Genomic DNA, 576716 nt, shown 5'->3' on the forward strand with positions numbered 1-576716 from the left:
TGTGACAGCACTTTATCTTATTTGAAGATGTATGTTTATACTTCATTATCTAAATTTTGGCACATCGTATCTAGATGCATATTTGCAGTTTTGTCTGCTTTGTACCATATTTTTAACTGATGTTTTGAGAATCCCTGAAACTTTTGGGGGAAAATGGTATCTAGATATTTCATAACTATTTCATGTTAGCATACTGAATTTCTTATAATATTTATAGTTTTCTGACTATCTTTTTGACAAATGAAATGTTTGTGCAGCTTCATTTAATAAATGGGAGATGGAAAGATTTTTATATACCTGTTTTTGTATATGTATTTAACCTTTATATTTTCTATGCAAACCAATAATATAAAAGTCGCCTAATAAAGATTGAGAAAGACTTATGAATCACATATAAGTAACCTTATGCCACAATCTTACCTTATAGCTCCCCTGCTTACTCACAACCTAGATGATACAAGGAGACAAATACTTTTACAGGTAAATGTAGACCTTCAGTTATATTAACTAAAGTTGAAAATTAGCCTAACTGATTTCATCTATCCAACAGCAATTAATTCCAGCATGTGAAGCTCAATTAAGGAAAAAGAAAATACATTGCAATTGTTGCAAGGGAAGCTGCCAAGTGATGACACAGGACTATTTAAACATATTAAAGGAACGATACAGTGTGTTGAGCATGTCATCCCGCCAAAACTCTCCCAGCTTTATTTTGTCTTCCTTTCCATATCCTTGGCTCTCAAAAATTCATTTTCAGTTCTTTGGCAAAAGATACTGGAAGAGACCAGAAGGAGGAGAGGGGGAGTGGACAGCTCATGCTAATGCCACTCTTGATTTCATTTTTTTTTAAATCCTACTTTGTGCATATAAAATATAGTTCATTTCTTATCCTGAGAGTTACCCTGGCATATGGCTCAATTGGAAACATCAAGGTTTTTAGTTCTTTTTAAAATGGCTTGCCTCTTTTCCAGACTTTTCTTCAGATTAGATGTATTGTCATTGCCACTTTCAGTCTACCACTCTTTTCTTGGTAAAATACTGTTTACTTTTCTGGCCAAAAAGGTCTTGGTCCTGATGGTAGATGATGTGAGGTAGACAGCCAGGTCTGAGTTCTTGATCATGTGCTAGCCGGTGATGTCCCCAGCTATGTTTTGCAATATGAAACTCTCTAGACCCAGAGAGAGAATTTCCCTTTTTTATTCTTCTATTGACTTAAATAATTTAAAGGTATCTTCTGAACTCTAAGATCAGTTCCAAAAGCCTAAGAACCCAAGTGAAGTTCCACGCTTCAGTCCAGTTCTGTATCTTCATTAGATACAATTCCAAGTAATATATTCTTAAGCCAATTCCCCTATATTGGAGGCCTTTCTAAGTCAATATTGTGCTATTTTGGTATTGGCATGACTGGAGTAGTCAATGCTTAATTAAAGTTGATGTAAGTTGGAAAAAATCAATGCCCTGTTTATATTACTCACCTTGGATGAAAGTTGAATTCCAAAAATATGAAAACACTTATATAATTTGATTCATTATGACTGGTCTGCATGTGTCTGCAATAAGTCCTGGATGTAGCCAATAGAATTCATGACATTATTATTAGTGAAACAAGCTTCCCACACAGGAAGAAAAAGAAAGCTGAAATGCATGTTGCATCTGGGAAGTGTTTATATGAAAAAAAGATGAAGGCAAAAAAGAATACTAACTGGAAGGAGAGAAGATCATTTATTTCTTAGATTATTTTCCATAAATGTTTACAAAAATATAAGAAATATGACTCTTTGTTCGCAATACTGAGAAAGGCTTCAATGACGCTTTATAAGAGGAATTTTGACTTCTGGTTAGCAAAATTTTCAGTGGTCTGAGGCAATTGTCAGTCACTTTTGAATATGGAGAATACAGTAATAATTTTCAGTCTACTCTTTCTTTCTGCTTCATATGCATATTCCAGATCTAAATGCCTCTTGTAAATAAGCACACATAGAAATTCATGGGGCAAAAAAACAAGTTATAAAAATTCATTCATAACTGGAAACACACAAATATCTGCATCTAGAAGTTTTGAAGGACAGAGCACATTTAGATTTTTCCTTAGCATGTTCATCTCTTTTCCATGTTTCTTGACTGGCAGGCAGCTATGGGCTATACTGTTAAATCATGACATTGGTTTCCATTTGTATGTAGCTTACTAATGGCAAAACATTAGTCCATTAATCAACTTAAAGCAAGTCAGTAAATTTGGGGGGAAAATCAGTATCTCGTTTAGTAACAGAGATCACATGCCTTTTTAAAAGGAGCTATTATCTCCATGGGTTTCTCAGCTAAAGTTAAAATCTAAAATTGATTTTCATCCATTTCTCATTAATATGCAAAATTATTCAAATTAGATAGCAATTAACCATCTACTCAGTAGAAAACCTTTTCATGATAATTTATGATAAACTCAGTTGCTGCTTTGATTGAGATTGATTTTTGGTGTTGAGAATCTATCATGAATACAAAAAAGCACCTGAAACAATATTTTTAAACACCTAAGTTATGGTTCAGCTAATCACATGATAGCCATGTTCATAGACTGTTCCAAATAGAGCCTTAAGGAAACAAGACCAGCACTGAAGAAGCTTCACACTCTGCCTAGAGCATCATGTCTTGGGACGCCTCTGACTAGCTGACTCATTTTTGGGGGGTGGGATTATCACTGTTGAATTCAGTTCAACCAACTGGCACAGTCTAGATGAGGCTGCCTGGCTAATACTGAATTCACCAGATCAATTAACTTCATGGGATACTTTGCTCAATAAGCTTAGTTATGATTTGTAAACAGATTTCAGTTTTCCTTTCTGCACATGAAAAACATTTCTCAGTAGTAGGTGGTAAAAGGGTGATTATGATATGCTTGGTGGGCCAGTGGAAGTCATTTTCATTCTCAACAACAAAAGCTGAAGTTGAGTTTCGGTGACCATAGGGTATGCAGCTAGATCTGAAAACTGACTGACTGCTATTCAAAACCTTGCTCCCTTGGAGTAACAAAACCATGGGGACATGGTTAGTAACTTCTGATGACAATTTTTGAAAACACACAAAGGAAAACACCTACTACTTTCAATACCTACCTGGTTGCAGAGATCAACTCTGGGTGAGAACACCTGGGGCAACAGATGAAAAGGGAAGTTGGACCCTGACTGGCTGCCATCACTGCCTCCATCATCCACTTAAAAGAACGTTGTTACAGCAGTGGAACAGCACATGGTACACTATTGGCAAGATTTTACTTGAGTTTATATTTGTATGCAATGAAATTTCAGGTGGTATTTCATTTGTTCCTCTGTCAGACACACTAGAAGTTACTATACTCATTTTTCAGATTAAAGACTGTGAGGCCCAAACAGTGTGACTGTTGACAAATCAGTCAGTCAGTGAGTCACAAAAGCAGAGACTAGTACTTGCTGTTCTGACTGAGAATTTTTCTTTAGCCATTTGTTTTTCAAAAATGTCTGTCAAGATGACCTACATCAGAATCATGTGGGACATTTCCTACAGATGTTAATTGCCAGGTCCTTTCTTAGTAGTATTATGTCAGCCTCTGGAGAAGGCATTCAGATATTTCCCTTTGAGAAACTAGCTGACTGAATAGTTCTTATTATACACATGCACTCTCACACACAAACACACACACATTTTATATGCACTGACTGTAACTCCCTCTAACTTGGTCATGCCAAGCAGTTGATCTTCAACCCCTGCAAAAAGTACATAATATCCTCAGAGAGTATGGCAAATGGGGAATAAAACCCTTAAGTGAATCCTCTGGGGAATTTTCTGACAAGGTGAAATATAGGGTAATTAGTGAAATATCCTGAAAACACTGTTCTGACTCTTCCCAGTAATGTCTAAGAAAGATAATTATAGAATAATAACTATAAACCTAAACAAAGAAGAAAATTATGAGCTGCAAAAATCTCTTAAAAATTTTTTGAAAGATGTCCATAAAACAGAGTGGCAAAGTGATTGAACTTTCACTGCTACTTCCCATATGGTACAATAAGTTCCCAGTATAGGTAATGTGCCTGTACAGTTTTCCAGGGAAGATTGTAAAACAACAGAATTGGGACCAAGTGAAGAGTTGCCATGATTGGTGTTTGCCATGATGGCCCTCCCTCCCTTTTCCTGGTCAGCATTCTGGATGATCAGCCTGTTTTACACATTCTCTATTTTGTTTCTTTTACTTCAAGTCTACTTTTACATTTTCCTGTACTGAACTGCATTTGCCATCTGCTGATCCAATTACTTATACAATCCAAATCCTTTTGAGTCTGATTGCTTTGTTCCTCATTATTTGCTCAGCATCCAGTTTTAGTATCCTCTGTAAACTCTAAAATCTTGTTTTCAACACCTCATCTGAATTTCTTATATACAATACAACCCAATTAGCTCAAACTTTGGCGTTTCCTAAGGCTACTTGTGTCTAGGGGGATTTATATCAATTAAGTGGATGTGGAATCCAAAATAGACTGATAATTCCCTCACTTAAGGACAGCTGACCTATCAATAATTATAACATCCTCTTTAAACTGAAAATATTCAAAAAGGAAGAAAGATGCTAATTATAAAACACTGCTATGTATAAGAACAATATTATCACCATGATCATCATCTTTTTCCATTATTGTTGATGTGTAATTGCCAAAAATGCATATAGTTAAGATGTACAAAGTGATATCCTGATATACATATACATTGCACAATAATTACCACAATTGAGTTAATTATCATATCTATCACCTTACATCATTATCTTTGAGTATGTGTTAGGAATACTTAGGAGAATAAGTCTGAGGTAATGGCTGAACTGGTAAGAGCATTTGCTGCGTTAGGGAGCTTGAGAAGCCCTGATTCACTTCTACTGCATTCTCTAGCACCCACAAAAACAGCTGGGTGTGGCCATGTATGCTTGTATGCCTAGTCCTGTGGGGACTAGAGACCAAAGAATTGCTAGAGCTTGCTGGTTAGCCAGTCTGCCTGAAAGCAGCAGCTCAGGGTTCAGGGAGAGAGACAGTCCATTTCAAGGAAACACAGAGGTGAGTGACAGAGGAAGAAGCCTGGTGCTCTCTTCTGGTCTCTGCATGAAAACAGGGCACATGTATCTTCACATACATGTGCATACAATACACACAAAAGTGCAAGCAAATTATACTTTGGAACAACTCTTTTAGCACATTTTAATTCATTGTACATTATTTATGCTACACATTAGGTCTCTGAAATGGATGCATTGTATAGTTTGAAGTGTATAGCCTTTGATCAACATCACCCTTTATCCCTTCTTCTGGTAGGCCATATATTAGTCAGGATCTTTAAAAGGAACAGACCCAATAGAACAAATGTGTATTATAACGAGGATTCATTGGATTACCTTGTAGGATACAGACCGGGCAGTCCAAAAATAGCTGTGTGCAGACTGGAGAGTCAGACAGCCTGGTAGCTTCTCAGTCCATGAGGCCAGATGCTTCAACAGCCATAATCTGGCATGGAAAGCTTACAGGATTCCTGGAGAGTCACTGGTCTCTAGTTCACATGGGAAGGCTGATGAAGTTGGATTCCAGTGTCCATGAAGGAGAGCAGCAACATGGTCTATTCACATAGCAGCTATGAGCAAGGCCCATCAGACAAAAAGCCTCTGTGTTATCTTGGACCTTCTTTATATATAGAGCACCACCAGAAGGACCGCTTGCTCTGGGAGAAGGAGTTCCTCCATCTATTCTTCCCAGAAATGCCCTCACAAACCCACCATAGAGGCCTGTCTCTTACATGATTCCTAATCTGATCAAGTTAACAACAGAACTTAACCATCACATACCACGTTATCCTCATTCTGTCTGAGTTACATATATAGATTATGAGCATCATTCTATGCCTGATTTATTGCATTAATACCTTCCAGGTTCACCCATGTAATGGAATGTTATTTCTTTGAATGTTAAAACACATTTTCTTTATTAATTCATCCAGTGGCTGACCCTCATTACCATAACTTGGCTATTATGAATATTATAGAGAACATGGAAGTATAGTTACTTCTTCAAGATGCTGCATGTATTTGTTTGGATATAACTCAGAGTGGGATTATTGGATCATATGGTGGTATTTTTTAATAATTAAAAACCCCCTTCTACTGTTTTCCATAATACCTGTATTAACATGCATTACTACTAAGGACAGGCATCCTTTTCTCCAAATCTTTACCAATATTTGTATGTTTTGACTTTTTGTTGTTGTTGTTCATTTTAATTTATTTATTTGACAGAGAGAGAATGGGCTCGCCAGGGCTTCCAGCCACTGAAAACGAACTCCAGATGTGCGCGCACCCTTGTGCTTCTGACTAATGTGGGTCCTGGAGAATTGAGCCTCGAACCGGGGTCATTAAGCTTCACAGGCAAGCGCTTAGCTGCTAAGCCATCTCTCCAGCCCTGTTTTGACTTTTTGATAATAGCCATTCTAGCAGGTATGAGATGAGGCCTTATAATGGTTTTATTTTCAATTTCTAGATGATTGGTGAGGTTAGGCCTATTTGCATATGCTTATTGACCATTGGCATGTCTTCTTTAGGAAAAAAAAATCTGTTTAAGCCCTTTGCTCATTTTATAAGCAGGTTAAAGTTTTTTCCTATTGATTTCTATGTGTTTCTTATACCTTTGGATATTTATCTCATCTCATCAATTTTATTTGCAAACATTTTTTCTGTTTTGCTTTGTCTTTGCATTTTGTTGTTTCTTTGCTGTGCAGAAACATTTTAGTTGGATATAATCTCACTTCCTTTTGCTTTTGGTGTCACATCCACAAAATCACTGTCAACAACATCATGAAACCTTTCCCTTGTTTTAATGGAGGAGTTTTACAGTTGCAGATCTTATATTTAAGTTGATTTTTGTGAAACATGTAAGACAGGAAGCTGATATTATTTTTGTATGTGTATTATTTAATTAAATTTATTGAGTATAGGTATATGAGTTTATATTTGGGTTTTATATTCTGTCATATATATACATATACATATATTTAGATATATATGACATATATAAATATATCTTTTGTTCTAGTGGAACACGTATGTATGATGTGATATGCATATATATATTTACATGTGTATAAGCATTACTGTTCTATTTTGACTACTACATATTTGTAAATCAGGAAGTTTGATACATGCTTCATTATTCTAGCTTAATTAAGTTTTACCTATTCAGGATCTTTTGAGATACCACATAAATTTTAGGATTGTCTTTATTCTAGTCTATGAAGTATCATCTAAATTGTAATAGGGATTAAATTAAATCTATAGATCACTTTGAGTAATAGTTTCATTTTGACAAGATTAATTGTACTGATTAATAAACAGGAGATAGCTTTCCATTTGTATTTGTCTACCTCAATTTTGTCAAGTAATGCTTTATAGTTTTCAACGTACAGATTATCCACTTCCTTGGTTAAATGTATTATTTCTGAAATTCATTGTAAATGACATTGTTTTCTTAATTTGTTATGGATAAGATATAGTTAGCATATAGAAATGCAACTGAATTCTGTAGGTCGGTATTATGTCTTGTGATTGTGTTGAATTCATTAATTAATTCTAACAGATTTGGGGGAGAGTATATAGACTTTTCTGTGTGAAAAAAAAATCACCTCGTCTATGGAGACGATTTTCTTCCTGTCCTTTGTAAGACCTGGGTTTTCGTTTTTGCTTGCCTATTCTGCCTGGGAGTTCAGTATTGCATTAAATAGAAAGATGAAAGTGGAATTTTTTTTCTTGATCCTGATATTAGAGGGAAAGTTTTCAGCTTTCCACCTTAAGTACCTGTAGACTTGTAATATATGACCTTTACATTAAGATATACTTAGCACCAATTGAGATGTTTATATGATTATTAATCTTCATTCTGTTAATATAGTGTGTCATTGATTTATGTGTGTTGAACTATCCTTGAATCCCAGGAACAGAAATGCTTGATTATGATGACCATCCTCTAACTGTACCCTTGAATTTAATGTAATAAATACCCTGGTAATAATTTTAATCTCATAAAAATATTGATGAGTAGTTTCTATGTTTTATTTATTTATGTGTGTGTGAGTGTGTATGTGCTACCAGCATCTCTTGCCATTGCAGATGGAAGGCAAGATGCTTGTATCTCTTTGTTTTTATTTGTTTAATTTTTTTTTTTTTTTTGCATCACACTTTCCGTGGATGGTTGGAGAACTGAACCAAAGCTAGTCAGCTTTACAACCAAGTACCTACAGCAACTGAGCCATCTCCCCAGTCCTTTGTTATGTAGTTTTTCTCTCATAGGATTCTTGATTGATTTTAGTATTTAGTTTGTGCTGCCTTTATAAAATGAGTAAGAAGCAGGCACTTTTAGTCACTGATCCATCTCTCCTGCCCTTAAAAATAAGGTGGAAGTATCCATTCTTCTTTCATTTTTGGAGGGGGACAACTTAAGAAAGATTAGTATTCATCTTTCTTTAGATATCTAGTGAAAATCAGCAGTAAGGTGCCCTCCCGCAAAACCAAAATGAATAGGTTGTATGGACCCAGGATCACCAGGTGGCCAGCACATGACACTATTCCCAGTGAGTGTTGGATCTGTGCTCCCCTTACTCTCAATCCAGAGGTGTTAAGGCCACCTAGGAGCCGGAAGAGCCAGGCCCAGTAAGTTTTGATCCAGATATGTGCCTGATATGATGCAGTCCAGACCTAGGTCCACCCTGTGTCCTATAGCAAGTCACTGTGGCCAGGCAAGGCAAAGGTTATCTCTAAACAGGCAAACCCTATCACAAACCCAGTAACACAAGACACCAAGACAAAATCCTCCTACCATGTATGCCTCTTCCCATAGTTGAAATCTTTAATAAGGGGAAAGTGGGGGGAGGGAGGGAATTACCATGGAATATTGTTTATAATCATGAAAGTTGTTAATCATAAAAAATTAAAAAAAAATCATTTAGAGGAAATTACGAGGAGTTCCAAAATGTGATCATGATAATTATATTCACAAAAACTAAAAAGGACATGAACAAACACTTGAATGAACTCCAAGAGAATATAATCAACTAAATGCAATGAGAAAGTCAAACCAAGAAATGAAGAATTCAGTAAAGAGATAAAGACACTGAAGAAAAACCAAATGGAAATCAAAACTGAAATAATATAATTTAAAAGCTCCCAGGAAATGCATACCAATAAAATAGATCACGAGTTGGACAAAATCATTGTGATAACAGCAGCATGTTGCTATCACATAAACAGATACGTACATCATTAGAATAGAAGATCCAGGTATGAGCTCAAGTAACTATAGCCACTTGTTTTTTTAACAAAGAGGCCAAAAACACATATTGAAGTATGGAGCATTTTAAACAAATGGTGCAGTATAATTTGATAACCATATATAGAAGAAAGAATGTACAAACCTTTTCTCTCACCTTAAAGGAAATTCAATTCCAAATGGATGAAACACTTCAACATAAAATCTGAACTCTGAACCTATTGGAAGAAAAAGTAGAATGAGCACTTCAAGATATAGGCATAGGAAAAACTTTCATAATAAGACCCAAGTAGCCCAGGAAATAAGATAAACATTCAACAAATGGGAGCTCATGAAACCAAAGTTATTGTATAGCTAAGCAAACTATCCCCTAAGTCAATAGACAACCTAAAAAATTGAGAGAAAAATCTTTGCTAGTTATACATCTTACAGAGGTTTAATATCTATCATGTACAAAAAATTCAAAAAACTAAGCAGTAAAGAAAAATCAATCCAGTAAAAACACTGGGCAGAAATTGAACAGAGAATTCTTGATGGAAGAAATATAAATGTCCAATAATCTTTAAAAAATGTTCAACACCTTTATCCATCAGGGGAATGCAAGTTAAAACTACTTTTAGATTCCATCTCACTCAGGTCAAAATGACTATTATCCCAAAATCAAATGACAAGAAATGCTGGCAAGGGTATGGGAAAGAGGACATCTTATTCACTGATGGTGGCAATATAAATTGGTTCTATGGAAGCCACTATGAAATCTGTATAAATGTTTCTCAAAAACCTAAAAAATAGATCTATCATATGATCTAGCTATACCACTCATGGGCATATACTTTAAAGATTCTATCCTTTACTATATAAATTCTTGCTCAGCCATGTTTACTGCTGCTGTCTTCAGAATAGCTAGGAAATGGAACCAGCCAAGATGCTCATCAACTAATGAATGTATAATAAAGCAATGGTACATATGCACAACGAAGTTCTATTATGAAATTATGAATATGGATGTGAAAAAATTATACTGAGATAACTCAAGCTCAGAAAGACAAACCTGCTTATTCTGTCTCATACATGAATCCTAGCTTGGAATGTCCACATTTATTTGCAAATTGTAATTGTCACTAGCAGTTGTCGGGAAGCTAGAAGGAGGCTGGAAGACAGGAGAGGCAGGGATGATGAGAGGAGGAGCTATTAGCAAGGCAAGTGGAGACACAGAACACAGGGTCTGAAGATAGACAGGGTGAAGGGAGGGGAAGGGTACTCAAAACTAAAGATAGTATGGATCATTATTACAGAAACCTGCTTTGTTGGCTAATTAAAATGTTTAATTAAAAGGAAAGAAGAAAGAGGTAGTCTAAGAGAAAAAGAGAACCTTCTATATGGAGATGTAGGTAGACAATGAGGAGACTCAGAACTCATGACAAAAGAAAATAGCTGGCTATTCAATACTTAACAGTAAAGGAGATTGCTATCATGCCCACCAAGGCTCAAGGAATATTGTGAAAGAGAGGGAGTAGAAAGAATGTAAGAGACACAGGGTACATAGTTGTATGTACTTTGGGGCACTGTTCTGACATAAACAGACTAGTGCATTCGTGAACCCCCTGTGGTTACCAATAACCCCATAACACCTCTACGGCTCTGACCCAATCAGCATTTTGATATGGAGGACAGAAGGGATACTGAAACAACAAGACAACAAAACAAAATATGACTACCTTGAAAGAGAACGGTCCTCAAAGGATTGGAGAAAGGGGGGAAGAAGATAATGAAAGGAGAACATGGCCAAATTACTCTATGTCCATATATTAAAGTCCTCAATATAAGAATTAAAAATGAAAGTTACCAATAAACTCATTAGTTCTTGAGTGTCATTAGTTTTTTTAAAGGATTTTTTTTAATGTTGAAGATTTTGCTACTTTTAAATTAATTATTTGTATTTATTTATTTTAGATTGTGACAGAAAGAGGGAGGGAGGAAGATACACACAGAGAGGGAGGCCTCTAGCAACTGCAAACAAACTCCAGGTGTATAAGCCACCTTGTGCATCTGGCCTACCGGGGTCCTGGGGAATTGAACCTGTGGCTTTTGACTTTACAGGTCAGTTCCTTAACCATTAAGGCATATGTTTAGTCCCATATTTGTATTATCTATTCAGTTATTACTAATTATTCAGATTTTCTTTCATTTTTGTCTTCTTTTGTGCAGAATTAGTCGCAATGTCTCCTCTTCCATTTTCACCTTTTCTGATTTTCCTTTTTATCTTTTGTCTTTACTTTTACTTACTTAAAGGTTTGTAAATTATATCATTGAAAAAATATTAATATAGTCATTGATCTTTTCTATGTTGTGTCTACTTCATTCATTTCTGTGTTTTCTCCTTTCTCACTTTGTGATTATTTGCTTTTTCTAGTCATTGGGGTATAATAGTAGATTATTAACTCTATATCTTTTTAAATGTAGGCATTAATCTTTATAAACTTCCCTCTTAGAATGGCTGTTATTGTATCCTGTAAGTTTTGTTTGATTTTAATTTGTCTCAGTGTATTTTTGTTTTCTCTCAATATCTTTCTTCAATAATTTGTTTTGTCCAGGCAAGTTATGTTATGTATTTGTGAATTTTCTAGTTTTCTTCCTGTTATTAAGTTTTAGTTTCATACCTCTTTTATGCTTTAGTTTCATACCATTATTAATTCTATATCTTTTAAAATGTAGGCACTAATCTTTATAAGCTTCCCTCTTAGAATGGCTTTTATTGTATCCTGTAAGTTTTGATATATTGTGTTTTGATTTTAATTTGTCTTGGTGTATTTTTTTGGTTTTTCTTTTCATTATTTTTCTTCAATAATTTGTTTTCTACAGACAAGTTATACATTTGTTTTCTTCCTGTTATTAAATTCTACTTTCATACCATTTTTTGAAAGGCTGCTTAACATAATTTTAATATTCCTGAATATCTTTTGACCTAGCTTATGGGCTACCCTAAAAAACTATCTAAGTCTGTTTAAGAGAATGGATACTCTGCTAGTTTTAGATGGAATGTTCTCTGTGTATTCCTAAGTCTGTTTGATTTATTTGTGCTTAAATATTTTTAAAATATTTTATTTGAGATAGAGGGGGCAGGGAGAGAGAGATTGAGGTTATGGGCATGCCGGGACCTCCAGCCACTGCATATAAACTCCAGATGTATACGCCACTTTGTGCATTTGGCTTTACATGAGTACTAGGGATTCAAACCCAGGTTGGCAGGCTTTGCAAGCAAGTGCCTATAGCCGCCAAGATACCTGTTCATCCCAAATCTGTTTGCTTTCAATTGTAATTCACATTTTTTTGTTATTTCTGTCTCTGATCTATCCATGTTAAAAATGGTATACTGAAGCCAACCATTATTACTGTACTTTTCTTCTGCCCTTTTATGATCTCATGTGAGTCACTTTAGGCAACATTTAGTTGTTTTATTTTTTAACTTATTCAGTCACTCTATATCTTTTGAATGTAGAATGTAATCCACTTGCATTTAAAGTAGTTAATTAGGGGCTGGAGAGATAATTTAGTGGTTAAGCTATTGCCTATGAAGGCTATGGATCCCAGTTCGAGGCTCCATTCCCAGGATCCACATAAGCCAGATGCACAAGGTGGCCCATACATCTGGAGTTCACTTGCAGTGGCAGGAGGCCCTGGTGTACCCATTCTCTCTTTCTCTCTCTGTCTCTTTCTCTTTCTACCTCTTTTGCTCTCTGTCTGTCACTCTCAAATAAATAAATAAAATTAAACAATAAATAATTTTAAGTAGTTAACTGTAAGTTAGAATTTACTGTTGCCATTCTGTTCATTGCTTTCTGGTTGTATCATAAACTGTTCATTCCTTTGTTTTTTGCTGTCATTTGTCATTTAGTAACTTTCTCCATATTATGTTTTGTCTTTCTTGTTTGTTTATCTGCCATAGACTTTGGGGAGGGTGTTTTACTAGGGTCTCTGTTTGTTTTGAATTAATTACCACTGAGCTTACATAAAACATCTTATGGTCACAAGTGTATTTTAGCCAGCTATTTGCTTAACTTTGATCACATACCAAAACTCTTGACTTTTATTATCCTCATCTCAACATACGGTTTTAAGTGTAACAATTTATATCTTCTCATGTTGTATGTCCATTCACATATAATTGTAGCTGTAACTATTTATAATAATGCTGTCATTTAATCTTTATCCTCAAGCTGGAATTGACATACACACCCACACACACACATTCTTCATTTCAGCATGATGAAATACATTTGTCATTTCTCAAGAGTCCAGTTGGTGAGGAACATTCCACAGCTTGTTTCTTGTAATCTATAGGACAGATTAGCTGGGTAAAGTTTTCTTGGTTGGTATTTTTCTCTTTCAAAACTTTAAGTAGCTGGGGTGATGGCTTAGCAGCTAAAGGCCCTTTCTTGCAAGCCTGCCAGCTCTAGTTTGATTCCCCAGGACCCACATAAAGCCAGATGACAGTGACACATGCTGCAATCACAATGCACCTGTGGCAATGAGGGACAGAGCAGAAGGATCTGCATTTTGGGTAGCATCTGTAAGAATGGATGAAATAGGTGCTAACTATGCTCTTACATTCTCCCATGAAGGAACTTTCAGGCTAGGTTGGGATAGGGGAGTTCTTGACGACTGGCTTTGCTTTTTGGAGGACAGATGATGCACATAAAATGAAACTGTCTCCCCGGTGTCAGTTTCCAGGCTCGTGCCTTAACTGCTGAGCCGTTGCTCCAGCCCCCATGTGTCAGTTTTCAGATTTGTTATTGTTTGTTCCAAGTTGTGCTGGGGTTTTGTGAACTCCCACAGAGGAACTCTTACCTGTGAGTTGTTGCAATTGAGTTTTCTATGAGGTGATGGTCAAAGGTTCCTCTCTACCAACTATGCCTTCATGTTGACCACAACCAATTGCTATTACTTTAATTGATGCTTATTAAATTTCCATTTTAAGAACACCTAATGTCAATTGATAAACATACTCCACAATCTAGATTTAAGGCAAGACAAAGACTACAATATATCCTTAACTGATAAATGACTTCTCATTGACATCTGTTTTACCAGGTATTTTTTCAGCCATATCTATGATATGTTTGATTTTCTCTATAATGATAAGTTTCAGAACATTAAATGAATCAATACATTGTTACACAATTTGTAATCAGCAGAAAAATGCACATTTATGTATGCAAAACTAAGTAATTCAGCATTACTTCTTACTTTCTGAATGTCCTTTTTCCTGTTTCTTGAATGTATGTCATCTTTTAAGATCTAGTTCAAGGATCACTTTCTTTGTGAAGCATATTGGGTCTCCTCCCTGAGGAAAAGTTATATACTCCTATAGCACTTACTAATTAATGTTTCAGTCATGCTTAATTTTAAATTTTTATTATAATATATTTTATATATGTATTATATATATATTATATATATATATTATAATTCATCCTTCTACCTCTGTAAGTCATTCAATGATGACTAGTGAAGGAATGAATGAACCAACCTTTGAATATTAATAATATTAATATTATTAAGCACATAACAGTTCATCAACATTGAGTTGGTGCTGAAAGTATAGCACAGTGATAAAAACATGCTTAGCATGCAGAAGACGTGGGTTGCATACTTAGTATGTGCATGCTTGCTATAATTGCAATCCATTTTGTGTTACTATGAATACTATATTTTTTCGTATGGTTATTATATAAATAAATCTGTTCATGAATTAAGGATTAGTGTTGAGAAAAACCAGGAAGTAAGCAGTCCCATTGGATTGGAATCCCACTCAGAGTTCCTCACAGGAGCATTTATGAGACAAGACTTGTCCTTCAGAGTATAACAGATGTATGTGAGAGTTGTGCTATTTACTCCATTCTGAGAGGTGTCTTAATCCTGATGACTTCTGTGACCTCTTAAAAATCTCATTCAGAGAATAGAAGATGCTAGCTCCTATTAGTGTTTAATCTTTCTTTAACCTATACTTACTAACTCAGCTATACTGTTAAATATTTTGAAAGTTATTTATTTCCTTTCTTTACACTCTAGCACACATTATGTTTAACATAAACAATATTGAATACTATTTACTGATAATACATCAATTTTTTAGGACAGGGCCAATTACCATTCTGTTATGGACAGAGGAAGGGGTTGTGATGACCCACTCATCCCTGAGGTTTGTAAACACTGGCTACTAGATGATGGCTGCTACAAAAGAAGGGATCATGAGCCCAACCCATTCTAGAAAAGATTTTGGCAGCTGATGGTTGCAGAAAGACATTTTCTTCAGTGATGTAGTCAACTGGTAAGTTATCCATACTCCAACAACAACAACAACAACAGAAAAAACAACATGTGTATATAAGTAACCCTAGTTAAGCTCATTGGGATATCAAAAAATAAAAAAAAATAAAAGTAGAATATGGACTAGTTGTAAAGAGGAAAGGTTCAGTAAAAGTGGAAAGGTGTAAGAAAGGGTAATGGTAATAAAGGGCAAATATCAAAATACATCAAAACACATGTATTAAATTAGCAAATAAAAATTTAAACCATTCTGATATGCTTAAATATATACTCAAAGAAGCACAGGAGAAGCATAAGAAGTGACTGACTTTGTAATCTTCAAAGGACTTATAACCTGTCGTAGTTTGCATAGATGCCCCCAATATATTCAGTGTTTTATTAGTTTGTAGTTTGCATCTGCAGCCACCTTGCTAGAGGCAGTTTAGAGCTGAGCCCTAAGGTGAGATGGTGGATCTGAGATTTCAATCTAGAGATATGCAAAGTGTGCCTTGCTGGAGTTCCTAAAGTGTGCTGTGCTGTGCTGGGCTGTGCTGTGGGGATTTTGGCTTATTCTCTCTCTCTGCTTGGGCCTGTGAAGGCAGGCCAGCTTCTTCTGACATTATGGAACTTCCCCTGGATCTGTAAGCTTCAATAAATCTCTTCCTCCATTACTGTGCCTGGTCTGGAAATTCATCTCAGTGAACCTGAAGCTGTCTGCTATACAACCCAATGGAAGAAATATGACTATATGTAAACAGTATTATAAAATGGAGTAATTTGGGCAGGAGCGATGACTTAGCAGTTAAGGTGTTTGCCTGCAAAGCCAAAGGACCTTGGTTTGATTCCCCAGGACCCATGTAAATCAGATGCACAAGGGGGAACATGTGTTTGGAGTTCATTTGCAGTGGCTAGAGGCCCAGACACACCAATTCTCTCTCTCTCTGTCTCTGCCTCTCCCCTCAAATAAATAAATAAAAATAAAGCTTTTTAAAAATGGAGTAACATATAACAAAAACATAAGATGATAGAAGATTTACAATGAATAAATCTGTGGGTTTTTCCCCAGAATATAAGGTACATTTAATGCATCATTATGGTAATAGTTCATTCCTACTGTCTCATAATATTAACTTTTGCTGTATCTTTAATGATTTTCACTATTCTTTCTTTTAGTTACCCCCATCTAGTATGTGAAAAAGGCATACCTGAAAGATTTTGCTCCAATATCAAATTATTATGTCGTTATATCTAAGCAAAATGCCTCCAATCTACAGAGGCACACTGAAATATATGAGCAAACATGAGTGTCTCTAAGCTCATTTTTAGAAGAGTGGTGTTTCTGATTCTTTTCAAATTTCCTTATGATTCTGAGTGAAGAAATTTTTTCCTGCTGCCTTTGAAGATGCTTTCTGATAAACCTAACTTTACTCATTAACAAGGACTTCTCATTCAAAGTTGCAATAATGTAAGACGTAATATACAACTGGAGGGCATGAATTCACGCAGCTCAAACACAAAAAAAAGATGAACATGAGACCAACATCTGTACTTGAAGTGGGATCAGGAGGAGAAGGAAAAAGGGAAAAGGAAGAAAAGAGAGGTAGCAGTCCAGTCTACCAGTATATACTAGTTTGTTTTCTTATTGAATCATAACCAATATTTTCAAAAACACTTTAGACTTTGGTTTGTGCTATGTTCTCAAGTGTTCATTTTCCATTAGACATACCAGATTTAAAGACTTGCAATGTACTTCCAAAGTATGTATGATTTTTATATATACAAGTATGCATTAATTCCTTCAAAACCAATTTTTGTTTTGTAAAGAACAGCACTGTCATTTTTTCTTCAGAGACATAATTCTTATCTCCTCTTGAGCTGCTCTTTTAAAATAATGAAATAGAATCATTGTTAGCCATTCCTGACATATATTTAGCATAAAAGGTATCTAGGACATTCATGAGCCAAGTAAAATATTATGGATTAGTAACCAATAAAGAACATTTGCCTCAGCATATAAATTTTCCATAGAGAGTTATATAACATATCTAGATCATATATCTATGATATGAAAGTCATATATATTGCATATGATATAAAAATGGAAAGAGGATTATGTATAAAGAGGAAGGAGACTACAGGGACAAGAGGAAGAATAAGGGGACAGAACAGGGAGGAAAAATAAAGAGAAATATTATATGTTGTCTACTATATGAAAAGCCTAGATTGAAATATGTATTTAATATACACATGTGACATGAAACAAAAATGCTACTATTTGGGGAGAGAAAACGGACCAGTGGGGGTGTCACAAGGGAGGGTAATAAGGGATAGAAATGTGAAAATGTCATCAAGAATCCTATTATTGGGCTGGGAAGATGGCTCAGTGGGTAAAGGCACTTGCTTACAAAGCCTTTCAGTCCAGGATTGATTACCCAGTAGTCACATAGAGCCAGATGTACAAAGTGTCATATGCATTGGGAATTTGCTTGCAGCAGCAAGAGGCCCTGGATTACCCTTTTTTCCCCTCTCTGTCCTTTGTTCCCTCCCTCCCTGTTTGCAAATAAGTAAACAACGGGAATCATATTATTTTATATACTTACTAAAATTAAATGAAAAGGGTCATTTAGTGCTGTGAAAATTAAATAATATTTATTGACATACCTTGAAGTAGTTTCCATTGAAAATATGTTTGTGTGAAAGCAGATACATATTTGGACAAAAAGATGTGTAACTTTCAATAACATTGCATTTAATTTTTCTCTTCAACTGTTCAAGTTGATAGCATACTTTTCTGTGCATATTTGCTGAAACTAATACTTGATTGTTCTAAAATTTCCTTAGACATATCTTTAAAAAGTTTGGAGGGCTGGAGAGATGGCTTAGTGGTTAAGCACTTGCCTGTGAAGTCTAAGGACCCCAGTTCAAGGCTCAACTCCCCAGGACCCACGTTAGCCAGATACACAAGGGGGCACACGCGTCTGGAGTTCATTTGCAGCGGCTGGAGGCCCTGGCACGTCCATTCGCTCTCTCTCTCTCTCTCTCTCTCTCTCTCTCTCTCTCTCTCTCTGTCTGCCTCTTTGTCTGTCGCTCTCAAATAAATGAATAAAAATAACAAAAAAATTTTTTAAAAAATGTTTGGAATAATACATTTGAATGAGCAACAAACATCTTAATCTTTTATTGCCTATTGATATCTTTTAAAAAATATTTCATTCATTTTTATTTATTTATTTGAGAGAGACAGACAGAGAGAGAAAGAGGGAGGGAGGGGGAGAAAGAGAAAGAGAGAGAGGCAGAGAGAATGGGTGCGCCAGGGCCTCCAGCCACTGCAAATGAACTACAGACTCATGCAGCCCCCTTGTGCATCTGGCTAATGTCGGTCCTGGGGAATCGAGCCTCAAACTGGGGTCCTTAGGCTTCACATGCAAGCACTTAGCCACTAAGACATCTCTCCAGCCCATGCCTATTGATACCTTTTTGACATGCCATTTCATTAAATAATAGACTCCTTTGTTTGACAATGAAATGTTGAGACAAAAACTTATAAATTAAATTATTGTAAGTACTACTTATTCTTAGTATATAAATCTGTGAATGCCTAGAGGTCTCATAAACTCTGTGGTGGAGTTCCACTCTATGTTTGAAGGCCTAAGAAGCAGGGTAAATCCCACTCTGAAGGCAGAAGATCCAGCAGGTAGGAAGGAGGGAAACTAATTTGATTCTTCTTTTCCTCTACTACTTGTTCTATTTAGGTCCTGGATGAACTGAACAGTCTTCATTCACATTGGAACAGAAAATTGGTTTGACCAAACTCACCAATTCAAATGTTAATCTTATCTAGAAATACCTTTACAATTACATGCAGAAATCTTACTTAATCTGGTACAGTCAACTTGGCATATAAAATTAACTGTTGCATGGTCAAGTTAGAAGAATACTGTACACACTGTACATATTTTCATACAAGATGGAAAAACACCAAAAACACTTTAGTCTTTCTTATTTCCTTTTCAGCTTATATTACATTACATACAATCATTCACATTATCACCCTGTTAAAAGCATGTTAAGTATCTGTGCTAGTAGTTTGAATTGAAGGAATAAGACCCAATTTCTGCCTTCTTGACATTTCATATGAGCTAATGAAGCAGAATAGGACTACTTAAAGTACTTCTCAGGGAAACTGAATTTATGTGTTACATCTCATCTGCATCCTGCTCTTTGAAAAAATACGTAAATAAAAATTACCCATCAGAAAGTCATCGATAACATTTTTCACAATTTATAGCTGCAGATCACAGAGAAGAATAAACCTCTACCATCTGGATATAAATGCCTCCCAAGAGCTGGCACTGCTGCTGATTTCCCACAATAATGCCTCACCTCCTAGAGGAGAAATGCAGATATAATGCAAAAACTTCCTTCAGTTATCTAGAGAAACTTCAGACAGTCCTTTGTAAAGGAAAACATGTGGTCACAAAAATGGTGCATAACCCACTTGGTCAGGAAGATGTTCTCTAAACGAGGAAACCATAAAATTTTATATGGTCTGCCTCCAAATTTCAACCTTGAAAATACTGTCAGAGTGACTTACAAATTCTGCATGGATTTTGACACTACACTTTTTACATATTTGGACAACATACTATGCTTTAATTTAACCCACCATGAAACAAGTAATAAAAATCACACTTGCTTTGGAAATATATATGTATTATATTAATAAATGAAAACAGTTACTGAACCTGATCTTTTTTATATATTATATAAATATGTCTTAAATCACCTCTATGACATATTTGTCTTGCCAACCTAAACCTATCAATAGGTACTTATTGATGCTTGATTCCCAAGATACTTTAGCTCCTAGCTATATGTATATTATTCACAAAATTTATTTACTGAGATCAGTAATTATGTAACATTAAGTTTCCATTATTGCTGCTGGTAATGGTGCACTTTAGCTGACCACAGATGACACTTCTGCTTAGCTGCCATAGCTGATAAGCACTTCTCATGGATGCCTTATCTCAAGAGTGTGTATGTAAATTACAGGGAACCCCTTTAGTGTTATGTTAAGTACATTTCATATACTGTTCACTATATTTCTGATCTGGGTACTACAATTCCTAACATTTAATATGTTTTCCCACTTAAAGAAGGTGTTGTTTGGATGGCATGTCTTCATTGTTCCCAGGGCAGTGCATAGTGAGCCACTGTTACAGATCTTCAACTAGCACACAGACAAGTTACAGCTGCCTTCAGCAGATTTAGATGCTGTAAAATAAGTTATAATAAATAAATATATACAAAACTATGATCAGAATAAGATTCTAGAAGAGCCTTTCTGTTTTTCAGATTTTCTAATAAAAGTACACCAAAAATGTATTTTATTGACTAACTCTAAAGCTTCATCTGCTATATATATTTTAGGTTCAAGAACAGAGATTATTGGTGCCAAATTTTCTAAAGCAACTAATTTGTGGATAAAAATTATGTACAGGAAAACAAAATCAGCTGGTTGCCCTTACAAAGCAGGCAGTTGTGCATGTAAAAAAGGAAATGGCATATTTTTGCACCAGCAATTACCTTGCCTGCACCTGTGAGTGCCTGTTTTGCATTTGTAAGTAAGTCCCTGTTTATTGCATTTAATGCTGCCACCTCAGCTTCTTTAGGTAAACTTTATGATTTCACTAAATTTCATTTCAAAACATAAAGGGAGGGCATTTCCATGGTGAACTGATGCATACATGTGCATGTGTGAGCCTTTGTATATGCTTTTAAAAAAACTGAAAATTTGATGATAACTTCATTTGATTTCGAATGACTATGTCATCCAGGCTGTGTTCAGTGATATAAAATATTTCATTTTGGTTTTATGACATAAATGTCTAAATGTCAAATTAAAGGTTCAAATTTAATATTATCCAAGTACCAGGAAGAGAGGGAAAATGATACTTCACTTCACAGACAAGCAATAGAGAATGTCTTCATAGTCAGTAACAGGCTCCTGCATACACCTCTTGTAGATCCATTATTTCGGGGTTCATAAAACAAAATATAGCATTGCACTTCTGCCAGTACCCTGAATCCCCCCACTCCATTCCGCTTATCAATATTTTTTTTCCAAATTTTTACTTGCATAATAAAAGAAAAATAGCAAATTCAGTTTTATAGGGTCACACTAGATGGGCAATAGGAACAATTAAAATTGATAGTATTTCAAGAGCAGTTCAAAGCTTTCAGATAAACTGAAGGGAATTTCTGAATATATAACATCACTGCTTATAGCAAGAAGCTAGTTACTCTGTAACTACTTCGGCCAGTTATTTATTGTTAAATACTCAGGAGGGTGAAGGAGGCAGTGTCATTTCAGCAAACCACACCACCAGGTACATGTTTGGGAAGCAAAAGTATCCAGTTGGATTGCATTACTTGCCAGTTTCATGGGAAACAGCATATGTTTATCTTCATTCTAGTCAACTGCATAAGGAAAGTTCATGGTCACAGTAGATTTTAGGTCTAAATTAAAGATATGTTAAAATCAGAAAATAGAAAATCATGCTTTTTCTTAAGGCTCTGGAAATAGGACACAGAAGTCCTATCATAATTGTACCATGTAAATAATTTTTTCCACAGACTCATAGACATGTGTTTGGTATGCACATCCAAACACTCAGGAGAAAGACTGTGGTTCTGTAGTGCAGAGGCTGACTATGAAAGATTTAAGTATTAATAATTAGAAGGCAATGGGAAGGAAGCAAAAGTAATAAGCTTTTTGTTTTCTACACATACTTCTTAGGCCAAGGGGAAAGGAAAAGACATAATTTGCCTTGAAGATTAAAGAAATAATATTCTATGTGTGGAGGTCAGTCCTTTAAGCCAGAGACCAGCAAATTGTTTTGGTAAAGAGCTATCTGGCTATATTTCAGTCATTTTAGGCTTTGCAGGCCCTATTGTGCCCAGTATGACAAGATAACTCTGCCATTTTGGGAAACAAAAAACATCTCTAGACAACACAGAAATGAAATGCATGTATAGGTATATTTTATTCAATTAAGTTTTATTTACCATAATAGAGAATGTGAAATTTCTTTTACTCTTTAGACATAAGTACCACAAGAAAATCCTTTGTCATGCCAGTTCCATCCCTATTCCCACCACACATGAGAATAGAAACAAAAAACACAGCTAACAGTGAGTAAGTGCTGTATTAGTGAGTTAGGGCTGAGTGAAATACTAGAGAACAGATATTACACAACAGAAATTTATTTCTCACAGTTCTGGCTGGAAGTCTAAGATTATGGTGTAGGGAAATCCAAAGTGATAATTTGATTTTTGTCCACCTGTTACTGGCTATTTTATTTCCTGAAACCATATCTTTTTATCCATTTTGTGGTGGTTTGAATAGAATAGATGGCCCCCAATAAATTCAGAATTTTATTTGTTTGTAGTTTGCATCTGCAGCCACCTGGCTGGAGGCAGTGTCACTGGGTGGATCTTAAGGTGTGGTGGTAGGTTTCAGATTTCAATCTAAAGATGTGCAAAGTGTGCCTAGCAAGAGTTCCTGAAGTGTGCTGTGTGGCTTTTGGCTTTTTGGCTTATACTTCTCTCTCTGTGTTTGGGCCTGTGAAGGCAGGCCAGCTTCTTCTGCCATTATGGAACTTTCCCTGGATCGGTAAGCTTCAATAAATATCCCTTCCTCCATAACTGTGCCTGGTCTGAAATTCATCTCAGTGAACCTGAAGCTGTCTGCTACACATTTGTTTTACAGTTTATTTTATTCATTTATTTTTTAATGTTTTCATTTATTTATTTGAGAGAGACATACAGAGAGATAGACCAAGAGGGTATGGGCACACAAGGATCACCTGCCCTCAAAACAAATTTCAGATGCATGTGTACTTTGTGCATCTGGCTTTATGTGGTATTGGGGAATAGAACTCAGGCCATCAGGCTTGGCAAATGTTTATTTATTTATTTATTTATTTGAGAGAGAGAGAGAGAGAGAAAATATATTTTCTTAATTTTTTAATATTTAATGTATTTATGAGAGAGAGAGAGAGAGAGAGAAAATGGGCATGCCAAGGCTTCTAGACATGCCAAAAAAATTTTAGATGCATTCACCATCTTGTGCATCTGGCTTATTTGAGTACTAGGAATTGAACCTGGGGCCATTGCTCCAGCCCCACAAATAAGTGCAATTAACTGCTGGACTATCTCTCCAAACCCTACAATTATTTCAAAAATAACATTAAAAAATAACAGATTTCCCTATGGCACTTTCATAACTACTTAGTTTTGGATAATTCCTTCACCTGCCTCCCTAGTCCTCTCTTCTCCAATGCCCCTTTATCTCTGGTGTTCCCTTTACAATTTTATATATCATATGTTCTATTACCCTCTTCTCCTTCCTAAAAAACTCCTTATTTTTTCCCCATTCATAGAATTTTCTTCTAGTTTCCTGGCCTCTATCCACACTCACTCACATATATATATATATATATATAAAATCAATTAGAACCTAGGTTTTGCATATGATGGAAAAATCCAGTATTTGACTCTCTGAGCTTGTGTAACCTCACTTAATATAATTTTTTCCAAGTCTATCCATTTCCCTGCAAATTTCATTTGGAGCTGAATAAAAGTCCATTATGTGTATGTACCATGTGTTCGTTTTGATTCATCAGCTCAGTGGACATGTACCGTGAATTCTACAGAAGTAGACTTTTGCAACTGCAAATCCCTGCCATTTCTGAAAAATATTTCCTTCTGTTCTTGAAACAAACCAGGCCATTGTTTTCTGAATGCTTCACTTTGGTTTTTTTTGTTCTGTTTTTTGTTTGTTTGTTTGGGGTTTTTTGTTTGTTTGTTTTTCAAGGTAGGGTCTCACTCTGGCCCAGACCAACCTGAAATTCACTACGTAGCCGAACCTCATTTTTATAACTATTTATCCCCACAGAGTAAATGCTAATTTAGAAGCACTACTGATATTCACCACTCTAATTCCTTCCAGATGCAAGCTCAGGGCAAACATTCTTTGTTTCCAAGTTAATGCTAATGACAGTTTTATCAAATGACCTCATAGTTGAGAGATGACCAATTTTTCCAGTCTCTGATGTATTTCTTCTCCATCTTCTAATTCTCCTTCTTCTCCTCCTCCTCTTCCTCCTTCTCTTCTTTTTCTCTTTCTCCTCCTTCTCCTCCTCATCCTCTTCCTTCTCCTCCATCTCTTCATCCTCTTTCTCTTCATCCTTATCCTCCTCATCGTCGTTTTCCTCCTTCTCTTCCTCTTCCTCTTCCTTCTTCTCTTCTTCCTCCTCCTTCTCCTCTCTTCCTCCTCTTTCTCCTACTCCTCCTCTTCTTCATCTCTTCCTCCTCTTCTTCCTTCTCCTCATCCTCCTCTCCTTCTCCTTTTCTTCCTTCTCCTTCTTCTCCTCCCCCTCTTCCTCCTCCTTCTCCTCCTCTTTCTTTTCTCCTCCTTTTCCCCTTTTTCCTTCTCCTTCTTCTCTTCTTCCGTCTCCTCCTCCTCCTCTTCCTTCTCCTTCTCCTCTTCATCCTCCTCCTGCTCTTTCTTCTTCACCTCCACTTTTCCTTCTCCTATTCCTTTTCCTTCTCTTCCTCCTCCTTCCTCCTCCTTCTCCAGTTTCTCTTCCTTCTCCTCCTCTTCCTCATCCTCCTCCTATTTTTTCTCCTCCTTCTTCTCCCCCCTCTCTTCTACTGGTTATCAAAAGAACATGTTCTCAATTTTTGTCATATGTGTAGTTATTTCTGCTACAAGTTCTGAAATGAGTCAGTATAGGTTACACTATATCTCAGTGTCACTATACAAAAGTAGGTTGGGGATTTGAATTTAGTTTTGTTCATTTAAAATCCAAGGTGAGTTGAGGAACCCTCTTCCATCCTAGAACTTCATCATCTCATGGACATTGAGACTACCATGTTAGAGGAAAATAGATAAAGGCTTTACCTGCTATTACTCAGAAATAATGCATATCATTCTGAGTGGTAACAGAAATGTATCCATATAACACAAATCTAAATAAAATAAAGATGCTCCGGAGATCAGTGAGAATATATACCAATTACATTAGACATACATTTTCTCTATACTTGCAAGACAGTGTAATTGTACATTTCACTTAAAACTTTGGGATGGAAAGCAGGAGTTTTAAGAAAAAGAGCCAATAGGCAGGCAGAGAAGAAGCTAGGATAAAGTGATGAAAGCCCAAGAAAGAGATAAATGGAAAAATGCAGAAGCCCAGCCTATGTGCATTTCCTGAAAGCTTCTCTAGGTAAATTTGTCCCCTTCAGGAATTCAACATTTCCACATCTCCCAAAGAATTCCTGCTCTTCATTGATTTCCTTCAATCTGAAAAATTATTGAAAAATTCAAGATATGCTCCACTTGAGCACAGTGATGTACTAGCGTAAAGTTTTATAGATTACCTAGGTATTTTACCTGGCCTTGTATGGACAAAATCTAAATGTTAATGATGCAAAAAGCTATAAATATTTTATGAAATTAAATGATGACATACTTACAATTAATCATTCCATTGGAATTCTGAACCACAAAGTTTGGTAAGTGCAGAGGTGTCATTAATTGGTATATAAACTTCAGTATATTATTTTGCTTTCTCTGCTCCTGACTTCCCTCATCTTTAAGAGTTACAATGACTTTCAGCTTTCCTCATAAGTGTCTGGAAATGTTTCTGTGTCAGATCAAATAATAGCCTCCCAAAGGTCCAGAAACCTGTAAATATTATTTTACATGGCAATTTTTTTTGCATAAGTATTTAAGATTAGGAACTTTTCAGTGGGGGGAAATGTCTGCATTATCTACAAGAACTCAATTGTATGAACTCCCAAAAACTTAGAATTTCTCCACCTAGAGAAAAAGAGGCAAGGATGGTAGAGGAAAAGGTCAGGTAGAGAGATTCCAGCTGTGAGAAGGATTTGACACACCATTGCTGGAAAAGCTCATAGACTCATGGCAAACCATGAGAAGGAATGTAGGCAGCCTGTAGAAGCAGACTAGCCCCAAGCTGACATTATGCAATAAAAAGAGAACCTCTGTTCTGCAGATAAAATCCAGTTACCTGGATATTCTTTGAAGCAGTTTCCCAAAGCCTCCTAACACAAACTCAGCCAGCCATGTTACATTTTCGTGAGACTTGGGGCCAACAGGTAAGTGGAGTCACTCTAGACTTTTCACTAGGGAATGATCAAATAGTAAATTAGTGTTGCTTTCCACCCTATTTGTACATGGTTTGTAAAAAAAAAAATGATATACAAAGTCAATCTACTTATGTCTCATGTATTATCCAACAAATGTACATTTTATATAAAATATGACAGAAAACATTGTTGAACTCCAAACAATGTCTTGAGTTCTCATTATTTAAAACAGATTAATTGTATATATTTTTAAATGTAACATTTCAGAAATATTAAAGCCTTAAGTTACTCAGGCATTCTCTGTACCAGACAGGACAATAAAACAATTAGATTGTAAAACAATTAGATGTTCCTCAAAGTCTTTCCAAGAACTATCTTTTAAATGTGATCATATGGAATTTATAAAAGTAATACTGAAAGTACATATAACTTGCAGGACATACATGAACAAAATACCATCTATTTGCAGCAAACAGACTAGAAGAAAGTAATCACTTCAGGATACTTTAGCCATACAGCAAAGGAGTTTGTTTAAAACCGATGCTTAGTACCAAGTGTCTTTGTTCTGTGGAGATTGTTTAGTTATATTATCTGATCTGAGCTATACCTAACCCCAGTACAGCTCCATACTGCACCAAGCTGGGAATCGAGTTTAATATAAGGTAGAATAGAACTAATACAGCCATGACATGCATAGTACTGGACTTCCAATTTGGCAAGTTTTATACACATATTATCCAAGGTTATTAATATATCTGAATTAGTAAAAGAGGTAGAATTTATTCAGACCTAACTACAACACATCAACATTTTGAAATTCAAGTATAGATCAAAAATATTCATTGAGATATTCACTGCATGGTAGAGAGATGGGTCAGTGGTTACTAGCACTTCCTGGGCAAGCATGAGGATGCAAGGAGGCCTGAGATGGATAGAACAGCTTCCATCCCCAAAACCCACATAAACAATTGGGTGTTTTTACTCACATCTATAACCCAAGTCCCAAGGTGAAGCAGAGACTACTGCTCACCCAAAATGGCAAGTACTAGTATCAATAAAAGACTCTGGGTCAAATAAGGATGGGAAGAAGAGTGATGGAATTGGACTTGTGATGTTCCACTCCAGCTTCTGCAGGCAAGTGCATCCCTCTGAAAACTCACATATAGGGCAACAATGGGTACATATGTGCGCATATACCACATATTCCACACACACATGCAATGCACAATAAAAAAAAAAAGATGTTCATTGGTAGGACCTCTGTTAATATAAAAAAACATCAATTACAAACACTAAAGGTTTAATAACAATCAAATAACTATGTAGCATTCTAAAATAAGACAGCATTTTTTTGTTCTACAAAATTTATAGTTCTTCTAGATCTCTGCTTCTTTGCTAGAATAGTAATAATAATAATTGAAAATGGAAGATTCATGTGCGTGATAGAAGTGGGCTTTATAAAATCTAATATACCTTTAATTTACTGTAGTGTGGTATTTTACTTAATTCATTTGTTATTGCTACAACAAAACACCTGAAGTTGTGTGCATGGTAAAGAAAATAGGTTAATTTATCACACTGTGTGGGAAGCTGAAGGTTTAAGATCAGTTGACCCATTTCCTTGGCTCTGGGGAAGAAGTCTTCTGCTGAACCTGAGAAAAGGACATTTGCAAAGAGAATGCCAGAAAGAGGAAGGGAGGTGTGCCAAATTTAGGTAATGGGAAGGATAAGGATCATATAGAAAGCCTCAAATTCAGAAGCTAGATTAACTCTTATTTTTAAATTTTTATTTATTTTTAAAAATATTTTATTTATTTATTTGAGAGAGAGAGAGAGAATGGGTGTGCTAGGGTCTCCAGCCATTGCAACCAAACTCTCGACACCTGTCCCACCATGTCCCTCTGTCTAATGTGGGTATTGGGGAGTCAAACCTGGGTACTTAGGCTTCACAGGCAAACACATTAACCACTAAGCCATCTCTTCAGCCCAATTTTTATTTATTTTTGACATTGTAATATATATGTATAACATATTTTTATCTTATCCAACATCCTGGTTTCAAGGGCACTAACCAAAAATCCTGTGATAACTACATCAATATGTTCATAGGGCAGCATCCCTAATGACTTAGTCTCCTCCCAATAGACCTCACTTTTAAATGTTTTGCCACCTCCCAACATCACAACAGGGAGGACCAAGCCCATAGTACAAAACCTTTCGGTATCATACTCAAATCATACATGGCTATCCCAGGGTAATTTAAAAATAACAATTTGTGATCTTCTTGAAATTCTCATGAGCAGCACCAAGTAGATGAAAACAGAATTGGTACACTCATGTTTATTGACGAGTCTTATCTGAGAAAATGACAAAAGAAAGAATTATCATAGGGCTTGGGGCTGCCTAGACTCTGCAAGCATGCTGCAGAAAGAGGCTCCTTGCTCTACTTCTGAATGGGTGCATGATCAGAGTGAGCAGGCCAGATCTCCCAGTTCCTTCCCCACCTCCCAGTTACCCTGCAGCTGGCTTAGGGCTGCCTGTACCCTGTGAGCTTGCTGCTCCACCTTCCTGACTGAATGGTCCCTTGGTCCCCAAATCCCAGATCCCCTGCTCCCAAGGGTGTGCACATGGAGTGAGAGCTCCCTGCTGGTTCCCTAATTTCCAGTTCCCTGGTCCCAGCAGCCCTGCTGCTGGCTTGGGTATCCTGATCTCTGTGTGGTGCTGCTGAAGCAGCCTTTGGCTCTGGTTTTCTGATTGATGAGCCATTGGGCCCCCAAATCCCCATTCCTCTGCTCCTGAGGGTGTGTGTGGAGTGAATAGGCCAGAGCTCCTAGTTCATTCCTCATCTCCCAGTTCTCTGATTCTAGTACCCCTGCTGCTGGCTTGGGTGGCCTGGTCCATGCATGTGTGATACAGAAGCAGGCATTTTGTTCAGGTTTCCTGATTGATCATTCCCTGAATGATAATTCCTCCTGAATGAGAGAGTGAATGAGCCACTGTGGGACCTGGAATCTTGCCCCTGGCCTACCAGCTTCCTGTCTCCTGGTGCCCCAACCCCTGGTTCTCTTGTGCTGAAGAGTATGTAGAAATAATGAGTAGACCAGAGCTCCTAGCTCCCCACCTCCCAGTTCCCCAGGTACCTGTGAAGTACTTGTGATCTCCACAATGTGTGCATCTGCAGTTATAATCCCATCCCACGCCAATCTGGTTCACATTTAAAACAGAACACTCCCTAAAGATCCTACAAGGACAAATATTTGTTTCCCCCTCAATAAAATAAAACATTTCCACAAGATGGGCAGACCACAACACAAAAAAATCCAATGAAATCAGAAAACTGAGATCTCCACCAAGGATGCCCAGTCCCACAATAGAAGCCTCCAATGGAATCATAGAAAAAACAACAAAAGTGAATCCTGAAATGAAAACACATCAAGTTATGTGACCCTGATCAAAAGAATTGCTGAACTGGAAGCAAACCATCAAATAACCAATAATCACATAAATGAAAGTGGGCAGAACCATCTCTTAGGGTGCTCAGTTTTTGTCATTAGGCCTAACAATTGAAAAAAAAAAAAAAAAAAAAAACAGAGAAGCCTCAAAAGAGATATAAATGAGTTGAAGGTGAGTCAACAAATAGAGGATCTCAACAACCAGATGATTAAGTTTAATGAGGACTTGATCAAATGCCAGAATGAATTCCAGAAACATCAAGAAAATCAAACCTCTAACTGAAATTTTACCTCAGAAAAAGAGATGGGCATGATGCAAAATAACACTACAGACAGCAAAAATCAAATAGAGCTTTTAAAAACATTTCCAGAACCACTCGCTATGGAGTCACTCATGTGGAAGTCAGAAACACTGAGCTGGAAGACAAGACAGAAGAAATTGATCAGGAGTCTAAAAACTTTGCTAAGCTCAAAATCATGTAAACAGAATATGAGGGAACTGTGAGGTACCTGAAAATCATCACATATCCAGATCATGAGTATGCCAGAAGGAAAGGAACTCCAGGCCAGAGGCATAGAGAAGATATTCAACAAAATTACTAAAGAAAAATTTCCCCATTTCACAAAAGAGAGACCCTTCCAGATAGAAGGAGCTCATAGAACACCAAACAGACTGGACCAAAGAAAAAACTCTCCAAAGCACATCATAGTTAAAAGTCTTACCAATTAAAACAAAGGGAGAGTGCTAAAAACAGGAAGAGAGAAACAATTCACTATATAAAAGGCAAGCACATCAGAATTGCCTCAGATTTTTCATTGGAAACCCTAAAAACAAGAAGGACCTGGAATGAAACACTTCAAAGTCTAAAAAACTATGGTTTCTAATGCAAATTACTCTTCCAAGTAAAAGTATCCCTCATAATAGATGGTGAAAGGAAATTTTTCTGTGATAAAAACCAACTCTATGATTATATGGACACAAAGACAAATCTAGAGAGAATACTTCAGGAAATACTCCGCATAGAAGGGTCAAACAACAATACCAAGAGCCAACAAGAAGATCACAATAACCAAAACTAGTGCAGGCTCAAAAAGTACAAAGCCCAAGGAATTTCTAATCCCCATAAAGCACCCCATCATGGCAGGGATAAAACTGAACCTCACTATTATAACCTGCAATATTAATGATACTACCCATCAAAAGACAGAAGTTAATAGGGTGGATCCTTCTATCAGCTGCTTCAAGAAACCCACCTCAGCACTAAAGAAAGGTACCTCCTCTGGGTAAAAGGATGGAAAATGGTATTCCAAGCAAATGGAAATAAAAAATAAGCAGGTGTTGCTATTTTGTTTTATTTTTAATTTATTCATTTTTTATTAATTAGTTTTGTACTCAGCGAATACAGTCAAGTTGGTACCACTGTTAGGCTCATCCATGTCCTACCCTCTCCCCCTGTCTCCTCTTTGTTGAGGTATATGGGGTCATGCATTGTGGAGTTAGCTCACAGATATGGGTAGGAGTAATGTCTCTGTATATCATGACCCAATGTGTGGCTCTGACATTCTTTCCACCCCCTGGAATGGGACCCATAGCTGGAGCTGGTAAACAAGTCAGAATCATATCCAAACATGAACCCGCTCTCCATTATCAAGGTGTTGCTATTTTAATATCTGATAAAACAGACTTCAAACAAAACATAATCAAAAAGGACAAAGAAGGATACTTCTTACTCATTAAGGGGATGATCCAACAAGAGGACATCACATTCATAAATTATATGCACCAAACACAGGTATACCACAGTTTATAAAACAAAACTTACTTGACAACAAAACAGAAATAAACCCCAACACCACAAGTGGGGACCTCAACACCCCACTATCATAAATTGGCAGATCATCCAGGCAGAAAATCAACAGGGACATAATAAAACTTAATAACACCATAGATCAATTAGACCTAACAGACATCTACAGAACTTTCCACCCCAATTCTGCAGAATACACAGTCTTCTCAGCAGCCCACAGAATCTTCTCCAAAATAGACAATACATTAGGCCATAAACATGCCTCTATAAATTCAGGAAAACTGAATTAGCTTCCTGCATCATATCAGATAACAATGCTTTAACAACAAGAGACACATCAGGAACTCCTAGAGACTGAACAACACACTTGTAAACAATGAATGTGTTGTTGAAGAAATAAAAAAGAAATTGTAAAATTTCTAGAATTGAATGATATTGAAAATGCAACTTACCAGAATTTATGGAACACAATAAAGGCAGTCTTAAGGAAAAACATTTATAGTGCTAAATGTCTTCATAACAATATGGAGAGATCCCAAATTAATAAACTAACTGTCTACCTACATGTATTGGAAAAGCAAGAAGAATCCAACTCTAAGAGCTCCAGATGTAAAAAAATAATCAAGATCAGAGCAGAAATTAATGAGTTGGAAATTAAGAAAATCAGTAAGATGAAGATATGATTCTTTGAAAAAATAAATAAGATTGGTAAACCTCTGGTCAATTTGATGAAGTAAAAAAAAGAGAAGTCTCAAATGACCAAAATCAGAAATAAAAAAGTAGAGGCCACCACAAACTTCAATGAAATTAGAAGACTCATCAGGATCATACTTCCAAAACCACAAAAAATTGGATAATCAAAAGAAATGGATGAATTCCTAGACACATTCCACCTACCAAAACTAAACTCAGAGCAGATTAATATCCTAAACAAACTTATATCCATGGAGATTAAAAAGGTAATCAAAACCTCCCTAAAAAGTAATGTCCAGGACTGGATGGCTTCTCAGCTGAATTCTATCAAACCTTCATTGAAGAACTGAAACCAATTTTTATCAAACTGTTTTGCAAAATTGGAGACCAGGAAAACCTCCCCAACTCCTTTTATGAAGCTAGCATCCCCCTAATATCAAAACCAGACAGAGATACAACAAGAAAAGAAAACTATAGGTCTATATCCTTGATGATTTTAGATGCAAAGATCTGGAACAATCCTTGCAAACCTAGTTCAACAGGACATCCAAAGCATTATCCACCTTGATCAGGTAAGCTTCATCCCAGGGATGCAAAAATGGTTCAACATATGGAAATAGGTCAATGTAATATTCCACATGAATAATCACTAGAACCACATTATCATCTCAACTGTTACAGAGAAAGCCTTTGACAAAATACAAGATCATTTCATGATCAAAACACTGGAGAAAATAGGCATGGAGAGTTTATATCTCAACACAATAAAGGCTACATAAAGCACCTAAGGCCCAAATAATACTTAATGTAGAAAGACTCAAGGAGTTCCCACTGAGATGGGGAAGAAGACAGTGGTTCCCACTCTCACCACTGCTCTTCAAGATAGTACTAGAAGTACTAGCCCAAGCAATAAGAGAGAAGAAAAAAATAAAATGGATACAAATTAGAAAGGAAGATGTCAAATTAGCCCTGTTTGCAGATGACATGATTTTATATATAAATGACCTGAAAATTTCCATCTCAAAACTTCTAAGTGTGATTAATTCCTTCAGCAAAGTGGCAGGATCCAAAATCAAAAATTATTGGCCTTTTTATATGCAAAGGACAAATATACATAGAAAGAAATCAGTGAGGCTGTCCCATTTTCAATAGCAACAAATAAAATTAAATACCTTGGACTAACACTAACCAAGGATATTAAAGACCTATAAAATGTAAACATAAAAAAAAACTCAAGAAAGAAATCAAGGAGGGCTTGAAAAGATGGAATGACTTCTTATGCTCCTGGGTAGGTAGAAGTAACATTGTGAAAATAGAAATTTATTATTATTACTATTATTTATTAATTAGTTTTGTACTCACTGAATATAGTCAAGTTGGTACCATTGTTAGTCTCATCCCTGGCCTCTCCCCTCCCCCTGGTCCCTTCTTGTTGAGGTATATGGGTCATGCATTCTGGAGTTAGCCCACAGTTATGGGTATGAGGAAATGTCTGAGTATCATGACCCAATGTGTGGCTCTGACATTCTTTCTGCCCCCTCTTCTGAAAAATTTCTCTGAGCCATGTTGGGTTCATTTTAGGTCTGCTTCAATGATGAGGTGTTGGGAGCCTCTGTGTCTCTGGATATCTGATTTGGTAGGAGTTTATTGTTCTCTGTGTCAATATCCTTCACCCTTGTGCTGGTACCACGTTCACCAAGAAAACAGCACCCTTGCTTGTTTTGCCAATTATTCTTAGTTTCAGCTGGGGCCCTTTTGAGGTTTGATGGTGTGGTTCTCTCCTTTGTAACTGAGTCTACCTGAAAAAGAGAAGGAGATTCTCCAACAGAGAGTAAAGTTAGCACCAGATAAATGGGATAACCCTTATTATTATTTTTTTTTAGAGAGAGAATTTAATAGGTGTAGGTCCTCTTGCAGCCCACAATTGGTGGTAGCTTGATAATGCAGAGTGGGCTCAGTTTTGGATATGGTTCTGACTTGTTTCCCAGATCCAGCTATGGGTTCCATTCCAATAAGCAGATCACTTAGCCAAATCAAGAGCAGTTGGTTGCCCATCATGGCTGTGTGCCATTATTGCACTTGTGTGAGCATCACAACAGGTTATTTGCAATTTTACCAAAATCACTGTACTGATTTAATGCAATGCCAATAAAATTTCTAGCATAATTCTTTATAGAGATAGAAAAGTGATTTCAACATTCATATGGAATGGCAGCAGGCCTCAGATATCCAAACAAAAGAAACACCACTGGAGGTATCACCATACCTTACCTAAAGCTATATTACAAAGTCATAGTAACAAAAATAGCATGGTACTGGCATAAAAACAGAAATATAGACCAATGGAACAGAATTAAAGACCCGAAGTGTAGGTCAAGTAGCTACCACTATTTCATCTTTGAGAAAGGTGATAATAATGTGGACTTGAGAAAAGACATCATCTCCAATGAATGATGCTGGACAAATTGGATAACTATATGTAGAAAAATAAAACTCGACCCACTCATTTCATCATGCACAAAAATCAAGTCCAAATAAATTAAAGACATTAATGTAAGACCTGAAACTCTTCTCCTACTGGAAGAAAAAATAGGAAGAACTCTCTATGATACAGGAGTTGGAAAACACCTCCTGAATGAAATTTCAGTAGCCCGGGAAATTAAACAATCACTGATCCAATGCAATCTCATGAAGCTAAAAAGCTTTTGCACAAACATACCAAAATCAGAGTGAATAGATTACTCACAGAATGGGAGAAAATTTTCACCAGCGTTACCAATAACAGAGGCCTAATATCTAGAATATACAAAGAACTCAAAAAATTATACAATACAAAATCAAACAACCCACAACAACAATGGGCCAGATTACTAAATAGGGAGTTCTCAGAGGAAGAAATAAAAGTTTCTAACACATACTTAAAAACTGTACATCCCAAACCATCAGGGAAATGCAAGTTAAAACAACTGTGAAATTCCACCTTACCCCAATATGGATGGCAATCATTAAAAAAATCAAATGACAACAAATGTGGGAGAGAATGCGGGGAAAGAGGAACTCTCATTCACTGTTGGTGGGAATGTAAACTAGTACAACCAGTGTGGAAATCAATCAGATTCTTGATAAGGAGCAATATAGAGTTACCAACAGACCCAGTTATTCTCTTACTGGGCATTTATCCTAAATGCTCCATGCTTTACTATAGAAATATTTGCTCAACCATGCTTATAGCTGCTCAATTCCTAATAGCTAAGAATTGGAATCAACCCAGAGCCCATGATTAGATAAATGGATAACAAAGTGGTAGTACATTTACACAATGGCATTCTACTCAGCAGTAAGAAAAAGAATGATAGAATGAAATTTGGAGAAAAATGAACAGACTTGGAGCAGATCATACTCAGTGAACACACACCATCACAGAAAGACAAACACTGCATGTTCTCACTCATCTGCAGTTCCTAACCTGGACCTGCTTGAGTTGCTGACATACCTGATAGACAACATAAGGTCCAGACAATAGGGATGGAAGAGTTTGGAGGGAGGGGAAGGAAAGGGTAGGAGAAAGCAAGCACAAAACTAAATCTGAAATAACTGATACCCTAGAAACCTTCATCCTTGAAGACAGATGAAAAGACATAACCCTCAACAGGAGTAAGGGGGAAACACCTGAAAAGAAGGGCCTTGGAGAGGGTGGGATGAAGCCTAAGCTTAAATTTTGTTTGTGTCTCTGGCTTGTAACTACCAGTACCAGGAAGCAGTTGCTACCCACTTTGAGCTGTTGATTAGAGAGATCTATGAGGCCCCCAAAACAAGACAGGCTTCTGTCAAAACATTTACTTACCCACCTGAGGCAAAGGATGAGACCCTATTGCTGAAGACAACATATGCTGCCAACACAGAGCATGTGAGGCCTAGCTGGAATCCAGAAGACAGCCAGTCCCCAGGCAGTAAGCCTGGTGCTGGAAAGTGCTACATGACCTGCTTGGCAAAAGTGGCCAACAATGGTCTGAGCAACCAGAAGTCGAAGCTGCTCAGAAGCAAACATGCTGACAGGATGTACACACCAGTTCAATAGTGGAAGATTATGAAGACATTGGGGATGCGCCCTTGAGGTAGCTATTGGTCACTCTCCCCTCCTCTCATCTTGCTTCCCAATGAGCAACTTCTTCTGCCACAAACTCCCATTATAATATACTGCCTAGCTTCAAACCCCATAGCAATAGCACCAATCAACCATGCACTGAAACTTCCAAGACTGTGATCCAACAAAACTTGTTGTTCCCTATGAGTTCTTTATTTCAAGTATTTTGTACTGTGGTGGAAAACTGATGAATCATGACTATGATGATGTCATTTAACTTAACCCCATTAGCACTTGGTTCATATCTTAACTGCTGAATGAAACCTGCTAAGAAAGATTGAATGCCAGAAAAGTCTGCCTTTTACTCTAATGTTTCTGATAAACTTTTTTTTCTGTACTTATTAGTGGGTGTAATATTCATTTAGTCAACACCACCAAGGTTTGCTCAGTACAGCACTTCTTATCTGGGCAGAAACATGCATTTCTACGTCTACCTCATCTTTATCCTAGTAGCTGCACAACCGCTTACAAGAACTCTTTCTTCAGCACTTAGTTTTGCAGGTGCATCCAGTTCCTGTGAGATGGAGGTGAATCTAAGGAAGCTTTTCTTGTTTCTGGTTTGAAAGACTTCTACTTATGCTTTTCTAAATTATATATATATATATGTGTGTGTGTGTGTGTGTGTGTGTGTGTGTGTGTGTATGTATTTTACCTTGGTGGATTGTACATGCTAGTAAAATTTTTAAGAATGCTTATAGCTGCTCAATTCCTAATAGCTAAGAAATGGAATCAACCCAGATCAGAATAAATGATATACGTCATATAAACCAAGATTTGAGTACTTTGTATACTAGTAATAATGAAACCCACAGGCATTTTCTTGGTGCAAATGAAGGTCAGAAAGGAATGGAAGAAAGCACAATTGAACCAACAGGAGTATCTGTTAATGGGTAAAGAGGGCAGAAAGAGCCTGGGCAAGAGGCACAAGATGAGTATTCTGAAAGGCCTGAAAAGCAAGAAATGATGGTGTCACAGCAAGAAATGATGGTGTCACAGAAGTTAAGTGAAACGAGAGCAACAAGGCCGCAACTGGAGGCTGAGCAAGTAAAACTCAGTAGAAAGAGCCAATCAGAAGAGGCTGGTGAAGGGGACTGTGAGTTCACCCAGAAGGAATTTACCGGTGACCTTACTGAGAGCCGTTATGGGAGAGTGTAATAATGGAAGTGAAATTACAAAGTATTAAGGAATTAGTGGGGAGAAAATAGCAGTAGCTGTTTTAAACAACACAATCAACAAATTGTACTTTAATAGGGAGGAAAGGGGATGAAATGATAGTTGGAAATAACTGTGAAGTCAAACACAGTAGAAATAGGAAGGCCCTGAGGATGCTTCAAAGGCAGCAGTTGCAATGTGAAAGGGGGGATTAACTGGTACTTCCAGTGAGGGAGGGAGAAGCAACTACTTCTCCTTTAGAAGGAAGGCAAAGAACAGAAGAAAAGGTTTTCAACACATTTAGAAATGTAATATAAATACAAGAGGAGGAACAGGAGAGCCAGAATGGAAACAGGGAAAACAGCATTGCTTTTTTCCCAGGGCTTTTCCCCAAAGTTGTTTTTGTTGTACACTGCCTTTTGAACATTTAACAAATATCCAAAAGTTCACATGTGTCATGTTAGTTATCTTGTTAGTTACATATCCTAAAAATGAATGTCCTTAATTGAAAGAACTATTGGTAAAAAGACAAAAAATATATGTTTGAAAGCTAATTAAAATAGTTTCATGTATATTTGTATATATCCTTGCATTTGCATTGGATTAAATGCTAATTTATTTGACGCATGAAGAAACTGGGAAAAAATAGAGTGATGTCATATATTACATAATTACTTGAGATCTAGACCCATGGCCTATGCTTGCAATCTAGGGCCATGTCCATGAAAAATGGAAAATCTGAAGAGGATTTAATTATGACATGCTTTTTTTTTACTCCCTCCTCAACAACAGCCCCATACCTTTACCTAGAAGTCAATGCTACTTTCATTTTCATCTATTTCATTTTCTGTACTTCTCATTAGATGTAGTTGGAAGATTTAAGACTTACATTCCCGAAGTACAGAGTGATTTGTAAGTATGATAGCTTCATGTAAATTATATTCAATCATCCCAAAGTTTAGAATCTCAAGTACAAAAAAGTGAGAACAAAGTAGGGAAAGAGAGCTTATTACATTATGAATTTCAGAAGAGAATGATACAGAAACTAAAAGTACTGCTGATTTATTTCACCATCTACGTTAGCAGTTTTATTGGCTTGTGAAGGAAAAAATTAGGTAACTTCATCTCTTACATGATTTATTGACTTTGATGCCATTTGCCTTTGTGTTGATTATATATTCTTCAATTTAGGCTCATTTTGAGAATTAACCACAACATTGGTGTAGGATGGACTTATTTCCTTTACCAGTGTCCCATGTCTGTATATGGATACCATTGATGGGGTATTCTGCACATGAGGCACTAATTCAGGAATTAATTATGTACTTCCATCAATAAAAATAAGGAAAATCATGTCAAATCAAGTCATAAAATATGCCCAATTTTAGTAAATTTTGAGATAATAGAACTGTAGTTATGCGTTTAAAAAAAAAACTGTTTGTTTTACTACCCTCCTTCCTCATTTAATTCTTTCTACCCCCACCTCCTGGACTCATTACAGCTTTCTGGCTTTTACTGATCCTCATACCAACTTAAACACATTTCTAAAAATTCAAGCTAAAACCACATATGAGAGAGAACTTGGATGGCTTGGTGATCTGAGCCTGGGTTATCTCACTTAGTTTAATATTTCCCAATTTCATCCAGTTTTCTGTGAAGTTTTTCATACAACTTAATATTATTTTATTGCATATATATATGCAAATATATATATATATATATATATATATATATATATATATATACATCTTCATTATTCATTCATTCATTAGTTGATGGGAGTCTAGGCTAATTCTATTTTCTTGATACTGTGAATGGAGCAGAATTAAATATGGATTAGCAAGTATCTCTGTGGTAGCATAGAGTCCTTGAGGTATATGTTGGGTCATATGATAATGTTCTGTTTTTGGCTTTTTGAGAAACCCTCACACTAATTTCCACAATGACTGTCATGACCAACAACAATAAATAAAATTTCCTCTCCTCTCCCTACAACTTTGCATGTATTTATTGTCATATATGATATAATATGAAGGTAGAAGGACAAAATACTGGAGTGGAAAGGATAAGGTGGGCATGTGTAATAAGGTGAGAGTGGAGAAGGAGAGAGCAAAGAATAAGTGACAGAAGTCATCAAAACTAGGGATATATGAAAAAGCCATCTGGAAGCCTGCACCTTTGTTAGCAAATTTAAAATATAATTTAGGGCCAAATTGTGGCTATAGCTGAGGCTATGACTCATTAGGAGAGTGCCTGCTTAATGTGCACAAAGCACTGAGTTCAATTCTAGTACTACACAAATCAAGGGTGGTAGTGCACGTCCGTAAACACAGCACTCAGAACATGGAGGCAGGAGAATCATGAGTGCAAGGCCATCCTTTTCTATCTAAGGACTTTGAGGCCACCTTGGGCTGCATGAGACACATATACACACTTGGTCCATTCCTCCCTCCCTCCATCATCTATCGATGTATGTATGTATCTATCATCTGTGCTGGAGAGATAGATCAGTGGCTAAAGTGCTTGTTTGTTTGTTTGTTTTTAAAGAGTTTGAATGTACCCTGCATGGGTAGTCAATGCTACTCACAGAAGCCAGAGTGCCAGGAATGAACACTTCCCTATGAAGCTTTAATGAGGAAGACATCTGAGGCTCCCAAAATTATCCAGGCTATTGCCACTGCTCTTGGGTTCCTACCAGAACTAGATGATAAAACCCTATTCCAGAAAGCACCACATTCTTCAGGTGAAGGACTTAAAGAAATCAAGCTAGAACTGAGTTGGAGGCTTCCTCCCAGATGGCTAGCTTTCATAGTCCCAGAAGGAGCTGTCTAAACTCATACCTATTGGCAGGACACTGTATGCTACACAACGAACATCCAGGCAACATGTATCCAGTGGTACAATAGTGACAAGACTGTTATGGAATAACCAGATAATTATAGTTGCATTTAAGGACTCTCCACAGGAAGGAATTTATGCCTGGTACTGAAAACCTAATCAGTACCTAATGGCTGAAGGGATCATAGGCTCCAGTGGGGAAGCTGCTACTGGTTGTTTATATTTATTTGTTCGTTTTTGTTGTTGTTGTTGTTGGTGGTGGTGGTGGTGATGTAATTTACTTATTGCTACATGGACTTGTTGCACCCATCAAACTGCTACTAAATATTTATGTTTATGTTCATTGGTTAGTGCTTATCTCATCTTTGGTCAGAGAAACTTCTTTTATCAGTTAGCTCTGGTTAGTGTGGAAACTTAAAACTGGTCAGAATGTTGTGAACAAGGAACTGTTGAATGCTCAATCCGACATCAATATCCTTTAAGGTTTAAAGAACATTGTTAAAGAAGGGTCAGAAAATGTAAGAGCTAGGAGATGGGAAGGACTGCTATGGAACTCTGCCTTCTGCACATGACATGGCTGTGCACTCTTTAACTCACAGCAGTGGCCGCCTGCACAAGACCAGAACAAGAGTGTATCCAACAATACTCCTTCATGGACGGAGAAGTGGATCGCTCTTTTGGCAGATAATGATTACTAGAAAAGGAGAGACATTTCTTCAGTAGTGCACACCATGGTGAGTTGCCCATGTTCCATTAGTCACCCCCTAGCCAATACTCATGCAAGAAACTTAATTCAGTGAGTCACACACAAAGAAGTTGACACTGAAGTGGAATAGACTAGTTGGGAAGAAGGGTTTCACTGACAGCATGCAGGGACAATAGAAGGTAATGGGGTGAATATAATTAGCATATATCATATACATGCATAAAGCTGTCAATAAAATAAAAAATTAAAAAATAAAAGTTGGGCATATTCCTTTAGTCCCAGTACTCATGAGGCAAAGGTAATAGGATCTCTGTGAGTTCAAAGCCACCCTGGGGCTACATAGTGAATTTCAGGTCAGCCTGAGTTAGAATAGGACCCTACCTCAAAAAAAAAGAATAAAAAAAATTAAGAAAATATACTTTATTTATATTATAGTTCCTGCTGGCCACCTTCCATATACAGTCAATCTATATTCTCCATTTCTGCTGTATAGGAGAGCTGAATGAGATTCTCACTTATTGATAAGAATGTGAGAAATGAGGATCAGCATGTTGATGGCTAAACCACAGAGGATGATGTGTCCATTAACAGGCCTAAAGTCAATAGTGGGGAATAAAAGTACATGGAAAACAATATCTCCTGACTTTAAATTCCGCTATGTATAACTAAGTAACACATTAAAATAAATTAGTGCCACTCCCTCATCTGAATTTGTTTATAATGAAATAACTCTTCAATAAGATGGGAAAGAAATATATTATCATAGGAAGGAAGTGGTGACTACTTAATACCACAACTTAAATTCAAGTTCTTTCAATTCAAGAGCTCTATTTCTATTTTCCCATACCTTCTCATCAACATGTTAGTCCATCAATCCAATCCTTACTTCAGGGCTCAGAACATTATGGTTTCTCAGAAAAATTCAATGGTAAACTAAATTAAACTGTATTGATCATTCTGCCTTTGTTTACTCCTTGCTAACATGAGTGCCTCAAGTCCTGTACCTCCATTCCATTGGCCAGATCTCTAGTGAGCTTTTAAATAACACATATACATGCCCAAATAATCTCAAGATTTTGCACCATTTAAGAAAGCCATTGTCTCAAGATTGTCCAAAGCACAGAGTAAACTTCAGTTAATATTATTTGAACAGGATTATCATACTAAGTAATACCAAAAATACAATCTTTGATACATAAGTAATCATAAAGTATAAGAGGACTCTATATCCAACTATGGTGGTGTGAAACAAATGTCCCCCATAAACCCATGTATTTTAAATACTTGGTGCCCAGCTGATGGCAATTTGGAAGATGGAGCCTTGCTGGAGAAGGGGGCCATTGGGAGTGGGCTTTTAGGAATTATAGCCAGCCCCCTTTTGCTCATTCTGCTGCTTCTGTCTTCCACCTGCTTCCCAGCCTCTGCTCATGTCATGCTTCTCCCTGCCATCATGGAGCTTCCTCTTAAGACTGTAAGCCAAAGTAAGAACTGTCTTCCCATCAGCTGCTTTTGTTCAGGTGTATTGTCCCAGCAATGAGAAGGTAACCACAGCCATCTAATGTTAGAATATAATGCCACTAAAAAAATGAAACATCAGATTAGGTCTAAAAACTTATTAATTCCATCAACTCGTCAAACACTATGTAAGGAGTAGCAAAATATAAAATAAGAATGAGTCACTAAGCACACTTAAATATCTGGAAAATACCATTATTAGATTTAATGAATTTTGAAAGGCATAATGCAGACAAAAACATATGACAGAGCTACACACAAAATAAAAATGTTAAGTTTTCCATATTGTCCTAACAACCAAACTATGAAGGAAGATCACTTTAATTTTTGTTTTTAAATGGTGCCTATGGCTTTTTGAATGCATGTTTGAATGCATGTTCCCCACAGACTTAGGTGTTTTATTAAATTTATAACTTGATTCTCCAGCCACTTGGTTGGAGGAGATGTCACTGGGGGGTGGATCCTAGGGCCCAGCCCTAAGGTGTATTTGGAGTGGACCTGATTTCTAGTCCAAAGGGATGCAGGAAAGACTGAGCTCTGACCAGTTCCTTTCTGCTTGCTGCCTATTTATGCTGTTTTGGTGTTTGCTGCTAGTAGTATTGGGTTTTCTCACTGCTTAAATTTATGATAGGAGCCAGCTTCTTCCACCATAGATAGAACTTCCCTCTGGATTTGAAAGCTGAAAGAAATCCCTTATTCCAATAAACTGTATCTGGTTTAGATGTTCATCCCAGCAATGTGAAGCTGTCCACAGCATTTACTGTGAAAAAGAAGTAACAAAAACTATTGAACATCAGAAATATGACTATTATAACACAAAATAATAAAAGCTAAAATTTGCATCACTTACACTATTGAAAAGTTAGTGATCTGGACTATCAACATGGTTGTTCTTATAATGTAGGATAAAAATAGCTGGGCATAATGGCACACTCATTTAATTCCAGCACTGAGGAGGCAGAAGTAGGAGGATAGCTGTGAGTTCATGGCCACCCTGAGATTACATAGTGAGTTCCAGGTCAACCTGGGCTAGAGTGAGATCCTACCTCAAAAAAAAAAAAGGGTTAAAATAAACTTTCAAGAGTAAGGCAGAATATTATTATGAAAAAAATTCTCAGAATCAAATGCGTTAAAAATGAGTAACAAAGAAATTGCGGACAGGATAGAAATACATTTCCATAAGTTTATGGAAGATACTGTATTGGTTACAGGTCATCCTACTGAGTGCAAAAGATATGAAAATATTTATATAAGAGTGTATAAAAACTTTTCATCATGGGCTGGAGAGATGGCTTAGCGGTTAAGCACTTGCCTTAAGGACCCCGGTTCGAGGCTCGTTTCCCCAGGACCCACGTTAGCCAGATGCACAAGGGGGCGCAAGCATCTGGAAATTGTCTGCAGTGGCTGGAAGCCCTGCGCGCCCATTCTCTCTCTCTCTCTCTGCCTCTTTCTCTGTCTGTCACTATCAAATAAATAAATAAAAATAAACCAAAAAAAATTTAAAGAGAGAAAAACTTTTCATCAAAATTATGGAGATTAAGTCAGGTTTGGTGGCACACACCTTTAATCCCAGCACTCAGGAGACAGAGGTAGGAGGATTTCTGTGAGTTCGAGGCCACCATGAGACTACATAGTGAATTCTAGGTCAGCCTGGGCTATAGTGAGACCCTACCTCAAAAAAACAACAAAAAATTATGGAGATTGTATACAAGAAAGTCAGCATATTTCCATGTATCTTCTTAGGTACAATGTAATAATAATGTACTGTCAGAAATCCTGAGGTCACAATTTCAGAGACAAATTTCTATATTCAATACCCTATCATTCAAATATGATAGTGAATAAAGGTTTTGGGGGACTAAAACTCTTGTTCAAACATGTACATACCCATGAACTTTCTGCAGTACTCAAGAATGTCCCCCAGTTCAGTGAAAATTAAATTCCTGGAAGCAGAAAGCTAAAACATAAAGCCCATGAGGAACAAAGACACTATTAAACTTAGAGTAAACTAATTTTGGATAATATAGTGTTGAATATAACTTGTTACTAAACACTCATAAAATAGATGAAGTGCAACATTGATAAAAATCACTGGAAGAAAATTCAATCTGACTTCAAAAGAATTGTTTCATGGTGAAAAAATGTGAAGAAAAAATTTAAATTATAATAAAAGTCCTGTCTTGCAAAGAGGAAAGATGTTAACACTGATTTTTTGTATAAGCCTTTACAGGAAGTAGAAGTCAATATTTGCTAAAATTGTAACTACAATATAAGTTATTTGAGTGAGGACAGATTAGGCAATGCTGTGTTAGCAGTAAGCCAAAAGCTGAGTGTCTTGAGCCACAAGGGCTCCACCATCCATAAGGTTATCACTTCAAAATGACACATGAGGAAATAGAAAAAGAGAGAGGGGTAGTAGCTAAGATGATTCACTGGATCTCAGATGATATCATTCATAAGTGACAGGTTCTTTTCTCACATATCTCTGGCAAAATAAAGTTGTACAGTCATACCTATATTCCATGAAAAAAGTGTCATCTGGGTTTAAAATAAGGGTGTGTCCTGTGAGTACAGGCATATAATAAAATACTACCCAAGCAGCAAATGCTATGTTTTGATTATGTCTTCCAAATGTTGAATACTTAATATCCAAATTCATAGTCATTAATATTATTTGGTGCCACCTTTGGTAAGTAATTTGCATTAGATAATGTCATATGAATGAACTCTCCACAGTAGATTAGTGGCATCATAAGAACAGGGAGAGACTTAGTACGTTTGCTCAATCACATCACATGATACCCTCTACTATGCATGAAGGCCCTCAAGAGGTACTGACAGGTGCCAGCACCATGCTTTGCACTTCCCAGCCTTTAATTCTATGGACCAAATAAAACAAATATTCTTTGTAAATTACTCATCTATGATTTGTTATTTAAGTGGAACTACGACAGTAGACCAGAAGTTAAAAATCATTCTCCAAAGCGCTCAAAGAAATATAATATCGCTTTAAAATTCATTAATCTAGCAAAGGCTGGAAAGAATCAAGATAACAGTGAAGCTAGAGAGATTCCTCGGTGGTTAAGGGTGTTTGCTAGCAAAGCCTGACCTCCTGAATTCATTTCCACATAAAGTCAGATATACAAAATGGTGCATGTGTCTGGAGTTTGTTTGCAGTTGTACGAGCCCCTTACCATTATCTCTCTTATACTCATTCTCTCTCTCTCTCTCTCTCTCTCTCTCTCTCTCTCTCTCTCTCTCTCTCTCTCTCTTTCTTCTGTATGCTTGCAAATAAATAAGGTATGTTTAAAAATATATTGTATGTTGTCACAACACCATGCACATTGAAGAGCATATTAATATGAATGAAAAATATGTCCACAATAAAGATCAAAATCAAAATGCTCAGGCTATAAGCTAGCAAACACCAGTGGAAAATTTTCTCATATCCAGGTTAAACAATATCAAAAGTTGCAAAGCCAGGCATGGTGGTGCACGCCTTTAATCCCACCACTCAGGAGACAGAGGTAGGAGGATCACCATGAGTCAAGGCCACCCTGAGACTACATAGTGAGTTCCTGGTCAGCCTGAGCTACACTAAGAATCAAAAATACAAACCTCAAAAAAACAAACAAACAAAAGTTGCAAATAAACTGGTGAGAAAAAATAAATAGGAATATCAAAGAACAGAAAGAAGAGGAAGGAGTAGAGAAAAGGGAAGGCAGTTACTCTTGGCATCCTTGACTGCCACAAGAAAAACTAAAAGAAATAGAGGTGATTCCCACAATAGGAGAAAAAAAGTCTACCATGCAAAAAATTACAGTTTTAGCATATGTTGCACTTAGCTTCATGTTGCTGCTAGAAGATACCTGACCCAGAGCAACTTGTGAAAGGAAATGGTTTATTTTGGCTTATAGATTTGAGGGGAAGCTCCATGATGGCAGGGTAAACCTATGACATGAGCAGGGGGTGGACATCACCTCCTGGCCAACATCAGGTGGACAACAGCAGCAAGAGACTGTGAAAAACACTGGCAAGGGGAAGCTGGCTTTAACACCCATAAGCTTGCCCCAACAATACACCACCTCCAGGAGGATCCAATTCCCAAATTGCCACCAGCTAGCAACATAGCATTCAGAACCCCACAAGTTTATGGGGAACACTTGAATCAAACCACCACAGCCTACTAAGTACCAAATCATCAAAACATATGAAGATAAATGAGAATTTGATATAACTAAAGCCATACTGAAGAAGTCAGCTGAAAAACACACAATGAGTAATTCACAGGATTTGGATGACTATTGCAATGTGTCTAATTGTGTGTGCGTGTGTGTGTGTGTGTGTGTGTGTGTGTGTGTGTGTGTGTGTTTGAGTGGATGTATGTAATGAAATGAATAGGATTAATTAGCTTCCTTTTTATGACTGGCAAGAGGGAAAAATAGCACATTATTAAAAAATATTACAAGGTCCTGTCCAAAGGAATCAAAAGTAGAAATGACATAAAAGAAGCATAATGTTTTCATGACATATCTTTAGTTATTTAAATAAAGACATTTACATAAAATTGATAAGCCAGCACAATATATTTTCATATTCTCATTGCAATATTTGTGGACAACACTAGTATATCTATGTTTTTTCTAAAAAACATATTGCATTTCCCTTTCCAAAGAAACTAATTAGCAAATCTATTCAGTTTTTGAGTAGATACATTTTTATTATTTTATTTCTTAATTACATTTACTCTATTCAGAAGATACAAAACTCCAGATAATTGCAATCATCATATTCATGTTATTTTCTGTTATAGTTTTGTTTTAAAATTCAAGTTCACAGCTCAAACTATGTCTAAATTGAAATGACAAAATAGGTGATTTGTACTTCTGGTTAAGATGGTGGTGTAGGAACCATGCCAAAGCAACCTGGGAAGAAAAAGCCAAAAAAAAAAAGAAAGAAAGAAAGAAAGAAAGAAAAAAGAAACCCAGCAAAATATAGTCTTCTACTACAAAGGGAAGATATGTTATAAATTATCAACTGCAGCAGAGAAGTAGGAGAGATCCAGAGCATTTGGAGCCCACAGAAGCAGGCAGAAGTGACCCCAGCAGCAGTGGCACCAGGTCCACATGGCCATAGCCACCAGGCTGGATCTGAGCTGCAGGAAAAGTCAGGTGAGGGGATTTTTCCACTCACACCAGCCTCCTTGCAAACTCAAGAAATGTGAAGGGAGGACAGCAGGGACCAGGTGAGTGGCTCATAAGGAAGAGGATCAGGAGGACCAGTTGGAGAACTTCAGCCACTATATGCATCCTTCCCTCCTCCACCACCAGCATAGGTACTAGCAAGCATCAGAGATCTGGGGAAGGGAGCTCACCTACACAGTACCCAGCACAGTGGATCAGAGCAGCAACCCACCGACCCAGCCAGCCTACCTGAGCCCACAGCACAACAAAGAGGGACCCAAGTGGGCACACAGCATAATTGAGACTGAAATCATCCCAAAAGGTAACTGGGATCACACCACGTCAGTACCCACCAAAATAAGCCTGGTATATAGGCTTGAATCAGAAGTACTAATTGCACCTTCATGTCAGAGTAAATTATAGGTTAAATCTGATGGATGGTCAGATTTTCCAATCTTAAGTAAGCTTTCAGGCTTGTCATTTGTTGCTTCCTGATTTATAGTGCCTTTGTTTCCTCTACTGTCCTTCATTGGGGAACTTGGTCACAAACTGACTTGAAACCCTCTACAGACCAGAAATGTTAGCCTCCCAGTTGAAAAGATTAGGGGTGTGGGGCAACACACACCCTTAGGAACTGTGACTTTGTTAGAGGATCTGGTTGTCATAATACCAACTCTTACAAAAATACTCTGTGCTGTTTTTCATTGAATGTGAACATTGTTTAGTAAATTTTAGAATTTGCCTGTATTTTGTTTCACTTAGCCTACTTGAATACTCTCATAGCAGGAAACTCCAACACCTAGGGTCACTTTTGTGGTTGCTCTGAGAGTCTTAAGAGCCACAAAATAGGTGATTTGGCTCAGTAGTTTAGTGTTTGCCTACTATGCACAAGGTTTGGTCCCAGCAGTGACAAAAAAAAAAAAGAGAGAGAAAAGTGATCCATACAGTTCAGCTCTAACTCAATGCACAGTCATATGTCCACGTCACAACTAAATCCATATCATCTTACAGGAGGGCAACTACACCAGAATCTATACCCATGCTATCACATTGTTCTTAGATGGAAACTTAAATTTTTGTGAAAAATTTATGTGGTCTAAAAAAAAAATCAATAAAAACAAGGGATCCTACAAAATCAACTAGCTAGGCATGATAGACACACCTATCAATAGTGGCACACAGGCTTTCGTGGTAATCAACTGCTCTGTAATTGGATACAAGGCCATCTGAATCAGAGGGAAATCTTACCTGGCACTAAGAACCCAGTCATAATCCTGTAGATAGGGAAGTTCCCACTATTCTTTGGCTAAGAAGAGAGAATGTGCCACCAGAAGATCTTTGAAAAGACTATGCTTAGTCTCTTTTGGTCCATGTTTTGGTTTGATTCAGGTGTCCCCCATAAATTTAGGTGCTCCAAATGCTAGGTTCCAAGCTGATGGAGATTTGGGAATTAACACCTCCTGGAGGCAGTATACTGTTGGGGGTGAGCTTATGAGTATTATTGCCAGTTTCCCCTTGCCAGTGTTTGGCACACTCTCCTGTTCCTGTTGTCCACCTGATGTTGGCCAAAGGATGATGTCCACCCTCTGATCATGCCATCACTTTCCCATGCCATCATGGAGCATCTTGAATATGTAAGCCAAAATAAACCTCATTTTTCCACAAGCTTCTCTTTGTTGTGTGATTTCTGCCAGCAATGAAAACCTGACTGCAACAGTCCATATTACTCTCACTCTTGGTTGCAGAATCTGCTTTTTGCAGATGGCTACAAATACCCAGGAGAACTAAGCTCTATCAGGGTGACAAGACAGCCAACTGCCTAGCACAAGACAAGTCACCTCTATCACACCTACCAAGACCCAGGTGGCACTGCAGAGGAAATGGCCATTTACGTACGAGGGCTACTATCACTACCAGCCTGACAACCTCCTCCAGGGAGATGGTTGGAGACACTGAGGAAACTCAGAACTCATCAAAACAGAAATTCAGAGGCTGCAGAAAGCCCAACACTAAAGATTTATAACATGCTCTTCAAGACTCAGGGAACATTGTGAAAGAGGGCCTGGGAAGATTGTAAGAACCACAGTGTAGGAAGGTGCATCCTGAGACATTCTCCCCATGGCTGAGACTTACTTGTGCATTCATAACTTCACATGAAAATCAACAACCACACTTAAGAGGTTCCTCAGTGTTATAGTGATGGGGGAGAGAGGATATGAGTATAACTCAATGAGAGTATGACAAATATGCAATATGTTCATAATGTAAAGTTTATAATAATATTTAAAAAAAAACATATGTGGGTGTTATGAAGGCCTGTACTTTCAGTGGCTTAGGAGGCTGAGGCAAAAAAAAAAAAAATCATGAGTTTAAAGCCAGTGAATTTGAGGTCAGCCTGAAAAACAAATATCTCAAACACTATGATGAAAAGAAATAAAGTACAGGTTATAGATTGAGGCCAAAGCTGACAGCATGAGGCTGGAGCTACTCTGAGTATGTAGGTATGTTTATCAATAGTACATAAAAAGCATGAGTTTACTATCATACAGAGAGTGCTAAATAAAGAATGACAGACCCAGGGCTGGAGAGATGGCATAGCCGTTATAGCATTGGCCTGTAAAGTATAAGGACTCTCCAGATCCCACATGAGCCAGACACACAAAGGTGAGGCAAGCGCATGGTTGCACATGCCCACCAAGTGGCAAAAGTGTCAGTTCCATAACAGTGGCTGAGACCCTGGCCTCACACCCCCTCCCTCTCTCTCTTTCTCTCTCTAAAATAAAATTAAAATGAATGATAGACCCAGCCTCAGAACTACGTAACCTAATGAGTTTTCTCTTCTCTCACTCTGCATTGCTGATAGTATTTTGAAAACTGAGTTTCCCCAAGTTGCACTCACTCCTGAAGAAACATCCCAGCCTACGAGAATGAAAACCAACATCTTTACTGCAGCCCTGATCCTCATGGTACATACCCTGCCTATGACCCAGCATCTCTGCTCACCAAAACCTTTAGCTCAGTGGGTTCAGCCTTATTGTATCACTCTGGTTATGAGACATTTTCTCCTTTCACCTCTCTAGTCATTCACTATCTGTTCAACATGCAGAGTATGACTCAAACACCAACTCTTTTAAATATTCTCTCACCACTATTCTCAGGCTGGGTCCCCTCACATGCTCCTATCACAGGCTCTGGCATGTCTGTTTACTCTTTGCTTCCCAAGCACTTACCTCAGTTCACACTTGATAATCTCTCCCCTCAGGTTCTGAGGAATGGGAGATGAGGAATGTGCTTCTGCTCATTTTTAATTTTCACAGTGCTGACTCCAGTGCCTGCACAGTACCTTATACATCGTGAACCTGGACTACATAATAGAAGAATGAAACAGCAATTGAGCTATAACTCTGTTTTTCAAGAAAGTACCTTTAACCACTGACCAGTTTCCATAGCAACACTATATTTTTCATAAGCTGTTATTAATCAGGAATAGTTTTGGTCTTGGTATCTATAATAAAATACAATCTGAACAGCAAATTTTAAAAAAGGCAAAAAGTAAAAATGTCATTGTGTAGGGCCTTAAGAGGTCCAGATGTGAGGCCTACTGGTACTAGAACTTCCTGAGCCTAGCTAAAGTTTGGAGAACAGCTGTGGCTCAGCAGAAGGCCAAATGGCCTCTGGCCTGCTACATCCACACAGGAAGTTGGAGTCCCTGCCCATGTGTGTTTAGAACCAATCATCTCAAAGGTCCTGGTATGCTATTGGCCCTTACATCTCACCCCATCCTAAAATCCTGGCCTTTGTTCTCAACATTATATAAACACCCACCTGTAACAATAAAGTGAGTTCCTGCTTTGACTGGACTCCCAGCTCAGTGGTTTTGTTCCTGGCTGTGGATACCAACCCTCCTCCTCAACCACTTGGGAGGAACCAGCAGGCCTGTTCCTCCCCCAGCACTACCTGCGGGGGGAGGGGGGGAGGGAGGGGGGTGGGGAGTGGAGTCTGGCATCTGACGCCTAATGTGGGGCACCAGGCACCAGCAGACTAAGTGCACTGTGAGAGTCATTTTTGAGGAGGTCAATCATCGTGTGGGTGAGCATACCCTCATAAGTTATGAGGCAGTCTTCATAGTTAATGTGCTAAACATTGCTTCTTTAACCTATACTTGCTTGTCAACATCTCTTCTTTCTCTTTCTCTTTCCTTTCACTTTTGGTTCACTGGCAAGCTGCATCTGTGGCTTTTGTACAGCATGTTTACCTATCTTCTGGATCCTTGTGCTTGTGTTAGACTCGTGTGTCTGTGGGTTGCTATAGCCCTAATTTTATGGACATTTCTCTTTCAACTTTATAATATGAGACAGTCTACCTCTAAATCCAATCCTGCCTTAGAATCTCTCAGGATACTACTAAAGAGTAGAGGGCTTAACTTAACTGATAATCAGGTTCAACAGACCTGGGATTACCTTCTTAACCTGGTGACATGGCTGCCAGAAGGAAATAATCTCTTTGATTGGGACACTTGGAATAGGGTAGAAGCCCTTGTTTTTTGGGCATATGTAGAGAAGGGTCAAATGCCCCCCTAGGTGTCCTCCCTACTATCTTGGCCCTCAAGGGCTGCTTCCCTCCAAGACCAACCAAACATAAACAAAAGACAGAGGAAAAAGATAGTATGCAGCCTGATCTGGCTACTCTTCCTGGAGATACAGCTTTAAAGATCCCAGAAAAGGGTACATCTTATACCCCTCACTCTATCCCTTGGAGAGTGCTTCCTGGGTTTCGGGGGGACCTCCTCCATTGACTAACCCTTTCTGGACCCCCTCAGCCCCTCCTTCATATTCAGCCGTCAAACCGCCAGAAAATAAAGCTTCTTTTTTATTTCCTGTCAATCTAAATCCTGGGGGCAATTGCCCTGCTGCCTGGTATCCATGGGAAGCTCAGGACATTAGGGAGCCTAAAAAGGCGGTCTCGGGTGATAGACCTAACTCTCCTTGGGCTGAGACCCTGTTACAGAAACTTGCCTATCAACATTATAAAATCCAAGATTGGAAAAATTTAGTTGGAGCTGTCTTGTCGGGTCCCCTATACATTATGTGGTGTGCCAAAGATGAGTGCCGTACACAGACAGAACAAAACCAAAGTCAACAGCCCCCTGTGCCGATAACTTTTAGGATGCTCTCCGGTACCTCTAATCAATATGCCACAGGCATTCAACAGGCAGCTATACCTGACCTGTATAGGGACCAGGTCAGGACACTGGGCTTGGCAGCATGGAAAAGGCTTGATGAGGGACCCTCTAAAACCCCCCTTATGGGTATTACTCAGAAACCATCTGAGGACTTGGCTACATTTATAGATAGAGTGGAAAAGAGTCTCCAAAGAAAATTTCTCCCAGGGGCATTACAGTATCAATTTACTAAAATGTTGGTCTGGGAAGGGATGACAGCCGATCACCGCCTCACCTGTGTGGGTCTCAAGGACAACTCCATGAGTAGATGGATTGTAGCCACCAAGGACATTGGCACTATCTCCTATCAGGCAAGGGCCATGGCTGCTGCCCTTCAGGAAAATAAACAGAGAGATTTGGCCACTACGATCTGCATATTACAGTTAAACCCTAAAAAATAAACATGTTTCGGTGCAGGGATGACAGCCAGTTTAAAAAGTGCCCCAACAAGACAAATCCTCTCCTGCCTTCTGGGAGGACAACCAAAGCCCCTCACACCTGCTGCGCTAAATGCAAAAAGGGGTTACATTAGGCTAGGAAGTGTCGGTTGAAGTTTGACATAAAGGGAAAGCCTTTAAACTCCTCCCAGGGATACCCCCAGCCCCATTAAATAAGAGGAAAGAGACCATCAAAACCCATTGGACCGTCCCTCTGGTCCCTGGCCTTAAACCCAAAATTATTTTAAATATTGGCAATGAAAGACTCAAACTTCTCAACACTTGAGCGGACCAAACAGTCCTAAGAAAAGAGGAAGTGCCCCCCTCCTGGCAGTTTGTGCCTGGCCCTTCCCTACTGGGAGTTGGCGGGAAATCCTCCTCCTGGGAGAGTGCCACTTGGCTCCCTTGGACTGACCCAGGTGGGGATGGAAGAGGTCCACCCTCTCGTGGTGATTGGGCTCACAGCTAACTTACTGGGGCAAGACATCATTGGAGATGCTGAGGCTTTCATCATTACTGACATTAGGCCTTTTATAATGATTTGTTAGATAAAAAAGAATATCAACAACAGTTTGAGGAAGGGAGGGAATGTCATCCCAATTAAAGAGATGACCCTTACTTTGAACAACTCAGACAAAAGTACTCCAATGAACAGCCCCAATTCTAAGGGCTACTGCCCAGCAACCCCCCTCCCACATTTAAAATCCAGTGGAGACTGGGGATCCTAAACGGGTTGAGCAGTGGCCTCTCCCTTCTAAGTTACACCAACTCCACATACTTATTGATGAACAGTTGGAGGCCAGACATATCCATCCCCCTACCAGTCCTTGGAACTCTCCTGTCTTTATCATAAAAAAGCCTAATGGATCCTGGAGATTTTTACATGATTTAAGGAAGATCAATGAACACATGATCAGCTTGGCTGATCAAGTGGTCTCTGTGGCTCACTGTCACACTGTCTCAGAGGCTATCCAGTTTCTTCCCTAATCCACACCAACTGGAGAGGCCTTAAACAAATATTCCCCCAAATACCAAATAAAAATCTTAAAAATATTATTAGGACATGCAAGTCTTGCCAACCCTTCCTCCAGGTTCCCCTCCTCCAAACTTCCGGGATTAACCCTTGGGGCCTTTGCCCCAACCATCTTTGGCAAATAGATGTTACTCATTATTCCTCCTTTGGAAAACTTAAATATATCTTTTTATTAGTTGGTACTTTCTCCCGTGCCTGTTGGGCATCTGGACATGCCAGGGAAATATCTAAACATGCCATTAGTCATATGCTTCAATGTTTTGCCACTCTCAGGCTGCCTGATCAAGTAAAAACAGATAATGGTTCCTACTTTGTAAGTCAAAACTTTACAAGTTTCCTCCAGACGTGGCAAATTACACATGCTACAGGCACTCCATATAACCCTTGAGGCCAAGCTATCATTAAAAGATATAACCAAACACTTAACTCACAATTACAAAAAACAAAAGGGGGAATCACTAACCCCCCCCCCCGTGATCAGCTAAAGAAAGCATTATTCACCTTAATATTTTAAATTTTTGTAGAAATAAAAAAAAAAATGTCTCCATTTCGAAAACTTTGGTCATCCTCTGTCATGTACAGCTCCATCAAGGTCAAATGAAGAGACCTGTTGACTGGGGCTAGGAGAGGTCCAGACCCACTCCTCACAGTAGGGAGAGGGTTTGGATGTGTCTTCCCTCAAGATGAAAAAAGACCCATTTGGATACCAGCAAGAAACCTAAAATATTTACCCCAACAAGGGGACACTGATAATCACCCCCCTAGGGAGTGTTCCACCCCTTAGGACTGTTCCTAAAATGATCTTCACCCTGCTAAACCAAACAGTTCCCGCCCTTGCAGAGGATTGCTAGCTTTGCCTCCAATCTGGGACTGCCCGGCTGCTTACAGCAATCACCAATGATACAACTACAGTTGCCCATACGACCCTATTTGTTGGGTTGGGAATATCAATGACATAAAAGCTGTGTCCAACACTATCCTTGATCTCCAACAACAGCTAGATTCCCTGGCTAAGGTAGTCTTATAAAACAAGATGGAACTAAACCTATTAACAGCTGAAAAGGGAGGCATATGCTTGTTTTTACAGGAAAAAATGCTGTTTCTATGCCAATAGATTGGGAATCGTTCAAGACAAGATCAAAAGTCTTCGAGAGGACCTGGAGAAGAGATGGTAGGACCTCCAGGACAACACACTGTAGATGGGCCTGCATGGCTTCTTACCCTACCTCCTCCCTCTACCTCTTCTTCTCCTTTCCCTTATCCTCACTATCAGGCCTTGTGTAATTAACAAAATTACACAATTCATTCACCAGCGGCTAGAGACAATAAAAATCCATCAGGTTGAGATACATTATCAAAGGCTAGAAACTCAGGAATTAAGTTCCTCAGATGATCCACTGCCATATCCTCTGCCCTCCATGTGCCCGATGACAGGTATGATCTCAGACAGACTGAGACAACCTAAGACAGGCCATGGAGTGAGTTCTCAGTGAGCTAAACACCTGGTACCCAGTGATGGGTAAGATCCCCAGAGGGGGACAACCTAAGACAGGGACCATGGTGACTAATGCTCTTACAAAACAAAAGGGGGAGATGTTGGGCCTTGAGAGGCCCAGACATGAGACCTACTGGAACTTCCTGAGCCTAGCTAAAGTTTGGCGAACTGCCTCTGCCCAGCTATGACTCAGCAGGGGGCCAAATGGCCTCTGGCCTGCTACTTCCGCACAAGAAGTTAGAGTTCTCACCCATGCATGCTTAGAACCAATCATCTCAAAGGTCACAGTATGCTATTGGCCCTTACATCTCACCCCATCCCAAAATCCCCACCTTTGTTCTCAACATTATATAAACACCTGCCTGTAACCAATAAAGTGAGTTCCTGCTTTGACAAGACTCCCGGCTCAGCTCAGTGGTTTTTTTCCTGGCCATCGACACCCAACCTCCTCTTTGACCCCTGGGGAGGAACCAGTGGGCCTGCTCCTCCCCCAGCACTACCTGCTGGGGGATGGGGAAGGCCAGCATCATTTTTGATAAAAGAACAACTTGCCTTTTGGTGAGACTCTCTTCTTTGAGATTATATTTGATATTATAAATAAGGGAAGTTTTTTAAATAAGTGAATTTGGAATAATTTAAAAAGAAATCTAAGGCAGTGTGTTGTGTACTGTTATATACTTATAACAATAAATTGATAAAAGAAATTCAGAATTAATAGCATTATTATTTCTTGAGATTTTCTTACACAATAGATAATGAAACAGTAAAAACTATTTGGACATGAACAAACACAATGTTAGCATTTAGTACTTTAATTCTTTTTACATTTCTTTTACATTTAAGTGCCCTTTATTCACTGTCATCAGAACACATTCATATAGCAGGTTTGCAAAATTTGTCTCTCTTCCTTGAGGTCTTTGCATGAAAAATCACATTTAGTTCTGTTTACAGACAAATCACAGAGGGCAAATATATGGGTCCTATATTCAATTTGGAAAAGAAAGGAGACATTTCATGGAAAGAAAACCAATGTACCTGGAAAGAATACTCCATCTACATCTGTTAGAAATGAAGGTTTAAGGATATTGTCTAGGTTTGAGCAATGTGCTACTCCTTCGTAAAGTCATAGTTTTAAAATATTTTCAATTCTGTTAGATATTTTGGCCACTGATACTTCAAATACAGAATACAGTCTGTGACTATTTGTACTTTATCTTCAGCATATAGCTAAAGGTCCTTTGATGATTCAGAAAACTCAGGTCATGGTGGACTTAAGTTTGTTAACAGATAGAAAGCTTTCACAATGAAACTTACTTAGCAAGTTATCCTCTCCTCCTTAAAAGAAGACTTAATAAAAAGTAAGGAGAAATAGAAGACTTTTAACTTCGTCAATAGTCTTTAATTCATATTTCAAGTTAACTTTTTGTTTATTTGTTTGTTTTTGTTTTTTCAGGTAGTGTCTCACTCTAGCCCAAGCTGATCTGGAATTTACTATGTAGTCTCATGGTGGTCTTGAACTCACAGTGATACTCCTACTTCTGCCTCCCAAGTGCTGAGATTAATGACATGTGCCACCACACTCAGCCCAAGTTAATTTTCTATGATAATTTCTGGTAAATGAAGTAGAACTAAGGTTATAGTCTATTCAGAAGACCTGTATATGTGGTTATAAAGAGTTTACTAAATTCTTACCCTCTTTCCAAAGAAAGGTTCAAAGAAAAATGGTTTTTAGAATTTTCATTGGTGTTTTGAAAGTTATTTTTCTTTCAAAAAAAGATATACTTTAAAAATAAGTAACATATAGCTCATTTTAGGTGTCATTTTCCAGTAATGATCAAGGACTTCAATTACTGCCCCATGCCCTCTCAGAGCATAACTTATGACAGTGAAAATCACCAGGGTAGATAAGGCCATGATCAGTGACCATGCAATGAAGCAGAGGGCTCTGAAGAAATTGGTCTCCTGGTTTAAAACTTATTTTTCTCTAACCACCACCATCAGCCACACACAAAGAGTGTTGATTACAACTACAAATGGAATGGACTAGCAGCATGTCTACTTACCAAATAAAATGCTGAACTTAACCCTGAATCATGCAGGGTCTTTTTTTTTTTTTTTTTTTTTTTTTTTTTTTTTTTTTTTTTGCTGTGCCAAAATTATGTATGCCAAGATTCTCCAGTGCTGGAAATTGTCCTCCTTTCCAATACCCCACTGGAGTGGTCAACACTACTTGATATTAATAACAGAGAGAGAACAGCTCTAAAACAGGGAACTGCCATTGCTGCCAAATTCCAAGTCCATCTCACAAAGAGGTACACCAAATCGTAGGCTCTTGCACCTGCCTTCCATGTAGTGACACCCTCAGTGGAGAAGCTGGAGCCCTGAGAGTCTCCTGTCACTGACTCACATGGACCGTATCAAAGAGACAGGCATCAGGCCTGCATCAAACCCTCAAGCTTCTCAGGCACACAGACCCTAACACACACCCAGGTCCCTCCCTTCATTCTCTATAGCAGGCTCAGAGTCCTACTTGAGACCCATAGCAGGCCATTATGTATCTGTGTGCAATGATTTCTTTATGTCATGAAATCAAATTTTACAAAAAGCAGCTTAAGTGAAACCCAACTGACTAAATTTTTAGTTTACTTCATTTTTGCCTTTGGAGTCAATTTTTACTTCAAATTACTATTTCTAAAATATAATGAACGTTTTTATCAATCTTATTTAACTTCTTTCCATAGTAGAAATGAAATGTTTACATAATCGACTTCTCTGGCAGGAATAAAGGTTTCTGTGATAAGTTACTAATTTGTTTTCTGAGAGTAAGATGATAGTAGTTTATTTAATAGCTACTGTGTGTGCATGTATGTATGTGTTTATTGTGGGGTATATGTATTACATTCCATGTATATATATTATGCATGTATGTGATTTTATTATACTAAAATATAATATTTAAATCATTTAAATTTCCTTTTAAAGCAACTTATTTCCATTTTCTCCTTTCTGTTTTAGTATTAGAGGACACTAAATTACACTCACAGTTAATTCTACTGGTACGTTATGTTTTGGGGGTTATTATTGATCTCTGCCACATGATTTAGATAGCATTAAGATGAATATTAAAAATGTACTTCGTGGGCAGAGCATGTTCTGCAGCTAGCTCGTCACACATGACAGCAGCGTAGGGAGCGCGGCTGTCCCCACAGCACTGCTCTCGTTACTGAACAGTGGTCTCTGATGCAGGGTGCATACATGCTCATCAGTTTTTCCATCTTCTGCTCAAGCTTTACCACAATATATTAGCTGATAATCCATAGTGTTTAGCTATGCCTTCAGCATCAATAATCGTGTTCATGTTGACTTGGATCTATGTAGCGTATTTCTACCTATGAATCTCTTCTTGCATTGTGCCTACTAAGTCAAGTATCAGAAGTAGTTGTTATTCCTTTTGGTTTTTTAGGGAACAACTCATTATAACTGGAATTTATTGTATCATCTAGAGAAAAAAGTTTCAGCCATGCAGAAAGCGGAGCAAACTTGGGATTTCTATCTTTCAGTTCCTACAATTGGTCCAGAAACTGGATCTTAAATAGCACAAGGCAATTTTCATAGCTTAAAAGAGAGAAGATAGTAAACCTGGTTTATCCCGTTCTTATAATTCTTTCAGAAACATGTGAGAAAATGTGAGGACGACTGTGAATCGAACAATAATCATAAAATTAGGAACAAAAGAGTCAGTCAGAACAAAGCCTTTCCCCTTTCTTCCCCTTTCTTTTTTAGGATTCTAAATCACATACAAAACATTTGTTCTGCTCCAGCTCTTTGTGAACTAATTGGCTCTCCTGGAGGGATAGGTAATTGTACCTGACTACACAAGCTGTCCCGAAGCTCCCTTGGAAAGCTCCAGTAAGCTTGCAGTGTTAGCAGCCATCAAGGATTTCACAGGTCAGGCATCGGATCGATACAGCTAAAAGCAGCAGGGACTGTAATGTCGACAGCAGGTTTCAGAAAGCGCTGCAAGTGCCAGTTTGTTCCTCTTCATGCAGAAGCTCAAGACAGCTTAATTAACCCTTGGAAAATACAATTTATCCAGAGGCTCGACAGGTCCCTACCAGGCCCTATTGGGAAACTGATGGGAGAGATACTGTAGCTGGCGGCACTGAATTCCCATTTCCCCCTTTAATGCTGTTTCAGTTAGGATGCAAAGAAAACATGATTTTTGGCGTATGAACTCATCCTGTCCTGAGGAGCATGTGATAGGTGGTCGCTTTAGAGGGGGGTTTGTTAGAACTCACTTGTAACTTCCGCAGGAACCAGGCAGAGCTGAGCATTGATCATGCGAGTCCTGTGGTGAGGAACCGGGGTGTGTGTGCCTGGGTGTGTGTGTGCGTGAATTAGATGTGTGTGTGTGTGTGTGTGTGTGTGTGTGTGTAGTGGGTGAGAGGATGTGGAGGAAAAGCAAAAATTTTTTCAACCTTTTCCCTGATATAAACGCTTCATGACCTCGGTAACAAGTGCTCTTACCACACATCCATTCCTCATATTTTGGCATCACACAAGAAAAGTTCAGCTTATAAAACTTTTTTATCCTCCACATATTTCATACTGAAAGATAAAACACTTGCCCTGAGTCACAGTTGGCAATATGTGTGTGATATGAGACACTGACCCCTCTCCTCTTGCTAGTTGGTACCTTGCCATGTTCTTTCTCTGGTCCAAGCTCTTCCATGCCTTGCACACTGCTGAAGGGATGGAAATGAGATCAGTGAAACCAGAGGACCGCCACATGAATGGCCTGTATGCTCACTAAAATTGCTTGTATCCACTTGTATTTGCATTCACACTTATGTGATCTGCGTTTTAAATTTGTATCATTTCAATTAATTCATATGAAAATCTTTTCCTCATCCGGGCATGGTGGCACATGCCTTTAATCCCAGCACTCAGGAGGCAGAGGTAGGAGGATCACCAAGAGTTCAAGGCCACCCTGAGACTACATAGTGAGTTCCAGGTCAGCCTGGGACAGAGTGAGTCCCTACCTCAAAAAAAAAAAAAAAAAAAATCTTTTTCTGGCTTCCTATGGGAGAGTTTGTGGTGTTCAGGTTCCAGAAGAGTGAAGTTCTTCAGGGATGACAGTGCACACTTGTCATCTCCCTTTGGCTAGCTCGTTTCCATTTATGTTCAGAAGCAAAACAGACTGAAGTGGAAAAAATAAAATAAAATGCAGATTAAATGTGCATAGCATGGTGGTGTATTTTAGACCAAAATCTAGCCACAATTACTTTAAAATAATTTAAAACAAATGTAATACACACAGGGTAAATTCTATCATAGCGCATCGGAGGTGAGATACCTGTCTTCCTTCCTCATACAGTCTTTCTCCCCAGAAAGAAAAGGTATAACTGTTTCTGTTACTGCTTCTGCCTCTGTTACTGAGTCCTAATAATGACTTCTTGAACAAAATATCTTCTGAGCACTTAACATGTGCCAATCCTTATCTTAGATCCTGGCGATGAGAAAATAAAAGCAGGCTGCATCAAACTATGTTCTTATATGAGTAAATGACCAACACACGTATATAGACACATACATATACACGTGTGTGTGTGTGTATACATATGTATATATTATCAGTAAATTACCTCAAGAAATGTTAATCAAGAAAAAAAATGAAAAGAAACTCTGTCATTACCTGTAGAACTGAGGAAAGTTTTTCTCTAATAAACATGGTATTTGAAAAAAAAATCTGAGACAGGAGTTTCCCTGTAAGCAGATATCTAGAGGATGGTGTCCAGATAAAGAACTGGTATAAAGGTCCTGAGATGGAAGCATGTTTAGCCTAACCACCCAATCATAAAGTGGGGCTTTTTGATCAAAGCAATATGGTTCTAGGGGGATGGGGTTGGCATTAAGTTGTAGACATAGTCAATGACCAGGTAATGTGAGGTTTTAGAAATCTTGCTAAGCGTCACACAACAGTGAACTATTGAACTGATATTTGAATGCACGTCTAACTGCGTGCTGTTGACCATCATGCTGCCCTGATCTCCTCACACTGCAATTTTGTTTGCATGTGATTTGTGGTCACTGACACTCTCTCTTTCCCACTACTCTGGCCAGTCTAAATGAATATAATTCCAAGTTAACAGACTTGCTGACCGACCATCAAGGATAGTTTTTACAACAAGTCAGCATCAGTGCTTTCTAGTTGCATATAGAGAATAGAAAAGGAAGCTCATTCAAGAACTATGAATGGGGCTGGAGAAGTGGCTTAGTGGTTAAGGTATTTGCCTGTGAAGCTTAAAACCCCAGGTTCTATTCCCTAGTACCCACATAAGCCAGATGCACAAGGTGGTGCCTGTGTCTGGAGTTTGTAGTGGCTACAGACCCTGGTGCTTCTTTCTTTCTCATTCTCTCTCTCTCTCATAAATAAATAAAATATTTTTTTTAAAAAAGAACTATGTATGGCTGGAAATATAACTCTGTGGCAGAGCACTTGGTCTGGTATACGGAAGGCCCTGTGTTCCCCCAGCACCAGAGTGGGAATAAAAGAGGATCACTTATACTTTTCAACATTTCCAAAAGGCAGGGTACATATCGAGTCCTTGACTAGGGGCCTTGGACAGAACCACAGGAATTAACCAGGCAAATTTCTCCAGCTTATAAAGACTAGGAAAGGAAGGGCTAGAGTGCTAAATATTTTCTTTCCAAATTCAGAGATCACTAGCAGGCTGAGATCTGTGATCTTCTACTTTAGTCTGGTACTCCACTTTCCAACCAGCACACCCCCAATCAGCTCCCCCTAACCACTATGTATGACATCTTACATTTATGAAGTTTAAAGTTTATTGTTAGGGATGTGAGTAAAAGAGAAACAAATGGAATCCCCAAAGACCTCTTTGTACATTTGGCTGTCATTATTTCCACTGCAAAATGTTTTGCTGATACAGCTAGCATACAACACAGAAATTTACTCTGTAATCTCAGTTCTGGGAAGCAGAAGCAGGAGGATAATGAGTTGGAAAGCACTCTCAGCTGGAGAGTGAGACCTGACACCCTTAAAAAAAGAGAGAGAAAGTACATATGCAAATTTCTCTTCCTTTCCAAACCTTTGTGCTGCGAAGGTCAAGATGGCTGTAAAGTAAGGTGGGGAAGGTGAGGTAGTGTCTGGCTAAGGGTTTAGCACAAACTCATTGGTGACCAGCTTGCAAGGTAATTTGAACAAAGCCACTTTTTATGCCAAGTTGTAGTTTCATCTTCTGCAAATAGAGTTTGAAGAGATAATTTCAACCCTTGTCACTTTAGCAATTACAGATTTGTACCATCAAAGGACCAGCCCTTAGCTATGACAACTTGTCCACCAACTCAACCGTCCTTCCTCTACTGCTAAGCTTTCTGTATACTTACAACAGCCACTATTCAAACTATGGCACATGCTCCCAGTTTACATTTTATTAAAGCTCAGCTCATTTGTCTATAGCCTGTTTTTTTAAGATGACTTAAAAGAAATCAGAATTTGTGTGCTATTCATTCCCTCTCAAAAGCGTATTTTCAAAATGTATTTAGGCAACAGTACTTTTCCACAGCATAATTGTATCCTAATGTAAAACTACAAATACATTTCTTTCTCCATGTTTGGCAAATCCTTAAATGACCTCATATTTTAGCACCATTATATAATGCACAAAAGAAGATGCATCTTATGTGAACTTATACACATAAATAGGATCTTTTAAAAAAATCTTGACACTTTACCGTATGCTGTATGCTTTTTATGGATTATGAAAGAACAGAAGATTAATATACTAACTGAAGTTTAAGAATTTCTCCAATTTATCTGAGGTCCTATTGCATCTGCTCCACTTCATCACACATTTGAATATTAATCTTGTTAACCCTGTCCTCAAAGTATTTACATGTTGATTGAATTTGAACAAATTTGTATGTTCTCTTTTTATAACCAAGCAATGATTACATCTGTGTTACAAAGATGGGAAGATGCCAGATTTATTGATTGATGTTTTGTATTTGCATTATAGTTGTTGTGAGTTTTTATGATCAAGCTAGAAACCCAGAATTAATAAATATATCTATTTAATAGCACTCCCAATTTAGTCTTTAGTGCCCTTAGAAACTATCATGATACTATCTAAAGTATGTTTCTCCAGCTTTTACATGACTTCCTTTTTCTTTATCTGCTTTTACTGTATGAAATTGTGCTATAAAGGTATATATATAATTTTTAACTGTCATTGTATTGTGCATTTTATGAAAGCAAAGTCTTCCCTGTCTAATTACTATTTCTAGCACCTACCTAAGTGTTAAACTTATGGTAAGTACAAAGTACACATCTACTGATTACACAAAAGAGCATTGAGCCATTTATATGTGTTTGTAACAACATATGCAGGGGCTGAGAAGATGGATCTGCAGATATGAGCACTTGCTGCAAGCATGAGGTCCAGAATGGGCTTGAGACTTGCTGAGTTCAATTCCCCAGTGCCCAATTAAGCTAAGCATGGCCATGCACATGTGTAAGCCCAGTCCTTTGGGGAGCATAGACTAGAGAATCACATATGCAGACATATTGAGAGAAACTTGGTCCTAGGTAGCAGCAAGACCAGGTATGAATCACAAAATTTGGATCAGAAGAAAGGGTCACATAGTAGTTAGGATGTAAGTGTCTTCTTCCAAGATGCAATCTGATCTGGTTTACCTCAAGTTAATACAGAAAACTTCAAGCACATTCCTGGTTCTTACGGCATCAAGACCCTGTCACAGTGCTCTGCATACCATTGGGAATACTTTTATTTATGTAGGTGTGCTGGGAAACTACACAAGCAAAACCAACCAGAGTTACTCAGAACCAGTTACAATGGTTATAACTCAACATGATGGCAGTCATGTCAAATTGAATTCTCACACCTAGAGATAGTTATTAACCCTGTCTCATTAAAAAGAGCTTTAATGAGAAAATAATTGAATATGTTACTTATTATATATTTAAGAAAAATATCATATATCTAGAGAATAAAAGTATAAGGGAGTGGTATAGCCAAAAAAAAAAAAAAAAAAAAACACAAACGAACAGAATTTTTATCTATAGTGGGGAGTGTGCCAGCCAGCAACATACAATATCAGAGTGATAGAAACAAAAGTAGGATATCATGCTTTCTTAGGCCCCACCTCCCACCATCCTCCTTTCCTAATTCTAGTCTTAGTAAAGCAATATTTTGATTACAAATTGGCTCCTTGGGTTTCTTGATTTGGGGGAGGAGGTCTTCCCTGTTCAGCAAATACTAGCTTTGACATATCTAGAATGGGTATCTCTTAAAATAAACTATATCTCTGAATTTGACATGAAAGATTACAACACTCAAAATCTAGGACAATGTCCATTTCATGAGATTCTAAATCTAAGTCCAGACCTTGGCCTGAGGTGATGATTAAAAGTCCTGTTGTATCTGTGACCAGCCAGACCACATTTGGCTGTATCCCTCCATAGTACAGGTGAATGGATTCCTTACATTAATTAATGAAAAGCTTGTGGAAACATATGAAATTTGGTTATATAGTACTTTAAATACTTATCAAGACCCTTGATTTTTATTCAATTCCTTTTAACATATTTCTGAGTTATTTTGAATTAAGATATTTGGCATCAAAAGCTATACGATCAATAAGAGAACAACTCCAGCCTTATAGTAAAGGGCAAGTCATAGATATGTTGACAAAACCAGGCAATAAAACTTAACTGCATTAGGGCAAAACACCTAACTACTGCCTGGCCTACCAAGTGCTTTGGTTGTTGTGGTAGACCTAGACAATTATTTGCATGCAAGAAATCAGATCAAGGAATTTATTCCAGTTTGTAGCAAACACCAAACATCACCATTGTGGTCACTTGGAACAATTTAGTTTCCCTACATGACCAAATACAGTATTTACCCAATATCATGAGATAGAAATAAAAGGGGAGTTAAGTCCTATTGCTTTTGTTTATTTCATTGCTTGTCTTTGTTTTAGCAAAACCATCATGTAACATATATCCAGTTCCAAAATAAAAACAATCTCCCCTGTTATCTGTGATTATTTCATGGTGACATCACTGGAACTCTGGAAGTCACTTCTTTCATTTTGTAACTAAATAATGATATAAGCTTATGAATGTTCTTATTGGTTTTGAAATTAACAATTTAGAAAAATCATGAATAAATAATCAAAACGTTTAGGAGATAGCTAATACTGCTTCAGAAGTAATTTCCCATCTTACATATCCCACTTTTATTAAAGAAAGAATAAAAGTTAAATGAACAAAGTTCAGTTTCAAAAATTTAGAAAATCTGCTTAGAGTACTAAGCAAGTCAAAAGAAAGGAAACTTAAAAACCAGATTTAAAAAATAAAATCAAGCAAAAATAAAATATAAAACAGAAAAAAAAGCTGAACAGAAAAATGCTGAGAACAAAAGGTTTGAGCTGATTTCTTTTGGGGGAATCAGCTGGTGCTATGCTTAAGTAGCTTAAGAAATCTTTTCTCTATTCTGAATTTGGAACACTCCTGCTTTGATTTAGTAACCCCATTGTCCACTTGTGACTTCAAACATGTTTTCTGTCCATGGGCCACTATGGACATATCACTATCAAAGGAATTCACTGACCCTTGGTATAGACATGTTTCAATTTCATTTCTCTCTTGTTCATATTTTTCCCAAAATCCTTTATTCTACTCCAGAAAAAAAAGATTTATTTAAATATAGGGGGAAAATTAGATAACTTCAAATATTAAAGGGCATATAAAATGTACCTTTAAAAAAGATGACACATATAAAAATGTATGCATATAGTATTCAGATTTACTTCAAACATACATTTATTAGGTATTAATTAGATGAGACTAACTGGTTCCCTAAACAGAATTTTCAAATGGATGTTTCTTACAAAAATACAAAATATTACATGGTTGTGAAAGAATTACCAATATAACCCTACCTCCAAAACCCAAAAAATTAAAAATTAAAATAAATACATTAATTTAAAAAATGAAGATGGCTGGGGAATCAACTCAGTGTAGAGCATTTGCCTAGCAAAAACAAGGCCATGGGGTAAAATCCCAGTACCATATCAAGAAAAAAGTGAAAACACATGATTGAGAATCATATACCCATAAATGCCTTGAATCAAATAATTTTTAGGCTAACATTTTAATGTTTACTAGGTTTTCAGTACCAGGCATGAATTCCTGTCTTCATGTCCAATCTCAGAGCAGTTGGTTTTCCCCATAACAGACATGCCACCATTGTATCAGTTAATACATTTCTCCTGGCTAGCCAGCCATAGAGCTGTCAGGGTCTACCACTGGTTATGACTGTTGAAGATTATCTCCCTCTAAAGTCTGTATACTAAATAACTCCAGTATCCTGACAGCTACTTAAAGGGGAGGAGACTCCCAGCTCAGCTCCAGCTTGATTTTCCAGTGACCTAACAGCCCAAGCATGTAAAGTCTTCAACAATAGGATCCTCCCATCTGATTCTGATGAACAACTAAGAGCCTTGGCAGTACCCTGTAATGTTTGGAGGGTATCAGAGGCCTTCATGGCCAACAGCTCACTGAAAATGATCCCATCTCTAGGACTGAAATTTTCCTAATAATAAACTATGGCTTCTGGACACATCATTATCCACCTGCACAGGATATATCTGCCCAAAGTCTCTTTTTTAACATACATATTACTAACTAGCAAAGAAAGAGTTTTCCATATGGCTTCGTCTAACATCTTCAATTTTGATTAACCTTCTTTTCAGTCCCCTTTCTTCCATCCCCTATCCTTCAAATTTCAACTTTATTTAACTTTAATTTTTTCTTACATATTACAAAAATATAAATTTATGAGTAATTTTCAAGTAGTCTATAATTCTACTTTATACTTTCTCACTGTTAGATTACGTTAAAATAAATCCTAGACACTTACAGGTAATATGGCTGCATTGGAGTCACACCAAACCAGCCTATAGAGGGATTTAAGCAAAAACACAGCAAAAAACACTTTTCTTCTAAAAAATGAAGGTGTATAGGTTTTTAATCAGTCACAGTGGAGAAACAGGAGAGACCACGATCTACCAGAAAGGAGGAAACTGGCCAGAATCCCACGGAGGCACTTGCAGCCCACATGGATCCCTGTACCAGTCTGGCCCTGTGCCCACCCAGCCTGGTGCCCAGCTGCAGTGCAAAGATGAAACAAGGAGACTTTCCAACCTCATCAAGCCTGAAGGAGAGACGGCAGAGATCAGCTAAGGAGCTGCTGAAAGGGGTACAAGTTGGACCAGCTGAGCAGTTCCACTACAACTCCAGGCTTCCTGCTCTCTCCCATCCCCCAACCATAAGAACAACAAACCTCTGGAGAATGCATTCAGCCCCAGTGGCAGGGCATCCAGCACAGCTGATCAGAGCATGAGCTCCACACCACAACACAGAGACATAGAGGTGGACACTTAGTGTTGGTGAGATTGGAAGCCAACCCAAGAGGTAATGAGGCTGACTGACAAAAAAGCAGTTACATAGGCCTGCACTGGAAGTTCTAATCTCTCTTTCCATGTCAGGGCAGGTTATGGGTTATATATTCATGGCTGGCTTTACCACTTTCAATTAAGCTGTACTTAGGTATAGTCTCACTCATCTATAGCACCTAACCTGAATCTACCCAAGATGCCGACATACCCAGCAAATATCTCAAGGACTAGACAATAGGATGGGTGGGGAGGGAGGGAGTGAGGGACACAAAACTAGACCCAAATGGCAATGATACAAAAAAATTCTGCATCTTAAAAGGCAGACCAAATGGTTGAACCTTGTCCAGGCCCTTAGAGGGAACATCTGAGTCACAAGGCACTGAAGAGGTTATGATGAAGACTGACCTTAATCTTCTACAGCCTCTCTCTCTCCCTCTCTCTCTCTCTCACCTTTTATATTAGTTATATTTTTCGGGTGGCTATCATCCACAATGAGCTTTAGATTAGAGAGACCTACAAGGTTTCCTAAAAGAATGACAGATTTCTGTCAGAGTACTTGATGACCCACCAAAGGTTAGTGGTAAGACCTTACTGCTGAAGACACCATATACGGTTGGCATGTAACATGTACTGACATGGCTGGAGGCTAGAGGAGAGTCAGTCCCCAGACAGTCAGCGCATCTAGTGCCAGAAGGTGCTACATGGGAAACTGGGGGAAAATGACCAATATCTGTCCAAGAAACTCATGGTCTAACCTACTTAACAGCAAATAACCTGTTGTGATGCTCACACAAGTGCAATAGTGGTACACAGCCATGGTGGAAAATTAACTGCTCTTGATTTGGCTAACTGATCTGCTTAGTAGAATGTGACACAGAGCTGGAAGTGGGAAACAAGTCAGAACCATATTCAAACATGAGCCCGCTCTCTATCATCAAGCTACCACCAATCATGGGATACAAGAGTGCCTACACCTACTAAATTATTTATTTAAAAAAATAAGGGCTTTCCCATTCATCTGGTTCTAACATTACTCTCTGTTGGAGAATCTGCTTCTCTTTTTCAGATATATGCAAATCCTAAGGAGAGAACCACCCCATCATACCTCAGAAAGACCCCAGCTGAAACTAAGAATAATTGGTGAAACAAGCAAGGGTGCTGTTTTCTTGATAAACCTGGTACCAGCACAAGGGTGAAGAAGATTGACACAGAAAACAATCAACTCCTACCAAATCAGATATCCAGAGACACAAAGGCTCCCAACACATCATCACTGAAGCAGACCTAAAATGAACCCAACATGGCTCAAAGAAATTCTGTGGAAGAGGGAGCAGAAAGAATGTAAGAGCCACACATTGGGTCATGATATGCAGAGACATTTCCATCTACCCATAACTGTGGGCTAACTCCACAATGCCTGACCCATGACAACGAGGGGCCAGGGAAGGTGGTAGGACATGGAGGAGGCTAACAATGCTACCAACTTGACTGTATTCACTGAGTATAAAACTAATTACTAAGAATAAAAATTGATAAAAGATGAAAATAGATCCTTGTCTTTCTCCATGCACAAGAATCAAGCCCAAATGTATCAAAGACCTTAACATAATACCTGACACTCTGAAACTGCTACAGGAAAAAGTAGGGGAAACCTTTCAACATATTGGCATAGACAATTTGACTTTCTGACTATAACCCCAATTGCTCAGGAAATAAAATCACTAATCAACCACCATCTTATGAAATTTGAAAGTTTTTGTCAGCAAAGGACACTGTGAATAGGGCAAAGAGACAGAATGGGAGTAAGTCTTTGCCAGCTATACATCTGACTGAGGATTAATATCCAGAATATACAAAGAAATCAAAAAACAAAACAATGAGAAATCTAACAACTCAATTAGAGAATGGGCTATGGAATTAAATAGAGAGTTCTCAAAAGAAGAAATACAGATGGAATATAAACATCTAACAAAGTGTTCTACATTCTTTGCCATCAGGAAAATGCAAATTAAAACTACTTTGAGATTCCATGTCACTCCTGTCAGAATGGTTATCATAAAGAAAACAAATGATGATAAATGCTGGAGAGGATGCAGAAAAAAGGGGAACCCTTCTACACTGTTGGTGGGAATGGACAGCCATTGTAAAAATCAGTGTGGAGGTTCCTGAGACAGCTAAAAATAGATTTACCATATGATCCAGCTATAGCACTCCTAGGCATATATCCTAATGACTCTTCTCACAACCTTAGAGATACTTGCACAACCATGTTGATTGCTGCTTTCTTCACAATAGCTAGGAAATGAAAACAGCCTAGATGACCCTCAACAGATGAATGAATAATAAATATGTGGTACATTTACACAATGAATTTCTGCTCAGTTGCTTAAAAAAAAAAAAAAAAAAAAAAGGTATTTTCAGGGAACTGGATGGATCTGTAAAGGATTATACTAAGTGAGGTAACCCAGGCTTAGAAAGCCAAATAACACATGTTCTCTCTCATATGTAGATCCTAGCTACAAATGTGTAGATTTGTGTGTGAGCTGAAATCAAGAATTTGTAGCAGAGACCAGTAAGCTAGAAAAAGGCTATGAGGAAGGAAGGAGAGGGAAGGACTGAAGGGGATGGTATTGTATATGTGTAAGTGGAATAACAGATTACAGGGAGTGGAATGGCCTAAGCAAGGCCAGGAGAAGAGATTATGTAAAAGAAGGGTAGGAAGAGCATCACTCAAAATTTAAGATACTCTGAATAAGACATATGAAAACCTACTCTTTTTAGTAGTGGCACATCCAGAAGCCATAGATTGCTACTAGAAAAATTTAAGTGCCAGGGATGGGATACCTTCTATTGAGTTGTTGGCCCGGAAGGTTCCTGTTACCTCCAAAACATTACAGACTACTGCCAAGGCCCTTGGTTTCCCATGAGAAACAGATGGTAATACCCTATTGCTGAAGACTTCACATGCCTGGGTGCAAAAGATCACTGAGAAATCAAGCTGGGGCTGAGCTAAAAACCTCATCCCTGTAGACCAGCCAAGTGAAAGCTGGAAAATGCTGTACTTTATGCAGGCCTCTGAAAGACAGAAGTCATCTGCGGTGAAAACAATAGACACTGGAAGCCACAGTTTTGATCTTTTTTTTTTTTTTTTATCATTGAACAATGGTAATATTCTAACTCTATTGTGGTTTTCAGGTATAAAATGGATTTTTTCTTAAATAGGAAAGACAGAGATGTCCCTTTCACCCAAAGTAGAATTTGGATAGGATATGTTTCCTACAACTCATATGTTTGAATACTTGGAACCCAGGTAGGGCTATTTGAGGAAGATGTGAAACTTTAAGAAGTCCCTTTGGGGCTGGAGAGATGGCTTAGTGGTTAAGCCCTGGCCTGTGAAGCCTAAGGAGCCCGGTTCAAGGCTCAGTTCCCCAGGTCCCACGTTAGCCAGATGCACAAGGGGGCGCACACAACTGGAGTTTGCTTGCAGAGGCTGGAAGCTCTGGCGCGCCCATTCTCTCTCTCTCCCTCTATCTGTCTTTCTCTCTGTGTCTGTCGCTCTCAAATAAATAAATAAATAAAAATTAAAAAAAAAAGAAGTCCCTTTGGAGGAAGGGAGGGTCACTAGAGGAGGGCCACTGAAGGTTGTACATGGCTCATTAACCCTATAGTTTTACTTTCTATCTAAATCACTGTGAAGAAATCTCCTCCAACCATTCCCACCTCCAGGATGTTATTCGCAAGCATGGCAGTCCAACAATCATAGAATGAACTCACATAAACTATGAGTCTACACAAGTCTCTCCTCCTTTTAATCTGTTCTCTCATGATTTAGGTCAGAGTTACACAAAAGTAAAAAATATGGGAAAGAGAAGAGGGGCCAAAGAAATGCTTATTTATTTTATTAGCAATGTTAATGACAACCAGTGAAATATTTTCTTCAGTCATTATTATATACTCACCCATTTAAACATATTTGCCATGTCCAAATTATTATACTAATTTTCATTAATGCCATATTATAAGAAATTTGTTGTGTTTGCTTAGAGTCCTATTTACCCAAGTGGTTTTAAATAGCTCTCACTTTTAGGTTTGACACAGTGCTCCAAATTTATTTAATATAGTTTCTGCCTTAGTCATTTCTTCAAGAAGGCTTTTGTAAGAAATAGTATTTAGAAGCCACTCTTAATTCGGAATAAGTATTCTCTAATGCCTGTTCTTAAAATTTTATTTATTTTTTCCATTTTTAATATTTTCACACTTATATAATGCAATTTGATCTTCTTCCTCCATCATTCACTATCTTATCCCCCTTCTCCCTCCCATCAACACCTTTCTTCATTCCCATTTATCCCCATCTTACATTCAATGCCTTAAAAAATTGAGTTATATTAGTGCCTATAGTTTTTTTTGTTGTTTTTTTTTTTTTTGGTTTTTCGAGGTAGGGTCTCACTCTGGTCCAGGCTGACCTGGAATTCACTGTGGAGTCTTAGGGTGGCCTTGAACTCATGGTGATCCTCCTACCTCTGCCTCCCTAGTACTGGGATTAAAGGCGTGCGCCACCACGCCCGGCTAGTGCCTACAGTTTTTGACCAGGTTTACAGTACTAGGCATGAAATCCCTCCTATGGAGTAGGCCTCAAGTCCAACCAGAAAGTAGTTGGTTACTCTCATAACATTCTGGCCATTATTGCACCAGTGGTATATATTGCCTGGCATTTCAGTTATGAAGTGCACAGGGTGCACAGCTGTGTATGACAGTTGATGGTGCTTGCATAGCACCTTCTGGTTGGAAAAAAAAACTAGCTAGCAGAAAGGAAGTTCCAATCTCAGTTCAAACTTAATTTTTCTTTTTTTTTTAAATATTTTTTTGTTCATTTTTTATTTATTTATTTGAGAGCAACAGACACAGAGAGAAAGACAGATAGAGAGAGAGGGAGAGAATGGGCGCGCCAGGGCTTCCAGCCTCTGCAAACGAACTCCAGACGCGTGCGCCCCCTTGTGCATCTGGCTAACGTGGGACCTGGGGAACCAAGCCTCGAACCGGGGTCCTTAGGCGTCACAGGCAAGCGCTTAACCGCTAAGCCATCTCTCCAGCCCAAAACTTAACTTTTCTATGATCTGCAACTGAACTGTGTGCTGTCTTAAGCAACAAGGACTTAACATCTAGTTTATCTTTAATTATTATTTATATTTTAGATATCATAGAGTTTTAGGTATCACTGTGCTAGTTTATCAGTTTAATCACTGCTCTAGACTTTTTAGCAGACAATCTAGGAAATATGTTTGTCCTAGATACATTATAATATCACATCATATTCCTATTCCTAAATTGAATTTATAATTTAGGTTATCAACCTGCCCTAAATTTATATGCAGCTCTTCAATCTTATATAAAAAATTCATTCCTAATGACATCAACATAATTACTGCTTTATCTCACTACACAACATAAACTAGTTATAAATAACACCTCTAGCAGAAACAGTTTGTTGCTTTCCCCTATTATTTTGATCCTAGGACATAAACCATTAAGAAAGTTCATCCAGCTTACTATATTTTTAACTTTCTGCTGTAAATTTATTCTTGGAATGATTGTGCTACCAACTAAATATAAATTTAACTTTGTCTGATAATTAATATTAATTATTAAGTATATTTAGATGAGTTTACTTTTCTTTTAACTGTTTGTATTTTTACTTGATTTTGTATTTATGCAAAGCATATCCATAATCTCAAATTCATAGAACAAAGTGTATGAATTTTACATATATATTATGTTATTATTTCTTCTTTCATGCATAGTCTTTTATTATTTGCTTTTTGTTTTTCTATTGGATCTATTGTGGAAATTATTTATATCTTTTATATAAGTATTATTTTTTACTACTTCCATTGGATGATTATGCAAAAGTCCAATCTGCTCCCTAATAATGGGACATTTTAGTTAGTAACAGGTTTTGGCAGGATGAATGATAAGCTAGTAAATAGCTTCATGCATAGTTTTAAAAAATATTTTCCCCAAATATGTTTGGAGTAGATTTCTTGGAGTAGGCTTTCTGGTTCAAAGTGCAGATGCTTGTGTGGCTCTTAGCTACTGCCACATTTTCTTCCATAGGGTTCCACATGTTTATTGTCACTACCAATTTATGAGAGTGCCTATTTCCTCACAGACTTGCCAATACTTGTCAAACCTTTGGATTTTTGTCAACCTGATAGTGAAGAAATGACCCATATTTGATTAGAATAGACACAAATGAATAATTCAGGATAATTTTCTACTCTCAAAATCCCCAACCTTAATCCCATTGCAAAACTCCTTTGTTTCTTAAGTCATATTCACAGGTTTCACGAATTAGGATGTAAACATCCTTTGGAAACCATTGCTGTACCTAAAACCTTGTCAGGGTATCCTATAACCACAAGGAAATTGGGGTGGGTTGGTTGGATGCTATTCTTCCTTAACACTTTGTGTTCAGGAATTTATTGCTACTGCAAAATAAGAGGGCAATAGAACCTGGAAGAGTGGACATACCCAATACCACACAAAACATGTTGATCAAGAGTCTTGACTGACCTCTTTGCTGGCTGTTTATCTTTTCTGAACTTCCAAGTTCTGGTAAGCCTCCTCTCTAACCCCATTCCCACATAGGCTGTACTGCCCTCCCCACCCTCCTGGCAGGGCTCTCTGTACTTCTTCCTCTTATTCATTTATCTATCTATCTATCTATCTATCTATCTATCTATCTATCTATTATCTATCTATCTGTTTATGAGAGAGAGTGAGGGAGAGGAAGATAGAGAGGCAGAGGGAATGGGCACACCAAGGCCTCTAGTCACTGCAGGTATTAGGGATTTTTCTCATTTCCCCCCTTATTTATTTGTTTGAGAAACAAAGAGAGAGAGAATGGGCATGTCAGAGCCTTTACCTACTGCAAACAATCTCCAGACATATGCACCACCTTATGCATCTGGCTTATGTAGGTAGTGGGGAGTTGAACCTGGGTCCTTAGGCTTCATAGGCAAGCATCATAACCACTAAGCCATCTCTCCACCCCCTCCCCCCATTTTCTTCTCTTGATCTAATCAAGTTTCTCTAAACCCTAAAAAAATAATTTTGACTGAAATCGTAATAAATATAATATTGCCTGCTGTTGGGTAAAGGCAGAGAGGGCAAACTGAGACCTTTCATACATGTAGTCTCTATCAGGACAAGAATTCAGAGATAAGCAAAAGAATCCATTATGAGAAAGTTTATTACAAGATAAAACTATGAAATAATGTGGAGAGTATAGGTTTCTCCAGATAGAATCTCATCATGGGAGGTGGGATAGCTCATCTTATGTGTGATATGAATGTTGCCATATGATTACCCAGACTAGACTCCACAAGAACTAGCTTAACATTCTGTCTTTAAAGGAGAATAGAGAATTCCATCAGACCCCCACCTGATATTCCAGCCACACACTTCTGCTCAGCAGTATGTGGTGCTCAAAAGTGCTAAACTGTATGCTGCTTTCCAGAATTCATCACCCATCCTAAAGTGAAGTTGTTTGGGGGGTCATCTTCACTCGGGTAAATAGCTCCTCACTCACTCTCCTATAAGAAAAAATGATTAACTCACTGGTTTGCTAAACTGGTCTTGGTTAAATCATTTCTTTGGTCTGTTGTTTGGTACCTCTATCTGGAGTACATACATATTTGTTCATGAATCCCTAATAAAAGTCAGGAAAACAAATGGGCAAACATTCGTGGAACAGAGAATTATTCATAAGTTAAAGTTAGGAAAAAGCAAAGAACTCAAGGAATGTATTGGAATTTTTCTTAAATTGAGTATCCCTGTAGTAGATAGCTTCAGGTTTGCTGAGATGAACTTCCAGATCAGGCACAGTTATGGAGGAAGGGATATTTATTGAAGTTTACAGATCCAGGGGAAGTTCCATAAATGGCAGAAGAAGCTGGCCTGCTTTCACAGGCCCAAGCAGAGAGAGAAAGAGAGAGAGAGAGAGAGAGAGAGAGAGAGAGAGAAGCACAAGCCAAAAGCCACACAACACAGCACACTTCAGGAACTCCTGCTAGGCACACTTTGCATATCTTTAGATTTAAATCTGAAACCTACCACCACACCTTAATATCCACCCAGTGACACTGCCTCCATCCAGGTGGCTGCAGATGCAAACTACAAATAAAAAACTGAATATATTGGGGCCATCTATTCTAATCACCACAGTACCCTTTCTGTCCTTCTATGGTATTTTGGGATGTGACTTAGTGTGGTCATAATGGGAACAAACAGCTTTTCAAGGTTAAGAATATGAAGATACCATGACAATGAAGCAAAGCGTAGTCCGTGGTCCTCTCTGTCAGTCAGGTTTGCATTTTGCCTCTTGTTTTACCTCTGTCTCAATAACCATCAGAATGAAAACTAAGAATTAGACAAAATGCAAATGGATGAATTTGGAAAGAATTCCATTAAGTGAAGTAATTCAGTATCAAAAGGACCAAAGTCCTATATTCTCTTTGGTATGTGGGCTTTAGCTTATAGTTTCTATAAGTACATATATCTCCATAGTATGTGTACAGAATGGACAAATGTGAATTAAGCCTGTAAGTAGAATGGTTACCAAAATATAGACATGATCTGAAAGAGGGAGAGAGAAGGGCAAAAAGATACATATGATGCAGGGGGTGTGGGAAAAGGCAGAAGTTAGGAGAAGGTGGATGGGGGGACAGGAATCAGCAAAAACAAATCATATTTGAAAATACCAGAATCAATAATACCTAACTCTCCATTTGCAAATGGAAAATAAAATAAATTAAGTAGAAAAAAAAAACTGTGAGCATAAGGTCTTCTTGCTTATAAGTGAAAACAATAGAAAAGCAAAGATGAACTCATCAATTTGGTGTAATAGAATTGAGAGGCTTAATGGGGAATAGGGGGAGGAGGAAAAAAACATGAAAGTTACTGGTACTCTACATGCTTCCTGCTTAACTGACCTAAGGGAGAGGCTGGTGAGCTTCTGTGAAGGGTCATGCAGTGAGTTGAGTGTAAACCCAGACATACTTCCTCCGCCCCACTACTCAATCTGACTTTGCAGCACTAAATCTGTCATATACAAAGTGTCCTTGAACTGTCAAAAGATATTTGCAGAACTTAATAATAAAAGTACAAACATGAGCTGGAGAGATGGCTTAGTGGTTAAGCGCTTGCCTGTGAAGCCTACAGATCCCAGTTTGAGGCTCGATTCCCCAGGACCCACATTAGCCAGATGCACAAGGGGGCTCAGGCATCTGGAGTACATTTGCAGTGGCTGGAAGCCCTGGCGCACCCATTCTTTCTCTCTCTCTCTCTCTCTCTCTCTCTCTCTCTCTCTCTCTCTCTCCCTCCCTCCTTCTCTCTGCCTGTTGCTCTCAAATAACTAAATAACAATAAACAAAAAAAAATTTTTAAAGCACAAACATAACTTTTCAGGAGTTAGGAGACTATCTAGGCTACTTCAAACAAAACAATGACACACAGTAACTAGATATCACAACCCAAGGTAAAAACCTATAAGCAAATAAATAAGCAAAAAGTCCTATAGTATAACTGTATGCATCACCATGAAAGAAAAGAAAAAAAAAAAAAGAACCTTCAAAATAAATAGGAAATAACCCCAACCAATCCTCCTAAACAAAACTACAGTGAAGTATTTTAAAAGAAAAATATTCAGTGACTAAACTACATCATTTGTGGAATGTAACAGTGGAAAATAGATCAATACAACTTACCCCTGACAAGAGGAAAAAAATCATGCCAATACACAAGTATACTACACACTTAAAAAAAATCTTACTAAATAACAAAAGGAGGGATCTTGTTTTACACATGTAGCTCAGCCACATACACCTTCCAATGACATACTGAATTAATCCCACTTAATGTCAGTGAAGGAGCAGATAGCTCAGGATACTACTTTATAGTGTCCTTATACTTCAGCCAATACAGTGAGGTGAAGACAAGAATGAGACATACACTTACTAAGAAGGAAATTCAGGGCTATTCACCCTAAACACACACACACAAAATCTAAACAGTATTAAAATTATTTAAGATACTTATAAAATAAGTACTTAAAATTCAACAGATTTTCATAGTTACCAATAAAAGTGAAAGACATACTAAACAGAAATATTTTGTTTAAAAAAAAGAATAAAAATATAGCTAGATGGCGTGGAGAGATGGCTTAGCGGTTAAGGTGCTTGCCTACAAAGCCAAAGACTCAGTTTCAATAGCCCAGGACCCACGTAAACCAGATACACAAGGTGACACATGCATCTGGAGTTTGTTCGCAGTGGCTGAAGGCCCTGGCATATTCGTTCTCTCACAGTCTCTCTCTCTCTTTCAAATAAATAAATAAAATATTGAATTTAATATATAGTACTATATTAAATTCAATTATATATTCATATATAATTAAATATATATTATTAGTATATTTAATATTATATATTAAATTAAATATTAAATATTAAATATATTAAATATACTAATATTATATATTATTATACACAATTATATATTATATAATATCATATAAGTAATATATTGAATATAATGAATTTATATTTAATATACCTAACAAGTACAACAGTGGCATGTCTGATCTGGGGGAAACCAACTGATCTCTTTGGACTGGAAGCCCACTCAATAGGAGGGAATACATGCCTTGTACTGAAAACCTAATCAAAAGCCTATGGCAGGGGATTTCATGAGCCTTAGGGGTATAGCTCTTGTCTGACTAAATGCATATATTATGCTCACCAAACTGCCCAGTAAGCACTACACTTAATGTTCATATTCATATATTAATGCTACTCTCACTTTTGGATAGAGAAGCTTCTCTTTTCAGATGCTGGTGACCACTGGGATGACCCAAAAGACAACATAGTGCTGACAAGAAGTGACAGAGGGGTGTCTGGTACTGAAACATCTCTATCACACCCTCCAAGGCTCAAGGTCCCTTGTGGAAGAGGTGGCAGAAAGAATGTAAGAGCCAAAGGAAGGGCACGACTCCTTACAATGCAACTGTCCAGATAGAAAATATCCATGCCCTTGCATTGAGTAGCAATACCTTCACAAGACCCTCATAATAGGAGAAAAAGATGATGTCAAAATAAAAGAGAGACTAATGGAGAGAGGGAGGGGATATTATGGAGAGTGGAGTTGTGAAGGGGAAAGTGGGGGAAAGGAGGGCATGGGAGGGAATTATCATGGTTTATTGTCTGTAAGTATATAAGTTGTCAATAATAAAATTATACATTAAAAAGTAAGCCTGATATCATTATACATATCTTTGTCTTTTCCATTTTAATAGGGTTTGCTGAGCATGGCATTAAAAACTCTGCTGGAATATATAGACTGACCAATTAATGGGAAATATTGGGTAAAGCCTTCTACAAAAAAAAATCATGTAAAAATTGTACATTTGGGGCTGGAGATGTGGCTTAGTGGTTAAGGCACTTGCCTGCAGTGCCAAAGGATCCAATTTCAATTCCCCAGGACTCACATAAGGCAGATGTGTCTGGAGTTCATTTGCAGCAGCTGAAGGCCCTGATATGCCCATTCTTTCTCTCTGTCTCTGTCTCTGTCTCTGTCTCTCTCTCTCTGCCTCTCTCTCTCTCTCCTTCTTTCTCTATCTCTCAAATAAGCAAAATAAATAAAAAAATTAATTGGATATTTATGTAATAAAATATTTTAAAGGTACTACAATAAGATTTTGTGATAATATTTAATAATTTGTAATATATTTGTAAATTATAACACTTATAATACTATAGAAATATCTACCCAAGTGTAGCTTGGTGAACCAATGAGTTTGGGGGGGATTACCTACACTACTGTAGTGACTCAGGCATAGCTGCATCACTACAAAGCCCACCCGAGAGTGGGTGATGACTTAGGAAAGCTGCATCCTGGCACTCTCTACACAACCTGTTTGCCAGGTTATCTACTTGCACATTTGGAAAAAATATCTATGCATGCTCTTTATCCATTTTGTAGTCAGTTATTTGGTCATTTGTGCTTTTAAGTTGTATGAGTTCCATATATGTTTTGGCCATTAATCCCATGAGGTATAGTGTTTGCAAATATTTCTTCAATTCCTTAGTTTGCCTTTTCATTTTGTTGATCATTTTCTTTACTGTGCAAAATCTTTTTAGTCTGATATAGTCCACATTGTTACATTTGCTTTTGTGCCTGCACTATTGGTGACATGCCCAAAATATAATTTCTGAGACAAAAATTCACAACAGGCTGACTTCTTGGATTTTTTATGATTTAACATCTTATGTTTAACTCATTAGTTCATTTTGAGTGGATCTTTGTGTGGGTTAAGAGAAGTTTCTAATTTCTCCTTTTTTGGCTTATGAATATCCATTTTCACCAACACTATTCATTGAAGAGATGATTATTTGCCTATTTTCTTTTTTGATACTTCTGTGCATGATTCTTTTTTAAAAAGAGATAAAAGTCAAATTCAAAATTTAACATCAGATTTCACATTAAAGTAAATTCTATATAAAACAAGTTGTTATAAGTAGTTTGAAAATACTCAAAAGAGAACCCTTTCTAGATCAGCTTCAGTATGCTGAATTATATATATATCCAATTTCCCATCACCTATCCACTTAGAAAGTGAAGCCAAGGAAACCAGATCTGAAATCCTATGAGGCACTTGGCTTTAGTAACAACTCATCCTTTTCCCTTATTTTAGCCTTTATTTATAGCAACGTAGTTTTCCATTTTGTGGAGTCATACCCAACTATGAATTTAAATTACCTTTGTCTAATATTTTCTGAGAATTGATCCAGAAAGTGATTTATATTCTCAGTGTAATTTTCTGTATTAGTCAACTTCTCACTACTAGGACACAGTACCTAACAAAAATCACTTTAAGGAAATGAACCCAACATGGCTCAGGGAAATTTTGTGGAAGAAGGGTTGGAAAGAATGTCAGAGCAACAGGTTGGGTCATGATATGCAGAGACATTTATCCTACCCATAAGTGTGGGCTAAGTCCAGAATGCATGACCCATCTACCTCAACAAGGAGGGGCCAGGGGGAGGGGGCAGGGCATGGATGAGCCTAACAATGGTACCAAATTAAATGGATTTGCTGAGCACAAAACCAATTAATTAAAGTAAATCACTATGAGGGCTGGAGAGATGACTTAGCAGTTAAGAGCTTGCCTGTGAAGCCTAAGTACCCTGGTTTAAGGCTCCATTCCCCAGGACCCACATTAGCCTGATGCACAAGGCAGCACACATGTCTCGAGTTCATTTGCAGTGACTGGAGAACCTGGCAAGACCATTTCTTTCTCTCTCTCTCTCTCTTTCTCTGTGTCTGTTGCTCCCAAATAAATAAATAAAAATAAACAAAAATTTTTAAATCACTTTGAGGAGGGTTATTTTAGCTTACAGTTCCAGGTTACAGTCCCTCATGATAGGGAAGGCATGATGGCAGGAGCTTGAGTCAGTGTGTAGCATTCATCACACTAAGGAAGTAGAGACTGATAAATACTACTGCTCAGCCAGATCTCTCCTTTTTATATAGTCCAGGACCCCAGTCCATGAAATAGTGTCACCCACAATTAAGGTGCATCTGTCTACCTTACTTACCTTAAAATAATCCCTCACAGATGTGCACAGAAGTTAACCTAAGCAACATAATCCCTCATAGATGACTCTAGCTCCTGTCAAATTCACAGTCAATATAACCATGACAGTCTCACAGCAATGCTTCCTGGCATACAATTCTAACATCTCTTGGTTTTCTTCATGCACAGAATAATGACTCAGGGCACTGAGATTATTAGATAGTTTGAAAAAGAAATGTTTGCTCTATTTTCAGATAGTTCATATTTTAATTACCTGTCATATAACTTCATTTTTTACAAATAATTCATGTGTTAGTGAAATATTTTATTCTATTTTCATAGTGGCTGAACACTTCTTTTTAACACATTAGTAATGAATTAGGGTGGACATGACTAAACCAATGAAGTATCATTGATTTAATCAATAAATTACTAAGACAGCTATATAACCCCAGTTCAAGAAAACATGAAAGTATATAGAAAATGTCTATATAGTGAATGCATTATTATTTGCTTCAGATAATTCAAACTTGTAAACAAAATTATAAACTATGAAATATATATTAAAACATGTTTCTCCCCTGTTTGTTGTATTATTTAAAGAAAAACCATGAAATGAATAAAGAAGATTCCCAGTGACAGATAAGTTAATAGCATTGTATAATAGATCACTAGGTTTAGAACATCTAACTGGGAAAGCTGGAAATGAGAAGTATAAAGTTCAAGGAGGTCTGAAATGTAACAAGCTTAATCAAAGGAAAAGATGTGAAATGTTCACAAAGAGAAGTCTGTAAAGCCACACACACAGAAAGACTCTGCTAGTGTTGGAAAAGAATGACAACTTTTTCCTATTAAGGAAAATAAAATAGGTCACGTCATTGACCTTGGCCATCCTCTGGCATAGTCATGTCACCGTCTTAACACAGAGCAGAACATAAATGGCCAAAGGCTCTCAACATGTGAGAACAATTTCTGAAAAGGGGTACAAAATCAATTCATACTAATTTTAACTCCCTCTTGTTTCTGCAAAGCTTCATCTTGATTTCTTGGTGAACTTTAACACTCTTAGTCTCCTTGACACAGTTCAGTTTTCGTACAGTTCCCCTTAGACTACAAAAGGGATCACTGGACCATAGATAGTGCAACATATAAACATGACCTGCCTTGTTCTAAAAATGAGCATGTCATACTGAGCTGAAAGAAAAGAATTATACAGGGTAAATACAGTCCAGATAGCAAGACTAGATCACAGGAGGAAATGCGGTAAGGTTCTCCTTTCAGAATGACACAGAAACTTTTATACTCATCATCAAACACATAACCATAAAATTGTTCTAATATTAAAGTCAATCTCTCTCCAGTACCACTGTCCACTGCCACAGAAGAACTCATACACTGTGTGACCAAACAATTATAGAAAAGACACTGATTAAAGGAAAATCATTATCCATGTTTGAAGAGCACTATTATAATAATAGACGTAGAAGAATATGTTACTTTTCAACAATGCTTTGTTATTTACTTTGATAATTTCACTTTGATAATTCTTAGCATATCCAAAGACTCACAGTATGCAATAGGCCCTTTTCACCATCTAATTATAACAGTCACACAAGCATACCTACACACACATGTAACCTCAAACACATAATAAACCCAAAGTGGAAAGATAAACTACACATTAAGTCTGAAAAAATTTGAAAACTAGTTTTGTGAATTTTTATTCTCATATAGATGGATAGGAAAATGCACAGCTTTGAAAATCTTAAAATGTACTACCTAAAACTAAATGATAAGGATTGGATAAAAAACAGGGTGATTTACTTTCCAGTATCTGTGTCTAATATGAGCATAGCTTATTTTTACCAATATCTCAAAGATGTTTTTCAAGGATCAGAGTCAAATACAACGTGGATACATTTCAACAGAAACCCACCAACTAGTTTACTATGTCTATAATTAGGCACTGAAGGCTTTACTACTTAGTATTGTTTTCATCTGTGGGAAATAAAATTTGTTCACCCTTCAACATTTACCAAATTAGGGTCCAATGAATGCTCACAGAGAAAAGTAACATGTTTTATAATGTAAATTTGATACTGATTATTTTAATAACTAAGCACCTTTAAGTGCTGAGCCATCTCCCCAGCCATCCCCAAATACTGACTTTCAAAGAATAATTAATAAGCTTCTTTGTGGCAGGAGAGATGGGTTAGCCATTAAGGCTCATGCCTGCTAAGCCTAAGGACCCAGGTTCAATTCTATAAGTCCCATGTGAGCCAGATGCACATGGTAGCACATGTGTCTGGAGTTGGTTTGTAGTGGCTAGAGTCCCTGGTGCACTCATTCTCACTATCTCTTTCTCTCTCCCTAAAAAATAAGTGAAAATAAATCTTAAGAAATAAGCTTCTTCGCTATAGGTATTGCCTCAGTACATGACAGTGCATATCCAAGACAGGGATGTAGCCTATTACATTTCCAAAAGTTATTTGAATACTGAACAATTTTATTCTAACACAAAATCTTTCAGCAAAGACTTTATTTGACCCTCTAGAATAAAGACCCTGAAATTAAATGTAGTAGAAATCCCACACTAAGTCATCTGCTTGGCAATGTACTTTATGTTGGGTGAAAATATGCAGTTAAGAGCTTCTGGTTAAGATGGTGGTGTAGGTACCATGCCAAAGCAGCCTAGGGGGGAAAAAATACCAAAAAAAAAAAAAAAAAAAAAAAACTCAGCAAAATAGACACTTTTATTAAAAAGTGAGTTGTATAGAAAACTGAAGTGGCAGCAGAGAAGTAGAAGAGATCCAGAGCCCACACAGGCCAGCAAAAGCAGCCCCGGCAGCTCTGCCAACCACGGTGGTGCACTGGAAAGCCACCAGGCTCGGCTCGAGCCACAGGAAAAACCAGGTGACGTGAGCTTCCACTCACACCGGAGCTCTCCGCAACTCAAGAAACATGAAGGGAGAGCAGCAGTGAGCAACAGAGGAACAAACCACGAGATAGAAGAACATGTGGAACAGTGAGAGAACCAGAGAAGCTGCGGCTCCCTCCCCTCCCACACCACCTGAGCCCAGCTCCAGGGAACAGAGCAGCGGTCCATGGACCTGGCCACACCAACTTGAGCCAACAGCAGGACGCAAGCAGGAGCAGAGTTTAGCAGCAACATCAGTGGCTCCAGCACCAGTAATAGGGGCCCCAGCAGCAGCAGATCCAGTAGTGACAGCAGTGGCAGACCCAGCAGCAACAGCCTCAATGGCAGCAGCAGCAGTGGAGCCAGCAGCAGCAGCTTCAGCAGCAGCAGGGCTCCAGCAGTGACAGCTACAGCAACAGCAGCAGAGGCAGCAGCAGCGGTGGACCGAGCAGCAACACCTTCAGCAGCAGCGGCAACAGACCCAGGAATGGCAGCTTTAGCAGCAGCAGTTCCAGCAGCAGGGGTGCTGATCTGCAGGGCCACAGTTGCCAGGCTCAGTTTGCCCCACAGGAAAAGCCAGTACCCAGCTCCAGAAATCAGAACAGCAGCCCGACAACCCAGGCAGCAACTTGACTGAGACCAAAATCATCCAAGGTAACTGGGATTGACTTCACTACAAAAGGGTTTCACTTGGTCACAAGCTGACTTGGATCCCTCAACAGACCAGAAATCTTAACCTCTTTGTTGCTAGAGGATCTGGCTGTTATAATAACTACTCTTGCATAAATAATCGGTGCTGTTTTTGATTGAATGTGTACAGTGTTTAGTTAAATTTTAGAATCTACCTGTATTTTATTCCACTCAGCCTGCTTGAATACTCCCATAGCAGGGAAACTCAACCCCTAGGAACACCTTTGTAGATACTCTGAGAGCCTTAAGAGCCACACCTAACACCTTAAGCTCCTATCCTGAAGATATATAACATCACATTAATTGATACAGCTAGGAATACCGAGCTAGCTAGAAAATCCAAGCATTAACTTAATCCAAGAGGCAAAAATTTATACATTATAACACAAGAAACACTAAAAAGCAAGACAATATAAATCCATCTAAAGATATTAATGCATCAGAAATGACCTCCAGTGAGAACGAGTTAGAGGAAATGCCTGAGAAAGATTTCAAAAGAATGATTGTAAATATGTTCAAAGAGGTCAAAGAACAAATCAAAGGAATCAAAGAAGAAATCAAAGAGGAAATCAAAGGAATCAAAGAAGATGCAGGACACCAATTTAATGAAATAAAGAAGTCAATACAAGACATAAATAAGGAAATAGAAATAATAAAGAAAAAGCCATCAGAATTAATAGCAATGAAGAACACAGTTAATGAAATAAAAAACTCTGTAGAAAATCTCACCAGTAGAATGGATGAAGGAGAGGACAGAATATCTAAGCTAGAAGACCAGGTGGCAGATCTAATACAGTCCAACAAAGAGAAAGACAAACTTATAGAAAAGTATGAGTGGGAATTTCAAGATATTCGGGACACTATGAAAAGATCAAATAGAAGAATTCAGGGCATAGTAGAAGGAGAATTCCACTCCAAAGGCACAGTAGGCATCTTCAACAAAATCATAGAAGAAAATTTCAACCAAATTGGAAAGTAGGTGCCCATGCAGATACAGGAAGCCTTTAGAAGCCCAGCCAGACAAAACCTGACAAGAACCTCTTCTTGCAATATTATAATCAAACTTCCAAACACACAAACCATAGAAAAAATATTGAAAGCAGTTAGAGAGAAAAATCAAGTTACCTACAAAGGCAAGCCCATCAGGATTACAGCAGATTATTCAACACAAACTTTAAAAGCCAGAAGAGCTTGGAGTGATGTATTCCAAGTTCTGAAAGATAACAACTGTCAACCAACTTTATCCTGCAAAGTTTCCCACTCAAATAGACGGAGAAATCAAGACATTCCATGACAAAAGCAGGTTAAAGGAGTATTTGAAGACAAAACCAGCTCTACAGAAAATACTTGATAGAATCCTCCATGCTGAAGAAAAGGAAAAGCACACAAATATGGAACCTAGAGAAAACAAGCAATACTCAAAAACTAGTTAACACAGGAGAGCATAGGTAGAACCAAAACCACAAAAAAAGAGAAAAAAAAAACATGGCAAACATAAATACACATCTTTCAATAATATCTCTTAATATCAACAGCCTCAATGCCCCAACGAAAAGACATAGATTCGCAGACTGGGTTAAAAAGCAGGATCCTACAATTTGTTGTCTCCAAGAAACTCACCTTTCTACAAAGGATAGACATTATCTTAGGGTGAAAGGTTGGAAAATGGTGTTTCAAGCAAATGGCCTAGAAAACAAGCAGGGGTTGCTATCCTAATATCGGACAGTGTAGACTTTAGTCCAACGTTAGTCAAGAAAGATAAGGAAGGTCACTTTATATTGATTAAGGGCACACTCCAACAGGAGGACATTACAATCCTAAACATATATGCACCTAACATGGGCGCTCCCAAATACATCAAACAAACACTTTTAGAACTAAGGTCACAGATAACACCAAACACAGTGGTGGTGGGTGACTTTAACACCCCACTCTCATCAATTGGCAGGTCATCCCGGGAAAAAATAAACAGAGAAGCATCTGGACTAAATGAGGTCATAGAAGGAATGGACCTAACAGATATATACAGGACATTTCATACAAATGCTGCAGAATATACATTCTTTTCAGCAGCACATGGAACATTCTCTAAAATAGACCATATATTAGGACACAAAGCAAATCTTAACAAATTCAGGAAAATTGAAATAATTCCTTGCATTCTTTCTGACCATAATGGAATTAAATTACAAATCAGTAGCAAGAAAGGCTATAGAGCACACACAAAATCATGGAAACTACATAATACACTACTAAATGATGAATGGGTCAATGAAGAAATCAAAAAGGAAATCAACAAATTTATAGAGTCAAACGATAATGAGAACACAACATACCAATATCTCTGGGACACAATGAAGGCAGTTCTAAGAGGTAAATTTATAGCATTAAGTGCCTATATTAAGAAATTAGAAAGGTCGCAAGTAAACGACTTAATGCTTGACCTTAAAGCCTTGGAAAAAGAAGAACAAGGCAAACCAAAAATCAGTAGATGGGAAGAAATAATAAAGATTAGGGCAGAAGTTAATGAAATGGAAATTTAAAAAACAATCCAAAGAATTAATGAAACAAAGAGTTGGTTCTTTGAAAGGATAAACAAGATTGATAAACCCTTAGCAAATCTGACCAAAAGAAAGAGAGAAGAGACACAAATTAATAAAATCAGAGATGAACAAGGTAACATCACAACAGATTCCAGAGAAATTCAAAAAATCATAGGGACATACTATAAAAGCATATACTCCACAAAGTATGAAAATCTGAAAGAAATGGATGATTTCCTTGATTTATATGACCTACCTAAATTAAATCAAAATGAGATTAATCACTTAAATAGACCTATAACAAACATGGAAATCCAAACAGTTATCAGTAATCTCCCAACTAAAAAAAGCCCAGACCCAAATGGATTCACTGCTGAATTTCACCAGGCCTTTAAGGAAGAGCTAACACCATTGCTTCTTAAGCTTTTCTAGGAAATAGAAAAAGAAGGAATTCTACCAAACTCCTTCTATTAGGCCTGCATCACCCTGATACCAAAACCAGGAAATGATAGAACTAAAAAAGAAAATTACAGACCAATCTCCCTCATGAACATAGGTGCAAAAATTCTCAACAAAATATTGGCAAACAGAATACAAGAGTATATCAAAAAAATCATTCACCCTGACCAAGTAGGCTTTATACCAGAGATGCAGGGATGGTTCAATATATGCAAATCCATAAATGTAATATATTATATAAAAAGGTTGAAGGACAAAAATCACATCATCATCTCATTGGACGCAGAGAAAGCATTTGACAAAATCCAACATCCCTTCATGATAAAAGTCCTACAGAGACTTGGAATAGAAGGAACATGTCTCAATATAATAAAAGCTATTTATGACAATCCTACAACCAACATATTACTAAATGGGGAAAAACTGGAGCTTTTCCACTAAAATCAGGAACAAGACAAGGGTGTCCACTGTCCCCACTTTTATTTAATATAGTTTTGGAAGTCTTAGCCATAGCAATAAGGCAAGAGACACACATAAAATGGATACAAATTGGAAAGGAAGAGATCAAGTTATCATTATTTGCCGATGACATGATGCCATACATAAAGGACCCTAAAGACTCTACTAGCAAACTGTTAGAGCTGATAAAACCCTACAGCTATCTAGCAAGATACAAAATAAATACACAGAAATCAGTAGCCTTCATATATGCTAACAACAAACACACAGAGAATGAAATCAGAGAATCACTCCCATTCACAATTGCATCAAAAAAAAAAAAATAAAGTACCTTGGAATAAACCTAACCAAGGAAGTAAAGAATCTCTACAATGAGAACTTTAAAACAAGCGAGAAATTGCAGTAGACAGTAGAAAGTGGAAAAACATCCCTTGTTCCTGGATTGAAAGAATCAATATTGTGAAAATGGCAATCTTACCTAAAGCAATCTACACATTTAATGCAATCCCCATCAAAATTCCAAAGGCATTCTCATGCAAATCCAAAAATTCCTTTGGAATCACAAAAAAAATCTCAAATATCTAAAATAATACTGAGCAACAAAAATAAGGCTTGTGGTATCACCATACCTGATTTTAACCTATACTATAGAGCCATAGTAACAAAAACAACATGGCACTGGCACAGAAATAGACATGTAGATCAGTGGAACAGAATAGAGGACCCAGATGTAAGTCCAGGTAGCTATAGAAACCTGATATTTGATAAAAATGCCATAAATACTCATTGGAGAAAAGACAGCTTCTTCAGCAAATGGTGTTGGGAAAAATGGATATATATCTGCAGAAGGATGAAAGTAGATTCTTCTCTCTTGCCATGCACAAGAATTAAGTCCAAATGGATTAAAGACCTTAACATCAGACCTATCAGACCTGAAACTCTGAAACTGCTAGAGGAAAAAGTAGGGGAAACCCTTCAACATATTGGTCTTGACAAAGACTTTCTGAATACAACCACAATTGCTCAGGCAATAAAACCACAGATTGATCACTGGGACCTCATGAAATTACAAAGATTTTGCACTGCAAAGGACACAGTGAAAAAAGCAAAGAAGCAACCTACAGAATGGGAAAAAATCTTCGCCAGCTATATATCTGATAGAGGATTAATATCTAGGATATACAAAGAACTCAAAAAGTTAAATAATAAGGAATCAAAGAAGCCAATCAAAAAATGGGCTATGGAGCTAAATAGAGCATTTTCAAAGGAAGAAATACGAATGGCATATAAGCATCTAAAAAAGTGTTCTACATCACCAGTCATCAGGGAAATGCAGATTAAAACTACATTGAGATTCCATCTCACTCCTGTCAAATTGGCTACCATCATGAAAACAAATGATCATAAATGTTGGAAGGGATGTGGAAAAAGAGAAACCCTTCTACACTGCTGGTGGGAATGCAATCTGGTTCAGCCATTGTGGAAATCAGTGTGGAGGTTCCTAAAACAGCTAAAGATTGATCTACCATATGACCCACCTATAGCACTCCTAGGCATATATACAAAGGAATCATCTCATTTCCTTATAAGTACATGCTCAACCATGTTTATTGCTGCTCAATTTATAATAGCTGGGAAATGGAGCCAGCCTAGATATCCTGAACTGATAAGTAGATAATGAAGATGTGGCACATTTATACAATGGAGTTCTACTCAGCGGTAAAGAAAAATGAAGTTATGAAATTTGCAGAAAAATGGATGGACTGGAAAGGATTATACTAAGTGAGGTAACTCAGGCCCAGAAAGCAAAGCGCCACAAGTTCTCTCTCATACGTGGATCCTAGCTACAGATGATTGGGCTTCTGTATGAGAAGGAAAATATTTAGTAGCAGAGGCCAGTAAGTTAAAAAAGAGATATAAAGGGAAGAGAAAAGAAGGGAGGATGGTACTTAATAGGTTGGTATTGTATATATGTAAGTACAATGATTGAGATGGGGAGGTAATATGATGGAGAATGGAATTCCAAAGGGAAAATGTGGTGGGGGGGGGGGAGGAAATTTCCGTGGGATATTTTTTTATAATCATGGAAAATGTTAATAAAAAGTTTAAAAAAAAAGAAAATATGCAGTTTAGGGGACGAAAGATATTGATGCACACCTATCTAGAACTGTATTAATTGAAGAATAAACAAGAAAGTGCATATATATGTTACATAAAGTATATATATTTACATATTATATAAATATATTTTTAAATACTGGAACATAAGGGAAAAGCTCAATTCCATGAAAACCTGGAATGAAAGCATTTCACTGAAATTACTTCCTACACAAAACAGATTATGCAGAACCTTTATTTGGTGTGCCAAAAAGACTTAAAGAAATGAGTTTTATAAAGCAGAAACAAGGAATCATATGAAGACAAAATTTTGTGCTTAAATTGAAAAAGAAAATGAAGTAAAGAGGCAAACAGCTAGGGGAAAATTTATATTAATAATTGCAGCAAGAAAAACCCAAACAGACATTAGAAAACCCCAACTAATAACAGTAAGAACTTAAACAACCATATTGGAGCTAAAATAAACAGATCAGGAAAATAAAGTTACAACTTCCAGAATTCATCCAAGTCTGGTCCTTATATAACATTTCTATCTCATTTTATCATCTCAAATCCATTACAGACTCCACTCCACACTTTAACCTTACATAAGTACTTAGAGCTCCCTGAATGTGGCATTAAACTAATTACTCCAGTACCAGCTGTGGAGTGGAGAATGCCAAAGTTTCCATTTTTCAGTTACTAGCTGTATGATGTCAAACAAACCTTGTCTGTCCAGACTTCATCTGTCTGGTAAGCATCATTCCTAGGCCTTCTCAGCTTTTCATGTTGTGCGTTTTCTTTTCTGAACCTCTGCACTCCACTCATACTTCAGGTCCCACATTAAGGTTAACTGTCATGGGATCATTCCCTAGTCTCCTGTCTATATTAGAAATCTAAAAATCATCTGCTTTTTAAAATCAAGGTCTACAGATCTAGTGTTGATGATTTTATCTTCCACTGTCTAGAGGAGTGGTGCATGTACAAATGTATATATATTGAAACTACAAATATATGAATAAACAAAGAGACTAGTGATTAGTAGCTATATAAATGGAAAATTTGGTCAGAAATGATATTAGTGTAGTTTAGTATGATAACAATTACTAGTTAACTAAAGGTTTCTGAAGATAAGCTATTGAGGACCTCATCACAGCATGTCTTTTACTCAAAGCTAATGAGGTCAGAGCTGTCTCAGTAGGAATCACTTTGAGTGAAACTGTGCTAGAAATCCAGTGTTTTTCTTTTCAATGTATGGTTTTCTTTAGACACAGTTTTATGGATAAAATGAAATTTGAAATGGCATTAAAGAATAGGTTGAATTTTAATAGTAATAAAGAACAACATTCCAGATTACAAAACTTGTTGCCTTGAGGTAAAAAGAAAATAGGTAAGTGAAGTTAAATACAAGGGGAAATGGCAATCCCATTAGCTGCCAGCAGAATCCAGTATGTGTCTCTTTGATCCTATTCTTTGGCTTTCCACTAAGGAATTGTAGTGCGGTGGTTAAATTCACATTCTTTAAGACCAAACTACCTGTTTGTTTATTTCTTTTCTGAAACTTAACAATTCTTTTTGGCAAAGATTTTAAACTCTAAATGCCTCAGTTTCCTTGACTATGTGATGGAGACAATAACAGTATTGAGCCTATGCAGTGGTCCTAATAATGAAATTATTTACTTCATGCAAGTTAAAACTATGACTGGTGCATTCCACTATTCAGTTAATATAATTTAAGGTCACAAAACATTTCCCATGAAGGCTTAAAATTAAACTAGGTCTTTTCTAAAGTAGACATTAAAATTCTCTCATTCACCACCACTGCTAAGAAAGATACAGCACTGCAGCTCTGTCTCACTCAGGGTACTACAGTTCTTAAATGAAAGTCAGTAAGATTCTAAGTCTTCTGTGTATTCCACTTGTTCCCACTGATGGCATTGGGAAATCCCCAGTAGAATTACACTAGAATTAGACTGTCTAAACCTTGAGTAGCTCCTGAAAGCAGTGGCTCTCAAGAAAATGTGCTATGTCCTGTCTCAACCTGAAATAAAGCGGCAAAGCCTGTTTAAAAAATTCTAAAAACTTTCCAACTCACATTGCATGTGAGCGTCTAGCTTTGTTTGTTGCCTTGAACTAGATTCATTCAAAAAAGTAGCTGAAATATCATTCTGATCTGTGACTTGGAAAATGTTTCTCAATAAAAATATTCAAACAGCTGCCTGCTTCCCTGCTCGCCTGAGTTATGATTTCCCTCTGACATGAATTGAACATCTCTCTGGGGATGATTCCCTTTAGGGGGCTGAGATCACAGAGTTCACCCTTCTGGCACTAGCAGCTCTTTGATTTTGTTAAGAAGGCTTGCCACCAGAGTGCAATGCATAGCAATGTGAGAGGTAAGAGGATGTCTCCCATGTTCCCTAATGAAAAGCCAGGAGATGGGGCAGGTTGGAGGGTAAATTTCAAAGAGGGGAAAGGTCAATTCTTGGTCAAAGTATGAAGAGCTTATGGAAGAAAGAAAACTTGAAAATAAAGCATTAACATAAATTACTGAAAACAGCCTTTCATGTCCTACAGAAAGAGATGAAGCAACACGACCATGATCAAGGCCCCCCTTTTAAAGGCCGCATCCATCTTTGTCTTCTTATTACTTCAGAAAAGTATCAGAAATGTCTACAAATGATACTATTTGACTTTCTTAAAGAAAACTTTACACTCACTGAAATTTAAAGAGATAACACCTCTTTATGTAGAAATGTGATAGGTCATCGGGATTAGCATTCTAGAAAGAAATTTTGCCAGGAGGACTGTTTTTACTAATTAAAGGGAAAATGGTTACATTGACATAAGAGCACACATTTCCTTAGTTCAAAGATATATGGGTGTCAATCATTGTCAATAACCTAATAAGTTTAGTAATCCATCAATAAAGTAGATAATTATGTGTCCAAAAAGAGGATGTTGGTTGGGGGGTGAGCACTGATACATCTGCTGTCTGCATAAGTTAAGGAAATAAAATAACTGACTGTCTCAATTTTTTTCAACACAAATTCACTGAGTTGAATGACAGAAGGATGCAAATATTCACAAAGTTTCAGAAACAGAATCTCAGGGGCAAAAAGGACACAGCAAGCGCTTCAGGTCCTTGTAGGCAAGAAGTCGATGACTTGGTTTCACATGTAGCCATCTTTGGGCCCTCTCCACCTTAAAAATGCCATAAGAACCCAGGAATGTTCTAATATTTGTTATTTTTAAAAGGCATACTTGAGAAGCTTTATATTTGAACATTTTTAAACAAATTATTGTGTTATGGTACAAATAGCATTACCAAACACAGTGGTACTTTTACAAGCAAAATAAGTTAAAATGGCATTATCTTTTTTTTTTTTTGGCACATCTTTTATACCTTAATTACTAAAGACAGCTTCTGTATCCCTTTGGTATCGGTTTTATGGTGTGTTTTATATTGTTTTGTTTTGTTTACTCGAAACAAGTCTCTTTACATAGTCCAGGCTGGTCTGGAATTTTAGCCTTTCTTGTCATGGGATTACAGGTATGTATCATCATGGCCTGCTCACCCACTGTGATATTTTTCTTTTGATTAAAAATGTAAGTATCTGTAGTACATGTAAATGCAATGGAAAGGAGCTACTCTAATAGCTTTTTCAGACAAATTTTGGTCTGTAATAGTATGCTGACACATGACAGATAGTAGATTCTCTAAGGTCAGCTGGAATATAGAACTGGAGAGACTATATTAACAAATTTTCCATATGAAATCACTTGGTCAATATGGAAGTTTGAATGACAGTTTCATTCATGAATGAATTTTTGCATCATGCATCAGTCATTTGGAAATAATGCCTCACAGAGTTGTGTATATTTCAATTACACAATACAGTTTTTAAAAGTTCACATTAATTATAATCACTGTCAATCTCAATAAAAAATATACTACTGGGAAATGTTGGTGTCATAGTAGTAGAAATAAGTTATCACAAAACTTACCTTTTATCTAAGGTTTAAATTTTGTTATCAGCAACAATATTACCTGTTATTTTCCTTGAGGTGATAGTTTCACCTCATTCATTGTCAAGAAAATACTGCTAAATACCCAAGTCTAGACTGTTACTTTGTCAGACATTGTTTCAAATAAAACTATTATGCCATTTTTAAAGCATCTAATTCAGCTCAATCTTCATATAACCATACTGGCACATTCATTCAAGACAGTGAATGTGTTGCATACTGAAACACATGGGCCTTTTGAATACTTCATGACCTGTGACATAGGATATTAAGGAAGTTGTACTAGCAGATCAAGATTTAGCCCATACAATAATTTTTCAGTTCACCAAAACTACTCTGTAATTATGGGTTTCAGTTTCTTCTTCTTTTTAAAAATATTTATTTGTAAGCAGAAAGACAGCGTATGTGAGAAAGTGAGAGTGTTAATGGGCATGTCAGGGCCTCTTGCCACTGCAAACAAATTCCAGATGTATGTGCCACTAGGCCATTAGGCTTTACAAGCAAGAAGCTTCAATGGCTGAAACATCTCTTCAGTCATCTTATTCTTTTGGATTGTGATTCCAGATTGACACAACTGCCTGGATCCACGTGAAGGCAACAGCATATGCATCCATCACATTGATCTCCAGGTTTGCCTAGAGATCCTGTTTCAAAGAATAAAGTGGAGAACAATGGAGAAAGAAACCGAAAGTGGGACAACCTTTGGCCATCACATGCGCACACCCTCTATGCACACATGCATGTAAGCATACTTATATGCATGCATGCACGCCACACACACACATACATGGCCACTAAAAGGAAATCTTAGGCACTGCTAATTGTGGGCATATCTTTAAAAAGTAAAACATGTGCAGCCACATGGGAAAAAAAAGAATTTGTTACAACTAATTATATACAACTCTATCCACAAGGCCTAGGAACAATTTCCATCCAAATTATACCAGAAAGTCTCTGAACTCTGAAAGAATGTCTTCCAAATAAAGGTAATGATGGTAAGCAAACATATGGTGAGAAATAGTCCAGTGATGTGATAAAGATGGTCAAAGCTGGCTTATCTCAACAAGAAATATGAATGGATCCAGGTTTAAAATGAAAGCAAAAACTATGTAAGAAAGTGATCCAAATAAAAATCAAACTGATTTTGAGCAATCCAGAGAAATGAAAAATGATCCATTTAATTTTATGCCAAGAATATACCCATATATGGCTCCATGAAGCTCACTAAAATACTTGCATAGCAGGCAAACCCAACACCTAGGGTCACTTCTTCTGTTACTCTGGGAGTAATATAAGAACCACATCTGGCACCTTAAGTTTCTACCTTGAAGATATATAATGTCAGATAAGACACTCATCTGCAACACCTAACCTGAATTCGCCCAAGATGCCTTACATACCCAGCAAGTACCTCATGGACTAGACAATAAGATGGATGGGAGGGCGGGGAGGGAATCAAAGGGTGGAAAACAGTAATCCGGACCCAAACGGCAATGGTACCATAAAATTCTACTTCCTAAAAGACAGACCAAATGACTGAACCTTCACTAGTCCCTTACAGGAAACACCTGAACCACAAGACAATGGAGAGGGTAGGATCAAGACTGACCTAAATCTCCTACATCTTCCTTCCCTCCCTCTCCCCCTCTCCCCTCTATCTCTCTCCTCTCTAACTCTTGTATATTAGTTATCTTTTTCCTCAATTTCTTAGTGGACACTGACCTGTAACCCCCACTTCCAGCTTGGGCCTACAATCCACAATGAGCTTTTGATCAGAGAAACCTACAAGGTTTCCCAAAACAATGACAGACTTCTGTCAGAGTAATTGATGACCCACCAAAGGCCAGTGGTAAGACCCTATTGCTGAAGACTCCATACGCAGCTGACACGTAAAATGGAATGACATGGCTGGAAGCCAGGAGAGAGTCAGTCCCCAGACAGTCAGCGTGTCTAGTGCCAGAAGGCGCTACATAGGCGACTGGGGGAAGTGACCAAGATCTGTCCAAGCAACACATTGTTTAACCTAAGTAGCAAAAATTAACCGGATGTGATACCCACACAAGTGCAATAGTGGTACACAGCCATGGTGAGGAATCAATTGCTCTTGATTTGGCTAACTGATCCACTCAGTGGTACTAGACCCTTAGCTGGATCTGGGAAACAAGTCAGAACCATACCCAAACACAAGCCCACTCTACAATATCAAGCTACCATCAATCACGGGGTATAAGAGGGCCTACACCTATCAAACTGTCTATCAAAAAAGTAAGTGTTATCTCAATTTTCTGGGTGCTAACTTACTCTCCGTTGGAGAATCTGCTTCTCTTTTCCAGATAGATGCAGATCCTAAGAAGAGAGCTGCCCCAACATACCTCAGAAGGGGCCCAACTGAAACTAAGGACAACTGGCGAAATAAGCAAGGGTGATGTTTTCCTGTGAACTGGATACCAGCACAAAGGGGAAGGAGATCAATGCAGAGAAAAATCAACTCCTACCAAATCAGAGAGCCAGAGCCTCAGAGGCCCCCAACACCTCAGCACTGAAGCAGACCAAAAATGAACCCAACATGGCTCAGGGAAATCTTGCGGAAGAGGGGGCGGAAAGAATGTCAGAGTTACATGTTGGGTCATGATTTTCAGAGACATTTATCATACTAATAACTGGGGGCTAACTCCACAATGCACGACCCATTTTCATTAACAAGGAGGGTCTAATGGGAGGGGGTAGATCACAGATGAGCCTAAATAATGGTACCAATCTGCCTGTATTTACTGAAAAGAAAACTAATAAATTAAATTAAAAAAAAAACACAAAAAACTCATTCTAGGGCTGGAGGGATGGCATAGTGGTTAAGGTATTTGCCTGCAAAACCAAAGGACCCTGGTTCGATTCCCTAGGACCCACGTTAGCCAGGTGCACAAGGGGACACATGTGTCTGGAGTTCATCTGCAGTGACTGGAGGGCCTGAAGTGCCCATTCTCACTCTCTTTCTCCCTCTTTCTCTGTCAAATAAATAAATAAGTAAAAATAAAATACAAAAAAACTCATTTAAAAAAAAAAAAAGAATACTAGAGATAGTTAGAAAACCCAAACATCAAATTAACCTAAGATGCATAAAGCTCAACACTATAATACAAGAAACACAAAAGTTCAAGACAATAAAATTCCACCAAAAATTATAAATCCATCAGAAATGACCTACAGTGAAACAGATTTAAATAAAATGCCTGACAAAGATATCAAAAGAATGATTATAGCTATGTTCAAAGGAATCAAGGAAAAAAAAAAAAAAACTTCTGAAAGAGAACACAGAAAAACACCTTAATGAAATAAGGAGGCCTATACAAGACATGAGGAAGGAAATAGAAATACTGAAGAAAAATCAACTCTAAAGGCATAGTAGGTAATTTTAAGAAAATTTTCCCAAAATTGGGAAAGAGATGCCAGTGCAGATACAGGAAGCCTTTAGGATGCCAAACAGACAAAACCAGGAAAAAGAAAAACTTTTCTTGCCATAATATAATTAAGCTACTAAACTCACAAATCAAATAAAATATATTGAAAGCAGTTATAAACATCAAGTCACATAAAGGCAAGCCTATCAGGATAGCAGCAGACTAATCAACACAAACTTTAAAAGCCAAAAGGTCTTGAAATGACATATTCCAAGTTCTGAAAGATAACAATGGTCAACCAAGATTATTTTATCCAGCAAAGCTATCCATCCAAATTGACAGAGAAATAAGGATATTACACAACAAAAATTGGCTAAAAGAATATATGACCACTAAGCCACCTCTACAGAAAATAATTTAAGGGATCCTTTGCATTGAAGAGAAAGGAAAGCACACACATGAAGAAACAGGAAAAAAATAAACCATACTCAAATAATAGTTAATACAAGAGAATAAAGGATGAACTACAAAACAAGAAAAATGGCAGGAATAAATATATACTGTTCAATAATAACTTTTACTATCAATGGCCTCAATACCCCAATCAAAAGACACAGGCTTGCAGACCAAATTAAAAGTCAGGATCCTTCTGTTTGTTGCCTCCAAGAAATTCACCTTTCCATAAAAGACTATCTTAGGGTGAAAGAATGGAAAGTGGTAGAAAACAAGCAGGTGTTGCTATCCTAATATCTGACAGAGTAGACTTCAAACAAACATTAGTTAGGAAAGATAAAGAAAGTCACTTTATCTTGATTAAAGGAACAATTAAACAGGAGGACATTACAATTCTAAACATATATTCCCCTAGCATGTGTGCTCCCAATTTCCTCAGACAAACATGAATAGACTTAAGGTCACAAATAACACCAAGCACAATTGCAGTTGGTGACTTCACTTCCTGACTCATCAATTGACAAGTCGTCCTTGGCAAAAAATAAACAGAGAGATATCTGGATTAAATTATGTCATAGAACAAATGAACCTTATAGATATCTACAGAATATTCCATCCAAATGCTGCAGAATACACATTCTTTTCAGCAGCATATGGCCCATTCTCTAAAATAAACCATATATTAGTACACAAAACAAATCTTAACAAATACAGGGAAATTGAAATAATTTCTTGTACTCTATCTGATCACAATGGGATTAAAGTACAAATCAGCAATAAGAAAAGCTAAAAAGCATACACAAAATCATGGAAACTAAGCAGTTCACTACTGAATGAAGAAATCAAGAAGGAAATAAAAAAATTCATAGTCAAATGATAAAAAGAACACAACATACCAAAACCTTTGAGACACAATGAAGGCAGTCCTAAGAGGCAAATGTATAGCTTTAAGTGTCTATATTAAGAAATTAGAAAGGTCACAAATGAATAACTTAGTGCTGTATCTTACGGCCTCCAAAAAAGAAGAACAAGGAAAACCAAAAAATCAGTAGATGGGATGAAGTGAGCCTTTCCCCAGAGTGGTGACCCTCCTGGAGGGGGCTTTATGTAAGGAAACTCTGGAAGAAAAAGAGTCCCTTGCTCTCACCTGATTGCCAGCACTGCTTGTGGATGAGTGCCTTCATTTGCACATGCACCTTTCCTTCATTGTCATTGGAACCAAGTATCCTCAGCCTTCCAACATGGACTGAAGACCAGCTTCCTAGGCATCCAGCCACACGGACTGAGCAGCTACTGGGTTCAAAAGAGGAAATACAGATAGCATATAAAAATCTAAAAAAAAAAAAAAAAAAAATGTTCTACATATTTCACCACCAGGAAAGTGAAAATCAAGACTACTTTGAGATTCTATCTCACTCCTTTCAGCATGGCTATCATCAAGCAAACAAATGATAATAAATGCTGACAAGGGTGCAGCAAAAGGTGGGACCCTTTTACACTGGTGGTGGTAATGTAATCTGGTACAGCCACTGTGGAAATCAGCGTGGAGTTTCCTGAGACAGCTAAAAATAGATTTACCATATGACCCAGCTATACCACTTCTAGGCATATATGCTATAGACTTGTCTTACTATCTTAGAGATACTTGCACATCCATGTTTATTGCTGTTCTGTTCAAAAGAACTAGGAAATGGAACTAGATTATATGTCCCTAAGTGAGGAATGGATAATGAAGATTTAATACATTTATGTAATAGAGTTCTATGCAACAGTAAAAAAAAAAGTGAAATTATGAAATTTTCAGGGAAGTGTATGGATGTAGAAAGGATTACACTAAGTGATATAACCCAGGCCCAAAAAGCCAAATGCCACATAATCTCTCTCATATGTGGATCCCAGCTACAAATGTTTAGACTTATAAGTGAGTTGGAATAAAAATCAGTAGCAGAGGGCAATAAGCTAGAAAGGAGCTATAAGGAAGGGAGGAGAGGGGAGTACCTAAAGAGATGGTATTGTGTATATGTAAATATATATGAAGAGATTACTGGGGGTTGGATGGCCTAAGTGAGGTTGGGGAAGATATTGAGTAAAAGAAAGTATGGGAGGAAGGTCAATTAGACTTCAAGATGTATGAATAAGCCACATGGAAATCTCCACTTTTGGAGGATGATGCACCCAGAAGCCATAGACTGTTACTAGAAAATTCAGTGCCAGCCATAGGATAACATTCATTGAGTTGTTGGCCAGGGAGGTCCCTGATGCCCCAAAACATTATATGTCATTGCAAAATCTCTTGGTTTCCCACCAGAATAGATGCTAAGACCCTACTGCTAAAGACTCGACATGCTTTGTCTACAAGGACAAAAGTCAAGGAGTCAAGCTGGAACTGAGCTGACATAAAACTGGAAAAAGCTAAGCAGCATACAGCTGACAGGAGAGAGAAGCTATAAGTGGTGAAAACAGTGGACACTGCAAGCCTTAATTTTGGCCAGCCAAGCAAAATGACCCAAAGGGTCCAAATTTGGCATGTGTGTCATGGAGAAAACCACTGCCCTCTAATTGGACTGGAGGTTTGCATCATGGGAGGGAATACATGCCTGGTACACAAAACCTAATCAAAAGCCTATGGCAGGGGTTGTCATGAGTCCTAGGTGTGTAACACCTGTTCTTGACTGGCTAAATGCATATATTATGCTCACCAAATTGCCTCATAAGCACTTTTTAAATATTCATATCTGTATATTAATGCTACTCTCACTTTTGGTTAGAGAAGTTTCTCTTTTCAGATGGTGGTGATCACTGGGATGACCCAAAAGGCACCATAGTGCTGAGAAGAAGTGACAGAGGAGTGCTCAGCGCAGTAACCTATCACACCTTCCAAAGCTCAGGGTTCATTGCAGAAGTGGTCGCAGAAAAAATGTAAGAGCCAAAGGAAGGGTAGGACTACTTACAAGACAATTGTTCAGACACAAATTGACCTTAATATCCATGACCTCACAGTGCCTGGTACTACCTTCACCAGACCCTCCCAATAGGAGAAAAATAAAAAAGGGAGTAATTGAGAGAGGGAGAGGATATGATGGAGTGTGAATTTGTGAAGGAGAAAGTGGGGCAGGGGGGTGAATTATCATGGTTTATTGTCTATAATTATGTAAGCTGTTAATAAAATACATTTTTAAGAAAACAAAAAAGAAGTAACAGAATAAATAAATCAAAGGCCAAAAGTTGTGCAGAGTTGAGGTAGAGAATGGGTGCTTATTACTTAAAATCCCTTCCACGCTGTTTTAATCTTCAATGTATACATGATGGTTAATGACATTAAAATATAAAAACCATGCTGCCATCATCTAAGTAATAGGGCTAGTTAAAAGCTATGCTGCCATTTTCTTTAATGTTTTTAAGTAATTCAAGTTCAATATAAATAAATTCAATAAATGTGATAGAAAACATTTTCTTTGTTTAGTAGAAGTTTTGTTTAATTTCCAATGTATCTTTATTGTATTCTTGAGGAAATATAAAAGATATTTCAAATTTGAATTTAGGAGTTAATTGATAAATTTAAATTCTATCTCATGGTGATAGGGAAGGAATAGAAAATAATCTAGGGCTGGAGAGATGGTTTAGCAGTTGAGGTGTCTGCCTGCAAAGCCAAAGGACCTTGGTTCGATTCCCCAGGACCCATGTAAACCATATGTACAAGGGGGTGCATGCATCTGGAGTTCGTTTGCAGTGGCAGAAGGCCCCTGGCTTGCCCATTCTCTCTCTCTCCCTCTCTCTGCCTCTTTCTCAAATGAATAAATGAAAATTAAAGTTATCCAGGCATGGTGGTGCAAGCCATTAATCCCAGCACTCAGGAGGCAGAGGTAGGAGGATCACCGTGAGTTCTAGGCCAGCCTGAGACTACATAGTGAATTCCAGGTCAGCCTGGGCTAGAGTGAGACCCTCCCTCAAAAAACAACAACAAAATAATAAATAAGTAAAAGTTAAAAGAGAAAATAATCTAAAACTTATAGTTCATTTCCAGCCCACATTTCTTTAAAAGTTATCAATACATTTGAAAAGTAGAAGATGCTCCTAACAAAAGTGAAGTTTATGTTGGAAATTTTATTTCATATTAATGAATAGGCCTCAGTGAAGTACAAATTCTATCTATACAGCACAATTAACTGTCCTCCTTGTTCACCACGTAGAACATGAAACCTAAGATAATTGCAGGATAAATTTCAAGGGCATTATTTCACTAGAGTTTAGTCAGTTTTAATGTTGGTTATAAGAAATAAGTCTGTGAAAATGGTCTCCCAAATACTATAGATGCTTGCGCTAAAGATTATCTGGATGGAGATTCATTCATTCCAAAAGTACCAGAAGTACCTGATTATAGAAGAAAAATAGCTACCTAGATGTAGACTATTTGGAATGTTTATATGTTCCTAAAAATAGAATTTTGTAGAATTGTGTATGCATGCAAAAATTTTTGCATCTAATGGGACCATTGCACCCATGTTGTTACCAAAGAAGATATAAATTATAAGAGATATAAGCCAGGGTACCAGAATGCCTGAGGTCTGGCACAAATCAGATATTAAGTTATAGGCTATTTAACAAAACACCCTCAACTTAAATATAAGATTGTTTTTGTGAAGTACTTTGGATCTTCAACATCAAATAAAATAATATTTCAAACATCTTGTGGCTCTTCCTGATACGTTTTGAACATTCAAGTAGTGATTCATCTTTTGTGTTTGTTGCAATATCTATACATCATTTGGCTGTTAGGAGTATGAAAAAACTACAACCTCCTACCTCTTTGTAGCTAAGATAGAAATTAACAATTCAAATCATTATTTTTAATGAAATAGATGGACTTTCAATTCTATAATGTTATATAATTACATAAATTGTTTTTTCATGGTCATGGAAGTTAGAAACTCACACATGCTAATCTATAGTCCAACACCTTGCAGGTTTGCTAAAGTATGAAGTAATTAATAAATGTACTGATATCACTGATATAGGAAACATCTGTATCAAACTTAGCTTTCAGAGTGAGAATTATTATTAAACTTATTATTGTTAACTTATTAAACTTATTATTTATAGCAACATGGTTTTAGTTATATGAGCTAAAACATTTCATACATGAATATAATATATTCAAAGGAAAGTTTGGTCTTATGACATTTTAAATGGATGTGTATTGATTCCTGTTTCAAACCACTTTATTTCTACCTAAGATCTACCTAAGAAAGCAAATCCAATGAAAGGCTTCTTTTTTTTCTCTATTCAGCATTCAATTATTTATTCATCATTCATCCCATAAATATTTATTGCATTCCCTGCTATTACACTACTGTAGAGAAAGCAGAGACATAAAACATATGTCAGTAATACTGTGTGATAAGTACTCGCGGTTATTTAACAAGTTAGGACACTCATAGGAACAAACAAGGTCAATTATATTCAGCCTCTCAATAACATTACTTCTAAAGTAATTGAATTAAAATAAAGTTGTCTGTGTTAGAATTCATTGTAATATAAAAGAACTGGCAAGTGAAAATTATAGAATTATATTTACATTAACTTCATATACATTTAATGGACAATGATCTTCATCTTTTTCTTCAGTTATAGGATTTCTTAGAAGGGCATTATAACAAGATCATTTTGATAAGCAAGAGGACTGTCATATTGAAAATGACTAAATTATTCGCAGTTAGGATTTCACTATTTATTTATTTATTTATTTTTGCCTCGGGCTTTGAGGACATTAGGGCCATGTTATAAATCCTGGTCACTGCTTTTTCTAAAGAGCAAAAAATGAGAGTTTATTAGCATCTCAGTGGTTGACTCAATAATGACAAAACAGTTGCTCATTACTGCTCATTAGTTTCATATTAGATTCATTTGCAATAGCAATACATCTTCTATTCATACTCAGTTGCAAACAACGGATCTGATTTGACACCTGCTGTACAGCAGAATTCATTAGGTGGTAATAATACAAATAATAATTCATAGGCTGGACTTATATTTGCTTCTCTGATGACTCTGCATATGAAAAGACCTCTGAAATTACCTAGGCCAGAAGAAGATAAATATGCACAGCAGATGATTGAGGTTTTCAAGCACTGAATTCTGTTTTTCTATTTATAAAAGTTCTCTATCTACAAATGTAATATTTTAATGACTGGAATAATTTCCAAAATAATGAAACACTTCTCACAGTTGAAATGAAATATTAAATAAGCATACTACATAGAAAGAAACCCAAAATAATTGTAAACCAGGAGATAAAATTTAACATTTTTTATATATTTATGCCTTAATCCATGGGGAGTAGTCAGGTGTACCTAATCATTACTCTGATATTCAATTATGATCGTTAACTTGAACTCCTTGTGGCTATCACTGTATGTCACTGCAGATAATAAAATAAAAGTTCCAATTATTATTATTTACCTTTATGCAACTATGCTAACCAGATACAGCACACAACTTAAAAATAAATGACCGTTTCTACTCCGAAATGCTTTAGAAGTTAAACCTAATGGTTTTAACATATATTGTATGTACATTGCAAATATAGAAAATTTTATTTCAAAAAATTCTCTACCTGAAAGTCAAATTCAACTAGACATGTTTATGTTCTTCCAATAATTCTACTATAAAACAGTGCATCATGGTCTCAAGCGTAGCAGTTCCAGCTACATTATTTAAGCCATGATGTTGCAGTGTGAAGCCTTTGAGTTTTAGCTGTAATTCTAATTCAGCCTGAATCAAGTCAGTTGGGAATTAAAATAAGTTCTTTCACAAAATTATATTATGTAAAAGTGATTCTTCTAAATGGGTATATCTAGTTACTAAGTCCTTGTAAATTGAGTTCTTAATACTATTTATCTTTGCACTATTTAGCACAGAAACACTGCTTCCTAATTCAAGACTACAACTTTGCACACAGGCAAAAGGGATTCCTTGTTTATAGTACTTCAAAGACTAACAGCCTGAGTTGAGCTCCTTACTCAGAATTCTACACTTAACACTCAGTTCTCTCTCTCTCTCTTTCTCTCAATTTTATTGCATGTGCATGCAACAAAAACAAACACCCACTTCCTTACTTATAAAGTTGTTCCAATTCCAACAAAGCTAGGTCCTGAAACCATGCATGAATTAGGTCACTGGGTATTATCTGAAGATATAATGTGATTTTTTGACTTGTTTTTCTCTTTTCAATTTGGTACTGCATAGTTCAACAGAAAATAAATTCATCTATTTATTTCAAAGCTTTATAAATGAATGTCATAAAAGTTCTTATTACAATGGTAATTCACTATGTTCTGATCAAAATTGTAATGTTGTAGTTCCTGAAACAAATTCATGCTATATTGTGAAATAAGTGAAATTTTAAATAAAGAAGTTTGAAAATGAACTTCACAGTCAATGAAAGAAGAATATCCTTGAATAGCCATGTATCACTTCTTCTGGGCTTTGTTAAAAATGATAAATTCTATTTCTTTAATATTCTTTAATTTATCTTCTATCTAATATTTTTAGTTTGTCTTCTATCAAAGAAAACTAAAAAAGCAAAGCAAAGGGTATTGATTTTCTAACTTTTCTAGGTGTGTTTTATTAAGTTAACAAAGTTTACAGAAGTAAAATTCCCTCTACCTACAACATCTTATCTAGATTCTTTCATTGAATCAAGCACTCATGACAGGTATATTATGTTTTGAAATACCAAACATCCTGAAGTCTATTAGTCATTGCGGACACATATTAGTTCATTCAGTCAAATGAGATACTATTTTATCTCTGTGTCAAATATTTTACCAAGTTCTCAGAAGTCACAGAAAATGAAGAAATTTAAAGGCCAGAGAGTTGGTCATTTTAATTCCAAAGTTGAATACTTGAAACTTCACACTTGCATGTAAAAAAGATGTATCAGCATTCCTATATGGAATGGAAGGCTTACAGTTTTAATTACCATGGAGAAAATATTAACTAATGATTGTCCAATATGTTGCATTTTGTTAGATATGACTATATAATTAGCCAGTTTACTCTATAGGGGTTTAGATGTAAATCTATTTTGTTAGACAACCATGTTTACATGATTACAGCAGTAGCAACAGCTCATGAAAATACAGATCTCAATAAAGTATAGTGCTCCTAAATATGTATTTATTTAACAATATAACTTCACAAAGCAATACACTAAAAAAAGAAAAAAACAAGTCCACAGTTGTACTAGTAAGCTACTTAATAAACATTTCTATAAATGTTAAACACTGGGCTGGAGAGATGGCTTAGCAGTTAAGTACTTGCCTGTGAAGCCTAAGGACCCAGGTACTCCAGGACCCACGTTAGCCAGATGCACAAGGGGGTGCATGAGTCTGGAGTTCTTTTGCAGTGGCTGGAAGCCCTGGCTCGCCCATTCTCTCCCTCTCTATATATATCTCTCTCTCCCTCTGTCTGTTGCTCTCAAATAAATAAATAAAAATAAACAAAATTTCTTTTAAATGTTAAACATGAAGAAAGATAAGAAGGTAGATTTTTATTTATTGTTTAGATATTTATTTATTTTATAGAGAGAGAATGAATGAGACAAAGAGAGAACAATGGAAAGAATAGATGTACTGGTCCTCTTGCTACTGCAAACTTCAGATTGTATGTGCCACTTTGTACATCTGGCTTTATGTGGGTACTGGGCAATAGAAGCTAGGCTGCCATGTTTTGTAAGCAAGTACCTTCAACTGTTGAGAAATCTTTCAGCCCAGAAATATAGATTTTAAACAACATAATTACAAATTTTATACAATATTCTAAATCTTACAGTCATAGAACAAACCTTCAAATAAACATTGTATGTGTTTCATGTAACCATAGTTGTAGTAATTTCATTTATTTATTTTAAAATATTTTATTTATATATTTGTGAGGCATCTTAGAGGTGACAGCACCCTAAAATTAAGCTGAAAGTGGCTGAAGATATGAAACATCGTTGGCCTTATAAGGGATAATCTGAACCATTTTTATTTATACACTGGAGGAAAATTCGTCAACTTTATGCTAGAGGTCAGAAATACCAGAGGGGTCTGGCCTTTCTTTATTACATCTCTCCTAAAGAAATTCCTCCTTTCCTAGAAGAGAAATTATCCCCTTCTGAGAAGTTAAACCCATCCTAGAAAACAGATTGCTATTTCCCAGAAATCTTGATACCTCACAGTCACCTGTCCAGGAATGAACTGACCAGTTCAGACCTCCATCCAGTAGACATCCTTAAAAAAGACAACCTGAGCTGGGTATGGTGGTGCATGCCTTTAATCCCAGCACTTGGGAGACAGAGGAAGGAGGATTGCTGTGAGTTCGATGCCACCCTGAGACAACATAGTGAATTCTAGGTCAGCCTGGGCTAACTCAAGGACTCTACCTCAAAAAAAAAAAAAAAATCACAACCTGAGACTCTGGGTGTGTTTATCATTTTCTAGGAACCTTTACTTACTCCATGCTTGGGCAAGAGCTCAAACTTTATTCCTTCTTTTAAGCTCTTGTTTTAAAGCTCTCCCTCCTAAAACTCTAAGCAACAATAAAATCTTTTTAAACCTTATCCTCTGATATATGGATTTCATTCATCAAAATTCATGAGGCAAGAATCCAGATGGCCACTGACTCAGAGCTTTGTGTGACTGATACAGGAATTAAGATTCTCTTGCAATGCACCAATATGATATGGGATTTGGGATGTCTTTGAGACTGATTGAGCCTCTTTTGGTAAAACCTCTGTCCCCAATCTGAATATCTAGGTCGGTATTACCTTACATCTACCTTCTCATGAGGATTGCCATGAGTTTGAGGTCAGCCTGAGACTACATGTTGAATTTCAGGTTAATATCATCTACAAAGGGAAGCTAGCAATGACATTTTATAGCATATATTCATAAACATGTATTTCATTTGTATTTCTATTTATATAATAACATAACTTATGTAAGCTAGCCCTTCAATTGTTGGTTTTGTTTTTCCCTATGATGTTCCCAACTTGTATTATATGCATATTTTATTTAACTCCATTTCTGGATTCTTCCCAGAGTTATTGTTAATTATTAAAACTCTTTTTGCAATTCAACATTTCAGGTCAATTCATTTTTTTCACATTTAGAGAGTCTTTGATGCTAACTAAAATGTGCTTGTTTTCTCAAATATCTGTTTTCAAGATAGATTTTTTCCTATTATCTTTAGGTACATGTTTGCTATATTTACTTATTTTATGTGAGATGACATTTTTGTTTATTCCTCATGTTAATATTGTTCATGAATCAAATGTCAATTAGGAGCAGTATATCCAAGTCTGAAGGTTGTAAGTTGACAATGTGAGTGTGTATTTCAAATTTCCACCTAGCCTATGATATTGACAAAATTCTACTTTCATACCTTAAGCTGGAGTATAACATGTAAACACAGAACATTCCCAAATTTACGGGCTGAGCCAGGTTATTTGACATAGGGGCTAAGTCATACATGTTTCACTTATTTACTTTCTAGTAACATTTCATATTGCTGTGATCAAATGTCTGATAATCAACATGAAGAATAAAGTATTTATTGTAGAAAATGTTTCAAGAAGGGGTAGTGTCCATTATTGTGGAGAAGTCATGACAGCTGAGTGTGAGGCAAGATGGCCACAATATATTCACAGGTAAGAACCAGAAAGTGATGAATGTTGATGCTAAGCTCATCTTTTTTTTAAATTCAGCCCATACCCCAACCCATAGGATTGTGCTACCTACATCAAGAGTGGGTCTTCTCTACACAGTTAAACCTCTGGAAATACTCTCATATACTCACCCAGCTTTGTATTTCCATGGTGATTCTAAATCCATTAAATTGATAATGAAGATTAACCATCACAACTCAACAATGTGATACTCAGCCACATCACTGAAAGTCATAGCAATCTCTCCTAGGTCCCTAAAGTCTCACTTTCATTTCCTAATGCAAAATGGACTTAGTATATCTCTAAAAGTCCTGATACTCTTTAATAGTCCCAATATTTCAAAAGTTTGAATGAAAACATGTGATGGAGAGGGGAGTTACAAACAAAACTACATCCAAAATGAATCTCTTCCATTCAAGTCTTTCCCCTTGATAGAAGACTAAATGATACAACCCTCAACAGCCGTGTATAGAGATTGTCTGGTCACAAGGGCCCTGGAGAGGGTGGGATAAAGCCTAAACCTAAAACATATAGCTTATAACTGTTAGTATCAGAAATCGGTTAACCCACATTGAGATGTTGATCAGAGAGACCAACAAGGTCCCCAAAATAAGACAGGCTTCTTTCAAAGTACTTGATTACCTGCCTGAGGTAAAAAGTAAGACCCTATTGCTGAAGACACTGCATGCTGATGACACAGAACATTGAGAGATCCAGCTGGAATCTTGAAAGAAGCCAGCCCATATAGGGTTGCAAAGTGCTGCCTAAGCTCCTGGGGGAAAATGGCCAACAACCTTGTGTGCTGGCAGAGTAGACTGCTATACAAAATCAAGCAGCTTGACAAGATGGACATGCCTGTACAATAGTGGCACTCAGCCTAGGTGTGTAACCAATGGCTTTTTGTTTGGCTAAGAGATCTAATCAGTGGAATGGAACCCACAGCTGGAAGTGGGAACCAAGTCAGAATCCCATGAAGACCAAGATCATGGACTCCAGTAAGAAGCTCCCCCTAGTCTTTAGCCAAAAGAGAGGCTACACCCATCACAATCCTCTTAATTGACCATGGTTATCCCATTGAACCTATGCTGACCTCATTCTCCCTTGGAGAATATGTTTGTCCGTTTTAGAAGGCAACAATAACCAAGGAGATAAACTGCCTTGCACATCAGCCAGGGCTCAGGTGAAACCACAGAGATTTGACAAAATGAGCAAGAGTGCTGTTTCAGTGGTAAGCCTGTCAACCAGTGGCAAGGTCATGGATACAGACACTAAGGATACTGAAAATGCATTAAAGCAGAAACACAGAAGCTGATGATAGCACAACACTAAGTAGACTTAAAACACTCCCCACCATGGCTCAGGGAATTTTGTGGAACAGGGGTCAGAAAGACAGTAAAAGCTACAGAGTAGAAGGGAATGTCCAGAGGCACTGCCTCCCTTTACAATGACTAACTGATTGTGGTGGTTTGAATAGATGGCCACCAATATATTCAGTTTTTTATTTGTTTGTAGTTTGTATCTGCAGCCAACTGGCTGGAGGCAGTGTCACTGGGTAGTTCTTAAGATGTGGTGGTGGGTTTCAGATTTCAATCTAAAGATATGCAAAGTGTGCCTAGCAGGAAGTGTGCTGTGGTATGTGCCTTTTGGGTTTTTGGCTTGTGCTTCTCTCTCTCTCTCTGCTTGGTCCTGTGAAGGTAGGCCAGTTTTTTCTGCCATTGTGGAACTTCCCCTGGATCTGTAAGCTTCAATAAATATCCCTTCCTCCATAACTGTGTCTGGTCTAAAAGTTCATCTCAGTGAACCTGAAGCTGTCTGATACACTGATGCTCTCACATCTCATAATCTACAGCACCAGGGGTAACACCAATAATTCCAATGAGAAGGGCCCCCAATGGCATGGGGGCAGAGAGGACAAAAACAATGATAGAGAGTTTCTACTTAATTAAAAAAAAAAAAACTCTTCTGAAAACCAAGACAACTTTAGCTATTAGCCTATGTAATAAAATAAAGCATGTTACATACTTCCAGTATTCAATGACAGATAATTTTTTTAAATCCCCATTTTAAAAAAGAGGAATGGGGGAATAACAAGGAAAGATTGGTCCAAACAAGACCAAAATCCAGCAGGGGAAATCAAATCCTGCAGCACTATGTCTGACATCTGGACATGTGATACAATCATCATGACTCTAAGAGCCTTGGTTAACCTCAACCATTAGGCTTCATGCAGCACACATAACTTCTCTTTTGGGAAGCCTCTACTCTGTGAGTGTAACCTTCTTCAGTGTAAATTCCTGGTCCTGGAATCTCCAACACTTTGGGATGTCCATACAAATTGGACTTTAACAGCTAAATGTCTCTCTTACTCATGATGTCAATGAAGACAACTGAAGTCACTGAATTTTCATGCAGAAAAGACCTATCCTTCACATTATAGGTGCCCTGTGGCAATGGAAAGCCTTGAGCAGTGTTGAATAGACAGGGACAAAATATTTGATTCTTCATGGGCTCTGCTCTCCATATATCATCCAATGTAAATGGTTTGCATTAGTGATATTAGAGAAATTCCTACCTGAGTTTCTACTACTTCATTTCAGTTCTAAATTTCTGTCTCCATTTGTGATTATTCCAAACTGCCAACCAAAAGGATTCTATCCAAAACTTCTGAGGAGATACTTGAACTAGAATTTCTATTAATAAGTATAAAAAGTAACACAGTGATATTCTCTAATAAGTTGCATTAAATCATGAAAGAAATGGTGTGTTTTTGTTCTTGATGATGATTATTTTTCTTCTTGATAACAGCACATAAATTGTTAGGATAAGAAATATGTTCAGTTCTCCTGACATTCATCTCAGGGACTTGTGCAGGACAGATCAAATGCAGTACAGCAAAAACTAATGGCAATGGCTGAAATTTAACAAGTGTTATTTTATGCCATGGACTTAAAGATGGCATTTGCCCTCACACCAATACTGTTATTTCCATTGTTACTTACACAGTGAGAACAACATCTGGGTCCACCATTGCTCCATAACTTCATTATTCTACAATAACAGCTAAATGACCTACATACAATTCAGTCCTATTTTGACACTAATTACCTAGAGGTAGTTTCAGACTCCACATAAGTGCTCTCATCTCAGGTGACAGTTGAAAATCCAGGCTACCCAGACTGAAGGGGGATAGAGTTAGGGTGACTGGACCCCCTGAAGGTGTAAAAAGGGCAGAAAAGTTCTTCTTATTTCTTGTCTACTTCCAAAGAACTGTTTTTTCACAAAGAGTCAGGATCCCTCCTACCATAAGCCCAACTGGGAGAGCCCCTAGCACTTACTTTCCACATGGATTCTTTATCTCCTCCAGCTCCCCACCTGGCAGGAGCTCCTTGAACTTTATTTTCTCTTTTTTTTTCCACACTGTTTTGTTGGGAGCTATGAACCAAACCTTGGCCATGTTAACAGAGACTGCCACATAGCAAGTTAAGTTTTTACTTCCTCACCTAATACTCAACTACCACAAACAAAGACTGCCATATAGCAAGTTAACTTTCTACTTCCTCACCTAATATTCAACTACCAGAAACAATGGGATCGTACACCTGGCTAAACACTCCCCCATCCTGCTGGTAGCTGATGAAGAAACAAAGGCATTGAGGTTTAACCAATAACTCTGTGATCTTTGCCCTAACTATGTCCCCTTCACCAAACAACTCCTTGCCCTGACCATGTCTCCTTCCCCCTACAACTCTATATAAACCTACATGTAAGAATAAACTCTCAAGGCCGTGAAAAACACCTAGCATGGTCTCCTTCTTGTGTCTGTTTGCCTCCTTTCACCCAGGTTAGCTTCTCCTCGAATCCTTGTTCAACTCCCTGCTGGCTGGGACAAGTGGCACCCAATGAATGTGGGGCCCGAGGTACGAAGTGTGGCCTGGGCATTGCTCAAGTGGACAGCCATCCTTGCCATTGGATCACCACCCCACCAGGGTGAGTGAAGATCTGTGTAAGATCACTACAGGCAATACACCTGTAAAACAGATCTGCTCCATGGTCACCACAGAAGAAACCCACCTGTGATACAGACTGCTAAGGTAAGACAAGTGGCGCAGACTTCTAGGCAAACCATTTAAGACTATTTAGTCAGATTTGCAAGGCACAAGAACTGTGGGTTTTCTTTTTGTTCTTCTTTTCCTCCTTTTACTTTTGGTTGGTGCCATCGCATGGAATTGCAACATAGCGACAGAGCAACTGAAGCCTCTTGGCCAGGGCTACCCTCTGGCATTGGCTGAAGGCCCCTAGCTCCCTGTGTGAATCCCGACAGGCCATTAAGGCATTGGCAAAGACCTCCTATCTAGCCTGTCTTCATATCAACAAAACTGAGTACACAACAGCCAGTAAATGCTCTTAGAGCGGCTGCCAGTTCTTAAAATTGCAGTCAGACTTGCATCAAGCTCACTGGGGAATCCCCAGTGCTGGTTCTCTGACCAGGAACATCGCCCTTTGGTCTTGCCACTTCACCTCTTTCCTTTTCTATCATGGGACAGACCCTAAGTAAGCAGGAACTTTTTATCTGGGGACTTAAAGACTCCCTCAAGACTCGTGGGACAAGAGTTAAGAAAAATGATCTCATTAATTTTTTTCTCTTCTTAGATGATTTATGTCCATGGTTTCCCCAGGAAGGTACCATTGATGAAAAAAGATGGAGGAGAGTAGGAGATTGTATAAAAGACTACTATAAGACTTTTGGCCCTGAGAAAGTCCCGGTTCATATCTTCTCTTATTGGAATTTAATAAATGATGTCCTATAGATTCACCAGTGCCAACCGGACATTTCAAAAGTTGTTATGGATGGAGAATTCTTTCTTAAAAATAACCTTAAACCTAGCCAGACCCCTCCCATTCATGAACTAACTCCCAGCCTTCAGGATCCCTGCACAGGGAAGCCTCAGTGGCTGCAACTCCCTCCCCAGAACTGTCCTGCCCTCCAGGCAGACATCGTGGTGCTGGTGGCTGTCCAGAGGCAAAGGCACTGGGTGGGACAAATAGTCCCCTTTTACCCTCCCTTCTGTCATTGCTCCTATGCCTGAAGATGACCCACTTGACCCACCTGCCCCTAAATCTATTTATTCTCTTCTCTCCAAATCTATAGTTACCACTCCCCCTAATGCCTCTTTTTCCCCAGAAGAGGAATCAGGGCTAGAGGGTGAAGCTTCCAGGTATCATAAACCTGACTGGCCGTATCCTACAGCACCCATAGCCGACCCCCCCCACCTTATCTTTATAAGCCTAAGCCACATTACTTCTGTGCCCCTGTAACCCTTGATTGTGATTTAGAAACAGTCACACAACAGGTGACTCACCAACTTTCCCGGGAAGTCCAATCACTTAAAACTCTCCTTGCAGCAAAAACAGAAAAGGCTGCCATACTTAAACAACTCTATGACTTAGACCTAGAGATCTGTTCCTCTGCTTCCACCCCCATTCGATATATAAAGACTAAGATCAAACCTTCTAAGACTCATCATGCATTTCCTATGACACGTGCTCGAGCTAAAACTAAAACCGATTCCTTAGCCAGCCTACCACCTGAATCAAGCGGGCCTAAATATGGATCAGAGGAAAAAGAATCTGAAAACTAGGAACTCCCTGAACAATCTTCCTGTTTGGATGAGGACAGTGAGCTGCCTAGTGGCAAAAATATTGTTATTAAGCCCCAACAGTATCACCATTTAAAATTTAAACATATCAAGGAATTAAAAAGTGCTGTTTCCCTGCACTGCAAACAAGATGGGGAAGAAGGGACTGAGAAGACACCGAGGAAAAGTGTACCATCTGTTTGTCTATTTTAGAGGAAGGTGAAGATGTGAGGAGCCTTCCATGTATGCACCTTTTCCACCAAGTGTGTGTGGACCAGTGGTTGAACACCAACAAAGAAGTGCCCCATCTGCAGAGTGGACATTGAGGCTCAGCTGCCCAGTGAGAGTTGACAGCATGTTTCAGAACTCTTGCCCTTCCTCTCATTCCCACCCTTCCTGGTACTGCAGTCAACCAAAGATGGCATGACTTACCCATGCAGGTTTGGAAGCAGTGAACTTCAAGTGCTGGCTCTGCTCTATGGTACAACTGATGCTAGACCTACCATTCATGTACACAGTTGATTTTGATATATTTATAAAAGCTTTTTTTTTTCTAGATTTGACATTTTTCCTGTATCATTTTACTGTATTTTTGCATGGTTCCTTGTATTGCATTTCTTTGCACATATTATGGGCTTGTGACCCTAAACTTGCAGGCAAGATTAGCTGCTTTAGTACTTAGAATTTTGTTGTCTATTTGGTTGTTTTATATAGTACCAAGCCTTGAAAATTATGAATTTTTTTTATCCATTACTAACCTTTAATTTAATTTAATTTAATTTAATTTAATTTAATGTATAAAGATCCTCTAGAAAATGATAATATTATGTATTAACACATTCCTTAATTAAATTAGGACAAAGTGGCTGCTGTATATTTACAATATGGAGTTTTGAGTTAAATACCATCCTTCACTGGGAACTGAACACACCCATACCAGTCAGATGCCAGGGGTCCTCACATCAGCAGAATGCTCAGTTTGAACTTTCTGAGTGTAGCCCCCTCCCCCAGCTTCCAGCATAGTGCAGGACAGAGCTGAGTTCTGTTGCTATCTGCTCAGCTGCCATCCTGGCTGGCGTTATCTCTGCATCTTTGAGACCTTCATTTCCCTGGTTCTGTTTCGCTACTCTGAAATAGCTCTGGCGAACACTGAGTATGAATCTGAGGGAGCTGCATTGGACACTTGCAGATTTAACGACATTTTAGGGAAATTGAAATAGACATGTAGAATTTTGTTGAGTCTTCTGCTAAGCACGAATAGTTAAGATATCTGCTTATGTTAATTTTGTAAAGACATTCAGTCAGGATTTAGGATTTCAGTCATGGGCAGGTATCTATGCATTCATAGAACTTCTAAAGGTCCCAGGATTACTTTTAGGGGATTTTTTATTAGTTTCAATATAAATAAAGTCAGATGAATCTACATGTCTCTTGTTTTCTTTCTCTTTAAACTTGAAAACAATATGTCTGCAGATACTGTAAGGCACAAGTTATATTGTCAACCTACTGTTGCTATGTTAAAGACTCCCACTTCATACATTACTGAGAGTCGATCACTGATTTAAAAGTTTTAATTTCTATAGTTAAGATTTATGACATAATATACAGTATAAAGTTAACATACTAACATTTCTCCTTTGGAGGAAGTTTTATCCACTTCAGGATGTGTAGTATGGACATACTTTCATATTCAGGATAGCCTAATTTTATTTGTCTAAATATGCCTAATATGCCCAAGATTGCAAATGCATCCAGCCAGTAATATTTGCTGTCTGTATGTGGAAGACATGTTCCCATGGATCATATGTGAAGATGTCAACAAGCTTGCATTAAGCCACCTGCTTTGTAAGTGGATTGATTAATAAATAACTTATATTTCTATTGTAAAAAAAAAAATGCTGTTTCCTCTTATGGACCTACTGCTCCCTTTACCATGACCCTACTAGAGGCCCTTAGTGATGATTGGCTTTCAATACATGATTGGAAAATGCTTGCAAAGGCTACCCTGATGTGAGGGGACTTCCTCCTGTGGCAGGCTGATTATACTGAAAGATGTATGGACACTGCCTGCCACACCATGTCCACTGGATCCTCTTCTACATCTTGGATGCTAGATAAACTTTTAGGCAATGCTCCTTATGATACTAATCAGGACCAGGCAAAATTCTCCCCTGGGTTACTCTCACATAATCCAACATCCTGCCCTTAAGGCTTGGCAAAATCTTCCATCTAAAGGATCAGCTGTGACTTCCTTAACCAAAGTAAGGCAAGGACCTAATGAGCCATATAGCAAATTCATCAGGTGGCTCACTGAGGCTGCAGAATGGCTTATGGGAAGGGGAGAAACAGATAATGAATTCATAAGACATCTTGCCTTTGAGAATGCCAATTCAGCCTGTCAGGCAGCCATCCGCCCCACCCGCCATGGTAAAAGTATCTCTGACTTTATCCAAATATGTGCAGATGTGGACCCTGCCTCCCGCAGCATTGGGTTAGCGATAGGGGCCACCCTGAAGGGCTTCACACAGGGAGATAATAAAACTTGCTTTAATTGTAAAACACCAGATCATTTTTCTAGAGAATGTACCGCCCTTAAGGCTACACACCCACTTCCTTCCTCCCTCTGTCCACGTTGTAAGTGTGGCAAACATTGGGCCTCTGAGTGCCATTCTAAAATGGATATCCAGGGAAACCCCTTACCACAAAAACAGGGAAACTCAACATGGGTCCTACCTCAGGGCCCCAAGATGATTCCTGGATGGAACCCTGGGGCTATCAGGTTCGTCCCCCAGTCTACACAAAATGTAACATCTCTGCCCTCTGCAGTGCAGGACTGGACCTCTGTTCTGCCTCCAGAACAATACTAACACCAGAACTGGGGACTCAGGTTCTGGCTACAGGAGTTTTTGGCCCCTTGCCAAAAGACACTTTTGGCCTTATCTTAGGGTGTGCCAGTTCAACTATTCAGGGCCTCACCATTTCTCCAGGAGTTGTTGATAATGATTATAGTGGGGAAATTAAACTCATGGCCACTGCCCTTCAGGGGCCTATTACCATTCTTCCTGGACAATGAATTGCTCAGTTAATACTATTGCCCCTCAATGATAAAGCACCCTGACAGAAACAAAAGAGAGGTCCCCATGGGCTTGGGTCATCAGACATTTATTGGGCACAGGAGGTCACTCAAGCAAGGCCCCTTCTTAAACTAAAGTTAAAAGGAAGAATCTTTGAAGGTCTTATAGATACTGGTGCAGATGCCACAATTATTTCCAGTAAAATTTGGCCTGCATCTTGGCCTCTCACTGCTTCCATGACTCATCTCAAAAGAATCGGACAGGCCTCTAACCCCTTACAAAGCTCCGAAACTATTCAATGGGAGGATGAGGAAGGAAACCGAGGCACCGTTCAGCCTTATGTGGTCACAGGCCTGCCCATTAATCTCTGGGGCCAAGACATCCTCTCTCAAATGAAACTTATTATGTGCAGCCCTAATGAGTTGGTAGCTCACCAGATGCTTAACCAAGGCCTCTGCCCAGGACAAGGACTGGACAAACATTCACAGGGAACAAAAGAGCCAATACCAGTTACTATAAAGACTTATCATGCTGGAATAGTCTATGAAAATTTATCCTAATGGCTGTTGACATGCCTGTACCCCATGCAGATAAAATATCCTGGTAAACAACAGAACTTTTGGGGTTGCTTAATGGCCTCTGGCCTCTGAAAAATTAACTGCAGCCACGATGTTTGTGCAGGAACAACTTGCTGCAGGCCATATTGAACCTACCACCTCTCCTTGGAATACTCCTATCTTTGTTATAAAGAAAAAGTGTGGAAAATGGAGATTGCTCCAGGACCTTAGAGAAATTAATAAGGCCATGGTACCTATGGGGGCCCTACAACCAGGCCTCCCCACTCCAGTAGCAATTCCTGCAGGATATTGTAAAATCATTATTGACCTAAAGGATTGCTTTTTTACAATTCCCCTGCACCCTGAAGATCGTCAGCATTTTGCATTTAGTTTACCTGTGGTAAATTTTAGAGGCCCTATGCAAAGATTCCCATGGAAAGTGTTGCCCCAAGGGATGGCTAACAGCCCTATGCTGCGTCAAAAATTGTGGCCCAAATTATACATCCATTTAGACATAAATGGCCTTCTTTGTATATCATTCATTATATGGATGACATCCTCTTGGCCAGTCCTGATCCCACTGAACTCCTTATTAGCTCTCAAGAGCTTTCTGGGGTCCTTACCGGGGCTGGTCTTCAGATAGCTCCTGATAAAATTCAATTAAAACCTCCTTACTTATTCTTAGGCTTTGAACTTTTTCATAACAAAATTCTTTCACAAAAGATTCAACTTAGAACTAATCATCTAAAAACTTTAAATGATTTTCAAAAACTCATAGGAGCTATCAATTGGCTCAGGCCTTATCTTAAGCTAACTACTGGAGAGCTTAAACCCTTGTTTGACATCCTAAAAGGAGACCCAGATCCTGCTTTAGGCCACTCATTAACAGCCCCTGCCCTAGAATCCCTAAAGATAGTGGAGGCTGCAATTCTGAACCAAAGGGTCACTTTTATCTCTTGTGAGAAGCCTCTTCTCCTGGTCATTTGTGCCACTGACTTTACTCCCACCGGGGTGTTCTGGCTGGAGGGGCCCCTCTTCTGGGTCCATTTACCTGCTTCACCACCCAGAGTCCTTACCCCTTACACCTCATGGGTGGCAGAGTTAATAAAAATTGGGCATGACCAAAGCAGAAAAATATTTGGTAAGGACCCTGGTAAAATCGTTCTACCCTATTCTACTACCCAAATACAGTGGTTAATACAGAATGATGATGACTGGGCAATATCTTGCACCTCTTTTCAGGGATCCCTTGATAACCATTACCCTGCTAACAAGCTTCTCCACTTTCTGAGAACTCAACCATTTGTTTTTCCTACATTAACTTCTCTCTGACCTCTTCGCCATGTCCTCCTAGTTTTCACTGATGGCTCATCTAATGGAGTGGCAGCCTTCACTGTAAACAATCAAACCACTTCTCTACAATCCCCATTCCACTCTGCTCAACTGGTAGAGCTTTTCACTGTTTTACAGGTTTTTCAACAACTTCCAAATACCTTGTTTAATCTGTATACTGATAGTGCTTATATTGCTCAATCCATCACCCTTTTAGAAACCATGGCATACATAAAACCCACTACAAACGCCACCCCTCTGTTTTTCTCCATTCAGCAGTGCATACATTCTAAACAACACCCCTTTTATATAGGCCATATCCGTGCTCATTCTGGACTCCCTGGCCCTCTAGCCACAGGCAATGCCATGACTGATAAAGCCACCCAGCTTGCCTTCCTTGTTGAGCTCGATTCTGTGGCCCAGGCCAAAGCAGCACACTTTGTACATCACCTTAACACCCAAACCTTGCGTCTTCTTTTTAAAATCACTAGGGAACAAGCCCACCAGATAGTCAAACAATGCACAAACTGTGTCACTCTCCTACCCATTCCCCACTTAGGCATGAATCCTAGAGGTTTAATTCCCAATGAAATCTGGCAAATGGATGTAACACATGTTCCCTCATTTGGTAATGTTAAATACCTCCATGTTACTGTGGATACCTTTAGTGGATTCGTTTTTGCCAGCCTCCATGCTGGAGAAGCTTCAAAAAATGTCATTGCTCATGTACTCAATTAATTGCCTTGGTGTCATGGGAAAGTCCCAAATTATTAAAACTGATAATGGTCCTGGATATACTGGAAAAAATTCCAAAATTTCTATCATCGATTACAAATTAAACATATTACAGGCATACCATACAATCCCCAGGGTCAAGGAATTATTGAGCGAGCCCAATGGGGGATTTATACCCCACAAAAGGCTCCCAAAAAACATTCTCCATCATGCACTGTTTGTCCTAAACTTTTTAACCCTTGATGCTCAAGGAAAGTCAGGAGCTGATTGCTTTTGGCACACAAACACAAAAAATTCTTTCACTAAAGCTATGTGGAAAGACCCTGTGACTCTAACATGGAATGGCCCAGACCCAGTCCTCATTTGGGGCCGCAGGTCAGTCTGTATGTTTGATACTCAAAATGATGCTGCAAGATGGCTACCAGAACGTTTAGTCAAGCAAGTCAACAAACCTATAAGTTCTCAGTAATATACGCCCAAGAACACCCTGTTCCTGAGGCAACTCTTTTCTTTTCCAGGTTTCCAATACCCAAGATTCAAGATGAAAATAACTGACCCTCGACATCTACTGTTCCTTGAACTCCTTACAGCAGGAAAAGGAGGAACATGTATGGCTCTCCAAGAGGAGTGCTGTTTCTATGTCAATGAATCCGGAATCATTGAGGAAAACATAAACAACCTACAAAAACACAGTAGAGAGCTACATTCCCTATATAATCCCTCCTCCTCTCAATTTTGGGCCAATTTCCCCTTCCTTTCCTGGTTGCCATCGGTACTAGGACCTGTATTTATTTTAATCCTCTTACTCACAATCGGACCCATTATTATAAATAAAATCATGTCTTTTGTATGTCAACAGATTGAAGCTATTAAGATGTGGCCTTTACAGGTCCATTATCACAGACTGGAGCTGGTGGATCAAGGCGTTGCCACAGAAGACCTGCCACCTGCAGTTGTCACTCTCCCTTGATCTTACATTCTGTACTCATTTACTATACTGCGTACATTCTGTGCTCATTTACTATACTGCTGTCCTCTACACCTCTGCTATAGCTGTGGTCTACCTGTCATGGCCAAATAGCTACACCTCCTACGGGAGCTGCATGAGGATCCAGACCTATGCATGTCGGCTCACAATGAAGTGAGTGTATGGGCACCAACGTGGGTGCGAAGCAAAGCACTGCAGGGGAAGGTCCTTATCTGACCGCTTGTGTCCTATTACCTCTCAGCCTTCCTTCCCCTTTCTGTACTTCTTTGCAAAATCTAAGTAAAATGTGGTATTTTAAAAATCATTCTCTTAAAAAAAAATCATTCTCTTGAATCTGAAATTGGCAATTATTTGGTTATTTTGCAGATATGAACTTATGGCTTGGGGTTCTAGGAAGCACCCCAAAAACTCAATTTACCCATTACAGAACCACTGATTGGATAAAAATCAAAAGTTCCAGGCTGGAGAGATGTCTCAGTGGTTAAGGCCCTTGCCTACAAAGCCCAAGGAACTGGGTTTAGTTCCTCAGTATTTACTTAAAGCAGATGCACAAAGTGGTATGTACATATAGAGTTCATTTGTAGCAGCTAGAGCCCCTATAATGTCCATTCTAATTCTTTCTCTTAGTCTGTCTTCTCTCAATCTCTGCTTGCAAATAAATAAATAAATATTTTTAAAAGTCAGATGTTCCTATAGTCCATTCCTCTTAAGTTCAAAATTCTAGTAGCAGAATTCAAGAGAGCAGCATGTATAAGATCACCAGTTTATACGACAGAATGAAACTCGACAACAACCTATGTTAAGGGGACAGATCATCCTTGTCTATGAGCACGAACCTCCCAGCACTTACAATTTCAACTAGAAGATTCAAGAGCTTTCTTTGTCAAGGTTTATTCCTTAGGCATGCTTGACAAAACCATTAGCCATTGGTGATTGACTTCAATTTTCCACTTTCTTACCATCTCCATTTTTGAGATGGGAGTGCAGATGAAAATTCCAGCCATTTAGTCTCAAATGTTACTCTGAAATATAATCAAGTATGGCTATAGACATGGGACTTGTCATGAATAAGTAGCAAGACAACTGGTTCAGACAGCTTCAGGTCACTGAGATGAACTTCCAGACCAAGCACAGTTATGAAGGAAGGGATTTATTAAAGCTTACAGATCCAGGGGAAGTTCCATAATGGTAGAAGAAGTTGGACCCCTCTTCAAGAACCAGGCAGACAAAGAGAGAGAGAGGCCACAAGCCAAGCCAAGTCCCCAAAACCACACCACAAAACAATCACACTTCAGAAACTCCAGATACCCCATATCTTTAATCTGGAATGTCAAATTCACCACCACACCTTAGGGTTGGACCACCTAGTGACACCTCCCCCCAGCCAGATGGCTGGAAATCCAAGAAGTTTTAATAAACTTCTGAATCTATTGGTGGCATTTATTCAAACTATCACAACAATCACTGAGGAATTTCTGAGCATGTTAGGAGCTCTGTGGTAAGGACCAAGAATAAACAATTGTACTTTTCAATATATCAGACTGGAAAAATATCATTTCCTGACTCAAGACATTTTGCATATGTTGTCTAAACTATACTAAATATTTTAGTCACCATTATGCACAGAGGATTTTTAAGTGAAAATTTAACATTTAAATCTTCCACTTTATTTTTAAAGTATCAAAAACTTGATTAAATATGTCAAAATCTGGAAATTCAAAGCACATAAGTTTTTATAAGCCAGAACTAGAGAGAAGTATGCTTGTGAAGAAGAATCATCTTTCAAAAGGATAAAAATTTCAATTTTACATGTACTTCTATTCTTATTAAAAATAATTTTCTGTCTGGTTTCAAGTAAATAAAATCACACCAAAGAAAGCAAAAAGAAAAGAATAATCTATTTGTTAGGTCAGGATGGGCTCCCAAAATGAAGTCATCATCAATAGCAGGATGACAACAGACACAAGGAAGTGGGTCATCCACATTCCTCAAGAAACAACCAGCCATTATCCCTTCCTTGTCTAACAATGCCCCCCATGTCATGTTTACTGCCCCTTTATCTTGTAAGTCATCTGACCACTGTTCTGTTATCATATACTGGCTATCTTAGATCTCCCCTGAAGAACCCTTTTTTATTCAACTTTTCCCTTTCTCACCTTCCCCCAACTGAAGAGCCCTATAAAGCCCACTATCTGGAATCTCAGGTTGGCTGTGCTCTGCTCTTGAGAGTCAGTCCTGAAAGCTTGTGCTTTTCCCAAATAAAAGCTATCATCTTTGCCTCAGAGTGGTTTCTGTGGTCTTGGTCACTCCTGAACCTTACACTATTTCAGTATGTTCATAAATGACACTACATTTTAATGGCAATATTTGAAATAGATATATTGTAAAACAATCTTTAAGTATCAGGATTGAATTTTGGTCATCATCAATAGATAGCTTCTTTGCATTTGTAGAATACAGCCCACTTTTATTTGTGCCAGTCATTTACACATCTACTAAGGCCATAAAATTTGTAATTAGGCAGAAATGTCAGAGTAGTTGATGATGGAGAATATACTTATTTATTATTTTGGTTTTTTATTTATTTTGGTTACTAATGCCCTATATAATACTAAAATACGTAAGTCAAAATACTCTTTCAATGGCAGTTCCATGAAGAATCAATCTCTTAATATCTAAAAATGTTAAAGTTTATCATTTGCTTCTACATTTTTGAACAAGAATTAGTTGTTAAAAGACATTTTTAAAACAATACAGTAATTTGTAGGACATAAATTTATTAATATATCCACATTAGTTTCAGATTATAATACAAAATTTTCTCAATTTACCCAAATTTTCCATGTTATGGGTTATTTTCTTTGTAATGTTTTTAGAAGACAATAGAAATACCAACTAAAAATAACATCACAATATTTCCACATGCTCATAGCAGGGATGTGACAGCAGCTAATATTAACAGAACTATTTCTTTATTAATTTTTTATCTGTTTTAAAATTGGTATATGTGTTAAAAATTGGTACACAAGCATAAAATGCAGTTTGGTGAGAAAAGAGGCTTGAGGGGATTAAAGTTGCAGACAGGGCAGACAAAGAAGGCATAGAAGCTTAGGACTCCATCCACCAAGACTCGCACTGAAGATTCATTGGAACAACTTTGATTTGAAGAGAAGCTAAAGGAGTATACGACTAAAAAAATGGCTATCTAGGGAAATGTTTTCCTAATTTCAGCTGTGCAGGCCCTGAAGCTTTGGCACAAGTGGGGGGCTGCTACATTGTGAACTGATAGAAGTTGGTGTTATCTGTATGGTACTGGTTTGGTAGGAATGTTGAATACAAGAGTCATGAGGTTATCTAATTCATAAATCAAGCTGGAACTGAGATGGAAGCCAGATCTCTACTTGCTAACCATGACAGTGCTATTCTAGCCCTGGGCAAACTATTGGGGGATAAAAGCCAACAATGAGAGCAAGTGGTGGATCCTGTAAGCTACAAAATCAACAAGTTAGGCAATATCTACCCAGAAGTCCAATATGGGGTAAGCAACTGCTCTCTGACTGACTATGAGGCTTGCTCAAGTGAGACAGAATTCTTGCCTACTACTGAGAACCAAGCCAAAAGCCTATGGCTTGGAAGATCATAGACCACAGAGAGAGGGTTTCACTATTCTCTGGCTAACAAATAAATAAATGTCTTCTAATTGTCTATGTTTATCTCCTTTGGTCGTTCTTGGTTACAGTGTCTGTTCTTTCTTTTTTCTTTTTTTTTTTTTTCTGAGGTAGGGTCTCTCTCTGGTCTAGGCTTACCTGGAATTAACTACATAATCTCAGAGTGGCCTTGAACTCACCCTGATCCTCCTACCTCTGCCTCCTGAGTTCTGGGATTAAAGGCATGTGCCACCAAGCCTGGTGAGAATATCTACTTTTTTATAGATGGTAGTGAAACTGGGGAGACCCAAGACCCACCAGAATGACAAGAAGAAAAAGCTGGTTGTCTAGCATGAGACAAGTCACATCTATTACATGTTCTAGGACCAAAAAGCATTACAGGGGAAGAGATGGACTACATATGACTGCTGCTTTCGTGGCCAACAAAGAACCTCCTCCAGGGAGATAGTGGCAGATACTTGAGGACACTCAAAACTCATATTAAAGCAGAAAATAAAATGCTACCAAGAGCTCAACATGAAAGTACACTTTTAACATAACCTCCAAGCCTCAAGGAACACTATAGAAGAGGGAGTGGAAAGAATATCACAACCATAGGGTGAGACATTGTCCTCCCCACAGGAACTGATTGATGGAATCATAACTCCACAGTAACTGCTGATATCCCACTGAAGAGGGCCCTCAGGGGATGGGAATGAGGAACAGAAGATATAAGAGGATAACACAATGGAAATAAAAACTGTGGAAATGAACATAAGAACAAACTATGGGAACATACTATAGGAATGAACTATGGGAAAGAACTTACAATATTTCTTATGGACTTTACAATACAAATAGCTTTCATAATATTATTGTTGTGAGATGCTAAATTTATTACTTGTAATTTGCTCCAAAATTAATCTTACAATTGTGTAATCTACCTTCTTAGAGAAATGTGATTTAGGTTTTCTCTGCCTTGGTGTATCTTCGGTCTGAAGAGCACAGACAACCAATATTGACAAGCAATGTTTAGAGATGTTGACTGATCTTATGATACACTCTATGTTCCTTTTCTCAGAGGCCTGTAGAACTCTTGACTCAGAATAAACATACATGCATAAGATAGTGTTGATCATAGTGTTGAAGATGAGTTCAGTAACTGTGGGCCCACATATCTGTTGTAGGCAATAGGTGGGCTTAACATGTTTGCTCTTGTGCTCAGAATGCATGTGTGTTCTGGATCAGCAGAGTCCAGCAGGACATACCCCTAATTCCTTTTCTTAACAAATGTTTAAGGCTTACCTAAAGTTGAAAGTTCCCTACCTGTTTGCTCGTGCAATGTACTACTTGTTAATATATTACTGATATTTCATGTTTATTTATTTAAGAGACAGAAAGTGGGCTGGATAGATAGCTTAGCAGTTAAACACTTGCCCGTGAAGCCTAAGGACCCCTGTTTGAGGCTGTGCATGTGTTGCGAGTTCATTTGCAATGGCTGGAGGCCCTGGTATGCCTATTCTCTCCCCCCCCCTCTCTCTCTCTCTCTCTCTCTCTCTCTCTCTCTGACTCTTTCTCTGTCTGTTGCTCTCAAAAAAGTAAATAAAAATAACAAAAAGAGAGAGAGAGAGAAAGAGGCAGATATAGAAAAAGAATGGGCACAACAGGGTTTCCAATCTTGCAAACAAACTCCAGATGTATGCACCCCCTTATGCATCTGGCTTACATGAGTTCTGTGGAACTGAACCTGGGTCCTTTGGATTTGCAGGCAAATGCCTTAATTGCTAATCCATTTCTGTGGTCCCATATTGCTGGTTTTTCACTGTTCAATCAATGTCATTGAGTACCTGTATGCAAGAGAGGAAGCCACAACTGTAGTGACTTCAGAACAGCAGTGACAACAGATGCAGTAGGCTTACTAATGGCTTAAACTAAACTTCTCTGCAGTTTTCTTTTTCCTCAGGCTTCTGTTAGAAGCAGCTAGGCCACTGCTCGGCTGGGGGTACCAGGAGTTAATTCTCTCACCTCCCAGGCTCTACTCCCAGATGCAGTTTGCCCACTTCTGGATAGAAAGGTTTCAGAGGTTAGTCTTCTCTAAATTCAAGACTGTGCTGCTTAAATAGAGTAACAAACAATTTACAATATGTTCATTTTTTAAAGTTCCCCATAGATTTTTTTAAAAGATTCATGTGTCTTCTAAGTCTGCACCAATATTCCAGATAAAAGTTTTTAAAAAGCCTAAAAAGCCAAGTAATATATAACACAATCAAATTTGCTGCAGGGAAGCACTTTGACACCAATGTGTGAAGCCTTGAGAGTGGAGTCTTAGTTGTAGCGCAGAGCTCAAGGTTTTGGAGAACTAAGATTGTGTTACATCTGCTGAGAAAAACTACAGGCACCCAGTGGAGCTGGCTCAAGAGGGAGACTATATGTGCTACTGACAACAGGACTAGAGCAATGGAATGCCCAAGTGCAGGGGAGCTTAAGTGATACCAGTGTTACGAACCTCCTCACCTGGCTTTTCCTGTGGCCTTGGCCAAACCTGGCAACTGTGGCCATGGGTACCAGGATGCAAAAATCTCTACATTATAATACAAGAAACACAAAATATCAAGAAAATATAAATCCACCAAAAATTAGAAACCCATGAGAAATTACCTCCAGTGATACTGATTTAGAGGAAATGCCTGAGAACAATTTCAAAAGAGTGATTATAAATATGTACAAAGAAATCAAAAAGAAAATGAATCAAAGACACAGGAAATCAACTTAATGAAATAAGGAAGTCAATATGTGACATGAATAAGGACATAGAAATAATTTTTTAAAAAGGTCAGAAATACTAAGACTGAAAAGCATAGTAAGTCAAATAAAAAAATCTGTATAAAATATCACCTGTAGAATGGATAAAGGAGAGAACAGAATATCTAAATTAGAAGACCAGGTGGAAGATCTAATACAGTCCAACAAAGAGAAAGACAAACTAATAGCAAAGTATGAATGGTAATTTCAAAATATTCAGGACACTATGAAAAGATCAAACATAAGAATTCAGGGTACAGTAGAAGGATAAGAATTTAACTCCAAAGGCATTATAGAAATTTTCAACAAAATCATAGAAGAAAACTTCCCACAAATTGGGATAAAAAATGCCAATGCGGATACAGGAAGCCTTTAGAACACCCAACAGACAAAACCTGGAAAGAACTTCTCCTCATCATATTATAATTAAACTACCAAACACGAAAACCAAAGAAAATATATTGAAAGCAGTTAGAGAGAAAAATCAAATCATATACAAAGGCAAGCCCATCAGAATAGCAGCAGATTACTCAACACAAACTTTAAAATCCAGAAGGTCTTGTTGCAGCCAGGTTCACACTGCTGGTAGAAATCACCCAAATAAGAGTGGCTTCTGGGAAAAAGAAGTTTATTTTGGCTTACTGGCTCAAGGGGAAACTCCATGATGGCAGGGGAAAATGATGGCATGAGCAGAGAGTGGACATCACCTCCTGGCCAACATAAGGTGGACAATAGCAACAGGAGAGTGTGCCAAACACTGACATGGGAAAACTGTCTATAACACCCATAAGCCTGCCCCCAACAATACACTCCCTCCAAGAGGCATTAATTCCTAAATCTCCATCAACTGGGGAGTCTAGCATTCACGACACCTAAGTTTATGGGGACACCTGAATCAAACTACCACAGTCTTGGAATGATGTATTGCAAGTTTTCAAAGATAACAGCTGTCAACCAAGGTGGGACCAGATGAGCAGTTCCAGTACAACTTCAATCTTCCTGCCTTCTCCCATCCTCTATCCAACAGAACCATGACCCTACAGAGAAAGCATTCAGCTCGCTACTGCAGGGCATCCAGCTGACCAGCACACATGGAGAGATCAAGGTGGGCACTCAGCATTGGTGAGATTTGAAGCCACCCCAAAAGGTAACAAGGCTAACTGACAAAAAAGCAAGTACATGGGCCTGTACTGGAAGTGTTCATCTCTCTTTGCTTGTCAGGCAGGTTATGGGTTACATATTCTTGGTTGGTTTTACCATTCTCAATTAAGCTGTATTTGTGGGTTGACTAATGTTGCCTTTGATGCTTTCAGATTTATAGGGCCTTTGTCTTTTACTGCTGTCGTGATTGAGGGCAGAATTTGATTCAGACCCACTCTAACCTGGAACCCATTTCAGAACAGAAATCTCAGCCTCCCAGCTTTAATTCCCAGAATTAAGAAAGCAGAGTAACACATACCCTTAGGGATTTTGGCTTTATAAGGTTATCTATTTGTATCAATCTCCACACATGCGTACTCTGTGCTGGATTTTATTGAATGCATATTGTTTAGTTGAATTTTAGAATTTGCCAGTAAATTGCTCCACCTATCCCACTAGAATGCTTGAATAGCAGGCAAACTCAACACCTGTGATTACTTTTGCTGTTGGACTGGAGGACAAGAGCCACACTTGACACCTTAAACTCCTACTCTGAAGGTACATAAAGCTGTATTTCCAAATCTAGAGGCAACACAGATAATTAGAAAACCCAAACACCAAATGAAATCAGGATGCAAAAATTGCTACATTATAATACAAGAAGCACAGAGAATCAAGACAACACAACCCCACCAAAAGTTATAAATCAATCAAAAACAGCCCCCAATGAGACTGTTTTAGATGAAATGCCTGACAAAGATTTCAAAAAAAAAAAAAAAAAAGATTTTTACCTCTAGTCAAATAAATCAAAGAAGAAACAAAAGTAATAAAAGAAGGAAATAAACTCCTGGAGGAATTCCAAGAGAACACAGGAAACCAGCTTAATGAAATGTGGTGGTTTGAATCGATGGCCCCTAGTATATTCAGTTCTTTATTGTTTGTAGTTGGCTGGAGGCAGTGTCACTGGGTGGATCTTAAGGTGTGGTGGTGGGTTTCAGGTTTCAATCTAAAGATATGCAAAGTGTGCCTAGCTGGAGTTCCTGAAGTGTGCTATGGCTTTTGATCTTTAGGCTTGTACTTCTCTCTCTCTGTGTTTGGTCCTGTGAAGGTAGGCCAGTTTCTTCTGCCATTTATGGAACTTCCCCTGAATCTGTCAGCTTCCATAAATATCCCTTCCTCCATAACCATGCCTGGTCTGGAAGTTTATCTCAGTGAACCTGAATCTGTCTGCTACAGACATTATAGTTACACATATGACACACATCCAATTTTTGCCTGGTCAGAGTGAGCTTAGTGAACCTGAAGCTGTCTGCTATATGAAATAAGGAGGTCATTACAAGACATGAATAGGGAAATGGAACTAATGAAGAAAAAACAGTCAGAAATGCTAGCACTGAAAAACATAGTCAAATGAAAACTTTGTGGAAAGTCTCACTAGTAGAATGAATGAAGGAGAAAACATAATATCTAAATTAGAAGACCAGGTGGCAGATCTAAGACAATCCAACAAAGAGAAAGACAAGCTAATATGAAGGTATGAATGGGAATTCAAAATCTCTGGGACACTATGAAAAAATCAAACATAAGAATTCAGGGCATAGTAAGTAGAAGGTGAAGAATTTCAGTCCAGAGGCTTAGCAGGAGATTTCAACAAAATCACAGAAGAAAACTTTCCCTAAATGGGGTGGGATGTGGTGGGGAATGCCAATGCAGATACAGGAAGCTTTTAGAACACCAAACACACAATACCTGGAAAGAACCTCTCCTCTTCAAGTTATAATTAAACTAGTAAACATGCAAACTAAAGAAAATATATTGAAATCAGTTAGAGAGAAAAAGCAAGTCACCTATAAAGGCAAGCCATCAGGATCACAGCAGATTACACAACACAAACTTTAAAAGACAGAAGGGCTTGAAATGATGTATTCTAAGTTCTGAAAGACAACAACTATCAACCAAGAATGCTTTGTACTGCAAATCTATCTATCCAGACTGAAAGAGAAATAAGGACTTTCACAACAAAAACAGGGTGAGAATTTATGAAAACTAAGCCAACTCTACAGAAAATACTTGGAGGAATCCTTCATGCTGAAGAGAAAGCAAAACACACACATGAGGAAACAGGAAAAAAGAAAAAAAAAACTTACTTAAATAACAGATAAAACAAGAGAGTAAAGGGAAATCAGGAAACACTACAAAGCAAGAAGAATGGTGAAAATAAACACATACCTTCAAACCAACATTAGTGAGGAAAGAAATAAGGTCACTTTATACTGATTAAAGGAACACTCCAACAGGAGGGCATTACATATATATGTATGTAATGGCTCCAAATTTATTTATGGGCACCCAATTTCATCAAACACACACTATTAGATTTAAGCTCACAGAAACACAAAACACACACACACACACACACACACACTCACTCACGCACACACACAAATCAGTAGACGGGAAGAAATAATAAAGATTAGGGCAGTAATTAATGAAATAGAAATTTAAAAAATCCAAAGAAATATTGTAACAAAGAGTTGGTTCTTTGAAAAACAAAGCAAGATCAAAGTCCTACACAGACTGGGAATAGAAGGAACATACCTCAACAAATAAAGGCTATTTATGACAAACCTAAAGCCAATGTAATTCTAAATGGAAAAAAAAAAAACTTGAAGCTTTTTCACAAAAATCAAGAACTAGACAATGGTTTCCACTGTCCCCACTTTCACTTACTATAGTACAGGAAGTCTTAGTCATAGTAATAAGGCTAGAGACACACATACATGGGATACAAATTGGAAAGGAAGAGACCACATTATCATTATTTGCAGATGATATGATTCTATACATAAAGGACCATAAAGACTACCAGCAAACTGTTAGAGCTGATATACACTTATAACCATGTAGCAGGATACAAAATAAATATGCAAAAATCAGTAGCCTTCATATATGCTAACAACAAACATACAGAGGATGAAATCTGAGAATCACTTCACAATTGCATCAAGAAAAATAAATAAATAAAGTACCTTGGAATAAGCCTAACCAAAGAAGTGAAGGATATCTACAATGAAAACTTTAAAACATTCAAATGGGAAATTGCAGATGACACTAGGAAACTGAAAGACATCCCTTGTTCTTGGATTGAAAGAATCAATATTGAGAAAATGGCAATCTTTGGTTAGCTGGCCAAATGAGCCAATAGGTGTGATAGTCGCACATCTGTTATGCATGAAATCAATTGCTCTCTAATTGGACTGTAGGCTTGTTTCATGGACGGAATACATCCTTGATGGGAAGCACTTCTCTTAATGTTCATGCCCATATACTAGTGCTACTCTCACTTTTGGTCAGAGAAGCTTCTCTTTTCAGATGTCAGTGACCTCGGGATGATTCAAAAGGTACCATAGTACTGAGAAGAAGTGACAGAGGAGTGCTCAGCACTGAAACATCTCTATCACACCCTCCAAGGCTCAGGGTACATTGTGGAAGAGGTGGCAGAAATAATGTAAGAGCCAAAGGAAGGGTAGGACTCTTTACAGTGTGCTTCTCTAGACACAAAAGGCCTGGATATCCATGACCTCATAGTGCCTGACACTACCTACATAAGACCATCATAATAGGAGGAAAAGATGATGACATCAAACTAAAAGAGAGACTGATTGAGATGTGGAAGGGGTATGATGGAGAGTGGAGTTTCAAAAGGATAAGTAGGAGAGAGGGAATTACAATAGGTTATTGTATACAAATATGGAATTTGTCAACAAAAAATAAATTAAATTTAAAAATACAGTCTCCTGTAGGAAACTAACATTAGCTTCAGTGATATCATGCTTTCTTTAAGACTTTAGTTAGTTTTCTAAAGGATAGACTCACTGACAGTAGCTTGAGGTAAAAGGATGACTATTAATTATTAATTATTATATATAAATTACATTACATAAATATGGAATTACAGGTGAGACCTAAAAACAAATATCAAGGATATCAGGAAGTAATGGAGCCAAAATGGGATCTTTCCTTCTTTCTTGGAGTCCTGCTCTTGCCTTGATTTGCACCCAGTGAAACTCACCTCATATTTGTAAACACCAGAATTCTAGACCAATACATGCACGTTGTGTTAGCTTTTGCTCATGGTGATTTGTTATAGTCACAACAGGACGCCAACACAGAGCCATCTATTTGAATTAACAGTACCTATTTTCAAATTTTAGGAGTGTTTAGTTTATATTTCTCTGCTAGGATCAAGAACATTTAGGGAATTATTCAGTCCTCTCTGAAATAGAAAAGATTTAGAATGCATTTAGCTTCTGTAATTTTTCAATCTCAAATGCATTTATTTGCTTATTCAACTTCTTAAATTCAACCTACAATCCGTTACCATTTACAGTTATGGGGCTACATAATGTTCAAGCACTTGGTCATCTTGGTTTGTGGCTGGCCGTAGTCAGTTATACAGACTTGCTGCACCTGTTGTCCTTGAATGTAAAATTGGTTGAAAACCCAAGTAGCTACATTATGATTATTCTATATTAAATTAAATGATGCATGAAAAGCATCTGGGTCTTAGTAGTCACTCAATAAGCATGAAATATTATTGTCCCCTTCAGGAATTCTTTCTTATCAAATATTTGACCTGTGTATGTTACCATATACGTTTATGTATAGGAGACATAAAATTTTAAAGTGTGTTTTATTATTCATTTCAACATTTAGTCATTTTATTAAAATGCATTGATTATCTGATGAATATTCTTTTATTGGCATATATGTGAAGGTCAGCATGTATGTGTATTCATGTATGTGTGGGTGCATGTGTTTACGTAGGTGCTCATGCACATGCATGTACATGTGTGAAAGGCAGAGTTCAATGTCCCTGTCCTCCTCAGTTGCTCTTCACCCTTATTTTGAGACAGAGTCTCCTACTGATTCTGCTAGACTAGCTAGCCTGTAAGTCCCAAAAATCTTCCTCTATGCCTGTGCTGCCCAGCATGGGTGGTAACAGGTACCTATCACCATGCCTGACATTTTACATGGGTACTGGAGACCTAGATTCAGGTGTACATGTTTGCATGGCCACTGCTTTACTCAATGAGTCATATCACCAGCCCTAGTGATGAATATTCTTTTGGTAACAATTTTCAGAAAAAAAAAAAAATGTCACCAACACATTTTGCAATTCCTTGCATAGTATGGGAAAACATTATCTTACCAGCAAATGTAAATGTTAGTTTTACTATGTAAAGAATGTTGCAGTTGTTTACATTTAAAGCTGTTTTCAAACATGAATGAATGTTGGAAAAGCTAACTCAGATTCAAACTTGACATTTTTCTCTTGGGTTTAGCTTTAAAATATAATGAACAAATTTATGATCACTGATGGAGGTAAATTTTATGTGACATTTTTCTTGATGATTGGTTTTCTGTTTATTCCCTTTTCTTTTTCTAGAATTAGTTCCATAGTCTTTTGTATTGCCATGCTTGGCTCTGTCACCATCATTTGTCTTGGGCAAGAAGCTTGTACTTTGACTCAATTTCCTCACGTGAAAAGTAGAGAGCATAACAGTGCCCACCTTATAATGCTATTGTGAGGAGGGACACTATCGTGATGGAAGGATCACAACTCTGTCTAGCGTATCCTAAGTACATAACAAACATGACTTACTACTGGCAGTTTTGTTGTTTTTGTTTTTTAGAGATCTGTAGTGATTTGATTTTGTTTCCTTCACTTTAAGCCAATCATGAAATTTCACAATGATTTCTGCAGTGGGGACAGGAGGACGGTGGTGGTGTTCAGAATCATCAGGGCTCAGGCAGGGCGAGCCTCTCTGGGGCAGCTGCAGGAGTACGGACTGCCCGGCCGGCAGGTCGGTGATGTTCCTGGAGCGAGAGAGCTGGTACGCGATGTCCTCGGCAGCCTCGAGCTTGCGCAGCCAGATGAGGCCGTCGCCGGCGGTGGCCAGCGAGTTGGTGATCAGCTCGGCTGCCTTGGAGTCGCCCTTGGCAGAGATGATGTTTTTGTTTTTCTGAGGCAGTGTTTAACTCTAGCCCAGGCTGTCCTAGAACTCACTCTACTCTGTATCTCCAGGAAGGCCTTGAACTCATAGTTATCCTCCTACCTTAGCCTCCCAAGTGATGGGATTAAAGGCATGAGCTACCATGCTTGTTATTAGAGTTAGTATTTTAATTTTCATATTCTTATAGATTTTCTTTTGGTAAGATGAGTGGTCTTAAACTCCTGGGATCCAGTTGTTCCCCTTAGTGCTGGGGTTATAGTTATGTGTCAAAGCATCTAGGTAGAACTAATTTTGGAATCTGTTATGTATTCTAAATTTAGAGGAGAATTTTGCACCTACATGCAATTTTTTAAGATAATAAAAAATATTTTGAAAATCTCAATTTTATTTTTAATACACAACATGTTTCCTAGGCCATTATGGAAAATAAGACAATTTGCTCTAGTTTTTAGAGTCAATCTGTTCTTATTTCCCTACCAAAGGACACTTGCTTTGAATCTTCCCAGTGGTTTTCCTCCCTGAAAATGAGACATATTTCCATTTATTTAGTGACTTTTCTAATTTTTTCAACAGTACTTAGTAAAAGATATTCAGTTTTGGAAATTGGTACAGATTTTCATGTTTCTTTTCTTACTTTTATTTCTATGCAAAGAAGAAAAGACAACGTGTTAATTTCCTAAGTTTTATTTTGCTAGTCTCCTGTAGCTGTAGCTAGCAGCATATGAGTTGCTGGGAAGTTGGTCCCATAAAGGAAAATTCAATGCTTTTTTAACAGGTTTCTTTTCCATAGTTCAATTGGTGTCATTGCCTCACTGACCACTCAGCCAAATGTCTATGGGAAGGTATATAACTAAACTCATTATATTTGTCCTTCCTGACCACCCTGGGGGACTCAGTGCCCACTTGCTAATCAGAGATTGGATTTTTGAGGTTAAAGTCTTGTTCTCTTACATCTGAAGTGCACTTCTCCATTTTAAATCACAATTGCTTAGTCACAGGCTAGTTGTTATGGGCCTCCATTTCATCCCCTTTGTACTAAATTTTGTAGAGACATTCCTCTAAGTTGGGGATTCATCATAGTCTTATATTCTATGCTGATGTTTTATTTTTCATTTTCCCTACAGTTCAATTTACAGTCAACAACATGAAGCATCGCAGAATGCATGGGTGTGCCCTCATTGCTACCCTGATCTAGAAAGCTCCCTTCTTCTTTTTCATGAAGAGTCTTAATTTCCCAGAGCACCAGTTCAGTAAACAATGAATGCAGGTTTGATGAATGTTATTAAATACACACTGCATCTCCTGAAGAAGTCAGGAGTGGGGGAGCTGCTGCAAATGGGTATAGATGGGTATATTGGGCAAAGCAGGAAGCAGCTTCTTCTCTCTCCACCCCCCACACCTCGCTAGACTGGCCTTGTGGGACCAGAAGTTGAAGCAAGTGGTGGGGACTATCTGAGGTATGTGTGAACCACCCATCAGACATCTCACAACCTCCACTCCATCATATACCAATAGCTAAAACTCTGAAACTGCTATAGAATGAAGTTGGGAAACCCATATAAGATAAGGACTTTCTATTTAGGATTCTAGTCATTCAGGAATAAGGCCAACAGTTGACAAATGGGACCTTATAAAATTAAAGTTTTGTCTACTTCAAAGGAAATTATTAATTAAGTGAAGAGCCAATATGCAGAGTGGAAGAAATTTTTTTCCAGCTATCAGATGTACCATCTAAAATATACAAAGAACTCAAAAAAGCTAAACATCCATGTTTATAGCTGCTCTATTCACAATAGCTAGAAATAGAGTTAGCATAGCTGTTCATCAGCTGATAAATGGATAATGAAAGTGAGACCCTGTCTCAAAAACAAAACTGAATCAAACAGATAAATCAAATTACATGAATTTGTTTAAACTGCTACTTGGTAATTATGTGAAAATTATATGAATAGACATATGGTACCAAAATAGAGACATTAAATATAAACTGTAATCTCATTTGTGAAAACATCTATAATTTTGAAATTTTTCACTGAGATCCTGGAGAAATGGCTCAGCAGTTAAAGGTGGTTGTTTGCAAAGCCTGCCCGCCCAGACTCAACTCCAAAGCCACCCATGGAAGCCTGTTGCAAAAAATGTTATAAGCATCTAGTGTTTAGTTGTAGTGGCAAGAGGTCTTGGTATTAACATACAGGCAAACAGACTAATTAATTAATTAAAATAAAAATTTTATTGTAATATTCATTGTCCATGGTACTTGGTTGCATAGAAAATTTTCATACAAGATATAATGTGCATTAAGCATATTTCCCCCAGACCTTCATATTCTTCCCTTCTCATCTTTCCCTTTAGACCTATTTATTTCCCTAGGAAGAAAAAATTTATTTTAAGTAAAACAATGAAACTAAGGATAGCTCTTCAATGTCAGCAAATGTAGTATTTGGTATATCATGCTTTGTCAATTCTTTTTTGACTTTTTAATTGACAACTTCCATAATTACAGACAAGAAACCATGATAATTCCCTCCTCTGTGCTACTTTCCCCTTCACAAATCCACTCTCCATCATATCCCCCCCCTCTCCATTAGTCTCTCTTTTATTTTGATGTCATCACATTTTCTTCCTATTATGAAGGTCTTGTAAAAGTAGTGCTAGGCACTGTGAGGTCATGGATATAGAAGCCAATTCCTGTCTGAATGATTGCATTGTAAGTAATCCTACCCTTCCTCTGGCTCTTACATTCTTTCTGCCACTTCCTCTATAATGGACCCTGAGCCCTGGAGAATATGATAGAGATATTCCAGCACTGAATATGTCTCTGTTACTTCTTTTCAGCACCTTTGGGTCATCCCAGTGGTCACCGCCATATGAAAAGAGAAGCTTCTCTAACCAAAAGTGAGAGTAGCATTAATATATGGGCATGAACATTAAGTAAAATGCTTACAGTTTGGTGAGCATAATATATGCATTTCTCCCAACAAGATGGGAGTTACATTCCTAGGGTTCATGGCTTCCTCTGCCATAGTCTTTTGATTAGGTTTTCAGTACTTTGATTTTTTTAATTGTGTGTGGGTGGGTGTGTGTGTGTGTGTATCTGTGTGCTGGGTTGGTCCTTGTCTTCTACCTTATTTAAAGCAGGGTTTCTTGTTGTTCCAGGGAATTCTCCTTCTTCCAACTTCCTTCTTGGCAGCAGGATCACTAGGATTACAGAAGCCACAGCTTCAGGCTTTTATGTGAGTTTAGGGACCTGAACTGATATACTCAACTTTGGGCAGCAAACACTTTGTCCATTGAGCTATCTCCCCAGTCTGTACTTTAATTCTAAAAAAAATTCTACTCCATGAATCATGTACATGAGTGTCTCACATTTTGAAACTTAAGTTTAATTTACAGCAAAGAATTTCCAGATTATTATTGACATGAAATTTAGATTTTAGAAGATATTTTTATTCATAAATATAATGTAATATTTTAACACTGAACTATGTTTTATTATATTTTTGGCTATATTGGGAATTTAACCCAGGGCCTCATGCACTGTAAGCAACTACTCTACCACTGAGCTATAGTCCTAGCTCATAATTATACCTTTGTCAGTCATAAAAATTCTATACAAAATCTGAAAGCCCTTTGGGTTATCTAAGTATAGATCTGACTCCTCCACATTTATTGAATGAAAATACTGATCTTTGATCTTTGTAAATTATATCTGAATACTGATGTTGTTTACTTTATATAAGAGATATGGTCTGACCAAGAACCACACTGATATTTCATTTCAGCTCTCCTTGCTATGATTCAGATACATATACTTCTGGTCATGATGGTCTAAAGGATGGCTTCTCTCCATATACCTAGACTGCTTCTCCTGCCCCAGTTTCTCAACACTTCCCAGTCTACATGCCCATTTCATGCAAATAACCTGTGCACATTGATTATTATTTTCCTTCGTTAGGCAATTCCCTATATCCTCTATACTGACTTTTACCCTCTGCATGTGCTTATCACTGTGACAATAACTTGTTTTGTTTTGTTTAAGACAAAGTCTTGCAACATAGTTCAGGCTAGCCTTGAACTAACAATAATCCTACCTGGGCTTCCCTAATACTGAGATTATGTCATCCACACCATGCTCTACACTTATTAGAGTACTATTTATAAAATATTTAAAATGGCTCTTTCAGGCTGAAGAAATCAGCAATTGAGGTGTTTGCCTGCAAAGACTAACAACTTGGGTTCGATACCCCAGTGCCCATATTAAACCACATGCACAAAATGTTGGATATATCTTGAGTTCATTTGCAGCAGCTAGAGGCCCTGGCACACACATTCTCTCTGTCTCTCATTTTTCTGTATCTCTCTGCTTGCAAATAAATGAATAAAAAAGTATACATTTAAAATGGCTATTTAAATCATGTGCTTCACAGATAACTAAGCTCACTCTGACCAGGCAAAAATTGGATGTGTGTCATATATGTAACTATAATGTCTGTAGCAGACAGATTCAGGTTCACTGAGATAAACTTCCAGACCAAGCACAGTTATGGAGGAAGGGATATTTATTGAAGCTTACAGATCCAGGGGAAGTTCCTGTTAAGTATAAAGACAAGGAAATATTTACATTGAGATCACAAAATCAAAAACACTGAGAATAACATTATTAGTCAGATATTTTTCTCTCCATAGTAGTCAGTCAGATCTTTTCTCTCCATAGAGTACATATCTGTGAATATTGATTCTGAGTCCCTTCTTGTCTTCTCTTACTTCCTTTTTCTTTTTCTCTTTCTTTCTCTCATGCTCTGTGTTCATTATTTTTTTCATAGAACTTCTTTTTTCCACCTTATCCCAAAAATCAGAGAATTAAATTTTTAACATTTTCTTTGCTATTTTCTTTTATGTATAAAACTCAGTTAGTAGCATTCTCCATGTCTTTTTGCAGTATCACAAATGGCTATTGAAGCAGATTACTTCATTTAATTTTATGAAGAGTTAACATTTAAATTTTGTAATTTGCACCTAAAAGAAATTACTCAAATTCCAAAATTCCTGGCTTTTAAAAATCATTGATTCTTTTGTGTGTCAACTGTTAAATCTCATAATACTTTGAATCCTCTTTAAGTTGCAAAATGTCCACTTAAAATCCTTAATCAGTCAGAATGTTGGTAAATTATATCTTCAAGCTATCCATATTGAGTGCCCATTACTCCTGGACATAGCACATTAACTGACTCATTAGCTATTTCAAACCATATGGACTTGGGTTTGGGTGGGTCATTTTGGTAATATCCTGAGGTGAGTTTCCTAATTATTGCAATTATGTGATCTCAATCATGAGGCCAGGCTCACAAAATAGTGTCAGTGCTTTTAGAATGGGTGTAATTGTACCCAGACAATGACTGAGATGAGTAACATGCTCTTTGGTTGTTATATGTCCCTTGATACCCAGAAAGTAATTACTTGAGAAGTTCTAAGAAACAATGAGAAACAGGCTGAAACTGAGCATGGGATGTTATAATACCTAATGATTATGACTGGATCACCCAGAGTTGACTTAAAAAAAAAAAAAAACTTGAAGACTTCAGTGTTGAAGGATTTACACATTACATTACTAATTGAAGTTTTATATATTATTTTAAGCAACAAGGCAGACCTTCTTTAAAGAAAAGTAAATAAAGACTATGTACAAAAAAATTATTGGGGTTGGAGAAATTAACTGAATTCATATCTGCAGCACCTATGTAAAAAAATTCCAGGAATGGTGGTGTGTGCCTATAATCTTAAAGCTAGGGAGATAAAGACAGGGAACTCCTGGGGCTCACTGGCTGGTTATTCCAGCCATATTGGTAAGTAAGAGTCCTGGTCTCAAAGCATAAGATGAAGAGCTATAGAGTAAGACACCTAACACTGAACTCTGGTCTCCATAGACACGCCTGCATACACATGTATGCCCCAAAACGTGCCCACACATACAATCGCACGTGGGCACACAAACCTACACATAAGAGAGGAACTAGTTAAATAGCTTTATTATTAGGCAGCCAGTTAGGGGAAGGTTCAAAAGAAAGGAATTATCCCAAAGGGTGTCACACTGACAGCCTGCTACAGCAGAACTGGAATTCAGCCTCTGCTTCAGTCTCATCTAATCAACTCTCTCTGTCTCTTTTTCTCCTCTTCTCTTTCACTCCTTAACCAGGTGTACAGACCCCTTCCTGAGGTCAGAACAATCAGCTCTCTCTCTCTCTCTCTTTACACAGGTGTGTGGACCCTTTCCTGAGCCCAGACCAACTGGCTCTCTGTTCTACTCTGGTGTGCTGACCTTTTCCTGAGTCAGCCGCTGAGTCCAATAAATAGAGATTTACCAGGTAGAGGGGTAAATCTGACTCATCTCTCCACACCAGAATTTTGGTGGTCTCAGCACCCATAAAACCATGTTTTTTTCTCTCTATTTTTATAGCCTTTTCTTAAGCACTAGCCTTTTTAAATATCCCTAAGAAACCCCCTTGCTCAGTTTCTCCCAGGCCCATGCTCAGTTCCCACATGGGCTCTTAGACCAAGTGGGTGCACTCAGCCCCTTTCCTTGGTTCTCAGACACCCCCTCATTCCCCTAACTCCCCTGAATAAATGTAACAGTTTATAAACTATCCTACTCAGTCTGTTTGTTTCAATTCTTTGTTAAAAGTTGACAAAAAAAAAACAAAAAAAAAAAACCATTATTTAGAGTTTAAGAACTTTCCCTGAACCCCCCAAGCCCTATTATACATGCAAAAAAATCATATTGTCCAAGAGAACTCCTGTGATGGCATGACACAATAAACATGAGCTTCCATTCTGGAGAGTAGGAGATAAATCAGATTTTAAAATGGAAAAAAAAATGTATGGTGGTAAAATACAAATACCATAAAAGTCATAAATTTAACATTTTTAAGTTTCACTTGTCTGTAGCAATATGTACATTCATTCACATTGTTCCACACCATCCATTTCTAGATATTTACTGCTATGCAAACTGTAATTTTACCCATTAAATCCTCATCCTTTCTCCCCTCTCAAGCTTTGGCAACTACTTCCCTCCCTAACTATAAATTTAAACTATCCTAGGCACCCATTAGAAGTTGAATTATATAAAACTTGTCTTTTGTGACTTGGTCATGTCACTTAGCAAACTGTCTTCAAAGTTCACCTGTGTCACTGTACATATCAGGATTCCCAACCTTTCAGTTGGACATGGTAGGGAACACTTAAAATCTCAGCACTTAGGAGATAGAGCCAAGAGGCTCAAGGTTATCCTCAACTACATTGTGAGTTCAAGAGCAGCTTTGGCTCCATGAAATCCTATCTCAAAAAATAAAACAAGGGCTAAAAAGATGGCTCAGAGATTAAGGCACTTGCCTGCAAAACCTAATAACTCAGGTCCTATTTCCTAGTACTCACATAAAGCCAAATACACAAAGTGGTACATACAACTGGAGGCTCTGAGGTGCCCACTTTTTTCCTCATTCATTCTTTCTTTCTTTTTTCCTATCTTTCTCTGCTTGCAAATAAATGAAAATATTTTTTTAAAAAACTACAATAGAAAAAGGCCTTCCTTTTTAAGGTTGAATACTATTCTAATAGATATATATGATACTCTGACTATGCATTTTGTGTATGCAATTGTGGTCAGACATTTGAGTTGCTTTTTAGTACCTTGAATAATGCTACTATGAACATGGATGTACCAAAAATAAGAGCCTGTTTCTTTCTCTTACTCTCTTTCTCTTAGTACCAAGAACTGATCCTCTGTACATACTGAATTCAATTCTGAAAGGTTATTTTTAAAGCATAATATATTAAATGTGCATTTTCAAAAACTACCCTACCTAACAATACTAAGTGAAAATTAAAATAAAATACCTACAATTTAAATGGCTATCAATTTGGAAGTAAAATGGAAAAAATCACTGTTGCAGTCTGGTTCGCATTGCTGGTAGAAATCACCCAACCAAGAGTAGCTTCTGGGAAAAAGAGGTTTATTTGGCTTACAGGCTCGAGGGGAAGCTCCACGATGGCAGGGGAAAACGATGGCATGAGCAGAGGGTGGACATCACCCCCCTGGCCAACGTAAGGTGGAACACAGCAACAGGAGGGTGTGCCAAACACTGGCAAGGGGAAACTGGCTATAAAGCCCATAAGCCCGCCCCCAACAATACACTCCCTCCAGGAGGCATTAATTCCCAAATATCCATCAGCTGGGGAGCTAGCATTCACAACACCTAGGTTTATGGGGGACACCTGAATCAAACCACCACAATCACCAAAGCTTAACACTTCCTTTCATGATTCTGGCTTATTCTTTAGATAACAGACAAAGATAACCACTAGAAGTCAGAGTTCTGCTTCTGAGCCTCTGAGATATAAAAGAATCAGTATAGTCAGTCTGTGAAGTTGGGTTAACCCCAGGAGAACACATGACCACCACTATAGAATCAGTACAAGCTTTGGAGGAGAGTAGTCATGCTTATGTTGATATAAGCACCCAGACTGTCAAAACATGGAAGATCACTAGAAAAGACAAAGATATTTGTGATACTACATGAGTACTAATGATGAATAATTGGCAAAAATACTTTAGATCCTCATGAAAAGTAGAGAGATGGAGACAGAAGGCCAACTCTTGAAACAAGCATGGATTTAGTCTGGAATTAAAGTGAGGTAAAATGTGTCCACACTTGTGAACAGTTTGTCAATATATTGGCAAATATTTCCAGTTTAAAGGAGAAATAGGAGAAAACTAGCTTCTTTTTAGGCAGTTTTAGTTTGAAACTGAGGCCCAGAGAAAACCAGGAGATGCCATCCCACATGCTAATACTCCTTAGCATGAATGGAGGTCTTGGCAACAATGGAATTCATGTCTGATAGACTCAGCTACAGCACCCCTACTGTCCACAATCTAGCATGTAATGGTCTTTACTACCCACCCAGGTGGGCTGGCCATGGAGCCTTCTCCTTCAAATCTATAAACCAACTGGGTCTTCCTCTTGCATATGAATCTGAGGAATGAATACATTTCCATCAACTGTAAGAGCTATCCCAGCTCCTCCTTTACTCTCTCTCTAGATTCTCTCTGTGCCTGCCTCTCCTCGCTCTGGTTATCAGGATACACATGGTGCACCCAGCCTCTCTGTGTTGAGAGGAGAATGTAATACTGTTTCTTGGCCTGGGGGGACATTTCTGTTTGCCTCTGCTTTATACTATGGGGTAGCCACTTTAATCACATATATGAATGATTTTCCTCTGGTCTAAATCTGTCACTTGTGCATTTCCTTTACACTCTAGATCTTCCACATTGATGATTTTACTAACCCAGGCCTGCTACCTGTGTAACTTCTCTAAACTTTAGGTAACCATGGGTACAGCACTCTCTTTTTTATTTTTATTTTATTTTTTAAAGAGAAAGTGAGTGGTCATGTCATGGCCTCAAGCCACTCCAAATGAACTCCAGACACATGTGCCACCTTGTCTGGCTTTTTGTGGGTACTGAAGAATTGAACCTGGGTCCTTTTAGCAAATGCCTTAACTCCTAAGCCATCTCTCCAGCCCACAATTCTCTTCATTACTCATTTCTCGTCTGCATTTCTTGGTCACTGCTCTGATATTTTCCCCTTTGTTATTCTTCATTAATCTCCTACTGTTTATCCTCTTTCTTCCACAGGGAAGCACAAGGCGGATGTTTTGTGCTTCTTATAAATCTCTCTATATAAGCACCTAAGTTCTATCTTCCAGGTGCTTGAGGTTCTACTCTAGTCTTTCCTTAAAAACCTCAATTTCTCTTCAGTGAGCCTTATGAAATATACAGTGTTTTCCACTTGAGTGTTTCCCACTTCCCACATGCTTATGACTCTGCTCTAGCCTCCTTCCTAGATCCCAATTTCCCTTAACTAAACCCCAGTTTAGAGGAGGAAATGATAGGCTTAGAAAACAGGACAAATCAGGAACAAATAGTTTTTGTGTCATTTGATTAGAAGGACTAAATTAAGTCATTTGAATAAAATCTCAGTTGGTGTGAACCTAAATTCAATAGAGTCATAACATTCAACAACTAGTCCATAGACAAGAAACCCCCATAGAATCAAAAACTCAGCTCTCAGGCTGGAGGGATGGCTTAGCAGTTAAGGCGTTTGCCTGCAAAGCCAAAGGACCCAGACTCAATTCCCCAGGACCCACATTAGCCAGATGAACAAGGGGGCACACATGTCTGGAGTTCGTTTGCAGTGGATGGAAGCCCTGGCACACCTATTCTCTATCTCTCCCCCTCTTTCTCTATCAAATAAATAAATAAAATATTTTAAAAATCTCAGCTCTCATCACAAAGGAAATATAAGAGTTTATTCTGGAGCCAAATATGAATGAATATGGCCCAAGAATATAGATTCAGCTTACCTTAAATACCATGTTCCTACACAATAACCATTTTATGAAGGTTTTATAGTAACAAAACAAAGTCATAATCAAGAAATTTTGAAATGCATTGGTAGAATGAGGGTGTGGTAGTTTAGAATAGATGACCCCCAATATATTCAGTGTTTTATTACTTTGGATCTGCAGCCACCTGGCAGGAGAGGTGGTGTCACTGGGTGGATCTTCAAGGTGTATTGGTGGGTCTGAAATTCCAATCCAAAATAAACAAAGTGCTTAGTCCCACCTGGATTTCCTGAAGTGTGTTGTGTGGCTTTTGGCTTTTGGCTTGGGGCTTCCTTTTCTCTGCTTAAGCCTGTGAAAGCAGGCCAGCTTCTTATGCCATTAGGGAACTTTGCCTGGATCTATAAGCTTCAATAAATATCCCTTTCTCCATAACTGTGCCTGGTTTGGGATTTCATCTCAGTGAACCTGAAGCTGTCTACTACAGTGGATCAGGGCAAATTGGGGCAGACTCTTCTATATGTCTGCGTGGTATTCTATGACATTAGCCTTTGGGTTGGTGGAAGCTAAAAGACTGCTTTGTACATTTGAAAATGATTTAACTAAACGTCACTTGAATGGATGTCAGGGCCAACACAATGGTGGGCAATGAATAACTTGAATAACTATTAAGAGGTTTAAAGACAGGTGAAGATAATGTGGCTCTGGACCTGTAACATTCCAGCTCTCAGTATCAGTAGGTTTGAATCAGTCACCAGCCTTGAAGGATCTTTAACAGAGGTCTATCTCCAGTTTGCATCCCATTGCCTTTAATACTTTCAAGTTATTTTTGTTAGAAATAGAATTGTGGCCTTTCTGGTAGTTTATTTTGGAATTATTTGTTCTTCTTATTGTTCCCAACCAACTTAATTCCCAGCTGTAATTATTTGAATTAGATTTCCCCCAGAAACCCATGTGTACTAGATACTTGATTCCCAGATAATGGCAATTTGAGAAGCGGAGTTTTGCTGGAGGAGGTGTGTTGCTGCAGGTAGACTTTGATGGTTTATTAGCCCTAGGTTGCCAATTTTAGTTTGGCACACTCTCCTACTCCTATTGTCCACCTGTTGGCCAGGAAGTGATGTCCAACCTCTGCTCATGCCATGTTTTCTCCTACTATCATAGAGTTTCCCCTTGAGTCTATAATCCAAAATGAACCCTTCCACAAGCTGCTTTTGATCTGATACCTTGTGTCAGCAACAAGAAGCTGAGTTTATCACCAGTTTTTATTCCCATCCAGAGGTACATCTGAAGGAAACTTATTACCTCTGCTATGAAAGCCAAGTACCCTACAGACATTTAAATTCAAGGTTTTAGTATCATCAGAAACACCTTACTCTTAAAATAGCAGGCCATTGATGCATTGATGGATGATGATGATACTAAGTTTATTTGGCCCTCTAATAACAAAGGTGTAAGAAAGATAATTCTGTTTTGGAGCTAAGAATTACTTCAAAAGATTCAAATAAATATTAAAGAGAACATCCTTCTCAAGAAGTCAAATTTAAATACTAGGAATGACTCTTACCTCACCTGATGAGGACTAGGTTGTAGAGTGAAGAAAGAAAAACTGGTGGTCAGGCTTCTTTTCTGGGCAGGGAATGTCTACATATGTCTTCTATTCTTCCCAAGTACTTAGTACCATGTTAATTATGAGCAGTTTTGATGCAGGATTTTGGGGTTCAGGAGATGACCCCCAAGTTTACAAATCCCAATTTTGGATTCCATTCTATTTTTTTAATTTTTATTAGCATTTTCCATGACCGTTCTATTTTTAGCAAATAATTGATAAAATGAACTGAAGAAGTATTAATTATAAATTATTAAATTTAGGGAGAAATTACAAATTGTGGGGTTTATTAAAGGGAAATTGGGATCTAGGAAGGAGGCTAGAGCAGAGTCATAAGCATGTGGGAAATGGGAAACACTCAGGTGGAAAACACTGTATATTTCATAAGGCTCACTGAAGAGAAATTGAGGTTTTTAAGGAAAGACTAGAGTAGAACCTCAAGCACCTGGAAGATAGAACTTAGGTGCTTATATAGAGAGATTTATAAGAAGCACAAAACATCCGCCTTGTGCTTCCCTGTGGAAGAAAGAGGATAAACAGTAGGAGATTAATGAAGAATAACAAAGGGGAAAATATCAGAGCAGTGACCAAGAAATGCAGACGAGAAATGAGTAATGAAGAGAATTGTGGGCTGGAGAGATGGCTTAGGAGTTAAGGCATTTGCTAAAAGGACCCAGGTTCAATTCTTCAGTACCCACAAAAAGCCAGACAAGGTGGCACATGTGTCTGGAGTTCATTTGGAGTGGCTTGAGGCCATGACATGACCACTCACTTTCTCTTTAAAAAATAAAATAAAAATAATTTTTTTTTAATTTCAGTTTCATATAGTGGTTAATAGCATGTACGATTAGTTCAAGTTAAAATTCTTTCTCAAGGCTTCTATGCTGTGTTGACCAACCTGGCCAGAGCTTCAGGTTCATTCACAGTCAGATAGGAACAAAATCCCCCCCCACCTCTCTCTCTCTCTCTCTCTCTCTCTCTCTCTCTCTGTCTGTCTCTCTCTCTCTCATTAGATAAATAAATATCTATAAAATTACAACAGAGCCTATCAATACATGGTGAGCTACCTATTATTGCTACCATTGAGACAATGGTTTCCTTCTTGCATTTGATTTCTTAAGAAATCCAAGTTTAGAAAAAGGCCAAATTAAACTGATAAAGGAAGACAGTCACAGGTTGTTTTTGCTGTCACTTATTTCTGTTTTTCAAGTGTAATATTATTTCATGCATTTTAAAATGAAATACCTTTTCTATTCCCCAATATCTGTTGCTCAGTGCCATTCTATGACTTTTGCTTATTCAGAAGCAATGTTTGTTTTCTAATTTAGCTTTGGTAGCCAAGAAGTGTGGTCTGCATTTACATTGCAGAGTGAACAGCATGAACCTTGGGCTGGATTTAAATTTCTGCTTTGGAATGCTTTGCATCTCTCCCTACTAAGGTTGATTCAGTTTACCACAGACTGGAGCCAGCTGGATGGCTTTTGCAGAAAAAGTAAGCATCTGTTTCTGACATGTGGAACCTGTTGCCTGACCTTTGCAGGTCACTGGCTCCAGAGATCCATTCCAATAAGCCTTTCATTGTGTAGCTTTTGCTCTTATGTCCCTTGTTCCTTTCATCTAATTTACAAGGTATACAAAAAAATCATCAATTCATAATAGTCCTTGTGATTTTGATATAGTGACCACTCTTTGTGCATTACATAGTGTTCTATAAAACTATGTGCAAATGAAAACCATTTTCATTTCAAATGCTGCAGCATTTGGTATTTGCTCTGCTTGTTTTATATCTTGCATTAGTCCAGTCTCTCCTTGGTGGGCCATCTTTTTGCAACAGGAATGTTTACTCTGTGCTATTATGTGCTGGGAATACGTAACTTGTGTTTGTATTTTACATGTCTCACACTTAAGAGAATGTCTTAAATCTCAGACAAGACTGTTATGGGAAATTCTGGGAGTCTAGAGACTAGCAGCTGAGTCAGGTGAATGAGAGGAAGTTTATTTACACTGGCAGACTGAGGCCTGGATCTCTCCATAATGGCATCAGCCCCAAACTCAAGTTTGTTTGGGATTTTATAATATAAACAAGCATGGGTTACAACAGTATGTGACAATTCCAAAAGATTTACAAAAATGTAACAGTTTGACAAATGATAGGGTGTCATTGGTCATTAAAGCTAAACATGCAATGAATGGCACATGTATGTGCCTTAGGCTTTGCAGGCAAGCACTTTAACCATTAAGCCATCTCTATAGCCCAGATATGTTTTTTGTTGTTGTTGTTTGTTTATTTTAATGAGCAGTGTCTACATGAGGAAGACTAGGTGGACAGGTTACTACAGAAAAATACCACATTTTACAGCTTTGCCAGTAATTTTAGGTAAGGCTCAGAGTTTCTTTCCTCTAGGAAGGCTGCAAGATTAATCTAGAGATCTTTCTTGGAGGGTGGAACACCCAGGTTCTGCAAGCTTAGTGACATTTCCTGCTTTTAGTCAAAGAATTAAAAAAAAGAAAAAAGCCGGGTGTGGTAGCACACACCTTTAATCCCAGCACTCGGGAGGCAGTGAGTTCAAGGCTACCCTGAGACTCCTAGTGAATTCCAGGTCAGTCTGGGCCAGAGTGAGACCCTACCTCGAAAAACCAAAAAAAAAAAAAAAAAAAAAAAAATTACTTTTGGGGTTCTGTTACCCTGACTGCTTAGCCAATTTCTGTCTCATATCATTTTCCCCATCTGAAGAAGTAGGCCTAACTGCCTTTAGGGGACTAGGATGACGCATTAGTCTGATTTCTTCAAGCTGAATGGGGTCACTGGGTGTGGCAGTTGGGATAACCCTCCAATGGGTCTATTCTACAGGGCCCCAAAAGTTACTGGTGGTCTTATAGGCCAGGAAGAAACCTACCCAGATAAAGACATTGGTGGGAGAAATCAGGCAGCAACAAGCATCAGGTAAATTGGGGTTTAGAGAGGTCCTCAGACTTAGGCTCCCAACAAAAAAGAGTTCCAATTCTGAGTTAGGGGGTGGCTTATCCTTCAAATCTGGGCAGGAGGAGAATACCTCCTCCATAACTTCTTCCCCTAACCTCCTCACAGCTATGAAGAGGTTTGCCCTCCTTTTCTGGTAGGTATATGGCTGGGTTTAGGGTTCAAGTAGTCTCCATTTGAACCCAGGTTTCCCATTAGCATTTCAGGCCTCAGAGAACAATCGAGGAGAACCAGGTAGAGGGAATTGGATTGTCACATAACTACCTGAATGTGGGTTATCTATAGGCGAGAGGATACAAGGTTAAGATTGCAGTTGAAAACACAGTGTCCCAAAATTAGCAGAATTATTACCAGAAATGACAGGCATGATCATCGTGAACATGTAGAAATGTACCAAATGGTGTGGTCTATACCTGTTCTTGTCAGAGCTGTCTGAAAGTTACAGTCTGGGCTGTGATGGTTAAATTCTTTAAGATAGGGCTGGAGGGATGGCTTAGCAGTTAAGGCATTTGACTGCAAAGCCAAAGGTCCCAGGTTCGATTCCCCAGGACCCACGTTAGCAAGATGCACAAGGGGGTGTATGTGTCTGGAGTTCATTTGCAGTGGCTAGAGGCCCTGGTATGCCCATTTTCTCTCTTTCTCTCTGTCCTTCTTTCTCTGTCAAAGAAATAAATAAATAAAATATTTTTTAAAAAATTCTTTAAGATATACTGTACTTTCTGGCTACATTTTTCTATTGAGTGTTTAAGACCAAGTAGGTGGCCACAGTTTAATTTTATATTGTAATTTGGAAGGTCAATTGTGGCTTTTTAGGGGAGATTTTCAGGGACCTGGAAGGAGCTCTATGGCTCTCTCAGCATTTGTGCCATCTACTAGGATGAGTCAGGGCTGTGCTAACCATGTGGCTTTCCTTCCCTTTGAAGCAATAAGGATTTCCCCCTCTATATTGACTCTCCTTCTGCAGAATGTATAGTGATTGGAATCCATTTTCTGGGTCTTCACGCCTTCTCTGATCAAGAAGATAGGTGACTTACCAAGAGCATTAGGAGCCTCTAGTGAAAGAAGTGTCTTATCATCTCTTGAGCCTTTTGACCTGGAGGGACTGGGACCAAAATATTGGGTACCTTTTTAACCCGAAAGTCCTCATTGGTTCTAGCTGGTACATCTGGTCATTAAACACCCAGGAGAAAAATGGAAATATAGAATATGTCTGTATGTTTTGTCTTTAACAAAACAGATCTAGTTAAAACATGGTATTAAAAACATTCATACTCTATTGTAACACATAACTTACATTGTCTGATGATGTGGTAAGCCATATCTGAAAGATAGGAAACATATGCATTATTTAATATTTGCAAGTCCAGACAAAAATGTTAACAGTCCTAGAAACATTTTTTTATTAACAAAATATAAATATTAACTCTGACTATCATTTAGTTTTGGTTCTGTAGTGAGAACCACCATTTTGTTCCAGTACACTATGAAGAGTGGTGTTTTTTTGTTTTTTTTTTTTTGGTGTTCCAAGGTAGGGTCTCGCTCTAGTCTAGTCTAGGCTGACCTGGAATTCACTATGTACTCTCAGGGTGACCTCAAACTCATGACAATCCCTCTATTTCTGCCTCCTGAGTTGGGACTAAAGGCGTGTGCCACCACGTCTGGCTAGAGAGAGGGTGTACTTTTAATCTTAAAGGAATTTCTAGGAGGATAACCTGTTATCTCAGAGGAAAATTAGTTATGAGTTAGCCGAAAATTGTTCTTGGAGATTAACAGGTCTAACACATCATTGCTATATACACAGGCTGCTTGTCACAGTTAATTAAGAAGGCCATTGTTAAGTCAGTCCGGGGAGGCAGGCTGTCCTCAGACTGGATTTTTGTCTCTGTTCCTTGAGCAATTCTTACTGGCATGTTCTACCCCACCTGACAAAATCTTGTGAGTCCCAAGAATGTCCTGAGTAGCTTGAGGGTCTAAACTGATGGCTCTGGGCCAGTTTTGTGTGGTCTCAGAGATAAAAAGATTTGGACATGGAACAACTCAGTCTATTTCTTCCTCTTTTTATAAAACAAGTCTAGCTGAGAATAGTATCATCCCCTCAGGGCTCCAGATTTTCTTATTTCCTAGAGAGTCTGTTGCCTGGTATCAGGAAAACCAAGGTATATCCAGTCTTATTTAGGAGGGAGTGGGTCACCAGTGGAGCCCTGCCAAAAAATCATCACTCCCTTGTGAAACTTCCTGTTTCACAAGGATGTTATTTACACATTGGAGGATCTGAACTTGAATATGAGACAAATAACAATGGGTTTTGTTATTAATGGTAAAATTTTATCAATTTAATTTTTGTATCCATTTTACATTATTCTATCAACAAACTCAAATCAATTTGTCAGAAATTAAGTTATAGCAATAAGCATTAAACCCATCTAGTTTTGATCTTTTAATTGAGCCTGTAAGGCAATCTAAAATCAGGGTTGAATTTTGGAATTTCTTTTGTACTTAAAAACTTCTGGCTACCATTTTAGCAGATATAAATAAGCACCTCTGGTTTTAAAGTTGAAAACCTAGAAATCTGTCTTTAGTAATTTTGGATCACCTTTAAATATATCTATGCACCTGTGTACATTTTGGTGGCTTTAATCTTTTTGTCACAACTGGACTATGCACAAACTTAATCCTGATAGAGAAATTTGTAGTAATCAATCTGGTGCACCTTGTTTAGGGTTGTTTGATTAAAATAAACCAATTTTATGTCTCATTATTCTTGTTACCCATGATTACTAAATGGTATCTGATAGTTTATAGTTAAATTACATTGTTTGTAAACAACAGAATCTAGCATTACAACTCATTTTGGCACAAGGTTTGTTAATGGAGTGCCTCAAAAATTGAGAAGGCACATAGTTATCAGAAGATGGGAAGACTTCTTTCTCTCCCTAAGGAAACAGTTACAATGAAGGAAATTAGATTATATCTTTTATAAAATTTAAATTATAAATGTGACTATTTAGTAGAGTTAGTTTTATAAAAGAAAAATTAGTAATGAAAAAATAAATCTTAATTTTATTAAGACTTGGTTTTTCTAGTAGGTAGAAGTTTAACATAGAAGCATTAACAACTTAATTGAATATTTGAAGGCAATTTTCTGTCACCATGGGCAAAGCAATATCAGTGAATCGAATTTTAGACTTTATATCCTGTGGATTTGAGACTTTTTTAAATAATCTTATGAAATACTTTTTAAAGGCGTGGATTTGTAAATGCAGTTAAAACTTGATAACTGTCTGGAGATAACATAACACACCTGAAAATGGTTTCATTAATAATGACAAATCTGAACTATATTTATGATATAACAAACAGATTATCTATTCATATTGTCAATTCATAAAATTGTAACTTGTAAAGCCTAGTTAGATCTGGTGGTTGCTTGTTTGTTATGTTTGTTTTAAGACTGAGAACTTTAGTCTAACAAGGCTTTAAGGATCTTAGATAAGAGAGAAATTGAGAGAGAATCAAAATTATATACTGTTTGTAATTTTCCCTTTCCTCCTCAAGAGGCAGTAGGCCAATCTGTCTAAGGACAAATAAGGTGTGATAGATGGCTTTAACTATGCTTGGGGTCTGAGTTGGGGTGGGGGGGCAACTCATTTCTCAGAATCCAGTATATCACAATTAGTATAACTGACAATACAGTGAAGTAGAAATAATCATTAGCAATAATCATTAGCAAGTAGCTCTAACCACTGAGTCATTAGGTGTTTATCTTTCAGCCTTTACCTGGCAGACTTTAGGACCCAACTTGTTCTTTGAGCCTGGGTGTCTGGCTGGGCATGGGGTCTCTCTCTGTCACTATCCTGCTGCCCTTTGCCATCCATCATGGGTCACAGCCTTCCTGTGTTTGTGCATCTCACAGTATATCCCTATTTCCAGAGTCCCACAAGGAGTCTCAGCATGACTGCTCATGCTGTTTGAATCTATGTCCCATGTCACTGCAGCAGACACAAATCAGCACAGTCAGAATCTGCATTTCCCACAGACTAGCATTGATCCTTAGTATCTGAAATTCAGGTCAATGTTCAGTCTCACATTCACACATAATCATTCAGAGTTTAAAACAGTTGTTCCCTAGTTATTTCCATTAAGTCCTGCTCTATCTAAATGGAGCCAGCCTCACCTTAGAAACCCTTCAAAGTTTAACTATGGCCCTCCCTTTCCTGACAAAACAGCAGCCAGTATCACCTTGGAATCCTGATGATGTTTATTTGCAGTCCTCTTTTCCTGCCTGTGATCAGAGGCAAGTGTCACCTCATAATCCCATGGAGTCTTTGGATGAAACCTTTAGGAGATCAGCCCAAGCTGGTTCCTGTTTGTCTACCTTGGAAGTTTACTTGGTCTGGACATCCACTGCTAGTCCGTCCTCTAGCTTCACCTGGTGAGAGGTCTATTCTGGGGCCTTGCAGTCTTCTTTTGGACTCCTGGGAGGACACCCTGGTAACCCTTGGAGGGTGTACACTTCTCTGTTCTCGGGGCCATAGGCAGGCTGTAGGGCCCAGGAGTGGCAGCCCCTATGACCACCAGGGGTAAGGTGCCAAAATCTCGCTGAGGCCTCCAGAAATGTTACAGGAATTTCTGGGAGTCAAGAGACCAGCAGCCAAGTCAGGTGAAGGAGAGGAAGTTTATTTATGCTGGTGAACTGATGCCTGGATCGCTCTGTAATGGTGTCAGCCCCAAACTCAAGTTTGTTATAGATTTTAGAGTATAAGTAAGCATGGGTTACAACAGTAACTGACAGTTGAGTGAGCAGGTTCCAAAAGGTTTGCAAAAATGTAAGAGTTTGACAAACAGAAATTACAGTGGGGCGTAAGTGGTAATTAAAGTTAAAGCTGCCACATACTACAAAAGTGGGGCGAGATCAATGAACAGCCAGGGTCAGAGGGAGCCTCTGTAGTCATCCGTCCTCATTCTTATCTTATTTTGGGGGCTTTCCATTGTTCAAGATTTTTGGCATATTTCTACCACTACTACATTAAGACTTTTGAATTCTGAATTATGTTAGGATTACTAAAGACTTTGGGGGACTTTTAAATTGAGATTTTAATGCATTTTGCATTGTGAGACAGTCATGAGTACTTGAGGGCCAGAGGTAGAATGTGGTAGTTTGAATGTAAAATTCCCCTATACCTTCAAGTGATTAAGCTTCCTACTTTGAGGGAAACTTTGGGGGATGGAACCTTACTGAATAGGAGGTGTGTCACTGGGGGTGGATCTTAAAGTCTATTAGTCCACCCTACTGGATGTTCAGAGTTCATTATTCTTGCTTCTCTCTCTCTCTCTCTCTCTCTCTCTCTTTTTCTCTCCCTATCTCTCATAATACATAAATATGTGAGCCTTCTGCCTTCTCTTCTTTTGCTTTCACTGACATTACAATGTTTTACTTTGAAACTGTAAGATGAAATAAAAACCTTTTCTTCCATAAGTCAAGTGCTTTTTTCCAGTAATGAGACAGTAACTGCCACCTTAAGATATACAGGTGGGGCTGGAGAGATGGCTTAGCGGTTAAGCGCTTGCTTGTGAAGCCTAAGGACCCAGGTTCGAGGCTCAGTTCCCCAGGTCCCACATTAGCCAGATGCACAAGAGGGCGCACACGTCTGGAGTTCGTTTGCAGAGGCTGGAAGCCCTGGCGCGCCCATTCTCTCTCTCTCCCTCTGTCTTTCTCTCTGTGTCTGTCGCTCTCAAATAAATAAATAAATAAATAAATAAATAAATAAAAATAAAAAATTTAAAAATTTAAAAAAAGATATACAGGTGTACTGTTTCAAGCACAGCAAAGGTGCCCTAATTTATTTATTTTCCCTTCTTAGGGTTCAAGCCTTTCACCTCATCATACTGCAGAATTGAAGGTACCAATATGTGATGACCAATGGCTTAGTAGGATGAGAAGTGTCATTGAAGTCCAGTGAGAGTTCAGGGCCTGATTTCAAGACCAAATTCCTTTCCATTAAACCCCATGAATATGGACAATTTCCTTGAGTATTCAAATTAAAAGAGTATGGAGAAAAGTACCAAGGATGGGTAGGAAAAATGACTTCAAGAGAGTAAGAAAAAGAGTCATGACTTATAGCCTTTGAAGTGAATGAACATATACTCATATATCTAGTGGAATCTTTTAAACAACACAGAACAGTTTCTGCTACTTACCAAAGGCATGATTTTACTTAAGTCATATTACTATTATTACTGCAAGAAGGTATAGAAATAACTGACAGGTTAATGGATTTGTTAGCATGTGTCAAAGTAGAATATATAGTCAAAGAAAATAGTCCAAGTTAGTCAACTATATGTTAGAATTTTTTCTGTATCTGAGTCAACATACATAAATAGTGATCCTAGCGCAGATAGAAATATTGACAGAAATTTCTTACAAGTGTTTTAGACTACAAAAACAATAGTAGACCCACATGTAAGATTTATAGAAGAACAAACACCAAACTTGGCTAGGTGACTAAAGGAAGGAAAATGGGAACAATGACATCAATAGAGGGAGAAAAATCTATCATCTGAACAAAATTTTATTGTGTTTTCATAAGTATGGTCAATACTTTTATATGTATATAGTTTATGTGCATGTTCATATTATATAACTGCATGTGACAGGTGTATGTAGTGACATGAGATGAACTTTGGATGTCATCCTCAGGAATGCCACCTACTTCCATGCCAGGCATTTTATGTGGGTACTGGAGATCAGACTCTACTCCTCATACATATGAGGCGAGCATTTTGTTGACTTAGTTCTCTTCCCAGCCCTGGTCAATACTTTTTAAAGTTTTTTTTTTTTTTTTAATTTTTATTTATTTATTTGAGAGCGACAGACACAGAGAGAAAGGCAGATAGAAGGAGAGAGAGAGAATGGGCGTGCCAGGGCTTCCAGCCTCTGCAAACGAACTCCAGACGCGTGCGCCCCCTTGTGCATCTGGCTAACGTGGGACCTGGGGAACCGATCCTCGAACTGGGGTCCTTAGGCTTCACAGGCAAGCGCTTAACCACTACGCCATCTCTCCAGCCCTGGTCAATACTTTTAAAGAGAGGTCTTAGAAAGGATAATTGGGTGTGGGTAAACAACATCATTATGGGGAAATATAACTAACATTACAGTCTTCATCTAGCTGGTAGAGAAGAAATGTCACATACAAGGCTTTCCTATGAACCTAGCTAGAAAGACAGTGACTATCTGTTATTAAATATGGCTCAAACCACCCACAATATAGGTTTGTAATCTACATGGAAAATGTTTAAGTACTGTACTTGGAACATGGCAACTATTTTTAGGATACAGAGCATGTGAAACTGTTCTCATCTTGCAACTTCTGTTGATCCTGATTAAGTGCTTTGTGCTCTTGGCCTCTCAGAAAGAGGTGACACTTAGGAGTAACAAGAAGTAACATCACTTCTAGTATTTATTTACTGCAGCTTCACATCACAGATTGAAATATAAAGAAAGAGAGCATTTTCTTCTGAAGGCTATGCTGATAAAGGACTTTCTAGGTTCTTGACATTCTTGACAGCTATATTAAAAGATTTAGCAATTGGATTTCTCTAGAAAAATGCCCTTAGCACTTCTGGAAGGCAAGAGATATAATTGAAGTTCAGACATCCAGTAATTCTTTCTTTAGATAAAAAAGATTTATTTAATTTTTCTTTCTTTGTGAAAGTGAGAGAGAGAAAGAGGCAGAGAGAGAGAGAGAAAGAGAAAAAGAAAATGGGTGCACCAAGGCCTTTAGCAGCTACAAAGAAAGTCCAGACGTGTGTACCACCTTGTGCATCTGGCTTTCATGGGTCCTGTGGAATTGAATCTAAGTCATTTTGCATTGTAGGCAAGTACCTTAACTTCTAAGCCATCTCTTCAGCCCCAATAATGCTTTTGAAAGCTACCTCTTGTTGCTTTGAAAACCTCAAGAGCTCTGTGGAAACAAATGAGCTATATTTTTATTAAAAATTAGATGGAAAAGAAAAATGACAGACAAATCTCTTGGCATGAAGAAATCAGGATAATTTGCATCTTTGTAGCAGTTTCCTTCTTTTTGCTGAGACAAAACACCTGACCAGAAGCAGTTTATGGAAGGAAAGAGTCTATTTCAACTTATGATTTCAAAGGGAAGTTTCATTCTGGTGGGAAAAGTATGGCCCAAGCAGAAAGCTAGCTCACATTATCACACTTCAAGGGCACAGAGGACATAGTGAGCTAGCTGACACCTAGGGATTGACTAATATCTGTACCAGGGACAGACCTATAGCAAGGATCCCCTAGTTGGGAATGAAATATGAGTATTAATGACATACATTCACATTCAAAATACCTACTACCTTTTTTTCCTCTTTGGCCCACTCTTACCATTTATTTATCTCTAAAGCTGGTTGTCTCAAATCTTCCATTGGTAGGGAACTTGCAAAAAGCACTGGTTGTCATCTTTAACACGGCTTACATGGGACTATGCAGATTTGCATCAATTCAGGTAGAATCAAGCTTTAATTTTCACTACAGAAACTTCCATTGATATTTAAAGTAATGCTGGCATGTCACCAGAAGCAGCTAATGGGAGTAAAGGTTTTGGTTAAGTTTACAGTCTCCAAAGGAAGTTCCATGATGGCAGGGGAAAGCATGGCATGATCAGAGCCTGGACATCACAATCTGCCATAGCAGGTGGAAAACAGCAGCAGGAGAATAAGCTGAGCTCTGCCAAGAGGAAGCTGGCTATAACACCCCAAAGCCTAACCTCAGGAACATACCTCTTCCAGCAAGGCTCCACCTCCCAACTTGCTACCAGCTGGAGACCAAGCATTCAAAACACATGGGCCATGGGGGACACATTATTCAAACTGCCACGAGAATTGAAATTGGAAATGATGAGCTTTAAGAGATAAGAATACTAAGAGTATGGATGCCAACCAAGACTCCTCCCTCAGTGTGATTGACATCAGCAGAGATAGATTTAAAAAAATATCACTGAAGTTATAAGGACAAAGCACAAAAACTTTCAAGTGCATTTTGAAATGACATTTCCTGCAATTATTTAGACTAGCTCATTAACAATTGCTTACCACCAGCATAAACTAGTTGTGTTCTCCCTAATTCATGTGTCCAGAAGATAATGAGGTGCTTTTGGTCTCTCAGAGCTAGGTTCCTGCTTGACCCATCTCAGCTGGGGAGCACAACTGAAAAAAAAGGAAGTGGGTAGAAGAGGAGCTGAAATTCAAGCAAACAAAACAACGTTCACATTGCATTCATTAATAAATGATTCTTTGTTCATCCTTGACCCATGTCCTGTGACCTATTTCTCCAACCAGGCAGCTTTGTACAATCAGTCTCATTGGTCTTTCTTCCTTTCTTTGTCTTGCTTCCTTGTTTTCACTGTTTAAAACTCACAAAGCCCAAATTATTTCTTAATTCTCAAAGAATATTTCCCTTCAAGGTGTTTAGTCAAATAGAATTTCATTTATTCAAAGTTGTGGATATGGCTGGTGCACCTTATTAATCCCAGAACTCAGGAGGCTGAGTTAGGAGGGTTGTCATGAGTTCGAGGCCAACCTGAGCTAAAAAGTGAGTTCGAGGTCACCGTGGGTTGGAATGAGACCTAGCTTTGAGAAAAAACAAAACAGGGCTGGAGGGATGGCTTAGCACATAAGGTGCTTGCCTCCAAAGCCAAAAGACCCAGGTTTGATTGCCCAGGACCCACGTAAGCCAGATGCACAAGGAGGTGCATGCATCTGGAGTTTGTTTGCAATGGCTAGATGTCTTCTCCCTTTCTCTGTCCCTCTCTCCCCATCTTTCTCTCTCTCAAATAAATAAATAAAAATAAGGGCTGGAAAGATGGCTTAGTGGTTAAGGCAAATGCCTGCAAAGCCTAAGAACCTTGGTTCAATTGTCAAGGTCCCACATAAGCCAGATGCACATGGTGGCACATGTGTATGGAGTTCTTTTGCAGTGGCTAGAGGCCCTGGCGCACCCATTTTCTCTCTCTCTCTCTCTCTTTCTCTCTATCCCTATCTCTGTCTCAACTAAATAAAAACAATGAAATATCTAAAAATAAATAAAAATATTCTTAAAAAGAAAATAGTTAATAAAATTGTGGTTATGAGCAGGGTGGAAACTGTTCTTATGTCTCACTCATATGTAATTGTTAGACGTTTAGTTGCTCTGGTCTGAAGATTTAGGGTATGTTGTGTTAGATCAGTATGTTACAACTAAATACTGTTAGACAGGAACTTCATAAATTGCAGAATTTTATTTCTCAATTTTATTTATATCTTGGAAAATCCAGGATCAACAAACTGCCAGGTTCAAAGAGGGTTCAAAGCTATCTAACTATTCACTGTATCCTCATGTGGAAGAAGGGGAGATGATCTCCGGATCATTTGTATTTATTTATTTATTTTTACTTATTGATTTTTGCACTATTTTTTTTTATTTTTTAATTTTTTTTTGGTTTTTTGAGGTAGGGTCTCACTCTGGTCCAGGCTGACCTGGAATTAGCTCTGTAGTCTCAGGGTGGCCTTGAACTCATGGCGATCCTCCTACCTCTCCCTTCCGAGTGCTGGGATTAAAGGTGTGCGCCACCATGCCCGGCTGCACTATTTTTTTTTATTAGCTATGTACACAGTATGTGTAAAGCCATGCTGGTACCATCCTTAGCTTTCTTTCTGTCCTCCCCCCTCCACAGAGACTCTCTTCACTGGGGAATGTGGATCATGCATTGTAGTTGTGGGGATAGCCATCAGTTATGGGTAAGAGGCAATGTCTCTGTGCATACTGTCCCAACATGTGGCTCTGACAATCTTGCCCTCTTCAGTAAATTTCCCTGAGCCATCTTGAGTTCATTTTAGATCTACTTCAGTCATGAGGTCTTGGGACCCTCTGTGTCTCTGGATATCTGGTTGAGTAGGATTTGAGTGTTCTCTGTATCTATCTCCTTCATCCTTGTGCTAGTACCAGGTTCACCAAGAAAGCAGCACTGATACTCATTTCCCCAGTTAATCATTGGTTTCAGCTGGGTCCCTGTTGAGGTGTGATGGGCTGATTGTCTCCTCAGGATATGTGTCCATCCAAAAAAGAGAATCAAATTCTCCAATGGAGGGTGAAGTCAGCCCCAGATAAATGGGATAACTATTATTATGTTAGAGAAAATTTAACAGGTGTATTACAGGCCCTCTTGTAGCCCATGATTGGTGGGAGCTTAATAATGGAGAGTGGGCTTGTGTTTTGGACATGGTTCTGACTTGCTTCCCAGCTCCAGCTATGGGTTCCATTCCACTGAGCGGGCCTGTTAGTCAAATCAAGAGCAGTTGGTTTCCCACCATGGCTGTGCGCCACTATTGCACTTGGGTTAGTTTCACATCAGGTTGTTTGCTGCTGAATAGCTTAGACCACGATTGGATAGATGTTGATTGGATAGATGTTGGTCATTTTCCCCCAGTTGCTCATGTAGCACCTTCTGGCTACATGACTAGGTAACTGTCTGGGGACTGACTCTCTTCCAGGTTCCAGCCAGGTCATTCCATGTTCCATATCAACAGCACATGGTGTATAGCCAACAAAAATTTTCTCACATTCTGTGAGTAATCTATTGGCTCTGCTTGTTGTATGCTTGTCTGTGAAGAAACTTTTCAGCTTCATGAAATCCCAATGGTTGAATGATTGTTTAAATTCCTGAGCTACTGGGGTTTTGTTCAGGAAGTCTTTTCTTATTCCTATATCATGGTAAGTTTCTCCTATTTTTTCTTCCAATAGTAGCCAAGTTTCTGATCTTATTTTGAGGTCTTTGATCCATCTGCATCTGATTTTTGTGCATGGCTAGATGTGTGGATTAAGTTTCATTTCCCTGCATATGGTTATTCAGTTTGTCCAGCACCATTTGTTGAAGATGCTGTCTTCTTTTTAGCCTATAATGTTAAGGCCTTTGTCAAATATCAAGTAGCTGTAGTTACTTTACCCAAAGTCCAGGCCCTTGATTCTGTTCCATTGGTCTATAATCCTGTTTTTATTCCATTATCATATTATTTTTATTACTATGGCTTTGTAATATAGCTTTAGATCTGATATTGTGATACTTCCAGAGGTGTTTCTTTTGCTGAGGACATACTTGGATACCCAAGGCCTTCTGCCATTCCATATGAATTTTGAGCTCATGTTTTCTATGTCTGTGAAGAAAAATGTTGGGATTTTTATGGTATTGCATTCAATTTGTATATTGCCTTTGGTAAGATTGCCATTTTCACAATGTTAATTTTGCCTATCCAGGAGCATAGGATCCATTTTTCTCAAGTGCTCCTCAATTTATTTCTTGAGCGTTTTTATGTTTTCATTGTATAGGTCTTTCATATCCTTGTTTAATGTCATTCCAAGGTATTTTTGTTGTTGTTGTTGAAAATGGGACAATGTCACTTATTTTCTTTCTCTGTATCTTTCTCTTATGCATATAGAAAGGCTAATGATTTTTGTGCATGGATTTTTGTATCCTGCTGCTTTGCTGAAGAAGTTAATCACCTTTAAGAGGTTTGAGATGGAGGTTCTTGGGTCTCTTATGTATAGAATCATGTCATCTGTGAATAGGGCTAATTAAACTTCTTACTTTCTAATTTGTATCCCTTTATTTATTTTTTTTTCCTGTCTTATTGCTTGAGCAAGGACTTATAGTGTTGAAGAGCAGAGGTGAGAGTAGACACCCCTGTCTTGTTCCTGATCTCAATCAGAATTCCTTTAGTCTCTCTCCATTAAGTATTATTTGGGCTTTAGGAGCTTTATATATAAACTTTACTATGTTGAGAGAAAAACTGTCCACACCTATTCTCTCCAACATTTTGATCATGAATTGATGTTGTATTTTGTCAAAGGCCTTTTCTGCATCTATCAAGTGGTTTTTGTGTTTAAACTTATTTATGTGGTGTACTACATTGACAGATTTCCATTTGTTGAACCACCTCTGCATTCCTGGGATGAAGCCTACTTGATCAAGGTGTATAATGGTTTTAATGTGTTGTTGAATTCAGTTTGTGAGGATTTTGTTCAGGGTATTTGCATCTAAGTTCTTTAGGGAAATAGGCCTGTAGTTTTCTTTTCTTGTGGCATCTCTGCCTGGTTTTGATATTAGGGTGATAGTAGCTTCATAAAAGGAGTTGGGGAGCTTTTCCTGTTCTCCAATTGTGTGGCTTAGTTTGAGAAATGTTGGTTTCAGTTCTTCCATGAAGGTTTGATAGAATTCAGCTAAAAAGCCATCTGGGCCTGGACTCTTGTTTTTGGGGAGTTTTTTGATTACCTTTTCAATCTTGATGGGTGTGATAGGTTTGTTTATGAGATTAATGTGCTCTGAGTTTAGCTTTGGTAGGTGTATGTGTATAGGAATTCATCCATTTACTCCATATTATTCAGTTTTGTGGAGTAGAGGTTTGTGAAATAAGTCCTGATGATTCTCCCAATTTCATTTATGCCTGTTGGAATCTCTCCTTTTCCATTTCTAATTTTGTTAATTTGAAGCATCTCTTTTTTTTTTTTTTTCTTGATAAAATTAGCCAGGATTTTATCAATCTTGTTTTTTTTTTTTTTTAAAGAACTAGCTCTTTGTTTTGTCAATTTTCTTAATTGTTTTCTTAGTTTCCAATTCATTAATTTCTGCTCTGATCTTAATTATTTCCTTCTGTCTGGAGATTTTTGCATTGGATTCTTCTTGCTTTTACATCGCCTTTAGGTGGATGGTTAGGTTATTGATTTGGTTTCTCTCTGTCTTTGTTATAAAGGCATTTAGTGCTATGAATTTTCCCTTGAGGACTGCCTTCATTGTGTCCCATAAGTTTTGGTACAGTGTATTCTTATTGTCATTCATTTCTAGAAATTTCACAATTTCATTTTTTATTTTGTCCCATTTATTGTTTCAAAGTGTTTTATTCAATTTCCAGGAGCTGATGGGATTCTTGGTTCATCTTTTCTTGTTAATTTCTAATAATCCAGCATTGTGATCTGATATCATGCACAGAATTATGTTGATTTTCCTAAATATACGCCTTTACAACCCAGTATATGACCTATTTTAGAGAAGGTTCTATGGACTGCTGAGAAGCATGTATAGTCTGTGGATGTAGGGAGAACGTTTTGTAGATTTCTGTAAGGTCTAATTGATCTATGGTTTTGTTGAGCTTTGAAGCAGACAGCTTCAAGTTCACTGAGATGTACTTCCTAACCAGGCACAGTTATGGAGGAAGGGCTATTTATTGAAGATTACAGATCCAGGGGAAGTTTCATAGGGGCAGAGGAAGTTGGCCTGCCTTCACAGGTTGAAGAAGAGAGAGAGAGAGAGAGAAGCACAAGCCTAAAAGCCAAAAACCACACAGCAGAGCACACTTCAGGAACTCCAGCTAGGCATACATTGCATATGTTTAGATTGAAATCTCAATCCCACCACCACACCTTAAGATCCATCCAGTGATACTGCCTCCAGCCAGGTGGCTACAGATGCAAACTACAAAGTGATAAAACACTAAATATATTGGGAGTAATCTATTCAAACTACCACAAGCTCTCTCACGTACATGTCAATGTTCTGTTTGGATGACCTATCTATTGCTGGTAGTAGAGTATCAAAGTCCCCAACTATGATGGGGTTGGTGGTTATTTCTGTTTTTTTCTCAAGTAGGTTTTGTGTCATGAATTGGGGTGCAACTGTGTTTGGTGCATAAATATTGATGATTGTAATATCCTCTTGTTGTATTATTCCTTTGATAAGTAAGAAGTATCCTTCTTTGTGTTTTGTTTGTTTGTTTGTTTGTTTTTGTTTTTGTTTTCCAAGGTAGGCTCTCACTCTAGCCCAGACTGACCTGGAATTCACTATGTAGTGTCAGGGTGGCCTCTCTCAGCAATCCTCCTACCTCTGCCTCCAAATTCTGGGATTAAAGGCATGCACCATCACGCCCAGCTTCTTTGTCTTTTTTGATTGCTTTTGGTGTGAAGTCTACTTTATCCAATATTAGTATTTGCTTAGAATATCATTTTCCACCCTTTCACTCTAAGGAGGTGTCTGTCTTTAGTGGAGGTGGGTTTCTTAAAGACAGCAGATAGAGGGGTCTAATTTTCTGAACCACCCTGTTAGCTTATGTCTCTTGATGGGTGAATTAAGACCATTAGTATTTATGGTAATGACTGATGTTTGATTTAATCCCTGCCATATTGTGGTAGTTTATATGGTTTGGTGTTTTCTTGGACTTTGTAGATTTTTGTGCCTTCTCTGAGTTTGGTTATTGTGATCTGCTTCTTGTAGGCATTTGAGGTTGGCTATTTGGTTATTTTGTGTTGAGAATTCCCTGGCATATTCTCTTCAGGTTTGGCTTTGTGTTCATATAGTTGTAAACTTGAGTTTTATCATGAAAAATTTTTCTTTCACCATCTATTATGAGGGATACTTTTGCTGGGTAGAGTAGTTTGGGTTGGAAGCCATAGGTTCTTAGACTTTGCAGTGTTCCATTTCAGGCCCTTCTGGCTTTCAGGGTTTCCACTAAGATGTCAGAAGTAATTCTGATGGGGTTACCTTTATATGTAATATGTTGTTTCTCTCTAGCTGCTTTTAGTACTTCGTCCTTGGTATCTATGTTTAGAGTTTAGATAATATGTCTAAGAGAATTTCTCCTTTGTTCCAGTCTGTTTGGAGTTTTGTTAGCTTCTTGTAACTTGATAGGACTATTTTGTTGTTGTTGTTGTTTTGAGAGAGAGTAGGACAGTTTTCTTTGATAATTTTGTTGAATAAGTTTTCCATGTCTTGGTCTAAATTTCTTCCTCTTCTGGTATTCTCATGATCTGAATATTGGGGCATTTAAGGGTATCCCACATTTTTCTCATGTTCAGTTCACAAAAAAATTTGAACTTATTGAATCTTTTGGACTCACAAACTGTTTCTTCTGTTTTGTCTTCCATTTCTGAGTTTCTATCCTCGACGTGGCTGACTCTATTCTTGAGAGTTTCTATAGAGTTTTGAATTTGTTCAATTTACACTGCTTTTTCATGTATAGTTTCTATTCATCTGTCAGTTTCTCTTTTTAAGTCATTTTCTGATTTATTGATGCTTCTTGGAATTCATCCTTGCATTTCTTTATGTCTTATGTCTTCATTGAGCTTAGCCAGCTGATTATTGAGGTCATCTTTTTATGCTGTCCTTTAGATCTTACTGTATTTGGAACCCTTCCTGGTTCTCTTCTGTTAGGTCTAGTCTAGTGAGGACAGCATTCATACAATTATTGGTCCTTTGCTGCTTTTTTGCAATTTCTGCTATTTGCTTGGTCAGGGTTACATAGCTTGTATCTTCATTTTGGGGTTCTGATCCTATTGTCTCTTCTATTTTTTGATTAGAGACATCCATTGTGAGATTGGGCAATCTTGTTAGATTGGCTTGCATTTGATTTTTCATGTTTTTCCTTTTGTGCGTGTTCTGCCCATCAAAGTGTAGGAGCCTTATTTACTTTAGGAGAAAGCTATAGTCTACCCTTGAGGTGTCTTCAGTTATTATTCCCTTTTTTTGTTTGCTTTGGCTAGGGTTCTGATGGTAATGGGCCTGCCTGCTCAGCAGGAAGGAGTCCCTGATGTTCTTGTAAGGGCCCAGGGACCTGATGAAGAGGCTTGTTGTTCGGTGATTCAGGGTATGGGCCTGCATGGTCAGGGGGTAAGGAGAAATGGGACTCTTTGTCTGGTGTTGCGACTGGGCTATGGAGGGGGGGATGGGAATGTGTAGTGGTTCAGGGATGATTGCTGAAGGGTGAAGGGCTGGGGTTGTGGGTCCCTTGGTTCCCTTTAACAGGGGTGGATGGGACTGCCATGTCCTGTGACAGGGCAGGGCAGGGATGTGAGACTGCTGTGCATCAGGTGACAGATGGGGTGAGGCAGTGTGCAAATCCCCTGTGGTAGGAAAGCCTAGGGAGGGGAGATCTATAGCCTGCTGGCCTGGGTTCACATATGGAGGGGCAGTGGCCTGTGGAGGCCCCTTGTGATGGCAGAGGGGGAATGCTAGCCTGCTGGCCTGGGATAGCACACAGGGGTTAGGGTGGTGGCAGAGTTCTCCTGTGGAGCTCTCTGGTGGCAGGAACCCTTGGGGGGATGCTAGCCTGCTGGCCTGGGTCCATGCATGGGGGTGGGGGCAGTGGCAAATGGGATGATGTTCATGCATGGTCGCTCCCTGGGGCAAGGCTAGCCCACTGGCTTGGGTGCACTGGGTATGCATAGGGGTGGGGGCGGCTGTGAGTGGAATGGCATTTGTGTTGGGGTTTGGGGTGGTGGCGAGAGGGAAGGCGGCCTGCTGGCCTGGGTCTGCACACAGGGGTGGGGGGCAGCATTGAGTGGGATGGCTTTTGAACTTGTAGGGCCCCTGGGGGAATGCTGGCCTGCTGGCCTGTGCCTGTGTATGGGCGTGGGGGGCAGCGGCGAGTGAGACGGCATTTGCGAGCTTGGAGGCGCATGGGGAGCTCAGCTAGCCTGCTGGCCTTGGTCCCCTTAACCCGCGGTTAGTGCAGGAGGAACTTGCAGCTGGGACTATGTCTAGGACAGCTGCTTGAAAGCCCTGGGGAACAGTGAGCTACCCTAGAGCATGGGAATCAGAAGGTTCCCTCCTTTTTTCCTCTGCGCCCTCCCACTGGAGGGCTATTAGAGTCTGTTCACCCCAAGAAGACCCAATGAATCCTAAACATCTTGACTTTCCTTCCCCGGTTATGCAATGCCATCTTGACCAGAAGTCCTCAGAATCGTTTTTATAAGTAAACTAATTCTATAAGAAGAGATTTATCACCACAAACTCATCACCTCTTAAAATTCCCAGTTCCAAATACTGGTCAATTCTCTGTGTGCCATGGGCCAACCCAATTCTACTTATTTACTCATCATTCTCAAAAGTCGAGTGCTGGAGATACAGCTCAGTGGCAGTATTTGTCAAATATTCACAAGGCTCTGAGTCCAATATGCCCCCTCCCACACATATTTAGAAGGAAAAAAAAAGAACAAAAAAGAAAATGAAAAACTGTAGAAGTGCTGCAAATACAACATCTTAAGACAAGGGGGAGCTGGCTGGTACATTCCCCAGGCGCTATTCCAGTCTCCCCCCCCCTCAGAATTGGACATCCTTCAATGTTTTAGTCCAGCATACTATGTTATCTAACTCTAGGCTATAAATCCTAGAGAGCATTGCTTTGAAGAGTCCCTCCTCTGGTGGGTAAGTGAGGCATGCTCCTTTAAGACTCCAGCCACCTTGGCCAGCTTTCCTGAGTCTTGGGAAAGCCACTCAAGGAATCCTAAATTTCTGTTGTCCTTTGCTGCCCATGTGTAAGTAATAAATCTGCTTGGTGTAACTTGTTATGAGTGTGGGTGTTCTGTCTCACCAGACATAGAGAAGCTGGGAACCGTGCGCGGTGAACCTGCTTCGCAAACACCATCACATTGGATGTTAGAATTTAACATATGAATTCGGGGTGGGGGGACACAAACATTCAGTCTATAGCATATGTGTTCTGACATTTACATATTTGAAAATGTCTCCATTTTTGCTTTCATGCATAAGGATAACTTGACTGTGTTAGAATTCTTAAGTACTATCATTTTGTTCACAAGTCTGTGCTTTGGCACTTATTTCCTTTTTATTTGGTGTCATAAAGAAGACTCTTTGAAGCCCATCCAATTTTGTAGGTATTTCTTCATCTTAGAGGTTTGTTATTAATTCTTCTTCCTTTCATATGTTTACCATCTATAGCTAATATGACAAAATTGTGTTACTTTCAACTTTGATGTCAAATTCAGAATCTCTCTTATTTATCTCCTTCTTAGAAACATGTGCCTCTTCTCCAGGGTCTATGTTCTCATGCCTGGATCCTGCCTTACTTCAGAAAAAGGAGAGATGGCTTAGTGGTTAAACGCTTGCCTATGAAGCCATAGGACCCCAGTTCGAGGCTCAATTCTCCAGGACCCATGTTAGCCAGATGCACAAGGGGGTGCACGCGTCTGGAGTTCATTTGCAGTGGCTGGAAGCCCTGGCGCACCCATTCTCTGTCTCTTTCTCTCTCTCTATCTGCCTCTTCGTCACTGTCAAATAAATAAAAATGAACAAAAAAATTAAAAAAAAAAGAAAAGAAAGCAGAAGATGCTACAGTGTTGCCTGTGAAAACTGAAGTTGAAACCACAAGCCAATAAATGTGGGTGGCTTCTAGAATCGGGGTAAGCCAAGGAAGGAGAGTCTCTCCTACAGCCTCTAGAAGGAGCATAGCTCGACTGACATTTCACTTTAGGACTTCTGCCTTCTAGTGCTAACTGTAAGAGAATTACATTATATTCGTTAAGTCACAAACTTTGTGGTAATTTGTTAAACAACAGTAGAAATATTAATGATGTTATCTTTAGTTTCATATGTAAAATTATTGAAACATATAAATTAAATGTTTTCCTAGGATAATTTTCTCTTTATCGCAGTAAATTTTAATTTTAAATGAAAGATTTAGGGAAAAATAATCTAAGTTACAGGGTTTTATTTATAAGTGTGCTAATATTTCTGTTTGATCCTTTAAAAAGGGCAATCTATGGTTTCCTAATCTCATTTTATGGCTAAATAGAAATAACTTTAGGTAAAGATTTTCTACTAGAATCTATGTTGTGTAGATCAAGAGCTAAATGGAAAAAATTACAATAGTGAAGTTGTTAAGTAGTTCCAAATTTCAAGATTTCTAAAATAATTCTTTAACATAGAATTGAACTAAATCATGTGAGCACAAATAATTAAATTGTCCCCTGAATAATTTCTCAGGATTCCAGTCAACTTCAAAAATTTTATAAGCTCCTACCAAGTTGCACTATGCACCAACACAATGCCATGGTCTGGGGAGAATGGCTCAGTGCACAGCAAACACCAAGAGTACTCCGTGTTTTCCTTCAATATTCAATTCCATCTGCATGACTTTTAGCTCAAATGTCTCAATGTTTTCTGCATATGGGTATTCATATTTACATAGTTCTGTTGCTAATATAGATTTATCCTCCTCCCTCTTTAAAATTTATATTGTAAATTTCAGTGAAAATTTTGTAGAAGGAACATAAAGTCCTACTCTTATCAGTGTATTGCCCAAAGCTTTGAATAGTTTTCTTCCCAGACCATGTTCATTTACTGATTTCTTGTCTGTATCTATTTGTTAATTTACTTTTGCTGTGGGTGGGAGCTAAATTTCAAGATATTACATATATTTGAAAGAGTATCCACATAGCATGAAATAATCCTGTGTTAGATTGTCTAGATAGCTTCTAAGGAAGATTTTACTCATAACCCTAGTAACATTTGCATTTCATTGTTGATTGAGTTTCCTTGTGAACTGAATCAGTACTGTTGTGAATACTTCACACTGTGGATTCACTCCAGTACATGGTCATTTGAATGTTCATCACCCTGATCAAAGCAATGTGACATTGCTGACTTCACTTCTAAGAATGAGATTTTTGTAGCCTTCTCCATAACTCAGATGTAGGGAGGAAGAAAGCTCTATGAGGTATGAAAGAATACTAGAATTCCTTCATTTTATAGGTGAATTTTAGTGACAGCTGGTGAAATCCAATTACATATGTTTGAAAATATGATGATAAGATTCAGGTATAAAATAAGATTACTGTGCAAAAAAAAACATTGTCCTCAAGATTGATGTATTCTTTTGAAATTTATCATTGGAAAATGATCTTGGAAGGGAGAACTTCTGTTACTAGTTAGGGTCATTATTCATTAGGAAGACTACATAAGAGAGGCCTTAAGTACTTTATTAAATGTTCTTAAGTAAGAGTAGTTTTATTATATGCTTGAAACATGCACTTTGTATAACAAAGATCAATACTACATATAATTTATTTATAAGAGAGAGAGAGAGAGAGAGAGAGAGAGAGAGAGAGAGAGAGAGAGAGAGGGAGGGAAATCATACACATATGGGCATGCCTGGGCCTCTAGCTATTGCAAACAAATTCCAGATGCATGTGCTACCTTGTGCATCTGGCTTATGTGGGTGTTTGGGAATCAAATATGGGTCCTTCGGCATTGTAGTCAAGCTCCTTAACCACTAAGCTATCTCCCAAGCCCAATATATATATCATTAATTTTTTTATATATTTTCTTATATGGGCACAATTGTATACTTAATTTTTTAACATAATATAACTGTTTAGTAGGCTAACATTATTTTTCCTTTTCCAAGAAAGTGAAGTATATTTGTTATAATAATGTTATTTTGGACCCTTTTTGAAGAAAAAAGTATTACTTTAAACTATGAAGTATCATACATATAACATAACATTTATGTTATAAAAATATCTTCCTTAGTAATTAAAAATGTGGTGAGGAGTCAGTGGGGGTATGATGGTTAATCTTCATTGTCTACTTGACTAGATTCAGATTCACTTAAGAGACTGTAAGGAACACCTTTGAGCATGTCTATGTAGGCATTTCCAGAGAGGACTAACTGAGGGGAGAAGACCTGCTTTGAATGAGGGTGGCATCATCTCCTGTGTTAGGGTCCCAGACCCAATAAAAGGAAATAACATGCAAGTCAGCTAAGCATGCATTCTCTTTTTCTCTTCTTTCTGACAACAATAATATGAGCTGATCTACTCCACCAGGGCTTCCCTTCCATGATGGACTAAGCCTTCTGTGTTCGTTAGCCGAGATCAATCTCTCCTCTTTTATATTGTTACTGTCAGATATTGTGGTAACAGTGACACAAAAGTAATTAATATAGTGACTATCATTACTTTAACTATATGGGGATAATGCACATGAGCTTTGCTTTGTTACAGTAAGTAAAGTATTTCAAAGATCTACAACAAAGTATCAATCTAGTATCACTGTTTTACTTGAGATCCCATGATAATCCAATATAGTAGATATTAATATGGTATATAATTTTGACATCTTTTTCTATGTTCATACAAGTAAAATTAATATAAACTGATATTTAGAGGAATACGTGAAATAAATTAAAGCAATACAAAAAATTAAATGTCTTCTCAAATTACTATCATGCTAAGCATATATCTCAGCAGTAGAGTACAGCCTAGCAGGCCTAACATTTGACTTTTGGTTTGGGGGAGGGGATCAAGTATTGAGTAAGAAATAACTTTAAATGCATGCTTTATTCTGCACGGCCATCACACATGATCAGTTACAGGTACCTTTCTGTTCAAGCTTCTAGGAGCTTTCATGGCTGATAACAGTGACGTCCAAAAGAACTTTCTATAACATTGAGAACAGTGTATACTCTGTCCAGTAACTACATACCTACATGGGGCTACTGAGTATGTAGAGCATGACTCACAAAGCTGAGACACTGAATTTTTTGTTTGGCTTAATTTCAATGCCAAAGGTCAAGCCTCATGTGCAACTACTCTTCTAGACATTAGGGTTCATAATGGCAATGCCGTATTTCTTACTAATCACTCAACATCCTCAATAATTTTAGCTCAGACAACCTGAACTTAAGGTCTTTACCTAAGAATAAAACCTGAAGGTCCCTTTTAGAACTTGTTTACATTCTCTGTGAATTTGGCAGCTGGGCAGGGGCAAAAGTAGTTTTTCACTCCTAAGTATTTACTTCCTAAGTATCTGCATAAATACCATGCAATATATAGAGAATAGACATCCATTTTAGATTAAGCATCTTAAAGAATGTAACACAATATCTTCCTGCTCAGGCATTAATTGAGGAAGTGAAATTGGACCATAAAATGGTTCTGCAGTTACCTTCACATGCTGGCACAAAGAACCAAACCAAAAGTAACTTGTGAGAGGAAAGGGTTTATTTTGGCTTACAGACTCAAGTCTAAATTCCATGATGGCAGGGGAAATGTAGCATGAGCAGAGGCTGGACATCTCCTCCTGGACAACATGAAGTGGACAACAGCAACAGGAAATTGTGCCAAACAGTGGCAAGGGGGAACTGGCTGTAACATCCATAAGCCTTTCCCCTACAATATACCTCCTCCAGTAAGACTACAATTTTCAAATTGCCATCAGCTGAGGATCAAGCATTTGCAACACATGAGTTTATGGGGGACACCTAATTCAAGCCACCACAAGTGGCAACTTGTTTCTTAAGATTTGCAAATTATTCCACATGTTCCATTTAGTCTAGCACATGAACTGTCTAGTGCATCAAGACTCCTCTTCCCTTGTTCAAGGATGCAAGCTGTTAAGAGCCCAGCAGCACCAAGCAATCCAATGAGAAGAACTCAGAGAAAGAGAGCCAGGACCTCCAGTCAGAAGTGATCTGTCAACAGTTGCCTGACAGACCAGAATAATGAAGGACTGGAAATTGCCAGATCAAAACCATTTGGCATGCTATTTCTTCTTTCACAGACCACTTAACTTCCTTCTTTACCAGCCAGTTAGGAGACAGATTTCCTTTTGCAAAAACCAGTGAGTCTATGCACACTGGCTAGTATTTGAAGTACATGGAGATTCATATCTAAGGAATACTTTATACTGTTACTATTTTTTTTTTTTTGCTATCCTTTAATTTCAAGAATCTGATATTATCCCAATATATTCCTCTCTCTTTTGCAAATACAAGGAAAGTAAGGAAAATCTTAAAATAGTGAAAAATTAGTATTTCAAAGTGCAAATGTGTAATAAACGAAAAGTTGCAGCATAGTAATTTACCATCTGATTGGCAAAAATAAAGACTAAAAATATACAATATACAAGTATTCACTCAACAAGAATGTATTTGATTGCCTACTACATACCAGTGAAGGGAATTGAATATGACATATCAAAATAAATCACTTTGACATAAAGATTATTTTTAGCAGAAGACAATTGAGATGGAACAGATATAGAACTCTCGCATCCCCCTTATTATATAAAAAGCACAGTAGAAATTTCCCTATGTAAGGTTGGGGAGAGGGCTCAGTGAGTAAACTACTTGTCATGAAAGCATGAGGTCCTGAGTTTAGATTCCCAGAATTCATGTAAGGCTAGACCCAGTATAATGAGTGTGGTTAGGGTGATAGTTTGAATCAGATATCCCCCATAAAGCCGTATGTTTGGAATGCCTGATCCCAGCAAGTGGCAATTTGGGAGGTAGAGCGTTGCTGGAAAAGGTGTGCAGTTGGGAGTAGGCTTGGGGGTGTTACAGTCAGCGTCCCCTTGCCAGAGTTCATCTTCCTGTCCTGCTACTGTTTTCTGTTTGCTATAGCAGAAGTGATGTCCAACTTCTTATGCCATGCTTTTTGCAACCATAATGAAGCTTCTCCTCAAGACTGTAAGCTAAAGCAAATCCTTTCCTCCCATCAGTTGCTTTAAATCAGGTATTTTGTCTCAGAAAAGCAGAGGTAGCTACAACGATGAACATCTTCAATCCCTGTGTGTCTATGGGAAGATAGGAGATGGCACATGGAGATAGGAATATTTCTGGAAGCTAGTCATCAAGCTAGCCTGGCACGCAGTGGTGAACAAGATAATCTGTCTTAAAATGAAGTGGAAGGCAAGGAGCAACACTTCATTTTGCCCTCTGATCTCTACATGAACATCATGGTGTGCACACACACACACATACCACATACAATTTTTTCCCTATGTAAAGGCAGCATAAATTTCCCTGTGTGAAAGTTTCTTTTTCCAGTAATTAGAGATGACTTTTATCTACACTAACAAGCCTTACTAAACACTCTTTATCTATCTTACATTTGTTAGCTATCTTTCCACAATTCACTGCCTGAGTCAAAGTCCCCTATTCTTCTGTCTAGTCAATTCTCCATGTTTTATCAGTTCTAAAATAATTTATAAGCCCCAACGTCTGTTTCTTTGATTTGTTTTTTTACTTCTTTGCTCTGAAACCTTATGCAGATTAAAATAAATGGAATTTCAAAGGGGAAAGTGGGGGGGGTGAGGGAGGGTATTACCATGGGCTATTTTTTTTAAAAATTTTTTATTTATTTATTTGAGAGCGACAGACACAGAGAGAAAGACAGATAGAGGGAGAGAGAGAGAATGGGCGCGCCAGGGCTTCCAGCTTCTGCAAACGAACTCCAGACGCGTGCGCCCCCTTGTGCATCTGGCTAACGTGGGACCTGGGGAACCGAGCCTCAAACCGGGGTCCTTAGGCTTCACAGGCAAGCGCTTAACCGCTAAGCCATCTCTCCAGCCCTACCATGGGCTATTTTTTATAATCATGGGAAATGTTAATAAAAATTGAGAAAAAAAACCAACATCAATAAAGAAGCATATGCTTGTATTACTTTTACTCTCTTTTTGTCACTTTCATTTGCAGACCTGCTATAGAATACTCAACCACTGCTCTAGGTCCTAGTGAAATAAGATCTCTGCTTTCTTGAAATTTTGTAATCAAGTTGAAAATAACTAAATGTTCAAGTAAAAGAAATGGTTTACTTTTCATGCATCTAAGCTGGGGATAAAATAAAATGTTTAAATTAGGATGTCGTAAGAAATTAATGTATTAATGCATGTTGAAGAAAGCCAAGATGCTGTTAATTGATAAAAATCAAAGTGTGGAACAGGAAATTGTTATTCCATTTATGTAAAAATAAAATAATGTTAAGCAGTAATTATAAAACCTGCATAATCCTGGCCAGTTTGTACCCTTGTTTTGAAAAGATCTACAGAATAGGATCAAATTCTAAGAAACAACTGTCTCAGCCAGAGAGAATTGAAAACAACATGCGATTTATTGTACTTTCTTGTCAAAAAGGAAGGCCATTCAATTCCAAAAAGGTTCATTTTCTAACTCTTAGCTTCACTTATCTCATAACAGCTGCTCTTCACAAAAACTCCCATAGTTCTCTCTTTTTATCCTTCCAAAGTCTCTCTTATTTCCTAAGCCCAACCTTACAGGATTGAAATTTTGAGTTTTTCAGCTTGTGTGTATGTTGCTAGGGACTGAACTCAGGGCCTGATGCTATATGCTAGATGAGTACTCTATCACTGAGCTACAACCCCAGCCTGTTTTTGTTTGAGACAAGGCTTTTCTGTGTAGGTGAGGATGGCTTTGAACTTGCTATGTAGTCCAAGCTGGATTGAACTCTTGATCCTCCTTCCTCAGCCTCCTGAATGCTGAGATTACATGCATACACCATAACAGCCATTTTAATTTATAGATTATATTCCCTCATGGTTCTTCTTTATTTCAGTACAAATCCCTATCTTCCTGGGATCCCTCCTTGCCTTTCCCCAACAGGCATATTAAGAGCTCAGGACTGGGAGACTACTTGTTTTGAGGGTAGGGAGAAAACTACAGGGAACTTTATACACATACACACAGACATGTCATATACACATATGATATGTTTGTGTGTTTATTATACTGCTAGCTGAAAGAAACAGAATAAATACATTAAGTGCATGTAGTGTGTGTACAACTATGAGAAACATAACCTGCATAACAGTTCAAACACTAAAAGGCAATTCACTTAAAAACATCAACAGAGATCTTTTTATGGTCAGCCACACCCCTTCTTATATCTATTGCTTGGTATTTTCTTGTTTAAAACATTTTTTTTTATTTATTTACTAGAAAGAGAGGAGGGGAGAGAAAGAATTTGTGTGCCAGGATCTCTTGCCACTGCAAATAAATTACAGATGAATGCACCACTTTGAGCATCTGGCTTTATGTGGGTACTGGTGAATTGAACCCAGGCATCAAGCTTTGTAAACAAGCCCATTTAACTGCTGAACCATTTCTCCAGCACAACTTTTTGGAATTCTCACACACATTTATGACAAGCAGGTAAGCATACCTTAAGAAGTATGATAACCTTATGGGTCTCTGCAATGTTCTGTATTTTTGCCCATTGCTAAATTAGGGTCAGCTAAGTTTATTTACCTGAAATAACAAGGAGTTTTCTACAAGCAGACTGGACATGAGGAAGTCCTGGTCTGTTCTGTAACTTTTGGGGTGCTCAATAGACACTTATTTTGAATTTAATTGATTTTTTCCATTTGGTGTGTCCACTGAATGGTTAAGTCCTACATTTGGGGATGAGCCGGAGGAAACCTAAATAAACTGGTTACACTAAACCTTTGGTACTCCTTGTAGAAAAGGAATAAGGCACTGACACACATTGTGCTCCAAGAGGGTAAGAGAAGCCTGTGGTTGTGTGGCCACAGTTTAGGTTAGATGCTCTAAGAATTCCAGAATACTGAGGTCTGTTTTACATCTTGCGGGATACAGAGTGTTGGGGATGGAGCTGTGTGGAAGAAAGCAACCAGTAGCATTCACCTGGAACTTTTCCTCAAAGGCAGCCTCAGATATAGACTATGTCTCAACAGAGTCCATATGTGGTGGTTTGATTCAAGTGTCCTCCATAAACTTAGGTGTCCTAGATGTTAGGTTCCCCAGCTGATGGCAATTGGAATTTAATGCCTGCTGGAGGTGGTGTATTGTTGGGAGTGGGCTTATGGATGTTATAGCTAGTTTCCCCATGCCAGTGTTTGACATACTCTCCTGTTGCTATTTGCTACCTTATGTTGACCAGAGGGTGATGTCCACCCTCTGCTCACACTTTCATTTTCCCTGCCATCATGGAGCTTCCTGCTGGAGCCTGTAAGCCAAACTAAATCTCTGTTTTTCCATAAGCTGCTCTTGGTTGGGTGATTTCTACCAGTAATGCAAACCTGACTGCAACACCATAGTAGGAGAGAAAATGATGGGGCTTACATAGGAGTATATTTGGGAGTGACTAGGAATGGCTAACTATGGCTGTAAAATAAAATTCTTTTCAGCTTCTGAAAGAAAATTCCCAAAGAAATGGCTTACTTGCCACATGGGGAACATTTTTTCACCTCTATTCTGAATAGCCATCACTCAATGCTTACTGAATATGCACTTCTACTTAAGTCATTCAGCCAGTTGCTCTCCTTCTTTTTAAGCTCATACTTTTGATTATTGTAGGCATGCTTGTTGGGCAAATAAAACCAACCTTTTATGATGACTATATGGAAGCAATGGGCAAGCTAAGATACCAGTCCTACCTAGTGTTCTGTGACGTGGTCCTTTGAGTATAACTATAGCCTACAGAAGTATCTGTGACCAATCAGAACACACGTGGATTGGGTCTGTTGTCATTCTCCCATAGAAATAAGAGGTGAGGAGGGTCATCAGAACCTTACAGGATAGCTCAGCTGCCTCCATACCAGCTACTTGTAATGGCGCAGGTGGCTTTGTGAGTAGGGGAGATAGAGCTGATACAGCCTGGTAGGTATAGGGCTGGGAGCTCCCTCTGTGAAATTATGGGGAGGTCCTCTGCCATGTGGACCTTTTGATAATGCTGTGGCTGTTTCAGAATTCTATGCTCTTGTAAGTAATCTCTTGCCCATGGATCATCAGGGTGAACTTTGGTGGAATTTAGTTCTAGTCCATCAGAGGTGACTGACTATAGGTAATAAACATAGTAGGCTTACCCTCATAAAAGAGTTACACCTAGTAAAATATTCCATTGTTTAAATAATTTGATACATATTTACATCCAGATTGGCTACAGAATTCCACAAATTAATGTCCCTGAGAAAAAGATTTAAATGAGCTGGAGTCATACTGATAAATGATATTTTAAATTGCATTTATATAGATAACCAAGAGTTATATATATTTTAAAATATTTTATTTATTTATTTGAGACAGTGATACAGAGAGAAAGAACCAGACAGACAGTGTGTGTTTGGGTGTGCCAGGGCCACCAGAGAACTCCAGATATATGCCACTTTGTGTATCTGGCTTTACATGGGTTTTACTGGGGAATTGAACCCAGCCCATCAGGCTTTGAAAACAAATGCCTTTAAGTGCTGAGTCATCTCTTCAGCCCCCAAATTATGATTTTTTTGAATGGTTATGTTCATACTATATAGTGGTCTCACATTAGACAATTTTCCATTATTATGACACAATATCTGAGAAGATCAATTTAAACATAGGGAATTGATTTATTTGGGCTTACTGTTTAAGAGGTTATAATCTATGGTTAGCTGGGTCCAATGTTATGGGCCTGGGGTGAGGCAAAACAGGCATGTGGCCAGAGAGGAGTTTCTGGAGTCGGGAAGCAAATGGAGAAAGAGGGAGGGTCTAGGTCCAATGGACGACTCTAGTGGTGACCTGTTCTATCCATTGAGGTACCACCTCCTAAGAGCCCATTCATTTATCAGTGGATTCTTACATCCACATGATCCCATTACTTCTTGAAGTCCCCACAAGCTAGGGACCTAGCTATTAACACAGGAACCTTTGAGGGACCATTTCTCACTTGCAAAGAAAATAAAGGACATAGATGTATGGTCTAATTGTATTTCTGACAGGCTTGTATTCCAATGATCTGAATTCTATAGTGTTGTCTTCTGTGTCAATAACTGCTTAGCTATCCAGGGACTGTGAGTTTAGGAGTACAAATGGTCTCCTGATTTTTATAAAACAAAACCCAGCTCTTTGGCAGGCAAAGTATCTCCAGTGAAGTGGTCTTTCCTTTTATCATGTTAAATAACAAAGATTGATTTATTTTCTAAACACTTTGTTTATATAATGTCTTTAACATTTTAATTGATTTTAATGGATCTTGGCCTCATGAAGTATGCACACTAAATAGTGAGGCTTTTCTTATTTCTTTGAGCCCCTGTAAGCATTTTATAGCACCTAGTCCTTTGAAAAGCAGACCACATAAGGATACCTAAGAGTTGGCATACAGCCAACAAAATCCTTTTGTGTGCTCATTTGTGGTGGATCATTCATGGCCTGTAAGATCTATCACAACTGCTTTGTTTGAAAACCTTGTTTTTTCCCTTTTTTTCCTGATGACTCAGACTTCAGTACTTTCATGTCTAAATTCTCTTCTCTTTCTTGTTTCTCATCGTGTTCGTTCAGAAGATGTTCTTTCACTAGTTCCAAAATTTGTATTTCTATATTCTGTCAGTTTTCATCTTGAAACATACACACAGCAATATGCTCTGAATCATAAAATTCTGCATTAAATCTCAACACTTTAAAAGATGTTCTCAGTATAGGTTTACCTGCTCTCCTGTTCCCATTTTTATTTAGCACAGCTTCATTAACATTTTAAATTCATTAGCACCAGTGAAACTTGCAACTTAATTTTAATGTTAGGGAGATTTTGGCTTCAAGGAACATAAAACCTACTGCTAAGTGGCTTAAATGATAAGGTGTTTTAACTCCTCACTGGGTGGTTTATGGTTTAAAGCTAGTCAGTAATAACCTCAAGCACTTGGGCCATAGCCATCTTTTCTTCCTGCCATTCTTTTAAATCAGTTTTACTGAGGATGTGTATGTGTGTGTGTGTATATATATATATATATATATATATATATATATATATATATATATATATATATACACACACACACACACATATACATACACACATATATATACATACATATATATCTATATCACTAATTTTAAATGTACAGTTAGTTTTAACAATGGTACATGTAACCACTATTCCAACCAAGAGCTTTAGCATTTACTTCAATCCATAAAGTTCCTTTAGCCTCTTTGAAGATAATCTCATCAACCCACACCTAACAATTCCTGACACATGGAATTATACAATGTGTTCTCCATATGTCTTCTTTCTTTCACATGATAGCATGCATTTGAGATCCATTAAATATTTTTTAAACTTTATTTGAGAGAGAGAGAGAGAAAGGCAGAGTGAGAGAAGTATGGGTGTTCTGGGGCCTCCTTCCGCTACAAAGAATTACAGATACACGAGTCACTTTTGAGCATCTGGCTCTACATGGATACTGGGGAATCAAACCAGGGTAGGCAGGCTTTCAAGTAAGTACCTTTAACTACTGAGCCTATGTCTCTAACCCAAGCTCTATCAAATATTACTAGTTTGCTGCTTTTTTTTGTTGTTGTTGTTTTTTGAGGTAGGGTCTCACTCTAGCCCAGGCTGACCTGGAATTCACTATGGAGAGTCTCAGGGTGGCCTCGAACTCACGGCAATCCTCTACCTCTGCCTCCTGAGTGCTGGGATTAAAGGTGCGCACCACCACACCCGGCTTAGTTTGCTTCTTTGTATAGCTGAGTTATATCCATTGTATAAGTGCCATATTGAAATTTGTTTACTCACCAGTTAATGGGAAATTGATTCCAGCTTGGTACTAGTGTACATTCAGCTGCTAAATTTTGTGCCCACATTGATCCACACTTCTCTAGGGTAAATATCTAGGAATATGAATGCTTGATGATATATTTAACATGACAGTTATTAGTAACCCCTTGTTAATTCTTGAGATTGGTGTTACCTTCAACCAACCATGATCTTAAAATAGGAAATGGAAATTTTTTTTTTTTTTTTTTTTTTGGTTTTTCGAGGTAGAGTCTCACTCTGGTCCAAGCTGACCTGGAATTAACTCTGTCATCTCAGGCTGGCCTTGAACTCATGGCAATCCTCCTACCTCTGCCTCCCGAGTGCTGGGATTAAAGGCGTGCGCCACCACGCCCGACGGAAATGGAAATTTTTTTAATCCACTTATTTGAGAGAGAGAAAGAGATGTATAGACAGGCAGAGAAAGAATGGGCATTCAGGGCCTCTAGGCACTGCAAACAAACTCCAGATGCATGTGCCACCTTGTGCAGCTGGCTTACATGGGTCCTGGGGAATCGAACCTGGTTCTTTACCTGGGTATGCAGGCAAGCACCTTAACCATAAAGTCATGTCTCCAGCCCCAGGAAATGGAAAGTTTAAGAAATAAATAATTCATGAGTTTAAAATAAGATGTATTTTGAGTAATCAAATGGTGTTACCTATTTACTCTCTAAAAGCTACCTGCCTGCCAGTTATGTAGTACTTGCGTGAATTATCAGATTACTGAAGTACTTGTTGGCCATGGTCTCTGCGTAGGTGTTGCTACTTTTTTGGTGTCTTCACCAAAATACTAGAAAATATATTGTCTTCTCACGCCATCTTTCATTTTGGTGAAATCACCAACAGGCTAGATTTTCTTTGTATGTAGGTGGATGGTGAAGCGTCGTTTAAATAATTCTTTGCTGAGCATTTATCTTGTTTACTGTAAAATATTAAAATCCAGTGTTGGGATACTTTTAATAGCTCTCAATTTTCAGAAGAACGTAACCTAAACGGCCTCCGTGTGAGCGGTGGAAGCGCAGACCGTCACTGAAGCTCTCGGTGAAGCTGAAGTGACTCCCGACCGGCCGCGGGCCGCGAGCGGACGCGCCGCGGGCGTCAGGCGGCCAGGCCCCAGGTGCTTTCTGAGCGCGGCGGCGGCCTCCAGGTCGCGAGCACAAACGTCGGGCTGCCTACTTCCCGCTCGCGGACCTCGGGCCGAGGCAAGGCCGGTCCTCCAGCGGGCCCCGCGACGCGGGCGGGGCGGCATCCGAACTGCGGAAGCAGCCTGGGGAGCCCCCGGGGCCTCGGGCCCTGCGCGCCGGCCTGGGCTGGGTGGAGCCGGGCAGGGCCCGCCCCGGCCCCGGCCCCGGCCCCGGCCGCCCCGCCCCGAGTCCGCAGCGGGCGGCGGGCGGCGGCGGAGCGCGGCCAGGTCAGTGTTCCCGGGCGGCCGGGCCTTCTCGCGGAGCCGGGCGCGGCGGCCGCGGGGCGGAGCTGCCGTCGGCGCGCGGGGCCCACTCCCGGCCGCGGCCCCGAGCTCGCTTGCGCTGCGCGGTTGTCCCGGGCACGCGTGGCCGCCGTCGACCCCCGGGCCGGGCGCGGGCAGGGCACCGCCGTCAGGCACCGGGGCGCGGGAAGGGAACCAGCACCTCTGCCGCAGGCGCCGTAGTCTCGGGGCTCGCGGTTCAGCGCCCCACATCCCCGTAGGTGGATGCGGAGAGGAAACTGCTGCGCTTCCCCCTGCATCCATCAGTAAGTGGAGGAAGGAAAAACCTTTTAAGGGAAGTTGCAAGCGGTTAGAAGAAAGCGCTGTATATACTTCTGAGCGACTTTCTTAAAAACATTTATCAGTTACCAAAAAAAAAAAAAAAAAGAGCCTTTAGAAATACTAAGAGAATCATGGTTACCATCACATTCAGTTTCAGTTTTGGCCTCACCCTTCTTAGAAATGCTTTCTTTCGACTTAATACCTCGCATTGTGAAATTTCCTTAATTGTGCACAATTATAATTAATTGATTAAAGGCATATGGCTTGAGATTATGTATTTGTTGTTGGCAGTACAGCTTTAATCTCTAAGACAAGACTGTTTTCACTTTGATAAGGGTGGAGAAAAGAGGCGGGAAGAAACCAACAAAAATACAGTCTGCCAGCCCCGACACTACCCATGCCCTAGTCTGCGAAATGATGTACCCATGAAGATCGCTTCCTCATTTAACAAATGGTTCCTGAGCATCTGCCTGCCCAGCTGCTTTGTTTGGGGTGGTGATAGTGATAGGCATTGCTGTTGTCTGTTGTCAAGTACAAGTTGTGTTCTTTTCTAGTAACTGACGACTTTCTCGTCCCTAACAGCATTCTCAATGGAGTGTTAGCATATATATGATTTTTTTTCTAATTGTGGGAATTAACTCTTTGTTTCTTAAGATGTATTCTGCAGTTAATATATATTTTTCAATACCTAAATGAAATTTTGTAATACTTATTTGCTTATTGCAGTACTGTTCTAAATGAACCACAGTACATTTAAAAAAAAGCAATACACTTAGATTTCAAAATAATGCATGTGAATTTCTAGCTTGACTATAGTGCATGGCCTTCTCATTTTGTTTTCCAACAGGGTCTCCTGTAGCCCAGACATGCCTTGAACCTCTGATCCTCCTGCCTCTACCTCCTAACTCCTGTAAGTGATGGGATTATAGGCCCAGACAGGTCCTAATCTTCATCCTTAGAAAGACATTTTGGGAAATGTGTTTTTTAATTCTAGAGTTTTGTTTGCTTTTGGTTTTTAACCATTTATCTCATCTCTTCTGCCAACAGAAGTGATGGCACCAAGAAGAAATGAGAAAAGCAGTCTTCCTGTCCCACTTCCAGAAGGCAAAGTTCTAGATGACATGGAAGGAAAGCAATGGGTACTGGGCAAGATGATTGGCTCTGGAGGATTTGGATTAATATACTTAGGTAAAGTGCAACTAAATGGCCAAATATCCAAGTATAATATGTAACGGTGGTAACAATAATATACTGACTAAAGTAATATAGAATTCATAAATGTATGTTATTTTTTCTAATTTTTTGGATAATTTTCTATGTGTATATGATGTATTTTGATCATATTCACCACTTAACCTCTCATTCACTTTTCACTCCTGCTGATCTTTTTCCTTTCTACACTCCCTTCTACATTCAAGTCTTTAATTTTTATTGTATTGTTTTGTGTTATATAGTATTGTATCTTAGGGTTGCTTACATGAGCCTGGGTGAGGAGGCATAGAAATGCTTTTTTTATTAATTAAGTTAAAAATTAATGCACCAGGTGTGGTGGCATACACCTTTAATTCCAGCACTTGGGAGGTTGAGGTAGGAAGATCACTGAGTTTGAGGCCAGCCTGAGACTAACTCCAAGTCTGCCTGGGCTACAACAAGACTCTACCTTGAAAAACAAACAAACAAACAAACAAACAAAAAACAACAACAAAAAGACTAATACATTAACTTAACATTAGGTGCAAAGAATAACTGACATGTTACTGTTCATGTTTTTCTCAATAACTTTTAGAAGTCTTTTCAGAGCATAATTGCACAATCTGCTAGACACAAAATGTGAAGTTCTTTTTGAGAACTTGTTTTCCTGGAAGCATTGTTTTTTATAGCTCAGAAACCACAACTGTAAAAATATAAATCCTTTGTGAATCTTTTTTTCTTTGTGTGTCTGGTATGCATGCATGTATGCATGTTAACATGTGTGTGGGTAATTGTGTGTGTGAGGTCATGTGTACCTGTGTACATGTGCATGTGAAGTCCAGGAGTCCATGTCAGATATCTTCCTCAATTTTTTTTTAAAGATTTTATTTTTCTTAATTTATTAGAGACACAGAGAAAGAGAGAAAAAAGTGAGAAAGAGCGCGCCAGGGCCTCTAGCCACTACAAACAAACTTCAGATGTATGTGCCCCCTTGTGCATCTGGCTTACATGGGACCTGGAGAATCGAACCTGGGTCCTTAGGCTTCACAGGCATGCGCCTTAACTGCTAAGCCATCTCTCCAGCTATCTTCCTACATTTTTGTCCGCTTTGTTTTTTGAGAAAGGATCTCTCAGTGTGCCTGGAACTCACTGACTTCTCTAGAGAAGCTAGCCAGCATGTCCCAGGGATCTTTCTGTTTCTGTCTCCCCGGCAATGGGATTACAGGTGCATACCACCATCTCCAGCTTTTATGTGGGTGCTTGGGATCTGAACTCAGTTCTTTATGCTGGAGCAACAAGATCTTTAGTAATTGAAATATCTTCCCAGCCCATACTTTGTCACTCTTAATCATTTACATTTAGATAATACAAGAGTATAAATAGTTCTTAAATATGTTTCACTGTAAAATTAGGGTTAAATGATGATAACTGATAGTATCTCTTGTATGACAAGAATGAATATCTGTTTTAAATATGTAGAGTACCCTAGTTATGTTATTATTCAAAAACTTGAGAGTGTCGAGACTAAAGTTGTCTCCTATGTTCTGTAATGCTTGTAGGGAACCCTGGTCGCGTGTACTTCAGCACCACCTTTAAACATGTGACCGCACTAATTTAAATATAGTATTCAGGGCTCTCTCACATCTCTGGTAGAATGGAAAGAGAAATACTCATTACAAGATTGGATTTGGTGAATAAAATGTTAGCGATTAAAAAAAAATAGTGGCTAAAAAATTGGCCCAACGGTTAAAGGTACTTGCTTGCAAAGTCTGATGGTCTGGGTTCAATTCCCTAATATCTGCATAAAGACAGTTACACAGAGTGGAGCATGCATCTGGAGTTCATTTACTTCCCTAATTAAAACAAAACAAAGCAAAAAAGCCCAGCTGGGCACTAGAGATGGCTTAGCAGTTAAAGTGCTTGCCAGCAACACCTAATGACCCAGGTTTGATTACCCAGTACCCACATAAGCCAGATGCATGAAGTGGCACATGTGGGCTGGAGAAATGGCTTAGCAGTTAAGGCACTTGCCTGCAAAGCCTAAGGACCCAGATTCAATTTCCCAGTACCCATGTAAGCCAGATGCACAAGGTGGTACATGCATCTGGAGTTTGTTTGTGCTGTCTAGAGGCCCTGGCACACCATTCTCTCTCTGTCTCTCTCTATCTTTCTCTCATATCTCTCTTTGATTGAAAGTAAGTAAATTAAAAAAAAAAAGCTGGGTATGGTGGCACACATCTTTAATCCCAGTACTCTGGAGGCAGAGGTAGGAGGATTTCCATGAGTTTGAGGCCACCTTAAGACTACATGATGAATTCCAGGTCAGCCTGGGCTACATCAAGACCCTATATTGAAAAACAAAACAGCAGCAGCAACAAAAAATACCTCTATATTCCTTGATTTCTAGCATTTCTTCCTACCCCAAACAAAAAGTAACTCAAGGATAACATCTTATATATTTTGACTCATATTACATTTGTTTCTATAGGAGTTTAAGAAGTTGATAGGACTTTCTTGGGCTTGGTTGTGGTGGGTCACACCTGTACTATAAGCACTTGGGAGGCTAAAGCAAAGGCAGAAGGATCACCACAAGTTCAAGGTCAACCTGGTCTACGTAGTAAGTTCCAGGCCAGCTGTGAGACCCTGTCTCGAACACAAAACAAAACAAACTTCATTTTAGGGAATCTTGGGTTCCTTATAAATATGTTCACAGAAACATGTTCCATGGATCATAAATAGTAGAGACCCTTTTGTGGTAATATTAAGATTGTATTGTAGCTTTGTATTTATTTATTTATTTTTTGGTGAGGTGTTTTTTGTTTGTTTGTTTGTTTTGTTTTTATTTTTATGAGAGTAGGTTTCTTTCATGTAGTCCAGGCTGGTCTTAAGTTAAAGTTACTGATCTGATGGTCTCTGCCTCCCCAGTGCTTGGATTATTTATAGTTGAGCACCACCACAGCCGTTTGTAGTTACAAATAAGTGAATGAAATTCAGTTAATGACCAACTATTTACCATACTTACCAATTACCTTGTCTAATCTAATAGGAAAGACAAAATTATGAAAAAAATATAGGCTAATAAAGGACAATTCCCCATTCCACTTAAGGTTGGCTCATACCTTTAATCCTGGCACTCAGGGTCTGAAATAGGACAGAGTAGGCTACATAGTGAAAGCCTATTTCAAAACAAAACAAAACTGGCTCTGAAACTGAGCAACAAAGGCAACACTGTCATTGCCCCTATCAGGGCTGGGTCAACATGCATGTGTAACTATGCCTGCCTGGCCTTTTACATGGGTGCTGGGGGTTGATCTCAAGTCCTCATGCTGTTTTTTTTTCTTATTACCAAAAGAATATTTGTTTTGAACATGTTTGAGGTTCAAAATGGTAGGTAGTAACCTCCATTATTTGAATTTTAGAAATTGCACTCTGGGGCATTGTGTACTTGTTGGTACATATGACTAGGCAAAGACTTTAGATGTTGGAGAACAAAAAGGCTTCATTCTTCAGATTACGTAATAAAGCTGTGTTTCTGAAATGGTATTATTGTTCTGCTGAAAGTGGTGCTCATGAATCATAGCATCAGTTTAGCTTCATTTTACTTCATTTTTACTGATTATGTTCAAAGCTGTTTAAGCAAATGTATCAGAAACTACATTGTTTTGGTATTTTACCATAGGTTTTTTTTTTTTTTTTAAATCACTTTCTGTCTAGATTAATCAGTTAGATTCAAAATTTCCTTAATGGCTATGTCAAGTGATTCTTTCCAGGTATTAGTCATTCAAAATATACTACTTTAGCTAACATTTTCTCAGCTTAGTTGCCCAAGGCTGAGAGGAACTGGCCACCATGTCTAGCTCATTGTGCATGCACAGCTATCCTCTAGCTTGGAGATCAACAGCCCAGACCTTCAGTAATCAGCACCTTAAAGCAAAGAGGAAGAGCAGCAAAGTTTGGTATTTACTGAAATAATATGCCTGTAGCATTCATAGAAATACTTGTAAGAGAGAAAAGTAAAGTCTGACTATAGGAACAAAGTCAAGGTTCTTTCTTTGTTATGAAAAGAGAGGGTCAGAAAAGGAAAAAGGGAAACTGGTATAGGGTATGGAAAAACTTCTGTCATTTTAGTCCCAAATGAGTAAAGAAGTTTCTAAAACTCCAGGGAAAGAGAACTGAAGGTCTGGTTTCTCCTTTAATGTTCCATCTAGCTCTGAAACTTCCCCAAGGGGGAAGTAAGTGCACAAATAAGAGCTTGGGTTCGTGCTGGGCAGATCTTAGTTGAATCTTGGACTTGGGACTCAGCCACTTACACCCTAGATGGTTTCACCTCTTTAATCCTTTGGAGTTCCTGTGTCTAGTCCCTATAATTGCAATAATATGTGCAAAATTAAGTGAGAGAGTTTTCTAAAAGAATTTGAAATATGGTAAGCAGTTAATAAGTGCAATTTATTTATTTATTTGAAATTCCAAATATCTGATGCCATAGTGGGTTAGGAAAAAACCTTTATTAGAAGGATTTTCTGTTTATCCTACCTTGAATTATGTTGAATTTAGCTACTAATATGGTAAAACTTACAGCACAGAGAATGTGCACAGATGATTTTATGATGTCTTATTTATTGTCCTATGTCTAGTCCTCCTATATTTACTATAAGAATACAATGGATGAAGAGTTCTCACTTAAACTGTACCTTATCTGTTTCAGATAGTCTAGAAATTATATTTCAAAAGTTATTTAAAATGCAGAAAAGGAGAACTCTGGGAAAACCATCAGCCATATTCCTTTGAAGACTTGTTATATGAATTGCAGTACATATGGTTTATTGCGAAGTTTGAGATTTTTGAAGTACATGTTCAACAGTTCTTTCAGAGGTTGGGAGTGAGATTAAGGGTCCTTGTCCCACATGGACGAGTTTGCTTTATTCTCTGCCACCATAATGGATGCTACCCATCTCCAGTCTACACTTGGACAGTTGAGTACTCCAGATGTCAGGAAAGTTCAGACAAAGCAACTTTTCATGACAACTTCTGAAAGAATGTTTTACTGGCAGTTAATCATTGTTTTATAAAACTAACTGTAATGGGGTCATAAGATTGGCTCATTTACTCATAGATCAGTGTTTAGACTTCACCTAAGTAACTTTCAGGGATTTCTATGTTATGCTGATATAATATTCTACTTTTGCTCTTTCGTAGCATAGAAGGATCCTTTTAGGGGAGAGGATAGGGGAATTTTAGAAGTTATCAAAAATTATCTTCTGATAAGAATCTTTCTATTTTGGAATACAAGAATGTGTTCTAGATTTCATTTGATTTTTTTTAGTTAGTTAACTATAATGGACTGATGTTAAAGATACACAGAATAATATTCACAAGAGCCTGATAATAATCATGTTAGCAACAGTATCGAATATTATATTGGTGGTGTTTTGTAGAGAGGACTTTGAGATAAGCAGTTGGATTTTTTTGAAGTTAATAAGTGAAACTGGTAAGCGAAATTAAGCACTATATGTAGTGTTTATATATACATACACATATATAATAGTTCCTAGATTAAAGTATAGATAAGAGTATAGATTCAAGAGGAGTAAATCACTTGGGATCTTATTAACTTAATACACTTATTAGATGGCTAGATAAGAAATAAAAGTTTTTTAAATAAAAGCATTTTAATTGTATGTATGCTATTGATAGGCTGTTGATTTTGAGTTTTAAAAGAGAAAACACTGTTTACTTCCAGTCAGTCAAGCATTCTAAGTAGTTAAGAAAGTGGGTTCTTTCTATCAAATAGAAAGAATTCTTATAAAAACTTAGTCTTCACTTGTGATTTTAAGTCTTTTACTTTTGTTTTCATTTTATTTATTTTTGGCTTCCAGTTTTTTAACGTCTAACCTTATTTAAAAATATTTTATATTATGCCTCTTCATTTTCAACATTATAACTATCAAACTTTTTGCCTAAAGGCAAAGTTTATAAACCACTTAATTCTCTGTGCATTTGTGTATTATGTTTCTTTGACTATACTTGTTGCTATTATCTAACTATTGTAATGGCTACTCTACCTGTTCTTAACTTGTAACTGGTGCAATGACCAGTGTTTACTTATTTATTTTTCAGTGTTTATTTTTTTATTATTATTTTTTTCCCTTTTAACTTGAAACTTACTGTTATGACGAAGTGAGATTACCTCTGTTGCCACACAATACAAGAATTCTCTTGCTGCTTAGAGCTTCTGGCTTCCTTCTGAAATATGAATCAACTTCTTAAGTGTTTAGGTTTTGCTTCTTTAGATAAAGAGGAATAGATAGTATGAGGTATGTTACTTTTTAAAGATATAGGGACTTTAAAGCTTGGAATATAACTTCACTAGAAATTAGCTGTTGGAATAAACAAATTACCTTGTATCCACACTTAGTGATATAAAAGTGCTTACAATTTTTTTTTTTTGGTACTTTGATAATTGGCTTTGCAATTAGAGCTTCTTATGAATGCTTGTTCCTTATAGTTCCAGTACTGGGTTATGTTTTCTTCTTACTACAAAACAGTACTCTATGTTGAAAACTGTTCTAGGAGACAGACAGAAAACTCAGCAATCATCCCAAGATAATCATGAGTGATTTCCATTGTTTCTTCTAAAACGATAGCTTGGTAAAATGATCTTTTCTTTATCATCTCCAGTCAAGGGAAATGATTATGGAGAAAGACATCCCTTCCACTGAGGGCTCGAAGCATCTGCAGATGCAGTGAGACCCAAGCAACGAAACACGTGGCCCTTCACTGGCGTTATATGATGACAGGAGGATCTTCTGGCAGAAGAACTGACTTTTGCTGCGTTCTGCATGCTGCCCCTCCAAACCCATCTTTGATTGGCACCTATGCCCTATTGAAACTGGCATCACACCTTCTGAATAGGCACCATGCCAGTCGAGCAGATGGGTATGGGCAAAAGCATGCCAGAAACCCAGTATGTGAATCAAGTTTAAGTATCAGGGGCCCATACTCCCATCCAGGGATATAAAAACTACAGTCTGTTGAGAGTTTTTTTGTACTTAAGGTTAAAGGACACACCATCTTTACTCCAGCTTAGAGGTTGATTAATTTTGAAAGTCAAACAGGAGCTCCTGTTGCGATGTCAGGCAAAATCCTGTCTTTGGTGAATGAGAATTACTACTTCATGTAGGGAAAAGAAAATATTGTAATGAAGTTTTCAATGTGAGTTCCTTTCCTGCAAGGGCCTCCAGCACTTGAGCAGCATGCGTTCAGAGGAGATGAATATTTCTGTTCTCCAGCAGAGCCATGTGCAGTCAAAGCCAGATCTTCAACCTGCTGCAGAAAGAACCCTAAATTTAGAAAGGGCAGGCGAAGTTTAGAAGAACTCTGTCCTGGCAGCTCTTCTCACCATGAGCTGATGGAGCTTTACAAAAGTGTACAAAGGAGAGATGAAGGGAAAACTCCAAATAGTAAACCTTTTGAGTAGCTCAGCCTGAAACAGAAAAATCTTTAACAAACTAAAGAAAAAGTCGAGTCCTTTCTCCTCAGTGCAAAAATTCCTCTGAATTTTTCTGTCAATAAAAGCTTAGGTTACCAAAATGTTAGGACCAACTTAATGCAGAAGTAACAACACTTCCTGTTATTGCGTTCATTTCATTGCGTGTCTATCATGTATATAAACTCTGCTTCTTGAATAATGGATTCTGCATAAAATTGAGTTCTAAACATGTATTCCTTATGATTGTCTCACACCCACTACAGAACTGCTCCTATACCAGGAAAAGAGGGCAATGCTCCATGCAAGCACTTTGATCACATCTCCTCAATGCTCTTAGATATATAGAAATGTCTATAAGACCAGCTGTGGCCAAGAGCACTGTTTCCTAATCACCTTATAGCCATTGCTTTTTGCTTTTCCACTGTGTAAACTTTATCTATGGAACAGATTCCATGAGACCGTTGTGAATACTTCAACGTATTCAAAACATATAACTGCCACAAATTAAACTACTAAAACTAAAGCTGGTATACTGTAACTGCCAAGTAAAACTGGCACGTCCCTCTGTCAGACTGCAGGAGAGTGCCATACAGTCCTCTGAAAACACAATTCATCCAGAAGCACTCTTGTCACTTGCTCTGATATTAAACCAGAGAAAGTGACATTAATTAAAGAAGTGACATGAGCCAACAAAGGCAATAAAATTCTAAGCTTTGGCTCATGTGCAGACCTTAATCCAACCTGTTCTGCTTACGTATTGTGACCACAGGGTGGCTGCTTTTACTCTGCCCCTCTCAGCTTCCCATTCTGAAACAATACTTTCAGGCAACTAATATTTAATATCCTGTACTAGGTTAGCTAATTAGTATACTGGTAGTCATTGTTGGGTTTTCCAAAATGCTGGTGTGGTGGAATATGTGGTACACTTATTGCACTTAGTAATTGGGTGAGATGTACAACTCGAGGTAGAGGACAGTTGATTTAGCAGACAGGCAAACAGCTGCTAAGCAGCAGAGAATATAGGCTTGCTGGATTGGAAACCAGGAAGTCTGTGGCCAGGCCTGGCTCTGGATGGGAAGCTAGGATGTCTGTAGCCGGTACCAGTTCTGGTTTAGAAGCTAGGAGTTGTGTGTCCAGTACCAGCTCAGGATTGGAAGCTGGGAAGTGTGTGGCCAGTACAGGGTTGGAAGCTAGGAGAGGTATGTGGCCACTATCAGCTCAGGATTGAAAGTTAGGAGATGTGTGGCCATATCAGCTCTGGATTGGATCTAGAAGGTGTGTGGCCAGTACCAGCTATAGATTGGAAGCTAGGAGAGGTATTTGGCCACTACCAGTTCAGGATTGGAAGCTAGAAGAAGTATGTGGCCAGTACTAGCTCTGGTTTAGAAGCTAGGAGGTGTGTATCAGCTCAGGATTGGAAGCTGGGAGGTCTCTGGCCAGGACTGGCTCTGAAAGCAAGTCAAGACTAATAAATTGTGACAATTTTATTATGATAAAGAGCAAGCAGAGGGTATCCATAGCTTTTCTCTTTGTTTCCATAGCATGCTTCTTCACGGTGCTCATGGCATTACTTTGTGTGACTACTAATTGCGACTATCTTCTCATGGTCTCATGCTATACATGATCATTATGCTATGGTATAGGCAGTCTCTTAGAGTGGCCTTACATGTTAAGGTTTTTCAAAAATGATTTATAAATTATCTATACGATTAGTCTGTGTGGAAAAAAAAAACATTTTCCCCTAAATAAGTTGTCTGACACTAAATTATTAAACAAATATTTTTATTTATTTAAGAAAGTGGATCAGCATACCTGGGCCTGTAGCTATTGCAAATTAACTCCAGATGCATGTGCCACCTAGTGCATCTGGCTTTATGTGGGTACTCAGGGATTAAACCTAGATGCTTAGGCATTTGCAGGCAAGTGCCTTAACCACTGAGCATCTCTCCTGCCCTGAGACTAAATGTTATTTTCTTTTTAGTATAATAGGTAGTTTATGTGTAAGTCATTATAATTTTAGATTTAAAGGCATCATTTTGCATATTTTAGGGAGTTTGGGTTAAGAGTTTATCTGTTTATTTTTTCAAGTATCTCTTTAAAATATTAAAAATAGTAGGGGCTAGAGACATGGCTTAAGTTTAAGGTGCATGCCTGTGAAGCCTGAGGATCCAGGTTTGATTCTCCAGGTCCCACGTAAGCCAGATACACATGGTGGTGCATGCACCTGGAGTTTGTTTGCAGTGGCTAGAGGCCCTGGTATATGCATTCTCATTCTTCCTCTCTCTGTCTTAAATAAATAAACAAATAAATAAAATATAAAAAGTAGGGCACTTAATAGATTATAGGATTATTGGGTGGAAAGTGGACTCTTAATACATAGTATGGAGGAGTTTTAAACTATACAGTGTATTGTGATGAGCAATTCTTTTGTGTAGCTTTTAATTGAAGTACACCTATTAGAAAGTGTAAGCTTTTGTAAAGAAAAAGGATGTTATTTATTATGAAGAGGATGGGCTGACTAGTAGGCATGTAAAACGCATAAGAAATCAACTTATGCTAGAATGTGAATATAACTACCTTTAATAGAAAATAAACTACACTGCTTTTTCTCTTTTTTTGGTATGGTACTAGATAGAGATCAAGCCCAGGGCCTTCCATGTGTAAGGCAGGCACTCTACTACTGAGCTACATCCCTAACACTGGAATTTCTTCTAATCCAGGTCTATGAAAGGTTTGATTGAGGGTTTTATACATAGTTAGTAGCTTTTGTTATGGTTTCTGGGCATATGTATTTTATGTTTGAGATCCAGAATTTTCTATGTGTGTAATTAGTCATGAGATTTAATGCACATTTTTCATTCAAGGCAGACAATGACTTCAAAGAGACAGCAGGGCTGCCTGGGAGCAAGCAAAGAGGCCAAAGTTGACATACACCAAGGCAAAACAGTGCAGGCAGAAATCAACACGTTTTGCAAAATCAATCATTGAAAATGTGTCAGTGTTCAGGAGACTGTCTTTAATTTGCAATCCAAGTGAAAGAGTATTTAAATATGAGAGGCAGTATTATTGAGCTCAGCATGCCTGCTACCACTTGTTTAACTAGTTTAGAATAGAACACTGAGAGGCAAGGGCTTGGAGTTAAATGAACATTTATACATTTTAAAATCAAATGAAAGATTCAGAGTATATTCATGAATTAATTTTTTTCAGGATCCTAAATTTAATCAGCTGGAATTACTTTTAAAGTGTCAGTCTACTTAACTTTGGGGAATGATGAATTTGCCTTTTAGGAAGGATGCTGTATTTTATCATGAAGATGAAATAAACTGTCTTTTGTTAATTATTCCCCAGAGACATTGGCCATTTTTCTTTCTATGGGTAGTGTGGAGTAAAGGCAGTTTCTCTCAGTTTGTTTCAAGTAAGAGCAATTGGAAGCTTCAATATGTGTGAGAGAGGCGCTCAGAGAGAATAGCTCCATTTTAGGTATTCTGAGTGACACCTGATGAATGTTACTAAGGCAGCCAGTGAATACAACAGAGTACAAAAGAGTCTGAGAGCAGTAGCAGGATGCCAAACATGTGATAACGGATTAGGCTTTGCAGTCTTTTTTGGAAATCATCAGCTACTAAAATCTTTTTTCCTAGTATATACCAAGCACTGTCTTAAGTGTTTATAAGCACTGTATCATTTGATCCTCCCAACAACTTAATGAGGATGATATTGAAGCCTAGGGAGGCTAACAGTTTGCCTCAGGCCACATTTCTGAATAATTGTCTCATCTAGTTTTGAACCCCAGTTTCTTTGCTGTATAGATTGATAGCCTTTATCTTGTAATGCTTTGAGTTTATTTCTAGCCAAAGAAAATTATGGCAAATGGTGTGCTTATGACAAGCTCATTTCTACAATAACAGAAAACTATATAATTGATAGTATTGGCAGCTGATTCAAGAAATCTGTTAGTGATGATGCTTCCAGAGGTGTCATTTTCATTCAGATTGACAACTGAAGGCATAGAGTGTCAGAGATATGGCTTTAATATTACTAAGATCACCAAATCTGTGAAAGAACATCTGATATTTATAGTAAACCTAATGTTGAGCCCTAGTAAAATACTTTTAAGATGTGCTATAGTTTAGGTCATGCAATATCTTTATGAAAATGAGACTGGTCAACTAATTATGCTACAATCTTATGAAAAAGATTTGGTGGTTTTATATACTTTTCAAAAATGAATAAATTTGTCTAATTTTAAGGAATATTATGCTTTTGAGTCTGTTAGCAATAGGAGGCCTCTTTAAGTCTCTATGATATAAGTGTGGTAAACATCATATAAAATATATTTTTATAAATACTGAATTATTATTAACCATGTCTTTTTCATTAGAAGATAATTTGATGATGCCCTGCTTAGCAAACTCAGTCTCCTAAAGACTAAAACACTTGGGTAGGTGGAATCTTGTCAATGAATCTGAATCTTGTTAAAGAATTTATGTCAGGTTAAAAATATTTTACCTCTAAATAGCCTTGAGGTTTGAAAATTTATTGTTCTCTCAAGATATCACACAGCAATATTAATTTGTAACATACTTACAGACGTTCTCATGAAAAAAATAACAGTTCATTTAAAGGTGAATTTTTAGGTATTTTGTAGTGATAATCTTTTATTTCTGTTTTTGGTTTTCCAAGGTAGGGTCTCATTCTAGCCCAGGCTGACCTGGAATTCACTATGTATTCTCAGGGTGGTCTTGAACTCATGTCAATCTTCTTACCTCTGCCTTCCAAGTGCTGGGATTAAAGGTGTGTGCCACTACGCCCAGCTTGTAGTGATAATTTTTAGTATAATGCTAGATTTTATGCTTTTTCTTTGGAATATACACAAAACAATAAGAAAAAGAATAAACTATTGTTAAATTAAAATATATTTTTGCCAGCTTGATAGTATACCCCTGTAATTCTAGGACTTGGGAGGGTGAGACAGGAGGATCACAAGTTCAAGGTATCCTCTGCTACAAAGCAAGATGGACTAAATATAAAAATATAAAAAATTAAAATGCATGGTTTTAAAAATACTGTGATATGAGATTATTAATTTCAATTTCTAGAGAATCTGAAGATACTCATTATACTTGACCTTGTTTGTATTAACAGATCATGTTTTGACTTGGGTGTGGTGGCTTACCCTTTTGTCCTAGCATGTTCTGAGGCTGGGGTAGGAGGATCTCTGCAAATTCCAGGCAAGTCTGGGCTCCAGAGTAAGTTCCAGGTCAACCTGAGTTAGAGTGAGATCCTGTGCTATGGTTACTTCTCATTGCTAGGACAAACATCCAACCAGAAACAGCATATGGGAGGAAAAGGTTTATTTCACCTTATAGTCTTGGAGGGAAGCTTCATGATGACAGGGAAAGAATGGTAGAGTAGAACTGGTCATCATATCTTACCACAGGAGGTAGGAGATAGCATCAGGAATGAGCTGAGCTCTGGCAAGGGGGAAGCTGGGCCATAACACCCCAAAGCCTGCCCACAGCAACATATCTCCTCTATTAAGGCTGCACCTCTCAAAGTGCTATTAGTTGGTGATCCAAGCATTCAAAACACATGAGGTCATGGGGACCATGGGGAACTTCAAACTACTACACCCTGCCTAAAGTAAACAAACAAACAAAAAGAATAAGAGAAATCATATATCATTACAGTTATAACTTAGATCTGCAAGGTTAAATTTATAATGTGAATGGATCATGGGATTTATCCACAGTGACTTATGTTTTTAGGGTAAAGCTTTCTCAACCCCTGCAGGATACTTTTCCCCCAAACTTATCTTTCTCTCTCAAGAGAATTACATCTTTTAATTAACTAAAAAAGAGATTTTTATGGCACAGATTCACACCATCATTAAATTTGTGTATTGCCCTTTTGTTCTCCCTCCCTTAACCTGTTCCCCTGCCCAGAACCTTTTACCTTCTGTAGTCCATCCCTCTACTTCCCTGTCTACTATTCCTTTTTCTGATCCTCCTAGGTTTCTCCTCTCTCCAAGCCTCATTCTGGCCAGTACTACTGATGCTTACTACTACTTAGAAACAAAGTAAATTGTTTTGTATTAGGATCTGCATATGACAGAGGTGAAAAATGTGTCTTTCTGAGTTTGAGAAGCCTTACTTAGTATGTTTTTTTTAGGTATATGTGTTTTACTGCAAATTTCATTTTTCCTTTCTGCTGAGTAGCATTTCATTATACATATGTACCATATCTTCATTATCCATTTATCAGTTGATGGTTATCTGGGCTGATTCTATTTCCTAGCTATTGTGCATACAGCAACAACAAACATGGCTGAGCAAGTATCTCTATAGTAAAGAGTAGAGTTTTGGGCTTGAGAGATTGCTCATCGGTTAAGGCTCTGGCCTGCGAAGCCTAAAGACCCAAGTTCAGTTCCCTAGTACCCATGTAAAGCCAGATGTGCAAAGTGGTGCATACACCTAGAGTTCATTTGTAGTAGCTGAAGGCCCTGACATACCCATTCTCTTTCTCCCTCTCTCTCTCTCTCTCTGCTTCCAAATAAATTTTTTAAAAGGTAGGGTCTTTATGGTATATGCCTAATGAATGGTATAACTAGATCAAATGGTAGATTTATTTTTTTGATTTTTGAGGAACCTCCATGCTGATTTCTATAGTAGCTGTACAAATTTACATTCCCACCAGCTGTGATGAGGGTTCTTTGTCTGCACACCTCTGCCAGCATTTGTTGTTATTTGATGATAGCTATTCTGACCTGAGTGAGATGGAATCTCAAAAAAAAATTATATTCATGAAGGAAATGCAAATTATTTTTCAATGCTTATTGGTCATTTGTATTTCTTCCTTTGAGAACTCTCTGTTTACTTCGTTGCTCCATTTTTCTTTTCTTTTTTGTTTTTTTTTGAGGTAGGGTCTCACTCTAGCCCAGGCTGACCTGGAATTCACTATGGAGTCTCAGGGTAGCCTCGAACCTGTGGCAATCCTCCTACCTCTGCCTTCTGAGTGCTGGAATTAAAGGCATGTGCCACCACACCCGGCTCTTGCTCCATTCTTTTTTGTCTTTAGTAAGACTATTAGATACAAGATTAACCTATAAAATCAACTATATTCATATATATCCTAACAGTGAACATACAGAAACAAAAATTAGGATCTTCATGCAGGAAAATATGAAATGATAATAAAATGGAAAGAAGAACAAAATAAATTGAAGGAACACTATGTCATGAACTAGAAATTACTAATCAAAACCTCAGTGAGGGTTTTTGTGGACAAGTATAAGCTCATTTTTTTTTTTAATTAGTTTTGTACTCAGTGAATACAGTCAAGTTGGTACCAATGTTAGCCTCCTCCCTGTCCATGCCCCTCCACAGGGACCCTCCTGGTGGGGAATATGGGTCGTGCATTGTGGAGTTAGCCATCAGTTATGGGTAGGAGGCAATGGTCTTGATATATCATGACCCAATGTATGACTCTGACATTCTTCCTGCCCCCTCTTCTGCAAATTTCCCTGAGCCATGTTGGGTTCATTTTAGGTCTGCTTCAGTGATGAGGTCTTGGGAGCCACATTTTTTCTGAGTGGGTTGATTAATTATTTATTGCTTACCTTTTTGAATTCTTTGTATATTCTAGATATAAACCTTTGTTAAATGTATAGCTGGTGGTGATTTTCTCCTCTTTGTAGGTTGTCTCTAACCCATTGATGCTTTGCTTAGCTATGCCTTTTAGTTTAATGAGGTTGTTTGTAATGGTTGTCTTATTCCTATGGATACTGGGATCTTATTCAGAAAGTCATTTCTCTGTGCCTGTATCTTGGAGTATTCTCCCACATCTTCCTCTAGTAATTTCATAGTTTAAGATTTTATATTGAGGTTCTTGTTGCATTTGTAGTTGATTTTTGTGCTAGGTAAGAGAAGATGGGCTAAATTCATTCTTTCACACTTGGTTATCCAGTTTCCCTAGAACCAATTGTTGAAAATGCGCTTTTTTCTCTGGTGTGCACATAGGCCTCTTTAAAGATCAGCTAGCTGTAGTTAGTAGAACTTACACACTTGGGTCTTCTAGTCCATTGATCTATTTGTCTTTTTCTATGTCAGTACAATGCTATTTTTTTTTGACAGCTTCCATAATTGTAAACAATATCCCATGGTAATTCCCTCCCTCCCCCCACTTTCCCCTTTGAAACTCCACTCTCCATCATATCCCCTCCCCTTCTCAATCAACCTCTCTTGTATTTTAGATATCATCATCTTTTCTTCCTATTATGAAGGTCTTGTGTAGGTAGTGTCAGGCAATGTGAGGTCATGGATATCCAGGCCATTGTAAGGAGTCCTTCCCTTCCTTTGGCTCTTACATTATTTCTGCCACCTCTTCCACAATGGACCCTGAGCCATGGAAGGTGTGATAGATATATTTCAGTGCTGAGCACTCCTCTGTCCCCTCGTCTCAGCATCATGGTGCTTTTTGAGTCATCCCAAGGTCATTGGCATCTGAAAAGGGAAGGTTCTGTAGCCAAAAGTGAGAATAGCATTAATATATGGGTATGAAGATTAAGAAAAGTGCTTACTAAGCAGTTTGATGAGCATAGTATATACTTTTAGCCAGACAGCAGCAGATGTTACACTCTTAGTGCTCATGACTACCCCTGTTGTAGGTTTTCTTTATCAGGTATATATTCCCTCCCATGGAGCGGGCCTCCAGTCAAATTAGAGGGCAGTTGGTTTCCCCTATAACAGACGTGCCACTATTGCACCCGTTGGCTCATTGGCCTGGCTGGTCAAATATAAGGCTTGCAGTGAATACACTGGTTTTTAAATTTTTTATTACTATGACTTTGTAGTCTATTTTGAAATCAGGTCCAATAATACCACCAATAGTATTGTTTTTGCTGAGGACAGTTTTGGTTATCTGAGGCCTTTTGTGCTTCAAAATGAATTTTGAGATTTTTTTTTTTTATTTCTGTATGGAACGGTATTAGAATTTTGATTGGACTTGCATTGAATCTGTATATTGCTTTAGGTAAGATGACCACTTTCACAATATTAATTTTTCTAATCCCTGAACATGGAAGATCTTTTCATCTTGTGTTTTCCTCAATTTCTTTCTAAAGTGTTGGGATATTTTCATTGTAGAGGCCTTTCACTTTGTTGGTATTGCAGTCAGGTTCACATTACTGGCAGAAATCACCTAACCAAGAGTAGCTTTTGGGAAAAAAGGAGTTATTTTGGCTTATGGACTCAAGGGGATGCCCCACAATGGCAGGGGAAAACAATGAATGGCATGAGCAGAGTGTGGACATCACTCCCCGGTCAACATAAGGTGGACAATAGCAATGGGAGAATGTGCCAAAATCTGGAAAGGGGAAGCTGGCTGTAACACCAATAAGCCCACTTCCAACAATATACTGCCTCCAGGAAGCTTTAATTTCCAATTGCCATCAGCTGGGGAACCTAGCATTCAGAACACCTAAGTTTATAGGAGACACCTGAATCAAACCACCACAATTGGTTATGGATATTCCAAGATATTTAATTTTATATGGCAATTGCTTCCCTGTTTTTTTTTTTTTTCATATGTTTGTCATGAATAGTTTATCACTCTAAACTTTTTTTGGTGGAGTCTTTCACGTCACTTATATGTAAAATAATATATACAAATAAGGCTGCTTTGACTTATTTCTTCCCAGTTTGTATCCCCTTTATTTCTTGTTTTATTGCTTGAGCCAAGACTTCAAGCACTGTGTTAAATAGCAGTGGAGAGAGTGGACACACTTGCCGTTTTCTAGACTTCAGTGTGAATACTTCCAGTTGTTTCCAATTACTCTGATATGGGCCTTAGGTCTGTTATATTTAGCCCTTATTATGTTGAGATCTGATCCCTCCGTTCCTATTCTCTCAGGTGTTTAAATCAGGAAAGGGGTATGATATTTTATCAAAGGTCTTTGTATCTACTAAGATGTTCATGTGATTTCTGTCCTTCAGTATATATGATGTATTCTATTTATAGATTTCTGTATGTTGAATTACCTCTGCATCTCTTGGATGTAACTTACTTGACTGAAATTGATGATACCTTTGATGTGTTCTTTGATTTGGTTTACAAGGCTTTTATTGAGCATTTTTTTGCGTCAGAGTAGAGAATTGGTCTGTAATTCTTTTTTTTTTTTTTTTTTTTTTTATTTATTTGAGAGCAACAGACACAGAGAGAAAGACAGATAGAGGGAGAGAGCGAGTGGGCGCGCCAGGGCTTCCAGCCTCTGCAAACTAACTCCATATGCGTGCGCCCCCTTGTACATCTGGTTAACGTGGGACCTGGGGAACCGAGCCTCGAACTGGGGTCATTAAGCTTCACAGGCAAGCGCTTAACCACTAAGCCATCTCTCCAGCCCTGTAATTCTTTTTTCTTTTTGTGTCTCTGTCCAGTTTTGGTGTTAGTATGCTTCTGGCTTCATAGAAAGCCCCAGGGAGCATTTTCTGTTTTTCAATTGTGTAAAAGAATTTGAGAAGTAGTGATGTTAGTTCTCTATAAAGATTTGGTAAAAATTGGCAGTAAATCTATCTGGGCCAGAATTTTTTTTTTTTTAACTGGAAGGCTTTTAATTCTTCAATTTCAGTAGATGTTATAGCTCTATTCAGATACTTTGTCTCTTCTGGATTTAGCTTTGGTAGATAGTATGAGGTAAGAAATTTTTCCATTCCAGATTTTGCAATTTTGCGGAATATAGACTTTTGAAAAATGTTATGATTCTTTCAATTTCATTGGTACCTGTTGCAACATCTTTTTTTTTTTTAATCTCTATTCTTCTTAGAGACTTTTTTCATTTTCTTTTGATCAGTTTGTCTAGAGGTTTATCAATCTTGTTTATTTTTGCAAAGAACCAGCCCTTTGTTTCATCAATTTTTTAAACTTTTTTTTTCATGTTTCAATCATTGACTTCTACCCTGTTCTTGATTATTTCTTTCCATGTGGTGCTTTGGTGTTTTAATTGTTCTTCATTTTCAGATGCTTTCAGATGAATCTTTAAGTTACTTACTTGAGATCTCTCTAGATGTAAACATTTAGAGCTATAAACTTTCCTCTTATAACTGCCTTCATTGTGTCCCATAAGTTTTAGTTTGTTGTGTTTTTATTGTCATTCAGTTCTAGGATTTTTTTTTTTTATGCCATACATTGTGGAGAGCTGTGATGTGCCGCGCCCTAAAGATGGCATCGGCTTCCGCCTTCCGCTAGCCCGATAGCGAGCGCTCTCTGGGATAAACAAGTCCTTATTTGGCTGAGGCTGCTTAACTAATTCTGCTTCCTTAATCGCGGACCTATCTGCATGGGCCACGTGGCTCACTAGGGTTGGCTAGCGCAGGACTACTTAGCTTGTGGGTTGGCTCTCCCCGGGGTCAGAAGATTGTTCAAGGTTCCTGAATAAACTGCTTAAAGAAGAGCTCTCGGGTCGCGTCATTCTTGCTGGTTGAGGTGGTTGCGACAAGTGGTGGCCCGTACGGGGAACCTCTCTCTCGAAGGAGGCTCAGAACTTTTTGCAGTCAGGGCAGAGCTGGTAAGTTCCCTAGGTAAGGTGGGACAATAAAGATCGCGGGGAAGCGACAACTTGTGCTCTACTCTGTAGATAAAAAGAGAGCGAAGAAGAGTTCACGGTGATAGCGAACCGAAAGTAAAGTCACTGAGGACCAGTGAGCAGAGTTAAAGGTAAAAGTAACTATGGGCGCTTCTCATTCGCACCCAATTTTTTGGCTCTTCAGGAGCTGCTTTTGTCAAAGAATTTAAAAGTTAAGAAAAGTACCCTAGAGAGATTTTTGAATGAGTGTGATACTGTCGCCCCCTGGTTTGCGATGTCGGGTAACCTAATGGTCGTGCTGGGATAAGTTAGGGAGGGATCTGGACTTCGCTTGGGATCAGGGAACTTTAAAGGCAGGAGTTAGACCAATCTGGAAGCTGATTAGATGCTGTCTCGAGGACCAGAGGTGCTGCAGAGCAGTGGAGGAAGGACAAACAGCTTTAGAAATGTTAAAGGAAGAAAGATCAGAGAAGTCAGGAGAAAGGGAAACAACAGACACGGACTTCTCTGATACAGATGAGGAGCTGCAAGCTTTGGTAGAGAGGATGGAAAAACATTCTTTGAAGGATAAGAAGGAAAAAGAAAAGTCAGGGGCCAATAGTACGGCGGGACAGCTGAACAAGATCCCGTCTGCTCCGCCATTGTACGATGAGATGGGCAACCCAGCTCCCTCGGGAGGTTCAGGACGTTCCTTTTGCCCGGAAGTGTGGTGAGCTGTAAGATCAGAGCTACAACTTGCTTGTCCAGTTTTTCAAGATGCTCAGGGTAACCGCTATGAGGAGCCTCTTGATTTTAAGGTCATCAAGTCCCTAGCTGAGTCAGTCAGAACATATGGCATAACTGCTGCATTCACCATAGCCCAAGTAGAGTCATTGAACAGGCACTGCATGACCCCAAATGATTGGGGTGGACTAGCCTGAGCCTGTTTGAGTCCAGGACAATATTTAGATTGGAGAGCCTTTACAATTGAATTTGCTACAGAGCAGGCTGCTGTCAATGCTAGGGATGGAAATCCCGTCTGGGACAGAGATATATTGCTAGGACAGGGAAGGTTTGCCAACCAACATTGCTTGGGAGCCTGGGCTGCATGGGAGAAGCCACAACAACTAAAAACGGATAATGGACCAGTCTACATGGCTCAGACTTTTACCACCTTCTGCAAACAGATGGAGGTACAGCTTAATCATGGATTACCCTATAATCCTCAAGGACAAGGAATTGTGGAATGTGCTCATCGCACCTTGAAAGAATGCTTACAAAAACAAAAAGGGGGAATAGGCCAAGGCTGCACCCCCAAGGAAAGAATATCTCTAGCTCTTTTTACTCTTAATTTTTTAAATTTGGATGTGGATGGCCTTTCCGCGGTAGATCATCATCAATGTCAAGGTGGATCCCTGAAAGGATATGTTAAACGGAAAGATGTGCTCACGGGAACGTGGCATGGCCCTGATCCTGTATTGACGTGGACGAGAGGGTCTGTTTGTGTTTTTCCGAAGGATTGTCAGGATCCAGTGTGGGTGCCTGAGAGACTGACCAGAAAAGTCCAACATGAAGATCCTTCTGCTATGGATGCTGATAGGCCTGAGGTGGAGTCTGACTCAGGCAGAACCTCGATGGGGGATCTTGTCGGTGTTTCCAAAGCCTCTTCTGGTTCAATATAATGCCCAAGTTTTCCCTCACTTTTTTGCTAGCAATAAAAATTTAGGTCTCTCCTATTTGCCCTTGGATGGGGAAATTAGTCCCGTTGAAGGCAATGTTAGTGTACCACTAGTGGGAAGTTTGTGCTTTTTGCTGGTAAGTAATATTAGTCAAATAAGCCCATGTGTGATGCTTTATAATCAGTCTGCTGCCTGGATGGAAGCCCCTTGGAGCCCAGGCCAATTTTCAGTTAATGCCTCCTGGATTAGTGGTCGATGGCCTCGGAGTTATGGGGATGGCTTGGATGTTCCCCCTCAGCCTAGGTGGGCTCCCTTTTGTCATGGTGCTATTGGGAGCGATGGCTGGTCTCCTGGTGCTGGCCTTCTTGGTGGGCCTGTGGTGTCTATGCAAGATGAGGGTCACACAGCAATGGAATGCAGCTATGATTATTCAGGCCTTTACAGCCATTGAGGCTGGACAGTCCCCTTATGCATGGCTTGCTGTCATGAAGAGCTAGAATACTCAGCACGTTCAGGTTGCGAGGCAAAGCACTGCACTCTAGGTATGCCGCCTGCAGTTAGCAGCCTAGAGGAGAGCATGTCTGAGAGAAAGCGGGTTAGTACCGTCCTTTCCCCATAATATCCATCCTTACTCCCGCCTCTGGAAAAATCGGTACTGGATTTCACTACAGAGCTCAGACCTCTACTCTCACCTGTTTCGTTTAAAACAAAAAGGGGGAACTGTGGAGATCTGCGATGTGCCGTGCCCTAAAGATGGCGTCGACTTCTGCCTTCCGCTAGCCCGATAGCGAGCGCTCTCTGGGATAAACAAGTCCTTATTTGGCTGAGGCTGCTTAACTAATTCTGCTTCCTTAATCATGGACCTATCTGCATGGGCCACGTGGCTCACTACGGTTGGCTAGCGCAGGACTACTTAGCTTGTGGGTTGGCTCTCCCCGGGGTCAGAAGATTGTTCAAGGTTCCTGAATAAACTGCTTAAAGAAGAGCTCTCGGGTCGCATCATTCTTGCTGGTCGAGGTGGTCACGACAATACATAAAATTTAATGGAAAGAGGGGATAAATGGGAAAGAGGAGTGGGAGAGGATTAACCAAAACTAAACATGATATGAACAAACTATATGCAAACCTACTTCTTTGTTAGCCAATTAAAAAATGAGAGTATGGGCAGAAGTACCCCAGTGGGATGGATAATGCTGTGCCTAGAAGCCATACCTTGTTACAGGAAAATCCCAGTGCCAGAGGTGGACTACTTCCCACTGCTTTCTGGTCAGAGAGGTCCCTAAGGTCCACCAAACAATAAAGGTTATTGCCAGTACTCTTGTTTGTCACCAGAACTAGATGATAAAACTCTACTGCTGAAGATACCATGTGCTTTAGTTGCAGGGAACTGGAAAATCAAGCTGCAGTTCTAGGAAATTTTTTTAATTGTCTTCTTTTAAAATTATTATTATTTTGAGAGAGAGAGAGAATGAGAGAGACACAGATGGAGAGAGAATGAGAAGGTAAGGCTGGGCCTCTAGTCACTGCAATTGAACTCCATACACATGCGCTACCTTGTGCATATGGCTTTAAGTGGGTACTGGAGAGTTGAACCTGGGTCTTTTGGGGCTTTGCCAGCAAGTGCCTTAATGGCTAAGTTTTCTTTCCAGCCCTTAATTTTCTTTTTAGTATCTTCAGTGACCTGTTCATTGTTGAATAGTATGATGTTTAATCTTTCGGAGTTGGTATGTTTTCTGTTGCTTCTCGTTGATTTCTAGCTTGATTACATTGTGGTTAATATAATACAGGGAATTATGTGAATTTTCTTGACTTTGTGGAGCCTTGCTTTATGTCCTAATATATAAATCTGCCTTAGGGAAAGTTCCATAAACTGCTGAGAAAAATGGGTATTCTGTGGAGTTTGGATGGAACATCCTGTCTGTTAAGTCCATTTGATCTATGGTGTTATTTAGCTCCACTTTTTCTCTGTTTATTTTCTGTATGAAAAATATAAAATATTGTGTTGGAATTTATTTCTAATTTTATATGTAGTAGGTCTTGCTTTATAAAATTTGGTGTACCCATGTTTGGAGGATATATATTTATGATTGTAATATCCTTTGATGAGTATAAAGCATTCTTTATCTAATTTTTTTACTTTTAATTTAAAGTGTGTTTGTCAGATATTCGTATAGCCACACCTGCTTTAATGGTAAGGTTGGTGTTTGAATACAGCAAGTGGATGGATCTAGTTTTCTGCTCCAGCCCATTACCCTGTGTCTTTATTTTATTTATTTAAATGTAATTAATTAGTTTTTTTCACTAATTAGTTTTGTACTCAGTGAATACAGTCAAGTTGGTACCATTGTTAGGCTCATCCATGTGCTACCCCCTCCCCCTAGCCCCTCCTTGTTGAGGTATGTGGAGTTAGCCCACAGTTATGGGTAGGAGAAATGTCTCTGCATATCATGACTCAACATGTGGCTCTGACATTCTTTCTGCCCCCTCTTCCACAAAATTTCCTGAGCCATGTCGGGTTCATTTTTGGTCTACTTCAGTGATGAGGTGTTGGGGGCCTCTGGGTCTCTGGATCTCTGATATAGTAGGAGTTGATTGTTCTCTCCTTCACCCTTGTGCTGGTACCAGGTTCACCAAGAGAACCTTTGCTTATTTCACCAATTATTCTTAGTTTCAGCTGGGGCCCATTTGAGGCATGATGGGATGGTTCTGTCCTTCGGATCTGCGTCCATCTGAAAAAGAGAAGTAGATTCTCCAATAGAGAAAATGAGATAACCCTTACTATTTTTTTTTTTATAGAGAATTTAATAGGTATAGGCCCTCTTGTAGCCCATGGTGATGGTAGCTTGATATTGGAGAGTGGGCTTATGTTTGGATATGGTTTTGACTTGTTTCCCAGCTCCAGCTATGGGTCCCATACCACTGAGGGGAACTGTTAGCCAAATCAAGAGCAGTTAGTTTCCCACCATGGCTGTGCGCCACTATTGCACTTGTGTGAGCATCACAACAGTTATTTACTTACAAGTAGGTTAGACCATGAGTTGCTTGGACAGATATTGGTCATTTTCCCCCAGTTGCCCATGTAGCACCTTCTGGCACTAGACGCACTGACTGTCTGGGGACTGACTCTCTTCTAGCTTCCAGCCATGGCATTCCATTTTACATGTCAGCCGTATATGGTGTCTTCATCAATAGGGTCTTACCACTAAACTTTGGTGGGTCATCAAGTACTCTGACAGAAATCTGTCTTTCTTTTAGGAAACCTTGTAGGTCTCTCTGATCAAAAGCTCATTGTGGATGAAAGCCACATGCTGGTACTGGGAGTTACAGGTCAGTGCCCACTAAGAAAAGGAAGAAAAAAATAACTAATATAAAAGAGTTAGACAGGGCTGGAGAGATGGTTTAGTGGTTAAGCGCTTGCCTGTGAAGCGTAAGGACCCCGGTTCGAGGCTCGATTCCCCAGGTGCCACGTTAGCCAGATGCAGAAGGGGGCGCATGTGTCTGGAGTTCGTTTGCAGAGGCTGGAAACCTGGCACGCCCATTCTCTCTCTCTCCCTCTATCTGTCTTTCTCTCTGTGTCTGTCGCTCTCAAATAAATAAATAAAAAATTAAAAAATAAATAAAAATAAATAAATAAAAAAGAGAGAGAAGAGACACTGAAAGTGAGAGGGAGAGAAGCTGTGTCTTTTGATTGGGAAGTTGAATCCATTGATAGTTAGAGTTACAATGTAGAGGTGTGAGTTAATCCCTGTTATATTGATGGTTTTGTGTAGTTTGATTTTTCTTGATCGTTATGTGCCTGTTTTACTTTTTTTTTTTTTCTTATATAACCTCTTGAGTGTGTTTGTTCTTTTCTTCAGTGTGAAGTATGCTATCCAGTATTCTCTCTAGGCCTGGCTTAGTGTTTATATATTCATAAAGTTGACTTTTATCATTGATTGCTTTTCTTTTATCTATGATGAGGGATAATTTTGCTATGTTTGGATTGGCAACTAGGGTCTATCAAAATTGACATATTCCATTTTAAGTCCTTTTGGATTTTAGAGTTTACATTGAAAAATCAGATTATTCTAATGGGCTTACCTTTCTTAGAAACAAGATGTTTGTACTCTCTTGTTGGTTTCTGTGTTTACTGTTTTGACTATAATTTGACATGGAGAATTTCTTTTCTGGCCCTGTCTGTTTGATGTTCTTTTCTTCTTTTATCTAAATGCTCTTTTCTGTAAGTGTCTGGAACTCTTCTTCTATAATTTCATTTAAGGTATTACATACTTCTTAAAATGTTAAGATGTTATTAAATAGTCCTATAGTTCTTCCCTTTCTTGCATCTGCATTACTTGAATATTCTGTTGCTACACTGTTCTGAACTAGTTATTGATTTTGGCCTCCTGATCTATTTTTTTCTGTCTTCTCCTTTAGTCCTGATAGTCTGTCCTCCACATGATCTATTCTGTTATTGAGGCTTTCTTGTGAGTCATTTAATGTAGTTATTTTTGATTTCCATTTGTTTTTTCTTCTGTGTCTTTATCTCTTTATTGGATTCCATTTTCATATCTTGGCTTTACTGTCTCCTTGCCTTTAGTTGATTGTGCTATCTTGGAATTCATTCAGGCATTTGATAATGCCCTTTTGGAAATTATTATATCTACTGAATTATTTTTCTTGATTTTCTTCCATTTCATTTAGCAGTTTATTCATAGCCTCATTAAGTCTGTTCAATATGCTTATTAAAGTTTTTTGGAATTCTTTGTCTGGAGTTTCCTTTAAATAGTTCTTTTTTAAAATTTGTAACATATGTAACCAGTGTAATTTACTTTATTTGTTTATTTGGCAGGACAAAGTGGGAGACAGAGAGAGAGAATGGGCACGACAGGGCCTCTAGCCACTGCAAACAAATTCCAGATGCATGCGCCACCTTGTGCATCTGATTAACATGGGTCCTGGGGAATTGAACCTGGGTCCTTTAGCTTTGCAGGCAACCACCTTAACCACTAAGCAATCCCTCCAGCCCTAAATAGTTTTGATTGTAGAATTTCACTGTGGGACTAATAGTTCTTGTTGGGGATATCTACCTCGGTTTCATTTGTTATTTGTTTTGCATTGAGGATTGCCCACCTTGAGATAGTTCTTTTGTCTTGCTGTGCAGGCACCAGTAGCAGTTCTCTTATGGCCTTTGTTAAGTGGTCTGATTAGCCTTGATCCTGGCTAGTGTGGGCTGGAGGTCTGTCCATGGGTCTAGGCTGGGCACACTTTCAAACTGAGCAGCATACTGTCCACAGGATGTTGGTAGTTTGGCCGGGACAAGAACTGTTATTCTGAATAGTAATTTATGAATAAATTTTAAAATGTAACTCATGCTTCTAAATTGATTTATGAGATCTGACAATGAATTATAGATTTGACCAAAAAACCATGTGTTTACCCTTTAAACAAGCTGAAAGTATACTTAGCAATGTAAACAGCTAAATTAGATTGTATCAGAACCAAGGACATTTAAGAAATACATAAACGTTATAGAATATTATAGAAAAAATTTAAGTGTGGTAAAACCAATAGTATCTTTCAAATTTATTTATTATTAAAAAAAATCGTACTCTTAGATCCTCTTTTTCCCCAATTCAACTAAGGATCTTCTTTTGTAGACTATTGGTATTCATTGTGGGAACCAAGAGGACTCAGTCTCTGTGTTGGGAGCATGATACCTCAGGCTATTCCCACACACCCTGAGTCTCTTCTTTCTGCCCCCTCTTCTGTAATATTCCCTGAGCCTTGGTGGGTAAGATAGAGATCTGATTTAGTGTTGAAATCTCTGTAGCCTCTGGGTTTTTGTTTTGATGAGTTTGAGTTATACATGTCTGTAGCCATCTCTCTGGAACTGATTTTCAGGCTAGCAATATTCTTTTTTAGTTAAAATATTTTATTTATTTATTTGAGAGAGGAGGGAGGGAGGGAGAATGGGCACACCAGGGCTTCTAGTCCAGACACATGAGCCAACTTGTGCATCTGACTTCTATATGGGTACTGGGGAATTAAACCTGGGTCCACTGGCTTTGCCAGTAAGCACCTTAACTGCTAAGCCATCTCTCCAGCAATATTCTTGTCACTGCTCTTTCTACAATGACTTCTGGGTCAAGGCAGATGAGATGGAGGTGACCCATCTCATGGTAGACAGTTGTCTTTCTATTCTTGCTGTATTGATGGATCCTGATTCTCCCCAGTTTACTGCACCATCTATCTGTAAGATACAATAGATTCTCTAACCAACAGTCAAAGTAGTTTGAATTTAAGTGCATAAGCATACATTAAGTGGATTAGAGAGACTTAGTTAGGTGTATGTCTACTCTTTTGAGTTAAAGTGCAATGGTGGTTCTTTCTAGATTATATAGGTTTCCTGCCCTAGGGAATCTGGCTTTGTTGCAAGAAGTACGTATGAATTCTTCCCCACTGAGCAGTTCTCACATCCAGTCAATGAGCAGTTGGTTACCTACATCAGCTGTGTGCCACTATTGCACAAGTGTGTATTTCTTGTTAGATAGGTTGATATTGTACCTGGCAGGATCTCTTGCTTTTTCACCCTGTTGGAAACCATTGTTCTCTGGCAGATCTCATAGCACTTTCCAGCACTATGAGGGCTAACCTGGAGGGAACTGGATTCCTTGTCAGTTCTAGCATGGTCACTTGATGTCTTATGGCCACAGGCTGATGTGACTTTAGCAAAGGGTCTTAGCTTTTACCTCTTGAAAGTAACCAAGTGTTTTGTCAATGGCCTGTATTATTTTGGAGACCTTATGTCTCCCTGACCAACAGCTCAATAACTATGGGGGGCACCCCATTTCTGGCCCTGGGATTTACCATTCAAAGTCCATGGTTTTAGTATTAGGCATTCTCCACCTTCTGTGGGGTTCTACTGTTCAGCTACCTCTCCCCCTTATTGAGGGTAATGACTTGCAGAATGGTATCCAGGAGGAAGTTTTTTTTTTTTTTTTTTTAATGGAAGACCAATAGTATTTTAAAGAATATATGCTTTTCATCTACATAATAATGCATATAAATGTTATATGTCATAACTTTATAAAACTCGGAACTTTGTATGTTCATGTCTTGAAATCCATTGCTGTAAATATGAACCAAGATTACCTCACTTGTTCTGATCTTCATGTTATCCCTCCATGCTATGTCTATATTCCCTATGTTTATATTGTGTGTTTGAAGGCCTCTGTTGCAGTCAGGTTCGCATTGCTGGTAGAAATCACCCAACCAAGAGCAGCTTGTGGGGAAAAGAGGTTTATTTTGGCTTACAGGATTGTGGGGGAATCTCAACGATGGCAGGGAAAAACGATGGCATGGACATCAACCCCTGGCCAACAAAAGGTGGACAATAGCAATAGGAGTGTGTGCCAAACACTGGCATGGAGAAACTGGCTATAACAGCCATAAGTCCGCCCCCAACAATACACTCCATCCAGGAGATGTTCATTCCCAAATCTCCATCACCTGGGAACCTAGCATTCAGAACATCTAAGTTTATGTGGGGCACTTGAATCAAACCACCACAGCCTCCTTCCTTTAGAAGCTGTCTGTTTTTTTGAATTTTCTACCAAAGTTGTATATGACATATTCTTTTTCTACAATATTTTGGCCTCTATTTTGTTCCTAAATGTTTGGAATTTTATATTATTGTCACATTTGTTTCCTTTTATTATTTTAAAACTAATATAAGAGAACACTACCTTTGTACATTTCTGTGAATTTTTTAAATTTTGAGAAGTGTTTTTTAAATTTTATTTATTTACTTGAGAGAGAGAGAGAGTGAGAAAAAAAGGAAAATAGAGAGAATGGGCACACCAGGGCATCTAGCCATTGCAAATGAACTCCAGATGCATGTGCCACCTTGTGTATCTGGCTTCTGTGGATACTAGGGAATTGAACCTGAGCCCTTAGTCTGCATAGGCAAGTGCCTTAACCCGTAAGCCCTCTTTCCAGCATAATTTCCATGATTTTTTTACACATCAACACCATTAGGATACAGAACATATCCATTGCTCCTGAAATCTTCACATATTCTTCGTGTTGTCACACTGTCTCCTGGTCTCTAACCCCTGATTGGTGCTTTGTTACTGTTTTTATTTTTCTTTCTGTTAGATTGGAATTATACAGTGAGTTATTTTTTGGGATTTGATTTGTTCAGTATTTCATTTCTTTTTTATTGCCAACTGGTGGTCTATCATATGGATGTTCCAATTTTTTAGTCTTTCACTGAAAAACGTTTGGGGTTTTGATAACTTCAACTTGATTTTTCCTCAGATCTGTGTTTGCTATGCTAGTTCCTTTGCTTTATATATTCATCTATGACCAGTTCATCTGTTATTATAGAAAAAATATTCACTGGGATTTTGATTGGCATGGAATTAAATCTATAGATGAGTTGGATAGAACTGACATATTTAGTATTTGGACTCTTACAAACCAGTGTTCTCTTCTTTTTCCTAAGTCTTCTTTGATTTCTTTCATTAACTTTTTTTTTTTTTTGTAATTTATAGCATGGTAGTCCTGCACATGAATTGATTACTTTTGTAAGTTGTTTCCAATTGTATTTTTAACATATAAATTATGATAGAATTTTCTTTGACTTTATATCTTATGATTTTGGTAAATGCCCTTGTTCATGAAGTTGGTGCTTTTGGGGGGATGTTCCAAGTAGCTGATTATATGTTCTTTATCCTAATTGTGCTGGCATGCTAAACCTCATAGAAATGTCCTTATCATTTGTTTTCTTGACTGATGACATTGGTTAGGACTTCCAGTTTGTATAGAATGGTGAGACTAATGTCTTTGCACTCTCACCCCCATTCTAGGTCGAAAGCGTTTGGCCTGCCATCATTTAGTGTAATCTAGCTGTAGGGTTTGCTGTCGATGCTCTTAATCAAGTTGAAGAAGCTCTGCTTGAGTATGCTAAGTCTTTATCATGAATGACTGTTGAATTTTGTTCTTTTTTACTTTTCAATTGTTATAATATAGTCATAGTTGTTATTTTTAGACTTAGTATGATAGATGATACTGAGATTTTTAAATATTGAAAATATTCTTATATTCTATAATTCAACTTGACTGTAGTGCAATCATATATATATATATATATATATATATATATATATATATGTATATATATATGTGTGTGTGTGTATAAATATATGTGTGTGTATGTACATGTATATATTTTGAATCTTGTTTGTTTTTTGTTGTTTTCTCTGCATTTGTGCTAAAGAGATTTGTTGGTTTGTAGTTAACTCTTCCTTCCTCATTCTGTCCCTTCCTTCTTCCCTTCCTCTTCTCTTACCACCTTCCCTCTCCTCTTACCTTGTTTGTCTGGTTTTGGAGTTTAGGTAATATTAACACTAGCCTCATAAAATAAATTGTGAATTCTCTCCTTTGCTTTCTACAAGTCAATTAATAGGATTAGTGCCTTTCTTTTTGTTAGAAAATTGCATAGAATTTTTAGTGACTAAGCTTACAGATAGTCTTTGCAGAGAAGTGGAGTTTATATTTATTTTTTGTTATTTTATTATTCCATGATTTCACTCTTAGTAGTTTTAGATAATCAGACTATTCTGGTCATTTGCTTATCTTAGTTGACTTTTGATACTGTTTGTTTTTAAGGAATGCTCCATTCATGAATACTACCAGGTTTATGTGTGCAAAATCATTCAGATTGTTCATGTGTTACACAGAATGTGTATGTGATAGAAACCAGAACCGTGTTCATGCTAGGTCAATGCTCTACCATCTAGCTATGTCTTTGTTTCTATATACTCAACTTTAATGTCAATGAGTTTTATAGTGATTTCTTTTTTTCTATTGATTTTTTTTTATTTTTGCTTTTTGACCACTTAAAATTGCTTATTTTACATGTACTTTGTTTATTGCTTTCAGTTTTATTGATTTATGCTTATTCTCTTTATTATTTTATTCCTTGGAGCCCTGATTTAGTAACATCCCACAATTTTGATAAAAGTTGTTTTATGTATTATATCTACCTTCATCAATCCAGATTATACTTTTTGCTTCAACTGTCAAGCATATTTGAAAGAACTGAGAGTGAGAGATAGGTAATCCATTACATTCACCAGATATTAACCTATTTCTTCCTTCTAGATTGTTAATTGTTCATATTCCCTGGTATAATTTTTGAGCTTTCTTTTCTGATGGGTGTTTTTATGCATGCTAGGTTGTTAATTCTTTTTTTTTTTCTTTTTCAGTATTTTCCTGTTCATAGTTTCTGATGAGAAATCTTTAGTCATTTGAGTCATTTTTTGCTTTTCAAAGTATTTCTCTTAGATTTCAGCAGTCTGAGTGTAATGTATCTGAGCATTAGTTTCCTTAGGTTTATCCCTTGGGGGAGTCTTTAGGTGTATACACTTGAAATGCCTTTCCATCAAGTATCTTTTCTACTACATTGACTCCAAGTTCTTGAGCTTTCATTATTCCCTGCACTGGGAAGTTGCTTGTTCAATCATTTCTACATTTTTACCTCTATTCTTCAGATTGGGCAATTTTTATTGGTTTGTCATCAAGTTTGGTTATGTTTTCATGTGTCATCTCTATAACTGTATTGAAGTTACTTTAGTATTTAAAACAGAGTTTTGGTTATATAAGTTTCATTTTCAAAGTTATCATTTGAATCTTCCTTTGCTTCCTGCAGCTCTGCTAAATTGTTCTCTTTCTCTTTAACTTCAAATAGAACCGTTAGAACATGTTGATAATGGTTGCTTACTGGTCAGACTGTTTCAATGTCTCTGTCACTTTGGCATTGGTGCCTGTTGATTACGTTTTTTATATATTTATTTATTAGAGACAGAGAGAGGGAGAGAAAGAGATAGAAAAAGAGCATGACCATGCCAGGGCCTCCAGCCACTGTAAACGAACTCCAGACACATGTACCACCATATGCATCTGGCTTATGTGGGGTGTGGAGAATTGAACCTGGGTCCTTAGGCTTTACAGGCATGTGGGTTAATGATTATGTTTTTGAATGTGAAGGTATTTTTGTTGTTGTTCCTTATATATACCTGGTGCTTTTGGGTTACATCATGGATATACTGAGTACTGTGAGAATTTGGTTCTTGGGTATTTTGTTTTCTCTTCTTTCATTCTTTCTTTTTATTTTTTCAAAGGTAAGGTTTCACTTACCTTTGAAATTCACTGACCTGGAATTCACTATGTAATCTCAGGGTGGCCTTGATCTCACGGTGATCCTCCTACCTCCTCCCAAGGAGTGGGATTCAAGGTATACGCTACCATGCCTGCCTGGTTCTTGGGTATTTTGAATGGGAAATATGAATAGCTTGTTTTATCAGGTGGTGGCCTGGTTGGATTCAGGCCTCAAGTTTGATATGATGTGAAGCTGCTTCAGTTTTCCACAGTGAAAGTGTTATTCAGGACTTCCATGTATGTTCCTCCCATTGATGTGGGCAGTGGTGTGATCTGTAGTTGACTTGTCAAGGTATGCATGTTGCTCAGTGTTATCACAGCCAGAGAGCGAGCCTGGGAGTTCATACACAACATTTTGGGTCACTTTCCCAAGCCCTCCTTCCCCCATTGAGCTCCTTGGTGCTTTTGGTTTCCTGGGCTCTCCTTTTCAGGTTGTCTGACAAGAAAGCTGGGCCTTTATTACCATTCTGTTCCCTTGTGTCTTATGCAAGCTGTGAAAATGTACAGAGAAAAACGTAATTAAATTACTTTATTTGGCTGGAAAGAAAGCGTACCCTCTGCTTTAGCATTTTCTATCTATGGGGTGTTACTGCAGACCGAGTTCAGTGTTGGGCTGGGAATGAACTGAGGAAATCTTCCAAATTTTGGACATCTTTGAGTTCAGACCAACAGATACTGGAAGTAAATGGAATATTTGCTTATTGTGTGACTTTTCCTGGGAAGACCCTAGTTTGGACACTATCAACCAATCAAAGAAACAAATTCACCCAAGTCTAGATTGATGAACTAGTGATTTTATTGAAGTTTTAGAAATGTGGATGAGCAGTCCCAGGATCTTGGATGACTGGTTATGTCCAGAAGCATGGGTAAGGGTCACTAATTTGAACATGGAGGACTCAAAGGCAGTTGTGTCACAGGAAGCCCCACCCAGAGTGGCTAAGACTCATGCAGCTGGGTCTGTGGAGGTGGGAGCTGCAGCAAAACTCCTCTTCCCCAGAAAGTGTTCACTGCTTACATAGCCTGGGAGGATGGGGGGTGGGGCAGGAGGCTTCTGAGTCTTCTCCCTCCTCCCAGCAGAAGGCATTGTTTCAGTTCACAGGAGACAGCACACAAGATTCTGAGGGTTGGGGGTTGGTGCTACTTGTGTTCTGATCATTTCCCTGTGAACCCAATTCACCCAGACCCAACCCATTTATCTCCCTGTAGAGCCCTGGTCATAACTGATCTTTCACTGTTTGTGTAGTTGGCTCTTTCCAGAATGGCTTTTTGGTTTCTTTCTCATTTTTGGTTCTTTTTGTCTTGATAGCTTGGTAACACATTTCTTATTACTGATTATATTCCATTATATCATTATATCATGATTTACTCATCCAGTGGTGAAGCTTACCTGGGTTCTCAGTTTATATTAACTATAAATTAACCCAGTACACAAACATAAAACCCCATGCATTCATGTACAGACTTTTATAGGGACAGAATTAGCATTATTTCTCATTTGAATAAAAACATATGTGGATCGTATAGTAAGACAGTCCATCTTTGAAAGAAACAGAAACACTGTCTTCCAAAGTAGTCACAGTATTTTCTGTTTCATCCAGGAATGAGAGTTCCTGTTGCTCCACACCCTCACAAACATGTGGCATTGTTAGTGCTTCAGATTTCAGCCACCCCAGTAGATATGGATTTATTTCCCATTGTTTTAATTCCTCATTACCTGTTTTTAATTTTTATTTTTAAAAATTTGTTCAAGGCAAGGTAGCTCAGCCTGACCTGGAACGCACTCTGTAGTCCTAGGCTAGCCTTGAATTCACAGTGGTTCTCGTACTTCTGCCTCCGAAGTGCTGGGATTAAAGGCTTGCGCCACCACTCCCAGCTCCTGATTACCTCTTGATGTGTATTATTTATTATATTCAGCAGCTTTTCATGTTTATTGCATCTTTACATTTTCTTGTTGCTATGTTAAATCATTTCCCTGCCTTAAAATATTTATTGAGTAAATGGTAGATAGATAGATGATAGATAGAGAGTTAAATAGGCAGAAAGACAGACAGACAGACAGATGATGGAGAATGAGAATGGGTACACCATGACCTCCTGACACTGTAAACAAACTCCAGACACTGTACACTTGCCTTTCTGTGTGTATTAGGGACTCTGACCATCAAATGTTCCAAGCAAGTGCCACACTTTCTCCTTCACAACTCTACATCACATCCCCTCCCTCTCTTCATTACTCCTCTCTTTTATTTTGATATCATCTTTTTCTTCTATTATGAGGGTCTTGTGAAGGTATTGCTAGGCACTGCAAGGTCATGGATATCAAGGCCAATTTCTGTCTGGACTGTTGCATTGTAAGGAGTGGTACCCTTCCTTTGGCTCTTACATTCTTTGTGCCACCTCTTCCGCAATGGACCCTGAGCCTTGGAGGGTGTGATATAGAGATGTTTCAGTTCTGGACACTCCTCTGTCACTTCTTCTCAGCACTGTGTTGCCTTTTGGGTCATCCCAGTGGTCATCACCATCTGAAAAGAGAAGCTTCTCTAGCCAGAAGTGAGAGTAGCATTAATATATGAATATGAACATTAAATGTAGTGCTTATAGGGCAGTGTCGTGAGCATAATATAGTCATTTATCCAGACAAGAGCAGGCTTTATACCACAAAGGCTCATGACCTCCTCTGCCATAGGCTTTTGGTTAGATTTTCAGTATTAGGCATATATTCACTCTCATAGAGTGGGCCTCCAGTTCAATTAGAGAGCATTTGGTTTCCCCCAGAGCAGATGTGCCACTATTTCACCTGTTTGGTCATTTGACCTGTCTGGCCAAACTTGAGGCTTCCAGTGTCCATTGTTTTCACAGCTGATGACTTCTGTCTCCCATAGGGCTTGGACAGATGTTGCTCATTTTCCCCCAGTTGCTCATGTTCTGGCACTAGACAAGCTGCCTGGGGACTGACTATCTTCCAGATTCCAGCCAGGTCACTCCATGTTCCGTACCAATGGCATATGGTGTCTTCAGCCATAGGGTCTTACCATTAACCTTTGGTGGATCATCAAGTTCTCTAACAGAAGTCTGTCTTCCTTTGGGAAACCTTGTAGGTCTCTCTCATCAATAGTTCATTGTGTTCACTGCATACTGGTAGTGGGAGTTACAGACCAGTGCCAAGGGAAAAGAAAGAAGAAAAAAAATAAGTAATATAAAAGAGAAAGAGAGAGAGAAGATGGGGGGGGGAGAAATAGGAGATTAAGGTCAGTCTTCAGTTTCCTCTAAGGACCTGGTGAAGGTTCAGCCTTTTAGTCTGTCCTTCACAATATAGGATTTTAGGTACCATTTCCATTTGATCCAGTTTTATGTTCCCCCTCACTCTCCCCCCTGCCCCACCCTCCCTACTGTCTGGTCTTTCAGATGCTTATTAGGTATGTCAGCATCTTGGGAAGATTCAGGTAAGGAGCCACAGATGAGAGACCATGCGACAACTATCTTTCTGTGATTGGGTGAGTTTGCTGAGAATGATCTGTTCCAAGTTTGACCATTTTTCTTCAGATTTCATTGTGTCATTTTTCCTTTCTGTGTAGATTCCATCGGCTGTGTGTGTGTGGGGGGGGAGGGAATGTGTGGTAGTTCTGATGCTGAGGTGTGAGGGGAAGGGACAGTGGTTCTGTTGGGACTGTGTAGCAGGGTGTTGATGGGACTACCAGGTAGTGTGACAGGACAGGGCAGGGATATGGGACTGCTACAGGTCAGGTGATGGGAGTGGGTGGGGGGGGGGGGTGAGGGGATGGGGGTGGATTGGCCCCATGCCTGGGAAAGGGGAGGGAGGGGGTGGAGAATCACCAGGTAGTCTGGGTCTAAGTAGCCTGCAGGAAGCGCAGTAGGACCTGGCCCATGCAAAGTGGGGAGGCAGAGGCACGTTGGCGGTCCCCAGTGGAGGGAACACCTAGGGAGTAGGGAATGCTAGCCTGTTGGCCTGGGTGTTTGCACAGCGGGGTGGAGGCACATCGAGGTCCCCAGTGGTGGGAAAGCCAGAGAGGTTGGAACACTAGCCTGCTGGCCTGGTTCTGCACATGGGGGTTGGGGAGGAAAGTGTGAGTGGGATGGTGGTCACCTCAGGTGGAGGTTAACCCCTAGGAAGGGGGAACGCTAGCCTGCTGTCCTAAGTCTGCGCATGGAGGGGCAGTGGCATGTGGAGTCCCTGGTGACAGGAAGGCCTATGGAGGGGGAAACACTGGTCTGCTGGTCTGGGTCCACTTAGCCTGTGGGTAGTTCACAAGGAACCTGCAGCTGGGACTGAGGCTAAGACAGCTGCTTTAGGGGATTGGGGGACTGGGGGCCTCCCTGTGAGTGTGGGAATCAAATTTCTTCCTCTGTGCCCTCCCACTGGAGGTCTGCTAGGATCTGCAAACTCCTAAAATCCCCAATGAACCCTAAAAGTCTTGCCTTTCTTTTCAGGGAGGTGAGGCGTGGTTAGGCGGACACCATCTTGATTGGAACTCCTAATGTTCCTATTTTAACTTGAGTTATTTTTGGAGAGTTTGCAAAGCACATTGGATATTTTCATTATGCTCTTTATCAAACATTTGTTTCCTGAGTATTTTTTTTTTCCTAGACTATGATTTGCCTTTTAGTTCTCTTAATTGTATCTTCTTTTTTTTTAGTTTTTCGAGGTAGGGTCTCACTGTAGCCCAGGCTGACCTGGAATTCACTATATAGTCTCAGGGTGGCCTTGAACTCATAGCAGATCCTCCTACCTCTGCAATAGTATCTTTTAAATAGCACAAACTTTAATTTTTTAATTTAATTAATTACTTAATTTTATTTGAGAAAAAGAGGGAGAGAGAAGGAGAGAGAGAGAGAGAGAAAGAGAAAGAATGGGTGCACCAGGGCCTTCAGCCACAGCAAATGAACTCCAGAGTCATGCATCACCTTGTGCAACTGGCTTATGTGGGTCCTGGGGAATTGAGCCTGGATTTGGGGTTCTTGGGCTTCACAGGTAAGCGTTTAACTCCTAAGCCATCTCCCCAGCCCAAAACTTTAAAATTTTAATTAAGCTCAATTTATTAGTTTTTCTTCAATGGATTATAGTGTTGTCAAATTAAATCTAAAATCTATATTACATAGGTTTTCACCTAAGTTACCTTCTAAGTGTTATTTTATACTTTGCATTTATATCTATTATTTATCATTCCCTCCTTCCCATCTTCCCTCTTCATCCCTTCTTTCCACCTTCTTGCCTGCACTTCTTTCTTCTTTTTAATTTCTTTCCTTCTTTGACACAGTCTTACAACATAGTCTAGGCTGTCCTTGAATTTACAATCCTCCTGTCTCAGCCTCTCAGTACTGGGTTTCCAATAGTGTACTTTAATACCTGGCATCTGTTAGGCATTTTGGGTAAATTTTAATATTTTATTTATTTATTTGAATGTGAGACAGACAGAGAGAATAAGTATGGGCACACCAGGGCCTCTAAGCCACTGCAAACAAACTCCAGACACTTGTGCCACTTTGTGCATCTGGCTTTATGTGCATACTGGGGAATTGAACCTGAGCCATCAGGCTTTGCCATCAGGTAAGTGCCTTCAACCACTGAATCATCTCTCTAGCCCCTGCATTAACTTTTATATAAAATCAACATCACTGTTTTTGAGCTGGATGTCCAATTCTGATATTTTGTTGAATATTTTTTGAATTTATCTGTATGAGAGATATTGATGTGTAGTCTAGGTATTAAGGTGAAAATGGTTTCACTGAATAGCAAGACCCTTTAGGAAGTGTTCCTTTGCACCTATTTCCAGGAAAGTTTGTAGAGAACTGGTATTATTTCTTATTTAAGTTTTTTTTCTCAATTTTTATTAACATTTTCCATGATTATAAAAAATATCCCATGGTAATACCTTCCCTCCCCCAACATTCCCCTTTGAAATTCCATTCTCCATCATATTTCCTCCCCATCTCAATCATTCTCTCTTTTATTTTGATATCATGATCTTTTCCTCCTCTTATGATGGTCTTGTGTTGTTAGTGTCAGGCACTATGAGGTCATGGATATCCAGGCCATTTTATATCTGGAGGGAGCATGTTGTAAGGAGTCCTACCCTTCCTTTGGCTCTTACATTCTTTCCGCCACCTCTTCCACATTAGACCTTGAACCTTGGAAGGTGTGATCAAGATATTACTCAGTACTCCAGTCACTTCTTTCCAGCACTATAATACCTTCTGAGTTGTCCCAAGGTCATTACCATCTGAAAAGAGAAGATTTTCTACCTGAAGTGAGAATAGCATTATTATAAGAGTATGAATATTAAGAGAAGTGCTTGCTGGGCAGTTTGATCAGCATAGTATATACATTTATCCAGACAGCAACAAATGTTACACCCCTAGGGCTCATGACTACCCCATTTTAAGTTTTCGGTATCAGGGATGTATTCCCTCCCATGGAGCTGGCCTCCAGTCCAATTGGAGGGTGGTTGGTTTCCACCATGATAGACATGCCACTATTACACCCATTGGCTCATTTGACCTGGCTGGCCAATTATAAGGCTTGCAGTGTCCACTGTTGAGTATCTTCACTGGTGATATCTCTTTCTCCCATTGAACTACATGTAGAATGGCTTCTTCCAGCTTTCTGTCAGCTGGTCTACATGGAGGAGGTTATCAGTTCAGTTCCAGCAGGATTTCTCAGTGACTTTGCAGCCCAAGTATGTGGAGTCTTCAGCAATAGGGCCTTACCATGTATTCCTGGTGGGAAACCAAGGGCCTTGGCAATGGCCTATAATGTTTTGGGGGCATCAGGGACCTCCCTGGCCAACAACTCACTGGAAGGTATCCCATCCCTGGTACTGAAAATTTTCTAGCAATGATCTGTGGCTCCTGAGTGTTCCATTGTCCCAAACTGGAGGATTCCATAAGATTTATTTATATCCTCTTAGATTTTTATTAGTCCTCCCTCCACCTTTCCTTTACTCAATCTCTTCCCCTGACCTCACTTTGGGTTTTTTCACCTCTGTTAATCTATTCTTCTACTTACATATATACAGTACCAACCTATTAAGTACCCTCCTCCTTTCCTTTCTCTTCTCTTTATTATTTAAGTTTTTATACAGTCCTCTACTTGGCACATGTGGGTCTGGTGCTTTTCATTTTGGAAGGTTATTTAAATTTTGATTTTGTTTCTGTGATATATATATTTGACTATTAAAATTATTTATTTCTCCTGGTGTGGCTTGTATCATTCCGGGAATTAGTCCATTTTATGTGAGTGCTGACTTGTGCTTAATCTTCTGTGTTCTTTAATGTCCATGTGATTGTGAGTGATAGAATCTGCTTGTTTTCTCATATTAGTAAAAAGTTCTGTTTCATTTTGTCTTGGTCACCCTAACTTAGAGAATTCTTCATGTAATTAATGCTTTTAAAAGAGCCAGCTTTCATTTTCACTAATTTTCTCTATTAGTTTTCTGTTTTTGATATCACTGATTTTTTTTTCTCAAAAAATATTCCATTAGGGACTATAGAGATGGCTTGGCAGTTAAGGCATTTACCTGTGAAACCTAAGGACCCAGGTTCAGTTCTTCAGTATACATGTAAACCAGATGCACAAAGTGTCACTTGTACCAGGAGTTCATTTGCTGTGGCTGGAGACCCTGGCATGCCCATTTTCTCTTCCTGTCTGCCTTTCTTTCTCTCTTTCCCTTTCTCTCAAATAAATAAAACTATTTTTAAAAATTCATTTTGGCCAGGCTTGGTGGCACACACCTTTAATCCCAGCTCTCGAGAGGCAGAGGTAGGAGGATGGTAGTAAGTTTGAGGCCACCCTGCTGAGACTGCATAGAGAATTCCAGGTCAGCCTGGGCTAGAGCAAGACCCTGCCTGGAAAAAAAAAAAAATTGTTTTAGGCTAAAAAAAAAAATAAAAAATTTATATATATATATATATATGTTTTGTTTTTCGAGGTAGGGTCTCACTTTAGTCCAGGCTGACCTGGAATTCACTGTGTAGTCTCAGGCTGGCCCTGAACTCAAGGAAATCCTCCTACCTCTGCCTCCCGAGTGCTGGGATTAAAGGCATGCGCCACCACGCCCGGCTAGGCTTAGGCTTATATTTTTATTCTTCAACTTCTTAAAAACAGAAGCTTAAATGATTTATTTATAGCTTCTATTATTTATATATTCAGTGTTACAAATTTCAATGTAAACATTTTCATTATTTTTTGTGTATTATATAAACTGTATGGTGTCTGTTTGCTTGTTTTGCTGGGGGTGAGGCAAACTCAGGGCATTCTGCTGCTGAACTGCATCCTTAGTCTTAGAGCTGTTCTTTGAGACAGAATCTTGTCATGTTGCCCAGGCTGGCCTCTTAATTCCTGGGCTCAAATCTCCTAAATCAGCTGTGAAGTAGCTAGAATTCTAGGTGTTTACCATGACAGTTGGCAAGATTGAACTTTTTTACCTTTTATTGTCCATGTTTTTGTAGTGCTGGGGATTATTCCAGGGCTTTGATCTCAATATGTATTCCACCACTGAACCACATCCCCATCCCATCCATTTTGACATACTATATTTTGATTCTTATTAGTTTAAAACATTTCCAAGTTTCTCTTAGCTTTTTAAAATCCTTGTGTTATTTATAAAAATATTATTTAATCTCTAAATATATTAGGATTTTTCCTTGTAACTTTCAGTTATTGGTTTCTGATTTATTTCTGATGTGGACTGAGAAGATGTTTTGTGTCACTTCTGATGTTTTAAATTTGTTGACATGTATTTTCTTTCAGAGGTCTAAAATGTCTGTCTTGGTGAATATACCAACTATGTGAGCTTGATAAGGTAGTATCTCCCATTGTGGATGTAGCATTCACTAGCTGTCAGGTAAATTCATTGATTGATGTTGCTGTCAGTTCATCTGATTTTCTGCCTGCTAAATCTGTCAGTTACTGATAGACATGTGTTTATTTCTGCAGCTATAACAATGGATTTGTCGATTTCTTTTTGAAATCCTCTAGGATTTTGTCTCATGTATTTTAACATCCTGTTGCTAGCACATACATATTAAGGATTGTTATATCTTTTTGGAAATTGACTTCTTTATCATTACTTAGTGCTTTTATATCTGATTATTTTTGAAGTTCTACAATCTTCTTTGAAATTGATGTAGTTGTTTCAGATTTCTTTTGATTTGTGTTAACATGGATATCTTACCTTTATTTTCTTTTAAATCATTCAGCTTTTTTATATTTGAAGGGAGTTTTCTAAACATTGGTCTTATATTTCTATCATATCTACCAATCTCTGTCTTTTAATTGCTATATTTAGACCATTTGCATTTAAAGTGATTATCAACATTTTTAGATTATTATGATTACTTTATTTGGTAGTTGTTTGCAATTTTCTGATTTTCTTATCTATTTCCTCCTTTTTTTTCCCCTATTTATCTTAAGTGAGCATTTAATACTTTTTCTCCTCCTTAATACAGCAATTATGTTTTTAAAAATGTGGGGTATTTTTAGAGTTTTACTGTACATTTATAATAAATTGGCCTTCTGTATAATAACCTGTTCACAGGTAGTATTGGTACTTTGCTGCAAGTTCTCTTTACTATCTCTTGCTCCAATTATAATTATCAACATGCTACAATCATTTAATGTCTTACTGCTATTGTAATTTTGGACAGACACTAAGAATAATAGGGTTTATTTTATTTGCTTTTTGAGGAAGGTTCTTGTTCTAGTCCAGGCTGACCTGGAATTAACTATGTAGTCTCAGGGTAGTCTTGAACTCATGGTTATCCTCCTGCCTCTGCCTCCCAAGTGCTGAGATCAAAGGTGTGTTCCACCATGCCTGGTCTCAAAAATAGGCCTTTTATACTTCCATTTATTCTTTCTCTAGTATATGTTCATTAGTGTAGACTTAATACTGTGTTCTGTCTTTCTGTAGTTTTTAAAAATATTTCTTGCAAGGCAGACCCTTTGTTAATGTGGTGGTGAAGAATCAGGAATTTGTCATCTTAAGATTAGGTCTATGTTAGTAAGTCTGTTTCCTTGGGAGTTAACCTGTACCAGTGTTTCACAACTTTCTTCCCCTGACTTGAGTGAGATGGAAGGTTGGAATTAGCTGTTTCCCTTGTGGCTTTGTTGAGCTTTGGCTGAGGAATTTTCCTTGGAAGCAGAGGGGATCTCTTCTAAGAACTGCCTTAGGAGAACCCTGGATGGCTCCCATGGAAGAGCTATGGTTCTCTGACTCACTTGTCTCACCTTACCAGGCAGCCCTCTACCTGGTTTGCTTAGCAGTCTCAGGTGTCTGGAAGTTCAGGCTTTCTCTTAGGAGGACAAGACTGAGGACCTCTGAGCTTATAAGTTATATCATAGAGCAAAGCTAGATTTAAAAAATATTTATTTATTTATTAGAGATAGGGAGAGAGAAGGAGATATAATAGGCATGCCAGGGCCTCTAGCCACTGCAAATGAATTCCAGACATATGTGCTATCATGTGCACCTGGCTTATGTGGGTTCTGGAGAATCAAACCTGGGTCCTTAGGCTTCACAGGTAAGTGCCTTAATTGGTAAGCCATCTCTCCAGGCCTGGATTTGTTTTTGAGTGCCTTCAGCTCACTTCTCTGTTCTTTCTACACATTATAGATGTTAAAATGAGATGTAAAAGGTGAGTGTTTTTACTCCATCTTGTCTGTGTGTTTATTTATTGATTTGATTTCATCAGTGCTTACATTTATTTTTTATTTTCTGAATTGTTTCAGGAAAGTTTTTTTGGTTTGAAACTAATATTCTCCCCATTTGGAATTTCGTTGTGATATGTTTTTGGTATTAAATGATCTTTTTTCAAAATATCTTCCATATTTTTTGTTTTGCTCTTTTGAACAGTTTTTCTATGTGATTGTTTTATAACTTTTTAAAATAAAAAGAACCATTTTCTTATTTTGTGTCTTTTTCTTTTGCTTTTAAAATTTATTTTGTAAATTTTAAATTTCAGATTTATAAAGAGTTTACAAAAAGAGAATTGCCATGTACCATTCATTCAGCTTGCCCATGTGGTAATGTCTTAAAAAGTCATAGAATATCACATGTTTATTAACTTCAGGATATTAACATCCTTAAATTACCATTATCTTATTTGTAGCTTTCATTGTATTTTTCCAATTTGTCCTACTAATATTTTTTTTTCTTGACCCATAATCAAGGACAATTATGGAGTTCATAGCTCCTTCCTTTACTTTTAGAAAATTCTTCACTATTTTTTTTTTTTTTTTCTGAGAGAGTCTCACTGTATTGTCTAGGCTGTCTCAAACTCTGATGTTCAAGTCATTTCCCACTTCAGCCTCCTGATCAGTTGGAACTACACATGTGTTCCTGTGCCCAGCAATTCTTCAATCTTCCTTTGTCTTTTTTGGGCTTGGCACTTTGTTTTGTATTGCCTTTGTTGATTTTTCCGTTTCTAATATGAGCACAGCTTGGTATACAGAATACAAATACTAGGTAGACATTGTTTCCATTCTGTGAGTTATGTCTTCCTGCATAAACCCTTGCCTTCTGGCTTTTTAAATTTCTCTTAGTCTCATTATCTTGGGACTTCCCCTACATCTGAATAAAGAAAAGTCCATTGTGTCCTATTCCTTGTCTCAATGTCAGTAGGTGAGTTATTCTGCTTCTTAGAGATCAGGCTACCCTGCAAAGAACCAATGTCTTTAATCCTTCCTCCATTTTGTGAAGGGTTTCCTCCCTTTCAGCATGGTTTTTGGATATATAAAGGATTAGAAGTGTTTTAATTTGGCCCAAAGAAATCAGTACTCTTTATCTATAAGGTGCTCTCAAAGTAATCCAAGCAGAATAACTCCTTGGAGTGCTCTCACTTCACCCACTTCTGCACTCCCTCTGGCTACCCTCCAGAGCTGCATGCGTGTCCCTGCCGGAGGTTCTTCTTCTTGTTGAAAAAATGTGTGAAAATTAAATACACTGGAGTCTTATGCAGTGCCACAACACTCTATAGAGACATCTGCTCTGTTGCGACTGGAATAAGGTCGACATACCACTTTTAACTTTGTTCCTCTTTCCTCTTGGAAGAAAATTGGTCTAGGTTTTATTAATTTCCCAGTCGTTTCTGTCCTTCAAGCACAAGGAAAAACTATCCACTTCTATTTGTTCTTTCTGGAATGATCTCTTCTGATAGCCTTCCAGCTTGTCCTCTACCAGGCCTCTTGTCTCTTTTTTTATATTGACAAGTAATATCTTGTGGAGAGAAGCAGTGTTGGTTGCTTCTCATCATCCGTTTGCCTGTTGCTGTTAGTATACGTTCATGGCTTTAGCTTGCCACATTATTACTGTAGTGTTTGCAACTTTTATTTTCCATTTTTTATAAGTTTTCTACATATATCATTTGAAATTCACCTGCTGTTTTGTTTTCCTCATTTATTCAATCAGTTATAACACTGGTCAATGGATATTTTCTATGGATTAAAAGTAATATGATTACTATTTCATAAGTACCTTGTCTCATTTTTCCTTTTGAGTACTAGACTCAGCCATTTATCTAAGCAACTCTGCTTTTATAAATCATAATATGAGTGTTAGATGTACTTATAACTGCCTTTGCAGGGGCTGGAGAGATGGTTTAGCTGTCAAAGCCCTTGTTCATGAAGCCAAAGGACCCAGGTTCGATTCCCCAGGACCCACATAAGCCAGATGCACAAGGGGCACATGTGTCTGGAGTTCGTTTCCAATGGCTATAGTCCCTGACATGCCCATTCTCTCTGTGTCTCTCTTTTCTCGCTCTCTGCTTGCAAATAAATAAATAAAAATAAAAAAATTATTTAAAAAGCCTTCACAGCTTTTGTGGTTCTGATTTCATTATTTTCTGTTCATATTTTTAAATTATTAAGTTGGCCATTCATATCACTCATTTTTCAGTTTTCTTAAAATAAAAATATTTAATACTATCAATTTCCAAACACAACTTTCATTTATGAACTGATGCTGTAAATATTTAATGAATGCCAGCTAATGCCTAATCTAGTAATTGGGACATTTCTGAATAAAGCAAAAATATTTCTATCCTTATGGGGTTTACATCCTAGCAGAGGAAGACAGTAATCATTTTAAGTGCATTCTAATTAGTTTTGATATATTTTCTGTATTATTCATCCTTACACATTTTCTTGTTTCCATTATAATTTTTTATTTCCCTAGGGAACATTCATTGTGGTCAGAGACCATGGCTTAATAGTATTTATTCTGTATTCATTAAAAGTTGCTTTATATGTGAAAATGGGTCAGTTTAAAAATAGTTTTATGTAGACCTGGAAAGAATGCTTGTTCCTTAAATGTTAGTATTCAATCTCTTCTTGCCCTTGTATGTACATTATGAAATGTGGGTAACATTTTTCACTAATTTTGTTACTTTCTCATCAGGTTTTTATCTGTTAAGATATAAAAATCAATAAATAGTAGATCAGGTTTTTATCTATTCTACTATTTATTGATTTTTATATCTTAAAGCTGTTAAAGATGCCTTTAAGTTTATAATTATTTTATGTTTGTTACATCATTCCTTTTATGATTTGATAGAGCTAACTCATTATCTAATAATGCCTTGGGTCTTTAATTTTGAAAACACATGTTCTAGCCTTCTTTCTATTGTTTTGTTATATTAGTTTATCTCTTATCACTCAATGTAGTTATTGATCATCACAAGATTTTAAGTGTATGTCTTATCAATATTATAGACATCTGTGTTTTTTTCTTGAGCACAACATATTTCTCTATTTATTTAGGACTTTTCATTTTATCCAGAAAATTCTATCAATTTCCAAGTCATAAGACATATTTGTTTATGGAAATTTTTATCTATAAGCATGAATTGTCTTGATGGTTTTGTTCATGATATTTCTTTAATTTAATTTCTAATATATAGAAATGCATTTGACAGTTACTGCTGATATGAATTCTACAATCATGAATTAAGAAAAAAGAAAAATGCATTATTTTACTGATAGTGTGATAGAATGTCTACAGATAATTGAAGTGGTCATTCTGGTCATAGAACCTGTCCAGTACTGAGCACCTAGAGATGCTTGGTCACAAGGTCCTTATTCAGCAGCATGAAAGAACATGAAGAAATCAGAACACCCAGCCCTGCTCAGGAAGCTCCTCATCATTCATTATTAAACTCTGTGGCCCTTTCTAGAAATAGCTTTATAATCAGATGGTAATGTAACATAGTTTTGAAGTTCAGACATCAGAAGGATCAATGAGAATCCTCTCACATAGTAGGAAGGAGAACTTCAGACTTCTCTCCATCAGCTTATTGGCTTTCCAAACCATATTTTTTCCTACAAGTTTACAAAAAGAAATTGTAAGGTGTACTTAGATAATATACACATATACTCATGGTGTACACATATACACACACACGAACACACACACACACACCAACCACTATATCCACACAGGGAGGAGTACCAGTCATTCATCTGGAAGAATGAAATGGAAGGACCAAGAAGCAAAGTTAGTCTGTCTTTATCCCCATCTTTCCATCCTCTCCATCCAACCATAGGAAGAATATTTTCTGTCATATGCAAGGCTTCCCAGACTTCAACAAGCCCATAAGTCACAGAGAGATCTTGTTAAAAGTTGATTGTGATCCATTTTTAGGTGGAGGTAGCTGCAGAAAGATTCCCAGATGATGCTAGTCTTGGGAACATACCCTCAGTGTCAAGGTCACAATAATGTGCATGTCACTACTAGAGTTGGTCAGTGCACAACTGGAAAGACTGCAGCCAGTGTTCCTGTGTGTCATCTATAGTTGGACTGTCTACCTTGTCTGTACCAGCTATAAGTGCCTGTCACTCCTGCCCTTCTGCTGTTATAATCTCTAGCACTATGATTCATTCTACCCTGACCTCCTAATCCTTGGGCCCAGGTTTTCATTTCATTTCTTCATCCCCTAGGGAAGCACTACACTTCGTGCTAGTTTTAGACAATCTATCTCAAATTAACCATGACACCTAGACAATTCACCAAACTGAGTGGAGAGGTGTCCTCATCTTTTAAATATATAGTTACACATGTGTGTGTTTATCCACCAGAACTACAGAAAGGGCATCTAGTATCAAGTGTGCCAGTATTGTCCCTTAGCTAAGATGGTATGTGATCAACTGCAGCTTTTCAGTTATTGGGTGTATTCACCTTAAGTAAGCAAATATGTGGCTAAACATTGATTTCTTCTTATATTTTAGTGTATTTAATTATGTCTTGTGTTTTCTATTTACTTTATATCTTGTTTTAACTCTTCTTTTCCTACTTCTGTTACCTTTTCAGGCATTTTTTTTCCCTTGTGTGAATGAAGTAAATATTGCTCCTATGGACCAAGGTTGGAACAGTGCCATTTTCCTCAGCCTTGGTTGCCACATTAATGAAACAAGTTTCTTATACAGTAGGAAGACATGTTTTCTCACTCATTCTTCCACATTAATACTGGACTCTGTATCAACTCTGTCTTCAGTTTTCTTCTTCCTAAACTTGGTAACAGAAGCTGACAGCATAATTTTCTAAAATGTAAATATAAATGTTTAGAAGACAGTGTGATAGATGATCATATTCATTTAATAAACAGTAATACTTGCTTTCTTACTGTGGCCTATGACTTCTGCAGCCACAGGCTTTTGTTGCAGCTTATATTACCAGACATTAGTTCCCTTCTGTAGCTTGAACCTTAAATCTAATCAAAAGCAGTTGGTTGCATCCAAGGTCACACACTGTTGAGCCAACAGCCACATCATGCCTGGCGTGTTGACAGTATAGTTCATACTGTCTGTACCAGAACAGGACTGTTGGTAGCAGTTTTCCCCCAGCAACATTCATAGCACCTTCTAACACTGTGAAAGCCAGCCAGTAAGGAGTTACCATGCTCTTCACCCAAAGTGCAGTGTCTTCTACAGCACTGTTACTTCTATCATGCATCCAGCAGTTGTGCCAATAACCTTCCTCTTTTATAGAACCTCATGGGTTTCTCTAGCCTAAGCTCATAGGGGGCAGCCCACCCTGGCATGGGATTTTTATTCATCAAACTTAGGGCTTTTGGTAGTGTCTTTTCCTACCTTTACAGGATGCCTTTTTGACAGCTTTCTGCTATTTTGACTATTCTTCCAGATGTGTTTCTAAATCTGTAAGAAACTCAATGTTAGCCTTATTCCATCTATGTAATGAAGCCATTTTACAAAGGGTGTCAGGTTCTCTCAAGGCTCTCTGCTACCCATTCTCAGCAAGTACCAGTTGCTCTTGGGACTCAGTTCTAGGGGTACACTTAAGAAAGCAACTATAGAGATAGCTCAATGGGCAAAGTGCTTGACACAAGAAAAACTGAGCTTGGATCTCTAGTACGCGTGCAATTTCTGGTGCATGCATGTAATCACAGCACTGGGAAAAGGTGACAGGATACCCAAGGTTTCCTGGCTAGCTAGTCTGGCCAGATTGGTGTACTCTTGGTTCAGTGAGAGAGACTTTTTCCTCAAAAAAGAAAAAAAAAATTGAAGAATGGTTGAGGAATATACAGAAGTAAATCGTTGGCCTCCACACATATGTACATACACTTGTATGTTCATATGTGTGCCCCCATACATGCATGCATGTGCACACGTGTGCAAACACACTTGTGCACAAACAATAAAGTGAGCAAGGTCTAATACAGCTGTCTTGGTTGTTTCCTTAAAAATGCAATATTGCAGTTGGGTTTGGTGGCGCATGCCTTTAATCCCAGCACTTGGGAGGTAGAGGTAGGAGGATTGCTGAGAGTTTGAGGCCTCCCTGAGACTACACAATTAATTCCAGGTCAGCATAGACCAGAGTGAGACCCTACCTTGAAAAACCAAAGAAACAAAATTGGGTATGGTTGTGGGGATGGAGGTACCACCTTATTCAGCTCTCTCTAATCCATTGTCATTCTCTATGAGCTGCTCCACTTTCTCATACTCACATGGTAGACTCCATTTCGTGAAGACATGCTTCCCCACACTATGAAGAAGATGGGCTCTATGATTTTTTTTTCCATCAAGGACTGTTCATCCTCAGACAGCTTAGCCTTAGTTATATGTCTTTTCATCCATAGCAGAGAGCATACAAGTGCTACTACACCAAGGAGATACACCTCCACATACCACATGGGGAAAGGTTGCCCAATCAGTTATTTCCCACATGGACACTCCACCCTCAGATCAGCAGCAGTTATGTGTCTGTGTCTTATAACCCATTGCAGAGGATATACAACTCCTCCTCCCTAACTTACCTTTGGCTCTGTTTATCCATGTTCTAACCCTGTTTGTTTTGTGGCTTCCTGGGAGACCAATGACAGATTAAAAGAAAGATTCTACCCAAGTTTAGCTTGTTGAACTAGTAAGTTTGTTTATTGGGTTATTCCCAGACTAGGTGAGGATTACTTACTGGCTTATGGGTGACTTAAAGGCAGTAGAAACTCACTCCAAAATGGGTATGAAAGGTTCATCTCTCGAGCTCCCTGACTGAATTGTAGGCAGCTCCACTGAAGAATCTCCTTTCTATCAATATTGTTTAGTTATTATATATACCACAGGGGAAAAGGAGTTTGTGAATCTTGTAACTTTTGGAGCTCCCTAAGTCTTGTCAGTTTTGTAATCTTCCCCACCCTAGTAACTTCACTAGCCTTCTGAGACTTAAGAGCCTCCCTTCTTCTTCCTTCTTTTTCGTCCTCATTTCAGTAGGAATTCTTTTATTTCACAGGAAATTAGCACAACACCTGGGTGTTTTTGTTTCCAGAATTTTGTCAAGTAGAAATTGTTTCTGAACTGGGCATGGTGTTACCCCAGCTCTGTGGAATCATAGGCAAGAGAACCTTGAATTAGAGGCCAACCTGTGCTACACAGTAAGATCCTGCCTCAAAAAAGAAAATATATAGTTTTATACATTCTAAAATGAATCAACTTTCATTTATGAACTATTATAGTTTTGGTAAAATTGAATCAATAGATTTTTTTTACTATATATCATATGCTGTGTTTAATGCCATGTATCTAGAAAATCTTTTCCCATATACTCTAAATTATGTGAGTAATATCATGTGTTGGTATCCTGTGTTTTTGAATATAGTACATGGTAAGGAGTGTGAGCTGCTGTGTCAGAAGGATTTGAGGTTTTGTTTGTTCGTTTTTTTTCTAGATAGGGTCTTGCTCTAGTCCAGGCTGACCTGGAACTCACTATGTAGCTTCAAACTCACAGCAATCCTCTTACTTCTGCCACCATGCCAGTGTAGATTTGAGTTTTTGGCAATCTGTTTTTTCTTAGCAAATTGTTCAACATCTCCAACCCACTGCAGCATGTTTTGGGAAGTATAGATAGTATCTTGTATCATGAGGCTGTTGGGGAAGGTATACTTAGGTAATTTATATCTGGATTCTTACTACTGTCTATATCACAAGTGTGCTTTTTTCCCTGTTTTTTTTTTTTTCTGTAGCTTTCCCCATAAATAAAACAAACAAAGATGCAAGCCATGTAATAAAAGTGGTAAGTGTTGCTCATATGTTTATATTTCACATACTTCTGACCTTTGCCCTTTTCATTTTAATTTTATAAAAATATTTCTCCCCTAAATTTTTATGACTGTTCCTATTATAGTAAGCATAATGTTATGACACAGTTCCACATTACTAAAATGTTAAAACTAGAGAACCATTGATGTGTATTGTTTTCAGGCATCATATAGCAATCTGTTTTCTCACCTTCCTCCCCCACCCCCTTTTAGGAGTTAAGGTCTTAAAGTGAGGCATAAGATTATCTTGCTGTTTGTGTCCCTTGTGCCTAATACAATAAGTACAATGTGATAGCCAGTAAAGGGATCATGTGTCAGTGAACCTGGACAATAGTTTCCAGTTTGCCTGCACTAATGAACATGTTGCTATCCAGTGAATATCTGTATAGTTATCTCTATAGTTCCTAGTGCTTTTAATAAGTGCTTTCCATTAGACTGCTTTCATGTGTGAAGCTCAATTGGGATATTGGTACAATATGTTGTTTAAAGATGAGACTTTTAAAGTTTATTTAGTGTTTTCTGAGATTTTTACTAGAAACTGGGTATTTGTGCTTTATGAAGAAAAATTAGATAACTATTATATCACATGTATATATAGTTCCATCTTTGGGTTATTTTTTCTATTTAAATTAATGATTGTTTTCTTTCTTAGGAATACCAGGAAAATGGTCCATTATTTTCAGAGCTTAAATTTTATCAGAGAGCTGCAAAAAAAGACTATAGTAAGTAAAATTAGAAAAGCAAGCTACTTACTTTTATGTGCTTACTAAAGTGAGTGTTAATATTTTGGTCTTTTTTGGCCTTCTGAAAAATTCTTGTCCATGAGAAATTTTACTGTAAAGTGATATAGTTAACTGTTATATATAAAAGTAAGACAGATGCTATACATATTTTGGTATGGCATGCATAATGGGTTATATATTTTAAGTCAAAGTAGTTCCTTCCATACATAACATATTGAATGTTGAATTATTAAAACCTCTCTAAGTACAAAAGATAATAAAATGAAATTAATTCTTCTACAAAGATGTATTTGGATGGGAAGTATATAATGGAAAGAAATTAAAAGAGTAGTATGTCTACAAATAAATACATACTAGTGAATATTGACTATATATAAATATGATTAAATGTTAAGGAATTTACCAAAATATTAGAAAGTTAAATGTTGGGGAATTATTTGGAGGCGGATATTGTATGTAAGAACTACCAGTAGGAGGATTTGACTATGACATAATTATGAACAGAGATGAAGGAGAATAAAGCAGTTAAGTGCTGTATTATGTAGATGGGCTGAGTGAAACATTGGAAGTTGGTAAGAGTAATAATGACTAATGTAGTTGAGGTCCTGTACATCATGTTTAGGGAAAACAATGATGGATCTGGCCTGAATAATTCAATTAACTTTGTTTTCCTTAATAAAGCTTCTTAAACATTAAGACTATAGTTGTCACTAACTGCTTCAACTGTGTCAGAGTGACAAATAGAATCCATTAGATTTGATTGTTTATCAGTCCTGCTGTCTAAAACATGAACACACATGGTAGAAAATAATGACTAATCCACCCAATTGTTTAACTGGATTAAACCATTCAATTATGATGTTTTTGTAAACAAAGTTTAATCAAAACAATTTCTTTATAGTTGTTGAAGAGTAAGGTGATTTTTCTACTCATTTTTTAGACTACTGAGGTTTTAGATTTTGATATACAGATAATAAAGGGAAAAAACTATGTCTGTTCTGATCCATTGTAGTTACAGTAGAACATGCTGTTTACAAATTTTGCTGGCATAAGATGGAATGATTTCTCTTATGATTAGAAAATGTTGTGTGACATGTACTTTAGAAAAGACTATGATTTTTTGCTGGCATGGATTTTATTTTAAAACACATTTTTCTTTTAATTATAGTGATGAAAAATAGCATTTGAAGCCACTATGTAGGAATAATGATGGAAAATATATTTTCTACGAAGACTTAATTACTATCTTTGGTTACTTAATTAAATCTTACCATCTATATAAAGGTAAAAAATAATACCTTTCAGCTGGGCATGGTGGCGTGCGTCTTAATCCCAGCACTCAGGAGGCAGGGGTAGGAGGATGACTGTGAGTTCGAGGCCACTCTGAGAGTACAGAGTGAATTCCAGGTCAGCCTGGGCTAGAATGAGACCCTACTTCGAAAAACAAAAAACAAACAAACAAAAAAAACTAAACAAAACAAAAAACACCCCAAAACCTTTCTAAATAATGTAAAACATGTTTTTTTGTTAAATTTGTCTTTGCAGTCAAAAAGTGGATAGAACAGAAACAACTTGATTATTTAGGAATTCCTATGTTTTACGGGTTTGGCTTGACTGACTTCAAAGGAAGAAGGTAAGTAAAAAAAATAGGGAAATGACTCAGCAGGTAAAGGGACTTGTTTGCAAATCATGCCAACCCCAGTTCAATTCCCAAGTTGCCTACTTAAGCTAAACTCAAAAACTGACAAAGTGCAAATAAAAATTTAAAAATAGAAACAAATTTGAAAAAATGAATTTTAGTCAAATATTACATTCTTTGATCAATTAATACTATATAACTGTTCGATTTATTCAATACTTTTGCCAAGTAACAAGTTACCCAAAACATAGCATCTGTGGGCCTAGAATCCACAAGTGGTTTGTCCACATGGTTCTATCTCAGAGTCTTAAAGAGAATGTAGTTAGCTATTTGCCATGCTGCAGCCATCCCAAGGTCCTATCAGGGAGGAAATGTTCTCAAGGTCACTCACATTGCTATTAGCAAGCCTAATATCTCTTAGACTTTTTTAGGTGCTGTATTTCTGCAGAAGTGACCTGAGCACTATAAAGAAAGGGTAGTTGGCTTTACCCAGAACAAATAATTAAAGAGAGTATGTGCACAAAAGAATATATCCAAGCTGAAAATCATGATATTTCCTAAAACCTAATCTGGGGACTGAGTGGGCTAATGATTCATGGTGCATCTGTAACAAGTATACACATCTTAAAGGAAACAGAACTAAGTATAACAGCTAACTTACAAGAATCTAAATAAGACGTGATTCACAAAAGGATAGAATACAGGTGGCCTAGTGAAGGAGAAGAGTCAGAATAAGAAAACAATAGACTATAAGGGAGAAGAATTTCAGCAATTCACAATCAGAAGTGACAATATATGAAAAGTAAAGAGAAGAATCAGCCAGGCCAAACTGGTCTCTGCCCATACAGCTCCCTGGCAGGTAGAGGGGAAACAAGTCTTACCCAAAAGAGAAGCTAGGTACCCCTGGTAAAAAGTGGAAAGAGATGGGCATTTCTACCCTCAGGACAAACCCTCACAAGCCTCCAACCCAAGTGAGTGTTTTGTTGAGATAGAGATTCCCCTGATGGAAATCCACATAGAGGGAATCACATTTTGTAACTGTATGATTCACAGGGCATTAGCTGGGTACCATCTTAAAATAATACCTAAAATTGAGCTACTCTAGGAGCCTAGGAACAAGGAGCAGCCATAAGTCATAGGCCCGATGTTAGTCTGCCACAGCCCAAGGGTAAAACACAGCCTAGGTCTTGTGGTGAATAGCAGTGCTACCAAACGATACAGTGGTAGGAGGCATGGCTTAGGCACTGAAGGGTATAGAAGAAGGAGCAGGTTTTCTCAGCTGAGAATAACCCTGGAGTCTTATAATTAGAGCCTGAGCATAGCAAGTGGGGCCACCTAACTGTCATGCACTGTTCTAGAGACTAAGACTCAGAGCAAACAACCACAGCAGCATCTTTTCAGCAGTGATGGATACTCAGGTGGTCTTGAAGGCATGAAGAGATGATCTGCCTGTACAGATATCAGTGCTGCGATTAGTACTCAGGAGGTCCTGAAGGCATGAAGGTAGAACCTCCACCTTTACAGATCCCAGTGTTGGTGTTGCTTATCATAACTCAATGCTCCTTGGGGATATCTGCCAGCTGGACATCAGCCACACCAAGGAGTCTGACCCAAGCAGTCCGAGGAGGGTGAGAGAACCTGTGTAGACACATACTGTTGAGCTAAGTGTTACCTGTAGAGACTCTTTAAGTGTGCAAACAAGGGATGCTACTGGAGTGAAGGTGACCCTGGCTGAATTCAGACACATGCAAAGCATAGGCTCAATATTACTATAAAACATAGAGAAACTGGGTACACAGGTTCCATGGCCTCTATGCTAATTATATAATTGGCATTCTCAATGTTTCTATACTTTTAGTAGTGTTTTTACTTCATTGTATTTCAAATTATATTGTTATTTTTTATTCTTCATACATTCATCTAGTTTTGTCTACACATTTTGTTCACTATTGATCATTTTGTATATTTAAATCTTTTTTCTGCCTTGCTCTTCTTTTCTTTCAATATGTATGTATGTATGTATATATGTTTGTTTGTTTAGCAGTATTTTGACTTTACTTATTGGTTCAAAAATAACAATTGTTATGTTATTTTCCTTCTTTCTTTTATCTAATTTTGTTTATGAATTTTCTTGTTACTAGGAAATGCTTGCTTTTTGCTTTTCTTTCTTTCTAATCTTTGGTTCTTTTTTGTTATCCTCCATAAAATTCTGTCCTATGTCTTTCTTTTTCCTTTCATTTATTTATTTTTTTCTCTTTTCCTTTTGCCAAGTCCTTTTTTAAAATCTGATTTATTATTTCTAAGTTTCCTCTAAATAATTATTATATCAATAGCACATTATACATTAGTCTTGACTTTTTTTTAAATTATTTATTTATTTATTTGAGAGTGACAGACACAGAGAGAAAGACAGATAGAGGGAGAGAGAGAGAATGGGCACGCCAGGGCTTCCAGCTTCTGCAAACGAACTCCAGACGCGTGCGCCCCTTGTGCATCTGGCTAACGTGGGACCTGGGGAACCGAGCCTCAAACCGGGGTCCTTAGGCTTCACAGGCAAGTGCTTAACCGCTAAGCCATCTCTCCAGCCCTAGTCTTGACTTTTTCTGCTTTATGTTCATTGGCAATGCATTAGCTAGCTTTAATTGTTTTAGTATGTTTTGATATCTTTTACTGTTTGATGTTATAGCTATAATAACAGTTTGTTTACTGTCTGTGTGGTACTTGGGGTAGAGTCTTGAAGGGCAGACTACTCTGCTCAGCAAGAAAATGTCCAAGTCAAACCAATAAGGATATCCAAACTAACAGATTATGAAATTTTACACACAAATACAAGAAAAAGCAATGCCACATGACTCCTTTTAAAGATTGCTAAGTCCTCAAATACTGAATTCACACACAGTGACATAGATAAAATCTGACATGAACATTTCAGAAGTGTGTGAATAACAATGTTCAGTGACATCAAAGGGGATACAAACAGGCAAATGAATTCAATCCAGGACCCAAATAAAAAAGCCAGGAAGATAAAGGAAACTCAAAAAAAAGAAAGAAAGAAAGAAAAGAAAAGAAAAGAAAAGAAAAGAAAAGAAAAGAAAAGAAAAGAAAAGAAAAGAAATCAACAATATGGATGGTATGGATGAAATAGCAGCATGAAAGAAAATTTCAGTAAGGAAATTGAGATTTTGAAAAAAAAAAAAAAACACCACCACCAAAAACAAAAGCAAAATCAAACAACAACAACAAAAAAAAATGGTGAAATCAACTAAACACAGTAAAAGCGTCACCAGTAGACTGAACCAATCACAAGAAAGAATATCAGAGATGGCTCATGAGTAAAGGTGCTGCTGAATTTAAGCATTAATAATGAAAAAAGAATCAGCATAACTTCAGCATTACTCTGGGATACAATCAAGACCAAACAAAAGAATACACAGGGTAAAAGCAGTATATGAGTTATGAACCAAAAGCATAAGTAGTCTTTTGAATGAGATTATAAAAGAACTGGCTCTGAGACAAATGAAAAAAAAAAAAAAGTACATCAAAACAGGATGCATTTACAGCACTAATTAAGCATGACCAGATAAAAACCACACCAGGGCATATTATACTCAAGATGTCAAAAATATAGAGCAAAGAAATCATATTCAAAACTGTAAGGGGGAAAAATGCAAACTCACCTACAAATGCACACACATTAGAATAGTGTCAGATCTCTTGTTAGCAGACCTAAAACGTATTAAAGCATGAATTACATTTTTTCAGGCCCCAAAAGTAAAACCGTCAGCTGCTATGACAAAAAACTTTTCAATTTAACAAAGACAATTCAGGACCATAGTCTAAGACAATTCATGACTACCAGGTTAGCACTGCAGAAGATACTTAGTGGACAGTATACATAGAGGAAGAAAAACAGTCTTATATACAAGATCATAAGAAAGAATAAATTTTATGTTAGGAGTAGGTATGCAAAGGAGAGTGATGAAGAAATTCATTTTATTCAATAAAATAAAACTAAGCAAAAACAAAGACTCAAATTAATAAAGTTAGAACTTTAAAAAGTATGATAAAAGAGATTCCAATGAAACCCAGAGGATCATTAGAGACTATTTAAAAACATGTTCTAGAAAACCATTTGTAGGAATGGATAGACTAGACATGTATAGCCTATCAACTAAACCAAGAGAATAGAAACAACTTTAATAGATTAATAACAAGTGATGAGATTGAAGTAGTAGTAGAAAATCTCCCAATAAAGAATAGCCCAGGATTGGATGGATTCATAGCTAGATTGTATAAAACATTTAAAGAAGAGCTTACACCATGTTACTGAAACTGTTTCATAAGATACAAAAGTAAGTGACCCTACAAAACTCATCCTTTGAAGCCAGTTTACTCTGAAACTAAAACTGGATAAGGACACAATACAAAAGAAAATGTAGCTATATATCTCCAATTAACATGGATACAAAAATCTTCTTTTTTTTTTCTTTTCTTTTTTTTTTTTTTCGTGGTAGGCTCTGACTCTAGCTCAGATTGACCTGGAATTCCCTATGTCGTCTCAGGGTGACCTCAAACTCATAGCGATGGTCCTACCTCTGAGACTAAAGGCATGCACCATCATGTCTGGATGCATGCAAAGATCTTTAATTAAATTCTTACAGACTGAATTCAAGAGCACATTAAGGTTATACACTATGACAAAGTTGGATTCATTCCAGTAATACAAATATTGTGCAACATAGACTGCTGAATGTCCCCAAATAGACTTAGGGGGTATGGAGGTATGGCTATAGCAAATAGTACTGAGAATGCTTCTCATTCATAGGTGGGAGAATGAAGGTAGATTCATCTCTGTCACCATGCACAAAAAATCAATTCAACATGCATCAGGACCTCATTCAAGATATAGACATAATTAAGACATTTTTGAAAAGGTCTCCTGAAACATAGGGAATTTTCCTAGGAATTGGCCAATGTGATTACGTGAAATAAAAAAATCTTCTCTATAGCAAAGGAGAAAAGATAGTCTCCCTACAAATGGGAAAATATGTTTTCCAGCTATATGTCAAAGAACTAATATCTAGAATATGTAAAAACTATAAAAATTAAACACCAGAAAACTCCCAAACCATCTATCTTCTTTCTAATTGGGTTAATGTGTTAAATAAATAGTTCACTACTGGAGAGATAAAAATGGCAAATAAGTCATTGAAAAATGTTCAACATCCTTGGTCATCAGTGAAATACAAATTAAAACTGTTTTGAGAGCCTGTCTTAGCACTGTCAGAATGGCTGATGCCATGCAAAGTAATGACAAAGCTGGTGGGCATGTTGGAAAAGACGAACCCTTGTAGCTTTTTGGTAGGAATATAAATGGGTGCAGCTCTCTGGAAATCAGTATGGATGTTTCTCAACAAATCAAAGAACTACCATATGATTCAGATCCTGAATATGTAGCTTGGTGACTTATTAGCACATCATAAAAGTACCTGTGTATCCATGTTTATAACTATTCATTTTAGCTAGGAAATGTATCCAGCTGCGATGTCCATCAACAGATGACTGGATAAAGAAAATGTGGTGCATATACACTGGCATTTTATTTAGCCATAAAAAATGAAATCATGACATTTGTAGGGAAGTGGCGATCATTGTTTTAAGCAAATAAGTCAAATTCAGACAAAAACCATATTTTCTCTCATAGTTAGAACATAAAATTAAACTAATTGTGTTTTGTGTGTGTGTGTATGTGTGTGTGTATGAGTGTAGGTCATGAAAGAGGTAATAGGACCATGAGAGAGAAGAAGAGGTCATGAGAAGGTAGAGAGAAAAAGATACAGTAATGTGAGGGTGTGTGCACACACATGCATGCATGTGCATAGGTCATGATAAAGTAAAGGGACCGTGGGAGGAAAGAAGTGATCTGGAGAAGGTAATAGCCTACAGGTGATATGGAAGCATATTGTCTTGAGGGTGGAAGGGCTGTAAGAGGTCTGCAGGGGTTACTAGAGAGCAATGGGAAAGGTAGATGAATTAGAACAAAGTATAATGACACATAAGAAAATGCCCTAAGAGGTGTTGGAGGAGGTTTAAAAGAAAGTCAAAGTAAAAGATGGACAGGTTAGAAAGAAGAAGGGGTTCTTTGCAAGGAGATAGAGGAGGAAGGGACAAACCTAGGTAAATGAGAGTAGATTATGAGAAAATTGGATTATGTTCATGTATGAAAATTGTCAATAAAAAGTAAAATATTAAGGGCTGGAGAGATGGCTTAGCAGTTATGGCCCTTGCCTGCGAAGCCAAGGCACCCAGATTCAATTTTCCCTTCACCCACATAAGCCAGATGCACAAAGGGTTGCATGCGTCTGGAGGCCCTGGTGTGTCCATTCTCTCTCTCTCTCCCTGCCTATTTCTCCTTCAAATAAGTAAATAAAAATAAAAATATTTTAAAAAACAATTTTAGCCGGGCGTGGTGGTGCATGCCTTTAATCCCAGCACTCAGGAGGCAGAGATAGGAGGATTGCCATGAGTTCTAGGCCACCCTGAGACTCCATAGTGAATTCCAGGTCAGCTTGGGCTAGAGTGAGACCCTACCTCAAAAAATCAAAAAAAAATTTTTTTAAAACTAAAATATTAAAGAAAATCAAATTGATAAAGAAAATGTACATGGTAAGACTATATATATTTTTAAATTTTTTATTAATTTTATATTTGAGAGCAACAGACATAGAGAGAAAGAGGCAGATAGAGAGAATGGGCGCGCCAGGGCCTCCAGCCACTACAAACGAACTCCAGACGCGTGCACCCCCTTGTGCATCTGGCTAACGTGGGTCCTGGGGAATTGAGCCTCAAACCGTGGTCCTTAGGCTTCACAGGCAAGTGCTTAACCGCTGAGCCATCTCTCCAGCCCTATATTTTTTATAACAAAAGCCAAAAAATGATTTTTGTATATTTCCAAAATGATACACAATAGGGGCTAATGTACAAATGTAATGAAGAGAAGAAAAAAAAGGAATGTGCCCAAAGGAAAAGCGAGTATAGTTAAGGAAAAAGGCATGTGTTGCTTGGTAGAGCCTTGCTGTGCAGGTGTCATAACTGAGTCTAGATCCCCAATCCCCAGCACCCATGTAATTGCCAAGTATGGGAGTGTATGCCTGTAATCCAAGTGCTAATGAGGCAGAGACCTGCACATCCACTGGTAAACTGGCTAGCTACATTAGCCCAGTTGGACAGCTCTGGGTCCTGTAAGAGGCCTGTTTCAATAAGTAAGATGGAGAGCAATGGAAAAGACACCCTGGCTTCTACAGGCATGTGCACACACAGACATGTGCACCCACACACATTCAGAGAAGCATATGTACATGCATGCACAACAAACAAACACAAAAGACATCTATAAATGTATAGAGAATATAATTCTATAAGATCAATAAAAGAATAGTAACATTTTGAGATGAACAAAAATTGTTTAGGCTATATGACAATAAGGTAATTGTGACTAATTTTCTTTTTCTTTTTTGGCAGTGTCCTATTGTTTTATTTTTTATTTTTCTCATATTTTTTACTAGTTTTGTCCTCAGTAAATACCGTCAAGTTGGTACCATTATTAGCCTTCCTTCTGTCCTTCCCCCTCCACAAGAACCCTTCTTGTTGGTGTACATGGGTCGTGCATTGTGGGGTTAGTCATCAGTTATGGGTAGGTGGAAATGTCTGTGTATCATGACCCAATGTGTAGCTCTAACATTTTTCCATCCCCTCTTCTGCAAATTTCCCTGGGCCATGTTGAGTTCACTTTAGGTCTGCTTCAATGATGAAGTCTTGGGAGCCTCTGTGTCTCAGGATATCTGGTTTGGTAGGAGTTAATTGTTCTCTGTGTCTATCTCCTTCACCCTTGTGTGGGTACCAGGTTCATGAAGAAAACAGCACTCTTGCTTGTTTCCCCAATTATTCTTAGTTTCAGCTGGGACCCTTTTTGAGGTATAATGGGGTGGTTCTCTCCTTAGGATTTGCATGCATCTGAAAAAGAGAAGCAGATTCCTGGACAGAGAGTAAAGTTAGCACAAGATAAATGGGATAACCATTATTTTTTTAGAGAGAATTTAATAGGTGTAGGCCCTCTTCTAGCCCATGATTGGTGGAGCTTGATAATGGAGAGTGGGCTCATTTTTGGATATGGTTCTGAATTGTTCCCCAGCTCCAGCTATGGGTTCCATTTCACTGAACAGATCAGTTAGCCAAATCAAGAGCAGTTGGTTCCCACCCTGTCTGTGCACCACTTTTGCACTTATGAGAGCATCACATCAAGTTTGTTTGCTGCTAAGTAGGTTAGACCATGAATTGCTTGGACAGATATTGGTCATTTTTCCCCAGTCACTCATGTAGCACCTTCTGGCACTAGACGTGCTAACTGTCTGGGAACTGACCCTTTTCCAGAATACAGCCATGTCACTCCTTGTTACATGCCAATGGAATATGGTGTCTTCAGCAGTAGGGTCTTACCACTAACCTTTGGTCGTCATCAAGTACTCTTGACAGAAATCTGTCTTCTTTTGGGAAACATTGCAGGTCTCCCTGATCAAGATCTTATTGTGGATGATAGCATCCTGCTGGTACTGGGAGTTACAGTCAGCACCCAAGAAGAGAGGGAAGAAAAAGATAAGTATTAAAAAGAGAGAGATAAGTGAGAGAGAGCAAGAGAGAGAGAGGGTGAGGGAGAGAGAGAGAGGGAAACAGAAACAGGAAAAGATTAAGTTCAGTCTTCATTGTACTCTCTACAGGGCCTTGTGACTCAGGTGTTCCCTCTAAGGGCTTGCTAAAGGTTCAACCATTTGGTGTCTTTTAGGCTGTAGAATTTTATGGTACCATTGCTGTTTGGGTCCAGTTTGTGCCCCCAACTCCCTCCCTCACCCTCCCCTCCCTCTCTACCCACCCTATTGTCCAGTCCTCAAGATGTTGGCATCTTGGGTAGTTTTGGGTTAGGAGCAGTAGATGAATGAGACTATGTGGTGATTACCTTTCTGTGATGGGGTGAGTTCACTGAGAATGATCTGTTCCAGATTTGACCATTTTTTTCCAAATTTCATTGTGTCATTTTTCCTTACTGCTGTGTAGAAGTCTATTGTGTAGATATATCACATCTTAGTTATTCATTCATCTAATGATGGACATCTGGGTTGATTGCAGCTCTATTCTATTATTAATTGAGTAGCTATAAACATGGTTGAGGAAATCTGTCTGGACTGAGGCATGGAGCTTTTAGGGTACATGGCCAGTAAGGGAATAACTGGGTCTGTTGGTAACTCTATAGTCAGCTTTTTTAGGAGTCTCCATATTGATTTCCAAAGTAGTTGTACTAGCTTACATTCCCACCAACAATGGATGAGGGTTCCTATTTCTCCACATTCTCACCAGCATTTTTTTTTGCACAAAATACTTTTATTCTACTCTTCTATCACATATGGGATCTATTAAAAAGATAATACACTGACAATGAAATACTTAGTTTCTTCGTTTGAAATTTAAAAGTAACTATAGATAGCATGAGGTAGACAACACATAGTGGACCCCAATATAAAACTAGGGTATTGTCTACTACAAAAGTCACTTCTTGCAGTACTGGCTTCCCTGAAAGCTCAGTGGGTTCTAGATATGATTTACCACATTGCTCGCTGGACTCTGGAAAGTTGCCCGTGGTCAGCTAAGTGATGGAAGTCAATGTGACTAAGCCTTCAGCGATGCTTTACACCACATGGATGAGATGTCATAACACATCGATTTCTGATCCTAACAGGACAGCTATCCTGGGGAAGTGCCTCACCAGCATTTATTTTCATTTGATTTATTAATGTTTGCTGTCCTTACTGGGGTAAGGTGAAATATCATAGTTGTTTTAATTTGCATTTCCCTAAAGATTAGGGATGATGAACATTTTCTTAAGTGTGTGTTTGCCATTTGTATTTCTTCCTCTGTGAACTGCCTTTCCAATTCTTTGGCCCATTTTTTGAATGGGTTGTTTGACTTTTTATTGTTTAGGTTTTTGAGTTCTTTGTAGATTCTAGCAATTAGGTCTCTGTCAGTTGTATATTCAGCAAAATTTTTCTCCCATTCTGTGGGTAATCTATTGGTTTTGCTTATTGTATGTTTGTCTGTGAAGAAACTTTTCAGCTTTATGTTATCCCATTGGTTGAGTGATTTTCATGCACCAATCCCTTCTTTGTCTAAGACAGTGTGAATGCAGGGGAGACATTGAGTAGTATGTCTCTGTGAAGGAAAAGCAGGGTTATTAATGTGCCTCCATTCTGTAACAGTTCAGATTGTATTGTTCTGGGTTACTAAATTAAAGCAGTTTTTCTTCCTTCAAATTCATCAATAGATAACTTCAAGAATTATGATTTCAGGAAAATCTCTCATGATATCTCCTTATAGTTACAGATTTATGGTAATGGAAAGACTAGGAATAGATTTACAGAAGATCTCAGACCAGAATGGTACTTTTGAAAAGTCAACTGTCCTGCACCTTGGCATTCGGATGGTAAGAAGAAATGTTATATTTTAGATGTTCTATTTTAAGGTTATTTACAGATTACTTTTTTAAAAGGGATCCTGGCTCTTTGTGGACTTAGTAGCAAATGAAGGATTCTTTCCTCGGAGATGGGAATAAAGGCTATTTTGATGAAATTGATCTGTAGATCCAAGACTTTTGCCCATGTTTGGCACAGCAAACTCAGGCATTACTTCTATCTACTGTCTGGCTTTTTCCCTCACAGCTTTATTTTACATATCAGAACGAGCTTGCATAGTTGTAAGAATAACCTCTTTCGTCAGTTATATTTATAACAATGCAAATTATGGCCCAGTATATAATTTTCCATGATAAAGATGGTGACATGGGATGCTTTAAAGTTTTTAAGTATAAGTTGGGGGTGGTGGCAACAATTGGCAGTGGTGGTGCATAATATACACTTTGCTAAATAAGCAATGCGCTCCTAATCACAGCTGTACACATACTTGTTGATATTTCACAAATTTATCTTACCTATATTTGATTTTTTTAAATCTCCATTTTGCTTTACATTTTAAATAGAATCAAGCTATTCATGCCAGGTTGTGATATGGTGAGTAGAGCTCATTAAATTTGCCTGTGCATCTGTTCATCCTGACATCTCTGCCAGTGGATGCTTATGGAGCAGTATATATATGTAACATGCAAGGCCCAAGGGCTTTAATGCTGGAGTTGAAGAGGTTTTTTTTTTTTTTTTTTTTTTTCTGCACAGGAGAATACTCATGGATATGACACCTTGTTCTGAAGTCCTTGAGTTTTTATTCACAATTTCTATTTAGATGAGTAATTGATAAGAAGCTATCATGAGTATTTCATCCTATATCTCATAACTGTTTCCTCACAGATCTTCCATTTTGTACACTGTAGTTGGCCACTGAGTGGTCAGTAGCATACATGTAAGCATTATTGAATTCTTGCTCACGTCCTTCAGGTTCAAGTAAGAACAATTGATATTTGAGGATCATTTTATTCAATATTTTTTAGGATAAGCAACCAGAATTTTTTAATATAATTAAGCAGTAATTGTGAAAATGCATGACCATTGTTAATATTGAAAACAAACACATTTTATTCCATAGTTGAAATATTCCAGTTGATCATTAGCTTTGCATAACCTTTTGGTATCTCTTTCTTTTAACAGCTGGATGTGCTGGAATATATACATGAAAAAGAATATGTTCATGGTGATCTAAAAGCAGCAAATCTACTATTGGGTTATAAAAATCCAGATCGGGTAAATTTAGTGTAAACTTTTACTTTTAGTAGGGATCCTAAAAGTACCGTCATGAAACACTGTAAAAACAGACTCAACCCAGAATAGTTCACAACTGAGGGATAAACATGGTGAATATTTCAGTGTGTCTTGCCTTGCTTTTCTGATTTGATCCTAATGCTTTTCTAATTAGAAACTAATGCATAAAGTAAGATGAGGAAACTGATCCAGAAGCATTAAGTCATTTGTTCATGGGCATATATTTCAGAAGTGGTTGGGCAAGAAACTGAATTTCTGAGCAAGAAGAGATAAAGAGGCACTAAAGGCCAGGGAGGTGGGATGGATGTATAAAGAAAGGCTGCACATTGGCTGCATATCTCCTACTGTATACTCAATCAAATTTCAAATGGGGAAACATGTTCAAAGGAACTCTGTGGTGATAGGAAGATTCTTTGGCCACTATAATAGGCTTAATCAACATGTGTCTACTAATTAAGTGAAATGGGGCTAGCACAATACCAGTTGCTTTCAAGAATGTAGAGCAACTGGTCCTTTGTTTATGAGAAGTATGTATGCAGAATGATGTGGCCATATTGTAGGATAATTTTCTCCATTTCCTAAGAGACTAAAAAACTTTACTACACTAATACCATGCATTGATTATGTGCCTTAATACTTATCTAAATGAGGTGACCACACACCACATATGCACACACACATGCATGCATGCACACACGCACACCTGCATATCAATACTGTATTAATGGTGGTTAGAACTTGAAAACCACCAAGATGTCCTTCTACAGAAGAATGGATATATTCACATGGTGGGATATTACTCAGTGTGAAAAAGAAACTGTCAAGCCATGAAAATACATCAAGGATCTTAAATGAATACATCAAAAAAAAAAAAAATCAGTCTGAGGTCTGGGAAGGTGGCTTAGTGGTTAAAGGTGCTTTGCTTGCAAGGTCTGCCAGCCTGGGTTTAATTTCCTAGCCACCCATGGAAAGCTGGATGGGCATTAATCTATAGTAGCAAGAGACCCTGGTATGCCTGCCTATACACACACACACACACACACACACACACACACAAAATAAATAAATAAATACAAATTTTAAAAGTTGGTGTAAATCAGCTTATCTACATTATATTCTGGAAAAAAAAAAACATCATGACAACAAATAAAAAGATTGTTGGAGGCCTGGGTGTGGATGTAGGAAGAGATAAACAGGCACAGTTCAGTGTTTTTAGGACAGTGAGACCGGCAGTATGTTGCAAAGGTGGATATTTCATTATTTCTTTCTCAAGGCTACAGGTGGCCACGAAGAATGAATCTTAGTTTAAACTGTGGACTTGGGGTGATACTAATGTGTCAGTGCTGGCTTATCCACTGTAGCATTGTGATTCCTGCTTGGGGGGTTTTGTAGTGAGAGACCATGTGCCAGGGCTTGAGACATGGAGATATGTGGAAAGTCATTGTACCAGCCACTCTGTTTTGCCTATGTTGCTGAATATTTACCTCAGTTAAACCTAAAAGTTCTCTGGAAATAGTCACTTACAATATGACCAAGATAACTAACAAACTGAAAATTTAAATTCACTTAATTTTAAATAAGTTAAATGAGTATATGTAATTGGAAGCTACCATATTAGTATAGACTTACAGTTAAAAAATTTATATCAAATTAGAAAATATAATTAACTGTTTAACTGATCTCGGAATGGGCACAAAAACTTTTTTTTCTTTTTCTTTTTGGTTTTTCGAGGTAGAGTCTCATTCTGGTCCAGGCTGACCTGGAATTAACTATGTAGACTCAGGGTGGCCTCGAACTCACAACAATCCTACCTCTGCCTCCTGAGTGCTGGGATTAAAGGCGTGCACCACCACATCTGGCTCAGAAACTTTTTAAAAGATTATGTTTATTTATTTGTGTGTGGTAGGGGAGAGACAGGGGGCATACCAGGTCCTTTTGCTGTTGTAAATGAATGCCAGACACTTGTATCACTTTATCTATATCTTGTTTATTTGGGGTACTTGGGAACAGAACCCAGGGCAGCTGTCATTGCAAGTAAGTGCCTTTAACCACATCTATCTTCAGCCTTGTGTATAGAAACTCCTAAATAAAAATATTAGAGGAAAAAATTACAACAGCAAATAGTGGTAGATTAAAATTTCATAGATACCTATATATTAAAAGTAGACATAAAGGAGATTAAATAAGATGTTGGGAAATATAAATGTTTAAGATTAACAAACACTAGAAACTTCATAAGGAAAATAGTGAAGGAATGAAAAAAAGAATACAGAAGGAAGAAAATAAAAACACAACTGTCCTAGAATCAAATGAGTAAGAAGTAGCCACCTTCTCTAGAAGAAGCAAGAGAGTATTTGAAAGGACTTTTACATTGGAAATAATCTCAAATATGAGCTGATGAGACTCCTAAGGGTTTAGGAGCACTTGTAGAATGCTTGTGGGATATACATTAAATGGAAATAGAACAAGTTAAGTAATGCACAGTTTGACAGTATTTATCAAAAGGCTCTAAAGGTGTGTGCTTGTTTGGTTATGTCTATCCAGTTGTAATTTACAATAGTAAAACTCATTCATTAAAATACATAGTTGGATGTTTTGACATGTATCTCTCATGCAACCATCACATCACAGAAAGTCTTTTTTTTTAATGCCCTAAAGTTCTTTCATTTTGCAATTCCATTTTCTTGCCCTCAGCCTTCTGTAGTGCATTTTTCCCCTAAAGCATTATATTCTTAGGAATATTATGCAAATGGAATTGAAAAGTAGGTACTTTTTGAGTCTTATTTTCATTCACCTAACAGAATGTTGTGAATCAGTAATTTCTTTTAATTGTTGGCAGTGTTTTATTGAAAGCTACCATTTTTTTTATCTGTTCACCTGTTTTTGATCATTTGGTTTTAAAAGTTATGACTAAAGTGACTATGAGCTCAGTGTTCATGTACAGGTTTTGTGTAGGATTATGTTTTACTCTCTTTTGGGTAAATACTGAGAGTGGAATTTTTGGGTCATATGATAATGTGTGTCTAACTTAAAAGCTGCCAAACTGCTCCCTGTAGTGAATGAGTGTACCCATCAGTAATGTGCGCTCACCACATTCTTCCATATTTGGATTGCATTTTATTTCCAACTTTTGACTATTATAATAGGTGTTACAGATGTCAGAGTGTGAGTTTGTCCAGTCATCTGTGGTAAATAATGATATTAAACAAATGTCATGTGCTTTTATGACCACTGATACATTTTCTTTTCAATTTCTTCTTATTAACAACTTCCATGATTGTAAACAATATCCATGGTAATGCCCTCCCTCCCCCAACTTTCCCCTTTGAAACTCCATTTCCATCATATCCCCACCCCATGTCAATCAGTCTCTCTTTTATTTTGATGTCATGATCTTTTCCTCCTATTATGATGGTTTTGTGTAGGCAGTGTCAGGCACTGTGAGGTCATGGATATCCAGGCCATTTTGTCTGGGCACTGATACATTTTCTTTGGTGAGTATGTCCATTTTAAAATTGGTTTCTCTTCAGAATTAACTACAGGGGATCCTTATATTTTGAGGATAGGAACTATTGGCCAAATATTTGTTTCACACATATATCTTTAACCTGTTACCTATATTTTCATTTTGTTATTGATGTCTTTTTAAAAGCAGTTTGTTTAATTTTTGGGAGGTCCAGTATTACAACATCTTCACTATTGTCACTTCACAATCTTAGAATCACTTGAGAGAAGACTTCCAACTGTCTGCTGTTTTAAATTGTTTTGGCTATTCTGGAAATTCATAGGTAGCATCTTAGAGAAGCAGTTTGTCAGTTTCTTCCAAAATATTTCTTGTGATTTTGATTGGGATTGTGGTGTTCTCTACTATAGATTTATTTGGGTTATTTGATATCTTAAAAATGTGGAATCTGCTTTGAGTGTCTTTAGTGTCTATTTCCACCTTTCTGGAGCTGGTTGTCAGGCTAGCAGTGAGAGTAGCACTCATGTTTAAATAGCCATTTCCTCTATAGTGTCTCCTGTGCCCTGGCAGATGTAATGGTGGTGAATTATCTTGTGCTAGTCATTTGATTATCTTTTCTTGTGGTATTGATGGATCTTGGTTCTCCCTGGTCTTTGTTACCTTTATTGTAAAGAAAGAAAAAAATGTATACTCCAGCCAAGAGTGAGAGCAGCATGGCTTAAAGGAGATAAGCCTAGTCATTTAAGAGACTGATGGGTATAGCCACTCTTGTTGGCCAAAGACCAGTGGGAGCTTCTGTCTGAAATATATGACCTTCCTCTCCATAGTATTCTGACTTCATTCTCAGTACTGTGGTATAAGTTCTCTTCCACTTAGTGGGCCTTATATCCATTCAGATACATGCTGATAACCTGCATGAGCTTACCACTGAAGTAGTCTTATAAGATACCCTCCAAGGCTCAGGGAACTTTGCAGAAGAGGGAGTGGTAAGATTATAAGAGCTGCAGAATGGGAAGGAATATCCTGAAGCATTGTCCAGACTGAGTAATGCATCCATGACTCCACAGTGAAAAATACCACCATTGAAGATATGACTAACACCCAATATATTCATACAATAACTCATAATAGAAAAAATTAACCCAGAAAAAAGATGTAGAATCTCCTGATGAGCTGCCAACTCAATTGGGAAAGGATGACCTTTTCACCGCCCTCTTGTTTCTTTTGCATTTCTTTTTAATTTTTTTGCTTGTGTGTATTAGGTGAGGTGTGGTGTTTTGCATTGTGTAGTACATGCATGTGTGTGTGCATCTCATGTTTGTGTGGAGGTAAGAGGAGAAGAAAGGCTGTCTCCTCCATTGCTCACCCATTTGTTTCCTTAAAAGTCTGGAACTATTGTCTTTGTGAGTCCCAGTGATTTTCTGGTATCTGCTCCCTACAGGACATGGGTTTCAGACATGCATAGCCATATCAGGCTGTTTACATGAGTTCTCCGAGCTCAAAGTCCACAGCCCTTATAACTTTTCCTGAACCACTCATAACTACTGAGGCATCTTTTCAGCCCCCTTCTAGGTTTATTTTTATTAACTTCAAAACATTTTATTTTTTATGATTCATTTTTTTACTGTGATTGTTTTGTATTGTGTTATAATTTTAAACATTTGGGAGTTTTTAGATCATACTCTGCCATTTATTTTTAATTTAATTCTGTTCTAGTTAGAGAATACTATCAAAGATATTAATGTTTCAGCCGGGCGTGGTGGCGCACGCCTTTAATCCTAGCACTTGGGAGGCAGAGGTAGGAGGATCACCATGAGTTTGAGGCCACCCTGAGACTACAGAGTTAATTCCAGGTCAGCCTGGACCAGAGTGAGACCCTACCTCGAAAAACAAACAAACAAACAAAAAAAAAAACCAAAAGATATTAATGTTTTAACTTTGGTTGAGAATTACTTAATTTCTAAATATATGAGCTAACTTTTTGAATGTCTCATATGCTATTGAAAAGAAAGTATATACTGTTACTTGGTTTGTTCTGTGATGTTTAATAAATGTTGATTGGGTAAAGTTGCTTGAGTTTTATTGAACTTTCCCATATATCTACGTTGAGAAATCTAGAAACTTCCAATTATGTTTTCTTTCCTTCGTGCTTATTGGATACATATGTATTTAGGATTTTTATGTCTTATGACATATGTGAGTGGTTGTGTGTGCCAGTATTTCTTATTTGAAATTCTACCTTTGCCTTATGTTGATAGCCATACCAGCTTTCTTTTGGTGATTTTTTTTGTACTGTACTCTGTATCTTTTTTAACTTTTCTGTACATTTATACTACATTTTTTTGGAGTTGGTATGTTCATTTTGAATATTATTGTTAAGCTTTGTATCTGTGGAGCCTATACTCAGGATAGTTTAATCAAATTTCCAGTGAATTTCCCAGGGGATTTATCTGTCTGGCTTGTGATGAGTAGAACATGTCAAGTTCTTTGAGTCCCTGGAATGGTCCTACTCCTCCTTTGTGTCCTGTAGACAGGTCTCAGGGATGGACTTCAACAGATTTCTGTGACTTTCTCTCCTTAATACTGCAAGTTCAGGTTCTCTTGGAGCCATTCCTCACTCCAGTACTACCTCCCACTCAGTACTGTACTTACGAGATTCTTCCCTGTTCTTGGGCTGGAATTTTCACCAACAGGAAGCTGAACATTTGTAGGGCTCACCTAATACTTTGCTGTTTTCTCAGGGATCACTGTTTTGTGATACCTTTTTAAAATCCTAAATTATATGTTCAACATTTCTGCATACAACAGGATGATAAATTTAGCCACTGTAACTCTATTGTTTTCAACAGCAAGAATCCAGTTTTAAATAATTGTATTTTGTTGAATTTTTTGTTCTTGTGTTTTGCCCATTCCCTCCCTCACTCCTTCTCTCCCTTTTTCCCTTTCTCCCTCATTCCTTTCCTTCATTGCCTTCATTCAAATTCATTTTATTCTTGTAATTTTGAAGAATTCTTGAAATACAAGTTATACTGGCCTTTTGCTGCTACATATTTTACAAGTGTTTTCTCTCAATTTGTCATTTTTTGTGGTTTGATTTTTTTTTTTTCAAGGTAGGGTCTCACTCTGGTCCAGGCTGACGTGGAATTGACTATGTAGTCTTAGGGGGCTACCCTCGAACTCACAGTGATCCTCCTACCTCTGCCTCCTGAGTGCTGGGATTAAAGGTGTGCACCACTATGTCTGGCTTGTTATTTGTTTTTTGAGACAAGGTCTTATGTAGCCCAGGCTGGCTTCAAAGTTATCTGTATAAATAAAGCCAGCCTTGAACCTCCTGCCTCTGCTTCCTTAGCACTGACATTATAGGAATGAGCCACCATGCTTGACTTTTCAGTTTTCTTTGTCCTTTCACTATGCTGTGGATATTTTGTTATGATATACAAAGTAGATTTTTTTTCTATAAAAGCTTTTTCATGTGGCCAAGTTTGTTTCTTTTATTTACTATGGATTTTGAGTCGTGTTTAGGAAACATAACCTATAAGATTTTCTAAGAATTTTATTGTATGGTTTGATTTTTAAAATTTAAATCATTCAGTTGTTAAATTTTGTTCTTTTACATGAGATGTTCAGTTCCAACTTCACCTTTTTATAAGTGGTTTTCCCATTTCTCCAACAGTATTGACTTATTTAAACAACAGACACTTTCTTTGCCTCAGGTTATGGATTGCTTTTAATCGTGTTCTTTCTCTTATGCTTCTATTTCTTTCTTCCATTGAATCCTCCTCTTCATGTAGGTGTCAGAACCATGCTTAAGTACTGCTGGGCCCATTTCTGTTGGTTTGGTAGTGCAGGGCCACTATGCTTTCCTTTCCTTTCCCTCCTCTCCCTCTCTTTCCTTCCTGTTCTCCTTTCCTTATGTTTCTCATTTCCTATAGCTTTTGTTTTAGTAATACCCTAATTGCTCATATTTCCCATAGTTGTATCTATGTTTAAAATACTTGGCACTCTTATTAGAACTTTGTTAAAAATTTTTTGGAGAGATTTCATATCTTTCGAATGTACATCCAGTATTAAGGAACATTTCACATTTTATTAGTTACACATTTGTGTCTTCAGGAATAGTCTACAACTGTCCTTGTTCTTGTTATGTTTATTTTTCAGTAGTGTGTCTTTTTTTGTTGTCATTGTTTACCCAGGTAGGATCTTGATCTAGTTCAGGCTGACCTGGAATTCACTATGTAGTCTCAGGCTGGCCTTGAACTCACAGTGATCCTCTTACCTCTGCCTCCCAAGTTCTGGGATTAAAGATGTGTGTCAATACCTGGCTGAAAGTATGTCTTTCAGTAGACTTCTTGATTGTTTATATAAGAAAGTTTTGATTTACATCCAGTAATTTTATCTGGTCAATTTACTTAATTCTTTTGTTGTTTGAAATAATATTAGTAATGATTTGTAGAATTTTCTTAAACTATTATGTCATATGCAAATAAAGTTTTTCATCTCATATTTCTAAGTAGTCTTAATATATTGCATTATTTAGTGTATCGCCAGTATAGTACTAAATCCTACTGAGGTAAATGGTCATCCTTGTATCTTCCTGATCTTAGAAATGTCTGAAGTATTAACCTAGTAAATGTGATTCTGGCTTTGGGATTAAAGGATTCATGTGCATGCATGTAAATGTGTGTGTGTGTGTGTGTGTGTGTGTGTGTGTACATGTGTTTATACTACCATGTTAACAAAATAATCAGTTCTTATGTTCTTGAATAGTTTATTTTTCATGGCATGGGTATTGAGTTTTTTTCAGAGACCCATTTAGCTTCTATGGAGAGAATCATCTGTGTCTCTCAGATCTCTTAATAATGTATTATGTATTATTGAACTCATGTTGAATCCTCTTTACTTTCCAGGGATGAACATTAATTTTTTGAACTCACATGGGGACAGTGTGTTCACTAATATTTTATGTGGTATTTTCTTTTTTTTTTAATTTTTATTTATTTATTTATTTATTTGAGAGCGACAGACACAGAGAGAAAGACAGATAGAGGGAGAGAGAGAGAATGAGTACGCCAGGGCTTCCAGCCTCTGCAAACGAACTCCAGACGCGTGCACCCCCTTGTGCATCTGGCTAATGTGGGACCTGGGGAACCAAGCCTCTAACCGGGCTCCTTAGGCTTCACAGGCAAGCGCTTAACCACTAAGCCATCTCTCCAGCCCTTATGTGGTATTTTCATGCTGTTGTTCATGAGTAATACTGGCCTCTTACAATCTACTCTTGTACTGTATCAGATTTCTCTATCATATTGTACTTGTTTCATAAAAGTAATTTTGGATGTTTTACTTTATTTTTCTGTGCTCCAGAACTATTTCTGTTAGATTAGAACCATCTGTTCCTTGGGTATGAAACCCTCTGTTGTGTGAACTCTTTTCTGGGCAGAAACTGAAGAGTGTTTGCTCTTTCAGGAAGGACACCCCAAACTAAGGGCAGATCATCCCAGGTGAAAGTCTCACTATCCCTCTCCTCCAGGGAGAAACATAAACAGGCTTCATCTGGAGAGTCGCTTGTATGTGGTCACAGTTGCTTCTAATAAAGATGGTTGATTTTTTTCAGAAGGCTGCATCACATAACACTCCATCCCTTCCTTTGGCTCTTATGTTCATTCTGCCCTCATCTTCCTCAAGCTATGGCTGAGTATTGAGCCATTGTGCTATAGCAACCGTCACTTAGACTCAGGAGCTTGGTTGGTCATGAGTCCCTTTAGTACCCCATTGTAGCAGTTACCTTCTCATTGCTGGGACAAAACACAGAAACAGCTAATGGGAGGAAAGGTTTATTTGAGTCTTATAGTTTCATGGGGAAGTTTCATCATGGTGGACAAAGCATGGGTTGAGCAGGACATCACATTTGCTACAGTAGTTAGCAGAAAGCACTGGGAGAGTGAGCTGGCTGGCACTAACAGGCTAGGCTATTAAACCTCAAGGTCAGTCCAGGTGACAAGGCTCCACCTCCCAAACTACTAGCTGGAGACTGGGTATAAGAATTACAAACACATGAGACTATGTAGGATAGTTTACATTTAAACTACCATACCCTCCCATTACAAAATATGTTTTCTTCTATTGAAGCTGACAGTAGTGGTAACCCATGGATATAAACACACATGTTATTAAGGTAAGTGAATGGGTACGTCATGTCCATGTAATATAACAATAGCAGTTGCTTCCCCACTGGGGCTTATGACCTCTCCAGCTGTATAGGTTGCTGTCCTGGCTTACAGTTCCAGACATGCCTTCTCTCCAATAGAGCAGGCTTTAAATACAATCACAACCACCATGCCACTATCACACCATCAGGAAATCTTTCCTGGTATTCTGATTTATTTTTTCATTACAAATATGCTTTGTACGGGCACACCATGTGTTGATACCATCATTTCCCTCCTCCCTGCCCCCAATCCAATAAACCTGCCTCAGTGGGGTTGCTGGTATTCCCTTTGGGGTTGTGGGTTATACATTGTGAGAGCAGAAGTCAGTCATGGGGGTGTGGGATGCCTCTGAGTGTGCCCTCCCAATCTGTGGCTCTTACAATCTTTTGTTTGATTTTATTTTGTTTTTCTTTGAAGTAGGGTTTCACTCTAGCCCAGGCTGACCTGGAATTCACTATGTAGTCTCAGGGTAGCCTCAAACTAATGGTGATCCTCTTACTTCTGCCTCCTAGGAGCTGGGATTAAGGGTGTGCACCACCACACCTGGCTCTTTCAGTCTTTAGGCCTACTCTTCCACAGAATTCCCTGAGCCTTGGTGGGGGTGTTTTAAGTCTACTTCAGTGATGAGCTCTCAGGAGCCTCTTGATTTCTGCTTTGGTGTGTGTTGAGTATCTTCAGGGTCTGTCTCCTTCACCCTGGTGCTGATTGTCAGGCTCACCATGGAAGCGGAACTCTTGCTCATCTCACCAGATCCTCTGTGGTTTCACCTGGGCCTTGGCTGAAGTATAAGGGATGGCTTATCTCCTCAGTTCTCAGTTCTCACTACCTTCTGAAAAAGAACAGATTCTCCAGTGGAGAATGAAGTCAGCATAGTTAAATGGGATATACATTGTTAATTCAGAGAGGTTTTGAAGGATGTAGGCCCTCTCTTGGCCATACACCAGTGGGAGCTTGTCACTCGATAGCATAATCTTGGTCTTCATGGGATTCTGACCTTGTTCCCTGTTCTAGCCTTGGATTCCTTTCCACTGAGAAGTCTTAGCCAATAACAAAACTATTGGTTACCCACCAAGGCTGTATGCCTTCATTGCACAGGTATGGAAATCTTATTAGGCTGGTTGCTTTTTAAAACCCCTGCGTGCTCATACCATTGTTGGTCAGTTTCCCCCATAGCTCATGTAGTGCTTTCCAGCACTAAATAGGCTAACCATTTGAGGACTGACTCCCTTCCAGATCCCATCTGGGTCATGGTGTTCTGTGCTGGAAGCATGTAGCCTCTTCAGTAATTTTTTTTTTTTTACCTGAGGCAGTTGACAGAAGCGTTTGTTGTTTTGGTGACCTTGTAAGTCTCTCCGATCAACAGCTCAATGTGGGTAGCAACCAATTTCTGGTACTGAGATTTTGTAAGATACAGCAGTCACTTGAAGACCATTCTCAACAATTCTTTTTTTTTTTTTAACTTTTTTTGTTCATTTTTATTTATTTATATGAGAGTGACAGAGAGAGAAAGAGACAGATAGAGAGAGATTGAGAATGGGCACGCCAGGGCATCCAGCCACTGCAAACGAACTCCAGATGCGTGCGCCCCCTTGTGCATCTGGCTAACGTGGGTCCTGGGGAATCGAGCCTCAAACCGGGGTCCTTAGGCTTCACAGGCGAGTGCTTAACCGCTAAGCCATCTCTCCAGCCCTCTCAACAATTCTCTATCAGTGGCTTGCATAGCACTCTGGTACCATGAAGGTCAGTTCACCGGAGGGAGTTTCCAGCTGAGTTCAGTCTGTTTTCTCTGTCATGTGACCATAGTGTAACTGTCATGTGTGTCTTTCAGCATAGGGTCCTGTCTAGTTTGGAATACATCTAATAATAGTGGCAATAGCTTTTATCATTTGAGGCAACAAGTTACAAAGAAGTAACTCACCCCTGGCAATAGGATCCTCATTTTACCATGTTCCTACTTGGGCTTTCAATGCACCAGGCATCTACAGAGATTGGTGTCCTTTCCTGAGATTTACTTGGCTTAGTTTTTGACTGAGTTACTGGGGGATACTCAGTGTCTAGAAAAGACGGATTGCATGGCATTGATGACCAGGCCTGTAGACACCACCCCACATTGCTACACATATGCATGCCACTCTTGCAGAGTTGGACTTTGTTGATGAACTGTCTTCACTGAAAACCTGTCAGAGTTACTGAGGTGAAACCTGTGATGGATTTTATCTGTTGCAATACTACAGCTATTGGGACTTTTGTTCATGTTGCTTGTGCCTTTGCACCTTGTGGGGACTGATTTCCTACCCCTGTTCTTTTAGGTGCACTTGTATGTCTGTCACATGGGTTTCCAAATCTGTAAAATAGCAACATACCATCTATGTAACAAAACCTTTTTTACAGAAGGTGACCAAGGTTACTGAAGGTCCTCTACCCTCCATTCCAAGTACGTGCCAGTAGGTCTCTAGATTCAGCAGCTAAGGAAACACTTAAAAATTTTAGCAAGGTCCAGTGTAGCATGCAAAGATTCTCAATTGTGTCTTCAAAAGAACATTACTGGGGATAGTTATGATGGTAAAGATCACTTTACTTAGCTCTCTGTCATTTTCTGTGAGCTATTTTTTATGCTGGAGAGCTTCTTTGTGGCTGCCTTGCATCACCCCACCCATAAGGGACTTTGTGTGGCTTGCTGAAGCTACTCTGCTCTGCCTAGGCAAAGGGGGAGTGAGGCTGCAGTCTTGCCTGAGGTACCCACAACTCAGTCTGGTTCCCTGGGTCAGATAAGCTTTATGATTACACTCAGACTATCTGCTCCAGTGGCCCACATTCTCACAAGCCAGGTTGGGAGAGGTTCTCTCATTGTCTGTTGAAATGTTTTTCCCAATTATAGTAGTTCAGGTGATGAATATTCCCTAATCATTATAGTCTGTCACACTGGAACATTATTGATGCCTCCATCTGCTTATTGGACTATATATTTTTCCTTTCTTTGTACTAGAAGTCAGACCAGAGGTCTTCTGTTATTTCTACCTCATCTCCCTCCTCACTGGCATACTCCTCGCATGGGTTCTAAGACTGTCAGTCTAAGAAGGTGATCTAATTTGTCCTGTTTTTGCCCTTTGCTCCCTTGTCCCCACTGTAAGAAAGGGCAAGTAAACACCTCCATCTCATCCTCCATTTTACCTTTCTCATTGACCAGCCAAGTCAGAAACCAACAGATAACAAGATGACACTAGCTGTTTTGCTTATTCCATTGACAGATTCCCTATGCACAGCCATCTCAGCCTCAGACACATATCTTTATAGCTAACAATGGCCATGGCACCTCTATGGAAGCTTGCTGGCACTCTTGTCTCTTATGTGCTACTCTGGGTATTCAGTATTTTGGTCTAGACTTTTAGTCATTTTCAAGACATCTCCATATCCATATGTGCCACCTCACACCACTGAGAGGAAGACAGCCATCCTGGGATTCCTTCCATTGACACTTCACCCCAGCCCATTCCATTGCAGTCACATATCTTATATTCACAGAAGGACCCATACTACTGCCATTAAGGTAATGAAGCACACCATCACACCCCTATGTGGAGGGATAGCCATATCAGGATCTCCTCTGTGGGTGCTCTGCCCTCAAACAGTTTCTTAATTTAATATTCTACTGTTCAAATCAAGGGCCATGTAATTGCTTCTTCCAAACTCATCTTAATTTGTGCCCCTTTTCTGGCACCAAGTGTTCATCTCTTTTGGGTAGAAACGAATGAGCACTTGCTCCTGAGGGCAGAGCAACCCAGACAAGCACCAGGATTTGCCTGGAGTATTGGTAGTGGATTGGACTTTCTGACAGAGCCTAGCTGAAGAGCTGCTTATAAAGCATAGAGACCCCAAAGCAGCTGCATTGGAAGGTCTCATCTCAGCAACAACCTGCCCATGGCTGCATGTGTGGTGTTTACTGTCCCTTATCTTCCATCCCCTGTATATTGTCTCCACTGAGGCCACAAGACCTTGTTCATCAATTTAGAGCTGGCAGAGGATGACCTGAGATCTCAGGGAAGGATCTGATTCTTTTTCCCTCCCCATTCCAACTCTCTCCTTCTAGGGGACCATTAATAGTCCCAAACTGGAGAGTCACTCATGTCTTGTCACAGCTGCTTCTCACCATTTTTCCCACATCACACAACACCCTCTGAGTCTGCCACTTTTCTGTAAGGATGTTCTTTGAAAACCTTTATTGGTCCTTTCAGCTCTTTATCTGTAATGGGTCAGTTTTATTAGTTTGTTTTCTCCTAAGTTGTAGTAGTTTTTCTATTTTTCAATACTTTTGTCTAGTTTTTAAAATTTATTTATGTGATCAGCATAATAGTTTCTTATAACATTTAAATTTCGTCTACTTCATTGATTGTTTCCCTTCAGCTATTTTCAATTTTCTTTTGCTTTCTCCATTTATTATGTCTTCAAAACAATAATCAACTTGGCTAATTTTTCCATAAAATTGATTTTTTATTTGTTAATAAAATATGTTCATCACTTCCACGGCATATTCATTTCTGTTGTTGCTTTTATTGTGTCTTTTTCTGCTCTTTTAGTTTTTCTTTATTTGTTTCTTTTTCTAGGTGGTCAATTTGGGATCTAATCATGTTCCTTTTTTGTTTTGTTTATTTTTCTAGTGTTTAAGACTATGAATTTTAGTCTAGTTACTGTCTTATGGCTCATAGATATGGATAGGTAGGATTTTACCTTAATTTTTATGAAAACTTGCCATTTAACATATACTCTAACCACCTGCTTATTGAACATACTTTTTTATTTCAGCTGTCTTAATTTTTAATTTTTTTTTCTTTTATTGTCTTTTTATTTTTTATTTTTTTTTCTTTGCACAATTTTTATTAACATTTTTCCATGATTATAAAAAATATCCCATGGTAATACTCTCCCTCCCCCCCCCCGCCCGCATTTTCCCCTTTGAAATTCCATTCTCCATCATATTACTTCCCCATCTCAATCATTGTACTTACATATATACAAAAATAACCTCCTCCCTTCCTTTTTCTTCCCTTTATATCTCCTTTTTAACTTACTGGGCTCTGCTACTAAGTATTTTCCTTCTTACGCAGAAGCCCAATCATCTGTAGCTAGGATCCACATATGAGGTAGAACATGTGGCACATGGCTTTCTGGGCCTGTGTTACCTCACTTTGTATAATCCTTTCCAGATTCATCCATTTTTCTGCAAATTACATGACTTCATTTTTCTTTACCGCTGACTAGAACTCCATTGCATAAATGTGCCACATCTTCATTATCCACTCATCAGTTGAGGGACATCTAGGCTGGTTCCATTTCCCAGCTATTATAAATTGAGCAGCAATAAACATGGTTGAGCACGTACTTCTAAGGAAATGAGATGAGTCCTTAGGATATATGTCTAGGAGTGCTATAGGTGGGTCATATTGGTAGATCAATCTTTAGCTGTTTTAGGAAACTTCACACTGATTTCCACAATGGCTGGACCAGATTGCATTCCCACCAGCAGTGTAGAAGGGATTCTCTTTTTCCACATCCCCTCCAACATTTATTTTTTTTATTCATTTTTATTTATTTGAGAGTAACAGAGAAAGAGGTGGATAGATAGAGAGAATGGGCACGCCAGGGCTTCCAGCCACTGCAAACGAACTCCAGATGCATATGCCCCCTTGTGCATCTGGCTAATGAGGGTCCTGGACAATCAAGCCTCGAACCGGGGTCCTTAGGCTTCACAGGCAAGTGCTTAACCACTAAGCCATCTCTCCAGCCCACATCCAACATTTATGATCATTTGTTTTCATGATGGTGGCCAATCTGACAGGAGTGAGATGGAATCTCAATGTAGTTTTGATCTGCATTTCCCTGATAACTAGTGACGTAGAACACTTTTTTAGGTGCTTATATGCCATTCGTATTTCTTCCTTTGAGAACTCTCTATTTAGCTCCATAGCCCATTTTTTTGATTGGCTTGTTTGATTCCTTTTTATTTAATTTTTTGAGTTCTTTGTTTATCCTAGATATTAATCCTCTATCAGATATATAGCTGGCGATTTTTTCCCATTCTGTAGGTTGCTTCTTTGCTTTTTTCACTGTGTCCTTTGCAGTGCAAAATCTTTGTAATTTCATGAGGTCCCAGTGATTAATCTGTGGTTTTATTGCCTGAGCAATTGGGGTTGTATTCAGAAAGTCTTTGTCAAGACCAATATGTTGAAGGGTTTCCCCTACTTTTTCCTCTAGTAGTTTCAGAGTTTCAAGTGTGATGTTAAGGTCTTTAATGCATTTGGACTTAATTCTTCTGCATGGAGGGAGAGAAGAATCTTATTTTCATCCTTCTGCAGATATATATCCAGTTTTCCCAACACCATTTGCTGAAGAGGCTCTCTTTTTTCCAATGAGTTTGTTTGGCATTTTTATCAAATATCAGGTGGCTATAGCTATCTGGACTTATATCTGGGTCCTCTATTCTGTTCCACTGATCTACATGTCTGTTTTTGTGCCAGTACTACACTGCATTTGTTACTATGGCTCTGTAGTATAGGTTAAAATCAGGTATGGTGATACCTCCTGACTTATTTTTGTTGCTCAGTATTATTTTAGACATTCGAGTTTTTTGTGATTCCAAATGAATTTTTGGATTGTTTTTTTCTATTTCCAAGAAGAATGCCTTTGGAATTTTGCTAGGGATTACATTAAATGTGTAGATTGCTTTTGATAAGATTGCCATTTTCACAATATTGATTCTTCCAATCCAGGAACAAGGGATGTTTTTCCACTTTCTACTGTCTTCTACAATTTCTTGCTTGAGTGTTTTAAAGTTCTCATTGTAGAGATTCTTGACTTCCTTGGTTAGGTTTATTCCATGTACTTTAGTTATTTATTTATTTATTTTTTTGATGCAATTGTGAATGGGAGTGATTCTCTGATTGTGTGTTTGTTGTTAGCATATATGAAGGCTACTGATTTCTGTGTATTTATTTTGTATCCTGCTACATGGCTGTAGGTTTTTATCAACCCTAACAGTTTGCTAGTAGAGTCTTTAGGGTCCTTTATATATAGAATCATGTCATCTGCAAATAATGATAACTTGATCTCTTCCTTTCCAATTTGTATCCCTTTTATGTGTGTCTCTTGCCTTATTGCTATGGCTAAGACTTCCAAAACTATATTAAATAAAAGTGGGGACAGTGGACACCCTTGTCTTGTTCCTGATTGTAGTGGAAAAGCTTCCAGTTTTTCCCTATTTAGTAATATGTTGGTTGTAGGATTGCCATAAATAGCTTTTATTATATTGAGATTTGTTCCTTCTATTCCCAGTCTCTGTAGGACTTTTATCATGAAGGGATGTTGGATTTTGTCAAATGCTTTCTCTGCGTCTAATGAGATGATCATGTGATTTTTGTCCTTCAACCCATTTATATAATGTGTTACATTTATAGGTTTGCATATATTGAATCATCCCTGCATCTCTGGCATGAAGCCTACTTGGTCAGGGTGAATGATCTTTCTGATATATTCTTCTATTCTGTTTGCCAATATTTTGTTGAGAATTTTTGTATTGATGTTCATGAGGGAGATTGGTGTGTAAGTTTCTTTTTTTGTTCTATCTTTGCCTGGTTTTGGTATCAGGGTGATGCTGGCTTCATAGAAGGAGTTTGGTAGAATTCCTTCTTTTTCTATTCCCTAAAGCTTAAGAAGCAATGGTGTTAGCTCTTCCTTGAAAATCTGGTAAAATTCAGCAGTGAATCCATCTGGGCCTGGGCATTTTTTAGATGGGTGGTTATTGATAACTGTTTGGATCTCCATGCTTGTTATAGGTCTATTTAAGTGATTAATCTCATTTTGATTTAATTTAGGTAGGTCATATAAATCAAGGAAATCATCCATTTCTTTCAGATTTTCATACTTTGTGGAGTATATGCTTTTATAGTATGTCCCTATGGTTTTTTGAATTTCTCTGGAATCTGTTGTGATGTTCCCTTTTCATCTCTGATTTTATTAATTTGTGTCTCTTCTCTCTTTCTTTTGGTCAGATTTGCTAAGGGTTTATCAATCTTGTTTATCCTTTCAAAGAACCAACTCTTTGTTTCATTATTTCTTTGGATTTTCATTTTGTTTCTATTTCATTAATTTCTGTCCTAATCTTTTTTATTTCTGATCATCTGCTGATTTTTGGTTTGCCTTGTTCTTCTTTTTCCAAGGCTTTAAGGTGAAGCATTACATTATTTACTTGCAATCTTTCTAATTTCTTAATATAGGCACTTAATGCTATAAGTTTACCTCTTAGAACTGCCTTCATTGTGTCCCAGAGATTTTGGTATGTTGTGTTCTCATTATCGTTTGATTCTATAAATTTTTTGATTTCCTTCTTGATTTCTTCATTGACCCATTCATCATTTAGTAGTGTATTATTTAGTTTCTATATATTGTGTATGCTCTATAGCCTTTCTTGCTACTGATTTGTAGTTTAATTCCATTGTGGTCAGGTAAAATGCAAGGAATTATTTCAGTTTTCCTGAATTTGTTAAGATTAGCTTTGTGTCCTAATATATGGTCTATTTTAGAGAATGTTCCATGTGGTGCTGAAAAGAATGTATATCCTACAGCATTTGGCTGAAATGTCCTGTATATATCTGTTAGGTCCATTCCTTCTATGACCTCATTTAGTCCAGATGCTTCTCTGTTTATTTTTTCCTGGGATGACCTGTCAATTGATGAAAGTTGGGTGTTAAAGTCACCCACCACCACTGTGTTTGGTGTTATCTGTGACCTTAGTTCTAATAGTGTTTTTTGATGAATTTGGGAGCCCCCATGTTAGGTGCATATATGTTTAGGATTGTAATGTTCTCCTGTTGAAGTGTGCCCTTAATCAATATGAAGTGACCTTCCTTATCTTTCTTGACTAATGTTGGACTGAAGTCTACCTTGTCAGATATTAGGATAGCAACCCCAGCTTGTTTTCTAGGCCCATTTGCTTGAAACACTGTTTTCCAACCTTTCACCCTAAGATACTATCCTTTGTAGAAAGGTGAGTTTCGTGGAGACAACAAATTGTAGGATCCTGGTTTTTAAACCAGTCTGCAAATCTATGTCTTTTCGTTGGGGCATTGAGGCTGTTGATATTAAGAGATATTATTGAAAGGTGTGCATTTATGTTTGCCATTTTTGTGTGTGTGTTTCTGGTTCTCCCTGCGCTCTCTTCTGTTAACTAGTATTTGAGTATTGCTTGTTTTTCCTAGGTTCCTTATATGTGTGCTTTTCCTTTTCTTCAGCATGGAGGATTCTATCAAGTATTTTCTGTAGAGCTGGTTTTGTCTTCAAATACTCCTTTAACCTGCTTTTGTCATGGAATGTCTTTATTTCTCCATCTATTTGAATGGATAACTTTGTAGGATAAAGTAACCTTGGTTGACAGTTGTTATCTTTCAGAACTTGGAATATATAACCTCAAGCCCTTCTGGCTTTAAAAGTTTGTGTTGAATAATCTGCTGTAATCCTGATGGGCTTGCCTTTGTAGGTAACTTGATTTTTCTCTCTGCTTTCAATATTTTTTCTTTGGTTTGTGTGTTTGGAAGTTTGCTTATTGGCGAGGAGAGGTTCTTTCCAGGTTTTGTCGGGCTGGGCTTCTAAAGGCTTCCTGTATCTGCATTGGTACCTCTTTTCTAACTTGGGGGAAGTTTTCTTCTATGATTTTGTTGAAGTCGTCTGATATGCCTTTGGAGTGGAATTCTTCTCCTTCTGCTATGCCCTGAATTCTTATATTTGATCTTTTCATAGTGTCCTGAATATCTTGAAATTCTCACTCATACTTTTCTTTAAGTTTATCTTTCTATTTGTTGGACTGTATTAGATCTGCCACCTTGTCTTCTAGGTTAGATATTCTGTCCTCTCCCTCATCCATTCTACTGGTGAGATTTTCTACAGAGTTTTTTATTTCATTAAATGTGTTCTTCATTGCTAATAATTCTGACTGGTTTTTCTTTATTATTTCTATTTCCTTATTTATGTCTTATATTGCCTTCTTTATTTCATTAAATTGGTGTCGTGTAACTTCTTTGATTTCCTCTTTGAAACCTTTGATTTCCTCTTTGATTTCTTCTTTGATTCCTTTGATTTGTTCTTTGACTTCTTTGAACGTATTTACAATCATTCTTTTGAAATCTTTCTCAGGCATTTCCTCTAACTCGTTCTCACTGGAGGTCATTTCTGATGCATTAATACCATTAGATGGATTTATATTGTCTTGCTTTTTAGTGTTTCCTGTGTTATAAAGTATATATTTTTGCATCTTGGATTAAGTTAATGCTTGGATTTTCTAGCTAGCTGTGTATTCTTAGCTGTATCAATTGATTTGATGTTATACATTTTCAGGGTAGGAGCTTAAGGTGTTAGATGTGGCTCTTAAGACTCTCAGAATATCTACAAAGGTGTTCCTAGGGGTTGAGTTTCCCTGCTTTGGGAGTGTTCAAGTAGGCTGAGTGGAATAAAACACAGGTAGATTCTAAAAGTTAGCTAAACACTGTACCCATTCAGTCAAAAACAGCCCCATGTATGTATGCCAGAGTAGTTATTATAACAACCAGATCCTCTATCAACATAGAGGTTAAGATTTCTGGTCTGTTTAGGGATCCCAGTCAGCTTGTGACTAAGTAAGACCCTTCCCTGGTGCAATCCCGGTTACCTTAGATGATTTTGGTCTCAATCAAGTTGCTGGCTGGGTCGTTGGGCTGCTGTTCTGATTTCTGGAGCTGGGCACTGGCTTTTCCTGTGGGGCAAAACAAAGCCTGGCAACTGTGGCCCTGCAGATTGGTACCCCTGCTGCTGGAACCACCACTGCTGTTGCTGAAGCTGCCACTGCTGGATCTGTTGCCGCTGCTGCTAAAGCTGCTGCTGTTGGGTCTGTCACCGCTGCTGCTGAAGCTGTTACTGCTGGATCCACCGCTGCTGCCTCTGAAGCTGCTGCCACTCGAGCCGCTACTGGATCTGCAGCTGCTGGGGCTGCTGCTGCTGGTGCCAGAGCCACTGATGTTGCTGCCGGACTCTGCTCCTGCTTGGGTCCTGCTGTTGGCTCAAGTTGGCATGGCTGCGTCACGGGACTGCTGATCTGTTCGCTGGTGCTGGTCACAGGTAGTGGGGGAGAGGAGGGAGCCACAGCTGCTGTAGTTCTCTTGCTGTTCCACGTGTTCTTCTACCTTGTGATCTGCTCCTCCGTTGTTCACTGCCACTCTCCCTTCACATTTCTTGAGTTGTGGAGAGCTCCTGTGTGAGTGGAAGCTCCCCTCACCTGGCTTTTCTTGAGGCTCGAGCTGAGCCTGGCGGCTTTCTGGTGTGCTGCCGCCACCACGGTTGGTGGACCTGCTGGGGCCGCTTTTACCGGCCTGTGCAGGGTCTGGATGCTCTGGATCTCTCCTACTTCTCTGCTGCCATTTCAGTTTCCTACACATCTCACTTTTTAGTAAATGTGTATATTTTGCTGAGTTTTTTTGGTCTTTTAACCCCCTAGGCTGCTTTGGTGTGGTACCTACACCATCATCTTAACCGGAAGTCCTTAACTTTTAATTCTTAATGTTCTTTTTTCATTTATTTGAGAAAGAGATAGAAAGAAGGGGCATATTGAGAGAGAATGAGTAATGGCCTCCAGCCACTGCAAATGAACTACAGATACATGTCACCTTGTACATCTGGCTTATATGGGTCCTGGGTAATCGAACCTGGGTCCTTTGGCTTTGCAAGAAAGTGTCTTTTTGTGTGGTAAAAGGGGTTTATTTTGGCATACAGATTTGAGGGGAAGCTCCATGATTGTAAGGGAAAACAATGGCAGGAGCAGAGGGTGGACATCACCTCTTGGCCAACATCAGGTGGACAACAACAACAGGAGAGTGTGCTAAACACTGGCAAGAGGAAGCTGCCTATAATACCCAGAAGCCCACTCCTAACTGTCTCCAGGAGGTTTTAATTCCAAATTTCCATCATCTGGGGACCTAGCAGTCAGAACATCTGCATTTATAGGAGACACCTGAATCAAACCATCACAGCTACCTTCTTTGTTCTTCTCCTTTCCATTGGTCTCCTTCCTGTTTTGGACAGAGACATGGCAGCCACAGCAAAAATAATATGACCAGAAAAATATCAAAGAATTTAGTTCTGAAATCATTGGGTCATCTGAACCAACAGCAACTGTCTTGTTTTGGCCCTATAGTAAAAATTTAAGGAGTCCTGGAGAGATGGCTTAGTGGCTAAGAAATGTCTTGGGTTGGAGAGATGGCTAAGCAGTTAAGTTCTTGCCCTTGAAGCCTGAGTATTCTTGTTCGACGCTCAATTCCCCCAGACCCACGTAAGCCATATACACAAGGGTGCACATGCATCTGGAGTTCTTTTGCAGAGTCTGGAGGCCCTGGCTCACCCATTCATTCTCTCTCTCTCTCCCTCCCTCCCTTCTTCCCTCTGTCTCTCTGTCTCTGTCTCTCTCTCTCTCTCTCTCTCTATCTATCTCTGCTTCTTTCTCTCCATATCTGTTGCTCTCACATAAATAAATAAATGAACAAAAAATTTTTAACAAGTGTCTTAACACTAAGCTATCTCTCCAACCCTCCTTAAATTTTTACTGTAGGTTCACATTTTAAAATATATTTTTTAAATTTATTTTATTTGACATGGAGAGAGAGAGAGAAAGGGAATAGGTATGCTAGGGCCTCCAGCAGCTGCAAACAATCTCCAGATGCACGCACCACATTGTGCATCTGGCTTACGTTGGGTCTTGGGGAATAGAACCTGGGTCCTTTGGCTTTGTAGGCAAGCATCTTAACTGCTAAACCATCCCTCCAGCCCTCATGATTATTTTTTAATGCCAGCTGTGTTTTTACTTAAATTTTGTGCACTTGACCTGCTTTATACCAAGGATGTGTTTATGTCTCTTTTAGAACATTTTTGTCTGTCTGCATGATTCTTAGATGTGTCACTGCTGCACTTGTTGTCATGTGGTACTCACTGCATCTGCTCGGCTTCCTTGCTTTGATATGCTTTCAAGATTCTTGGTGGGGCCAGAGGTTCTTGTTTAGGAAGTTTGTAGCTTCATTGTGATTAGTTAGATGCCCACTCTGCTTTTCTTTATGTGACCTTGAGCTACTAGTGTGGTATTTGTGTTACTTAATTACCTCAGGTATGGCTTATTCAAGGCCAGTGAACTTACTTCACTGGGCTTGTTTTCTGACCATTGTTGCCCCGTGTTTCAGTTGCATTCATTCATTTACTTTTTAGAATATGTATCATCTGTGTACTCATTACACATACAGGGTATGTCCCTGCTCTTAATGAATCCTTTCTTGATGATCTTTGTGTGTACCATTGGTCTCCTTTACTGATTTCTTTTAGTTCTGCTGTGTATTTTTCACCCTTGAGCTTGTGGATCTAACTTGTCCTCTTATGAACTGTAATGAACTCCTTGAGGCCTATAGATAGGTGTACTACTTTCTTCATTTGGATTTCTCATAGCACCTGTGTTCCTATTTCTTTTTAAATTTATTTTTCTTTATTTATTTGGGATAGAGGAGAGAGAGAGAGAACAACAGGAGTGCCAGGGCATTCAGCCACTACGAATAAATTCCAGATGCCTGTGCCACCTTGTGCATTTGGCTTACATTGGTCCTGGGGAATCAAACCTGGGTCCTTTGGCTTTGCAAGAAAGCACCATAATTGCTAAACCATCTCTCCAGCCCATCTGTGTTGCTACTTCTTTTGTATAACTTCAAGAAATACTCCCAACTGTCTAAGAAATGAGGTCAGTTTTGATGGAATACTAGCTGTCTCATTTAATGCAGGGACTGCCTAGATTATAAAACTCCTTGCCCATCTTGCTACATGTATTTCTGTCCAAAGCTGCCTACTGAGTCATTGAGATGACATATGTGTGGAGCAGTTCTTCATATTGACATGTGTTAAACATGATACAGGAGAAGTGGATTTTTGGATATTTTATTTTTTGTGCTAGTGCATAGAGTGATGTGTTTTATTGTAACATTTTCATAAGTATGTGTCATTTACTTTGTTCTCATGGGTTCCCTCTGTCACTGCTTTCCCCTGTACCCTATTATCCATCTGGATGGTTTTCACCCAGAAAGTTCCTCCTCACACTACTTTCACGTTGTATGCATTTCATTACCCTCTCTTGGAAATGTCATTTTTAAGGCACTTGTTATATTGCCTTCTTATGTACTGGGAGTTATGCTGGTCTGAGTTAGAGGACTAGTTTTTATTCCCAGTTCCAGTTTTGCCTTGAATAGAATTGCAGCCTTCAGCAAATCACTTGGCCTGCATGGAACCTGAATTTCTAGTCTATAAAATAGAAGATTCCAACTCAGTGATTTCAAAAGTTCCTCTCAGATCTGAAATTCTGTGTCTTATAGAAAGCAATTTCCTAAGCTTTCCAAAGGATGTTGCCTAATGCCCCAAAGCTAAGCAAGCTAAAATGTTTAAATTTTGGAAAAAATAATTCATCATGTGAGAGAAGGAATTATAGCACCTGACCTGTGGCTTGTAATCAAGCACTCACATTCAGAGTCCAGAGGATTTCTATAAGGTAGGGCCATAAGCCACATGAAAGTTGCTTGTTCACCATTTGCTAGAGCAACTTGTAATATAATCTGTTATCCATCACAGGTTCATGTAAGAGACATGGAATGTGTGTTTGTTTAGAACATGGAACGTGCACATATTGTGGGTATCACTTAGTAGATTTTCTGGTAATACTTCTGAATTTCTTTATTTCTAGAGTAGTGTTATATGTCTCAGCTTGATGATACCATATTAATATGTGTTAGAGCTGGCAAGGCTGGTTTAAAGTATTTAGGTATCACACAAATGGTATAGATTATTGTGGCATAACATGTAAAAATACACATAATAGTATTTTCTTTTTTTCCTAGTCAGGTTTTGCTATACAATTTCATTTTATTTCTTTTTATTTATTTATTTAGAGAGAGAGAGAGAGAGAGAATCAACATGCCAAGGCTTCTAACTACTACAAACAAACTCCAGATGCATGCATCACCATGGGCATTTGATTTACATGGGACCTAGAGAATTGAACCTGTGTCCTTAGGCTTTGCAGGCAAGCGCCTTAACTGCTAAGGCATCTCTCCATCCCTAGCTCTAAAATTTCAACTAAGACATGAAACTGGAAATTATTCTTGAGATTTTAATTGTGAGAAATTTTAGAATTAGTATTTCTGTCCGTGTTATATTAAAATGATTATTTTAAAAATTGACTACTACACTAATTTGTTTGCTTTAGTATAACTATATGCCATATGAATATCATTTTGAGCTTAATCACTGACTGCTATATATTTAAGTTTTTTGATACGTTCTATAAGCTCATTTGGAATCTTAGCAATATGATTTGTCAAACAAAATTAAACTAAGCCAAAATTTTATTTTTTACCTAATTCATAATGTGTTAGTGCTGTAGTTTTTGTAAACATAAATTTGTTTATAAGTGTACTTTCAAATTGGTTAAGTAATCAAATGCATGGTTTTTGCTGTTGTGAAAGACTAATCCTTTAAAAAAAATTTTTATTATTTATTTATTTGCAAGCAGAGAGATAGAAGAGAGACAGAGAGAATGGGTGGGGCAGGGCCATCAGCTGCTGCAAACAAATTCCAGATGTATGTGCCACTTTGTGCATCTGGCTTTACATGTGTACTGGATAATCAAATTCAGGTCATTAAGTTTTTGTTTTTTTTTCAAATTTTTTGTTTATTTTTATTTATTTATTTGAGAGTGACAGAGAGAGAAAGAGGCTGATAGAGAGAGAATGGGTGCGCCAGGTCTTCCAGCCACTGCAAACGAACTCCAGACACGTGCGCCCCCTTGTGCATCTGGCTTACGTGGGTTCTGGGGAGTTGAGCCTTGAACCGGGGTCCTTAGGCTTCACAGGCAAGGGCTTAACCGCTAAGCCATCTCTCCAGCCCATCAGGTCATTAAGTTTTATAGACAAGTGCCTTAAACACTAAGCCATCTCTCCACCCCTAAGACTTCTTAACATGGGCATCTCAAGATGTCTGTTATAAAAGTAGATTGTAGCCATATTAAATATGAATATTTGAATATATGAAATTTATAGCTAACTGAATATGGACTGCTAGAATCTTAACTGTTTTTGGAGAGAGTGATAGAATATGTTGAATATGTTTAGTTCAGTAGACTTCTGTGGCTCAACTTCCCCTTCTGAATATTGAGTAGGTTATGTGACCTCTGTAATTCTCGCATAGCCATAATTCACTGAACAGAGTTGATGATCATTGCTGTTACAGCTCAAATACAAAATGCCACAGGCTCATTCTTTCACCATTTGGTCCCCAGTTAGTAAGTGGCACTTTTTTTTTCAAGTGGCACTATTTTTGAGAGGTAAAACTCTGGGAAGGGGGTCTAGCTAGAGAATATAGGTCAGGGGATGGTATTTAAGGGGCATACCTTTGAAGGTTACATTCAATTTTTGGTCACTTGTTTGTTTTCTCCTTCCTGTATGCCCTGAAATAGCCTCCTTACTGCACCTTTCCACCACCATGCTGCTCTATGCACACTGCCATGGGCTGAACCTGTTGAAATCATGGCCAAAATAAATCTTCTTCAGGTTGTTCTATCTCGTGATTATTACTGCAATGATAACATTGACACTAATCCAATTTAGGCATGTACTTGTCTATGTCCATGTGAATGTGCTTTCTCTTCATGAATAGTACATCAGGAGATCAAATTTCTAGTCTTGTAAATAAAACTATGTGTTTTATTGACCAATATGTTACCAGCAGCTGGCACTGGGCATGGGTTATACTAAACAGTGAATAAATAAACAGTAAGTAAATAAAAAGCAATAGAATTTATTATGTTAGTATCCAAAGTATAGGTATAGCCAGCCAAGCCTATCTGGTTGTAGTATTTTTCTTAAATTCTCATTGGGAGAGATTTAACCACTGTAACATGAGACTTTTATTTAACAGAAATCATTTAGGTTTTCTTATAGAGAAGACTCTGGCAGCATTTTGCAAAGAGAAACAAAGAGATTTGCTTTAGGTTGGATTGCCTCATCTCAAAAGCTGATGATCTTTTCTGCTTTTCTTTTTAATTAATTAACTTTTTTATTGACAACTTCCATAATTATAGACAATAAACCATGGTAATTCCCTACTCCCACTTTGCCCTTCACAACTCTCCATCATATCCATTCCCCCTCTCAATCACTGTTTCTTTCATTTTGATGTCATGTTCTTTTCCTCCTATTATGATGGTTTTGTGTAGGTAGTGTCAGGCTCTGTTAGGTCATGGATATCCAGGCCATTTTGTGGCTGGAAGAGTGCATTGTAATGAGTCCTACCCTTCCATTAGCTCTTACATTCTTCCTGCCACCTCTTCCACAAAGGACCCTGGGTCATAGGACACTTTCTAATCACAATTTTCACCCATGCACCTGGAAAAATAAAGTGGCTTAAAAGTCTACAAGTACCAACCACCAAAGGGAACTGGAAGTGAAGTCTGAACATAGATCTGGAGAACATAGTGTGTGTGATATAACTCCATCTAGGTAAAAAGAGGAGGCTGAGCTTTGAGACAGGTTGGCACAGTATAGGAAAATTGTGTTGTTCATGGTCATACTAAAGGGCAATTTCATTTCCTTATTAATAATGGTTATGAATTACTGACTAGATTAGGTTCTGAATGAGGCAGATTCTGAGACAAAATTCAGAGATTAAGAGGCTCATGGGAGGTGGGAAATATAATACCTATGAAAGATAAGGGGGAGTGGGCACAACTAGACAGGGACAACATTCAGAGCGGGATGTTCTGTTGCACTTGTAAAAGGATTGGAGCATCGGGGTAGTGAATCTACCAGACGGATAGAGACCCAGCTGTCTCTGCTAGCCTACCAGGTGCTCCACAGCAAAGACTGCCCATCAAGTGACATTGCAGTTGGGTAGAAATGGCTATACAGTCTTGTCATTGCTAGGGGCTGTGAGTAAATTCTGAGGCCTGGTTTGCAATTTGTGTGGCACATGGTAGTTTCTAATGAGTAGCTGCCTATTTGGAAGGAAAGAAATTTACAATATAATTTTTTAAATTAATCTAAGCCAACTCAGAAGAAAAAAACATGCCTATGATGAAATAAGGACTTAAGTTGAGAAGTTAATTGCTCTGACTTCCAGTGGTCCTATTTTATCCCAAATAGTTTAATAAAATGTTGATATGAGGCTGTTCCTTACTTACTTGATTCTTAAGATTTAATTATAAAAAGTATGCTTTTAGGGATTGGGGATTTAGTTCAGTGGATGAGTGCTTGCCTAGCAAGTGTAAAGTCCTGGGTTTGGTCCTTAGCACCAAAAAAATAGTACATTAAAGGGCAAAGCATCACTCATTCGCTTGTTCATGTCTTCCAGGTGTACCTTGCAGACTACGGACTTTCCTACAGATATTGTCCCAATGGGAACCACAAAGAGTATCAGGAAAATCCCAGAAAGGGCCATAATGGCACCATAGAGTTCACCAGCTTGGATGCCCACAAAGGAGTGGGTAGGTTTCCCTTTTCATGTTTTTATTTCAGATTACTTATTGGAGTCAAGAATAAGAAATTTATGTAGAAAATGACATGTGCAAGGTCAGTTAAAAGACTTGAGTGCACTTATAAAATTCATGGAGCAAGTAATAGAGCCTTCTGTAACACTAGTGAATATTTATTTAACGGTACACTACATATAGCCTGTGGATGCTATCTGGACATTTGTGTAAACGTTCACCAAATATCAAGTGTATCACCAGGGGACACATGTTTAAGAGTGTACTAGACATAGACTGTGCATCCTCCTGTAACAAGGTGAACATATGTGTAACAGTGCACTGGATATGGAGTGTGGATCCTCTGTAACACCGGTGGACACATGTATAACAGTGCAGTAGATATGGAGTGTGGATCCTCTGTAACACCTGTGGACACATGTGTAACAGTGCACTAGATATGGAGTGTGCATCCTCTGTAACAGCAGTGGACACATATGTAACAGTGCACTGGGTATGGAGTATGGATCCTAGTAACACCAGTGGACACATGTGTAACAGTGCACTAGATATGGAGTATGGATCCTGTGTTACACCAGTGGACACATGTGTAACAGAGCACTAGATATGGAGTGTGGATCCTATGTAACACCAGTGGACACACGTGTAAAAGTGCACTAGATATGGAGTGTGGATCCTATGTAACACCAGTGGACACATGTGTAACAGAGCACTAGATATGGAGTGTGGATCCTATGTAACACCAGTGGACACACGTGTAACAGTGCACTAGATATGGAGTGTGGATCCTCTGTAACAGCAGTGGACACACGTGAAACAGTGCACTAGATATGGAGTGTGGATCCTCTGTAACAGCAGTGGACACACGTGTAACAGAGCACTAGATATGGAGTGTGGATCCTCTGTAACAGCAATGGACACATGAGTAACAGTGCACTAGATATGGAGTGTGGATCCTCTGTAACAGCAGTGAACACATGTGTAACAGTGCACTAGATATGGAGTGTGGATCCTCTGTAACACCAGTGGACACATGTGTAACAGAGCACTAGATATGGAGTGTGCATCCTCTGTAACAGCAGTGGACACATGTGTAACAGTGCACTAGATATGGAGTATGGATCCTCTGTAACAGCAGTGGACACATGTGTAACAGAGCACTAGATATGGAGTGTGCATCCTCTAACAGCAGTGGACACATGTGTAACAGTGCACTAGATATGGAGTGTGGATCCTGTGTTACACCGGGGAAACATGTGTAACAAAGCACTAGATATGGAGTGTGTATCCTATGTAACACCAGTGGACACACGTGTAAAAGTGCACTAGATATGGAGTGTGGATCCTATGTAACACCAGTGGACACATGTGTAACAGAGCACTAGATATGGAGTGTGGATCCTATGTAACACCAGTGGACACACGTGTAACAGTGCACTAGATATGGAGTGTGGATCCTCTGTAACAGCAGTGGACACACGTGAAACAGTGCACTAGATATGGAGTGTGGATCCTCTGTAACAGCAGTGGACACACGTGTAACAGAGCACTAGATATGGAGTGTGGATCCTCTGTAACAGCAGTGGACACATGTGTAACAGTGCACTAGATATGGAGTGTGGATCCTGTGTTACACCAGTGGACACATGTGTAACAAAGCACTAGATATGGAATGTGGATCCTCTGTAACAGCAGTGGACACAGGTGTAACAGTGCACTAGATATGGAGTGTGGATCCTGTGTTACACCAGTGGACACATGTGTAAAAAAGCACTAGATATGGAATGTGGATCCTCTGTAACAGCAGTGGACACATGTGTAACAGTGCACTAGATATGGAGTATGGATCCTCTGTAACAGCAGTGGACACATATGTAACAGTGCACTAGATATGGAGTGTGGATCCTGTGTTACACCAGTGGACACATGTGTAACAAAGCACTAGATATGGAATGTGGATCCTCTGTAACAGTAGTGGACACATGTGTAACAGTGCACTAGATATGGAGTGTGGATCCTCTGTAACAGCAGTGGACACACGTGTAACAGTGCACTAGATATGGAGTGTGGATCCTCTGTAACAGCAGTGGACACATGTGTAACAGAGCACTAGATATGGAGTGTGGATCCTCTGTAACAGCAGTGGACACATGTGTAACAGAGCACTAGATATGGAGTGTGGATCCTCTGTAACAGCAGTGGACACATGTGTAACAGTGCACTAGATATGGTGTGGATTCTCAGTAACAGCAGTGGACACATGTGTAACAGTGCACTAGATATGGAGTGTGGATCCTCTGTAACAGCAGTGGACACACGTGTAACAGTGCACTAGATATGGAGTGTGGATCTTGTGTAACAGCAGTGGACAATGTGTAACAGTGCACTAGATATGGAGTGTGGATCCTGTGTAACAGCAGTGGACAATGTGTAACAGTGCACTAGATATGGAGTGTGGATCCTCTGTAACAGCAGTGGACACATGTGTAACAGAGCACTAGATATGGAGTGTGGATCCTCTGTAACAGCAGTGGACACATGTGTAACAGTGCACTAGATATGGAGTGTGGATCCTCTGTAACAGCAGTGGACACGTGTGACAGTGCACTAGATATGGAGTGTGCATCCTCTGTAACAGCAGTGGACACACGTGTAACAGTGCACTAGATATGGAGTGTGGATCCTCTGTAACACCAGTGGACACATGTGTAACAGTGCACTAGATATGGAGTGTGGATCCTCTGTAACAGCAGTGGACACATGTGTAACAGAGCACTAGATATGGAGTGTGGATCCTCTGTAACAGCAGTGGACACATGTGTAACAGTGCACTAGATATGGAGTGTGGATCCTCTGTAACAGCAGTGGACACGTGTGACAGTGCACTAGATATGGAGTGTGCATCCTCTGTAACAGCAGTGGACACACGTGTAACAGTGCACTAGATATGGAGTGTGGATCCTGTGTAACAGCAGTGGACAATGTGTAACAGTGCACTAGATATGGAGTGTGGATCCTCTGTAACAGCAGTGGACACATGTGTAACAGAGCACTAGATATGGAGTGTGGATCCTCTGTAACAGCAGTGGACACATGTGTAACAGTGCACTAGATATGGAGTGTGGATCCTCTGTAACAGCAGTGGACACGTGTGACAGTGCACTAGATATGGAGTGTGCATCCTCTGTAACAGCAGTGGACACACGTGTAACAGTGCACTAGATATGGAGTGTGATCCTCTGTAACACCAGCGGACACATGTGTAACAAAGCACTAGATATGGAATGTGGATCCTCTGTAACAGCAGTGGACACATGTGTAACAGTGCACTAGATATGGAGTGTGGATCCTCTGTAACAGCAGTGGACACACGTGTAACAGTGCACTAGATATGGAGTGTGGATCCTCTGTAACAGCAGTGGACACATGTGTAACAGTGCACTAGATATGGAGTGTGGATCCTCTGTAACAGCAGTGGACACGTGTGACAGTGCACTAGATATGGAGTGTGCATCCTCTGTAACAGCAGTGGACACAAGTGTAACAGTGCACTAGATATGGAGTGTGCATCCTCTGTAACAGCAGTGGACACATGTGTAACAGAGCACTAGATATGGAGTGTGGATCCACTGTAACAGCAGTGAACACATATTAACAGTGCACTAGATATGGAGTGTGGATCCTCTGTAACAGCAGTGGACACATGTGTAACAGAGCACTAGATATGGAGTGTGGATCCTCTGTAACACCAGTGGACACCTGTGTAACAATGCACTAGATATGGAGTGTGGATCCTCTGTAACAGCAGTGGACACGTGTGACAGTGCACTAGATATGGAGTGTGGATCCTATGTAACAGCAGTGGACACATGTGTACAGTACACTAGATATGGAGTATGGATCCTATGTAACAGCAGTGGACACATGTGTAACAATGCACTAGATATAGAGTGTGGATCCTCTGTAACAGCAGTGGACACATGTGTAACAGTGCACTAGATATGGAGTGTGGATCCTCTGTAACAACAGTGGAGAATGTGTAACAGTGTACTAGATATGGAGTGTGGATCCTCTGTAACACCAGTGGACAATGTGTAACAGTGCACTAGATATGGAGTGTGGATCCTCTGTAACACCAGTGGACAATGTGTAACAGTGCACTAGATATGGAGTGTGGATCCTCTGTAACACCAGTGGACAATGTGTAACAGTGCACTAGATATGGAGTGTGGATCCTCTGTAACACCAGTGGACAATGTGTAACAGTGCACTAGATATGGAGTGTGGATCCTCTGTAACACCAGTGGACACATATGTAACAGTGCACTAGATATGGAGTGTGGATCCTATGTAACACCAGTGACACATGTGTAACAGTGCACTGGATATGGAGTGTGGATCCTATGTAACAGCAGTGGACACACGTGTAACAGTGCACTAGATATGGAGTGTGGATCCTCTGTAACAGCAGTGGACACACTGGTAATCGTGCACTAGATATGGAGTGTGCATCCTCTGTAACAGCAGTGGACACATGTGTAACAGAGCACTAGATATGGAGTGTGCACACCCTGTAACACCTGTGGACAATGTGTAACAGTGCACTAGATATGGAATGTGGATCCTGTGTAACAACAGTAGACACATGTGTAACAGTGCAGTAGATATGGAGTGTGCACCCCTGTAACACCTGTGGACAATGTGTAACAGTGCACTAGATATGGAATGTGGATCCTGTGTAACAGCAGTGGACACATGTGTAACAGTGCAGTAGATATGGAGTGTGCACCCTCTGTAACAGCAGTGGACACATGTGTAACAGTGCACTAGATATGGAGTATGGATCCTCTGTAACACCAGTGGACACACGTGTAACTGCACTAGATATGGAGTATGGATCATCTGTAACAGCAGTAGACACATGTGTAACAGTGCACTAGATATGGAGTGTGTATCCTCTGTAACAGCAGTGGACACATGTGTAACAGTGCACTAGATATGGAGTGTGGATCCTCTGTAACAGCAGTGGACACACGTGTAACAGTGCAGTAGATATGGAGTGTGATTCCTCTGTAACACCAGTGGACACATGTGTAACAGTGCACTAGATATTGAGTGTGCATCCTCTGTAACACCAGTGGACAATGTGTAACAGTGCACTAGATATGGAGTGTGGATCCTGTGTAGCAGCAGTGGACACACGTGTAACAGTGCACTAGATATGGAGTGTGGATCCTCTGTAACACCAGTGGACACATGTGTAACAGAGCACTAGATATGGAGTGTGGATCCTCTGTAACAGCAGTGGACACATGTGTAACAGTGCACTAGATATGGAGTGTACATCCTCTGTAACAGCAGTGGACACATGCGTAACAGTGCACTAGATATGGAATGTGGATCCTCTGTAACAGCAGTGGACACATGTGTAACAGAGCACTAGATATGGAGTGTGGATCCTCTGTGACACCAGTAGACACATGTGTAACAGTGCACTAGATATGGAGTGTGCATCCTCTGTAACAGCAGTGGACACATGTGTAACAGTGCACTAGATATGGAGTGTGGAACCTCTGTAACAGCAGTGGACACACGTGTAACAGTGCACTAGATATGGAGTGTGGATCCTCTGTAACAGCAGTGGACACATGTGTAACAGTGCACTAGATATGGAGTGTGGATCCTCTGTAACAGCAGTGGACACACGTGTAACAGTGCACTAGATATGGAGTGTGCATCCTCTGTAACAGCATTGGACACGTGTGTAACAGTGCACTAAATTTGCAGTATGGATCCTCTGTAACTGCAGTGGACACATGTGTAACAGTGCACTAGATATGGAGTGTGGATCCTGTGTTACCCCAGTGGACACATGTGTAACAAAGCACTAGATATGGAATGTGGATCCTCTGTAACAGCAGTGGACACATGTGTGACAGTGCACTAATTATGGAGTGTGTATCCTATGTTACACCAGAGGACACATGTGTAACAGTGCACTAGATATGGAATGTGGATCCTCTGTAACAGCAGTGGACACATGTGTAACAGTGCACTAGATATGGAGTGTGGATCCTCTTTAACACCTGTGGACACATGTGTAACAGTGCACTAGATATGGAATGTGCACCCTCTGTAACAGCAGTGGACACATGTGTAACAGTGCACTAGATATTGAGTGTGCATCCTCTGCAACAGCAGTGGACACATGTGTAACAGTGCACTAGATATGGAGTATGGATCCTCTGTAACAGCAGTGGACACACGTGTAACAGTGCACTAGATATGGAGTGTGGATCCTGTGTAACATAATGGACACATGTGTAACAGTGCACTAAATATGCAGTATGGATCCTCTGTAACAGCAGTGGACACATGTGTAACAGTGCACCAGATATGGAGTGTGGATCCTCTGTAACAGCAGTGGACACACGTGTAACAGTGCACTAGATATGGAGTGTGGATCCTCTGTAACAGCAGTGGACACATGTGTAACAGTGCACTAGATATGGAGTGTGGATCCTGTGTAACATAGTGGACACATGTGTAACAGTGCACTAAATATGCAGTATGGATCCTCTGTAACAGCAGTGGACACATGTGTAACAGTGCACTAGATAAGGAGTGTGGATCCTCTGTAACACCAGTGGACACATGTGTAACAGTGCACTAGATATGGAGTATGGATCCTCTGTAACAGCAATGGACACATGTGTCACAGTGCACTAGATATGGAGTGTGGATCCTATGTAACACCAGTGGACACACGTGTAACAGAGCACTAGATATGGAGTATGGATCCTCTGTAACACCAGTGGACACATGTGTAACAGTGCACTAGATATGGAGTGTGGATCCTCTGTAACAGCAGTGGATACACGTGTAACAGTGCTCTAGATATGGAGTATGGATCCTCTGTAACACCAGTGGACACATGTGTAACAGTGCACTAGATATGGAGTATGGATCCTCTGTAACAGCAGTGGACACACGTGTAACAGTGCACTAGATATGGAGTGTGGATCCTGTGTAACAGCAGTGGACACATGTGTAACAGTGCACTAGATATAGACTGTTCAGCAAAGTAGGAATAATAGGGTGACAAGTAAACACCACTCCATGGTCATTTGACCCATTATTTTTTGTGGTAAAGTAAGGTTCATACTTGTGAAAGGTATATATATACATATATATATATGAAGGATGTTTCTTGTTTTTATTGTATCCTTATCACAGCTTTAAAAGTTGCCATCTTTCCAAAGGTTCTTCTTGTGAAACTTTAAAGTGTTAACTTGTGGAAATCTTTCTCAGTCACCTTTCATATATCTTACTTATTTAAACTCACTTTGATGGTATTGGAAACACATTTGCAGGTAAATTACATACATAGTCCTTTTATTGGATATTGATTGTACTGCCTTGCATTCCAGGGCAGACTTAATTCAACAATTCCCTAATTAGTTAAAGTCATAACCTATGTCTTGTATTCATTTACCATTAATTAAACCTTAGCTGTTTATTACTCTGCAGTCCAAATCCAATAGCCGACCCAGAAAGCCATGGAAAAGGAAGTAGGAGGTCAATATTGAAAATATATGGTGCTGAATCCCTCTGATGGTTGCTTTGTTCTCAATCAATATGGTCAATGCAACTGTACTTTCTTAGTTGCTCTGTCAGCAAGACAAAAAAGTCAATTCTAATGTTGTGCTAGGGAAAAAATGGTCATTATTAAAAACCTTGACTTAGAAAATTTTATTTTTTATAAACTTATTGTCAAACATGGTATTACAAAGAATTTTTCAACAGCTTTGAAAGAGATATATCTTTACTGAAAACTCAAGAAGACATTTCCATTTCCTAGTAGTTGTTGAACCTAAACTGATAACATTCTAATGAGTTTGAGTTGGTACAAAAACTTTATATTATTGTCTTTTCTATTAAAAGGGCCATTGACCATGTAATGTAGAGGGTTTTGATCATTTTGCAGAGAAACTAAAACGCACAGTAGTTTAAAGTAGGCCATAGAAAAAATGAAACCAGTATGTCCATTATATACCTTCCTCCCGTGATGAAGACTCTGGAGCTACATTTTCTGAAATGAAAATTAACTTTAAAAAAAAAACAAAAAACTCTGGAACCATCTAAAAGAATTCTTTATGTCTTTTTCAAGTATTGTTTTATAAATAAGCTACTATCACTTCTGACCATTCACACTGCTAATAAATAGGTGGATATTTAAAATAAGAGTAAGCTCTGACTAATTAGGATGTGTTAAACTCAAGTGCTTGTTGATAGTGTTGGTTTCTGTTGAGTTAAAGTTCTTTCACTCCTATTGAATTTCATTGTCATTTTTTGAGATATCTTAGAGAATTTACAGAAACCTGAAAGTACAGTTCCCCTGATGGTATAACTAGAAATTCATCATATAGATTTTTAAGCATTGGTCCAGTTTTGTTACTGATGCTTATGGTTGTGCCACTTACTTGATTTGGTGGCTCTAATACTGATTTGGTCTAGTTTGGAGTAATAAATTAAGAAACCATTGTAATTGTAGAAGTCAAGTATGTGTTGGTTTGATCAAAGTATTGGCAGTAGTAATTCCAAATGTCCTAGTTAGTTAATTTTCGACTTTCAAATACTTTCATTGTGTTATTTCAAGAAAGTTTTAAACTTATTTTTGTACTGTACTAAACTTTATTCTTCTTTACAACATAATACATATTGATTAATTGGGTAGATTTTGCCACGCTAGGTCTCTGGCAAAAGGACTGGAGTCAAGACGCCCATGGGAGGGTGATGCATCATCCTAGAGGAAGCAGTCAGTAAAAGCCCACATGAAGTAGTTTGTTCACTGCTATGAAATCTTATGCATTGTATGTTGCCCAATACTTAAAAAAAAATAGATTGCTTTCATGCCTTTTGTTTATGAGCTACTTTAAACTTGTAGCCCTATCTGTATTTATATGTAGATACATATATATGTAGATATACATATGTGTATTTATTGACATTTTAATATGGGGCTTTAGTCTGGTGTAACAAATGGAAGATTTGGTATCCTCAAATGTTTGAATGCTTTTTATTCCTAATATTGTATACACAATTTTCAAAAATAAAACATTTCACTTTAGGATTTTGTCAGAGGTGAAATAATCATTTAGTCACATTTAGAAACCAGAATAAATAGGTTTGTAAACTTCTAGGTAAGTGCAGAAAAGTCATATTCATGAATATTCATGTGAATTCTTGGTGCAGTCACTCTATTTTAATGTCAGAAAAATATTTTCTGTACTGGTTCAGCTATTAAGTCAAATGAATACTGAGGAAAGAATACTAAATAAATAAATGAATACACAAACAACACATACATACATATTTACATATACAGTCACTTTGAAAGAGAACCTACAGTTACTGAAGCATCTTCCTTGTGGCAGGGTCTCTGTCTGTCAGGTGAGGGTGGTACTTACCCTGCTCAGCTAGTCTGGCTTCTTCCAGGGCCTGCTGTACTGACAGTGGAGCTTACTGTTCTGTTGTAATGAAGGAGCTTATCTAAGTGCCATTAAGCTCTCTTGGCTAAGCATTTTCATTTCAACTTCATATAAAAGGAAAGAAAGAAGAGACCATTTTAGCTGTTAGCTTATTTCAAAGAAAAAACTATACATAAACATACATAGGAATGGATGGACAGAAATATAGCTCTTCCTAGAACTCACACACATTGTTTTTTAAACAATGCAGTTAATCCATACTCAATTCTCTTTTGTAACTTAAAGTTTTTTCCTATGTGACAGAATTGTTTCATTTAGTATAAAATTAAGAGTAGTGTATGTTGGGCTTATTTATTTTACTATTAGTATTTTACTCTTCTTAAAAACTAGCACATATAAACACTGACATGTTTTTGTTTTTACTGCCAGGTAATTAAAGAGAATTACATATGTGTCAAATACACTCTTTTAAAGTGTGTTACATTTTTAGTAATGTTAAGAAGCAATATTTGGATCAATCTATGATATAGATTTTTGTAGATTTTTCTACTCACCAAGGCATGCAATCAATACCTAATTTCTCTAGAGATATACTGCATTTAACATATTGAGCTTCTTTAAATACTCCAAACCTGGGCATTGAGTGTATAATACCTGTTTTAATTTGACATCATTGATGAGCATAAAATATAACATCTAAATTGCATTTTAAATGTCCATTGGCTTATGTAATATATTCAGTGTCCAGGAAAAATTTATTACATTCTTTTTTAATTTCACCAATTGCTACATAATATGAAATCCAAGTCTTATATTATTTCCCATGTGGTTTCATTTCATTGCACCATTCCAACTTATAAAATATATGTGAAGTAAATTGAGAATACGTTTTTATGTTGCCAAACTTGGGGAAATGACATGATATACACAATGCTTGTCTTCTAAAATAGTAATTCAAAAATGGAAGTCATTTTTCTGTTGTAAGATATTAGGGAAAAGATGGTTTAGTGGTTAAGGCATTTGCCTGCAAAGCCAAAGGATCTCAGTTCAATTCCCCAGGTCCCACGTAAGCCAGATGCACAAGGGTATGCATGTGTCTGGAGTTCATTTGCAGTGGCTTTAGGCCCTGGCATGCCCATTCTATTCTCTTTCTCTCTAAATAAATACATAATATTTTAAAATATTTTTAAAAAGACAAAAGATATTAGGGTAAACTTTCAAATATAGATATGTTCTGTATTTCACTAGTAGTTAAAAATGGTACTATTAATTTCTTTTTAATGTATGTTTGGATGCTGTATATATAAGATAGCTTTTGGCTAATGCACAAATGATAATGAAGGACATTGTTTCTATGTGGTATATAACCATATTTTATGTTTACATATGACTTTTAAATTATTTATTTATTTGAGTGCGACAGACATAGAGAGAAAGACGGATAGAGGGAGAGATTGAGAATGGGCGCGCCAGGGCTTCCAGCCTCTGCAAACGAACTCCAGACACGTCCGCCCCCTCTGCATCTGGCTAATATGGGACCTGGGGAACCGAGCCTCAAACCAGGGTCCTTAGGCTTCACAGGCAAGCGCTTAACCGCTAAGCCATCTCTCCAGCCCTACATATGACTTTTAAAGTGTTGCTATATCTTTACTTTTAGATGAAATATTTGGATAAGTATATATAATACCCAAATGTAAAGTGTCTTTTCTCTATTGTCTCTGTTGAATAACTTTTATTAATTTCTACATACTAGTGTTTTACAAGATAAAGAAAAAGGGGGGAAAAAAGGAGAAAACTCTACCCACATACCTAGGATATAGAATGTAGAGAGTAGTAAAGCTAAAACAAGTTTTCCCCCCTGAAAGTTGTTTATTTCCTAGCATTTTGTGACAGTGATGTAAAGTCTTAGGAATAAAATAGCATTTGCTATAATTTCAAAGAGAATATTTGGAAAGTAGACTATACTGTGTCATAAAATAAAACGTTAAGCCTAGTGTCTCATTTTTCTAACATGTAAGTGAGGAAAGACTTCTTTTTGCTGACAGTTTCAGAAGTACCAGTAAATAGTCTTTGGTTTCATTGATTCTAGATATTTATGTAGTAAAACGTCATGGTAGGAGAGGCATATGACAGACAGGAAACAGAGCAAGAGTATAGGAAGTAATGACAAGAAGATACAGCCTTCCGAGGACGTGCTCTTGGTGTTCTACTTCCTCCAGCTAGGACGTGCTTCCTAATTTCACCACCTTCCAATAATTATATTATATTATAAATTCATCAAAAGATTAGTTCATTGATTAGGGTAAAGCCCTCAGTACCTATTCACTTCCCAAAAGCCTGTCAGATAGCATCCTAGCTCTAGTACTCAGGCTCATTTAAACATTTCACATTGAAAACATAACTGATGAGCATAACATTTTCTAGCTGTTTATACATTTCAGTCAACAGAATATTCAGTTGTATATGTCACCAGTTGAAAACTAAGACCTAGACATTCTTCCTGTGGCTAATCAGTATGGACTTTGTTACATGAACATTGTGTTTAGGGGTTATCCACTTTCTTCTGATTTCTGATACTTACTCTTTCTTACCAAATACTTTGTAATATTAAAAAATATATTAGGGCTGGAGAGATGGCTTAGCGGTTAAGCGCTTGCCTGTGAAGCCTAAGGACCTCGGTTCGAGGCTCGGTTCCCTAGGTCCCACGTTAGCCAGATGCACAAGGGGGCGCACATGTCTGGAGTTAGTTTGCAGAGGCTGGAAGCCCTGGCATGCCCATTCTCTCTCTCTCCCTCTATCTGTCTTTCTCTCTGTGTCTGTTGCTCTAAAATAAATAAATAAATAATTAAAATATATATATATTAAACAGAATACACACTTGCAGGCAATACTCAGATCTATGTTAGAAGTAACAAATTTTCCTTTTTTTCTCTTCTAATACCTTTCGTGAGTTGGGTTCAGTTAATTTTATTCTGCTTTATTTGTAGAATAAAGATCATGTCTGTAATGTGACTTTACTGTTACTTTTTTACTAGATTAGGGAGACCATTAACAAGTCATAAATAAGTATTTTTAACCAAAGAACGTCTTTATCATAATAAAGTGACTTGAAAGAAAGTTTCCCAAGGATGGTTACATGGAGAGTTTTGTCAGAGATTGAGTCTAGTCCTCAGAATCTGCTACTCATTTATCTATTGCAAAGCATTTTTGTGTTTTATTAAGTTTTTTAGTGTATTAGAATACCTGCTTCATATAGAAACTTGTTTAACATAAAGGTAGTAAAACATGTCGATTGGATAATTTTGAAAGTAATGGTGGAGGCAAACAGTTGGAAGATTGAGCATGGGCTTTGTCATTCCAGAAGATGTGAGCTTCAGTTTTGAGCACTGTCAATTTTTGCTTCTTGATACTAAGGGAGTTATTAAATCTTTCCAAGCTGCTTTTTTATTGTCAGTATGGTTAATAATGTTTGCTATTCAAACAATTAAAATAATAATTAAGCAAATAGAGTTTCCAGTAAAATAGCAGTTCTCTATAAATCGCACCCATTATTTAACTTTTTTTCAGAGATGGTACAGCAGTTAAAGATACTTTTTTGCAAAGCCTGACAGCCCAGGTCTGTTCCCCAGTATCCATGTTAAGACAGACACACAAAGTGGTGTATGCGTCTAGGTTTGATTGCAGTGGTAGAAGGCCCTGGGACACCCATGTGTTCTTTCTCTTTCTCTCACTCTCTCTCTTCTCTCCCTCTTTCTTACTCTCTTGGTCAAATAAATAAAGATTTAAAGATATATATTTCATTTATTTGTAAGAAGAGAGTGCACTAGGGGCTTTTACTATTGGAAATGAACCTAAAGTGAATGTACCACTTTGTACATCTGTTTTTATGCAGGTACTGGGAAATTGAACCCAGGCAGGCACACTTTGCAAGCAAGTACACAGACATCTCTCCAACCCTCCTTATTTTAAATTTTTAATTCTATATTCTGATGTCAGCTATTTCAGGTCTCTACTTGTTCTGAAATACAATTCCAGTCCCCACCTGTGCCTGCTTGAAATTGTTTTTATTCTTGAGAGTCCTTGATCATTTTAAAATGCTGAACAATTGAGAGCATATTCAGAAGAGTAATTTACCTGGATCCATATTAGTAAGCACAATAAAATTAGATGCTAAATGATATCTGGAAACTAATTTAAAGTTTAGAGGAAAAAATCTTGCTGATATAATTTTGCTGCATTTCCAAACAGTAAGTGAAAGTTTGAATTTTTGGGCATTTGTAGGAAGACTTAGTTAATGATAATAAAACAAATATAACTGAAAAATCATATATATTATGGTAAATCATGCAAATATATGATTTCAGAGAGTAAATAATGAATAATGTTTTTCATCCAAATACTACATGAAATGATATGAATTTAAGAGCTAAGCATGTATTCTTTACTACATGGATTTCTTGTTTAAGGCTTTTTCCATTCCCTTCTTAAATTAGCATTTTTAAATTGGTTTTAAAATTGTGTAATGGAACAAGCAACTTTCATACTAAAAATTTTTAATTAATATATTTTATTTTAGTGCTGGGGATGGAACCCAGTGCATGTTAGGCATGTGGCTCTGCCACTGAATTACACTTCTTTTTCCAAAGAGATCTTCTAGTTAGTTATTAGTAGTTCTGCCTATAAATGGTGCACACTGATTCTAATACTGTCTTACAGAGTAATGTATCTTAATTAATAGAATTAGAATTACTCCTGTCTATGCAGTAGAGGAAAACTAGACATAATCATTGAAACTTGCCCAAAACAAGTCAAGCTTTTTGTTTTCCTTAGGGAGGGAATTTCAGAAAGAGATATGTATCAGAAGCATTTGGGGGGTCTTTATGTGTGTGGTGTGCAGTATGATGTATGAATGTACACAGTCTATGCAGGTGCAGAGGTGAAAGCCAAAGGTGAACATCTGTCTGTGTCCTCCCTCCACTGTCATTCACAAATGTCTGAGATGGAGCCTATCACCCAAGCTGCTGCTGTTTTTTTTTTTGTTTTTTTTTTTTGTCAGTCAGCCTCACTGATTCTTCAGTCCCTTCCACCCACTCCATAAGACTAGTGTTAATGATATTTGTGGGATGTCTATGTAGGTTCTGTGGAATGGAATTCAGGCTCTCTAAGACCCTCCAGCTTGTGTTGGTAAGACGCTCTTGCCGGCTCTGCCATGTACCTAGCCCCTAGAAACATTTTCAGTGCTTTTATCTTTCTCTCTAATCGTAGGAAAGGTTGACTGTCATACTTTTAAAAACTGTAAGTATTTTTTTGCAGGACTTAGTGGTACAGTGTTTACTCAGCTAGACTTACTAATGCATATATACAGTAAAAGAAAATAAGAGACTAAAACGTGTTATAATATATATTTCAATTAGGTAAGACCAAAGTGTAATCATAAAGTAAACTCAACTCTCAAAGGGCTGTTTTAACTGAAGACCAGTTTATGAAATATTGGCTTCAGAAATCTAAATGACTTGTCATTACTTACTGCTTCATATCAATTAATCCCTCAGTTGGGGGGTGGGAGGAAGTCACTGGGAAGGTTCAATACATATTAATTCTTACTGTTTTTTCTCAAGGGCCCTCTTGTGTGTAGCCTGTGTCATCCAAACAGGTGCCAGACTATCATTTTTTGAAAATTAGAGGATGTGAATTTTTTTAAGTGGTGGTAATTGGGAATTGCCATAATGGATCTGAGATTTGTGAATACATCTGTACAAATGGAGTCATTCCATTATTCATGGGAGATTTATTACTGAAGAAATCACTTCAGAACAGCATGGCATACATTGTGTTTTTATTTTAATACTAGAGCCAAGTCTTACATTAGGATATTGTTGAAGCTTACACAAAAAAAAAAATAAATGTGGGCTGGAGAGATGGCTTAGTGGTTAAGCACTTGCCTGTGAAGCCTAAGGACCCTGGTTCAAGGCTTGATTCCCCAGGACCCATGTTAGTCAGATGCACAAGGGCGCACAGGCATCTGGAGTGTGTTTGCAGTAGCTGGAGGCCCTGGTGTCCCCATTCTCTCTCTCTCTCCCTCTTTCTCTGTCGCTCTCAAATAAATAAATAAAAATAAACAAAAAATTATTTAAAAAAATAAAATAAAAATAAATGTCACCCATTAGACCAGCCTTCTGGATTGAAGAGCCTTTAATAATCTAATCTTTGAACATTAGTTAAGATAGAGTATGTGTAAGAGATAATCTTGTATTCTACTTCTAGGATAACTTAGGTTTGGTAACCCCAAGTAGTTGCAATGTGGTAACAGTATTGTTCTTAGTGGATAACTTTGTAAATTAAAAACTAAGTTCATTGACTGACTTCCCAGAGTTCATTTGATGAAAGACCATAAATTGGATACCTGTTTATAGCAAGTTTAATAGCCACATATTGCCCTTAGGAGATTATATATTCCTGCACTGATGAGTATCTGAGTAGTGGAGTAAATTTAAATACAAGCTTATTTTATTACAATGTGAATTGGTTATAAAATGAGTTAATTTTGTGAGTATTTACATATTTTAATCATTAATTCACTGACTTGTTGAAATTATCAGTTGCATTTCATTTGTTTCTTAGGTTTCATTGTTCATCTGTTGACATAGAGCACTTTTAGAATATATAAAATTATAATACAGTTAGTCTATAGAATTTAATTATTTTGTATAAATGACACTTATGGAGTCTAAATATGTTCTTGTAATGTGTGTTTTATAAAAATCCATCTTATCAGCCGGGCGTGGTGGCGCACGCCTTTAATCCCAGCACTCGGGAGGCAGAAGTGGGAGGATTGTGAGTTCGAGGCCACCCTGAGACTCCATAGTGAATTCCAGGTCAGCCTGGGCTACAGCGAGACCCTACCTCGAAAAACAAAAACAAAAACAAACAAAAAAAATCCATCTTATATTAAATTTTAAAACCCTTTATTTGGCTTCAAAACTTACCACAATTGTCCTGCTTTTCCCTATCCCCTTGTACTATTATTGCCTGGGATTTTCCACTTAGGGCACAGGACTAGAATTTTAGATAGGCTGCTTATATTTAAAGATAATATGTGTAATGTTTTAGAGCTGTGTACCCTTCATAGTTTCATGTAACTGAAGATTTCTCAGACCTGGTTTTAAGACTGCACACTAGATGGCAGTTTTGTCATATGCTTCTGACTTCTGATGCAACCACTCGTGCGAGCTGAACAGGAAAGGCCATCAGTGTTTAGTCTGCACTGAGGGTCTCTGCATGACCAAGGCAGACCCCATGGACTTCCTGGAACATATGTTAGCAATTTAGCTGCAGACATTTATTTCTTTGTTTTACTGCTTGGCTCTTTGAGAAAGTGTTGGTACCAGGTTATGGGTTGTCTGGATCATGTCAGAGGCCATGGGGATCAAGTTCATATGACAGGCCAGACTAAGGAAAGATGAAGTTGGAAGAGGTGAGGAAACTGACCCTTACTTTCAACAGCAACAAGTCATTGCCTGTCTGGGGGCTGAGGCCAAAGGCCTGGCTGGCGTCTAAGTTTTACTCCAGCTGAACAAACACAACACTCTACCCGTTTGCCTTTTTCACATTTCATCAGGAGTAGCTCACTCAAAGATTACTTTCTCAAGAACTTGTTTTCCTCCCACCTCACATTCTCCCTTAATGCTTACTCTTATAGCCCCATCCAGAAGAAGCGATGTTGAGATCCTTGGTTACTGCATGCTGCGGTGGTTATGTGGAATGTTGCCCTGGGAACAGAACCTGAAGGACCCTGTGGCTGTCCAGACTGCTAAAACAAAGTAGGAATTTTCAAATATTCTATCCCTTCAAGAAGCGGGTCTGAGGGTTGCATGAACAGAAGTGCATATCCCAGAACAGATTGCCGTTCAGCTACCATGCCAAGAAAAAAAAAAAAAAAAAAAAAAAAAGCTAACTTCCTAAATTTAAAAACTCCAAATAAAGTAACAGATGTAAAGTTTACTAATACAACATCTATAAAATCACCTCTACTTCAATTACAATGCAAAATATAAAGTGAAATATTATTTTCCTTCACAGAATGTTTTCCAGAGCTTAGATTCTAAGTGGTAGTGTTTGCAAGGAAGACTATTCCAAATTAGTATTGTACTGAGGTATGGAAGTAGTTTGAGCTTTGTTTGACTGATGTTCACCATGCAGAGCAACAATGTGAAGTGGGACAAATAGGGATAGTATGTTTTAGGTGAGACCAACAGATCTCACATTTCTTTCTCAGAGGGAGTATGTTCTGTTTCTTAAAGTTGAAATAAAAGTTTTACATAATTATTTATATGAAATAATCTTGCAGCCACATAAACATTTTTAATATTGTGCATTCAATTTTTATCACCTAAAGTCTGTTGGTGTAAGAAACAGGTATGATTTATAAGAGTCTCTTACTGCTTTACGAATCAAGCCTAAGGAAAACGTCAGTTGGATATCGCTCAGAGTAGCTGGTTATTATATACCATGATAGGCTCAGTAGCAGTTATCTGCTGATAGAATGTCATAGGATCTTGCAGTTACAGAGGCAAGGGACAAACACTTGTGTATGTGCATGTGCATGCACACACACACAATAGAAAGGCATCAAAGTTTTAAGTAAAACAAGTTGCAATGAAAGTCTACAGAGAGGCATGACTTAACTGTATAAATCAATCTTCAAATTCAGTTTGTTTATTTATTTCTAGATAGTGTCTGACTGTGTAGCCCAGAGTGGACTTGAATTCATAATCCTTCAGTCTCAGCACCACTTAAGGGGAATAAATGCATATAAATAATTAAATGCCATATTCCTCTCCAATGGTAAATACATGGCAAAAGAACCTTACAATCCAGATACAGTTTTGAATTTTTTTGTATTGTCCTTTATAAGGAGACACATCCCTACTTCTACGTTCTTCCTACATGTACAAAGTTTGAGTTAAATCATGCATGCAGTACTTCTATATTACTTAACTTGTAGGTTATTAAAATTATAAAACTGGCCAATTGAACTAGGTGATCCACCTCCCTTTTATTTAATCTTCCCATCTATTACATTGTGGGGGGGGGGGAGAAAATTTACAATTTTGGTGTTCCATCAATACAAATAGTCATTTTTTTTGTAATTTTTTTAAAATGAGAATATTGGTGCATCAGGGCCTCCAGTCACTGCAATAGGACTCCAGACACATGTGACACCTTGTGTGCATGTGTGATCTTGTGCACTTGCATCACCTTGTGCATCTGGCTTACATGGGATCTAAAGAGTTGAACATGGGTCCTCAGACTCTCAGGCAAGCATCTTAACCACAAAGCCATCTCGCCAACCCCAGATAGTCATCTTTTTCTGACTTAAAGAGTAAACACAGGGTTGAAGGCATTCACTGTGTGTTCTCTGTTTTGTTTCAGTCTATTGGATGAGCTCCCCCAGTCAGTGCTTAGGTGGGCTCCTGGAAGCAGTTGTCGTAAGTCAATGATAACCTCTGTTTTATGGTACTATTTACAGGTCACCAGTCACTCTTAGAATTTGTGTTTAAACCCTCCACTGCTGTTCCCGTAGGGTGGAAGGAAGTTATGCAGGGTTACAGATAGTTTGCCAGAGAAGAAAATACCTAACTTTTGATATTAGAACAGAAGAGGTAGAATTCTGGGTTCTGCTGGTAGCTTTTTTTGGGGGGGGGGGCTTAAAGATAGGGTCATGCTCTGTACCCATGGTTGACTTGGAATATCAGGGTAGCCTCAAACTCACAGCAATCCACCTATCTCTGCCTCTTGAGTGCTGGGATTAAAAGTGTGCACCACCACTCCCAGCTTACTGGTAGCTTTTCTATTGTTTTTGTTTATACATTTATATTTTGAGAATCATGTATAGGTTATTTAGCAGAATGTGGTATTTTTAGTGTTAAAGATTTTGTTGGTCTTTTTCTTCCACAAAGACTAATTTGAGTCAATAATTAAAAGAGACAAATGGTTAACGTTTGAATGCCTTTATAGCTTAAACTGTACTGGCCAGGCTGCCAAAATGGTTTTGATTAGAAAGGTATCTGATCTTGGGCTTTATAGATATATATCTGAAATGGTCTTCTCTTTCAAGGTCATATGGAACTTTTCAAAAGTCTTTGACCTCATTATCAAGATTAATAGTATTTCTGCTTGGAATTACCCATATTTGTCACTTGTGTATGTATGTATGACTCATTCAGTACTAACTTAAGACTTGATCCAGCCATCTCTCCTCCAGCACCCCCTCCACCCCCTGCTGAAGTAGTTTAGCAGAATGAATCTCTGTTTACAGTGGACAATCTCAAGGTTAGCCTTAGCTGACTGCAGGATATGTATACACTGATAGTCCAGTTAGGTTTACATAATGTCAGTGTTCATTTGTGAGTTGAACCATAGAGGTAAGTCATACTTGAGCTAATATTCACAGCCCACCCATAAACAGAGGCCCAGATTTTCATTTGCTAAATGAAAGAGGAACAAGCCAGCTTTGCTCCACTTCCTTTTCATAAGTCCCATGGAGTGCCCATGTGAGTCCTCTTGTTTTCTGTGCACAATACTCTGTCCTGCTAGAGAACAAACAGGAGAAAGGAGCATTTGGGGAGATGAGCTGAAATTTGTTGTCTTGTAACTACAATTAAATATTTGGTAAAACAAAACAACAAGAAGAAAAAAAGTAACAGTATTCCTTTTGGACAAACCTTCTTCTTGGCATTTTCACCCAAGTCATATAGAATATGTTTTACTCAGTGGGGCAGAAAGAAAGAGGTGGCAGTGGGTATCATTTCCCTTACCAGCTGCATATCTTCTTTTGCCTTCAGGTCCCTTCCACACAAAGGTAACTGGTCAGTTTAAGATTAGAAAATAAAGTCCAGATGCTCCTGATTGCTCTGTGATGTTTTTGTCATTAGAGATAAGTTGAAATTTGAATCTTATGAAACAAATCTAGATGAGGCACACCTGACTCCTCATTCTCATCCTGATTATTTGTCTGGGTCTGTGCTAGTGTTTATGACATTTGGTAGAGTTCTGTTTCTAGGGCATGCAGGGTCTAGTATTCCTGGAGGTTATAGAGCTAATATAATCTTAAACATAAACTCAATTACAAATGGCTTACTATGAAGATAGTTTTTGAAACAAAAAAAAAGTATTATTAGTCTATCCCAATTTTAGCTTGAGAAAAAGGCAAAACAAACATTTTCATGCACCTCTGTAGTCTTGGTTATTATTATTACTTTATTTGAAAACTGATAGGTTGAGGGGTGGTGTATCTCATTGGTAGAATGTATACTTAGCACACATGAGACCCTGTGTTCAGTCTCCAGCACTGAAAAATAAATAAATAAAAGCTGATGATCTATAATTGTTTTGAGGGAAGAAAGGTTACTATGCAGTTCGAGTGAAGCATGCTTTCACATTAGAGAGAAAACAGAAGATGAAAACTTCTCATCTCACTGAACCTAAACCAAGAAGGGTATGAATGCCCTGGGCTGCTAGGTAGGAAGGAATTATGGAGGCTTCCTGCATTTTAGTCAGTAATAGCTAAAAACATGAAATCCAGTTGCATTGTTATAATTGTAAAATGAAAGCCTTATGTAGAATTTGGAATTTTTTCCCCTTGTATGTCAGGCTTATAATATTTGTTTTTAACTGAACATTGAAAGGTTAATAGTTAAAAATCAAGTTTGTGAAGTATCCTATTTGACTATTGTATTCTTGTGTAGTCCTTAGTAGCCGTACCTCATAAATCAAACCAGTAACTATAATTATTAAAAGGTGCTTCCTCCTAAAAGACTAGTTAATTGTAAACATATTAACACAGGTAAGTAGAAATATTACCTATTTACCTCATTTTGTTAAATTATATTTCCATCATTTGTGACTATCATTTAAAAATGATTTTTATTATTCACTTTTTAGTCAGGATATGTGTGGGGGTGTTAAAGAAGAGATAACAGATTTTTAAGGTTATTGAAATTTTGAAAAATTTTGACAATTATGAATGACATGTAAAATAATTTAATCTTCACAGATGAAGTAGCCCAGTTTATGGTATGTGTCCATAACCTAGCTTATGATGAAAAGCCAAACTATCAGAAGCTCAAAAACATTCTAAATCCAGGTGGAATGCCTTTAGGACCACTGGAATTTTCCACGAAAGGAATGAGTGTTAGTGTGCATGCTCCGGGCAATCAGAAAGTAAGTAACTGACTGGTATATTCATGATGCCAGTGAATCCTCAGTGCAATGGGGCTCAGAGACAGAGAGAAACTGGTGGGACTATAACCAATATGCAATATGTTCACACAGTGAAGTTCACCACACATAATAAAAACAAAACCTTTTACAAACTTAACATGATCCCTGGGCTTCTGTGATTGTTTTCTGTGAACGTTTTGTTGTGAACCTGTTTTAGGTTTCAAAATGAATCTCCTACCTTGGCTTCTTGCTTTTAATTTTAATGATAATTTTATTTTTGGTTTTTTGAGGTAGGGTCTCACTATAGCCCAGGCTGACCTGTGATTCACTTTATAGTCCCAGGCTGGCCTCAAACTCAGTGACCCTCCTACCTCTGGTTCCCGAGTGCTGGAATTAAAGGTGTGTACCACCACACCCGGGTATATTATTTCCGTTAACACTGCACTAAGGAACCATATTGAAAGTTCTTTTAACTTTCTTCCTTAGAGTACCTGTGCATGCTGATAAAGACATCTGCACTATGGCCAGAGTATGCTAAGGGCCACTCTGTCTGGATTCTGAAGAACCATTATTTACTTATTTTCTTTGCATTTTATTGATTGCTCTGTGGTTTTGCTTGCCAGGTTGGCCATGTAAATATAAGCCTGAATAATATTCTTAAGGTACTGGTCATATAAATTGATAGTTAAGTCTACATGATTACTTTTAGGGCCATGTGTGGTGGTACACACCTTTAATCCCAGTACTTGGGAGGCAGAGGTAGGAGGATCGCCGTGAGTTCGAGGCCACCCTGAGACTACATAGTAAATTCCAGGTCAGCCTGAGCTAGAGTGAGACCCTACCTCAACCCCCCCCCAAAAAAAAATAATTGCTTTTAGGGGCTGGACATATTAAAAGGTACTATACCTTCTTTATTATGCCATCATTCAACAACCCCCCCCCCCACATCAACTTTAAAAAGTGATTAGTCCTTAAAGCCACATGTTTTTAAGAGGATGGTGTAAATTTGTTTGTAGCAACATTGCTGCACCGAAAACTAAATGTCTATCTTTTTGAGACTATCCTTGTATGGAAAATTATTTAATTAAAACATGGAGGGAAATTTTTCTTATGAGGGTACAAGTTGGGGTTAGGGCGCTGTTCATTTTTAATATTTATTATGAACTCTGGATCACCACAAGGGCTCATGAGCCAAGAATGCAGGGCGCACACTAATGTGACTGATAGGCTGTTCGATGAATGGTGAGGCAAGTATCAGTGCACAGATGGCTCTGATTTGCTAAAGTTTGTAGCTGCTGCAACTGAAGACAGAAAATATCTTTCTAGTCATAAATTAGCTCTTTGGAAGCAAAACCTTGGCACCAGAGCTTTACAACCTTCAATTAGTAGGAAAAAAAGTATTTGAATGACTGTGGTATTGACATCTGTAGGCCTGCATAGTAATCATTCCTAATAGAAGAGAATATCTGTTTGAGGAGGGTTTGCATGGCTAATTAACTACCAGTGAGAATATGTAATTTTTTCATGATCTCCTGATTGTCACCTTTCTCTTATGATACAATTACATTTTATTGCAGAGTCTCTCACAAACCAGTTGTCAGCACTATTTACGTATTGCAGAAAGCAGAACAAAGGTTCATGTTTAATAAAAATCCATTGGATGTTGATCTTAGTAATCACTAACACATATTTCAACAGTTTTATTGACTTTTATATTTTTATCCCTTTCTCAACAAAACAAGAACCACTTCCTTGACACAGTATTTCCTTGCAGTAATGGTTACTGCTTAATCTGTACTAATTTAAGATTTTCACCCTTTTTTGTCGTTTTCAATTTCATAAACTTAATAGAAATATAAGCCATTGAAAAACCAATACTATTATTTTCTGGTGTAAAATCCTAATTATCCCTCACAATATTTGGCTTGCCAAATTCACCAGATATTATTATAAAACCATTTTTATGCAAAGAATATAAAATTTTTTTGCCTATAAGCCTCCATTAAAATATTTTTATCTCTTTTGATTAGACCATTTTAATGATGAGGCAAAACACTTTAACAATACCATATATATTCTTTTTTTAAAAAAAATTTTATTTTTTTTTTGAGAGCGACAGACACAGAGAGAAAGACAGATAGAGGAAGAGAGAGAGAGAATGGGCGCGCCAGGGCTTCCAGCCTCTGCAAACGAACTCCAGACGCGTGCGCCCCCTTGTGCATCTGGCTAACGTGGGACCTGGGGAACCGAGCCTCAAACCAGGGTCCTTAGGCTTCACAGGCAAGCGCTTAACCGCTAAGCCATCTCTCCAGCCCCCATATATATTCTTAATACCTTAATTTCTGCTAACAGTGTGATAAGCTTGGTTGTAGAGATAGTATGACATACATATTTTAAAGCATATCATTATTTAACTATTAATGACTTTTTCTCTATTTTAAATGTATTTAATAATATATTTATAGTATAAAATACAATAAGGCTAGCAGACAATATAGTTTCACCATCTGTGGTGAAACTGTACTTATCTTAATTTTAATTTCCAAAGTTTACAGATTTTTCTGTGCCATAAAATTTAAACCTGAAAAGGTTGCAGAGTATAACTGAAAGTAGCCTATGCTCAGGTCAACTGAATAATGCATGTACAGGACGGTTGCGCAGGGGAACGAATCATCTGAGTGCAGTACTACCACCACATGGCCCCAAGTTCTGCCTCTGGAGTCCCAACCTTTTGTTAGGAGTGACCAGGGATTCCTTGTTCCTGTGCATGTGGATCACTGCAGCTGCTCACAAGCCTAATGAATGAAGGCCACACTTGTTCTTTGGGGGCACAAAAGTCACTGGACCAGAAAAGGTATACAGGTGCCAATAACATGTTTCTAAACTTCACTATTCCAAGTTAAGTATTCTAAATTATCTTTAATTTTTCAGGACTTCATTAACTTAGAAGTGAAACTTACACTGGAAAAAAAAAGTCTTATTGTGAAAGAAAAATGAGTTTTTTTTTTCCTAAGAGATTTTTTTGTGCATAATGTACCCAGTAAATTGTGCTTTCCTTTTGAAGTCCTAAAATACTGTGATAGGAATTTTTGTCAAAAGAATAGACAAAAAAGCAAATCCTTTGGTGTACTTGCCAATGAAGATGATGGCATGTACAGTGTAAGCCACTTTCTAACAGTTCAGAGGTTCCTGTGGTCACACAGTCATTTAGGTCAGACCCATCATTGAATTATTGGAGGCTGTTTATGCCTCCTACTGAGGTCTCTTATCTTTTCTTGGTTTGGTTTGGTTTGGTCTTGTGGTTAAACCCAGGGCCCCATGGCTGCTCGGCATGCACTCTACCACTTTGCTACATCCCCAATCCCCCTCTCGAATTTAATGTCAAAAATTCACTGAAGAGAACCATACTTGAATAATTTTTTTTGAGGTGAGATAATGCTCAATACTAAAATAAAAACATTGTAAGAGGCAGAACACAGCACCACTGGAAGACCCAGCTCATCATTTTTATTACATGATCCTCCTTATCAAGGTGTCTATATCCAGATCTTAACCTTGCAGACACATGTGTACAATGAGTTGTTCACTTCCCCAGTGCCTTACCTGGCAGAGGGATGGCTCAAGTTCTGAGTGGAAGGTCAAAGATGCCTGCAAGTCACATAGTAACAGTTGGTCCCTTAATTCACTGTAACTCTGAGCTTCCCCAGCAAATCCACAGGTAAATGTATTGTTGGAAACAGTAATCTTTACATGGACTTTTGTTGTTTATAAAACACTTTCTTAAGCTTTCTTCAGATAATTGTATGAACTTGTCTTCTTGTTTATTTTTTGTATATGATGGAGTGGAATATAAAATTTTTATTAGAAGCAGTTTTGATTTGATATGTAGGACTCTAGACATATTTTCATTTTGTAAAACTATGGAAGTTTCAAGTGGAAAATTAAAATTACCTTATTTAAGTAGCTTCTTTTCTTGAAAATGACATATATTAAGGTAGTGTCTTATCTGATATTGGAGCTTCCCAGGGGTGGTTTTTATATTTATTTTATCTTTGTAAATAAGAAAGTCTTCCTATGTTCACAATTGATTAAATGGATTCATCACACTTTACCCTTTGCATTTTAAATTTCCTTACAGAATATTTCCATAACCCGGTTTCATTTTCTTAACCAGAAGTACCCTTGGCAGAGTAGCCTATACCTCTGGCCACAAGAATAACTCCTGGCAGTGCAGTCTAAACCTCTGGCCATTGGTAGCAGATCCAAGGACATCATCTCGTCCAGGAAGTCTCATGCAGGATGAAACTATTATGTCAGATTCTGGCAATAGGAGAGGTCCCCAGGGCAAAAACTGGTACCCAAAACACTTAGCAGATAGGAAGCTCTAAAAAAAAAAAAAAAAAAGTAGCATCTTAACTAAAAATAGAAATACTATATAGTCCAGCAATCCCCCTTCTGAATATACAGAAGAAATGAAATCCCATTTGAGAGATCTCTGTACCACTACTGCTTAGTGCAGTATTACTTATAGTAGCAAAAATAGGGAAACTGTATCCATGGAGATGAGGTGTGCCTGGAATATCATCCAGTCTTTAAAAAGAAATTCTCTCTTTTATTTTCCCATATATTAAGTGAATGTTAAGATAGATAAATGCTTCATATCACTCTTATATGTGGAATTTAAAAGCATCAACTGGAGAGTGGAATATCACACCCAGGGAGTTGGAGTTAGCAGGAAAGCATACAGACTTTGTTATAAGATGAATTAGTTACAGGAATCTACTGTAGGGCATGGTGAAGATAGCTAGTTACACTGTATTTAATACTTGACATTTATTTAGGAAATAGATACTGTCTTTTCAATACACTAATGTGATAGACATGTTAACTTGTGGCATTTTATAATGTGTGTATATCAAAACATCACATCATACAACTCAAATATTTAAATTAAGCAGTTATGTCTCAATAAAGATTTAGGAAAGAAATTTTCAAAGAATCACTTGAGCACATTTCACTATGACTGCAAAGCCACTGTTTCAAGTAGCTGAAACACTGTATACCAACTTGGGGAACCCTATATTTCAAACTAATGAGGTAAATAAATGACTTGCATTTATGGCCAAAATGGCTTTCGTGGAAGAGTTCAACAGATCTAATTTGCACAGAAGCTTGAGAAGGGTGGGTGAAAAGTACCATCTAAGTGATTAGGAAACACATCCTGTCTACAGGCTGCTGAAGGCAATGGTTCTCCCATCTCACAGGAGATGGGAGTGAAGAAGTGTGTTATGGCAACTCTAATCCACCCATAGAACACCAGCTTATTTTAAAGGGAATGAACAGACACACTTGACACAGAAGCTAAAAATTGAGAGACTATAAATTAAAACCCTGGTCCAGCCATCATAATTTGTTCTCTACTTTGGCACTGGCTACTGCCTTACTTCCCCTTGTGCTGGTCCCTGTCCCCTGCTCTCTGTGTAACTCATGCAAAAGGTGATGGCACCTTCAGCTTCTGTAAACATGAAGGTAGTTCATAAACACTTCACTCAGGCATCTGAACTATGGCTTTCAATCTCCCACTTGTGGGTTCTAGAATCTGCCTAAAGTCTACTCTCAAGGTTATTGAGTCAGTCATTCCCCAGACAGCTCCGTGGTGTGCAAAAGAAATCGAACAGCTGACAAGCTTGCTGTTGAAGTTAACCTCTCATATTAGTACATAGTGCTAGATGACATGAACTCATCTGCTCAAAGGTTAAACTATCTACACAAAAAATAAGCAACATCATAAGCTCCTTTTATACGTTCACATTAATTAGCCTACATCCATGATAGAAATATGTGATTTTAATTAATAGGAATTTAAACTACAAAGACAGACTGGATCCACTCACAGCAAAGGTTAATAATGAATTTACATGCAATTTTTAAATGTGACAATTTTCCATAAAAAATACCATTTTCATTGTAAGCAGGTTTTCTGTAGAAACAGTTTCATGAGTGTCTCTAACAGTTAAAGTAATTTTAATTGGTCTTGACCTGTTAATGAGAAAGGGTCTAGATCTTGCCAACTACTGTATTTTTTCTACAGTGTCTATTGTTTTCTTCTTGATTTTTTTCATTGGCAAGTTCAAGATTTTAAACAATCTGGTAAGGAATGTAATTTTTAAAAGAAATATGAAAAGTGTTCATTATATGTTATTACTCCATACCAGCAGGTCAATTTCCGAAAGGTTGTAGCAAAACAAGTGATGCAGACGGAGCTCATGGACAGAGTGGACACTGAGAGAACCATGGGGTTGCCTGCAACACAGAGAAAGGTGCAAAGAGAGGACACGCTGACTAGACTGTTGCACAGCGGAGCAGCACAGGTCAGAGAGGGAGGATGGCTGCTCTGGGTTTGGTTTTCTCTTAAAAAAAAAAAAAAAGCTTTAAAAATATTTATTTATTTATTTATTTGAGAGAGAGAGAGAGAGAGAGAAGCAGAGAGTGGAAGAGGCAATGCCAAGGCCTCTAGCCACTGCAAATGAACTCCAAAAGCACGTACCATCTTGTACATCTGGCTTACATGGGTACTAACAACCTGGGTCCTTAGGCTTTGCACACAAGTACTTTAATCACTAAGCAAACTCTCCAGCTCTGTTTTGCTTTTCTTAATGTTATATTAGAATATACCCTATGAATAAAAAAATAGTTGTCTTTTTTTTTTTTTTTTCCTAAAAGCTAAGGCTGTATAGCTTTGATAAAAGAGAATGGACAGAAAACAGAAAGTCTCCTACATAGCTGATAAAATCAAAGCAGCAGTGCCAGATATTACAGAACAGGATGGTGGTGAGCAGGAGATTTCTTTCTTAATGCTAAGAGTGGAATGAAATGCACTGAAGTTCCCACTGACATCTGTGACCCAATAGAGACTCTTACCATATACATTCTGTATGTTTACACTGGTTCCTCTGGCTGAAGCGTTACAATCAGATATAAAGGAAGTGTTTTCTGTCAAAACATGTATTTTTTACATCACTGGGTTATCTGAGTGGATAGTAACACATTATTTTGCAGATGGGTTTATTTAGACAGCAGCAACAATCTTTCTGAATCAAACCTTTTTTATTGTTTTCAGGCAGGGTCTCATTCTAGCCTAGGGCTAACCTAGAACTCACTCTACTCCACACTGGCCTCTGGCACACTGTGATCCTCCTAAGCTTCCCAAATGCTGGGATTAAAGGCAAATGCCAGCACACATGGCTACTAACTTCCTTTAAAAAAAAAAAAAAAAAAAGCATTCAAGTTTTAGATCTACAGTGAAAAAATACTTAGTTTTTGTCAAAATAGTCATCGTTTTAGGGGAGAAGGGTTTCAATGTCCACAGTGACCTGGAATTCACTATGTTTCAGGGTATCCACAAACCCACAGCAATCTCCTACCTAAGGTTCCCAAGTGCTGGGATTAAAGGCATGCATCACTACACCTGGCATAACCACCATTTTATGTAATTTGTATACTATATCATTTTACTGCAAATGATTTGACGTACATAACAGTTAGGCAGGATAATTCACTAGCCCTACCTTTAGCACCCTTTACCCAGAAAGAGCCCTGTACCAGTGAGCTGTGATGCTCCTCACTGGCGTGAGCACTGGCTTGGGCTGCTATCTGTTGGCAGCCAGGTAAAAGTTTTAAGTGTCCTTATGCATTCCTCATCAAGCCAGCAAACAAGTTTAGCCAAAGAAAAGTGTTTCCTTTAGTGCTCTGAGAAACCTTTTACCTAGTATAAAACAGTAGCATTATTTCTGGATATATTATAAATTTCTATATAGACAAAGAAATCTACCTGAAATATGCTTATTTGATAGTTCTTTGTAAAATGTAATAAAATTCTTGCTTGTTGGTAGAAATTTAGAGATTCTAAGACTTTTAATGAGTTTCTAAGCTCTTAATGTACATTGAAATCTCCTGCCGGACAAGTTAGAAGTGTCTCGTAAAACTACAGATACTCAGCTTTTCCAGTAAAGAAATGGATTCATTGTGGCTGGAGTGGCAGAGGGCATTGTGGTATAGGCTTTATCTCTCCAAAAAGTCCTTTGTTCCTTTTGCCAGTATTTTGACATTCTGAGTCTCATCTTAAGATTGAGGTTTTCCTCTTCTTGAATGTCATGTACACGCAATCATACAATATGTATCTCACCTTTCATCACTGCTTTGAGATTTATCTGTATTCATGAGTGGATCAGTAATTCTTTGTCACTGCTAAGGAGTACTCCATGGCAAGACTGCATAATTCACAAGACTATCTTCCTGCTGAGGCTGCTTCTCATTTCTGGTCACCATGAATGTGGTTACCATAATCATTCTGGACTGAGTCCTTCTATGGACGTATTTCATTTCTCCTTTGATATAGAATCACTGGGCCATAAAGCAAGTAAGTATATGTTCAGTTTATAAAATATTGGCAAATATTTTTTGAATGTGGCTATAACATTTTATATTTCCACTAATAAATGTACAATAATTCTGGCCATTCCTATACTTGCTCCCCAACATTTAATATTGCCAATCCTTTACATTTTAACCATTCTGATTTGTACAATAGTATCTCATTGTAGTATTTACTTTAAAACTACAAATTTTGAGCACATTTTATGTGTTTTCTGACCATTTATATATCTTCTCATATAAAGTATCTTTCCAAGTATCCTGATCAATTTTATTTGGAAGCTTTATTGAGCTATAAATGTTGTTCACGTATTGTACATGTAATATTCTTGCCATGATCCAGGACTATAGATGCTCTCTGCTACTTACTTTACTCAACTGCATCCATGACTAAGTCAGTTCTTAGGTACTACGGAAGTTATGTAGATTCATTCTTTTCCTGTTGTCTTTTTGCAGCATGATTTATTGAAATGATTCCTTTTTTGTAACTGAACTTTTTGGGAACATTTCACAAATGGTCCTGGCCTTATGAACTTAGGTGACACTTGTATAATATAAAGGAATGGAAGGTAATAGAGTTTAGAAATAGTCCTATGCGTTTAGACATCCTTCCGTTCTATTTGTCAATCCTTCTGTTAACTTATATATCCATTTTATATATTGTACATAGGAGGTCACCTAAAAGCTTCTTGGCCAAAAAGGGGTCAGAAGTGGGTAACTTCTTGCCCACTCAATTCATACTAAAATAACTACAATATTAATGCACAAACAACTACTCCTTTACTTCCTGAAACGGTATGCATTTAAGGAGTAATTGACTTTTTATTTGACTATTAATGCATGAAAACTGTGGGCTTGCCTTTTTGACAGTGATTGTTTTTCCTAAGGAGAAGACTGGGGATCAAACCCAGTACCCCAACCAAACCACCAGTTTAGCAGATGAGGATAACACTGCAATCCTTCAATAATCTAGCACCTCTTAAGTAGAGTAAACACTTTCTTTGAGAGAACTGGGGTGATTTAAAATAAATGAAAAATCTAAATAAATACTTAGGTAAATACTTAACCAATGACCTAACTCCAGGTCACAAATTTTCTCACAAAACACCAGTAACATGACAAACCACAGTAACTTAAGTCATCCAAAAATTACTAATCACACAGCTGCTATCTCCATTGAGAGTGAGTCAGATGAACATCCAGACAAAACAAAAGGATAATTACAAGTATGTTCAAAGAAAGCAATGACACAAACTCCTGAACAAATTGCAAGAACATAAACACATGAATGGAATAAAAGAGGCAACACTAGATATCAAAGAGGAGTTCAGTAAAGAGGTAGAAAGAATGAAGACAAACTGAAATACTGGAAAAGCAAAACATGAATCAAATAAAAAGCTCTATTGTGAAAGCCTTGTCAGTAGAATAGGTCAAGGAGGGAACAGACTGTGTGAGCTTGAAGACCAGGTAGAGCACTCAAACAAGGAGAGACCTAAGTATGAGTAGTAATGTCATGATGTATAGGACACTAAATCTAAGAGTCACAGGCATCGAAGGGGGAGAACAATTTTATTCTAAAGGCACAGAAATAGCATAAAGCTTCCTACAACTGGGGAAAGAATGCAAATCCAGACAGAGTAAATATTTAAACACCAAGCACATAAAGACAAAAGGAACCTCACCATGTCATATTATAGTTAAAACACTAAATCTTACCAAAGTAATACAATCCCCATCAAAGCTCCTACACCATTCTTCACAGAAATAGAAAAAAAAAAAATCAATACTCATTTGGAAGCACAAACGACCTATAATAGTCAAACAATCCTGAGTAAAAACTGCCTGATTCATCACAACACATGAATGACTTCAAATTATATTACAGAGCTGTGGTAACAAAGAGTATGCTACTGGTAGAAACACATTCAGATTGAAGGAATAGAGGGTCTAAATATAGCCTAGACATATTTTTGATACCACCTACCTGATGTTTTACAAACTGGCCTAAACTATACATTGGAACATTGAAGACAGCCTCTTTAATGAACAGCTAGGAAAATTGGATCTCCACATGTAGGAGAATGAAACTAAATCCTTATCTTACCCTGGACAAAAATCAACCAAGTGGATCAAAGGCTTTAATATAAAACCTGAAAACTTTGCAACTGTTAAAAGAAAAAGAAAAAATAGTTCAAGATAGGCATAGGCAAAGACTTTCTGAGTAGGACCCTAGTGGCTGAGGACTTAAGACCAACAACTGACAAATGGCCTCATAAAATACAAAACCTTCTGACAACAGAGAAAACAGTGAAAAAGTGGCCCATGGAATAGAAGAAAATCTTTACAGTGATACAGGATTCCTATTGATAATATCCAAAGAACTCAAAAAGAGGAAAAGCAAGAAAATCCAAGCAAAGGGCGATGGGCGGCGGTGGGGGGCTAGTGAGGTGAACAATTTATAAGATGAAATACAGCCAATAAACATGAAAAAAATGTTCAACATCACATGAATCATCAGAGAAATACAAATCAAAATCTAGATTGAATGTCACTAGGAACCTAAACGGCTGAAGCTGGGAACCAAAAACAAAAATTTCTCCCTTTAATAAAGTTCATTCAAATATTTTGCCACAGTGAAAGGAAGGTGGCTTTATAGTCTCCCTCTCTGGCTGCTTTAAAGATCTGCTTTAGCTCTTTGTTTTCTAGGCATGGTCATTATTGTGTTTTCTGTGATTCTACTCTGCACTGGGGGAGCTATATGGTTCAATGTAGGATACTAAGCAGCATTCCTGGCATGTTATACCCCAGACGCTAATAGTATTACCTTCTTGTTTTAATAATCCAAAATGTTCCTGGAAATTATTCAGTTGCCTCTGTGGGCATAAACATTCTGGGTCAAGAACCAGTACTCTAATATATTAGATGGCACGGCCTTAAACCCTTGCTTCTCCAATGAGTGTGCAGACATAGCTATACTTAATAGGATCTCAAATGATCTACTTGCTTTCTCATGTTTGAAAATTAAGTGTGCTAGAGATCAAAACCAAAATCCAATAGACACTGAACAAGCACTTTACTACTCAGCTACATTGTAGAAGTGGCCAGATAGGAACTACTATGTTCTTATAGCCCATAGTCCTTGGCAGAACTGTTCACCTCTGCTTTCTCAGTGCAGACATAGCCAGTCATCACATAAACAGATGGATGTGGTTGTGTCCTGGTAGCATATTCAAAAAACAAGTATTTCATAGGGAAATTTTCGTGAACTTGTCTTATAGATCGTCTTTCCCATCCAGACCTCTCAGTACATTGAACACTTAATTTGATGTCATTGGTTTTGCTAAAGAGACAAAGGGTGTAGTTTCCATAGTAGCTGTTTCCTGAAATTTTACTAGGTTGATTTCAATTCCATTAGGTTTAGTCCATGTATGTTACACGCAAATGTCACTTAATAATCTTAACAGTAGTTCTCGGCCCTTAGAAATACATGTGATAGTATGACTCTTTTTCTTTGTATGAGAGATTCATGGTATGCTGGAGTAAATATTCACTTATTCTAGGTAGAGAATAAAGCTTTCAGTAAGAAGCAAAGTATTTAAATCTCAAGTAATGACTGACTTCTCTTTATTAGGAGTATGAAAGAGTCTTCATAACAATGCTAATGTTATCTCATCGTTTCTTACCTTTGAGAATGACCACTGGGCTCAGAGAAAGCTGCTTCAAGAATAGTAATTAGTGGTCAAAGAATGATGTTATGAGGAAGATTCACATATTTTTGCTTTTTTTTCATGAGGTTGGCTTGTTCTAAATTACTTAATAAGTGATAGAAAGGGAGGGCATGTCAGAAGTCACCAAGATAACGCTCTTCAACAATCAGCAAATTAGTGGTGGGCCTGGCTTCAGCCACTGGCAATGAAGGTGAATGCAATAAAGCAGCGCTTGAAATTTGTGTGAAGTGATCCACTGATGTGTTCCATGTTAACATATTCAGTCTGTAGCAGTTGATCTGTACCAGGAAGTTTTCCAAGAAGTATGACAATGTCATATCCATCTATTAGAGTTTCCTAGACTAAAGAATCTCACCTTTAGCAAAAGATCATTGCTGAGCTGCCATGATATGCCAAGTGTTAAGAATAGGTACAATTAGCCGGGCGTGGTGGCACACGCCTTTAATCCCAGCACTTGGGAGGCAGAGGTAGGAGGATCGCCGTGAGTTCGAGGCCACCCTGAGACTACAGAGTTAATTCCAGGTCAGCCAGGATGAGAGTGAGACCCTACCTTGAAAAACCAAAAAATAAAAAATAAATAAAAGAATAGGTACATTAAAGACCAGATGTGGTTGCTCTGTTAAATTTTATTTAGCAGTCTTACAAAGGACACAAGAAAATACTTGGATAATTCAAATCTAACAAAATATATTTGTGTTTCTTTCACAGGAGAGAATAAGAAGAAAAGAGTATCATGACTCTTCAGAATGTTTGAATGAAGTAAAGAGTCATGCACAAAAAGCTGGCTACATGAGTTGTCAAAATTCAGATGTAATTAACATGACAAGATGGCCACCTTGTTATAAATATACTTCCACAAGTGGGACGGGGATCACAGACCTAGAAAGTTCTACAGGACTGTGGCCGACAGCTTCCCAGTTGTCTCTCAGTGAAGAGACAAAGACAGATGTATACTATTATGGCTTCACCATAGTTGTCCTTGTGATACTGGTCTGTCTTGCTCTGTGTTTTCTCTGAAGTTATCAATTAAAATCCTTGACAGATTTTAAGTTTCTGGTTCTTCATGAAAAGATGACATTCTTTTCAGGGTTTCTTCCCAGACATTTTCAAAGTAATTGCCTTAAAAAAAGACAAAAAATAATTAAAAACAGGACATATTTTTGAACAAACATATAACAGTTTAAAATTTAAAATAACATGTTAATTCACTGTTTCTGCCATTTATATTAGAAACTGTCACTGTAAACTGGGTGTGGTGGTGCACGCCTCTAATCCCAGCACTTGGGAGGCAGAGGTAGGAGGATCACCCTGAGTTCCAGGCCACTCTGAGATGACATAGTGAATTCCAGGTCAGCCTGAGCTAGAATGAGACTCTTACCTTGAAAAAAAAAAAAAAAACCAAGAAGAAGAAGAAAAGAAAGAAACTGTTACTGTATAGTTTGGTAATTCTCTAAAAGATCACCAAGGAAATCTAGAAAGGGTTTTAACTTTGTGGATCAAAATGACAATTTGAAAATTAAAATTTTAAAATATTTTTAATTTATAAAACTTATTTATGAGCGAGAGAGTATGGGTGCACCATGGCCTCTAGCCACTGTAAATGAATTCTAGATGCATGCACCACCATGTTGCATCTGGCTTACATGGGTTCTGGGGAATCAAAGGTGAGTCTTTAGGCTTTCACAAGCAAGGACTTTAACCAATAAGTCATCTCTCCAGGCCAAAATTAAGATATTTATAAGGATAACTTTGTTTATTTAGAAAAGTATTTAGTAACTAGTTTGATTAAATAGTTTGTCTACAAGTTTTAGAAGTATGTTAATATACTATGTATCTGGTTTCCATACCACATTACAAAAAGCAAGGCACATTTTGTAAAACACAATTAACAATTTACTTACCTTATTACAGTAGGGACATTCACCATATAGAATGTTAAAGCTCTGTCTGCTTGTGAGCAGTCCTCGCAGCCACTGAAGGTTATAAAACAAGGCAGTGTCAGCATGACCAGATATGCCAAAAACTATTTCCTTTCTTTTTTACAGCATTATTATTTTAAATACTATTTCTTTATTTATAAGGAGAGAGAGATAATGGGTGTGCCAGGGCTTCTCGCCATGGTAAATGAACTTGAGATGAATGTGCTACTTTGTGCATCTTGTTTTATGTGGGTACTGGGGGATCAAACCCAGGGTGTCAGGCTTTGCAAGAAAAGGTCTAACCCACATAGCTATCTCTCCAGCCCAGTGCATTAGTTTTTTATTCTAGCTTTACTTTTCCTAAATTTTTAAGAGTCAGAGATAACTTTCTGAGCCAATATAAGATTATCATACTGAATTATGATAGAAAATCAAAATTTGATTTTTAGTTTAAATCACTGGCTTATAAGCAATTTATGAACCACTTTACAACTTTGATGACAATGACATACTTTATATGAAAATAGGCACACACAGATATAGATAAGATTCTGGGGTTCACATACCCAAATTAATTAATTAGATATTAATTACTGCTACAAGATGTCTTAGGGTTGGGAAATTCTTGTTTTATTTCAACAGTGGGTTAATTCTCACTCTACTGATCAGAAGCATGAGCAAGCTATTTTCTGGAAAGTTAATGAAGCAAATGAACTCCAGATGCATATGCCACCATGTGCATCTGGCATACATGGGTCATGGAGAATTGAACCTGGGTCCTTTGGCTTTCACATAAGTGCCTTAACCACTATGCCATCTCTCCAGCCCTACTGTATGATTTTTACATAAGGCAAACTGGATGACTGTCACTCAGTTCTCTATTTGTAAGATACAGATTACAATACTGAAAACAGAAAGCAGAGTACAACTTGCAAGGGGCTTTGTATACAAATACCTAGCTAATCATATCAGCTTTGCCCTGAGATAAAGGCTATAGAGATAAATGACTAAAGAAAGGAATGACAGTAGATCTCATAAACAGTAAGAAAATGGCATAGCCAGAAACTGTTGAGATGTTCAGATGGCATAGAGCACTGAGCACCAAAAGTAAGAGTGTTATATTTATTCTATATTTAAATACAACTGAAAAGTAACAAGGGCAGCATATATACTGGTTTCCGTTCACTTTGTTACTGCCATCTATCTCCCTCACCTGGTTTATTCCACAGGGTTAATGTACTGTGAATCTTATCTAGGGGAAGATTTCCATTAGAACTATCACTTTGCTATGTGTCAATAAGCTAGTTCCATGAGTGGACTCAGAAAAGGTCTCTTTCCTCTTCTTGGATGCTTTTGGACATATGTTCATTGAGTGACATCCATGACGAAGAAATGAGGCACCTGAGCATACAGAAGTAACCACCTAAGAGGAGTGAACGGCAAAAGAGGGAAAGGAGACCAGTTGACTGAGTGGAATTTGGATTCTGTGTATTTGAAACATGCATACTTCTAAGATTATACTGCTAAAAATAGTCCTGCTTTTGTTTTGATTTTTTAGTTTTACCTCATATAAGCATATTTGATGGAAAAGCTGCCCACATTGAGGATTATCGCACACCTGGTCAGGAATGGCACCATCTAGTTGATAAGCATAACAAATTCCACAATCCATAGTAAAATCCTTTAAAAGAAAAATATTTATAAGCATGTATGTTTACATTGCATAAAGTAAGGTTAGGAATGGGTGTATATATTTGAAAAAACTAGATTTTATAAAGTTTAGTTAAGTATGTTTCATACTACTATATAGTACCTAGTTACTTAACCAAACATTTTTTTCCAACTAAGTACAAATACACATTTCATTTTGTTCATTTTTAGCTGACAATATTTTAGGGTTTTAGTAATTTTCTAATACACACAATATTATCTGTGTATGTGCAAAGATAGGAACTGACATTAGATAATAATTGCTCAATTTCATAATTCTGTAACTAAAAGAAAAACATCGCCACCACTTAGTGTTCTACAACCTTAGCAGCTCTGTCAAGAATCAACTCTGCTTATTATCTTGAAAATGATAATGATTTCTATTCATGTTGAAGACATGCCATCCTTGACAAACACTTGCATCAAGCTAATTAAAGCTCTATTTCAGTCACCCATGAGCAGAAAAGTACAGAAAGTTCAAACATCTCATTAGCTACTTTGGTCTTATCTTTGTATTTTTAATAGTAAGGATAACTGTCATTAATAACACTACTGCTAAATATGATGAAAAAGTATACTTAACCATTTCTCAAAGGTTAACAAGTTATAATGATTCTATTGTTACTAACAACTCAGAGGTCTATTATAACATTCTTTCAAATTACCTTCCTTTTCAGCCTCATTTTTCTGAAAGAAGAATTTAATTTTGTTAGGTAATGCTGTATAGACTGTTAGGGCACAGAAAAACTTACTAGTTTCTCCAGGGTTGTGCGAGCTGGAAAATCAGTTTCTAAAACATCTCTCAGATTTTGCAACAGACTATTTTCTGGATCCCTGAAAACATGGAAAAAATATGTTCTATAAAGCTTGAAAATTCATATTATGGTAATAATTATACTGTCAAGGTACATACCATAAGTGTATATTCCTGCTCAGCTTAATTCCCAGGGGTTTTACCACTTCCAATATTAAAAGAAAGAAAGTTTTATGATTAGGCTGTGTTGCTCTTCTGTAAATCCACATCTGCTACAGAACTTACTTGGATTTTATGTTATAAAAGTGTAGAGCTCTGAATAAGATATTTTAAGATATTTTAAAGTAGTATCTTAGAAACTCAGATAGTGACAGGTAATGATTCTATGAGTCTGTTAAAAAATCTTAATTCTGAGATTCCTACCATGGTCAGCTCCAAGAAAGCAGCACTCAGGAAGCATAGTTGGATGCCTGGGGTCAACCTCTACATGTATGTAGACATTATTCCCTAAAATGAAGAGGTTAGAAGAATTTGGTAAACAAGCCAATAAAAATGAACTCCATGTTGACTTGATTCTTATTTTATTCTAAGGAAAGATTACATATATTCTAGTATTTATGAAGGTGAACATATCACAGTTTAACCAAAAGATGTAATTTTGAAATTATAATTAAAGATTCAGGGATCTCAAGGTTCATACTGATATGCTGGACCATTCTATTAAGGAAAGTTAAGGTAAAAATCTTTCTATTAAATAAAAACATTTGACACACACACACAAAAAAAAATCACAGTTTTAAGAAGAAATATCTAAATTACTTTTTACAACTTTTTTTTGACAGTTTAGATTTCCTGGAATATGCTCAAATATAAAAAGACTAGTGATACAATAAACGGTAAAAATAAGTGTTTAATTTCCATGAAAATTTATAAATACTTAGTGAAATTGTTATTTCATGAGAAGCTTTCCCTTTTAACAGGATTTTATTCACATTAAGTGAGAATCTGTTTTATTTTTACCTCAAACAAAATGGTCTTCAGAATTAAGTTTAAGCCATCCTTGAGTAGTTAACAAATTTCAAAGTTTACTATTTGTGAAGAATTGTAAGTAAAATTTGTACTTCATTTTCATGATGAAAGTGTTTTGATGAATTCTATACACTATGAGTAAACTGCTTGAATAAGTTGCAGTGATATAAATATACAAATCTGGCAAAATATGGTTAACATAAATGTATCATAGGTATTTGATAAGAAAAATAAAAATGCAAGCTTGAAACCTCATTTGTTCTATAATATAGTCTTACTAGTAATCCAATTCTGTCATTAGCTTGTAGCAATGTCACTCAAACATGGGCTACATGAACTATTCTAGCAACTTTTTTGTTCAAAGGTTAGCAAATAAAAGCACTTTCAGGCAAATCAATGCCTGAAGAGATAGAGAGGGAGGGAGAGCATGTGTGTGTGTCATAACAAGTCTCTTGCTGCTGCAAAGAAATGACAGTTTAGCTGGCCCATGAGCTTTTGAGTTTTGGATTCTCCTGGCTCTGTCTCCCATTGTCCTAGGAGTATTGGTATCACAGATGCATGCATCACTTTGTGTCCAGCCATATGTGGGTGCTGAGAAACTGAACACAGGCAGGCAGGCTTTGCATTCAAATACCTGTCACCACTGAAACATCTCTCTAGTCTTTAATAAAAAGCATGTGTTTGAATAACTGTTTTAATGGGCCATGAAAATAATACATGAAAGTAATAAATTATAAATAATAAATACATACAAAGAACAAATCACTCTTTCTCTGAAGAAATTTTTTTCATTCTGAGCAATTACTTGTTCACAAAAATACCATATTGGTAACTATTCTGAATTAAGTAGCATTAGCCATCTTCAAACTGGGAAAAGAACCTTACTTACAGAACTGCTGCACAATTGTTCACCCTGATTCCTCACTCAATAAGTTCTCATCCTCCCCTCAACAAGTTTAGATAACTGATCATACCAAGTAAGTTATCTCCACTCCCCCACACACATTCAGGCCTACATAATTGATCAGACCTGGGTAATTATAAGACATGATCATTAAATTGAATATCATTCACATGAGAATCTCTTCTATCAGAGTATCTCCTTTGTAAAACCATACTTGTTTAAGAAGACTACAAGGGGAAAAAAGGTAAGTTATAAAATGGGCATATTAGAAGCAACTATTAGTGTAATAAGAACATAAATAATTTATAATAAAGTATTTTAAAAGTTGTATTTTGAAGTTGAATTTTATGTTTTGCTCATAGTGAAAATAACCATCTAGCAACCCAGAATATGACAGCATTGTGGGTGTACTGATGGCTATGGCTTAAATATTTCTCATAAAGAAATACTTAACATAGGTTAAATTATTTGGTACCTTGTGTTTGCTCTTAAATGTCATGGTCCATTTCTGGTTCTTTCACCACTGATTTTTTTATACAAAAGTATTCCTAGATCTGTTCATGCCAATCTTATCTGCTATAGATGAAGACTTCATTATTTCTTACACTAAAATTTTGTTCTAAGTAATGTGCAACTTGGATAACCCATTACACTTCTTTTGAGCTAATTAAAAACTAATTAAACCCTGAATCTTCCATTGGATTATCATCTTTTATAATGAAAAACTTCAGCACTTGCTCTTTTCACCTAAAATATTTACATTTATTTAATAATGAAATCGTATTTTATTTCAAAGCTTTTAATAGCTGAATTCATACAAATAAGTTTCATCTAAGATTTTTAACTGGCATCTCATAAATTCATTTTCATGAATAATGTGAAATAAAATCAAACACCTGAAAATCTCTGATGCCTTTTCCTACCTAATACAATTCTGCGTGCTGTTGCACTCCGTGTAGGTTTGTCTGGTTCCAGTACCCAGGTCTTCTCATCAATTTCATCCATAACATCCCAGAATGCCTTCAGTGACTCCAGTGCAGCTACGAACTGGCTGTGAATGCTTATCAAGGAGCTCTGGGAAAGGATGAAGGCGAGTAAGGTTTACTTTTCTCTTGCTTTACCAAGAAACCATCTTCTCCTCAAAGTACACTCAATTTAGAAATTATAAGCTGCTTAAATTCACAGAGATAGTAATCTCTCACTCTTCCTGATCACACTTCTTCACTTTCATTAACATAAGTGTGGTGCTCTTTATTATCATTAAGCCTACACCTTACTAAGAATAAAGCCACGTTGTTTTTGTTTTTGTTTGGATTTTTTTTTTAATTTTTTTTTTTTTATTTTCAAGGTAGGGTCTCACTCTAGCCCAGGCTGACCTGGAATTAACTCTATAGTCTCAGGGTGGCCTTGAACTCACATCGGTCCTCCTACCTCTGCCTCCCGAGTGCTGGGATTAAAGGTGTGCGCCACCATGCCCGGCTTGTTTGGATTTTTAAAGTAGGATTTCTCTATAGCCAAGGCTGACCTGGAACTCTGTAGAACCAGGTTGGTCTTGAATTCATGGCAATACTCTTACTTCTACCTCCCATGTGTTGAGACTAAAGTTATGTGTCACCACACCCAGCCCTGAAGACACTCTTTTAAGATGTTATATCTATAAATAATAATCATTCATACAAAATGATTTAAAATTTATAATGCACTCAACATATTATCTATGTAATTTTAGTATGAAAGTAATTTTAAGACTCACTTTTGCTACAAAATGAAATTAAACATAGAGCTATTTGTAATTTCATTACTCTATCTATAAACATATTTAGAAAACTAATAGCTTTGTAGATCTAATTGATCCAAAAGTATGAAAATTTTTCTAACTGCTTTGGGGATCAAACCCAGGGCATTGCATACGCTAGGCAAGTGGCATAGCACTGAATAACATCCTCAATCCAGCTCTGTGTAATGATGCTGTACACTATCCACTTTTATCCAGCCTGTGAATTTTTATGGAAGTTAGATTAAATAACTTTTAAAATAATATTTTTATTTATTTGTAACTTCCAGTCAAGATGGCATTTGCCTAACCATGCCACACCTCCCGAGGAAGGAAAGACAAGACATTAAGTGTTCACTGGGTCATTTAGGGGAAAGCAGTCTCTAAGAAACCACCAATGGGAGTGTGCAGGGGGCAAAAAAGGGAATCTGCTGATTCCCTAGCTCTCAGGTAGTACACCAGTCTCACAGTCCTCCCAAGCAGCCTTATCCGCCATAGTCCCAGCCTCAGGGTACTCCCATACTAACTACAGGCAAGAGGTTGCAGGCCAGCATAGTTCCACCTGCACCACATGCTCAGGCCCGCTCTTCCTGTCCACCATCCCCCACATGACCTCAGTCAGGTCCGCTGAATCTGCCCCCACACAACTTCAGGCAAGCCAGCTCTGACTGCTCCAGGGTGACTTCAGGCAGGCCTGCTCTGCATGCCCGTCCACCCCTGCCTGACTTTGGGCCCACTCCACCCACCTGCACAACCTCAGACATGCTCCACCAAAGTGGCACCACTCCCCCATCCCCCCATTGCAACCACAGGCCCACACTCATACACTAGGCAGAACACAGTGCAAAAGAATAACATGAAAAATCAAATGCAAGTAAATACAATAAGATTGTCAACTCCTACAATGGATGTCTCTAATCAAAACATAAAAGAGACATTAGGATCACAACCCCAAAATGAAGTTATGAGCAATGCAAGCCTAATTAAGCTACTGGTAGAACTTACAGAAAAGCAACAAAGAACTGGTAATTGTGTGGATATTGCCATCATTAGACTATACCTAATAGATAAGAAAATGGAAGGGGTCCAAAGACAGTTAAAGGATATGAAGGAGAGTGAAAAAGAAGAGTACCTCAAAAATCAGCTGGCTATGCTAAAAGAATACATAAAGAAATGCAAGGATGAATGCCAAAAAGCATGAAGCAAATCAGAAAATGATGTGAGAAGGGAGCTTGACAGAGGGACGGAAACTATACATAGAAAAGTAGTAGAAAAGACAAACCTAAGTGAACAAGCGCAAAAGACTTTAGAAGCTCTCAAGAATAGAGTCACCCACGTGGAGGATAGAAACTCTGATCTGGAAGACATGACAGAAGAAACAGTTTGAGAGTTCAAAAGTATCAATATGTTCTAAAGTTTTTGTGAACAGAATATGAGGGAACAGTGGAATACCCTTAAATGTCCTAACATTCGGATCATGGGAATACCAGAGGGGGAAGAAATTCAGACCAAAGGAATAGAGAACTTATTTAACTAAATGATCGAAGAAAACATTCTCTCACAAAAGAAAGGCCCATCAAGATAAAAGAAAATAACAAAACTCCAAAGAGACTGGACCAAAAGAGAAATTCTACAAGACATATTGTCATTAAGACTCTAAACATTGTTACCAAAGAGAAAAATCCTAAAAGCCCATAGGGAAAAACAATATATCACATTTAAAGGTAGCCCCATCAGAATTACTTCAGACTTCTCAATGGAAACCCTGAAAGCCAGAAGAGCCTGGAATGGAACACTGCAAAGTCTAAGAACCTATGGCTTTCAACCCAAACTACTCTACCCAGCAAAAGTATCCCACATAATAGATGGTGAAAGAAAAACTTTCCATGACAAAACTCAGCTTTACAACTATATGAACACAAAAACCAAAACTATAGAGAGTATTTCAGGAAATTCTCCGCACAGAAGAATCAAATAATCAACCTCAAATGCCTACAAGAAGCAGATCACCATAACCACATGATCAGAGGGCCAAAAAACTTCAAAGTCCATGAAAACACCAAACCACCAAAATATGGCAGGGATCAAATCAAACCTCACAGTCATTACCCTATTAATGACCCTAATTCACCCATCAAGAGACATAAGCTAACAAGGTGGATCAGAAAATTAGACCCTTCAATCTGTTGTCTTGAAGAAACTCACCTCACCACTAAAGACAGGCACCTCCTTAGGGTGAAAGGGAGGAAAATGATATTCCAAGCACATGGGAAAAAGAAACAAGCAGGCATAGCTATACTAATATCTGATACAATAGACTTCTAACCAAAAATCAAAAAAAGACAAAGAAGGCTACTTCCTACTTATTAAAGGAATGATCCATCAAGAGGATATCACAATCATAAATCTTTATGCACCAAACAGAGGGGTTCCACAATTCATAAAACAAAACCTACTTGAAAATAAAACAGAAATAACCAACACACCATCATAGTTAGGGATGTCAATACACCATTACCAGTAATAGATAGACCATCCAAATAGATACTCTCAGAGAAGTAAGAGAGCTCAACAAAACCATAGATCACTTACACCTAACAGACATCTACAGAACATTCCACCCCAAATCCCCTGACTACACATTCTCAGCAGCCCATGGAACCTTCTCTAAAATAGATCGTATACTGGGTCACAAAGCCTGCCTCCATATATTTAGGAAGATTGACATAATTCCCTGCATGCTATCAGGACACAATGCTATATTGCTAGAAATTAACAACAAAAGATCAACCAAGAATCCCATTGGATCCTCAAAACTCAACAGCACACGTTTAAGTATACAGGTAGTGGACAAAATAAAAAATGTAATTGCAAAATTTCTAGAAATGAATGATGGTGAGAACACATCATACCAAAACATATGGGACAAAATGAAGGCAGTCCTCAGGGGAAAATTCATAGCACTAGATGCCTCAATAACAAAGACAGATCGCAAATCAGTAACTTAACCATCCACCTAAAGGCACTGGAAAAGCAAGAAGAATCCAACCAAACTGATGAAACAAAGCGCTGTTTCTTTGACAAAACCCAGGCCAAATTGATCAAGCAAAAAAAAAAAAAAGAGATACTTAAAATTAACACAATTAAAAATGAAAAAGGAGAGATCACAACAGACATAAGTGAAATTGGGAGAATAATCAGGACTTATATCAAAAATCTCTACTCCACAAAACTAGATAATGTAGAGGAAACTAATAAATTCCTGAACATATCATCTACCAAAGCTAAACTCAGAGCAGATTAATTTCCTAAACAAACATATCACATCCATCAAGATTAAAAAGGTAATGAAAAATTTCCCCAAAAAGAAGAGTCCAGGACCAGATGGCGTCTCAGCTGAATTCTATCAAACCTTCATGGAAGAATTGAAACCAATCATTCTCAAACTGTGCCATGCATTTGGAGAACAAGGAAAGCTCCCCAACTCCTTCTATGAAGCTAGTATCACCCTAATACCAAAACCAAGCAGAAATGCCACAAGAAGAGAAAAGTACAGGCCTATTTCCCTGATTAACTTAGACACAAAGAACCTGAACAAAATCTTCACAAACTGAATCCAACAACACATCAAATACATTATACACCTTGCTCAAATGGGATTCATCCCAGGAACATGGGTGGTTCAACAAATGAAAATCTCTCAATGTAATACACCATATAAACAAGTTTAAACACCAAAACAACATAATTTTGATGGCTGCAGAAAAGTCCTTTGATAAAATACAACATCACTTCATGATCAAAACATTGGAGAGAATTGCCATGGTCAGTTTATATCTTAACATAAAAAGGCTATATATAAAGCTCCTAACACCCAAATAATACTTCATGGAGAGAGACTGGAGGAATTCCCATTGAGATCAGGAACAAGACAGGAGTGCTCACTCTCACGTATGCTCTTCAATAATACTGGAAGTCCTAATTCAAGCAATAAGACAGGATAAAGAAATAAAAGGGATACAATTTGAAAAGTAAGAAGTTAAGTTAGCTCTATTTGCAGATGACATGATTCTAAATATAAAATACCCAAAAGCCTCCATTCCAAAACTCTTGAAGGTGATTAACTCCTTCAGCAAAGTAGCAGGATACAAAAATCAATGCACAAAAATCAGTAGCATGTCTATATGAAAATGACAAAGATACAGAGAAAGAAGTAAGGGACACTGCCCCATTTTAAATAGCAACAAAATAAAATAAAATACCCTGGAATAACATTAACCAAGGAAGTGAAAGAGCTATATAATTAAAACATAAAAACACTCAAAAAAGAAAGGGAGGACTTGAGAAAATGGAAAGACCTCTCATGCTCCTGGATAGGCAGAATTAACACTTTGAAAATGGCAATCCTACCAAAAGCAATATGCAGATTCAATGCAATTCCAATCAAAATCCCAACATTGTTCTTCACAGAGATAGAAAAAATGATCTCAAAATTTATATGGAGAGGCAGAAGACCTTGTATATCCAAGCATATCCTCAGCAAAAGAAATACCTCTGGAGGCATCAGCATACCTGATCTAAATCTATATTACAAAGCCATAGTAATAAAAACAGCATGGTGATGACATAAAAACAAAACAGGAGTATAGACCAATGGAATAGAATCAAGAACCCGGACTTTGGGTAAATTAATTACAGCTACTTGATATTTGACAAAGGCCCTAACAATATAGGCTGGAAAAAAAGATAGCATCTTCAACAAATGCTGCTGGACAAACTGGATAACCATATGGAAGAAATTGAAACTGAATCCACACATCTTGCCATGTACAACACTCATGTCCAAATGGATCAAAGATCTCAATATAAGACTGGAAACTCAGCTACTACTGAAGGAAAATACAGGAGTAAATTTCCATGATACAGGAATAGAAAAAGACTTCCCAAACAAAACCCCAGTAGCACAGGATCTTTATCACTCAACCAATGGGATCAAATGAAGTTGAAAAGTTTCTTCACAGATATACAATAAGCAAAGCCAATAGATTGATTACCCACAGAATGGGAGAAAATATTCACTGAGTATGCAACTGACAGAGGCCTAATCTCTAGAATCTACAAAGAACTCAAAAACCTAAAAAATAAAAAGTCATCCCACTCACAAAATAGGACAAAGAACTAGACAGTCAGTTCTCAGAGAAAGAAATACAAATGGCAAACACACTGAAGAAAATGTTCATCATCCCTAATCATCAGGGAAATGCAAATTAAAACAGTTATGAGATTCCAGCTTACCCCAGTAAAGATAACAAACATTAAAAAATCAAATGAAAATAAATGCTGGCGAGGATGTGGAGAAATAGGAACCCTTATCCACTGGTGGTGGGAATGTAAGATGGTACAACCACTTTGGAAAGCAATATGGAGACTCCCAAAAAAGCTGACTATAGAGTTACCAACAGATCCAGTTATTCCCTTACTGGGCATGTACCCTAAAAGCTCCATGCCTCAGTCCAGACAGATTTTCTCAACCATGTTTATAGCTGCTCAATTCATAATAGAATAGAGCTGGAATCAACCCAGATGTCCATCATTAGATGAACAAATAACTAAGATGTGGTATATCTACACAATGGACTTCTACACAGCAGTAAGGAAAAATGACACAATGAAATTTGAAGAAAAATGGTCGAACCTGGAACAGATCATTCTCAGGAAACTCACCCAATCACAGAAAGGTAATCGCTTCATAGCCTCACTCATCTACTGCTCCTAACCTGAATCTACCCAAGATGCCCACTTACCTAGCAAGCATCTCGAAGACTGGGCAATAGGGAGGGTGGGGAGGGAGGGCTTGGAGGAGGTGGGGGACACAAATCTGGACCCAAATGGCAATGGTACAATGAAATTCTCCATCCTAAAAGACAGACCAAATGGTTGAACCTTCCCCAGGCACTTAGAGGGAACGCCTGTGTCACAAGGCCCTGGACAGGGTATAATGAAGACTGACCTAAAACTCCTGTTTCTGCTCCTCTCTTTCTCTCTCTCTCCTCTCTCTTACCTCTCTATCTCTTTTATAAACTTATCTTTTTCTTCCTTCTCTTGGTGTACACTGACCTGCAATTCCCAGTACTGGCAGGTGGCTATCATCCAGAATGAGCTTTTGGTAAGAGACCTACAAGGTTTACCAAAAGAGAGTCAGAGTACTTGATGACCCACCAAAGGTTAGTAGTAAAACCCTACTGCTGAAAACAACATATTTTCTTGGCACATAACATGGAGTGACATGACTGGAAGCTGGAAGACAGTCCCCAGACAGCGTGTCTAGTGTCAGAAGGTGCTACATAAGCGGCTGGGGGAAAATGACCAATAGATGTCCAAGCAACTCATGGCCTAATGTACTTAACAATAAACAACCTGACATGATGCTCACACAAGTGCAACAGTGGCGCACAGCCATGGTGGGAAACCAACTGCTCTTGATTTGGCTGAGTGTTCTGCTCAGTGGAATGGAACCCATAGCTGGAGCTGGGAAACAAGTCACAACCATATTGAAAAATGAGCCACTCTCCATTATCAAGCTCCACCAATCGTGGGCTAGAAGAGGGCCTACACCTATTAAATTCTCTCTAAAAAAATAATGGTTATCCCATTTATCTTGTGCTAACTTTACTCTCTGTCAGAGAATCTGCTTCTCTTTTTCAGATGCACACAGCTCCTAAGGACAGAGCCACTCCATTATACCTCAAAAGGGCCCCAGCTGAAACCAAGAATAGTTGGGGAAACAAGCAAGAGTGCTGTTTTCTTCATGAACCTGGTACCAGCACAAGGGTGAAGGAGATTGACACAGAGAACACTAACTCCTACCAAACCAGATATCCTGAGACACAGAGGCTCCCAAGACCTCATCACTGAAGCAGACCTAAAATGAATCCAACATGGCTCAGGGAAATTTGTAGAAGAGGAGGTGGAAAGAATATCAGAGCCACATGTTGGGTCATGATTCACAGAGACATTTCCCCCTACCCATAACTGATGACTAAGCCCACAATGCACCACCCATATACCCCAACTAGGAGGGTTCATGTGGAGGGGGAAGGATAGGGAGGAGGCTAACAAAGGTACCAACTTCTTTTATTCACTGAGCATAAAATTAAAAATATTTTATTTAGTTAGTTATGAGAGAGAGAAAACGGGCATGTCAGGAACACTAGCCACTACAGACACATGTGAGCCCTTGTGCATCTGGCTTAATTGGGTACTGCAAAACTGAACCTGAGCCCTTAGGCTTTACAATCTTTAACTGCTAAGCCTCTCTCTAGCCCTTAAATATATTTTTCACTAAATAAGTAAAGCCATAAGTGGCTTTACAAAACACTTTATATTTTTGTTTTTATAAAAGGCAGGCATTTCTCATAAAACAATATGATGTATTTAAAATAAACCTATTTGCTAAGTACTTTTGTTATACAGTTGAGGTGTTTAAAATGAATTAAGGATTTTACTGTTTCATACAAAACAAATACCAAAAAACTACTAAAAATGTGTTCATCCAAAATAACTGAAATAATTAAACAATGAAAAAGTAACATATCCCATGCAAGATGAAAGTAACCACTTCCTAAAACCCATCTCCTTAAGGAAAATCCATTCTACTCCATCACTTCAATAAGGGCTTAGAGTTGGATCTATTGTTTGCTAGCTAGATTGACCTCTTCTACCATACTCACGTAGAAAAAATAAAAAGGTATAAATGTAGGAACTACAGCAGAAGGCCTGAAAGCATAATAGTAGACTATTCTACAGAATCCAAAACTCAACAAACTAAACTCCCAACTATTTGCTTTTAAAATTAGTATGTGCCTTCTTTCTTGTTCTATCTATTTTTGATACGTATATTCAAAACATGCTATTAGTCATTTCACTATATATCTCAAGTCTAATCCTCTTCAAAAAGAAGCAAAACCATGTTCATTATAGCATCTTTTACTTGAACATACTTAGAGGAATACTGAACATTTCTTACATATAATAATTAGATAAAACTAACTGCATTTTGAACAATTTTTTTTAGAAAAACAACAATAAAAAAATCAAAATAACCTTCAACTCAGAAGTCATTTGCAGAAAAAGTGAACAATAAACCCTAAGAGTCATTATTCAATTTCACTAGAAAGGCATTCCAGCTAAGTATTTAAACAGCAGCTATACAATCCTGGTACAGAAAGGAATGGCCAAAAGGTGCCAAGTGGGACAAACTAACATTTCTCTTAGCTATTTTTATCCGTAACCATGTGAAAAACAGAATTTTCTCAACCTTCCATTTCTCCACTGTCACTCACAAAACCTTGTTTTGAATTTCTCTTATAAGGTACTTTATTAAATTTGTATATGAACATTAAATTATTTCTAAATGTTATCAATGTAATATTTTTGACCAAATTGAAAAGCAAAAAGTCATTAGGTATTTACCAAGGACATGAGTTCTCTTATTTTGCTTCAAAAATAAAAATAGCCAACTTCATATTTTGTAATGTGAACAGATGTATGTCTTGTGAAATCTATTCCATACTTGAAGGGTGTTTCTGCCAAATGAAAATACCTAATGTATAAAGAAAAAATAGTCAAAAAATTAGAGTAGCAATATTGTTAAAAGGTAGTCTTAAAATGAAACACAAAACAGAATCCATCAATGGGGACCTGTACTCTTAAGACACTGAGGATGGGTGTACAGAACCGTATCAGCCACTTTGTATTCACAAATACCTGATTCTCTTTCTCTTCCTCCACCCCTCTCTTGAACTAGCAATGTTACTCCAAGAGGAATGACACATTATGTCTGTAACAATACTGAAGAAATACTCAGTGCAGCTCCCTTCAAAATAGTCCCAAATGGCAAAAATCCAGAAGTCCTTCCACAGAAGAAAGGATAAACAAATCTCACTGGAAGAAGAAGTCTCTAGACAACAGGCATAACATTCCAAACTCTGCTGGGTAACTAAACCTCCATACAAACAAGCATATAGTATGTTGTCCCTATGCAGAGGGATCTTCCTGGAGACACCAGGAATCTGGAACACTGTGATACTGGGCCATGAATATGGATTACACAGGAGTACTCATTATTGGAGCTAATGGCACACCTTTAGAATGTACAGGTTATTGCTTCCAATTTTACAAAGAACTTTACAAAAGTTTGCATGCTGACATATTTTACATAAAACTCTCCAATAACTATAATTACATTAGAAAGCATTAAAAATCAAATGGTTTTATGGATGCATAGAGAAATATACAAAAAGAAAGATGTGAAAAGCATCAAAAATTAGCTGTAGAATTTTGGGTATTATTCACCTTAAACTTTTTCAAATTTTCTGTATGTCTGAGTAGTTATAAGACACTGGTAGGGAAATGAAGGTCAAGAATATAAACAATATAAACTGCTTAAGAGTTATTCAAAGTTTTTTTCAATTTATGTTATAAGTGAATTTGCTCCTGGTTTTATTAATGTTTAACAAGTACTCTTTTGACATGCAAAGCAATTAATACTTCTGTCTTCCCTTGGAAAAAAATATCCTTACTCTTTAAGCATTCTCTGAAATGTCTGTGGTAGGCATTAGTCACACACTCCTATGAAAATTAAAGAAAACAGCTGGGCGTGGTAGAACACACCTTTAATCCCAGCACTTGGGAGGCAGAAGTTGGAGGATCACCGTGAGTTTGAGGTCTCCCTGGGCTAGAGTGAAACCCTACCTCTAAAAGACCACAACAACAAAACAGAAAAAATGATTAAAGAAAACCAGCTTATATTCTGTAACTTCTAAATAAAACTTAGCCTTTCAACTATGAATATAGATTTTAAAAAAACTCCACTGAACTATTATCAATATTGTAACTTTCTTTACAAGACTAGAATTTCTTAAGGAGTTTAGAGGACTAACACATGTTCCACCCAGACATTCTTTTTGATGAATGTTGATTAAATGTAGCTTTTGGCACTGGGACACTTAGGTTTTCCTGTGATTCTAATGTGTAAACAGGGATAAATTTTCATTGTAAATGTAATAATCAGTATTTCACTTTTATAATTCTGAATTGTGGGGTGGGTATATGATGAGTTTGTTTGTATAAATGGAACCCATTTTTTTTAAAACTAGACATGTATAAGAAAACATCTCATCTTTAATTTAAAGCAATCAATTTGAAATCATATTCAACAAGCTATCCTGAGAGCCTGCTTTCATTAACAAAATACACACAATACAAAATTAAATAAGTGAACATCACATAAGTAAATTACATCCTGTTCAACCCAATACAGAAAACAGGAAAATACCTACTAAAGTGGTGGTTACGATGCAATAAAGTAAGGCAGGATCGCAAGTACAGTCAAAGGTCAAGTCCTATTGCTAGCTCTACTAACTTAACACTGTTCCTTTAAGGTAACAAAGAACCTGAGATAATTAACTTAAAATGAGAGAAGGCTTACTCTGACCCATTACTTTGAGTGCCAGGTGGCAATGTTAGGGAACAGAAAGTATATGGTGGAACAAACTGCTCACCTCACAGACAAGAACCAAGAGAGAGAAGCAGCCCACAATTCCCTTCACAGACATACCCCCAATGACCTAAGGACTTCCCAGGAGACCACATATTTCAAAGTTCTGCCACCTGTGAATAGTACCACCTTGGGGACTAAGCCTTGAACACATGAGACTTTGGGAGACACTTATTCAAACTATAACAATTCTATAATACAAAAGGAGTTGATCCTTAAAATATCTGACGGATATAAAATACCATTTATTTGGTATATTTGTTTAAATTTTTGTAGCAATTACTACAAATATACATACTGATGAACTTTATATCCTAATAAAGGAAATGGAAAATAGGAAACTATCTGTACTGTATTAGACACAGACCACCAATATCCTTTGTGAAAGGTTATTGGAAAAAAAAAACGAAGAAATGAAAACGTATTAACAGAAAAAAGGGAAATAGAGATAATTCTCTAATGATAACATATATATGATCATCTGCTCTAGTTGCAAAAGAAATGAGAGACGTTCATAGCTAGAGAATGGTGACCAAAATGAACTACACTGGGTAGAATATTTGAGTTCTCCAAATACAGTAATAGACAGCTAAGACTCATGTTATGACTTGTCTCACGTTATTCAAAATTGCTCCCACTCTTTGTTAGTGCTTTAATAGTACCTCTGGGGAGAGCATTTTGTAGGTCCTGCAGAATTTTATCCATTCCAAGATAGCCAAAAGTTTTGGTCTGTCTCTATCCCAATGACTTTATTCATTTTTTTTTAAATTTGTTTTTGCAGTTCCCTAGTTACTATGTTTTTTAAAAGGTTTTATTTTCTTTATACTTGTTATTTCCTAAAGTAGAAAATATTATTTTTATAATAAAAGCCTATGTAGAAATAAAAACAAATGTGTTGTTGTTTTATGTTTTGAAAACTTGGTTATTGTTTTATTTCATGATGTACACAGAATATTGAAAAGTATATGAAATCTAATTCAACAAAACTATTTCCTATGCCAGAACTATGCATGATTCTCTGATACAATAACAAAAGCTTGTGGTGCACAAAAAAGTTACAGCTCCAAGCCTGAGGATAATGAATTTGATCTTAACCAGGAGGTACTAAGCCTCTCTAAGTTTTAATCTGCATATATAAATGCAAGTGTAGGTAGATAATTTCAAAGGTCTAAATGTCAAAAATTCTAAAGATAACCAAAAATCCATAAAGTAGATAATACTTTGCACTTAAAAATGCCTATATTTCCTTTTAAGATGCCAATTACTATAATGTACCCCCATCTAATTCTAGTTCTTACTTATAAGCATATTTTGTCAGGTTTTACACATTTTCATTAAATATAAATACATATGACCTATATAAAAATCATCTTCTCTTTGATTAAAAGATCTTTCAGATCAGAATCAAGAGAATTTCTAAATGAGAACCAAGGTATCTTGATTACATTCAGTTTTATAGCTTTATGTGTTTATGGGAAATCAAAATGCATTTTATGATCATTATTCTTTTATAAAATATGAGTAAAACTACAATCTTCCTAAAGGGTAGAGTTTTTGAAATGTTTAGATTCATAAATTCCCAAAAGGCACAGCAAAGCAATTATAAAAGAGAATATATACAGTAACAATGAAACATTATACCAAGAGCATCACAACTGGGAAATTCACTAGTCAGAGAAAAATGCCACCATTTCTACACAAAGATAAAGATAATTAAAAGAAATGAAAATAGAAGAGACACAACACAGCCAGAGGTGGTGTCAAAGTCTGTAACACCAGCACTTGTAAGAGGCACAAGAATCAGGAAATCATGGGTTTAAGGCCAGACTGGTCTACATAAAACACTGTCTCAAAAATTAAATAGTAATAAAAGGTACATAATAGAAAAATTAGTGAGATAATAGAAATTAGCACAAAAACATATAAACACCATATATGCACAATGCTAAGTGGCTCCAAAACAACCCTCTCAGAGAGGTAAAATGTTATCTCAGAACCAAAGAAAATAATACTAAAGCCTCTTAGCTAAGCCTAAGTACTTACAGTAGGAGAGGAAAACTAGTTTGCCTCTCAAATGCCCGGGGGGGGGGGGGGGGGGGGGGAGAAGGAGGAGGAGGAAGAGAAAGGGAAGGAGGGGAGAGAGCTGGAAAATACAAAGCAATGGCTGTGAAGCACATTCTTCCTCACCTCCAAAAAGGTTTGCAGCAAGGAACTATGAGGAAGGCACAGCAAACACCAATTTTTTTTTAAATCTATTTGAATGTGGAGTAGGGTTAGTAGGAAAGAGAGGCTGAGCAAGTTAAACTGGGAAGCTTCCACTATAATACTACATATGCAGAGAGTAAAACACTTTAGTAAAAAGGAGATATTTCCTAATACTGCTTTTCCTATAGCAAGAAGCTATGGGCAGAAAGATTTCTCCAAATGATTTTAAAAGAGAGGGTATCACAATATAAAAGTCAATCACTATGAGATGCCCTAGAATGGTGAAGTTGTCTGTACTTATGTTATCTGGACTGCTCTGCACATGGATTTTTCCATAGAAATATCTTTATTAGGGAATCCCTGTATTGATTCACTAAAGATTCCTGAACACACTAAACTAAACAGATGCCCCAAATAAACTGGCAGTTCATTTCAGAATTAAAGCCATCATGAATCAAGAGAAAAATGGACTAGACAAAGTTCGCCAAACAATTACTTTACTAAAAGAAAAACTATTGCTCTATTCACTGAATAATTTTACCATGCTAAAGTGTAATTGGTATATATGGAGAATATCTGCCATTTTTATGCAAGTATCCAGGTATCTATGAGTCAAGAATCCCAGTATTTAAGCAGGTTACTTTTCTTTCATTCTACAAACAAGGTATAAGAAAAGATAAGTTAATGTCAATGCTTCTAGCCCATTGTTACTTACACTGACATTACAGAAAAATTTTCAAGTAATGGTGACAAATTAAAGGAAATACCAACAGTGAAGATTATAATTTTCTAGGGTCAAGAAAACCATTTGAATGAAGCCTAGCATAGTATTGTATTTTTAAACTGACTTGAAAGAAGACCTATCAATTTAACTGCTTAGGTTTCACAGGTTTGTTTATACTAGAAAAATAAAAAAAAAAAAATCAAACATCAGAATTTTTTAAGAAACTAAATTTATCTTGTCCTTAAATATTATCAGTTCATCTGTACTGATGGCTAAGAGATGGCTTGTATCTTTTGCTTGTAGCATATGACAGTATCAATATGTCTGGGCATGATTCAGAAAGCAAAGGCAAATTGGCTGCTACAGAGAAGATGTGTTAAAAATGAAGTTAAGACATGGGAACTGGGGCTAGAACAGTGAAATACTGGAGAGAAAGGCCAAAATACAGATATACTCTTAAGTTGGTTGTTGTGGTGAATGGTGGCTTTGTTAGAAGTCATAAAGTTCTCTACAATTCTCACTCAGGATATAGAATTCAGGAGCATTCATCTACTGGTTTATATCCCCCTTGATTGGCTGCCCTTTAAGAAAGATTACAATTCTCACATTTCCATGTCTGTGGGTCTACGTGTGAAATACAGACACACACACACACACACACACACACCGTCTCCCACTGGATTGCCTAGTATTATGAAAGCCCTGAGCGGTAGGGGAAATGAGGTGCATGATCAAGATACAAAATTATGAAGCCAGTGAGTAGAGTAGAGTAGAGTATTACACAGGAAGTAAAGGAAGAAGCAGTTATGCAATTTCTAGACAAAAGGAACCAAGTGACATCAATTCAATTTGCTAAGAGTTTAGTGTTTTTTTAATGTCTCCACACACACAAAAAAAACTGTTTTACATGAAACTTTAACAGTAGTAAACAGGTTAAACAGAGTCCATGATAGTGCCTTCTTTGGGATCTCAAGTTATAAGTTCTTCATATATATTTAATATAAATTCAGTATCAGGTATACCTTGCAAATGTTTTCTCTTAGCCTATTATAAGATTACTTTTTATTCTCTTAACAGAATTATTTAAGAACAGAAATTTTCAGTTTGGGTGAAGACCTATTACCAATTGGCTTACTGATCATGTGTTTGGTGAATTTTAAGAAGCCTCTCTCTGACCTAAAGATGCAAATACTTTTTCATATTTCTTCTACAAATTTCGTAGTTTCAGTTTTATTTACATTAAGTTTATTACCCAGGATAAGTTCATTTCTGCATATGAATCAAAGTTCATCTTTTTGGCACAGCTACCCAATCATTCAGCATCACTTGATTAATAGACTATTCTGTATTCTATTGAAAACCAATGTCTATATAGGTATGGGTCTACTCTGACTTATATAATCCAGTGATCTAGGTTGTCTGCATTTATGGCAATATAGCATCTTGATAAAAGTAGATTCAGCAGGGTGTGGTAACGCACGCCTTTAATTCCAGTACTCAGGAGGCAGAGGTAGAAGGATTGCTGTGAATTCAAGGCCACCCTGACTCCACAGTGTATTTCAGGTCAGCCTGGGCTAGAGTAAGACCCTACCTCAAAAAACAAACAAAAAAAGTAGATTTATATGTCTTTAGATTGGGTATGGTTATTTTTCCAATTTTTTTCTTGGAGATACTTTAACTATCTACCATTCTCTGCATTTTGTCATAGATTTTCAAATAATTTTATTGGAGTCTAAATAAAAACTGATGGAAATTTAAATGAATTTGTATTCAATCTACAGATCAATTTGTAGATAACTGTCATCTTAACAATACTGCATCTTCCAACCCATGAATATCATTGTTCTCTCCATTAATTTAATCATTAAAGCAACATACATGAGAGAACAAAAAGGAAAATACATGGATGGCAAACACATGAAAAGATGTTAACATCAATAATCATTAAGTAAAAGTTAACATTTGATACCATTAAATACTCATCACAGTGACTGCCTGTACCAAATGGCACCAAAGATGCAAGTAGACAGGAAGTCTCAAATATACTTGTGGGGAATATAAAATAGCATGACGACAGTCAAAAATTGTTCAGCAGATTATTAAAAAGTTAAATATACACCTTATATATGATCCAGCCATTCCTCTCCTAAATATTTGCCTATGAAAAATTTAAGAAACATGTTTACATATCGACATTGACAGGTTTATAGCAGCTTCATTTGTAACAGTCAAATCCTGAAACCAACCCATATCCCCAACAGCTGAATATACAGTATGCATTACACCCACGTATACTCCTCACTATAACATGTATGAGCCTCCATGTAATAATTATATTAAGGAAAGAAGCCTGCTATAGAAAACTACACAGAATTTGAGAGGGTTCTTGAAAACAATCTGTAGACAGAAAAGATCCAGCAGTTAGCAGAGGACAGAAGGATAGGAGAGAGAGAGAACTAAAGGGAAATAAGCAATGTGGTGTGATAGAAAGTTTATTCTCTTAATGATAGAGATGATTTCATTCACAGGTAACTATCCAAACTCATTCAATTGTATGTGTTAATGTGTTCAGTTTATTAAATGTCCATTATACTTCAATGAAACTATTTTAAAAGACTCATTTTAATTTCTGAATAGTAATGGGTCTAGCAATATTTTTCTCAACAACTAAGAACTTAAACACAAAATAGCATCACTTTACAGCAAAAAAAGAGAAAGTAATTACATTGTTAATATACCCACCAGAGAATGAAATTTTATCACTGTGTATAATATTACATACAAAAATATATAAAGTGGGAATACACTGGTGAAGGAATAAAGACATATATGGGAACTAAGATATTCTCTATGCTCCCATAGCTGTTATTACTAGGAAAGCACTGAAGGAAAAATGTGTGAACACTGCCAATCTCAAAATGTAATGTCTATTATCGTTTAAATCATTGTTACTTTTATAATACCTGAACTGAAGTAACTTATCTACATCTTAGAGCATAATATCTTCATCATAAATATTATTATTTCCAGTATTTTAATAATGTTCACATGTCCTGGAATGTGATCTTTTGTACTCTGATGACACTTAAATTAATAGCATAATTTTCTAGTACTTGCAACAGTTGCTTCCCATTCTGATTTTTTTTTTATTCTTCCCTATAATACTTGCAAATAAATCCTCTAGAAACCATTTTTATCTTTATCTTTGGGGGATTCCAAAGACTTCAAAAGAATAAGAAAATAGGAAGAGATTAAACTTTAATAAATTTAATTTTACTATTAATTGTGATTTTTCCCATACAGGTATCTTTAAAGAGGTGATAAATCTTCTAAATATTCAGTTCACTTGCTCTTACTTGCATGTTCACTGATATTCTCAGCTTTTTCTACAGTTACATCTATTACTAACTCTAACCAAGTGATTTTTTTCAGTTAAACAATTTCTACACTGAGGTTATTTTGACTAAAGCTGACCATTTCAAATGTCTACACTTTTCAGCTCTCATGAAGGTGTCAGCTCACAGAGCCACAGGAAGCAAAACCACTCAAGTATAGCCATCATAAATGATGGCAGCAAGTTTATTAACAAAATGTCAGTTGCATATTGGAAATAAGAAGGCTTTTCAATCTTGTCCTTAGTTTTCCCCTATTGGAGACTCATTTAAAAAAATAAAAATAATCAAGACTATTAGTACAAAAACAAGCCAGTCTCACTTTTTAAAGATATTTTATTTTTCTCTATTTGCAAGCAGGGAGAGAGAAAGAATGAGAATGGACATGCCAGGGCCTCCTGTCATTGGACATAAACAAACTCCAAGCACATATGTCACAAAAACAAACTCCAAGCACATATGTCACTTTGTGCATCTGTATTTTGTGTGTAGTGGGGAATTTAACCCTGGCAGTAAGGCTTTGATGCCAGCGCCTTTAACCACTGAGCCATCATCTCTCCAGGCTCATCTCCTTTTTTGGTCTAGTTAAGTTGTACAGACAAATGTGCCATCAACCTCTACAAAAAAAAAAGCTAAATGAACTTTATTTTTTTTCCTGAAAAGTTTAACAGGTTTATTTATAACTGTCTTAAAGTTGAGCTATCGAAACTTGTTTACTGAAATATCTTACTTGCATTAATGCTTTACACCCCATATTTATATTAAAAATTCACACTCAAATGAAAATAGAGAAACTGCCAATAGTTGATTCCTGTCCCCTAGTTTTCCACTCACAATCATATACTTAGGTACCTTCTCACCCCATGCAAAAAAAAAAAAAAAAAATCCAACATTCAGAAGTACTGGTAGCAGGAAGAGGAAAAAAAAATTGAGAATGAAATGTTTCCCAATCACAGTGGACTGGCTTTCTACATATGCGGCATGCTAATGCTAGCTGGGTATCTTTCTTTTGGCATAACTGTTACCAGTTCGATATGGATAGCACACAGGTCAGTATGTCAGTATCTTCAAAAAGGTCAACCAGGGCTGGAGTGATGGCTTAGCGGTTAAGTGCTTGCCTGTGAAGCCTAAGGACCCCAGTTCGAGGCTCGGTTCCCCAGGTCCCACGTTAGCCAGATGCACAAGGGGGCACACGCGTCTGGAGTTCGTTTGCAGAGGCTGGAAGCCCTGGCGCGCCCATTCTCTCTCTCTCCCTCTATCTGTCTTTCTCTCTGTGTCTGTCGCTCTCAAATAAAAAAAACAAATAAATAAAAATAAAATAAAAAAAGGTCAACCAGTGAAGTTTCACTTCCCTTCTGCAAAGCACCAACAGCAGCACTTTAAAAGTGCAGATCTGTTTTGAAGTCCTGAACAATTTCTCGCACCAGACGCTGGAAGGGCAATTTGTGAATCATAAGTTCAGATAGCGTGTAATTTCACCAACTGCCACAGCACCATGCCTGTAACGATGAGGCTTCTTCACCTCTCCAGTAGAGGGCGCATTCTTGTGCGCCACTTTTGTAGACAGTTTTTTCCTGGGTGCTTTATCATCAGTGGATCTGTGGATGGTCTGCTTTGTCCAAGCTGTGATACAGAGACCTCCTCACCTACCCATCTTCTCCTATGTCTGCAAGCTCAGTGAGCTAGAGGGCTACTCTGGTATCAGAGAGCAGTGACAGCTGCAAACACCTAACTAGAACTTTTTACCACTCATCATACTAAATATAAAATACAAAAGTGAACGTAAAGAATTATGAAGAACAATAGTATGCTGCTAGCTGTTAGTTTTACTCTCAAGCCACACTCAAGAGAACTATCTACCTACAGTGACACCAGGATTCATTACCTGTACACACTTCCTGTTCCAACCTGAATCTTCTGCTTTGCTTCCTCCCAAGCCTACTACTAAATCAGTTTACTTCTAATATTCCAGTAGCAAACATGGGATGAAATTAGTATTTCTTAGCTGAAACTACTAATATTTTTCAAAGAATTCTAAGCCGGGCTTGGTGGCGCACGCCTTTAATCCCAGCACTCGGGAGGCAGAGGTAGGAGGATCGCCGTGAGTTCAAGGCCACCCTGAGACTACAGAGTTAATTCCAGGTCAGCCTGGACCAGAGTGAGACCCTACCTCAAAAAAAAAAAAAAAAAAAAAGAATTCTAGTAGATGATATTTGCACCAACATGTTTCACAACTGCAATGCCATTTCTGTCTTCAGCATACTGGATCTTTTTTTTTAAATTATTTATTTATTTATTTGAGAGGGACAGACACAGAGAGAAAGACAGATAGAGGGAGAGAGAGAGAATGGGCGCACCAGGGCTTCCAGCCTCTGCAAATGAACTCCAGACGCGTGTGCCCCCTTGTGCATCTGGCTAACGTGGGACCTGGGGAACCGAGCCTCGAACCGGGGTCCTTAGGCTTCACAGGCAAGCGCTTAACCACTAAGCCATCTCTCCAGCCCAGCATACTGGATCTTGATCCTCTAGATAAACACTTTCCAGAGCAATGTTTTACAACATAGAAGTGTTCTCAGGCACAAGCACACCCATAACCATCCATTCCAAACTGTCCTTGGGGAAAAACGAGGGGGGAAGAGAAACAAAGGAAGGGTGATAGACAAATACATAAGAAAATGTCATAATGAAACCCACCAATTTGTATGCCAACTGAAAAATCAACTGTAAAAAAGTACAAATCTATACAGCATATCATCTTGCCAGAATACATCCCTACCAGAGAGGAAATACGGTAGTAGTGCAAATAAACTGCACATGTGCTTCACTGATGTTAGCTAAAACAAGCTTGTGTTTAATCCAAAGGTATTTATGCTGTTATGTCTGAATATCTTACTGATTTACTCTAAATCATAGCATTAAATATTAGTTTAAGTAATAGCAATATGTTAGCCAATGAAAATCCCAATACCATTTCTCTTATTTTTGTTCTATGTTGAAGTTTAATGTATATTCATTCATCTGTGACATGCTTGGTAAGATTGAGTCATATTATATTATTCATCCATGTTTCATTTATGAACAAATGATTCCTTCATACTGTATATGGAAATAATTTTTTAATCTTTCAAGTATACATGATATATAAACTATTTGTCACTTTATATGGACAGATACTATTTACCTTTTTTATTTTTATTCTTTTTCCATATTGGCTCTGTATTAAGAGCTTACTGATACTAAAATTTTGCACATTTGTATAGTATTTTATAAATCAAAAGGAGCTTCATTCACAATATCTCAATTTTATGCAATATACAATCTATGCTGCAAATATTATCATCCCTTGTTTATAAAGTTAAATAACTTACACAAGGTCATTCACTGATATAAACAGACATATCTAATAATTTTTTTTTTTTTTTTTTTGGCTTTTCGAGGTAGGGTCTCACTCTGGCTCAGGCTGACCTGGACTTCACTATGTAGTCTCAGGGTGGCCTCAAACTCTCAGTGATCCTCCTACCTCTGCCTCCCGAGTGCTGGGATTAAAGGCGTGCGCCACCACGCCCGGCTCATAATAAAAAAATTTTTTTAAATGTTTACTATGCTTTTGTGGTCCAACAGAATTAAACTATGGATCCTACCATAAAGATCAAAGTCTGACTTATTAATATCAGTAAATAAACAATTTAAAATACACATTAGGGTATTAATAAGAGCATCTAATCAGCAGCATGCAGCAGAAAGCTGCTCCCCAAGTCTTTAATTTATGGAAGGGTTTTACTATTGTACAGAAGTATCTCATGCACTTACAATGTACAGATTTCAAATTTTCTTTGGCGCTTAACCCAATTTTGATAATTTTGAGAATTACAACATTCACAGCAATCCAGTGTCATCTTCCTTAAATAAAAAATAACTTTTTCTGACATCCAAAAGTAAACAAACCTACATGATAAAGGATTAAACGATTATCGGGATTATAAATGATATTTTGAAAGATGAAATTTACTAGATGACAAAGCATAAATTCAGAAATCTAAGCAAGAAATGAAAGGTGATTATATTACAGGAAAAAATATTAAAAATAAAAAGGAGGTAAATAAACTTGAGTCCAACAGATTTATGACCCCTTCTGTTGGGCCTTGAGAGGCATGGGCGTGAGGCCTAATGCAACTTCCTGAGCCTAGCTAAAGTTTGGTGATCTGCCTCTGGCCAGCTATGACTCAGCAAGACGACTAATGGCTTATGGCCTGCTACCTCCGCTTAGGAGTTGCAATTCCCGCTCAGGCACTTGGGACCAATCATCTCAAAGGTCGTGGTTTACTATTGGCCCTTACCTCCCCCCACATCTTAAAATCCCCGCCTTAGTTCCCAACATTATATAGGCAACTGCTTATAACAATAAAGTGAGTTCCTGCTTCGACAAGACTCCTGACTCAGTGTGGTTTTTCTCTTCAGTGACTAGGAGAGGTTCTGAGTCATCCCACGTTCACCCTTCTTCCTCAACCCCTTCGGAGGAACCAGAGGGCCTGGTCCCTCCTCAGCACTACCTATCCACCTGGGAGGAGCCCAGCACCCTTCAACTCATAATTGTTCTATTATGTCACAGTCATAAGATGGCTTCTCTTTTTTTTTTTTAATTTTCTTATCCATACCATATAGCAAAAATAAAACTACCATGAGAGACAAAGTATATGTAATCAACCAGTTTGGTATAGAAAAACAGTCCAGCACAATGAGTTTTCTGACCAAGACAGCAAAGAGGAAAGTGGAAAGAATAAACTAAAAGAACTCCCACAGGTTCCTTACAGTGACTAAGATTATTTTTGCCCCATAAAATTGCATTTTTAAACAAAATTCATCATCTATCTTAACATATTTGTGAAGAAAAAAATTTCATAAATATATAATCTGAGGAAAAAGACAGTTTGACTAGTTTGATATTATATAATTTAAGAGCTGGAAATGATGGCTTGTGATAGTAATTCTAGAATTCAAGAGGCTGAAGCAAAAAGGTTTGTCCCAAGTTCCAGATTAGCTTCTACTACAGTGAATTTCAGGCAATCATGGACCTCCAAAGTGAGGCTCTCTTAAAATGAAAAAAAAAAAAAAAGGAGGGAGAGAATATAGAGAGAGAAGAAGGGGAGGAGGAGAGAGTGGGGAAGAGAAAGAGGGAGAGGGGAGAAAAAAGGAGGACGAAAAGCAAAAAAGGAGGGGGAGGAGAAGAAGACAAAGAAGCAATCATCTAATTAGGCCAATGGCTGAACTATAAACAAACCCTAGGATACCCAACTGCTAATCTGCAGCTATAAGTAATGGCTCATGCTCTGCTTCCTGCTATGGAATGGGGCTGTCTCCTCTAGTTACAAACTCTTCATTCACCATTGGATTATCTATCAGACAGAGGTTGTAGCATTTGCTTCCTCATTCCCAAGAAAGTTACATTTCCATGATTAGAAACAAAGACCATTGCTATTGCCTTATACCAAATCTAAATATTCTAATTGCCTATAGAAAGGAAATTTCAACAAATCTTCATTTATTAGCACATTTTCAGGTAGAAATGTAATCTAAGCCATTTTTGCTTAGTAAGTGACCTAGGAAAATTACCTTCATTTTCCTATAATTGCAGTATCAGTGTACTGAAAATCTGACATGAGAACATCCTATCAATGATTCATCAACAATCCTGTCATCAGTGATTAGTCAACAATATTGACATTTGTGACCAGTATGTAAAAATCTTAAATAGAGCAGACAGTCATAAATTTTAGCACATGTGCTATTAGGAAGCAGAAGAAAAAAAATCATGTGATATTCTCACATATGATACTAAAATCTGTAAATGAGGATACATATCTGAAGAGAGTCAGACCCTTGTCTTTGAGAAGCACAGCTTCTCTGGCACACACCAAGGCAGCACTAGTCGCAACAGCCTTGCCCTTGGTGCTGATTTCTTACTACTCTAAATGTCTCCTCTGAGCCAGAATACACTGACTGTTGCTGATCATGCTGTGAGACACCTGCACTGGCTACTAGGCTTGTCATGACGCACAAAACCCTACCATCTTCAGCTTGACATTGTGCACGTTATAATTACTCATCCAAATGAATATGTCAGAGCAGCAGCAGCAGACCTCTCATCAGAGCAAAGGAAAAATACATCAAAACATTATCAACTCAGCAGGAAGACAGGGACCATAAGGAAAATTACCCATTTTAATGTGGATGCCACAAAGCCATGTCTACTATATAACAAAAAGAAAGAAAAGTACATATCTTCAAGTTTAAAGTCCAGAAGCACTGAATCCAAAGAGAAAATGTACAAAAGCAGAAAGAGACCTTTTTAAATCAATTATCTGAAACCTACTTAGAGTCTCCAGAATACAGGTTTACTATTAGCCTGAAACAGTAACATTCATGTTGCTTAAGAAGTACAACTGTTTAAAAATTGTTAAGAGCAAAATTAAACTTGCAAGCAGACTGTTCTTGCCAGTCAATAGGATCACATGTAGGTAAAGTCACCTCATGCTGCTCACTTTCAAAATATAAGTCAGTAACTGCCAACACTGTCTGAAAAATTCAGACTACATAGTGCTGTCACCAACATCCTCATGCTGGACAGATACTGAGAGGTAAATAATATGTTTGAAGCTTTCTAAATTTTAATACCATGTGTAAAAAATAAGCTGAAATTACCCTCAGACTACTATAAGTGAAAACTCTCCAAGTTATCTAAAGTACATATAATATAGAGAAGAATAAATTCAGATTGCTCTATAATAAGGTGTGAAAATTACAACTTTTAGAACTCTAGGACATTTGAAGAAAAAAAGTTATGAAAGAAACTAAAATATAATCACACTGAAAATTAAGTTTTGCTATGATAACATATAATATGCAAAGTTAATATATTTTTATAAGGCATTAGTATTAAAATATATGAGGAATGAATACAATAATGATTATAAATTCATGATAAGACTTAGAATAAAATTTGGGACAGTGAGAATTACTATGTGTTGCTGAATATAAGCAAAGGCTTACACAACTGAGTTGTACAGGTGATTTGGCAATATTTGACCACCTCACATTGCTTGCAATCTAGTGTTTGCACTTCTAGGTATAATCCACATGCAAAGTCTCATACGTATGCACAGGGAAACACATAAAGTGTTTCATTGCAGGCTATTAATAACAAACTATGAATAATATTGTCAACAGGCCTAAAGACACATTACATAACTTATGAATATATTGGAACATGGCATTTTAAATGAGCATACTGATGGACATAGAAGATTATGGATATATCAATGAAACAATATTTGTTTTAAAAGTTAGAATATAAAGATGGTATAAAAATAGACCTGCCAAGTTACGTTTTTGGACAAATAATGAAATTGTGTACAAAAAGAGTAGGATTCATGTAGCTCTAAGAACATTTCATTTCCAAGAGACAGAAGTAGATCTAAAGCAAATGTAACAAAATAATATTATCTGTCATATCTGTTATGAATAAAGAGGTATTTTGACTTCCTAGTAAGTTTACTAAGAATTTCAATATATTTGGCATTTTTTAAACAAATATGTTACACCAGTTACTACTAATTAATATTTCCTTGGTGCTACTGCAAAGAAAAAAGAGAGAAAACTTGATTGAAGAGTCAAATCTGAAACTCAAATATGAATTATCCTATGCTTAATTTTTCTAACCTTGTTATCACAAATTAAGTTTTTTTACATGGCAGAAACTTTCCCACAAATCCTGGGGAAAACTGTGAAGTAATTTACATAAAAAAGATTAACCAAAAAAAAAAAACATATCCAATCAATGTTCTTTTATTTTGGAACAAACATTAAACTATAATTTAGATAAGCTATCTGAAAAGAGAAGCAAAATCCAGATGCAGGGCTGGAGAGATGGCTTAGCGGTTAAGCGCTTGCCTGTGAAGCCTAAGGACTCCAGTTCGAGGCTCGGTTCCCCAGGTCCCACGTTAGCCAGATGCACAAGGGGGCACACACGTCTGGAGTTCGTTGGCAGTGGCTGGAAGCCCTGGCTCGCCCATTCTCTCTCTCTGCCTCTTTCTCTCTGTCTATTGCTTTCAAATAAATAAATAAAAAGAAAAAAAAATTTTTTTTAAAAATCCAGATGCATTCTTGCTCATGATTTCCCTGTTTAAGAACAAAATTAAAACTTCTAAGCCAGGCGTGGTGGCGCAAACCTTAATCCCAGCACTCTATAAGGCAGAGGTAGAAGGATTGCTGGGAGTTCAAGGCCACACTGAGACTACAGAGTGAATTCCAGGTCAGCCTGGGCTAGAATGAAACCTTACCACGAAAAAAAAAAAAAAAAACAAAAAAAGGCTTCTAGAGCCAAGAAGAAAATATGTACATTTTAAAAAAGAAAATTAATTGAACTTATGTATAAATGTAATTGTTGATAAGAAAAAGACAGTATTTGTATAAAAATTTGTAAGATACATCAACTAGCAAACAAAAATTACAAATGTTTCCTTTATTTTACTGTTTCCTCAACAGAAATTGGCAAAAATGCAATTTGCTTTTAAAGAAAAAATGTGAAAAATAAGTTCTGACTAAAACTGTAAAATGAAAATATTTGAACCCTGCATAACTGAGTACTCTTAACTTTTTATTTTTTTTTTAATTTTTTTTAGTATTTTTTTATTTAATTATTTGAGAGCAACAGACACAGAGAGAAAGACAGATAGAGGGAGAGAGAGAACGGGCGCGCCAGGGCTTCCAGCCTCTGCAAACGAACTCCAGACGCGTGCGCCCCCTTGTGCATCTGGCTAACGTGGGACCTGGGGAACCGAGCCTCGAACCGGGGTCCTTAGGCTTCACAGGCAAGCGCTTAACTGCTAAGCCATCTCTCCAGCCCCTTAACTTTTTAAAAATACATAACTACTCTTATGTATAATTTAAAGTATCACGTTTTAAATTGAACCTACTCAGAATTTCAGAACGAAAATATGGGTAGCTGTTTACAGAACATTGGAAATATGTCTTCAATTTTTTTTTTTTTTTACTTTTTGTCCATAAACAAAAACATTTACCCTATATGCTGCCAAAAACTACAATGTATCTTTGTCTTCATTATGAGACTGTTTTCTGAACCTAAGTGACCATATTTTATTTCTTTTAAAATCACTTGCAAGATTTATTTACTACTAATAATATATTACCTCATAACTTTATATTAGTTTATAGCACAGTTCTAAAATTATATATCATCGATGTACTATGAAATTAAATTAATACAAATAGTAGCATAAGGATAACCACCACCACATCTGGCTAAGACTCTGTCTTAAAAATAAATGTGTTTTGCCAGCTAGGACTGTCTTAAAAATAAATGTGTTTTGCCAGCTAAGACTCTGTCTTAAAAATAAATGTGTTTTGCCAGGCATGGAGGCGCATGCCTTTGATCCCAGCACTCGGGAGGCAGAGATAGGAGGATTGTTGAGAGTTCGTGGCCACCCTGAGACTCCATAGTGAATTCCAGGTCAGCCTGAACCAGAGTGAGACCCTATCTCGAAAAACCAAAATAAAAAAAAAAGTGTTTTATATCTATTCTACACTTGTTCCTTTAATAAATATTGAGCAACTTAAAAACTAAAAATAAATAAATAAAAATATAGTATAAATGGCAGGGTTTATATCTATTTTCATTCATTTCTGACAAAGGATTTTATGATATAAAGTCATTAATGTTAAAATGTTAAAAATTTTAGAAAAAATTTCCAAAGTTTCTACTTGTACTGTTCATAGTTTTCTAAAGAATTCTTAAAGATTTGAACCTAATAAAAAATGTGTGTCAGAGTCGGGTGGGGTGATACACACCTTTAACCATAGCACTTGGGAGACAGAGGTTAGAGGATTCCCTTGAGTTCAAGGCTACCCTGAGACTACATAGTGAATTCCAGGTCAGCCTGGGCCAAAGTGAGAACCTACCTCGAAAAAATTTTTTACAAGTGAAAGAAAAATGTGCAGCAACAGAGTTCCAGTATTTATCTAATACATGAAAATCTAGATGTGCATGTATTGTATACATGTGTGTGCAGAGAAAAAGATAATAGACATTAGTAGAAAACATGAATTATTAAAAAGGCCAGATTATAAATAAATGCTTAAACAAAAGAGATTGTTTTATAACTTATAATAGCCAGTTGACTAAAATGAATATGTTTTAGTTACTTGAAATAATCTTCAAATTTACCTCTGGTGTCCAGGAAACAGAAAATGGAACTGGAAAATCCACAACACACTCTGGTGGCTCTACAGGGTACTATGAAAAAGCATGAAATTAGAGCACTTCAACTTATATAACAACCTTGCAAGACATATTCTAGAAAAACCATAAGGTTTAAGAAAAGCATTATAACTGGAAATACATTATATCTATAGATTTTGATTCTACTATTATGATGATGCTGAAAGCTGATTAAAAGTCCATCTATGCTCAGGAGGTCCGATGAGGATGCCAAATTGGGTTGAGTAACCAGAAGTGAACTGTCAGTGCTGTGTTTAACTGACGGTGCTGTGATTTATGCAGTGACAAAACTCTGGATGTCAGTTTATTCTTAAAAGAAGACATTCAACTATTTGATATTTAATCCCTTCTGGTCAAAACAATTCTCTTCCATGAGTATTTCAATAGTCAGTATCCATGAGGATCAAGAAGTGCATATTAATGACTACATATAACCATCAACTTAAAAATGACTTCTCTTGGGCTGGAGAGATGGCCTAGAGGTTGAGTGCTTGCCTGTGAAGCCTAAGGACCCCGGTTCGAGGCTCGGTTCCCTAGGTCCCACGTTAGCCAGATGCACAAGAGGGCACACGCGTGTGGAGTTCGTTTGCAGTGGCTGGAGGCCCTGGCGCGCCCATTCTCTCTCTCTCTCTCTATCTGCCTCTTTCTCTCTCTCTCTGTTGCTCTCAAATAAATAAAAATAAAAAAATGACTTCTCTATAGCTAAGCAATCATTGATATCAAGAAAATGAAAAGAAACAATGAAATGTTTGCTGATTAACTAAGAGAAAATAAAATTAACAGTAATTTCAGATTTGATATGTTACAATTTATTATTCACTTAAATAAAAACTGATTTAAGAACTAATCAGGTTTCTAAGCTAACAAAGACAAAAGATAGTTTTTCTTAAGATTAAATTTCTCATTAGAGAATTATACCTCATGATACCTCTAAAATCCAATTCTGGGATCTTCAAAATTATATAATATTTAAAGATACTCATCACTTTCCATTAAAAACCTAAATTCCTGGGCGGGAGTGATGGCTTAGTGGTTAAGGCACTTGCCTATGAAGCCTAAGGACCCATGTTCAATTCTCCAGATCCCATGTAAGCCAGATGCACAAGGTGACACAAGTGCACAAGGGCGGACATGCGCACAAAATGGGGCATATGTCTGGAGTTCAACTGCAGTGGTTGGAGACCTTAATGCATCAATCTTCTCTCTCTCTCACACACACACACACACAAATTTTTTAAATAATTTTTTTTAAATGCTAAATTCCCTTAAAAAATTAATCTTAGGAAAATTTTCATTTGACAAACTTTGTAAAATAAATTTTAGGCCTGTACTTTTCTCAGTCTATTCTTATGCCAAGGTCATAAGGAACTAAAATAAATCACCACTGTAACATTTCATAAACATTAGTACACTTAAAACCAATGTTTTCAAGATAACTAACATTTTGCTATACGCATCTAGCTAAAAAGAATCTTAATGTCAATGTCCTCTAATTTATACTGTCTTACTATCAAAACAACAAAAATATAAATATATAGAAAGCCAATGCAAAATACTGCAATGCTGAATTCTGACAAAAAGCATCTGGTTGTGATGAGGGAATATATATATTTCAGACAATCCAAAACAGGCCAAAATGTACTTCAGAGTACAAAAGCTATCATCACTGTAAAATCAACTATATAAAATAAAGTTCATGCTATGGACTCAATGTAAATGCAGCCAAACCCCAACTCTCTATTACCCCAGCATGCTAACTAACCTGTCATTCTGGAAGAGTCACTTTACTTCTAGGTTGTTTCACATGCACAATGAGAAAACTCAAAGTGTTGCAAAAAGGTTTTCCTCTGAAATGTAGGATTCTTTAAAAATAATTATGCATAACTGAACTCTCTTTAAGCAATTGAGGGAATGTTCCATTCACTTTGGGTTGCTGTTCACCTGCCAATGGTAAACATGAGGCATCACCTAGGCCTTGGATGAATCATCCAAGTGGATCAGGTAGGACATGAATGAAATACCTGATTATATTATGTGAAGAATCTGTGGCCTTAGTACATAAACAGCTCATTACATGAAAAGAGAAGAAAACCCTTACATAGTACAGAAGTAATGCAAGCAAATGCACCCAGTGGGTATGTAGAGGGATCCATGAAGAGTGAAAAACAAAAAGGTATAATAAACATAGTAAGACTCCCACATACACAAATGAGTCCACGATATAGCTTATAAGATGACATCTTTCAAATACACTTTTTCTATATAGAACTATATAATATACTTACCTGGCAAGGGAGATACCATGATCAAGAAATATGCATATAATAAATCACACTGATCTACGTTAGTATTCACATTTATGTAAGATAAATGTATTTATATCTTTTATTACATAAGATAAATTTACTGTGCATCTTGGGGTTTATTAAGAATTGTTTAAATAAAAAGTGACTAATTATCCATTTTCATTTTGTTTGGTTTTCTGAGACAGGATCACAATCTGTAGACCAGGCCAGCCCAAAACTTACTACATAGTCTAGGCTGGCCTCAATACTTGTGGCAATTCTTCCCTAGCTTATGTTCAGGGATGACACAAATAGTGTAATCAAAATCAGTAATTAGCAAAAGTACATATTACAGGTATACATAATGCCATCTGTAGTAGTTTAAATGAATAGCCCCCAATATATTCAGGATTTTATTACAGTTTGTAATTTAGATCAGCAACTGGGTAGAGGAGGTATCAATGGGCAGATTTTAGGGTCCAGCCCTAAAGTGTAGTGGTGGATTTGAAATTACAGTCTAAAGATATGCAAAGTGCTTGAGTTTCTCCTGGACTTCCTGAGTGTGCTGTATTGCTTTTGGGTTTTGGCTTGTGGCTTGTCTCTCTCTGCTTGGACATATAAAAGCAGGCTAGCGGCTTCTGCCATTATAGAACTTCCCTGGGTTTGTAAGCTTCAGTAAATATCCCTTCCTCCATAACTGTGCTTTGTCTAAAAGTTCATCTCAGTGACCTGAAGCTGTCTACTACACCATCTAAACCTAATTGTAAAACTTTTATTACATACTTTAACTGAAAATATTCAGCCAGACACGTAAGCAGAGGCCAGAGGATTGCTACATATGTAAAGCCAGCCTGGTCTACACAGCAATTCCAGGCTAGTCAGGGCTACATAATGAGACCATGCCTCAAGATAGAACAGAAACACAGTGACACATAATATATTCCATAATAAAATAGTTCTTTAATTCTTTCTCTCCTGAAGCAACTCAATCAAATCATTAACTTTTAACCAACTATTCAGTATTGACTACTAATCTAAAAGAAGGTGTAACCAAGACTGTTCTAAGTAGTAAGGCTGCAAACAGCACCAGTTGGACACTCAGCTTCTGATCTACAGCTGTGATGTGTGCTTCCCCTAACTTTCATCTTGGTCAAAGCTGATGAAGCTCTGGGGCCTTCCACATAGAAATGGTAACGTTATGCCACATTTAAGCTGCACCGTAAGCAGAGCAGGAAAAAAAAAAAAAAATTTAATTAACTAATTCTCTGATTAGATTTCTCTGGAATTTATCTAATAGGGGCTTTCTAGGCCAAATTAGCACTGTTTTCACTGTAGATTTTTGGAGATTGTAAGGTGGAATTATAGAACTCTTTATTTAAAAAATAAAAACAAGATAAATGTTCTAAATATAAAGAAATAAAAGTACATGTATTTATAAAAATAAAAGTGATTTAAGGTTTGCTAAAAAATAAAAAGCATCTTACTGCTGAAACTTCATTTGGACTATGATTTGATATTATGGATACAGACCTAAGAGTTACTATTTACCATTACTATTTTTTAATTGACAAATCCAGGCCCAAGTATGTCTTTAAAAAAATAAAAGGAAGGAAGAGTAATATGTTTCAAAGAAAAATTTATCCTTCATATAGCTTATGTAGATAAAGATTCCAATAAATCTACTAACCTAAAATTAGGCTCCACCCTTTTTTAATATGCAAAACTTTTTCCCTCATACATTCTCAGCTCAAATCAAGTTTTCTCTTTTTACAGCCAATGTCGGCCACAGTGCTTCATAACCACGGTTTGTGTGCTGCAAAACACACACCAGGATATATATTTTAGAGAAATAGCTCATCTTCCTAAAAAAGCTGCAAGAAGAAGGATAACACGATGGACAGAATGGCCCATTCTCATTTGTAAAGCCAACAATAAATGAAGTAAACATCACTTAAACTGATTCTTAAAAATCTGTCACAATGAACCTCATTAATAATTATATTAATAAAAACAGTATTTATTAAGTATATTTAAGGGTACAATGGACTCAAAGTATTATCTCCTTGTTAAGTACAAGAGCTTGTAAGATAAGGACAGGATATATATATAAAATGTTTACTTTTTATCTTAGTAAGAAAGCAATTTTCATCATGTAAAAAATATAAACAAGTAACCATTGGAAAGAAAATTGAAAGAACCCTTGCTGTTTGCAATGTCACCTTTTGCAACGATAAAGGCAGATTTCTCCCAAAGCTTAAAAAAAAGAAAACCTTTAAAAGTTTAAAGTGAAATAAAAATCTTTATCTTAATAAAACAACCATCCAATTTCACAAATTAGATTCATTTCTTGCTAACTGTTGACTTATATTTGGACACTAATATTATATCTAAACATTGTGTATGTGGAAGAGAAAATCGGTCATTTCTCAACCTGTCTGATACATAAGTACTATGAGATACCAACTTTTCTGTGTCATCCAGTACAGCTTTATATATTAATTTTCTTTTGTGGAAAGCTTAAATGCCAGACTCACTTTTGAAAAGGACAAATACAATTGATCTCTTCATCACCACAATATTCTGAAATAGAATTGATTAATGACTACTAGAAACAATAAAAATCTGGATGTCCTGGTTTCCTTCAAATTCTAATGCTTCCCCAGGGATTACTAAGTGATTAATATACTGAACTTGCTTATTCTATTTATTTCTCAAAATTCACAATCCAGAACTAAAGGTGAGGTGAAAATGAAAAGGATGTTTTGTGCCAATAAAACTACTGTATAGATCGAGAGCCTATAAAAGTATAAGTTCTGCAAACAGGAGACATAATCTTTGTAAATTCTTAGAATACATATACAAAAAAACTTGGGCCAAAACAAACAATAAAAAGTGTTTAAGACAGTGCGTGAGAGAGGGAGGAGGAGAAGTAAGATAGAAGGTAGGGAAACCAAAGATTACTACAAAAGTAATTTGGAGTCAGGTGTAAAGGCCAAAGACTAACTATGAACCTTACTTGAGATGCTGGAAGCACGCATGCTTTTCTATATAAGATGTTACAAAATTAACATTATTGTGCACTGAAGTTATGAACTCTATTTTTTAAAATATTTTATTTTTAGTTATTTATTTGACAGAGAAAGAGGGGGAAAGAGAGTGAAAAAGAGAGACAATGGGCGCTCCAGGGCCTCTAGCCACTGCAAATGAACTCCAGACATGTGTGGCCCATTGTGCATCTAGCTAACGTGGGTTCTAGGGAATCAAACCTGCTTGCTTCCTTTGGCCTTGCAGGCAAAGGCCTTAAGTGCTTAGCCCTCCCTCCAGCCCCTGAACTCTTATTTTTAATGTCTTGATTATAAAATCTGTATTTTGATGAAATTTGGGGTCAAGCAATGACAGGAAATTATATCTAGACTTTTGGGAATGGAACAAACTGCTAGAGCTTTTCTAAAATCAATATTGAAAAACATGATACATGCCTTTTAAAAATAACTAGCACTCCTTTAAGTAGAAAAAATTCAGAGTTCACTTATCAAAGTACTTTCTGACTACAGTAACAGAACAACAAGACACATACCTTTGCCTTCAACTTGACAGTGATTAGATGTGCTCTACCAGATGCATCTTCCGCTTTTAACTTAATGGTACTGAAGCAAGTATCCACATATGCAAGTCTGGCAAGTAGAAGAAAATAAAACATGACCACACAGGGTCAGGCTTTGGGGGACTGAAGATGGTATAATTAGAAATAAAAATAGTTGCTGCATTTCTAAAAACACTTTGTAAAAATTAATCTTAGGACTTTCTGCATGTCAACCTTTTCTGCTGTTTTTTTTTTTTTTGCTATGGTTTGCTATGGTTAATACACCAGAGCCTAGTGCTTAATGCAGCCATAGATCTCGGGATTATTTACTATGTGTCAAGGCTCATGCTGTGGTCAGTGAAAACTATGTTTCAGTTTTCCATCACTGGAACCTCTGGCACACACAGCATGTTTCTGTCAGCCTCTACTTATGCACACATTAAACTTCCTGTCAAACTCTTTGATCCATTTTTGTAGTTTCATATAGCAAGAGCCAGTTATGCTTCCTTTATCTGTTTTTTCCCCTCAATGAACTTCTGCTTTATTACCAATAATGTTGCTGTACAAAGATCTGGCTGATAATAGTTCATATATTCAAATTGATCTTCTGAGAAAAAGCTAAATAAGCATGGTGTAGTCTGGACTCTTAACAATAAATTTTGTTTGTATATAATATATAGCTTCTAACACTTAACCTAGGCATGTATTTGAGATACCTTATATTTTAAACATGGTACAAACCCAATTGTTTTGGCTTTACGTTACTCTAAATGCATGAATCTTCTACAAAGGAAACAAATATCCTTTGAAATGTATCATTCTGCAAAAATATGGTCCCTTGAGTAGTATAAGCTATTGCCAAAACGGTTCAAATTTATCAGTATATTTACTAGTATACAGGGCATATCGATATTTTTGACATTTTTACAATATTATTCTCTTGTAAAGATAAAAAGGAGACTGAGGATACTGTGTATCTTATCACCCAAACTAATGGTAAGACATACTAGAGTTCAGAACTAACATTTGCCTACAAAGCGGGGTGACTATTTCTTAACATTTAGTTCCTGACCAGAAATAACAGTAAAAAGGGTTAATTTGAGTAAATTCTGAACAATGACACTATGACACTTACTAAAAACATACAAATCTGAAGATGATATAGATGTTCAATAATGGATTAAAAGCTAAAACAAAACTCAGTAGACAGAAGGTTTATTATAATCAGTAAACATTTTAGGGTCATAGAAAATAAAAGTAAAATAATGCTAGAAAAAAATTTACATGAAAATATCAGTTAATAATTACATGTTTTTAAAAAAGGTTTATTTATTTGTTAGAGACAGAGAGGGGGAGAGAGAATGGCCATGCCAAAACCTCTAGCCACTGCAAACAAACTCCAGATGCATGTACCACCATGTGCATCTAGCTTATGTGGGACCTAGAGAATCAAACCTAGGTCTTAAGGCTTCGCAGGCATGCACCTTAACCACTAGGCCATTTCTCCAGCTCCATGGTTGTTCCTTATACTGGCACCTGTATCTAAAACAACCTTAAACTTCCCATATCCAATGTGAGCATGAGTCCTTGTGGTGGTTTGATTCAGGTGTCCCCTATAAAATTAGGTGTTTTGAATGCTAGATTCCTAGCTGATAGAGATTTGAGAATTAACACCTCCTGGAGACAGTGTATTTTGGGGGGCAGACTTATGGGTATTATAGTCAGTTACCCCATGCCAGTGTTTGGCACACTATCCTGTTGCAATGGCCCACTTTATGTTGGCCAGGGGGTTATGTCCACCTTCTGCTTATGTCTTTCTCTCTCACATCATGGAGCTTCCCCCTCAAGCCTGTAAGCCAAAATAAACCTCTTGTTTCCCACAAGCTGCTCTTGGTTGGGTGATTTCTACCAGCAATGCGAACCTGACTGCACCAGTAAAGTGGTACCAAGAGTGGGGTGCTGCTAGACACCTGACTGTACGGCTTTGGCCATTTGGAGCTGATTTTCAAGAAGAATGTGGAAGGATTTGACTTGCTCTAAGAGATGCCTTGCAGTGCTTTAAATTCAGCCTGATGGACTATTCTGGTAATACTTGAAAGACCTGAATGCAGTTAAGAACCATGGACTGTGAGGTTTGGCTTATAAGGGTGAGAAAGAGCTTTGCTTAAACTGGGCTAGAGGCAGTATGTGTGAAAAGCTTGCTATTATGCCCATGTCCTGAGAAGTAGTGCAGGGTTGCATTGCATAGAAATGAATTGGTGTGAACAGAGGGATACAGCACAGAGGGAAAAAAAAATCTTTGGGTGAACTGCTGCCTGTCCACTTGCATTTGAGACACTACAACCTTTGAGATTGGGCCAGCTGACCTTGGGCAACAGGAAGAATGTAGAATCTTTTGAAAGGGCCTGAGTGCTCAAAAGTGTCCTGTTCTTCAAAGTCTGCTTCCCCCCCCCCCCCCGTGGATTAACAAACTGGCACCCTACCTGGTATTGTGAAGTATAAGAAATGCAGGAAAGAGAGGGTCACTGAGTTTATAACATGGCCTTGTGTTTTGGAAATGGCCATGGCAGTGTGAAGCAGGTTTGCTGGATGGCTGCATGGAGACCCCATGGGGCTAAGGAAAGCTGCCAGCCCTAGATGACATTTTCCAGGACTGTGAGTACCCTAGCTGGAGGGGCAGAACTGGAAAATCAGAAACTTGTTGCTGGATAGAACAATCTGGGACTTGGAGATTTGTCACTGACTAGAGTTGTTGGACTTAAAGCTACAGAGTTTGATGTTTGCCCTGTTTAAATCGTATTTATTGACTGTTTCTTTCCTATGCCCAGTGCCATCTTTTGCAGTGTGAATGTTTATTATGAGCCATTATGGTTTGGGGAGGGAATTTTTGGTATTATGGCTCAGTTAAGATCTCAACTATAGGAATGTATGAACATCATTGGAATTGATAGAAACTTTGGGGACTTTTAAAGCTGGCTGACGACATTGCATTTTACACCATTCATGATTATCAGTTTATGGAGGCCAGGAGCAGAATGTGGTGGTTTGATTCAGGGGACCCCCATAAACTTAGGTGTTCTAAATGCTAAATTCCCAGCTGATGGATAGTTTGGAATTAACACCTCCTGGAGGCAGTGTATTACTGAGGGCAGGCTTATGGGTATTACAGCCAGTTTCATGATTCCAGTGTTTGGTACACTCTCCTGTTGCTATGGTCCACCTTATGTTGGCCAGAGGGTGATATCCACTCTCTGCTCATGTCGTCATTTTCCCTGCCATCATGGAGCTTCACCCTCGAGGCTATAAGCCAAAATAAACCTCTTTTTTCCCCACAAGCTGCTTTTGGTTGGGTGATTTCTACAAGCAACGTGAACCTGACTGCAACAGTACTTAACGTATTTTATCCATGGCTCAGGAATATGGACATCTGATTCTGAAAACTCCATTTCAGATTCAAAACCTTCAGATGAGTACACACATTCATATTTCTTCCTCTGTAAGACATTAATTATTTGAAAATAAGGGGGGTTTAAAAGTATGGAACCCTAATTATTAAAATGATAAGAAATAGCATTAACTCAGTTGGTTAGAGTGTGGTGCTAATAATGCCAAGGTTGTGGGTTCAATCCCCATATGGGCCACAAATTCTTTATTCAGTGCTAGGGATGGGATACCTGCCAGTGAGTTATTGGCCATGGAGGTCCCTGATAACCCAAAACATTACAGGCCATTGCTGAGACCCTTGGTTTCCCACCAGGAATAAATAAGACCCCATTGCTGAAGACTACACATATTTGGGCTGCATGGTCACTGAACAATCTGGCTGGAGCTAAGCTGATAACCTCTTCCATGTAGACTAGCTGACAGAAAGCTGGAAAAAGCCATGCTGCATGCAGTTCAATGGGAGAGAGAGAAGCCCAGTGAAGATACTCAACAGTGAACACTGCAAGCCTTAAATTTGCCAGCCAGGCCAAATGAGCCAACAGGTGCTATAGCAGCATGTCTGTTATGGGGGAAAACAACCACCCTCTAATTTGACTGGAAGCCCGTTCTTTGGGAGGGAATACAGCTCTGATACTGAAAACCTAAAATAGGGGTACTCATGAGCCCTAGGGGTATAATGTCTTCTGGTGTCTGGCTACATGTATATACTATGCTCACCAAACTGCCCAGTAAGCACTTCTCTTAATGTTCATACCCATATATTAATGCTACTCTTACTTTTGGTTTGAGAAGCTTCTCTTTTCAGATAGTGGGGACCTTAAGATGACCCAGAAGGCACCATGGTGCTGAGAAGAAGTAACATAGTGCTCAGCACTGACTTATCTCAATCACACCTCCCATGACTCAGAGTCCATTGCGGAAAAGGTGGCGGAAAGAATATAAGAGCCAAAGGAAGGGTAGGACTCCTTACAACGTGTCCCCCAGACACAAAATTGCCTGGATATCCATGACCTCACAGTGCCAGACACTACTTACACAAGACCGTCATAATAGGAGGAAAAGATCATGACATCAAAATAAAAGAGAGACTGATTGAGGGGGAGTGGATATGATGTAGAGTGGAGTTTCAAAGGGGATAGTGGAGGGAGGGAGGGAATTACCATGGTATATTGTTTATAATTATGGGAGTTGTCAATGAAAATATTAAAAAAGGGCTGGAGAGATGGCTTAGCGGTTAAGCGCTTGCCTGTGAAGCCTAAGGACCCCGGTTCGAGGCTCGCTTCACCAGGTCCCACGTTAGCCAGATGCACAAGGGGGCGCACGCGTCTGGAGTTCGTTTGCAGAGGCTGGAAGCCCTGGCGCGCCCATTCTCTCTCTCTCCCTCTACCTGTCTTTCTCTCTGTGTCTGTAGCTCTCAAATAAATAAATAAATAAATAAATAAATTAAAAAAAATATTAAAAAAGAAACTTTAACAACTTTATGAAAATACATTACAAAACACTTGTTCAAGAAAAAAGAGAAGAGAGAGAAAAAGAGAAGGCTCCAAGAGAATGACAGCTGGAAGAAGGGAGAGTAGGACAGATATACACTGGCAAAAATCAGAAGAATTTCCTTTTAAAGCAAGAAACTGAAACTGTAAGGTGAAATGTTAAATCAAATTTTAAACAGCAAAAGACAGATATGGAAAAAGTAGAAATATTCAGCGATTATCTTTTCAGTGGAAAATACTCAAAGAATCATAAAAACTGAACTATTTATGAAGTAAGTTTTTAGAACTCAGGAAGCCAAAAATAGAAAATACTTACTTATGTTTAGAGAGAATAATATAATTGACCATTGAAATTCAAAAAGAAGAGACAATAAAAATTGGGAAGCAGAAAGACAATATCAAGTCTACTATCAATATAACCAATATTTGCCAACATGGGACTTAAGAGTTCATTGTTAAGTAAGTGGACCTAAAAGTGACTTAAAGGTAGACTGCCAGCTAAGGTCTGTCACTGTGTCATGCTGCTTACACACCACATAAAGCAGGAAAAATTAGGTTATCTCAGCTCTGGTTCTACTTCCCAGTGCACTCAGCTCAGACTCACAAGTAAACTCCTCTCCACCAGCCTGCCTATGGCACCCAGAGCAAAACAGACTAGGTTACTCAGGTCCCCTATGCCCAGCAGGCAGTGCCATAGGCTCACCCCTGTCCCAACCCCACATCCACCTTGTGACCACCTGCCCACCCCCTCCAGCAGCAAGAAAGACCCGTCTGTTTAAAAGAATGCCTAGTCCCATAGCAGAAGCCTCTAATGAGAACTACTTGGAGGAAACTCCAAAGAATTCCAAAATGTAATTCGAATAAGCACATACAACAAATTTAAAGGGGACATGGTCAAACGTCAGAATGAAATGCAAGAGAACACAAAGAATCAACTAAATGCAATAGCAAAGTCAAACCAAGAAAGGAACACAATAGAGAGAGAGAGAGAGTCTGAAGAAAAACCTAATGGAAGTCAAAAGTGAAGTAGGTCAACTAAAAGGCTTCCAAGAAAACTTCACCAACAGAACAGCTCATGTGGAGGACAGACTTTCAGGACTTGAGCAAAAAGTACAAGAAATGGCTTTGGAGGCCATATCCAATGATAAATTTAAAAAATAAATAAATAAGATAAAAAATGAGAGAAATGTGAGATACCTTAAAAAGAACAAACATTCAGATCATTGATAACATACCTTAAAAACACCAAACATTCAGATCATGGATATACAAGAAGGATATACTACAGGTCAAGGGCATCGAGAGAATCTACAATAAATAATTATAAAAGAAAAATTTCCAAACTAAAAGAGAGGCTCATTAAGATACAAAAGGCTGGACTGGAGAAAAAAGCTCCATCAAAAATATTATACTTAAAACATGAAACAGAAGAAGAAAAAAAAAAAAAGGAGTATCAAAGCTGAAAAACAGAAACACCTTGTCACATACCAAAAAAAGGCCAACATAATAACATCTGACTGCTCAATGGAAACTCTAAAAGCCAGACAGTCTTGGAATGCAATAGTTCAAATAATGAAAGACTATGTCTGCCAACTCAAAATACTATACCCAACAAAATTAATCCTCATAATACCAACGAGAAAGAAAACCATTCAATGATAAAAGCCAACTGTATTAATATATGAGCACTAGGCCAGTTCCAGAGAGAATATGGTAGGGAATATCAAACGTAGAGCAGTCATGAAAGCAAATTAAGATCAAGAAAACATCAAACTCCACAAAGCCTTCAACTTGATAGGGTTTAGCTCACATATCTCAATCTTATCTCTATCAATGGAATAAGCTCCCCAATCAAAACACAAAGGTTAAAAAGCCAGATAACAAAACAAGATCCATCTATTTCCTGTCTTCAAAAAACCCAACTTACTGTCAAAGACAAACACCATCTTAGGATTAAAGTATAAGTAAAAAAAAAATATTCAAAGAAAATGGAATTAGGAAACAAGCAGGTATGCTATAACAAATTCTGACAAAATAAACTTTAAAATAATCAAGAGATAGACTTCCAGCCAAGATGGCCACCGCTTAGCTGCGCTGCAGATACCGGGGAAAGAAAGGCAAGAAATTAAGAGTTATCAGGGTCTTCTTGCCAGTGGGAGGGCACAGAGTGGGGAAAAACAGTGAAGCACGCATCCCCCCTCGGGTGGGTAGTCTACCCCCACACATACAGCTGCCGCGCCCCGCACCCCATGCCCCGCAGCTGTGCTCCAATCGCGCGCCCACCAGCCTGCTGCGCTGACGCTACGACCTCCGCCTTTGTGCTCTGATCGTGCCAGCGTTGGCTAGCCACGCTGTGCTCAGTTCGCATGCCCACGGGGCCACCTCTGCCATGATTAGGCGGCTTCCAGACCCCCTGCTGCCGTGCTCCGATCGCTTGCCCGCCGGCCAGCCTCTGCTGTGTCCTGATACCGTGCCCGCATCAGCTGCCTCTGCACTACAATTGCACATGCAACAGGCCCACTCCCACAGCAAGGGTCACACAAGTCCACACTGAGTCACTACCGCCAGCTCAGGTTCCATCCCCTACCTGTCCGTCACCACCCATTCCCCACTCACCTGAGGCAGGACAGCGCAGACTGTTTGCAGGTCCTAGTGTTCCCAGCCAAAGTTTGGGAAGCTTCAGAGCTTGCAAACTCAGTCCCCTTTCAAACTCGAAGGCAGGCAGCTTTAGTGCATTACTGGGGGAGAATTCAGGCAACGTTGGCGCCCCTGTCAGGCAATAGATAGGCGGCTTTGGCAAGAAAAAGCAAAAGCCCAGGCTGCTTGCAACTGACCCAGGCTGCCTTGGATTCTCATTAAGCTAGGTCCCAGGCTGTTCCACCCACCTACCTGCCCATACACTGACATGGGTAGACCACAGCGCAAAAGAAATAACATGAAAAATAAAATGCAAGAAAATCCAGACGGATCACCCAGTCCAACAATGATTACATCTAACCAAAACATAGAAGAGTGTTTAGGATCAGAACATCAAGTGGAAGCCATGAGCAATGCAACCCTGACTAACCTACTGCTAGAGATGGCAGGAAAGCTACAAAGGACAGATAATCGTGTGGATGCTACCATCACTAACCTAGAGCAATATGATAAGACACTGGAAGGAATTCAAAGAGAGCTAAGAGAGTTGAGGGAGAGTGAAAGAAAAGAAGACCTTAAAATTCAGCTGGCCATACTAAATGAAAACATAAAGAAATGCAGGGATGATTTCCAAGAATCATCAAGAAAATCAGAAAATGAGGTGAAAAGGGAGCTGCACAGAGCGATGGAAGTGATACATAGGAAAGTAGTAGAAAATGCAAACTTAATTGAACAAGTCCAAAACTCACTAGAGGCTCTCAAGAATAGACTCAGCGAAGTGGAAGATAGAAACTCTGATCTGGAAGACAGGATGGAAGGAACAGTTCGAGAGTCCGAAAATTTCAGTAAGTTCAAAAGTTCCTGTGAACAGAACATGAGGGAATTGTGGGATACACTTAAACGTCCTAATATCAGAATCACTAGAATACCAGAAGGAGAAGAATTTCAGACCAAAGGCATGGAGAACTTATTTAACATGATAATTGAAGAAAACTTCCCCCGTCTCTTAAAAGAAAGGCCCATCAAGATACAGAGAAGCAAACAGAACTCCTAACCGACTAGACCAAAGGAGAAACTCCCCAAGACATATTATCATTAAGACTCTAAAGATTGACACCAAAGAGAAAATCCTAAAAGCAGCTAGGGAAAAACAGCACACCACTGTCAAAGGAAACCCCATCAGAATGACTTCAGACTTCTCAATGGAAACCCTGAAAGCTAGAAGGGCCTGGAATGAAACTCTCCAAACTCTAAGAAACTATGGCTTCCAACCCAAACTACTCTACCTGGCAAAAGTCTCCCTTATAATAGATGATTAAAGGAAAACTTTCCATGACAAAACTCAGCTTTACAATTATATGAACACAAAACCAAACCTACAGAAAGTATTCCAGGAAATTCTCCACAGAGAAGAAACAAATAACCAAACACAAATGCCTACAAGAAGCAGATCACAGCAACCAAATCCAGAGTAGACGGAAAAAATTTCAAATTCCACGGAAATGCCAACACACCTCTACCACCACAACATGGCAGGGATCAAATCAAATCTCACAGTCTTCACCCAAAATATTAATGGCCTTAATTCACCCATCAAGAGACACAAGCTAACAGGGTGGATCAAAAAATTAGACCCCTCAATCTGCTGCCTTCAAGAAACCCACCTTACCACTAAAGACAGAAACTTCCTCAGGGTGAAAGGGTGGAAAACAATATTCCAAGCAAATGGGAATAAGAAACAAGCAGGTGTAGCTATATTAATATCAGATAAAAATGACTTCAAACCAAAAACAATCAAAAAAGACAAAGAAGGCTACTTCCTACTTATAAAGGGAACAATCCATCAAGAGAGGATATTACAATCATAAATCTGTATGCACCAAACGCAGGGGCACCACAGTTCACAAAACAAAACCTACATGACAATAAAACAGAAATAACCACCAACACCATCATAGCTGGGGCCTTTAACACACCATTATCAGTAATAGACAGATCATCCAAACAGAAGCTCAACAGACAAAACCATAGGGCACTTAGACCTAAGACACATCTACAGAACTTTCCATCCCAAATCCACAGACTACACATTCTTCTCAGCAGCCCATGAAACATTCTCTAAAATAGACCATATACTGGGTCACAAAGACTGCCTCCACATATTTAGGAAAATCGACATAATTCCCTGCATGATATCAGATCATAATGCTATATTCCTAGAAATCAACAACAAAAAAACCAACAAGAACCCCAATGGCAACTGGAAACTGAATAGCACACTATTAAACAATAAATGGATAGTGGATGAAATAAAAAATGAAATTGCAAAATTCCTGGAATTGAATGACAATGAGAACACATCATACCAAAACTTATGGGACACAATGAAGGCAGTCCTCAGGGGAAAATTCATAGCACTCAAAGCCTTCATAAAAAAGACAGAAAGATCCCAAATCAATAGCCTAACCATCCACCTAAAGGCATTGGAAAAACAAGAAAAATCCAACCCAAAGAGCTCCAGAAGGAAAGAAATAATTAAAATCCGAGCAGAAATTAATGAATTGGAAACCAAGGAAACAATTAAGGCAATTGACAAAACAAAGAGCTGGTTCTTTGAAAAAATAAACAAGAATGACAAACCTCTGGCCAATTTGATCAATCAAAAAAGGAGTGACTCCAAATTAACAAAATTCAAAATGAAAAAGGAGAGATCACAACAGACATAAGTGAAATTGGCAGAATCATCAGGACTTATTTCAAAAACCTCTACTCCACAAAATTGGAAAATGAGGAGGAGATGGATAAATTCCTGGATGCATATCATCTACCAAAGCTAAACTCAGAGCAGATTAATCACCTCAATGAACCCATCACACTCATGGAGATTGAAAAAGTAATAAAAAACTTCCCAAAAAAGAAGAGTCCAGGACCAGATGGATTCCCAGCTGAATTTTACCAAAACTTCATGGAAGAACTCAAACCAATCTTTCTAAAATTGTGCCACACAATTGAAGAACAGGGAAAGCTACACAATTCCTTCTATGAAGCTAGTATCACCCTAATCCCAAAACCAGGCAGAGATGCCACAAGAAAAGAAAACTACCGGCCTATTTCCCCAATGAACATAGATGTAAAGATCCTGAACAAAATACTCGCAAACCGAATCCAACAACACATCAAAAGCATTATCCACCTTGACCAAGTGGGATTTATCCCAGGAACACAAGGATGGTTCAACATAAGAAAATCTGTCAATATAATACACTACATAAACAAGCTTAAACATAAAAACCACATGATCATTTCGATAGATGCAGAAAAGGCCTTTGACAAGATACAACATCACTTCATGATCAAAACATTGGAGAGAATCGGCATGGCCAGTTCACATCTTAACATAATAAAGGCAATATACAAAGCTCCAAAGTCCCAAATAATACTTAATGGAGAGAGACTGGAGGAATTCCCATTGAGAACAGGAACAAGATAGGGATGTCCTCTCATACCTCTGCTTTTCAATATAGTTCTAGAAGTCCTAGCCCAAGCAATAAGACAGGAGAAGGAAATAAAATTTGGAAAAGGAAGAAGTTAAGTTAGCTCTATTCGCTGATGACATGATTGTATATATAAGAGACCCGAGAGACTCCATACCAAAACTCCTGAAGGTGATTGACTCCTATAGCAAAGTAGCAGGATACAAAATCAATGCATAAAAATCAGTAGCATTTCTGTATGCAAATGACAAAGATACAGAAAAGGAAATAAAGGACATAGTCCCATTTTCAATAGCAACGAAAAACAAAATAAAATACCTTGCAATAACTTTATACAAGGAAGTAAAAGATCTGTACAATGAAAATATAAAAACTCTCAAAAAAGAAATTGAGGAGGACTTGAGAAGATGGAAAGACCTTCCATGCTCCTGGATAGGCAGAATTAACATTGTGAAGATGACAATCCTACCAAAGGCAATATATAGATTTAACGCAATTCCAATTAAAATCCCTACAGTGTTCTTCACAGACATAGAAAAAATGATCTCAAATTTCATATGGAAAGGCAGAAGGCCTCGCATATCCAAACATATCCTCAGCAAAAGAAATACCTCTGGTGGCATCACCATACCTGATCTAAAGCTATACTACAAAGCCATAGCAATAAAAACAGCATGGTACTGGCATAAAAACAGGAGTATAGACCAATGGAATAGACTTGAGGACCCAGATTTTGCATCAAGCAACTATAGCTACTTGATATTCCACAAAGGCCCGAACAATATAGGCTGCAAAAAAGATAGCATCTTCAACAAATGGTGCTGGACAAACTGGATAACCACATGCAGGAAACTAAAACTTGATCCACACATTTCACCATGCACAACACTCAAATCCAAATGGATCAAAGACCTCAACATAAGACCAGAAACGCGAACACTACTGGAAGAAAATTTAGGAAGTACTTTCCATGATATAGGAATGGAAAAAGACTTCCTGAACAAAACCACAGTGGCTCAAGTTCTTAAACAGTCACTCAACCAATGGGATCATATGAAACTGAAGAGTTTCTTTACAGACAAGCATATAATAAGCAAAGCCAATAGAATACCCACAGAATGGGAGAAAATATTTGCAGGTTATCCAACTGATAGAGGCCTTATCTCTAGAATTTAGAAAGAACACTAAACAATAAGAAGACAAATACCCCACTCACAAAATGGCGTGCAGAGTTGAACAGGCAATTCACAGAGGAAGATATACAAATGGCAAACACACACTTAAGAAAATGTTCATCATCCATAATCATCAGAGAAATGCAAATTAAAACAACTGAGATTCCACCTTACCCCAATAAGGATAGCCAACATTAAAAAAATCAAATGAAAAAGATGCTGGTGAGGATGTGGAGAAGCAGGGACACTCATTCACTGTTGGTGGGAATGCAGGATGGTACAACCACTTTGGAAAGCAATATGAAGACTCCTGAAAAAGCTGACTATAGAAATACCAACAGACCCAGTTATACCCTTACTGGGCATCTACCCTAAAACCTTCAAACCACAGGCCAGAGAGATTTGCTCAACCATGTTTGTAGTGGCTCAATACGTAATAGCTAAAAGCTGGAATCAACCCAGATGTCCATCATTAGAAGAATGGATAACAAAGATGTGGTATATCTACACAATGGAATTCTATACAGCAGTAAGAAAAAACAACATAAAGAAATTTGAGGAAAAATGGTTGAACCTGGAACAGATCATTCTCAGCGAACTTACCCAATCATAGGAAAAACATTGACACATAGTCTCACTCATCTATAACACCTAACCTGAATCTACCCAAGATACCTTACATACCCAGCAAGCACCTCATGGACTACACAATAGGATGGATGGAGAGGGCGGGGAGGGTATCGAAGGGTGGAAAATAGTAATCTGGACCCAAACGGCAATGGTACCATAAAATTCTACTTCCTAAAAGACAGACCAAATGGCTGAACCTTCACTAGACCCTTACGGGAAACACCTGAACCACAAGACACTGGAGAGGGTAGGATCAAGACTAACCTAAATCTTCTACATCTTCCCTCCCTCCCTCTCCCCCTCTCCCCTCACTCTCCTCTCTAACTTTTGTATATTAGTTACGTTTTTCCTCAATTTCTTAGTGGGCACTGACCTGTAACCCCCACTTCCAGCTTGGGGCTACCATCCACAATGAGCTTTTGATCAGAGAAACCTATAAGGTTTCCCAAAACAATGACAGACTTCTGTCAGAGTACTTGATGACCCACCAAAGGCCAGTGGTAAGACCCTATTGCTGAAGACTCCATACGCAGCTGACACGTAAAATGGAATGGCATGGCTGGAAGCCAGGAGAGAGTCAGTCCCCAGACAGTCAGCGTGTCTAGTGCCAGAAGGTGCTACATGGGCAACTGGGGGAAATGACCAATATCTGTCCAAGCAACTCATTGTCTAACCTAATTAGCAACAAATAACCTGATGTGATGCCTACACAAGTACAATAGTGGCACACAGCCATGGTGAGGAACCAACTGCTCTTGATTTGGCTAACTGATCCCCTCAGTGGTACTAGACCCATAGCTAGAGCTGGGAAACAAATCAGAACCATATCCAAACACAAGCCCACTCTCCAATATCAAGCTACCATCAATCATGGGGTACAAGAGGGCCTACACCTATCAAACTCTTATCAAAAAAGTAATTGTTATCTCAATTTTCCGGGTGCTAACTTACTCTCCGTTGGAGAATCTGCTTCTCTTTTTCAGATAGATGCAGATCCTAAGGAGAGAGCTGCCCCAACACACCTCAAAAGGGGCCCAACTGAAACTAAGGACAATTGGCGAAACAAGCAAGGGTGATGTTTTCCTGTGAACAGGAGACCAGCACAAAGGGGACGGAGATCAACACAGAGAAAAATCAACTCCTACCAAATCAGAGAGCCAGAGCCTCAGAGGCCCCCAACACCTCAGCACTGAAGCAAACCAAAAATGAACCCAACATGGCTCAGGGAAATTTTGCGGAAGAGGGGGCGGAAAGAATGTCAGAGTCACATGTTGGGTCATGACTTGCAGAGACATTTATCATACCAATAACTGTGGGCTAACTCCACAATGCACGACCCATTTACACCAACAAGGAGGGTTCAATGGGAGGCAGTAGATCATAGATGAGCCTAAACAATGGTACCAAACTGCCTGTATTTGCTGAAAAGAAAACTAATAAATTAAATTTTAAAAAAATGAACTGAAAAGTACTAAGCTGATAAACCCTGTGAGAAATGTTAGATGAAAGATAAAAGTAGAAATGACTTTCATCTCAGAAAACCAATAGTTACAACCCTTGATTATATATTTTTATTTGTACATCTTTTGAGAATTTTAGGGTAAATAAATAAATTTTTGAAATTAAAAAAAAAAGAGATAAAGAAGGCCACTTCACACTCATTAAGGGAATAATTCAATAAGAGGATATTACAATCTGAACATATATAGACACCAAACACAGATACACAGATATTATAAACCAAAACCTATAAGATACAAACTTGGATACAAATCCTAACATAATAATAGTGAGGTTAATACCACACTGACATAAAAAGACAGATCATCTAAGCAGAAAATAAAGAAACAATAGAGCCAAATAACACTATACAGAAAATAAGACTGCACAGATATCCATAGCAGAACACTTCATTCAAACCCTACAGAATATACATTATTCTTAGCATCTCATGGAACCTTTCTAAAATAGATATTGTTGCAGTCAGATTATCACTGCTAGGCAAACATCTGAACAAAATGGAAAGGGGTTTCTTTCTGGCTTACAAATTTTAGATGAACACCATCAATGGTAGAATAAGCTTAATCATTATCACAGATCCAAGCAGAGAGACATAAACAGCCAGCAAACACCAACACCAGCAAGCATGCATCTGCAGAGCTCCAACTGCTCTCCCCACACCTTACAGCTGGACTTCAGACCCACCGCCACTGACACCTCTTCTCCAGTAGGACTGCACCTACTGAAGATTCAAATTTCAAGCCTGAGTCTATGGGGCAATGAATTCAAACTACCACAATCATATAACATAGAACACAAAGCAAGACTCCACAAATTTAGGAAAATTGAAATGACTCTTTGTATTATGTCCAAATATGACATGATAAAGCTAGAAACCCTTTTATGAAACCAACATTACACTAATACCAATACCAGACAGAGACACAGAAATATAATACACCAATATCCCTGGTGAGCATAGATGTAAAAATTCTCAATAAAATTATTGCAAATTGAGTCTAAGAATTAACCAAAAATATCATCCATTTCAATCAAGTATGTTTCATCCCAAGGATGCAGGAGCGGTTCAACAAGGTAATAAACAGTCTTAAGGACAGAAATCACATGATCACCTCAACAGATACAGAAAGGGTCCTTGACAAAATAAAAAAAAATCTCACCACAATAAAAACACTGGAGAGATTAAATAAAGAATGATCATAGCTCAACACAATGAAAACTATATACAATAAAGCTAAAGCCAATACTATATTAAATGGGTAAAGATTTGAAACATTACAAGTTCTGGAACAACACAGTGGTGTCCACTCTCCCCACTGCTATTTAACACTGCTATAGAACAGACTCCTCTGAAGTGAAATGTTCCCTCCAGAAAAGAGGTGGGAGTCAAGAAGTAAAGAAGTCTAAGAAGTCTGGGAAAGCTGAAAGTTAAAAGGTCACACCAGGGTTGAGGAAATGGCTTAGTGTTTAAGGTATTTGCCTGCAAACCCTAAGGACCCATTTGATTCCCCAGGACCCACATAATCCAGATGCACAAGGGGATGCACGTTCGTTTGCAGTGGCTGGAGGCCCTGGTGCACTCATTCTCTCTGTCTCTTCCTCTCTCTCTCTCAAATAAATAAATTAATTAATAATTTTTTAAAAAGATCATACCATCCCTTTACAAGGTTATAGGAGTGATAAACAACTGTTGAGGGTAAGACTTTGACCAGTGTTGTGCATTGAAATAGACATTTTTGATTAATTATTAGACTCAATTTGCAAGAATTTTATTGAGAATTAAAACACTTCCTCCTGAGGGAGGAGAAGGAAGTTCAGCTGAATCAACAAGTCTAAGAAAAAGGTTGCAAGACCATTATATAAAAGGAAAACAACTGCTTGGTGAGAGACTTCAACCAGCTGAGCCGACTCCTGCAGTGTGCACCTGAGATGCAATTCTGTGAGTTGTCACCAATGCTGGGCTGGGCTTTTCTGTGATGCAGCTGCCTTTAAGTCATCCACTGCTCTTATAAGCAACGCCTCACCCTGCTCTGTAAGGAACCCCAATAAACTCAGTGGTTTGCCAAAACTGCTTTAGGTACAATCATACTGTGGTCTGTCATCTGAGCCCTAACTGAAGTGAATAGATCTGGGTGTCCCTGTCTTCCTGGGGAAAAAGGTTCCCACAACAGTAATTGAAGTCTTAGCTCCAGAGTTAAGAGAAGAATCAAGAGTTACAAATTGTATCCTTTCCAATCTTCCTTACAAGTCAAACTATCCTTATTTGCAGATGGTATGATTTCTTAATAAACTGCTGTAGCTGATAAACTCTTTCAGCAAAGTGGCAAAACATAAATAAACAAACAAAAATCAATAGCCTTAGGCTAGAGAGATGACTTATCAAGTAAGGTACTTGCCTGTGAAGCCTAAGGATCCAGGTTCAATTCCCCAATATCCATGTTAGCCAGATGCACAAGGTGGTGCATGCAACTGGAGGGTTTTTTGTTTTGGGTTTTGTTTTTTTTGTTTTTTTTTTTTGGAGTGGTTAGAGACCTAGGCAACCATTTTCTCTAAAATAAATAACTAAATAAATACATAAAATATTTTTAAATATTTTTTTATTTTTTTGTTCATTTTTATTTATTTGAGAGTGACAGAGAGAGAGAAAAAGAGGCAGATAGAGGAAGAGAGAATGGGCATGCCAGGGCTTCCAGCCATTGCAAACGAACTCCAGACACATGTGACCCCTTGTGCATCTGGCTAATGTGGGTCCTGGGGAATCGAGCCTTGAACTGGGGTCCTTAGGCTTCACAGGCAAGCATTTAACCGCTAAGCCATCTCTCCAGCCCCATAAAATATTTTTTTTTAATCAAAAGCCTTTATATACCAATGACAAACACAGAAAAAGGAATCAGCAAATCAGTCCCATTTACAATAGTAGAAAAAATAGTATCCTGTGATATACCTAACCATAGAAGTGAAAGTCCTATATAATAAAACATAAAGCACTAGAGAAACTAAAGAGACAAGAAAATAGATAGATCTCACATGCTCATAGACTGGAAGAACTAGTATCATGAAAATGACCATCCTACCAAAACCAATATTCAATGCAATTCCAATCAGAAGTCCAGCACCATTACTGAAAGAAATGGAAAAAGTAGTCTTGAAATTCATATGGAAGAACAAAAGGCCTAGGGATAACCAAAAATATCCTCAACAAATTGAGTATTATTAGTGGTATCACCATATCCGAATTCAAGATAGTCTCCAAATCCAAAGTAATAAAACAGTATGGAACTGGCACAAAAATTGATACACAGATCAAAAGAATAGAATAACAGATTCAGGGGCTGAAGGGATGGCTTAGCAGTTAAAAAGTTTGCCTGCAAAGCCAAAGGACCCAGGTTTGATTCCCCAGAACCCGCGTTAGCCAGATGTACAAGGAGGCGCATGTGTGTGGAGTTCATTTGCAGTGGCTAGAGGCCCTGGTACACCCATTCTCTCACTCTCTCTCCCTCTTTCTCTGTCAAATAAATAAATATCAGATCCAGGTATAAGTTCTAATAATTATAGGCCCCTGATCTTTGATAAAGAGGAGTAAAAAAAAAAAACCCCAGAGAGAAAGAAATTAGCATTTTCAAATTTTCAATAGATGGTGCTATAGAAAATGAGTAACTAGATAAAAAATGACTAGATTTTCTTCTCTCACTGAGCACAAAAATCAAGTCCAAATGGGTCAAACATCTCAATATAAGACATGAAACTACAGAATGAATACAAGAAAATATAGGGAGAACACTCTAAAATATAGATGTGGGTAAAGGCTTTCTGAACAAGACTCCAATAGCCCAGGGGATAAGACAAACACTCAATATATATATATATATCACAAACATTCAACCACTAGGATCTCATAAAAATGAAAAACCTAAGCATATCATCAAGAAACAACCTACACAATGGGAGAAAACCATATATTGTCAAAGGTTTGATATTTAGAATATATAAAGAACTCAAAAAACTAAGCCGTAAAAATCAACCCAATCAAAAAATGGCAACAGAAACAAGCTAGAGTATTATACACACACACACACACACACACACACACACACACAGCCAATAAATATAAAAAATGTTCAACATCTTTAGCCATTAGGGAAATGAAAATTAAAACTACTTTGAGCCACGCGTGGTGGCGCATGGCTTTAATCCCAGCACTTGGGAGGCAGAGGGAGGAGGATCACCATGAGTTTGAGGCCACCTTGAGACTACATAGTGAATTCCAGGTCAGCCTGAGATAGAGTGAGACCTTACCTTGAAAAAACAAAAACAAAAAACAACTACTTTGAGACCCATCTCATTCAGGTCAGAATGGCTACCATCAATAAAACAAAACAAAAACATGATAAATTCTGGCAAGGATATGGGAAAAGAGGATCCCTCATTTACTACTGGTAGGAATGCAAACTTGAACAGCCTCTATGAAAATCAGTGTGGAGTTTTCTCAAAGAAATATAAAAACAGCTCTACCATTTGACACAGCTGTAACACTCCTAAGCATATACTCTAAGCATACTATCCTTTACTATGCAGATACTTGCTCAGCCATGTTTGTTCCTGGTCTATTCATAATAGCTAGAAAATGGAATCAGCTCAGATGACTATCAGCTGAGGAATAGATACTGAAGATGTGGTACATATGTATAATGAAGCCTATTCTGCAGTAAGAAAAATGTTAAAAGTATGAAATTTGCAGAAAAATAGAGGGACCTGAAATAAAATTATGTTAAATGGGGTAAACCAGACTCAAAAAGACAAATCCTACATGTTCTCTCTCATAAGATCTCTCTCAGATCTTAAGTAGGATAACTTGATTTATTTACAAGTTGTAGTAAACATCAGTAATACTGGAAGCTAGAATAAGGCTTTGAGAGAGGAGAAGTAGGGAAGGATCAAAGGAGGGTGTAGTACACAAGAAATTAGAGGGAAAGAATACAAGGGATATAAGAGTCTAGGGGGAGACAAGGGAAAGGGGAGGAAGATACACAAAACTAAAGTTGGTATTAATATTACTACATAAACTTACTTCTTCATTAGCTAATTTTTTTAAAAATGTAACTTTCTTACAAAAAGAGAAAGACAGTTTTAGCCTAAATACCCTGCTTGGGTGGAGAACTCTTTATCCTCAAACCTTAGGCTTTTGCTGATAACACCCAGTGCCAGAGCTTGGTCCACCCCCACAGCAGGCTGTGTAACAAGGAGGCTCATGAGGCAACCAAAGCTTTGCAAGCCATTGCCAAAGCACTTGATTACCTAGCAGAACTGGATGGTAAGACCCTATTACTGAAGACATCATAAACTGTGGCCACAGGACACTGAGAAATCAAGCTGGAACCAAGACAGAAGCCAGTTTGATGGCTGGCTCTCATAGTGCTAAAAAACACTGTGTCAGTTGCTGGGCATAAAAGTTAACAACAGTGTTAACAAACAGGATCCTCCAAGCTACAAAACCAAGCACAGGCAAGACGTACACACCAGCATAATAGTGGTGCACAGCTATGGTCATAATCAACAGCTATTTGACTGGATAACAGTCCTGCTCAATGTGAAGTAATTCATGTCTGGAACTAAGAAACATGTCAAAAGCCTATAGTTTGGAAGGGCATTAACCCTAGAGGGAAGCACTCACTGTGCTTTGGCCAAAATGAAGGGTCACGCCTTTCAGCCAGTCTTCTAAATGCATATGTTTATCCTCTTTGATCAATGATGCTCTCATTCTTGGCTAGAGAATGTGCCAGGGAGTGCCAAGCCCAATCAGAATGAGAAGAGGAAGCCAAGTGCCTAGCACTGCACAAATCATCATTACACACCTGTCAGGACCTAGGAATCACTACTGAGGCAGCTGCAGACTAAATATAATTGTTGCTGTCACTGCTGGTCAGACAACCTTTGCCAAGGAGAGGACAGTAGGTATTGAGGAGACTCAAAACTCATTAAAGCAGAAAATAAAAGAGGCTGCCTAGGGCCCAACACTAAAGAAGACTTATAACATGCCCTCCAATGTTCAAGGAACATTGTAGAAGCAGGGAAGAAGGAATCTAAAAGCCATGGGGGTAAGGTGCAATGTAAGGCACTGTCCTCCCAACAAGACCCAACTCATATTCATGACCCCACTGAGGAAGACCCTCAGTTAATTAGGGACAGGGTAACAAGGACAAAAAAAGGATAACCCAGTGGGAATAGGATCAATATGCACTATGATTATATATTAAATTTCCCAATAAAATTATAAAAGAAAAAATCTATTTCAGAGGATAAGGCCTTTCATGCCACTCAAACAGATGAATCTATACATAAGGAATTTTCTAGAGAAAAGGAATTATCACACCAAAAGTAATTTAAAGTATACTAAACCAATAAAAAAATTTAAAAGTGAAGGAAGAGCTAACCCTTTTATTATATTAATCAATATATAATTCCTAAAATTGGTAAGCCAATAAATACTAGATATAAACATATTTTTTTTAATTTTTATTTATTTGAGAGCAACAGAGAGAGAGAGAAAGAGGCAGATAGAGAATGGGCGCACCGGGGCCTCCAGCCACTGCAAATGACCTCCAGATGCACGTGCCACCTTCTGCATCTGGCTTACATGGGACCTGGGGAATGGAGCCTCAAACCAGGATCCTTAGGCTTTGCAGGCAAGCATTTAACCACTAAGCCATCTCTCCAGCCCAAACACATCATTTAGAAGCATAGAATCTGTGAACATTTCAAAATATTTGCCTCAAAGAATAAACCCTAAGTAGTTACAACTCTGAAGAAGAGTGCACACGGATATGTGGGTGAAAAACTAAAGCTGCATGTGGTCCTTTTGTACACCACAGCACTGCTCCCAAAGACTGGGTCACCATTTACAGATTCATGCATCAGAATTCCAAGACAGCCTTGGTTACAGCGAGACCCTATTTCAACCCCCCCCCCCAATTAAAGCCTAAGTAAGACAGAAGGCTGGAATCATGGCAAATAAATTCATCTCTACATAGAAGTGCATCAGTTATTACCATTCATTCAAATTCATGTTCAAAAAGAGTGAAAAAATGATTGTGAATGAGATAAAGGCTGGTAGGGAATATAAAGAGAAGCTGGACATAGGAGCAGAAGGAAGAATCTTTCCTCTTTCTCTAATAAACATTCTCATACTTATCACCACTTGAAATAAGTTTATGTGGAAATAAATTGGGACACTAAAATTTGTTTATATTTAGTTTTTCCCCAGCTATTAGGTCATGGTATAAATATATTAAGACATCTATATTGTATATCTATACTGATGCTTTAATTAAAAGTGGAAAGCTTAACAATATACTTAATAATAAAGTGTAATGTTTCAAATATAACCACACTGGGATGGAGAGATGGCTTAGTGGTTCAGGCTTGCCTGCAAAGCCTAAGGGCCCAGGTTTCACTCCCCAGAACCAACATAATCCAGATATACATGGTGTAGCATGTGTCTGGAATTCATTTGCAGTGGCTAGAGGTGTGCCTATTCTCTCTCCCCCCTCATAAACAATTAAATGAAAAGTGCCCATGCTAAAAGGAGACAAATTTAGCAACTGAAAAATCAAGCAAATTACCACACAGCTTTTTTTCCAGGTGATATATGAATGAAGTTTCAACAGCGTGCATGTCTATCAACCAAGATTGTTTCTTTATTCATCATTTCATTCATAGAAAGCCAGATGAGTCTTCCAACCCCTATTTACTAAAATTCACTTTTCAAATTACAAAACACACACACACACACACACACACACACACACACACACACAGAGAGAGAGAAAGAAATATATAGATATATAAGTATTTAAATTTAGATAGGCCAATCTAAACCCAAAACAGTTATGTATACAATCATATACACTAAAAATACTCCAAGTTTTCTAATCAGTTTCACATTTCTCAGTTTCACTTTTTAAACCTAGATAGTATAGTAACAATTAGAGTACTGTTATACTTTAATGAAAATATCTATTGATCTTACATGTACATAAATGTCATTATTCCAAATTATATTTAGCTTTGCAGATCAATATTTTAGGATATCACTTTCTATATTTCATAGCACAATGAGCATCTTATACTCTACTCATAACAAAAACACTGATTTAAAAAGAGTCAAAAATAAGTTGCTACCACTAGAAATATATTATGCTGAAATGTATAAAACAAAAGGACTTCTACAGCATAGTTTAAAATGGACATACTTATCCCAACCAAGAGTTCCTATCTCTTCAAGAAGGCTTGAGTAGAACCTGGGAGGAGAAGGCTGTACACACAGCTCTTGTCTATTCTTTAAAGCAACTTCCTATTGAAAAAGAATATATATAATCATCAGTGGAATACTAGAAAAATTCTTAGTAATGAATTACAAATCATAATTTGATAATTTTGATGTATAATTAAAGTGTTCCTTATTTTCATAGAAAACACAGGTGACTCTATTCCTCTATAATGGACTATAACAAAGGTCATGGAAAATGTCCACTTTTTTTTTTATCTGGTTTTTCAAGATAGGGTCTCACTCTAGCCCAGGCTGACCTGGAATTCACTATGAAGTCTCAGGGTAGCCTCGAACTCACAGCGATCCTCCTACCTCTGCCTCCCGAGTGCTGAGATTAAAGGCGTGCACCACCACGCCCGACTTGGCAAATGTCCATTTTTATACCATGCAAAGAATTTACTATTTTCATATTCTCCTATGCTAACATTCCTGAGGTGAAAAGAAAGGAAAAAAGCCCATCTTCAAGGCTTTATTCTATTTTATGGATTTCAAACATGCCTCTCAAGAAAGGTGGGCTGGAGAGATGGCTTAGCAGTTAAGCGCTTGCCTGTGAAGCCTAAGAACCCCAGTTTGAGGCTTGATTCCCCAGGTCCCACGTTAACCAGATGCACAAAGGGGCACACACCTCTGGAGTTCGTTAGCAGTGGCTGGAGGCCCTGGCACGCCCATTCTCTCTTTCTCTGCCTCTTTCTCTCTCTCTGTCACTCTCAAATAAATAAATAAAAATGAACAAAAAAAAATTTTTTAAAGAAAGGGGAGATGACTCAGTGGGTGAAAGTGCTTGCTGTGCAAGTATGAGGAATCTGAGTGAAACCCCCAGAATCCACATAAAACCAGATGTCTGTAATCCCAACATGCCTCTGGCACAAAAGGGGAGATGGAGACAGGAGATTGCCCCAGAAGCTCCAGAGCCAACAAGCCTGCAATACTCAGCTGTGAAGGGCAAGGACACAAACATGATATTGTCCTCTGACATCTACAAGCACACTTCAGCAGGGACACGTGTGCACACACAGAGAGATTTAAAAAAAGAAAAAAGAAACCTGAATCTTAACATTTACTAACCTGATACACCATTTCCATCCACTAGAAATCAAACATTTAAAAAGCCTCTTTCTGTCACAATAAATGCCTACTTGCTAAGTCCTTTCTCTGCTTTATATTCACTATTACTCCCTAACCAAGCACATTTGGCCATCCTTCTAGCTAGAGAACAATCTCTTGCTAAGCTCATCCTCAATGCCTTTAAAAATCCCCAGTCAAGATTGAGATGGGGAGGGGTATGATGGAGAATGGAGTTTCAAAGGGGAAAGTGAGGGAGGGGTATTACCATGGGGTATTTTTTATAATAATGGAAGTTGTTAATAAAAATTTGGAAGAAAAAAGCCCCAGTCAAAACTAAAATTTATAGCTTTTATAAGAATTATAGGACTAGAGGGATGGCTTACCAGTTGAGGCACTTGCCTGCAAAGCCAAAGGACTCAGGTTCGATTCTCCAGGACCCACATAAGCCAGATGCACAAGGTAGCACATGTGTCTGGAGTTTGTTTGCAGTGGCTGGAGGCCCTGGCATGCTAATTCTCCACCTGCTTCCTTCTCGCCTTTCTCTCTCTCTCTTCTCAAAATATAATTTTTAAACTACGAAAAAGAATTATGGCCAGGCATGGTGGTCCACACCTTTAATCCCAGCACTCGGGAGGCAGAGGAAGGAGGATCGCCACCCTGAGACTCCACAGTATATTCCAGGTCAGCCTGGGCTATAATGAGTCCCAACCTCAAAAAAAAAAAAAAAAAAAAAAGTAAAGAAAAAAAGAATTATAGCTTCAAACCGGGATCCTGAGGCTTCACACGCAAGCGCTTAACTGCTAAGCCATCTCTCCAGCCCACTTTCTTTTCCTTCTTTTTATTTTGTTTGTTTGTTTGTTTCAGAGAGCAAGAGAAAATTCATGTTCCAGAGCCGCAGCCACTATAATCAAATTCCAGACACTTTCGTTACCTAGTGGACATGTGCGACCTTGCATTTGCCTCACTTTCTCTTTTTGGGGGTGGGGAGATTTTTTTTCTTTTTTTCTTTTTTTGTTTTTTTGTTTTTCAAAGTAGGGTTTTGCTCTAGCCCAGGCTGATCTGGAATTCACTGTATAGTCTCAGGGTAACCTCAAACCCACAGCAATCCTACTTCTGTCTTCTGAGTACTGATATTAAAGGCATGTGCCACCATGTTTGGCTGACTTCACACATTTTCATTTAATAAGGATATTATTGAGATACTATAAATTTACTGTATAACATATAATTTCATTTCATTTATTAACTAAAACTACTTCAATATTTTTCTGAATATGCTTTAGAATGAAAAAAATATGAAGGCAGATCTGTAAAGCCAAAAAAATCAATATGGATTTAGTTAGAAGATAAACTCATAGTAGATAAGCCATATAACTATCTTTGAATAACCTAAATGTTGAGTATTATCTATATATAGCCATAGTCCTCAAAAACAGATCTGTGTAATTGACTGTCATTTAATCATAATAATAAAACCAAGTTAATACAGTTCTTGTAGTTTATAACAGCTTATTTTCTTTTGAAATTTGTGTTTTTATTCAGAAATAATAATTTCTGCCACTCATAAACACTAAAGATAAAAAAATAAGCCTGGGGGGGAGGGAGGGTATTACCATGGGATATTTTTTATAATCATAGAAAATGTTAATAAAAATTGTGAAAAGAAAAAAATAATAATAAAATAAAAAGTTACTACTGCAATAAAATAAAATAAAGTAAAATAAAATAAAAAATAAACCTAGAAAAATGTATTCAGTCCTAGGCTTAGGACATTTGCAAGCACTGCCTTCTACTTTGTCAAGGTAGTACTCCAACTGTAGATTAGGAGCAGAAAACAGGACAAAGGGAGAGAAACATCTATTCTTCCCCGAGCAGGCAAAAGAAGAGTAAACTAGCATCAAGGAGATTTAAATCCTGAGTTTAATATTTTCTAGTTTTGACACATTAGGCTCGCTCAGCTCTTGGATGAACTAAATTCATGGATAGATGATCCACTGACAAGATCAGAACTTGAATGGGCTCCTAGGAGATGGGGCTTGCTTGGAAGAAGTAGGTCACTGGGGCCATGTCTTTGAAAGGCATTTCTTATCCCTGTCCCCTTTCTGTCATTCTCTCCAGTTTGGTCCTAAAACAGATGGAAATAAAATAATCTGCCTGAAAGAGTTCTTTAAAATATAGGTCACTGTTCACTAATTAAAATTATACTAATTCCCACAATATGCCTAGTTATTACTAGGAAACTCCATAGGAAATGTACAAAGTTTCCCGAGTAAGTTCAGTAACAACTAATTTTATCTGAACAGCATTCTCAAGACTATAACTACTGAATGTACCACAGAAGCCCTTTTGCAGCACAGCCTAAGAAATAAACCAGTAATTCTCATATTTGGAGGTCCATTTCTTTAAATGGACAACAAAGTCATAAATTGTATGAATTCTAAAGAAAAATAAAGTACAGGAAGTCATTATTATTCAGAAATGCAGAGCTAAATGTACAAAATAGAACAATGTATAATGATTGATTTCAATTTATAATTTTAGTTTTAAAATAAAAATGTTTCTTCAGAATTAAATGACCAACAGAGCCACATCTGACAATCCAATAAAGATAGTTTTAGTAGTAAGAGCTTAATGGTGTATGGTTTTACTTTGGTACCCTAGTCCTTATATTTGAATAGGATACTAAAATTACAAAAATAATTTTTTAAATATTTCATACCAAGGGGTTATGAAACTCATGCTTTACTTCTTCATCTTATGTTTTATGGATGATATTACACTATTGCCTCTGATGAAGTTTATAACTGTGATAATACTTATTAGGATTTCTAAATAAATAAATGAAAACATAATCTTAAGAAATTGTTTAAAAACAACAATGCACTTTAGCAAAGCTGTACCTCAGAGTTGTTATAAGAAAAAAGACTCAGAAACAAAATTTTAAACGTTTTTAACAAGTACCATATGACATTAAGAATAAAAAGATCTCAAAAACAATAAATAGCAAAATGCTTTCAATGATTGATAGCAATATCAGTATAATTTTGCTATAAATAAATATAAGCAGAGATAGGGAAACATAAAACCATTATTGTTTGGGGTATGACATGTCCCCCAACCAAACCTCATGAGCTGTCAGTTTAGTCCCCATGAAGTAGCTTAAACAGAACAAAAAGGGGAACTGGGGACATGGCTCAGTGAGAAACTGCACTTGTTGCAACAAGCATGAGGACCTGAATTCGATCCCCAGCACCCACATTAAAAGCTAGGTATAGACAAACAAACCTGTAACCCCTGCTGAGGGGTAGAAACAGGAGGACTGCTGCCTGGTCAGCCAGTCTAAATTAAAAATGGCCAGTTTGCTGGGTGTGGTGGTGCACGCCTTTAATCCCAGCACTTGGGAGGCAGAGGTAGGAGGATTGCCGTGAGTTCGAGGCCACCCTGAGACTCCATAGTTAATTCCAGGTCAGCCTGGACTAGAGTGAGACCCTACCTCAAAAAACCAAAAAAAAAAAAAAGGCCAGTTCAAGATTAACTGAGAGACTTTATCTCAGGAAAATAAGAGTGATAGAAGACACCCAGTGTTTTGCTCTAGCCTCCACATGTGTGTGCACAAGGTGTGTATAACTTCACACATAAATGTACATAAATCATACATACCTCACAATACTACCCACATGTGCATACACACGCATGTAAAAACAACCCCCCAAAAAGCTGACCAAAAGTGGGACATTACATGAAGCAGCCTAAAATGTCTAAACATAGAACAATTTAAGCATCAAAAAGAAAATGGCTAAAATGGATTAATAAATATAAAGTTCATTATTTAAAAAATAAATCTTTAGTTCCCTATGACAGTTGCTAGGCACTAGCTCGTTATTCTAAAACTTAAGTTTTTAAAAAAAGGAAAAGAAACAAGCACTTATTCTATTTATGTATTACTTGGTTAATTTGAGCTATCCCTCAAATTAACCAAATAATGGCTATGGTTCTTCTCTTAAAAATTATTTCATTTATGGGCTGGAGAGATGGCTTAGTGGTTAAGTGCTTGCCTGTGAAGCCTAAGGACCCCAAATCAAGGCTCGATTCCCCAGGACCCACAGTAGCCAGATGCACATGGGGGCACATGCATCTGGAGTTTGTCTGCAGTGGCTGGAGGACCTGGTTTGCCGTCTGTCTGTCTGTGTGCCTCCCTCTCTCTCTCTCTTTCTCTCTCTCTCTCTCTCTCTGTACTCTCAAATAAATAAATAAAATTGACCAAAAAAATCTTTTAAAAATCACCACTTACAAACTCCAGTCAAATCAGGGATACAGATTGTCTAGCACTGGATGATAAAATCATTTGGTGGTGGCACAAACAAAGAAGGAATCGGGCCAAGAGAAGATGCTGCATAAATTATTAAGAGTTAGAGACCTGCCATTCACTATAAAAAGTGGTTATGGGCAGAGAGGAGACTTTACATTGGCTACATCTAAGCTCTGTGCTGAATCAGTCTTTACTAGCAGAGGAATCATCTACCATTGCAGGACTCCTAATGCAACACAATGAATGAGAAGGACATGAATGAGAAGGACAAAGCACCAGATATGCACATCCAAAAAGAAGAGCGCAACTCTGGGAAACTAAGTTCTCACCTCCAGGTTACAAAGCACATACAGGTTCAGGTGAGTAGCCCTATCTACAATGCCACAGAATAAAAATGTTTAGGCTTTTAATTTTCTGATTTTGAAATATTGGCTTTCATATAAGATACTTTGGATATGGAACCATAGCCTAAACAAAAAATTTATTTTCATTTTGCATAAATCTCACACAGTCTGAAGGTAATTTTAAACATTATCATTGGTAATATTGTGCATGAAACCTTTTTAAAGATTCCATGAATACCGAACAAACTAAATCTGCAAATGTGAAAAACTTTTATCAGGCACACAATTGAGTTTATTCAAGAAGCAAGTGGCATGAAGAAAAAAAAAAGTCAGGTCAAGAGGAGATGTTACATAAATTAAGTATCATGTAAGAGTTAGAGATCTGTCATTTGCTATAAAGTGTGGACCTTGTTCATAGTGACTGAGCAAGGCAGTTGTGGAAACTAGCTTTGACTTCACTCAGGCTGTCATTATGTGTTCGGGAGCAGGCAAAAAACACTAAGATATCAGAAGTATACACTGGTATTCTTATAAAAGAATGGATACAATGCCCAAGATTTCCTGTTAAAATACTACCTTTTTTCCTCCAATAATGGTGAGGAAGAAATATGACTGACAAAATGTTGAGGATATGACTTCTTATACTCATAATATTCATTATATTTTGGTTATATTGAAAATGTGGATAATAAAAAGGCTTTAAGAAAGTACTAAAATGCCTAAGGTGGTGATAAAATGTCTAAAAGGCTTTAATAGAGCAATGAAATAAGAAAATATATATTTTATGCAAACTTGATTAACTGACTAAACAGCATCTTTTAATGATGCATATACATAATGAATACTAACAGAAACCTGCACTTACAAATTTATTTACATTTTATATTATAATGGAAGTATAATAATCTCATCTTTCTTTAGAGGTTAAATTCTGATATGCTAGACATGCATTTTACTTTGTCACTATTTTCCCAACACCACTAACAAAAGTACCAAGCTTATGATATGAATGAGTTTCTACACACAATTCTGTGCCTCACATAGTTTAGAAAAATGCACATTCACCTACAAAATAAAACCAAACATTGAGGACAGTGGAAAAGTTTTGAGTTCTAGCATTGTTAGTTTTGAAAAATCATAAAATAAGACTTATTGAACAAGATAACAATGGTAGAAAAAAATCTTACCAAAATCATCTTCAACTCCATCATAAAGCTCATCAAATCAGGAGAATGCTGCATTCTCTAAATCAAAATATTTTCAATTCAGACCACATGAAATAAACATTCCACTCCCTGAAGCTGACATAGTGAATGTGAAAAAAGATCAATATCTGTATCTAGAAACTATTGAATAGTGATATACTAGTTATCATAACTTGTGTTTAACAATTTCATTTTGAAAGAGCTCACAAATCTATTTTAGTGAAATAAACTGAATTGTATAAGAAGATCAACTAAAACTTCACCTATCTCTCTATTTCTTCAGTACTACCCACTGTCATATTTAACCAATATAAGGTATATCTTCATTATTAACAAAAAAAAAAAAAAGAGGAAAAGAATGGTGGGGTGTAAAGAGAAAACAGCAATGTTTTAAACATCATAATAAAAACACTGCTATACAACAAGTCAAGTCATTTATTTTCTACACTTCTCTGTGACTCAACGGGGCTTTAGAAGTGACAATCCTTGTTAGTTATCACACATAACTTTAAGACAGAAAATTCAAGAAATCAGAAAAAAAAGTATACAAATGAATAAATCATCAAATATGCAATTTTATTAACATTTATTTTTTGATGAGGAATTTCATTATTTTCAGTTACTTCACTAACAATTTACTTAGGTTTCTATTATCTTTAAAAGAATTCTCAAGTAGAAGACACCAAGCACTGGGGATAACAAAACCAATGCTACGCACACCTCATGCTGGCCATTTTCTCCTCTCTTAATGGAAGTACACATGATTCTAAGGAACCTCTTACCTTTTCTGTTACCAATCTACAACTAAAACTCCCATTTTTGTCCCAAATATCTTAAGTCCAGATGTTTTCCCATCACCACTATCAGTTTCAGCAGAAAAATTACACAGAAAATAATGAATATGGATGGGTAAGTACATTTGATAACCTGAAGTCTCAATTTCAAAATAACTGTTTCCTTGAATCTGCTGAGGATTCCTGAAAGCATTTAGTGTAAAGTATTGTTTTTAAATGCTAACATCTAGAGCTGAAACCAACTTGTTCAATGAGCTTGTTATATTTTGCAAAGTAAGTCTTTAAAGAATATAATTTCTTATGCTCATTTAAAGCATAGACCTTTTAATGGACTTACCTGTTCTACTATTTGATGGTATTCATAAAGAAGATTTTTCAGCTGCCTGCTACATAGTAGCCTAAAATTTCAACAAGATAAAATATTGTTCATTGTTGAGAACTAAAAGGAGGTATATGCTAACAAACTTGCCCGCACAAAAAATGACATGAACAACATTCTGACAAGTGAATAAAGATTTATACCACTTACAATGTTTCAAATCTGGTGGTCAAACTCTCAGTATTTATTTTAATTCAAATATAAATAACTGTAATCATAAGTCAGGACAACAGTGCTTTTTTTAATTAATATAACATATCCAAAATGAAGTTGCTACTGAATTTAATTTTTCTCCAAAGGTTAAATATGATCACAATTTCCACCATAATATATCAAATTTTTATATGAAAAAGCCTACAAACAATATATCTTTCAATTCTAGATTAATACAACTGAATACATGGCCAAGTATGACTTCCACTCCAATTTTCACATGTGAGTTCTACACTAATACACTACTACCCACTAAATAACTGTTTTTGGTATTTTGTAATCAATATACCTTAAAACAATCCCTCTTCCATTGTCCTCTGACTTCCTCCATGATATGTTAACCTGAGCAAAGAACACAGAAAGCACTTTCTATTCCTCTTATCTGTCCTTGTAATCAGTCAAAAATTGCACTAATTCTACTCAAATAACCCTGGATCTTTTTTCCTTCACTCTGCCTTAGAAATATAGATGAACAATAGTGAGAATTGTGGTGACACTTAAATTTCTAGATTTATCTTGACTAGCTGTCTTTCCCAACAACTAATGTAACTAATAATTTATTCCAGGACTAAAGAAATGGAATGTTTCCTTCCAAATTATATTATACGTAGGTATTATCAGTCAAAAAGTGGAGAAACAAGTCTTCTAGTCTTTGGTACTTTCCCTTTATATTCCTTTTCAGTACTAATTTAAAAAGTATACACAATTACCTTTTACTGCTTTAAATAAAGAACAGAGAATTATATGACCTTTGTAAAGCATTTTAATAATGCAAGGAAATGATTCACAAATGCCACATTTGTTTAAAAAAATCAAAAATATTTTAAGGTTGTTGATACATGTGTTGATAAACATTTTGGGCTAAACTTTAGAGTGAACAGAATCACTATACACCAAACCGATTAGCCTACCAAGACACAAGCAAGCATTAAATATATATACATTACCTTGCATTCTTCATCTGTAAATTGTCAGGTAACAAGATTTTAAGGTGGAAGTCTTTTCCCTATGGAAAAGAAAAGTTCAAATTTTCATCTTTTACTTAATGATGTAAAGGTAAATAAGAGTCTGATGTAGGTAAACAGAATTACATATAAAAGACAGTATTTCCTGTACTTTCTAAATACTATAAAATTTAGCCATACTATTTATATATGAGCAACATATTGGGAGAGGAGTAATTGTGTATGGAGAAATTAAAATAGGACCTTGTTTTTATTTTTTTAAGTGTTTTGTGCTTTTTTTATTTTTTGGTTTTTTGAGGTAGCATCTCACTCTAGCCCAGGTTGACCTCGAACTCGCAGCAATCCTCCTACCTCTGCCTCCAGAGTGCTGGGATTAAAGGCATGTACCACCACACTCAGCTTTTTTTTTTAAATATAGATTTTTGAGAAAGGGTCTTACTATGTATTACTGGCTGGCCTGGACCTTCCTATGTAGACCATGCTAGCCTAGAACTTATAAGTGATCCTCCTGCATCTGGTTCTCATATACTGGGATTACAGAATTTGACCCTGTTTTTTTTTTTTTTTTAATATTTTATTTATTTGAGAGAGAGAAAGAGAAGAAGAGGCAGACAGAGAGAAAGACAGAATGGGTGTGCCAGGGCCTCTAGCCACTGCAAACAAACTCCAGACACATGTGCCCCCTTGTGCATCTGGCTTACGTGGGTCCTGGAGAATCAAACCAGGGTCCTTAGGCTTCACAGGCTAACACCTTAACCGCTAAGCCATTTCCCCAGCCCTAACTTTGTTTTTAAAAGAACAAACATGAAATTGTTAGTAGACATAAAGAAACTTACATGTTATTTCTTAAAAAATAAAAAAGATAAATCTACAGGAAAAAGAAAGTTTCTTTGAATGAACTTGAATGAGGAAGAAAAATTATAATATAAAAATAAGGGCTGGAGAAATCGCTTAGCAGTTACAGCATTTGCCTATGAAGCCTAAGAACCCAGATTCAATTCCTCAGGACCCACGTAAGCCAAATGTACAAGGTGACACATGTGTCTGGAGTTCGTTTGCAGTGGCTGGAGGTCCTGGCATGCCCATTCTATCTGCCCACCCAATCTCTATCTCCCAAATAAATAAATAAATAAAATATTTAAAAAGAAAACATAATGTATTACAGGCTTCCTCTTTGAAGCTTCTTAAATTTTAAATAAAAGGAAAATAAAAATGTTACAAGCCAAGATGCCCTTCAACTGATGAATGGATAATGAATGTGGTATACCTACACAATAGAGTCGTAGTCAACTTTGAATAAAAATGAAATTTTCAGAGAAATAGATGGATCTGGGAAAGAATATATGAAGTGAGGTAACCTAGGCACATAAAGTAAAAAATGCTACATGTTCTCTCTCGTATGTGTATCCTAGCTTCAAATGCTTAGATATGCATATTAATTGGAATAAAAGTCAGTAGTAGAGACCAGGAAGCTAGAAAGGGGCCATGAAGGAGGCATGAATGGGGAAGGCATATGGACAGAGTATAGGAGATATGTAAGTACAGGGGCAGAATACTGGTGCTGAAGTAGTCTAAATGGGATAAGGAAAAGGGATGGAGTAGAGGAGATGAGAAGACTGTTATTCATAACATAAATTCATATTCATAGTATTCATAAATAAGCTACAAGAAAACCTAGTTCTTTGATACCTAATAATATATCTGAAAATAGAAAGAGAAAGTGTGTGTGTGTGTGTGTGCGCGCGCACGCGCGCAGAAGTATCCTTTGGAGATAGATAATACTGTGCACAAAGCATATATTTTTATTAAAAAAAAGTTTTCAGTGCCAGGGGTAGGATACCTTCTGGTGAGCTGTTGGCCAGGAGACCCCCTGATGCCACCAAAACATAAAGGCTATTGTCAATAATTTTGGTTGCCCACCAGGATTAGGTGGTAGGACCCTATTGCTGAAGATTTCACATGCTTGGGATGCAGCCCACTGAGAAATCAAGCTGGAGCTAAGCTGGAAGCTTCTTCCCTGCTAATTTGCTATCAGGATGCTAGAAAGACCTATGCAGTCTGTTGTGGGAGAAAAGGCATTAATGGTTTTAACCAGCAATGGATACTGCAAGCTTTACAGCTCTCCGGCCAGGCCAAATTTACCAACTGGTGCAATGATGGCATGTCTGTTACAGGGGAAACCAACTACTCTCTGATTGAACTTGAGGCTTGCTCCACCAGAGGGAATTCATACCTGGTAATAAAAACCCAATCAAACACCTATGGTGTAGGAGCTCATAAGCCCTAGGTGGAAAATTACTACTGTTGTCTGGATAAATGAATATATTATGTTCACCAAACTGCCCTTGAAATACTTATGTTTATGCCTATATATTAATGCTACTCTCAATTTTGGTTAGAGAAGTTTCTCTTTTTAGATGGTGGTGACCACTGGAATAACTCAAAAATGACAAAAGTTCTGAGAACAAGTGACAGTGGAGTGTTCAGCACTAAATAAGACATCTCTATCATATCCTCCAAAGCTCAGGGACCATTTTGGAAGAGGTGGCAGAAAGCACACAAGAGTCAAAGGAAGGGGAGGCATGCTTAAAATGCTGCCTATAGACACAAAGTGGCCTTGATATTCATGACCCCACAGTGCCTGCCACTACCTACACAAGACTTACATAGTAGGAGGGATAAAAATGATGGCACCAAAATAGAAGAGACTAGTTGGAAAGAAGAAAGATTTAGTGAAGGAGGGATTTGAGAAGGGGAATAAAAAGGTGGGAGAAGATTATGATCATGGCATGTCTGTATTTATGAAAGTTGTCTTTAACAAATCAAAGAGAGTTAAAATTAAACATAAAATTAAGTTGCATAATCTAAGCTTCTAAATTTAGATAGAAAAGAATACTTCTGTAAATGAGTACTGTTTGATTTTCCTACATTAGTGAACCTTTAATGAACAAAAAAGTATATGTATAACTATTAATTTAGCCAAAATATTCATTACGTGCACAAAGTCCAACTCAAGAATCTAAGAAAGGCATGTTCTCTAAAAAATATATTCAATTTTACATACTTTCAAAAGTGAATATGTACACCTTTTTTAAAATTTTTGTCCATTTTTTATTTATTTATTTGTGAGCGACAGACACAGAGAGAAAGACAGATACAGGGAGAGAGAATGGGCGTGCCGGGGTTTCCAGCCACTGCAAACGAACTCCAGAGGTGTGCGCCCCCTTGTGCATCTGGCTAACGTGGGACCTGGGGAACCGAACCTCGAACCGGGGTCCTTCGGCTTCACAGGCAAGCGCTTAACTGCTAAGCCATCTCTCCAGCCCAATATGTACACTTCAAATTGTGTAACTTCAACAGTATGATACACATGGAATTTGAGCAAAACTGAGCAGAAAAAGACAAACAGAAGTGTAATCTTTTACTCTAACAGTATAAAATGAAAACAGCAATAAAATTCTTAAAAAACAATTACCATGTGGAATTCTAGCAGTCTCCCTCAAAGCAGACTCAAAAATCAGAGGAACACAATTAAATGTACCCCATAACCTTTACTTTCATGGTAATATTACAGTTCTGACTTTCATTACATTTAAATGTCCTTTAAAAAAATGAAACAAAATGTACTACTGACCTTTTCAAAAGGTCAAGTAACAATAATTCACTATTTCATTAAAGCACTAAAAGGTATTATGTAGTAACTTTAGCCTAACTTTACAGACATCCTAGACAGAAGTGTAAAAACAAGCTGAAATTCACAATGTACAAGGAGTATTAAAACTATTCTACTGCAGAAATTTGTGATGTTACCTAAAAAAATAAAATCCAAAGTCCATTAAGAAAATCCATCCAGTTCAAAGGTCAAATGCCATGACAGGTAAAACTTGACTGGTCCAAGTCAGTATCCAAAACTGGGCCTTTTGTACTTAAAGCAGCTAAAAGTGCCCCATGTTCTTCTGTAGCAGACTGTGATGCTCTCAGATAGTGGAAGTACTAAAAGTTACCTGTACCTGAATTTCCCCACATATCCTCCCATACAATTACACAGATCAGTATTATAAACAATGAAATGACAAAAATCCCAAGTTTCCAACTAGAAGACAGAGAACAGCATAAACTTATAAATGACTTTGAGTGAGCCCACTCTGATGTTCCATTGTCACAGGATCCTCAAAGAGACAGAACACTGAAGCTTTTCTACTAGGAAGTAGATTTACTGTGCCAGCTAAGTATCAGTGGATTCACATACAAAGGCTGAACCCTGAATTCAGTCAGGCAATGCCTTATTTATACTTGAGTCTCTTTTGTTTACCATACAGGTGGATACCCATATTTTCATTGGATACTTTGAACTTGTTAAGCAAAGCCTACTAAAAAAACAACATTACAATTTATCACAATTGCTTGCAAGGGAGTTGGGAAGGTAGGCTCAAGGATATGGACTAGCCTGCTACAGATGTTTCTAATTTTTCTTTTCTTCAGTTCCTCAGGGTCCCCTTACCACAATACAGTAACATACTATTCCAAGCTACTGGACACATTTCAGGCTCTCCAAGGTCTTTACATGTATACAGATGTGAGGCCTTACCTGTGAGGGCCCTTACCACACCAACAGAAATGGGAGTTAACAGAAAACAAATTCAGAAAATAATTATGGACAGAATTGGACTAAGTAGACAAATAACAAACAATGGTGGCACATGCCTTTAATTTCAGTATTGGGAAGTAGAGGTAGGAGAGTAGCTGTAAGTTTGAGACCAGCCTGAGACTACATAGTGAATTCCAGGTCAACCTAGGCTAAAGCAAGCCCCTACCTCAAAAAACCAAAACCAAGCTGGGCGTGGTGGCGCACACCATTTAATCCTAGCACTCAGGAGGCAGAGGTAGGAGGACCACTATGAGTTCAAGGCCACTCTGAGACTACATAGTAAATTCCAGGTCAGCCTGAGCTAGAGAAAGACCCTACCTCAAAAAAACAAAACACCAAAATAGTAATAACAATAATAACAACAACAGCAACACAGACTTCTATCAGATCATGGCAACAACTATGAATACAAGGAGAGTTGCCCATGGCCCTGCCCTCTAATCCCAAGATTTAGGGGGGATGATGTAGGAGGATTAGGAGTACAAGGCTAGCCAGGCCTCCAGTGTGAAATCCTGTGTTTAAAAAGTGAAATCCTGTCTTTAAAAAGTCAAGGAGAGCTCCCCAGTCTGAGTTCCTTGCTCAGACAGTGTGTGGGCAGGCACTGCAGTCTGGAGTGAGTAGGCCAGACCCCTGTTTCTGGGTTCCTCCCACCTCCCTGGTCTGGGTTCCTTGTGCTGGTCTGTGTGTTGGAAGGCACAGCACTAAGTAGGCCAGATTCATGATCCCTTGCTCCTCCCAGTCCCCTGGTCCTGGTAGGTCCCATTGTGCCTTGTTTGGAGAGGTCTAGACCCTGTGAGCTCTGTGAAATCAGGCCTTTTGCTCTGGTATCCTATCTAGCCACTGGGTACCAACATCCCAATTCAACAAAGCCAGAGAGTTAATGAGCCATCAGACAACTTGCTTCCTCCTCAGTAAAACAATGTCTTCCTAAATGCACTGAAAAGAACACAAAAAAGCAAAACAAAGTCAGAAAACTGAGAGATCTCCACCAAAAATGCCTGGTCTGCCGCCAATAAAATCCTAGAGAAATAAAAAGAAATTCATTCCCAAAATGAAAACACAACAATCAATGAGACCCTAGTCAAAAAAAACAAACAAACAAAAAATCACTGCACTAGAAGCAAACTACCAAAGAACCAACAATTGTTTCAATGAAATTGAACACAATCATCTCCTAGAGCATTCAGCATTTGACAGTAGGCTTAAATTGATTGAAGAAAATGCTAGAACCCTCCAAAGAGATATGAATAAATTGAAGGTAAGTCAAGAAATGGAAGACCTCAACAACCAGTGGTTAAGCTTAATGAAGACTTGATCAAATGTAAGAATGAACTACAGGAAGCATAAAGAAAATGAGAACTCAAATTGAAATCATACCTCAGAAAAGATATGGACATGATGCAAAATAATACAACATGAAACAAAAGTCAAATAGAAATTATAAAAACCTTTATAAAACCCCTCGCCAATAGAATTACTCACGTGGAAGACAGAACATCTGACCTGGAAGGTAAGAGAGAAGAAACTGATTGGGAGGCCAAAAACTTTGCTAAGTTCAAAAAATCAAGTGAACAGAATATAAGGAAACTGGGGGACACCCTAAAACAACCAAACATCCAGAGCATGGGTATGCCAGGAGAGGAAATCCAGGCCAGAAGCACAGAGAACATATTCAACAAAATTATTGAAGAAAGGAGCCGGGCATGGTGGCACATGCCTTTAATCCCACCACTGGGGAGGCAGAGGTAGGAGGACTGCTGGGCATTCAAGGCCACCCTGAGGCTACATAGTGAATTCCAGGTCAGCCTGGGCTGGAATGACACCCTGCCTCAGAAAAAAATAGATAGATAGATGATAGATAGATAGATAGATAGATGGATGGATGGATGGATGGATGGATGGATGGATGGATGATAGATAGATAGATAAAGAAAATTTTCTGAATCTCATAAAATAGAGGCCCATCCAGATACAAGAAGGCCATAGAACACCAGACAGGACCAATGAAGAAACTCTCCAAAACACATAGTTAAAACGCCTTAACAATGAATATAAAGAGAGAGTGTTAAAAGTAGCAAGAGAGAAACAATTCACAATATACAAAGGAAATCCCATCAGAATTACCTCAGATTTCTCAATGGAAACCCTGAAAGCCAGAAGGTCCTGGAATGGAACACTTCAAAGTCTGAAAAACTATGACTTCCAACACAAGCTACTTTACCCAGCAAAAGTATCCCTCATAATAGATGATGAAAGAAAAACTTTCCATGAAAAAAGTCAACTCTGATTAGATATATTAACACAAAGCCAAACCTAATGGAATACTTGCAGGAATACTCCACACAGGACAGTCAAGACAACCCATCTCAAGAGCCAACAAGATCACAATAACCAAAATAAACCAGGCTCAAAATAGTACATTTAACAACAAGAAAGTTCCAAACCCCATAAAACACCTCCTCATGGCAAGGGTTAATTCCAAACTCATAGTAATAACCTTATTAATGGGTCTTAACTCACCCATCAAAAGATAGATTATCAGGATGTATCAAAAAAATTGGATCCTAGCCAGGCTTGGAGGTACATGCCTTTAATCCCAGCACTCAGGAGGCAGAGGTAGGAGAATCACCACGAGATCAAGGCCACACTGAGACTAAATAGTGAAGTGAATTTCAGGTCAACCTGGTCTAGCATGAAACCCTACCTTAACAAAAAAAAAAAAAAAAAAATTGGACCCTTCTATCTGCTGTCTACAAGAAACCCACCTCACCACTAAAGATAAATACCTCCTCAGGGTGAAAGGTTAGAATATGATATTCCAACCAAATGGAAATGAAAAACAAACAGGTGTTGCTATGTTAGTATCTGATAAAACAGACTTCAAACCAAAAGTAATCAAAAAGGACAAAAAAGGCTACTTCTTACTCAACAAGGGAATGAACCAACATGAACACATCACAATCATTAATATATATGCACCAAACACATGTGCACCATAGTTTATAAAACAAAATCTACTCAACAATAAAACAGAAATTAACATCAACACCATCATAGTCGGAGACTTTTAATACTCAACTATCATCAATAGACGAACCATCTAAGCAAAAAATCAACAGGGAAATAACAGAGCTCAAGAACATCATAGATCAACTAGACCTAATGGATATGGATAGAACTTCCCACCCCAACTCTACAGAATACACATTCTTCTCAGCAGCCCATGGAACCTTCTCCAAAATTGAGCATATATTGGACCATAAAGCATACCTTCATAATTATAGTCAGAAAAATTCCTACATCATGCGAGAGCACAATGCTGTAAAGCTAGAAATTAACAACAAGAGACACATCAAGAACTCCACCAGCTCCTGGATATTAAACGCACTTTTAAACAATGAATGGGTCATGGATGAAATTAAAAAAGAAATTGTGGGCTGGAGAGATGGCTTAGCGGTTAAGCGCTTGCCTGTGAAGCCTAAGGACCCCGGTTCGAGGCTTGGTTCCCCAGGTCCCACGTTAGCCAGATGCACAAGGGAGCGCATGCGTCTGGAGTTCGTTTGCAGAGGCTGGAAGCCCTGGCGCACCCATTCTCTCTCTCTCTCCCTCTCTCTTTCTCTCTGTGTCTGTCGCTCTCAAAAAAAATTAATTAATTAATTAATTAAATTTTAAAAAAAGAAATTGTAAAAATCCTAGAATTGAGTAATAATGAAAACACAACTTATAAGACATAATGAAGGCAGTCATAAAGGGAAAATTCATAGCCCTAAATACCTTCATTACAAAGACAGAAAGATCCCAAATCAGTTACCTGTCTACTAAAGGTGCTGGAAAAAAAAGCAAGAATCCAACCCAAAGAGCTCTAGACAGAAAGAAATAATAAAGAATATAGCAGAAATTAATGAATTGGAAAAGAAGAAAACAAATTTTAAAAGTAGGTGAAACAGAGGTGGTTCTTGGGAAAAAATAAACAAGATTAACAAACCATTGGCCAAATGGTTCAAACAAAAAAAAAAAAAAAAAGAGAGAGAAGTCTCAAATTAACAAAATCAAACATGAAAAAGGAGAGATCACAACAGATATCAATGAAATTAGAAGAATCATCAGGGCATATTTCCGAAACCTCTCCTCCACAAAATTAAATATTCTGGAAGAAATGGATAAATTCCTAGACATGCACCACCTACAAAATCTAAACTGAGAGCAGATTAATCTCCGAAACAAATCTATCACATCCATGGAGATTGAAAAGGTAATCAAAAACCTCCCCAAAAAGAAAAGTCCAGAACCAGATGGCTTCTCAGCTGAATTCTACCAAACCTTCATAGAATAAGTGAAACCAATTTTTATCAAACTGGTCCACATAATCAGAGACCAGTGAATCCTCCACAACTCCTATTATAAAACAAGCATCAACCTAATGCCAAAGCCAGACAGAGATGCAACATGGAAAATTATAGGCCTGTATCTCTAATGAACATAGATGCAAAGATCCTGAACAAAATCCTTGCAAACCAAATTCAACACATCAAAAGCATTATACACTTTGATAAGTAGGCTGCATCCTAGGGATACAGGAATGGTTTAACACATGGAAATTCGTCAACATAATATACCACAAAAATAAACTGAACTATAAAAACCACAGGATCACCTCACTTGATGGAATGAAGGCCTTTGACAGAATACAACTTCATGAACAAAACACTAAAAAGTATAGGCAGGGAGGGTTTATATCTCAATACAATAAAGGCTATATATAAAGCTCTTAAAGCCCAAATAAAACTTAATGGGGAAAAACTCAAGGAGTTCCCACTGATATCTGGAACAAGACAGGGGTGGCCACTCTCACCACTGCTCTTCAACATAGTGCAAGAAGTACTAGTCCAAGCAGTAAGACAGGAGAAAGAAATAAGAGGGATTCAAATTGGAATGGATGAAGTCAAGTTAGCCCTATTTGCCTATGACATGATCCTATATATAAGTGACCCAAAAGTCTCCATCTCAAAACTTCTAAAGGTGATAAATCCCTTTAACAAAGTGGCAGAACATAAAATCAATGCACAAAATTCAGTAGCTTTTCTATATTCAAAGAATAAATATACAGAGAAAGAAATTTGTGAGGCTGTCCCATTTTCAACAACAACAACAAAAAAAAAAAAAAATTGAATACCTTCAATTATACCAAGGATGTGAAAGACCTATATAATGAAAATATAAAAGCACTCAAGAAAGAAATAGAGGAGGACTTGAGAAGGTAGAAAGTCCTTCCATGCTCCTGAATAGGTAGAATTAATACTGTGAAAATGGCAATTCTACCAAAAGCAATATACAGATTTAACACAATACCACTAAAAATACCAGCATCATTCTGCACAGAGATTGAAAAAAATGATCTCAAAATTCATACGGAATGGTAGAAGGCCTCAGATATCCAAACATATCCTCAGCAAAAGAAAAAATAACAATAACAACAACAAAAACCTCTTGTGGTATCACCATACCTGATCTAAAGCTACATTACATGACAAAAACAACATGGTACATCCAGAATGAGCTGTTGATTAGAGAGACCTACTAGATTTCCCAAAACAAACAAGAAAGACTTCTGTCAGAGCACTTGATTACCCACCAGAGGTTAATGGGAAGACCCTACTGCTGAATACACCAATCGCTGCTGGCACAGACCATGGAGAGACCTGGTTGGAAACCGGAGGAGAGCCAGTTCCCAGACAATTAGCCCATCTAGTGCTGGTAGGTGCTACATGAGCTAACAGGGAAAGCAGCCAACATCTGTCCAAGCAACTCAAAGTCTAAGCGACTCAGAAGCAAACAACATGATGTGATGCTCACATGAGTTCAATAGTGACACACAGCCATGGTGGGTAACTAAGTAGTGAAATGACTGAGAGACTTCTGCTCAAGCTTGAGGTTGCAGTGGTGTATTTACTGCTGAGTAGACTTTTATACAAAATGAGGGGTGAGAACAATGTAAGCAAGAACATGGGTAAGGGAAAACAAGACAGGAACAAGGGCATTAACCTTGCTGATGAGACAGTTACAGTTTTTGATTATACTGTACTATCTTCGGGATATGAATATGTTATTGTATAGAACAGTGGTTTCACACTGAACAGGTATTTGTTACTTTTTAAGGCCCAATGTCTGGGAAAATGCCATTATCAAGGAATTTGACCTTCATTCCCAAACCTGTTTTAGGCCTGGCTGGTTTCAGCAACTTCAGAACTTTATTCATGCAACTTTAGGGCTTCATTAACCCTTCAGAAGGCAACTACCTTTGAGTCATCTATTGCTCTCGTAAGCAGCTCCTCACCCTGCTCTGTAAGTAACCCCAATAAACTCACTGGTTCCCTAAAACTGCTTTTCTGGAAATCATATTTTGGTGGTACTAAGCCCTAGCTAGGGTGAACAGATACACACCCATGTTGTCCAAGGAGAAAATTTATTGTGACATTTGCTGATAAAGAATTATTTCAATGAAAACAAATAACTATGGGAGCTATTACATAAACAGAAATAAAGTAGGTAACAACATTAACAAAAGGCCAGAAGATATGAAATAGAAGTATCCTGTAGTAAAATTGGACTGTTAAAAATAAAAATCCACATGGTAAACCTGACAGCAAATATACATACACATACATACATACATACATACATACACACACACACACACACACACACACACACACACACAGAGAGAGAGAGAGAGAGAGAGAGAGAGAGAGAGAGAGAGATGAAGACAGATAAAGTTACATGGGAAACCAACACACAAATAGAATTCAAGTATATGATGTAGATTATGATAGGCTTAAGATATAGACTATAAAACCTTTAAGCAACTTCCTAAAAATAAATGAAAAGGGCAGAAAGAATGTCAGAGCCACATGTTGGGTCATGATATGCAGAGACATTTATCTTACCCATAACTGTGGGCTAACTCCACAATGCACGACCATATACCTCAACAAGGAGGAGCCAATGGGGAGGGGGTAGGTCATGGATGAGTCTAATAATGGTACCAAACTGACTGTACTTGCTGAATACAAAACTAATGAATAAAAATTTTTTTAATCAATAAAAAAAATTACTGCTATAGAAACAGCAGGTCTTTTAGAATTCTTGAAATGGAAACTTAAACCTCAAAGCCACACTGGATGAGGCCATGATGCTATATGTAGCTTCAGGAATGGCATCTATAGCTTTATAAGAAGAAGAAACAAAACCCAGTAGTATGCTTTCCCTGTTTTACCATATGATGCCCTTTGTTATGTTATGATGCAGCAAGAAGGTCCTCCATCAAAAGCTGGTAAGATGTCAGCACTGTGCTTCTAGACTTTACAACTCAAAATAAGTGCTGTAAATAAATCTCTAGGACAAACAGCAAGTAGGCTTCATCCCAGGGATACAAGGATGGTTCAACATATGAAAATTGAACAACATAATATACCACATAAATAAACTTACTCACAAAAAACAACATGATCATTTCAAAAGATGCAGAGAAGGCCTTTGAGAAAATACGACCTCACTTCATGATCAAAACGCTAGAGAGAAAAGAAAGCCTATATACAAAGTACCTAAAGCCCAAATAATACTTAATGACAGCCTCAAGGAGTTCTCATTGAGATTGAGAATAAGACAGCAGTGCATACTCTCACCACTGCTCTTCAACATAGCACTAGAAATAGTAGCCCAAGCAATAAGACAGGAGAAAGAAAGAAATAAAAGGGACACAAGTTGGAAAGGAAGAAGTCAAGTTACCTCTATTTGGAGATGACATGATCCTGTATATAAATGAGCTGAAAGTCTCCATCTCAAAACTTCTAAAGGTAATTAAATCCTTCAGTAAAGGGGCAGGATATAAAATTAATGCACAAAAATCAATAGCTTTTCTATATGAAAAGGATAAATATAAAGAGAAATGTTCCATTTTCATTAGCAATAAAAATATTAAATACCTTGGAAGAACACTAACCAAGGATGTGAAAGACCAATGTAATAAAAATATAAAAATGCTCAAGAGTGAAACTGAGGTGGACTTCAGCAGATAGAAAGACCTCCCATGTTCCTAGTTAGGTAGAATTAATATTGTGAAAATGGCAATTCTACCAAAAGCAATATACAGATTTAATGCAATACCAATTAAAATTCCAACATCATACTAAACAGAGATTTAAAAAATGATCTCAATATTCATATGGAATAGCAGCAGGACTCAGATATCCAAATATATCCTCAACAAAAGAAACATATCTGGAGCTATCATTACACCTGATCTAAAGCTACATTACAAAGCCATAGTAATAAAAACAGCATAGTACTGGCATGAAAACAGAAATATAGACCAACGAAACAGAATTGAAGACCCAGCCCTTAAGTCAAATAGGTACAACTACTTGATCTTTAACAAAGGTGCCAATAACGTACACTGGAGAAAAGACAGCATCTTCAACAAATGGTGTTGGACAAACTGGATAACCACATGTAGAAAAATGAAACTAGACATATCTCACCATATACCAAATCAAGTCCAAATGAATTAAAAACCACACTATTACACCTGAAACTCTTCTCCTGCTGGAAGATAAACAGGCGGAACTCTCCATGATACAGGAATGGGGAAAGACTTCCTGAACAATACCCTAGCTAATGGGATCTCATAAAGTTAAAAAAGCTTTTGCACAGACAAATATACCATAATCAGAGCCAATAAATTACCCACAAAATGAAAGAAATTTTCACCACTTACACCACTGACAGCAGCCTAATATCTTGAATCTACAAAGAAATCAAAAAACTAAACAATAAAATCTCAAACAAAGCAGGGTGTGGTGGTACACGCCTTTAATGCTAGCACTAAGGAGGCAGAGGTAGGAGGATCTTCATGAGTTCAAGGCCACATTCAGACTACATAATGAATTCCAGGTCAGCCTCGACTAGAGTGAAACCCTACCTCACAAAAAAAAAAAATAAATAAAAAAAATAAAAAATTCACATAATCCACTCAAAAAATGAGGCAGACAACTGACTAGGGAACTCTTAGAAATACAAATAGTGAATACCTATTTAAGAAAATGTTTACATCCCTAGTCATCAGGAAAAATGCAAATTAAAATAACTATGAGATTCCATGTTACTCCAATAAGGAGGGTAATCATTACAAAATTAAATGAGGGCTAGAGAGATGGCTAAGTAGTTAAGCCACTTGCCTACAAAGCCAAAGGCCCCCAGTTCATTTCCTCTAGGACCCATGTAAGCCAGATGCACAAGGTGGCACATGCATCTGGAGTTGTTTGCAGTTCCTGGAGGCCCATTCTCAATCTCCCTCTCCTGTTCTGCCTGCCTGCCTCCTTCCCTCCCTCCCTCCCTCCCTCTCTCTCTCTCTCTCTCTCTTTTTCTCTCTCTCTCTCTCAAATAAATAAAAAATAAAATAAAATATATAAATCAGGCATACTGGCTCATGCCTTTAATCCCAGCACTTGGAAGGGAGAAGTAGGAGGATTACTGTGAATTCAAGGCCACCCTGAGACTTCATAGTGAATTTCAGGTCAGTTTGTGCTAGAGCCCAGGGTTTCTACCTCAAAAACCCAAAAATAACTAAATAAAATAAAATATCTAAAAAATCAAATGACAACAAATGTTGGCAGGAATGTGGGGAAAGAGAATACCTTTTTCACTGTTGGTAGGTATGCAACCTTGCATAACCACTATGGAAATCAATATGGAGGTTCTTGAAAAAGATGCATATAGAACTACCAACAAACCCAGTTATTCCTACTAGGCATTTACTTTAAATGCTCTGTGCTTCACTACGGAGATATTTTTTCAACCGTTATAGTTGCTCAATTCATAATACCTAAGAAAAGGAATCAACCCAAGTGCCCATCACTGGAGGAATGGATAATGAAGTTGTGGTACATACACACTACAGAATTCTACTCAGCAATAAGAAAAAAATGATACAATGAAATTTGTAGGAAAATGGATGGACTTCGAAGAGATCATACTCAGTGAATACATGCAATCACAGAAATACAAATGATACATGTTTTCACTCATCTGCAGTTCCTCACCTGGATCAGCCTGAGGTGCTGGCATACCGGATAGACACTTGAGGACCAGACAATAGGGACAGAAGTGGGGGGGGGGGGGAGAAGGGTGGAGGGAAATAAAACATAAAACTAAACCCAAAATGAACTAGTACCACAGAAACCTTTCTCCTTGAAGGCAGACTAAAAGATGTAACCCTCAATAAGAGTAAAGAGGGAACACCTGAAAAGAAGGCCCTTGGAGAGGTTGGGATGAAGCCTAACCTTAAAAAATGTTGGCTCTGACCTGACACAATTACAAAAGTAGGTGCTACCCACACTGAGCTGTTGACCAGAGAGACCTAAAAGATCCCCAAAACAAGACAAGCTTCTGTCAAAACACTTGATTACCCGCCTGAGGTAAAAGGTAAGACCCTGTTGCTCAAGACACAATATGCTCCTGACACAGAACACAGAGACCTGGCTGGAATCAAGAAAGGAGGCAGTCCCCAGAAAGTCAGCCCATCTAATGCTGGAAAGCACTCCATGAGCTACTGGGGGAAAGTGACCAACAGTGTGAGCAAGGAGGGGTTTGGGCTACTCAGAGGCAACCAGCCTGATAAGAAGTACACACCAGGGCTGGAGAGATGGCTTAGCAGTTAAGCGCTTGCCTGTGAAGCCTAAGGACCCCGGTTTGAGGCTCGGTTCCCCAGGTTCCACGTTAGCCAGATGCACAAGGGGGCGCATGCATCTGGAGTTCGTTTGCAGAGGCTGGAAGCCCTGGCTCGCCCATTCTCTCTCTCTCCCTCTATCTGCCTTTCTCTCTGTGTCTGTCGCTCTCAAATAAATAAATAAATAAATAATTTTAAAAAAAGAAATACACACCAGTGCAACAGTGGCACACAGCCTTGGTGGGTAACCAATGGCTTTCTGACTGGCTAGGAGATCCATTCAATGGAAAGGAACCCATATCTGAAACTAGAAACCAGGTCAGACTCCTATGGAGACAAAGATTATGATCTCCAATGTCATGCTCCCACTATTCTTTGGGTAAAAGAGGAGCTATATCCATCAAACTCTCCCTAAATTAATAACACTTATCCAATTTAACCTATGCTGACTTCACTCTCTATTGGAGAACCTGTTTTTTTCTTTCTTAGAAGGTAACAAGACCTGAGGAAATAAAATACCCTTCACATCTCAGTCTAAGCCAGGGTGAAACCCAAGAGGAAATGGGAGACAAGGAAGCATGCTGCCTCCATGGTAAGCCTGATAATCAGTGCCAGAGTGAAGAAGACAGAAGCTGGGGATATCAACACATACCAAAGCAGAAGTTCGGAGGCTCCTAAAAGTTCATCACTGAAGTAGACTTAAAACATACTCACCAAGGTTCAGGGAATTTTATTTTTAAAAAGTTCAAAAGAAAAAAAGAAATTGCTCTTGATTTGGCTAATTGATCTGCTCAGTGGAACGGAACCCATAGCTGGAGTTGGGAAACAAGTCAGAACCAAATTCAAAAAACAAGCCCACTCTCCACTATCAAACTCCCACCAATTATGGGCTACAAGAGAGCCTACACCTATTGAATTATCTCTAAAATAATGGTTTTCCAATTTATCTGGTGCTGACCTCACTCTCTATTGGAAAAATTGCTTCTCTTTTTCAGGTGGACACAGATCCTGAGGATAGAATCAGCCCATCGCACCTCAACAAGGCCCCACTGAAAAGAAGAGTAACTGAGGAAATGAGCAAGAGCTGCTTTCTTGGTGAACCTGGTACCAGCACAAGGGTGAAGGAGCACTCAACTCCCACCAAACCAGATATCCACAGCCACAGAGGTTCCCAAGACCTCATCACTGAAGTAGACCCAAAACAATCCCAACATGGCTCAGGGAAATTTGTGGAAGAGGGGATAGAAAGATTGTTAGAGCCACAAGTTGGGGCATTATACACAGAGACATTGCCTCTTACCCATAACTGATGGCTAACCTCAAAATACATGACCCATGTTCCCCAATGAGGAGGATACCTGCAGAAGGGAGAGGACAAGGAGGAGGCTAATAATGTTACCAACATGACTGTATACATACTGTGTACATAACTAATAAAAACAAATAAATAAATAAATAAAGTCATAATGCCAAGAAAAGAAGGAAAAAAACCATTTGAACTAAATGGAAAAGAAACCTCAACATAATGAAATATGTGTGACACTAACACAACACTTATGCATAACTTCACATCAGTGAACATCTCCCTTAGAGTAGATCAACAATTTATATTCCAGTTGAAGAAATGATAAGATTTGAATCACAAATTAAATAAGAACAAAAATACTGGAAAATGGAAAAAAGTACCAAATTCCTTGAACTGCTCAATGAAATATATAAATCTCTATCCAATCTCTGTAAAGACAAATTATACCAATAGCTGGAATTAGAACAGAAAGCATTTTTAAATATATTCATAAAATACCTGATATTTCTACCTTTATGAGTTGGAAATTCACCTTTTTGTTTCTGAGCATGAATGGACTTAACAAACTTTATTGCAGCCAATAAAATAAAGAAGATGCCAATGAGAAACTGATGCTTCTAGCCAAGAGCTGTGTGTATAAATAATCTTGGGAGTCAAGTTCTCTAGTCAACCTTAGATAGACAAAATCTACAAAATCTTATCATTTCTTCAAGTGGAATATAAATTGTTGATCTACTCTAAGGGAGATGTTCACTGATGTAAAGTTCATAACAGATTCTAATCAGGAATCAACAACTAAGTTGCTCCCTCATGTCTAACAACAGGAATAGAGATAATTAATGTTTTATATTTTAAGCAACTGGGGTTTAGTGCAGTTACACGGCAAAAGTTAGCAATGCAAGAAACATCATCACAGATCCTAAGGACATCAAATGAATAAAGTAACATTAGAACTAATACCAATTTAACTAACTAAATTAGAGATAATTTAAGATTCAAAGGCCTGGATGAAATAAACAATTTTCAATTGACTCAAGCTACCAAAGCTCACTCAAGAATGAAGAATCAGAGTACACTCGCTTTTTAATCACAAATAATTCATTCACATAAAACCTGATAACAAAGCACAAAAAGTATACAAATTCCAGCATAGTCATTTTGTAAAGATACTAACTGCAATGCCACAAAAGTAGAAATTGTAACAGAATTTGAAATAAGAAATCAAAAAATCCTTTTAAAAGAAAAGTATAAAGACTTTCTATTTTATAGCTCCTAGGTAGAGACCTACAAATAGAAATTATGAAGTTTCAAAAAATGGTCTGAGACATCAGGAAAATGCAAATTAAAACTACTGTGAGATTCCATCTCACTCCTGTCAGAATGGCTACCATCAAGAAAGCAAGTAACAATAACTGTTGGTGCGGATGAGGAAAAAATGGAACTACACTGATGGTGGGAATGTAGTCTGGTATGGCCATTTTGGAAATCAGCATGGAGGTTCTTGAGACAGCTAAAAATAGATTTACCATATGATCCAGCTGTGGCACTCCTAGGCCTATATCCTAATGACTCTTCTCACTGCCTTAGAGATATTTGCACAACCATGTTTATTGCTGCTCTATTCACAATAGCTAGGAAATGGAACCAACCTAGATGTGCCTCAAAAGGTAAATGGATAATAAAAATGTGGTACATTTACACAATGGAGTTCTATTCAGTGCTAAAGAAAAATGAAATAATGAAATTTGCAGGGAAATTGATGGATCTTTAAAGGATTACACTAAGTGAGGTAACCCAGGCCCAGAAAGCCAAACACTGTATGTTCTCTCTCATATGCTGATCCTAGCTACAAATGTTTAGACTTGTGTGAGAGCTGTAACCAAAAGTCAACAGCAGAGGCCAGTAAGCTAGACAAAGGCTATAAGGGAAGGAGGAAAGAGAAGGACTTTAGGGAATAATATTGTATATAAGTAAGTAGAGGAACAGATTGCAGAGAGTGGAATGGCCTAAGTGAGGCCAGGGAAAGAGACTGTATAAGAGAAGTCAATCAAAATTCTTGAAAGCCTACTCTTTTGGATAATGGTGCATCCAGAAGCCATAGATTACTACAAAATCTTCAGTGTCAGGGATGGGATACCTTCTAGTGCATTCTTGGTCAGAGAGGTCCCTGTTTCTTCCAAAACATTATAGGCTATTGCCAAGGCCCTTGTTTTCCTACAAGTAACAAATGATAAGACACTACTGCTAAAGACTTCACATGCATGGGCAGCAAGATCACTGAGAAATCAGCTGGTGCTGAGCTGAAAACATTCTCCCTGTAGAACAGCCAACTGACAGCTGGAAAAAGCTGCACTGTCTGAAGCCCTATGGGAGACAAAAGTCACCAGCAGTGAAAACAGTGGACAATGGAGCCTCAAGTTTGGCCAGACAAGCCAAATGACTGAACAGGTGCAATAGTGGCATGCCTACTCTGGGAGAAACCAACTGCTCTCTAATTAAACTGGAGGCCCAGTCTATGGAGGGAATACACACCTAGTACTGAAAAACTTAATCAGAAGCCTATGGCAGAGGAGGTCATGACCGTAGGGGTACAAAGCCTGCTCTTGTCTGGATAAATGCACATATTATGCTCACCTAAATGTCCTGAAAGCACTACACTTAATGTTAATATTCATATATTAATGCTACTCTCACTTTTGGTTAGAGAAGATTCTCTTTTCAGATGGCAGTGAATAATGGGATGACCCAAAAGGCAACATAGTGCTGAGAAGTGATGGAGGAGTGTCCAGCACTGAAACATCTCTATCACACCCTCCAAGGCTCAAGGTCCATTGCTGAAGAGGTGGTGGAAAGAATTTAAGGGCCAAAAGAAGGGTAGGACTCCTTACAATGCAAATATCCAGGCAGACATCCATGACCTTGCAGTGCCTAGCAATACCTTCACAAGGCCCTCATAATAGGAGAAAAAGATGACGACATCAAAATAAAAGAGAGACTAACAGAGAGCGGGATGTGATATGATGGAGAGTGGAGCTATGAAGGGGAAAGTGGAGGGGTGATTATCATGGTTTATTGTCTGTAAGTATAGAAGTTGTCGATAAAAAAATTAAAAATAAATAAATAAAAAGAAAATAGAACTGATAGTCTGGAGAGATGGCTTAGCAGTTATGGTACTTGCCTGAAAAGCCAGAGACCCATGTTTGATTCCCCAGAACCCACATAAGTCAGACACATAAGACACAAGGTGGCACATGTGTCTGGAATTCATTTGCAGAGGCTAGAGGCCCTGGCATGCCCATTCTTTCTCTCTCTCTCTCTCTCACTTCCACCATCTCTCCCTCTTTCTCTTTCAAGTAAATAAAAAAATAATGCTTGTTAAAATAAAAAAAAAAAATGGTGATGAACACTACCCACCAGTATCTACAGGACACTTTGAAAAAAAAGAGAAAAATGAAAGAGTTTTAAAACTATAAATAAAAATGTGCTCTTGTTGGACAAATATTGCATACTGCAGACAAAATTAGGGGTGATAATCATTTTATTTTTTTGCACACAGGCATATTCTGAGGAGAAAAAAATAAGAGAAGGAAGGGAAAGTACTCCTTATAGTAAATCATAAATGTAGAAGAAATGACAGTGTTATAATAGCAACATTTGACAAACATCACTATATTAACAAACTTAAGCAAAAGACAAGACTTCTAAAACTGGGAGCTAGAAGGAGACCCTACCTCAAAATACAAACAAAAAAAAATGGAATATATAATATATCATGCCTCAAATTACCTCCTCAAAAGTATCTGATATTCACCAAAGGAAAATGCCACATCACCCTAAGAAGGGAATTAAAGTTTATCATTAATGATGAACTAACTAAACTCATAGGCCTTGAGAAGACTACAACATTCTCCTTGTGGGTATCTTTGTCCATATCCATGACCTGAATTTAACTGTGAAGAAATACCAAATACACAGTAAGTGACATTTTACCTAAGAGTTTATATTCTTAAAAGGGAGACAGGGTGGCTCAAGGATTAAAGCCACGTGCTTGTGAAATTACTGGCCCCACATGAATTCTTTGGCACCTACATAAAGCTAGACAGAGGCAAAGGAGCACGTATCTGTGAACTCAATGCCCCTACAGCAAAGGGAGGGAGAACCAGGAGAATCCTGAAGCTCAGAGATCACCTAAACTGGTGGGCAAACAGTAACAAAACAATAAGACCCTGTCTCAAAAATAGAGGTAGCAGGGCAGGAGAAATGGATTGGTGGTTAAAGCACTTGCCTACAAAGCCAAAGTACCCAGGTTCAATTCCCCAGAGCCCATGTAAGCCAGATGCACAAGGTGACACACTGACTGGAGCCCATTTATAGTGGCTGAAGGCCCTGATGCATACACTCATCTGTCTCTTTCTTTCTATCCTCTCTCTCCCAAACAGGAATTTCTAGAAAGATTTCTTCAGTGTATATCTCAGTGTTGTGTTCAACTCTTTCCTACTTTTCTACTTGTTGCTTTTCCTGCACTACCGGAAAAAAAAAAAAAAAAAATCCGTATTAAAGAAACAGCAAGACTGGGTAGATGGCTCAGTGGGTTCCCGAGTTTGATCCCCAGAACCACATACAAAATAAAAAGGTATATGCAATCACCAGTAGCAGTAAGGAAGGAGCTGTGTAATCACCAAGGAACTGAGGTACTTGCATCTTCTAAAATGGCAGATTACCTGGGAACAAAAAGGACTACAAACCCATTCAAACTCAGGATGAAGGGGACATTGCCTTACTGAAAACTTTTGTGTACAAAGATAATTAATGCTGATTAATGTGAAGCAGTTTGTCAAGGTTGTGGTGGATCTCAGCAACCAGGTAGCACCTACTGACATTGAAGAAAAGATGAAAGTGGGCAGAAATAAGTATCAAATTCACATTTGGTTACCTCCTAAGATTGACCCAACAGTTACGATGATGCAGACAGAAGAAAAGCCTGATGTCGCATACAGTGATGTTCATGGCTGTAAGGAATAGACTGAGAAACTGCAGGAGGTAGTTGAAACCCCAGAACTTCATGCAGAGAGTTTGTTAACCTCCATGAGCACAGGCAAGACACTCTGTGCTAGAGATGGGCTTTTGTTAATAGGGACTGAAGCTTGCCTCATTTGAGTTACTGGATCTGAATTTGTACAAAAATGCATTGGTGAAGGGGCTCAAATATTTTGGTTCATAAACTTTTGGAAATGGCTAGAACAACAACAAAACCCCTGCTTTATCTTCATTGATGAAATTGATGCCACTGGAGGGGGTGGTTTCATGATAGTGTGGGAGGTGACAATGAAAGTTCAGAGAGCAATGTTGGAACTGATCAATCAGCTGAATGACTTTGATCCCCAATGCAAAATCAAGGTGCTAACGGCCACTCACAGACCTGATATTTGATCCAACATTCATTAAGGTTGGACAGAAAGACTGAATTTAGCTTACCTGATTCAGAGGGTTGGACTCACATCTTTTAAGACTCATGCTTGTTCAATGAGTGTTGAAAGACAGTAGATTTGAATTGTTAGCATGACTGTGTCCAAATAGCACTGGAGCAGAGATTAGAAGTGTATGCACAAAAGCTGAGGTGTTTGCAATCCAAGCACCACAAAAAATTGCTGAGGATTTCTTGGAAGTTGTAAATAAGGTCATTAAGTCTTATGCCAAATTCAGTGCTATTACCCACTACATGATATCCTCAAGTTTTCAAATAAAGACATTTCCTTTAGTTGAAATCCTAAAGTTACATAGACACCTTCCCATCAAACTAAATGATTTTAAATTTTTTTAAAGAAAAAAAGCCAGGAATAGTCATGCATGCTTGTAACCCCAGCCCTGAAGAGGATGCCAACAGGATTGCTAGGGCTTCCTCTTCAGCCAGTTTAACCAAAAACCCATAACTCTCCAGGTTCATGAAGAGACCCTATCTTTAAGAAATACAGTGGAGCAGCAACAAAGGACTTCCTCATCTGAGCTCTGCATGCGTGCACAAAACACACACATATCTGCACAAACCATTAGCACAAGCACCATGTACTACACACAATACAGAAAGAGAGAAACATGACAATGAAGATAATGTGGGATTTTATATCAAATAGCAGTGGGTGGAAGAAGTATAAAGAACATAACTGTGCCATAATCAAAATACAGGCTCTAGATTAGACAATGTCATTCTATCATGATTAGGTAATGGGTAGGAAATGTTAATGAATGATTTAATGTCCTGATTTTAGTAATTTTGCTGAGGTCATGTTTGAGTGTGTTCTTGTTCTTATGAATTATATGCTCAAGTGTTTATGGATAAAGGGGTACTGATCTAATCTCAAAAGAGTCAGGAAAATATCTATGCAGAATAGTCTACACTCAGAATAAGTCAAAGGGAGCAAATAGAAACTGGTTGGTTTGGGTAAAGGTATACTGAAATTCTTTGTTCACATTTAACACTTTTCTCTATGTTTAACACCTGTAGAAAATATTTTTAGACAATTCATGTATAGGTTACAATTTAATAAGCTGTGTAAGGAATGTTAACTACAGCATGGTCAATATTTTTCATCTGATTCTGACGGCTGCATATGTTTCCTCGGGGGCTGTAGCAGATATAAATCTACAATACAAAATACATTCTTCAGGGCTGATGACTTAGCTCAGTGGTGGAGTGTTTGCCAGAGCGCACAAGATTCAGTCCCAGTACCACACAAAACTTGAACCGTCCTAAATGTTTCTCTGACCTTGAGTCACGCTTTAACTGATAATTCAATAACTGAGGAAATAGAGGTGGATGATTTTTTTTTTCTTTACATGATAATGAATTTTAACCTATACTTTCTGTGATGGTCACATCCCAAGTTTGGTGTCTATAATCTTTACTGAATCATAGATCATTCTGGTAAAATCCACTAGTGCTCTTTGAGACAAGTAAAAGTTTCATTCAACAAATGGATGATAAATACCCTCAGAACGTCTAGGAGATCACCTCTATCGTTTTATGGGGAAGGCAGCAAGCAGTGGAGTGTGAAGTTGAGAGAAGGGAAGTCTCTACTCAAAATCCTAACCTAAGGTAACTTAATACAAAGTGGAAAGTAGAAACTGGAAACCACCGACAAGCCACTTAACCTGATTCCCAGGTCTTGATGTCAACTGTCAAACAAGAACAACGTGGCTGGGTTCTGCTCTCTTCTAAATTCTCCCCCGGGCTGAGAAATGAGACAATGACCACGCGTGCTCTGTGCATCTAAGTGGCTAAGTGTTACTAAGTGCACACTCCGAGGGCCGCAGGAATCCGCGCGTGCGTCCGTCGGGGCCCACGTCTCCCACGAGCCCGCGACAACAGAGCCGCGCGGCCGGCCGCTCGGCGGGGCTTCCCATCCGAAAAGCGCTCCGGCCACGGCCGCCAGCACTCCGACCGTGGGGGCCGCCAGCCCGGCCCGGCCCCGCCTCCTCCCGCCGCCGCGGGTACCTGAGCCGAGATGAACCCCTCGTACGCCGTCCTCGCGCGGTTCTGAGGAAGAAGCAGCGGGAAGTGGCGCAGCAAGGCGGCGGCTGCCATGGCCGATGGCGCCCACCGCGCCGCACATGCGCAGTCGGCGAGCGCGGCGCCGGGCGGAAACGGGCCTGGCCGGAAGAGCTTCCCGCTTCAGCGCGGAAGGGAAGGCGCGAGCTGGCCGTCCGCGCCGCTGGCCGGCCGCCTGGCCCTGAGGAGAAAGGAGTATGGCTCACTGGACACGGGCTTCACTGAGGGGAGTAATTCTGGCCTTGTCTGTCACAAATAAATCTCTCAGTCATTTTATTTGAAAGGCTAGTAAAATGTTCCCGGATTGGCAGAATTAACATGAAAATAGCTGTTCAACAACAACAGCAAAAACCTATACGTTCACAGCAATTCTCTTAAACATTCCAATGATGTTTCTCACAGAGTGCAAAAACAAAAAAAAAAAAATCCAAGAATTTTTATGTAACCACGAGAGATCAAAACTAGCCAAAGTAATCCTAAGGAAAAAAGAACACAGAAGGAAATATCATAACACTCAATCTAAAATTATACTACAGGACAATAGTAATAAAGTCAGTATGGTACTGGCACCAAAACAGACAAATAGACCAATGGAACAGAAAAGATACCCCACAAATTAAACCATAGTGCTTTGGCTACACTGAGAAATGGGCCAAAAATATTTAGTGGAGAAAAGACAGCTTATTTAACAAATGCTACTGGCAAAATTTGATATCTACCTGCAGAAAAATGAAATTAGATCCATACTTCTTTCATTATATAAATTGCAAGTCAAATGGACTAACGACCCCAATCTAAAGCCAGAAACACAAAGCACTAGAGAGCATACAGAATACAAGCATAAGCAAAAAACTTTCGGAACAGAATTTCAATAACACAGGAAAGAGCCCAAAGAATCAATAAATGGGACTACATAGTTCATAAAACAAGAATCACAACTGGACAAGAAGTACTTAAGAAAATGTTCAACATCCCTAGCCACGAGGGAAATACTAATCAAAGCAAGTTTGAGATACCATCTATGATGGTTTGAATGGATTTCCCCCAATAGAAAAACTTAGAGCTCCAGACTCCTGGCTGGAGGAGGTGTCACTGCGGGCAGTTCTATGGTCCAGCCCTAAGGTATGTTTGGGAAATTCCAGTCTGAAGATATGCAAAGAGGTGGATTTTATCCATTGTTGATGGGAGTGCAAAATAGTTCAGCCATTATGGAAGTTGGAAAAGAATTCTTTCAAAAAATTAGAAATAGATCTCCCATATGACCCAGTCACACCACTCTTGGGAATATGCTCTAAGGATTCCACATTCTACTACAGAAATACTTGCACATCCATGTTTATTGAAGCTCTATTTAGAATAGCTAAGAATTGGGAATGGCATATATATGTATGTATGTATATATATACATGTATATATATACATACATACATACACATACACACACACATATGTATATATACACACACAAGAGAATTTTATTCAGCAGAATGGAAAAAAATGTGCAATAAAATGGATGGGTCTGTAAAAAAGAAAAATCACATTAAGTGATATGAATCAAACTTACCAAAACCAAAACTGCATTTTCTCTCTGATAGGCAGTTCTTAACTTGTAATATCTATAAGTAAATATATATGGAGGAAACAAATATGGATAAAACCTATAAGCAAAGAACTATAATCAAAAAAAGAAATATCCAGAGATGAGCTAGAAGATGGGGGAAGAAGGGATAAAAGGATACATGTGACATGTAAGTATAAGGAGGGAAAATGGGAAAAGGGGGTATAGGAGGGAGAGAAACAAGAGGGAGGAACACAAGTTAGCAAAGAGAAATTTTATTTGCAATGCCATAAATAAAAACATGTATTGTTTAGTCTCTAAATATTTATATATTTTCTCTTATTCTTCATTTCTCATTTTATTCCATAATGATCTGATAAAATGCAATAAATAGTTCCAATTACTTTATGTCTATTAAGGCTTGCTCTGTGGCCAATAATGTGATCAAAGTTTGAGAAAGTTCCTTGGGCCACTAGGACAATGTGTATTTCATGTCGAATATTCTGTAGATATATGTTAAAGCTTATTATCAGTACCATAGGTTAGTTCTGAAGTTTCTTCACTAATTTTTTAATTGAAATTTTTAATTTGGAAGATGAGACTATATTTAGAAGTCTTCTACTATTACTGTATCAGGATCTATCTGATCTTCAGTGCCTTTTATGAAATTTAGACCCCCCCCCCAACATTCAGTGCACAAATATTAAGAATTGTTAGAGCATCTTTATCTCTTCCAACCAGTTTTGGTTTGGTTACTTTATTAAAGATGAAAATGGTCACACCAGCTTATTTATAGCTTCCATCTGCTTGATTAGTTTGATACTCATTTACTCTCAGTTTGTTGGTGTATTGAAATTTTTTCTACTGTGTTTTTATTGAATAATTTGCCTGTACTATTGAACTTTATCTGAGCTCCTTTTCTACCTCACAGACTCTTAGGTTTATAGTATCTTGAGTGCATTACAGAGTTCTTGGAACATTTAGCACTTTCAATGATTGTTTTTTCTTTAATTGTTTCTGAATATATACATATATATCTTCTGTTTCAGAAATTCATTCTTCTGCCTCATCTTATTTATTGATTATGCTTGCATTGTAAGTTTCATTTGATTGACTTTTTTATTTCCACCATCCTGATTTAGTTCACTCCTAGCAGCAGAGCTCTTAGAAGTTTCTTCTTTTTTTGGTTTTGTTCTTTGTTTGTTAATGCTGAAGATTATTCCCAAAGTCCCTTGCATAGTAAGCATGCTTTCTACCACTGAACTACACTCCTTAAGTGTTTTAATCTAGAAAATGACCTGATAGTTTACACTTGCAGGAAAATTCCTCAAATATTTTTGTGGAGGATAAACTAGAACTTGTTGGGAGCTATGAACCAAACCTCGGCCATGTTGACAGAAACCGCCATATAGCAAGTTAAGTTTCTATTTCCTCATCTAATGATCTATTACCAGAAATGAAGAAGCCATTATGCCTGGGTGACAGCCTCTCCTGGTGCTGCCAGTAATTGATGAAGAAACAAAGAAATTGCATTTAGCCAGTAACCCTGTGATCTCTGGCCTGAATATGACTCCTCCCCCTACAAACCTATGAAAACCTATGTGTAAAAATAAACTTCAAGGACTTCCGGTTAAGATGGCGATGTAGGCACCACGCCAAAGCAGCCTGGGGGGAAAAAGACCAAAAAAACTCGGCAAAATACACACTTTTACTAAAAAGTGAGGTGTATAGGAAATTGAAGCAGCAGCGGAGAAGTAGGAGAGATCCAGAGAATCCAGAGCCTGCACAGGCCGGCAAAAGCAGCCCTGGCAGCTCCACCAACCACGGTGGCGGCGGGGCACACCAGAAAGCCAAGCCGCTGGGCTTGGCTCTAGCCTCAGGAAAAGCCAGGTGCGGGAGCTTCCACTCATACCAGCGCTCTCCGCAACTCAGGAAACGTGAAGGGAGAGTGGCAATGATTAGCAGAGGAGCAGACTGTGAGGTAGAAGAACACGTGGAACAGCGAAAGAACCAGAGCAGCTGCGGCTCCCTCCCCTCTCCCACTGCCTGAGCCCAGCTCCAGCAAACAGAGCAGTGGTCCCGGGACCGGGCCACGCCAACCTGAGCTGACAGCAGGACCCAAGCAGGAGCAGAGTTCGGCAGCAACATCAGCAGCTCCGGAACCGGTACCAGTGGCCCCAGCAGCAGCAGACCCAGGAGCGGCAGCAGTGGCAGACCCAGGAGCAGCAACAACAGCAGACCCAGTAGCAGCAGCTTCAGCAACAGCAGTGGCTCCAGAAGTGGCACCTACAGCAGCAGCAGCAGCAGAGGAAACTGCAGCAGTGGGCTCAGCAGCAGCAGCTTGAGCTGCTGACAGACCCAGCAGAGGCAGCTTTCACAGCAGTGGTTCCAGCAGTGGGGGTGCTGATCTGCAGGGCCACAGTTTCCAGGCTTGGTTTGCCCCACAGGAAAAGCCAGTGCCCAGCTCCAGAAATCAGAACAGCAGCTCGACAACCCAGGCAGCAACTTGACTGAGACCAAACTCATCCAAGGTAACAGGGTTTACACCAGGGAAGGGTCTCACTTGGTCACAAGCTGACTGGGATCCCTCAACAGACCAGAAATCTTAACCTCTATGTTGATAGAGGATCTGGTTGTTATAATAACTACTCTGGTATACATATTGGGGCTGTTTTTGACTGAATGGGTACAGTGTTTAGTTAACTTTTAGAATCTACCTGTGTTTTATTCCACTTAGCCTACTTGAATACTCCCATAGCAGGGAAACTCAACCCCTAGGAGCACCTTTGTAGATACTCTCAGAGTCTTAAGAGCCACATCTAACACCTTAAGCGCCTACCCTGAAAATATATAACATCAAATCAATTGATACAGCTAAGAATACACAGCTAGCTAGAAAATCCAAGCATTAACTGAATCCAAGATGCAAAAATATATACATTATAACACAAGAAACACTAAAAAGCAAGACGATATAAATCCACCTAAAAGTATAAATGCATCAGAAATGACCTCCAGTGAGAACGAGTTAGAGGAAATGCCTGAGAAAGATTTCAAAAGAATGATTGTAAATATGTTCAAAGAAGTCAGAGAACAAATCAAAGGAGTCAAAGAGGAACTTAAAGAGGAAATCAAAGGAATCAAAGAAGATGCAAGACACCAATTTCAAGAAATAAAGAAGGCAATACAAGACATAAATAAGGAAATAGAAATAATAAAGAAAAACCAGTCAGAATTACTAGCAATGAAGAACACAGTTAATGAAATAAAAAACTCTGTAGAAAATCTCACCAGTAGAATGGATGAAGGAGAACAGAATATCTAAGCTAGAAGACCAGGTCGCAGATCTAATACAGGCCAACAAAGAGAAAGACGAACTTATAGAAAAGTATGAGTTGGAATTTCAAGATATTCGGGACACTATGACAAGATCCAATATAAGAATTCAGGGCATAGTAGAAGGAGAAGAATTTCACTCAAAAGGCATAGTAGGTGTCTTCAACAAAATCATAGAAGAAAATTTCCCCCAAATTGGGAAAGAGGTGCCAATGCAGATACAGGAAGCCTTTAGAACCCCAGCCAGACAAAACTTGGAAAGAACCTCTCCTTGCAATATTATAATCAAACTTCCAAACACACACACCAAAGAAAAAATATTGAAAGCAGTTAGAGAGAAAAATCAAGTTACCTACAAAAGCAAGCCCATCAGGATTACAGCAGATTATTCAACACAAACTTTTAAACCCAGAAGGGCTTGAGGTGATATATTCCAAGTTCTGAAAGATAACAACTGTCAACCAAGGTTACTTTATCCTGCAAAGTTATCCATTCAAATAGATGGATAAATAAGGACATTCCATGACAAAAGCAGGTTATAGGAGTATGTGAAGACAAAACCAGCTCTACAGAAAATACTTGATAGAATCCTCCATGCTGAAGAAAAGGAAAACCACACATATAAGGAACCTAGAAAAAACAAGCAATACTCAAATACTAGTTAACAGGACAGAGCACAGGTAGAACTAGAACCACAAAAAAAAAAAAAAAAGGCAAACATAAATACACAGCTTTCAATAATATCTCTTAATATCAATGGCCTCAATGCCCCAAAGAAAAGACATAGATTTGCAGACTGGGTTAAAAAGCAGGATCCTACAATTTGTTGTCTCCAAGAAACTCACCTTTCTACAAAGGGTAGACATTATCTTAGGGTGAAAGGTTGGAAGACAGTGTTTCAAGCAAATGGGCCTAGAAAACAAGCAGGGGTTGCTATCCTAATATCGGACAGGGTACACTTTAGTCCAACGTTAGTCACGAAAGATAAGGAAGGTCACTTTATATTGATTAAGGCCACACTCCAACAGGAGAACATTACAATCCTAAACATATATGCACCTAACATGGGGGCTCCCAAATTCGTCAAAAACACTATTAGAACTAAGGTCACAGATAACACCAAACACAGTGGTGGTTGGTGACTTTAACACCCCACTCTCATCAATTGAAAGGTCATCCCAGGAAAAAATAAACAGAGAGGCATCTGGACTAAATGAGGTCATAGAAGGAATGGACTTAACAGATATATACAGGACATTTCATACAAATGCTGTAGAATATACACTAATTTCACCAGCACATGGAACATTCTCTAAAATAGACCATATATTAGGACACAAAGCAAATCTTAACAAATTCAGGAAAATTGAAAGAATTCCTTGCATTCTATCTGACCACAATGGAATTAAACTAGAAATCAGTAGCAAGAGAGGCTATAGAGCATACACAAAATCATGGAAACTAAACAATACAATACTAAATGATGAACGGGTCAATGAAGAAATCAAGAAGGAAATCAAAAAATTTATAGAGTCACATGATAATGAGAACACAACATACCAAAATCTCTGGGACACAATGAAGGCAGTTCTAAGAGGTAAATTTATAGCCTTAAGTGCCTATGTTAAGAAATTAGAAAGGTCGCAAGTAAATGACCTAATGCTTCACCTTCAAGCCTTGGAAAAAGAAGAACAAGGCAAACCAAAAATCAGTATATGGGAAGAAATAATAAAGATTAGGGCAGAAATTAATGAAATAGAAACAAAAAGAACAATCCAAAGAAATAATGAAACAAAGAGTTGGTTCTTTGAAAGGATAAACAAGATTGATAAACCCTTAGCAAATCTGACCAAAAGAAAGAGAGAAGAGACACAAATTAATAAAATCAGAGATGAGCAAGGTAACATCACAACAAATTCCAGAGAAATTTAAAAAAATCATAGGGACATACTATAAAAGCATATACTCCACAAAATATGAAAATCTGAAAGAAATGAATGATTTCCTTGATCTATATGACCTACCTAAATTAAATCAAAATGAGATTAATCACTTAAATAGACCTATAACAAACGTGGAGATCTGAACAGTTATCAATAATCTCCCAACTAAAAAACGCCCAGGCCCAGATGGATTCACTGCTGAATTTTACCAGACTTTTAAGGAAGAGCTAACACCATTGCTTCTAAAGCTTTTCCAAGAAATAGAAAAAGAAGGAATTCTACCAAACTCCTTCTATGAGGCCAGCATCACCCTGATACCAAAACCTGGCAAAGATAGAACAAAAAAAGAAAATTACAGACCAACCTCCCTCATGAGCATAGATGCAAAAATTCTCAACAAAATATTGGCAGATAGAATGCAAGAGTATATCAAAAAGATCAATCACGCTGACCAAGTAGGCTTTATCCCAGAGATGCAGGGATGGTTCAACATACACAAATCTATAAATGTAATACATTACATAAACGGGTTGAAGGACAAAAATCACATGATCATGTCATTAGACGCAGAGAAAGCATTTGACAAAATGCAACATCCCTTCATGATAAAAGTCCTACAGAGACTTGGAATAGAAGGAACATATCTCAATATAATAAAGGCTATTTATAACAAGCCTACAGCCAACATATTACTAAATGGGGAAAAACTGGAAGCTTTTCCACTAAAATCAGGAACAAGACAAGGGTGTCCACTGTCCCCACTTTTATTTAATATAGTTTTGGAAGTCTTAGCCATAGCAATAGGCAAGAGACACACATAAAAGGGATACAAATTGGAAAGGAAGAGATCAATTTATCCTTATTTGCAGATGACATGATTCTATACATAAAGGACCCTGAAGACTCTACTAGCAAACTGTTAGAGCTGATCAAAACCTACAGCAATGTAGCAGGATACAAAATAAATACACAGAAATCAGTAGCCTTCATATATGCTAACAACAAACACACAGAGGATGAAATCAGAGAATCACTCCCGTTCACAATTGCATCAAAAAAAATAAAGTACCTTGGAATAAACCTAACCAAGGACGTAAAGAATCTCTACAATGAGAACTTTAAAACACTCAAGCAAGAAATTGCAGAAGACACTAGAAAGTGGAGAAACATCCCTTGTTCCTGGATTGGAAGAATCAATATTGTGAAAATGGCAATCTTACCTAAAGCAATCTACACATTTAATGCAATCCCTATCAAAATTCCAAAGGCTTTCCTCATGGAAATAGAAAAAACAATTCAAAACTTCATTTGAACTCACAAAAAACCTTGAATATCTAAAATAATACTGAGCAACAAAAATGAGGCTGGTGGTATCACCATACCTGATTTTAACCTATACTACAGAGCCATAGTAACAAAAACAGCATGGTACTGGCACAAAAACAGACATGTTGATCAGTGGAACAGAATAGAGGACCCACATGTAAGCCCAAGTAGCTATAGCCACCTGATATTCAATAAAAATGCCAGAAACACTCTTTGGAGAAGAGACAGCCTCTTCATCAAATGGTGTTGGGAAAACTGGATATATATCTGCAGAAGGATGAAACTAGATTCTTCTCTCTCATCATGCACAAGAATTAAGTCCAAATGGATTAAAGACCTTAACATCAGACCTGAAACTCTGAAACTGCCAGAGGAAAAATTAAGGGAAACCCTTCAACATATTGGTCTTGGCAAAGACTTTCTGAATACAACCCCAATTGCTCAGGCAATGAAACCACAGATTAATCACTGGGACCTCATGAAATTACAAAGATTTTGCACTGCAAAGGACACAGTGAAAAAAGCAAAGAGGCAACCTACAGAATGGGAAAAAATCTTTGCTAGCTATATATCTGATAGAGGCTTAATATCTAGGATATACAAAGAACTCAAAAAGTTAAATAATAAGGAATCAAACAAGCCAATCAAAAAAAAGGGCTATGGAGCTAAATAGAGAGTTCTCAAAGGAAGAAGTACGAATGGCATATAAGCACCTAAAAAAATGTTCTACGTCACTAGTCATCAGGGAAATGCAGATTAAAACTACATTGAGATTCCATCTCACTCCTGTCAGATTGGCCACCATCATGAAAACAAATGATCATAAATGTTGGCGGAGATGTGGAAAAAGAGGAACCCTTCTACACTGCTGGTGGGAATGCAATCTGTTACAGCCATTGTGGAAAACAGTGTGGAGGTTCCTAAAACAGCTAAAGATTGATCTACCATATGACCCACCTATAGCACTCCTAGGCATGTATCCAAAGGACTCATCTCATTTCCTTAGAACTATGTGCTCTACCATGTTTATTGCTGCTCAATTTACAATAGCTGGGAAATGGAACCAGCCTAGATGTCCCTCAAATGATGAGTGGATAATGAAGATGTGGCACATTTATACAATGGAGTTCTACTCAGTGGTAAAGAAAAATGAAGTTATGAAATTTGCAGAAAAATGGATGGATCTGGAAAGTATTATACTAAGTGAGGTAACCCAGGCCCAGAAAACCAAGCACCACATGTTCTCTCTCATATGTGGATCTTAGCTACAGATGATTGGGCTTCTGTGTGAGAATGAAAATACTTTGTAGCAGAGGCCAGTAAGGTAAAAAGGAGACAAAAAGGGTAGAGAAAGGAAGGGAGGAGGCTACTTAATAGGTTGATATTGTATATATGTGATTACAATGATTGTAATGGGGAGGTAATATGATAGAGAATGGAATTTCAAATGGGAAAGTGTAGGGGTGGGGAGGGAGGGAATTACCATGGGATATATTTTATAATCATGGAAAATGTTAATAAAAGTTAAAAAATAAAAATAAAAAAAAAAAACTTCGAGACCTTGACAAATACCTAGCTTGGTCTCCTTCTGTGTCTGTTTGCCTCCCCCCATTCAAGTTAGCTTCTCCTCGAGTCTTTGTTCGACTCCCCACTGGCTGGGGCAAGAAATAACAAGACCAGAGACAGTAAGAACAAGTAGGAGATAATTCTCATATTCCAGTGAACATGATGAAACTTATGAATTATAAAGTAGAGGTAGGTTCTTCTTTCACATGACTTCATGCCAGGAATACTTTCAAATTTATCTTTCTATCCCTGATGTTGTTTTTTATATCTATTTCAGGGGTCTATATTTCAAATAGTTTGTATCAAAAATGGACTGCCAGGAAATGACAACATTACTTCCCAAATTTCACAAAGGAAAAATTGGCCTGGGCCATAAGCATCAACAGATGGTGAAACCATTATTAAAAAGCTATGGTGAGGGGCTGGAGAGATGGCTTAGTGATTACGGCATTTGCCTGCAAAGTCAGAGCACCCTGGTTTGATTCTCCAGGACCCATGTAAGCCAGATGCACAAGGGGCACATGCATGTGGAGTTTGTTTGTAGTAACTAGAGGACCTGGCATGCCCATTCTCTCTTTCTTTCTCTCCAATAGTTATGGTGAAATAGATAACATTCACAAGATGTGACTCTATACCTTATGTGTCAAACAATCTGCTATGTGAAGTGTTTGACCTGAGTCTCTTCAAGTTTTGGATGTAACTCTCAGTTTACAGGAAACCTGGATAGAAGAGCAAGTAAATGACTTTGGGAGGAAAGAAACAAGTTAACAATAGATGCAGTTTCTTCATTCAGTCAGTGTCATGTGTTGGAGACGAGGAGATGAGCCCTGAACAGATCTTTGCCCTGAGATAACCTCTGCCCTGAGATAACTTCTGCCCTGAGCAACTTCCGACCTTTCCTCATCCCCCCACCCTGCCATACCTAACTGATTCCATCCCCTCACCCCACCACACCTAACTAATTAACATTCTGCCTGGCGACTGCAGAGACGTGAGAACTATACCGTGAATTCTTGGAATAACTGCAAACTGTCCTAGGCCAAAGGCCAAGAAGATTCTGTAACTTTCCACCACCTGCCTCCTCCAGCCCCCCCCTCACCCAAGACCCTAACCCTAACCCTTAAAAAGGCCGCTGTGGCTCAATAAAATGGGACTCTTGACAAGTGTACATTTGCTTGAGTCTCTTCCTCTCTCTCGCCCATCTTATTTCAGGTTAGGGTCCTCCTCGCCCCCACGAACAACGAGGTCCCGCGGGTCGGGACAAGTGGCGCCCAACATGGCGGCTCGAGGCACGGACCCCTGCCGGACGGAGAGCCCCCAGCACACAAGCTCCAGAGTGTTCCTGAATGGTCACCGCTTCTCCGCCCAAGAAGACGGCAAGACCTGGTAAGTTTTCCCTCTTCATTCCGTCCCATCAAGATGGGCCATTCATTGTCTAAAGAGGCTTCTTTCATAAAGGATTTAAAAGCCTCTCTCAGAGAGCGAGGAATACGGGTAAAGAAAAAGGATCTTATACAGTTTTTTACTTTTGTTGATAAGACATGTCCATGGTTTATGATTGATGGACCTAACATTCATCCCAAGAAATGACAAAGAGTCAGTAAAGAATTAAATCAAAAACTTACTACTAAAGAAATGGCAAAGAGTTGACACCTCTGTCTCCTGCATGAGATATGTGTCGACCCCAGAGCTTTGGTTTCCTAAATAAAGCCTCATGCTTTTGAAGCAAGTTGGGTCTCTTGTGTGTCTTTGGGTGCGTGCTATCTCGAGACTTGAGTGAAGGTCTCCCTCTGGGGGTCTTTCAATTGAGGACTCGTCCAGGGATTTGCATGTCTACCCCGGACTCCAGAGACCCCCTTGGAGGTAAACAATGTATATGTCTGCAGCGCTGCTTGTCTGAGTGTTTGTCTGAGTGTTTGAGTGATTTCTGTGATTTCTGTTGCTCTGATCTGTTTTAATTTCAGTTTGGGCAGCTGTTGTTCAGGACCGTGAGGACCGGATAACGGTGGTTGGCAGGACCACAGGCTGCGATCCTGGGGGACACCCCAGGATCTGAGGAGAGTCAGGGTGGCTGACAGTCTCCTATCTGGTAAAGGAAGATTGTGTATTTCGCCTTCAGGCAAACCACAGAGGCATCTTCCATCTGAAACTGCATTTGGTTTTCTGTTCTGGACACATCGGAGGTGTCACGGTTTTTGGTTTCTTTTTGTCAGTATCTATTTTGTGTTTGTTTGTGGACTCTTGTTTCTAATTATGGTACAGACTGTGACGACCCCCCTGACTCTGATGGTATCTCATTTCTCTGAAGTTAGAAGTAAGGCTCATGACTTATCTGTAAAAATTAAAAAAGGTAAATAACAGACTTTCTGCTCCTTTGAGTGGCTGCCAGAGGGAGCATTTGATCTAACCATTATTTCTGCTGTTAAGAATATTGTTTTTCAGAAGGGACCCATTCTCACCCAGATCAACAGCCATACATCCTGGTCTGGGAGAGCCTAGTGACAGATCCCCTGGCATGGGTCAAGCCCTGTATCCACCCCCCGCCACGGTCAGGCTCCCGAGTCCTGGCAGTGGCCCAACAAGCCACGAGAAAACCAAGCCGAGTGGCCCCAGGCCCCTCAGCTCAGCCCAAAATATATCCTGAAATAGAGGACCCTCCCGAGTGGCCCTCTGCCCTGATTCCATCTCCCCCACCTTAGCCCCCTGCTCTCCCTGCTCCAGCTTTGCCCGAGGGAGGAGGAGATGGGCCCGCTACAGGGACTAGAAACTGAAGGACCTGATTCCACCGTACAAGCCTTTGGTCCTCCCCCTGACCCTAGCATGTCTCAGGCCCAAATGAGTAGCCTACCTAGCTCCCAAATGAGATTGATGTGGGATTCCCTCTCACCCAACCTGAATGGAATTACAACTCAGCAGAAGGTAGGGAGCAACTGACAGTCTACCGCCAGGCTCTGATGGCAGGTCTCAGGGGGGCTCCTCGCCGCCCCGCAAATCTGACTAAGGTAACCTCCCTCTATTTTTTTAGAATGCTTGATGGAGGCTTCCTGGAGATATACTCCTTTTGGCCCTACTTCTCCGGGTCAACAGGCAGCGATAACAATGACATAGATAAGGCAGTCCGCTCCAGACATTAAAAAGAAATTACAACATCTGGAGGGTTTACAAGATCTAGCTTTGACAGACATAATTAAGGAAGCTGAAAAGGTTTATCATAAGAGAGAGAGAAAAAGAAAAAAAAAGGAAGCAAAAGAGAGAAAAAATAACGGGAAAAGGAGACAAGAAAGGAGCTTAAATAGGATATTGGCTGCAGTGATAGAAAAAAAAAATTTTTCAGGCTTAAGTATGTTGGGATAGTTTGCTTGAGCTTTATCAAATTTAAGCCATGGGTAAAACATAAAATTGTTTTATGTTAATAAAAAATTTCTGTGGTGCATGAAAGCAATAGTTATCATGTTTAAGCCAAAATCATTGGTTGTCAAATAATGTTTTTTTCTTTCAAAAAGATTTATCAAGGGTTATATTAATATTTAGCTAGCTGTTTGGGCTCAGAAAAGACCAGGTTCTACTCTGTTATATGTAAAGTAACTGTCTCAATTTTGGCATCTTAAGTCCAGTGCTTATAACAAAATTAACCCTTAAGACATATTCCCTACTTTAGGGCACAGCCTCATGCTCAAACAATGGTCCTCATCTGAGAAAAAAAAAAAAAAATCAAGCTCCATGGTTCTGTTTCCAATGTTCTCTGGGTAATTTGTACCCACACAGGTATCTGAACTAATCAAAGATGTTTTCACACAGGTGCTAAGACCTTATACTGTCTTACTTGTTTTCTAGGTTAAAAAAGTTAAGTTTGTAAATCAATTGGTACTGTTTTCAAGACTGATAACAGGTTCTGCCTATACTTATAAATGTTGGATATTTAAAATGGGAGATGTGCCTACTTTCTATACCTCAGATATATGGCTTATGCTACCACAGTACAACAAAAAATTTAAAGATAGGACAAAATGATTTTAGAAGCCCTGTGCCATTCTTTAGTTAAGTCTATTTCAGTAATTAAATGTGCTCCATATGTATGTACATCCAAGCTGATGTAACTTCCTTTCTAAGTGTGTTAATCACCTATGTAGAAGCCAAAGCCAATTGGAATCATCGGAGTAAAAAGTGTCAATATTTTGGCCTGTGCTCCCATGTCATGAGGCCACTGGAGATGATGGGACACTTCTACACTGGCCCCCTGGTAAGTCACCTGTCTTCCTGAGCAGGGAGGATATGGAGACCCAAACAAAAGTGGTGTACAATGTAAAACAGGAGAATCACAATTGAGAAGCAATCAGTCCTCCTGACTTCCCAAAGAAGGGAAAACTGCTTGGCCAGCATGGCCCTGACTCATCCTAACAGGCAAAAGACACCAGTAAGCTATGGGGCTACTCCTATGTCCCTAAAGTCTCTTTGGAGAGCCATTAATGACCTCCAAAATTAATCCTTAATTAACTTTTGGCTATCTGCAAGGTCTTAAACACTCAGAGAAAAATGTATAACCAAAGATAAAAAAATAGCTCTTTATTATTAATATTAAATGTTATGTATATGTTTCTGATAACTCTGCTAGCATCTCATCTGTTTTACAAGCCATGTTAAATACTACTGTGCCATTTAATGAACAGTTCTGAAAGAAAAATCTCAGCCAGCTCATCCTCAGATGGTCCTGAGATGATCCAAGCCTGTCTACCTGGATTCCCTCGACCTACAAAAAGACCAGTTTGCTGTGTGTTCGCTTCTCAGTAACTCCTTACTTTTATTCTTTCTTTCCAAAGTTATCTTTCAAGATTATCTTCCTACACTCTGGGGTATATTAAAATAGTTCCCCTCTCTAGGAGAGATTCTCTAACTGCAACAAGTCTCCACTTCGTGTCCCGTTCAGCAGGAAGTAGTAAATGATCTGATGTCTTTGACCCAGCCCCCTAAAGCAGTTAGAGTGTCTTCTCATGAGAGGGAGAAATAAAAGGGAAATAGACTGTCTATACCATACGTTCCTGTTGTCATAGATAAAGTTTACTTAAAATAAGTTTATTTAAAGTTCCTCAAATAAAATTATAGAGCTTGATTGAAATGCCATACAGATTAAAAGTTCTAGGACCTCCCTTTTATGAGGGAATTGCCATCCTTACATCTCCTGTGTCTACTAACAGTGCAGAGGGATTATTCTGGCACTCTGCCCCAGAGGGGGGTATTACTCTTGCATCCATTTCCGGCCTCGGACTGTGTCTATTAGGCCCTGATATGCTCCCTCCTCTGACTCTTGAACCAGTATGCAACCAAACTGCTATTATCAATGACTCCTTTATATATACTAAAGCCCCTAGTAACTCCTATCTTGCTTGTTCCACGGGGCTGACTCCCTTTATTGTCAACAAGGACTTTTTACAGACTAAGGCCTATTGTGTTGTAGTTATAGTTTTGCCACGATTTTTCATTCATGATTCTGAAAGTTTTACAACTACTATAGATCAAGGCATTGCCATTAGACCAAAAAGAGAGCCTTTAACTGCCCTCACCCAGACTGTGCTCCTGGGACTTACTGCTGCAGGGGCCGGAACAGGTATTGCCTCGCTGGTAACCTCCCAACAGCATTTTTCACAACTCAGTGCCTTAGTGGACAGAGATCTTAACCTCATACATGAGGGGATACAAGATCTCAAAGATTCTTTGGCCTCGCTCTCTGAGGTTGTACTTCAAAACCGGAGAGGGCTAGATTTGGTGTTCTTAAAGGAAGGGGGACTCTGTGTAGCCCTCAAAGAAGAATGTTGTTTTACTTAGATAAGACTGGGCTAATACAAAATAGCCTTGATAAAGTTAAAAGAAATCTAGAGGATAGAAAAAGGACTCGAGAACAACAAGAATCTTGGTGTAAAAATTGGTTTTCCACATCTCCCTGGCTAACTACTTTGCTTCCCAGTCTTTTAGGCCCTTTTGTTGGATTCCTTTTGCTTATCTACTTTGGCCCCTGGGCCTTCAGATGACTAACCAGTTTCATTAAGAGTCAGGTAGATTCTGCAATCAAGCCGGTGGAAGTCCACTACCTCGCCTCACCACAGAAGAAACATCTGCCGCTGACCTGCCAAAAGAACAAGACAACCCCCCATCTCGACCCTTAGACTTTACCTCCCTGCAAAAACCCACCCTGGGGTGGAAATTTTGGCCCCGCCCCTCCGAATAATAACTCAGGTCTCCGCGACCCCTCATACTAATTGGCTACCAAACATATTTCCTCCAGGATCCTTATGTGGCATTGACGGTCTTGTTGAGAGCAAAATGCGTTACATTTCCACAAAGTGAGTGGTCTGGTAAGTCAGCGACGGAATGGGTGGCTAAGTCTCGACCCGCCTAAGACAGGACGACCTCGCCGAGAGGAGGCCGATCCAATGACGGGTAAGGGTCCAGCACTGCTCTTCTAACAGGCTCAGACCCCATTTGTGCCCCTTGTTCTAAGGTCAATCCAAATGACTTTATCGAAATCAATGACCTATGAGTAACAGCGCTCAACCTACTCTGGGGAACACTCGACTCTCTGATGTCAGGTTGCTGTCAGGTTGCTCCTCTGGATCCATTTCTACTCTTAAACAAAAATAATCGGCCACCAAAACAAGCCCTTCTTTGGGACATCATTAAGGGGTCGCGGTAACCTCCCTATCCTGGTCCTTGTATACAGAAGAGGGGGAGATGTTGGAGACGAGGAGATGAGCCCTGAACAGATCTTTGCCCTGAGATAACCTCTGCCCTGAGATAACTTCTGCCCTGAGCAACTTCCGACCTTTCCTCATCCCCCCACCCTGCCATACCTAACTGATTCCATCCCCTCACCCCACCACACCTAACTAATTAACATTCTGCCTGGCGACTGCAGAGACGTGAGAACTATACCGTGAATTCTTGGAATAACTGCAAACTGTCCTAGGCCAAAGGCCAAGAAGATTCTGTAACTTTCCACCACCTGCCTCCTCCAGCCCCCCCCCACCCAAGACCCTAACCCTAACCCTTAAAAAGGCCGCTGTGGCTCAATAAAATGGGACTCTTGACAAGTGTACATTTGCTTGAGTCTCTTCCTCTCTCTCGCCCATCTTATTTCAGGTTAGGGTCCTCCTCGCCCCCACGAATAACAAGGTCCCGTGGGTCGGAACAAGTCATGTAATGAAAGTCAGTAGGAAAAATGACATTTATAGTTTTAAAAGTGATTTAAGAACACTCATGTTTGGGGTTATAACTCAGTTGGTGAAATATTTGCTTAGCATACATGGTCAGAAGTTCAAGGTCATTTTCAGCTATATAGCAAGTTTGAGGCTGTATAGTATGCATATGTCTCTGCCCTCTCCCTGCATAAAATTAAGACAACAACAATAAAACAAAGATTAACACTAAAAAGCAATATAAATTCCTACTTGAATCCTCATTTGACAAATTATGTAAGAATATGCAGTGACCCTGGAAATAGAGATTTCTGGACTGATAAACTATTGGAAATGGTATAATAATCCAAGATTGGGAACAATGGGGAAGAAATTAATATATTTAGCATGTTATAGCTGTCAAAGTATAAATTCTTCTGGAAAATTCTTTATCTAGATGTAATCATAACCAACTGTTCACAATTAGTGGCAATTTTGGTCCTCAGGGGACATTTATATATATCTGGAGTCATTTTTGGCTCTCACAGTAAGGGAGTAGCAATATGAATGGATTGATGCCAGGAATGCTGCTGAACTCCCAGCAATGCACAAGAATAAGGACACAGCACAGAATGAATGGTCTACCCCAACAGCAATAGTTCCAAAGTTAAGAAATTCTCTAAAGACAGTTAAATGTAAGCACAAAGCAGGTATAGGAAAGGAGTAGTTTGTTTAGTCTGACTTCAATACCATTTGTGGTACATGGTTACATGTGACACTACTTATTAATCCCTTTGAAATTTTATTTATTTATTCATTTGACAGAGAGAGAGAGACAGTGAGAGAATGGGTGTTCCAGGGCCTCCAGTCACTGCAAACAGACTCCAGACACATGTGCCCCTTTGTGCATCTAGCTAACATGGGTCCTGGGGAATTGAACTTGGGTCCTTTGGCTTTGCAGACAAATGCCTTAACTTCTAAGCCATATCTCCAGCCCTTACTAATCCCTTTTAAATTGTGTAAGCTAACCTGGGCATGGTACCATATACCTATAATTCCAGCACATGGGAGGTGGAAACATAAAGATCAGGAGTTCAATGCCAGCCTTGGTTATATAGGAAGTTCAAGCCCAGCCTGGAATATGTGAGAGCCTGTTTCAAAAATAAAAATTTTATAAACTTTCACATTCTTGGAAAGTTTCAGGAAAGAGCAAGAGGGAAATACTCTTTGGAAGGCAGAACACAGACCTGGTATATATAAATGCATACTATTATTACTATTATCAGAGCACACAGCTAGTAATATAAATATCTTGGGAGTTAATGAAAACTACTGTAGCACAAGTTTTCCAGTAGCTGTTAATGGAAATCACTTCAGCAGATTAAGAACATGCAGATGCTTAATCTAATCCCAGAGATTGTTATTTAAATACTTGGGCATGTGGGGTAATAGTCATATTATTTTTTAGTTCCCCATAATATTTTAATGTGTAGCAATGTTAGAAATCTAAAATTTCTTTCTGAATACAAATAACCTGTATTTATTATTAAACATCCATTCATCAGAAACATACAGTATGGTAGATAGGACAGTTGGCTTTACTTTCAATAGTTCTCTAAGTTTTTTTTTTTTTTTTTTTTTTTTTTAAAGCAGGAATCCACCATTGGCCTCATTTGGTAAAATTAAAGGCCAGGAAGTTCTTGGAAAATGGAAAGAATTTAAAGACTTTGAGAGATTAAAAAAATAGATTCAATAGACTTGGGGTTTCAACCCAGTATTCTTCCAGGGACCTGAGGACTTCTCACACTTGCTAATAAAAAAATAAAAAAAAAAAAAGAGTGAAAAGGGAAATACATAACATAAATATGTAAAAGAGCTCTTCAGTTTTTTGTTCTTTTTCTTTTCCAGGTAGGTAGGGTCTCACTCTAGCCCACAATGACCTGGATTTCACTAGGTAGTCTCAGGGTGGCCTCGAACTCATGGCATGTGCCACCACACCCAGCTGCTCTTCAGGTTTTTTTTTTTTTTCTTGTCCATGGAAGGAGCTGGAATGAAAATGGTATTTCTCATCTCAGTGGGGAATGTGAGAAGTCAGCTGAGAACTGGCCCAGGTGATGACTGTTAACAGTCTGAAGCAAAGTGGGTATTGTTTTAATAGACAGATGCTACACATAGGGATCAGAAAATGGCTTCTATGGCAGAAATCTCTGCCTGTGGTTAATTAATAATGGAGTCCTCAGGAATGAAATAGCCAATTAATGTGTGTCTTGATTTGTTTAACCAAAGTTATTCTAGTTCTGGTGAACCAAGGCCTCATTGGAGCCAATGTGCTAGTAAAACCGAGTTCACAGACCTAACATTGCCCAATGAAAGGGAGGTCAGTGTGCAGAGGAAAAATCTTACTATAACACAATAAGGGAATATTGTGAACCTTCTCCCCTGTCTTTCCTAACGGAACTGGAAATAAAATTGGGAAACACAGCTGGAAACAAATTTGGGAAACATAGCAGATACTGGTTCAAACTTAATATCTTGGGAACCTGGAATTGCACTTTGCTTAGCTGGTTGGTGCTAGGATAAGCATAGAGCTCAGATGATAAGTGGCTTCTGGCCTGAATTTATTTCATGGTAGACCCAGAAGACCCCTTCCCCTCACAAAAATTCTCTGGTTCATATTCTCAGATCTAGAGTGAATTGTTGGAATACATATTTTGGGAAACAGGCAGAATCCCCAGTTTCTCTGTCTTACAAAGTAAAAACTAGTACCAATCTAGAACCAATCCTGGATACTTTCATAAGTCATATGTATAAATATAAAATGATGTAAAAATAAAAAGATTTTATATGACAGGAACAGGGCTGTCTGTTTAACAATCTGATGGGTATGTAAATTTTGGAGCAACAATATATCTTATTCTGATCATTAGCCAAAAGAGCAAATTTTGTTAATGTATAACTTGAGTCTCTAAAAAGAAAAAAGAAAAATTTAGCATCTGGTCTAGAGGTTCATGCAAATTATTCTACAACTTAATCCTTATGACCTATCAGTTTCAAATAGCTCAACTTTGTTTTGCAGACTGAGATCCTGAATGAAGGCTTGTTAACTCTAGGTAGTAGATAAAGAACACAGGACACTTCAGTGGCTAACAATTTATGGAAAAGATTCTGACTTAATACTTGCTCTGGGGAAGCATTATTTACCATGGTATGGTGCCTGGCTTTGGTGCCAATAATGAACAGTATGCTCTCCAGTCAACACAGCCATAAAGTTGTGGTACTCAGTAATAGTAACTACATGACCGATATTCCTGAGATTTCTCTAGAGTTTCACACTTGACTCATTTCACAAAGATAGATGATAGGGAGTTTTCTTTGAATAAATGACTGAGGGTGTAAAAATCTTTGCTCAAATTTTAAGATGGTTCCTGTGTCAGTTGCTTTCTTTCTTACTGCCATCAAACCAGACGCTATTTGCAGAAGGAAAGGGTTTATTTTGGCTTCAAGTCTCAGGCTGATATGTCCATCAAGGATGGAGAAGCATGGCAATAACAAAGAGCCAGTGTCACATGTTCACAGCAGCAGGGAGGAAGTAGATAACACAACAGTACCCACTGGAGTTGGACTATATCACTTCAAGGTCTGCCTGCAGTGAACCACCTCTTTGAGCAAGGCCCCACCTCCTAAAGGCTTCAAAAACTTCTCAAACAGTCCCACTAACTGGCAAAGAAGTATTCAAACACAAGTCTATGGGAGATATTGTATATTCAAACCACCACAACTCCATACAAAATGACTATACCTGATAGGAAAAAACAGCTTATTGGCTCTTAGAAAACTGAAAAGTAAAAATCATTTCAGCAAACAGAGTATGGGCTTTAAATGTTGGCTAGTTTTCATAGAAAAAGATCTGGCTAACTTCCATGTAAAATGGCAGCATAGGAGCCATGCCAAGCCAGCCTAGGGAAGGATTTAAGCAAAACTACAGTAACATACACTCTTCTTCCAAAGTGAAAGTATATAGGTTATTATTGGCCACAGCAGAGAAGCAGGAGAAACCAAGATCTTCCAGAAAGGGAGATATCTGCCAGAATCCCACCTAGGCACCTATGGTCCAGATTTGCGCACCTGCCTGGCCTGGAGACAAGCTACAGGAGCAGAGACCAAAGGAGGGGATTTTGCAATTGCATAAGCCTCCTCAAAAAGTCAAGAAAAGTGAAGAAGAGACAGCAGAGAGCTGCTGAAGAGGATATAGTTGGGACTAGCTGAGCAGTTCCAGTACAACTCCAGGCTTCCTGCATTCTCCCATCCCAAAACCTTCAGAACTGCCAACCTCTGGAGAACTCATTCAGCTCCTGGAAGCAGGACATCTAGCATAGATTATCAGAATACCAGATTTCCAGCACAACTTAGAGGGATTGAGATGGGAAGTCATCATCAGTGACATTGGAAGCCACCCCAAAAGGTAACGAGGCCAACTGACAAAACAGCAAGTATACAGGCCCACACTGGAAGTGCAAATCTCTCTTTCCATGTCAGGGCAGGTTGTGGGTTACATATTCTTGGTTGGCTTTACCATTCTTGAATAAGTTGTATTTGGGGGTTGCTTATTGTTGCCTTTAATGCTTTTAGATTCATAAGACCTTTGTCTTTTTCTTCTGTCATTACTGGGGGCAGTGTCTGCTTTAGACCCAGGCTGACATAGAATCTATTTCAGAACGGAAATCTCCACCTCCCACATGATAGGATTAAGAGTGTAGAGCAACACACACCCTTAGGGATTTTGGCTTTATTTATTTATTTATATTTTATTTATTATTATTTTTTTGTTTATTTGTTTGTTTTTCCAGGTAAGGTTTCACTCTAGCTCAGGCTGACCTGGAATTCACTATGTAGTCTTGAACTCATGGTGATCCTCCTACCTCTGCTTTCCAAGTGCTGGGATTAAAGGCATGTGCCACCATGCCTGGTGTGACTTTGGCTTTATAAGGTTATCTGTTTATTTTAATCTTCACACTTGTATACTCTGTGCTGGTTTTTATTGACTGTGTATATTGCTCAGTTAAATTTTAGAATTTGCCAGTAAATTGTTCCACTCAGCTTAGTATAATACTTGAATTGCAGGCAAACTCAACACCTGGGATTACTTCTGCAGTTAGATTGGAGTACAAGAGGTACACTTGGCACCTTAAACTCTTACCTGAAGGTATATAAAGTTGGATTTCCACATCTAAGAACACTGCAGATAAGTAGAAAATCCAAGCATCCAATCAACTTAGGATGCAAAAATTGCTACCTTATAATACAAGAAACACAAAGAATCAAGACAATACCAAAAATTATAAATCCATCAAAAATGACCTCCAATGAGACTGTTTAGATGAAATGCCTGACAAAAATTTCAAGAAAATGATTTGACCTATACTCAAAGAAGTCAAAGGAATCAAAGAAGAAAAAAAAGGAATTAAAGATGAAAACAAACTCCTGAAGGGACATAGGAAACCAGGTTAATGAAATAAGGAGGTCATTACATGATATGAGTAAGGAAATAGAAATACTGAAGAAAAACCAGGCAGAAGTACTAGCACTGAAAAACATAATGAGTCAAATAAAAATCTCTGTGGAAAGTCTCACCAATAGAATGGATGAAGGAGAGAAAAGAATATCTAAACTAGAAGACCAAGTGGCAGATATAATACAGTTCAACAAAGAGAAAGACAAGCTAATAGGAAGGCATAAATGGGAATTTCAAGATACTTGGGATACTATGAAAAGATCAAACATAAGAATTCAGGGCATAGACGGGCATGGTGGCACACGCCTTTAATCCCAGCACTCAGGAGGCAGAGATAGGAGGATTGTCATGAGTTCAAGACCACCCTGAGACTCCAAAGTGAATTCCAGGTCAGCCTGAGCTAGAGTAAGACCCTACCTCAAAAAACCAAAAAAAAAAAAAAAAGAATTCAGGGCATAGTAGAAGGAGAATTTCACTCCAGAGGCATAGTAGGCATTTTCAACAAAATCATAGAAGAATCATTTCCCCAAATTGGGAAGGAAATGTCAATGCAGATACAAGAAGCTTTTAGAATACCAAGAAGACAAAACCTGCAAAGAACCTCTCCTCACCATGTTATAATTAAACTACTAAACATGCAAACCAAAGAAAACATATTGAAAGCAGTTAGAGAGAATAAGCAAGTTACCTATAAAGGTAAGCCCATCAGGATGACAGCAGATTACTCAACACAAATTTAAAAGCCAGAAGGGCTTGGAATGATCAATTCAAGTTCTGAAAGATAACAGCAAGATCAACCAGGATCACTTTATCCTGCAAAGCTATCTATCCAAATCAATAGAGAAGAACATTCTATGACAAAAACAGGCTAAAAGAATTTAAAACTAGTAAGCCAGCTGTACAGAAAAATAATTGAAGGAACCCCATTCTGAGGAGAAAGCAAAACACACATGAGGAAACAGTAAAAACTGAATAAATAAAATAAACCTTACTCAAATAACAGTTAAAACAAGAGAGTAAAGGGAAAACAGGAAGTACTGCAAAACAAGAAGAATGGTGAGAATAAACCCATACATTTCAATAAGAACTCTATTTTTATTTGCAAGCAGAAAGAGATGAGAGAGAAGAGATACAGACAGAGAGAGAATAAGCATGCAAGGGCCTCCAGCCATTGCAAAAGAATTCCAGATGCATTTCCCCCTTGTGCATCTGGCTTATATGAGGCCTGGGTAATCAAACCTGGGTCCTTTGGCTTTGTAGGCAAACACCTTAATTGGTAGGCCATCTCTCAAACCTAACAGTAACTCAATATCAATGGCCTCAATGCTTCAACCAAAAGACACAGGATTGCAGAATGGATGAAAAAGCAGGGTCCTGCTGTTTGTTGCCTCCAGGAAACTCATCTCACAACAAAAATAAATACTACTTTAGAGTAAAAGGATGGAAAACAGAATTTCAAGCAAGTGGGCTAGGAAAGAAGCAAGGTTTGCTAACCTAATATCTTACAGGATAGACTTCAAACCAACATCATTGAAGAAAGATTTTAAAAGGTCACTTTATACTGGTTGAAGGAACGTTCCAACAGGAGGACATTACAATCTTTAACTAAATGCAACTAACATGGGGGCTCTTTTTTAAAAAATTTTTTGTTTATTTTTATTTATTTATTTCAGAGCGACAGACAGAGAGAAAATGGCAGAGAGAGAGAGAGAGAGAGAGAGAGAGAGAGAGAGAGAGAGAGAGAATAGGCACACTAGGGCCTCCAGCCACTTCAAACGCACTCCAGATGCATGCACCCCCTTGTGTATCTGGCTAACATGGGTCCTGGGGAGTCGAGCCTCGAAACAGGGTCCGTAAACTTCACAGACAAGTGCTTAACCGCTAAGCCATCTCTCCAGCCCACATGGGGGCTCTTAATTTCATCAAACAAACACTATTAGACTCAAGGTCACAGATAACACCAAACACAATTGTAGTGTGTGACTTCAACACCCCATTCTCATTGATTGACAGGTCATCCCTGCAGAAAATAAACAGACATCTGGATTAAATGATGTCATAGAACAAATGGATCTAACAGAAATCTACAAAATATTCCATCCATATGCTGCAGAATGTACATTTTTCTCAGCAGCACATGGAACATTCTTCAAAATAGAACATATATTAGGAAACAAAGCATGTCTTAACAAATATGGGAAAATTGACATAATCCCTTGTATTCTATCTGACCACAATCAGGTAAGACTACAAATCAGAAATGAGAAAACCTACAGAGCATACACAAAGTCATGGAGACTAAACAGTGAACTATTGAATAATGAATGGGTCATTGAAAAAAATCAAAAAGGAAATCAATAAATTCATAAAATCAAATGATGATACCAAAACCTTTGGGACACAGTGAAGGCACTCCTGAGAGAGAAATTTATAGCTCTAAGTGCCTATATTAAGAAATTAGAGGGCTGGAGAGATGACTTAGCGGTTAAGCTGCTTGCCTGTGAAGCCTAAGGACCCCGGTTCGAGGCTCGGTTCCCCAGATCCCACGTTAGCCTGATGCACAGGGGGGCGCACGCGTCTGCAGTTCGTTTGTAGAGGCTGGAGGCCCTGGCGCGCCCATTCTCTCTCTCTCCCTCTATCTGTCTTTCTCTCTGTGTCTGTCACTCTCAAATAAATAAATAATTAATTAAAAAATATATTAAAGAAAAAGAAATTAGAGAGTTAACAAGTAAACAATTTAATGTTCCACCTAAGGTCTTGATAAAGAAGAACAAGGCAAACCAAATATCAGTAGATGGGCAGAAATAATAAAGATTAGGGAAGAAATTAATGTTATAAAAACAAAAAATCCAAAGAATTAATGAAGAAAAGTTGGTTCTTTGAAAGGATAAACAATATTGATAAAACCTTACTTAGCAAACCTGACCAGAAGAAAGAGAGAAGAGACAAAATTTAATAAAATTAGAGATGAAAAAGGCACCATTATATCAGATACCAAAGAAATTCAGAAAATCATAAGGACATATTTTAAGAATATGTATGCCTCTAAGTTTGAAAAGAAATGGTTTCCTTGATTTATATGACCTAGTAAAATTAAATCAAGATGAGATAAGGTATTTAAACAGACCTATAACAAGTACAGAGTTCCAAGCAGTTATAAAAATCTCCCAACTAAAAACATTCCAAGCCCATATGTATTCACTGGTGAATTTTACTGTTCCTTCATGGAAAAACTAGCACCACTTCTTCTCAGAATTTCCCATAAAATAAGAAAAGAACTCCTTCCACAATGCCAGCATCACCCTGATACCAAAACCAGACAAAGACAAAACTAAAAAAGAAAATTACAGACAAATCTCCCTCATGAACATAGATGTAAAAATTCTGATCAAAATATTGGCAAAAAGAATACAAGAATATATTAAAAAGATCATTCACCCCAACCAAGTATGCTTCATCCTAGAGATGCAAGGATGATTTAACATATGCAAATAAGTAAGTGTTATACACTGCATAAATGGGCTAAAGGACAAAAATCACATGATCATCTCAATAGATGAAAAAAAGGCATTTTTAAAAAATCCAACATCCCTGGGCTGGAGAGATGGCTTAGCGGTTAAGCACTCGCCTGTGAAGCCTAAGGACCCCGGTTCGAGGCTCGGTTCCCCAGGTCCCACGTTAGCCAGATGCACAAGGGGGCGCACGCGTCTGGAGTTTGTTTGCAGTGGCTGGAGGCCCTGGCACGTCCATTCTCTTTCTCTCTCTCTCTGTCGCTCTCAAGTAAATAAAAAATAAACAAAAATTTAAAAAAAAATGCTTAAAAAAAAATCCAACATCCCTTCATGGTAAATGTTCTACCAAAACTTGGAATAGAATGAATGTATCTCAATATAATAAGGCTATTTATGACAAACCTTCAGCCAACATAATATTATATGAGGAAAAACTTGAAGCTTTTCCACTAAAATCAAGAACAAGACAAATATGTCCACTGCCCCCACTCTTCTTGAATATAGTACTGGAAGTCTAAGCTATAGCAATAAGGCAAGAGGCACTCATAAGAGCGATACAAATTGGAAAGGAAGAGATCCAACTATCATTATTTGCAGATGATATGATACATAAAGGACTCTAAAGACTCTACCAGCAAACAGTTAGAGCTGATAAACAATTTTAGCAATGTAGCAGAAAACAAAATAAATACATAGACATAAGTAGTTTTTCTATATATTAACAACAAACATGCAGAGGATGAAACTGGGAATCACTCCCTTTCTCAATTGCTGCAAAAATAATAATAATAGTAATTAAATAAATAAATAAAGTACCTTGGAATAAATCTAACCAAGGAAGTAAAGGATCTCTACAATGAAAACTTTAAAACACTCAAGCAATATATTGCAGAAAACATTAGAAAATAGAAAGATATCCTATGTTCTTGGATTGGAAGAACCAATATTGTGAAAATGTCAATCTTACCAAAAGCAATCTATACATTAATACAATCCCCATTAAAATTCCAATAACATTCTTTGTGGAAAAAAGAAAAATAATCCTAAAATTCATTTGGAAGCACAAAAAACCCCGACTATCCAAAACAACTTTGAGCAACAAAATATGTCTGGCGGTATCCCCATACCTAATTTTAAGCTATATTACAAAACAATAGTAAGAAAAACAGCATGGTACAAACACAAAGACAGGCACATAGATCAATGGAACAGAAGAGAGGGCCCAGCTATAAATCCAGGCTGTTACAACCATTTGATTTTTGACAAAAATGCCAAAAACATGCACTGGAGAAAAGACAGCCTCTGTAACAAATGGTACTGGGAAAACTGGATATCTATTTGTAGAAGGATGAAAACAGATCCTTATATCTCTCCATGCACAAGAATCAAGTCCAAATGGATCAAAGACCTCAATATCAGACTAGAAACTGAAACTGCTAGAGGCAAATGTAGGGGAAACCCTTCAACATATCGGTATAGTTAAGGTCTTTTTGAATATAACCCCAGTTGCTCAGGACATAAAATTACTAACCAACCAATGGTATCTCATGAAATTGCAAAGCTTTTGTACAGTAAAGGACACTGTGAATAGAACAAAGAGGCAACTTAACAAATGGGAGAAAATCTTTGCCAGCTATACAACTGACAGAATATTAATATATAGAATATACAAAGAACAAACTAATAATAAGAAATCAAACAACCCTATTAAGAATGGGCGAAGGAACTAAATAGAGAGTTTTCAAAAGAAGAAATACAGATGGCATATAAACATTTAAAATGTGTTCTACATTCTTAGCTATCAGGGAAATGCAATTTAAAACTACTTTAAGATTCCATCTCACTCCTTTCAGAATGGCTATCATCAAGAAAACAAATGACAATAAATGTTGGCAAGGATGCAGAAAAAGGGGAACCCTTCTGCATTGTTGATGGGAATGCAATCTGGTACAACTACTGTGGAAATCAGTGTGGAGGTTCCTAAGACAACTAAAAATAGATTTCCCTTATGACCCAGCTATTCCTCTTCTAGGCATATCTCCCAAGGACTCTTTTCACTACCTTAGAGATACTTGAAGAACTATGTTTATTGCTGCTCTATTTATAGTATCTAGGAAATGGAAACAGCCTAGATGTCTCTCAGCTGATGAATGGATAATAAAGATGTGGTACCTTTACACAATGGCATTCTACTCAGCAGTAAAGAAAAATGAAATTATGAAATCTGCATGGAAATGGATGGATCTGGAAAGGATTATACTAAGTGAGGTAACCCAGGTCCAGAAAGCCAAATGTCACATGTTCTCTCTCATATGTGGATCCTAGTTACATGTTTGGACTTGTGTGTGATTTGGAGTAAAAATTGGTAGCAGAGGCCAGTAAGCTAGAAAAAGGATATAAGGGAGGGAGAAGAGGGGTGAATTTAAGGGCATGATACTATATATATGTATGTAGATGGGCAGATTACTGTAGGTGGAATGGCCTAAGTGAGGTGATGTAGGGAGCCAATGCAGACACCATTACAAGATGATGCTGGCTTCCCGCCAGTCTTGAGGTAAATACTTCCTCATTTAGGCAGCAACCTCCCTTGAGGTTGTGCATGCGCTTGATGCACCTTGTCCTGAGCCTATCCCGTGGCTCCTGTGGGTGGGTGAGCCTATGGCAGCCAATCAGCAGGCGTCCCATAGTATTCTGCCCTATAAAAGCAGCTACACTCCTGGGCCCCTCGCCCCTCGCCATCAACTTTTCTGTTAACCAAGAGGCTCTCCAATAAAGTGTGATCGAGAAGGATCTTCGTCTGGTGGTCGTGCTTCTCCTGTGGGTCAGGGGCTCGCCGCAAGGTGAGAGGAAGAGATTGAATAAAATAAATATGGGGGGAGGGTTAATAAAAATTGAGGGTATTGTGAATAAGCTACATGATAACTTACTTTTCTTGGATAATGGCACTCCCAGAAGCTATAGACTATTACTAGAAAAACTTCAGTGCCAGAGGTGGGATACATTCCAGTGAGTTATTAGCTAGGGAGGTCCCTGATGCCACTAAAATGTTATAAGCTAATGTCAAGGCTCTTGGTTTCCCACCAGGAATAGGTGATAAGACCATACTGCTTAAGACTCCACATGCCTCATCACTGAGAAATCAAACTGGTGCTGAGTTGAAAACCTTCTACCAGTAGACCAGCTGACAGAAAACTGGAAAAAGCTGAACTGAATGCAGCCTTATGTGAGACAGAAGCCATCAGTGGTGAAATCAGTGGATACTGTAAGTCTCAAGTTTGGCCAGCTAGGTCAAATGAGCCAAAAGGTGCAATAGTGGCATGTCTGTTGGGGGAAAACCAATTGCTCTCTAATTGGACTAGAGACCTGCTCTATGGGAGGGACTACATGCCTGGTCATGAAAATGTAATCAAAAACCTATGGTGGGGAGGTCATGACCATTAGGAGTGTAATGCTTGCTCTTGTATGGCTAAATGCATATATTTTGCTCACCAAACTGCCCTGTAAGCACTTTACTTAATATTAATACCTATATATTAATGCTACTCTCACTTTTGACCAGAGAAGCTTCTCTTTTCAGATGGAGTGACCACTTTGATGACCCAAAAGGCACCATAGAGCTGAGAAGACATGATGGAGGAACATTCAGCACTGAAATATCTCTATCACACTTTCCAAGGCTCAGGGTCCATTGTAGAAGAGGTGGTGGACAGAATTTAAGAGCCAAAGGAAAGGTAAGACTGCTTATAATGCAATTGACCAGACAGAAATTGGTCTTGATATCTATGACCTCACAGTGCCTAGGACTATCTTCACAAGAGCCTCATAATAGGAGGAAAAGATGATGACATCAAAATAAAAGAAAGACTTATAGAGAGAGAGAGGGGATATGATGGAGTATGGATTTGTGAAGGGGAAAGAGGGAAAGGGGAGGGAATTATAATGGTTTATTGTCTGCAAGTATGGAAGCTGTCAATAAAAAGGACAGACAAAGATCTGGCTAAAGTTCAGATTACTGAGTACTGGTTATATGGATTATCTAGAAGAAATGAGAACATAAGATTAATAAAAACAAGGTTATGGAATGGTGCGCATATGACATAGATCTATTTTTTTTAAAAATATTTAATTTATTTGTTTATTTGAGAGAAAGAGAGAGAGAGAGAGAAAAGAGGCAGAGAGAGTGAGAATGGTAGTGCCAGGGCCTCTAGACACTGCAAATGAACTCCACATACATGAGTCACCTTGTGCATGTGGCTTATGAGGAGAATTGAACCTGGGTCTTTAGGCTTTGCAGGCAAGCACCATAAATACTAAGCAATCTCTACAGCTGCCCCCTTTTTGGGGGTGTTTAAGGTAGGGCCTTGCTCCAGCCCAGGTTGACCGGAATTAGTCTCAGGTTGGCCTCAAACTCACAGTAATGCTCCCATCTTAACCTCCCTAGTGCTGGGATTAAAGTCATGGATCACCACACTGGGATAGAGCTCCTAATTTAGATCCAGAATTTGAAAAAGCTTGTGCCTCCAGAAAATACCCAGCAGAAGACACCTACTTGAAAACAGGCTCCAAAGTAATCAATCACTGTTTGGGGCCAGTAGCTTTGGGTAGGAGGTAAAGAAAGTAGTAAGAAGGTAGAAAATGGAAGATGGAGAAGAACTTTGTGATAGACAAGGAACAGAATGTTTTCCAACTGTCTCTGAAAATATAGATTAAGCAAGAGATAATGGCATAAGTTTTTCTTCAACATTCTGGATGCTAGAAGAAAAAATTGATCTAAATTTTAGAGTTCATAATAATAGCACAGCTTGTGTGGCAAGTTATATAGCAAATAGGGAAGACACTGCTTTCTTAGAAAATCATATTTTTCAAAATTTGTAACTTTTAAAAATAAACTATTGAGGCAATATTTTGACATGAAATTGAATTATGGTGAAAAGGGATGGAGAATGCAGCATGAAAATAGTACTGTGACTCTTGTTAGATAGATAACCTGTCTTTGTATTCAGATCACTAGAAACCACTACAGGCCTGGCTACAATGCTGGTGTTTCTCATGTCCAAAGCTGGCCATGACCCAGGGTATTGGAAACAAATGGAATGGAGCACTTTGAGTATTCTGGCCACAGAGTGCTTGCAGTGATTTGCAGAGTGAGCATGCACTGATGTGGCAATTTGAAAGAAATGCTCCTTCATAGACTCATGTATTAGAACACTTGGTCCTAAGCAAAGTGGTGCTATTTGAGAAGGTTGTAAAACCTTTAGGAGCTAGAGCCTCACAGGAGGTAGTGTGTCACTAGGGATGGGCCTTAAAGTGTGCCAGTCAAGCCCTGCTTGCTCTATCTCTCTGTCCTTCCCACTGATAGGACAGCATGACTCCCAATTTCTTTCCATGCCATGCTTGCTCTGCCATGATAAATTCCACCTTTGGAACTACAAACTGATATAAACTATTTTCATCCCTAAGTTGCTTCTGATTGGGTATTGCATCCCAGCAGTGAGATAGTAACTGATATAACTGAATAGACAATAATAATAAACTAAAGAAAGGGGGAAAATAATTAGAGGAATATATATGTGAAAGGGATAGATTTTTGCAACCTATCTTTTCTCTGGCTATAAGATTTCCTTTCTTGTCATATAATCACTGTTTTCTATGTTAGTGCTTTACTCTTCTCACTGGAAATCTGTGTCCCAACTTTTTGCTTTAGGCTTATGCATTTTATGATGTTTGTCAAAGATACTGAGCATTACATTTTAAAAGATTTTCTCAGTGACAACAAAAGAAGCTGGCTCATTTTAAACATCACTAAATCAGATCATTTAAGTCAGCTAGAGAGTAATTATCTTTAAAAGATTATTTCGCCTAAATTATATAACTAGCTATGGATTTTGAGAGTTCTTCATTAGTTCAGGATTATATAGAGGAATTTTGCATTAACCCAGTGGGACAGTCTCAGACTAAATTAATTAATAAGTCTTAGACAAAATTTCAAATCCTTTTTGTGTGTGTGTATGTGTGCATGTATGCAGAGGCCATTAGGACAACCTTGGGTGTTGTCCTTCAGGCATGACCCAACTTTTTTTTGTTGTTGTTGTTTTGGTTTTTTATTTTACATAGGGACTCACTCTAGCCTGGGTTGACCTGGAATTCACTATGGATTCTCTGAGTAGCCTCAAACTCACAGTGATTCTCCTGCCTCTGCTGTCCAGAGTCCTGGGATTAAAGGTGTGTACCACCGCTGAGGGCTCTAACCAACTTTTTTGAGGCAAGGTCAGTCACTGGCCTGGAAGTTACCATGTAGCTTAGATTGGCTGGTCAGTTAACCCCAGTGATCCACCTGTCCCTGACAGCCCTGGAATTACAAGCCTGTGCCACAATGTCCAGCTTTTGTTAGATGGATTCATTGGATCTTACTCAGGTCCTCATAATTACAAGACAAGCACTTGGCTAAATGAAGTATCTCCAGACCCTTCTTTTGTATTTTGAGACCATGAATGCATGAGAAGAACTATCAGGTTAAGAATCATGAAGACGACTAACCTTTTGTGGGTCCCACCAAAGGTTAGTGGTAAGACCCTACTGCTGAAGACACCAAATGCTGTTGGTATGTAACATGGAGTGACCTGGCTGGAATCTGGAAGAGACTCAGTCCCCAGACAGTTAGCTTATCTAATGCCAGAAGGTGCTACATGAGCCACTGGGGGAAAATGACCAAAATCTGTCCAAGCAACTGGAGATCTAAGCTATTCAGCAGCAAACAACCTGACATGATGATCACACAAGTGCAATAGTGGCACATAGCTATGGTGGGAAACCAACTGCTCTTGATTTTGCTTACTGATCTGCTCAGTGGAATGGAACCCATAGCTGGAGCTGGGAATCAAGTCAGAACCATGTTCAAAAACAAGCCATTATCAAGCTCCCACCAATAAAAAAAAAGAAAGGTTATCCCATTTATCTGGCATTAACTTCACTCTCTATTGGAGAATTTGCTTGTATTTTTCAGATGGACACAGATTCTAAGGATAGAACCAGCTCATCACACCTCAAAAAGGCCCCAGCTGAAACTAAGAGTATTTGGAGAAATGAGCAAGAATTCTGCTTTCTTGGTGAACTTGGTACCAGCACAAGGGTGGAGAAGATAGACACAGAGAATACTCAGCTTCTACTAAACCAGATATCCAAAGATGCAGAGGCTCCCAAGACCTTATCACTGAAGCAGACCTAAAATGAACCCAACATGGCCCAGGGAAATTTGCGGAAGAGGGAGCAGAAAGAATGAACCACATGTTGGGTCATTATGCTCAGAGACTTTGCCTTTTACACATAACTGATGTCTAGCCCCACAATACACAACCCACTTTCCCCAACAAAGAGGGTCCCTGTGGAGAGGGGAACGTATGGAGGAGGCTAACAATAGTACCAACAAGACTGTATACACTGTGTATATAACTATTAAAAGAAAGGGGAAAAAAGAATCGTGAAGACTATGTTATACCAAAATGTTCCTTACAAGTATAAATGTATCTGTGAAAAATATTTCTAACATATGCATTGACTTTTATGGTATGGTTTAGTATTTATGAAGATTTTTACTATAGAAAATTTTAAATGAGATTAACAAATCCTAATTCATATTGGCACTGGCTAAAGATTTGAAATCATTTAATTATTTGGCTGCTACTGAAATTGAATTTATGTTAAATTTTATCTACTTTAAGATACTTTGAACTTAATTTGTTTTTGTTTTTGTTTTTGTTTCTTGTTTTTCAAGGTAGGGTCTTGCTCTAGCCCAGGCTGACCTGGAATTCACTGTGTAGTCTCAGGGTGGCCTTGAACTCACAACAATCCTCCTACCTTGGCCTCCTAGATGCTGGGATTAAAGGTGTGTGCCACCACGCCTGGCAGACTTACCTTTTAAATCCAGAAATTCTGTGTAAATTCCTTCATGTTTCTACTTTATTAGTGTAGATCTTCTTTTGGTTTTATTTAACTTGTTAGAAATCATTGCAAAGGACATTTTTTAATATTACCTACTTCAATAGACACTCTTTAATGCCTAAGTCTCTCATTTTTTATAGTGTAATTTTTGTAACATATCTAAAAGAATGTTAATTTATATTGCTGCATATAATGTCCAAGTGTGAGTTCTGGTGATATTATTTATTGAAACAATCTGATTGCAACAACTTTTAAATGTAAGACTTTGGGGAAATCAGACTATATCAGATGAGCATCACAGTTATCATAGGGTATTATTCCTATAGAATTCCATAACAATCATATCTAATGAAATTAAATTACCAATATGTTTTAAGGCTAGGGGTATCTTATTTTCTATCTGTTAAAACAGGTAAAACTTGGTTATACTCATAATCATTAAGGAAATACCTGTGTCATTAATAAGTGAATATCACAGCTGTGATGGATTACCTTGATTATCAACATGACAAGATCTAGAATAACCTGTGAGGAATTATATAGATTATGTTAGCCCCTTGGTTTGTTTGTGAGGGATTATTATTATTATTTTTTTTATTTTTTGGTTTTTTGAGGTAGGGTTTCACTCTAGCCCAGGCTGACCTGGAATTCACTATGTAGTCCCAGGGTGGCCTTGAACTCATGGTCCAACTACCTCTGCCTCCCTGTGCACCTACCTCTGCTTGGATTAAAGGCACATTCCACCATGCCTGGCTTCTGTGAGGGATTATTTTGATTAGGTTAGTTAAAGTGAGAGACACACTTTCAACGTGGTTGGAATGATTTCATGTACTGGGGCCTGGACTGTATAAAAATGAGTGGGCTGGCTGAGCCTCAGCATTTATTGTTCTGTCCTGTTTCCTCACTGGACTAAATGCAAGCCACTGTCTTGAGCCTTCCCTTCCATAATGGACTGCAGCCTGAAACTATACCTGAAATAAACCTTGCGGTATGCAAATTCCTGTTCTAGAAAGGAAACCATCATTATATTTAAACTATTTTTGTTTAGTGAATTCATTTAAATTTTCATGTGTTTCTTTGCAGGGTATGTGTGATTTGTGATGTAATCTATGTGTAGAGCACATACAAATGTATACAGACGTACAAATATTATGTGCACGTGTGCAGAATTCAGAGAATGTCCTTGTCCTCTTTTTGCTCATCCACCTGTATCCTTGGGATGGAGTCTATCAATTCAACCCAGAGCTACTGTTTTCATTTTATTTTTCTGGTCAGCAAGTGGCACCATCTTCCTCCCCAACCCCAACCCACCCCTGCCCTAGGACTGAGGGTACAGATGTGCATGCCCACACTCAGCAGTTTACATGAGTGCTAGGGAATCAAAATCAGGTGGTCTCAGACCCTCTCAGGCTCTCCTACTTGCAAATCAGGCACTCAACTTTTGAGCCGTGTTCTCAATCTCTATTTACTGTATTTTTACCGGGCCTATAAGTGTATGGAAAACAAGGCTTAAAATTCATAACCTTAGCTCATTTAAGGTTATCATATAGACATAATAGCCTAAGAAGTTTGAAAAAAATAAAAGGTAGTCAGACATAGTGGCACACACCTTTAATCATAGCATTCGGGAGGCAAAGGTAGGAGGATTGTTGTGAGTTCAAGACTACCCTGAGACTGTATAGTGAATTCCAGGTCAGTTTAGACTACAGTGAAAACCCTACCTCAGAAAAAAAAAGAAAGAAACCAAAATTTTTTTAAAAAAGGAAAATAGTTCTCTAAGTACTATCCTAATAATCTCCTACTTCTATACTTGCATAACTATTACCAACACAGAAGCCACCAAGATTCTTTCAAAATGGGAATCCTATCATGTCACTCTCATGCTCAATGTTCTCCAATACTTCCCCATTCCTGTCAAGTAAAGCTTAAGTATCTGACCTTGTTTATAGAGCCGTACAAGATGTCTCTTGCCTCCTTTTTCTATCTGATTTCATCTCTACAGTTGCTTGCTCAATGCTCTGGCCATAGTGACCTCACCTGTGTCTCTTTCTAAGTATATAAGACATACTCTTACTCAATGGTGATTGTTTGTCCAAGAATGACTGTCTCCAGCTGGTTTTCCTTCTTTACCCTTGTTTAAGTCATTGTTCAATGTCCTTTTATCAAAATATTTCTCAGTCAGTTCTATAAAATTATAGCCCATCCCTTATACCAACATCCCTTAGGCTGCTTTATTTCCCCCATATGTTAATTATCCTCTAATGATTATATATTTAACTCACTTATTTTGCTTGTTGTCTGATCCATTCTAATTGGGTATACATGAGATAGTTTTTCTACTTCATTTTCTATCATACTTTACAGTACTGTGATAGGTTCTTGAACATAATATAAACTCAAGTATTTATTGAATGAACTACCACATTTACAAATTTTGCCTTAATTTCATCGATCTTCAGTCATATAATTGCTAATGAAAAGTTGAAAATATGAGGTACACAGTATTAAGCATCACATTTTTCCATGAACTGTAATATTTTAGTATCTTCAATATATTTGAGGCACATATTAACAGAATGGACCATCCAAGCATTGTTATTATTGAGATCTGTGGCCCTTGGGTAATAAGAGGATATCAGATCCTTATGCTGCTCCAAACTGTAGTCAAACTAGAAATTGCTCTGTTACAAAATAAACTGCCAGATAATTGTGAATTTTCAAAGCCTAAATTAAGTAAGTCAGATGGGTCGAATGATTGCCAGATTAAACCAGGCCTTCCCTCATGGTACAGCATGTGCTCTGTGAAGGTGATTGTGGGAGAGATCTTTTGTCACTTGCAGGCTTTAGATGCATCTTATTTTTACTTTTCTTGAATCATGTGTACTAAGTTGAAGTGGAATGGTATTCACAAATTAGATATAATTAGTCACAGGAGTTTTAGGGGATACCAGCCTAGAATACCAATCAATACAATTATTAAACACTCTGGCATCTACCATTATATTAGGAACTTACAAACAGTTCCTTTACGCTGGATGCCAGAATCTAGAATTTTAAGTGATGCTCAGATAAAGCTATGAGAAGGATATTTGGCTGCATCAGCAAAATCAGTTGTTGATCAATAAGATGATAGATGTGAAAGTATTTCACTCTAACTTAGAAGCACATCTGATTCTTCAGTACCCCTAGCATCCAATGTACTATACTTATTCATACTTCATTTCTTCCTTTATTTTTTTAATATTTTATTTTTATTTATTTATTTGACAGAAAAAGGGAGAGAGAGAAAGGAAGGGAGAGAACAGGCATGCCAGGGCCTCTAGCTGCTGCAAATCAACTCCATATGCATGTGCCACCTTGTGCATATGGCTAACATGGGTCCTGGGGAATCGAACCTGAGTCCTTTGGCTTTTCAGGCAAGCACCTTAACTGCTAAGCCATCCCTCCATTTCTTCCTTTAGAAATATTAGTTAGAACCTAATTTAAGGCACTGCTGGAGCTAAACTAATAAACAACAACCAGAATAACTCTTATCAAGATGGAGCTTCCATTTAACTAAAGAAGCAGGTGCAATGTATAATTATAGCATTTATTATAAAGGAGCAACAGAAACAGATGAGGCTATTCTATAGCTGACCTAGTCTGAGGTGGAAGGTAGAAAGCTTTTCAGGAAGTAACTGATAAGGCCTGAAGGATGTGTGGTGTGGTGATTTGAATGTAAAATATTCCCAATAGCCTCAAACTCATACTTAGTCACCATCTGATGGAGACTTTTGGAGATGGAGCCTTGCTGGAGGAGGTGTATTACTAGGAGTGAGACTTGGGGTGTTAGAGCCCAGCTCTGCTTGTCACTCCCTACTCCCTGCTTCTATGGAAGTATGGCACCCAGCTGTCTGTTCCTGCCATGATATAATTTTCCCTTGAGATTGTAAGCAAGAAATAAAACATTTTCTTACATAAGCTGCTTCTGTTTGGAAGTTTTGTCCCAGCAATGAGAAGGTAACTGCTACAGATAGGAATTGGTAGGCTGAAAAGAAGAGAATAATGTTCACAGAATTGTCAGTCTGAGGTGTGAAGGCTCAGGGTATTTTAAGAAACTAGAGTATATGGACTGGAGAGATGGCTCAGTCATTAAAGAAACTGGCTTACAAAGCCTTATGGCCTGGGTTTATTCCTTAATCCCTCATCAAGCCAGATTCATAAAGTGATGTATGAATCAAGAGTTGTATACAATGGCAAGAGGCTCTGGTGTGCCCTTTGTTTATCTCTCCTCTTCCTTCTGTTTCTCTTTCTCTCTCAAATAAATGTTTTTGAAGAAGAAACTACAGCATAAGGAATTCCTGAAGAGGAATAAGCTGACTACCATATGACACACAAGAAGCATCTCTCACTACAGTAGATGATAGTACTGGCTATACTCAAGCTTATGTCCACTCTAACACGGAAGGGCCGGGAGAAGGCTGGGATTGGCTAAGAGGGTAATGGAATAACCACTTTTATTAACTTCTAACTGGGTACCTATATATTTTGTGATACTGTGAAATGTGATTTCTTAAAGCTATGTTTTATGTTTTTCATTCATTAAAGCAGATAGAAAAAGACTAATTAATAGCTCTTGAAGTAAAATGGCTAAGCTATGATGGTGCTTTGACTGGATTGGTGTTAATGCAAATTAGAAGAATAGTAAGATTCACAGAATAAAAAAACAGAATCACTAAGTCTTGCTAATTTCATTCATTATGAGGTAAGTCAGAAATAACTGGAAAAGATAGATGTAGTGCTATACAGAGCCCATATCTGACCTCCAGGCTCAAGCAAATCCTCCTCTGAGGGCTGTGCATGGCAGTACCCAATATTAGACCTAGTCTTTCTCTGGGCTCCACCATTGTGGACTTCATCATCCTTAGGTGCTTTTCTTTCTTTCTTTCTTTTTCTTTCTTTCTTTCACCATTACTTGGTGGCTTTTTTCTTTAATAAATCTTTATTCATTTATTTATTTTTACTTTATTTATTAGAGATAGAGATAGAGAGAGAGAGAGAGAGAATGGGCCTGCCATGGCCTCTAGCCACTGCAAAGGAATTCCAGAGGCATGTGCCATCATGTGTATCTGGTTTATGTGGGACCTGGAGAATTGAACCTGGGTCCTTAGGCTTGGCAGGCATGAGCCTTAACTGCTAATCCATCTTTCCAGCCCTTAAGTGCTTTTTTAATGTGAGAGAGAGAGAGAGAATTGGTATGACAGGGCCTCTAGCCACTGTAATAGAACTCCAGGTGTGTGCACCACCTTATGCACATGTGTGACCTTGAGTGCTTGTGTTACCTTGTGTGTGTAGCTTACACTTACAAGGGACCTTAGACTTCACAGGCAAGCACCTCAATTGCTAAGTCATCTCTTCCACCCTTTACATAATTTTTAATTTCCCAAATCCCCAACAATTATTCCATAGCCATTTATAAATACAAATATAAAACAAAAATACATAGGTAAGAAGTCTCTTTAGCTGTGACTTTAGTTTCAAATTTAAAGAATATTCCTGGTGGTAAAGGCAATAAGAAAACATTCATATTAGGAAATTTTAATCCAATCAACATTCGAAAGTTTAATTTGATATGCGTATATATATATAGGCATATGGGTAGGCATATATAATGTATTGTTATTTTTATGTGTGAGGGAACCTATAAGTTTTGTACTTAGATACACATTTAATTCTTCTTTTTCCTTTAGTTTTATTTGGTGCTGAGGGTTGAACCCAGTGCCACCTGTCTGCTAGCAAGGGCTTCATCCTTGCACTACATGCTTAGCCACTGGTGTGTAGATCTTTTCAATAAAATACAAACCCATTCATAACAGTTTTGTTTTTTGTAAAATGTGTTACAAGTGAAAATTGAAAAGGTACAAAGAGAAGAAGAGAAAAATGGGACTAAAGAATATGTAGAGAAGCCAGCCAATAAGGAAAGTTAAAAGGAGGATTTTTACAGGGGAAAAACAATTTCATTTTATTGTAAAGACCTAAATGAATAAAAGAAGACTTTGAATGTGAGGATGATTAAAAAGACAAAATCATTAGCTGAAGATATTTACAAGTTTAGGTCCTTTCATTTTGATTGTAATTTTAATTAGCTGGACACAGGGGGGAGGGAGAAAATGAAAGCCTACATCATCTACTTACTCTTTAAAATGCATTCCACCTTAATTTTCTGCTCTTCAGTTCTTAATTTTCTCTATTTTTGTTCTAAGTAATCCGGTTATCAGTCTAAAGTGATTTTCCCTCAGCCAGGTTTAGCATTCAAGTATTTGTGTCTGTGAACCAAAAGTTCATCTCATTGCTTTAGTTTTTATTCTTTCAATAGCAAAAACTCTCTCCAGGTAACTTTTTTCAGTCCTTTGTCTATACAGTAGGGTGCTCTGTATACCCATGACAGTTAGATGACTAATAACAAAGGCTCCTACTTTTAAAATAATTATGCTCTATTTACACAGTTTTCCACAAAATTTACTCATAAAATTTAGAAGACAGCAAAGCTTCCAAAGTCTGTGGGTTTTCTGTTCATTAAAATCATTTTTTTATGTGCAAGAAAGTTGTTTGCTTCTGTCAGATAAAATAGAAGCTGGAAATTCTGTATTAATCAAATTCAGCATTTGTTTGTATGGGAATATTTTATCTTAAATTACATTGATATAAAACAAGGCACATCTGTTTAGAATAACCTCCTTTAGAAAGGGTTTATCTTCAAGATATTATCTGGCTTTTTAATAGGCTATTTATTTTGCATTTGTTAAGAAAACAAAATTAGCATAGCTAACCATATATTATGTGTCTCTGTTTGCCCTGTCTTCCAAAAGAAATGCACTCAAATCATTTGAAGTAACAATGCTGAAGTGACGTTAGGTCTGAGGATGAAAGGCACTACTTAAGTGGTCACAATTATTATTATTATTCTGACATGGAGAAAGAGTTCCAATTGCCTTTTAAAACTATTGTGGATAATTTTATTATGCTTTTTCATACCTCAGAAACAAAACAGAGTTTCAGTTCTGGGCACAATAACTACACACTTGAAGTAAAACAACATATTGGATGGTGGGGAGTATAAAAGTAACTGTACTACTAATTAAATAATCCAAAGATATCATTCACTGCCAGTCACAGCTCTCAAGAATGGTATGGTTTAAAGGCTAGCAAGGAAACCTAGCTGTACTTCGTCAGCTATCTTATGTCTAAATTTCCATACATTAATACACATTTCTTTAAAGCTTTCCTCATCTTAACATAGAATGTTCCTGAAGATGGATAATTTTTTGAGCTTTATCATTGTTGTATTATTTTAATGAGAATAAGTTCTAGATATTTTCTGGATGAAGAGTTTGGGAAAGGGGTGGAAGATCCAAAAGGAATGAAAAAATTGAAAGAAGGGATTAGAGGGAACTTTGAGGTTGAAAAATGAAGAAAATGAACTGTTACAGCAGAAATGAGCCTGATTAAGCCCACAAATGTGATAGTTAATGTTATACTCATTAGGAAATGTGAACAGAGAAAGCTATAGATTTCCCTTATCTGAAAGACTTTATGTATTTATTTGTGCACATGTGTGTGGGTATACCAGGGTCTCTTGTGAATTAATATGTCTGTCTGGCTTTACATAAGTGGGGGAATTGAATTCTGGCCCACAAACTGCAAGTAAGCACCTTTAACTACTAAGTCATTTCCCCAACCTGGAGGTTGATTCTTGGTTCTCTCTAACATAGTATCTGTGACTGAGCACATTGACTGCCTATTAAGTAATGTTCTTTCTTTGAAAGGTATCATAAAGATCTTATTTATTCATTAGCAAGCAGAAAGAGATGGACAGAGTGAAATAGAAAATGGACACTCCAGGGCCTCTAGCTACTGGTGGTGAAATCTAGAGACATGTATCACCTGTGCATCTAGGGAATTGAACCCAGTTCATTAGGCTTTGCAGGCAAGTGCCTTAACTGTGGAGCCATCTCTTTAGCCCACATAGAGATCTTTATAATGATTATTGGTGAAATGTACCAGTTTGCTTACAGTTCAGATATGTTGCAGCTGCACTGAGATTGAGTATTTATCCTGCTATTTTGTCTAAGAATTGTAGTACTACCAGACTCTTGCATCAGAATCAATTGAAGTGCTTCCTAAGTATATGGATTGCTGAGGCCCCACCTTTGTTTGGGGTCAAATAAGCCAATTTACGAATCTTCACAGGTCTAACAAGACCATGAAGGAGTTAACACTCACTATGCAGGCAGGGCACTCTTCAAGGTGATAGTAATGTCACTCCTGTGCTCCCTGCCTTGCTCCTAGATACCTTCCCCAGCTCTCTGGCTCTATGGCACCTTCTGTCACCCCTATTACAACACTTACTAACACTATCTTGCAATGGCTTCTAATTTCTTGACTTGTGCCAATGGGCTTATTATTTAAGGCTCACCAATCTGGTTCTGTCTCTAGAATACAGCAAATGATCAAATAAGACTTGGTGAGTAAACTGAAAGGAGAGCTATTTGTGTACTTTGAAAGAAAAACAGGAGGAAGAAAAAGTACTCTTGTGTTGAAGCTTAGTCTCTGGTGGTGGTGCTATTGTGAAGTTGTGGAAACCTTAGAAAGTGGGCCTAGTAGGAAGAAGTTTGTCACTGGGGAGTTTGCCCTTTCTGAAGGGCACATCTAGTCCCCAGCCTCCTCTCTCTCCCCCTCCACCAAAAGCCAGTGTATGAGCAGCTTTGCACTTCCACATACTTCCCACCATATTGTTAAGCCTCACCACAGGCCTAGACATGATGAAGCCAGTGACCATGGACTAAATCCTATGAAACTGTGGGCTGAACTAACCTTTTTTTCCTTCATTTGTCTCAAGAATTTTGTCACCATAATGGGAAGTTTACATAAAAGTAAAGGAATTTATCTTGCCAGCATGACGAAACAGAAACAAGACCTACCAATAACTATAAATAATTAAATTGTTTTAAATATTTTTAAAGTAGTATTAATTCAAACAATTATATAAGTGACACACTGTTAGTATATGTATTTTTAAGACTAAAGGGAGGAGTGGACGTGGGTGCATACACCTTTAATCCCAGCACTTCAGGGGCTGAGGTAGGAGGATCAACTTGAAAAGAGAGAAAGAACTGGTGTTCTTTAGCTATTTATTTGATTCTGTTCCAGTGATGAGAATCTAGTGATTTTCAAATCAGAACTTAATCTAAGAAAACGTTTTTAATATTAAAAATATGAGAATTACTTTTTCTTAGTAAAATTTTTTTGAAAATTAATTTTCTTCAGTGTGTTTAAATTTTTAGCTGCATATTTAATTCTTAGACCTTTAATTTCATGCTACCTATTTCAACACTATCACTATAGTATTTATATAGATTCTAAGACTATACAAGCATGTAGTCTGAAGGAAGTAATTTATTTTTACGGGGGCTCCTGAATCCTTAGAAGAATTTAGTTTCATTGAATCTCTAGGCACAAATAGCAAGAGTAATATAAGGTAAAAAGAGGAATAAACTTTGCTTGTCAGATAAGAGGGGTCAGGTGCAGGGTGAGGCATATCAGAGGGATATGAAATGTTATTACTTCAAAAAGAAATAGAAGAATAACAAGTTTACAAAATTAACTGTCAAATTACATTTTTTAAAGAGGGGCAGTTAAAATGTTGATGAACAAATATAAGATGATGACTCAGGGGCACTAAAAGCAGAAAATGTTGTTGGGTTCTACTAGATAATACAATAAGTACTGGGAATTTCACTTTATAACCCATTGTGATTAAACAGCATAGTGCTGAAAATGCAGATGTGATACTACCATATAAAACCAGCTTTTTAAAAGATGTTTCTAATTAAATCCATGAAAAATCAAAAGAGAAAATGTTGAGAGAAGCCATTTTGAAGATTTTATTAATGGTGCATTTATGCAGAAGGCTTTATGAGATTTGAACTAGCAAATGTTGGTGTGTAAAATGATAGATAAGCATTTTTTCCTCCCTAACAAGTCTTTACTTTCATGTTGTAAAGTTTCTTGTTTTGATCTTTTTAAAAAATATTAGCACACAAAAGGAATAAGCTTAATAAACTGAATAAAAATTCACTTAAGCTCTAGTAATAAGGCACTTTGAGTGATTGCTTTGTAATCTATACCTGTATATGCCTTGGAGGTACTGGTCATTGCCAATTCTCACTTTGTATTCTACATTCCACCTAAGAATTAATTTAGTCAATTTAGACTGAGCCCTTCCAGAATTGTGCTATTATAAAGTATTCACTTATAAATGTTTTGAATGTACCTTTTAAGTAATTTTCATAATTTCTCCATATACACACTTGGTTGTAAAGCAAGCTAAATTCCTTCTAACTACTAAAACCTATTGATATTTTTATTTCATACCTAGGTAACTCTATCATCAACATGGAGATATATGAATTTTAGTATGCATTTGTTGGAAAGTCCCTTTAAGGTTTGGTGTCAAATAATAATGTGATGTATATTTCAGGAGTATCAGACAGGTACTGGGGTCAGAACTAAATTGTTCTTTTAAAAAATACTTTACTTATTTATTTGATAGGGAGGGAGGGAAAGAGAGGGGAAGAGGCAGATAGAGAGAGAAAATGTGCACACCAGGTCTTCTAGTCACTACAAATGAACTCCATATACATGCACCACCTTGTGCATGTGGCTTACATGAATACTGGGGAATTGAACCTGAGTCCTTAGGCTTCTCAGGGAAGCACTTTAACTGCTAAGCTATTTTTCCAATCAAAATTGTCCTCTTTTTAATACTACCTTATATTTTGACTGAAATTAAAATGGTGTTTTAGTTTCTAAATACTGCATTAAAATGAAGGCATTCTATACTTATAGCTGATGGTGACCATTCAAAATTACATATTGTAATATATATTATAATAGTAATACAAATTCATTGTAGGTAAAGGTCCATTTTACCATCATTGCCTTTTGATCTGACAAAAATCAAAAGACAAAAATCCTTTACAGAGGCTGAAGAGATAGCTTAGCAGTTAAGGTGTTTGTCTGTGAAGCCCAAGGACCCAGGTTCGATTCCCCAGTACCCACATAAGCTAGATGCACAAGGTGGCTCATTCATCTGGAGTATTTTTTTGCAGTGGCTGGAGGCCCTGCCATGCCTATTCTTTCTTTCTCTCTTCTCTCTTTCTGACACACTCTCTCTCACACTCAAATAAGCAAATAAATAAAAAATTTAAAAACTGCTTTATGAATTTTTCTCTAACCTAGTCTCAGCCAAACTATTTTCTGGCTTACAGTATATGACATATTGTATGCACTATATTCTCTCAAAGCTCTCCAACCATTACACTTCCAGCTTATCCATTCAGCAATATCTTGTTGACCCTGGCCAATGCAATAAGCCACTTTTTTTGTGTTGTTATACTTGGGATGCTGCATGCAGATGTAGAAACCACAGAGCCATAGACTAATTGGTACCAGTGTACATTTATCATTCACAGGGTTGGGGGTCTTGGTGCAATGCCACACATTTTAAAATTGCACCCTGCCAATTCCCTTTCTTGTATGAATTCTGTAACTCTTCAATGTCTTGCATATTTCTTTGACTATTTTATCCCAATGAGCTGACTTCCTATTTCACAGAAAATTCAAGCCTTATTTTCTGTCTACTTGTTCCACCCCCATCAGTTTATATACTTGCACCACTCATCCTTAATTGCTTGTTTCAAAAATCAAAGGTACAGGGAAGAAGTAATACTTTTTCTTCAGCTGTGGTAAAGCTCATGGCTCATTATAATACAGATAAATGAAAGGAAAACACACAATTTATTTAACATAAATTTTATATGACATGAGGGCCTTCAAAACAGAAGACACAAAATTATATTATTTAGTTTGCTTTATGGAGAGCTGACAACCATTTGGAAATGTGATGGTACAAAAGGAAGTGTATTTTAAGGATAATAAATTGAGGGGAATGCCTGTGTGTTCAGACTTTTTTGGGTTTCTCAGTCTTCATTCCTTACTTCTGGGCATTAAGATTCCCTCTGGAATGAAAGTCTTATGATCTACTTTAATGGAAGGGCAGAAAATTTGTTTATTACCTGCCTCAGGGGGGCAGTTCAAGGAAACTTCCTTTTGATTTTTCAAATACAAAGGTGCCACATTTTGGGGCAGTGTGGCCTGAACCTCCTCTAAGGTTAAGGCCTAATTTATCCCACTGAAAATCTCTTGCCCGTGCTTGAGTTCTCAGGACTTGACATCGGCTCCACTAAAATTGCACTCCTGATTATAATTCACATGTTTTATATATATTTTTTCATCCTGTCAATATGTTCAGTTGTATCTTAAATAAATGTTTTTCTTCACCATGCACACCCTCTTTTGCTCTCTTCACTCCTGACAGCTTTAGCTTCATGGTGATCACTACACACTAAACTGCTTATGATTTTTGAGGTTTTCTATATTGTTTTATGATCAGCATGTGAGTTCATTTTCTATGACCTGAAATGCAACAGTTGGGATACCAACTCTTAATAATATGTTCTGTTTAACTCTTATGCATCTTTCAAAATTCACCTCAGACATTACTTCATCTATAGATTAACCAATGATTGAGAGATTAGCAGAAGTCAAAGCAATTCATTTCCAAGGGAAGGGTAGATTTTATAATATTAGTGAGTGAGATTTTTACACATTCTCAATGATGCTTTGTTGGTATCTCAGAAGTGCACACTGACTATTGAGGGTCCATGCGCAAACAAGTGTGGCAACTACAATTGTCCTTTTAAAATATTATTGTAATAACATTTAATTACCTCTTTGCTCCTGTATTTTCCTTTTAATTTTTTTTTTTTTTTTTACTTTTTCCACTTAGATGAAAACAAAACAGAATCACTAGGTTTGTTTCAGATCACTGTTTCTAATTTGACTACGTCTGGCAAGTGAGCATACCCACACACAATGAATGACATGAAGCAGGCTTAGTGCAGACAAAGAACAAGGGACACACAAAATCTTGAAGAAGATGGAACTGCATCTGCATGTGCTTCACCTATGCCACAGCTGAGAGACCAGCAAAGCAGCCCACTCTGGGGGCATGTGACACACTGGCCTAAGACATTCTGTTTCTATTAAGTACTGAAATCTCAAAATGTTATATTTCCAGCACACTCTGTAGTTATTCTTGAGAATGACAAGCAAGGGAACAGGGTTGGTCCAAGGCCATGCAGAGAAGGGTTTTGTCCTAAACATAAAGTACTTTTTCATATTTCATTATATCTTTGAATTATTTCCATCATTTTGTGCAAAAGTATGCCATATCTAGCATAAACCACATTTCATTATATCCTCCCCAGCTTTGAGTATTGTATTAACATCTTCTTTTGCTTTTATTAATTTAATAGCAAATCATAGCAGAACACTTTATGTTAATGCACATAATTGCATGCCCATGATATAAAGTTCGTTTTCCCATATATTTGTTTACTACTGGTAGTTCTTTATTTAGCTATCATTTTAATTTCCATGAGTTATTTTAATCCTCTGACTGACCCTCATCTTTTAATAACATCTTATTTATAACTTATGGTTACAGTATTTTCTGAAATATTCATGAGGAATTATTAGGTATCATTTATTTTTGTCTTTGTTATTTTCTGTCTTTCTTTGATGGTCATTTATTTCTGTTTGCACTTCAGGATCATTCTCTTTATTACATGTTTTACTTGATGCCAACTGGATCTTTTGGGTTTTTAAATGTATGTTTAAGAATGTTACAATCAAAATAAGTGGCTGTACTTGGTGTTCACGAGCAGAGCTTATCTATATCATGCTTTGCTCTAGGATATGCCTGATGGGAGTAACCATTCTTCTGGGAAGCCCAGAGATAGGAAAGCCAGCTTCAGTGTGGAGCATTATCCTCACACTCCAGAATTCTTTCTAAAGAAACAATTTATTTGCATTAGAAACAAAGCTTATAATATTTATTTATTTATTTTCATGTGTATTATGGAGAGTCTACCAGGGTCTCTTGCCACTGCAAAGGAACACCAGATACTTGGGCCACTTTTGCATGTGGCTCATGTGGATGGTTTTAGAATTGAACTTACTCCCAGGCTTCACAAGCAAGTGCTTTTTAAAAAAATTTTGTTGTTGTTGTTCATTATTTATTTATTTATTTGAGAGCGACAGACACAGAGAGAAAGACAGACAGAGGGAGAGAGAGAGAATGGGTGCTCCAGGGCTTCCAGCCACTGCAAACAAACTCCAGACGCATGTGCCCTCTTGTGCATTTGGCTAACGTGGGTCCTGGGGAACCAAGCCTTGAACCGGGGTCCTTAGGCTTCACAGGCAAGCACTTAACTGCTAAGCCATCTCTCTAGCCCCACAAGCAAGTGCTTTTAACAACTGAGACATCTTCCTACCCCTAAGAAACTCTAATTTTTGTTTTTAACTTGGAAAATAAAAGCTTAGCTTCTGGGGATTCTGTGTATGAGGATGAACATGTGAAAGAAGGAAGGAGCAAGATGGAGTTGAAGAGAAGCAACAACAATTGATTCCATGTGCACTTGGTCTAAGAAGACCTTTCTTCCCAGCCCCATCTGACCTTCCCTGGTGACTCAGTACAACTCCTCTGTGGGAATCATAGAGCAAATCATTCCACTCTGTGTGCTCAAGCCCTCACCATCTCTTTGTTTTATCACCAGTAACCATTTCTCTATCAGCCTTCCATTTTGCAAAACTTGGTTGAAATTTCTCAGTTACATTAAAATTTTCATTCTTTCTTGGACTTTTCCCTGTTGAACCCCAGTTTCAAAATGGATCCAAATTCAAAGTTACCAAACAATTACGTGTGTGTATGTATATATGATCAGCAATATATACATACATACATACGTATATATATGTGTGTGTATGTATGTATGCATATATATATGTATATATATATATATACATATATATATGTATATATATACACACACACACACACATATATATATATATATATATATATATATATATAAACTGATATGTCTTTTTTTTTACCCCCCACTTAGTTGGGAAACCCTTTCCAAATATTAATTTGTTATGCATCACAGATACTATTTTAGAAATATCTTTGACAGATATAATTTTATACTAAAACTTTACTGTTTTAGTTAGGGTCAAATTATATTTTTATTTGTAGCAGGCCATTATTCTGTATTTATACTTTCTGGTACCAGAATTTTAGAAATACCTTGATTACATATTATTCTAGGAGATCTGGGAAAAGTTATAGTATTTTTGAGGGTGGTATGATTTTTAATATTTTGGAATTCTAAGATAGGACCTTTGTTTTGAATCTATAATATTATTTTAGCAAATTTGTTCCATCTTGAAGCATATGGACGTATAGCATATGTTGTGTGATATATCTCAGTGTATGGACACACAGAGCTATGTCAGATATCTCTGTATGGACACACAACAATTTGTTAGGTATCTCAGCATACGGATATATAGCACTATGTTAGATAGTCCAGAATAATTGCAATTTTGTAACTACTTTTGGTTTCTTTAACTTTTTTGCATAAGATAATTTCCTCTGTTTGTTGTCACTTAATATAAGGTCTTGTGTGAAGCTTCGGCTGGCCTAGGCCAACACTGAGCTGTGGAGACAGTCCACAGAAGGCTCTGGGAAGAGAGGCCCTGGGCTGAAGACCAGGAAGAAGATTATTTGATGAAGAGAGAATATCATTGCCAAAATGCCTTGTAGATGCCAAGACTGTTAGAACCAAAAGGATTCAGTGCCAAATAGTCAAAGATAAAGCCAGGGATGTAACAAGGAGTGCCATCAGGGAGTAGTAGGTTAATAGAATAATTAGCTGTGGATGAGACTTGAATATATATATTGTGAAAATAAGTACAACAGAAAGCATGAGTAACCTTTAGGAGTACAATGTGGTACCACAGAGGTATCAGCCAGAACCAGGAAGGAGTAGTCCTGTACCTGATTGTCTTAATCTATATTGCTGTCACAGAAGTCCATAGCCTAGTAGCTTAGGTGAAGTTGATAGTTCTAAAATGGAATCTTTCTTGGAAAACCAGAAGTTCTAACGGCATGGGTTGTGAGTCTTAGAACAGTTCCTTCTCAAAGACTTTCCAAAGGCTCAGAGGAGATTCTCTTCACTTTACGCGCATCTTGTGCTTTGAACACCATACATGGATGTAGAGTTGTGTAATAAAGTTTATCTTTAACATCTTTTAAGGCTGCAGTCACTTGAATAAGATCTTAATAATACAACATTTCCCCAGCAGTGTTATTTCTGTCAAAGAGCTACTAACCCATGGCATGGGTCTCCACTGAGCTATGCTCCCAGCTGGTAACTTACATTTTGAAAGAATGGCCCTGGCTTCCTGGTTTGCTCTCACTTAACTAGTCAGGTGCACAATAAAAGCCAGGTAGCTTCAAAAACTGTGGTCAATACATACAGTCTTTGAAGATCTGTTTTTTTTTTTTTTTCTTTTTCTTAGAGTTAATTTCAGAATCAATTCCACTGCTTTGCCTACATGACAGCATTTGACTCATTTGTCTTTCAAGGGACTAGTAAACCTTAATTTCCTGTAGCAGCTTTGAATGGATTTTTGTTTCTTACCACTGATTTTCAACTAATGTAATCTGAAAGCTAAATGCAAACTGTAAAACTCAATTAATCTGGTAGTAGTCTTTTAATATCAATTTTTATATAATTTGCCCCCAAACTGTGCTCAATTATTAACAATTAATCTTGTGCACTTTGCGGGACAACACTAATTTCACACTTAGCAGCATTTAAAAAGGAAGGTGGTGTGGATCCCACGGGGGAAAGTCCCTCCCTAAGGAGTTATGCTTTATTATCACGGACTACAGATTGAAAATGCTTCCCGTTGCAATCCACCACAGGAGCCCATGTTTTCTTCAACTCTAGGTGTGCAGAATTGTATAGAAAATATACAAGCAAAATCACACATACTTTAATTATAGTTTTCAGTGAGATGGCCAACCTTTTTTAAGAAGATGCTGAATTTTCCATGTTCTTTTGACAACTTTTTTGAGTTAGTATTTTTAACAATGCTGTATAGTTAATTGTTCTATTGAGACTGACTGTGAGAAGCCCAACAATAGATCTGTAATAGGAAAAAGAATCAGAACAACAGCTAAAGGCAGAAATTGTGTAAAATTTGCTATTGAAGAAAAGCTTTTAGAAATCAAGAAATGCTAAAATCAGAATGCATTTAGTCCATATTTGCTACAAACATATTGTAATACTACGTTATCCTTCTTATATACTATATTTAATAGTACCAATTTCAAAGTAACAAATTATGCTACATATTTTTACTGGTTTGTATGTTCTGGAGTACTTTCTCCTAGCACTTGGTATCTGAAAGTGTTTTGATAATATCTGAATCATGTGAAATAATTCTCATTTAAAATATTATTGAAACTTATACTGATAACTCAAGGTCAAGTATTATGAATAAGCCAAGGTTTGAACTGTTTCCTGGTGTCAAAATAAATAAATCATACATCTTTAATTGTATACCTGTTATTTACCAAAACACACATTTCTGTTTGTTATTTTTGACTGGACATTTAGAGGCTTCTTGTTAGTAATTGGTTGGTGAGAGTTGTAGCCAACTTTAATATTTATAATTTATACTCATATATGCACATTGATGATCACATTATAAATTGTGAAAGTTATAAGAACAATTTATTGTGCAAAATGGCATTGCTTTAGGGCCTGAGCAGTGGCCTGAGGACACAACTCTGCATTTTAATTTTGATTCTATCTCAGTATGACCTATGTATATTGCCTTATTTTCCTGTGTCTTCTATTATTCATTTATAATAAGAATGTAACAGTTTCCTTCTGTATTGGAAACACACAAATAACTATGAAACAGAAGGTGGCTAGAACTAAAGTATACTGCGTAAGTATATAAAATCCATATGAATAGTGTATACATACAAATAGCCCAATAGAAGGCAAAAGATTTTATAGATTTAATAAGCATTAATTTTTCTGTTGTTCACACAAATATAAGACAAATGACCCCTTGTCATGGAAATCACCATATCCAAGCCTAGACCAGTTCAGCCAGTTCTTGCTTTCCAAAACAGGGCTGAACTTAAACAAAGGCCTAGACCCATGAATAGGGAGCATTCATAGACTGCTCTGAGTCACCCTGCAGACGTACTGCGCACCCTATGTCTAGACATTAGGCTACAGAAGGACTCTGTTTACTCTCCCAGCTGGAGCTTCTTGCCTGCCCACCCTCTCTCATTACAAGGCTTATCTGGCAGCACATCACCCTGGAGATTCCCAAACTGCAGCTTAGAAGTAGGGCATGGGGACTGGAGAGATGGTTTAGAGATTAAGGTGCCATCCTATAAAGCTGAATACATGTAACATAAGGATTAAAACATTTGTAATAGTTGTCACTTATGTGAATATTGTTCATTATTAAATAAGATTTACATCTAATTCTATGTTTCCTTCAATGCTAACCACACCTTCCAAATATATAATAACACCTTTTAGTGTGCTTTAGTAGGCATACTTAAAAATTTTTTATTTTATGTATATTATTACAGGTTATACTCTTTTATCCCCTTTCCCCTTGTCCAGTAGACATAATTTTTTAAAGGAAAGAGCTCCCCATCCCTTCCCAAACAATGCCTACATTTCTACTGGGCACTTGAATTTTATTCCAGTAAAACAAAACAAAGCAAAAAATTAACATACAAAAGAATGCAGTTTAAAAGTAGGGCATGGGGACTGGAGAAATGGCTTAGAGATTAAGGCGCCTGCCTATAATGCCAAAAGACTCATGTTCTACTCTCCAGATTCCACATAAGCAAGACACACAAAGGTGAGGCAAGCACAAGGTTGCACATGCCCACTAGGTTTGATTGTAGTGGCTGAGGCCCTGGTATGCCAATTCTCTATCTCCACTCCCTCTGTCTCTGTCTCTCTTTCTCTCTCTTTAAAAGTAAGGCATGGGCTAGAGAGATTGCTTAGTGGTTAAGGCACTTGCCTGCAAAGCCTAAGGACTCATGTTTGACTCTCCAGGTCCTATGTAAGCCAGATACACAGTGATACAAATGTGTAAGGTCATCCATGTGCACACATCTTGAGTTCTATTGCAGCGGCTGGAGGCTCTGGCATGCCAATTCTCTCTCACACTCTCTTACTCTTGCATTATAAAAGGCAGTTTGTTGGGTTTGCCTCAAAAAAATTAAATAAACTGGGTGTGGTGGTGCACACCTTTAATCCCATCACTCCAGGGCAGAGGTAGGAGGATCACCATGAGTTAGAGGCCACCCTGAGACTACAGAGTGAATTCCAGGTCAGCCTGAGCTAGAATGAGACCCTACCTCAAAAAACCAGTAAATAAATAAAAGTAGAGCATTGCAAAAAAGCCACCAAATTTATAGTAATTCATAGCATTTGGTAGGAGTTAGTTGTTATGTGTTAAATAGTATACTGTATCCAGAGTGCCACAGAACACAGAGGTGCTAGTGAACTGGAAATAAAATTTGAATCTCTTTACTTTTCCCTATAGAAGCATCCATCATTTTAGCTTAATAAATAGTTCTGTGGCATTAAATTTCAGCAGGGAGGCCATTCTCCAGTGATGTAGCAAAGAATTTGAGCCCTAGTGTCTTCCAAGACTACCTTGCTTTGTGAAGCCAATATTTAGAAAACTATAGCAAACTAACACCTGCTAAACATAAATCACATGCCAAAATCTACAACTAGACAAGCTGAGAAAGGACCAGCAGATCAGATCCATGAAGAACCTGACAATGAATGAAGGAAATCTTAAACTTAATCCTGTGACCTGACTGGCAGTCAGCAGACTGACTAACAGAGAGCTGTAATGTGGAAATTAGACTGAATGCCAGATGGCTTCAAATGAAAAAAAAATGAGAGAGGGAAATAAAACTACTGTTGATAATAAACACAGGTAGGGAGCCTGAAAAGGAAAATGTACTAACAAAATAGCACACAAGGACCAACTAATATTTTATACCATATTTCCTTTCTTTTGTTTCTCCCAGCAAGCTTGACAGAAATTAGGAATGTTTGACAAGTCACAGCCTAATACCAGATGCCAGTATGAACAGGTGCAAAAACAAAGAACATAACACTTCCATTTGGAACCTCCACTTTCCTCGTTGTATCGCCCCTTGTATGCTTGGTGGGAACTCATTTACTAGGTTTCTTATGGTTATTCCCTCTATTGGGAAAAGTTTGGTTTGAAAACTACATAGCTTGTTTTCTTTGTCACTGGAAAGAATTAGAGAAATGATCAATTTTTTTTCTGGTACCTGTTATAATTACAACAGCCTATGATTGTGAGATTGTACAAGTAGTGAAATTATGAGATTGTTCTATATAGAAATGGGCTTGTTTCCTACATTATCTCTCAATAATAAAACCACCAAAACATTCTTCTATTGGTAAAAGATAGTGGCAATTGGCATTGCCAATTATCAATGTTAGATGCATGATCAATCGAACAGGGGCTCAAACAAACAGGCAGCTTGTTCCACGGAGTCAGTTGGCAAATTGGATGCAGGCAGGCAGAGGCCCTCAATCTCCCTCCTCTGTAGGTGGCCTGTGTTTCATTAGGTTTCCAATTGATGTGGCTGCCCAGTAATCCAAAATGTGTGATGGGAACATCATTCTCATTTTTCATTAGCACTCCTTCTTAAATGTACTGGAGGCAGGTACAAAACAAAGATTTTCCAGGCTTACTTTGATCCTTTTGGAAACTACTGAGTATCCAACATCACTGCTGGATACTTTGTTTCTCCTCATTTAGAGTCACTGTAGTGACTCATCACAGTTTTGTATGATAAACTTCCTTAAGGATGTGGAAAAAATACAGGGAAAGCTACTAATCCACAAAAGAAAGTGATCTAGAAAAAAGCAGCTTATATATTATACTGAATGGAAACATGACCACAGAAGTTATGTGTGCTAAGGAAAACAAACAAACTACAGATATTGCCCATTGTTTTAGAAAATCTATCAACAACGTGTAAAGCACAAAGTATTTTTGAAAGATTCTAGAGATCATCCTGACTTCCTCATTTTCATTTCATAAATGAAGGAATTGTGACTCACACTATCTCTGGCTTTCCTAATGCAATACTATTATTGGTAACAACCTAAGACAGGAACATGGGACCTATGATTCATGCTTTCTTCATTATAGATTATATTAAGGCTATGTCATTAAGGGGCAGATAACCACCAAGAACTGCATAATTCATATCCCTTTCTTCCTAAAGCTTACACCACACCTTCAATGTAACAAATTATATTGTTATAATCTAATATATTCCCCAGTGTGTAGCTTTTGGAGAACTTAGTATTGTGCCATAAGTAGCAGTGTTAATTTCCTGATGTAAAACATTTCACATTCCTGCAAGATTTCCTAAAACAAGCATCAACTCTGTTTTCTCTTGTATTGCTCAGCTTCAGTATCCATGTTCATATTGATGTGAAATCTTTCCAGTCATCATTTAGTGATCAAGATAGTGCCATCCTACTTTGATTATATCCCGAAAACTTTACTTCAAGATTAGAGATAGCAACTTCTTTGGTGAAACTCCAGAGAAATGGCTGTTACCTCCATTCTCTGTAATGGCAATGTTGCTCTGTCATTGAACTCTTCAGTTTCAAGGCTTTCTAGATACAGAAGGTGATCCAGTGAACTAGGCCTTAACCCTGTGGACAGTCTCTAAACCAACTCTGGCTACCTGGTTCGCATCTTTGCTCCTGTGTTCTTAGTGAATCATGTCTTTCTCCTGTGGTTTAGAAGATAGGGATACACCATGTCTCAGTCATTAGCTTTGACATAAATCCAGAATGTTGCTGTTTTTTTTCATTATTACTTATCTTACTATTACTTATCTAACACATTTAAAGACCAAAGTAGGGCTGGAGAGATGGATCAGTAAAGAGCATTTCCTATGCAAGCATGAGGAACCCAGGACACTTGAGAGACTAATCAAGTACTGAGACCCACTTGGGCATGGCAACTGTTACCTAAGTCCCATAAAGAATACAGATCCAAAAATTAATAACTTTTAGGACTCACAGGAAAAAAAAAACACAAGCTGAAAAATCAATAAAAGACTCAGGCTCAAATAAGAACATGTAGAAGAGCAGAGGAGCAAGGCACAGACAAGCATTTCTCACTGCAGACCAGTGCATGCATGAGGCATCACATGGGCACATACATATGAAAACACACACACACACACACACACACACACACACACACACACACACAGACTGAGGTAATCACTGTAGAATATGAATCTCAAGGAAAAGGATGGCTGATTTTGAGCTATTAAAAGTTGTTCAGAATAGTTTATATTTTCTATTTATAGATATAGTGTGCATGTGTACACACACACTAATCACTAAGTTTATTCAAATTTTCCAGTGAGTATTTATTTCTTTACCATAATAAATTTTTAATAGTAAAGTCAAACTGTATCCACCTTGGTTCATCTTTGCTTCTTTACATTAAGCACAGCAATCCTCACCTTAACTAGCATGTGCTGCAGCAACAGTTACTGATGAAGGAAAAACAGGCGGCAGATGTGGATTTGCTATTTCTTTGTCATTATAAGCCACACAAGTAACTATATCCTATTTCTTATACTATGGGTCAATGAGAAGATAATTCTAATCTAATAATTGGAAGAAATACTGAGTCTACCAAGTATGTCATGCACTTCTAGACATGTGTCAGGTACTTTTGGAAAAGTCATATGTCTTCTTAAAGTAGCTTGCAAAATTAACAGAAGAAGACTAAGTTATTAGTAAGTTGACAAACAACATACATAATTAAGGGCACTCAGAGTCTTTGGAAAAGCATTTCCTTGATTCATGTCAATACAATTTTGCTTATATGGTATTATTAATAGAATTATTTAATTAGGACTATGTGTTGCTGTGCCACTTTTGATAGGTGTGTTTTAATTTACCTTAATAGAGTTATATTAACATCAGAGTCTCAAAGTAGTGTTTAAGTCATGATACTTTGCCCATACTCTGCTTGAGCCTGGGATGATGAAACCCTGTATTCTTAATAGTGGGTATCTCTAGCAGGTTGTCTAGATCTTTCATGTTTTTTTTTTATGTCCCCAGACTCTAGGTTGCTTAGAATGTATTCAGTTTCACTTTTGTTTTTTGTTTGTTTGTTTGTTTGTTTGTTTTTCTTCGAAGTAGGTGTCACTCTAGTCCAGGCAAACCTGGAATTTACTATGTATTCTCAGGGTGGCCTTGAACTTACGGTGATCCTCCTACCTCTGCCCCCCGAGTGCTGGCATTAAAGGTGTGTGCCACCATGCCTGGCTTATATTCAGTTGTTTTTAAATTTTGACTTCTCTATTGACTATGTTGTTAGGAATTATGGACTCTCCATTGAAAAAACAAAGAAATTTTGAACTTAAATATTCAAAAAGAATGTAGGGCATGGTATGATGTCATGATGGAAATGTAATCTATGTCCTTGGTGGCAATGACAAAATGGGGAACTGTCTAAATTTAAAAATGGAAAGTTAATGTACCAGCTCACATAGCTGTGATGTTTAAAACAACAACAGAATCAGAAAATTCATCTTGGGAATGCTTAAATAAGAAATGATTGAGGGCTGGAGAGATGGCTTAGTGGTTAAGTGCTTGCCTGTGAAGCCTAAGGACCTCGGTTCGAGGCTCGGTTCCCCAGGTCCCACGTTAGCCAGATGCACAAGGGGGCACACGCGTCTGGAGTTCGTTTGCAGAGGCTGGAAGCCCTGGCGTGCCCATTCTCTCTCTCTCCCTCTATCTGTCTTTCTCCCGGTGTCTGTCGCTCTCAAATAAATAAATAAAAAATGAACAAAAAATATTAATTATTAAAAGAAATGATTGATTCTCAAGCCCAAAACAAAAGAAAACAAAACAAAACAAACACCTTGGGGCTCTCACCCTGCAATCTGCCTCAAAGGTATCTTCCTAGTCAATTTCCTGTAAGGGAATTCCCCAGACCCATTTCCTCCATGGTGACATAAGCACTTCCACTTCATGTTTTCTTCTTTAATTCCTAGGAAAAAATGTTTCTTATCAACTCCATGTGACTCTCTGGGAAGTGGGAATAGGGTCAATTTCCCCTAAAAATGTACACTATGCCAAGATACGCTCTCCCTACTCAAAAATATAAATTCCAGTTCCTGAAAGGATAGACAGTTTGGGTATCTCAACATTACATAATTAGACAAAAATTTCAGATTAGACCTTACAAAAACCAATGAAATATCTTATTATAGTGCCCACCATTTCATTGAAGCAAATTATCAGAAAGTTTAAAACATTTAATTTTTCAAAGGAATTCTATCATCATAATAATAATAACTATAAGGCATATGTAAATTGAACTTTATAAAACATGAAGTTTTACAAATATAGTTATACCTTTATTTAAAATAATAGTAAAAAAGCTACATCAAATAGTGTATTTCTATCTGATGTTGCTTTCAATTTTCATATCTAATAACTTGTTTTATTGGTTTCTTTTTTTTTTCCCTTTTCTTTTCTGCTTTTTCACCATGAATAAAAAAGGTAAGTCTCTCAAGACTTCAGGGCTGCTTGGTTTATGAGGAACATTTTGGTTACAAAAAGACCCTATAGCAAAGCTTCTAAATCAGTGATGCAGGGCCAATCTGAGCTCACATTCCAGATTCTTCTGCCTACGGCAGTAGCTTATGTATGTTATGCAACTGATGTACAAGCACTCTGAAGGAATATTCCAATGACATTAATATTATATATTTCATAATATACTTTTAGATAGGAAGTTGATCTATTTAATTCAAATTATTATTATTATTGTTATATTATTATAATTATTATTATTGTTCCTTAAAAGCAGAACTTAAAAATTCAGTTTACTATGTAATTGACTTAAGTGTTTATTGCATATCTATTTCCTACTTAGCAGTAAGGAAGGTGTTAGAAAATATTATAGAATTAGAAAATATAAAAAACTAAGTCCTTTTCACTTATTTCCCATTTTAAGTAAGAAGTAGAATATTATGTCCTGGATAATAATTCAATTCCTATTGGGAATATCATTGCTTAGACTAGGTGATTTTACCAAAATAGAGTGAAGCAGTGAGGAATTGTCATAAAAATTAAATGACCATAATCTTCTCATTTCAAAATAAGAGAATTGATTTGGCTTAACCTGTGGAAAATAAGTCCTCTGAAATCTGCATTTCCCAGGAGTTGCGGTCGACTGTGCATGTGATGGCAACTCTCCTTCATAAACATGTGGTGGCTGCTCTCCTTTAGAAACTGTATTCTGTGCTAGAGGGAGCAAATATCACCTTCAGTCAAATGAAAGTTCAATGCCAGCAAAGAAAGTAGAGGGAGTTTCAGAGCATCCTTTCTTCTTTGTGTTTAAAAAATGCATGTGCATTTCTATACTAAAAGAGAATTAGAGGAAACTATTCCCCCAATAACATTTTTTTGACTTTCACTTAAAGACTTAAAAGATGTTGATATTTTCTGTAAAGCATAAACTGACTTTTTAATGTTTTGTTTTGAGGAAAGGCTATAAATTTAAGAAAAACCTTAAAAACAAAGGTTGACTGGTTATAGTGCTGTATAAACTAGACTTTTGTTTGTATGGTCAAATATCATTTTGATGAGAAGTTTCCCTAATCTCCAAAATTCTTAGTAAATGTATTTACAAAACCAATGTAATTTGTTGAAAAAAAAATTACTTCTCAACCTAACTAGACAAATAAAATTCTAATCTAACACCTCAACCCTTTCAATTTCTTCTCACCTCTTTTTAAGGATATATTGACTATCTTGTTTAATTAATCATATAAATGATATAGTCTGAGGTCTCAGATTATATGCCAAAGTCACTGTGTTGCCTCCTTAAAGCTGATAAGATGGGCTTTCTTTCTATCTTCCTATCATAGGAGGTTTTTGTAAACTAGTGGTATAAACGATTATTTTTAGTTAAGAGAAGCCCCAGGAAAGATTAAAAAGTAGATATAAAGACATTCTAGTTCTTGATCTTACCTTTTTCTCATCTGAACCTTTATAGAGTCTTGCTGGAAGAACACAAGGAAAAGCAGGAAGGCTTCTTACAGATCTTTGAGACCTCCTTCCACTCAAATCCCAGGGGAGCTAGAACGCTATACCTCTGTGGTTCAAAAAGTCTTTGGACCAGAAAAGCCGCCTTTATCTGCCAACATTTCAAACATATTCAATCAAATATTGATCTAGAAAATCAGCTACTTTTTTTGTCTATCAAAGAGATTAAATTAGTACTGCCTACTGAAGGCCTATACATGGTCCTCTGGAAGATAATGATGGTACCCTAGGCTATTCCTAGGATCAAAAGTTTGTATGGATACCAGCCTGATTTAACGTTTTCTGTAATGCATGGAGACAAAAGGGTGAAAGATCTGCTTGCCAATAGTGATGTGCTGGAGATGATCTCGTGCGGCGAGTCCTTGCATCAAGAAGCCAGGCTATGGTTTTCAAATCCATCTCATCTCTGAAAATAAAAGGAGTGGAACGTGGCCTGCTTCACCTCACTGAAAGGTTTTCATCACCAGAAATATCTGATGCCTCTTATTCAAGTTGACGGTAGCACATGTTCCTCTGACTCATAAACAGCCTTCTCTCTCTTGTGTCCTGTTCCTAAGAAGTACTTAGTGTTATGTTGTTAAAATAGCAGGAGGCTCACTTGTCCATCCTCCCATAAATATGACAATATCAAATGTGGGGAAAAAAGCTTTCCAAATTTATTTGGCATTTTAGCTTATTTTGTGAAATTCTATGCTCAAGTTGGTATATGATATAAAAGGAATTCTTTAGTCCCATGTACTACAAAATTGTGACAGTTTAATTTCAATTAGAAATTTTTTGCTGCAGAGAAGCTTATTCCAAAAGTACCCGTGGCTTATTTGTATGACCTGAAAATGATTTCAATGTAATTTCCAAGATGATTTTTTAAAAAATTTATCTTTACTTATTTAAGGAAACAAGAAATGATAATATATCCTAAACTGTATATACTCAAAATCTGTGTGAAGTTAACAAACATAGAAAATAAAATACCACTCCTTCGCCTTTGACTCTTCTATGTAGCAATAGTAGCCATAAAGGAACACACTAATTAGAAACCAGTGTTGTCAAGACAAGATATGTGAAAGACCACTGTACTTATTAATCATAAGTCTTCAGATTATAGATTATCAGTTGCTTAATGCAAGGATTAGAGTGTTAAGTAATATGCCTTATAGTTTGAAATCTAGCACTGGCTTTGGGTATTTATAGCACCAGCCTTTTATTTCATAGCAAATTATTTATTCAAATGTCATCAACATGAGGTTATCTGGCTCAAGTGACTAAAAATGAAAGTAAATAGATTCTCTAACTGAACTACTATATTGTTGGCAGCAGGACAGTGCAGTCAAATACTTATGGAATGAAATGGTATATTTGAATTACTATAGAACTTTCCTACTAATGAAGAAGTAATGTCAACTAAATATACATGGACCCTGATCTCAAGTAATTTTATAATAAATACAATATTACTTCTGTGATAACTATTGGAAAAGAGTACAGACATCTGCCAACCACCTGGTTTTTGCAAGGATTTTAAAAAATTACAGAAAATCAATACGGAGTCTTGTGTGAAGGATGAAAAGATTAATTGCAAGTTTAGAAACAAAGAACATTTGGGCTGGAGAGATGGTTTAGTCATTAAGGCACTTGCCTGCAAAGCCAAACGACCCAGGTTTGATTCTCCAGGACCCACGTAAGCCAGATACAGAATGTAGCACATGGATCTGGAGTTCATTTGCAGTGGCTGGATGCCCTGGTGTGTCCACTCTTTCTCTCTCTCAAATAAATAAACAAAAATAAAGTATTAAAAAAAGAAACAAAGAAAATTTGAACATCTGATGTATAGATCCTTGAGGGAAAAACATATGTCAAGTTCAGTTCATGGAAACTTAGTAATGGCTGTGGGGTGCTATTATTTTCAAAATAACTTAAGCAGTTATAGAATCATTAACAACAATCCAGGTGTATATTGAGATAGGAAAAGGCAGACATGTATTTGACCCTGATCACATGTATTGAGTTTACTTCTGGGAAGTACTACTTTGGTTGTTATTGGAAATCTGAAAGGTTCAAAAATCACATTGGTGTGCATACAGTGGAGAGCATGGCATAGAGAAGACAAGGAGATTAGGATCTGTCTCTAAATAATTAATATATTGTTTTGAAATAAATTTGATAGTATAGTAGAGCCATACATGACAGACCTTAGACTGTCAAAAGAGTGAAAGTTCTAAGTTTATTTTAACATTAAAAATAAGCCTGATAACAAAAAAAGCAAACTAGAGATGTCATAATCCACTCTGTGAGGTAGATAGACTCCAAGGCATTAATATCCTAATTCATGCAAAAGAAGAGAGCTTGCACAGCTCTTCAATGTGGATGAACACACAGTGACACCCTGGTTTAACAAAATAGAGCCAAAATCAAGAGAGATCAGAGGGTATTGCAGTACAGAGGCTCCTCCCGTGACATCCAGAACCACCTTTCCATGAGGAATATAGGAGCCCAAGAGTGCCATTCTTCTCCAAGACAAGGTTGAGGATGGGTTCTTATGGAGTATGAAATACCTTGGTCTCCCATGACAACCTTTTCTCTGCACCACTTACATTAAAATAAACGTTTTATTCACAAAAAAGAAGGGTTAAGAAGAGAAGAAAGAAAGAAAGAAAGAAAAAAAGAAAGAAAGAAAGAAAGAAAAAAAAAAGAAAGAAAGAAAGAAGGAAGGAAAGAAAGGGAAAGAAAAAAGACTGAAATAATGGCTTAAAGGTACTGGGGAAAATTGGCCAACATCTGTCAGAGCAACTCAAAGTCTCAGCTACTCAGAAGCAAACAATCTGTCTTGATGCTCACACAAGTGCAGTAGTGGCACACAGCCATGGTGGTTAACCAACTGCTCTTGGATTGGCTAACAGATCTTCTCATTGGAAAGGACACCATATCTGGAACTGGGAAACAAATCAAAATCATATCCAGATAATGATTCTGCTTTCCATTGTCAAGCTCTCACTAATCTTGAACTATAAGAGGATCTGTACACTTTAAATTCTCTCTAAATTAATAATGGTTACCCATTTAACCAGTGTTGACTTCACTCTTCTTTGAAGAACCTGCTTCTCTTTTTCAGATGGGAACTGGACCAGAGGAGATAATTGACCTAGTACACTTCACCCCAGCCCCAGCTGAGACCACAGAGGAATTTAGGAAATGGGCAAGAGTGTTGCTTTCTCCATGAACCAGATATCAGGACAAGAATGAAGGAGATAGATATTGAGGACACTCAACACCTACAAATCAGAGATCCAGACATTCCTAAGTGCCCATCACTGAAGTAGACATAAAGAGTGTTAGATTCACAAGTTGAAACATTTTTGCACAGAGACATTGCCTCTCCCCCATCACTGACTGCTGCCTCCATAGTGCATGACCCACAATCCCCATGGGGTTGACCTGCATCCCCAATGAGAACAGCTTCTTCAGAAAAGGGGCAGGGAGGAGGGAAAGGATGCTATCAACATGTTTATATGTTGTTTACATATTAAATATTTCCATATCTAATAAAAATGGCTCAACTAAAACATTTTCAACAAATATTTAAGAAAGATTTCTTATACTTATTAAGACACTAGACCAAATATTTACTAAGATCTCTTTTTCAATTCCAAATTTTTATGCTTTTGTATCACAATTATGTATAAACCACATCTTTTAGGATATAACATGTAAAATGTTCATCCCTCTGCAAAAGTTTAGTGAGGTTCTATCACTATGGGAATAAAAAGAATAACACATTATCAAGGTACTAATAACCTACTTCAAGGTGCTGATAATCTACTATAGGTAATATGCAATTGAAATACAAAGAACTTGGAATAAACAAATGCTTTGATGCCATGATGCAATTATATGCAAGGTTCTTGAAGAAACTTGAAGTAATCAGTGTAGAAGGTTGTGGTAATTGGGGAGAAGACCCCCCCCCAAGAGTAGCTAAGAGTTCATTCTTCCTAATTTTGCTGTTTTGTCGATGAAAATTAAGAAAGATCATTGCCCAAAGGAAAAAGCTCATTACATTGCATTTACACAAGGTGCTTAAATTCAACATCAGAAGTGCTTGTATAGGTTTTGGAAAGGTTTAGCATATTCATATAGTACTCTGATCTGTACTAACTGGATCCTATACTCAGTACATGGAGCAGATATGGAATATCATCTTTGCTATAGAATCCTATGCATAAACTCTAAGATGTAGATGTCAATATTGAACATAGAATTCTTTATTGATAAATAAATAAAATTAAATAGAATCTGACAATCACTATTTTATAATTTTTGCACCAAACATACGTTTTTTTACTTTTGTTGATCTCAACCTGGAATTTCCTTTGTGTATGGCAGATCAAAAAATAATAGCTTTTTGTTTTGTTTTGTTTTGTGTTTTGACGTAGGGTCTGACTCTTGCCCAGGCTTACCTGGAATTCACTATGTAATCTCAGCGTGCCCTCGAACTCATGGTGATCCTCCTACCTCTGCCTCCCGAGTACTGGGATTAAAGGTGTGCACTACCACACCCGGCTTAGTAATAGCTTTTTTGAAACTTTCGTACCATGGATATTTCTTCCATTTGAAATTTCAGTTATTTTTAATATAGTCACAGTTATGTGCAATCATTTCTACAGTTTACTGTAGGACACTATCATCAATTCAAACACTATTTCTCCTAGCTATGAGTCTCCAATCTCCCTAAGCCCTAAATAACTAAAGTTTTTAAACTTATCTATGTTACAGTATGTGTCAGCCTAGCACTCCTTTTACTCCTTTTGATACAGCCACATCATAGTCCACTGCACAGACATACCTCACTTTAATTATTCATTAAATGTTGAGCTCTTTGCATGTTTCACCTTTTAGAATAGTGCTGCTATAAAGATTCATATACAAGATTTTATGGTATATACAACATATATGTGTAGTATGTTAGTTTTTCATTGCTATGAGAAAATACTTGACATGCATAACTTAAGGGAGAAAGGGCTTATTTGGTTCATGATTTCACATTACAGAGCATGGTTTGCTAGCTTCACTGTTGCAGCCATCAGCGCTGTAGAACATCATAGCAGAAACGGCTTCATGAAGCAAAGTTGCTCATTTCGTGATGGCTAGGAAACAAAGTAACTTAAATCAGGCTCCTAGTTACCCATTTCCTGCAACTAGCACACACCTTCCATACTTCCACCAACTTCCAGTAGTCCATTCTCACGTTGAATTTGTCAATGAATTAAACCACTGATTAGGTCAAAACTCTTACAATTTAATCCCCTTGGAAAATAGCCTCACAAACACACCAAGAAGTGTGCTTTACTAATCTGTTAGCTGTCTGTACATCTAATCAATATAATTTATGAAACAAAAAAATTTTAAATTTTACTTATCAACCTAACTAGTCAACAAAAATTCTAACTTAATATCTCAGCCTTTCAACTTGACACAAGTAGCTATCACATATGGTTACTCAAAATTAAACTGTTTGAAAAACTGCAACTCTTTTCCAGAATGGCTGTATCATGTGACAGCCCTGCCAGCAGTTTATGAGGATGCTAATTTCCCCAACTCATAGTCACCATTTATTATTTAACTTCTTGATTCTGGTCTTCTCAGTGAGTATGAAGTGTGATCCTGTTGCACTTTTTAATTTCTTGATGAACGGTAATATGCTTTATGTAATTATTGGGTATTTTTTAACTTTAGAGAAATGTCTATTCAGATATGTGATCATTTATGTTGACAGAACCTAGAATCATCTGTGAAGGGTTATGTAGATTAATTTAGTCTCTCTGAGTGTCTGTGAAGAATTATCTTGAATAGGTTCATTAAGGTGGGAAGACCCACCTTAATATGGATAGCACCATTCCCTGGGCTGAGGTCCTGGACTACAGAAAAGATGAGAAAGTTGGCTGAGCACCAGCATTTATCACTCTCTCCTTCCTCACTGCTGCACTGATGTGACTGGCTGCTTCAAGCTCCTGTGGCTATGCCTTTCTTATCATGATGGGCTGTAACCTGGCTGAAATAAGCCTTTCCTTCCTTAAACTGACTTTTGTGAGATATTTTGTGCCATCAATGAGAATGTAACTAATATCAATATTTTGTCTATTTTTGTTAGATTACATGTCTTTTATTATTGAGTTCTAATGCTCATATAGATATAAATTTCTTACTAGATATATGATCTATAAATATCTTCTTCCATTCTCTAGATTATCTATTCACTTTCTTAATTGTCTTTTGAAGTACAAATGATGAAGTCCAAACCAATTCTTTCTGATACTTCTTGTACTTCTATTTTGCATCTAAGAATTGAATGGCAATTCTGAAGACACAAAGATTTATCCTTTGGGTTTTCTTTTATAATACTTTTATAGTTTTAGCTCTTACATTTAAATTTTTGATCTACCTATATTAATATTTTATATGTTTTGAAAGAAAGGTCCATTTTTTCTGTTTTGCATGGGGCTCACTCGTTGTCATAGTACATTTGTTAAAAAGGGTATCCTTCCTCCACTGAATGGTTTAGAACCCTTGACCAAAGTTATTAATCATAAATCTGTAGATACATGACTGAGTTAATAACAACTTGTAGTTGCATGATAGTTTAGTGCTAACAAAGACTCTCCAAATAATTCACATTTCAGTCTTCATGAATACTCCCTTTTTTGAGATGACCAGGGTAATAATACTCAATGGTATTAACAAATGTAACAAACATTCAGAAATAATGATACAAAATAACAATGGGAGTTTATAACTTTTGATTGGGAATAATAGTAGCTTATTATTATATCATAGCTACATTTCTGAAAACCCATTCAACATAATTTTTGAAATAGGCAGTTTTCAGAAGCAGTACAACAGCATACACAGAAATAGAAATATTGTTTTAGTTAGGGTTTACAGGAAGTATGAAGCATAAAAGTATTCTGGCTAGTTTAGGCATACAGAGAAAAAAGGATTTAGTGGAACTCTAGAGGGCTGCTCATATAACTGGAGGGAAGACATGATCATCAAGTCTTATAAGGTCAGAGCTCATGGAGAATATGGGAACCCACTTCATAGTAACTACTTACTGTCCAATTTTTTTCAGGGCTCTGTGATCAGGAGTTAGATCTAGATGCTTTCCATTTTGACAACATTCTGCCCAAGATTCCAATTCCAGAAGAGTCTCGACTCTTATTGATCAGACTGTTCCCCTACATGCTTTGAAGAATAAACTCAATGACATTAACAAAGAATTGTTTTAACAGGTGGAAATGGATACTGTGCCAGCTTAATTTTTCTAGTTATTTTGCTAGTATGTGAAAAATACATTTTCCCCTCTACCATAAGTCACAAATCTCAAAATTAGGGTAAGCGAAAAGTGGAAACCTAGCAGATTTAAAAAAATAACTTTGTAACAGGTCCTGAGAAATTTATGTAGTAAAAGTAAACCATGACCACAACATCATTGATAACATTTATCTAATGGACTGCCTTCTTCCCAAGATAATCACAGATATAAAGAGATAAGATATATACAATAAAGAAACGAAATAATTTTCTATTTTAAGTCCACACAAGAGGCAATTAATGCTTCCATTTTAAGTGGGTATAAAGAACACTCATTATTGGGCTGGAGAGATGGCTTAATGGTTAAGGCATTTGCCTCTGTAGCCTGAAACCTATGTTTGATTCCGCATGTGCAATGTAAGCCACATGCACAAGGTGACGCAAGTGTGCAAAGTCACACATGTGCATAAGCAGCACACTCATCTGGTGTTTGATTACAGTGGCCAGAAGCCCTGCCATGCCAGTCCACTCTTTTGCTGTCTTGCTCTTGCTCTCTATCATAAAAAGGGGGCAGTCTCTTAGGCTTGCCTCAAAAAAGTATTCCCATTATTAATTATCTTTTATTTTTATTTTTTACTCTCATCCTTCCCTCAGGGTGTAGAATATAGTTGCATCATAGAGAACCATCATGAGTGCACTCTAGGCTCAATAGTTTGAGCTTAGATTAATGAGGATTAAAATGGACCTTAGACCAACAATGCTTTTCCTACAAGTGTGACCAACAAGTGTTAATTACATCCATTGCTTCATGCAAAAACATAGCACGGACTGCTTAATTATAATTTCTCTCATATTAGCTTTCTTTTTCTTCAACATTGCATCCTCACTCTATGGTTCTATAATGCATCTTGCACAAGAAAAGCCATAAGAAGCTGGGCAGAAAATGAGAAAAATCAAGAGGAGGTAGCTAGATAGGTAAGTGAAATGATCATTGTGAATGGGTAATATAAGACATGTACTCTGTGTTTTTATTTGTAAAAGAGCAGAGCCATTTTGAAAAGCTGCATTTTAGCTGTGTCAAAATGGAGCTAAATTAGGTCTTGATAAGTATCAGTGACACAATGCAGTTATGGTACACCTGGTCAAATAAATTTGTCTTTCAATGTCTTTATTTACTTATTTTTGTTTTTAAAATGAAAGACCTTTATTTTTCTGGATAAGTATTCCTCATCAATACTGAAAATATATGTGAATTTGACCACACAAGACATTGAGCTGCTGGTGAGCAAGGTGAAAGAATGTTGGCTTTAATAAATGGGAATTCCAAGGAATTTTGCAGATCTTGTGTGTTGACATCCAGGGTATAGGACTTTTACATTGCTATGTCACACTGGACCATGATACAGAAGGCTATTAATTTCATAAGAAACAATAGCATCCTGGTACAACGACTTACACTATTGTCTGATAACAGCAGAATAGCTTGTGTCTTTGCTGCATATAACTTTCTCTGTGTTAATTTAAAGACCCTTTTCAGTCTAAAACTCAAACCATCTTTTATTATTTTTATTAATTTGGAAAAGTCACATTGCACGAACAGATGTTCCTTGTATGAAACTCATATAAGCATGACCCAGAGAGACTTGAATTTACAATTATTGTAACTACAACCTATAATAAGTAATTGGAGAGTCTTACATGATAAAATATTCTATGACTTGGTCCATATATTTTCTGTACTTTTTGCCAAAACTCATCAGTTGATATTCTCCTATTTTAGGAAACTGAAAATAGTAATTCTTTAAGAAGCACAGAAAGATTTTATCATAAAACAGATAATCCTTCAAATAAAAAAGAATTCATTTAAATTTTATTTTCCATATTTTTAGGTGGTAAATATGCACCACAAATTTATTAAGCTAATTATGTTTTCTGTTATTTTCATGATATAAAGACTAAATTTATTAGAAAAGAACTTATACCTTAATTTTCCCAACTACAAAATGTACAAAATGTATAATAAGAATGAATATTACATTTTTATGTGTATTTGGTGTTACATGGGTACTTGGGAATTCAATCCAGGTCGTCAGGCTATGCAAGCATGTGTCTTTAACTACTGAGCCATCTCTCAAGCCATACATTTAAACAAATAAAAATTTCAAACATACATCCTTATATGATTTTCAAATTTGACTATAAAGTCACTGTGGCAGTTATCTTCTCATTGCTGGGACAAATACCCTACCAGAAGCAGCTTATGGGAGAAAAGGGTTTATTTTAGGTTTATTCCAGGGAAAGTTCCATCAAGGTATAAAAATCTGACTCACTTCATTATATGTCTATAGCAGAGAGACAATGAACAGCCAGAGTTCAAGATAATATACACACCTTAGGGCTAGATTCAAGATCCACCTCCCACCAATGAGAAGATGGTTCCTGTTGTTCTGGTTCTGGTTATGATGAATATCTGAGGCTAGTTTGTAAGTTATAGTACACTTGCCTCTAGACTCCTGAGGCATAAGGCATGACGGGGCAGTTAGCTTATAGTTCCATCTGCACTTGTTGAGGATGGGAAGGCCAGGAAAGGCTGAAAAATCTGTGCAGTGTGGTTTTTGTCCCCTATCACAACTAGGGGGATGGATAAAGAGGGATTCACTTCTTTTGCATCCCAATCTAAAGAAGGGTGTCCAGTAGCATGTAATCTATATAGCCTGTAGAAGTACATTTTTCTTTTTTTTTAAAAAATTTTTATTTATTTATTTGACAGCGACAGACACAGAAAGACAGATAGAGGGAGAGAGAGAGAATGGGCGCGCCAGGGCTTCCAGCCTCTGCAAATGAACTCCAGACGCGTGCGCCCTCTTGTGCATCTGGCTAACGTGGGACCTGGGGAACCAAGCCTCGAACCAGGGTCCTTAGGCTTCACAGGCAAGCGCTTAACTGCTAAGCCATCTCTCCAGCCCGAAGTACATTTTTCTTAAAACAAAGGCTCTAATAAGACCAAAGGGATTCTATGTGTACCTTCTAAAGGTTTTACAACCTTTCCAAACAGCATCACCAGATGGGGACCAAGTGTACAAACACATGGGCCTATGGGGTGGGGAATAGTATTTCACATTCAAATCACAACATTTCTGTGTTCATGATGCAAAATACATTCATTCCATCCTCAAAGTCTTCATGGTCCCTATCAATCCCAACACTGTTTACGCTCCAAAGTGTCTTCTGAGACCCATGAAAATTATTTAATTGTGATCCTTTCTAAAATAAAAAACAAATTACACACAAAGGAATTGGTGAGATGAGGAAGAGTGTGACCCTCATAACCTGAGCCAGGGCGATGGAGACCGACACTGAGGATACCCAAAATGCAACAAATCAGAAATCCAGAAGCTGCTGAGAGCTAAACACTAAAATAAACTTAAAGTACACTCACCAAAGCTCAGAGAATTTTGCAGAAGAGGGGGCAGAAAGAATGTAAAGCCACAGGGTGGAAAGAAATAGCCAGAGGCATTGTCCCCCCACCATGACTGACTGCTGCTTTCACAATTCATAACCCACAACTCCATGGTGAACCTCACCAATCCCATTAAGGGGCTGTTAGTGGAGTAGGGGCAAAGAGAAAGGGAATGATGGTATCAACACTTGACATATCCATACAAAATTTCAACTTAATTAAAAAAATGAAAAAAATATGTGCTTTCAACATGTAATGGCACAATAAATATTCCCATTCCAAATGGGAGGAATAAGAGAATAGCAAGGAAAGACTGGACCAAAGCAAGACTGTTAGGCAGCAGAGCAAACACCAAATCCTGCAGTTCAATATCTGGTATCTTGGACAAATGACAAAACTGTTTCAGTTCCGATTGGCTTAGTTAGCTCTTTCCCAGCTCTGCTGCCTGCAGCATACACAGTCTTCCTCTCTTGGGTCAGCTTCACTCCAAGCCCATAGCTTTCCTTGGTGAACATCCCATGGACTTGGTATTTCCAACATTCTGTGACCGTACTGCAACATAGGGGTCCTTTATAGCTTCATGCAATGGTCTCTCAAGGTCGCTTTGCAAGGAGCCACAACCCTGCCATGAGTGGTCAAGCCTCAGAAGCTCTCTAAAATCATAGATAAAGATGCCATTACGCCTGCCATCTTGCATTTTTCACATCTAAAAAAGAAAAAAAAAAACTGGTACCACAGTTTCTGCTGCCTGGTCAGTATGCAGTCTGGCCCTTTTGTTCCTCAGCTATAGTTGCTTCTGTGGGAGTTGGTGCAGAATCTGTGATAACACATGTTCAGCATCCGCTTTGGAGCAGGGAACCTCAGGCCTTCTTTCAAAGTTGAGAATTTTCAATTTTATGAGCTAGAGCTTTCTGTGGGTGGACTTTTGCCCTTAGTGTGACTTTCCTATTTTCTCAGAGCAAAGCAGTAGGGCTCTTCTTAATGCTGTTAATCTCCTTAACAATTACAGCTTTCTCAGCACTACCACATGAGAAATTTCAAACTTGCTCCCTTCTTTGCCAAATGGCACAGTTTTCCTCTCCATTTTCTCTGTTGCTCTCTCACTGCAGATGTGGATGAGAGTAGGCAGCAGAAGCCACAACACAGCTGGAAGGCTGGACTGCCTTGAAAGTTCCTCCACTAAGCACATTAGCCCATTACTTTAAAATGCAACTTTGCTCTCATCCATAGGACACAAACAGAATGTAACAAGTTTCTTTAGCAGATTATCACAGGAACTACTAGCCCTGTCCTTAATAGAGTCCTTGTTACTCTCTGAAACACAACAAGCTGAGCTTTCACCATCCAGAAGCCAGTGACTGATTTGTCACATTGTAGCCAGTGTCAGTAAACAGAGACTAAACAGGAAGTGGGGCCATGCTCTGAAACATTAAAGGTGGGTCCCAGTGACTCATTAATTTCTACTCTGAAACTCCACAAACTCCTGGAAACTGAACATCATCCATTTAAATAATGAATGGGTTGTGTAAGAAATCATAAAGGAAATTGCTAAATTTATAGAATTGAATGATAAACAAAATAAAATTTACCAAAACTTATGGGACACAAAGAAGGCAGTCCTAAGGGGAAAATTCATAGCACTGAATGTGTTCAGAACAAAGACTCAGAAATCTCAAGTTAATATCCTACACATCCACCCAAAGGCATTGGAAAAACAAGAAAAATCTAACCTTAAGAGCTTCAGATGCAAAGAACTAATCAAGGTTAAGGAAGAAGCTAATGAATTGGAAATTTAGAACACAGTAAAGAAAATTGATAAAATGAATACCTGTTTTTTGTTTGTTTGTTTGTTTGTTTTAATTTTTTATTTATTTATTTGAGAGCGACAGACACAGAGAGAAAGACAGATAGAGGGAGAGAGAGAGAATGGGCGCGCCAGGGCTTCCAGCCTCTGCAAACGAACTCCAGATGCGTGCGCCCCCTTGTGCATCTGGTTAACGTGGGACCTGGGGAACCGAGCCTCGAACCAGGGTCCTTAGGCTTCACAGGCAAGCGCTTAACCGCTAAGCCATCTCTCCAGCCCGAGTACCTGTTTTGTTTTTTTTTTAAAAATACACATGATTGATAAACCCCTGGGCAATTTCATCAAACAAATAAAAAAGGAAGTCTCAAATTAATAATGTCAGAAATGAAAAGGGAGAGGTCACAACAGACACTAATAAAATTGGAAGAATCATCAGGAAATATTTCTGAAACCTCTACTCCAAAAAATTGGATAAAATTGAAAAAATGGAGGCATTACTAGACTCATACCACCTATCAAAACTAAATTCAGAGCAGGTTAGTCTCCTAAACAGACCTACCACATAAATCAAGATTGAAAAGGTAATCAAAAACTTCCCCAAAAAGAAAAGTCCAGGACCAGATGGCTTCCCAAATTCTACCAAGCCTTCATTGAAGAACTGAAATCACTTTTTCTCAAACTGTTTCACATAATCAGAGAACAGGGAATACTCCTTAAATCCTTTTATGAGGCTAACATCACCCTAATACCAAAACCAGACAGAGATACAACAAGAAAAGAAAACTTTAGGCCTAAATCCCTGTTGAACTTAAATGCAAAGATCCTGAATAAAATCCTCAGAAACTGAATTCAACAACAAATAAAAAGCATTATCAACCTTGTTCATCCCAAGGATGCAGGGATGGTTCAACATATGGAAATTGGTTAAAATAATAGACCATATAAATAAACTTAATCACAAGAAACACATGATCATTTCAATAGATGTAGAGAAGGCCTTTGACAAAACACAACATCACTTCATGATCAAAATACTGGAGGGAATAGGCATGGAGGGTTTTTATCTTAACATAATAAAGGCTATATACTAAGCAACTAAAGCCCAAATAATACTTATTGGGGGAAGAGTCAAGGAGTTTCTATTGAGATCAATAACAAGACGGGTGCCCACTCTCCCCACTGCTCTTCAACATTGTACTAGAAGTCCTAGCCCAAACAATAAAACAAGAGAAAGATATAAAAGGGATACAAATTGGAAAGGAAGAAGTCAAAATAGCCCTATTTTCAGATGACATGCTCCTATACATGAGTGAACTGAAAGTTTCCACCTCAAAACATCTAAAGGTGATTAACTCCTTCAGCAAAGTGGCAGGATACAAAATCAATATACAAAATCAGTAGCTTTTCTATATGCAAATGACAAATGTAAGAGGAAGAAATCAGCGAGGCAGATTATCAACATTTCAATAGACACACCACACCACATACACACACACACACACACACACACACACACACACACACACACAACAAATACCTTGGAATAACACTAACCACGGATGTGAAATACATATATAATGAATACACAAAAACATTCAAGAAAGAAATTGAGGAGGACATGAGAAAATGGAAAGACCTCCATGCTCCTGGATAGGTAGTATGAATATTGTGAAAATGGAAATTCTACCAAAAACAATATACAGATTTAATGCAATACCAATAAAAATCTAGCATCATTCTTCATAGGCATAGAGAAAAGTGATCTGAAAATTCACATAGAATGGAAGCAGGCCTCAGATATCCAAACATGACCAGAGCAAAAGAAACACCTCTGGAGGTATCACCATACCCGATCTAAAGCTATACCACAAAGCCATAATAACAAAAACAGCATGGTACTGGTGTAAAAACATGTATATTGTGCCAAAAATATATACTGGAGAAAAGACAGCCTCTTCAACAAATGGTGCAGGACAAATTGGATAATCATATGTACAAAAATGAAATTAGGCCCACTCATCTCACCATACACAAAAATCAACTCCAAATGGATTAAAGACCTCATGAAATTCTTCAACTGCTGGAAGAAAACACAGACAAGAACTCTCCAGAATAGAGTGGGAAAACACATCCTGAACAATACCTCAGTAGCCCACAAAATTAAAAAATCCCTCAACCAGTGGGATATCATGAATCTAAAAAGCTTTTGCACATACAATCATTTCATAATAGGAGGTAATAGATTACCCACAAAATGGGAGAATATATTCACGAGTTATACCACTGACAGAGGTCTAATAGGTTGAATTTACAATGAACTCAAAAAACTAAACAACGAAGCACAAACAACCCATTGAAAAACCTGGGGCAGAGAACTGAATAGTGACTTCTCAGAGGAAGAAATACAAATGGATAATACACAGTTAAGGAAATGTCCAATATCCATAACCACCAGAGAAATGCAGTTTAAAACAACTTTGAAATTCTACATTACTACAGTCAGGATGGCAAACATTAACAAAATCAATTAACAATAAAGGTTGGTGAGGAGGTAGGGAAACAGGAACTTTCATTCACTGTTGCTGGGAGTGTATACTTGTGCACTCATTGTGAAAATTAATATGGAGACTCCTGAAAAAGATGAAAATAGAGCTACCAACAGTTCCAGTTATTCCCCTTCTGGTATCTACTCTAATTTCCCCATGCTTCACTGGAGAGATATTTGCTCAACCATGTTTATAGCTTCTCAATTCATAATAGCTAAGAATTAGAATCAACCCAGGTTCCATCATTCAGTAGATAGTGAAGTTGTGGTACATTTATTAATACAATGGAATTCTACTCAGCAGTAAGAAAAAAATGATACAATGAAAATTTGTAGGAAAATTGATGGCCTTGGATCAGATCATACTCAGAAAGCACACATAAATAGAGAAAGACAAATGCAACATTTTCTCACTCATCTGTGGTTCCTAACCTGGATCAGCTTGAGTTGTTGGTATACCTGACAGGCAACTTGAGGCCCAGATAATAGGGATGGAAGGTTTGGGGGAAGGGGAGGATGGGGGAAAATAAACACAAAACAAAAGCCAAAATAAACTGATATGATAGAAATCTTTATCGTTGAAGGTCAACTTAAAGGACTGAGCCATCCTGAGACTACATAAAGAATTTCAGATCAGCCCAGGCTAGGGTGAGATCCTACCTCAATAAAAAACTAAACAAACAAACAAAAATTAACCTTCACCAGTGGGATGGGTAGGGGGGAGCATCTGCAAAGAAGGACCCTGGAGAGGGTGGCATGAAGCCTAACATTAAAACACTTGGATCTGGGCTGTAATTCCCAATACCAGAAATCAGTTACTACCCACATTGAGCTGTTGATCAGAGAGACCTACAAGGTCCCCCAAACAAGATAGGCTTCTGTCAAAACACTTGATTACACACCTGAGGTAAAAGGTAAGACCCTATTGCTGAAGACACCATATGTTGTTGACACAGAACACCTAGAGACCTGCTGGAATCTGGAAGTAAGCACTTCTAGTGCTGGAAAGCACTACATGAGCTACTGAGGAAAAGTGGCCAACAATGATGTAAGCAAGCAGGAACCTGAGCTACTCAGAGCCAACCAGCCTGACAAGATGCACACATCAGAGCAATGGTGGAACACAGCCTTAGTGGTTAACCAATAGTCTTTTGATTGGCTAAGGAACTCATAGCTGGAACTGAGAAACAGGTCAGAATCTTATGGAGACCATGACTATACTGTCTCTAATGACAAGCTTCCTGTAGTCTTTGTCTAAAAGAGGGATTACATCCATAAAAATCTTCCTAAATTAACAATGTGTATCCCATTTAATCTATTCTGGCTTCATTCTCTGTTGGAGAAACTATTTTTCTTTTTCAGAAGGTAGCCAAACACCATCGCTCACACTTCAGCCACAGCCTATGTGAAACCACAGAGGATTTGATGAGATGAGCAAGAGTGCTGCTTCCATGGTGATCCTAACAATCAGTGCCAGGGTGAAGGAGACAGATACTGAGGATACTCAACACTTACCAAACCAGAAATCCAGAGGTTAGTGAGAACTTATCACTGAGGTAGACTTAAAACATACCCACCAAGACTCAGGCAATGTTGTGGACGAGGAGGCAGAAAGATTGAAAGAGCCTCAGCCTGGGACATCATACCCAGAGGCATTGCCCACCCTCAATAACTGATTGCTGTCTTCACAATGCATAACCCACAACCCCATGGGAAATACCATTATCCCCACAGAGGATAACCCTCAGCAGAATGGGGCCAGGGAGGAAGGAAAAGATGACACCAACACATGATGTGTCCATAAAAGGTATGTTCTTAATTTAAAAAAAAATATTTTGGATGCATGTAAAAAAATGGAAAAACTTATTGTACCTGTGGTGATTTAACATTAAATGACTCATTTAAAGAAATTAAGGGTTGAGGAAATGGCTTAGCAGTTAAGGTGTTTGCCTATGAAGCCTAAGGACCCTGGTTTGATTCCCCAGGACCCACATAAGCCAGATGCACAAGGGGCACATGCATCTGGAGTTCATTTGCAGTGGCTAGAGGTCCTGGAGTGCCCATATTCTCTTTCTCTCTATTGGTGTCTTCCTCTCTCTCTCTCTCTCTCTCTCTCTCTGTCTCTCTCTCAAATAAAGAAAATATTTTTAAAATAGAAATTGAGTGGCAGAAAGTATAAAAAAGCCAAAGGCTTGGGAAGAGTGCTTTGGAATGCAGTCTTCTAGACACAAAGTGAATGTTGCAATCCTGATCACACAGAGGCTATTTTTAACCTGCATATGACCTACATAACATTGCACACATAAATATGTTATCATGAATGATGGAGAAAGGAAAAAATGACATTGAGATAGAAGAGGGAATAGTTGGAAAGATGTGGGGATAGGATTCAATGGTGGGTAGTGGGAAGGGCTATGTAAATTTTAATAATTATTTTTGAAAATAAAAACTATCTTAAAATGAAAAGTGAATGAACAGTAAAAAATATTGTTAGTTTCAAGAGCAAATTGTAGTAGGAAATGTCATGATTATGTTACATCAGAAACCATGGACATGTTTTGTCTTTCCATAATTGGGGATTTATTGAATAACTATGATTTCATAAACTATGCCAGGTTCATTGGCTACAATTTGCCAAGTAGTTCTTATTTTCCTTGATAGCTGGTTGCTGTCCAGCACAGATTCTTTTATTCTAATATTAACCATTATGTTATCTTATAGATTACACATTACACATTTATACAGTAATTATGTTTTATATATGTAAATATGTAGGTAACAATGACTACAAAAGAGCTTAAGTGGAGCTGGAGAGATGTCTCAGCAGTTAAAGCACTTGCCTGCGAGGCCTAAGATCCTATGTTCAACTTTCCAGGTCCCATGTAAGCCAGATACACAAGGTGATAGAAAAGCACACATGCGAACAAGGTGGTGCTTACATCTGGAGTTGGATTACAGTGGCTGAGGTATCTGGAGTGCCAATTTTCTCTTTCTCTCTCTCTTGCTTTTGCTCTCTCACATAAAAGAAGGCTAGGCTGTTGGGCTTGCCCCAAACAAACAAATACATAAATAGCTTAAGTAGCCACCAAAAAGTTCAAGGAATTCAAAGCAGCTTTTCTGGAGGCAAAGGTAAAAGACTGATAGAAGTGCAAGGCCTTTCTGTGTCAGTGTGGCCCATTAGATAAGGAACCTTGTTGGAAAGGCACCACAATCAAGCCCCAGAGTCTCTTATTTAAACTGAGCTCTGAGGATAATGTCCAGGATTTTGGAAGCCATCCAGGCAAAGGGCAGGGCAAAGTTCATAGGGATAGACAGATAGGCAGACAACAATTTGAGTACGTCATGCCAAACAGTGGTGACTATGTTAAGCTGAAATACCTGCAATAGTCAGGAGCTCTCTGTCTGCCAATCTCTTGATGCACACATCAGGTATTCAGATGACAGCTAGATAGGGGCCTTTACAGTGTGAGGTGTCCTCCTCGATAGATGGCATGGGTAGCATGTTGCATGCTTCTTCAGTTTGGTTTGTTTGATAAGGACTTAAGTAGGTTTTTCTGATAATGGTTTTAATATCTTTAGCTATGTTTCTTGTTCCAATCTACTTTGATAAGCTTATGTGTTACCTTTGGCACCTTTAGAAATAGCCTATGTCCCCTGGATGATGCTGCAGAGACATGTTGTCTACATGCACAGCAAAGAGCCATTATCCTGCCTTTGCATTTGCATTGAAATTGTGCCAAGGGCTGGAGAGATGGCCTAGCGGTTAAGTGCTTGCCTGTGAAGCCTAAGGACCCTGGTTTGAGGCTCAATTCTCCAGCACCCACGTTAGCCAGATGCACAAGGGGGCACACGCATCTGGAGTTCCTTTGCAGTGGCTGGAAGCCCTGGCATGCCCATTCTCTGTCTCTATCTGCCTCTTTCTCTTTCTATCTGTCACTCTCAAATAAATAAATAAAAATTTAAAAATATTTTTTTAAATTGTGCCAAATGCTGCTTATAAAATGGGGTGACTTGGGTCAAGGCACAGTCTGAAAACTATGGTTTTATACAACACAGAGTAACTTTGGGCAAAGTACAGCTTCATCTCAATAGAAAACAATACAAAAATAAATAAAAATAAAGGAAACACAAACCAAGTACCAAAGAAATAATGTTGTCATCCTGAGTTAAGTACTGCCTAACTACCTCAATTTCTATAGCACCCTAATCTTGATTATTTTTGAGAATAGGATGAGTGTAGGCCACAAATCCCTTATCTAGCCATTAGGCTGAATGTGATTAAACCTAAGGTTGGTTTCCAGAGTAACAGAAAATCTCTAACTTCATTATACTCTCATGTGCATGCATTCACAGCATTGTGGAATTTGACAGTGACATAGTGATAATGGGAAAAATAGCCATGAAAGCATCAAAAAGAGGTGACATCTGAATTCTCAGACAATCTTCATCCATTCCCAAAACAGACATTAATATTCCTCCCCTTTATGAGCCTATCTCTTTCCCTCATTTTATTATGTCTATAATCGCTTGAGTGTCAAGAGTTGAAAACATGATTTAAGAATTTACACACCATTTCTTCAATTCTTTAAGAATAACAGCTTCTCACTATTCACTTGGTTCTTGGTCTTACTGGGTCAAGGACTCACTTGGGTCAGCAAAGAGTAAAGAGGTGGGTAAAGAACTTGGATATTGTCCGTTATTCTAAGCTTATAATAATGAGGGGCAAATTGCTACTTGCTGGGTGGAGAGATGGCTTAGCAGTTAAGGCGCTTACCTGCCAGGCCTAAGGACCCATGTTCAAGTCCCTAGATCCCACATAAGCCAGACACACAAAGGTTAGGCAAGCACAAGGTCTCACATGCCCACTAGGTGCCACAAACATCTGGAGTTTGATTGCAGTGACTGAGGCCCTGGCGTGCCAACTCTCTCTCTCTTTCTTTCTCTGTGCCTCTCTCTCTAAACTAAAAAAAAGTTCTTCCGGTCAAGATGGTGACTGCCTAGCTGCACTACAGACAACAAGGAAAAAAAAAAGGCAAGTATTCAAGGGAAATTAGAAACTTTTTGCAAGAGGGAGGGCACAGATTGGGATAAAAGAGGGAAGCACACACCCCCACGACCCACGCCCAGCCACCCCGCTTGCCGCCACCTGATGCATCAGACACTGCCCGGCGCCCTGGCGGCCCCACGGGCCCACAATCCCCGCGAGCCACACAACCCCCGTGCCCCACGCCCGCGCACCCCCACATCATGCCCCACGCGCCCCCCCCCCGCCCCCGCGCAACCCACTCTCCCTATCCACACGCAGCAGGCGCACCCCGAGCACCATGCGGAGTCCTGCGCCCCAGGCGCCCAGGCGTGCCGGGCGCCCCGGGACACCTGCGCCCCACCCCCGCGTGCCTCGAAGCCCCCCCTCGGGCGCTGCGCCCCCCCCCCCACGCGCCCCGCCCTCCCTATCCACGCATGGCAGGCGCGCCACGAGCCACCCGTGGCATCCCATGCCCCGGGTGCCCAGGCATGCCCCGCGCCACCACACCCCCCGCGCGCCCCACCCCCACCCCCACGCTCCTCGAGACCCCCCACGCGCCCCGCCCCCCTCCGCGCATCCAGAGCACCCCGAGGCGTCCCGGCATCCTGCGCCCCTCCTTACCTCAGCATGCTCAGCGCCCCCCGCGACCCGTGACCCCCTATCCACGCGACCTGCACCCGCCCCCCCACCCCCACGAGTCCAGAGCACCCGTGGCGTCCCGCAGCGTCCGGTGCCCCACGGGCCCACCCGAGCGCCCAGCCACCGCCCCCCCCCCCCCCCCCCCCCCCGCACTCCCTGCTCCTAGCCGCCCCACTGTGCGCCACACCCCTGAGCGCCCCAGGGCATCCAGCACGCCCCGAACCCCGTCCGACCTGCCCCAGCGCCTCCCACCCCCCCCACTCTGTGCGCCCCTTGTCCCCCTGCCGCACACAGCCCGCGCGCGTCCTGAGTGTGCCTCTGCATGCCCAGGCGTGCCCCGCGGGCCCTGTGACCCCCATGCCACACCCCCGCGTGCCTCGTGCCCCCACCAGTGCCCGGCCCCCCCACGCATCTTGAGCCCCAGCGTGCCTCAGCGTGCCCCGGCCCCTACACGCCCCGCGACCCCCGCACGACCCCCGCGACCCCCCCCCACGCCCCGCCTCCCCCCGCACATCCAGAGCACCCTGCGGCGTCCTGTGGCCTCCCGCACCCTGGTGTGCCCCGCGCCCCCTCCCCCCTGCGCACCACACACCTCCCGCGCACCCCGCGCCCCCCCCCACGTGCCCCGTGCCCCTAGCCCCCTCCGCACTGCGGCATCCCACGGGTCCCACGCCTCCCGCATGCTCCCCTGCACCCACCTGTGCACCCCATGTCCCCCCGCGTGCCCCACGCCCCCTGCACCCCCCAGGCGCTCTGCGCCCCCCTGGGCCCGCACACCCCCCTGTGCGCATGCCCACCCCCGAGACCATGGCACGCCCCTCATCCCCCCAGACTGACTGGAGCACCCCACGCACCCTGCCCTTCCAGGGCACCCCACACCGCACCCCCTGAGTCCTGCCCTCTCCTGCATGCCCCACCCTGATTGCCTGGTGCCCCGGCACGCCCTGCACCCCCCCACCCCGCCACATGCCCCACTCGCTCCATACACCCTGTCGCACCCCGCGCCCCCCATCTGCCCACCCGCCCATGCACCCTCCGCATGTCCTGCGTGGCTGTGCTGATCGGGCACCCACCAGTCACACCTCCCAGCCTGCTGCACTGAAGCTGAGACCTCCTACCTCGCCCTTGTTCTCTGATCCTGCAAGTAGAACAGCCACGTGGTGCTCAGTTCGCAGGCCTGTGGGGGCCACCCATGCCGTGAATAGGTGGCTACCAGATCCCCTGCTGCTGTGATCACATCACTTGCTGCCGGTCAGCCTCTGCTGTGTCCTGATTCCGTACCCACATCATCTGCCTCTGCACTACAATTGCACGTGCAGCGGGCCCACTCCCACAGCAAGAGCCACACAAGTCCACACTGAGTCACTAGCGCCAGCGCAGGTGCCATCCCCTACCTGTATATCGCCACCCATCCCCCACTCCCCTGAGGCGGGAGAGCACAGACTGTTTACAGACCCCAGTGTACCCAGCCAGAGTCTGGGTACCTTCAGGGCTTGCTACCTCAGTCCCCTTTCAAGCTCAAAGGCAGGCAGCTTAGGTGCATTATGCGGTGAGAATTTAGGCAACTTTGGTGACCCTGTCAGGCTATAGATAGGCAGCTTTGGCAAGAGTGAGCAAAAACCCAGGCTGCTTGCAACTGCCTCAGGCTGCCTTGGATTTGCATTAAGCTAGATCCCAGGCTGCTCCACCCACCTACCTGCCCATACACTGACATGGGTAGACCACAGCGCAAAAGAAATAACATGAAAAATAAAATGGAAGAAAAGCCAGACAGATCACCCAGTCCAACAAGGATCACAATTAACCAAAACATAGAAGAGTGTTTAGGATCAGAACATCAAGTGGAAGCAATGAACAATGCAACCCTTACCAAACTACTGCTAGAACTGACAGGTAAGCTACAAAGGATAGATAATCATATGGATGCTACCATCACTAAGCTACAGCAATATGATAAGACACTGGAAGGAATTCAAAGAGAGCTAAAAGAGTTGAGGGAGAGTGAAATAAAAGAGGACCTTAAAAACAAGAACCCCAACGGCAACTGGAAACTGAATAGCACACTCTTAAACAATAAATGGATAGTGGATGAAATAAAAAATGAAATTGCAAAATTCCTGGAATTGAATGACAATGAGAACACATCATACCAAAACTTATGGGACACATGAAGGCAGTCCTCAGGGGAATATTCATAGTACTCAATGCCTTCACAAAAAGACAGAAAGATCCCAAATCAATAGCCTAACCATCCACCTAAAGGCATTGGAAAAACAAGAAAAATCCAACCCAAAGAGCTCCAGAAGGAAAGAAATAATTAAAATCAGAGCAGAAATTAATGAATTGGAAACCAAGGAATCAATTAAGGCAATTGACAAAACAAAGAGCTGGTTCTTTGAAAAAATAAACAAGAATGACAAACCTCTGGCCAATTTGATAAAGCAAAAAAAAAAGGAGAGACTCCAAATTAACAAAATTCAAAATGAAAAAGGAGAGATCACAACAGACATCAGTGAAATCAGCAGAATCATCAGGACTTATTTCATAAACCTCTACTCCACAAAACTGGAAAATGTGGAGGAGATGGATAAATTCCTGGATGCATATCATATACCAAAGCTAAACTCAGAGCAGATCAATCACCTCAATGAACCCATCACACTCATGGAGATTGAAAAAGTAATAAAAAAACCTCCCAAAAAAGAAGAGTCCAGGACCAGATGGATTCCCAGCCGAATTTTATCAAACCTTCATGGAAGAACTCAAACCAATCTTCCTAAAACTGTGCCACACAATTGAAGAACAGGGAAAGCTACCCAACTCCTTCTATGAAGCTAGTATCACCCTAATCCCAAAACCAGGCAGAGATGCCACAAGAAAAGAAAACTATCGGCCTATTTCCCTAATGAACATAGAGGCAAAGATCCTAAACAAAATACTCGCAAACCAAATCCAACAACACATCAAAAGCATTATCCACCTTGACCAAGTGGGATTTATCCCAGGAACACAAGGGTGGTTCAACATACGAAAATCTGTCAATGTAATACACCATATAAACAAGCTTAAACATAACAATCACATGATCATTTCGATAGATGCAGAAAAGGCCTTTGACAAGATACAACATCACTTCATGATCAAAACAATGGAGAGAATCGGCATGACAGGTTCACATCTTACCATAATAAAGGCAATATACAAAGCTCCAAAGGCCCAAATAATACTTAATGGAGAGAGACTGGAGGAATTCCCATTGAGATCAGGGACAAGACAGGGATGTCCTCTCTCACCTCTGCTTTTCAATATAGTTCTGGAAGTCCTAGCCCAAGCAATAAGGCAGGAGAAGGAAATAAAAGGGATGCAATTTGGAAAGGAAGAAGTTAAGTTAGCTCTATTCGCTGATGACATGATTGTATATGTAAGAGACCTGAGAGACTCCATCCCAAAACTCCTGAAGGTGATTAACTCCTATAGCAAAGTAGCAGGATACAAAATCAATGCACAAAACTTGGTAGCATTTCTGTATGCAAATGACAAAGAGACAGAAAAAGAAATAAAGGACATAGTCCCATTTTCAATAGCAAAAAAAAAATAAACTACCTTGGAATAACATTAACCAAAGAAGTAAAAGATCTATACAATGAAAGTATAAAAACTCTCAAAAAAGAAATTGAGGAAGACTTGAAAAGATGGAAAACCTCCCATGCTCCTGGATAGGCAGAATTAACGTTGTGAAGATGACAATCCTACCAAAGGCAATATATAGATTTAATGCAATTCCAATTAAAATCCCTACATTGTTCTTCACAGAGATAGAAAAAATGATCTCAAATTTCATATGGAAAGGTAGAAGGCCTCGCATATCCAAACATATCCTCAGCAAAAGAAATACCTCTGGTGGCATCACCATACCCGATATAAAGCTATATGACAAAGCCATAGTAATAAAAACAGCATGGTACTGGCATAAAAACAGGAGTATAGACCAATGGAATAGACTTGAGGACCCGGACTTTGGATCAAGCAACTATAGCTACTTGATATTCAACAAAGGCCCAAACAATATAGACTGGAAAAAAGATAGCATCTTCAACAAATGGTGCTGGACAAACTGGATAACCACATGCAGGAAACTAAAACTTGATCCACACATTTCACCATGCACAACACTCAAATCCAAATGGATCAAAGACCTCAACATAAGACCAGAAACGCGAACACTACTGGAAGAAAATTTAGGAAGTACTTTCCATGATATAGTAATGGAAAAAGACTTCCTGAATAAAACCCCAGTGGCTCAAGTTCTTAAACAGTCACTCAACCATTGGGATCATATGAAGCTGAAGAGTTTCTTTACAGACAAGCATATAATAAGCAAAGCCAATAGAATACCCACAGAATGGGAGAAAATATTTGCAGGTTATCCAACTGATAGAGGCCTTATCTCTAGAATTTACAAAGAACTCAAAAGTCTAAACAATAAGAAGACAAATACCCCACTCACAAAATGGGGCCCAGAGTTAAACAGGCAATTCACAGTGGAAGAGATACAAATGGCAAACACACACCTAAGAAAATGTCCATCATTCCTAATCATCAGAGAAATGCAAATTAAAACAACTATGAGATTCTACCTTACCCCAATAAGGATAGCCAACATCAAAAGGTCAAATGAAAATAAATGCTGGCGAGGATGTGGAGAAGCAGGGACACTAATTCACTGTTGGTGGGAATGCAGGATGGTACAACCACTTTGGAAAGCAATATGGAGACTCCTGAAAAAGCTGGCTATAGAAATACCAACAGACCCAGTTATACCATTACTGGGCATCTACCCTAAAACCTTCAAACCAAAAGCCAGAGAGATTTGCTCAACCATGTTTGTAGCAGCTCAATTCATAATAGCTAAAAGCTGGAATCAACCCAGATGTCCATCATTAGAAGAATGGATAACAAAGATGTGGTATATCTACACAATGGAATTCTATACAGCAGTAAGAAAAAACGACATAAAGAAATTTGAGGATAAATGGTTGAACCTGGAACAGATCATTCTCAGCGGACTTACCCAATCACAGAAAAAAAATCGACATATAGTCTCACTCATCTGCAACACCTAGCCTGAATCTTCCTAAGATGCCTTACATACCCAGCAAGCACCTCATGGACTAGACAATAAGATGGATGGGAGGGCGGGAGGGAATCAAAGGGTGGAAAACAGTAATCTGGACCCAAACGGCAATGGTACCATAAAATTCTACTTCCTAAAAGACAGACCAAATGGCTGAACTTTCACTAGACCCTTACAGGAAACACCTGAACTACAAGACACTGGAGAGGGTAGGATCAAGACTGACCTAAATCTCCTACATCTTCCCTCCCTCCCTCTTCCCCTCTCCCCTCTATCTCTATCCTCTCTAACTCTTGTATATTAGTTATCTTTTTCCTCAATTTCTTAGTGGACACTGACCTGTAACCCCCACTTCCTGCTTGGGCCTACCATCCACAATGAGCTTTTGATCAGAGAAACCTACAAGGTTTCCCAAAACAATGACAGACTTCTGTCAGAGTACTTGATGACCCACCAAAGGCCAGTGATAAGACCCTATTGCTGAAGACTCCATACACAGATAACACGTAAAATGGAATGACATGGCTGGAAGCCAGGAGAGAGTCAGTCCCCAGACAGTCAGAGTGTCTAGTGCCAGAAGGCGCTACATAGGCGACTGGGGGAAATGACCAAGATCTGTCCAAGCAACACATTGTTTAACCTAATTAGCAACAAATAACTGGATGTGATGCCCACACAAGTGCAAATAGTTATACACAGCCATGGTGAGGAATCAATTGCTCTTGATTTGGCTAACTGATCCACTCAGTGGTACTAGACTCATAGCTGGAGCTGGGAAACAAGTCAGAACCATACCCAAACACAAGCCCACTCTACAATATTAAGCTACCATCAATCACGGGGTATAAGAGGGCCTAAACCTACCATACTGTCTATCAAAAAAGTAAGTCGTATCTCAATTTTCCAGGTGCTAACTCACTCTCCGTTGGAGAATCTGCTTCTCTTTTCCAGATAGATGCAGGTCCTAAGAAGAGAGTTGCCCCAACATACCTCAAAAGGGGCCCAACTGAAACTAACGACAACTGGCGAAATAAGCAAGGGTGATGTTTTCCTGTGAACCGGATACCAGCACAAAGGGGAAGGAGATCAACACAGAGAAAAATCAACTCCTACCAAATCAGAGAGCCAGAGCCTCAGAGGCCCCCAACACCTCAGCACTGAAGCAGACCAAAAATGAACCCAACATGGCTCAGGGAAATTTTTCAGAAGAGGGGGCGGAAAGAATGTCAGAGTCACATGTTGGGTCATGATTTGCAGAGACATTTATCATACCAATAACTGGGGGCTAACGCCACAATGCACGACCCATTTTCATTAACAAGGAGGGTCTAATGGGAAGTGGTAGATCACAGATGAGCCTAAATAATGGTACCAAACTGCCTGTATTTACTGAAAAGAAAACTAATAAATTAAATTAAAAATAAATAAATAAATAAAGTTAAATTAAAAAAAAAAAGAAAAGAAATAGCTACTTGCCAGATATGGCTAAGAGTTCCAGGCCTGATGCATTTGGGAGTTTCTGCCAACTTTCCTTTAGTGTCCTAGTCACAGTGTACAGAGTAAGAGAGGCTAGAGGCTGGCTGAAGTTCCAGGAGATCCAGTCTAGACTTTACTGTTCTAGGAACACAAAGACCTGGCTCCTCAATAGCAGCTTTGGGAATGTTCAGGTTCTCAGAGGAAGTACTCTGGTATGGTGGTGGCCAATTCTATCACCTTTAAGGTGCAATTTTTCAGGATTGAATCAGAGTCTTGGGAGAATTGGCCTAAAGGTTTTTGAGATTTCAGGATATTTGAATAATCATATTTCACAGTCTTAAGCATGTATGTATCAGAAAGTTCTAACAACACTTTATGTCTACAGTACTCAGTTAGAAGTTCTTGGGGTTAATTGTAGTTCCCAGCACAGCATTCAATAGCACTTTGCATATTTATTAAACCCAGATAAAGTGGAGATGAGTAGAAAGGGAAACTGAAAAAAGAATGAAAATTTTCTAATGAAAAAAATAGGATATTTGTGTTTGCAGTAGTAAATATAGGTAAGTGTTTTTTTTTTTTTCATTTAATTATATGTATTATAACAAGTTACACACTTTTATCCCCTTGCCCTGGATCTTGTTCCCCTTGAGGCCCTCCTTGATGGTGTTGTTGTATTTGCTGTGAGTTCATAAAAGCCTCAGTCAGTCCCTAAGGGATATCAGGGGGACTGTTCTTCAGGGTTCTTCTACCCACTCTGTGGCTCTAAAAATCTTTTCGCTCCTTCTTCCACAATGTTCCCTGAGACATGGTAGGCCAGCTGGCAGTTTGAATTAGTGTTGAGCTCTTGTAGTCTCTGGATTTCTTCTTTGATGGATTGTAATTGATCACCATATCTGTCACAGTCACCCTGGAGCTGGTTTTCAGGCTAGCAGTAAAAGCAATATTCATGACATCACTTCCTCCACAATTTCTCCTGAGCCATGGCAGACATGATAGAGGGGGCAAGTCTCATGGTGGGCAGTCATCTATCTTCTTTTATGAATTTTTAATTATTATTTTTATTTATTTATTATGAAAGAGAGAAAGAGAGAGAGAGAAAAAGAGTGAGAGAGAGAGAGAGAGAGAGAGAGAGAGAGAGAGAGAGAGAGAGGGAGAGAGAGAGAATGGGCATGCCCAGGCCTCCAGCCACTGCAAACAAACTCCACCTTGTGCATCTGGCTTACATGGGGCCTGGAGAATTGAACCTGTGTCATTAGGCTTCACAGGCAAACACCTTAACTGCTAAGTCATCTCCCCAGCCCTCCTTTTATGTTTTTATAGTTACAGAACAAAAGGTCATACCAGGGTATTTTTTACAAACATAGGTGGAAACATCAGGTAAGTGGGTTCCAGCACAGGGGAAATCTCTACTATAGGCTTCAGATGCTCTGATGACGGTCTTTGGAAGCTGGTGGTCTATTAGTATGCTGCAGAAAGTTTTCACCTAATAACCTTATAGTTAAAAGGATATTAGGTCAAACCCAGAAGTGGGCCACAAATAGCTTATTAAGGGGACTAAACATAGCTCAAAATAATAGTGTATGTGTGGTGGTTTGATTCAGGTGTCCCCCATAAACTTAGGTGTTCTGAATGCTATGTTCCCAGCTGATGGAGATTTGGGAACTAATGCCTCCTGGAGGGAGTGTATTGTTGGGGGCGGGCTTAAGGGCTATATAGCCAGTTTCCCCATGCCAGTGTTTGGCACACCCCCTGTTGCTGTGGTCCATCTTATGCTGGCCAGAGGGTGATGTCCCCCTTCTGCTCATGCCATCGTTTTCCCCTGCCATCGTGAAGCTTCCCCTTGAGCCTGTAAGCCAAAATAAATCTCTTTTCCCCAGAAGCTACTCTTGCTGGGTGATTTCTACCAGCAATGCGAACCAGACTGCAACAGTGAAGTGGTACCGAGGAGTGGGGTTGCTGCTAGACACCTGACTATGTGGCTTCAGCCTTTTGGAGCAGATTTTCAAGAGGAATGTGGAAGGAGTTGAAACCTTGGCCTAAGAGATGCCTTGCAGTGTGTAAGTACAGCTTGATGGACTATTCTGGTCTGAGCTGTAAGACCTGAATGCAGTAAGAACTATGGACTGTGAGGTTGGGCTTATGAGGGTGAGAAAGAGCTTTGCTTGGACTGGGCTAGCAGTTTGTGTGAGAAGCTTGCTCTTATGCCCATGTCCTGAGAAGTTGTGCAGGGTTGCTTTGCGTAGAAATGAACTGGTATGAGCAGAGGGATATGGCACAGGAAGAAAAATCTTTGGGTGAACTGTTGCCCGTTCAGCTGCAATTGATAGATTACGACCTTTGAGACTGGGCTAGCTGACCTGCGCTGGGGCAACAAGAAGAATGTAGACTCTTTTGAAGGGGCCTGAGTGCTCAAGGAGTCCTGTTCTTCAAAGTCTGCTTTATTCCCCCCTGGATTAACAAATTGGCACCCTACCTGGTATTGTGGAGTATAAGAAATGCTGGAAAGAGGGTCATTGAGTTTGCAACACGGTCTTGTGTTTTGGAAATGGCCATGGGCAGTGTGAAGCGGGTTTGCTGGTTGCCTGCATAGAGACCCCATGGGGCCATGAGGATGAACCGTTGGCTTGCAGTAGAGACCAAGTGGAGATGCCGGGACCATGAGATGGCTGCCGAGGAGCTGCCGGCCCCGATGAAGTTTCCCAGGACTGTGAGTAGCCTAGCTGGAGGGGCAGAATTGGAATGCCAGAGACTTGTTGCTGGTTAGAATTATCGGACTTGAAGACTTGTCACTGGCTAGAGTTGCTGGACTTGAAGCTACAGAGTTTGATGTTTGCCCTGGTTGTTTTAAATCTTGTATTGGTTGAATGTTTCTTTGCTATGCCCAATGTCATCTTTTGCAGTGTGAATATTTATTCTGTGCCATTATGGGTTTTTTGAGGTTATATTTTGGTTATTATGGCTCAGTTAAAAGATCTTGAACTATGGGGATGTATGAACATCATTGAGATTGATAAAAACTATGGGGACTTTTAAAGTCAGACTGAATGCATTATATTTTACATCATGTATGGATATCAGTTTATGGGGGCCAGGGGCGGAATGTGGTGGTTTGATTCAGGTGTCCCCCATAAACTTAGGTGTTCTGAATGCTAGGTTCCCAGCTGATGGAGATTTGGGAATTAATGCCTCCTGGAAGGAGTGTATTGTTGGGGGCGGGCTTAAGGGCTATATAGCCAGTTTCCCCATGCCAGTGTTTGGCACACCCTCCTGTTGCTGTGGTCCATCTTATGCTGGCCAGAGGGTGATGTCCACCCTCTGCTCATGCCATCGTTTTCCCCTGCCATCATGAAGCTTCCCCTCGAGCCTGTAAGCCAAAATAAATCTCTTTTTCCCAGAAGCTACTCTTGTTGGGTGATTTCTACCAGCAATGCGAACCGGACTGCAACAGTATGAATCTGTAACATTTCATCTGATACCATCACAAATTCTGTCAGTGAATCAGAGTTGTAGGACATTGGAAGTAGGTGAAACTGCTTTCCAGAAAGTCATTCACAGAAACTGAACAAAGAATTTTCAAATGAAGAAATACTCAGGATGCCAACACACCCAGAAAGCATCTTGAGGACTAGACAATAGGTGGGTGGGGAGGGAGGGGAGGGCAAGGGAATGGTTGGAGGACAAAAAACTACACCCAAATGGCAATGGTAAAATAAAATTATATACCCTAAAAGGCAGACCAAATGGGTGAACCTTCACCAGGCCCTTAGAGGGAACACCTGAGTCACAGGGCACTGGAGAGGGTACGATGAAGACTGATCTTAATCTTCTACAGCTTCTCTCTCTCTCTCTACTCTTTACCTCTTTTATATTACTTATCTTTTTCTTCCTTCTCTTAGTGGTCACTGACCTGTAAATCCCAGTACCAGCAGGTGGCTATCATCCACAATGAGCTTTTGATCAGAGAGACCTACAAGGTTTCCTAAAAGAAAGACAGATTTCTGTCATAGTACTTGATGACCCACCAAAGGTTAGTGGTAAGACCTTACTGCTGAAGACACCATATGCAGTTGACACATAACATGGAATGATATGGCTGCAAGCTGAAAGAGAGACAGTCCCTAGACAGACAGTGTGTCTAGTTCCAGAAGGTGCTACATGGCGACTGGGGGAAAATGACCAATATCTGTCTAAGCAACTCATGGTCTAACCTACTTAGCAGCAAATAACCTGTTGTGATGCTCACACAAGTGCAATAGTGGCACACAGCCATGATGGGAAACTAACTGCTCTTGATTTGGCTAACTGATCCACTCAGTGGAATGTGACCCATAGCTGGAGCTGGTCAACATGTCAGAACCATATCTAAACACGAGCCCATTCTCCATTATCAAGCTACCACCAATCATGGGCTACATGAGGGCCTACATCTATTAAATTCTCTGTAAAAAAATAAGGGTTATCCCATTTATCTGGTGCTAACTTTACTGTTGGAGAATCTGCTTCTCTTTTTCAGGTAGATGCAGATCCTAAGGAGAGAACCAACCCATCATACCTCAAAAGGGCCCCAGCTGAAACTAAGAATAATTGGTGAAATAAGCAAGGGTACTGTTTTCTTGGTGAACCGGGTACCAGCACAAGGGTGAAGGAGATCAACACAGAGAACAATTAACTCCTACCAAATCAGATATCCAGTGACACAGAATCTCCCAACAACTCATCACTAAAGCAGACCCAAAATGAACCCAACATGGCTCAGGGAAATTTTGCAGTACAGGGGATGAAAAGACTGTCAGAGCCACACGTTGGGTCATGATATGCAGAGACATTTCTCCTACCATAACTTTAGGCTAACTCCACAATGCATGACCCATATACCTCAACAAGGAGGGAACAGGGAGAAGTGGTAGGGCATGGAGGAGGCTAACAACTTGACTGTGTTCACTGAGTATAAAACTAATTAATAAAAATAAAAAAAGAAATACGATGGCCAATAAATATTTTTGAAAGTGTTTGGCATCTCTAGCCATCAGAGAAATGCAAATAAAACTCTTTTGAGATTCTATTATATTCCAGACAGAATAGCTACCATCATGAAAACAAATGGCAACAAAATCTGGCAAGGATAGGGGGAAAGAAGAATCCTTATTTGCTGTTGGTAGAAGTTTAAGCTGGTGCAGCCAGCATGCAGACCAGTGTGGAAGTTCCTGAAAGAACTAAAATAGAAGTACCATATGTCTGAGATATAGCACTACTAGACATGCACCCCAAGGACTCCACATCCTCCCACAGAGACACCTGTTTGTCCTTGTTCTTTGTTCCAATCACAATAGCTGGAAAACAGAACCAGCATAAATGGCTATCAGCTGATGATTGGATAAGAAAAAGTGATACACAAGGGTGAAGGAGATCAACACAGAGAAAAATCAACTTCTACCAAATCAGAGATACAAAGACCCAGGCCGCCCCCCCAATACCTCATCACTGAAGCAGACCAGAAATGAACCCAACATGGTTCAGGGAAATTTTGCAGAAGAGGGGGTGGAAAGAAAGTCAAAGCCACATTTTGGGTCATTATATGCAGAGAAATTTATCCTACCCATAACTGTGGGCTAACTCCAGAATGGAGACCCATATACCTCAACAAGAAGGGGCCAAGGGGAAGGGGTAGGTTATGGATGAGCCTAATAATGGTACCAAATTGACTAAATTGACTGTATTTGCTCAGTACAAAACTAATTAATTAAAAAAAGAAAAAGTGATACATATACACATGGAATTATATTCAGAGTAAATAAAAATGAAAATATAAAATTTGCAGGAAAAATAAATGGAGTTGGAAAGTATGATACTAAGAGAGGTAACCAGATTCAGAAAGAAAATATTGCCCCATGTCCTCTAACATATGTAGTTCCTAGGTTCAAGTTTTTAGATTTTTATTTAAGTTGGAGTGAAGGTCTTATAAATTTTAGGAACCTAGAAAGGGGCCTTGGGACAGGGCAGGTGTGGGATTGCTAAGGAGTAGAGTACATTAGAACACATACAGTGCAAAATAAAGGGAGGAAATATTGAAGATCAAAAGATTCAAATGGGAAGGAGAGCAGGGTGATGGGGTGAGGAAGAAGTGGGTGGAAATAAGGGCTAACCAAAACTAGGTATGCTGAATAAGCACTATGGAAACCTTTTACTTTCAAAGCTAGTTATACATTTAATATTTAAACAGAAATAAGAGTGAAGCGCGAATGAAAATGTCCTGAATGGATAATGCTGACCCCAGACACTATATATCATTAAATGAAAATGCCAGTTCCAAATGTGGGATACCACTCTAGGAGTTTTGGTTGGAAGCCCCAGAGGCCTCCAAAGGAATCCAAGCCATTATTATTGTCCTTAATTGTCCCTCAGAGCTAGATGCTAAGGCCCTATTGCTAAAGTTACTACACACTTTGGGTATAGAACATAGAAAAATTAAGGTGGAATGAGCTGCTGAATGTTTCCTGTCTGTTAGTTAATTTTCACAGTGGTTGAAGGTGCTATGCAGGTTCCTGGGGAAGAAAAGTCATCAACAGACTTATCCAGCTGTGGACATTGGGTGTGCCATGACTGACATGCCAGGAAAGATATGCTCATTGGTACAATGGTGGTATGATTGTTACAGGGGTAACCAACTATTTTCTGATTGTATTTGAGGCTCATTTCATAGGAGGGATCATACCTGACACTATAAACCTGTTGCAAAGTCCATGGCTTGCCTAACAGACCCTTCAAGGGAACGTAGCACTATTGTTTTGTTAAGTTGACATGCTGTTAAACTGCCTTCTAAACATTTGTTTATACCTATTATATGTGTGCTGCTCTCAGCTTTGGTCAGAGAAGCTTCTTTTTTGCGGTGAGTAATGGTTAATGCAGAAACTCATAACTGATTAAAGTTCTGAGAATAAGTGACTGTTGAGTATTCATCCATAAATGGGACATACATATCACCCCTTCCAAGGCTCAGGGAACATCACAAAAGAGGGGCAGAAAGGATGGGTAAGACATCTATGGAAAGTTTCTTCTAAACATAACATAGTAACTACAGTCATGAACTCACAGTAGATGTGGTTTCCTGCACAAGACTTGAACAAAATTAGTTCCAACATCTAATGGGGCCCATGAGACTTCACTTTTTGCTGATGTGCTATTGGAAGTAAATTATTGCTGGGTCAGAAGAGTCATTTTCTTCAGTGGTGCAACCACTGGAAAATTTCCCATATTCCAGTAAATAGTCCCAACCCATGCTCATTCAAGCAAACTTTATTAAACTCACAACATAATACATGAAAATAGGTGGGGACTAATTAGGAATAAAGGGTTCAACAGAGTAGAGAAAGGGTAAGAAAGTGTAATGGGAGGTGATTCTGATCAAAACACATCATATGCACAATGAAATTGTCAATAAATCAAAGCATACACACATAAAAGAAGTAACACAATTTAGATGTAATCACTGTATTAGTTATCTTCTCATTGCTGTGTCAAAATACCTCAAAAATCAGTTTAAAGGAAAGGGGTTTATTTCACTTTACAGTTCACACAGTTTCTAGTTATAGTCCACCAAGGCATGGTGGCAGCAGCAGGTACCATTCAGTCAACATGGGGAAGCAGAGCAGAGCAGAGTGAGAAATTCTGCTGCTCAGCCAGCTCTCTCCTTTTTACACAATCCAGGACCCAAGCCCATGAAATGGTACTGTCCACACTTAATATAGATCTTCCAAGTTCAATTAACCTAATAAAGATAATGATCATACCTCACAGGTATGATCAGAGTCACCTAGTTTAGATAATCCCTCACAGGTCATATCAAGTTTACAGTCAACATAAACCATCACAATCACCACCGACATTCCACACATCCACTGTTTTCCTAAGTGTGCCTGTGGTAGATGTACTCTGTTGGCAATGTGGACACAGCATGACTAATACTTTATCTGTCCTCAAAAGAAGGTAGAGGATGAGGATCTTGCCAATCTTATGTCTCTACTACATAATATGCAGTCTCAAAATTCATGTTCTAATCTGCTGTATTTTGAATTTTGAAATTTCTTACTAAAGCTTATCATTACCAATGTGTGATGGAGTATCTTCTCACACAGTCTGGCTGTTATGCATAGAAGCAGCACTTAGAAAGGGGAAGGAAAGCTTGCTACCAGAGCAGTTCAGGAAAGTGAGCCAGAGGCACAGGTTACTCACAGAGACCTTTACCCAGCCCTACAGATCTGACATTTCTCACTGGGGCTCATCTTTGAAGATGTCACAGTGCATTTGCAATGTTTTACAGCACTTTCCATTAAAAGTGTGACATGTAAATCAATCAAGACTTCAGTTTTCCTGTCAGATGCCCATAACCTTAAGCAAGAGCTTTCAAAATTAATCAAATGAGTAAGTCAATTTAATTTTTCATGAGAGAATAATACTATGGGGGTTGTCTGCAGCTATCTGTATTATATATGTTTATTAATAAATTTAGATTAGCAAGCTTTTACCAAAGATGTGTAAAACACATATGATTTTAATGTATCTGATCTTCATTTCTGTATATACAGACATTTTATTCTACCTAAGAATAAAGAGTTATATCTTCCTTCAGTGGAAAATCAGAGTACATTCAGTTCCATCAATCATTTGCTGTTCTGTTTATTTAATCAAGACCTATCTCCTTTTCTGTACTGCTAAGCTCTTCAAAATGGGCCCAGTTCTCAATACACAATTGTCATACCTGTGTCTGGCACACAATAGATGTTTAATAATTATTTTATGACTAAATACATATTTATGTATATGAGTAAGGGAGGGCTGGAGAGATTGCTCAGTTGAAAATGCACTCATTATGTAATCATGAGGATTTGAGTTCTGATCCTCACTCCCACAAAAATGCTGGGCATGATGCCTGTTAATTGCAGTGCTCTGGAGGCAGAGATAGGGACAAGGGAAGGTGGCCAACTAGACTAGCCAAGTCATCAACTTCAGGTTCAGTGAGAGACTGTCTCCACAATAAGTTGTAGAGTTATAGAGGAAGACACGCTGCATCCATCTCTGGCATCATATACACACATATGTGCACACACATGCACCCAGGCACATACAAACATGCTTACACATATGCATGCACATAACACATGCATACACAAGCAAAAATAAATAAATAGAAGATGAAGAGTAAGAGAGCCGGGCAGAAGAGTTGTGTTTACCAGTCCTTGTCTTTTAAATCAGGGAAAAATTGTGCTGAAACTATAATTGTCCCCAGTGCCTCAAGAAAAGGCTTGCCGTTTAGTTTATTGGTAAGTTTGGAAACTATATAGGTAAAGGGATATTTTTTTCTCATGACTACTTCCTTTATGTTTAAAACTACTTTATGAAAGTATAATTAATATATAAAGTTACATGTAAAAAGCTGTATGTATCAAGTTGATGGTTTGGAGATGAGTATATATTTGTGAAACTGTCACTAATAAACATACTCATCACTGCCTTAACTTTCATTATTATAACTATCATTATCTCACTCTTGTTAATATAATTTTGGCAAGACAACCTAATGTACGATATACCCTTTTAGCTAATCTTTTTTTAAAGTTTTTAAATTTTTATGTATTTATTTGTTTTTTCAAGGTAGGGTCTTGCTTTATCTCAGGCTGACCTGGAACCTTGAATTCACTATGTAGTCTCAGGCTTGCCTCAAACTCAGAGCAATCCTCCTATCTTGGCCTCCCAAGTGCTGGGATTAAAGGCACCTGTCACCACACCTGGTTCTTTTAGCTAATTCTAAGTCTGTAACTCAGAATTGCTAGCTGTAGGTACTATGCTGGACAGTATATGCCCAGAATTTACTTATCACAGTGTCTTCTCAACTCTGTACAAAATGCAGAAAGTCATGTAAAAATTACCTATACTATATCTTTGATACATTCTGTAGGTATGATCCATTCAATTATTCATGTAAACATGCACTTATGCAGCCTTCACATAGCTGCAGAGCATCTGCCAGGCCTTTGTCACATTGTCAGGATTTGTTGTAATAATCCCTTTCATCAGTGCCAATTTCTAAGTGAGTTAGCTTTTTGCTGTTGTGACAAATACCTGAGAGAGACAATTTAAAAAAGAAGAAAGATTTATTTTGGCTCAAAGTTTCAGACATTTCAGTCCAAAGTCAGCTGGGCCCATTTCTTTGGGCCTGGGGCTTGGCAGAATATCAAGGCAGCAGGAGCATGTGGCACAGGCTGCTCACCCCATGATGGCTAGCAAGTAGAGTGACACATGATATGCATTATCCAATGATGAATTCAGCCTGAGCATACATGGTCCTGAAGAGCAAGCCACCCTGTGCAGTCAAGGTTGACACCTGCTCTTATATAAAAGGAGTTAGTTTTCTTTAAAGGGAAGCAGAGATGTGTCAGGATTAAGAAAAGAAGGTATCGCCACTGCACTAACAGATGTAGGATTCCTTAGAAAAGAGTCAGTTAGTATAGGGATATAAAAGCCCTCTTTCATTCCTACTTTTTTTTAAATGGTGAACACTAACTTATTTCATTCTGACTCATTTTTATTTATTTATTTATTTATTTGAGAGCGACAGACATAGAGAGAAAGACAGATAGAGGGAGAGAGAGAGAATGGGAGTGCCAGGGCTTCCAGCCACTGCAAATGAACTCCAGACATGTGCGCCCCCTTGTGCATCTGGCTAATGTGGGACCTGGGGAACCGAGCCTCGAACCGGTGTCCTTAGGCTTCACAGGCAAGCGCTTAACCGCTAAGCCATCTCTCCAGCCCCATTCCTACTTTTTAATGAACCTAACTAGATGCACAAATGCTTGAGTGAATAATGGTTTCATAATATGTCATGCAAAAAAGGACTGTGTTCTCATGTGCAGCAATGATGTATAGAACAGGAAAGGTTTACATGTGAAGCAGAAATTTGGGATGAGAGAAAAGTTAGGAAACAAGCTGTGCTTTCTTCTTATCCCTTCAGAGTTCCCAGATGTCTTCAGGATGCAAGAAACTCTTCTCATAGGATTGAAGTCTCAAAGAGAATATGAGATCCATGTTGTCTTTTTTCTTTATGTGTTTGTGATAGCTCTTTTTTTTTCATTGATGCATGTCTAGAAACAAGTCTGCTTTGACAAAACCTATAAACCGTTGCCACAATGCCCTCAGTCGATTCCTATACTGCCTTGAACATGCCCCTACAGGCCAATGGGTAAATCCCATGCCATGCAAGCCAGTGAGAGCCTGTGCAGTCCTCCTCCTCTGTGGGATGACTTCTTTCTGTTTTCACTGACCTATAGGATTTTATAACCAGCATATGCAGCCTTAAACTCTTCAGCTTCCCCATCTTCATACCACAGCCACATAAACTACATGCCATGATCAAACTTATCTGGTTCATAACTGTCCAAAGATGATGCCTGAATTGACCAATCAGTTTACATGTTTATTCTCAAATATCTGGATTGGCTTTTCTTTTAAACAAATATCTGCTAACTTGACAGCTTCTAAATTTACTTTTAAGAATGTTAATTGAGTTTGGCAAAGTGGCAGTGTGTTATTACTCTATTTTCTTTCTGGAAACTACTAATTCACTCATATACATACATAATATTGCCTATAGGATGGCTGGAAATTAAAAGCCTAACAAAGAACGGTTTTCTTTGTTGCCATTGTGGCAGACAGGGCCTTTCTATTTGTTTATTATTTTATTGCCTACAATAATATATTTTAGAGACCGGGCATGGTGGCACATGCCTTTAATCCCAGCACTCAGGAGGCAGAGGTAGGAGAAGCACCATGAGTTCAAGGCCACCCTGAGACTACATAGTGAATTCCAGGTCAGCTTGAGCTAGAGTGAAACCCTACCTTGAAAAACCAAAAAATAAAATTATATGTATGGAATTTCAGCTGTATATTTACATATATGGGTCTTTTGGGTTATAAAGTTTGCTTATTGTACCTAAATATCTTCTGTAGAGAGTATGGAAGGGAAAGAACACGTAAATTCTAAAGGAAAATGCTCAAGCTAGATCTATAAGAAGTTCTTTCTAGCCAAAGACTAAGAACACAGATCATTGTTTCACCACTTGACAAACTCTGTCACAATTAGAATATATCATGAAGATTAAAAATTCCCAGTAAAGGGCTGGAGAGATGGCTTAGCAGTTAAGGCTTGCTTACGAAGCCTAAGGATCCAGGTTTGATTTTCCAGGTCCCACGTGAGCCAGATGCACAAGGTGGCACATGCATCTGGAGTTTGTTTGCAGTGGTTGGAGGCCCTGGCATGCTGTTCTCTCTCTCTTTCTCTATCTCTCTCTCATAAATAAACAAGAATACTTCTTTTAAAAATTTTCTGGTAAATATAAGAAATAAAACAAGAAATTACTAACCAAGACTCCAAAATAGTCACTCCTATGTAAATGCCAAATGGATGGTACAACAATGGAAGAAAATCAGCAATGGCAGATATTCAGAGAAGGTAGCTAGTGAGAAAATCTAATAGCCTCCTAAGAAAGATTAGCTGTAAATATCACTAGAGATAGTTGGAGTGGGTGGGATAAAGGAGTGCACATTTGCATGTGTGCTTACATGAGTATTTAAAATTCCATGGGCACACAAATACTGAACAATTTTTAAGGAGGTATGAATAGGCTGGAATAATTCATTAACATAAGTTTATAAATTTATCTGGGGATTTTTATAACAAAACCCAATATTGCAGCAGGATATCTCAAAATATTCAAGGAACTTATAAAATGTCAATATGAAGTGTATTGACCAATGCATTCTAGCCTAAACAATAAATGTACTGTATATTAAATGATTTTTTAGAAAAATATCTGACACACCTTCCTTCAAAAACATGCAAGACATGTAACAAGTAAGACCTTTCAGCAGTTGTATCCCAACAGAACTATAAATTTATGCAAGAAGCTACCTTCACAAGAGCCAAGGAAACCAGGTAAATCCACAGTAACTAGTCTTAGCATTGAAAAGAAAGATGAATTGTAAAGCAGGAAGAAAATAGTTGCTCTTTGCCTGATACCAAGCAGAACAGACACAAGGTAAATTCCTCACACATGGTGGATAATTCCTAGGTTTAGGGAAATAAGGTAGAAGACTGATAAATGACAACCAACATCTCTCCCACTGGCTTCTGCACACACACAGACAGGGCACAAACATCTGTATATACATGTACATGCACACCACACATAACACACACACACAACAAAAGTAAAAATAAGAATATTGTGTGCATTTATGTACATACAGAGAATAACAAACAGCAGCAGAATGCACTGAATAACATTGCACAGCATGTTCAAGGCCCTGGGCTTAACCCAAAGCACTGCTAAATAAATGAATAATAAATAAATATTTAATATTTGCCAATCTGTGAGGTGAAAATTAATTTGAACAATTGGACAGTTGTGCTTTCAAAAGAAAGGGAAAGGAGGAGGGAGAAAAACAAAGTCATGCTGTGGTCTCAGGTGGAGATGAACTTCAACTTGACCCATCTGAAAATAGTGTAGGAGAAGAGAGGGGGGCAGATGTCATTAAGCCAGATGTGGTAAATCCTACTAGGGTAGGAATAACAGCAAGTGAGCAGGAGATGTAGCTCGGTAGTAGAGTCTTAGCCTAGCAAGCTTGAGGTTGTAGGTACAATACTACATATAGGGAGGCAGGCAGGAAAGAGATACAGAGAAGTTTTAGTTATGGAGGATAAGGAGGAGGGAATAAAGAAGAGAAACTGTGGAAAAGATGTTAGAAAGAAACGGAAAGTATATGAGCTGTTCATACAAAGACCAGTAGAGAGATATCAATAGAAGACTGAGTGAAGAAAAGCAAAGATAAAACCCTCAAATCCAACTGAGAAATATATCTCTAAAACTTCTTAATGCTTTCTCAGTTGTCATCACTAAATTCATTCATTCAGCTTTGTAAGTTCAAAGATCTAGACAAGCTTTGACTCTGAGTCCAACACTTAATTTCACAAGGATATTCTAGAGGGGAGCACCAAGGTCTCACAGACCCACACACCCTAACTGCAACCCTGCAGCTCCTAACTTAATCCCCAAATATCCTAACAATGTCACATACCTCCTAACTATATTCCACACCTTTTAATTATATCCTTGCATCTCCTAACTACAGCCCTGCACCTCTTAACTACAGCCCTGCACCTCTTAACTACAGCCCCACATCTTCTAACAACATCCCCACACCTCCTAACAATATCACACACCTCCTAACTATATTCCACACCTTTTAATTATATCCTTGCATTTCCTAACTACAGCCCTGCACCTCCGAACTACAGCCCCCATACCTTCTAACAACATCCCCACACCGCCTAACTATGCCACACACCTCCTAACTACAGCCCCATACCTCCTAACAACATCCCCACACCGCCTAACTACAACACACACCTCCTAACTACAGCCCCATACCTCCTAACTAGCCCACACCACTTAACAATATCCTTGCATCTCCTAACTATAGCCCCACACCTCCTAAACATAGGCCCACAACTCCTAACTACAGCCTCACACCTCTTAACTACAGCTTCACACCTCCTAACTATTGCTGCACACCTTCTAACTACATCCCTGCACCTGCAATTTACAGCCACTGCACCTCCTAACCAGAGTCCCCCCAGTCCTCACTATATCCCCACACCTACCTACAGACCCACACTTCCTAACTACAACCCAACACCTTATAACTACAACTCCACACCTCCTAACTACATCCTCACACCTCCTAACTACAGCCCTCCACCTTTTAACTACATCTCTATACCTCCTAAATACATCCCCCCACATCCTACCCACAGCCCCATACCTTTGAACTACAGTCCTGTACCTCCAACCTTCATATCCACACATCCTAACACAGCCCCATACCTTCTAACTATGGCCCTACACCTCCTGACTGTAGCCGCTCACCTCTACCGACTGATAATTCTTCTTGTGCTTGGAAGACTGGTTGAGGTCATATGATTGTGTTTATATTGTACACTTGCTTCTCCTACAATAGTGTTATGAGTGCTTATCACATTCTAAAATGCCAGACACTGTTTAATTGTAATGGTGCTTACTTTTTTATCGAAACTATTCATATTTTATTACTGTAAACAACTTTGATTATAATGATGCCATTCAAAAGAGCTGATCAAGCTGAGAAAAATGACACTGTAGTTGTAAAGTCACTCTATATATAGCTATTAACATTTTATAGTGCATATAAGGAAAAGCATTCTAAGTTGCAGCTACAAATAAAATTAATTTTAAACATAGAGTTATCCTTTTAAAGATTAGAAATATGCTACTTAAAGAATTGTTGGCAACAGATACTTTTAAGATTCTAGCAGATGACCTTCATTACAAAGAAGAACATACAGTGGAATTTGCATTAGAAAAATTCAAATGATCTTACTTTGCCTGGGTAGAAAATACGGGCTTTCAATTCCTACTAAGAAGTAAGAAATACACCATAACCTCATATCAAAGCTATTCTTTGGTTACATTCCAAAAGGAACAAGGTTATAGATAAGGAGCTTTAAGAGACCTTTTCTTATGGCACTTCTAGGATATAGCACTCTCTTCAAATGAAATCAAAGGCACGTACCAGGTGCCTACCATGTACGGAAGGTGTTGTAAAGTAAAGCAGAGAACATGGCCTTTGACACAAAAGTATTTATAATCCATTTTAGGATATAGGAGATAAACATGTAGACAATTCATGACTAGAATCTTAATTCCACTAATATTTAATAGTGTAACAACAGAGGCAGTACAAGGCCAGGTGCATGCATAAGGACCAAGAACACTAAGAAGAATAACCACTGTGGAATTCCGGTAGGGAGTTTCAGGCTAATGTGGTCAAGGAAGGATGAGGAAAGCATTCTGCATCTGGGTTTAGAAGAGTGGTCATCATAACATCTCTCACTCGTTTAATGCTTTCCAGGGTACCAGGAAGTAGCTAAAATGAGAGGATAAGCATGAGCCATTTTTCCATATCAGTTTTATTTAATAGAAACTAATGACATTTTACATAAACATAAGGTTTGTTATTAGCATTATTAATATTCCAGTCTTCCGTATTAATAAATAAGATTGGAAGAACTTTAAAAATATTTTGGGGCTAGAGATATGGCTTAGTGGTTAAGGCACTTGTCTGCAAAGCCAAAGGACCCAGGTTCAATTCCCGAGGACCCATGCAAGCCAGGTGCACTAGGTGACATAAGCATCTAGAATTTGTTTGTAGTGGCTGGAGTCCCTGGTGCATCCATTCTCCCCCTCCCTCACTCCACACCTCTTTCTCTGTCAAATAAATAAATTATAAAAAATATTTTTGACTTACGTATGCAAGTGTGATGATGCGTTTATGTGTAGAGGTCATAGGTAGACCTTGGAGTGTTGCTACTCTCCTTCCATCTTGTTTGAGGGAGCGTCTTTCTTGTTTGTTTTTGTTTGTTTGTTGTTGTTGTTGTTGTTGTTTTTGTTTTTTTAACCACTAGGAAACCAGACTAACTAGCCCCATGACTTGTGGGATTCTTCTAACTCTACCTCCCTTTGTCAGCGGGCCTAGGACTACTAACTCATGGACACCTTTGCATCCAATTTTATGTAGGTCCTTGGGACTCAAACTCTGCTTGGCAGAGTCCCAGCTCTTGGAAATACTTTTGTCTTGGAATATCTAAGTGTTTCACATATGTATTATTTTTATAATAAAAATAATTTATAATACAATTTAAACTTTTATTCTTACACATCTCTTATGGACATGGGAGAAATCCTATAGGCTTCTGGAAAAAATACACTTTCTATCTTGGGAAACTTTGTGCACAGGAAAGCGAAGCTTACCAGGTCATTTTACTGGCACTTTTTGTCTCAACAACAGTATTCATATAGGGAGTCCTGACCTCAGGGAGGAACAAAGTGAAGCTCAATGCTCTCATTGCTTAGCCAGAATTAATTCAGATAAGAGTGGTCTTAGAACTCCAAGTACAGTGCTGTTTCTTTAATTCTTTCTTTCTTCCTTTATTTGATAGCAACAGACAGAGAGAGAAAGAGACATGGGGGGTAGGGGGAGGGAGTGAGAGGGAATGGGCGTGCCAGGGCCTCCAGCCAGTGCAAATGAACACCAGACGCGTGCACCCCCTTGTGCATCTGGCTAACGTGGGTCCTGGGGAATCGAGCCTCGAACCGGGGTCCTTAGGCTTCACAGGCAAGTGCTTAACCGCTAAGCCATCTCTCCAGCCCATATGCTGTTTCTTTAATGGAAAATGAATTCAGGACCCAGGTAGGTAACATACCTAATTGCAGTAAGATGACACAGTAAGAGGAACAAATGGTGGCTCTAAAGGCATTCAAGTTCAACTTTCTTTTTATAAATAAAAAGGTGAAAAAATATGGTGAACTGGAAGAGTTGTGACCAAGGAGAACTATGATTTTTTAAAAAAAATTCTTCATTTAAAAGGCATAGATGGCCTCTGAGGCTCTGGCTCTCTGATTTGGTAGGAGTTGATTTTTCTCTGCGTTGGTCTCCTTCCCCTTTGTGCTGGTATCTGGTTCACAGGAAAACATCACCTTTGCTTATTTCGCCAGTTGTCCTTAGTTTCAGTTGGGCCCCTTTTTAGGTATGTTGGGGCAGCTCTCTTCTTAGGATCTGCATCTATCTGGAAAAGAGAAGCAGATTCTCCAATGGAGAGTAAGTTAGCACCCGGAAAATTGAGATAAGACTTACTTGTTTGATAGACCATATGGTAGGTTTAGGCCCTCTGAAGAAGACCAAAAATGAACCCAACATGGCTCAGGGAAATTTTGCGGAAGAGGGGGCGGAAAGAATGTCAGAGTCACATGTTGGGTCATGATTTGCAGAGACATTTATCATACCAATAACTGTGGGCTAACTCCACAATGCACGACCCATTTTCATTAACAAGGAGGGTCTAATGGGAAGGGGTAGATCACAGATGAGCCTAAATAATGGTACCAAACTGCTTGTATTTACTGAAAAGAAAACTAATAAATTAAATTAAAAAAAAATAGATGACCAAAAAAAAAAAAAAAAAAAGGCATAGATGGGGGTCTGGAGAGATAGCTAGGTGGTAAAGGTGCTGCCTGTGAAGTCTAAGGATGCAGGTTTGATTAACTAGTACTGATGTCAGCCATAAAAATAAACTGGCACATGCTTCTGGAGTTTGTTTACCGTGGCTAGAGGTCTTTGGTAAGATTGCCATTTTTACAATATTAGTTCTGCATATCTGGAAGCATCGGAGGTCTTTCCATTTTCTCACATCCTTCTCAATTTCGTTCTTGAGTGTTTTATGTTTTCATTGTATAGGTCTTTCACCTCCTTGGTTAATGTTATTCAAGGGTATTTTTTTGTTGTTGCTATTGAAAATGGAGGTTGGAGAGATGGCTTAGCGGTTAAGTGCTTGCATGTGAAGCCTAAGGACCTTGTTTGAGGCTCAGTTCCCCAGGTCCCACTTTAGCCAGATGCACAAGGGGGCACACGCGTCTGGAGTTCATTTGCAGAGGCTGGAAGCCCTGGCGCGCCCATTCTCTCTCTCTCACTCTATCTGCCTTTCTCTCTGTGTCTGTCACTCTCAAATAAATAAATAAATAATTTTAAAAAATAAATAAAAAAAGGGACAACGTCACTTATTTCTTTCTCTGTGTCTTTGCCTTTTGCATATAGAAAGGCTACTAATTTTTGTGCATTGATTTTGTATCCTGCTACATTGCTGAAGGAGTTAATCAACTTTAAGAGTTTTGAGATGGAGTTTCTTGGGTCTCTTATGTATAGAATCATGTTGCCTGTGAATAAGGCTAACTTAACTTCTTCCTTTCCAATTTGTATCCTTTTTATTTCTTTCTCCTGTCTTATTGCTTGAGCTAGGACATCCGCTACTATGTTGAAGTGCAGAGGTGAGAGGGGACATCACTGACTTATTCCTGATCTTAATGGGAATTCCTTCAGTCTCTCCCCATTAAGTATTATTTGGGCTTTAGGAGGTTTATATATGGCCTTTATTATGTTGAGGTATAAACCATCCATGCCTATCGTCTCCAATGTTTTGAGCATGAAGTGATGTTGTATTTTGTTAAAGGCCTTTTCTACATCTATTGAAATGATCATGTGGCTTTTGTGTTTAAGCTTATAAATAAGTGGTGCATGACATTGATGAATTTCCTTATATCAAACCACCCCTGCATTCCTGGAATGAAGCCTACTTATCAAGGTTTATAATGCTTTTGATGTGTTGTTGAATTCAGTTTGGGAGGATTTTGTTCAGGATCTTTGCACCTAAGCGCATCAGGGAAATAAGCCTATAATATTATTATTATTTTTTTTTAAAGTTTTTTGGTTCATTTTTTATTTATTTATTTGAGAGCGACAGACATAGAGAGAAAGACACATAGAGGGAAAGAGAGAGAATGGGCGCGCCAGGGCTTCCAGCCACTGCAAACGAACTCCAGACATGTGCGCCCCCTTGTGAATCTGGCTAACGTGGGACCTGGGGAACCGAGCCTCGAACCGGGGTCCTTAGGCTTCACAGGCAAGCGCTTAACCTCTAAGCCATCTCTCCAGCCCGTATAATATTATTTTTTATTGCATCTCTGCCTGGTTTTGATATTAGAGTGATAGTAGCTTCATAGAAGGAGTTGGGGAGCTTTCTTAGTTCTCCCATTGTGTGGCACAGTTTGAGAAAAATTGGTTTCAGTTCTTGCATAAAGGTATGATAGAATTCAGTTGAGAAGCAATCTGGTCTTGGACTCTTCTTTCTGGGGAGGTTTTTGATTACATTTCCAATCTCAATGGATGTGATAGGTTTGTTTATGAGATTAATCTGCTCTGAGTTTAGCCTTGGTAGATGGTATGTGTCCAGCAATTCAACCATTTTCTCCACATTATCCATTTTTGTGGAGGAGAGGTTTATGAAATAAGTCCTGAAGATTGTCTCAATTTTACTTATGTCTGTATTGATCTCTCCTTTTTTATTTCTAATTTTGTTAATTTGAAGTGTTTCTCTTTCTTTTTTGCTTGATCAAATTGACCAGGGATTTATCAATCTTGTTTATTTTTTTCAAGAACCAGCTCTTTGTTTCATCAATTTTCTTAATTGTTTTCTTAGTTTCCAATCATTAATTTCTTCTCTGATCTTAATTGTTTCTGTCTGGAGCTTTTTGAGTTGGATTCTCCTTCCTTTTCCAGTGCCTTTAGGTGGATGGTTAGGTTATGGATTTGGGATCTCTTTGTGTTTATTATGAAGGCATTTACTGCTAAGAATTTTCCCCTGAGGGCTGCCTTTATTGTGTCCCATAAGTTTGGTACAATGTGTTCTCATTGTCATTCATTTCTAGAAATTTCACAAGTTCATTTTTTATTTTGCCCACTACCAATTTATTGTTTAAAAGTGTGCTGTTCAGTTTCAAGAGCTGGTGGGATTCCTGGTGTATCTTTTGTTGTTAATTTCTAGCAATACAGCATTTTGATCTGATATCATGCGGGAAATTATGTCAATCATCCTAAATATATGGAGGCAGGCTTTATGACCCAGCATATGATCTATTTTAGAGAAGGTTGGATGGGCTGCTGTGGATTTTGGGTAGAATGTTCTGTAGGTGTTCATTAGTACTAATTGATCTATGGTTTTGTTGAGCACTCTCACTTCCCTGTTAATTTTCTGTGTGTATGTTGTATCTATTGATGATAGTGGAGTATTGAAGTGTCCAACTATGATGGTGTTGGTAGTTATTTATGTTTTGTTATAAAGTAGGTTTTGTTTTATGAATTGTGGTGCACCTGTGTTTGGTGCATAAAGATCAATGATTGTGATGTCCTCTTGTTGGATCATTCCCTTGATAAGTAAGAAGTGGCTTTCTTTGTCTTTTTGGATTACTTTTGGTTTGAAGTCTATTTTATCCAATATTAGTATAACTACACCTGCTTGTTTCTTATTTCCATTTACTAGGAATATCATTTTCCACCCCTTCACCCTGAGGAGGCGTCTGTCTTTAGTGGTGAGGTGGGTTAAGACAGCAGATTGAGGTGTTAGCTTATGTCTCTTGATGGGTGAATTAAGACCATTAATATTTAGGGTAATAACTGTGAGGTTTGATTTAATTCCTGTCATATTTTGTCGCTTGTGTATTTTGGTGTTTTCTTGGACTTTATAGTTTTTTTTGTGCCTTCTCTGAGTTTAGTTATAGTGATCTGCTTCTTGTAGGCACTTGAGGTTGGTTACTTGATTCACCTGTGTGGAGAATTCCCTGAAGTACTCTCTGAAGGTTTGGCTTTGTGTTTATATAGTTGTAAAGCTGTGTTTTATCATGGAAAGTTTTCCTTTCACCATCTATTATAAGGTATACTTTTTCTGGGTAGAGTAGTTTGGGATGAAAGCCATAAATTCTTAGAATTTGCAGTGTTCCAATCCAGGCCCTTCTGGTTTTCATGATATCCACTGAGAACTCTGAAGTAATTCTGATGGAGTTACCTCTATATGTAATGTGTTGTTTCTCCTTAGCTGATTTTAGGACTTTTTCTTTGTTATTGATGTTTAGAGTCTTAATGATAATATATCTTGGAGAATTTCTCCTTTGTTCCAGTCCATTTGGCATTCTGTTAGCTTCTTTTAACTTGATGGGACTTTCTTTTAAGAGAGTGGGAAAGTTTTTTTTTGATAATTTTGTTGAATAAATTCTCCATGACTTTGGTCTGAATTTCTTCCCCTTCTGGTATTCCCATGATCTGAATGTTGGGACATTTAAGGGTGTCCCACATTTCCCTCATGTTCTGTTCAGACAAAGTTTTGAGCTTATTGAAACTTTTGGACTCACAACTATTTCTTCTGTTTTGTCTTCCAGTTCTGAGTTTCTGTCCTCCATAAGGCTGACTCTTCTTGAGAGCTTCTATAGAGTTTGGGCTTGTTTATATTGGTTTGTATTTTATACTTCTTTTTTTATGTATAGTTTCCATCCCTCTCTTGAGTTCACTTTTCACATCATTTTCTGATTTTCTTAATGCTTCTTGGAATTCATTCTTGCATTTCTTTGTCTTCATTTAGCTTATCCAGCTGGATATTTAAGTCCTCTTTTTGTTTGCACTCCTTCAGGTCATTTGTCTTTGGGACCCTTCCTAGTTCTTTTCCATTAGGCCTAATCTAGCAAGACAGCATTTATAGGATTACCAGTCCTTTGTTGCTTTTTTGCAAGTTTTGCTATATGCTTGGTCAGGGTTGCATAGCTTATATCTTCATTTTGGGTTTCTGATCCTATTGTTTCTTCTATGTTTTGATTAGAGACATCCATTGTGGGACTGGGTAATCTTGTTGGATTTACTTGCATTTGCTTTTTCAAGTTATTCCTTTTGCACTGTCGTTTGCCCATCACAGTGTAGGAGTCTCAGAGTGCTCAGAGGGAAGGAGCCCATGAGGATATGGTGGGGGCCTGTGGACCTGATGAAGGGGCTTGTTCTGATATTTGGGTTATGAGACTGCATGGTCAGGTGGGCGGTCCAAGGGAACAGGGAGTAGGGGGAAATGGGCCAAAGCAGACTGGTGTTGTGGCTGGGCTGTGGGGTGTGGGGAGGTTAGGAATGCATGGTGGTTCTGAGATGTTTAAGAGTGAAGGGATGGGACAGTCGGTCCCTTGGGACCCTGTAGCATGGGGTGGATGGGACTGCCAGGTCTTGTGAGAGGGCGGGACAGGGCAGGGCTATGAGACTGCTGTGGGTCAGGTGACATGTGGGGGAAACATAAAGGTCCACTGGGGTGGGAGAGTTTAGAGAGGGGGGAATCCTAGCCTGCTGTACTGAGTCCATGTGCAGAGGGGCAGTGGGGTGCGGTGGTCCCTGGTGGAGATGAGTGGAGTGCTAGCCTCCTGACCTGGTTTCACATACAGAGGTAGCGGGTGGCGGCGAGTGAGACAGTGTTTACATGTGAAGGTTCCCTGGGGGAATGCTAGCCTGCTGACCTGGGTTGCGCACTAGGGTGGAGGGCAGAGGTGAGTGGGAGGGCGTCTGTGAGCTTGGAGGCACACATGGAGCTATGCTAGCCTGCTGGGGTTCCCTTGCCTACAGTTAGTGCAGGAAGAACCTGTGGCTGGGACTATGGCTAGAATGGCTGCTTGAGGGGATTGGGGGACTGGCGGGCTACTCCAGAGTGTGGGAATCAGCATATTCCCAACTTTCCTCCTCTGTGCCCTCCCACTGGAGATCAATTAGAGTCTGCTCACCTCTAAAAGACCCAATGAATCCTAAACACCTTGCCTTTCCTTCCCTGGGAGGTGAGGCATGGTTAGGCAGATACCACCTTGACTGGAAGTCCCCACATTCTGTTTTATTACATAACTGTTTCTGGTTGATACATTGTAAGTATTCCTATTCCATTACTGACCTTTGAACATCAGTGATGCCACTCAGGACCTTGGTGACACAAAGGAGAAACAGAAACATTATTTGGGGCATTGGTCTCAAAATTTAAAGTGCATCTGAATCATCAGGAAATCTTATGAAAACAGATTTCATATTTTGTAGGTCAGGGTGCATTTGAGACTTTCATTTTAAGGTAACACTATCTTCATCACAGTCTAGTGTGATGACAGCCTCAGGCTAAGTTATCATCTCTGTTTGGAGGACAACTTTTCTTTTTCTTTTCTTTTCTGTGGATATAGCTAAACATCATGACTGTCACAGAAGACCAGTATGAGAACCAGGAACAAACAGGAACGAGACTAAGGAGGCTATACACAGATATTGGAGGCACTTTTCTGTTCCATGGCCCTTGAGCACTGGAGATCTTTGTCATCAGGTCAACTACATTTAGATGTTCTGAGCATCATGCAAGAGGTGGAATGAATTATCAAGAGGCTCAGACCACTTCTGTGCCATCAATGATCCTCTAAGATAGTTGATATCCTCCTAACAATACAAAAGGCAAAATTAGGGGCTAGAGAGGTGGGTCAGTGGTAAAGGTGCTTGCCTACAAATCCAAAAGACCCAGGTTTCATTCTCTAGGACACATGTAAGCTAGATGCACAAGGTGGCATTATGTGTCCAGAGTTCATTTGCAATGGCCAGACACCATGACATGCCCATTCACTCTCTATCTGCCTCTTTCTCAAATATAAAATTAAAAAATAAAAAGACAAAATTAAAAACAGAAAATGAAGAAGAGGAGTTTCAGGAACATCTAATGATATTCCTTAGTACTACTTTATGTAAATTATGCCATATAATTGTTACAAAAACAAATCCAGCGAGTGGATATTAACATTCCCATTTCATAGGTGAGAAAATGTAGATGTACAGGATAAGCAAGATGGCCAAGGTCACTGCCTTTGCTAGACGGAAACAGCTTTTGCTAAGCTAAACGAGGACTCAGGCTTAGGTGTGCTAACACACTGCAATGCAGCTCCTCACTGCTTGGATGGCTTCTTACGCCCATTTCTCTTGAACTGCTCCCACTTCCTCAGCCCCATTATTATCTACTTTATAAGCCACACTTTATTCTTAGTTTTGTTTAGTAGATAACTATGTTTAAGAACAAACATGTTCTAAATACATACCAGCCTGGAACAATTGTACCAACATCAAGACTTTAATATAAATGTAGAGTTGACCTAAAACACAAGACTGACTCCGAGTGTCTTTTAAAACATTATTAATCTAATAAATTCTTTTTGTATATGGTAATTCTGCATAATTTGAGTGTTGAACCTTATAGTTGGATGGGAAGCATAGGTTAAAAAAACCTATTAAATGAGTAAACAGAACTAAAAAGGATTTGGAAACCAAAAATTTGAGCTTTAATGGATTTGAAAGAGAAATAAGTGGATATGTTCCCATGTTAAGATTTTCCTACAGAACCTTCAAAAGTAACCTGACTTTAGGCCTAAAAAAATTGAACGAAGGGCTGGAGAGATGGCTTAGCAGTTAAGCACTTGCCTGTGAAGCCTAAAGACCCCGGTTTGAGGCTCATTTCTCCAGGACCCACGTTAGCCAGATGCACAAGGGGGCACACGCGTCTGGAGTTCGTTTGCAGTGGCTGGAGGCCCTGGCGCGCCCATTCTCAATCTCACTCTCTCTATCTGCTTCTTTCTCTCTCTGTCACTCTCAAATAAATAAATAAAAATGAACAACAAAAAAATTGAACTAAGGTCTATGCATTTCAGTCATGTTTTATATAATTTGACAAATATCCATGTGCCCTAGTTAGATGCCCTTCTTTCATTTTTTTCTTTTAATCACTCAATCCCAGCAAGTGCTCACCCTCAAAATCCCAAAATAACAGATACAGATGGGAATTTTAAATATGATTTCATTAATAGAATCGGCCTGAGAGGCAGGACATAGGAGCTTTTTGTCCCTTCTGTGTAATTCTTTTAGCCCACCTGGGCCCAAGATGCTTCTCATAGGAGGAATCCTTCAATGAGTAGTCTATCCTGCTTTGTCTTGTGGTTTAGATTTTAGCTCCTTGGTTTTCTGTTGAAATCCCTTGTGAAAGTTTTAAATAAATGACTATTACTAATCCTTTTACTCAAAAGTCCAGTGGGAGTAAAAGGTGAATTCCAAATTCATTTTGGCTGATTCAGACAGAATAACCTCTGTGGGAGCAAAATTCTACAAAAGAATTTGCTAAGAAAGCCAGGAATGGTTGTTTATTGACTTATTTTTGTAATCCCAGCATTTAGAAGGCTGAGGCAGAAGTATTTTCATGAATTTGAGTCCAGCCTTGGCCTTCAGAGTGAACCCCTGTATCAAAAAAGAAAAAGAAAATAAAGAATGTAGCAAGAGATAGATCGTTCCTTCTAAATACCTGTAAGTTTGGGTGGATTTTTCATTTTCATACTATGTTTCTTTTCTTTCTTTCTTTCTTTCTTTCTTTCTTTCTTTCTTTCTTTCTTTCTTTCTTTCTTTCTTTTTGCAAGGTAAAGTTTTATTGGGTAAAAAGAAAGAAAAAGAAGAAAGCTGGTGCATTAGGTCTGCATCCTAGAGTTCGGGGTTCCAAGATGCAGCCCATACTAGGTTTGTTAACAGGCAGAACCACTGCCTTTTGAGACTGGCTACCTGTTTACTTAAATGGGTGTGCACTGTGGATGGATGGAAGTATTCCTAACTTCTGTCTTGGATACTACTGTGACCATTTGCCTTAGTTTTGACAATCAAAAATGTCTGTTGGAGCCATGTGTGGTGGCTTATGCCTTTAATCCCAGCACTCGGAAGGCTGAGGTAGGAGGATTGCTATGAGTTTGAGGCCACCCTGAGACTGCATAGTGAATTCCAGGTCAGCCTGAGCTAGAGTAAGACTCTACCTCAAAAAAACAAAACAAAACAAAAATGTCTGTTAGTACTCAAAACTCATCAAAGTACTGACAATAGGTGGTGTTTGAATACTCAGGACTAGATGACACATCTCTGCTGTCTCTACAAGTCCCAGGGAAAATTGTGAAAGAGGTGGCAGAAAGAATGTAAGAGGCAAAGGATGGGGAAGAGTGCTTGGGAATACCGTTATCTAGACTGCTACATTCATGACCTCCACACAGCTGCTAAAATTACCGACATGAGGCCTGCAAGATATTGGGACCATCAGCACTGTGACATGGATGATGAAAGAGGGGAACTAGCAAAGAATATTAAAATAGAAGGACTACTTTGAAAGAAGAGTGGGTTCAGTGGAAAGTGGTGCAGGTGGTGATCTAAAAGAAGGCAATGGGGGAGGATTATGATCAAAATACATTATGTCATATATAAAAATTATTAATGAAATTTTTAAAAATACCTAAAGAAGGAGGGAGTAAGCAAAATTACTGTCATTTGGGAACCATTAATATATTTAAATTTCATCTCATCTCCTTTTTTATGTTTTTATTTATTTATGAGAGAGGGGGAGAAAGAATGAATGAATAAGTGTATGAGAGCAGACTCTGCAGAGCCACTTGCTACTGCAAACGATCTCCACGCACACGTATCAGTTTGCACATCTGACTGCTAATGGGTTCTGGGGAACTGAACTTACACCAGCAGGATTTGCCAGTAAGTGACTTTAACCACTGAATGATCTGATTTCCTCAGCTGCTAAATTTCATTTTTGATTTTTTATTACTTTATTAAGGTATAATTTATATACTTAAGATCTTCACATATTTAATATTTCTAATTTGATGACACCAGGGACATTCAAACACCCCGGATCACCACAATCATGTTTATAGACATATAAAACACTTCCAAAGATCTTTGTATCTCTTTTTTCCCTGTGTATGAGAGGAACACTTAACATGTAATTTTCCCTTTTAAAAGATTTTGTACATGCAGCACCATGTTGTTACCTTTAGTTACCTTATTCTACTGCCCATCTCTAGAATGTATTCATTTACCATAATTGAAATTGTATAAGTACTGAAGGGCATCTCCCATTTGTCCAACTCTAGGACCACTGATTTAATATTTTTTAACTGCTTCAATATTTTTAAATGAGGTGACTAGATTTGCAGCAACATTACATAGGTATGCACCTATATGCAATTTTATACTTTTTAACTTTAAGGAAACATAGTACATGGAATATGAACATGATGAATATTGCCTTTCCCATACCTCTCTCAGTGTCCAACTGATGACATGTAATATTGCCTCAATCATGGATTATTGAGCAATTGAGAGCAAAACTATGATAAAGATAAAAGTATTAGGTCACCCATAAAACAATATTTTAATAAGTAAGCACTGAAATAACCAGCAATTCTGTTTCTACAGCCAGACCATTTTTGTGTTTTATCTCCCTTTTAAAGAGCTATTTTTCATTCATAGCACTGTTGTAAATTATGCACAGCAGACTTCTTCATGTAATAGGTTCAGGTCAGAGAGTGAGTGTATTTCAGCAGTGGGTATTGAGGGAATTTCTAATTTATGAGGTTTATTAATTTAGCAGATTATTTGCTTAAGATGGCACTATCTCTTCAACCAAGCATTCATTGTGTGATTTTCTAATTAGCATTGCATTTTTTAGAAAAGCTCCATTATTTAGAACATTCTCATATACTTCAAAATTATATACTGTCCATTAAAATGAGCCCATAGAGAATAAAGGGAAGTAAAAAAAAAAAAGACTTGTTTGTTCCTTTGGTGAAAGTGAGTGAGTGTAGTTTGTGTAGCTGAGAAAGTGAAAGCTCAGGACTGAGGGTCAACATCTTACTGTTTCCATGAATATATATATATTCCAGCTGAATCTTTTATATATATATATATATATATATATATATATATATATGTATATATATATACATATATATATGTATATATATATATTATCTTATATATAATCTTATATATATATATACACATACATACACATATATATACATATATATTATACATATATATGACATATATACATATATATGTGACACATACACATATATATGCCATATATATGTATATATATGTCATATATATGTATATATATGTCATATATACGTGTTACATATATATATATATACACACACAGAGAAGTGTATATATATGACACAGAGAAGTGCTCTTAGAGGAAGTGTTTACAATAGTGTACTCCCCAGCATTTCTGAGAGCATCTTGGTCTCCTGCGTTTTTAGTCTGCTATAAAACAGGCAAGAACTAAAAGAGCAGTGAGGCTCCAGGAAGACAAAGTACCCAGTGCTAGATAATTCTGAAAGCAGTGTGGGCATTTGTGTTTAGAGCTATGAATTGTTTTCACATGAATCTATTTAAAAGAAAACATCAAGATATGAGATTATGGAATGGTAGTGTTCGCAAGAAGTTATGTATCTCCCAAACTCAAATCTGACCAAAGATCTTCTTGGAGGTCTCTATGAATACTCTGTCAGGGATTCTGTACATGCAGCCACCTGCTGGAGGACCTACCAGATCACAGACTGCTCAGACCATCCTGGGCAGAGTAATGGCTGACCACTACACATGCATACACATATAACATGTGCAAGAAAGTTAATATTGTCTTTAGCAACTGGATTCTCCATACACATTTGGGGAAGGGATGAAGTGATTTTTTGAATATTCTTTGTTGGTGCCCCCCACACCCAGTATATATAGATGGGCAGCTTACACCTGCAGGTAAAGGAGAAGGTACAATGCCATCCACTAATCAGCATGATACAATCAATTTTAATACACATTGAGCATCACTATGTGGTGTGTGGCTATTTTCAATGCGACTTTAAAAAATAAACAATTTTAAAGAATTCCATTTTGTTACTCCAGCCCTCTCAATCCAATGCATGGTTTCTCTCTAGTGTGGCTTAAATTAGGGTTATAATCTCCTGCAGGTGAGACTTGGAAACCTAGAAGGACAGCTTTTGTTCTTAGGAACAAATTAATTTAGATCCACTGCTTTAATGCAACAGTGTTTAAATTTAATGTTAATTCTATACTATGGAAGCTTTAGTTTCTAACTTTACATAACAGAGAGTGATTGTACTGCCTTCTATCTCCTTTTTCTCTTTCTGTATAGCTATTTTAAATGTTCACCAGTTTTCTTGAAACTTAGCAATCAGATAAAACTGTCTTGATTGATGTTACAGGATCTAGGATTTTCCCACCAAACCAAAGAAAACCTTCCTCATTATCTCTGGTTTCCTCAGCCAGGCCATGCTCATCTTCAGGTAAATGGACTTACTCCCTATCTTCTCAAATCAGCTATCCACTTTTCTCCAGCCAAGCTTGGCTGCAAATTGACACAATCTCTGGTTGTCTTTGTGATTTCCCTACAGAGTGCAGCTGGGTCCTTTTCAGTTTAAAAGAAACAGGTGTGGGGGTAACTCCACTCAACCTTTAAAAAATTGCTGTCATAAAAAGCAGAAATGGAAGCTGACTTAAATCTATTTTTTTAATGGCAGATACAGGAAACTTGTAAAACATAAAATAGGCTTAATCACAAAGCAGAAAGCTTCCTGGATATTTCCACTTAAAGTTCAGTATTTGAACAAGGAGAAACTTCGATATTCCAGTTTACAGTTCTCAACATCCTTGAATTTATTTGGGGAAATTAGGAATAGTGAGGTCAAAAGGAAGTATTTGCTTAGAATTTTTCCAAATTTGGTAAACACCAGAAGAATGGTGAAAAAGGAATTGAAAGGCTTGGAGTTTGGCCTGCATGACATTAATGAACTGAAAAGCCTTTGATAGGTCAAGAAAGTTCTCTGACCTTAGTGTTCTCATCTATAAGCAGAGAAACCAAATTAGATGATTGGGGTTATAGCCCACATCAAAATCCAGGGCTCAAACTGATATTTGGACCTATCTAATTCCAATGATGCATAATAAAGGCAGATTTTTGTCTTCTTCTCGAGAATGGAATGTGTGGTTATTCTCAACGAGACTTTTTTTAAAACTTCAATTTTAAAGAATATCACTTTGTCATTCTAGTCCTCTCATTCCATTAGGAATAAAATATTTACATCCTTATACTTAAGGGAAGAAATGGAAGAGAACATTGAGTTTGTAGAGATACTGCAACAACACATCCCACTAGGAATGCCTCATCCTTAGAGGTGAGCATATAGAAAGCTAACTGCATCTTAAGCATACTCTAATTACCTGAATTTATGATTTCTACTAACAGATGTTATTGCCCAAGTGTTTTCAGGTTGGGTGGGATTTGGTAGATCCAGTCTAGGATCTGCTGGTAGTTCTGCATTAGGCTACTGCTTATTGAGTGAATTATAGTGACCCTACAATATCTCTTATCCACATGACAGAAATTTTCTTCTTTTAGAGATGGTAGAAATTCAAGATTAATTCCCTCAATTTTCAGAAAACTGAAAGCCAATGAGGCTAAATAATAAGATATCTCATCTCAAGGTAGCTGAAGGGAAAAAAAATGGGGAGAAGGATGAATCTCTAGTGCCATAACTGAAAGATTCAAGTGATCAATGGCTTCAGGATATATCTCAATATGCTGATGGAAATGGGGTCTTCTTGCTCCTGGTTTTGTTCCACTGTTTCAGGTTGCAAATTGGTGGCTTAAAGTACTGAGTGTCAGTACTTTACAATACAGAGGACAAAACATTTTACCTTGTTGTCTATATGACATTTGCAAAGCCATTTACATTGGATGAACCAGAGATAATAACTTGAGCTACTTGCTGGCTCTGAGATGAGAAAAAGGTCATTTGATATTAACAAGAACAAGGGTAGGAAATCTTAGAAGGAAAAGATGTTGAACTGACAAAAGCTTACATATGCATTTTCCAGTGTTTACCTTAATGTCTACCAGAATGGCAGGGCCAGGAAGAGAATATATTTCTTAAGTCCTTCACAATATACTTCCCCATGCCTTGAATGAATTAACAGTATCTTCTACCTTATACCAACATTGCTGAAAAGAGAATTTCTAATGCTGAATTAACCCAAACCTTGAGCCCTGTATAGGCAGAAATGATGCCCAGAATCTAGTCATCTCATATCTATAGATTTTGAAAGCATATTTGGCCATTCATTTATTTTCTACAGTTATGGAAGTTGTCAATAAAAAAAAGAAATAAAAAAGATTGAGGCTGATCACATGGTCTAGCCACTAATTCTCTTAATGCCTGAAATGGGGTCTTGTATTAGAAAGAATGATCTTGGTTACATACACAGTCGCTCTATACATTTATTTTTTTAATATCTTACTGCATTTGTTTTATTTAACTATGTGGAACATGATTCATGCTAAATTGGTTTCTGAGGACTTCCACAACAAACTTCCACAAACTGCAAGAGTTAAAACCACACAAACCCTTTTTGTATGGCTTTAGAGGCTAACAGCCTGAAACCAAGACTTTGATCTCAGTGAAATCTAGAGGGTACATCTCCTCCCTCACCTCTTTCTTGCTTCTAGCAAATTTCCAGCAGGATTTAGCACTCCGTGGTTGCACTTGCAATCTCCTATCTCCTTTTCCTTCTTCATGTGGTCTTTTTCTTGGCTCTGTGTGTTTACATGGCTTTCTCCTCATAAGGATATCTGGCATATTGGATTAGGGTTTACCTGTCTCCAGTATGACCTCATGCTAACTAAAACCCAATTTGTAAATAAGATACTTGGGATTAGGATTTCAAGATCTTATTCAAAAGAAAATACAATTCAAACCTTAGCAGTCTAAGAACAGAGTTAAAATTAAGGAAGTTTTTGCCTGCTTCAAGTACAATGAATTAGCACTTCCCCTCCTCAGCTACAACCACTGAGCACTTCCCCCTCTTCACCTGTAGTCAGTGAATACTTCCCCCTCTTCAACTATGGTCAGTAAGCACTTCCCCTTCACCTACACTTAGTACTTCCCCTTCTTCAACTATACTCCCTGAGTGCTTCTCCCACTTAAACTACAGCTGGAGAGTAATTTTTCCCCACATTCAACTACTGTCAGTGAGTACTTCCTGTTCCAGGCCTGCCCTACTCTGCTATTTTCAAACTTCCTTGCCTGTAAAAATTTCCACAGCACTTGGAAAACATTAGGAGATAGACAATGTCTTATACTTAACTTGTGACACAACTGTTCCATATTATTTCATCATATCTTACATTAATCATTAAGGCAAAGCAGGAAAACTTCATCATCTTATTGAAAGGGTCTGGGGAGGCTGAGATCATTTAGTTGGGTGACAAAGAGCTTGGATTAAAAAGCAAATGCCAAGAGAGTCCCTCATTCATTGCTGGTGGGAGTGCAAACTTGTACAACTGTACGAAAAATCAATATGGAGACTCCTGAAAAAGATGAAAATAGAGCTACCGATTCTATTTTCCTCTACTCAGAATGTATCCTAAAGGCTCTGCCCTTCACTGAAGAGATATTTGCTCAACCATGTTTATAGCCATTCAATTCAGAATAGCTAAGAACTGGAATCACCCCAGATGCCCATTGTTTGATGAATGGATAATGAAAATGTGGTACAAATTCACAATGGAAGTCTACTCAGCACTAAGGGAAAATGATATAATGAAATTTGCAGGAAGTCTTCTGGGTAAGATGGCATAGTAGCCATGCCAAACCAGCCTAGGCAGGGATTTTAGCAAAACCACAGCAAAATAAAGTCTTCTGAAAAGTGAAGGAGTATAGGTTTGAGTGGAGAAGCAGGAGACACCAATATCCACCAGAAGGGAGGAAAACAGCCAGAATCCCACTGAGGCACTTGCTGCCTGCTGATATGCATGATCCACGCACCTGCCCAGCACTACCCCACCAGGGGACCAAGAAGTGGCAGCAGCAGAGCCCCCAAAAGGGGATTTTCCAACCTCATCAGACTCCTTGCAAAGTCAAGAAATATGAAGGAAAGACAGCTGAGATCAACTAAGAAGCTACTGAAAGGGATACAGGTGGGACTGCATGAGCAGCTCCAGGCTCTCTGCCCTCTCCCATCCCCCAAGCATCAGAACCATGAACCTCAGGCATTAAGCCTTTGATGGCAGCACATCCAGCACAACTGATCAGAACTCCAGCTCCACAGCACAACATAGAGGGATTTAGGTGGGCACTCAGCATTGGTGAGATTGGAAGCCACCCCAAAAGGAAATGACAAAAATGAAACAAACAAACAAAAAACAGGTACATAGGCCTGCATTGGAAGAGCTAATTTCTCATTTTCAAATAAGCTGTTTTGGGGGGTTCAAATTGTTGCCTTTGGTGCCTTCAGATTTATAGGGCCTTTGTCTTTTTCCTCTGTCATTATTCGGGTCAGGATTTGATTTAGATCCAGGCTGACCTGGAACCCAATTCAGAACAGAAATCTCTTACTCCCAGCTGACAAGATTAAGGGTGTAGAACCACACACATCCTTAGGGATTTTAGCCAAGGAAGAGAAGGAACTTTACAATGAGAACTTTAAAACACTCAAGCGAGAAATTGCAGAAAACATAAAGAAATGGAAAGACATCCCATGTTCTTGGATTGGAAGAATCAATATTGTGAAAATGTCAATCTTACCAAAAGCAATCCACACATTTAATGCAATTCTCATTAAAATTCCAATGGCATTTTTCACAGAAATAGAAAAAGCAATCCTAAATTCATTTGGAAGCACAAAATATCTTGAATAGCAAAAACAATTTTTAGCAAAAATCAGGCAGGTGGTATCACCATGCCTGATTTTAAGCCATAGTAACAAAAACAGCATGGTATTGGCACAAAAACAGACATGTAGATCAATGGTATAGAGGACCCAGATGTTAATCCAGGCAATTACAGCCATCTAATTTTTGACAAAAATGCCAAACATATTCATTGGAGAAAAGACAGCCTCTTCAACAAGTGGTGCTGGGAAAACTGGATATCTATATGTAGAAGGATGAAAATAGATCCTTGTGTTTCTCCATGCACAAGAATCAAATCCAAGTAGATCAAGGACCTTAATATCAAGCCTGAAACTCTGAAATTGGTAGAGGAAAAGGTAGGAGAAACCCTTCAATATATTGGCATAGGCAATAATTTTCTGAATATAGCCCCAAGAGCTCAGAAAATAAAACCACTAATCATCCTCTGGGATCTTATGAAATCAGAAAGATTTTGTACAGCAAAGGACACTGTGAATAGAGAAAAGAGACAACATATGGAATGCCAAAAAAACCTTTGCTACCTATACATCTGACAGGGGATTAATATGCAGAGTATACAAAGAACTCAAAAAAACAGAACAATAGGGAATCAAACAACCCAATTAAAAAATGGACTAGCAGTTAAGATGGCAGCTTAGGAACCACACCAAAGCAGACTAAGGGAGAAAAAGCTAAAGAATACCCAGAAAAATGCACACTTTTACTACAAAGTGAGGTGTATAAGAAATTAAAACAGCATCAGAGAAGTAGGAGAGATCCAGGGCATCCAGAACCCACACAGGCAGGCCTAAGCCTCTCCGGCAGCAGTGGCTCCAGCTCCAGCTCCAGCAATGGCGGCTTCAGCTCCAGCAGTGACGGTGTCAGCTTTAGCAGTGGCTGCTCCTGCAGCAGCGGCGGCAGTGGAAGCGGTGGCTCCGGCTCTGGCACTGGCAGCACCAGCTCTGGCAGCAGCAGATCCAGCAGCAGCAGCAGGAGTTCCAGCTCCAGCAGCAGTGGTACCAGCAGCTCCAGCAGCAGGGGCAGTGGATCCAGCAGCAGTGGTGCCAGGTCTGCAGGGCCACAGCTGCCAGACTTGGCTTGCCCCACAGAAAAAGCCAGTACCCAGCTCCAGAAAACAGAACAGTGGTCCATCAATCCAGCCAGCCTACTTGAATCCACAGGGCACCAAAGAGGGATGCAAGCAGAGTGCAGCATAACTAAGACCCAAATCATCCAAAATGGTAACTATGATTGCACCAGGGAAGGGTCTCAGTTGGTCACAAGCTGACTTGGAACCCTCAACAGACCAGAAATCTTAACCTCTTTGTAGATAGAGGATCTGGTTGTTATAATACCTACTCTTGCATAAATACTCAGTGCTGTATTTCATTGAATGTGTACATTGTTTAGTTATATTTTAGAATCTATTTGTATTTTGTTCCACTTAGCCTACTTGAATACACCCATAGCAGGCAAACCCAGCCCCTAGGAACACATTTGTAGATACTGTGAGAGTCTTAAGAGCCACACCTAACACCTTAAGCTCCTACCCTGAAGATATATAACATCACATCAATTGATACAGCTAAGAATACCCAGCTAGCTAGAAAATCCAAGCATTAACTTAATCCAAGATGCAAAAATATATACATTATAACACAAGAAACACTAAAAATCAAGACAATATAAATCCACCAAAAAGGATTAATGCATCAGAAATGACCTCCAGTGAGAACAATTAGAGGAAGTGCCTGAGAAAGATTTCAAAAGAATAATTGCAAATATGTTCAAAGAAGTTAAAGAAGAAATCAAAGGAATTAAAGAGGAAATCAAAGGAATAAAAGAAAACACAGGATATCAATTTAATGAAATAAAGAAGTCAATACAACACATAAATAAGGAAATAGAAATAATAAAGAAAAACCAGTCAGAATTACTAGCAATAAAGAACACAGTTAATGAAATAAAAAACTCTGTAGAAAATCTCACCAGTAGAATGGATGAAGGAGAGGACAGAATATCTAAGCTAGAAGACCAGGTGGCAGATATAATACAGCCCAACAAAGAGAAAGACAAACTAATAGAAAACTATGAATGGGAATTTCAAGATATTTGGGACACTATGAAAAGATCAAACATAAGAATTCAGGGCATAGTAGAAGGAGAAGAATTTCACTCAAAAGGCATAGTAGGTGTCTTCAACAAAATCATAGAAGAAAACATTTTCCTAATTGAGAAAGTGGCACCAATACAGATACAGGAAGCCTTTAGAACCCCAGCCAGACAAAACCTGGAAAGCACCTCTCCTCACCATATTATAATCAAACTACCAAACACACAATCCAAAGAAAAAATATTGAAAGCAGTTAGAGAGAAAAATAAAGTTACCTACAAAGGCAAGCCCATCAGGATTACAGCAGATTACTCAACACAAACATTAAAAGCCAGAAGGGCTTGGAGTGATGTACTCCAAGTTCTAAAAGATAACAACTGTCAACCAAGGTTACTTTATCCTGAAAAGCTATCCATTCAAATAGACCTAGAAATAAGGACATGCCATGACAAAAGCAGGCTAAAGAAATATTTGAAGACAAAACCAGTTGAACAGAAAATACTTGAAAGAATCCTCCATGCTGAAGAGAAGGAAAAGCAAACATATAAGGAACCTGGAAAAAAACAAACAAACAAACAATACTCAAATACTAATTAAGACAAGAGAGCAAAGGTAGAACTGGAACTACAAAAAAAAAAAAAATGGCAAACATAAATACACACCTTTCAATACAATCTTATTATCAATGGCCTCAATGCCCTAACCAAAAGACATAGGTTTGCAGACTTGTTAAAAAAGAGGATCCTACAATTTGTTGTTTTGCTGGAGATGGCAAGCATGCCATTTCAGGATCATGAGGAATCGAGCACTGAAGAGCTGCTTGACATAGTTCCAGCCCAGCTGTCTTTTCCTTGAAGTCCGATGTGGCCCCTCTATAGAAAAATCTTTGGTTCTCTACGCTACAGAAATATGTGGTTTTCTGTATAATGTTTGTCTTTCTCTGTCTTTAACTTGGTGTCCCAATCTCTAAGTTTACTTTTCCAGTAAAAATTGGTGTTGGTAAAGTGTTGGTCAATGTATCTGAAAGAGGCTCTGGCATAGAATTGGAAAAACAAGAAAATGGGTCAAAGATAATTGTTTTCCTTAAAGGCCTTAAAGAAAGTCAGGCATGGAGTACAGTACACTTAGGAGGAAACAATGAACCTTCTGGAACAATGTAAACATTGTTATATGACTAATTTTTCTAAATGGTGGCAATTGCAATTGACTCTTTACCAGGAATCCTTACAGAAAAACAACCAAAGTCAGAAATAGTTCAACTGGGGGGGGACCAAAGTCTAAGTATTAGAGGGACATGAAAAGGAAAATTCAAAATAAATAATTAAAGGATAAATGGATCTGCTGGATCAGTGATTAATGATAGGAAGCCCCATTTGTGGTTGTTTTACCTCTCACCTTTAATAGAGTAATTGAAAGTAGAAGTCCAGGAAATCACAAGTGCTTGACCGCACATACATGGGGAAAATGTGAAAACAGTTAATCATTACAGGGGCATGATGACTTTACTTGAGGTGAATAATTATGGGATTTTTTGATGATAAGGAATAACAAAAAGTTTCTATGAATTCTGTGAAATTGTACCTTTCTTGAAGTTTGTTCTTGTATGATGTGATCAGAAAATAAAAGAATGAGGCTAAGAGCTGTGGCAGAAAGAAAGAGAGAGAAAGAGAGAGAGAGAGAGAGAGAGATAGAGAGAGAGAGGGAAAGGAAGAAAGAAAGAAAGAAAGAAAGAAAGAAAGAAAGAAAGAAAGAAAGAAAAAAAGAGAAAGACGGAAAAACTCAGCTGCCTTCAGCATTAACCTGTCAGCTTGCACCAGAATTTGACTTCGAGTCACTATTTTGCCGCTCCCTTTCACACCTCTCTTCAGGGACCCTCTTTCAAGCCAGGGATGGACACCGGCATTGTCTCCAAGAAACTCACCTTCCTACAAAGGATGGACATTATCTTAGGGTGAAAGGTTGGAAAACAGTGTTTCAAACAAATGAGCCTAGAAAATAAGCAGAGGTTGCTATCCCAATATCTGACAAGGTAGGCTTCAGTCCAACATGAGTCAAGAAAGATAAGGAAGGTCACTTTATATTGATTAAGGGCACACTCCAACAGGAGGATATTACCATCCTAAACATATATGCACATAACATAGTGACTCCCAAATTCATCAAAAAAAAAACCACTATTAGAACTAATGTCACAGATAACACCAAACACGGTGGTAATGGTGGACTTCAACACCCCACTCTCATCAATTGACAGGTCATCCTGGGAAAAAATAAACAGTGAGGCATCTGGATTAAATGAGATCATAGAAGGAATGGACCTAAGAGATATATGCAGTACATTTCATCCAAATGTTACAGAATATAAATTCTTTTCAGCACCACATGGAACATTCTCTAGAATAGACCATATACTAGGACACCATGCAAATCTTAACAAAAACAGGAAAATTGAAATAATTCCTTGCATCCTTTCTGACCACAATGGAATCAAACTACAAATCAATAACAAGAAAGGCTATACATCATACACAAAATCATGGAAACTAAATGATACACTACTAAATGATGAATGGGTCAATGAAGAAATCAAGAAGGAAATCAAAAAATTCATAGAGTCAAACAATAATGAGAACACAACATACCAAAATCTCTGAGACACAATGAAGGCAGTTCTAAGAGGTAAATTTATAACTTTAAGTGCCTATATTAAGAAATTAGAAAGGTCACAAGTAAACAACCTAATGCTTCACATTAAAGCCTTGGAAAAAGAAGAACAAGGCAAACCAAAAATCAGTAGACAGGAAGAAATAATAAAGATTAGGGCAGAAATTAATATAATAGAAACAACAAAAAAAATCCAAAGAATCAATGAAACAAAGAGTTGGTTCTTTGAGAGGATAAATAAGATTGATAAACCCTTAGCAAATCTGACCAAAAAAAAAGAGAGAAGAGACACAAATTAATAAAATTAGAGATAAAAAGGCAATATCACAACAGACACCAGAGAAATTAAAAAAATCATAGGGACATACTATAAAAACATATACTTCAATGAGTATGAAAATCTGAAAGAAATGGATGATTTCCTTGATTTATATGACCTACCTAAATTAAATCAAGATGAGATTAATAACTTAAATAGACCTATAACAAGTATGGAGATCTGAGCAGTTATCAAAAATCTCCCAAATAAAAAAAGTCCAGGCCCAGATAGATTTACTGCTGAATTTTACCAGGCCTTCAGGGAAGAACTAATGCCATTGCTTCTTAAGCTTTTCCATATAATAGAAAAAGAAGGAATCCTACCAAACTCCTACAAAGCCAGCATCACCCTGATATCAAAACCAGGCAAAGATAGAACAAAAAAAGAAAATTACAGACCAATCTCCCTCATGAACATTGATGCAAAAATTCTCAACAAAATATTGGCAAGCAGAATACAAGAATATATCAGAAAGATCATTCACCCTGACCAACTAGGCTTTATACCAGAGATGTAGGGATGGTTCAACATATGCAGATCAATAAATGTAATACATTATATAAATGGACTGAAGGACAAAAAGCATATGATCATCTCATTAGACACAGAAAAAGCATTTGACAAAGTCCAACATCCCTTCATGATAAAAGTCTTACAGAGACTGGGAATAGAAGGATATATCTCAATATAATAAAGACTATTTATGACAAGCCTACAGCCAACATATTATTAAATGGGGAAAAACTGGAAGCTTTTCCACTAAAATCAGGAACATGACAAGGGTGTCCACTGTCCCCACTTTTATTTAATATAGTACTGGAAGTCATAGCCATTGCAATAAGGCAAGAGATGCACATAAAAGGGGTACAAATTGGAAAGGAAGAGATCAAGTTATTATTATTTGCAGATGACATGATTATATATATAAAGGACCCTAAATACTCTACCAGCAAACTGTTAGAGCTGATAAACACCTACAGCCACATAGCAGGATACAAAATAAATACACAGAAATCAGTAGCATTCCTATATGCTAACAACAAACACACAGAGAATGAAATCAGAGAATCACTCCCATTCACAATTGCATCAAAGAAATAAAGTACCTTGGAATAAACCTAACCAAGGAAGTAAAGGATCTCTACAATGAAAACTATAAAACACTCAAGTGAGAAATTGCAGAGGACACTAGGAAATGGAAAAACATCCCTTGTTCCTGGGTTGGAAGAATCAATATTGTGAAAATGGCAATCTTACCAAAAGCAATCTACACATTTAATGTAATCCCCATCAAAATTCCAATGGCATTCTTCAAGGAAATAGAAAAAACAATCCAAAAATTCATTTGGAACCACAAAAACCCTCGAATATCTAAAATAATACTGAGCAACAAAAATGAGGTTGGTGGTATCACCATACCTGATTTTAACCTATACTACAGAGCCATAGTAACAAAAACAGTGTGGCACTGGCACAAAAGCAAACATGTAGATCAATGTAATAGAATAGAGGACCCAGGTGCAAGTCCAAGTAGCTACAGCCACCTGATATTCGATCAAATTGCCAAAATACTCACCAGAGAAAAGACAGCTTCTTGATCAAATGGTGCTGGGAAAACTGGATATTTATGTGTAGAAAGATGAAAATAGATTCTTCTCTCTCTCCATGCACAAGAATTAAGTCCAAATAAATTAAAGACCTTAACATCAGACCTGAAACTCTGAAAGTGCTAGAGGAAAAAGTAGGGGAAACCCTTCAACATATTGGTCTCAGCAAAGACTGTCGCTCAGGCAATAAAGCCACAGATTGACTGCTGGGACTTCATGAAATTACAAAGATTTTGTACAGCAAAGGACACTGTGAGTAAAGCAAATAGGCAACCTCCAGAATGGGAAAAATAATCTTTGCCACCTATATATCTGATAGAGGATTCTTATCTAGGATATACAAAGAACTCAAAAAAATAAATAATATGAAATCGAACAGGCTAATTTAAAAAATGGACTATGGAACTAAATAGAGAGTTCTCAAAAGAAGAAATATAAATGGCATATAAGCATCTAAAATAATTTTCTACATCCCTAGTCATCAGGGAAATGAAGATTAAAACTACGTTGAGATTCTATCTCACTCCTATGAGATTGGCTACCATCATGAAAACAAATGACCATAAATGCTTGCTACGATGTGGAAAAAGAAGAACCCTTCTACACTGTTGGTGGGAGTGCAATCTGGTCCAGCCATTGTGGAAATCAGTGTGGAGACTCCTAAGACAGCTAAAAATTGATCTACCATATGACCCAGCTGTAGCACCCCTAGGTGTATATGCTAAGGAATCATCTCATTTCCTTAGAAGTACATGCTCTACCATGTTTATTGCCGCTCAATTCACAATAGCTGGGAAATGGAACCAGCCTAGATGTCCCTCAACTTATGAATGGATAATGAAGATATGGCACATTTATACAATGGAGTTCTACTCAGCAGTAAAGAAAAATGAAGTTATGAAATTTGCAGGAAAATAGATAGATCTGGAAAGGATTATACTATGTGAGGTAACCCAGGCCCAGAAAACCAAGCATCACATGTTCTCTCTCATATGTGAATACTAGCTACAGATGACTGGGCTTCTGTGTGAGAAGGAAAAAACTCAGTAGCATAGGCCAGTAAGCTAGAAAAGAGATAGAAAGGGAAGAGAAAGGAAAGGAGGAGGTATTTAATATTAATAGGATGTTATTGTATATATGTAAGTAGAAGAATAGATTAATGGGGTGAAAAGGCCCAAAATGAGGTCTGGGGAAGACATTGAGTAAAGGAAAGATAGAGGGAGAGCTAATCAAAATCTAAGAGGATATAAATAAAACATATGTAATCCTACTTTTTTGGACAATGAAATACTCAGGAGCCATAGATTGTGGCTAGAAAATTTTCAATGCCAGGGATGGGATATCTTTAAGTGAGTTGTTGGCCAGGGAGATCCCTGATGTCCCCAAAACATTATAGGCCATTGCAGAGGCCCTTGGTTTCCCACCAGGAATAGATGGTAAGACCCTATTGTTGAAGACTCCATATACTTGGGCTGCAAGGCCACTGAGAAATCTTGTTGGATCTGAGCTAATAACATGCTCCATGTAGACCAGCTGACAGAAACCTGGAAGAAGCTATTCTGCGTGCAGTTCCATGGGAGAAAGAGAAATCACCAGTGAAGACACTCATCAGTAGATACTGAAAGCCTTATAATTGGCCAGCCAGGCCAAATAAGCCAATGGGTGCAATAGTGGCATGTCTGTTATGAGGGAAACCAACTGCCCTCTCATTGGACTGGAGGCCCACTCCATGGGAAGGTAATACATCCCTGATACTGAAAACTTAAAACAAGGGTAGTCATGAGCCCTAGGGGTGTAATGTCTACTGTTATCTGGCCAAATCTATATACTCTGTTTATCAAACTGCCCAATAAGCACTTCTGTTAATGTTCACACCCTTATATTAATGCTACTATCACTTTTGGTTGAGAATCTTCTCTTTTCAGATGGCAGTGACCTTGGGATGACTCATAAGGTATCTTGGTGATGGAAGTAATTGACCACAGTGCTCAGTACTGCAATATCTGTATCACAACTTCCAAGGCTTAGGGTCTAATGCAGAAGAGGTGTTGGAAAGAATGTAAGAGCCAAAGGAAGGGCAGGACTCCATACAACATGCTCCCTCCAGACACAAAATGGCCTGGATATCCATGGCCTCACAGTGCCTGAAACTACCTGCATAAGACCATTATAATAGGAGGAAAAGATCAAGACATCACAAGTAAAAGAGAGACTGCTTGAGATAGAGAGGGAGTATGATAGAGAGTGGAGTTTAAAAGGGGTCAGTGGGAGGAGGGAGGGTATCACCTTGGGGTATTTTTTATAATCATGGAAGTTGTTAATAAAAAAATTAAAAAATGGACTATGGAACTAAATAGATAGTTCACCTCAGAAGAAATACAGATGGCATATAAACATCTAAAACAGTGTTCTATATCCTTAGCCATAAGGGGAATGCAAATTAAAACTACTTTGAGATTATATCTCATTCCTGTCAGAATGACCAACATCAAGAAAACAAATGGCAATAAATGTTGGTGAGGATGTGGTAAAAGGGAACCCTTCTGCATTGTTGGGGGGAATATGTTCTGGTATAACCATTGTGGAAATCAGTGTGGAGTTTCTTGAGACAGCTAAAAATCGACTTACCATATGATCCAACTATATCACTCCTAGGCATATATCATAATGGCTCCTCTCACTACCTTAGCAGTACTTGAACAACAATGTTTAATGCTGCTCTATTCACAATAGCAAGGAAATGGAACCAGCCTAGATGTCCCTGTGCAGATAAATGGATAATAAAGATGTAGTACATTTACACAATGGAGTTCTATTTAGTGGTAAAGCAAAATGAAATTATGAAATTTACAGGGAAATTGATGGATCTGGAAATGATAATACTAAGTGTGGTAATTATGGCCCAGAAAGCCAAACTTCACATAATCTCTCTCATATGTGGATCCTAGCTACAAATGTATAGACTTGTGTGTGAGCTGGAACCAAAAATCTGGTAGAGACCAGTAAACTAGGAAAAGGCTATAGGGGAGAGATGAGAAGGAAGGCCTTAAGGGGATGGTATTGTATATATGTAAGTAGAAGAACAAATTATAGGGAGGGTAAAGGTCTAAGTGAGGCCAGGGGAAGAGATTGTGTAAAAGAAGGGTGGGAGATAGAGTCAATCAAAATTCAAGTTTTTCTGAATAAGACATATGAAAACCTATTTTTTTTGAATAATGTCACATCCAGAAGCCATAGGTTGTTAATAGGAAATTTTCAGTGCCAGGTTTAAGATGTCTTCCAGTGAGTTGTTGGACAGGGAGTTCTCTGTTCCCTCTAAAACATTACAGGCTATTGCTAAAGCCCTTAGTTTCCCTTGAGAAACAGAAGGTAACACTCTATTGCTAAATATTTCACATGCCTAATTGGCAAAGTCACTGAGAAATCAAACTGGTACTGAGAAGAAGACCTTCTCCCTGTAGCCCAGCCAACTGAAATCTGGAAAAAGCTGAAATGTATGCAGCTTTATGGGAGACAGAAGTCATCAGTGATGATCAGTGGACACTTGAAGCCTCAAGTTTAGCCAGACAGGCCAAATGACTATACAAGTGCAATAGTGGCATGTCTGCTCTGGGGGAAACCAACTACTCTCTAATTGGACTGAAGGCCCACTCTATGGGAAGGAATACATGCCTGGTACTGAAAACCTAATCAAAAGCCTATGGCAGGGGAGGTCATGAGCCTTAGGGGAGTAAAGCCTGCTCTTGTCTGGCTAAATGCATATATTATTCTCACCAAACTGCCCTGAAATCACTACACTTAATATTCATATTCATATATTAATGCTACTCTCACTTCTCGTTATAGAGGCTTCACTTTTCAGATGGCAATGACCACTAGGATGACCCAAAAGGCAACATAGTGCTGAGAAGAAGTGATGGAGGAGTGTCCAGCACTGAAACATCTCTATCACACCCTCTAAGGCTCAGGGTCCATTGTGGAAAAAGGGACAGAAAGAATGTAAGAGCCAAAGGAAGTGTACCACTCCTTAACAATGCATCTGTCCAGACAGAAATTGGCCTTGATATCCATGACCTCCCAGTGCCTAGCAATACCTACACAAGTCCCTCCTAATAGGAGAAAATGATGATGACATCAAATTAGAAGAGAGACTAATGGGTAGAGGGAGGGGTATGATTGAGAGCAGAGTTGTGAAACAGAAAGCGGGGTAGAGGTCAGAAATATTATTGTGTGTATGTATATAAGTTGTCAATAATATATATAAGAAAAAATAAAAATCTTTACAAAAAAGAAAATCTCCCTGTCCTCCTATTGTTTCTGCCATGTGATTGCCCAGAAAGATGGCCCTGGATAGATGTTGGAACTTGACGTTGTTCTTCCCAGCCTCCAGAACTGTGTGCCAGCTTCTGTTCATTGCAAAGCAACCTGTCTGTATCACTGTTCTACCAGCACATCATGGAGTAAGGCATGTCCTTCATGATGCTTTCAAACGTTTATTCCAGATCTCCCATATAGTCTCAGCTCAGTCTGCTAATACCTATTTCTAATAAACAAAGTCATCCCCCCCCCAAAAAAAAAACTGTAGGAAAATGGACAGATTTGGAACAGATCAACTAAGCAAATTCAACATAAGCACAGTAAGACAAACACCGAATGCTCTCCCTTACCTGTGGTTCCTAAACTGGAACATCTTGAGTTTCAGGAATACATGACAGACAACAGAGGAACAGATAAGAGGGATAAAAGGGGTTGGTGGAGTGAAATGGGAGGACAAGAGGAGATATACACAAAACCAAATCCAAAATGAAGTGGTACCATAGAAACTTTCTTACTAGATAGCAGACTATAAGATATAACCTTCAAAAGAAGTATGGGGGATTGATTATCTGGTAAGAAAGGAAGTCCTGGAGAGGATGGGATGAAGCCTAACCCTGAAACATTTGGCTTTGGATTATAATTCCTAGTACCAGTAATTTGTTACATCCTATTGAGATGTTGATCAGAGAGCTCTATGAGGTGTCCAAAACAAAGCAGGCTTCTGCCAAAGCAGTGGATTATCAGCCTGTGGTAGAATAAAAGACCCTGTTACAGAAGACAACACATGCTGCCATTCCAGAACATCAAGAGATCTGGATGAATCTGGAAGGAAGCCAGTTTCTAGATGATTAACCTGCATAGTACTGAAAAGTATAAACCAATGGGGCAAAATGACCAACAACGTTGAGCAAGCAGGGGACACTGCCATATGAAAGCAACCAGCCTGACAAGCTGTACACACCTGTGAAATGGTGGCACAGAGCATAGGTGGGTAACCAATTGCTTTTTCGTTGGCTGTGAGATCCACTCAGCAGAAAGAAACACATAACTGGAACCCAACTCAGAATCCCATGGTGACCACAATTATGGACTCCAATGTATTTATCCAAAAGTGAAGACACACCCATCAAAATCTCTCTAAGTTAACAATGTTTATACCCTTAACCTATCCTGATCTCACTCTCCTTTGGAGAATCTGTTTTCCTTTTTCAGAAAGCAGCATTATCCAAGGTCAACAAAAACCTATTAATAGGACAAGGTGACTCCATGGCAGCAGGTGAACCACCCCTAGCACAGTAGCTATGACACAGATGAAAACACAAAGTAATTGGCAAAATGAGCAAGAATGCTGCCTCCATGGTGAGCTTGACAATCTGAACTAGGGTAATGGAGACAGACACTGAGAATACTCACCAAAACACACCAAAACAGAGATCCAGAAGCTTCTGGGAGCTCAACACTAATATAGACTTAAAGCACACCCACTATGGCTCAGGGAATTTTGCACAAGAGGGGGCTTTTAAACAGTAGTTTTATTTCAACAGCCAAAGCTTCCTTACCCTGTCCATATCTAGTGGTGTTGGCTTTTCAGCATATACTGATGACTCACTAGCTTGTAACTACTCCAAGTGCTTTTCTAAGAAGCTATATGCCTCAATTGCAACTCAAAACTTCTATTTTCACTTGCAGGTCATTTAACTATGATAAGTCAGTATTTCCTGACTACCCAAATCCACTCTGCTCAAATATTCCCATGTCAGTTAATGCTGAATCCAGAGAACTGGTAATTCCACCTCTACTATTTATACACAGATATCAAAATATTTCTAGGTCACTTTACTGTGACCCTCAGATGTCTCAAATCTCTCTCTTCCTTTCCATGTCTGTTACCACTGTTCTAATTCAGTCCTTTAGCTGGTCTGCTTGGACTACTGGTTTTCCTTTCCCCATAATCCTCCTGCCCCTCCCATCCTCTCTATTGTTGCTAAGTCCATTACAAAATTTTAGTTAGTCAATGGTTATGATGTGTCAACTAAATAACTGGACAATGTACAAAAAAGATGGGGAAATCTATGGCAAGAGGATAGCTGCCTTATTCACCATATATATATATACACACATACATACAATCTCAGGTTTGTAGGCTGTGCAGGAGTATTATAGACAAGAGTTTAGGTAATAAAAATGGTAAATGAGATAACATAAATATGGCAACTAAACTATTTACTTAATTTTCTATAAATATAAACTGCTCTAATAAGTAAAATCTTTTAATCTAAAACTAAAGTAAAAATTGGGATGACTATCATTATAAACAGGTATGAAATAATATGTAAATAAAATTAAGCATAATTACATTTAGTTATAGCAGATCTGGATCTATTTTTAGGGTTAAGCAGACTGAAAGGAATCCTATTTGTTCAATTATATTAAAATCTAACTTGCAGTTATGCTGTCTCACTCTAAATTGCAAGTTTCATAAGCACTAAAAATTGGCTGACCTACTTCACCATAGTAATTGAAAGGGATTATTACTGACAATTAACAAGCAAGCAGTAGTAATAGATAATTTACTTTCCAAATATTTTGCAAGCAAGCACAATTTTTTAATAAAAAAGAAACACATTAGACAGTTGTTTCTTGGCAAATTACAATGTATCTTTTACTCCTTGACAAATAATTCATGCTGCAATATTTTTTATGGCCTGTAATTTGACAGTGGCTATTACATTTGTTATGTTTAAAGACGTTGTGATGGAGTAGTACATAGTACAACGCAGAAGGACTGAGTCACATAGCCCTAGCATGACTGATAGGCCCAGGGCTATGGCCTGGGCAAAGCTCAGGAAAGATGCTTCTTTTAACCAGCTTTTGTCCTTGGAGGAAAATGGGATAATTTTCAATGTAGATGTTAAAACTTTCAGTTTCCAACCTTCTTATGTAGCTTTTCCAATATGTAGGATTTTATTCTAAATTTAGTAAAAATGCAGTAAGATTTCAGCATTTGTGCTACATATGCTAACGTTATTTTCTTCCTAACAATGGAATAAAAATCTCTGAATGTTTAACAGATGCTAAGAGGGCTAGAAGAGTCTAATGACTGAGGATATGCTATTGGGCAATATGCTAACTTATGTTTAGCAGAACTGCTTTGAGTTTAAATTAATCCATGCTCATTACATTTCTGATAAATATGCCATTGATCAGAATTTAAATATTATCTCAGTATAAGTTTATCAGAATAGTTTCCATGATGCATTTAATTTTAATATAAGGATAAGGTTAAAGCATAATATATTTTATATATTCATATATATTCATTCATCCTAGTGAAAATATTTGAATGAATTTAGGCCTTGAGTTTTTCTATAAATGTGATTGTTAAATTCCATTTTCAGCATGGTCAAATCAGAAGTCAAGCAAGAGACTTCTGTATTTGGCAGGTCTATAAGGGTGATTCCAGAAAGGATTAACTGAGAGAGGAACACCCTGTCCCAGAGTGATGGCAGCCTATATGTAATAAAGTACCAGGAGCACTCAGTGCCTTTGCCTGGCTGCCTACGCCTCTTGCTGGTGTGTGCATCTACCCTGCTGTTGCCATCCTTTGTGGACTTCAGAACCCAGCTTCATCAGCCATCCCATACTGGACGAAGACTGGTAGCTCTCCAAGATCCCTCTAGGACTTGAGCACTAGATTGGAACTGCTGAGGAATATTGCCTTGTGGGCTGAGCAGCTATTGGTTTCTCAGATTCTCCTGTATCAGGACATTACAGTTGAACTGTCCCTCTGTATCTCTGGGTTACATGTGCACAATTTACCAGATACATGAATTGTGTTATTATGAAATTACACATATGATGGTTGCCTCTGGACTGAACATGTATTGATCATTTTCTTTCTATTCCCGAAATAGTGTAGTATAACAAATAACTTACACAGCATTTAAATTGTATTGGGTGTCATAAGTAATTTTAAGAGGATTTCAGGTATACAGGATGATGTGTATTGGGTACATGTAATATACCATTTTGCAGAAAGATCTTGAGCATTTTCAGTTTGGGATCTGCAAGGGTCCCATTGTCAGTTCCTTTGTGAGTACCAATGGATGACTGTATCTGCTATATTCTGTCCTTCATCCTAGTGAAAAGCCTGGACTATTCTGAGTATATTGACATGTGTTGCCATCATTCATTTTTCTTAGGCAAGTACTCAAGAACTGTTTTTATGAATGAGAGAGTGAACGGATGTCCTTCTCTCTGTATTCTCCAATATCCAAGGTATTTTTTAGGATGTCTTTGGATAAGCCATATTGCAATGGCTTAGATCACAAACCACCACATCCTGCACTTATACTTTATGCCTTTTCCTACCTGTCAGGTACCTAGATTTCTGTTTAATAAGCTCTCAGTAAGTATCTACAGAATTAGCCCAGATGAAAGTAATTACTTTTATTCTCAATAGTCATCTATTTTACTACTGTGGTTTGAATGTGCAATATCCCTATGGGTTCATGGGTTTGAACACTGGGTCCCCAGTTGGTAGTGCTATTGGGAAAGTTATGAAACTTTTAAAATGTAGAGCCTTGCTGGAAGATGTGGGTCAAGAGAGCAGGATTTAAAGTTTTATACTCTGGCCCCACTTTCTGTTCACTTGCTGTTTCCTGACTTTGGATGTAATGACATCAGCTGGTATCCTCATCTTGACAGCATGTTTTCCCCACCATGATGGCCTGTACCCACTGGAACTGAAAGCTTAAATACACTATTCAATCTATTCAATCATTAAACTGTTTCTTGTCAGATAGTTATGCCAATAAATAAGTAACTAATACAGACATTTGGTAATAACAAATGGGGTTGTTTCTGTAATAAATCTGACCATGTAGTTAATAGACCTTTTGAACTGTTCTGCAGGAAAAACCAGAAGCATTTGGAATTTTGGATTAGAGAATCTCTAGATGCTGTAAGCAAAACATATGCAGCCATTCTTGTAAGTCTTTGGAAGACCAGAGTAACATGGACATTGAGGACCTGGCTCATGAGGTTTCAGAGGGGAATATGGATTTTATTGGGAACTGAGCTTGAAGCAGTTCATGTGACATTATTGCAATGAATCTAGCTGCATTATTCCTATGTTTAGAGAATTTAAATAAGGCTGAACTTAAAAGTAATGGATTAATGTGATTGGTAGAGGAAATTTCAAGAGAGGATAGCATTGAGTCTGTGCCATGTTTATTCCTCATAGCTCTTATTCAGACCTATTGCAGAAGAGAGAATAAAAGTTATAAAGCAAGTGAAGTTTAATGAGGAAAGATTTGTGAGCAAGTTTAAAGTTCTGGACAAGGAAACTGCCTCCAACAAAGCATCTGTAATTGTTAAAGAGATTAATGAGATGAAAGAGATTAAAAAGAAATCTCACTCCCTTCATCTTGATAATTGAAAAATTGCCCTAATGGAAAGACCCACCCATGGAAAGCTCTAGCTGATAAGAATGCAAATTCTTTTCAAAGGAGGAAGCTTGAAAAGATAATGCTGCAGAAGGGATTTCTTGCTCAAAAACAGCTGTGAGAAATGTATTTTCACAGATTTGACAACCAACATACATAAATTTTATTACAGACTTAGTTTAAGGGCTCCAGCTCCATCCTGAGCTAGCAGCAAAAATTGGCACAATCATCCCCACAGTACTGGTTTTGTAAGCATGAAGGATGTAAGGCTGAATGAGCCATGGTATCTTTCTCAGCCATCCATAGAGCCTCATATGCTGGCCAATGTGAGGCAGGGTCAGATTGCCTGCAAGGAGTCCCTAAGAGGTGTTGCATGAAGTGGTGAATATGAAGGCTAAGTTTTTTTTTTTTTAAATTTTATTTATTTATTTGAGAGCGACAGACACAGAGAGAAAGACAGATAGAGGTAGAGAGAGAAAATGGGCACGCCAGCGCTTCCAGCCTCTGCAAACGAACTCCAGACGCGTGCGCCCCCTTGTGCATCTGGCTAACGTGGGACCTGGGGAACCGAGCCTCGAACCGGGGTTCTTAGGCTTCACAGGCAAGCGCTTAACCGCTAAGCCATCTCTCCAGCCCAAAGGCTAAGTTTTAACGGAAACCGCAGGATGATAGAGAACTAGAACTATGGGATATCCTCCAAAGAAAGTTTTAGGTGCTAGCCAGAGAGAGATGATGTGAGCCATGGGCAGCCGAGCTGGAGGTGCCCTTCAGAGCCCAAATGATTTCAGCATGAGTCCCAGACACTAGCTATTGAGCAGGAGTTTGACCTGCTAAATGCCAGTTTTGCTTTGGACCATTCTTTCCTTGCTATGCTCCCATTCCTCCTTCTGCAATGGGAATATTTACTCTTAGCCATTACATGTTAGAAGTATGTAATTTGTTTTTACAGAAGGTCACAGTTAAGAGATTGCCTTGAACTTCAGAAAACACTGAACTTCTTTTTTTTAATATTCATTTATTTATTTATTTATTTATTTGAGAGCGACAGACACAGAGAGACAGACAGATAGAGAGAGACAGAGAGAATGGGCGCGCCAGGGCTTCCAGCCTCTGCAAACGAACTCCAGACGAGTGCGCCCCCTTGTGCATCTGGCTAACGTGGGACCTGGGGAACCGAGCCTCGAACCGGGGTCCTTAGGCTTCACAGGCAAGCGCTTAACCGCTAAGCCATCTCTCCAGCCCAACACTGAACTTTTCAACAGTGTTAGAGTGTTTAAAACCTATGGAGACTTATGAGGTTTGGATGAATTCATTTTGCATCATGAGATGCTCATAGCTTATGGAGATCACAAGTATGAAAACCTGATTTAAATTCCAAGGATGCAAGTAAAAAGGTGAGACAGTCATGCACGTCTGTAACCCCAGGGCTGAGGTAGGCAGAGGTAGGAGTACCACTGGGGCTCTCTGGTCAGCCAGTTGAAAGAAAAATGGTGATCTCCAGATTCCGTGAACGCTAGTCCCTGGGAAATAAGACAGAAGAAAAATAGAAGTGTGGTAGGAGAACTAAAGATAGGAAATCTATCTCAGAAAATGGCAGATCTCTGAGACCCCTTTCAATAAGGCTATGTCCTGTTCTGCAGTCTTGGTATTGGTTTATGTCCAATTCCTTAGTTATACTTTCTATTTTGTCACTCATTCAGTTTATCTGTTTCTTTATCTCCATGGCACAGCTGCAAGCAAGCTCCCCCAAATTAACTGCCTTCTGCTTCTATAAACTGCTTATCACTGAAGAATTTCCCACTTGTGTTCCTTAGTCATGTAGCCCAACATTTTAAACCCATCAGTAATGTTAAGGGCCCAGGATGATGTCTAATTGTCTATATAAACACTGAGCAACCAGAGCTCGGGATCTAGAGCTTGGAGTGTGAACTCCTCTGGGCTTGTTGGTGTTATAAATCTGAGTTTGCCAACCCCTTTGAGTGATGTTTAGTTTCTCACTGACTAGAACTGGAGTATTCTACAACAGAGGAAGGTACCAGGCATCTTCCTCTGGCCTCCTTATGTGTGCTCATGATGGGGTGTTGTTCAGCACCCCAAACTTATACCACATATGCACATTACACATATATACTATACTTATACCAAAAAAATGAAATTGGACCAATTCTCTGTATTATAAACAGAAATTAACTGAAAACAAGTTGTTTTTCTTTTAATCTGAGGTATGAACTAAAACAATAAAAGTCTTTAAAAGACATAGTAGTAAATCTCCACCACATTAGGATAAACAATAAGATATGACAACCAAAACATAAACAAGAGGATAAACCAATATTTGGACTATATCAAATCTGAAAGATTTTGCACTGAAAATAATTTGATGAACAAAAGTGAGACAAGAACCTACAGGTAGAGGAAAGCATTTCCAAATCAGTCTGCTAAAGGACTGTGTCTAGAAGTATGCAATGACCTCTTACAATACAAATGTGAAAAGATAAGGTGAAAACGTGGGCAGAGTATTTGGTCTGGCCTTCCTCCAAAGAAGAAACGCAAAAGGATAATTAGCTGCCATACTGCTATTTCTTCCAAACTGAAATATCTTTTGCAGGGAGTCTCTTAAGACAGAAAGTAAGAGATAACTAAAGGTTGTAGAAGTAAACAAACCTTATGTTTCACTTGGGAAGCTCCTGAAATTTACCAGATGTGCAAGGCCCTCCCCAAGGGTAAATAAGCAGCAACAATTGCTGGTGATAGGACAGTTTTTCATACACCAAGCTGTCTGCCTCTGCAGATCTTTCCAGGGGTGCAATTTCTATGAGTCATTAATCATGCTAGATTGGGCTTTTGAGTGGTGGTATTTATACTCCTGTAAAAGGAACCCCAGTAACATTACTGCTTCACTAAGATAGACTTGTATGAAGTAATTTCTTTCATTAGTCTGTTGTTGGTACCCTATTTAAGGTGAGTAGATGTTTGTTCATGCCTCCTCAGGAAAAGTCACACAACTTAATTACATGACAAGATGCCAACAGTCTAAAAGATTGGGAAAATGAAAATGAAAATCACAATTAGGTATCTGATCATACCCACTAGAATGGCTATAGTTTTTGAAAGACAGCATGAAGTGTTGGTTAGGATCTGGAGCAATTGGAACCCTCATACAGCTGGTAGGAATGTAAAACTACACAGCCACTTTTTGAATACAGTTTAGCAAATTACTAAAATGTTTACAACAAATTTCTAGCAGTTTTATTCCTAGGTATATACTTCATAGAAATAAAACATACATCAGCATAAGTATCTGTACTTGAAAACTCATAGCAGCATTATTTATCAATAGGTTTAAAAAGTACAATTTCCAGGCTGGGGAAATGGCTTAGAGGTGAAGGCAGTTGCCTGCAAAGCCAAAGCAGCCAAGTTCAATTTCCTAGGACCCACTTAAACCCAAGGTGGTACATGTGTCTGGAGTTCATTTTCAGTGGCTAGAGGCCCTAGAACACCCATTTTCTCTCTATCTGCCTCTCTCTGTCTCTCTCTCTCTTTCTTTCTCTCTCAGGTGTGCTATCGCTCAAATAAATAAAATAAATAAAGTACAATTTCCAAAGCCTACTATCTGATAACAGGTGCATGTGGCAAATCTATTCAATGAATTAGTAACTGAAAATTGAGCTGAAGCATCAGTGCATGTTATTATGGATAATTCCTAAAGGCATCATGCTAAATTTATGAAGACTACATAAAAGACAACACACTACATGATTTCATTTATAAGAAATGTCTAGAATCAGCAAGTATGTAGAGACAGGAAGTACGTTAGTGGTGGCCTACTGCCCCAATAGAGGAAGTGAGGTAATAAGGAGTGACTACTAATTCTTTTGGAGGAAGTAAAAATATTCTCAAGCTTATAATGGTGATGATTAGAAAATTGTATAACTGTAACAAAAAGCATTAAAATAGTATGTAGTAAATAGGTGCATTGTAGCTTGAGAATGTTTAAAATGATTAGATGGTATATCAGACAGCTTCAGGTTTGCTGAGATTAACTTCCAGATCAGGCACAGTTATGGAGGATAGGATTTATTGAAACTTACAGATCCAGGGCAAGTTCCATAATGGCAGAAGAAGCTGGCTTGTTTTCACAGGACCAAGCACAGACAGAAAGAAGCACAAGCCTAAAAGCCAAAAGCCAAACAGTGCAGCACACTTCAGGAACTCCAGGTAGGCATTTTACATATCTTTAGATTGAAATCTCAAACCCACCACCACACCTCAAGATCCACCCAGTGAACCCACCTCCAGCCAGGTGGCTGCAGATGCAAACTACAAAGGAAAAACCACAGAATACATTGAAGGCCAACTATTTAAACTACCACATTCCACCCCTGACTCCCAATAGACTCATAGCCATCACACATTGTAAACTGTACTCAGTTTAATTTCAAAGGTCCCCACTTTCTTGACCAATTTAAGATAGTAAGTTCAGTAAAAATCAAGCAAGCTAAATACTTACAACATATGAAGGCATAGAATAAACATTTTCAACTGGTATAATGCATCACAAGAAGAGTCTAAAACAATGTGAACTTAACCACCATCAAACAAACACCAAACTTCTGCAGTTCAAGTTCAATATAACCAGAGACTGCCAGCCTCCAGATTTTCCAATTCATTCCTCCAGCTGGGCAGAATAGCCAGGGAACACTTCCATCCTAGGCCAACAGTGTGCTCCATGGTAGCCTCCAAAATATCTTCTAGTCTTCATGCAAACCACGGTCCATCTTCAAGAGGCTCTTTCACCCTATCAGGGCATCAGGCCCTGCCTCATGCCACATCTCAGCAGTGGCTCCTGGAACCATGTGCAAATCATGACCACTTCTTGCACTTTCCATGCTTCTGAATCCAATACCAGGTATAAAGGACACTGCCATTTTCTCAATTCAGGGGCAAAATAAAACATAACCTTGAAAAACAGGTTCCTTCTCCAGGCAACTCATTCCAAAAGAGCTTACATTTCTATGATAGTCTTTCCTCAGGCATTCTTTCCATTGTTTTAATACAAAGCAGTTGGGCCATATTCCTTAAGATTGCTAATGTGTTTGACAATAGCAGGTTTAGTAACCTAAGACCAGTCTCAGTGCCTGTAATTTTAACTTGCTTGAGGTTTTCTAGCTTAAAAATCTTAAATATCTCAGTCCAATTATCTTTAGCCAAGCATATCAGTCTATTAAAAATATAACCTTGATCAAACTCTCTAGGACTGGGAAGCAGAATGTACTCAGCCCTTATGCCAGTAGCCCAGTTACAATAAAGACGTCTGCAGTCTTTCATTCCCTGTAGAAAGATCATAAGCCAAGCCTTGAAGTTCAATACTGTTTGCACTTAGCATTCTCAAACTCTCATCAGAATAGTCCATAAAACCTGGCTTACCACTCCAGAAGGCATCTTCAGTTGCAAGCACAAAGTCCATGCCCATTCCTCCAAAATGAAGGTTCCAAAAGAGCAGCATCCACATGGTCAGGTTCATCTCACCCCACTTTGGGTACAAACTCTATCAGACAGCTTCAGGTTTGCTGAGATGAACTTCCAGACCAGGCACAGTTATGGAGGAAGGGATTTATTGAAGCTTACAGATCCAGGGGAAGTTCCATAATGGCAGACGAAGCTGGCCTGTTTTCACAGGACAAAAACACAGTGTAAGAGGGAAGCACAAGCCTAAAAGCCAAAAGCCACACAGCACAGCACACCTTAGGAACTCTAGGTGGGCACTTTGCATATCTTTAGATTGCAATCTCAAGCCTACCACCACACCTTAAGATCTTCCCAGTGAACCCACCTCCAGCCAGGTGGCTGCAGATGCAAACTGCAAAGTAATAAAACACTGGATATAGTGGAGGCCATCTACTCAAACTACCACAGATGGTAAAGATATTCTGTAGCTTGTGGGTTACATTTTCAAAATTCATTTGTCAAAATTTTATAGACTAGAGTTACACATTTAAGAATATATAAATTTACCTTGAAAGATTAATGATAATAACAGAGCAAGGATATAGAATGGAAGAAAGTATAAGTAAAACAAAAGGAGCAGAATGTTGCCATCATTGCGGAAAGCTGATCAAAATAGGTTGAAATATTGTTTGTTTGGTAGGTGTTAAAACTTTACCATGATATAAAACCTAAAAACTTATCCTTTCATTATAAAAGTATAGTGAAGTCATGTAAATTCCAAGTGGAGAAATTTGAAAACCGTTGATAACAGGTAAAATATATAAGTAGGCAAGTAAGGCAAGAAAGTAAGGAATGAACATTGCTTAAATTTTTGGTTGCAATAAGTAAATAAACTGAGGAAAAATTCATTAACAAAACATGGAGCAAAATACTATGAGGTTATTAATAAGAATGTAAGTAGTATAAATACTTAAAATATAAGCAAAGAACATACTAAAAGTTATCTGTTAAGTACCTAAGTCCTATATTTCTAGCTGCCAGTGAAATTTTTAAACATGTAATTTGGATGAACTTAATGTTTATGAAAATAGAAATGTAATAGCCTATACTTTGTAAACAGTAATCCTTAGGTTTTCAAGTAAAAAGAGACATTTTTATTTGTAACCTTGAGTTATTGAAGGTAGATGCTGATGAAAGAGACTTGGTATGTACATCATTCCTAGTAATACCGGTGCTGCTGGTCACCACACTGACTCAACAGATGTCTGTGCATCATTGAACTTTGTTAGCTGAAGTACTAGAAGTGTAACTAGAAAGTACGTTGGAGGTCACCTAGTGCAATCCTGTCTTCAGAACATAACCATCCATAGAGGTTGGCAGACAGTTTTCCTCTTTTTGAAGCTCTTAATCTATACCAACCTGCTTAATTAATGTCCATTTTCATGCTTAATCACTCTGGTCCTTGAGGAGCACATATCCTGGTAAGGGTGGCAAATACATGTGCACAAAAACCACTTAAGAAATAATGTAAGGTGCTGATGTGGTGGCACATTCCTTTAATCCTAGCACTTGGGAGGCTGAAGTACATTGTGAGTTTGAGGCCACCCCAAAACTACATACTGAATTCCAGGTCAGCCTAGGTTAGAGTGAGTGTCTACCTTAAAAAACAAAACAGAACAAAAAATAATGTAAGGTGACAAATGACTAAGAATGAACTAGCACTCCATTCAAATGTAGATTTTTTTGGATCATGTTTAAACTTGATTTGTTTAATTTTAACCACTCTGCTTACATTACCATGTCTGTAGACATGTATTCTATCAAACAACATTTGAAGTATAAAAATATAAGCTAAAGAATGCTACATGTATGTCTTAAGTCTGGTGAAAAATCAGAGGAAAAAGAAAACTCTAGAAGTTTTTAGAAATGCCCAATATGCTTCTCTTAGATGGTAGGTTTTAAGCTGGATCTGCAGCAGCAATGAGTAAGATATACTGGGGAGGAATAAATAAGTTATGTCACCTAAAACTGGACACAATTGGCTAGAGCAAAGTGTTTGATAGGTTACACTGAGAAATTAAAGGAGAATTCTAAAAGAAGAATTGAAACTAGGAGGTGGAAAGCTTTACTGAGAATGACTCAGCACTTTTCTGACTCTTTAATTAGCCTACTTTTCCAAAAGCAGGGAGTCATGGAAGTTTCTGGTGTGTGAATGAAAAGATGAATGTGCAGTCAAGTAGGCTGAAGGAAACAGGAGGGAAATGGCAGCAGAGAGAGGTCAGCCTGCCTAGGGTATGGGTATACACACAAGGAAATTCAAGGAGTAGAGTTGGGAAGTCTGGATTTCACTAATATACAAGTTTCTGCTTTGATGTTAACCTATTTATCTGGTTTCTGTGAACACAGGAAAAAAAAAAAGATAACTACACTGGATAAACCAAAACATCAAAATCTTTACTGGAAAATAACGGGAATTTTAGTCTTTTTATAGGTTTTTTTTTTTAAACCCATCAAAATGTTTGATGCTCGATTCTCTGTTAATCTAAACTGCACAAATGTGAATGTACACAACACAGGCAAATGCTTCTCCTGTCAGCCTTTCTAGTCATTTTTCTTCCTTTTTTAAATTGTTTTGTTAAGACAGTGTCTCACTATTTAGGCCATGCTGACCCCAAACTCTGCCTCCTGAGTCCACTATTTATTTTGTCTTGTATTATTTTACTTCTCCCCTTTTCTAACTGTTCTCTGTGTGAAAGACCTAACCTTTTGGTATACCCTTTGGAACTTCCAGTAATCTTCAGTATATTGTGGTCTGTTTTCTGCCCTACCACCAAGTTAAAATTCACTAAAGAATTATTTCCAGCTTTTCAAATGCATTAAGTTAAATTTTTTTATGAAAAATTTATACAGTCAAATTACATCTGTTGATCTCTGTTTCTATTCATAATTATCAAGATTTTGCTACATTTGCTTCACTTAACCTTTCACCTATTTTCCTTTGCTAAATTGTTTGACAATTCACAAGCATTGTGTCATTTCACCACTATACATTTCAGTTCAGTTTTCAAAACAAATTTGGACATTTTCTTCTATAATTACAATGTTATTATCACAGAAAACACAATCAACAAGTATGCCTTAGTAAAATATAATGCCCATATGATAATACAATGTTCTTCCTATTATCTTAAAAAAATGTCTCTATAATTGTTACTGCTTGAATCAGGATCCAAATAAGGTCTATACATGGCATTTCTTGATAAGTCACGGAAGCTTCTCATAATCAAAAGCTTTTCTTCTGTCTTTGCTTTCTCTTTTCCTCTCTATGTATTTTTCTTAAAGAAAAAGTGTCAGTACATTTGAAGACCACCCTGTAGTGTGGATTTGTCCATTTGCTTTCTTGTGGTGGCATTTTGCTTGCTTCTTTTCCCTCTGTGTATGCTTTCCCTCTGTGTCTAGTTACCCCTAGATGCCTATTTGGAAGGATGTGATGGAAAGGATAGTTTGCAGGTTGTGCGGTGTGCTTCAAGTTGTACAATACCAGGAGGCATATATGATCTGAAGTCTTATTTTGGTGCTGCTAAAATGGACTAGTGGCTTCAGGCTTTGACAGTTGATCTACATCAGCTTTTCACCCAACTGTTCATCCACTGTTGGGGTTTGCCAAAATTGCTTTACTTAATTAGACTTTGAAATTTCTATCTTATAATTCCATCATCTATTGCAAATTTATGGAATTTATTGATAAAGAAGAATTTTTCCTCCCCCATCAATAGAACACTTCCACTAGCATATAGATTGTGTAAGAATTCAGAGTTACTTACTTTCCATGGAATCTAACTAGATGCTTTCTCTATGCCATTACTTTGGAATTTTAATTCATTCCCCCATGTCTTCTTTTTTAAAGGATCTCTTTGAATTCATGAGGCATTGTTTTGTGGATTTAAATGATTTACTGATAGAGATAGATGCTAGATAGGTAGATTGATTGATAGATAGATATTGTGGTGGTCTGAATGTATGTCCCCCATAGACTCAGGTGTCTCATTAAAGTTTATAACTTGTGTCTCAAGCTTCCTTGCTGCAAGAGGTATCACTGGAGATTACTGGGGTCCAGCCCTAAGGTGTGTTTGGGAATGGATCTGATTTCCAGCCCAAAAGTATGCAGAGCAGTCTGTACTATAGCAGGGTCCCTTCTGCTTGCTGCCCAATTGTGTGTGCTGTTTTTTTTTTTTTTAATATTTTTTGTTTATTTTATTTATTTGGTAGCTACAGAGAGAGAGAGATAAAGAGAGAGAGAGAGAGAGAGAGAGGAGAGAATGGGTGCGCCAGGGCTTCCAGCCACTGCAAATGAACTCCAGATGCATGCGGCCCCTGGTGCATCTGGCTAACATGGGTCCTGGGGAATCAAGCCTTAAACTGAGGTCCTTCAGCTTCACAGGCAAGTGCTTAACTGCTAAGCCATCTCTCTAGCCCCCTGTTTTTGTTGTTTGTATGGGCTGTTTGTTTGCTTCTCTGTGCTTGGATGTATGGCATCAGATTCTCCCACCATTGATTTAACTTCCTCTGGACCTGTAAGCTTGAGATAAATCCCTTCCTCCCATAAACTGTATCTGATTTGAATGTTCCTCCCAACAACATGGCACTGTCTACAACAGGTAGATAGATAGGCTGACTCTCACTATAAAATCCATATGGCCTTGAACTTGTACCAAGTCTCCTCCCTCAGCATCCCATATATATGGGCAGGTGCTACCATGCCACACTTCATTATCCTTTTTGATGCTCAGATTGTCTCACCTTTATCAACTGAAGGTCCTTTTCATGGGCTAGTGTGTCTTTTGATAAATAGCTTGGTTTTTAATCAACTAAGATATCCCGGGTATTTTTTTTTTTTTTTTTACTAAAAATAGAGAGTTGTAGGTTTTATTCCATATGAAACCAAATCCTTTTTAGCAGGACATTAAAACAGAACAAATTAACCATGGTGTGCTTACTGTATTTGTTGACTCAGGCTGCACAGATAAAAGTAACCGTTTTAAGGCAAAGGTAGAAACACATACTGCACACTTAGTGACTTACAATAGATACTGGGTTTTCACAGTTCTGGAAGCTGGAAGTCTAAAACTAAGATACTGTCTGGGTTAGTTTCTGATGGGGCCTCTCTTCCCAGCTTTCTGAGGGCCATGTTCTTACTATGTCTGCACATAGCTTTTCCCTTGTGTACATGCTGAGGACTCTGTTATCTTGTTATAGTTTCCTCTTCTTTTAAGGACACCAGTCATTGGATAAATGCTCCATCATGAGGACTTCATTCAACATTGTTTGCCTCCTTAAAGGCCCAAATATAGTCACATGGGCTTTGGTGGATCATCCGGTTCACAACATTGAGTTTCATAGGTGATTAATACTACTAGGCTCTTTCAGTGGATGTGGTGGTTTGATTCAGGTGTCCCCCATTAACTTAGATGTTCTGAATGCGAGGTTCCTAGCTGATAGAGATTTGGGAATTAATACCTCCTAGAGGGAGTGTATTGCTGGGGGTGGGCTTATGGGTGTTATAGCCCCTTGCCCCTTGCCAGTGTTTGGCAAACTATCTTGTCCCTGTTGTCCACCTGATGTTGACCAGGGGGTGATGTCCACCCTCTGCTCATGCCATCCTTTTCCCTGCCATCATGGAGCTTTCCCCTCAAGCCTATAAACCAAAATAAACTTTCCCTACAGGCTGCTCTTGGTTGGGTGATTTCTACCAGCAATGTAAACCTGACTGCAAGAGTGGACAAAGGTAAAAATAACTTTTTAAATTTTTTAAAAAATTTTTATTTTTTAAAAAACTTTTGTTGACAGCTTCCCTAATCATAGACAATAAGCCATGATAATTCTCCTCTCACCCATACTTTCTCTGTCTCAAATCTACCCTCCCTGATATCCCTTTCTCCTCTCAAATAGTCTTTTATTTTGATGTCATCATTATTTCCTCCTATTAGGAAGGTCTTGTGTAGGTATGATCAGGCACTGAGAGGTCATAGATATCCATACCATTTTGTGTAAACTTATTTTTTTCAGAAAATAAAAGATTACCTGAGTTCCTGCTGTTTTTTCTCAACTCAAATACAAATATAAATTATAATATTTTTAACTTTTCTTCTTTGACTTTTATATTGAAACTTTTTTCTTTCACACTGAAAATCTTAGTTATTAACAATAGTAACAAAAGTACTTACTTGCATTAACAGGTCAGACATGATAATTTCAAATAATACCAATATTATCACCACTACTGAATTAGGTTAATATTTCATTAAAGTTCTATTTTTCTTAGGTAGGATACATATCAAAAATGGCATACAGCCTTTCTTCTGACTTGAATTAACTCTGTTTTATATTGAATTAAACCTTATTTTTTAAAAGTAAAGAAAGCTTTACACATCCTTTTATAAAGGAAAATTCACATTTTAGAATTAATTCACATTTAGAATACAGTAATTTGGGAACTTGGTTAACTCTAAGCTTCTTTTGGGTCACACAAGTGGAGAAAATAACTAGCAGGTAGATATCCAAAAGTAGGTTAGAAGAGCCTGCACAGTCACATCCTGGAGGCATTAGTAAGAGATGACAACACACAGGACAGGAGCAGTGAGCAGGCTACATTTAGCATCAAACTTTAGAGATTGGAAAAACAAAGAGGCACCAGATGAGGGAAGTAAGAAATATTGTTCTGGGGAGGTAGCTCAATTGGTAGAGAGCTTTCATAGAGTTTTTCAGACCGTCATAAACTGGGCATAATGGTGCATACCTGTATGCTTGAAGGGGAGGCAGGGGGATCAGAATTTCAAGGTCATCCTCAGTAACATACTGAGTTCAAACCCTGCCTGGATACCAGGAGAGAGAGACATAGAGAGAGAATGAGAGAGAGACAGAGAGAGAGAGGATAGAGGAGGAGAAAAAGGAAGAAGAGGAGGGGAAGGAGAAGGGAGAGAGGAGAGGAGAGAAAGGAAGGGAAGGAAACTAAATAAAAACACTGGCCTGTGAGGTAGGATAAGTATCCAGGCACCCTTGTGAGTCAAAGGACTCAATATTTGAAAAACATCAATGCTGATAGATCAAATAAAATGAGGAGATGGAGATGTGAATGTCATTTTTGATAAGAAAAACAATATCGAAAGCTTAATATAGTAGAATTAAAAGGAAATGGAGGAACTGGTTAGGGAGCACAGATGAGTCTTATGAAGTGAAGTGAAGTTTTGCTAAATGGAAAGCAGAGGAACAGAAAGTTGAAATGAAAGGTAAGTTCAAAGAATAACTTTTACAGAGCAAGTGGAGAGAGGGAAATTGATGATCAAAGATAGAGAAGACAGCTATCGCTATAATTAAGAAGTTTTATGGGGATAGGGTGTAGGAAGGCACTAGCCATCCTTAGAAACTACAATCCCTACTTACAGTTCATTTTTTTTTGTCATAATAGGGAAGCCAGGGCATTAATATAGATTTAATTGTGGATATATTTGTGGTATTGGTGATACATGCATGTGAATTTCTTTTCTTTTCAATGAATTAAGAATCAGAAGCATCAACCAAAAATAAGTCCTTCAAGCAAAGAGCAAGACTTCATATATACCCACACTTTATAATAGCATCATGAAGATGAATTTTATCTCTTGTTTCTTATTTTCTATATAGTCCTCCAAATAAAGACCAAGAATGCTTCCACGTACACACTCACTTTTTACTGGCACCATAAAGATGAATTTTATCTCATGCTTATTTTCTATAATCATCACACTTTATAACACAAATTTTAAGTCCCATTGAAATCTTCCATTATAAAAGTTTATTTCAAAGCTTCCTTGAGGAAATAAGGCAAGCACTCACTGTAACAGGAATGATTTATTTTATCACATCAAATTTAAATGTTGCCTTTTGGGATTTAAAAAAGAAATGCTCATTATAGATATGATGGCTGTATACAAAACTTTAAAAAATACTTTGATAATTCCTCCAAACATGAAAATGATTTGTTTCAAAAAAATCTATTTCAAAATAAAAAAGTTTAACTGAGTTCTACTTGTCTAGGTATAAATAACTATAATAGCTGAATAAAGTAGAAAAGATAAGGATAAATCATGGGAATTATAATTCCACTTATCAAATTAATTAATAGGGAAAAACAATGAAAACTATTTAAATGAAACTTTCCTATGAGGTAATACCAGTGAGAATGTTATCTGGAAGGTTAAGAGAAATGTATATGACATCCAAAGTATATTATATTTGAAAAATAAATATTTAACCTAAAATTTATCAAAACAAAGCTCCTCATAGAAATATGAATGCTCTTGCATGAAACATTTTAAATAAGAACTTTCAAAAGGTACATTATGTTTAAAATTAATTTTTTAAAGTCTATACCTCTGCCAATATTCACATTAGTAAGTCACATCCTTGATGGCCTACTGTGTCCACCAAAATTGTGTGTGTGTGTGTGTGTGTGTGTGTGTGTGTGTGTGTGTGTTTGTTCCAAATAAAGCAAATAAAAGAGAGTAGAATTCAAGAAGTCTACCTTTTAAATGTTTTTACATATTTATTTGAAAGAGAGAGACAAAGAGTCAAACAGAGAAAGAGAGTGAGTATGGGTGAACCAGGGCTTCCTGCCACTGCAAATAACGTCCACATGCATGCATCCCTTTATGCATCTGGCTTTATATAGGTACTAGGAAACTGAACTTGAGCTATCATGCTTTGTAAGCAAGTGCCTTTAAGTACTGAGCCATTTTTCCAGCCCAAGAAATGTATTTTTGAGAAGACTGATTTAACATGGTTCTGCCTTTAAAGAGTTAAGATTTGTGTGAGACCATACAAGGAGGAAAAGGACACACAAATTTTATGTAGAGAATATAACTAAGCCCACATATGAATATTAAGTGTAAGTAAACAATGGATCAAGCTCCCAAACATCTAGCACTGCAATAAGGAAGTATGTTTCAATGCCAACAGTAGAGAGTACATAGACCTTAGTTGAAGCATTTTTTGCATATATGGTTGATACACATTAGAGAATATATGTCATGAGTCCCCACTTATAGAGTTTTAAGTAAAATACTTCTGCTAGAACAAAATTCCCATGCATTCATCTATACCAGTCTGCCTCAGTCTACTGAATGCATCAAAGTGATGTTAAGAATGGTGGCTTCCAGGGCTGGAGAGATGGCTTAGCGGTTAAGCGCTTGCCTGAGAAGCCTAAGGACCCCAGTTCGAGGCTCGGTTCCCCAGGTCCCACGTTAGCCAGATGCACAAGGGGGCGCACACATCTGGAGTTCGTTTGCAGAGGCTGGAATCCCTGGCGCGCCCATTCTCTCTCTCTCCCTCTATCTGTCTTTCTCTCTGTGTCTGTCACTCTCAAATAAATAAATAAAAAATTAAAAAAAAAAATGGTGGCTTCCAGAGGCTGCAGAAAATAAGAGAGAGGGATAGAACAAGGGAGATCAATGTAAGTTTTATTTACTGTTGTAGCTTTAATGGATATATTTACAATTTTATTAAAGTTTGTAATTTAGATCCATAGTCTGACTGCAGGAGGTGTCACTGGAAGGGGTTTTATGGTCCAGCCCTAAGTTGTGGGGGTGGATTTGGAATTTCAGTCTAAAGATATACAAAGTACCTGAGTTCTGACTGGTGTTCCTGCAGTGTGTTTGCTTGTGGTATTGGTGTTGGGTTGGAGATTTTGTTTTTCAGCTTCAGTAAATCCCTTCATTCATAAATGTCTGGTTTGGAAGTTCATCTCAGTGATCTGAGGCTGTCTACTACAGAATTGTTACCAGGAGTGGGGTAAGATGAATCTGACCATGTGGATTTTGATCTTTTGGATATTTTGTTTTGGAGAAATTAACATGAACTTGATAGCTACAACTAAAGATGCCTTCTGGAGAAGTAAGCCAAGTATTATAGACTATTCTGAAAAGAATTTTAAAATGTTAAATACAGAAAGAAAAAAAAAAAACCTTGGAGGCTTGGCTTATAAACTTTCTAAGGGGAAGAAAAGACTACAGAAAACTTGGTGGATCTGGGCTGGCTGTATTCTGCTACCTAGGCCCAGAGAGTTTCATCAAGGTTAAATTTATAATAGACTAAGTAAATAAATAAATAAATAGGCTAAAGATATGGGATTAAAAGATTTAAGATTTTATGTTGGAAAAACTCAAACAAGTTTAAATTTACTGACACAGATATGGGTTGATAAAGCTACTATTGCCAAACACATTAACATTTGAAACAAAGATGTCCTAACTACTTTATATTAAAACAGTGCAAAGTATACCTCCTAAAGGCTATGATAGACATAAACTCTTTTGAAAAATAGTTGACTGGAAAAGAACCTGCTTTTCAAGGTTATTATTTAGTTCATCCCTAAATTAAAAATATGGCTGTGTCCTGCACACCTGGTGTTGGTTTCATAAACATAAAAAATACATGGAGTGGTCATAAAATACTCATAGTTTCAGAAGCCACTGCTGAAATGCAGCATATAGACAGGGTGTGATGACTCTTATAAGTAGACTACAGAAGCCTTCAAAAAATAGACCGTGATTTACATAGAGACCCAAAGATTCCAGAGCAAAAACACTGCCTTTTAATAGGATGGAAAGCAAGGATCAACATGAAAATTTTCCTCTGACCTCCACATGCATGTAGTGGCATGCATGGACCCCCCCCTCCACACACACAGATAGAGGTAATAATGTTTCTTAAAAGCCCTAGAAGGAAGGTTACAAGATTTTTTTTTTTAACTATAAAGAAAGGTAAGTGTTTGAAGAGATTGATATGTTTAAACTGATGTTATTGGGCTGAGAGGATGGCTTAGTAATTAAAGGTGCTTGCTTTCAAAACCTGAGAGCCTGGTTTTGATTTCCCCACATAAATCCAGATGCATAAAATGGGGCATGTGTTTGGGGTTCTTTTGCAGCCGGAAGAGGCCCTGACATGCCTTTTCTTTCTTTCTTTCTTTCTTTCTTTCTTTCTTTCTTTCTTTCTTTCTTTCTTTCTTCCTTCCTTCCTTCCTTCCTTCCTTCCTTCCTTCCTTTCTTTCTTTCTTTCTTTCTTTCTTTCTTTCTTTCTTTCTTTCTTTTTTCTCTCTCTCCTCCTATCTTTCCTTGCAAATAAAGTTTCAAAAACATTATACATTTATTAATATGATATAATCATTACACTGCATACATGTATCAAAACCTTATGTAGTACCCCATTAATATGTACAATTAAAAATTTATTTTATTTATTAATGAGAGAGAGAGGAGAATGGACATACCAGGGCCCTTAGTCTCTACAAATGCACTCCAGATGCATGTATCACCTAGTGCATCTAGCTAATGTAGGTACTGGGGAATCAAACCTGGGTCCTTAGGCTTTGCAGGCAAGTGCCTTAACCACTTAGCCACTTCTCCAGCCCAATATGTACAATTTTTATGTTTTATGTATAAACTAATTTTTTAAAATTAACTTTTATATAGAAGGTCTATTGAAGCAAAGATCATCAAAGTTCAGGTGAAAGATAACCTTCTGGGTGATAACCTCCACTGGCTCAGAGGAGAGTTGACCTCTACTGACTCAGGAAAGTGATGACCCCCAGAGGCTCAAGTGAGTGATGACTTCTACTGGCTCAGATGAATGATGACCACAATGCACCAGATGGCAGTAGAGCTGGCCCCACTTATTCCTGATTCTTTTTCAAAGTTTTAAATTTCTATTGCCATAGATGTACATCAAATATTTTTTAACTGAGTTAAATAAAAAAAATCTTAAAATTCAAATTCATCACATCAGCTTCATCCCTGTTTTGACTTCTTATGTGAATGACCTGCTGTTGCCTCACCATAACTAGATTCATATATGACTTGACATACCCCTTACTTCTGTCATCAGCAAGACAACTCTCCTCTTCACAATATGTTTGAGTCATTTTTTCTTGTTTTTTATCTAAGTTTTTCCTCCAGCTGACCATTTTAAATATCTATGCCATTTATTTTTTTTTTAATTCCACTACCACTATTTTGGTTAAGTTTCTTAGCATATGGAATACCTCAAAGTATTTTGAATATTTTGAGTCAGTAATATTAATTAAAATATCAGTGGATGGATGAGTGGATGAATAATTAATGCATGGTCAAGAAACCTAATTCTTAATCATGTACTTTGGACTCCCAAATGGAATTTGTGGATATTTTCAACTAAGCCATCAAAGACTTCCTAAAATATAATATTTTATGTAACCAATAATGTTATAATTTTGGGTATATGTGTGTAGCATGTATGGTGTGTGTGTGTGTGTGTGTGTGTGTGTGTGTGTTTGTATGTGTGTGTGTTATATGCTCATAAGTGTCAGACGTATGAGCTTTATCCATGGGCATGGGGAGACAAGAGGAGGTCTAGTGTTCTCTATCACTCTTCTGCCATTTTTCCCTGAGACAGAGTCTCTTACTAAATCTGGAGTTCACTGTTTTTTGTTTAGACTGGCTTACCAGTGAGCCTCAGTGTTCCTTCTGTGTCTTGTTAATTCAGTGCTAGGAATAAAGGCATATGCAACCATGCTTGGATCTTTTACATGGATACTAGGGATCAAACTCATGTTCTCATGCCTGTGCACCAAACTATCTTACCCACTGAGCTTTCTATTTAGTTCCAATGTAGAACACTTTAAGTTCAAGTAAGAATTGCCTATTGAGAAGTACACCACTCAGAACTATCAGTGACTGCCAGGGGATATACAAAGATGAATATACACAGTTAGTCCTCATTCTTCAATGAAGATGAGAGAATAAGCAAACTTCACACTTAAAAATCAGTATGGAAAGGAATATAGCCCCGCAAATCGTTTATTCCAAATAGATTAACTCCAAATTGTCTCTGTAATTTCAGTTTTTACAGTATTATTAATTTTTATTTTATTTATTTGCAAGCAGAGAAAGATAGAAGAGAGACAGATAGAATGGCATGCTAAGGTCTTCATCTACTACAAACAACTTCCGGATGCAAGCTCCACTTTGTGCTTCTGGCTTTAAATGGGTACTAAGGAATCAAACTCAGATTGTTAGGCTTTGCAGGCAAGCCATCTTTCCAGCCCCCCTGTCTTTTTAAAAAAATATTCTTTCTCAAAGACTGACAAAGGTCATACTTGATACACTGAGTAGGTGGCTCTACATTTAACTTTGCCTTTTCCTTATTTGACAGCCATCCTTAAGATGCATCTTTGATCTCTGCATACTAATGTTCACATCCTTGTACAGTGCCCTACAACACGATTCCACAGTTTGTGCCTTGTGGCACTCTCTATGACTAGATAACTGAGGAGGAAAAAGCCTGGGCTTGACAGTTCTAGAAAATAAACAGCCATAGGACCTGGAAGCTAGCAGTGAAAGGTGGTAGCATTCTCAAAATGACTTGATTGTTCATGTTGCATGGAGGAGAGTATTAGAGAAACAGATATCCATCAACTCATAAACTGTGGCCAATGTTTGGGTTGGACAATAGGGATTAAATTTCTACATGAGTTTTGATGGGGTCAGTTAAATCATAGCAAGGTGTCAGCAGACCTCTGCAATGGGCACTGGGTGGAGATATTTATATTTCCTGTAGGAGCTTACCAAAGGAGGACCAGGGTGAAGGAATAATTTTAATCATTAGATAAGCTAGCCATAAAATGTGGACCTCAATCATCCTCCTTCATCAGCCATTCCTGTCAATGTCCTGCGCATTTGTGCACACAGCGATGAGGACAAAAGTGTGGCATAACCTGGACAACATGAACGTTTACAAATAGCTACTCCTGATTGCCTAATCTACCATGAGCAGATGCCAAAGTGGAAACGTAATGCCATCTCCTGGGGTTGTGGTGATTGTCAGCACTTGGTATAAAGCTGATTCACTCAACCACTTCCATGCATGAGACAGGGAAGACTTATCTCTCCTGGAGTAGAAAGTCTGTATGTGAAATTGTCTTCCCTAACTACAGTTCCTTAGTCAAAACTATTGAATCTCTTTATCTACTGGAATGTAGATAAGATAAATTCCATACAGCATGTCTTTCATCTCTTCTCACTAAGGAATCAATTTCATAGTGAAAGTAATACAGTCATGTTTGTGAACTTCACAGGTCTTACCATATTCCTGTCATCCTGAAGCAGCTGGCTTCATGGAAAGGTAGAATGGCTTTTGAAGACCAAGTGATAATATCAGCTGGGTGGAAACACCTTGTGAAGCTGAGGCAACATCCTTCAAGATGTGATGACATGCATAATATACAGCCCCGATAGCTAAAATTTATAGATCTCATAATCAAGGGGTAGAAGTACACTTATTAGTAATTGCTTCTATAGCAAAACTTTTCTTATTGTTTCTATAGTTTGGATTTTGCAGGTGTTATTATCAAAGAAAGGACAGCTTGCTCCTGGTGGCACAACAATAATACCATCAAATGGGAAGCTGAGATAGCTTTCTAGCCGGACATCAGCTGAACTTGTATGCTTGTAAAACAACAGACAAAGAAGTGAAAATCTAGGGTAATTGATCCTCCCAGTTGATGGTGATTAGCTACAACATGATGGAAATAAAGAGGAATGTGTCTGGACTGCAGGAGATTTTTGTGTAGGAATGTCTATATCTTCTGATTCAAATACATGGAAAACAACAACATCCCAATTCAGGCAAGGTTATTAACAGAACAGTTTGTCAAGAATGAAGGTTGGCTTTATTCACCAGGCTGAGAACTATAACCAGATGAGATGCATGCAGGGGCCAAAGGCAGTATGGACTAAATAATGAAGAAAATGTAGTCATAAATACTGTCACCAAGTAACTGCTGTTGAAATAAGAGCAGAAAGAGTTGTATTTCTTATATGTGTTGGAGAGACCCAGGGAGACACAGGAAGAGAGAGAAAGAGTGTGTGTGTGAGTATATGTGTGCATCAATGAAGATTAAAATCAGGACCTCACACATGTTAAGCATGCACTCTATAGCCTAAACCTCTGTTGCACAATTGATATATGTTGTGTGCATATTTTTGCTATATCTTCTCTATCATTTCTTTCTGTACATAGACTGTGTTAATATTAGTTAATTTTATATTTCAGTACCAAGATTATAGCAATACAGAGTATAAACATCAGGAAGGGGATTTGGCAATCCATTATCAATAATGTTATAGCTACATAATTATAAAATGTTTAAAAACAAAGTTTTCAGTACATAATCTGTGTAGGATAAGTCATAAATTTAATTTATAGGACATGCTTTTCTGAACTATCAACTAGAAAAAGGATGAACAGGGCTGGAGAGATGACTTGGTGGTTAAGTGCCTGCCTGTGAAGCCTAAGGACCCTGGTTTGAAGTTCAATTCCCCAGGACCCACGTTAGCCAGATGCACAAGGGGGCGCATGCGTCTCAAGTTCCTTTGTAGTGGGTGGAGGCCCTGGTGCACCCATTCTCTTTCTCTCTATCTGCCTGTCTGTTGTTCTCAAATAAATAAAAAATGAACAAAAAAATAAATTAAAAGAAAAAGAAAAAGAATGAACATTTTCCACAAAGGCCTTGTTGCCAGTTAGAGTACATTTTAGTAAGAAAGTTTCTCATTGCTAGATGTGGAGGACAGAAGCTAAGCAGTGGACAGTATTCTGAGAGCTCACACACATTGTCGTTGGATGGAACAGTAACTGGGCATGCAACTCCTCCAACTTTCCTCAGTTGTCCTTTAGCTTCTCCCAAGCTGGAGCCAGGTAACAAGGAATGATTACTTCTCTTATGGACATCACACCATCAGAGTTAGAGCAAGGAGAACTACCAGCTCATGCTTGAGAGCTCTAGCTAGGTCTTGCACTATTCTACTTTACATCTTCCCTTCCAGACCTCAGCTTCTCTACAGACATCAAACTCTATCATGTTGTGGCTCAGAAAACAATATCCCAGACTGAAGGCCTTAGAATCAAAGTTCCTGTCTGACCTTCTCCTGCCCTTTTGTCTCTCACCCCTCGTTCCCTCCCAAAGAAATCCACAGAAACTAGAATTCCTCTTCCCTATGGTGGGTCATACATACCACAGAATACCTTTTCTCCAAAGCAAGCCATAAAACCTAAAAATGTTACTCGAACTTTCCCTGCCTTTCTGTATAACAGCTGGCCATAGAGAACTGAAGACCTTTTTACCAAGGGGTCCTGCCCCATTTCTGTGAGGAAGAAATGCTGCAAGTGAGGGTCAAGCATAGCTTGAACAGTAAGGCCTTGCTGGCTTCTCCCACTCAGTCCATTTCCATTAGCTCAGACACTTTTTGTCAAATCCCATTTTTACACAGCTGTCCCTGCTTTATGAAAAGCCAGCATAAAAGTGAACAGGTCACCTTGGGTCTTTGGGTCTTCAATCTGAAGGCAACCATGTCTCTTAAAACTATGATCAAATAAATTTGTTATGTCCATTTTTGCTATTCATCTGCCTATTGTCAGTTTATTTCAGTTAAACTTCAGAGGGCATATAGAAAAGTTCCCTTTGCCCCACATGCATTAGTCACAAAAGCAACAGCTTTTGCAGTTATACAGTGCTAAGCCTCTGTAGCAAACACCTTTAAAAAAGTGTAATAGGTGTGTATATAAAAATATGTTGATATAGTATATTTCAATATGGTAAATGATATGTAACACGTTAATCGTATAATAATGTGTATAATCTAATGGCTTTGTATCTAGCTTTAATGTTCTTAGCTCTATCCTGCCTCTGAGAGTTGTTTATACCATTTCTGTTCCCAATTAGAAAAACTAAGAAGCAATGTCTTTGTGGATTAACATGCTGAAGGCTCAAAAAAAAAAAAAAAATACAGTATCTTAAGGAAATCAGATGGTTTAAAGCTGAACAATATTCTTCTACAAATTTGGTGTAGTGATAGTATACCTTAAAAATTTGCATTATCCTTTTCACATTCAGAGAGATTCAAAGTAAAGAGGTCTGTGTACTATTTTACTAACATAACTATGACATAAATGTGTTTTTATACAATTAGATACAACCTATTATCTTGCTGGGATCTTCTCTATATTTGTGATCCCTTATATTTACCAAGCAAATCCTATCTAGCTTACTTTGCACCCGTAGAGAGCTCATTACAGAGCAAAGCCCATAACTCTCAGGTTGGACTCAGGATCTCTTCTGTAGTCCTACTTATTTTCAGGAAACAAACCTGGTGAGATGTAGCAGAGCAGAACTCTTTGTCTTAAGATTCGTGGTGGTGGGGTTGGGGAGATAACTAAGTACTTAAAGGCACTTACTTACAATGCTTGTCTAGAGTTTGATTTCCCAGTATCCACGTAAAGCCAGATGTACAAAGTGATGCATTTATCTGGAGTTTGCAGTGGCAAGAGGTCTTGGTATGCATTCTTTTTTCTTTTCTTCTCTTCTCTTTTTTTTCTCTTTCTGTCCCCTCACAAATAAATTTAACAAAAGATTCCTAGTGTTGAAATTTTATAAAATATAAAACACATACAAAAACAGGTTCACATTTATTCTATGCTAGACAATACTATTTTCTTACAATTATTTATCTAAAAACATTTCTTGAATAACTACTCTCCTTTCCTGATATTTAAACATATAATATTTTATATAATAATACAATAAGTAAAATCTTAAAGAAAAATAGAATGAATGCCCACAATATTCACATTTCTAATTCTGGATTATAGAACTTGACAAGATGATTTACAGGTCTACCCATATTTCTGCAAATGACATAATTTTATCCTTTTAATGGCTGACTTTAATTCTATCATATATATATCCCATTTTCTTTATCCATTCATCTATTGATGGACTGAGGCTGATTTCAATAACTTGACTGCTGTGAATAGGGCCTCTGGTATGTGCTGATTTAGATCCCCCAGTGCATAAAGAGGAAAGATATCCATGCTTTTGTAGAATAATGTCAACACTTTTAAAGATCTGTATTTCCCCTTCTTTTGGGTGTGTGGTTCTGAAACAGGCTCTTAATCTATAGCCTGGTTTGGTCTTGATATGTCTTCTCTGAAATTCTCAGGCTGGCCTCACAATGATCTTCCTACCTTGTCCTACCAAGTACTGCGACTAAAGGTATGCACTTCAATACCTGGCTTGTCTCCTCTTCTTAATAACCCTCCTGGTTTGCATTATACCTAAATTGTGTATTGCATATTTTCTTGCTTTTAATCATTATTTAGCCTTACAAACATGAGTTTTGAAACAATTAATTTAATTCATTTTTATACTTCATATAGATGAAATTATGTGAAATCACTTATGTTGCATGGTTTTCCTTTTTCACTCCACCTTGTGCTTGTAGGAGGAATCCATCAACATTCACTCACGGTTCAATCCTTTCTATTTCTATGGCTCATTCATCTTCTCACATTGTTAGATATTTGGGTTGTTTGCTGTTTGATTTTCCTCAATATTACAATTAATTTTATAGTTCATCATAAACATTCTTGATTGACATTTGTGGATGATTTTCTTCTATGTTGGATTCAATTCACTCCACAAACTACTTCTATATAGTTATCTAAAGCAGTTGTATCAATATGCATGCCAATCAGCATCATTTTTAAGACTTCTCTTCACACTTTGGCAATTGTTAACATAGTCAGAATTTTCCAATCTGCATGCATATTAAGGTTTGGCTTCCATTTTCCTAACTATTAAAGGAATTGAGCTTTTTTCATATGCTTGTTGGCTATTTTTTTATATCATCTGAAAGGGCTTTCTTTACTACTGGATTTTTCTTTCATTTTCTCATGGACTTTTAGCACTTGTTCATATATTCTAGAAATTAGGTCTTTGTACCAGGCAGGGTTCTGTAAAAAAAAAACAAAAAAAACAGAAGGGTTAGATATTATAAAAAGGGGATTTGTTAGATTGGCTTATACAATACAGTCTGGGTTGTAGAGGCATGACCATCTGCATGCTGGAGATTCAGAGAATCTGGTAACTGCTTCATGTATGAAGCCAGATGTTTCAGTAGTCCTAATCCAGTGCTAAAGGTCTGGAAGATTCTGGAAAGTCACTGGTCTATACTGAAGGCCAAAGAAGCTGGAGTCTGATGTCATTGGAGGATGGCAGAAGTAGCATGGATCGACGCCTAAACCCAAAAGAAGTGAAAGCAGGTGGGCAGCTTTGTCTTCCATTCAGAATTCTTCATATCTGGGCTGCCTATTGGAAAGTAGGGCCTATTTTGAGGGTGGTGCTCCTCTTCTCACACAATCTTTTTGTAAATACCTTCACAGGCACACATAGGTATCTCCTAGATAGAGTGTAATGCAGTGAAGTTGATGATTAAGTCCCACTGTCACAGCTTTCTAATATGTGAAGCAAGTAACTTCTATTATGTATGAGGCTTTTATAAAGATTTATTTATGATGTCTATCAATTAACAAACATTCTTAAAAATAAAATGTTTGAATGTATAAATCTTTCCTTTATGGTTTATCTGTCTTGTTTAAGAAAAGTTTACTTGTTCTTTAAGCTTTTAAAATATTTTATATTTTCCTTTAAATTTTAGTATTGTTTTTCACATTTAATTACTAGATCCACTTATTTAGTGGACATTTTTTAATTGTTTTATTTTTGAGAGAGAGAGAGAGGGAGAATTGGCTGGCTGAGGCCTCAGCCACTGAAATTGAACTCCAGAAACTTGCATCACCTAGTGGGCATTTGAGACCTAGCACTTGCCTCATCTTTGTGTGTCTGGCTAACACAGGATCTGGAGAGTCAAACAGGGGTCTTTAGGTTTTGTAGGCAAGCATCTCTCCAGCCCATGAAGAGTCCAGTTTTTTGAATTTGGTACCCTTCTCCTCAAACATGTCAAAACAAACATTCCCAGCCAGCCCTTTCAATTTGTAAAGTCACAGAAATATGTTTTAGGCCTAAAAATTCCCTTCAAGACAACTTTGGTTCCTCAATGCAGAAGAATCAGGAGAAACTTGAGCCAAGAGAAGGGCAGGCACAGCCTCTAGTTGGCAGTCTGTATCCATGAGTAACAACAGAAATCTGACCACCAAAAGACTGCCCTCCAAACAAACCTATAGGAGAATGACACGTAGATAAGAAGTTAATCCTTTTCCTGCTAGGAATTAACTTTTACATTGTAAGAAGGAAGAAAAAAAATATTGTGTCAGCATGAATAAACAATAGTGTAAGTTCCATGGCTTTTTCTTCACTGACCTGCATACTATATCAATCATATTGTTTCTGAATATTAGTGGAAACTCTATTTTATTCCAGTCCTCTATCTTTGCATCAGTATCATATGGGTTTAATTACTGTAACTTTAGGATAAACCTCATGTACACAAGCAAGATTCCCCACTTTATTCTGCCTTGTCACAAACCTCTCAGCTTTTCTTTGACTTTTTCACTGTTACAAGTAGAGTTAAAAATGAACTTCCAAAGTTTTATTTTAAAAATGTGAAATTTTGCCAGGCATGGTGGCACATGCCTTTAATCCCAGCACTCGGGAGGCAGAGGTAGTAGGATCACTGTGAGTTTGAGGCCACCCTGAGACTCCATAGTGAATTCCATGTCAGCATGGGCTAGAGTGAGACCCTACCTCGAAAAGCCAAAAAAAAAAAAAAGTGAAATTTTTATTGGAGTTGCATTGAAAACAATAAATAAACTTGCACAAAACAGAGATTCTTATGATGTTAAAGCTTCTTACCTACTTTAATTACTATTTTGTAAGATGGTTTTGTTCAACATGATTTTGAGATATATGGCCACCTTAGACCTGTAATATTTGTGTAGACAGAATACAAATTCTTCTTCACATGTGATGAACTTGACTCTCACAAATGGAAAATATCTGGTTAAATATGCATGTAATACATATAATTTACCGAATAGTCCAGAACTACAGATTGGCTGATATTCATTGAATTATGTGTGGGGCTCTGTTGCAGCTCACTGCCACTGCTCAGCATCATGAGTCTGTCATGCTCATCACTAGACCAGGAAAGGCTCAGACTTAGTATTCAAAAAATACCTTGTGCTGAATGTGGGCTGCTTCCATGCCATGGTAAAAGTGAAAAGTTCTAAGTTGAACCAGTATAAGTCAGGAATGATCTGAAATACTGCTTCTTAAACTTCCTAGAATCTGTGAGCACATTTCCTTACATGACAAAAGTTATGTACAGATGGGATTAAAGTTCAGGACCTTGAGGTAAGAAGATGATCCAGTTTTGGACTATAGAGCCTATTGTGGTTTAATTCTAGTGTCCCCCATAAATTTAGGTGTTCTGAATGCTAGGTTCCCAGCTGATGGTTATTTGGGAATTAAAGCCTATTGTTGGGTGCAGGATTATGGGTGTTATAGCCAGCTTCCCCTTGCCAGTGTTTGGCACACTCTTCTATTGCTGTTGTCTATCTGATGTTGGCCAGGTGGTAATGTCGACCATCTGCTCATACCATCATTTCCCCCTGCCATCATGGAGCTTTCCCTCAAGTGTAAGCCAAAATAAACCTTTTGCCCAAAAAGTGCTCTTGGTCAGGTGTTTGCTGCCAGCAATGTGAACTTAAGTGCAACAGCGCCCAGTGGAATCACATGAACCCTTAAAATCCAAAGGCCTCCTCCTCTCTCTCTGGTTACAGTGAAATGAGTCTCTCAAGGAGCAGAAAGATATTGTAAGGAAGGACAGTGTATTCCTATTCCTCTTTTTAGAGGCCAAGAGATGTGGATGCCTTCTAAAAACTGAGAATGGTAAATAAGATTTTCTTCTAAAAGCCTAGAGAAAGGAAAGTAGTTTTATTGATAAAAAACTTTAATCCAGGAGACCTGTGTCAGACATCTAACCTACTGAACTATAAAATTATAAATTTATATTCTGTTAAGCCATTTCTTTTTTTTGTTTTGTATTTTTGAGGTAGGGTTTCACTCTATCCCAGGCTGACCTGGAATTCACTATGGTGTCTCAGGGTGGCCTCCAACTCTCAGCAAACCTCCTACCTCAGTCTCCCAAGTGCTGGGATTAAGGGTGTGTGCCACCGCGCTCAGCTTCTAGCTATTCATTTTCTGATCATTGGTAATGAGAGCCATAGAATTCCAACACAGTATGAATATTGTTTTATACAGAATTTGTTCAAGTGTACCTGAAAATTTATCAGTTTTATTGCTGATGATTCTTTATGACTTTCATGCCATCACAACTTCAAGGAAGTAACTTACTGTTTATAGAACAAGTGTTTTTGCACTTTTCCTCTGTGTTTTTAAGAATATTGTATGGGATATACATTTAAGACTCATTTTTTTCTCAACTCTTTGAAGATATTCCACTGTGTGTTTAAAAAAAAAAAACACTTCAGCTATCTGATTATTCTTCATTACACAGTCTATCTTTTCTTTCTGGCCTTTTAAACTGTCTGCTTATAGTTTCTTCAGTTTCACTGTAATATTTCTTTGTGTATTTCTTTTTTTTGTTTGTTTGTTTTTCCAAATAGATTGCTCTAGCTCTATCTGACCTGGAATTTACTATGTAGTCTCAGGGTGGCCTCAAACTCCCTGAGATCCTCCTATTTCTGCCTTCAAGTGCTGGGATTAAAGGCGTGTGCCACCATGCCTGGCTTTCATATTTCTTTTTATTTAAACATTTGGGGGTGTGTTGCGCTCCTTAAATATGAAAATATGCCTTTATCATCTCTTTAGTGTTTTTCTTCAGTTGCTGTCTCTATACTTACTGATTTATTTTGTAACTCCATGTGTTGAAATCTGTCATGGATATCTATCTCTTAACCCAACTTTGATATTTTATTGGTGTTTTCTAATTCATTCTGGATGACTCCTTGACTTGGATGAATGGAAGCAGATACAGTTGAATGGAGAAAACCACCAATTTAGTCAGAATTCGGGTTCTGGTAGTCTTAAGGTAAACACTCAGAGCTGGAAAGCCCAAGCATTTCGATGTGGCATAGTAGTAGGTGCTTGTGGAGATATTAGCTATGGGAAGACAGGGAGGAACAGCAGGTCTTCAAAAGCTTCAGGACAATATTTAGAAACTTGTGTTTGAAAAGAGAATGAAAGAAAACCACTAAAGCATTGTGTCAATCTTCTACCTTGACAGGAAAGTAGAGAGATACCTTGCTCAAATTTATTTCTGCTTTTTGACAGAAAATAGGTGACATCGGAAAAAAAAAAGAGTCAACCCTGGTGATGTGGATTGACAGTCCTGAAAACTTGGAGCCTGAAGCAGGAGGATTGTGAGATTTTGGCCAGTCTGTGCTACATAGTGAGTTCTAGTGAGTGTATAGAGTAACCCTGTTTCAAAAATCAATCAATCAATGGAATGTCTTGATCTACCAATGAGGGTTTTATTTTTAAATCTAGGCTATAAAATTGGAAGTTTAAATGTGGAAAAGGAAATTATTGATGAGTACATAGTTGTTTGGGAATAGTGGAGTCACTACAGAGGCCTGGAGAGCAAAGATATTGCTCCTATAGTAAATGTGAGGGTTTCCTTATACTTTACTTTGAATTGTCTAAGTAGTAGTATATAGCTATACTTAGAAAAAAAAAATCAAAATGTCCCATAGAAAACGAAAACGCCTCTACTCTCTGCCATTCAATGATGAAATATTCTCGTGCTGGAGGAACACCATTACAGAGTGTTTACATTAAATATGCCTAGATAAAATGTGTAGACTAATTGTATATGTGAGCCTTATATAGCATTG

The 576716-nt window shown here is 38.1% G+C and overlaps 2 protein-coding genes and 1 pseudogene across 7 annotated transcripts; 2 read left to right on the forward strand and 1 right to left on the reverse strand.

Moving 5' to 3' along the window:
• Nucleotides 1-183810: 183810 nt before the first annotated feature.
• Nucleotides 183811-313223, forward strand: Vrk2 (VRK serine/threonine kinase 2). 5 transcript variants are annotated; one of them, XM_045147088.1, is made up of 13 exons: nucleotides 183811-183850; nucleotides 185234-185374; nucleotides 235791-235840; nucleotides 236518-236587; nucleotides 238154-238241; nucleotides 248670-248775; nucleotides 249947-250039; nucleotides 278165-278297; nucleotides 295491-295611; nucleotides 297224-297279; nucleotides 299847-300013; nucleotides 306229-306384; nucleotides 312883-313223. In XM_045147088.1, exons 2-13 carry the CDS (start codon nucleotides 185239-185241, stop codon nucleotides 313189-313191), a joined length of 1485 nt encoding a protein of 494 aa, XP_045003023.1. In that variant the 5' UTR covers nucleotides 183811-183850; nucleotides 185234-185238; the 3' UTR covers nucleotides 313192-313223. The 5 variants fall into 5 exon arrangements, with proteins under 5 accessions (XP_045003023.1, XP_045003022.1, XP_004669027.2 ...); XM_045147087.1 differs by lacking the exon at nucleotides 183811-183850 and adding an exon at nucleotides 184046-184170; XM_004668970.2 differs by lacking the exon at nucleotides 183811-183850 and adding an exon at nucleotides 184046-184170 and having other exon boundaries at nucleotides 306232-306384.
• Nucleotides 312781-409575, reverse strand: Fancl (FA complementation group L). Of its 2 annotated transcripts, XM_004668946.2 has the most exons (14): nucleotides 409466-409575; nucleotides 385279-385337; nucleotides 384077-384137; nucleotides 382928-382984; nucleotides 375946-376046; nucleotides 353300-353396; nucleotides 347384-347452; nucleotides 319414-319564; nucleotides 316981-317064; nucleotides 316717-316762; nucleotides 316556-316637; nucleotides 315658-315774; nucleotides 314076-314147; nucleotides 312781-313293 (listed from the first exon to the last, which is right to left on the reverse strand). In XM_004668946.2, exons 1-14 carry the CDS (start codon nucleotides 409553-409555, stop codon nucleotides 313258-313260), a joined length of 1122 nt encoding a protein of 373 aa, XP_004669003.1. In that variant the 5' UTR covers nucleotides 409556-409575; the 3' UTR covers nucleotides 312781-313257. The 2 variants fall into 2 exon arrangements, with proteins under 2 accessions (XP_004669003.1, XP_045003026.1); XM_045147091.1 differs by lacking the exon at nucleotides 347384-347452.
• Nucleotides 406783-407794, forward strand: LOC123460090 (annotated as a pseudogene).
• Nucleotides 409576-576716: the final 167141 nt, after the last annotated feature.

The sequence above is a fragment of the Jaculus jaculus genome, chromosome 4, assembly GCF_020740685.1.
Source record: "Jaculus jaculus isolate mJacJac1 chromosome 4, mJacJac1.mat.Y.cur, whole genome shotgun sequence".
Taxonomy (NCBI): Eukaryota; Metazoa; Chordata; class Mammalia; order Rodentia; family Dipodidae; genus Jaculus; species Jaculus jaculus.

Coding starts and splice junctions, on each gene's coding strand:
- Fancl (XM_004668946.2), bottom strand. CDS start 409,555: ATGGCAGCCGCCGCCTTGCTGCGCCACTTCCCGCTGCTTCTTCCTCAG. Junction 382,985..384,076: donor ACCATCAAATAGTAGAACAG/GTAAGTCCATTA, acceptor ATTTTGATTTAG/AGAATGCAGCATTCTCCTGA. Junction 314,148..315,657: donor ATCAAATATGCTTATATGAG/GTAAAACTAAAA, acceptor TATAACCTTCAG/TGGCTGCGAGGACTGCTCAC.
- Vrk2 (XM_045147088.1), top strand. CDS start 185,239: ATGGCACCAAGAAGAAATGAGAAAAGCAGTCTTCCTGTCCCACTTCCA. Junction 185,375..235,790: donor ATTTGGATTAATATACTTAG/GTAAAGTGCAAC, acceptor TTTTTTCTGTAG/CTTTCCCCATAAATAAAACA. Junction 250,040..278,164: donor GTTATAAAAATCCAGATCGG/GTAAATTTAGTG, acceptor CATGTCTTCCAG/GTGTACCTTGCAGACTACGG.